The 468,417-nt window shown below is 36.8% G+C and overlaps 1 protein-coding gene and 2 long non-coding RNA genes across 4 annotated transcripts; 1 reads left to right on the forward strand and 2 right to left on the reverse strand.

The window, feature by feature from the left end:
* Window positions 1-183,503: 183,503 nt before the first annotated feature.
* Window positions 183,504-184,498, reverse strand: LOC125179753 (uncharacterized). The gene is made up of 3 exons (XR_010828982.1): window positions 184,453-184,498; window positions 184,212-184,317; window positions 183,504-183,583 (listed from the first exon to the last, which is right to left on the reverse strand). It is a non-coding gene; the product is annotated as an uncharacterized lncRNA (long non-coding RNA).
* A 20,542-nt stretch (window positions 184,499-205,040) lies between these two features.
* MMP16 (matrix metallopeptidase 16) lies at window positions 205,041-408,078 on the reverse strand. 2 transcript variants are annotated; one of them, XM_013172387.3, is made up of 10 exons: window positions 407,280-408,070; window positions 313,178-313,326; window positions 305,764-305,886; window positions 291,819-292,123; window positions 267,974-268,135; window positions 260,652-260,869; window positions 233,764-233,902; window positions 223,329-223,479; window positions 218,752-218,867; window positions 205,041-215,432 (listed from the first exon to the last, which is right to left on the reverse strand). In XM_013172387.3, exons 1-10 carry the CDS (start codon window positions 407,409-407,411, stop codon window positions 215,098-215,100), a joined length of 1,830 nt encoding a protein of 609 aa, XP_013027841.1. In that variant the 5' UTR covers window positions 407,412-408,070; the 3' UTR covers window positions 205,041-215,097. The 2 variants fall into 2 exon arrangements, with proteins under 2 accessions (XP_013027841.1, XP_013027842.1); XM_013172388.3 differs by lacking the exon at window positions 313,178-313,326 and having other exon boundaries at window positions 407,280-408,078.
* Window positions 408,079-429,233: 21,155 nt separating this feature from the next.
* Window positions 429,234-433,922, forward strand: LOC106030542 (uncharacterized). The gene is made up of 3 exons (XR_001203813.3): window positions 429,234-429,324; window positions 431,121-431,200; window positions 431,954-433,922. It is a non-coding gene; the product is annotated as an uncharacterized lncRNA (long non-coding RNA).
* Window positions 433,923-468,417: the final 34,495 nt, after the last annotated feature.

Consider the following 468,417-nt stretch of genomic DNA (forward strand, 5'->3'; position numbering starts at 1 on the left):
AAATTTATGAGTACTGTGTAGTCTAAATCCAAACAAAAGCTACTTTCTAATTATTTTAATTTGGTAAGAAGTATTATTTGTTTTAAAGGAAAAAAATCTGATCAGTTTGTTTACCAATGATAATGTTGATTTTAATTATGAATAAACCCAGCAATCACGACAATCCACAGTGGTCAACACTGAGAATATTAACATTCATGTAATTAAAAATAAATATGTGGATGTGGCTTAGGCAGCTTTGATGACAGAAGTAAAGGAAACTTCATTTTGTTTATGCAGTAGTTAGCTCAGTCACTGACATTTGCATAAATACTTACATTATTCCGTAAATTGTGGTTGCCACAATACAGTCATTCAGACATAATGGTAGTAGTATCCTACTGTCATTTCCCTCTTGTACATAAAACTCAAGTCTCATTAGTGTTTACATCACCAGAATGTTTTTGCTTTTCCCCAGAACTATCCCCCAAACTTTTGCTTTATTTACGAAAGTTTTAGTTTTATGAAATACAATGCAATATTCTACAGAAAACTCACTGCATGTTGTGTTTGGGCAAGTTTTGCCAGTGCTCAGTTTAAAAATGACCTGATACCTCTATGATGAAAACTCCACCTCAAACCAATACAACTCTTACCCTCATCTGAACAATCAGTCCTACAAAGCCTCTCTGTGCATTATGTGAGGACTGAAGACATTATAAAGGGAACATTTATTTCATAATAAAAACTGAACAAAGTGAGATAGCATGCCCTAGAGATGAAAATAGGTGAATACAAAAATAAATCGGTTAAAACAAACAAACAAAACAACACCAAGACCTGCTTTAAGAATTTAAGAAAGACTACAAAACCTAAATGTCAAAGTACCAGTTCTAGTAAAAATTAACTTACAGTGACTGACACACACACACAAAAAAAAAAAACTTAAATGGTTTGATGACATGCAAATACCTGCAACAAATGAATTTCAGAATTCATTATTGCTTCCATCAGATGGCCTGTTTTGTGGTGACAGTACTGTTGTGAATACAAAGGTATTCCCAATTTGCAGTCAGAAACCAAAATGGGGGAGGGTTTGCTGTGCTTGGGAATTATCGTCTATTTAAAATCTCCACTGGGATGCACCAAAAGCTGAGGTAGCTCCTGGTCCCTTCTGGCATGTTCAGTATAAAATGGTGAAATGTGAAGGCTCTTTGCAGCTGAGCAGTAATGTTCAAGTTATAAACAAGTGTATTATCACCAGTTGCCATAGACTTAATCCCAACATACTTCAGTGTTAGCAGTGGAAGCAGAATCAAGTTTCCATGCCTCTTAATGGAGTTTATTGAATTAAGAAGGTTGTAACACAGAACAGATTTTGCTCTGAGTTTAGCCAAAGCTAAACATTAAATTTCATACAATTATTTTCTCATTTTCTTTGACACACTTTAAAGGACAGAATAGTGCAGGAGGTATTGTTTTATGGAGAAATTAGCCCTGGTTTGGTGAAATGAAGACATGAATTGAGTCAATCAGCAAAAGAAGGCAAATATGAACAGAACATACATCACATAGCTGCTATTTAAGTTAAATTGTTCCATAAGAAGCTTGGGACTGCAGTGAAAGCCAGCAGTCATCTCATTGCACTGTTCTCTTTATTCTCCTAGCAGGCCTAGATTAACCATTTTGCCCACTCTGTTTTTTTTTTCTGTAGACCAGCATGCAGCTGTTAATTATTTCTACTTGACAATCTTATTTTTCTTCCTACTTCTTCTACCTCTTGCACTATGACCTATTTAGATTTCTCACTCTTTTTTTACTCCTCCCCCCTCCATTCCCCCACCGTGGGAGAAAAAAAAAAAAAAAAGGTAATCTGTATATTTTTTCCAAACATTTAGTTACTCTGAGAACAATTTTAATACATTATTAAAAGCAGCAGGGATAATAATTTTCTGAATACCTTACAAAGTGCTTCAGTTAACCAAGCCATTCTTTTATTAAAAACAATAGTAAAGAAAACAGGTTTGGTGCCCTTTCAAGTGAAGCACAGTTCTGCACATCACAAAAGACAGATTCTTTAGAACCTGCAAATCATTGCCTTGTCGGTGACTTCCTAAGCATAAAATAGTTTTCATCACTCATGATTATCTTTAAGGTTTTAACTGCCTTCTAGTTCTGGTTCCCTGAGGATTATTCCTCAGCATATTTTCTTTCTCCCCACAGCCTTCCTAACCAGACCCCATCTCTTTTCAGTCATATACTGTGACAGCCAACTCAAGAAGAGCAACATAGCGCGCAGTTTCACATTACACTCTATCCAGTACAGCTGTGAGTTGTTAATGAATGAGATAATCTTACTCTTTCCTCTATCATGCATTCAGATCACCTAAACTATCTAAAGGAAAAGAACCCACTAAACATATATTTACACACATGCAAATACATACACACTGATCAGGTATATACAGACAGCAGATCTGTTGAAAAGAAACATTTGGGAATAAATGTCATTAGGCCTAGGAAAGGGAAGGAGAGGAGCGTAAGATATGGTCCTCTGCTGTGGTCAAATAGATTAGATGATGTGAACATAATGTGAATCTGTATTCTTGTACTGGTTTTGGCTGGGATGGAGTTAACTTTCTTCATAGCCACCATATGGTACTGTGTTTTGTATTTGTCTCTAAAAAACAGATAACACACCATTGTTTTGCATTTGAATAGTGCTTGCACAGCATGAGGGCTCTTTCTTTTTCCCATTCCGCCCCTGTAGTGATCAGGCTAGGGGTTGGTAAGATGCTGGAAAGAGACACCGCAAGGACAGCTGACCCAAGCTGACCAAAGGGATACCCCAGCCATATAATCTCATGCTCAGCAATAAAACAGGTAGGGGAAGAAGAAGAAGGTTAGCATCCAAGGTGGCTGTTGTTCAGAGACTAGCTGGGCAGCAGTCTACCTGTGGGAGGGAGCTATTTCCTTCCCTTGTTTTCCTTCACCTCACAGAATCATGTAATGGTCTGGGTTCAAAGGGACCTTAAAGGTCATCTCATTCCAACCCTCCCTGCCATGGGCAGGGACACCATCCACTAGACCAAGTTACTCACCTATTAAACTGTCATTAAACTGTCTTATCTTTACCCACAAGTTTTCTTGCTTTTTTTTTTTTTTTTTTTCAACCCCCATCCTGGGTGCAGGGGGAGTGAACAAGTGGCTTTGTGGACACTTTTCTACTGGCCAAGGTCAATGCACCATGATCCTTAAAGTACAAAATGAGCCTATGTGCACCTGACAGTGCAGAGCACTGATAACTTCCTGCCTTTGACTTCTCGAAAGGGATGGAGATCCAAGGGGATGGAGATCTTTGGATCCAAAGCCTCCCTGAACTGGGAAATTAAAGCAAATCTCAGAGGAGAAGAGAAGGAAGAGATCTAATTTTGGCCTCTACAACAGTCTAAGAAAACAGCCTCAGTGAAAGTCCTGGTTTTCAACTCGCAGAGTTGTTTCATGCTAACTTTTCATGACTGAGTGAAGAATGAAGATCTACATAATGATCTTATGACTCTTAGGCCCCCCGAAATTATACAGTCACTTTGCAGAGAATCAGGATTATAAGGGGTCTTACATTTTTTTTGTTAGTTTTTTTTTTTTTTTCATTCTTGTTATCCAGAAATGGGCTTGGATTTTTGTATGACCTCCTGCTATGAGTAGTTTGAAGCTTTTTATATTGAAAGGATTGGGATACTAACTAGCATGGTGCCTGCTCTGTTGGCCTCTAAATCAACCAACTTTGAAGGAAGAACATATGTGATACTGTAATGACACAGCTTCAAGGAGAGTACAGGTGGGAAGTCTTGAGAAGTAAAATTGAACCAACACCAGGATTCCTCCTAGTGTCATGAATCCAACATTTTATGTGAGGAAGCATTTAAAGGGACAATATTCTCACAATTGTGTGATGTCTGCTTAATGAAAGAGAGCATTCTTGAGTAAGAACCACCACTGCAGCTGTGCCAACAGTTGGTCTGAAAGAAACTAGACCATCATTTGAATGGCTTTTCCACAGAGTAATTGCTAAATATGAGTGTTATGACACTAAAAGTGCTTGTGCCAGCTTTAAAACAAGCTTTTGTGGGGGAAAGTGGTGGGGTAAGGATAGACACCAAAACCTCCTGGATACTGTATACACCAAAACCTCCTGTATAAACAGTACTTCTGTTGTTTATATGTGAGCTTGGGCCCACAATAGATTTTCAGTCTAGGTGTAGAACATTTGGTAGTTGTTCCTAGGAGAAGATTTTAAGTACTCTGGATTGAAATTCCAGCCCGTAAGTTTCACCTTCATTTTGTATCTTGCCTTGACAGTCAGCTTTCTTCAGAAAATCAGGTCATTAGACTTTTGAATTCTCCAAAATCAGCCTGTAATTAAATGCAGCTACAAAGTAATAAATACAACTGGAAATAACTACTTCAAAAGTCAGGCCTTATGTACAAATTAATTCCATCATATCTAATGGAAATTATTCATAAAAACTCAACTTGGCACAAAATTATTATTTTTGGCTCAAAAAAGATAGTTCTGTGCTCATCCAATTTATTCTTATGCCACTTACTAGATGGCATCAGAATCATTTGTACAATGTGTATGACTCTTACTGGTTTTCAACTAGAAACACCAATTCATAACATCTTGATCACATTCTGCACCCCTGAAGCACTCTAAAACATCATAATGACAATCCCTCTTCACAAAAGTCATGTTAACAGCCAGATGAAGTTTTAACTCTGTTGTTAACTGTTTCACACTGTTCCTAGTGTGAAAATAAAAGCACTTTTCATAAAGTCATGGAATGGTTTAGTTTGGAAGGGACCTTAAATATCATCTATTTGCAACGCCTCTGCCATAGGCAGGACTTTTTCTTATCATAGAATACCATATCATAGAATGGCTCAGGTTGGAAGAGACCTCAAAGATCATCTAGTTCCAACTTCCCTGCTATAAGCAGGAATGCCACCCACTAGATCAGGTTACCCAGGGCCTCACCTAACCTGGTCTTCTCTTCTACATGTTGAACAGCCCCAGCTCTCTCAGCCTTATGTCATAGGAGAGGTGCTCCAGCCCTCTGATCATCTCTCTGGCCATCCTCTGGACCCCCTCTAACAGCTTCACATCGTTCTTGTGCTGTGGGCTTCAGACCTGGATGCAGCACTCGAAGTGGGGCCTCACAAGGGCAGAGCAGAGGGGGACAATCACCTCCCTTGACCTGCTGGCCACTCTTGTGATGCAGCCCAAGCTTTTCATCCACCAGAACTCCCAAGTCCTTCTATGCATGGTTGCTGTCAATGAGTTCTTCTCCCAGTCTGTACTCATGTCTGGGATTGCCCCGACCCAGGTGCAGCACCTTGCACTTGGACTTGTTGAACTTCATTAGGTTAATGTGGGCCCCTTCTCAAGCTTGTCCAGGTCCCTTTGAATGGCATCCCTTCCTTCTGTTGTATTAACTGCACCACTCAGCTTGGTGTCATCTGCAAACTTGCTGAGGGTGCACTTGATCCCACTGTTTACGTCACTGATAACAATATTAAAAAGTACCAGTCCCAAGACAGACTCCTGAGGGACACCACTCATCACCATCCTCCACCTGGACATAGAGCCATTGACCACCACTTTCTGATTGTGACCTTCAAGCCAACTCTTTATCCACTCAATGATCCACCCATCAAATCCATACAACTCCAATGTGCAGACCAGGATGCCATGTGGGACCATGTCAAAGGCCTTGCAGAAGTCCAGGTAGATGACATAGGTCAGTCTTCCTTTGTCAGCTGATACAGTCACTCCATCATAGAAGGCCACCAGACTGGTCAGACATGATTTGTGTTTGGTGAACCCATGCTGGCTGTCTTGGATTATTATTTTTATTATATGTGCCTTGAAATTGCTTCCAGGAGGATCTATACCATGATCTTCCAAGGCACAGAGGTGAGGCTCACCAGTCTGTAGTTCCCCACATCTTCCTTTCTACCTTTATTAAAAATGTGAGTGACTGTTCCATTTTTCTAGTCACCAGGGACTTCACCTGACTGTCAGGACTTTTCAAATATGATGGAGTGAGGCTTGGCAACTACATCAGCCCATTCGCTCAGGACCCTGAGATGCATGTCGTCATGCCCCATAGAATTGTTCCTGTTCAGTTTCATCAGGTGGTCTTGAACCTCGAACATCGCACAGTCAGATGGAGACTTGGAGTGACAAAGCTAGAAAGAAAGCCTAGCTTCTACCCTTGTGTCCCTCAAGAAGAGAGTTGGGAGGGAAACTGCCATCTGTCCACCACTCTCAAGAGGAAGAGTTAGTGAGTGGCTGGAGTCTAAAAGCCAGCAGCTTTGTATACCATTTAATGCTAGGTCACACAGATTGCCTGGAACATAACTTAAAATCATATTCCCCAAACCTGACACTCTGTTGTTAAGAGGATAACAGAAGTGCATATGTCTAACCATGTGTTCTTCCAGTTGCTATTCCTTACCCATACTGGTATCTCTGTGTCCACAATTTAAAATATCAATAATGATGAAAAAACAAATGATTCATTCTACTTAATATCTTTCATTATGCGTGCAATCTAAAAACCTTTCAATGGAAAACCAGAAGTCCAGTTCTCAACTTAAAGACTGTCAGCAGCCAAAATAAATCTTATATTGCCCTGAAGTCCAGTTTAACTTTAGTTATAATGTTAAATACTACTTTCAGTTCACAGTGTGTGGGAAGGAAGGAACACAGTCATCTACTACTTACAGGGGCAAGATAGGGGGTTGAAGGCATCCTTTCTAGTATCCGAGTTCATTTCAGTATTTCAAGAGCTGTTTTCTGGTATTTCTCATACCTTGAAGGTCAGTTGTGTCTTAGTACATAATGCATCAATCTGAGGAAAACATCCTGTTGTCTAATTGCCTGTTTTAGAACCTATTGTGAAAAAAACACAGGTTAAATGTTTTGTCAGGGAGAAAGAGATTGATGAGTTGCTGGGTAACAGGAATAGCTCCAGCCTGGATATAGTACCCTCCACAGGTGTGGGCACAATATCTCTGATAGTTCAGGGTTGGTTTGTTGGCAGTTTTTATTGTTTTTTAACTTGACAGCAAATGCTGGGCTGTGTCAGAGACATCAGTGAGTTGTAATTTAGGGCAGCTGTCCTTTTAGGATGAAACTCATTCTGTTGAATTATTAATTGGTGTAATTAAAAAAGCAATACAAACTTTCCAGCTCACCATCATTTATACTATTGGATTTTCCAACCACATACAAAAATCTGTACAGCCATGGAGGGAATACATACATCATCTATAAACACTTCTGTCCTAAACATGTATCTGACTATAAGTACCTTTGTAAGAGGTAAATCCGTATCAGTTTTAAGGCCTTTGCCTTTTTATTGCTTTATTGCCTTTTTTTTTTTTTTTCCCAATAAGCTTTCAGAAGTGTCCCCTAAAGAGCATACTTTTTCCTTGTGAGGTTACTTTGCCTCCATCTGAGGAACAAAAGTCAGCAAGAGTGTTTTAAGGTGTCCTGAACCACCTCCTGTAAGACTCTTTTCTGCCTCTCTCCATCCCTTACCTCTTCCCTCACCTTCTTATAGCAGAAATCCCCACTAAATTAAATTTCTAAATTGTTCCTACTGCCCTCCTGTTGTTCACAAGGGACATTTCACATAGATGTTAAATTTGGTTTTCTTGAAGATCGGTAAGTATGAATTACTTACTAAATTTTGGATGAAATTTACACACTTTATATATACAAACTAACAAAGAATATAGACATATATAATGTCCTTTTTAAGCCAACGGCTACTAGATGTCTGCAGGGAGACTGCCTTTTTTTGTGTTTGTTAAGCAAGTCATTAATAGCATTCTCACTGTGGAGCTGATGTCTCAACTGACTTGAACTGCTGAATACTGAGCAAGAGTTACTGCAGAAGAGGATGGCAAAGACTCTAGATAGTGGAAGAGAGATTTATGGTCCTTATTTCCTCCACTTCTCTAAGTAAATGTTATCCTGAAAAGCAAAACTGTTGAAGAATTGCAAAATTATCTGTATGTATGCATTCATATAGGTATATATTCCTTTAGCAAAGAAGAATTTAAAAAATATACAGACATAAACCCCACTATTTACATTGCCATATGGTGAAAGGGTATCTCTTCTGTTGCAGTACTTTTCACACTGGATGGAAAGAGAGAAGGTGAGGGGCAGCTAGAGGAGTGAATAGTGGGTGACAGACAAAACTCTTACATGGACCCTCTGGGACCCAAGACTGGATCATGCAAACTCCACTTTTTGCTTTCTCTGCTTCTAATTAGATCTCCTGTAAGCTTACTCTGGTTTTTTTTTTTTTTTTTTTTTTTTTTTGATGCTATAATGGAGGGAAGTGCTTAGCATTTTGCTGTCACTCCAATATTACCATCTTCTTGCACAAGAGACAGAGTTATGTCAGGTTTCAGAGGGGAACTGTAGTCCCATAAGATGTGAGCATCAGTCATATGAGTCTCATGCTCAATAAGTTAGACTTAACTGGGTTTGCAATATGACATGGATATTAGAAGAGGACATTAAGACTTTGGAAAATTAGTTACGGTCACAAATTTTCTCTCAATTTCTCATAGACTTGATGTGGAAGACTTTCTAGCTTATGACTATGTTTTCCCTTCAGTGCATTTTACAGAGGAAGAAAGCATGTGGGGAAAGCTGACTCAGTGTTAATACACAAAAATAAAATCTTCCCTAACTTCAGAAAGAGAGTTTGGTAAGAGTCTGCTCTGCTAACCCAAGTTTATCCGGGTGTGACTGTGCTGTAATTCTAATTTACTATATTTTCATATTGACTGTTTTGTAAGCATACCCTTTCTCAGTTGCATGGAAATGTCATCTTTATTTCTGCTTAGTTGTTGCAGAAATCGTGTGAGTATTTACAATCAGTTTTTGTTTCTCCATTTGGCAATGGAAAATACATTTGCACTGTAACTTCAAGTCCACATTTATTCTGAAATCACTAGTTCTAGCATTTGTATTAGCACCCAGCTGCCACATTCTTGTTTTCTTTCTGAGCACATGTATGCTCAGATAGCTTCATGGGATGCTTTCAGCCATCTAGTGACAAGCTGTACTGACAAAATGCATGCTGCAATGTGGATTAGGAAAACTAGTGCCCTTTGCATCACCATCTGGTGGAAAGCCTGTGGGGCAGATGAACAGTGCATTGTGGGTTGCCAGCACTTTCACAGAAAATTGAGACAGCTTGAGGTCAGGTTCACACAGTTCCCTCTGTTATACGAAACTATTCTGAAAAAAATCTTCTCAGATAATTCATCGCATCCTATAATCTATTCTTTCATTCACTGATTTTAAACTTTCATGTCTATTGTTGGCCAGAAACTTGAATTTTGAGTTGGACTACTTAGAGTTAAAACACCAGACTTTTTGCTTCCACAGATACTTAATTTATCATATTAGCAGGACACATATTAAACCCAGAATAATAGAGGTGTTCAGCTCAAAATTCTGTGACATATTCTGATCAAAAATATAATTAAAAATTTTAGAGTATGCCAGACCTAGATTTATTAACACATCAGCATAACAAGTGTGTAGCCCTTATCAGAAGAAAAACATTTCCCTTGAGAATTCTGTTTCTAGCAGAACTGAAGTATTTAAATAAGCTTTTTCAGTCCAAGTGGCATGTCTTAATATATGACTGTGACTCACCTGAAGAAAAAGTAATATATTTCTTTATTGCTAAATCATTCTTCTCTAGTGTACAAAAAACACTGTTTAAAATGTAAAGCTGCTTATACTCTTTCTTTGCTAACATTTATTGGAAAAATATAAATTATGGAGTTTGTAATAATGGGAAGGTCTATACATACACCCCATAAATAGGAAATTCATCTGCTCAGTGATCAGTTACAGGTATCTCTTGCTTGGAATCTTAGCATATCTTCATGTCAAATTTATTTATTTACTTATTTATAATGTATTTTTCAATTAAGCTTATCTGTTGCAATGATAATACCTTACTGCCTTTGAGATCTCAATTCTTAGGGAAAATTCAAATTTCTTCTAGACAAAAGATATTCTCTCCTACCTCAATAGTCATTTTTTCTGACCCTAAACATGCATGAAAACACTTAAAAATCATCTGTGAAATAGCTTGAAGAGTTAAGGAATGGGGATCTTTAGTCATTTTTACGTCTGTGTTAGAGACAAAAAAATTTCAGGCGATCTGGAATGGTGCGGGCATGCAGCTGGTCTCCAGAAGGATTTGCTGCTAATATCTCAGTCTGCTGTAGCTGAGGATTTGGTCTGCCTACCAAAAGAGCAGAGCTCCTCCAACAGATCTGTGGTACAGTATTGACATCACAACTGAACTGCTTGTCGCTGATTACCCGCAAGCTTACTGCACTGACCTTTTTAAACAGATGCAGAAAGTTCAATTGAGAAACTTTGCATTTCTCATTGACTGTCCTCTTCTCTCTGCATTGATGTCAATATTTGACCAGAGTATTCAGATCAATGAAGGAAATTCATATTAGGTCAGAAATTTGTTCCTGGATTTAAATATCCTTTTTGTAAAGCAGAATACTAATTCCATAATAACAATGGCTTGAGACTTAACTGTGTCTATTAGCCCCCACTCAGAAATGTTGCTGGTCAATGTTTGAAGGCTGGAGATGATGTGATGTTTTGGACAGGCCAGGAAAATACCTCAAAACTTTACAAGATATACTGTTTAAATGTCTTTAAATATTCTGTATAGTTAAAAACATTCAGCAAAACACCTTAATAAAATACTATACTGAAAGTATTTAGCTGCCTGTCAACAAACAACTGTTATTTAGAAATATGTCTTCATTATATACTTACCACTGAAGACAAGATGCAGCAGAATTTTGTGAAGTATATAGGCTTTGCAAAATCATAGTATTATGGTTCACTTAGTTTAAAAGAAACTAAGAATATCCTTGGAAAGGTCAGTGTTAAAAAAAAATAAAAAATAATAAAAAAACCTGCTAATGTCAAGTCTTCATCATGTGAATTAAAAAAAAAATAGTGTTTTTTATTAGTACAGTATATACTGTACAATGATTTTGTCAGGCCTTTTTCTGTAGAAACCAAAGTATTGAAAGAAATAGAAATAGAGACTGCATTTGTGCATGGTAGAATAATTTCACTGCAACAGTAGTAATATTTTGTTTATAATAATAATATTGATTTTATTTATTCAGAAGAGAAAGCAAAGAGATTATGTGGGTCAAGATTTGATTTAAATACTGTATATAACTTTAAAACTTTGATCTAATCTACTGAAGAGGTAGGCAATGGTCATATGCATGCTGTCTTCAAGAAACCAAGAGATGTTAAGAAACAGTGTACCAATCCAAATGGAAAAAAAAAAGGAAAGAAACAAATGAACAGATGAACTGCTGTGTCATATGAATTATACTCAACTCTAAATAAACATTCCTTTGATTTCTTCCTAGAAGCAAGCACAAGAACCAAAGACCTACAATCATCAACATTTTCTACAGTTATAGTTTATTTCAGTGAAAGTCAGAACCTTGAGGTGAATCTGTCCATAGCTTTTTCCTTAATATGAGAAGATTAAAAGGTTTTGCAGTCAGCATTTCTGGGCTTCACTAGCAAAAAATCCCTTCTGAATAAGAGAAAGTTGAGGTCTTCAGACCATGAAACTTAAATCTCCTTTGAACATTTGGATTGCCAACTTCCTTCAGGCTAGCAGTCCAGTCCAGCACCCTTCTGCAAACCAAGTAATCTCTTCTAACTCTGTAGGTTTGTCTGCCTTTCCATCATCGCAGAGGCCAGGCTGCTGGTCCCTGCAGACTTTTTTCTTTGTCTCCCAAACTGTATTTCAGAACTATCTCCTGGATGCACGTGTGCTCTGTTGCTGTCAGGGAGTTCCCCTGATGTACAGAGAGCAGCAAACAGAATAGTCAGGCTTACAAAGACAACATAAAATATGTATATAACAAACTGCAAGCAGACGTATGAAGCAAAGGTAGGCTGTCTTCAATCCAAACCATTTTTAATATGAGGACTTTCAGAAGCCTCTCACCTGTCAGTGTCAAGGCATTTTTTTTATTATTATTTTTTTTCCACAAAATAAATCCAGGAAACTGCCCTGCTCCAATCATGTTGCAATGGAACATCTGTACATGGTGCAGCCAGAGAAGGTAGCTCTGCTATCCACTTGCCTGACCAAAAGCAATTCTTCACGTACTATCTTTCACCTACAATTAAGAAAGCTTATTAGCTGCAGGACTATGTTTCTCTGTTTTAGGGTCCTGGTTCATACTTCCAGCCCTGAAAGTCACAAGAAATGAAGCTGTATTCACTGTTAAAGTCTGATACTGAAAAAAAGGTACTGGTGGCCTGTCCCTCTGGCTTACTAGGGCTCAGTCATGTTTATATTTAACTAATAAGTGACTAAACTTCAAATGTTGAGCTTTTATGTTACTATTGTTGTAGAAAATACATGAAACAATGCAATAAGCACTTAAACCACCCTAATGAATAGCATTACAGAATTATTTAAAGGATTATTTTTCTGATTGTGGAGACAGCAACACCAAGATGTTTCTACTGTCATGAGAAAGCCTGAACCCGTAATGAGTAACAGCTCCTGTTTAGATTTAGGTTTAGATTCTTAATAAAGACCAAAATCAAAACAGGCTTAACATAGAAATGGGAACAGAAGAAAATCAGCCAGAAGTCACACCACAAGTTAAAAGCAAAGCCATGAACAGACATTTTCTAGGCCCTTCCATAGGTCAAATTATAGCACATAAAGAGTGTGTAATGGGGAAGAAAAAATGTGTAACAGTTGTATCATATGTATGTATCCAATATCACTGAGAATGACCCACTGTTTCTCTGCTATGTTTCCTCCATTGTATCCTTGTTCTTTGCTACTCCAAAAATACAGAGAGTTCAATTAATGCTACCTTACCAGCTGAAGAGACAGGCTTTGCATAACACGGCTATTTTGGTTCCTTTTAGTGAAGCTAAAAATGCCAGTCAAAGACACACTGTGGAAGTATGATGTAGGTTTCAAATCATTACCTGGTATTTCAGCTGCCTTGTTTTGAAAAAGCTATGCTAAATCACTTGAAACACTTTTGTAACAGACTGCTAATCATTTGTTTTGAATGGAGAAAATTTTGTAATGAGATAGCAATCATCAGCCTCAAAAGAACTGTCGCATGTATGAGACTGTGACACCAACACAAGACTTTATAAAGAGAGAGAGGATGAGTTCATGGATGAAAATTCAAATAATGTACAAATATCTGTTAAACTGCAAGAGGCAAAAATAAACAAAATAATTGTTTTTCTGTACTATAAGCTGCTTTTCACAGTGCTCCTTTTTCAAAATGTTCTTGGTTACCTTTGCAGCTTTAAATGTGTTTTGCACAGAGATCTTCTAAGCAGGGTTAGTGAAACTGAGCAAATGGATTCCCAAGTAAATATCTTTAGACTTTAGTGACAGAATAACTTGCATAAACTGAACAGGTAACCATTTGCCATAGTGCTGGTATTTTAGAAAACACGTTTAGTAAGGACTTTCCCAGGGTGTTTTGGTTACTTAGTAGAGGCATTCTGGTGTCTGCTTTGAGGAACGTTCTTTCTTTCATTCAATAAATGGGTGGGAATGAAGGCACGCAGTGCAGGCATCTGTTCAGTGCCTGATTTCATGCTGGGCTCAAGCATGAGAAGCACCAAACACTCTGGTCCGCTCTGTGAAGGCAGATGAACATATGCTTAACTTTCAGTTCATAAATGATTCCTTGAACTCTGTTGGAGCACTCTGTGCATGACGACAACTAGAGATTGAACCAAAATACTTGTGGTCTGTAGGCAGCAATCCCATCACATGAGTTCCAGGACTATTGTGTTCTTTGGCTGAGCTTTTGGTAACTGTGCTGAACTGCTTTGGGCTGAAATCCACTCTGTGTTACTACACTATTGTTTCTATTGTATCTATGCCTACTGCTTATACTTTTCCAGCACTGTTGTTTTCCATGTAAGTAGTGGAAATGACTTCCTTTCATTAGATGGGTGTGCTTGTGTAGAGCATGTAACTACATGGAGATGTTTGGTGCCTGTCTGCTTTGCTTGTCTTTGAAAATAAACCACCACCCTTCTAAGTGCAAGGAATCTTTCTGCCAATCAGTGAGAAGTGGTCTTGCCGTGAGGTAATGGGAGGTGGAGGTATTTACAGAGAGAGGAAGTTCAACTAATTACAGGTTGAATGAATTACAGCTATATTTTTATTTGTTTTCTCCCCTTTTACTTTAAACGAAGTCACCTACAAAACACGTAGTGTCTTTCCATGTATGAACAAATGCAACCATTCATAATTTCCTGGAACTCTTTGTGTCACCTACTTAGATAAAAGGAACCCCTCTGTCTTTGCAATATTTCTGCTTTGTTAAAAAAAAAAAAAAAAAAGCACACCTCATTTCTGTGGTGAGATGGATGTATAAGACTATTAGTAGAGAAGGAAAGGCTATTTTGCCTTGACACAGTACCTAGTTTCTTAGATGAACGATCAAAGAGAATTGAAATACCTCTATTTTATAACTGATTGTGTGGAATTATGTATAAATCTGTTGGAGGTCTTTTAGGGGATCGTGTTATTCTTTTATTATTATTATTATTTAAATATGCCCACATCAATCTTTCAGGGTCTTTTGTCTCTTCGCCTCTTTATCCTATTGCCTGCCCTTTGATTCTGTGCAATTTCCTAACTAAACCAATATTTAAATGAACTGATCATGACATCTTTTTTGACATTTCTTTTGTAACATTTAATAAAGGTTAGAGTAATTGTAATGCCAAAATTACTCTGTAAAAATTCATTGCAATGTTTTGCAAAGTGCTGCAATACAAAACAATGGGAAAAAGGAGGAAAATAATTCCATTTATGTAAAACTGTAATTCTGACTTAACTCACACACAGCTATTACATGTGGTTTTATTTTGGGAAATGTTCTACACCATTGTTTTCTATAATGTCTGCCACATGCTGCCTGTTGCTTTTGCATTTAAAAATAGTATTTTGTACTCCAGACAAAATAAAACTATTTTCACATATCTAGACAAAGTAGTGTTGTGATGGGTAAAACACTGGCATTATTCATATCATTTCTGATTGAAGGGGTCAGCAAAGAGCCAGAAAAGCCTTCTCTGAGGGATTCTGTGCTAACTCATATGTTAGGTACCTTGGATTTTCCATTTATTTCTAGTCATGTGCCAGTATGTAACTTGCTAAAGTTATGGAAGGAATATTTTCAATTTGGTTTAGGATCAACAGGGCTAAACCTAAATTTCTGATCTCTCTTTCTCCTTGTCTCTGTCACCTTGGATTATATCACCAAAGGCATGCAGTCTGGAGATATTTGACTTAATCCTCATTTTCCTTATTGACCTGTACATGCAGATTTTTTCTACATTTACCATTTCCAGCTACATAAACTTTCAGAGTCTTCCAGAATCCAAGGACCTTCAGGTCCTCTGTCATTTCACACCTCATCCATTGTAGCTTACTTTTTCTGCTCTTAACATCACACAAATGATTCCCCTTCAAAATGTTTCTGTTACAATCATCTTGATTCTTTCTTCACCTCCTTCTCTCATCTGCTAGCTTCCTTTCTTCTGCTGCTTCAAGTTACTTCCTTTACCAGTATTTTACCAAAAACTAAATCCTATTTTAATGAATTCTGCTTTTTTATTTTTTTTCATCCTTACCCTTTTATCCCATGACTTTCTGTGTTCCTTTCCTTCATTTTCAACATATGAATTGGAGACTGAAGTAAAAAATTAAAATAAGAGGTTTTCTTTGCCTGTATAGCAGGACCATAGCAGGACCTGGGAACTTTGCCCCTTGGATGTCCAGTAAAACAGTAAAAGAAGGTCAGTCAATGCAAATTGATACACAGAACAGACAGGAGGGAGGAGAGCCTAACTCATATAGCAGTGGTCTGAAATGTTATTTTCCAGTGATCTGCTACTAGATAAATGGCATTATCTATTCATGTGTTCAATATCTGTGTTTCCTAAGGCTTTGCCCTGCAAGAGTTGATAACACTTGGCCTATCACCTTAGCAGGGTCTTGACAGTAAACGCTATTTGTACAGAGGGTCAAAGTACAACTTCTTTCACAACATCTTTGTAATGAAAAAAATACTTGGTAAATATCAACAAACTGTTTGTATAACAAAAAAGTAGTTTATCTTCCCCAAATTTAAGTACTCATAAGCTGCAAAAGGCATTTTGCATTTTGCATGTAGTTTGGCGTAGCTAACTTGTAGTATTACAAAAATTACAAAAAGTAATAAACAGATGCCACTTTAGAAAAAAATAAAATTGTATCCACATTGTATTTTTCATGGCCTGACACAGTAAAATAGAAAATAGTCCTGAATTAAAATTTGAAAATTAATTGAAATTAAAAATTGATCTTTCTTTTGTCTCTCCCTAATCATACTGTCGAAACATGTGGCACAGATGCTGCTACCATCATAGTACTCTTCACATGACTGTGTTCTTTTTGAGATTAAATTGACAGAGAAAGATAATTCCGTAGAACTATCCCAGTTCTGCACTGCTCATCAAATGGTGTATGTTCAGTTGCTTCCCATTTCCTTTGAATAAGTACTTTAGCAGGCTCACTGAAGATGAATAACTTCTATGACTATTTATCTCCCAGTTTGGAAATGGGTATTTATTTCCCTGGGTCTTTGTGGAAAAGACCTTTAGGATTTGATTAAGAGGAATTAAATAAGGAATACGCTAAAAAGTTGTAAAATATAGTGCAGCATTTAATATTGTTTTGGACTATGCTCCAGGAGAGTAATTTTCTCATGTTTTCCCAGCTGTTCAAAAATTATTTGGTAACATCTTTTTTAAATACACAAACTCAAATAGACGTATGAGACCAGAAATCAGCTGACTTATGGAATTAAAACTTCTTGGGGACAGAATAGCCTGTGATTTTGCATCTGGTGCAGGGAAGAATATGAAAATGATATAAAACTTAGTCACTCCTTTCATTCTTGGACTTAATCACAAAATACTGGTTCTCTAGACAACAGTACTGAGGTAAGGGTACCATAATTGCAGGAAAGTCTGATATAATGAGGATGCTCTGGTCATGCCATCTGTATAAAAATAGGAATGTCTTAATGTCCCCAAACTGCTTTATATTTTCTTCAAAATGCAGGCTGATTGGCCACCATTATTTCATGATATAGAAGTAAGCATGATGCACCATGTTGGCTAGAAATCTTTACCTGTCCAAAATCTTGAATAGTCTTTCTATAAGGACTAATGCCTAGGACTATAAGGAACAATGCCTTACTACAGCTGAATACAAAAAATGAACTAAACAGGACATCATAGGAGGCAGGAGGAGCTTAACATTTTGGAGTTAGATTTTCTCCTCTTAGCTCTTGGCTTTGCATAAAACAGTTGTGCAAAAATGTCTTGAACTGCCTGATTTCTTAAAAATATATATTTGAGTTTTTTTTTTTTTCCTCCCTCATTGGCTATATCTGGAATCTTCTTTCCAGAAAAACCTGTGAAATGTTTTATTCAAGGAAGAGGAAAATATATATATATATTTTTAATAATGATAGAAGTACAGGTTTATTATCAGCACTAGAAAATTCAAAGATTTTTTTTTTTAATGACAGCAGAGAACCTTTATTATTATCTAGCTTTTCTTCATAACACAAGATATGGTATTTTATTTGGAAATTTGTGCATCAAATTTGGAACTTTGTGGTTGGGTGACAACATATCTCTTAAAAAAAAAATCTAATCTCAAAGATTTAAGGTTATAGAGTATCAACTCCCCATCCCTCCTCCCCAGAGATATATTTCAGTGGTTAGTTATCCTAGCCATGTTTCCTTCTATAGTTATCATTTGCTGACTGGTTTTAATTTGTGTAGTTTTTCCTTCACTTGCTGTTGGAGTTCATTATCCTTTTGTCTTTCAGATTAAAAAACCTACCATCAAAAATCTTCTTCCCTTGTGAATACTTACAAAATGTGATCAAGTATACCTTGTAATTTCTCTTTGATAAGATAAGTAAATTATGCTTATTTAATCAATGTAAGGCTGACTTTCAAGACAGTGAAGCACTCTGTATCTGGGTTTTAAACCATTAACACTATGCTTATAACATAATCTCTATTAGACAGTATTTTTCAGAAGTGGATTCAGTGCAGTATCCTGTAGAAAATACAACACCTCATTCATTACTTTGCAGTAGTCTTCAAAGGGTCTAAAATACTGCCTCTCTGTTTTGTCTATTCCATTATAAAATGGATATATTAGTATGTCATCTCAGGCCCGAGACTCGTGCTTCCTCTGTCTATGTTGTTAGCACTTGAAGCTTGTTGGGAGAAAGGCAAATGAGTTCAGGAAAGGAGCCTGTGTCTACGCAATTATTTCACAGCTGTGATTGGTAAGATGCCCAGCAATACAGAGATTTTTAAGGGACAAGTTGCTGCCTTGTCTACAAGGAGTATATATATGTGGTCCTTGGCCACTTCAGTGTAAAGTAAAAGTAGATTAGTTTAAACCACCACTGATGAAATCCTGTTCCTGGCCCTGGGTTTGTTGACTTGATGTGTCTCTCCTTGGACATCCACTGAGCTTTTCAGGTAAACCTGGTACACTATGCACATCTAACACTTGAAAGAATTAAAAACATTCATAGCTAGTCCTGGGTTGCAGTTTTCTGTGTATTGTACATTCAGAACCCAGTATGTTTAGAAAGTATCCAGCTCACAGTGTAATTGCTTGGGATGTTATTGAGAGATGACTGTGTAAACTGAGTCTTTTACCCTTTAATCTGGACATAGACAGGCTCATAGCAATCCCTTTTGTTCTGAAGTCCAAAAGCTGGCATAATTCTGTAAAAAATATCTTTGTTATAACAAGCATTAATGCTAATTAATAATAAGAAGTATGCAAAGGATGACTAGGTATGGTTGTACAGCTGTGAGAGGCACGGCGATCCACAGTTGAGATAAAAGAGATTTTTGACTATATGAACCTTTTAATCAGTTGTGCTTTGTACTACATGTCACATGATTTGAACTAAATAGCTACATTCTGAAATGATCCTTGAAAAGATCCTGAAATTGCAGGAAGCATTTTCTATTTATGCCTATACCTACTGGGCAGTAATAAGAACAATAAAGGAACAATAAAGGAATGACTTAAATTAGGAAAAAAAAAATCATATGCTCTGCAGTGCCATCTACAGTATTTTGGCCAAGACTGAACCACTTAACTGGAAATAGTGCATGTTCTATAAAGTAAGAGTAAAGTGGAAAGTAAGAATATATTAAATATATTACATTATTACATTAGTAAGAGACTTACTTGATTATTATTATATTTCCAAATGCTCTTCTCCTATTATTTAAATATATTTTCTCAGAAAGGTTTTGAATTTTTTAACAACATTTGAACATAATCAGCAAAGTTAAACTCCCATGTTACTGAAAAAAATGAAATTATATCATTTGTAGACATATAGCATCATTGTGGAAATTACAAACTAACCTGTAACAGCTTTTAAGGTAGATCTACTCAGGTTTTCTTCCTTTGCCTCCTGACTTCAGTCCTTGCCATGCTTGTATTACTCTTTCACAGTTTTCTCCAGGTCTGTGTGAACCAGAAATGCAAGAAGTAATACACAGAAGTAAGTTTCATCAAATGATTACAGTAGTCATGACCTTAAAAATATAATGGTTCTTAAAAGATTGGAGTTAAAATTATGAGAATTGGCAGCACTAGCCTGAATGCTGAAAAAAGACAACTGTTTTGGTTATAAACTAACATTTAATTCTGTTTTGATTGAAACAGCATAGTACTTGACCTCATACGAACTCATTTTTTTCATATACTCTGGGAGTAATTTTTCATTTAAAAGTAATACTTTTTACGATTTGGCTACTGTAAATGTTGTAGTCAGAGCACTAATTCTTTTTTTTTTTTAATGTATATATAAGTCTTGCTCTTTAAATACAATACAAGCAGTTATCCATACAGTGTATATTACGATGCAAAAGTTTTCTTAATTAAAGTAGGTTTAATTACGTCTCTAAAAATCTGTTACTGAACAAAGTAAACAGTGGAGAACATTAATTAAAAGCTGTTTTTTATCATTTCAACTAATGTAGTATTTTCTTGACAACTGAGTTTAGAAGTCACTTTCAAAAAACATACTTTTTAATTCTTTAATCAGTAATAATTAGAACACAGCCATTATATATTCACTTACCTGCTTACTATTGTGGAAAATTTTCACAGGAACATGTATGCAAGAACTTGTTTTCCAAGTAATTACTCAAAATCGAAAATAGTTTCCTGTGGAAGATAAGGCCGTGTTTTCTGTGGGTTTTATTGTTTAGTGCTCTCTAAATACTGTAAAACACCAAATTATTTGTAAGGTTTGAGTGGGAAGAATTTTTCCTGTCTCTTACTTACATACTACCAAAAATACTGAGAACACTGGGTCCCAGTGCAAAGTCATAGCAATTATAATGTTCTTGAATGATGGTAAATTAGAACCTGATGTTGGTCCTCATCACTGTCATGCCACTTCAGTATAACAGGTAAAGTAAGTTTCCTATGTCACATACCTCAGCAGCCAACTCTAACATTGTACCTTAATCAGAAAAGTCCTGGAGATCTAAAGGTCTTGTTATCTTGGCAAATTACCTGGATACCAAAGTCAGCATCAGAATTAATTCACTTCATAAAGGGTATGATCTGCCTGTAAGTCATTAAAAGGCACCTTTCAGCTTCTGGTATTTGCCATGAGCAGACAGCATATACTGGTAGGTATATGTCCACTTTCAGGATGTGCAAAGGCAACACTAAGTACTGTGTACACTACTTAGTACACTTAGTAAGTACTTAGTACGCTACCAAAAAAAAAAAAAAAAAACAAAAGATGTTCAGGTCTGTCTCTGTGCTGGGGGGAGTGTGGGGGGGGGGGGAAACGGGACGGGATGGGGATGGGACGACTTCAAATAGAGGTCCTTGATCAGGGTTACCAGATATCAACATGAGTTGGCAGTGTGCACTTAAAAGACAAGAGACCAGCAGGTTGAGGGAGGTGGTTGTCCCCCTTGACTCAGCCCTGGTGAGGTCCCACCAGGAGTGCTGCGTGCAGGTCTGGGGCCCCCAGCACAAGAATCATAGAATCAGAGAATATCCCGAGTTGGAAGGGACCCATAAGGATCATCAAGTCCAACTCCTGGCACCGCACCACACAGGTCTACCCCAAATTTAAGACCATGTGAGTAAGTGCACAGTCCAATCTCTTCTTAATTCAGACAGGCTTGGTGCAGTGACTACTTCACTGGGGAGCCTGTTCCAGTGTGCAGCCACCCTTTCGGCAAAGAACCTCTTCCCAGTGTCTAGCCTAAACTTCCCCTGCCTCAGCTTAACACCGTTCCCATGGGTCCCGTCACTGGTGATAACGGAGAATAGGTCACCTGCCTCTCCACTCCCCCTCGCGAGGAAGTTGTAGACTGCGATGAGGTTCCCCCCTCAGCCTCCTCTTCTCCAGGCTGAACAGGCCCAGTGCCCTCAGCCGCTCCTCATATGTCTTACCCTCTAGGCCCTTCACCATCTTCGTCGCCCTCCTCTGGACACTCTCCAACAGTTTAATGTCCTTTTTGTACTGTGGTGCCCAGAACTGCACACAGTGAAGAATGAGCATAGCCTCTAGCTACATGGGGATAAGGAGCAGTCAGCACAGCTATGACTCTGCCATGTAGCACAACAATATTCAGGAGACCTGAACCATTCTGTTCTCAATCTGAGCACATTTAAGAGCAGAGCGACCTCTGTTCAGAGCTCTTAGAGTGGGTCAGTGGAGGGCCACAAAAATGATCAAGGGGCTGTAGCACCTCTCATACGAAGACAGGCTGAGAGAGCTGGGGCTGTTCAGCCTACAGAAGAGAAGGCTCCAGGGTGACCTTATCACAGCCTTTCAATAATAAAAAGGATGAAGAAGGACTCTTTACTCGGGTAGATGATGATAGGACAAAGGGGAATGGATTTAAAGTAAAAGAGGGGAGATTTAGATTAGAGGTTAGAAGGAAATTCTTCACTCAGAGAGTGGTGAGGCACTGGCACAGGTTACCCAGAGAGGTTGTGGATGCCCTGTCCCTGGAGGTGTTCAGGTTAGAAGAGGCCCTGAGCAACCTGGTCTAGTGGGTGGCATCCTTGCCTATGGCAGTGGGGTTGGAATTAGGTGATCCTTGAGGTCCCTTCCAACCCAGGTCATTCTATGATTCTATGATATCGCCCATTAGGAGAGAGGCTGGGGCACAGATCTGCAAGAGACTAAGATGAAGGGTTAACTCTGGATTGATTAGGCAAGTCTTGCTGTTTTTTTAAAGGTAAACCACAAATGATAATAATAATAATAAATGATAATAATATATGTACAATATGTGAGTATGTAACACAATAAATATCCTCAACTGGAATAAAGTATTTGACACAAATAATTATAAATATTTTGAACTATGTATTAGCAATCCCCTATCACCTTCTTTTAATTGTCCTGTCTATAGTTTATGATTCAATGAATTCAAAGTGATTCTAATAAAGCTGAGACATAGTTTAACCTTTTAAACATGTATTTAAGTCTTGGGAAAAAAAAAAGTTACACTTTTTTTTTTCTTCTTTTATTCTAGCTGTCTCTTGCATTGGCCTTAAAATCGCAAGAGAGGCATTTCTGTTTGCATGGTCTCACTGAGCCAGCCAAAACCACATAATGATGGAAACCTCACAAGAAAGCCTGTTCTCGAAAAAATAAAATAAAAAAAATGCCTGGTTGTCTGCAATGTTTTTCCTTAGCCTGTTATTTCAGGGAAGGGGTGGGAACAGGGATGTTGTTCTTTGGGTAATGTGTGGGTAGTGATTACTATTGCAAAAGCTTACAGCTGGACTGCTTAGCTGACAGAAACAGGGAACAGACATTTGCAAGAGGACAAAAAGGCAGGGGAGCAACCCAAAACCTCTTTTATTTTTTATTTTTTAAAGAGTCAGGAACAATAGCCAGTTAGGCTGTCAGCAAGTATAAAGCCTGGGAAAAATGCCACCCCATCTTAAATGCAGGGATAGGCACAGCCTCTAGCTACATGGGGATAAGGAGCAGTCAACACAGCTATGACTCTGCCACATGACACAACAATATTCGGGAGTCCTGAACCATTCTGTTCTCAATCTGAGTACATTTAAGAGCAGAGCAACCTCTGTTCAGAAATCAAAAAAAAAAAAAAAAAAAAAAAAGTCCCTAAAAAGCGGACACACTCTTTGTTGGAATTTCTTTTTCATGTTTGCATGTGTGTGAATGTTGCTGTTTTTATTTATTTATTTATTTTTTTCATAAGTCACTGCTCATCAACCTCTTAGCTCCTTAACATGTCTAGCCATCCAGCTGCATCTGGCTCAGTAAATACTGGTTTTGAGAAAAATGATCTGCCATGACTATTTTGTTCAAGTGAATAAACCTGTAAAATAAACTTAGGCCTTTATTCATGAACACACTTTTAACCAGATGAAAGTTCTAAGTAATGATGGATTTATTTGCAGCTCCACTTTACCTCTAAAAATGGAGACTGGAAGTGCTGTTTGGACAGCCTTTCAACACTAGATCATGAGCACAAATATCAGGAAAAAAAAAAAAAAGGTAAAAGACAACAGCAAATGCAATTCAGTCAAAACACCTCTATAAAGACTAGCCAGACCCTCTATAATTAGAGAATATTAAGGGAATTATGGGGAACAAAGCAGGACAATGTACGTGGAAAGATTTTGCTGCTTTAGTTAGTGCTGTCTATTTTATCTCCTAACTAGAGGGACTGAATGCTGGCTCCAAGTGCTGTGACAACTAGGAAAAAAAAACAAAACAGGTAGGCCTTGAATGTTTCATAGGCTTGATCTTGCCAAGTGAGAAACGTGTTAGGTTCCCATCAAGGATGTTATATTCCAGCTTTGCCTAGCTCAGTTTGTGGTCTTTTTGTGTCTGGTGACGGTTAATTTGTTCCATGTTTGAAATGCATTATTCCCCTTCTTTTTGTATTCCTCTACTTTAAATTTACCCGTTAACTCTTCATAAAAAAGTAATCCTTAGATTGTGTTTCCTCACTGTCCAAGTCATGCTATCACTAAGGGATTCAGTAAGGATCTAGAGCTGTCAGCAATAAGCACAGAGGAACCAAGACCACATGCTAGTCTCAGAAGCAGTGAAATAAGTTTTACCTATATAAAAAGGTAAATGTATATAGAAGACTAATGTTATCCCTGGAGGTGACTAGTTATGTGTTTGCTAGAACTCAGAAGAGGGGATGGGCAAAATAAGATACAGGTGAAAGGACCAGGAAGGGCTGATTAAATAGGCATCTAGAAATTACTTAATAAACGTAATTCCCTCAGATTTGTGTGTCCCCTGCAAGAAATCTGTTTCTGCTAAGACTGTTGGCAGGGAAATATTATATATATATATATATATATATATATATATATAAATCAAATTATTGAACCAGCCTTGAGCAAGTTGGACTGGGTTGGAGGGGAAAATTGCATCCCCTGGTCTCAAATCTGAATAAGCTGGCAAAACTGGAACGAAGAAATTTCAAACAATAAATTATCAGTCACAAGCACAATAACATAGAATCACAGAAGAAAATATGGCTGGAAGGGACATCAGGATATTTTCTGGTCCAATCTCCTGTCTTGAGGCAGGAGCAAGAATACATATGCCTTTCTTGACATAACTTTGAATAACATCTTAGAAAAGGACTCCAGTGAAGCTCAGCAGCTCCCCAGGAAATCTGTCCCAAAGCCTCACAATCCTTACTGTTACAAGGTCTTAGTCCTACCTATAACATGTTGCTTTCTTTAGCATCTTAGTTTAAGACTTTGAGTTATATAAATAATATGATCATATCAATACACTTAAGGCAATCTTAATAGAGGTGATTTGGAATAAAATGTGATGTTGGACCACTGAACAGTGGGGCAAATTTTTACGTAAATGCAATTCTTCATTAAAAAGTGTTATAATAATTCATAATTAATTTTCATAAGTTGTATATGATTAGAATGGTTTGTATTGTTTGGAAAATGTAAATACAGGGTGTGAGACAGATTCAGCATATCGTCTGTGAGGTGAGCAGTCTGGGTTGATGTTACAAGTCACTGCAGGAGTTGAATACTGACTGTAAAATCCAGCATTTATTAATAGTACTGATGTATAAGAACCTTGCCTCAAAATAGATAGAAATGTTTAATTTCACAGAGAACACTAGTATGGAACTAATGATTGAAGAATTTATACAAAACTTATTAATCTGTTTAGAAGAATAACTTTTAGTACTTTGTTCCTTTCTCCATTATATTTACAACTTTAGATAAAAAAAAAAAAAAAGTAATCTTTACTTCGATAACAAGATATATGCTTTCTAAATCTCAGAAATCTGTGTTTTAACTGTTTGAGTAAACATACACCTGTATTTGTGAAGTATTAATCAGGAACTCAAAGTCATTTTGACAATCAATGCAGAAATTATGTGTTCCCAGATTTTGCCCACCGTGCACCACAGTAGGAAATGTTAGCTTACTTTCCTGCTCTCCTCCCTACATGGGAAGTTTAAATAAAGAACTGATAAAGATATAATTAAAATCTTGCAATTTAAGTATATCTCATGAATTATTAAAATCTTGCTCCTTCATATCTTGCTGTAATTATTCTGCTATATTCCTCCAGCTCTTCCAATTACTCTTCACAGGGCCAGACTGACACCTAAAGGGGCCATCTGGAAACCTCAGATAAGGGCCATGGCTCAACCTACAGCAGCTGTAGGGTGGGTGTGAGGGGGGAAGACTGGAGCTTTGGGGCTCTGGGAATGTCTTGGCACTCCAGGGTGCTGCCTGGTAATATGCAGGAGAGCAGATGGATTTCCTTATTTGGGTTTAATATATGGACCTATATCTTGATCAAATTTAGCAGAATGAAACCTTCCTGAGATAGATGATGCCACTGTTGAAATGTGATCCTCTGCAATAAATTCCTCAGTCCTGGACTGTGTTAGAGTCCTGGACTTCTACCCTTTTGTAAAAGTGCTTGCTTGTAGGGATGAGTTAAAGGCTGTCATCTGCGGAAATTTCTTGATTCTCACAGAGACCTATGGGAACTGAAAATAGCTCCTCAACCTAGTGGTGGTGTCTGGACAACATGTGGGCCCATTGCTCCCTGGGGACCAAGAGCACTGGGGGCTCCCCATGGGGGCATCAGGTCAGGGTCTGGCATCCCATCCTGTCCCACCACCCCAGCCAGGAGCTGGGCAGCTTGGGGCACAGGCACAGCCCCATCTCTTGGCGTCAGGCACCTCCCTGGGGTCAGGGACAGGCTGAAGCCAGGCTAGGCCCCTCAGGTGGGCAGAGCTGTGGGGAGCTGGAGACCGGCACATCTGTAGCCTCACTGGTTAGGGTCTGATCACCCTGAGGCTGGCATGGGGTCCTGGGCCCGGGCAGGATGGGGGAGTGGGGGAGTCCCAGGGTTTGGCAGAGACAGGCCGGGTTAGCAGGGCCTTCCAGGCCTTGACAGTAAGTTTTAGTTTTGTTCTTTCATCTCTCAAGCTGGAAAAAAAAAAATAAATCTTGCCCCATTGTCAGTTCTGTAAACACTCCATGGTTTGGTCTTACTTAATGTCAACAAGAAAATGTTCAAACTGCACTGCAACACAAAAACAGTGCTCTGCCTCAAGTGCTTTTCAGCTTCACATGACACTTGTATTTCCTCAGAACACAAGTCTCTCTCTAGGGCAGCTCTGCCTTAAATATGTTATTAGTCAGTAATCCTAGCAGCACACATGCTGAATTTTAAGTGTGTTAAGTAGCCTCAATGAGTTCAATAAGGCTAGTGGCTTAATAAATGTGCACTAAACATCATAGTGCTCATGGGGTTAAGGTCTTCAAGTAAGTATGCACTCCATGAAGGGAGAATGGTCCCTTAACACTAAGACCCTGCCTTGTTTTACTCATCTGCTGGAGAACTTGGTGGGATTATGACTCCTTTCTTTCATGGGGTTAGGCTTCTCTTTAATAAAACAAAGCAGTCACACCTACTGGCTTTGAGCACATACTTGCCTTCACCTTCCTATGTCACGAACACAAAGAGGTTTTGGGTTAGAAGAGTAGTAACTCAGAGTTTTCATTTAAGTTTTGAATTGTTCTCTGGAAGAGCTTTTATCCCCTCACTACTTCTTAAATTGGATGGCAAAGTTTAGGAGCCTAACTCATGAGGAGGAATAACTATCCCCCTACCAACTCACTGAGATCTGATCTGAGACTTTTACCAGCAGGATCCTCAGAGAAAGGAGCAGAGCTGTTAGGTTTTATCCGCAGCAAATTGCTTTCCTGTCTGGGGAGCAAAGGAGAGCTGGGGGCAGAATTGTGCTTTGAGTGTCTCCAGGCTAAAATTCGATAGCAATATCTTATGTTTCCTTTGAGAAGAAGTGTGCTGATGAGAGTCGGTTAGTGTTTGCTTCGTGCACAGAGAATAATGGTGATCTTTGTGCTATATTATAGATATAAAAAAAAATAAAAATGAAAATAAAAAAAGCTTATTTGTGTTATTGGACTAACTTTGCCTGTGTAAACGCTATCATTCCTAGGTTGTTATTACTGGTTTACTTGCATAGCTAAAACTTTTAAACATTACCTAATCTAAGACATTAATCTTTTGCTGTCGTATATTTTACTGGTTACTTATAATTCTTGCTTGTAGCTCTTTCTGAAAGTTTCAAGACAGCCCTCTAAGTTGAATATTTTCTGTGACAAAATTAGTAACGGGAGACATACATGGAATATACTTAAGTCCACATGGATGTTTCTACATGCAAACAGCTGATGAAGCAAAAATATTTAGGGGTGTGAATTATTGTGGAGAATAGATGCCAGACAAAAAGTTTAAGCCTTAGATAATCCACTCTATTGAGTCAGCGCTGATAGGTAGAGCTCTCCCATGGTTATATAAGAAAAACAATAATGCTTTTACACTACGCAATATTAATAAGCAAGTATAGCAAACAGAAGCACAAGACAGAGTCTAGGATATTTTTAACCATGTGGAAATGACCTTTTAGTTACATAAGGCATTCCAGTAGATACAAGCATTCATTCCCTTAATGTGTTCTGACATTATACATACAAAGTATTTGTTCAGTGTCTTATTTTACAATTTCCTGCAACTGGAAATGCTACTAACCTAGGTTGCCTTTGTTGTCTTTAGAACAACCTCTCAATTATTTAAAATACCAAACATCTGGGCTTTATAAACAAAAAACATCCAGCTAACCTTTGTGTGTACAAAGTTTTGTGTGTGATAATCTTTGACCATAATCTTGTCTTCTTGTCTTTTTTCTCTCTCTCTCTCTCTCTCTTTTTTTTTTTTTCCAAGTTATAATTCTAGGGAAAAAAAAAAAAAAAAAGAAGAAAGCCCCTTTTTGGTTTATACTTGGTACTCAGAGTTAAAACAGAAGTACTTTTCATACTAATTGTTTCTGAAACAATGCGCTAGTTATGCTGAAACGTTCCACATCATCATGAGAATAGTACCACTGCAGATTAAATTTAACTGGCTTTCTTGTTCAAACTTTCACTGGTTCTGGTTTCCAATTTTCTGTTCCCCCTTAAGGTACTTTTAAAATTCCATATAGATTCCAAGGTCTGACACAAAATGCTGGAAGGATAAGTAAAACAAATCACCACATCTAAGCAAACACTTCTTGGTTAAAGCAGTCAGCTTGTGCACATGAAGTCCAGTTTTAGTTTTTAACAGCCTGAAAGAGCTTAAATTTTCACTTACCTTCTGGAGGAGTACAGGGCATTTATAGGGTTTCTTCTTCCATTTCTAGTAGAGTCTATTTCACTTGGCATGAAATGTTGAAATACTTCAGTGAGTACACTGAATTGAGGACTGGAGCATAGGCTTCACCCTTCTAGATACATGTCTCTTCTTACAATTCTTCATTCTGGCTTAATGAATATTTACTGTTTTCTGTGAAGGGAAATAGTTTAATGATGGTAAGTAGGAGAACACTGTGTGAAACTATCCTAATATCAGATATCAGAGTACTCACTGTGAAGTAAGAGCTGAGTGTTTAAATCCTCAGCATCTTCCTAAGACCTAGCAGGCCAGTAGAAATTCCCAGAGAAGCAGGTCTTAGCTGTCATAATACCTTCTCTGAAATCCAGGAGGTTTTTCACAGACAACCATAAGCAGAAGCAAGCATCCCCTTCCAGCTCACGGTAAGCTGTTTCTCTTTTAGTGAGGAGAATTAAGCATCATGTTTTTCTCTGGTATTTTGTACTAACTGGTTTAAGCATCTCATCCATTAACAAGCTGGCTTTTATGGATCCCTGTCTTAAAATTTAGCTTTGTGCATACACGGAGAGCTGTTTAGCTTGACTTATTGGGATTCCTCCCTTGAAACAGCAGGGCACAAGAAACTGCAATACTGTATCACATTATTTTAAAATCTTTTGTGGCTTCACTGCTCATACCTTTCATTCATATTTACACAGCCTGGGATGGACTCCAGCAGCTCAAAACTCTAGCGTAATTTGGCTGACAAAAATAAATTGCAGGAGCTGTGTTCCAAAGGATGCCTCCTGCCCAGAAAGCCATTGCTTCAGCTCCAGCTCTGTGACAGCTGCACCACTGTATCCTTAACAGTCTCTGAGACAGCAGTCTCAAGGAGAGCCATCTCACCACTACACACCTCAGGGGAAAATCCTGTCATTCCTCAGTTCCCAGAGCAGACCCAAGCATGCTTCTCTATGTATACGAACCATGTACAGGTCCATGGCTTTCTGTGCACCTGTGCTTTGCTTCAGGGACCCAAGAGATTGGCCATCAGTACTTTCATTTAGCAGTTTGAATGAGGCATTCCAATTTGTGGTGGGGGATGTGGGAAGGATTTTTAAAACTTACCATATGTGCATATTTAACTGCATATAAACTGTATTTCACTACAAGCAAATGTGGGACATTTCTTAGTTGTGTATAGATGGCAAATGTGAGCTTGTTCTGCCCCTGATGATTTTCCTGAGACATATCCATGGGGCCGTATCAGTGTGATACCAACCCTGAGATAACATATCTTGTCTCTGAAAAAGTTTTTGCCTTTAACCCAGCAGTATCTTGACTGTGACTATATGTCTTTCACATGACATAGGAAATGGTTGGTATAGGCCCCATAGGCCCACCAGGTGTACACACAGTTTTAGCTAGGTTTCCTTCTTACCTGAAATAAAACTAGTTGTATTCTGCTAGCCAGCCATGAGCCACCCCCTCCTCCCCCCCACCTCCCCGCCAGACTCTTTGTCTGTCAATCTCTCTCTTTTGTGTGTGTGTGTGTGTTTGTGTGTGTGATCTGCCTTGTTTAAACTGGCTTTGATGCTCCTCCCCATGAGAGCTTGTTAGAACCATTAGGGTTCCTTGCTGTAGCAAGTGTTTCTTAATGATGATAAAATATGTAAACTCTTAGTCAATTATTAAGGCTGCATCTTCATTTCTCTCACTGAATGAGAGCACTGAAACTGTCTGATCCCAGAAATAAATGGCATTTTGGGATAAAGATTAAATACACAATTAATGCAGAAATTTATGGTTATAGTTAGACACAAAAAAGCAGTGATTGTGTTATATAGTGTTCCATTTATATATATTGCCAATAAGTTTCAGGTACATCACATTGCTCATCAGATGAAATGAGTGACAGTTTTATACTAGTGCATCTAAACTCAGTTGTCTTGGACTGTCTCTGCAGGCACAGTCAATAAGTGCTTTTTGACCAAACAATTGATCCAGTGAACCTCAAATCTGCTTTGAAACACTTTCTGCTACTTCATTTCTGGCTAAGTTTTTTGAACAGCAACTGTCAAATGAGCTGAAATATGCTGAAAGATACAAAAGCTTTCAAAGAATGCAAATCCTAAATGCTATGTAGTTTTAATATTTAAGATTCTTCTTTAAGTTAAACTACTTTCTAATACTTTTTTGTTATCTTTTGTCTGTAGTTAATTGACCATTCAATTCCTTCTGCATATTTTCAGGTTATTTTTCTCTTGCTTTCATAAATGCTCCATGCACTGTCTATTGGTGATGTGATCAGCACTAACAAAGAATTTTTTCTTTGCACCAATTTGTCCTTATTCAAAAATGTGCTGAACTCTTAATGGGCGATTACAGTTCAATCTCAACACGTTGCTCAGCTTTTCTCCCCTCTCTGCCTATATAATTGCATGAGAGGGTAGGTATGCCTACAACTCCATGTTCCAAACTACTTCTACTTTGAACTGTCTGGAAGAACCATTTATCTTTTTCCTCCCAATAAACTCTATAACTTATCTGAAATGTTACTACATTGTCAGAAAGAGAGGCAGAAATCAGAGACTTTTAAAACATTTCCTGTTTTCATGTCATTTCAATAATGCCTTTTGAAATATACATAGCAAACTACATTTTAATATCATATATGTGCATTTATTTATTCTAGGTACCCAGAACTTAAACTGAGGGCATGTCAGGACAGAATATTGCATTGTTTAACTGATGGGCCAATATGGTTTCCTTGAGGAATTCTGTGCTTAGAAGACAGGAAAAAATGTATTCTATAGTATAGTTATTATTATATTCTAATGTCTAGCACTGGTATGTAACTGAAAAGCATATGAAAGATTTTAAATAGCCAGAATGAATGTAAAACTGAAAACAACATGAGTAAGCCAAGAGCATCCTATTTTGTACAATTGTATGTTTATCAATTCTACCAGATACTCTGAACCTGACCAGATCTGCTGCTGCCTAACATGTGAAATGACATTGAAAGTATACAAGCATTCAGTAATACATAAATAAGTGATTATGCATCTATCTTGCTATTTGAATTAGATAAAAGCAATTGAAATGAAATACTGTGCTCATGATTTCAAGTACTTCAGAAAGAAAAGATACATGATGCAATGGATGGAATTTCTTCACTAAAAATAACCGTCCCTTCACAAAATTATGCTGTTAGACTGTTCTCTAAAAATATATATACATTCAAAATTTAGAGTTTGGATGTATAATGCTATACCTGCATTTTGATGGCACTCATCATTGGAGCAAGTGATAATAAAGATACTATATAGAGCATGAATGTTTTCCTTTGATGATTTCCTGTAGTTTTGTGCTTCCAAAATGAATGGGTCTACTGTTCTGTGTTTTGATAGTCAGACACTAAAACTGATCTTAATCAAGAAAAATCCATGGCCAGTTGACTATCAGCATTTTTTAAAATCCAAGTATATTGTGTTAACCAGAACATACTTAGTCACATGCTCATTAATTCCTCTAAATAACATTGATAGCTTTGTGGGGACTATTTTTTTCTTCTGAAGTATGTACAGTAATGATTCTTCTTTATCATATTTGTCCACGTTTTTACTAATATTATTACTTTTTATTACAGTTTGAATCAATTTGCCCAGTATGGATATACAGGGTTAATGATCATAGTATGAGAGACTTGATGAATATATGACAAAGTAATACTTTGACAATTTTAGGTAGTGACCATATATTATTACCTAATTTATTTTTTATTAATATTACTATTAATTTTATTGGATTGCTTTAAAGCCACTCTTCTCTATAATCCAGATTGAGACAAAGCTTCATATTTGTCCCCTGAACAAAAACAAAACAAAACAAATGAACAAACAAACAAACAAAAAGACTCTGCTATGGCAATGACAAATCTTTTATTTTTCCCGTACTACTCACCTGTTTTTGAGTTCTCTAATCACACTTCAATGATATATTAGCCCTTAAATTTAAGGGTGGTGAGTTTTGTTGTTGTTGTTGTTTGGTGTATTTTTATTTTTAGACATTTCTGGGTCTGATGTCATTCAGTCACTTAATAAATAATTTTCTTGTATTAGCATAAGAACCTGAGTACACCAAAGCGGTGAGGAAAAACTGCAAAACTAAAGAATTCTAATATGTCATTCATATCTCATTCATGTAATACAATATAATAAAAAGATTAAGCTACAATAAAGTTTTGGTTTTGGTGGTGTTTTTAATAAGTAATTATTGTAGCTGCATGCAATGAAAGTTCACAAGCTACCTGCATTTTAGTCTGCTCTGGGATGAACAATCTTATATGCAACATCCGGTGCAAAGACTTCAAGCTCTTACTGGATTTATTCTTGAGTTGTGTCTTATTTGCAGGCCATATGGTTTTGTTCCCTCTCTGTTTCCTTATTAATGTATTTTATTCTTCTCAACATTATTTATTCTTCTCAACATTATATTCTTCTCAACATTAGAGGATTGAGAATCCCATAGATATCCTGTTCCAAAAGCTAAAAGTACAAATATGTCTGATCTTTTTAAAAAATGAGTGGAAGAAGTGTGGCTTCTGACTATTACAATGTAAAGGGGATTAGATAGGGTATTCTATAAAATCCTAGACTATACACAGTGCTTTCCTGTGCAAGCTGCATTAACTGCTGTGATAGCCTTTACTCCAAAATTATTTTCTTTTAATAATTAACTAGCAAAAGCAATTGGTTTCCCTAAAATCTTTCAAAGTACTTCCCAGTAGCATTTTTTTGAGTCAGTACTGAGACTCTTCCATAACAGACAGGACAAGAGATAATAAAACCTTGATGCACTTTGATGGGCCATTAGTATATCCTGAAAATGCTGCATTGGGATTTTTGATATTATATGTTATGACATAAGGATATTATTATGGAGGATTATATAAGGATTATATAAGGATATTATTATTATGATATATTGTAATAATCCCTAAAGCCTTTGCAGTATATATGGCAGTCCAGAGCATTATGAAGCTTCGGTTATACGGCATCAAGTTGCAAGCCTGAATTTGGATATCTTTCTTAGTACTTGTCAAATATATGCCCCTGCTGATGTAAACTTCCAATGCGTACTAAAAACATCCAGTGGCACATGATATATACCAGCTCACAGCATTTATTTGAGTCAGTCAAATCATGGAGTAAGAAACTATTAATTCTAAGATAGGAGGAAGAGTCATGCTCTGAAATAAACCAACCTGAGAAGATTCTGAACATGAAATGGCCAGAAATTGCCTGTCTCAGCCCCATGAAATTGTACTTTATGACTCATCCACTGACTCTACCATTAGGTGAGGGAAGAAAGATGAGGATGAGAATTACAAGAAGTCTGTGAACTGCATCTGTTGCCAGCTTGAAGGCTATGTTGTTTTAAAGAAATCAAAATCTTTTATTGTAGAGGGTGCAGTTAATGAGTTTGGGGGAGAGCAGCAGAGTTTGTTCAATGAAGCTGATTCAGAAAGTTGATTCAACTGGAAACTAACAGCAAAAAAATACATACAGATATATGTATATATATATATATACATACATATCAGTTTGGGGAGAGATCTGTTCACTGAACCATGTGAGTACCATTACCAGCATGAGGGAGAGAACTGATATACAGCAATCTTGACTTAGCATGAATTAAGCTCCTGTGGAGCCAAGTCCTGAAACTATCTCTTTGCACAGCCTGAAATGCTGGGATTATTTTTATGAACTCAGGACCCTCCAGCTATGATAATTCAGCCTTTGGATCATAACTGAGTCACACTCTTTTCTGGAATATAATTCTTGCAGTGGACTGATTAGTCCAGTGACTGCACTGTTCTCCTCTCTCGTATTTGTCCAGTGTTGCCTTTATAGCTTACTAAGGAAAAAATTGCAGGAAATTCTGTCTAAATTAAGAGTATTTTTTCGCTATAACAGAAGAGGTTCAGATGAAAGCATCAATTCGGAGATTATTTTACTACTACTACTACTACTACTACTACTATTACTAATAATAATAACAATAATAAACCCTCAATTGTTCATATTACAGTCTATAGAATCTATATACTGTTCCCATTATGAACACGTAACATAAACTCAGTCCCAGGTAAAAAGAATGTGGCTCATGTGCTATTAGTTTGAAATCAGTCATCTGGGAATTCATATATTTTTCAATGTTTTCTAGAATGTGCAAACATACTAAATATAATGCATTCAGGTGTTCATGCAGAAGTGGTAGTCACTGTAACACTTTTGCAAAATCAAAAATTGCATAAGGTAAATGCAAAGCCTTCTTTCATTCTACTCAGTAGCTAAAGCTAAAAAAAGGTATGCAGCTCACCAGCCTCAGTTATAAAAAAAAAAAATAAATTAAAAATCACCCTAAAACATATAGGCTGTTTTCACAGGAAGCTGGCAGCTGGGTGTGATAGATCTATAAATAATACCTTGTGTACCTTGATCAAGTCAGACATTAAGCAGATTAGTATTCAAAGTAAATGGTTTAGCTGAGTTTTTTAATACTTGCTCCAATAGTGGATGAAAGTAACCTAGTATCTCCCTACTAGTTCACTTTATGATATCTGAGCCCATAATTTGTGAATCTCTCAATATATTTATATTTAAAATATTGATCTAAGCACTGTCTGTTTGCAAATTGGATCCCTGAACTGGCAAATTTCTTATGTTATAGCATTAAAAAATAATACTACTAATAAAATAAAGCTGTTTTTAAACTAAATGCATCAGCTCAAGCTAAATACAAATTACATTCAAAACAAGGCTTTAGTTTTAGTGGGCTGGTATTCATTCTAGTTTTACACTGGAGTCATTCCTTTGATTTACTCCAATGCGAGATCAGTATGGGGACTGTTTTCTGCAGTGTGGTGCTGCTTCACTCTTTTAATATTCATGACAAGCAAAAGCTGGAGTGTAATTTACCTGAATGAATTATTGCTTTATAACAAACAAACATGCTGAAATGACTTAAAGAGATTTTGAACCAGCATTTGTGTGGGCAGGGGGTCCTATTAATTTTGAAAACAAAAGTCCATGGGATGTATTAAAAATGAATTACCACTTCATTTTCACTACTGGAATATTAATGTGTATGCACACATTTTATTTTTTGCTTTGGAAACATAAAGAAAAATATCACATTACATCGGAATAAGTAGGCAAATAGGTTTAATCTGTGAACAAAAGGGATTCAGAAGCATGAGCTGTTAAAAAAGCAGGAAAGGGATAAGACAGTAGACTAAGCATATATGAAGGACTTGAAAAGGACTTGAAAAGTAAAGGCAAATTAATAGGTTGAATCTGTATGTTGGGGAAATAGAAGCTTTAGGATGGGGTGTATATAATTTGGATCTTCCAAAAATATAATTTCAATATCTCTCACTCCTGTGTTCTAAGATCTTTTGGAGATGATGTTGATCAAGACAGTCAGCCATAAGGAAGTGACAGTAATTGAAATGATTAAAATAATTAAAAAGACAAATGTCCTTTTGGAAGTTTAGTAAAGAAAGAAACTCTGATTTTTTGAAAGGTGACAAGATTTGGGTGTGCACTCCAAGTAAGTATTAGATATCAATGGTCTCTTTATCATTCCTTATGTGCTTAAATCACAGGAAAAGGTAGGGTTTATGTACAGAAGAAGAAAACAAAACAGAGAAAATATTTTTGAAAGTTTTCATCTGATTGCCCTTTGACTTTCAGTGAAATAGTTATACTGAATAGTTATACTGAAATTAGGAGAGTTACATTAATTTAATTCCATATAGACTTAAGTATATAGAATTAAGTTTCCCTTATACATATGGAACCTAATTGAGGGGAGATGTCATGGACATGCTGATGCCCAAGGAGAAATAGCTGGTAGCCAAAGCTACTGAGGAAAGGTCAGGCCAGCAACAAGGAACACTGAGAGTGCAACAAGAGTGTCCAAGACTACAAAGCTATTTAACTTTAAAAAAAAAAAAAAGTTAAAGAGAGAAGTAACAGTAAATAGAAACCACAAAGCGAATCCTTGATGGGCAGAAAGGAGTAGAAAAGGCAGTGTTGTGACAGGCAATTTTGACAGGACCTAAGATATTCAGGAATTATTTTTCTTCCTCCCAGTGAGAATACCTTAGCTGTATGAACTGGGCATCTGGCACACTTGTTAAGTACACGAAATTAAATAGTTATGACACACGTCTGTGCCTGAAATGTGTATACTACTGTCTGTCCATCGATCTCACTGTAATCTCTAGCTGGAGTTCTTTATCTTTATTCTTGTTCACTAAAAGAAGATAAATGATGACACAAGTTAATGTTTTCGTTCAGTTTTGACTTGCAGTCTGGTTTAGATGCCTAAGAACTCCTTCCTTCTACTACTGTTTCTTCCGGACTCTTCTGGGACTCTGCAGAGTATAGGGCCTTGTCTGATGGTTCAGTGTCAGGTTTCTCACCACTGTTGAGGAAATGTAGCTTGAACCAACTGCATACCTGCTGTGACATATGCCTTAGAATATGCTGGAAAGCTGTGGGAAGTTAGAATGAAATACATCCTTTACTGACTTTTCACTTCTCTTAATTCAAAAGCAGATATTGAGCAATTTGTTTAAACACTTCTTACAGCCCTATGGGAACACTGAGGATGAATCACAGTATACTTCATTCACTCACAAGACAAGAAGTCCTGTGACACCGATCAGTATGTTCCTTTTACTGATAATGTGTCTTCACGATGTTCCACTCACACTTCAGTGCTTCTTTTTTCAGCAGTTCAAAGTATATGGAAGGCATTATTATGCAGTAAAGATGTATGTGGACATTTTCTGAATTTTTGGCAGAGAAAATGGATAGAGTTTATTTATTTATTTATTTTCTTTCTCTAACAGATATTTTTTAAAACCTTCAGAGCACAGGTTCTGAAACTAATCAGGCTGAACTGAATTTGCCAAGAGGAAAATCATCAGGACAAAAAGGATGACTTAAATAGGAAGTATGAACAATAATTAGGTGCACGGATGCCTGCCTACAGACTAGTTAATCACAAGATGTGTGGTTTCATGAGGAAAAAATATCTTTCTTTTATTTTTCATACCGTCCTAACCTCCAAATGTCACCCAAAAGCCATCTGTACAGTTGTTTTATGAGTAATGTCATATGAGTGTGACAAAAACCTAATAAGCCTTTGGGGATTCTGATGCTTCATCCTCAGTAAAATACACAATCATCTTTTATAAGCCTTGTTTATAGGTTACAGGTAGAACTTCCTTTCTTCCAGTCAGAAGGTCAGCAACATAAATCAAACAGATTTTATGTGTTTTACATTGTGAGATATAAACTTTTTAGAATAGGTTTGAATATAAGAAATTAAAGAGTAAATGCTGATTCTAAGAATTTGGGGACATACTGTGCAGTATGTGTACTATGCACAGCTACTTAAAAAAAGAAAAATTATTTATTGTGTATGAGGAGTAGTCTCAGTTGCATATAAAAGTCAGTGAAATGAAAACAATAACATAATTAAAAAGCAAATAATACAAACATTTTTGCTAAAGGTAGTCCAAGGCCATATGACGCAGTGTTGCCGATGACAGCAAGTTGGGGGGTAGTGTCAATCTGCCGGAGGGTAGGAAGGCCCTGCAGAGGGACCTGGACAGGATGTGTCAATGGGCAGAGGCCAGTGGGATGAGGTTCAACATGGCTAAGTGCCAGGTCCTGCACTTTGGCTGCCAGAACTCCATGCAATACTACAGGCTTGGGGCAGAGTGGCTTGAGAGCTGTTCAGAGGGAAAGGATCTGGGGGTGTTAATCGATGCTCGCCTGAACGTACACTGGCAGTGTGCCCAGGTGGCCACGAAGGCCAATGGCATCCTGGCTTGTATCAAGAATAGTGTGGCCAGCAGGACCAGGGAGGTGATCATCCCCTGGTACACAAGGCTGGTGAGGCCACACCTCGAGTACTGTGTTCAGCTTTGGGCCCCTCACTACAGGAAGGACATTGAGGCCCTGGAACATGTCCAGAGAAGGGCTACAGAGCTGATGAAGGGCCTGGAACACAAGTCCTATGAGGAGCAGCTGAGGGAACTGGGAGTGTTTATTCTGGGAAGAGGAGGCTCAGGGGAGACCTTATTGCTCTCTACAGCTACCTGAAAGGAAGGTCTGGAGAGCTGGAGATGAGCCTCTTCTCGCAAGTAGCTAGTGATAGGACTAGAGGGGATGGCGTCAAGTTGCGCGAGGGGAGGTTTAGATTAGAAATTGGGAGACATTTCTTCTCAGAAAGAGTAGTCAGACATTGAAATGGGTTGCCCGGGGAGGTGGTGGAGTCACCGTCACTGGGGGTGTTTAAGGAAAGGTTGGACGTGGTGCTCAGGGACATGGTTTAGTGGGAGATACTGGTGATAGGGGGATGGTTGGACTAGATGGTCTCGAAGGTCTTTTCCAACCTTAATGATTCTATGAATCTAAGATTATATGAAGAACTCAAAATTGGCAACCAGAACCTTTAATTCCATCATATTAGCACTTCCAAAACTTTACTGTCCTATGGTCCCTTTTTCTTTTTTCTTTTTTTTTTTTTTTTTTTTTTTGATGCTAAAGTGATAGATAGGCCAGTAACCAAGAAAATATTGTCACAGCTAACAACTCATCCATTTTAGCTCTTTCCTTTCATGGAAGATGACAATCTGATTAGAAAAGTGGCAAGATGGCAAGACCAATAAAAAGAAGGTGAAATTCAAAGCTACAGTTCAAAAACATTAATTTTTACCTACATTCTAGCAGAATGTAACCAGTACCTCCTTTCTTTGCACTGTTTCATTGTTTGTCATCTTCTGTAGGATGCTTTTTCAATAGTCCACAAAATGCACTCAGAATAGTTGTCCCTAAAATTATCACAAAGGGTTTTATCTCGGAATGTTTGTCTTTGATTGAATTCTAGGATTATACTTGGAATTGACCCTTTGTTGCTTCTTTTCTTTGTCATTCTTTGTATAATCGTAGCAATCCTGTGCATTGTTTGCTTGAAAGTCATTGAATTTCACCAATTAAACTGCAAACATCTTCTATTTGCATGGAAAATTGCAAGTCTGTAGTGATTTATGACTACCAAGGTATGCCTAAAAATTACTCAATCTATATGAAACTGTACCGCAATCAGGTCCTAGGCAATGGGAATACAAAAAATGTGAATAGCTAATCGGAGACAACAGTCAAAAAGTACAGCTGTACTCATCCATCCTGTGTTGGTTATCATAAATTCTGCAGCAGCCTTCTTGAAATGTGCACTCCCATCTCTGGGATTTCTGTCTAAGTAAATATGGCTGCTCAGCAGGTATATGTCAGTGTCATATGTATGTATGCTGACTGCTATAATAGAATTAGGCTGCAAACTTGGTATTTAGATTCCATTTATGCCTCATATAAGAACATTCCTCAGTCTTATAGTTATCTCTCTATAAAAATGTGTCTGTTTTGTTAAAAAGGATGTCAAAGCCAGGAAGAAGGATATGCAAACAGAGGACACAAGGAGAAGTAATAATGTTGTATTTCAGAGCATTAGTGTCTGTAATTTGGAAAAACTTCAAAACAATTATTTGTGAAATAAATTATTCGTTGTCGTAATTGATTAAAAACTCAGTAAAAATGTAAAAGGTCTTGCCTTCTTAACTTTTTTTTTCAGATCTATAGGAATTACACAGCTTGCGAGCTCAGTCTTTAAATAGTTAAAAATTTAGATCTGAGTGCATGTCTCGTTAACAATTTATTAGTAACTAGTTTACATGTACTGTATATTGAAAACGCAGTATATGCTGTATTACCCTGCAGTTTCTCTTTTATTTGTCCATCTATATTTCTCTCACTGGGTTATAAAACAAAGATTTTCCAACCCCACTTTTCCCATTAGCAAGTTAATCCACTGTTGCATATTAGAAACCTCATTAATATTCCATTATCTTATTGTTAGCTTTTCAGCTGCCAAAACATCTCTGATGATAAAGTTGCTTTCTGGTATCTCAAAGCATCTCATTAATCTGTTCCCAAAGCCAACCAGAGAAAAGAAAGGCAGCAATGCTGCCAGGACTGATATTTCCTTGTAGGACCATACGTTAAATCTGAAAATCCCACCAATGTTGATCACACAATCCAACGTGAAATAATTGTAATTAGGTCTTGTCACAGAATCAACACCTAGGCTTTGCCTCAACTTTTATTTCTGATATCTTGCTATTTAATTAGCAGCAGGAGACCATATGCTGTGACAATAAAAGTGATTTCATTGATTTCATATCTTAATATGCATCATTTCCAGAGAGTTTCACACCCACATGTAAGTAACATACATCTCACAGAAGGTAACATATGAGAAGGAAATAAATTTATGTGAAGTCAAAAGGCAAATCAAGATGGGACACAACCACAACTAGCTCACGTATATTGTACAGAGTAAACGGTAGTTCTAATAGCTAAGGAGACCTTGAGAGCTTTGACTGCATAAAAATAAATGTTCTTGATATTCATTTTACTCCAATAACACTTGAAGCCTTATCTAATTGTAGATAAAGATGACTTAATTGGACTTGTAATTCTTTTTATATAACAGGGGAAAAGTCACTACCTATGTGAAGCATACATGTTTCAACTCTTCTGACATATTTTAAAATGCTCCAAAAACTTTATTTGATTTGGTTTTGGAAATAGATGCCATTAGACTAGTAATAGGTGTTTTCATGCTGAACCTACTAGGTAAAATTCTTCTGACCTTTAAAATCTACACCAAGAAAAGGCACTGAGGCAAAAGCACTATAAAGTGTTTGCAACCCAAGCAGGGTCTGACAAATTAAAGAAGGATAAAACTCCACATAAAATGAATATAAGATTATTATGGGCTTTGCTTAACTTGCGTAGCCTATGAACTTCCACTTTATTTAGTCCTTTGAGGGTTTTTATTTTTATTTTCTACAGCACCATGGATAAAAAGGTAACAGTTTTCTTTTACCAATTATCCAGTCAGTTCTACTTGTCTTTCTATTGCATTTTATACCCACTCTAATAAATGTTCACTTGAATAAATTGCCAGGAAAAAACATGCTTTTATTAACATTATTAATATAAAAATAGAAAATTTTGGTTGCAGTTGACTTCAAATCATGTGATGATTATAGATAGATCATGTAATATATCTATCTAAAGAAAGCAGTTAAACTTGTTCAAATTGTTCAGTATCTATGGGAATAAACCAGTTTACATCACATGTATTTCTTGTCGGTCATACCTTAACATATCACTTCTAGATGCACTATGTAATCTCTTATTAATGTACACTCCCAGGATGCTACTCTGCTATATGTTGGAGCATTTGATATCTTTTGTCATGTTTTATTGCCTTTCTCTGGAGCTTCTCTAGAGGAAGGCAAAATGCTCTATCAATTGATTAGATCCAAGCCATTCAATCACAGATATTTTAATAGTTCTTTTTATTTAGACTTTTCCATTTACAAAAAGGACTCAAGTCCACATAAGCATACTTAAAACAAACAAACAAACAAATAAACAAAACACATTAACACAACATTAATTTTCAGGCACCACCACAATAATATGATTCTATGATTCTAATATATTGTTTATCAGTGTAAGGATCAGCAAAGTAGGCCGCTCAGAACTAGGATGGTACTCCTAACTCAGGAAAAACCTTACTGTTCTTATCTTCCGAGAAAAACTATGTTTCTCTGGAGCCTGTGAACAATTATATAAAAAATATATATATGTGGAAAGTTTATATATTATGTGTATTATACATGTATGCCATTATGTATATATAATATTTTTAAAGTATGTAAGCTTTTTGCTTTCTGGTTAGCATAAAAAACCTTGTTTCCTATGATTTTTCTTACCTTATTATTTATTTATTTATTTATTTTATCCCCAAGCTGAAAATTGTTGTCTCCAGGAGAAGGGAGACAACATTTGCACTATTATTGGTTTTGGTTAGCAACTGATTTCAGAACAGGAAATAAGCAGAAAGGGAAAGGGGGACAACGGGAAAGTTTGTCTTTCCTTAGCTCAGAGAATCAAAACCTGCTAGACGTGCTTCCTTGCTCTACCTACCCAAAGGTAGTGAGAATCAGCAATAATCTTTGTTTGTTTTTTTTTTGTTTTGTTTGTTTGTTTGTTTGGTTGGTTGTTTTTTTGTTTGTTTATTTATTTATTTTAGACTAAAATCTGGTCAAGGAGACAATACATTACAAATCTGGGAAGACTTCAGAGATGAAATCCTCCTCATAACACCTCCCAGAGACGTGCCTGGCTTAGGAAAAGAGAAAACCAGAATTACCCTAAACAGCATAAAGTTTAAAAACCCATATGAACATTTCAAGCTTCACCCAGATGCCTATTTACTAGTCCAAATCTTGAAGCTCAGGAATGGATATGTTGTTACTTATTTTGCCAAGCAATTCTTGCCTTCTACACTGTGCTCACATTACGAACTGTTTAAAGTTGTGGAATAAATACTCTGAGAAATCACCTGGCACTGACAATTCCTCTATTTTTTTCTTTCCTGGAGAAGACAAAGTCAGGTTTTAAAGGGCAGGCTGTTCAGCCATGGACTTCACCTAAAGACAAATCTGTAATAATCACTGTAGTAAATAAATAAACAAAATAAAATGATAAAGACTAGTTGACTATGAAAAGTATTTCAAAGCCTCAGACATTGAATTTTAAGTGGAACAATGATCTGTTTACAAACAAGACCGTGTTATTTTTACATTCTCCTCGTGAAATAGGATTTGAGGAAAATAACTCACATTTGAATGCATGACAAAGAAAACATTCAAAGCTGTTTTAGAGTTTACTGCATTAGCATAGTTATATTTTTTCAGTAGTATTAAAAATGTTAACATCTTCAAAACAATGCATCCAGCTTTCTACCAACTTTCCATTTATATCCAATTAGCCACAAGCAGTGATTTTCACTGCAATACTTATTTAAATGGTTCATGAAAATACACTTATTTTACTTGATAACTTAGAAATTCCATGTCCCTTTTCATTGGGGCAGCCTTTATGCTAACATTTCAAACTGCTGTGACTAGTCATCAAGTATTTTCATTTCCGTATTAAAAAAAAAAAAAAGGAGTTATATTATTTTCAGTACATTTCCCTTCCAAAAATTGATTATTCTAAGATGATGATCCCACTGTGTCCTAGAAGAATTATCAGTCTTGAAATGAAAGTTGGATTATATAAAATAAGGCAGTTTATTTGCTTTAAAAATATCAAAGTTGCATAATGGTTGGCAAACAAGTAAGAAATTTGTACTTCACTTATTTTAAACTGAGTGTAACACTATTCAATCTTTTGTTTTCAAGGTAGAACAGATTTTCCCACAGGTTTCTTTATGATTGCATTTGCTTAATTTACCTATATCCCTCTGAGAATTTTTTAGTAATAATTGATTTGTTAATATTTGGACTGTTTTGAAATAGGCATATCATCCAGAAAAAGTTTAATCTCTAGAGGCAAATCAGTACCATATCTCAAGAGACCTTTGTATAACTGAAGCACAAATATATGTATTGCACTGTTCTTAAATTCAGATGTGTACACAGATCACATTGACAGTAAATATATAAACATAAAATTTAAATTGAAACGTTGCATATTTGAAAATCATTTGTGGTACCTTACATAATAAAAGAGACAGTTTGGAAGGATGTTATGGAAACTACCATTGAAACAAGCTTATTTTAAGAGTCTAAAATATTCTTAGTAGTTTCATCCATTTTGATTCAATGTTTGCCTTCCAAACTCATATTGTATCATATTAATATAATGTGTTACAATAAGACTTCAAGACTTGACCTTTGAAAACTTATTTTAGAGAAAGCAATATAGTTGAGACTGATTCATGAACAACGATTACTTTGCAGAAACTATTATTCCTTAATGTTATTGCAGCATTCCAAAAGTGTATTTTATGAGAGGGCAGTAAAACCATCTTGTGCATTTCTCACATAAGAACTTATAAGAACTTATTTCTCACATAAGAACTCTTCCTGAAGAGAGTTAACCATGGAAATCCTTGCCCAGAGGATACCAAAGGGTTAGTAACAGATGGCTTTTAACAGATGGTTATTAAAAATATTGTTTCAATTAATTACTCCATATTTTCTGGATGGAGAATGCCAAAGAAGCTGACAATGTAGTCCATGGTTATAGCAGTAGTTGTCAGAAGAATTTGATTATGTTGCAGAACATTTGAATAAAATCTACTGTTTGGAGTGACTAGTAAATTTTGAGAATGGGGATCTCTTTAAAATTCTAGGGTGCAAGTTTTCTCAAATAAAATACCTGGGGAACATATAGATGCTGAGGAAAAGGTGACCGAAAAGGTCTTCACTATCTGTGTTCCTGGGTCCCCTGGTGAATACCATACACTGTAGAATTTTCTGTAGACTGTTTGGTTGGGTTTTGTTCCACCTTTTGTCAAAGTTAAAAAAATAAATAAGCCTGTTTAAACCAAGGAACAAAAGCTATGGAGAAAAATGTCAAATGCCACTAATTTCTGTTTCAACAGTACACATACTCATTGCCCAGTCCCAAAAATGGGCAACAACCCTATGTTGCCATATTATTATTATGTTACACTGCCTTATTTTTACCATTTTTAACTTCATATTCCCGCCAATGCTGCAGAATTGCCAGATTTCTTTTATTTTTTTTTTATTTTTTTGAAGGTGTGTGTTGAGTGGAGCAGATTTTGGTATCTTTTTTTTCAAAACCTGCAGTCAGTTGGTCAGTAAGTTCCGGCTGTCCTGCAGACATGACGTGTTCTCCCCATTGTGGTTTATGGCATCCTGAACAGTTGTATCCAAAATCCTCTTCATCCCAATTTGTGTATAGCCACATAACTAACAACTCAAATTAAACAAACAAACAAACAAAAAGAAAACAAAACAACACCAAAAAACACAAGATTTTAATATTGATTTATTTTAAAACATGTAATAGTATTTTTTATTTATATAGATCTCAAAAAGGCAGTGTGAATTCTGTTGAAAAATCCTTCCAAAATAATGACCTTTAAATAAGCTCCCAGGCCACAGTTGATCTCTGTTGACAAGGCCTCGAGGGTTTTTCTTGATAGGATTCCACTTCAAAGCAGGCAGACTGAGTTGCAAACAAAGAGAACTTACACTCTTTTAGCTTACAGTGCAATCTGGCTTTAAATTGCACAGCTCTGTATTGAACTTCTACTAAATTTCTGCTCTAGTTACTTCAAGCATAGCAGTCATCGCATCAGAGGTCTGAAAAACAGTGACAAATGTACTGCATAAAAAAAATAAAAAATGTAAGCAGTTATCACAGAACAGCAGTTAATTAGATACTGTGACAATCAAACAAATGTCAATATTGCATCAAATGGCAATATAAATTGGCCGACAAGTAGACAAAAAATTTGTTTTCATTTGAAAAAGAAGGCTAATAAGACATCTACGCCTGTCGTTAACAGAGTAGATTCATTGCTTATAATATCTTAACATAATATTTACTATTCAGTAAAGATGTTAAAACGGAGAAAGATGGTATAATATGAATTGCAAGGAACATAGGATAAATTCAGAGAAGCATAAGATAGTCTTATGTTGATAGGTTAAGCTTACCAAATCACGATGCATTTCTAGTCATGCTGAAGTCAGTGAGAGGCCCTAACCTTGGAAAGAGAGAGGATTTTCACAGTTCCTAGTTATTATATTTTTACCTGTGTTCACCGTTCAATGACAGTCTGAAACAACACTTTCTTAACAATCAACAAGTGTCTATGACAGTACTGGGGAAAAAAAATATAGAGAGATCAAAATGAACATCCCAAATAGGAGTGAGCAAAATATATAACTATAATAAATATAGTATTTTCAAGTCATCATTTTGATCAATCTCAAATTTTTGTAAAGAAGAATTATTAGTGAAAATAGTGTTTCCATGTTTGAACCATCTAAATAAAACATTTGTCATGTAAGTGATTGTGAGGATTACAATGTGTATTTATGGTATCTTGTCATAGAAAATAATCATAGTAATACTTTAATAGAAGATTCTAAAATGAATTTGAATCATTTTACAAGTCAGAAAATTTTTACTATTTATAAAAATAGACAATGTATATAATGCATTTCTTTCCACCTGTTTACCATAGAGCATTTGAATATGTTATTGCACGTGGAATTGCTTCAAGGTCTGCATATAGTTTGGAAACTTACTGTAGTATTCACAGAGATGGAAATATTTTGTATCAGAAACTCCAGTAAAGTTTTGTGGCTCCAGTAAATTTCAGTCCTGCTTGAATGAGCTCCATTGGCTTTCAGCTAATGTTCATTTATGTATGGCACAGAACTTTTCTGGAAAAAGTTTTTCTAGAAATTCACCACCAGATATTTTTAAATTCAGTCTTCTCATCAATATTGAGTAAATCAAGGTATTAAAAGTGAAACACTAGTTTTTATTTAAATTCTCCAGAAAACTGAATCCCACTTTCTAGAAGTACCTCATGAAATTTATTTGCTAAGGCTGGCCAGGAAACCTTTGAAAGTGAAGATGAAGTCCAATTATCAAAAGGTATCAAATGTTTTTCTGGGTTTCACAAATACTTAATCTGAAGTTAATTCAATTTATATAGTTCTGTGAATAGGGACATGTGTGATAGGGACAACATAATACATTGTTTATTTCACCATGTTTTATTCTTAAGCATTTGTTAGCATTGCATTCTCTAAAAGGAGAAGATTCAGAACAGTTCCACTGAGCTACTGAATTAGGAATATCCTGCATATCAATGTATGATTTTCTAAAAACAAAAAAACAAAACAAATAAACAAGCAAACAGACAAACAAAAAGCCCAACAACCCCAAACTATTTACTATTTGCTTTCTTTTAGCAACTAGTTTAAAAATTAAAACACTACATCTATATATGCCCATTAAAAGTTGTTAATTTACTTGTTGTTATGACATTTAAGTACAGATTTTAAACTTAATTGAAATTAAGAAATCCCTTCTGTTCCCAAAAGCATTTCATTGGTTGTGTAAATTTAAGCAAGTTAACACTAAATAAGATTTTATTTGTGTAAGACTACACTCTCTGGTCCAGTGGTTTTACAAAATCCATCCAGTTCAGCTATGCCAGATCAAAACTGCAGAATGAATTCCCACTGGCAGCAAGAACCAGCATTGCCTTCTGCTCCATCAGTGCTCCTTTTCTCTCACATTTCCCCATACAACAATAAATGCTTACAATGAAAAAGAAAGGTTAAAAAGACAAATACTGCACAGCACATATATGTTTCCACAGAAGACCCAATAACACTCACAGCACTTACTGTGCTCTCACATGCACTCTAAAATGCAAGCTGGGGTTGCTCCTCTAATAGTGAGCATCCACCACTGTCTTTATAAATCCAGCTCTTGCATCTTTGAATGTTAACAAGCCCTCTAGGAAAGTGAATCTGCACAGTTTCCAGTCTAGCAAGGCATACTAGAAATTAAGAATGGCACAAAAAGATAATTTCTTATAACTAGAGAACTAAATAAAATGCTCCGTTTCAGGAGTAATATCAAGGTGTATCATTACGTCTCTAAAGCATACTGAGTCAGATTTTGTGTTCTTGTTCAAATATAAAACAAACAAATACTTAAGTATTTCCTCTAGTATCACCCTTAAATAACTCGTAACTATTTTGAGTATGTACTGATATTTTTTAAAACACGATCCCCACAGACTTCTATTTGTAATAAAAACAAGTATCCCTGAGCAGACTGAGTGATGATGAGAAAAAGATGAGGTGGATATTTTAGTCAGATAACAGGTTCTAACTTACCTGGTAGCTGAGACAATCTTTTGATATTATGAGAGAGAATACCAAAGCACCACTGAAATAAATATAATTTCGGTGGAAAAAGAGTATTTGTATGAGGACAAAAAAAAATTGGAGGGGAAGAAAAACAATTCACAGGACATTTTAGCAAAACACCCTTTGCTTTAAATATATATATTATATATATATATGTGTGTATATATATATAATTTAAATAATATTACATTTTAATAAAATGTCTGTTCTAATGTCCTTAGCCTTTTAGTGTATTATTTAAATGATGTTCATTCTCAGCTTTAATAAATTCCAATATGTCTTTGTTATATGGAAAAAAACTCACAGAAATCTTTGCAAAAAGTGTAATTAAATTTTAATTTGAGTCACTATTAACATAATAATCTTCTTTCCAAGTCTTCATAGCATACATCAGTTTACTTATGTAAGGGAAGTATTATCTCCACCTTTGCACTTACGGTATAGACATAATAAATCCCACATATTCTGAGAAATTGAAAAAGCTCCCATTTCAAGGTAGAACATTAGACCATTTCCTAATATAAAACTTCTGGACCATGCATACTCACTGTATTCAATCTCTCAATATCCAATATTTTCCATGAAATAATCTGCATTCATCTTTTCATTGGGTTTCAACCATTCAGTATTCAACCCTTTGATAATGGTTTCCAAATGATTTTCCATAAACTAAACATACTTTCTCAAAGCAAGTCTTATATTGAGTTAAGATAACTTTATCCACTGAAATCAAAGCTAAGAAAAATATTTAAGAGACATTGTTAAATTCATACACAGAGGAACACATAAAATGTTTACTTCACATTTTTCTGCTTTGTCATGGTGTGTTTTTAGCTATGTTACATTACAAAAATATTCATTATATACACATTTTTCTTTTAATATATAAGACCATATGCCAGTTCTATTTTCTAGACTTAAAAGAGTCTTCTAGTAGAGTCTGAAAAAAAAATATATATGTTATTCTACATTGTTCCAAGGTGTAGATACCCTCTTTTTTCCTGCTGTTATTAACTTAAAGATTTTCTTTTAAAATGTGACTGGAGAATGATGACCTAAGTTATAAAATTAACCTGGTATTTGCAATTGAAGTGGTTACAGTTTTTGACAGTGTAAAACCCAGAGGTTTTTGGAAAAATACCTTACTATTTCCATGATTTCAGGACTGGCAAAGTGAAATAGCTCCTGCAATTCTATTATTCAGGCAAATAAAGGAAAGCAGTTCACAGATTTTATTACACAATCTTCATGAATAAATGTTAACTTCTTATCTAGTAACCTTATTGTATGCACTGTATAATTGGGCAGTTAGCTGGGTAGTTAGCATATATTCTTTCTATGTAGGGATGGAACAGGAGGAGCTGCCTTCTACAGCTGATATTCAGAATATCTGTTGCATACAGGAATGGAAATTAAGGAGATGTGGCCAGTTGGGGTACTTACTTCCAAAGAGCACCTTTAAACAGCTTAGTGAGGGGGCGTCTTGGACTCAGTCATAGTTTTTTTGACTCACCATGGCCATATTCTTCACTTTTTGAAGTGGCACTTCAAAAAGCTCAAAATCTCAGAGTCTCCATCACCATTTTCTGTTCCTCAATTCTTTTCTCAAATAAAAAAGCTCCAAGAGCTCCCATCTGTCATTCCAGTATCATCATAAAGCCTTGAAACATTTATTCTGCCATCTTCCCTGCAGTTCAGAATTTGCCAGCAGCACTCTACCACACACTAATTCCTTTTGCCATGTGACAAATGAATGCAATAAACAAATCTCTTTAGGGATGGTCTCTACTCCCAAGCTGAGTGTGTGCAGTAATCTGTGCTGGGCCCATGCCAAGTTAGCATGTTTCTGACTTAAACTTCCACCAAATAATGCAGTCCAGTTACTTTCTATTTGTTCAGTAACAGAAAAACTTTGTAAACTGCTGTTTAGCCAACCTTAGGATAGCTGGAGGAAAAAAATAAATAAATAAATTTGTTTGCCAGTTGTTTGCCATTCTGACAAAAATTCAAATATAGTTGTAAAGTTCAAACCTATTCTGTTGCTCAGTCTGTCTCTCCAATCTTGTCTTTAGTCAAACCATTTGCAAACAAAACATTAAAACTGAGTGTGGCCCACTGTAACTCCTCTTCTTCACTCAGGAATTTCTTATGTATCTTCGACTTGAGTTACTTCCTTAAGTCTGGCCATTTTCCCATTTCTCCCGCTGGCACTTGAGTTTTCTGTTCATTTTAATCCCTTCTTCAGGACTATGAGTTAACTGTTGTCTTAACTGAGTTTCTCAAGCCAACCGGGATCTCTAATGTTATATCTGACTCTTCATCCAAAACTCAGAAACTTGAATGCTGAAATTATTAAGCTCTGAACTTGTGTGCAATGTTGCTATTTATGTATATATTATTTGATAATAAAACATCAAAGTCTCCATGAATCTTAAGATATGAGTTTGTTTATCTAGATTGAAAACTGATATTTGAAACAGGGATGTTTGAAAGTTGTAATAGACTTTTTTTTTTTTTTTTTCCCCAGTTAATTATAAGATGATATATATTCAGTAAGGATTTAATTTCAAAAATTGAAGAATGTATCCACTGATAATATCTTGAACAAAAACATTTATTGATTAGTATGACATCATAAGCATGCCTTACAAATGGCATTTCTCCTTTCACAATATGAAGTGCTATGGAAGAAAAAGAAAAAAATGAAGGTAAGGCAGTGGTTGAAAACAAGACAACATTATTTATTTAACAAAAAGTGGCTGGTCATTTACCTAAGTCATTTATTCATTAGCTTCTCCATTCTCTCTATTCCCTTGTTTTCTCAGGGAAAAGAAATTACATCCCTCTTGGCTTTCTTATATTCTCTGATGCTTTGTTTCCTTGGAAACAATAACCATTAATGTTCTCCATTTCTTCTTTTGTTGCCATTTTCTGGATACAGTGAGGATCCCAGACATTTCTGCAGTGGAATTTACCAAACATCCAAGAAAAGACTATGAATTAGAAAATCAGAACATTTGTTAGTGATACAAGACATAGTTAAAAGTGAAACACAGCAGAAAATACTGCTGCATTTAATGTTTCAAATAAGCTTCAGATTCAGGAAAGTTTTTTCAGGGGAGAAAAAGTATGTGTTTAAGCTGGGGGGGGGGGGAAGGGGTGGGCAGAGGATGGACAGACAATGCACACATACACACTCTGTGCAAATATCTGTATTTAATAGGTCACTGAATTTCAGATGACATTGCTGTTCCACACTGACAAAGCTGAAATAGCTTTTCTGTTACTGTTGGCAGTAAAACAAAATTGCAACCCACAAAGAACAATATGCATGTAACTGAAACTACAGATGTGTGAACTATTTGAAAATAAGTTCTGCTAGCTAAGAATATATATATATATATATATATTTTTTTTTCTGAACTGGACTGAGACCATGTAGGAGTTTTCTATGGATTAGTAAATGTCTTTTGGGAGGATTTTACTCCTTTCCATTCAGCAGGTTGACATGTAGGGTTGAATTATTCTGCCCAAATTGAGATGTTTAATGTTGAATCATTTAAGTCTGAGCAAGTAACACACTTACGAGGCAAGACAAAGGTACTTGTAGGGGGTAATTCATCTTATCCTAATACTTATCTAAGATGAGCCAAGATGGGCCTTCTGGATGTATTCATTGTTCTCCATTGACTATGAAGGAAACCAGGATGAGTTCAGATTTAGTCATACAATTTTAAGTATGTAAAGATAAGTGAGATAGAACAGAATTGTACCCTCTAGGCTACACATATATTTTATATATATCCTATTTATACCTCTACTTATATCACATACATATATACTTTTCCATTTCCTTTTTTATTTTTTTTTCTTCAGTGAACTCAATGTATTGAAAATTGTCATGTTATTTCTCAGTCTGGCACATGGCATTGCTGTTTGTTGTTGTTGTTGTTTTCTTTTTTCTTTTTTCTTTTTTCCTTTTTTTTTTTTTTTTTTTTTATGTTATTCCAGAAAAGGCCCCTGCTGAAACCCTGAAATTAGGGAATTAGGGCTGGGACCAATGAAGGATGATGACAGGCAGTAGTGAGAGGCCTAAAAACAAATTACAAATATGAAATTCTCTGCTCAGCTGCTGTCAGAATTCAAGGAGCCTACATGCAGGTATCTTAATTTAAAGTTTTCTGGATGTCCAGGTTTTTGCTTTCATCCACGTATATGCTAACTACTTGCATGCCATTAGAATCTAATTTGGATCTCATAATTAGGTGAAGCCTAAAGGCACTCAGTGCAATAGATACTCTGAATACACACACATGACAGCTATGACATATCTTATACTTTTATTGTTATTCTTATTTAAGATTACAGAAGAAAACTGTAATATCAGTGGTCCTGTTTGTATAAAAGCAATCACTCACAAGGTGAGAAACTCAGGTTCAATTCTTTTCTATACCTGAAAGGGTTTGAGTCCATATATTTTCACCTCTCATCTTATCAGTTCTGCAGAGGCGTTTATCATTTCCTTCTGACTACAGCTATGTCACTGCAGACAATAATGCAAGACTCATGGGACCAGGAAAACCAAGAATGATTAAAGTGCTATTTCCAAGACATCTTTCTATATGTTGTTTACTGATTGCTTTAATGTGGAATGAATAAGCAGTTGTTATACAGTCATACAGGATGCCACATGGTGGGTAATGCACTGAGTCTGTATATTGTGATAGCGCTTCTGGGCAGGTAGTCACTGTCACCCCACATTGCATTTCAGTATCACTCAAGCCCATGTGTTGTCAGCTTTTTCCACCTGTACATTTCTCCCCACTGACCCTGACATAGCTAGTGTGTTTAGTTTCTTCCACTCCACACACAGTTGACATCAGTTTTGTTTTCTTGTAAGAGCTCTCTGTAGTTTTGGAAGGTTTTAATTCAGTCCTTTAGAATATGTCTAATCTCTGAGGAGATTTGATAACAGCTCTGTAGACTGCTAGACCTTTGTAGAATAAACAAAGATAAACTGCATAGAAATATTAGCTGTTTAGAGCATCAGTTGTGCTGCTGAACATGCTTGAGAGGAATGGTTTAATGTGAAAGGATAAAGACCATTTATCTGTGAGGCAAATACATGGCAGACAGTCCAGACACATTGTGAAATGAGAGAAAATGAAGGATGCTGAGAGAAAGAGATTATTAAGAAACAATATTCTGTCTTTAAGTGTCCAAGTTTGACCACTGGTGTATAAAAGCAAATAAAAGTAGAGTCAATGAAGAACAGCAAATCACATTTCAATAATTAGAATAAGAACAAATGCATACATTCTCATGAATTTGCTAACTGAATTAATTGTGTACTTCGGGCTGCATAAAAGCATATGATGGGCTAAAAATATCTTTTTTTTTTTTTTTTTTTTTAAGACTTGTGTTCATAATAGACTACAGAAATTTCCACTAAGTATATTTTTAAACACCTGTGAAGAAGGAATAAAATCTCCTAAAATCTCCTTCCTAATTTCTCCTTCTTGCAGTGAAGATTAAAAATAAATAAGTTAGTGAGAGCATTTATTACTGATGCTTCCTTGTACTTTAAATGGTATTACTAAACAATAGCAATGCTCCTGTACCACTCTTGATTAGCACTGGGGTAGGGAATACCATATAACATAAAAAGAGTTATCAAGTCTATCATGCAGATGATAGGTAACATATACACCTTCTAATCCTCACAGGAAATTCTCAATTTTATCGTGAGATTCAGGGGAAAAAATACTCTGATTTCCAGCTTCTGCTTAGTATTTTGTAAATAATAATACTATGGCTTAGACAGTTTTCATATAAATAACTGTTTTTCATTTACATAATGAAGTTAAGATTATAATTTCCTCGATAATAAAAACTTCCTATGATCTTGGCTCAGAATTTGGACACTGTTGTCCTCGACATAAGATATCTACATAATAAAATTCACTTCTTGTCAGTAACGTAAACATAGGAGATTTAAAAAAAAAAAAAAAATTCCTCCAAGAAAAGAAGGTGAGGATCAGAAGTCTGTAGAAAATGTGCTGTCCCAAGAGGCTGCAAGGAGCACTGACTAAGAAATTAGGTCTTTTCCTGCTTTTGTCCTTGCCATAATTTGATGGTAAGCCATAATTACAGAGGAACCCATAATAGGCCTTACAGGTTGGCAGAACCTTTTAAAATGTCTACAGAGTTAGACATATTAGCTCTGTCTCAACTTTTTCCCTCTCTAACCCCCAAGCTCCAGTATAACTCTGGTCTTATCTCCTGACTTTCACATCTTCCCCATGTGCCACAGATGGGTTTTGTGTGTCTTTTTACACCAGTCTTCCTTGTATGCAAAGGAAAAAGTAGAAGTCAGCCTGTTCTCAGCCGCCTTTGTCTTCCAGACAGTGGCTGTGTCCTGTCCCTGTAAAATAATAACCACAATGAATGCAACTACAGATAGATATAGAAAAAATGGAAATTATTTCTTGTTCTCTTCTAATAGAAATAACAGAGTTTTACAGATTTTTCACTCCAGCTAGGAGAACTACAAAGGACAAATAGTTTCCACTATCCAGGAAGCATAAAATCACAGGGGTTAGAAATGGAAAATTAAGATGGAAATTTGTATTAGATCATCCATTTCTCTCTTATGTCAGCACAATCATTTTTCTCTATATTATACTGTCTAGCACTTTGTCCAGTTCCAAATAATTAGATTTTCACCATCCTTAGGCCATCTATTCTAAAGATAAATTAAGCTGAATGTTGGTAGTCAAATTCCTGGATTCTTGTTGTTTGTTGTTCCAGTTATTCTTCCCTCCCTTCCTGGGTTTAGGCCTGTTTTTTATGCCAGAATTCTTCTGATATAGCATTGGATTTCTATCTGAAGTTTACCTGTAGGAGAATTGTTGTTGTTGTTGTTGTTTTGATTTTATTTTTTTTTAAACTTCAGTATTGATCTGGACTTAGTTTCCATAGGTGACTCCTTTGTTGCTGTATTTGCAACTTCAATTTAAATCTCTGTGAGTGTACGCACTTTATTTACTTTGCAAAATTTTGCAGTATGTCTGTCTGTGTTGCAGATCTGCAGACTCTGCCATATGTAGGACACTTATTTTTGAGATGCCAAGTGCCGTAACTCCTACAATTCTTTGCCTTAGTTTACTGTCTACTGGCTCTGGTAGGACTTTTGTTTTTAAATTGGATGCTTTTACTAGGAGCAGTATTGCAGATTTCTTTTTTTTTTTTTTTAATTTCTTTTTTTTTAAGTGACAACCACACCATCTGCCTTTTCATTTTCTTCCCACTTTTTATTTCTAACTTAGCAGGCTCTACAAAGCTACTGATATTTTGCTGTGTATTTTATGTGGAAGCTGATTACTCTTCAATCATTACTTAAGAATATGCCTTTATTAATACAACAAATATTTTATCAGAGGGCATCCATATAGTTCTCCAAATAAGAAACAGTATATTTATCTTCTGAGACTTAAGTTTTGAGAGAGAGAGAGAGAGAGAGAGAGGGAGTGAGATAGGGAGATTTTCCATTCTGACAAGCACCAATATCTTTTGTCTATTTTCTTTCGTATAAAGACTCTTTCTTTCTGTAGTCATTATTGAGTATAGCTCCCATCATTACATACATACTATTAGATGTAGAAAGTCTTCTGTTAGTACAGCAAATTCTCTTCCACTGAAATCAAATACAGTTTCTGAACCTTTTCTGGAGACAGATTCTTGAATTCATGGTGATCCAAGAAATCATGGATTATGTTCATTCACAGATCATTGGGTGTGAGGTGGAATACCTATCTCCCTTTGAAGGAAATTTAAAATAATTAATATAACAGTTTACTGAACAAATAAGTAAAGGAAGTTTTTATGACACATGCTTCAACAAAAATGTATCATGGAAAATTCATCCAGAGATGATCATCCACTAGAAAAGACTGTGAGCATGTTTACTTGCTGTATGTAAAGATCTGGACAAAAATTAAATAAAACAGATATGAAAATGATGCAAAGAACTAACTGGGAACCATTCCTCTAAAGTTAACAGAGAAACTTTATATTGCATAAATTATAATGGAATTTGAAGTTGAATCATATACAAAGTGTTTAAATGGCAATGGAACAACAATGAATAAAAATAGGTAAAAACATCTGACACAAAAGTTGGGAATGATGAAGTAGTCAAGAAAGATGGTTTTCTTTGCTCTTGACAAAAAGATAAGCAACAAGAACAATCATGAGCTTCTGACTCACCAGAAAGAAAAAGAATGTTTTTTTTGTTATAGTAAAGATTAACCTCATGGCTATATCTTTTATGTGTTTTGGGAATTTTCCAGAATTACTTCAAATGTGACTGCCTTCAGGAATTCTGAGAACACTTTCTGTGTGAAGTTAGACATCACTGGTAGTTACATGCAGGACCAGGAACAAACTGCTGATTTGAGGTAAGTTCTAAGAAGGTACATTGCCTTTGTATAATTATATATGGATTTGTGGGGCCAAAAACCTTCTAAGCATTGCCAAGGCCGTCTTACACATGACCTGTTTTGACATTTCCATTCTTGAAGGTATGACCTTCCTTAAGGATTGCATTTGCAAAAACAAGAACAAACCAAGAACAGAAACTTTCCAGTAGCAAAAGGAACAGCATTCAGTTACAGTAGGAGATTGCTGATTCACAACATGTTGTCTATGAATGCAAATTTCCTGGATATGACAGTGCAAGGGAATTTTTTTGAAGATACCATTCTCATATGGAGCTTTTTACATTCATTTTCCATGTCTCAAACATTCTGCAAACAGAAGTATGGTATAGAAAGATGGAAGTATGATTTGTGATCCATACTTTTGGCAACATTCCCGTGTCATTGTGAAATATTAATAGGCTCTTTTTTTTCCCCAATTATTAATTTTTCTCATATCCTATAAAATATTATTCTGGTCTGATGTGACATGGTGGAACCTGCTTGCTTTATAATTGAATAGCCAACAAATGGGCCTCTTCTGCTTCTAATTAAGTTTTCAGATCAGTCTACACACACCTGAAAATCTGGGTTTCAGTGTATTCTTCTGCATGCTTATACTAAGTCAAAAAACAAACAAACAAACAAACAAAAACCAGGAGATATTCTGAAAAAGTCAATTGAACAGTCCTTTGTTAATGTATGAGGTAGAAAGGGTAATGCTCAATGGATCCACAGTTGTTGAGCACATATATTTTGAACTTGCTAGAATTAAGCTTTACTCACTTTCAACACAATTTGATCTGAGGCAGACAGCATGGCTTCACCAAGGACTAATCGTTCCTGACCAATCTGGTGGCCTTCTATGATGGAGTGACTACATCAGTTGACAAGGGAAGACTGACCCATATCATCTATCAGGACTTCTGTAAGATCTTTGACATGGTCCTGCATGACATCCTTGTCTCTAAATTGGAGAAATATGGAGTTGAAGGGTGGAGTGTTCTGTGCATAAGGACCTGTATGGATGGCCACAGCCAGAGAGTTGTGATCAATGTCTCTATGTCCAGGTGGAGGTTGGTGACGAGTGGTGTCCTCAAGGGTCTGTTTTGGGACTGGTACTATTTCATATCTTTATCAGTAACATAGACAGTGGGTTCAAGTGCACCCTCAGCAAGTTTGCAGATGACACCAAACTGAATAGTGCAGTTGATAAAACAGAAGGAAGGGATGCTATCCAAAGGGACTTTGGACAAGCTTGAGAAGGGGGCCCATATGAACCTAATGAGGTTCAACAAGTCCAAGTGCAAGGTGCTGCACCTGGGTCGGGGAAATTCCAGACATGAGTACAGACAGAGAAGAACTCATTGAGAGCAGCTCTGAGGAAAAGGACTTGGGGGGTTCTGGTGGATGAAAGGCTTGACATAAGTCATCAGTGCGCACTTGCAGCCCAGAAGGCCAACTGCATCCTGGGCTGCATCAACAGCCCAGGATGCAGTTGGCCAACAGATTGGGCAGCAGGTCGAGGGAGGTGATTGTCTGCCTGTTCTCTGCTCTCTTAAGGCCTCACTTGGAGTACCACGTCCAGGCCTGGGACCGCGGCATGGAGATGTGGATCTGTTACAACAGGTCCTGAGGAGGACCACGAGGATGATCAGATGGCTGGAGCACCTCTCCTCTGAAAATCCTCTCCTGAGAAAGCTGGGGCTGTTCAGCCTGGAGAAGAGAAGGCTTCAAGGAGATCTCTTTTAGTGCTTTAAGGGCACTTATCCAAAAGAGAGACTTCTTACTCAGACAGATAATGATAGGACAAGGGGGAATGGCTTTAAACTAAAAGAGGGGAGATTTAGATTAGACGTTCAGAAGAAATACTTCGCTCAGAGGGTGGTGAGGCATTGGAACAGATTGCACAGAGAAGCTGAGGATATGTTCAAGGCAAGGTTGGGTGGAGCTTTAGGCAACCTGATCTAGTGGAAGGTGTTCCTGCCCATGGCAGTGGGGGTTGGAACTAGATGATCTTTAAGGTCCCTTTCAGCCCAAGCCATTTTGTGATTCTAAGTTTTAATGCACCTTTTGGTCCTTCAGGTGGCACAAAATGAAGTTCAGAAAACGGTATAGCTTCCCATAGTAAGATTATCAGCTGAATTTCTTCAGCTGTTTTACCTTATTTTAAGTCTGCCAAAGCAATTCTTTGGCTTTTGAGCAATAGCTGTTCTTTGTTTAAAATATATGATTATTAAATTATCTTCAGTAATTGAAAAGGAAGAGTACATGAATTACAGGAAGTCTAAGCAAAAGTAAAATCATATGATCACATGCAGTGAAATAAATTTACTTTATAAATACCATATGTGTGAATTCTGTTGACCCTAACTTTGTGGAGTTAACATGAAAGCTACAGGGCTACAATTATCTGTTTATAGCTAGACAGATTGACAACACTCTACATTATCTAGAACTGCAAAAATATATGGTACTATGCCAAATTTTAGAACACAGTCTCTTTTGTCCTCTTCTCCAAGAAATATTATTCTACTATTTTTTTTAATTAAATTATTGTTCTCATCCTATGATAACCAAACAAATCATTTCTATATTACTGCGTTCATAGTAATTTGCTTGATTTATGATACATAGCTGAAAGAATTTTTCAGAATTACTGTACAAAAATGATAATGTATACATGGTAATGCATGCTGAAAAATTAAATAAAGGTAAATTAAATATTTTTATGCTCCAAGATGTGGTTTCTATTTTGGCATGGGTTTGGGAAGTCTGATTCAGTGCAAAGATATGAATACCTTATATTTCTAAATAGCTTTACAAATTAGTTCAGACATGCTGAAAATAGGAATGCACCCCCACAACTGCTGGACTAAAAGAGAACTTCTCTATCATTCTGTGAGGCACTGGCACAGGTTGCCCAAACAAACTGTGGATGCCCCATCCCTGGGAGTGTTTAAGGACAGGTTGGATGGGGCTTTGAGAAACCTGGTCTGGTGGGAGGTGTCCCTGCCCATTGCAGGGGGGTTGGGATTAGATGGTATTTCAAGTCCCTTCCAACCCAAAGCATTCTATGATTCTATGATCTATACTCTGTCGTTGATAGAGGTGTCTGTTATTACAGGCATCTACTGCACTGCACTGCACTTAGCTGTTTACATCTTTAAAATAGTTACACTTGATATTGTAAAACATTACTGCCCTGGTGATTATTTATCATTTTCTAATTTCATTCCTTAATGTATTTATTTTCAGGATAGAGTACTTTCTTTCTGTGTCAATATTCGACCTTGTTTTAAAGTACTAACTACCTTTGAGTTTATGCCTCTGTTGTACATAATAAGCAACAATCATTTTCTTTTTCAGCTTTTGTCTAGCAAGACTGTGGAATCCAATTAATTTTGTTCTTATAAGATGGACTATCAACTCTTCAAATATTGTTACATCCTAAAATCACACAGATGAGGTATGCTCATTATATGATGAGCTAATAAAGCATGCTGTCTTATTTGATTTCAACAGATAAATTTCCCACAAATAACAAAATAAATTTACCTTCTTGTGATCAGTTCTTCATTTTCTTTTCATTTCTGTGAACTTGAGTTCTCAGGATGTTTTTCTCTCAATGTGCAATATTCTAATCCTTTATCTGCATGAGGCCTTCAACTTAATGACATCAGCAAATTGCAGAAATGCAGTTTAACATTTATGTCAAAGCCATTAATACAAATCACTAATATATATCCCAGCAACTGTACTGGTTAACCACTATGCATCTGATAAATCCATTTTCAGTACTGTACATTGCAATTTTCTCTTTAACTAGTTCCTCACATTTCTCCTTTTCATATTTGTCTCCCTTAAAGCAAAACAGAACAAAACAAAACAAAACAAAACAAACAAACAAAAAAACTTTTTTTCTTGAGAGGCATTAGAACAAATACACCTTCATTTCAGACAGTTGTAGAGAGCAATAAGGTATCCCCTGAGCCTCCTCTTCCCAGAATAAACAACCCCAGATCCCTCAGTCGCTCCTCAAAGGACTTGTATTCCAGGCCCTTCATCAGCTCTGTAGCCCTTCTCTGGACATGTTCCAGGGCCTCAATGTCCTTCTTGTAGTGAGGGGCCCAAAGCTGAACACAGTACTCGAGGTGTGGCCTCACCAGAGCAGAGTACAGGACGACGATCACCTCCCTGGTCCTGCTGACTGCACTATTCTTGATACAAGCCAGGATGCCATTGGCCTTCGTGGCCACCTGGGCACACTGCCAGTGTACGTTCAGGCGAGCATCGATTAACACCCCCAGATCCTTTTCCCCTGAAGAGCTCTCAAGCCACTCTGCCCCAAGCCTGTAGTATTGCATGGAGTTCTGGCAGCCAAAGTGCAGGACCTGGCACTTAGCCATGTTGAACCTCATCCCACTGGCCTCTGCCCATTGACACATCCTGTCCAGGTCCCTCTGCAGGGCCTTCCTACCCTCCAGCAGATTGACACTACCCCCCAACTTGCTGTCATCTGCAACCTTACTGAGGGTGCACTCAATTCCCTCATCCAAATCATCAAAAAAGTTATCAAAGAGGATGGGCCCCAACACCGACCCCTGGCGAACACCACTGGTGACAGATTGCCAGCTGGATTTCACTTTTCACTGTCATGGAGCTCTAAATGGACAAACTGAGAAAAATCCCCTTTCTAGGAGCAAAAACATGTTAGCACGTGAAAAAAAAAGGTTTTTTTTTCTTTTCTTTTTTTTTTTTTTTTTTTCTGAAGACTGAAGCTGTTTCTGTGATCCACATCTTCAATAAGATGAACCAATAAAATTCATTCTGTGTATGTGCTACGCCGGGCTTACACACCAGATGTTCACCTGCAAATCAAATGTGAAGGTACTGGTCATGTAGACTGTGGTCTTTAACATTCTCGGTTGGTTGATTCCTAGTTTTCTTGCAGGACAATCCTAAAAACCCAGCTTTACAGCAGTAACCAAACAATTTGAAATCAAAATGTAAATACATGCATTTATATACTTCAATATCACTAACCACATTCAAAAGATAAGGAGAAATTACAAATTCATATATATATGGATATATTTAAAAGCCTTACTCTTCTCTTATGCTTTGCTCTTGAATGTTAACTGTTACAATGACCTAATGCACTGTGAAGGCTTTTAACAGACTTCAGTCAAAGATTGCTTTAAGGCAGCTAGTCTTAACATTCATCATCAAATGCACATTCATCCCTTCCCCTCCTCTTTCCTTCAAACATTGTTTTACTGCAGAAAAACAAGCAAACAAAACAAACAAAAATCAATACTTTAATTAGTGCACACCTGAGTAGCAGGGATGTGGGTTTCTCTGCAAGTCATTCAAAGGGGATGAACCAAAATGATTCCCACTGGGACATAAGCACCGCATAAACATTACCAGCTCAGCAATGTCCAGACTTGGGCAACTGTACACATTTCTAAATATCAGTATCTAGCATGGAAACTGTTCAGTTGTTGTTCATCCTTTGCAAGACAGATTTTGTTAATGGCTTCTGTATCTGAATGTTGAATTCAAATACCTAAAGAGGTATAGTTTAATTCCCTTGCATGAATGTAGCCCAAGTCCATTTAAGAGACCGGTCTTCAGCAGCCAAGGCCATTCAAGGTAAGTGGCCATGGTAACAACAGCCTTTGGTGTTTGCTTATGCTTACCCGTGCACTGATATATTCATAGTAGATAGTGAGTAATCAAATTTCTCGTCTTCCTTTTTCTAGCTAAAATAAAAGACTTAGGTGAATACCATATTATGGGAGATTATCACAGGAAATTTTCCATTTATTTTTAGGAGGATTTATAGTGATTTATTGCATCTCATATAGAGATGCCTTAGGAAAGTAATTGGGGGATCTCTAAAACAGCATTATATTTGGGAAACATAAACCACCCTTTTCATACGGTGTACTTAGACTGTTTTTCCAGGTCATTAGGCTTACCAAAAACATATAAGAAAGCAGGTTGTTTTTACTTCACATCTAAGTGAAACATTCTTGTCTTTTAAAACTACTTTTCTTCTCCTGCTCATTTCTACTATTTACTGCATCACTAAGTTTATAAATTCAGTTGTCCTGGTTATTGTTTTTTCTTTCTCCTGTATAAACTCTTTCTGGGATTCAGAAATAAAAGACACTGCTACAAGACAAACACACTGAGCTGGCGTATACCTCGTGGCAATTCAACTACATTATTCTGATACTATAAATCCCTATTTACATCAAATGAGGAAAGGTCAGCAGAGCTGCTAATGAAGTCTGCCTCACTGCAGTCAGTATTCATTGAAGACACAGAACTGCTATCTGTCTTCTGCATAACTCACTTCATCAACTTGGCTGGCAGCTAATATTTTCAATGATAAAGAGGTTAAAGAAAAAACTTTTTTCCACCAGCCATTTTGGTTCTTCTAAATTAACCTTTTGCTTTCATTTATGTGTTGCTTTATTTATTTGATAGTTTTCATTTTCCTGTCATGAACCTTGTTTTCTGATGTTCCTTTTGGTATAACTGTATTTTTAATAATCTTGACATCTGAAGGCAATTCTTCCCACTGTGATCATCTGCCAAAAATGAAGCATATCCCATAAGAATTAGCCCCAGTAGTGTGCCTTCAGAAATGATGTATATCACAGTTAACATGTTCCTAATGGGGCAACAATACCTGATTTACTCCTGATAAACTTTTCTGCACATGTGCAGAAAACATGGACTAAGGTTTTCTTGGGTAAACTGCTCTTTGAATGACACTAACTCACTTTAATTTCTCATAAATGAATACATCTCAGACATCATAAGGGATGATACATTCTAAGCAAAGAAACAGCAATTGGGAGACTGGATTTACTCAAGAGCATTAATTTGCAGCAATAGCTTACTGCTATCCTGCTTTATTGACTACAGCTGAAGATTACTGAAAACTTTGTCTACTTCTATAAAGGGATTTCATTATACAAATAGCATTGGACTGAACTCGTTTTTTCTTCATAGAAGGATTGCTGACTGAGCTAATGATAATATTGTTTTCCATCATGTCAAAAAGCTTGTTTCTCAATCCGCATGAAGCCATATAATAGAAAAGGACCCCATCTCTTCTTGTGTTCTGGTACCTGCAGATGCAGATGGATACTGAGTGTTTTTAAATCCTACATGTAAACTGGTAATGTTGTAACCTGGTGATCAAAGGATACCAAGATTTTTTTAGAAAAAGTGATATCATAATCTGGGTATGTAACTTATAATGAGACAGGCCATATATCAAAATAGATTAATGTCCACAACAATAAAATATATTATTTAATAATAATAAAAACCTTCTTTACATTAAAATGAAGATATAGCATGTCTCTTGTTTTGAAAATTTAAAGATCACAGAATGTTGAGATGAGCTCTTTTTTTCTTTCTTTTTTTTTTTATTTTCTTTCTTTTTAATTCCCATCACTTCTGAAAATATTTGGAAGTGTTTTCATCCTGAAGTATAGAGACATAGAATCATAGAATGGCTGGGGTTGGAAGCGACCTTGAAGATCATCTAGTTCCAACCCCCCTGCCATGTGCAGGGGCACCTCTCACTGGATCAGGTTGCCCAGGGCCTCGTCCAACCTGATCTTGAAAACCTCCGGGGACGGGGCATCCACAACTTCTCTGGGCAGCCTGTTCCGGTGCCTCACCACCCTCTGAGTGAAGAATTTCCTCCTAACCTCTAATCTAAATCTCCCCTCTTTTATTTTAAAACCATTCCCCCTTGTCCTGACTGAGCAAAAAGTTGCTCCGCAACTATTTTATAACCCCCTTTAAGTACTGAAAAGCTTAATTGATTGATAAGGTCATCCAGAACCTCCTCTTCTCTAGGCTGAACTCCAACCCTCTCAGACTTTCTTCATAGGAGAGGTGCTTCAGTCCTCTGATTAACTTTGTAGCCCTCCTCTGGGTGTGTTCTAACAGCTCCACATCCTTCTTGTGCTGGGGGCTCCAGACCTGGATGCAGTACTCCAAGCGAGGCCTCACAAGGGCAGAATGGAGGGTCATAATCACCTGAAGCAGTCCCAAAGCAAAAACCAACCAACCAACTTCTGTTACAAGCTCCTAAAATAATTTATAGCATATACTCTGTTACGTCCAAGTATATTCTGTTTGAATATTCACTCTGAATTTTATTTATTTATTTGTTTTTGTGCTTTATTCTCTAGGCAAATCTTGTAAAATAAACTTTTTGATAAAATGCAAGGAAAATGAACTTAAACTGTCCAGTGCAGTTTAACATATTGCCACTAGTCTATGACTTCAATGTCTATCTCAAACACCTTCTTGCATTTTGTATATATCCTAGGCTAAGACTTAATTATACGTGACAAGATCCAGAGAGAAGCAGCAATTTTTGAATGACCCCTTCCATTGTGAATTATGCTTTAAAATAAAATGTTTAAGCAGCAAAAATAAAAATTTATAATCATAGGCTACAACATCTAACTGCACAGGACAAATTTTAAAATGGTGTCTTATATATATATATATTTTTTTTTAATTCCATAGTATAATATCTTTCTAAATCAAGAAGAATACCATGTTTTAAGGGATTCATTCATGAATATTAAAAATACAGTAAGCATTTTTATATGATAACTTGTGGCCTATCTTCAAAGGATTTCCCTACTTTAAAACATACTGACACATGTTTTGAATTACGTTATATTTCTTTAAAAATACCTGCAATAGCTCCACTAGGATTTCACTTTCAGTTTTACAGCTGGTCTGAATCTTTATACCGACATGGATTATAAGATAACTGAATTCCTAAAAAGTCATTTTATGTGCAGCAATATCACTGCAAGATTTTCCAACAGTACCAGAGACAGTAATGACTTTTCTGCACAAGAATCAAAACTGAAAAAAAAAAAAAAAAAGAAAATCTAAATATGGATTTAGGTTTCCAACTCTTTTAACAGTATCTGATTGTGTTAATACCTTTTTTGATTATCAGACATTTAAAAAAAATAATCATGTGAGGGGCCTATTCTTATGTGATTTCTCAACTCGAAAGTAAATGGATTTGAGATGAAACCATCATCTTTTTTACATAATTAGTGCCTCACAGCCTTATCTCTCTCTATCAGTTGCTAAATGTTGAAATATTTTTATGCTAAGTGGAAGAATATGTCTAAAAGCCTGCTACACAAGGCTGAGAAGGCAATGATATTCACAAAGAAAGGAAAAACAGAAGTGATGTCTTATTAGAGTTTAAAGAAGAGCAGAGTCAACGAAAAATAAATAAATCCAATGATTTTAATCCATCAGATGGTACTGAGATTAACCTGTGTTTAAAAAGTTAAGAAGAGGATCAGTGAAGACTGGGGAACACAGGAGTTAAGTAATGTTGGAAGCCTTGAATAACTGAAGAGGTAGCCAACGCACAACAGTTTACACTGGTACCTCCCTCGGGAAGAGGAGTCTCTTCCTTGTCAGCAACACATAGTGAATTAGTCCAAAGATGATGGATGCACAGGCAGCTATCACCATATGTTTGTCTGAGATGAAAGTGCAGAACATCTCAACAAGCTGAGCTTATACAAAGGCATTTACCTTTTTTTTTCTTTTTTTTTTTTTTCTTTTTTTCTTTTCCTAGTGATATATCAGGATCAGTCATCCTCATTACTCACTGGGATGACATGATAAAAAAGGAGGCCTCTCAACTTAAGAATATCTATCGAAAAGGAAATAGAAAAACAGCTGGCACATCCATGCAGCTGAAGTTTATTTTTGCCACACTTGTCAAATCCAAGCTAGGATCAGCACCCAGCAGTGGGAGCATGCATAGGTTCATTGACACATTACCAGCTACTCTCAAGCTGTCAGATCCTTTCAGGCTGTGAATAATAGCTGGGACTCCTCCACATGGCAGCATGGAATCAGCATCCTAAAAGGACATATAATATTTGCTTTTGTTTCTTAGTGATCTTCTGGAGGAGCTGATCCTGGTTTCTTGAGAGCTTTTCTCACAGAATCAAAAGCAGAAAGCTGAAGACTCTGCTTTTAGTTGTCTGACCTTTGAGAGAAGGAGCCAGGCCAGAACAAGCCTGTGTTTACATTTCCCAGTCAGGGGAGGAGTGACAAGATTGGTAAGGGTGTTAGAAGTGTGAGAGAGCCTTCTGGTTTATGTTATGTTGACCACTATAGGCAGCTTCAGTTTTCCTTCCCTTTTTTCCCTTGAGAAAAAAGTTGTTTGCTACTGAGCAATTATGGAGGAACAAATGCAAGCTGAGAAGAATGAAGTGTGTGTGTGAGAGAGAAGGACTGAGTATTTCATAGTACAGGCCCAGCCTTGTTTTTTCAGCTGATCCAGAATCAGTGACAGATCCTGATATAACCTTGAAGGTTACACTGTATTCAGAAATTGCTGCTCTCTGTTAATTCATGGCCAACATAATTTGATCCTAACCATGGATGCATGCCGTAAGCCCTTGGGACATTTAATATTGAGAAGAGCTGTGCTTGAGGCTGTCACTGGAAGGCCCCTGGTATGTCAGGCACTTGAGGTGGATCTCAACCTGCCTGGAGTTTTTTCTACTTCTCCCTGTAAATGCCAGGTGAAGCAAAATCAAAGAGGATACTAAGAGGCTGCAGCACAGTGGCAGCCATGATGGTACCTGCTGTGAACTAGTGAAAAAGTATTAATCCAATAAAGACTTCACCATGGTCCTGAAAGAATTCATGGGATTGGGGCTTTCCTATGAAATGTAAATTTGTGGCTTACGTTACAAATTCAAGTGTGCAGTATACCCTGGTAGATAACCCTCTAGAGCAGAACTCCATCTCAAGCCTCCCTGTAACAGATTGTTAGTTATTTACTTCAGATTTCTCCTTACAGATGATTTTTGTCTTGATCAAGATTGCTTAGAGCCAGTTGTTATTCTGCCTCATGTATGCATTGGTGACATTGATTTCATCTCTGTTCTTTTATAGTTGCTCACATCCCAGTAAGCTGAGGCCTACTACAACTTCCAAGGTAAACACCAGCATCATTTTGAAATAACCCCTCATTCTGAAATAGTATATTTGCTTCTGAAATACATTTTTCACTTTTCCTTTTATATCTCTCTTTCTTTTATGCTGGTAGCCAAAACCTTCCTTGTGTCTGTGATTAATGTGACTCATTGGAAGTACTCTTCCTCTTCTTGCTTCCTTGGAAGGCATATTTGGACAGACTTTAAGTGGATTTCATTTAGTAAAGATCTCCTTTATCTTTTAATGTTTTCTTTGAAATGTGGTAAAAGAGTTTATTCAAATAGCCTGATGAATTGTAACAAGAAGTGATTCTCTTATTTTTTTTTCGTAATGAGAATTTTTAATCAGATGAGGGAAGTACTGAGGTTGTCACTAGACCAATATGCCATTTCTCTGTGTAAAATCTCCTGGAGAGGTCTTTCAGACTCGAGTTCTATACTTCCATGTACCTCTACATGGGGCATCTGAATGGGAATCTGTAAACTGATGCTCACATGGCCATCTAAATACATGGCAGTCCAAAAGTATCTCAACTTTTCAGCACTAAGGATTTATTATTCCTTATTTACACTTGTTAACAGCTAGTAAGATGATTCAGATCATTCAAGGTTCAAGTACACTTTCTGAAAATTCCTGTAAAAATGCAATACCATGAAAAAATAGCTGAGACTTGAGATAGCAGAAATGTATTGGAAGTAAAATTTAAGCAGTGATATAATACCTGAAACCTGGCAAATTAAACTAAACAGCTGCACAGAAATGTTTAGTTCATCTGTTTCCCCACAATGAAATTCTCTGCAGTGATTTATGGGCAAGTGTTTCCACAAAACTGCAGCTCCAGTTGTAAGTCCTACTTTTGGTTTTAGCTAAAATGTCATATTAAGTGGAAAGCAGAAGGAAATATTTTATTTTGGATCATGTATGGAGCTGCCTTGGCAGAAGGAGTAGTTAGGCTTGCAAAAAGAAACCTCTGTATATGGTTTATAACAACATCTTCTCCTTGGACTGAAACATCAGCCTGACCTTTCAAGGTCCAGGTTCTGGCATGTTTATTTTCCCTGAGCACTATCTATCCTGGCTCTAAGACTGAGTTCTGCGTGACTGCCAATGGCTACAATTGAGATGAAGCTGTGTTTATTCAGACCAGGTATACTGAGTTGGAGTTACTAAATCCTATATCCTAGTTGATACTCTGAAAGGCAGTCATCACTTACAGCTTTCCCTAAATTCACTAACATTTATGAATGCTCAACAGCTACTGGAAATCATGCCATGTAAATTTAATTGCCTAAACAGGCCTTTAGGAACTTAGCATAAGTAACCTGAGTTGAAAAGTTTGACAGTGAAATTTATTTTGATACTAGTTCTTTGTTTGTTTTGTTTTAAATTCCAGTAAATCTGAAGGTTTTCTCACATACAAGCTATTATTGTTTTGTTCTGTGTGCTTTAACTCTAGAAACTGAATAATCAATTTTTTCAGTGGGCCTGCTGCTCACTTTTTTCTTTTTTCTTTTTCCCCCCCAGGGAAAAAAAGCGAGTTGTTTTATTTTTCACTCATGAGGAAAAAAATTGGTTTCAGTGTACTGTGTTGTGTAGCCTTCTTACCTTCCTTCATAGTAAAATCTTTCACACAATAGCAAGACGAAGAAATGTGAGATTTAATTTTAATTCTAATAAAACAAATTGAGTTTGGACTTCTTACTTGAATATATGAATGTTCTTAAAGTGCCAAAGTTAAGGGCAAATGTTCTAGCTTAGGGCAAATATTTTCATGGTTGGTTTGTGCGGGACGAGGGAACAAGGAGGAAGGGTTTGATTATCAGAGAAGAAAGGACATTTTAATGTTGCTTCCAAAAGCTTTGAGTTCATGCCTGTTCCTTGCAAATTGGTTGGTGAGCCAGGCTCACCAGTGCTGTGACAGAATTCCAGTTGTGAAAATGCTCTTGCCTTTTCTGTGATGTGCTGCTGCCAACAGGGGTGATGGAAAATTTCTGTTCAAAATTACCATCACTCACAGCAGTGTCTACTCTAGCTATTGCTCTACGTACACCTGCCCTGCCCAAACCTTGAAGATTTTGTGAGCAAAGCCATGCAGAAACTGAAATAAAATACACCACTAACAGGCCTTCTCACAGGTACTGTTCCAGTCACACTCAGCTTTAGCTGCGCTTCATGGTAGAAGAGATAAAAGTCTGGTTAGTTATCTTCTCCATTGATTTGTTGTATCATCAAAAAGTATGAGGACAATTCAGTTGCAGATTCCCTTCCATTGCCTGTGTTAACAAAAAATATTCTGACTAGTGAGCAATAAATTTGATGTTGCTGATTTGATTTTTTGCTGTCTTCTGACTTTGTGCAGAATGTTGGCATCTGCCTGTTTCAATACCCCTGAAGTAAAATTTGAGTAAAATTCCCAGGTTGATTTTCCAAAGATCTGGCTGATTGTGAAATGCTGAGATGTCAGGTAAACGTGATTACTATGAAATGAGGTGGAGATGAGGCAGTTTTAGAGGAAGAGGCAGGAAAAGAGAAAGGAGGAAAGGACAGGTCAAGTTTGACTGTTGCAATTCACAGCTCTAACAGGAAACTTTGGGCATAGAGCATAAAAGAAACATGAGCCAGAAACCTGAAAAGCCTATAAAATAACCAACAAGTTTCAGAACAGAGCTGCTTTCTAGCTGACCTCCAATTCCCAACTGAGATGGGACTGAGCTAGGTAGGATCTCCCACCTGACTTCAAATCAGCACACAGAAACATGGTATCTACCTTGTGGGAATGCAGCTTTTTAAAGCATTAAATTTAAGCTTTTAAAATCCTCCCTTGGAGTGTTTAATTCATCATTATGAAGCAGAATAAACCTTCTAAACTGTTTGTCTTGCACTGGAAGTACAAAAAAAATAGTTCACTTTTGTACCTTCATTAAATAGCATTATTTTAGAAATCACTGTACTCCTGAAATCTAAAATGTATAATGCCACTTATATGACAAAGTAGATAAGTAAAATGTATTGTTTTGGTTTGGTTTGGTTTGGTTTTTTCTTCTGCACACCTCCACATGCTCAAGTTTCCCAATTTTACAGAGGAAGGATGGCAGTTTTTGCTTGTTTGTTTAGCATTCACTAGCTGTTTGGGTAAGGTTTTTTTTTTTTTTTTTCTTCTCCCTGTTTTTGTTGAGGCCCAGTCCTCACAATAGCTATGTTTTCCAAAGAATGAATTGACTAAGAAAAATTTCCCAAATTGTCACTCACAAAACAAATTGTTCATTTCATCGGTAATCGTGCTGATTTTTTTTCTGAATATTCGACTTAAAACTTGCACTTCTTGTTGGCTTAGACTTTTGCAACAAATACTCTCAGCTTTCTTTTTCAGCTACTTTGCAAAATTATCTTAGTGCTTCCTCTGATTATTACCTGTGAAAGACAGAAGTAAAAATTACATTTCTCTTTCTTTTTACTTTCTTTCTATGCTCAACTGACTTTAAAAGTGTATACCATTTACACCTCCTTGGCTTTGTCTAAACTGCTGAGCTGTTGAGCTCTGCAGACCTAGTTTACAGCCCTGGCTCCTTGGGTGCCAGGTTAGTGGAGGCATTAGTGCTCCCTCCTTCTTGTTTTTATTGCTGAGGTTGTTCTGCTGAAATTCAAAGCACAGAGAAGAATAATTTCTACTCAAATCTTATGCCGATATGCAGTCAGGACATGGTCAAAGTACTTACCTTCGTCTACAGCTGGGAAGCTCAGCTGAATTGAGCCTGATTTAGACGTAGAATGAAGACAGTAAATAAGCTTAATACATGGCCTAGTGAAACAGATGACTTCTTAGTGAAACACATGACTTCCCTGGTACCTGACAAAACTTGGAAAGGTTATTTATGAATACAGAGGTACTCTCCGGAAATGTCTTGAGGCTGATCAGCATGGCAGAGTTTCTCAATTGTTTGAAGGTTACTTAGGTACCTTTTCCAGGGAAAGAAATTGAAATACTGCAACCCAACAGCTTTAATTAAAGCCAATGTTGAGTAACAGAGAAGCATAGTTGGTTTCCTATCAGTTTACCACCATTCCTACTTCTTCCCTCCCTCTCTCTATTGTAAAGATTACAATATTAAAATTTTCAAAATTTTTCCAGACTATTTTTGTCCTACTTTTCTTAAGCAATTAAATGTCTTTTCTGAGGGCAAGTGAGATCCAGCCATATAAGTTGATAGTTAAATACAGGATCTGCAGAGAAAAATACTAGTCTCTAACTTTGTATATTTTTATTTCTCCTGTACATGTGACATTTGGAAATGATACTCAGAGAAATTGCAAACAAAGTGCATGATCTGGAAACATCATTCCCTTTTACTGTAAATAGCTCCATGTTCTGAATACTGAGAGAAAACTAAATGAGGTGAACCTAATCAGATCTCTAGATTTCTTCTTAATAGCATGTCTACAAAAAGTCTAAAAATGCTATCTGACAAACAATGAGGAAGTCGTGCAATATGATATTGTGATCAACATAACTATATCATTTAGGTGATATAGATTAGACATTGCTCTCTAAATAGAGTACCAATGGCCCCAGATATTTGAATACACCTTTCCAGTCTTTACTGATTCACTATTGCATGATCTAACACAGCTTCACAGTCTCTTTCACCTATAAACCCTGGTTTTAAAAAATTAACTTGCCACATTAGTCTATCAGATGTCAAGGAGGCTTATTAACTGAAGTGTCAATGACTTTTTAGCTTGAAACAATACACTTTGACAACAGAAAACATGGGAGAAACAACTTCAGCAATCTGAATGGTATGTTTATTCATATTAAGGCTGGGGCTGTTCAGCCTACAGAAGAGAAGGCTCCGGGGTGACCTCATTGCAACCCTTCAGTACTTGAAGGAGACTAATAAAAATCAGATATTGACAGGATGAGGGGGAATGGTTTTAAACTAAAAGAGGGGAGATTTAGATTAGAGGTTAGGAGGAAATTCTTCACTCAGAGGGTGGTGAGGCACTGACACATGTTGCCCAGAGAGGTTGTGGATGCCCCATTCTTGGAGGTGTTCAAGACCAGGTTAGATGAGTCCCTGAGCAACCTGATCTAGTGGGTGGCATGCCTGCCTATGGCAGGGGGTTTGGAACGAGATGATCTTTGAGGTCCCTTCCAACCCAAGCCATTCTATGATTATATGATTCCTTAATGCACAATTTATCAGTAAGATACTTTTCTCTTACATTTTAGTCATATATTACAGAGGGAATTAACTTTTTGTTTGTTTGTTTTCCTAACTGGCTTACCTCTTAGTCTTTTCTTTCTTTCTTTTCTTTCTTTCTTTTCTTCCTTCCTTCCTTCCTTCCTTCCTTCCTTCCTTCCTTCCTTCCTTCCTTCCTTCCTTCCTTCCTTCTTCCCTTCCATCTTCCCTTCCTTCTTTCCTTCTTTCCTTCTTTCTTTCCTTCTTTCTCTTTCTTTCTTTCTTTCTTTCTTTCTTTCTTTCTTTCTTTCTTTCTTTCTTTCTTTTTTTCTTTCTTTTTCTTTCTTTTTCTTTCTTTTTCTTTCTTTTTCTTTCTTTTTCTTTCTTTTTCTTTCCTTCCTTCCTTCCTTCCTTCCTTCCTTCCTTCCTTCCTTCCTTCCTTCCTTCCTTCCTTCCTTCCTTCCTTCCTTCCTTCCTTCTTTCCTTCCATCTTCCCTTCCTTCTTTCCTTCTTTCTTCTTTCTTTCTTTCTTTCTTTCTTCTTTCTTTCTTTCTTTCTTTCTTTCTTTCTTTCTTTCTTTCTTTCTTTCTTTCTTTCTCTCTTCTTTCTTTCTTTCTTTCTTTCTTTCTTTCTTTCTTTCTTTCTTTCTTTCTTTCTTTCTTTCTCTTTCCTTCCTTCCTTCCTTCCTTCCTTCCTTCCTTCCTTCCTTCCTTCCTTCCTTCCTTCCTTCCTTCCTTCCTTCCTTCCTTCTTTCCTTCCATCTTCCCTTCCTTCTTTCCTTCTTTCCTTCTTTCATACTTTCCTTCTTTCCTTCTTTCTTTCTTTCTTTCTTTCTTTCTTTCTTTCTTTCTTTCTTTCTTTCTTTTCTTTCTTTCTTTTCTTTCTTTCTTTCTTTCTTTCTTTCTTTCTTTCTTTCTTTCTTTCTTTCTTTCTTTCTTTCTTTCTTTCTTTCTCTTTCTTTCTTTCTTTCTTTCTTTCTTTCTTTCTTTCTTTCTTTCTTTCTTTTTCTTTCCTCCCTTCCTTCCTTCCTTCCTTCCTTCCTTCCTTCCTTCCTTCCTTCCTTCCTTCCTTCCTTCTTTCCTTCCATCTTCCCTTCCTTCTTTCCTTCTTTCCTTCTTTCCTTCTTTCCTTCTTCTTTCCTTCTTTCTTTCTTTCTTTCTTTCTTTCTTTCTTTCTTTCTTTCTTTCTTTCTTTCTTTCTTTCTTTCTTTCTTTCTTTCTTTTTTCTTTCTTTCTTTTTTTCTTTCTTTCTTTCCTTCTTTCTTTCTTTCTTTCTTTCTTTCTTTCTTTCTTTTCTTTCTTTCTTTCTTTCTTTCTTTCTTTCTTTCTTTCTTTTTCTTTCCTTCTTTCTTTCTTTCTTTCTTTCTTTCTCTCTCTTTCTTTCTTTCTTTCTTTCTTTCTTTCTTTCTTTTTCTTTTTCTTTCTTTCTTTCTTTCTTCCTTCCTTCCTTCCTTCCTTCCTTCCTTCCTTCCTTCCTTCCTTCCTTTCTTTCTTTTTTTTCCTTCCTTCCTTCCTTCCTTCCTTCCTTCCTTCCTTCCTTCCTTCCTTCCTTCCTTCCTTCCTTCCTTCCTTCCTTCCTTCCTTCCTTCCTTCCTTCCTTCCTTCCTTCCTTCCTTCCTTCTTGTCATCTTAAGCTCATTGATATCAGGAAAGACTTGCAATATTTGGTGAGGACAGTGATGATTCCTCCTATTTGTTTGAAGAACATATTAGAGACAGATGATGAAAAATACCACAAGATTTCCTGATCGGGAGAAATGGATGAACATTACTTTGGTGCTTCCCTGTGGAAATGCTGATATTTAGAGAGCTTTCTGTGTAATAAATGTAGGAGATAGGAAAATCTCATAGAAGAACATCAAAGCCTTTAAAATTGAAAAAGAAACTTTCTTTAATTGATTGTTCTGTGTCTGGTCATATCAGGGAAGCTATTTCTGCCTCTCTCTCTGTCTCTCTGTCTCTCTTCCTCCCTCCTTCTTCCTTCTTCCAAGAATAACTGAATCAAGACAAAGGACCTTGGCAGAATATGGAAGGGCAGAAGCTCTTTTGGGTACCTTGTCAGAAACAAGATAAGCAAAAATATTGCAGAATTCTGGGTTGCCAAGTGTATCAGAACTGTTGTCTTTATGTTAAACTTCAGTTTAATCCTCGCCATTAACCTCATTGAACTGAGAAGGAGACATCTTACTCAGTGAATGTAAGGCTGCCACAGTTTTCCCCTATAAATAGCATAATTGACAACTGGTTCTCAGATTACTGCAAATGGCATTTTCAAATCAAAGTTGACTTTTAATGATGAGTTGTGGTTGCCAGATATATGTGGATGGCCTGTCCTTTTATCTGGTACTCTCTTCAATCGAATTCTTCCTGTATATGTTTTTTTTCATTTTTTTTTCACCCGTTTGCTGTGACATTTCTCATTACTATTCTTCTGTTTTTGATGGTACCGCTATATTTTGTAGGGTCCTGGTTATTGTGGTCAGATTATTATAATATAGATACTGCATTCACTGTTTACAAATAACGGTCCTGTTTAAGTACAAGTAAAACAATTGTGCACTGCTTACTACACATTTTTTAAAAAAGAAAAAGAAAAAACTAGACATTAATATTACTGCTGATAGAATTGTATATAGATTGCTGGTGAAAAACATTGCTGTGACAGCACTGAGTGTTTAGCTAAAAGCCCCCAAATTGTTTTGCTAATGCTTTTGCTATCCACAAGGGATCTCATATGCCAGACAGTAAGTTCCCCTGTTGCTCTTCTTAATTATGGCTTCTCACTTGAATATGCCCCCTAATCAGAAAAGCTTTTAGACAGATTAGATTGGATACGGATTACAACCGCAGTGACTGCAAGATATTTCATGCAAGTTTTTCTTATTTATGCTTATACTGTAAGTTGTATGCTTTATGCTTGTACTGAAACTAGGCTCAAACCTGCTGTGTCTATGGGGCTCTCGGTCCCTGGGAATCCTGCCTCTGTTGCATCATCAGTTTTCAGTTTAAAGAACTACTAGCAGGGGGTAGAAATAAACTCAACAACAAATAATAACCTGAGTATTTATCCAGCTTCTTGAATATATTTTAGACTGCAACTAATTTCCATGCCATTGCTGCATGGCTCACAATGCCAAAATTCTTTAGCTCATATATTCCCTAAAAACTTGTAGATTTTCTTGTGATATCAAGAGACTGAGAATGATTTCTGTGTTCTCTTGCTCTTCTTTGTGTACAAGTGTCCTTGCTTCAGGAAGGATCAGGTAGCAACTTTGTCACAGGGTATATTTCCCCAAAGAGTCTGAAAGTTGGTGACCATCTGTAGGGAATATGTATGAACTCCAGAAAGTTTTAAATACTGTTAAAAAACTGAGCCACTATTGTTGCTTCATATGAGGAAAAATATAGCTTTCCTGAAATAATACCTAATCCCTTACAGTCACATAAAACACAGAAGTACATATATTTAAGAATATAATCCATATAGAAGTCTCAAAACCCTGGTTTGTAAACAGATATCAAACATCATGCTCAGATTGCAAAGACAATTTATTAAAAAAAAAAAAAGTCATCTTAAAGAAACACTAATTCTGGAATCAAGATGAAAAATATTTAAATATCAGTGAAGTTTCTAAAGAAAAACTGCAAAGGCTATCATTCAAAGCCAAGTGGTCAAATTAAGATGTCGTCTCAGTCCAGTCCATGAGACATGCTCATAGAGATCACCTGAACTGACTAAAGACACACTTCTGTGTTAAAATAAATGGGAGGAAAAAGAATGTTCTTCGGTGGTAAGAGAGACATCAAAAAGAGTTTATTGACTTTTTGAAGCATTCTGAAGCATAATGAAGAAAAGGAATGGACAATCAATCAAAAGATCCCTCCAGTCTTCTGAGTAACAGAAAATGAGATGAATATTCTGGAAGTCAGCTGCTGGGTAAAACTAAAATTAAGAGTTTAGGATTTTGGAGCAATAGACCAGTTTCAGCAAGAAGAAGCAGCTGTGAAATCTGGGAGGTCTCCACCTCAGTCAAAGGAAAAGCAGTCTCCCTGGCAAAACTGCTCAGGGTGTGTTAAATTATCACCAAGGGGAGAAAGTGGAAGTTAAGTTAAAAATAATAAAATTTCTTATCATAAGATCAAAATATTGAGAAGAAAATGAATCAAATCACCACAGAAAGTGAAAAATAGAAATCCTGTGCCAGAGAATGTTGTGATATTAATTAACTATTAAGTAATTTTCACTGATGTGATATCATTGACATTTTCTGGAAAGATTAGAGCCATGAAATCACTTGTTCCAAAGTATTTAGGGAGGATGGTGGTATATTGTCTTAAAAAATGGTACTGTCTGACTATGTCTATACTAGTAAATTAAACAATGCTGAGGAACTTTTCTGTGCATTGGAACACTGTTGTCCATACCCACTAAATGGCTAGAATAATCACTGATGTGGTTTTGGCCTGCATCAACCAGCTTTTTTCCTGACTATTCTCTGACACAGAATGGATGTTAATGATAGACAAGAACAACTCCAAACAGGCAGTTTGCATGTGGTCACCCTGTTTAGAGGATAAAAATAATTAATAATTATAACATGCCTCCTGCCCAGCTGATGAAGTTTTTGAATTCTAAAGGGAAATGAGGAAAAGAAAGCAAGCTGATGTGGGTGGTTATGAAACAAAATTGAATATAAATGGAAAAAAAATGAGAAGGGAAGCAAAAGGACAGGATATGTGTCCATCAAACTCAAGGAAAACATGAAATGATTTTAAAATTGAAAGAAGAGAAGGAGCCATGAATAAGTGTTACTAGACCAGTCAGTAGAAAAAAGGTAGAATACACAATATTAAAGCAAAAGAATAAGTAAAGGTGAGTGAATATTTAACATATTATCAGGGAAAAAGGCCACATAGAGTGGTGGTTTTTTGTTTATTTGGTTTTGGCAAATAGTAATGATGCAACTTTTATTACAATTTAAAAATCTGAAAAAGACCCAAAAGTGTTGAGTACCCTTAAAATTACAAGAAGCTGATAGTCTGATCTAAGAGTCTTGGAAGAGCATTCTCTTGCAGTGCAGAGGAAGTTCAAGAGAATTGGGAATCTTTGTTACATAGAACAAAGGTAAAATGTACAAAGCAGGTACAGAGAATCATCTGAGTAACGATCAGTTCGTGAAGATGACTATGGTCAGAATGAGTCAGACCATAAATCCATTCTTGCTCTGGGATATACCGTCTCTTTTGAGACAAATATAGGAGACGGATCTGGGGGTTTTATCAGTTGGCTTTGGTCATCAAAAGGGACTGAAGCACTGCAGCACTAAATATTTTTAAGAAATATCCTGTCACGGTGTTTTAAACTCTGACAAAGTAGAATAAATAAAATTGATACTGTTAAAATATGTAGGTATTGGAAAGCATGGCCTTGTGCAGACCACAGATAGGTAATACAAATTGATTGGACCATTCAGTTCAGGACAAGACTTATTTAAAAGGACCAAGTGGAAATCACTGATTTTAAAACATGTAAAACACTTGGAGAACAGAGGTGCTGAGCAGACACTGGCTTCTTGAGGCCTTCTTGAACACTGTGTCCAGTTCTGGTGCCCTCACTTCAAGGATGTTTACAATACTGAGAGTCCAACCACAAAATTATTTAAAAGAGAGAAATAAATGCCATATAATAAGAAAATCAAGGAGCTGCACTTTAACAAGTAATTGTTAAATAAAAAATGTGGCATTTCAGTCACAATGTAAATGTACTAGCAAAAGGATCTGATATTTAATAACACAGTGTCACAGCCTGTAATACAAAAGTTTAATGACTGAAAATGGAAGCTACACTAATTCAGCTGAGGGATATGGTTTCTACAACAGCTAGTAGATAGCATCTAATACTAGTGATTTAGCATCACAAAACCAGTGGCAGCTTTCCAGAGCTGGAAACTTTAAAACAGATTTGAGGTGGTTTTGTTTGTTTGTTTGTTTTTCCCCTGTTGTTTTTTTGTTTTTTCTGTAATAATATCTGCTTTTTTACCACTGCTTCAAAAAATGATCTTTCTCAGGGTGTCAGATTAGCATGTCATGCAGAGAGGAGCTGTAACCTCCTGCACAGGACCTCTTTCTGGATTGCTGGAATCAAAAAGGTCATATGAGGAAAAAACCTTCTCTTGCATCTTTGACCTTTTTCTTACTTTTGTTCTTCGTCCAAGCATTTGCTATTGACCATTGTCATAAACAGGATACTGAGCTAGACGAATGGTTGGTCCAGACCAATATAGTTGTTCACATGTTCTTACTATAGTAGTCCTTTTTGTCTTGAACTCCTACGGATGTTGTCAGAGATTAAATGTATTCCATTACACATAATTGTTGTCTTTTGTAGGCTTGAGTAGAAAAAAATACTACCAACTACTCAGGAAATTGCATAGGTCCTTTAATAGCTGAATCTGTAATTATATACTGATGCCAGATTACCACAGGAATAACTAATAGCAGCAACTGTGTAACACCGCAGACTACACACCTTTCTTTCGAATGAAGTGTGTTAGTCTGGTTATAGCACCAGCATGTTTCTGTCAATGTAGATTTCATTGAGGCTTTAATCACTTACTCCTTTCTAGGATGCTCACACCTGATTTTAAGATTGTGAGCTATTGTAGCCTTATGTACAATCTATTATATCTGAGTGTTATAAAGCCTGATAAATATGAAGCTGCCTCTCAGGAAAATGGCATTTTTCCAGTGTCAGAGATTATTTTAGAAGACATTTTGAGCTTTTCAGTAAATTGGTTGCAAATCATCATGATGTTTAGAGAGCTGGGTGCATGGATCATGACAGGTTCTGACAAGATAGAAAGTAGTGTGGCATTATCAGTAGCCATGGAAATGGTCTCTAAAAGGAATGCTACAGTACTTTAATGTTAAAACTGCCATCGAGACTTTCATAATCTGTTCACAGATGGCTTATAAACAGAAAGAGGTGAAATCAGCTGAAAAAAAGCTATTCAGTAAGAAGTATACACACATACCTCTTGCCTGAAAGTATGCTCAGGTGTTCTGTCAGCCAAGCAACAATCACATTTTGAAAAGAAAACAGAGAAGCAATGTTTCTGAACTGACTGATAGAAAATTCCCACAGAAGAAATATGGTTAATTTGAACAGGGGTTTGAGTTAGGATGGAGTCCAAGGAGGGGATCCAAATTAGGATCAGCCATCTGGTCCTCTTTGCTCAACACCCATGCATACGTTGCAATCCTATGCTATACCCCTACATGTTTGAGGAATTTTTCTAAGGGAGAGGTCACTACATGACTAATCAACTATACTTTAAGTAATTATACAGAGAAAAAAAAAAACAAAACAAAAGGATTACAAACATTCTGAGAAAGAGTAATATGAGCTTTGGTTCTGACAGAAGCCTGATGGGCAGATGATATGGTTACAGGAAACCCCCCTGGGTGAGAACGGACAGTTACTGTATGGCGACCCCATTAGTGCCCATGCCCTCTGTGCTGCCAAAATTCTGCAGACTACCCAGGGCACTGTCAGCAGCCAGACAAGGGGCTTGGTGCCTCTTGTTTGTCCTTGAAACCCTCGTTTGCACTTGTCGGGGTGCTTCTTCCCTACTGACCAGCTGATAGCAACATCCCCGTTATTCACTCTTTCTGATTGAGGAAGAAACCAAGGGTCATGACACCACCTTTGGGTGGCAGAGCCTGAAAAAGGTGCTTGAACACTGATACGTATGAAACTGCTGTTTGTTAGGGAATTAAGGTATATAATACCTGTCAATTCATTTTGGAATTTCTTTTCTCACCAGATTAAATTAAGGAAAAAAATAATTACAAGTATGGGTGTACACGTTATTTCCTTATGATAAATACTAAGTATGAAACTGAAATCAAAATTACGAGAAAGAAAAATTAAATTCAGCAATAAGATATACCTACAGAATAAGTCAGTTCTTCCTCTGGTCACCTTCCTCAGTTATCAAAGTTGAGGGCATACTTCCAATGTAATTGTGCCTTCTGACTCTTCTTCTAAGAATCAATTTTTTGGGTAGTGCCTTCTAATTAAATCCCATTTTCATTCAATAACATTTGTGTCAAAATTCAGTCCTGAATCCACCTTCTCTCGTTTACCATTATCCTGCTAAAGACTGATATTGCATTTTTCATTTTGTACCTCAGGAAAACACAAAAAAGCATGATAGAATTTTAAGAAAAAATAAAATATCTGATGAACATGTAGATATGCAGATCTCCCATCTCTGGGTTATCTCTTGCCTTTATGAGCTTATCCATTTGATACATTTCATAATGCAAACATACTTGAGGAGTTTCTTCAGCTTTTTGTTGTAGCATTCATATTTACACAGTAAACTTCAATATTTATTATTATTATTATTATTATTATTATTGGCATAGATGTGTTTTTGTTTATTGGATCCAACACTTAATTTTGTTAAATGCTTCATAAATTACACATCAAAATAAATGGTTATTATACCAATATCTAATTAACTGAATTGTTTCTGTGTTTTCAAGGCAAAACATGACACTAAACAAAAGAAAAGGAAAGTGAGAACGGTAGTTTATGCTCCTAACAACAGTCGTCTTACCACTGTCACTTTTAGGAAGAAACCTCAAAATTTTGGCTGCTCTAAACACATAGGAATTTGATTTTTTTGATCGTGTACATCTTCAAATATGCTAAGTTCTTAATTAATTTTTTTTTGGGGGGGAAGGATTTTTTTAAAGGAAATGAATCCACAGTGCTAGTTATGTACTGATAATCTAATTATATTTTAGATAATCCTGGTAAAGATGCTATTTCTGTAGACATATACTTGCAGTACATAACAGGGAAGATTTAAGTGACAGTGAATGTCCATTGCACCAAGGCTGTATCTTTTCAGTATGTTTTCCCCAGGAGTGAAGCTGGCTTCAGAGGTTCTTGCCGATGCCCTCCTTCCCATTCAAGAGGCTGTGCATTTCCACATCTCCCATTTCATACCTGCAGGATGGGTTGTTAATCAGATCATTGAAATATCCTAAGTTAAACCAAGTATTTTTGGATGTCACTTTCTAAGTTAGATGACTCTTGACTCATGACACAACCCAACATAGACAGTTGTACCAGTGCAACCAAGAGATAGATAAAGAGGTTGGAAACAAGCAGTAGTGGATAAGGAAGGAACTGCCTTAATACAACTTCTATTCCTGATGGAAATACATCATGGAACAGCTTCCTTGCCCCTGGCATTTCAGGATGCCAGCAGCCCAACAGTGCAAGCAGCACGTGCCACTCTGCGGACGTGAATTCTCAGTTCTTGGTAGCACAGCACTATTTCCTTCCCCATACACATGGGCTTAGCCATCACAGGTACATTAAAATATAAAGAAGATTTTTCTTTTCAGTGGTTATCTTGTGTTTTGTTTTGTTTTTCTAGAATTTATAGTAAAATTAATTGAGATGCTGGTTTAACTTGTTCAGAAAAACAGGCTTTGTTCTGTCTTTTGAAAAGCAGCACTGAAGCTTTCATTCATCTGCTTTTCATCCAGTGTTCTTTTCTGGCCAGCTTTCTGCTTCCTGCCACACAATGCAAAATTATTATGAAAGCATTTAAAGTAATGACAACTATATTAAGAACACATCACTTTGGAAAAAATACTAACCATTTTTCTCTGTGTAGGCAAAAAGGGAACAGAAGTCTGCTTGAATTATAAAGGCCACACACACACCGGGCAAGTGCCACATGATCTCTGAAAATTAACTAATAGAGCCACAGCTGGAGACAGTCACACATAAATGTAATGCTCAGAGTGCTTATGAAGCTGTTTTTTGCTCTCTACACCCATACAGTTTTTTCAGCTAGATTGCTAAAACAGGTATCTTACAGGATATTGAACGCTATGGCAAAAGATATATACTTAGGGTATCAGCATTGATAGGCTAGTCCATAAAGGCTTCCTATGTATATTCTGCAGAGGAACAGAGAGATGCTTCTTCAGAAGCAGAGTCGGATAAATTAGTAGGAGCTTAATGTGTGTGATTTGTGTGATTTAAATCTCTCTTTGTTGTTTTCCGCTCCCCCCCTCCTTTCTCTCTCTCCCCCCCCCCCCCCCCCCCCCAACCCCCCTCTTTAATGAAGAATCTAGGGAAAAATATCTAAGGTAGAAACAGTCACTGCCTTACTAAAGATAAGCCTTATTCCAGGAGAGCATATAAGCACATAGTTAATTTTAAGTAAACAGGTAGGCACTGGAGCATTTTAAATGCATTAAAGCATGTCTGAGCATCTTGTTAGGTTGTGGCCAGTGAACCAAACTTGAGCACTGACAATCTTGCAAGTTATTTTGTCTGGGCACCCAACTGACATTGGGGAATGCAGTGGTAACACAGGCTTCTGCTTGTCTGTGTTCAGCCTGAAAACATGGTCATAATGTCTGATCTCAGGCCAACAGAAGTTGATGGGAAGTTTATACTTTGAAGTAGACTTCTTATGGAGCAGTTTTTATATTTCTTGCCCAGCTATGGGCCAATAAAATGGCCAAGGAATGTAGGACAGCTTTCAAAAACATTTTAAAGAATATATATGTGTGTGTGTGTGTGTGTGTGTATGAATGAGAACTACTGAGAGAAAAAGATCTGAGAGTTTGGGAAAATTACTTTCAAGTTAAAATATTGTGCCATGTATCTGACTCTGTGAAGTTTGTAACTATTTACTACTGCATTAAAAATAGTTGAGATACAGAATAACTACAACTGGTGTTGAATTGACAGTAGGAACAATCAGATCAGATACTTAATATTGTTAGCCAAAGAGGATATTAACCCCATATAATAAAATTATATCTCTTCATGAAATGGTTAATTCTGAATTTTTAAGAGAGAATAAAAGTAATGAGAAAAATTTGGAAAATGCTTTTTTTTGAAAGGGAAAAATGTCAGAAAGTTTCCTGTTAATATTCGATGTCCTTATAGTATTTGTTATATGCTCTAGCACACACAAACATAAATCAAGGCTCAAAACACTTTCTTGTATAATGGGATATAATGAGTCTTTAAAGTAAGAATCAATCTGTTTGAATAGGAGGTACCAGATGTGTATACACTAAGATGAAAGAACGAGTTTTCTCTCGTCAGTGCATGGAAGATTTATGTTTCTAATTCCTCCTAGAGGATGGAGAAGAAATATTCATGAACAGAAGGTAGGATGCAGTATGGTCTAATGGATCAATTTAATGCTGAAATCCAAAAATTCCTGTGCTCATCCCAGCATTGCTGTAATGTTTTGAGACTCTTTTTTTTTTTTTTTTTTTCCATTGCAGTCCCCTCTCAGCTGTAAAACCTATGCACTCTAAATCTTTTATGGGGAAGACTAATTAGATTTTAATATATAAAAAGTGTAAGGTTAGGAGTTAATGAGTAGTTTTTTATTCTTACAATTATTTGAGATTCAGACTGCCCAAGAAGGAATGTGGAAGATACATGGAATATGATAAGTGCATGTAAGCATCCTGATGTATCCTGTATTGTAGGTTTATTTATCTGTATTTTAGGATTATCAGAGTGGATGGTTTCACCTACTTATTCCATGCAAAAAGACTTCTCTTCAGAAACTTTCCTTTTGCAGCCATCCATTGGATGCAAGGTACAATATAGCATAAGATCTACTTACTTCCCATTTATGCTGTAGTAACTTTCTATGTAACTAAAGTTTAGATCATACACCTTGCTTGTTTGGAAAACAGGGCTGAATCTGCCTCCTTTCAGCGAGAGTTAAATATAACTGAAATGCTTTCTGACCCCTAGGACTCTAAAGGTGAGGCGCCTTGCCTTTAGAATCTCTTCCACTTCTCATGGAACAAGACAGTTTCCACTGGGAGTTCTGTATTTGACTTCAGTAAGGCCTGGATTTCATTCCTGGGCCTATGTCACTACTGGAAACAAGACTTTGGATGGAAAGTCATTTATGTGATTTTAATATCTGGAATGTGTAGTATTTTGAAAAAGATGCTCCTTTTACTCATCCATCAGCAGCAAAATGAGACACAAGCTGAATCTGAACTGAATTATCTCCTGCACTTAAACTGAAGGAAAAACTGACATTTTATAAACATTTACATCTTTAGAATGTAAAAAAGTCACAATATATGCCAGATCAATATCCTTGATTTAGATTTTTTGACAAGTACTTACCCCCTCCCCCCCCCCAATACACACACATACTCTTTGCTTCAGCTTGCCCCCACCTCTCCTGCCACATTTTAGAATTTGAAATTAAAAGCATAAATTATACGTTGTAGCTTGGAGCTAAAAAAATGATTCTGTCTCTGAATGTTCTTTTAGAACCACAGCCAGCCAAAACTAATTCAGCACAGTCTCACTGAAGTGCTTGGAGCAGTCTGTCTAAACAGCACAGGCCTTCTTAATTTACCAAACGCTCACACTGCCTCAATTAGGATGAAAGTGACTGTGCCACTGAAGAAAAAAGTAACTTGACTCTTTCAAGCAGCAGTTGAGAGAGTTTGAAAACTTACATGTAACAGGCTTTCAGACTCGGGTCAGCTTGATACCTTTGACCTTCTGGAGGGCCTAACAAAATGCCAGTGGGAACAAGAAATCTTCCCTGTTTGTATAGCTGCTGGATATCATACACTTCACCTACCCTCGCAGAGACCTAGATTTTATTACATATCAAAGTCACAAGCCGGATTGTTTCAGCAGACTGACTCCTGCAGTCCTTTTCAGGTCATTTCCTTGCACAAGCCAGAGGACATCTGAACTCTCCCATGCTCCACTTGAGCTATCATTCTCACTGTCTTCAAAAACAGACACAGGCAGATATTTCATAAAAATGAGCCCAAAAATTTCCTGTGTATGGCCCTGAAGCAAAGTGCATCATACAGATCCTTAGCAGGAGAAGACTCATTTGATTGTTGTTAACAGTTAGGGTTTTGTGCTTGACTGCCTTTTCACAGTTCTAATGAAAATCTGTGGATGCAGAATTTCAGTTTGAGATCTAGAGTGTTTCAATGTGGTATCGATGCACTGGCAGGAGGCACTGGAATGACGATTTCTTCTGCTTATCAGCTATAGATGAGGCCATAGTGGTGAATTAGATGAGTCAACAAAGAGAGAGAATGTAAGTATAGAATTAGGGTCTGTAGCATATGTTGACTGTGCAAGGAGGAAAAAGCAAGATTGCGTTTTCCAGTTTTTGTGCGCTTGACTTTGCAACTTTAATAATATTCTTTTTAAATAAGTATGGATTTTTTGTTGTTTTTTTTTTTTTCTTTTTTTATTCTTTTTTTTTTTTTTTCTCTGTATAGTATACACAAAAGTCATTCTTTTGTTTGGAATAAGAAAAAAAAAAAAACAACTATGGCATATCATTCTCTGCAAGCTATGTAAACAAATTTGTCATGAGCAGCCACTTCATATTTGTAATCTATCTGATTAATGGTTTCTTGGGCCACCAGTATATGAAAATCAAAGTAAAAACATTTTGTTGTTTTTGTTGTTAAATTATGCCTGTTCTGCAGGAAAAAAAAATATTAATCATGTGACGTGGACTACTGGAATTATTGTGTGAAACGTAAAGTATTTAGAAAGCAGAAATATATATATATACACACATATATATATTGTATTTTCAGAAGGATTTAGCTTAAGTGTGAGATAAAAACTTAATTGGTATTTATTTAATCTGATTTGGCTTCCCTGTTACTAAATCTAATTTTATGTAATTGAAGAAGTAAGAGTAAGTAGATCTCAGAGATTTAAAAACTCAAAATAAGCCTAAAGGAACATGAATTCTGTATGGGTAATCACATTTCTCTTGAAGTATATAGCTTTTAAGAATGTTGAAGGACTTAAAGATAAGTATTTGAAATACTGGGCTCCCTATTCCATTGACAGGTTTTTCACAGACTTTTTTTTGTTATCCAACTTCCCTTTCAAATACCTAAACAGATGAAGCAAATTGCATCTATCAAGAAGTTGCAAACATACATATTTTATAGTGATAATAATGTATAAAAATAATGATGTGAAATTATTTTGTATTTCATTCATGTACTTGAGAGGAATGTCATCAACAAACATCTCGGTGATTCATCAGATAGATCTACTTCCTCTCTCATATGTTCCCATGGAAGTATTAGCCTGGAATGAGAATGGGGAAGGGAAAGGATGTAATTTAAATCTTCACAAGGGAGTCAATTTAAAATATAGAAAGTTCACAAATCAATAGTATTAAAACAGTTATTGAATTTAAATATTAATAAGATGGGAGGAATTGATGGACTGGAACCAGAGCTACTTAAAGTGGAGCACATTATATAGCTAAACCATTAGCCTGAAATAGGAAATCTAATTTTCTTTCAACTAATATACCTACAAATTGGAAATATACCATTGTGACTCTGACCCATAAAAGTGGAGACTAACTCTCTTCCATTATGCTTAACTCAGTGAGTGCCATGTACAATTTATCTCTGCTTTTTGGCACTGTGGCCAAAACTTCATTGTGGCCACTACTTCAACATTAGGTACAAAAGAACCTCTGATTAATCTACTCTCTATGAATTACATATCTTAAATACATACACAAAATTTAAATGAGAAGTCTGGTTCTGTACTGCTGAAATCAAGCTGGCTATGAACTACACAGTAAAATTCCTTTCACTTTCCTATGTCACATTACTAAGCATGTTACTGCAACATAAAAGATGTTGACTTATAATTTCTTTCGATAGTATTGCAAAGGTTTCATGTCATTGTGCTATGTCACAAGACAACATTGTTTATTGAATTACAATTTGAGTGAGGCAGGACTTAAATTTTTACTCTGACAATGAAAGTTGTAAGGTGAATATCAAAGAAATTTCATAGAGGTACTCTGAATGTATAATGTGTGTAGTTTACTTCCATGGCTTCAGATTCCTTAGAATTTTCTGGCATTTTTCCCAAAGAACAAATTACAGAATACTGTTTCACCTTCTTTCAGGGAAGTATTGTTCATTGAGCATTATTTTTCAGCACGCAACGATAAAACAGTCTTGCATAACATGAAACAGACCTGTGTCTATTAGAACCTCATTTGAAAACAGACCTATTACAAGAGTACATTATGAGCATGTACCAGTATACAGTAAATAGCTCTCAAGAATATGTAAGTAGTTTGGGAATTTATTTGATCATTAAAATGTATTGTTGTACACTGTACTCTTAACATGGAATATATGGTAAGATCTTCAATGAGAGCAGCTTTACAGGTTTTATTGTGCCTGATCTTGCAGTAATTCTTCATATTTATGATGATGCATGCAGCACCACAGTTAACAGTGTTTGAATCCCTGGCCTGAGAATGTTTGTCGTTCCTGAAGTCTTTCACAGCTTTAACTCACATCTGGATGCTGAAAACAAACTTACCTCAAGATGAGACACTCATCCGTATACAGGATGTGATTAAACTGCTTGCCTGCTTTTTCTTTGTTCCATTACTTTTAACCCTATTATTGGCTTCATTAGTATTGTAAGATTTAAAGGCTATGAGCAATATAGTGCATGAAAGACTGCTTCTCAGGGATCAGAGGAACATTTCCTCACCTTTGCGCACATACACAGGATCACAATCTCACCTGAAGTGGGGTAGTGCTATATTTACCCACATCAGTTGCCTTCTCATTAGGGCAGAGGTACATCAGCTCATGAAAGTAGAAGTGGTATATTTTTGGCTTTGCTCAGTACTCAATACAATACCATTGCCAGTGATTGGCTTTGTCATTCTGTGAGGAAGTCCGGTGAAAGGTTTAGGTGAAATTTACACCAAAGATGGAATCTTAACTACACTAAAGTGCTGGATATATTATTATTATTATTATTGTTGTTGTTGTTGTTGTTGTTGTTGTTGTTGTTGTTGTTATTATTTCAAGTAATTTACTCATAGCTTCTCATGTTTGTTAGAAGTACATACTGATATGAAAACAAGGACAGTCATGATTAATACTGTATTGGCTGTTGTGTTCAGCACTGAACTTTTCTCTTTCTGTGTACTCTTTCTGTGATTTCTCTTTACGTTTCCATCAGGTCCCATTGAGCCTTGTTGTTACTTATTATCTGAAGGCATAAAACTCCCTGGTATGCCTAAATTTATACTTTTAAAATTTTGTTATTTTTTTGCTTTCTAGAAGCCTGATAAATTTTCCTCACTAATGCTTTTGGTATTTGCATCATTATCAGATATTTGTTCTTTTTTTTGTTTGTTTGTTTTTTGTTCATTATTATGGGTTATGTTTGAATTTTAACATATGGAAGGAGATGTGTGTGTGATAATATATGAAGTAATGTACACTTATATCCAAAACAAAAAGCTAAAATGAATATTGTTATCACTTGACTACGCCATAGTGCAGCAGATGACAAAATTAATATTAATCACCCTACATCTAGAACAGCCTGCACTCATAAATAAACCACTCTGATAGACAAATGAAATGAAGTAAACAGATTACGATGCTGATGCTCATCAGAAAACTGGAATAGATGATATTCAGAAGGTAACAGCAGGAAAGAAAGAGTGGGGGAAAAAAAAAAAGCTGAAGTAAAAGACTAGACAATCATCCAGGGTGTCCATGAAACTGGACAATGATTCAAAAAATCTCTAAAGTTTCCACTTTAAAAGTACTTTTCACTGTTGGATATAAAAGGCCACTTGTGGCTCCTGCAAAGCTATCAGTCATTGTCAATGAATATCATACCGTGGGAAGAAAAATTCTGAACATTTATAATTTGCAACCGCGGTGATAATTTAAAACTTAAATATCAAAGAACAGATCAATGAACAGAAAATACAAACAAATGAGCTCAGTCCATCCATAGTTGTCTGAGACGAGCTGGATCATGACAGCTCTGAGAGGATAGGGATGGATTCATCTCGAGAGAAAACACACACAAGTAGCAGCTGTAGCATGGGTGTGGCTTGTGGGATTTTTGCTAGACACACACACACTCAGACACACAAAAAGTGCCCTGCTGCAGCAGAAGACAGCTCTGCTCATATGATGCTCTGGGTCGAGCTGTGTCATCCTTGTTGTGTAACTGATTAAGCCAGCCACATATTCATACCATCTCACATGTATCTAACCCAATCCCTGGAAATATGGCTGTGAGCATGAGTGCATATGTTCATGTCCTGAGCAAAGATCTCTGCAGCCAGTACCAGAATCACCAGACTACAGTAATTATAAGTTAAAGTCCTATTTACTTGAGCTGTAGAAGCTCACTACTTTGATGTCTTGAGTCTTTGGTGCAACCCACATGACAGCTCAGATGACAGTCATGCCATATGAGTCAGGCAGACAAGATTACACTTCTGGTACAGAAATTATTTTAATTGCAATAAAGAATTCATAATGAGCCCAGTTGATCTTTGTTGTTTTGTCTGTACCAGAGTGATTAGTGACATGGGTAGGGTTAGCCTGTGTAGCCAAAAGCAATTAATTTTGTTTTGCCAGTTGTGGGGAATTTTAACCTTAACATCAGAGTGCCTGTGTCACTGCTGATGCATGCGATGGTAATGAAAGCTAAAGGAAAGCTGGGGGGAGGGAAGGAATTAATGACAAAATCAGTGTTACAGAAAACCATATCAGACAGACTGTAGGCATTTCAGTCCTGTTCATCTTACTTCAGAGTATTGATTATTTGCAATCAGCAAGACAAAAACTGCTGAAGGTGAAAGTCAGTTGAATAGAGAATAGGTTATTTATCATGTTAGCAAAGAATTCTTCTATTTATTTTGTTCAGCTTTCCATTATTATAGCAACTTTCCTTTTTATAAGAGGCTGAAGATGTCTGCATTGCAGCATAATTGGTTCTGGCTGCTAGCCACCTGACAAAGTTAATTATTGATTGTCTGTGCATTGGTCCTGTGAGAGAATCCAATGTCTATACAAATTAGTCGGAGACAACTGTCTCATAAAATAGTCAGAATAAATCCTTTATACCTTCCTAAACAGAAATGTGATAGATTATTGGCTTTTTGAGGGAAAGGGCAAAGTATAGTACTAGCTGCTATTCATGAATGACGAGGCTTCTTCACTGCTGAACTCAATTCCAATCAAAGGGTACAAGCATTAAGGAACTGAATTCACAGATGAGTCTGAAGAATACTAATTATTTTCAAACCCATCCCACTTTAATAAATTGGTGGTGCTAAGTGGATTATTTCAGGTTTTGAAGGACTGTGATTATTGTATGCCTGTTATTTCATTTCAAAATATATTCTTCCCATTATATTTTGCAATAAAATCAACAGAAAAATTTTACGATATGCAATCTCACAAAAGTTAAGTTCATGTTGCTTAGATATTTAAACACTGAATACTTATAGAAGATTTGGAAGAAGTAAATTAAGTCTTCACAAAATAAATAAATAAATAAACAACCACACAACATTCCTGTGAAAGCAGATGAAAACTTCCATAGGATGAACAATACATAGGATGAACAGTTCCATCAGATCCAGATACTTAAATACTTGTTTTGGCTAATCTTTAATTAAAAACGTGTGAAAAAAAATACTTTTCTTTCTCCCTGCATTTATTTACCCATGGTGAATCACAAGACATAAATGAAGAAATAGAGACAAGCTCTGAGCCTTGGTGGTGAAGCAAACTTCAAAGAAGTAGAGAAATCCCTGTTTAGCAAAGCCTGTTGACACATCATTTTACTCCGTGTGCTGAAGTTTCTGTTCTCACTCCCCCACCAGCTCTTTGCCACTATCCCTTTACACATAGGTTACCACCACTGGAAGTCAGCAACTCACCCAAACCTTCCCTGCTAAGCTTCAATTCAAATGATGTTGGTAAGCTTAAAGTGTTGGTCTTTACTAGCCTATTTCTTTGGGACTGAAAGTTATTAGGGAGTATTCATACAAGCAACTCTGCTGGCAAAAAGGCAATAGAGGCAACTGGAGGCAGGCTGGAACAAAATGTTTTTTTTTTTTTTTTTTTTTTTTTTGTCTGCATAGCTGCAGTCAGAAAGGGATGTGTGAACAAGCCTTAAGGCTCCGCAGCTGCTTTCCAGAGTTATAGTAGTCTGGTCTTCTCCTGCTAATTCAGATAACTGCTATTGCACAAGAGAAACAGTGGGTGAGGAGGCAATAATGTGTCTAGCAGGAGATCTTTTGATCTTCCCTCTCCCTGGTCTCCCATGAAATCATTTAGCTCTCCCTGAGCAGAGGCTTTGTGTTATATTCACTGTACAGGGACCATCCAAGAATTCAGATGTTGAAACAAACTTTATGAAATTCCTATTTATGAAAAAGCTACAAGTTTAAGAATGTATTTTCATGTTGAACACAACTGAGGCACAAATCTTCATGACATTCCCACAGATACTTCAATACTGTTGTTCTTTAACTCTGTTGTAAGAAATGTGTCTCAAGCTTACAGGCAGAACCCTGAAAACATGACCCAAATCCTTTGAAATTAGACATAACTGATTACTTTAAATACCCCCCACCCCAAAGACACGCACACGCACACACACACACACACAAACAATTTTTTAAAGAAATGTTTCAAAGTTTAGTTTGTAATATTATAATGATCAACATTTTACACCAATGACCATAATTGTCTGCCTCATTTTAATCTGGAACCAGATTCTAAATAAGGGAGTTCCCCAAGGGAGTACACACTATGTTGAACAGTAGTAATTTCTTTTAGAAAAAGAAGCACAAAACTCACTTCTGGTCTCATTTCACTTATGTCTATCTTGCTATCCTTACTGAAATCAGTGAAACTGCACTGACATAAAATGAGAATAAAATCAGCTCTACTGCGTAGATGTAATAAAATCTAGTGCACGTAAAAATGTTGATATCTCACAGGATGGTGGCCAGGAAGCCTTGGTAAAGATTAAATATGTTAAGTAGTGTTCAAATATTCATTTATGTTATTGACATGAAAGTTCCTCTTTTAACCACTCTAAATCTTATTTTTCATCTTGGTTTTATTTGGGTCTTCACATCCTGGTTTTGTCTATAACTTATGCTGGAATATAGAAAACAAAACAAACAAACAAACAAAAAAATGCAAATAATTTCATTCTGCAAAATAAATAGCAAGATAACAACAACAACAAAATATCATAGAACTATATATATATATTAAGAATATGAATAATTTTTAATGCTTAGCTAAAACTCTAGCTACTGAAATCTTTAAACTTCTACCATTGATACAAACAGGTCAGTTTTTCACCGATATCATTTCGTGAAAAACCTTGCAAACACGCTCAGCAGAGTTAAGCAAATGATATTTAGAAACCTTTAATATTCACTTGATTCTGTGGTTTTTATGGGCAATCTTTAAAGACCAGCTGTTCAGCATATTTTCCTGGCTTTCTAGTCAAACTGGCTGATTTGCCATTATATGCAAATACTAGGTCCCTCATAGGAGAGAATGACATTGAGGAAGATTAGCAAACAGGACAGAAGTGTTTTCTGGACAGGCACAAGGTTTTAATATGTACATTTGTTTATACACACTAGAAATCTAACATTTGTCATTTGTCATTTACCTTCAACAGGTTTAATATGGATAGCTCAATCCTATTACCTAAATATAGTCAGTTGCTTAAACTGCTGCTTAAATGTGCTCTGTGGTATCTGAGATGTGTACACAAGGATTGCATTTGTGATGAAGATCCCACAGGAGATCCATAACCCTCCGGTCTGGAAGCTGAAGGTGTGGTGAAATACTGAGGGTATCTGAATGGCTCATTCACGTTTGATAGTTAATACATTTACTGCCAAACAGAAGATTTTTTAAACTAACTTTCAGTTCTAACTAAATGTAGCTCCATATGGGCCTGAATCTCATTTCTTACTGATTTCTTTGCTCTGTAACTCCAGTAAAACGAGAAATGCATTCTATTTACACCACTGTAAGTGGGATTATAGTCACCGCTTTTGGCACAATATGTAGCAGGATAATATGGGGGAAAAAAATGTTTTTCTAGCCTACTCCAATAGATCAAATGAATACAAATGAAGCTAACCATAAGCCAGCTGACTCTTGTATTTCAGAGATACTTTTAACAATGTCTAATATTTTCCAAGCTCATCTTCTGAAAGCTTTGTAGGGTAAAGGCAAATAATTTGCTCCTGCAGTCAAGACTTCTGCTTTAGTTGTTTGAGAAGAAAGTTAGGTGGTTTAGTTCCTTAAACAAGTTAGAGCAAAATAGCACCACTTCAGGTTGTTTACTGATACTGAAAGGTACCTACCAAGTATATTGTTATATTATTGAACTTTCTACAAAGACATAGTGCTTTTTTTGCCATTAGGTAAATCGTTTGATAACACAATGGCTGTTTTTCTTACTGTGAGGTTCACAGAGGGTTCTTGCTAATACAGGAGTCATCCTGTTTTGAGACCTCTTCCTCCGCAGCCCTACTTCCCCAGGGTGACTGTCACTACGAGCTTTGCAAAAGAGTTTTGCTGCTGTGAAGCTGTTACGGACCTAGCATCCATCTTAGACAATCAATATGTATCCTTAACAGCTTTGGAGGAGAAGAAAAGAATACAGTGACTCTTCTTTCCAATGAGCTGAGGCATTATGCCAGCTCATACTGGCATTATATCTTTGCTTGTTACTCTAGCTGTTTGAGAATCAGATCTGTAACAGCCACAGAACTGTCACCAGGGTCTTACATCACACAGGGAGAAAAAAACAACAACAACAACAACAAAAACAGTTTACACTCTCTAAATCTAAATCCCAGTTCAAGTCAGCCAAATGGATGGAATTTTAGCACTGAAATATGCCTTCTTTATAGCTGTGTCCCTAGTTCTAATTTTTCAAATACTTAATGATGACAACACTGGATCAGACCCACAAGATCAAAGCAACTGGGAGGATGGAGATGTAGGAGATACAGACAGATGAATAAAAGCAGACAGCTTACTGCTGTTAAGAGTTACTACTGTCCAGCAGCTGAGCTCTGGTAAATCCATATTCCCAATGACAAGTGAGAACCTCATAAACTCACTAACATAAACCACCATTATGGAAGGAAAGAGAGGAAGACTTCAGAAAGAAACTACAGTTTTGGTTGAGATGTATCTTTTTAATTTTAACTTCAGCATTTGTTTGGTTTGATTTTATTATACCTTTACTGGATCCCGAAGCAATATAATTCTCTATATATTGACCTGCTAATCTTTTGCTTTGCACATTTTTATATTTATGCAAGGAAATTTCTACATTATTTGTTATCACTCAATGACTTAAAAATACACAAATTTGAACCTTACAGTAACTTCATGGATATTTATGTATCGATTACTGTGTACCATAGTAAGGTAACCAATGCAAAAATCAAGCCCCCTGAATATACTAGTGGTGAAGGATGGGAGAAAGGAACTAAGGAGAAATATAATGAATTATAATATTGGCTGGATCATAGGCAGAAGATAATCTGAAGGGATGTATTTTGGAAATACTGAAAAAATGTGAACAGGTTGATGGTCAGTTTTGTCAGTACAAGTGGTAGAATTAAAAAACATGGGGCTGAATATGCTTAATTTTCTGGTGTATTCTTGGTAACATACATCAGTATACATGAGTAATTTAACCAATGAGCTCTCAATTAAGCAATCTAGTCATGCTCTGCAGTAAAACTAAAGTTAGGCTCTTCCAACTGTCTTCAGATGCACCCTTTTTGAGCATAAAAGCTCACTGAGCTAACTGTTTCACCTCCCATCTGGCATTTATAGAGACATGTCAGCTTGAACAAATTCTTAGAATTTTTGTGGCTGGAAAAAAAAAAACATTTAAAGTAACTTTAATACTATCAGCAAAATCATTTCCTGTCTGTCCTTCAGTCATCTTTCAGACACTTCTGAGAACAGACGTATCACTTTAACTTGAACTTTTTATTTTAAAGAATACTATATGATCTTTTTAACATAAACTATTTTTCTTTTTCTAGATGTTTTTGAAAGTTACATTTTTTTTTCTTTATCATATATTTATTTATATAAGGACATTTTTTAATGGCAGTAGCCTTCACACAGTGCTTGTGGTGGTGTTCATATATGAAAACCATTAGGGCTTGAAGCCCTAACAGCTCCAACACCTTGGAGCTCATAGCTCAAAAACTGACCATACCCGTCTTTGCTATAACACAGCCTAGTAGAGACTACAGTCATTATTAGAGGTTATAGTCAAAACTACTGTTCAAACAGTTCCCAACTACTATCAGTTCATGTTTTATAAAGTTTTAACTTAGCGAAAACTACATTTATGAATATTGAAGTGCTCTAAGTCTTTAAAAACAAAGTGTTTTTATTACTTTCTTCAAATTTTGATAAGCTTTCCATAAATTTAGTGATTTGTTCAAGCATATTTCAAACACAGTGATCTGTTCAAAAGGCAAATTCAAAATGGAAAATAACAATCAAGCTGGGACATGGAAATCTTAGTGCAACATAGTATGCAAGAACTAACAGCTAGTATTACTGACCCCAAAATACTATACTTCTTTTTTAGATGAGTTTTACATGAGGTTTCTGAATATTTTTGGTTTGCTTAGATGACATTAAAATGAACTTTCTGTTGAGTAACGAGCACTGAGGTTTTACGTGAGGCTGCCAGAAAATCCAATCCAGAGATTAGTAGTTTAAGTTTCTAAATTATAGTGCATATGCTTAAAGTAAATTATAAATTGAACAAATAAGCACGATGATAAATTAATTCTTAACAGCCATTTTTTTTTCTGAATAGCATGATATATAAGATGTGTATAATACAAGTCACATAGCCACAGAAATTACATTACATAAACCTTAATTTATAGTGAAATTATAATGAAAAAAAATAATTTTAAATAATTTTTACATATGACAAAGTCTATCCAGTTCAACTTTACTTTTCTCCTTATACGGCATTATATTGCTATGTCATCACAATTATTTCAAAAGCTTTTTTATTTGCAAAAATAAATCAATATAAAGCAGAGCAACTCCAGTAAATATCTATATCTGAAATGCTTTATTTGATCTGGAGTTTTCAAAAAGTGTAAATGAATTAAATTATTTTATTCATTCATTTTCATTGTATTTAAATGTCACTGTAAATATTACTGAATGAAAATAAAGAGACTGTGGTACAATAAAACATGTATTTTCTAGAGACAATATTCCTTGCTTTCTCAGTGGTATCAGTAGTACTGGAATCTTGCTATCCCATGATAAGGATATTCCCTTTTAAAGGGTATATGTAATAGCTGATGATGAAATAATTCATCTTTTGCTAAGAGCCATTTGGTGTTCAACATGCCATTTGTCCAAAAACTAGATTTTTAACTGGAATTTAAATGGTGGATGGCCTCTTATTAGCACTTTACACAACTGGAGAAATTGAATGGATCAGGCAAAAAAGATGGCTTTTATTCACAGAATGGAAAGGGAAAACTATTCTGTTGTACCTCTCTGAAGGGAACTCTGAAGCTCAGGTGGGCTGAGCTGGTCAAACTTAGTCAAGCAACCTAAGCAACCTCCTTTTGTTGTTATAATCTGCTCACCACAGTCAGTTCCACCAGTGAAGAGCTGATGATTGAAAATTAGAGAATGAGAGTAAGACAGCTAAAAGCTTTCTTAGTCTAATTAACTCTGCAGATTTTCTATCTGTAACATGGGTTATCAGTTGTCTTTGACTTAGAGAAGGTATTAAAAAAAAAGTAAAAAAAAAAAAAAAAAGGAATCTGCGAATCTGCAATAGTTGCAACCATCAGTGTTCTGCTACTTTTTCTCACAGCAGATGCCACAGAGGAGATATCATAGGCTGTGGCCCATGGAGAGCTCCCGCAGGAGCAGGCCCAGGGCTGGAGCTGCAGCCCGTGGAGAGGAGCCCACGCAGGAGCAGGGGTCTGGGGGGAGCTGCCGCCCGTGGGGGACCCGTGCTGGAGCAGTTTGCTCCTGACGGATTGACCCCGTGGTACGGAGCCATGTGGGAGCAGTTCTTGAAGAGCTGCTGCCTGTGGACAGCATCCTGTGAGAAGGACAGCATCCTGTGGGAGGGACCCCATGTGGAGCAGAGGCAGAGAGTGACCATGAGTTGCAGAAACAAAGCATTACAGACTGACCACCAACCCCATTCCCTGTTCCCTTGCACTGCTTGGGGGGAAGTGGTGGAAAAGACTGGATGGGAGGGTAATGTTGTTTTAGTTTTATTTTGGTTCTCACTGCTCTAGTCTGTTAGTAATAGGCAATAAATTATATTAATCTCCCTATGCTGAGTCTGTTTTGCCTGTGACAATAATTGTTGAGTGATCTCCCTGTCCTTATCTCAACCCTTGAGCCCCTTCCATCATATTCTCTCCCCATTTTCCTTCCAGGAGGGGGAGTGAGAGACCAGTTGTGGTGGAGTTTAGCTGTACTTCAATTTGAAACCATCACATCAAGTGAAACCAACATGGGTTGGTGGATTTCATAATCTGCATTCTTGTATAAAAATAAAATGTCCTTGTGGAGAATATTATTACAGAGCCAGTGCTCAGTCACCTGCACACTAAAGAAGTGTTGCCTGATGAGCCTCTTGGAGCCTCTGGGAGCCTCTGGGAGCCTCTTGTGTTTCAGTTTTTGCCCATTTACTCTTGTTCTGTCACTGGGCACCACTGCAAAGAGCCTGTCTCTGTCCTCTTTGCACCTTTGTTATTTATATACATTGATGAGATCCCCCCTGAGCTTCCCCTTTAGACTAAAATGTCCCAGCTCTCTCAGCCTTTCCTCACAGGAGAGATGCTCTGGTCCCTTCATCATATTTGTAGCCCTTTGTTGGACTCTGTCTAGTAGGTCCAGGTCTCTCTTGTATTGGGGAGCCCAGAACTGGACACAGTGTCCTCACTGTGCTAGGCCTCACTAGGGGTGGCCTCATCATTGCCGAGTAGAGAGCAACATCTCCTTTGACCTGCTAGCAATTCTCCTCCTAATGCAGCACAGAAGGCCTTCTTTGTGGCAAGGGCACTTTTCTCGCTCACATTAAACTTGGTGTTCCCCGGGACCCCAGAAGGTCCTGATGCCTGGGATTGTTCCTCCCTGTGAGCAGGACTTTGCACTTCTTGTTGAACTTGGTGAGGTACCTGTCAGCCCATTTCTCCAGCCTATCCAGGCCCCTCTGGAAGACAGCATGACTCTCTGGCAAAACAACCATTTCTCCCGGTATCATCTCCAAACTTGCTGAGAGTATACTCTGCTCCATTGTCCAGGTTATTAATGAAATATTTGAACAGGACTGGAACCAGTATTGACCTCTGGGGTTCTCTGCCTCCAACTGACTTCGCATAAAGAAAGAGCCTGAAGAAAAGCTGAAGCTGAAAGACCACTAGAGGGAAGGAACTATAACCAGCTCCTGGAAGTGTGGGTCCCTTCCTAGCAATCAGGACGATGTTTTTTTTGCAGGCTTGCAACTGCATGCAGATGGGATGCACAACTGTAATGAAAGGAACAAATACCAAGAATCACACTAAGACCATGTTGTTTGTAAAACGCTATTTTTTATTTTTTTAAAGTATTTCCATTGTTTTACTTAGTAACTTTGAGACTGGTTTTAATTTTAAAATCTAAATATTTTGATTGAAATTTTATTTAGATCTTCCTTTTCAATTTAAACATTTTTTGAGTCTTTGTAGAGCTAGGAGGTTCAGTTTATTTCTCAAAGACATGGATGACTTGGAATGACTCTTATGTCTCTTTCTGCTTAGGAATATTTTACTAATGATCATCTGGCACTGCCTTCTCCTCTTTCAAATGTTCATTTTCTCAGCCTATGCTGGCTATTCTTTACAGTCTTCTCGATATTACTATGATTATCAAATATTGGTAAATAATACACCTAGATAAATAATGCTTTGTTAATGTTTTATCACCAAAATACTGGATTCAATTGTGGATCCCATTGCCAATGCTATAAAGTGGCACTGGAGAAATGGAAAGGGGGAAGAGATGCTTATAAATCTGGAAAAAAATCATTAACTTCATATAAAGAATCATATCCGAATTGTATTCTCTTTTACATTTATTCCTGTTGTATTTGTAGTTCAGTCATTTAATTCAGGAGCAGAAAATAATTAACAGCCAGGGTACCAAGGATGTTTGAGCAGCTAGAGGTAAATTTAAGCTTACTCTTATTGAATTTGAAAATAATGCCTGGGAACTTAGCTCAGTTATTGTTGAAGCTCCATATGACAGTCAAGATGTACTCTCAGGTACTTCCATTGATCCATTTTCAAAAGACTGTGCTCCTCTGACTTAATGAATTTTTCTCACTCATCGTATATCACAGTAGAAATATCAATCAGTCAAAACAAGTTGAACTTTGAAGCGCTCAGCACCTGTGACATTTTGATTAGTTTTATTGTGTTCTCTGTTCCGATATCTTTAAATATAGAAAGTGAAGTAATTCATTCAAAGATGACCACCTGAAAATTGAGACTGTGTTAGTTAAGGTCTGTTACAATGCACTGGAATGTGTTATGTCTTTCTACAGTTTACTGTAACAATAATTAATGGTTGTCAAGTAAATTGATTGGTATTTCCTCTTTTGCTCTGTGCTCTTAAGGTCTGTGTTATTTTTCTCCTTATGTCTATTACTAGTGTGTTAGTAAGTACTAATAGTTAGTACTAATAAGTTAGTAATATGCCTTTTTAGCCACTCCAAGTAGTACCGTCTCGTCACAGTTGTAGCTCAACGTATCAAAAGATTCTGATGAACTCTTACTAAGGTTCAGATCTAAAGACAATATCAAGAGAAAGAAACTATTAGTTTTTGTTGTTGTTGTTGTTTGTTTGTTTTGTTTTCTGCGAGAGACATAAAGTTCAGAAACAAGGCTTTCAAGGTGCTTGATTAAAAAGATAGCTACTTGTCAGTTTGAGTATAGAGCCAAAGGATGGAAAGAAAGCTTAAAATTGCTTGGTACAGAAAAAAAAAATATGTTATTTTCTTAATAGCAAACATAGGGGTGATTAAATCTGCCAGACCAACAATCTTGGCAGTAAATGCCCTTCATCAGTTCCAGGTTATTTTATGCCAGAGCAGCCTATCAGCCATGATGTAGAACTGCAGTTATTATGCCTCTGATCTTTAGTGTGATGACTACACTGTCATTCAGTCTTGTCTGTGGGGCAAAACATGTCTTGGGCACAGCAGGAAGGTAGATAGGTAGATTATATACTATATATTGTAGTAGACTTTTGGCAATATGCAGTGTGCAGGAGCTCAGATCTGTCTCTGTTGTTAGCTCTTCTCTTTGTCACTCTTGTTTCATACTGTCCTTACGTGCTCCTTTCTCCTCATGCATTGGGTAACAATTGTCCAGTCCTTACTAAGCAACAGCTAGAGTTCTTGCAAACTTGTTACTGCAGAAGAAGCATGGCTCTTTAACCCACCCAAACTCAGGTTTCCTGGTTCTCAGGACATGTCAGTGCAATGCAGTACAGCATCGCACACTGTAATAGAAGCATCAGATGCACTGAACTAAGAGAGATCAAACCGAGCAAGGACAACTATCATGCTTCCAATCTGCAGTGCAGACAGGCCTGCTCAATTGCATCTAACTTGAGACTTATTATTCAGCCCTGGGTCTTGCACTGTAGACTTAGTTTCACTGTCACTGAGCCTGAAGTATGCTACTACCATAAAATACTTTTGCAAAAGCAAAGGTTTGTTCTCAAAAGAGAATCAAACGCTGCAGTTTGAAAGATGAAAGGCCTTACCAGAATGCCTCATCTTTGATCTTTCTTTCCTGCTTCCTTTATCATTTTAGGTTCAAATTAATTACTATTAGAGAACTTGAGGCACAGTCTTCTCAGATAAAGAAATGTGTGCAGTGAAAGGTGAAAGACCATCTGGAGCTTGGATTGAGTGATATTAAAAATCTGATTAATGGCGTAGTGTCTAAAACTAAAGAAGAAAATCTCAAGCCAAGCCATTAGGCAAATGTAATCCATTACACAAACAGACAGTCCAGTGCTTCAGGGAGATCTTTGTCTTTCCCATTTCTCTCCATCCAGCTCTTTTAATTTGTGTTCTGCAGCTATCTGTCTTCAGTTTAAAACTGCATTGTTGTCCATTCCTAATCTTATACTCACGGTTCCTTTCTATTGTTACATAAACTTCAGTAACTGTCCCTCCTAGCTACTTTTGAACTGGTCTCTGGGTTGAAGTACATGCTCTAGTTTTAATTGCTTAGGAACTATAGAGTAAAACAGTAGTCATGGAAAAAAAAAAAAAAGAGAGAAAAAAAAGAGAAAAAAAGAAGAAGAAAGAGAAAAAGAAAGAAAAAGAGAAAAAGAAAAAAGAAAGAAAAAGAAGAAAGAGAAAAAGAGAGAGAAAAAAAAAGAGAAAACAAACAAACAAAGAAAAAAAAACCACCCTGCCGTGAACTAACAACCCAACAAGAAAAAACAATGAAATTGCCTTCTAAAATCCTACTGTCTCTATTGCTCCTGTAGGTACCATTATTCTCTGAGCATTTTGGATTGTTTTCAGAGAGCAATTAAAAGAATGGAAGAAAATTTGTAGTGGTTATGGGCTCTTAACTAACCATGCTACAGAAAAATTTGCAGGACTGAGGGCATCATCAAGAAATTACTCTAACAATTGATGTGGCTGTTCTGCTCTGCTGTACTTGTTACTTGTACCATTTATTAATGGCCATTTTCAAAATTATAAAAAGGGCCATGTAGGAAAGAATGAAAATAGAGAAGTGATAAAGCAGAAGAGAAAAACAGTAATAAAAGAAAAGGGATAGATGTATAATGCAAAAGAAGCAAACAAAAATTGGAGCAATAGTATAAAACATTTGCAAAAGGATTGAACAGAGGGACAAAGAGAAAGAGGCATGTTTATCTTTAAGCAGAAGGAAGAAAACAAAAGCAGTCATTGATGAATTCATTTATTTTTTTTGGGGGGGGGCATATTAGAATACTGAATGGTGCCTTTTTGTAAGAGAAGGTAGTTGTGGAATTCAGACCAAGGAAAAATTATCTCTACATTAATATTTGACCTGCTTTTATTGACACAGAATGATTATGTATTACCTATACAACATAATGTTGAACAGTGTATTTATGTAAGTAGCCCGGTTTAAATAAAATGCATAGTTTTTGTTAGCAGCATTATTCAGGACCCTGTGTTATGTCACGCATACTGTGCAATGAAAGGACCAGACAGTCTCCTGGCCAGATAACACTTTCATTTACGTTAGAACCAATGGAAACCTCTTCAAGCTGCATGTTCATTAATGTCTAGTCAAATCTCACTGTACTCTTTTTTTTTTTCACCTAGGTACAAAGGATTAAAACTTTAGCATCAAATCCTTCATGCATAAAGTAGAAAGAATTTTTCTCAGACTCTTTTACCTCCAGTAGACCAGCTGGTAATTACACACAGGTCTGGTCTGTGATTGTATTTACACAGATTCAAGCCTGAAGAAAGTAACCAAAGTGTGTGTGGTTACTGTGCATGTAAATAAATCAGGATCTAAATGCAAATCACTGAAATCAGAAGATGTTTCATAATAAATAGAAGGAATTAAATATATTTCTATACAAAGCCAAGCTTAAAAATCTTTAAGGGCTTATGATACTTATACTTTATGCAGGATGAGTTCACCATGACGAGATTCAGTCAAGAAGCAGCCCTCTTGAATTAAGAGAACTATACACTGAGGACTAAGCCTATCAATGCAAGTTTTGTCTGCAGCATCTGTGGGAGTAGAATCATACCAAGAAAATTATCCATGTTATTTTTTGTCCTAGGTTTCCAATGAGTCCATTTCCATTTCTGTGTATGAATGCAGGAGTTCAAATGTATAGTAGCAATCATCTATGAGGAACAAGTTGGAAGTTAGATCTCTTTTGGGATCGTTATTAGAAAATTTTAAAAGCCCCAAACAGAGGAGTGATATGAACTCCCTAGATGAAAAAAACAATACTTTTCTCAACCTGTTTTTTAACAGATGCGATTCTCAGGAAAGGAAGCTAATCTTTTTCTCTTTCTCTCTCTCTTTAAATACATAGAGCTGTGGCAGTCATGATATTTATTAATTATATATATTTTATGCCAATAAATATAATTTTTATTTTCATAAAACTGCCCGTTTTGATCTGTTCCTAACCTTGGCAGTATGTGCAGTACTCTTTCCTATATATTCTTCTCATGTGGGCTCTTTTTCAAAGGCATCTAAAATGCTGAGAAGCATGTGGCCCCTTTGGCAGCTGCGATAGTAAATTTGGAAAGTGCATTTTAAAGTGACTGACATGTACACATAATTGAAATGAATTAAAACAACTATTAGCTTGACAGTACGGTAAAGGAGGTATATTTTGCCACATGCCTACACACAAATCTACCCACATCTACCATACATTTAGCATAGTTACTGTCTTCTTTTATTTATTTATTGGTATTATAGCTGGGATAAATGTTCCACTCAAAGAAATATTCCACCAAGGAACTAATTTTGCAAACAGAGTACAATATGTTCTACACAATTTACAATGTGTATTCAATTAAGGTTATTGATTTTTAACATAATTCGTACATTTTCCCTAACATTCTGGATGAAAATCACTTCAAATATGTTCTCTAAAATATAAAATCTTTAATAAATTAACTTACAAGACTTTAGATAAGTCTGGATGTTTCCACTTCTAATAGTCACGTGGGAATTCATGAAGATTTTGTGGAAATTGAAGTGTGGTGATGTTGGACAAGGAGGTCGTTATTAAATCTTTGTTTCTTATCTTCCAGGTTACAATGAGAAAGATAAGACATCCTTTGTGAATTTCTCTCCATTCAGTAAAATCATAGAAAAAAAATATATATATACACTAATTTTTCTTTCTGTGGCTCTTCTTATAGCCATTTTCTTCTATAGAGTTCTTCTACAATGTATAATAACTTACTGCAGATCTCTTCAGCATATTTATTTTAACCTTCTGTATTGTTACTGCCACAGCAATGTCAGATACATATAAAACCTGTTTTTCATTAGCTGTGGAAATTTGTCTTCCACCTTTCTAACTCAGAGCTTCTACTGTATAAGATATACTACTTTTGCAAGAGGTTATTAATATTATTTATGACCAAAAGAAAAAGAAAAAAGTAAAATTGTTCCCTTTACTTGATCAGCAAGATCACTGAAAAGTACTGTATTCTCACATTAGTTCTGATACTTGAAACAAAATACTGAATGCATTTATATTTCAATAAATTTATCCATTTGGCTTTAGAATTTTAAAGGAAAATGTCATTGTATGATCAAAAGTCATCAACATCATAAAAGCAGTGAATAAATTTATAATTACAAAATTTATTTGGTAGTCTAATATTAGTAACACTGCAGGGTAAAAGCTGGCTAGTTAAATAGTTTCATGGATCTTTCCTTCTTTCAGGAAGTCAGGATTTATCAAACATCCTGTTGTTCCCAGCTCATGTCTTTCAAAGTCTTTCCTTCTCTGTGTCTCTTTCTGACTGAAAATGAAGAAATGTGACAGAAGAGTTAATCTGTCCATGAGTCAAATGAGACAGATGAGAATTAAACCTAAGAATAAATTATAATAATTATATAAACTCTGCATCCTTTAAGCCAAGACAATTAACATGCAAAATGTGGTAACCTCCTGCCAAGACAATTAACATGCAAAATCATGGTCATTAAGGCCAGCACCAAGGGCAGATGGCATTGAAGAGAGGGATTCTTGCCTGCAGTGTTAAAATATGAAGGTGAAACAAGAAAACATAATGAAATTTGTGTGTGTGTGTTGGGAGGGGTATGGGGGTGGGAAGGTGAAGCAGAGACTACCAGGCATAAGAATAAGCAACTGGAGAGGCATAATATTCACTGGGTAATACTTTGAACAAGAAAAGTTTAAAAAATGATCTTGCCAACTAAATGGTTTTATAAGATTTGACAGAGAAAATGAAAATAATATGCTAGCTACTTGAAAGTCAGAAGAATAATATTTCTCTGACTGACTGGCTAGACAAAGTGGTCAAAGATACGAAAAGGAGTATAAAATCACACGATGATGTAATATGTCTGGTTTAAATTTCTCTAAGTGCTGTACATACTATATTATGCAAATTGTGTCTTATTTGAAGCTGATTAAATCTATTAATAAATGCTGTTTTTAATTAGACCACTTGAATCATTGGATTTCTCAGGGAATATTATGCAGACTGTTCCAAAGAGATGAAATAATGTTAAATGTCTAAGATGATATTGTGAAGTAACCATGTGGTGATGTGGTGTTCTCACCTCAAGTGACTTGGAAATTGTATCATGGAAGGCAAGAAGTTAAAGAAAAATGTCAAGTGCTATAGGCAAGATTTCCCAAGATTCTCAGGTTAAAAGGACAAGTCATTGGGTGTCATACCTGCTCCTTTTTTTTTTTTTTTAATTTTTTTTCCTCATATCTTTGATAAGTAGGGGAGAAAGGTGATAAATGAACAAATACATAAAACAAGTGCTAAAGAAGAAATATTAGGAAAGGGAGGAGGAAACTAATAACAGTGAATAAAAAGGCAAGTGCAAGGAAAGACAGGAAGCAAAGATGAGGTAATTGAAATTATGTTACGACTATTTGAATGATAATGAAATCCATTATTTTACTGAAGTGAGCTTCCTTGCTTGCTTTGCTACAAGGCCCTCTGAAGTAAAACATTTTGTGTTTGGGCAGCAGAATATGCTGGACCCTGAAGAAAGTGGCTCCAGAGGGTAACCACAGAATCATAGAATGCTTTGGGTTTGTGGTGGTTTTACCATGCTACACAGCTGAACTTCTCTATAACTGCTCTTTCACTCCCCTTCCTCAAAGGAAAAGGGGGAGAAAATATGACGGAAAGGGCTCAAGGGTTGAGATAAGGAAAGGCAGATTACTCAAAAAATATTGTCATGGGCAAAATGGACTCAGCATAGGGAGATTTATGTAATTTATTGCCTATTACTAGTGGACTAGAACAGTGAGAAACTAAAAGAAAATTTAAAAAAACCTTCCCCCCACTCCTCCTCTTCCACCTTCTCCTCCCAGGCGGTGCAGGGGAACAGGGAACAGGGGTTGCTGTCAGTCGATGATGCTTCATCTCTGCCACTCCTTCATGGTCACTCTCTGCCCCTGCTCCACATGGGGTCCCTCCCACGGGATGTCATCCTTCCCGAACTGATCCTGCGGGGGCTGTCCACAGGCAGCAGCTTTTCAAGAACTGCTCCAACATGGGTCCCTACCACGGGGTCCATCTGTCAGAAGCAAACTGCTCCAGCACGGGTCCCCCACGGGCGGCAGCTCCCCCCAGACCCCCTGCTCCTGCGTGGGCTCCTCTCCACGGGCTGCAGCTCCGGCCCGGGGCCTGCTCCTGCGGGGGCTCTCCATGGGCCGCAGCCTCCTCCAGGCCACATCCACCTGCTCCACCGGGGGCTCCTCCACGGGCTGCAGCGTGGAGATCTGCTCCGTGTGGGACCCATGGGCTGCAGGGGGACAGCCTGCTCCACCAGGGGCCTCTCCACAGGGCACAGGGAAACTTGTGCTGCATGCCTGGAGCACCTCCTGCCCTCCTTCTGCACTGACCTTGGGGTCTGCAGGGCTGCTTCTCACTCCTCACTCTCCCAGATGCTGCTGTGCAGAAGTTTTCTGTTTTCTTAAATATGTCCTCCCAGAGGCCCAACCAATGTTACTCACTGGCTCAGCTCTGGCCAGTGGTGGGTCCTTTTTGGAGCTGGCTGGAGCTGGCTCTGATCTGACATGGGGCAGCTTCTGGATTCTTCTCACAGATGCCACCCTTGCCCCCTTGCTACCAGACCCTTGCCACGTAAACCCAATACAGGTTTGGAAGGGACCATAAAGATCATCTAATTCCAACTCCCCTGCCATAGGCAGGGACATCTTCCACTAGATGAAGTTGTTTATAGCCCCATCCAACCTGGCCTTGAACACTGACAGGGATGGGGCATCCTCAGCTTCTCTGGTCAACCTCTGCCAGTGCCTCACCACCCTCTGAGTAAAGAATTTATTCCTTATATCTAATCTAAATTACCCTCTTATAGTTTAAAGCCATTACTCCTTGTCCTATCTCTACACTATCCGATAGAAAGTCCCTCTCCTGCTTTCTTGTAGTCCCTCTCCTGCCTTCTCTTCATGCTGAACAACCCCAAATCTCTCAGCTTGTCTTCACAGGTGTTCCAGCCTCTAGAGTCCTTGTGGCCCTCCTCTGGGCTCATTCTAATAGGTCCATGTCCTTCTTGTGGGGCTGAATGCAGCACTCCAGGTGGGGTCTCACAAGAGCAGAACAGAGGGGGAGAATCACCTCCCTTGACCTGCTGTTCATAATCAACCCAGGATCCCTGACCTCTTGAGCCTGTACCAGCTCAATGCTGGTATGAAATAGGGTTCTTACATTTCACTGTTCTTCTTAACCTTTCCCCTGCCTGCAAAGTTCATTATGCATGCATAATGTACAGTTCTCACTTGGATAGTCCCCAGCAACAGAATAGCACTTTTTCCATTCATTCCAAGATCAAAAGGTACAAATATCATTCAATCTCATTAAAAAATTGTTTCACAGGATTCCAGAAGATGGAACAAAGCTCAGTTCCACAGTCCTTCTAAGGACAGTTTTTAGATGGTGGTGGTTTTTGGTGGTTAGTTTTTGCCTCTTTACAAATTCTTTACAAAGACTAACTATCTAACTCCTGCGATCCTCCCAAATATTCTAAGTTGCCGCTTCTAAAATAGATTTCTTCATTGTTTTCTGGTTGTACTTCTGTTTCCTTTTTCTGTCCTTACTGAACTTCTAACTCTCTTCTAGGACTTGAATGTCATCAACATGAATGTCATCAGCATTTATTCTCTTTTTTTCCAGTTCATTGACAAAGACACTAAGAAAGACTTAATCTAAGATGAGGCATTGCTTTCTAACTTAATACTTTCCTCATTATCAGTGAACTTTGTTTATGATCTTCTACACTGTTTTCAATCAATATAGCAATGTTTCTGCATCTCAAAAGTGATTTGAATTAATTTCCCAGGTAAGATTTCATTATTCACTTCATCAAGTGCTTTACTATAGTATTTCACATGTAGTGCTTTATTTCATCTAGTGATTTTGTAATTCTATTTTAAAAAGCAATCAAGTTTGTCACTGTGATTTATCCTTTAGGAGTAAAATATTATCTTCTTCCCTGATAGTTGTAAGATGATTTTTAATATAGCAAAACCTTCTTGCATAGCAAGACCAGTTGTGCTCACCTTCAACACATTATGAGGCTGGCTTATAGACAAAAACAAACAAACAAGCAAACAACAACAAAAAACAAACAAACAACAAAAAAAAACAAACAAAAAAGAAATGGAAATAAAAATATAAATGTACCAAATTGAATAAGAAACATAAGAAATATTTTGAGCTAGAAAAATTGAATATTTATACTAATAACCACTTCTGACAGTAGCCAGAAAGAGAAAAGAATTTAATCATATTTACCAAGTATATCTCCTTTTATTTACCATCCCCTTCTCTGCCTTCATGCTTGAAGTAGTATTTGGTTCAGTGAGTTCCCATCTCTGAGATTGACAGATGTTACTTTTATTAATTTAACAAACTTCTGCAGCATTAAATTTCACAGTAAACTGATTTGGTATGGTGCAAGTACCAGTACTGGATACTGTTTGTGACAGTACTTCTTCCAGTATTTTAATCACTTCATTATTTTTTTCTCTTTTTATATTGTAAGAAGCCCTGAATAGAATTTCTCCGCTCACCTTTTCCATGTAACTCATGATTTATACCCATGCATCATACCCACCCTCATACACCGTTTTTTCAGGATGCAGAGTCACATTTTTAATCTCTCCTCTTAAAGAAACTATTCCATACCTCTGATCACCTCCATCTCATCCAGTTCTTCTTTAGACGGAATTAATATAGCTACACATAGAATTCAAGGCACAAGTATATTTTGGGTTTACATAGTCCAATAGAGGCAATTCCAGTTTTGTTTTCTGTGCACTTCCTAAATCTTAACATTCATTTTGCCTCTTTTATGGCTGTAAGTACTCAACTCATGTTTTTGAAGTATATGGAATAATAAATTTATCCACAAAAAAATGCAAGATATCTTAAAATATATTTTGAATGACAGTAGCTCATCTGAAAGCCAACATTTTTTCAGTATAAAGGATTATTTTTCTACTTATGGGTCATTTACATTTATAGACAATGAAATTCATCTTTCATGTTGTTTTGAGACGGATCTCTAACTTGCTCTACCATAAAACAAGGACACTCCCTCAGCTTCTCTGCAGTGAATAGTAGTTCAAATAATTCATTTAACTTTTCTTTGACATTCATTACTTTGGTGAGTGTGGGAGGTAAGGTGAGGAAGAACTTAATGATCAAAAAGACAGATAGTACTGAAAAAGGAAATAGCAAGAAAATAGAGAGGAAAAGAGGTAAGAAAAACAAATTGAAGGAAGCCGTAAAGTGAGAAAGGAATTCAAAAATGAGGAAAAAGAATCCATAAAATCTGAAATTGCCTAGACTACTTGAATGATAAATACAACCATTTCTGTATCAAGACAGGAAATTAATATTATTCTGCGGTTAGCTCAGGTGCTTTGCCCTAAACATCCACAGTGGAAGTCTCGCATACCTATTTGGATTTCTGGGTCTGGAACAAATATGGTACAGTGCTAGTGGACATTAACTGCAAATATTCTTTCATCCATTACCTGTGTTTTATACCTTCCTGAGGACGGGAGCATCATTGCTTTCAGCATAAAAATCTACTTTCTGAGATAAATGTGACATTTCTTGTTTATATGGCAAGGGAATGCCTGGAGGTGGAGAGTTTCTCATGCAAATGGATTTGAGTGTGCTGAGTCACTGTCCTTTGGTGTGTGACAAGACTTTCTACAAAAGGTTAGAGAAGACTTTAGTCTCTCTTCCGCACCCTGGTACAGAATTAAAATCTCTCTCCATCTTATTGAATTGCTTCTGATGTCATTTATGAATTTGAAATAAGTCTTTTTAATGAGCTGAATTTAGTCAGTTTTAAATGCATTGTACATGGAATTAGTTATGGTGCTAGGCCTCTTTTTTTTTCCTTTTTTTTCATTAATGGCCAAACTGCTTATATAAAGTTCAGTCTAAATATAACATCATTTTGTTCTGAATATGCCTTTTTAGAATGTTTACTTGGCATTTGCTAGATGAGCCCTCTAAATAATCTAATTCTAGGAAAAGCTTCATCAAAAGGTCATTTTCTAATGATGAAAAAGTCATCACGATTTGCTTCTGAAATTATCTCCATTTTCCTTCTCAGACTATTGGTGTAGTGTCCTAGATCTGCTTTATACCCCTTAGGTCCTTTTTTTGTTAGGGGTATTTGAATGCTAGAAGTGATATTTATCAGCAAACACGAACTAGGAAATAGCAGCAGAGACATGTCTCTTGTGACAACCAGGTTCAATTGGCTGGGATATGGAGTGCAATACAGAGAGTCACTTGCTCCTGAGGCATTACTGATGCACAGGAATGCTTGCAGCCATTCAAGACACGGAAAAAAATGCAGTCACTGACCCACAGTCATTTATTGATTTCCTTCCTACACAATTCTGACTTTTCTCATTTGCTTAGAGGCAGCAAGACTATTTCCTGATAAACATACAGCTAATCCTCTATAGCATAATGAGATTGACTGCCTGGATGATGATCATGAGTTACTACTGTAGTATGCCTTCTCTTTCCCAGTCCCTATCCTCTCAGTGCTTCTTCCACAGCCTTTTCTTTGGGTACTTTATGCAAGGTCCTATTTATAGAGCTAATACTTTGTAAGTTAATGTTATCACAAATCTGACACTTTCCATTCAGCTGTCAAATGTCTCCCTCTCCATTTCCTCCAGTTTCCTTCCTCCTCTTTTATCCCTTGCTTCATGTAAGTGTTTTCTCAGTCAGGGTTACTTAAATGTGAGTGGAGAATTTCAGTGGAGTTTCTGTCTTTAAGTGATTTTAGGGCCAGACTAAAATGGCAAGGAAGACTGTACAATTTAAGAAGTACGTACACAGTGAAGACTCATAGTCATAGTTATTATAATAATAATTATTATAGTAATAGTCATAGTCATTATAGTAACACTTTTTTGTTTGGTTGGTTTGGTTTAATAAAAGCATAGAATCATCGAATGGCTTGGGCTGGAAGGGACTTCCAAGGTTCAACCCCCCCTGCCAAAGGTAGGGACACCACCCATTAGATCAGGTTGCCTAGGGCCTCATCTAACCTGGTCTTGAACACCTCCAGGGATTAGAGTATGATTTTTAACATATGATTTTGTAGAACTAATTTACCTGAAATTAATCTCTTGGTGGTAATTGTGGTGGGTATTATACAAAACCGTGATATAGATGGAATATAGAGTGCAATAGAACCATACAATAAGACAAGTCTGCTTTTCAAAGTATCTACTAAACATATAGTCAACTTTCATGCAAGAACAGAAAATAATGGATGTTATTTTAGTAAAACATAATCATGTTGTGTTTTTTTTAATTTTTTTTCTGTTAGTTGTGTTATCCTAAAACCAGACAACCAGTCATCACACTTCTTAAGCCTTCACCATCCTGATCCTTTCAACTGTTTTTTTTTGTTTTGTTTTGTTTTGTTTTTTCCACAAATTAATGAATAATGGAATTGAAGTTGCTCTTTGAAATACAGAGACGTGAGACCGCTATCACATGGTTAGCCTAATTTTATTTTTAAAAATTCAGACTAAGCAAAACCCTTAGCCCAACAACAACAGATTCTTTTAATTGGACAGTCTCATGCTATAGATAGTTTCTGCTGTGGTCAACTGTGGTCAGTTTCTTGTGGTCAAGATTTTGTCATACTGCATACTGTTTTTTTTAAGTAGATGTTGATTTTCAAAACATGTAGAGAGAGAAAAATAAAAGATTTGACTGACAAACTGTAGAGAATCTTACCTGAATATTGTTTGATAATTCAGTATATTTATGTTAAATCTCTTGTTTGGTTAAGTGATTTCTATCTTTCTTAATAGACACATGTTTTGCAGAAATCTACTGAATGATGCAAAATATGGGCCCTTAGTTATCCAAGAAGCATTCTGAAACAAAACCCTCTAATTTGCTTAGGAATTAATACTAGTTTTACTCAAGTATAATATGTAACATCATTTTAGTTTCTTCTTTATCCTTTCAGTAGACAAGTGCTGTGTTTCTCTCATCTGTGTCAGATCATATCCTCTTCATTTAGAATGTGTAATCTGTTTTACTTGGCTCTTGTTTCTGAAGTGAAAAAAAGATCTAGCATGGCATAATCCCAATTGAATTGACATCAGCAGATCCCACAGTTTTATTATTTTTTACATGGCTAGAAATAAAAAATGTTGCTTCAAAGCAACAATTTCATTTTGAAAATCTTAACTTTCTTTTTGCTCTGATACACACAGTAGAAGAATTTGGAAGCAGATAAGGTGAAAGTACATATCATCATATGTGCTTTCTACCTATCTACAAAAAAGCAGCTATTTAAAACATATCAACAAAAAGCAGCTCAGCTGGACTGATACCACCAAAATTAATGTTGTATGAAAATAAATATCCTGTATATTATCTCTCGATTTGGCCTGCCTTAATGTAAATACATTACATAAGTCCAAAGTTCTTAATTCATTACAGGACACTCAATTTTCACATTTCTTTGTTTTGTAAATATACTAAGTGCAAAGTTTAGTGTTTTCCAGCCCCCCCCACCCCCCCAAAAAAAATAAAATAATAAAATGCTAGGACAAGAAGCATATGTTTCAGTTAATTCCATTCACAGTGGAAATTAATTCCATCTGCACTACTTCAGAAAGAAGTAAAAGTTCAATAGAGCATTTAGTAAGTAGGTTAAAAAAAAAAAAAGCCATTTGAAATCTTTCTAGTGTAGCTTTTTCTTGATGAGCTCTGTTTCCAGCATGGATGAGTATTTCATTAACATCTTGTCCTCAGGGCAAAATCTAAGGCTGACCAGGTTAGCAGGAGCTACCCCATGTATCCAAGCAATCAAGCAGTATGGATTTGTCAGGAATAAATTGTTTTAAACCAATTAAATATTTTTTCTTTGGCAGGCAACAGACATCATGAGCTGAAGATAAGTCATAGATGCTGTACAGATTGATTTAAGGAAAGCTTTAGATATTCCGAAATTGAATAAACACGGTATAAATTCAACTACTATAGCTGGCTGGAATGCCATTCTCAGGGTACCTAGTAATGGCTTACTGACAAAATGGAAGAATGTACTGACTGGGACTCTGTAGGGATCTAGGCAAAGTCTGGTGCTGTTGAAGATTTTCATTAGTAATCTGGTTGATTGAATTTGCAGATGATGGAAAGAGCTGCAAGTACATTAGAGGATAGGAATGAATTCAAAATGATCTTGACAAGCAGAAGTATTATCTAGAAGAAAGGATATTGTGCAACAAAAGTAACAGCACTTAGGCGGGGATCATCAGGACAATACAATATCAGGAACAAAGAAGGGATAACAGGCGATCACAGTCTGACTTGAGCCAACAATATCTCAATGTCGTGAAAAATGCAAATACAATAAAATAAATAGTTACATTAGATACATTATGTGTCCCTAGGACACAGAAGAAGAAGTTCATGCTGCCAAACACATGAAGTAATAGTTTTCTCACTGCTCAACATTTTTAAGTCCTCAAATTGACTTCTTCAGTTTTGGGCACAGCATTCTAAGCAATAGCTATATCAATCAGAAAGCAGCAAGAATAGTCTAGGTCTGGAAAAAAATAGGAAAACTTTTTCAAATGTGTAAATGTTTAGCGTAGAGAAATGTTTTAGCGTGGAGGACCACGATTCCTGTTCTCAAGGATGCAAAAAGGCTGCTGCAAAGAAAATCTATTTTCTGTGTCCATAGTATGTGACAAGGGAATATGATGAGGAGAGATCTATATCAAAGAAGATTTAGTTTAGATATTGGAAAAAGCTTTACAGCAAGTGTGGTGAAGTACTGGAAGAGGCTGCTTAGGGGAAGCTGCAAACATCAGTGGTATAATTAAGATCAGGCTAGACAAGCAGTTTTTATTACTGGGGCATGGGGGTGGTCTTGAAGACTTCCCAGGATTTCCTCCCTCTCCAAGAACCTTAACAGATTCTTGTAAAAAAGTCTCTTTGGCTTTTGAATAATAACAAGGAACACTAACCAAATAAACTGTTCTTTTACCCTAATGGCATTTAGTTGAGAGAGCTTTTTTTTTTCTTTTTTTTTTTTCCCTGTATAATTTATTTCTCTTTATTTTACTACAATTATCCCTTATTTGTCTTTCTCTTGCTTTTGTTTTTTCTCTCTTCTTCACATTTATCTCTTCATGTTTATTTGAATAAACCTGATTTTTTATGAGGGAAGAAAAAGTCTTGAAATTTATCCTATCATCCACCTTTCTGTCAATTCCCAGCTAATAATTTTGAACCCACTGGCTAATTTCAAGTAGCTAAGCAGTGGCATAGTCATCACAAAGACATTAATCTCTTTAGTGTTTTGGGAAACTTGCATCTGGACAGAGGTAAAACTGGCAGGTGGAACTGAGATTTTGTTCTGATAATCATAGCTGGCCTGTTGATCAGGAAAGCCACTGTTCTGGCATGAGGACTCTACATCTTGCCTCTTACTCTGGCAAAGAGAGAAAAAAAAATCTTTTAATACTACAGTGAGGAGGCAGGCAACAAAGACAACCAAGAAGACGAGAAGGAAAAGTTCAAATTCATCAGTGTCCCTGTAAAAGTACGGCTGGCCCATGAGAGACTCAGCATGACAGTCTGAAATCACAGTTCATCACAGTAACATATCACACTGATGTCATCTGCTGGGCAGCAGGAGCCTATCCCAGCACTGGGACTTCCTCAGGGACAGGATAGGAGCCAACTACAACAATTTTACTGACAGCAATCCAAGCATTATTTTACTCTTCCATCTGTTTCTCTCTGTAGTCTACTATTTCAGTTGCATACAGAGAGAGGTGTTCTTGTCTTTTCTTATATTTAATTATTAGCTCTGCCTAGAAAGGCTATCAAAAATGTTATTCTTCTCCTTCTTTCAGTATATTTCTCTTTAAAACACAAGGAGAAGAAGGTGCTAGACTGAAAGAAAGTAGGTGCTTTTCATTTCTTGGCTTTGGATTAGCCAGATAAATACGTTCGTTTTATAAAATACACAAGAAACTGTTCTATCCCATATAAAATAAATGCCTACAAATAAGAGGCAAGTCCATTGGGGGGGGGGGGGGGGGGGGGGGGAGAGAATACTTTAAATCTGGAAGCTGATTTTTTACCTCAGAGATTCCTGGGAGTAGAAGGAAAAAGAATATTCATTCTAATTTCTTGTTGGCTTGTATTTTCCAGCTCATTGGCCTGCTAAATGTGAGCCCCATAGGCCGAATCTGGGGCAAGTTTAGATACAATTCTCATCACATTTGCATAATATATCTCTGAGAATAAATCATACTGTTTTCAGTATCATGGTGTGGTATCTAGGCCCATACTTCTGTGAAGGTCAAGGAAAGTCACTGACTTTGCTGGTGTAGGATCGAGCCTCAACTGTTCCCTCTATAAGCTTGCTACAATAGAACTGACATTCCAAGTAGGACTTTGTTGTTTCAAACATCCTTTTAAATATTGCAGGTGTGGTGGGTTAACCCTGTCCAGCAGCCAGACACCCACCCAACTACTCAGACACTTGCCCTCCTCGACAGGGAAAGGGGAGAACAGAGGATGGAGAAGCTTGTGGATTGAGCTATATTCTTAAAAATGTTTTCCCAGAGGTGCCACCACCTTGCCTGCCAGGCTCAGCTGTGCCCTATGGTGGGGCTGCAGGAGCTGGCTGGAACTGGACGTGTTTGGCATGGGACAGGCCCAGCTGCTCCTCACAGAGGTCTCGCTGAAGCCTCCACTGTCAGCACCTGGGCACCAACAGCCAGTGCAGAGGGTATGAATTTTATGACTCACCTTCAATATTGGGAAAAGCTAGGAAAAGTATAGCCCTAATTTGTCTCCTGATACAGACAAGGTGAGGAGGATAACGGATTATATTATGCCACATCATTTTTTTCAGTAATCTCCACTTAGAGGATTTGTAGTGATAGCATCATTATACCTCCTTACAAATAAGATTCAAATATTGAAGAGCAGGACTGAATGTCTCTCTTCCTCCATGACTAGAATAACAGAGGAAGAGATCGTTTTCCCTCCTTAATCTTTGTAGAGCTCTACCATAGCTCTTTTAAACCACCAGTGGTCCTTAATCACATCACTCAAAGCAGGGACAACTATATAGCTTTTCCACTGCTCTTTTATAACTCACACAGGCTAATGGTAGGGATCATATTTTCAGGGGGTAGGGAGTAAAGTCTAAGTCTGTGAGATGATGCAGACAGCCCCTCACAGACTTAGATGTTTTTCCATTTTGTAAAACCTATATTAATTAGGTCTCCTTTCTTCATCTCCAGGCACTCACTCAGCTTCAGTAGTATGCCCATTATCTCCACAACAGCTGCTGAGCTAACCGACTATTCTCACAAATACATGCTTGCATGCTATTAACTTTATTGGCACAGTCCAGATTTACCGGAAACCTGAGGTATCTTCTGGGCTTTCTGAGTTATTTCAGGGTTATTCTTAGTGCAACATCTGAAGCTCCTTGGGGAAATATCTAAACTCAGAACAGCCATGTAGCAATACTGCTTCCTTATCTCTTTCGGCAGTGCTGGTACCTCATTAGTACCAATCCCCTTCCTCTGTCACTTTTGTCATCCTACCATGTGTTAGCAATAGAGAAAGCACTTTTTTCCCTGGTTTAGGATTTTCTTTTTCTTTATCATAGGTGCTTTCAGCTGTTATTTAGTCCTCTGATTTCTTTTCCCTCTCATATTTTCTGCTTCCAGCAGAAAGCATCACAAAAGATGGTCTCTCTGATGGACCTATTTCAGTAAATGTCATCAAATGAATGATGAAATGTGTTCCTTACAAATTTGTTTAACTGCATCTGACCAGTCTAAACTAACTCTATGCCCTAGTAATAGCAGCTTGCTTTAGTTATATATTCGGGTGCTAAGGAGAAGAGGAACACGTCTCTTCATTTTGTGTCATTCAACCAGCTTTCCAATGTTGTCCCATAAAATGATCTATAGAATCATTACCAGTAGTTATGATGCGCCGTCACTACCATGTATGTTATAATTGTGCCACCTCTATGGCCGTATGGTCTGTAATGGTCTGATAATACTATTTCTTTGGCTCACCTCCTGTTTATTCTTGGATCACATGACTTTACTACAAATAACAGTGCCACGCCATATGTTAGAACTGTCTAATGTAGGAGGTGAATAACTAATCTATATAGCACAGCTAAGGTGTCACTGCCCAATATTATAATCAGCTGAAGGAATTCTCTAGCCACACTCTTGTGTGATAAACTGAAGTCTTTATGTAGTTCTTTTTAGAGCTAAAATGTAAGCCTGGCAGTCATCAACAACTATTAAATATATTCCATGCTTAGTTTAATGTGAAGTGGGAGTAATATAGGTGAAGACAGGTATAAATGAGAAGAAACACAGCCAGAAATATTTTTATCATTTCCATTATAAATGATTGGGAAAAAAAATAAATAAATAAAAGGGAAGAGGAACGGGACTGGTTTTGGTCCCAAACATCTATTAAATAATACACTTTACTGAAGTGTAGGTAATATAGTGATGAAAGATCACATGTCTAAATTCATGAACAAAGGACCAGAAACTCATCCTCTATATTCCCCCCAGTGGAGGCTTAATAACCTGCTTCTGCAAGAACATTATACAAAAGAAACAACTCAAATGTATTTGGAAGCAAACACAATGGAGGAAATGTCTCTCTTGCTGTTATGAGAAACTATGAAAACCATACTGAAAAGCTATATAATATTGTATTCAAATCACAGGAGGAAAGAAAACGTCAAAACAAAGTAAATTAGAAAAGAAACTAAACCCAGGGACCCAGAGGTACTTTACAGACTCTTCCAGAACAAAGTGGCCAGAAAATGCTCTAATTCACAATTACTGTTCAGAAAGCACCAAAAGAAACCCTTATCTTTTTATATCTAAAACAAAATACTGTTTTTAAATCAATGCTGAAATATAAGCTTGGAGGGAGAAGTGCTTGACTCGTCAGATGTATTAAGCTTGGTTATTGTTGTGTGCCTTAAAATACCAGCAGTCCAATCGTCATTACTAAATTTCAGGAGTTAATGAGAGAACGCTGCAGTTTCTGGGGGAAACCTGATGCAACTGAACACAGTCCAGAGAAGTTCATGATAGCTGTGGCAAGCATTTAAAGTTGTTGATCCTTTCAAAATCTGAGTTGTTTAAAAACCCACTAGGACCAGAGTAGATGGAGCCAGCAATTTAAAACACCAAATATTAAACACCTTGGGATCTGGATGGACTTAAGTATATGTAAGTCTTCATTTAATCCTTCCTCCAGAGCTAATGTAAAGGTGACTTTTTAGATAAGTTATGAATTTCCAACTGTTATGTTTTCTTTGCTGCAAGAATAAAATGTATTTTTTTTTCTCTTTGTGACATTTATTTATGTGAAGGAGATCTACAAGAAACAAACATAAATTTCTGTTTTCTGAAATTTCTGTGAAAAAGATAGAAGGGAAAAACACAAGCACTCTAACTGCTTTCTTTAAGGGTTCTCGAAGTGCCCTTACGACAGATAGTAGTGGGAGCACATTTCTCTATGTTAAAAGTACTATCTATCTATCCCCAGCAAAGGGAAAGGGGGAGGATACAGAATCATCCAAAAACAACAGATGGGAGATGTACTAAATCACCCATTTCCTGTGCTGTTTTTTATCCACCCATAAATGATCAAGTAACTTACAGATCTTATCACACCACCCTAAGAGTCCTTTACCCAACATGGCTTGCAGACCTCTCCTTCCTGTTCTCTGCCACTTAGTAAATGACCCTAGACCTCCGTAGCTGCATACTGCTCTACTCATCAACAGCGTCACCTAGGACTATTAATCTGAGATTTTTCCTATCCCACATTTAGGGGTCACCCCCTCCTCACATGAGTGGTGAAGATATTCCAGCTCTTACCTGAAAAAGACACCTTTCTTCAGAAATTTCTACAGATACTTCTAGGTGAAGACCCCTTTGTCTCAGTTAAGGTCACTAGATAGGTTCTGCTGTTGTATTGTGATCAGAGCTCTGTCATCCTAGTATTCTTCTTGGATAGTCTTAAGCAGATAAATACAACTTATAGCAAAAAAAAAACCAATGCATTATACTTCATGAACAATACTGTAGTAGAGTATGCTACAATGGTGGTATTAATGACTGCCTTCAGGTATGCTTTCAATTCGGGGATAAAAATAAATAATGCAAAAGCTGACAGACACATTAGCCACTTGTTATTTATGTTGAATTTATGTTACCCTGTTCTGCCTGACAGGGTCTCTCCCTCCTCCTTCCATCAGCCCTCCTTGGGCCAGCTCCATCTGAGCTGATGCAGAATGCCATGTCAGTAGAGAACACTTACCTTTATTGTTTTTAGAGTTTGTGTTGTGCTGATTGACTGTGCTGAACACAGGGCCCTACAGGTGCTGGAGCCAGTTCAAGGAATAGACTGGAATGCATGGCCGGGGATGACAAGACAAAATGGCAGTGTAGCAACCAGTAATTAGATTGGCTTGCAAGACATTACAATTGGGGCCTATACAGTCTCTAAAGACAGTCTGCAATTAAATTATATGTCCTGTGTGTCCAGTATATTACTGCACTGATTAGGGTAAGGTGTGAATGTGTCAGAAACAAAATATTGACTTGCTACAACAAAAAAGTAAAAGAAGGTAAGAAAGCCAGGGAAATAACTGCACCTGAAATGAAGTTCTTTGGAAAACTGGTCTGGTTGGAAAGACATATAAGGATCTTTTGAGTGGAGATAATGCCTCGTGTTGTTTTCCTTATGCTCAGGTAAACAGAACAGTTGTATATTCTTTATCAATATAAACTAAGCCAAAAGGTATACTTCTATCTGGCACCAACTCATCTTCTGTTGAAAATTGCTTGGGAATATGCCATATATAAGCTATATGACCAGGTTAAGGATAATAAACCATAACACCACTGGAAGAGTATTGATCAAATTATCTACTCACTGTGACTATTTAAGTGTGTTGTTTTCATTAAATTTAGACTTCTAAGGCACTTAGAATATTGAGCATCCTCAGATGGAAGAGACCTGCAAGGATCATCAAGTCCAACTCCTGGCTCGATGCAGGACCACGCAAAAATCAAACCACATGTCTGAAAGTGTTGTCCAAACTCTTCTTTAACTCCAGCAGGCTCAGTGCCATGACCACTCAGCTGGAGATCCTGTTCCAGTGACTGACCACCATCTCAGTGAAGAACATTTTACTAACACCCAATCTGAACCTCCTCTGTTGCACCTTCATACTCTTCCCTTATGTTCTATTGCTGGTCACCGGAGAGCAGAGCTCAGCGCCTCCCCGTATGCACCACCCTTCTAAGGAAGCTGCAGGCCACCATGAGGCCTCCCGTCACTCTCCTCCCCCTTTAGGCTGAGCAAACCAAGAGGCCTCAGCTGCTCTTCATATGTCTTCCCATCTAGACACTTCACCATCTTTGTAGCCCTCCTTTGGACACTCCCTAAATGTTCTTTTTATACTGTGGCACCCAAAACTGCACACAGTGCCTGAGGTGACGCTGCACAGCGCAGAGCAGAGTGGGACAATACCTTCCCTCGACTGGCTGGTGGTGCTGGGCCTGAGGCACCCCAGGGTATGGTTGGCCCTTCTGGCTGCCAGGGCATGCTGCTGGCTTGTATTCAACTTGCCATTTACCAGAACCCCCAGATCCCTTTCAGTGGGGCTGCCTTCCAGCCCTCGTTCCCCAGTCTGCACATATATTCAGGATTACACCAACCCAGTTGCAGAATCTGGCACTTGCTCTTGTTAAATTTCATACTGTTGGTGATTGTCTTACCATCCTTGTGCATGGCTTCCTTATGGCATATACATAAGGCTGGATGGGAGTAATCCTTCCTTTTTTACAAGCTGGAGAGAAACTGTCCCTTGTTCTCACATCTGCACTGTTGATTAAATGTTTTTCACCTCTGATTTCATGAACTTGAATGGCCAAGCCCACACAGCTCCTATAACCCATGCAATGATACTGCCATGCTGGAATGCTCTGTCTTCATGCTACATAAATGCAGCTTATGCCTGTTCTCTCAATTTTTGGATCGTTTGTGGATTGCTGTTTATAATAAGGCTTACTTAAATCACCATCCCCTGGTGGCGTAGATACAACACATTCTTCCTTCAAAGAAAAGTTGTCTTGCTCACAGTGGCAGCTTCTCAGTGTCAGGATCACTTCTTTACAGGGACTTCCAGACATGAAAATAGACAAATTAATAGAAACAAATGAACTGTCACTAGCTTATATATTATTACTCCATAACTACTGGATAAGACATTTCTCAGCTTACTACACCTGTAACAACTTGAGCAGGGCTTGTGATGCTGTTTTCTTTTCCAGGTTGAACTGCAATATATTTTTACATAAGATGCAAATAAACAAACAAAAACACCACCACCAACAACAAAAAGCCCTGGAAAGCCAAATGTGGCTTTAGACGCAACTGCTGTAATTACCAAACAACATTGATTGCCTCAGCAGAGAAAAAAAAAAAAAAAAAAAAGCACTTTAAATAAATATCAATATTTTTATTAACAATTTTTTAAACAAAGCAAAATGCTGTGCAATGGCTGAAAAAAAGCAATTGAAACACAAGCAGCAGAAGAGCAAAAGGCATTTTCTTTTTATGGTATGAAAGTAAAGAAAACCTTTTCTAAATGTGCTTCAGATAATGCACTTTGCAGAGTCAGTCTTGCCCTTTCAGTCTTTATCATTAATTATTCAACAGGGCAGTAAAGAAAGCTCCAAGCTGCAACCAATATGACAACTTGTTAGTTATGCAAAACTCAGAACCAAGGTTTGGTTGTAGTCCCTTTTACAAGCAGTACTAGTCAAGTTGCCAGGATTAATTTGTAAAACCATGCAGCATTTAGCAGAAGCTAGGTAGCTGTTAAAATAATGAGGCAGAACAGGTCAGGCATGATGTCTGGATACTTTTGAATGCAAATTTTCCAGATAAATTTGTCAGTGCCTTATTTTACAGAATTGGCCAGCAGCCTTATTATTCCAGAGCTATAGATACTTAAAAATGCTTTGTCTCCATATTGTTGACTTAGACAAACTCATTCTTAAGTAGCCCAGTTTGCATGCACACCTGGACACAGCTTTTAATGATGAACTTTCCATGTCAAAGGTAGGAATCTCACACGTCTTCCTAGAAAGGAAGCTGTTGAAAGCACGGGGAAAGGAGGAGAATGAATGTTACAATTCAGAAAAGCAGAGAACAGATCTGGAAAAGGGAACCAGTGAGTGGGAGGGCCTCAGAGCTTTGTCCATGGGCATGTGCTGGGAGAGAATATAGTCTGACAGAATTTAATGTTTTCTGTCCTGAAGTCACGTGATCTTAAAAGCTGTTCTTCACTATAAGGTCATCCACTACTTACTAATTTTGCTACCTGTTAATAACTTTATTGCACAAGTTTGTTCAATTGGGCATTTTTCACAAGTACCCTGAAAGATGGCTGACATAAGATATTAATTTTTCACATAATCAAGAGTATATATAAGGAACATATAGTTTTTGGGAATATATATTTTTCAGGATTAATTTCTACAGTTGAAAAATTACTTTTTACAATATAAATTCCTTCAAATCTTGGATTAAAAGAGTAGATAACAGTCTAAAAAAATCACTTTTGCAAAATTATCAACCAACATCAATTAAAGTTATTTGCAATTTATAGGTACAGAAGTTTATATAGTTTAAAAGCATCATGCATAATTTCAACAATATAAACCACATTAGAGACTCTACAAGAATGTAATGAGTCTTGTAGTTATGAAGACAGGACCTGTTTTCTTTATTCATTATCATGCAGTGGTTTCTTCTTACAGCATCAGACAACGCAACTATGATATTCTCTTTACAGGTCAACAGTTCTGCAACAGCTAAGTAACCATTTTCATAAACTCTACAAGAATGTAATGAGTCTTGTAGTTATGAAGACAGGACCTGTTTTCTTTATTCATTATCATGCAGTGGTTTCTTCTTACAGCATCACACAACGCAACTATGATATTCTCTTTACAGGTCAACAGTTCTGCAACAGCTAAGTAACCATTTTCATAATTGCATATAAAAGATTTGTTTTTACTATTAACTTCTTTCACATCTTATTGTCTTACAAGGAGTCCAAGCTGACTTTTTTTGCAAGTTCTCTTGTACCTCAAGAGAAAATAGTTCCAGAAATTCTGCAGGATCAGCAATTGCATCCAGCAGGCACACCAATTGATCAGGGAACTGCAAAATCATACAAACACTTTTCAGGCAGGAAGGATTCAGTCTAATTTTGATTTGTGTCCAGTGAAGTCTTACTTTAGTGTTTTACATCAACAGGCAAACATAATTCTATGTTGCCATTTATTAATAAAAACACCCCATGTTTTAATGAACTAGCTCTTTGCAAGGAAAGAAGATTATTAACTGAAATGCTCCTTGCCAAATAAGGTTAATAAAAACTCTCAGAACCAAGTGGGATGACTTTTACCGTGACCACTAGAGCTTGGACTTATCAAGCACATCTAAACTCACATTTGATAAAATGGATTGACACCACACCCTGATTTCCTGGAGAAAAACAGAAGGAATATGATTGTGAAGGAAAACAGACAGGTGTAACCCCACAAATATTTGGGTCTGGCACATGCTGTATGTAGTGAGATTTTAGCAGCAACTTGTCTCTCTGTAAAATCTCAGTATTCAAAACACAGTCTTGCTAAAGGTGTCATGTAAAGATACGTTTCCTGCTTAAAACTGATGGGAAATCATGAGTAATATTTCTATGCCAGGGATACACTGGATAAATTCCACCTACTTTATCAGTGAGAAGGAGATAGTATTTAAAGCAAAGTAAATACAGTAAATATGAAATATTGCTAGGTTAATATTCCTAGGTATTGTGTATGCAACATCTACAGATTATAGGGAATTTGCACTTTTGTTTCATGTTACAAGTCACGACGTTTAATTCTTGCACCACCTACCTGTCATTTTTTCTTTCCCTCTCTAGGCATAAATGGTGATTAAGCTTGGAAAGTTAAGCTTTGTTGCCTGAAAAACATACTTTTCATTGGAGATGAAATATTTTTTATTGTTTTCTGTGGAGTGAAGGTTTAATTCTTATTTTCAGAAATCTTCCTTTGGCATTGCAAACATTAAGTGACATGATAGCACAATTCACACACAGTGTTAGAGGTGGGGGTAAATAGGAAATGCAAAAAAGAGAAGCTAAAGATGTTAAGATATCCCAACACTGATTAAGCACTGCAGGCAGAAGTCAGCCCTCAGAATGAGGGTCTGCTTCATCACCAAGTAGGTGAAAGAGAAATTGAAGAATATAAACTGTAGAGAAACAAAATGAATTTTTTATATCAGCCTTCACTCTTAAGGATAAGAAAATTCCTGTTCAGAGGTTATTTTTCATGGGTAATCAAGGTGAAGTACTAACAAAGACAGATATATCTATGCAGGAGTCGTTAGCTGATCACAGGAAGCAAAATAGCAGTAAATCACTAGAGCCCAGTGGCATTCACCTACTCAGAACACTAAAGAAATTAAAAAGCAAAGCACATAAAGACTAAAATAAAATAAAATAAAGTAATTATTGTTGAGGACTGGAAGGTGGCCAGTGCTGTGTACATATTTTTTCATAAAAGGAGTGAGATGTAATTGGAGAATTGTGAGACAGGAAACTTTGGTTAGTTTTAATGCAATAACTCTGATGTGAGATTAAAAAACAAAGAAAGTATCCTACCTCTTGTCATGGCCAAAGCACATTGCTGAGCAACCATACTGATACACTTGAATAAACAAAATAATGTGCCTGCAAAACTCCCATGAGTTTTGTGAGGCACTTAAATCTTGAGATCGGCTTGCTGATACCGCTTGTTAGCCTTCTGCAGACAAGCCTGATACAGTTGTGTCACTGAGGATGGGAAACCTGAAGTGAGGCTACTGCTTGTCACAACTTGAAAACCAGCCCTTGTAAAGGGTCACCCACTGGCAGATTGGGTCATTTGAAGGGACCTGGGCTCTTTGAAGTCCCAGATCTACTATCTTCCCCCAGCCCAATACTTGTCAGCTGAGCTGTATGGGTCAGTTCTAGCTCTTCTAAGATTTAAAGCAGATATGGATTTGACTAATTTCCTGCATCAAATAAAGCTTGACTGAAAGGGAGATCTGTGGATTTTAAGACAGTAAGGATAGTAGCCTGTTGTGCCCAATTTGGTTAAAACAGGCTGTTTACATAGGACTAGTCAGGTTAGTGAAATTATGAGAATATGAAGGAAAAAGAGCAGAAGGAGAGCAGGGGATCCATCTCTCTATTTTATGGAGTGTCAAAGCAGAATAGATCAAGTCTTTGCCTTTTGTTATTGTGTCAGTCCTTTCTCTATCACTCTAAACCCAGGCAAACTTTCACTGAAATCAATGGCAGTATAGCCATTAGTCCTAAACCAGCAGGCCTGCAAGATTTGGCTTCCACGTCTCGTTCTTTATTAACACATATGTTTTTAAGTAAAAGCTGGGCAAATCACATGGGAAACATTATTTTTCAAACTGAAATTGGGTCACTTGTTCCTAAATTGCATCTTGTCCTGAGTCCATTAGTACAAAAACATTCTGCTTTTTTTTTTTTAAATTTTTTTTTCCTTCGTCCTTCTAACTAAGGCATTTCTTTGATGAACTTATTTTTGCTATTGTTTTAGTCCTAAAGAGCCTCCTGTAGGTGCTCCTGGGATTATCCTGATAAACTAGTCTAGATCTAGTAGGTCTACACTAAACTAGGATTTTTAGATCCAAATTTTGCATCGGTAAATAGACATGGCAAAATATCAATAGAGCAGGATCAGACTCTGAATTTTCTCAGTTCAATGTGAGAAATTGTGTACTATCAGCAAGAGGACTCAAGAAATTTCTCCGAATATACAAGTAGGTTTTATGACAAAGAGCAAAAAATATTATGTCTTCACTTTCCTTGAAAACATAGTAATGGAGTCTGGTGCCTTTTCCTCTAGTTTTTCATGCAGATATGTTTAATTCCTGTATTTTTTCCTTTTGCAATCCCATTAATTCTTAGGGACTTTTGATTCACTTTTATGACCCTGAGCATAGGTCTATAGTGTGTCTGCCATAGGCAGATGAAAACCTGCTCCACAAGACTCAGAGCAGGATATGTTTACTTTGCCTAGGCTCTGAGCTGGTGCAAATTTATTCTGTCCATATCTTAAGTCATAGCCAGAGACTTGACTCAGAGCTAATGAGCCCCAATGAAAGCCTATATAGTACCTATTTCCTGTAGCTACATGTATTTTTAGAAACAAACTCATGTTTACCAGTAATTTACCAGATGCAAGACTTGGAGATCTGGGGAGGTACATCTATCCTGTACTGTGTTTTTGCTGAAACATCATCAACAGCAGCTCTTAATTTGAGATTCTAAGGTTCTATGCTTAGTATTCAACTGCACAAAGACATCTTACTACACTTAAATTTTAAAGATATTTTTAAGTCACATTTTAAGACAGATCTGATTCACTTTCAGAAATGAGAATGTTGGCTGAACTAAACCCTTCCTTCAGGATTCTGTGTAACCATTCTCTGTGATTTGATATTCTGCCACAGATCTTTATAAATGTGATATATATGTGCACCTTGGCATCCTCTCTTACGGCTTTCTTCTTCCCAAAGGGGTATAAAAAAGATTAAATGTTTCCTGAAAAGAAATGTCAAAGTTTTGTCTTTTGCACTAGTGGTTAGGACTTAAGTATCTATACCATATAAACTTTTAAAATGACATATTTCTTGTGTATAAATAAAATATAATGCAATGACTTAACTGCACAGATTCATTTGACACCAAAATTCCACTTGAGACCTTCCAAAAAGTTATTTTCTTCTTCACCTGTGAAAATGTGTAAACACATATGGAAAAATTTTCTTTGGGCCCTAGTCTGCCATAGTTTTGCTAAAATAGAGAAGTCTTTATGCATATTGCAAAGAGAAAAAGGAGACTGAAAGACAAAATGTCATCAAATTTTATTGTGTGAAAAGCTGCACTCACTACTACAAATGGTTAAAGCTAAAACATCAGAATAACAAAACCTCTTTTTTATACCTTTATAGTTGACAGCTTTCAACAGTCCTTAAATAGTCTTTTCCACTCCAGCTAAATATCTCACATTAGCAGAGGAATATGGGAGAAGATTCTTGTTTATGCTCCACTTATCTATGGGTTCATCTGGGAAGTAAGAAGGACAGAAAAGTAATAAAAAGAAAAGGAACAGAAAGCTTCTGAGAGAAAACCAAAGAAAAAAACTAGAAAGGAAAAAGACCTGTTAAAGAGGTCTGCCCAAATAGAAGAAAGGCAAGGCAAAGAGAAAAAAATCCATTGTCAAATGGATTAAGCCAAAATTAAAGCAATTTAACCAAGAAGATTAAAGGAGACCTGAAAGCAACAACAGGGTTTGAAAAGATAAGAAGAGCATCACAAAATGGAGGGAAACAAATGCTGTAGTTGCCTTCAAGAACCAGCAATGTTGAGTCTGATGCTAGCAAGGGTCTAAGGAGCCAGTGTAGATACATTCTGTGGCTTGTGGGAGCATAACCGTATAGGCTTTAGCAGTTTGGTTTGGTAAATTGTTCAGGTTATCCAATTGCAATGGCTGTTTACTACTGGCTAAGGGAGAATCTCCTCTGTCTCCAAGGGTTTCAGTAGTATTCAAACTTGCACTCTCCTTTCAAAGGCTGAGATATATTTGATAATTGTCATTCTGGAATGCAGAGCAGATTACATATTTTTTTTCTACAGAATTTTTGCTCAGAAATTTCCCTCAGTGGCAAAGATACATGGAATCTCAGTAGCTTCATGCAGAGAAACAAAGTTAATTGTTCATAGCAATATTATTCTTAAAGGGGATAGACTCAAATCCTGACTAGTCTTTATGCATAAAAAGTTGCCACAGGACACCTGTCCCCTCTAAAACCTGCTAAGAAAAGTTAAAGAAGACATTTTTCCTCTTCCTTCTCAACATGAATAGTGAAAGAATGGAAATGAGCGCCCATACTGGCCTCTAGTTTTCTCAGGGTGGCTAGTCTGAGCATTATCTCTTAACATCATTAAATGTACATGTGAATCCACATCCATAGTCCCAAATTTAGGCTGTTCTCTAATACCATCAAAGTGAAATGGGATGGCTAAGCTGATAAATGCCTCATTTTAAATCCAAACTGTTATAGCTTACAAGATATGGACAAAGCTGTGCCTGTTCCACCTCTGCCAGTAGATATTTCCCTTGACTAAACAAAATGAGAAACTGTAACTGAGCTATAGCCAAAATGTAGATGGAATATGTGGATGTGTAGAGTTAGGCACATTTTAGTTTATTCTCTCAAGCATGTTCCTTATCTTACCAGTTATGGCTAAACCAATTTAATAATAACAATAATAATAATAATAATAATAATAATAATAATAATGTAAATTTTTAATGCAGTTCCTAGCATAGTTCTGCCTCATGTCAATGACTACTTTCATAGGAAGTACCCATGTACAGTTAATATGGTCCAGAAACCACTCCCAGTGGACAGTTTGAATGAAGCCTTTCTGTTTTGGGAGAGTTTAACTGTGGGAACATGAGCTGTGCTGAGCCAGAGATGAGTCGCTGTCTTGTATTATTTACTGTTCCATAGAGGTAACCATAGCAGTCATAGCAGTTACAGGATTATCCAAACTCCTTATATTAAAGAACAGCTCTAGCTAAAATGCTTTATTTGTGGCTAGATAATCTATTTGCAATTATTCACCGGTGGAAAACTCTGGTAAGCAGCATTTATTTTTTTCAGCAAAACCTGGGCTGAATACAAAATCACAGAAAATAAAGAGGAAAAACTTTCCTTTCAGCTGCCATTAAGAATCTGGAAGACCTGGCCATGCTGTCTGCACTCTGCTGTGGATATTCTGTTCCAGGATTTTTGAGTACTAACAAGATATTTAAGGTCATATCTCCTAGTTGTGTTTGCTATGGCTGCTTTTCTTTCCCTGACTGCTGTAAATGACTGCTTCTACTAAAAAACAACCCCCCTCTCACTGACAATCATACTGCAGAGAATCTTTTAAGTGGTAAAAGGTAAATCACAGTAGTGAGTCAGCCAATCAGTCAATCAAGAAAATAGTGAAGATTGGCCATGGAGCAATCTCATACATACATATTCCCCTTTGCATCAGTGTCAAATTCAAAATGCAGGTGCATAAATGCTCTTTGATGGCTGCACAGGCAGTCATCATTACATACTTCAACCAGTTGATAGGTATGCTCAGTAGTGTGAATCACTATCCAAATTTCCTTCTCACCAGGGGAAGCGTTTTGTTTTCAGTCTAATTTTTTTCCTTCAAGGCCAACGTTGTTGAAAGAAAATAAGAAAGATGGATGAATGGCATGGGGATTCAAGCCTACTGGAATGAGAAATCAGTTTAAGAAGCCTCTTTCTCATTTCCTCTTCCCTCATGGTCCTCTTTTCTCTGTCATTCATGTCTTCTCCATGGACAGGGGCCTTAAGAATAACCCACTTTTAGTCACTGACAGTTGATACTCAGTGAGATCATGCAAATGCTCACTGTCTGCAATTCTAAGCACCCAATCTAGGTATTTATGTCAGGATTCTTGATTTTCTAGACTTCAGGGAGAGGAGGTTTTTTTTTTGCTTTGTTTTTGTTTGTTTGTTTCAGAAAGACAATTCAGGGCTTATGCATCTTTTTCCTTTTCTAATTAGTTGTGGGGAAGTGTGTGTTTCTTTGGGTTGTTTATGTCAAAGTCTGAAGAGACTGATTTTGTAATTTAGCCATTTAGATTAGGTGTCTGAAATTAAATATGGAAGTGCATCTTTTTAGCATTCCAAAACTGTTGAAGCCAATCTAAGTTACTGTTGTAACAACTTGTCCTGTGAAATAGTCACTTGTACTCTCTTTCCTGGTGTTCCCTGACACTGGAGTATAGCTGTAACTGGCCAGCAGTTTCAGGGTGCTGGCATCATGTAAAATTACCTTTGTGAAAAGTGATCTGTTCTTTTAGCTCCATCAGCCGTCTCACTTCAGCTGTAGAGCAGTTATCAGTGTGGAGAGAAAGGAAGAAAAGTAGAGAATGGAAAAGAGTGGGGGGAAAGAGTGGGTCTTATATTGTTTTCGAACAGCGCCATGAAGTCAAAATCCAGTAGAATTTAATATACTCAAGCTCAAAGATGCAACAAAAATCTAACATCCCTGCTTTCCTGAACTGATTGACAATGTTGACTCAGGCAGCTATGCTTCCTGGCTAAAGATGCCAGTCCCTTGCATAACAGGTAGCAATGGGGCCACACCAGGGAGGGGAAGAACTAAGCAGAGTCCAGGCATTTCACAGCTGCAGGGATATTGCAGCATAACATGTCCCTCTGGTATCTTATACCCTCTGTTCCAGATTTTGGAGTTGGGCTATTATGTGTCCTGTGGCATAAAATTCTTGGGCCCAGACAAATAGAAAGGGTCCAGGAAGGAGCTGTGTTTCTGATCATATCTCCTTGCACATGAAGAAACAGATTCAAGTTGCTGTGTTAGCTCTGAGGCTGGCTACATGAAGCTATTCTGACCCATGAGCCACATAGAAGATTTGCTATGGAACTATGCCTGACCTGGTAAGTCAGTGGCTTATTAGCTTTGGCACAGTATCAGCCCAGTGTGGCTAAGCAGTTTCTAGTTCTGACCAGCTCAGGCTACAGGCAGAACAAGAGTAGGTCTGTCTGCACGTGTCTGCATACGTTAGGTGTTACAGCATTTGATTAAGTGGTGAAAGTTCTTCAATGCTGCTCTTTGAGCTGTATTTAAGTATGAATATCAGACAGTTACAAACACTTAGAAGAAGCTGGAATCACAGTCCAGGGACTCCTCTTTCTATTTGAAAACTCGACTTTCCCTTCTACTTCTCCCTAACAGTCTTAGCCTAACTAGGTAGCCTAAGCTGGAAACTGTGTGAAAGAAGGGAATGGGAAGATGTTTTAATACCGTAAATGAAGCTACTAAATATCAGGAACAAGAGTTACAGAGACTGAAGAACAATCAACAAAACTTCAGGGAACCAAGTATATGAGACCAAACAATGGATCTCTTTCCAACTGACTCTCACTTTGTCTCTTTCTGTCCCTGTGAGACTCCTGAACTCCCATCTGAACGGAAAATCAGCATCTACCCAGCAGAGCATATACTTTCCTGGGCCATACAATGTACATGTTGAAATCAGCAGCAGATAAGGTATAGAGTACCTAATACATAGGTCTTCCACTTCCTAGATAGTTGTGGGGAGTGCCCTTATATCAGTATTATGCCTTCCATATTAACTGTAGATCTCAGTAAGTGTAAACACTTGGTGTCTTTAGGATTGGGATAGTTGTCAGTCTAAACATGGAGTGCAGAAGAGTTGTAAGTGGAAATCAGTACCTATTACTTCAGAAAAGGCACTTCTGAATCTGCTTATATATTTAAGACTAAGTTCTTTCAGATATTACAGGTTAAATAGTAAGATACCTATTGAATTTAGGCACCTGAACAATTAGATAAAGTTGAAAATCCAGCAAACTGCTACTTGGGATTTAAAAGGCTTTCAGACACCTAAATATGTAAGGCAGACAAATCAAGCTTTAGCCTCACCACTAGCTATGGAGAGATATTTCTTTCCCCATATTCTCTTCATTCATTTTGCATCCTAAGGGGCACAGAGGTCTTCCTCCAGAAGTTGGGAAGGGTGACACTTGCTTTTCAGCACTTAGAAAAGCTCTCAACCTGGTGCTTACAGGCAGTCTCCTCGAATGTGAAGGTTACTAGTTCAATGCACTTTCTTCTGACTCATTGAGTAGTATCCCATTTCTAGGTAGGTACCTGCTAAATCAGGCTGATATCAACATGGACTCTGTGCTTGGAACTAGACACTGCCAAGTGCCATTTTAGATTGAGTCTCAAGAGTGTGTTTAATGAATGGGGGCACAGAACTGCCAAGCTTCTATATCAAAAGCAGGCACAGGTGAGAGACAGAAGTGGGGCACAAGTACAACTGTAGCACACTCCTGAGCATGTACAGAAATATAACTGCAGGCATTTGAAGGATTTCTTTTTCCAGGAAACATAAGCAGCTTAGTGCTTTTAAAGGTTATATGTGGGGTGACAGTGAGTTTTTGGATAGCTGTTCTGATCTGAGTTTTTTTAAATTCAGTTTAAGGTGTTTATGAAGTATTTTCATACTCACTTTTAGGCCTTGTGAAAAATTTACTTCAACTTTTTTTTACTTCAACTTTCTGCTGCTTTGCTGAAAATAAAAGTTACTTTTCTGTAATCTTGGCATACCCCAATATTTTTCTTTTTCCATGAGATGTGTAATTTGTGTTCGAAATACTTTGGCTCATTTTTCTATTGTGTCTTCTATAAAATGCCACCATTAAATGTACTGTCTTTATTTTAGAACTTGTGTAAGTGCAAACTTGCTAATTACATATTGTTTCCATTTAAATTTCTCCATGTTAGATCCTCTTACTTTATACAGTTTTTTGGTCAAAATGATTTTTTGTAACTTGGAAACATGGAAATGAAAGCCAGGGTAGTTTTATCCTCCTCTAAATCACTTAGGTGCACATTGAATGTATCAAGCTGAATTCTCTAACTTTAGTTAATATATTCTAGGGCCAGCCCTGTTCAACATTTTTATCAGTGATCTGGATGCAGGAGTGGAATGCATCCTCAGCAAGCTTGCTGATGATATTAAACTGGGAGATGCTGTTGACTCCTTGGAGGGATGAGAGGCCTGGCAGAAGGATCTAGATAGATTGGAACATTGGGCCATCAGCAATGGCTTCAAGTTCAAAAAAGAAAATGCCCAGTTCTGCACATGGGACAGATTAATACCTGACACAAGTACAGACTGGGAGATGAGTGGCTGGGGAGCAGCTCAGCAGAAAGGGATCTGGGGGTACGGGTCAGCAGCAGGCTTAACATGAGCCAACAGCATGCCCTGGCAGCCAAGAGGGCAAACTACATTTTAGGATGCATTAAACACAGCACAGCCAGATGGTCAAGAGGTGATTCTCCCACTATATTTAGCACTGGTGTGGCCTCATCTTGAATATCACATGCAGTTCTGGGATCTTCAATATAAAAAGGACGTTAAGGTCCTTGAACACATCCAGACAAGGGCAACAAAGCTGGTACAAGCGCTGGAAGGCATGTCCTGTGAAGAGAGGCTGAGAACATTTGGGTTTTCTAGTCTGGAGAAGAGAAGGCTGAGAGGTGGCCTCGTTGCTCTCTCCAACTTACTGAGGAGGGGAAGTGGATAGTGTATGGTTGATACAATAGAAGGAAGGGATGCTATCCAAAGGGACCTGGACAAGCTTGAGAAGTGGGCCAAGGGGAACCTAATGAGGTTCAACCTCATTCAATGAAGTCCATGTGCAAGGTGCTGCACCTGGGCCAGAGCAATCCTGGACATGACTACAGAATGGGAGAACTCATTGAGAGCAGCCCTGCAGAGAAGGACTTGGGGGTTCTGGTGGATGAAAAGCTTGACATGATCCTGCATTGCTCGCTTGCAGCCAGAAGACCAAATGCATCCTGGGCTGCATCAACAGAGGGGTGGCCAGGAGGTCGAGGGAGGTGATTGTCCCCCTCTGCTCTGCCCTTCTGAGGTGCCACTTGGAGTACTAGGTCCAGGTTTGGGGCCCCCAGCACAAGGATGTGGATCTGTTAGAGTGGGTCTTGAGGAGGGCCACAAAGATGATCAGAGAGCTGAGCACCTCTCCTACAAAGAAAGGCTGAGAGAGCTGGGGCTGTTCAGCCTACAGAAGAGAAGACTCTGGGGAGACTTCATTGCAACCTTTCAGTAGTTGAAGGGGGCTTATAAAAAGAAGGGAAGTAACTCCTTGCTCAATTAGATAATGACAGGACAAGGGGGAATGGTTTTAAACTAAAAGAGGGGAGATTTAGATTAGAGGTTAGGAGGAAATTCTTCTTCTTGCAGAGGGTGGTGAGGCACTGGAACAGGTTACCCAGACAGGTTGTGGATGCCCCATCCCTGGAGGTGTTCATGATCAGGTTGGATGAGACCCTTGGCAATCTGATCTAGTGGGTGGCATCCCTACCTATGGCAGGGGGTTGGAACGAGATGATCTTTGAGGTCCCTTCCAATCCAAGCCATTCTATGATTCTATGAGAGGGGGGTGTTGGTCTCTGCTCCCTGGTAACTGATGGTAGAACATGAGGGAGCAGCACAAAGCTGCACCAGGGGAGGTTCAGACTGAACATTAGGAAGGATTTATTTACTGTGAGGGCGATCAAGCACTGGAACAGGCTTCCTAGAGAGGTGGTTGATGCTCAGTGTTCAAGAGACATTTATACAATGCTCTCATTAATGCGCTTTAACTTTTGGTTATCTCTGAAGAGGTCAGGCAGCTGGACTAGATGATCTTTGAAAGTTCTTTCCAACTGAATTGAATGGAACTATTCAGTTTTATTTGGTTCACTTCGATAGCAGTAACTGTGGAAAGACACTTTTTTAATGAAGGTATTTAACCTTGCCACTGCATTGTGGCTGACTTTCACTATCTTACTGTTATTGTAGTCTATATTTCAGTTTGCCATTCTAAATTTTAGTCAATTTGGTTTTAACAACTTTCATTCTATTAGTTAATATATTAGAGTACTAGTATTTCTGTATATTTTAAGGTGTTTTTTTTATTTTTTTTATTATTATTATTTTTTTCTTCTCACTTCTTTTAACCAATGCCTTAACCAGACTAAGAAACATTTCTTACATGGCATGTTGAATATAGATCTTTGTTTACAGGTTATGCAAATTATACAATATTGCTTTTGGGAACAACAGCACCAAAAAAGTCTGCGATTGCCTAATTAAAGACTGTACATGGTCATGGAATGTGTATATTCGTCTTTACTTTAGCAAATCTAAGACTTTGCAGTGATTCACTGTAGGCCTTAAATTGTTTGTGGTCAGTTTTAATTGGGATAGAAGCCACTATTAGAAAAGCCTGATTTGAAGGAGAGGGTGACAAGGATATTTCAGTTAGGCCTCTACTTTGCCAAGTTTTTAGTATTCCTTTGTTTGGGGAAAAAATTACCTCTTCTAAGTGTATTTATCAGTTGAATCACAGACAGACTTTCCATTTCCTAGGCAAAAACATAATTAGTGTTCACAGTAACCATAGGCAGAAATATATTAACCAAATGCTTCCCTTGAAATGAGCAGTTGATACGGATACCATGAAGAGTAACTTGGAGTTACATGATATCAAATGTTATGCCCTGTTCCAGCACAGAAGGAGTCCTATTACCTCCCAGCCCTATTCTTTAGATATTCCAATTAAAGTCAGGCAGTGTTCAAAATGATAAAAACATCATAAAGAATTTCTATCCCATTTCTTTCCCATCTACAGTATTTAAAGAAAATTATATTCCTCTTTCATCCAAAACTATTACAAATCTTGTAGGATACAGCTAATCAGAAACCAGTTACAAAACATAATTATTTTGTAATCATGAGCTGAACTTTTCAATGAAAGTTTAAAAGAGATTTCATACTGTGATAAGTTAAATGTTGCCCAGCAACATCATTTTCTTAGTATCTGAACTTTAAAAGGAAAAAAAAAATAGGTGTCCTTAAAAGGAAAAAAATATTTTTTTTCTTTTGCTTTGGGATTCGATGAGATTTATTTTAAAGGGCTGTGGACTTAGTAAAGATAAAACAATTATAGTGGAAATTTTCTCTGTTTCAGTTATCCTGAAATACTTAGGCACTTTTTCATGTCTGAAGAACTAGTGAACTAATGATATTTGAGTGGATGAGAGGTGAATTTTAACCACAGCCTCTAAACCTCTGTCTTATTGTTAGTTTTTATTCCGATTTACATTGATGAATTAGTATTTTGTAAAACTAATGTCCTGCTATTAAATCTAAGTTTTCTCTGACAACATTCCATGAAGAAATTATTCAACGAGAACAAATTAATAGGGACCCCAAATATCATAGTCTGCATACTTTTACAACCTGGAGCAAAAAAGCCTGCTTTACTTTTTCCACTTATATTTGAGGAGAGTGAGGAGAGAGACGTATAAACATATATACACATATACATATCCATATACAATTACATACAAACATAAAATCAAGAAATACTCCCTCAAGCACACAAAAGCTCTATAGACAAAATTAAAGAAAAACAAATCTTTACAGGACAAATAAAAATTATAAATAAACTACCTGTCTTTTTCTTCTGGAAACATCTTATATTTATTTTGTTAGAAGTGCTTTAAAATTTAGTGAAAAAAAACAGAATAGGCAGTCATTTTTTCACGAGGTTTGTGGACTTTGAATTATCTCATATATTCATGTGGTTAAAAAAAAAAAAGTTAGTGTTTATTCCAGGTCCTTATGAACATACTCTGAGCATACTCTGAAAGCAAACACTTTTTAAGAAAGCCATTCCTTCTGCATGCCAGTAGGAAGAACAGTGATAAAATTGTCAGGAGGCCCTTCCTCTAAGGAGCAGGAATGCATTTGTAGAAAAGGCTATGTCTTTTTTTTTTTTTTTTTTTTTAAGTTTGAGATTGCTTACCAAAAAGCCCATATAAATCAAATTTATGTAGCGTGTCTTTATGCATGCCAAGGCCCCTGAGTCTACTGAAGCTGAAATCCTTTATGAGCTTTCTGGAACTTGCTATTTCACTCAGACATTAAATGTTGCTTTGCTTGGTGCTTAATCTAGCTAAATAATGAGGGATTTCACACACTTAGCTATCACGTCCAAAAACAACTTTCTCATACTGTTGGAACACAAACATTGGCTTTCTTAGCTGTCCTGAACTTGGTGTGTGCTATGTGGAATGCAATCACACTTTGTCTGTGAGGGTTGGCTTGAGAAATTTATCTTTTCCCATGTTAATCTTGCCAGTGATCTGATTATATTGTATAAGCAGGACATTAAACTGAAAGACAGACCTTACCACAAACCCTATATTCTAACTGCTGAATTAATGCATACTCTCTCTTTGGAAAGGTCTTTTATGAACACCTGCTGCATATATTTTTAAAACAATAATAATTGAAAATATCAGTAGTAGTACTTACAAGCACATGTAACAGTGGATGGTTGTACTCTGATTGATTGTCCAAGCACAATATGGAGGCAATTTGTACAGAGCTTTTATATCTTTCCCTAAAACTTCTGATTCAACTGAAAAAAAGGCCCACAAGCCCTGTCAGCAAATGACAATAATACAGAAATAAGAATTTGGTCATTACCAATCTCCTAAGTTAATTGTGCATTAAAAATACATATTTTGTTACCCCTGTGAAAATTTCAAGCATCACAGATAACTAAAGCTTAGTTTCATTTTACGATATAGTATTAATGTGGTCATATGTATTTCTAAATTTATGAGGGTAACTGTGTAAGATGACACACGGACAGTACTGCCTATCAGCCTCTTTTTCTAGCTCATCCTCTCTCATTTCCTCATTCAGCCCTCCTACCACTTCCCACTTTCCTATTTACAGGTCTGTGAATTTGTAGGACACACATGGTAACAAAGGGCTGCCATTGCAGTTATGTCTGAGTGGTAGCAGCCTGTATCTTCTCCCTCCTTGTCGTAAGTGGTTCCAGTTTGCAGGGCTGGAGGTGCATTAGTCCTTCTGTTCAAATTCCTAAAGTCCACAACTCATTTTGTATCTGCTTTTAGCAGTGAAAGATTTTATAGGTAGATATGTTTTCTGATCACAGCACAATATTCAGCATAATCTGTGGTGGCTTATCACCTTTTTATCAACTGTGGACTTAAACAGGCAATTCTGGAAGAAACGTGGCCTGGCAGTTAAATGAGTAATGCTGGCATAATTTGATTGTTTCAGATTGAAATAATAAAAGAAACAATTGTAAAATGTCATGTATTAGAAAAAAACAACACTGTCTTTATATATATATAGGTTAAATCAAATAGCCAAATAATTAGCACTAGACATTCCGAGTCAGCCTGCATCTGGGATGTCTGGTGTGAATGCTCTCCTTTCAGGAAAGCGCTGATTAAGAAAATAAACTCCTAAAAGAGTTAGCATTTGTAGCTTATACAACTGTGAGTTTTATACAGAACCAGAGTATCATCATCATTGCTCTATATACCGTGGCCCTGGAAGGTACTTACCATTTTCCCTGTGATCAATTGACATGTTTCAGTAGGAAGCCTCAGACAGGGTAGGGTTCAGTGCTGATGACTATACCAAAAATAGCTACTCCCATTGGCCTTTTGCCACTGCCATCATTGTCATCATCCGTGAAACAGTCTCCTGTGTCACACCTATGCACATCTTCTTCTTCTTCCACCCTTCTAGTGTCAGGGCCCTGAGTGTACTGGTAGCCCCTAATGGCCTTGGCCACCCTCATCTGGGACAACCACCCACACCCTTGGGCCCAGGGCTCTGTATAAACTCAGGTTATTGACCTCAATTCTTGTCTGAATTATGCAGGAAGAGTACCTTCCTGCAACCTGGTACGCCAGATGGAGCTCAGACCCATGCTGTGCAGATTATATTCTGGATGGACTTGTCATGTACCATGTAGCTTGTCTCCAGCCCTGTCTCTGGCCCTGTCTCCGTCTGCTTCTGACTGGACTCCTGGTTGGCCCTGACCCTGGTTCAGCCCCTTGACCTGGTGCTGGACTGATATTATGACCAGCCCCCTGCTCTGTCCCTGTGCTCAGGCCCTGGGGAACAGTGCCCTGTCAGTGGTTCACTCTTGGCTCCTGGCTCCCTGTCCCTCAGAGAACAGCCAGCCTTTGCTGCACCCTGACACCAAGTGGGTTTTCTTCCTATTTGCTGTAGCTCTGTTCATGATCTAGTTTGAGTTACAATGAGTAGAAGGCAGTCCTGTGAGGAATTGAGAGCTGTGACCCAGAGCTTGGAGTCAGGCCATTAAAAACTTGATAGCATTTGGGAGAGTTCAGTTACAGGAGATATGAAGATAGGGCTGGTCTCAAGCAGAAAGGTCAGGGATTGATTTACAGGAGCAAGATGCTGTGCATTCCTAGGCTAGATACATTGAAATTTTACTCAAGATTTGAAAAGATAAGTAGCACATGCTTTCAAGTGAACAAGCTTAAAAATAAACAAGATGTATATCTCTGAAGTTAAATTACTTTAACTATTTCGATTCATAAGAGTTTATTGGAAATGAGGTCTTAAGTGTCTATGAGCTTGTGACTTCAAAAACAAGCTAAACTTGCAGATCTTTGTAGTGCGATTAACAAAACCCTTAGGGACAGAGTCTGAAACATGTAATATAAATGTCAGACTGAGATCTAAACATGGAATATAAAATATTCCTAGATACTTATACTAGTTTCTAAAAACACTACAAATAGGACTAAATTAAATAATATGAAACTACAGTGTGATACTAACATCATTCTTAGTAGATTCAGTAATAAAAGTGGAAATCATACATTTAGGACTTGATTCTCCAAAGATGGTTGGATAGCTTCTGTACACAGTGCTGGATGTAGTATATACCTTTTGTGCACAATACGTAGAGAAAAGTGCATAACTATAGAGCAAAAGCAACAGGGAATATTAGGTGAGAATACGTAATTCTGTAGATGATATAATCTTACAACTAGGCACAGATGGTAAGATGGTAGTAGTAATAAAGAAAAGGCATGACTGTTCAAGAAATATTAATGTTCTATAATTAGGAAGAAGCAGAACGTTATATATGCATTAGATGAGGACAACAAAATGCTTTTCCAGCCCATTACTAGCCCCAGAGAACAGTAAAAATCTTCTGCCATAGAGATACATATTTAATCTGATTGTCTGAAAAACATGAACTAAAACATCCTGGAAGAGCTGGTTGAATTTGGCTTGCTTATGCTTTCAATTTTCAGAAACTATGGGATAACAAAGGGAATTTAGAAAACTAGAAGTTGTGATGAGCCAGTAACATAAAGGGCAGAGAAGGCAACTGTGGCAAATATAGTGCAGTAGGATTAAAATCAGTATAAACAATTGTGAAAAAAAAGAAAAGGGAAAAAAAACTTGTAAAACAGAAGTGATCTAATTAGGCATCAAAAATATCATAAGTTCTTACCATCTGTTTAGAAAGCAGAACTTGTCGACAACAAAACACTGGTTGCATTTTTCCCTGAGAATGCATGTTTGGTTCCTAAAGAATATTGTCTAAATATAAGGCAGCTGAATTTGGTATGGCCCTTTGACTTGCTGTAAATTCTCATTCTGTAAATTGCAAGATAAGTAGATGGAGGACTATCATATAATTTCCAGTGGGAAGTTATTGAATAACAAGATTATGAGTAAACTTTCAAAAATTCTTCAGGCCTTGATGCTTGGTCCTCATATATGTCAGAATTATATCTGCTGGAGAACAGCAAAGCATTTGCATAAAAGATGGATAAAAGGTACTACTAATGCCATAAATGGCAAAGCCCACGTTCAGTCCCTGCCGGAGAATGTAACCAACATGTAGAGAAAACAGGAAGGAGAGAAAGAGTTATTTTTGATTTACCCATACTGTGGAATATAGAATGTATTTCAGAAAAGTTATGTAGAATGCTGTTACATATTATTGATTAGTATATTCTGGAATCAGGGAATAAGAACTTTGCTTCAGGCCAAATGGCAAATCTGAAAAAAAGCTTTGAGATTTTCTAAAAATTGCTTTTTATTCTTTTTAAAAAGCATTTCTTTTTACATTTTAGTCAAGAACTTAAAATACTAATAATTCTTTCCCCTAACACTTTTTGTTAATTTAGCCCATTTTCATTGTTCAGAAGGTTCTATAAACTGCTTTATATATATTTATTCAGCATCTTTTTCCAACTAGTATAGTAGACTAAATATAAAGTAGCAAAATGACAGCATTTTTTTGAAATTATTCTAGAAAGGTGGATATTGTGTGACCACACTGTTGCTCCATCCTACTGTTTTACTAATATCAGAAGTCTCCTTCTCACTCTCTTCTTTTCATTCCCAGTCCTCTGCTCCTCAGTCTGCATTCCCTTAGCCTCATTTCCGGCCAAGTGATGCATACCTTTTCCTCGTGCTAGACTTGGCCACTGTCTGAACTCTGAAAAAATTCACCTCAGTAAGTCAGGGAAAAAAAGGATCAGAACAAAACCAAATACATTTCTGACAGATGAATCAATGGAATTGGCTCACTATGCAGCAGCATGAAGACAGGTCAAGAACATGTAACCAAAGACAAAAAACATAAAGCAAGAAAGGAAGTGTGGGGAGTAAGATTTTCCACGTTAGCAAGAATGAGCCATTAGGTCAGTTCATCCATAACATGTGACTATACCATCAATTTTATGAAATATATTCGTTTGCGGTTCTTAAATATGTGCCCTCTGGATCTTCCTCTAACCTCCTTGAAAATATTGCAATCTCCATCAACTTCTTGTTTTCTTTTACTATCATTTTTGCATTCATTCATCTACTAGAATTTGTTTGCAGTGGTGGATTGTCAGATATGCACAAATAAACAAAAAAGAGGTAAAATAATCCAGAAGTCCAAGCTCACTGATCAGACTATAAGTTATCAAGCCAAGGTTTTCAAAAGCGATTTGTTGATTATACATTCATTTGTCCAAACCCACTGATCAGGCTTAGCTTTAAGTTATCGAGCCAAGGTTTTCAAAAGTGATTTGTTGATTATACATTCATTTTTCCTTGGAACCCAGTATCAAACGTTTTCTAGTACCAGAAAGTACAAGACTGAAAGTTGTTATCTGATCATGTTTTCTCCAAAACATCTCCAGCCTCCTGGCCACTTTTGAAAATCTCATCCATGACGTACTCTACTAAATTGACAGTTGATGACAATTTCTACATAAAAGCTTCGTCAACAGCTTAAGCCTCTTTTAGAAAGACCACCTGTGGATGAATGCACAACTGAGTCCCTGTGACTATTTACTCATTTGTTGCCTTTTAGATTCACCTAGTCAAAGTTTGCTATTAAATGCTTTAGAAACAGTTCTTAGATATTAAAAGAATAGTTTACACAGGAATAACTCTTCAAGTAGATTTTTTTTCCATGGAGGAAACTGTTGTGGAAGCCAGAGAAATCTATACTATTTTGTACTATTTATACATAATAAATTAAATAAATTAAATATAAATTAAACACACTAATTCAAATGACTAAAATTCAAGCATTACTTGAAGAAAGATTTGTGTTTGTTTGTTTATTTGTTTCAGTTAGCAGGTCTTTAGAAGTTTTTGACTGAAAACAAAATTCGTCAAAGAGTCATGTCGAAGAATGAAATGAAGAATTTAAGGGAATGTCTAAAATGAAAATGTCATCACTGAGCTTCTATTCACTCAATCTACATTCTGATGAGGAGATTGCTACATGCTGAGGTATGGAGTGCATTTTATACCTTTGAAAGTTTTACACCTGCTGAGGAAGACATAAATGAGTAATCTACACTCTGGTAGTCATCAACTCTACTTGCTTCACACAAACATTTAGATTCACATAATTGACACTTGCTCTAATATAAATTAATTTAAGCTGGGAATGGTCATTTTCTGAAATCTTACTCATTGCATGCTAGCCAAGGAATTGAAACCTAAACAAAAACATTCCATTTGATGGAATGTTATTATTTTGTATAGGAAGTACTTGAGAAATAACTGTACATTTTTACAGTTATAAAGGTCAAATAAATTTATCTGATAGTAAAAATAGGAGATTCCAGCCTTATCTTCCTCACTTCGTGTCTATCATAAGAAATTATTATTATTATTATTATTAGTAGTAGTAGTAGTAGTAGTAGTAGCAGTAGGACAGATGGGAATTTACGAAGTGAAATGAGGAGTATCTAGTTGCTTATATCACAAGCAATTAAAATTGTAAACACCCTTACATCATCTATCATCTGAGACAGTAAAAACCATGTGATCACAGCTTTCTTTCTTCTTCTTCTTTTTTTTTTTTTTTTGGTAACTATTTTCTCTCTCTTATCTGCTTTATATGTATTTCTACATCATAACATTGCTCTTAGATCTAGAAGATAGCATACTGTTTTCTTCTCTTTTCATTTATTTATAAGTCATCATAAAATCCATGCCTTTTTTGACAGTGAAATTTAGGGAAGGGGAGTTTGGGCAAGGTGCTTGCTATATGTTTATTTATGCAGAACGAGATGCTGTGATTATAATCTAGAATTTACAAAGAAAAGACATCAGATAAATAAATACAGACGAGGGAGAATCCAAAAAAGAAAGTCTCATCAGTAAGTCCCTTAACATTGTCCCCAATGACAGAATTATTTGTGTTCCACTCTAATAAACTGAAAACTTAACCAATGTGTTAATGTGACAGCAGTCATGCTTGTATGACGGAGTTTGCAGGCACAGAAAGATTTGTAGCATGGGATTTCTGCAAGATGTATTCCACATTGTAAGAGTAAGAACAAGGAAATATGATCTTGAGGGTGAGCCAACAATGTTATGGATGTGTATCTTGCACATTATCAAGTTGTTAAAAATAAAGAGCGATGATATATTTTATGGAGTATTTGTCAGTTATCACTTTATTCATTCATTAATATTAATTTTTATTACAGAAACATATAATAATCCCCCAAAAAGTTAGGTTTCCATTGTGTATTCACACATACAATCTCAGGTCCACAGAATTTTCTTTTTAAAAACACACAGAGTAGAGAATGAAACAGAGGTAATTTGACTTGCCTGCAATTAAGTCATCAACAAAGATGGCGGGACTGTAATTTAACATGTTATCCAGTGGAATATGGTATGTTTTGTGCTGTTTGAAAGCATAACCCTCCTTTAATCTCCATTCTGTATTTGTTCTCTATCTGGTGGTGTCTATTTCTTTCAAGAGTGTTAAGCATCATAACGTGCCAGTCCAATTTTGTGATTCTGCTATACATGTTTATCTTGTATAGCTATCAGGATTGACTATATGCTAAATATAAATAACTGAGTCTTGCACAGGATATTGTTATTCTTATTTGTAGAATATTATTGAGCAATGATAAAAACATTAATACGTGAAAAAGGAAATGTCAGTTATTGACAAGGAGAGGAATGAACCTGTCTTCCAGTGATGCCATATCAATGTCCATATCATCAGTCCATATCATCAGTCCACTTCAGGAAACAGAATTCCTCTTTCCCGTGTTTTTGTCGAACACATTCTGAGCTGAGAAAGTAAAAATAAATAAATAAATAAGATAAAATCTTTCAATGTATTTTGAAATATTTGTAGCCCCAGTGCTGAGTCAGCCTTGTCTTAAGCATCACCATCTGTTAGGGACTGCATAGAATTATTTCTTCTAGGCCTGCTGACTCTGCATGAAATGAATGGTCTGGCAGCTTCATGAGAGTTAGTACGAAGTTTCAGTGTGGAAGTGGAAGGCTCTTCTTCTTAATTCCAACCTGTGCAGTATGGAGGTATATGATTTATGATAGCACCCACAAGCCTGACTTGAGATCTAGGGCCTGTTAAGTACTTTATACTTTCTTTTTTTTTTCTCCCTAAGGCAAAATAACAGAGCAAAAGCAAGCCCCAGTTTAACTCTTTTAATAGCTCAACATAACTGTGGTTCTGTACAGAAATGATTAATACATAAAAAATAAAAAAATAATAATAAAAAAAGTCTCACCTGATTAAAAACTCTGTTGATCAAACATTTTGGGGTAAGATAGAGTAAATTACTTCAGACATCTAGAGGGATTAAAGATCCCTCTTCTGGAGCCTGGACTGATTGCCAACGAGGAAAGTTTTATGTAAGAGTGCTATGTGTTAGAACAGCACAAGGAATATCAGACTGTGGTAAAAAGCTCTGATCTTTTATTTGTTGGCCCTCAAGGTCCAAAGCTGTGATTTAGAAAGACTTTTTTAATTAACTGTTTCTTTAACAAAGGTAAAATAAAACAGTCCCTTATCTGAGGACATACTTTTGAAAATAATGCAATACTTCAAACAACATGCAGAAACTGAGTTTTACATGGTATGTGCTATATACTCAATTTAGTTATGTGATGGATAGATACATCTTTCTGAGAGACAATCTGTACAGAATAAAACCAACTTAGTCTTTGAATATGGGGTGATCCCCTCAGCATGCGAGCAAACATTCCTGAATCAAGGAAAGAATTAACATCCAGGACTTGACAAGTTAAATATTGAAATATTATCAACTTTTTTTCAGTAGAAGTTTTTGGCCTCTTGAATTGTGAGAGTTTGAAAATAAAAAGGGGTTGCAACATCCAAAGTCCACACTTTTATGTTAGAAAAACTGCAAATTTTTAAAGCCTAAAATACTTTGGACTTGATTTTCTTTTCCTTTCTTACATTGATAGAAATTACAAGAAATTTCAGTGAAGGCTTTGTTTCTTCTCTGTCAGAGTATTTAACTGCCTAATTTTCTTAATCCTAATATAATTTTGCTTTCATTGAATATGATTATGAGATTTCTGGAACAGTATCACAACAATACTGTACTGGGTTAATGTGTATGGTAGCAGGGGTGGTGTCTGTGAGAAGAGACTAGGAGCTGCCCCATGTTAGATAAGCACCAGCTCCAGGTGTCTCCAAAAGGGACCCACCTTTGGCCAGAACTGAGCCAGTGAGTGATGCTGGTTACTCCAGGCACCAGAGCAGAAGTTCCACTGCAGACCGTGGGTCCCACGGCGGAGCTGATCTCCACGCTGCAGCCTGTGGAGGAGTCCCCAGTGGAGCAGGTGGATGTGGCCTGGAGGAGGCTGCTGCCCATGGAGAGCCCCTGCAGGAGCAGGCTCTGGGCTGGATTGACCACAATCCCCATTCCCTGTTCCTCTGCACCACTTGGGGTAGAGGAGATAGAAAAGGGTGGATGGGGGGAAGATGGTTTTAGTTTGCTTTTAGTTTCCCTCTTCTCTAGCAATAGACAATAAATTACATTAATTTCCCTTATGCTGTCTGTTTTGCCCATGGTGGTAGTTGGTAAGTGATCTCCCTGTCCTGATCTCAACCCATGACCTTTCTTTTTTGTCATTTTTTTCTATCCCCCATTTCTCAGTGAAGAGGAGGAGTGAGAGAGTGTTGTGGTGGTGCCCACCAGTGCTATACCACCACAAGTACATTGACATATATATTGGGATACTTAAATGATTTCACTAAGACACTTTTTACAACTTTTTGTCATTTATAAGTCATCTAAGAACCTTTGTTAAAGAGGAAAGTATCTAAACAAAAAGCTTCTAGAGGAGCAGTGAATAAGTGTTTTATGTCATAGAAAAAAATGTTGAAGCAAAAATTTGTGTTATTTAAATCCAGAATGTTTTGTTGGAAGACAAGACACAATGTTATGTTGCAGTCTGACAATGAGCAAGATTTAATGCATAAAAATATAATTATCAACCTTCAAGATATAATTTTTCTCCAATTTGATGAACAACAAAAAAAAAATAAATAATTGTAACACTTTTTTTAGCTTTTTCTATAATTTGTCAAAGTACAGGTACTTACGGACTCTTCAGATTGTGTAGCTAAAAGAGCCTTTTCTCAGTATGATAGCTAGGATTCTTTTGAAGCTACTTAAAGTTCTCTCTCTCTCTTTTTTTTCTTTCTTTCTTTCTTTCTTTCTTTCTTTCTTTCTTTCTTTCTTTCTTTCTTTCTTTCTTTCTTTTAATTTATTTATTATTTTTATTCTTTTATCTTCTCACAAAGCTTGGAGGTTATACAGACAAAATGAATAGGACAGTTCTTCATATCCAGTTCCCATGGCAGCTGTTCTCCAAAAGATCTTTTGTTCCAAACCCTCCAACTCTGCTGTAGACTAATACGTTATGTCAATTTTTTGGATATTCTATGTTTGGATTTAAATGAAGGGCCATCTTATTGCTATTTAACTTAGTTCTGATTTCTAAGTAATTTCTAAATCATTCATTTAAGATGAGAGTGTTTCTTCATATACTAACTCCAGTATTTTATAAACAACTTTACTATTTCAGTTCACTTAATATAGAGCCTCCATGAGAAGCAAGAAATGGCAGGACCTTTGAAACACTGAGGCTAAAATCACTTATGCCTGAAAATCACCAGAAATTAATTTTTAACATTGTACCAGGCCTGACACATTTAGTTAGTCACAAATAACAAATTACAAAACCCATTGGATCTGCATCTTCTTCAGATGAGGTAAGGGAAAGACCTAAATCTGGAATTAGTCTGAACTATGATTAAAAGGCACCCTTTAAATCCTTTTTTTGATTTTCCCTCAGAAAAGTACATAGTGCATGCTCCCACATAGACCAGACAGATAAATAAACTTTCAAAGAAGGAACCACAAGCAACAATCTCTAAAAGGGCTGCATAGTGAATTATGGGACAGGATTTACTTTGGTTAATTTGTTGAAGTTTTCCTTTTTATTTTTTGTTCCTATTGGCTATATCTCCTGTGGTTTCTAGTGACTGTGTTTCTCAGACCTGATGTGTAATCATTTGCCAGGAACACAGACTATTATTCAAATGTATGTCTAGTTCAAGATAAATAGCACAATTAAGACGCTCACATTGGAAATCTTTGCTGGAAAATTACTTGATGCTGAAGGTGTATCTTGCTGCAAAAGGAATAAAGATGTTTGTTAAGTGATCAGAATACTTATTGTTCTAAAAGTGCCAAAATGTCAGATACAGTAAAATCTTCTTCAAAAGACCTCTTAAAGGACATTGATTTAAAAACTATTCTTCCCAGCACTTCATAGAATAAAGGTTTCGCAATTCTTTTTCTCTTTGATAGATTTTCTGTTCATGGAGTTTCTATTTCTGTGCAATTTTTTTTCAGATGCAGTATTTCAAGCATTGTGGGAAATTTACTGGAGCAAACAGGCAACTATTGGATTATGAAGATTGCTGTACTGAATGGTTTGATTTCTAAATGTTGTGTAAATATTACTTTGTAAGCCTAAGTCCTTCTGTAGTATGCCCTCAGGATCACATAATACATTTGTGGTACAGCAGGGAGTTGAAAATTCCCTTGAAAATTGCACACAATAATCCTAATCCCTAGACCGTCTCCTTCTGAGAAATTTTGTTCTGACAGCATCAGTGGCAAACACTGATTACATTAGGAGGCAAGATGTCAGAAGAGTTTTGGCTATCTGTTTGTTTCGGTCCCTTATCATCAAAACAGCAATGTCTAGACACCCCCAGGTGTCTAGACAGCTGGGGGAGAGAGAGGGAAAACACATTGAAAAGTGAAAGATTTATATGAAACGTAGAAAACACTGGGAATCTTAAAGGAAAAATAATCCTATCTGTCCATAAAAGGATGGAATGAGATTACATAGTCAAATAAGAACCCGCATTTCAGTTATGTAAAATAATAAAAGATTGGATCTTACAAACCACAGTTCATAAAACTGTGTTTAAGCAGTTTAAACTACTCTTACTTTGCAGATTAAAACCAAGAGTCCTGCCCTTGTTCAATGTCTTTCCTCAGGTTTTGTTTCATAATACAGTGTTTTGTTTGTTTGTTTGTTTGTTTGTTTATTATTATTATTTAACTTGTCTGGAGAATTTGTAACTTTGACAACAAGAAAAGAATGGGAAAAGGGAATTCCAGAATTTTAGAACATGAGATGGAAAATGCTATATACGAGGGAGATGTTATACAAACAAAGCCAAGGGTATGAAGTTGTTTGTGGAGTTCTTCTCCAGTGAAAGAAACACCAGCATAACTAATGAATACAAATGTCAAAGGTTGCCTTCCTAAAATTATCACTGCATAGAAAACTACCATAAATGTGATAGGTTGTGAGCAGCAGAAGCAACCAAGCTCAGTTTCCTACTGATTTATGTATTGAATGTAAGCTCCTGGGTGGGATTCTGCCTATGAAATGTAATGGTCTCACACTATAATCTTTCCTTAATACAGTTTATCTGCTTTAAACAAGAATCTTTTTTTATGATTCATAGAAAAAAAGGTCTTTTGCTCTTCCATTTAATAGATTAAGATTGGACAAGGGCTCTAAAGGCCTGTAAAGGGGTTCACACATACGTGCATGTACATATATTCAAGTATTAAATTAAATAAGACTTATTTTCTTAGGAAATGAAAGTACAGATAAACTTCTTACAAATTGTTTGTGCCTTAAATGGAAAAACAAAACAAAACAAAACAAAAACTCAAAAATCCTCCACTTATCCCCATTTTCTTCATAGATTATTAACAGGAACATACTAATGGAACTTTACCAAGCCTTGCCTTAAACATTACCTTTTTAGATGAGTCTGTTGAGAGATTGACTGTGGACTGCTGGCTTGATGACAGCTGTGAGGGAAGGAATTTTAGACTCCAATCCCAGCTCCAGCATTTCACACAAATCACATTGGAATTAAATCTACATTTTTACTCATAGAACTTGTCTTTCTTTAACAAGGACAAGTAAGGAGGCTGAAATCCATCTTGTAGATAAATTTCTGGATTTCATTTCAGAAAAGGAGGAAAGTATTTTCCTCTGACATGATAAATGTGAAGCTTGTCCGTGTTAGATAGCCAAAACCAATGCTTGTGCGTTAAGGTTTCTGTTAAATAATAATTGCTAAACATCTTACATTAAAAACTATTATCCTGGCAAGCATTTTAAATGTCTTGGGTGGATAATGTCAGAAAAGAATATGGTTCAGAGGTGATTAGAGTGAAACTGATGTTAAATGGAAATCGTGATCAAAAAAAATATGTCTTGGGGTGCATTGTGATTGACTCATCTTCATCAATATTGAATGGTGAGGCTGACAAGAAAATAATACACAGTAGGAAAAGAAGTTTTGCAGTAAAATAGATGTAACATGCAGAACAGGGAAATGTTCATTCATAAGAGCAAAAACAAACATGAAGTAAACACTGTGTATAATTTCCATGGGTAGCTGCAGACCTCCAATTATGCCTCCTAAGAAACAGCAGAAAATCAGTTATACAACTTGCTGTTCAGACTTTTAAAGCTGTGGGTGATTATTCATTTCTGCCCTGAATTCATGTTATTATAAAATTTAATGTATTGCGGCTACTTTTGCTCAGCACAGTAGGATTTCTCCAGTTTAATTCATTACTCAGTAACATTGACCATACACAGAGGGTCTAGAAAAAACTGTGTGAACCACTGTTTACCAGTAGCTGTAGCAGAACACTTTGGGAAAACTTTTTTGTCTTCAGAAGAGTCTTGTGCACTGACCTTTTCAAGAAGCAGTCAATCCAGTGAAAGACAACAAGATCGGTGTTGGAACCAGATTAGGATCTGTCACTCATGAAATGGAGATGTAGAACTCTGAGGAAATCACCTCTCATTACCTCGTTTTCTCTTTCCAGGTTTGTGTTCTTTGAGTTTGATATAACTTCTTCAGGAGGCACTGGCTCTTTTTTTTCCATTTCTTGTGTACCTCCTGTGATCCTATGTTCAGTGAAGGTTCTGGATGCTGGTGTTAAAGAAGGAATGAAGATGTTACATGAGTGCAAAATATATTATGTGAATTTTGTTTAAAAGTATTAATACAAATGGAGCATTCTCATAGTGTAACCAGTTTTCCAAACAGTTGAAATCAGCTTAACTTGAATGAAAGTCTTACCTCACTCTTGGATCTCTCTGTCCCTTTATGCATGCTTCTATTACATTTTTTTTGTAGACAAATACATCAGTTTTCAAATTAAGCATGCTGTATTACAGGGACTTGAAGGTGGACTAATTTTGTCTCATTTCAAATATTCTATTATAAATGAGAAATCCAGCCTAATTATATTTCCATATGCTTTAAAATTAAAAATGACAGACCTTTGCAGAACATGGAGACATTTTCAAGGTCAGGTATTAACACTAGCATGCACATTGTTTATTTATTTTTTTTTTTTTCTGGCAATCAGCCTTTTCATCTTAAACTCCAAAGTGATGTTAATTTAATAATAGAGGATAAAAGTTCAATGTTGCAAAAGCCTTTCTGTCCCACCAGGGCTTATGCACTGAACCTGCTCATTCCTCTATCTTAAAACCCAGAAATCCCTTTGGTCACAAAAGGAAATGATTTCTGGATCCTCTGATAGTGGAACTTGGGGATTAACCTCTTGCATCATTTGTATTTGAAAGTGTTATAATTGGCATTCAGCAACACCTGAGTTTAGAGTGTTCTTTTCTGCATCATGACCTGTAATGTGTTTAAGGATTTCTGACAGTTTGATTATTTATTTATTTAAACAGAGAATCAATATATTATTTGTTTCTAGTATTCTGCTACTTTTTTACATTAATAATTCAAATGACTATATCTTATTTTCTAGAAAAAGAAAATATGAAGATCAGTAAACAAGTCAAACCTTCAACCCAAATGTTATTCATTTGGTGCATTAGGACTCTTTAAAATGCTTTACTTTCCTGGTGAATACTTTTTTAACATCTTGTAAATTCAAACACTCCAGAAGATCTTTAGTAAGAACGTGCCTTTGATCCAGATCTACCTCCTTCCTTCAATGAAGTGCGTAGAATCGTATCAATTCAACACAATGGTTTGATCTGGGAAGGGACCTTAAAGCCCATCTAATTCCAACCCCCTGCCATGGGCAGGGACACCTCCCACTAGATCAGGTTGCTCAAAGACCCATCCAAACTGGCCTTGAACACATGGGGCAACCACAGTTTCTCTGGACCACCTGTTCTACTGACTCACTACCCTCATAGTAAAGAATTTCAAGCTTTCCTTTAGGCCCCCTTTAGGCACTGGAAGGCCGCTATATGGTCTCCCTGGAGCCTTCTCTTCTCCAGGCTGAACAACTCCAGCTCCCTCAGCCTATCTTCTTAGGAGAGGTGTTGAACCTCTTGATCATCTTTGTGGCCTCCTCTGGACTCGCTCTAATGGCCCATGTCCTTCTTGTGCTGGGGGCCTCAGAGCAGAACGCAGCGCTCCAGGTGGGATCTCACAAGATCAGAGCAGAGGGGTAGAATCACCTCCCAGACCTTGCTGGCCACGCTGCTTTTGATGCAGCCCAGGATATGGTTGGCTTTCTAGGTTGCAAGCACACATTGCTGGCTGATGGTGAGCTTCCCATTAACCAACATCTCCAGGTTCTTCTCCTCAGGGCTGTCTCAAGCCATTCTCTTCCTAGTCTGTATGGCAACAGAAGTGCTTGCAAAGTACTTTGATCACATACTCTGTCTCTCAGTAAAACGAGAGAAAATCAGATGTGATATTCTTAACACTAATTTTTAAAATTGTTTATCTTAATACTTCTGCTTTAACAACCATCTCAGCATAACAAAGAGAAAAAATAAGCATGCAAACATTTGGCACATAGCCAAATAGTGTGGTGACCACCTTCAAAATAAGCTTTCAAGTCAATTTGAAATACAAAAATACCAATTTGTATCACTCAGAAAAATACCCGCTATACTGTTACTTCTCTCTAGCTCAGACATTTTAAGCTTTATGTTCTGATGCATCAGTACGATGATTTGAGCAATGTTTGCTATTAGAGGACTTTGTTTTCAATGCCATTTTTTTTCACAAAGAAGAGAATCATATTCATTGCTAGCATGACATTGGCAAAACGACCAGAAACAAGGATTTCTTAACTGTTTAATTAATAATAAACTCAAGAAAATGTTTTTCAGGACATTGTACATTATCATGACACCCTACACATTTTTCCACTATGTAGACCAATTAACCCAGCTTTGTAACTTATAATTATTTTTCAGTTAGGAGTATTCTCACTTCAGAATTTAAGTGAAATAAAATAGTTTCTTTCTTTCTTCTTTTCTTTTTTGCATTATTAGACACAGATTAACAAAAGCATTTCTAAAGTAATATCAGACCAGGAAATCTGAATTCTCCATCAGCTGAACCAGTAAAATAATTCCTCCTGGATCTTGCTGGAACTCAGCGCGTCACAGCTTTGACAAGCTTGAGGTGCATCTGCTTTTCCAATATATATTACAACCTCATTATTACAATGCTGGAAGCATATTACCTGCAGTAACAGGCATCTCAGAGAGTTGAAAGTAAATTCTATATTATAATAGAATAAATCAATAGTTATTCTGCCAAAAGTAGGAGTGGAAGGAAATATTGTATTTTCTACTTATTTAATGAACAGTTGTTCTAATCTAATGTTCAACTGAGTCACATACTTTCTAGATTTTATTCTAATACAATGTAAAAGTGAACCAATACATATATATATACATACATATATATATATTTAATATTAAACTCTCAGGTTAATTAAGTTTGGATTTTTGTAAGGTTAAAGAAGTAAGACTTACCATCAAAAATTCTAATATTTTTTCACTTCTACAATATTTCTGGAAACAACAATATACAGCTTAATTAAATAATCCATTTGTTTAAATTATATAATAAATTCCTAAAAATCTATCTATATTTAGCTAGAGATCTTCTGTAGGAAGGTTGCTTGAAATATTATATACATTCTAATCAACCATACCTAGAATTATGTGATAACTGGAAATTTGAAAAGTATTAACAACCTGGACAAATCTGGTTTTTGTTTGGTTTCTGTACCAAGTATTTTCAGTATGTGATCTAAAGAAGTTAGATATATTGTTTATACAGGTAGCATCAACCATAGAAACAAACAGATATTAAGCTTTTTCATGATCTTTCAAAACATAATATATACAATTCTGTGTATTTTTTGATTGGGAGCTCAAAGTTATTTAAAGAAAGCCACTGGTCCTGGTAACCTTCCTGCCAGCTCAATAAGCATTATCCACATTTAATATCTGGAACCACTACAGTCGCAGCCTTGTAAAATGTTTGCATCCTAGCAAATGTAAGTGCATTTCAGAAGTCCCTGTAAGAATCATGTGAAAGATTTTGTATTTCAGTATAGATTAAAAAGCAAATCCAGGTAATCAAAGCATTTGTAAACTTTTAAAGAAAGTTTTGGAAACTGATTTGACACAGAGTAGGTAAAGTTCATAGATTTGGGTATGATTATATGTATTGTGCTTGGACTTTTTAGATTTCTTTGAATTTAAAACAAAGCATGGCCCATGGGATACAAAGCCTATGCTACATGAAGAATGGATTTAATCTTTTGTTGAAAATTAACCTCTTCCCTCAAGTCTGAGCTACCCTGATTATACTTCTTTCTCACCAGACCCCATTCTGCAGTGTTTTTTTTTTCCTCGCTGTTAGCCTTTATGAGAAAAAGAAATAAAAGGATTTAAAAACAAGTATAATCCATTTTCCACTCCTCTTTTAGTTATTAATAGATTCCTTGAATATAAGAATTGATTGAAAATAGCTATTTGAAAGTAGATTTTTTTATATATATTAAATTCAAAGTCAAATTATAAACAACATATAAGTAAGGATAGTAGCAGCTTCATAATAACACTAAAACACGATTTACATGTCTGAGAGGTAGAGTGAAAGGCCACAGAAAGCATATAGTGGGAGTGATAAGTGCAAAACAATTTGGGAAAGTCTTTTGTACAAAGTGCAACAGAAGATAGAGACAGTTGTTACAAATGGATTGGGCATCTTTGCTCTGCTGTGAAGGAATGATTGATGCTGCTGTTGCGATTACTGTAAGAACACACAGCTGTACTTGCCAGTGCTCCACTGAGGGCTCAGCCAGCTGAGTCAAACATCGTGTCCTCTAAGATGTGTTTCCAGATTTTGTCTTAAAGACAAAATGTTTTCCTCTGTGCTTCTTTGTGTACGCAAGCCTGAGGTTTCTACCTCTAAGGTCAGTCACTTGGACACCAAGCTGTAGTTTGGATTCCTTTAAATCACCAAATGTTTGGAGATATTTACTGGAAAACATGACAGGAAAACCCCAATAACAAAGCATTCTGCAGCTTGCTCAAACAAAGCCTGTCCATCTGTGCCTTTGAATATCATTTACCTGAGATTTCTTTTTTCTGTTTTTCTAGGAAAACAAGTTATAGTAGTAAAGGTTAGCCCTGAGAGAAGCTATGTCAATGTACAAATTACAGTATCTATAACCTTTTGTGCTCAGATTTCTAAGTCTTTAGTTCTAAATCTTAGGCAAGTCTTTAAGGAGGCAGATCACCATCTATTTTATAGATAGCTTCTTCTTATGCAAATTTCTTTAATTTTAGTAGGCAACTTTGTGTGTGGTATAATGCAATCACTTCTGATTTGTGTAGGAGCACCTAAAGTAAATCTTCTTAACAAGATAGCTCAACTATGGTACTTTGTGCCTGGTTTTAGAAGTTCTTGCGTTCCTGTCTCTAGATATTTTCTAATTCTGTTTCCTGATGGGCTTTAAGGTGCTCAGGAAAGTATTTATGATTTTATTGACTGTCTACTTCAATTTACAGAAATTACCTTATAACTAGTACACAATAAATGACCATAATGCTGAATGAAAAAAAAAAAAAAAGTAGGAAAAGAAGAAAAGTGAGGTAAATATTACGTTAAGGAAAGCAACAACAAAACAAAACAAAACAACAACAACAACAGATAAAATGGAAGGTCCAAAATACTTAAGTTACCAGTATAATTTACAATCCCATATATGATCCAAATACTGGTCCAAATCTGAAACCTAATGCTGAGTATGCTGTAGCCACATGCTAGAAAATTCAGGCTATGTTGATTAGGTGAACTATGACAGGATCTTCAGAGGGGTCAGAAAAAAACTCTTCTGCCAGAAGGAAGTGTTTTTTCTACGAGGAATTAAGTACTGTTTAAGGGAATTTACCCATCTGGGCAGGAAGTCTCTTACAGGGTAGATAGAGTTTACGTGTCCATGTTAAGTCAGTTACCTGCCCAAGAAGCAGTACAGTTCAGTCAGTCAATTTAACATGGCTGCATCTGTGTTCTGTACAGTATGAGGCATGTTAGGCATATCACAAGCCTGCTGGTGTAAGCAAAAAGGATGTAACAGTGCCTGACTCAGCGAGGTCACCTGCTTTAGGCTGTGACAAAGAGGAGAAAAATGCACTTCACTGGGGAGATTCACACCATGCCATAAGCTCTGTAACATACTGCTGTGTTGGAAGCTGCACGTGGCTTGATTCTCCTTCAGCTCAGATACTGCCACATGGAATTCATGAAATTTTTAACATACTTGATCACTTCCATGGTATTTTGAAAAGTGAATCAAAGGAGCAAAAATTTTAGCTGTTGTTTCAGCTACTGTCAGTCACTGACATAAATGCAGTTATTCTGAGTAGAACAACTGATTATCCAGATTCATACACATTACAGAAACAGTGGACAAAATTGGAATTAAGACTTCAAAGTGAGTACTGGAAGTACCCATTGGTAAATATCGAAATGCTGTTGTAACTCTTAGAAAAAACAGTGTAGCGCACTAACATTTACCAGCTCCTTTACCAATCATTGTGCAAAGCAAGAGACAACCGCATTTAGATGGGAGAATCTACTTGATGACAACAGGAATACAGAGATGTAGCTGAAAGGAAATTCATCCTGCAGAATCTGTACGATGAAGAGCAAAACAAAGAGAGAATGTGGCATGACTCTTCAGTCATGATCTGAGTTTTTGCCTTGTGGGCAGTTAGGAAATATTGTGCAACTCATTATTACAGTTATGTTTTTAAATTCAGCAGATCTGTGGCAGAAGTTAGCAGAGACAATTAGCATTCATTATGCCCTACTAGTCTACTTTCAGCATGGGACCCACTTAAATTTTCTGATGTATTCTGATTCTAATAGCTCTTTCTTTTATGATACAACTATTGTTTAGCAAAAAAATCCTTCATATATATATATATATATTTATGTCATATATATCCCTCCATGTTTTACTAAAAGAAAAGGCAATGTGAATTCTTTTTTGATACATAGCATTTCAGGGGGACTTCCAGAAAAAGCTACAATCATCTTGCTGGTGAACACAGATACTGAGAGCAAGATTTCTGTCAGCAGTTCAAAACTGCCCAGATGGACAGTCTGGGTTGCCTGTGGATATTTCCCTGTCCAGAACTGGTAGACTTGTCGAGGTGAAGGTGAGAGCCTTGTAGTGTCTTTTTCAGCACTGTTCCCTTTTTAGAATAAAGGAAGAATTATTTAGGGGTATTCTGTATAAAACAAAAATACGAAGTCCCCAGATTCACAATTCAGGCTGCAGTAGATATACCTGGAGGAAGCCCTCCCTGCTCTCTGCTCCCTGCTCCAGCAGCAGGCAGGACATGGAGTGGCAGATGATAGAGGAAGAGGTGGGATGACTTCAGGGATGCTTGTGGTGGGGGACAAAAGAGGCTCTCTTGAGGTTCTGGAGGGAGCAGAGTGGTGAGCAGAGGGGATACACTGGCCTTTGGACTGCAGGGCACAGAAAAAGGGAAGGAAGGAGGTGCTGTCGTCAGCTGCACACTGGAGCCACGCTGCACAGGAGATGTGTTTAAACAGAACACATTCCCTGGAAATGAGAGGCCGTTGTAAACAGAAATGTGCCTCGAAGCCAAGGAGCACCTGGGGACTTTTGTTCTCAGCATCAAAAGAACTTCACTTCATTCATTGCCACTATGAGAGGGTTCTCTTGTATTCCTAAAAATTGAATCAGAGCAAGTCTGGACTGCCATTCCTAGAACTTCTTGTCTCTCTGAGTGTTACTTCTGGGAACGGCTAGAAAAATACTTTTGCATCCATTGCAGGTGTTGTCTGTGTCAACAGGGTCAATAGTAAAATATTTATTCTTCCTCTATGGGCCTCTGAATACAGTTTTTAAATTCATTTAAATGGTTTCTGTCTTTTTTTTTCAAACTTTGCTATATGATAGAATATAGAGATTTAATTGACCACTGAAAAAACAGTAGGTAGAAAAACTACACGCTCTCTCTTCGAAATCTCCTGCTAACTGCCACAGACAGGATAGAGTCTTAACTCTACATCTGGGCTAATCTCAAAATCTTATCTTCCATGAAATAATAGATTTTCCTATCTACCTATCATTCTCATGCAATATTACTTCCATTCTTGTTAGAAAAATGAGAGGCAACAATCAGGGTACCTGCCAGGATAAACACAAAAGCTGCAGCTTTCTTCAGCATGATTTTCACTTAGCATATTAAAAATCTCTTAGTTGAAAGAAAATGTTCTTCGTCCATTTGAGAACTTACGAATATAGACTTGTGTTCTGTTATTATGACAACTTTGCTAATTTTCATACAGGTGTTTTTTTGTTTGTTTGTTTGTTTTTGTTCTTCAGACTCCTGGAATTGATGAAGTACTTACTGGTAGTTTAAATGGATTTTACAACATTGTTTAATTTGAAATTTTATGGTATTTTTACACAACTCTGCCCATAGCCAGTATTAAGTAGCAATTTTCCATCTGGGTAGGGTGACATGTCATGCAGATGGCACTGGTGTTTACTCTAAGGCTCTCTAAACATCCGTCTTGCAGACAAATTAAAGTATTCTTTCTGCCCTGAACAGAAATTACTTCTGATTTTTCTGCACTGTGAAAACATTATATTCAGATTAGCAAGAGGCAAGCCATCCATTACTTCTTCAGGAGAGGTTGTGACATAGATCTTGTGGGAGAATAAAGCCTAATTGAAAGGATAAAAAGCTTAAACTCTAAGCCTATCTTTGTTGAATTGATCTGCAAAGAGTTATATGCACACGAAAAAAAAAATCATCTTGGTTTATTTAATGTCTCTGTCTCTGTGTCATTCCTACTAACCAGCAGACAAATTTCTAATTGTCCAACGGTTCACTTTTGGTTCCCATTTTGTGGCACATATGAGGCGCTGTGCCATGGAGGTGAGCAGAGCCTGGAGCCACAGTAAGTGCTGCTCCCCCTCTTTGCAGATTGAGTTGCACAGTGATGTTGGCTTTGTGTCCTTCTTTGCCTGTGCTCCAGACTTGACCTCTCTTCCATAGCTGTTGGCTCCTGACCAGAACAGGGGCTGGAAAAGAGGTTTGTTGGCTGTGTTGGAAGTCAAGTTTCATTATGGCAATGAGCCAAAATGGAGTCCAGATGGGGTTGGCTTCAACAGGAGAATGAGTGATGAGCACAAGCTTAGTTTTATGTGATTCAGAACAAACAGAAGCCAGTGCTCAGGAAAGCTTACATTTCATTGTATGTAAGTGAACGGGAAGGAGGCAAAGCAGAGTTCAATCTCATTGTGGAAAGGCCTGAGGTGCTGAAAAGAAAAATATTATTTTCACATTAAAATATATTGTCATGAAAACCTATAACAACACAAAAAATGGGGCTCTGTTGCTGTAGAGCTGATTGGTGTGCATAAAGAGCATGCATGTTCATGGTCCATTACTGTCTGCATTGTTTCATCCTTGGGTGGTTAGTTTTACCTTTTGTATAGGTTTGTTACAGGCTATGTATAGGAGTGTTACAGGATTCTTGACAGTTGCAAATGGGCTGATCTCAACACATTGCAAAACAGACCACATTTCTAAAATAATGCTCTTGTTATGCCTACCAGATCTGAAACAGGGGTACATTTCAGAGAAATTACCAGAGAAACTGCTAAATTCATCAGGCTTGAATAGGGCTCCAGACTTCTACTGCTAGCTCAGTTACTTCCATGCTGTGTGGCCTTGGTGCAAGGTATTTATTCCCTCCTCTTCCTTGTTCCCACTGTGATCTCTTTAGGCACTGTGTCCTACTGGGTGTTTGTGTATTATCTAACATAACAGGGCCTGCTAGGCACAACTGCAATACAATTAATAAATAATAATACATTTAGTTCCACTCTGCTATTTACAGGACTGTGCAATGCATCATTTTCTAGAGTTAATGTTGTTCACTTACACATTATTTAGCCAAGCTACACATACATTTTTTTTTCTCATTATTATTTTTCTTTAATAAATCTGTCTCTCTAACTTCTTCATTCTTTCTATTGGATTTCTCTGAATGAAAAAGTTAGAGAGGTGCTATGAGTAAAGTAGCCCTACATTTTGCACAATTCTTATCAGCAATAAAATTTTATGGTGCTATGAGTAAAGTAGCCCTACATTTTGCACAATTCTTATCAGCAATAAAATTTTATGTTATATCTAATCAATATATTTGTACATATTCCTCAAAAATAAACCTAATATATAAAATGAGGTTTGCTTGGTGCTTTTTTCTAACTGTGCCTCAGTTTTCGTTATACCTCCCACTTGCATACTCTTATCACTTCTGAAGATATGGAATAAAAGTTTAGTCTTAGCTGAGTTTTTCAGACGCCTCACCTGGCCCTCCACTGTTGAGCAAACTTCAGCCAGCCCTGCCTTTGGATGCACTGACCCTTGAATGTTTACAGATCTGAATGCCTGAACATTCAAATAGATTGCCAGAAATAAGCATTATATGGACTGTATGCTCATATGAACACATTTAAATACATGGGGGATGGTTGCCAGAATTTAGGACAGGTGCAAAAGACTACATGGAAACACACAGAGGATGTAAACATGTAAAACATGGTGGATTTGAATGAGCACAGGCAGATCTTGTTTATTAAAAACATATGCTTTCCATCTTTGGAGGACAAAACAGGAATAAAATGCTCTGTTTCTTTAAGAAATAACTGAAGAATCCTATATACAGTTTTATAAACAAATTTAGAAGATAAACTGAATTTGATATTTGACCATGTGTTAGTATCATTCATCTCACTGAATATTCATCACTCATCTTTCATGTGTTAAGAGTAATGCAAACTTTGAAAGATAGTATTGGTAAAGAGATGAACTGCTAAAGCTTGCATAGCAACTGAAGCTATGCCTACATACGCTTCATTATACATATATTTCTGCATGGAACCTGTCATACCGCTAGTCTTTTAGAATCACAGAATCACACAATCAAAGAATGGCTGAGGCTGAAAAAGACCTCTGGTCCAACCCCACTGCACAAGCAGGGCCATCAAGTTCTCCAAGGAGGAGACCACAACCTCTCTCGTCAACCTGTGCCAGTGTTCTGTCACCCGTACAGTAAAGAAGTACTTCCTGGTGTTCAGAGGGAGCCTCCTGTACTACATTTTGTGCCCATCGCCTCTTGTGCTGCTACTGGCTCCATCCCTTCTGCACCCTCTCTTCAGGTATTTATAGACATTGATAAGATCCTTGCTGAGACTCTTCTTTCCCAGCTGGAAGAGTCCAAGCTCTCTCAGCCTCTCCTCAGAGAAGAGGTGCTCCAGTCCCTTCATCATCTTGGTAGCTCTATGCTAAACTCTTTCCAGTATGTCTAGGTCTCTCTTGTACTGGGGGGCACAGAAGTGAACTCAGTATTCTGGGTGTGGCCACACCACGGCTCAGCAGATGGGAAGGATCACCTCTCTTGACCTGCTGGTGATACCTTGCCTAATGCAGCCAAGAATATTGTTAGCCTTCTTAGAGGCAAGGGCACATTGCTGCCCCATGTTCAACTTGTTGTCCACCAGGACCCCCAGGTCCTTTTCTGCATTCCATCCGGGTGGCCTGCAGCCTGTACCAGTGCCTGGGCTTGTTCTTCCCCAGGTGCAGGGCTTTGCACATCTTGTTGAGCTTCATGAGGTACCTGTTGGCACATCTCTCCAGCATGTCCACATCCCCCTGGGCGGCAGCAAGACTCTGTCAGCCACTCCTCCCATTTTTGTGTCATCTCCAAACTTGCTGAGGCTACACTCTGCCCCATTCTCTAGATCATTAATGAAGTTTTTGAACAGGATTGGGCCCAGTATTGTCCCCAGGATATTCTGCTCTTTTACTGGCCTCCAACTAGACTTTGTACCACCGACTGCTGCAATCTGGGCCTAGCTATTCAGACAATTTTTGATCCACTTCCCTGTCTGCCCATGCAGCTCATACCTGTGGGAATGTTATGGGGGACAGCGTCAACAGTCTTACTGAAGTCCAGATAGGCAATATCCACTGCTCTCCCCACAGCTCCCTAGCTCGTTAATTCATCACAGAAGATTATCATGTTGGTCAAGCATGACTTCCCTTTGGTGAATCCATGCTGACTATGCCAGATTTTCTTACTCTTTATGTGCCTGGAAATGTTTTCAGGATTAGATTTTCCATCACCATCCCAGGGACTGAGGTGAGGCTGACAAGCAGGTAGATACCTGGGTCCTCATTCTTGCCATTCTTGAAGATAGGAGTGACAGTTGTTTTCCATCAGTCTTTAAGCACTTCTATTCACCATGATTGATCAAAGGTTATAGAAAGTGGTCTCACAACAACATCAGCCAGGTGCCTCATCACTCACAGATGAATCCCATCAGGGACTTATGTATGTGCAGTTTGGACATCATGTATGTCCAGGGATCCAAGACTAGTAAATATAATACAGCTAAATTTTACATTTTGTTCTTAAGAATTTTCCAGTAAATAAATTGTTTCTTTTGTGGCTAGTAAATATAATACAGCTAAATTTTGGAGAAGATATTCATGTCCTCGCACGAGTAGTTGGCTCCTCACATGAGTAACTTCACTGGAGTTGTTGTTCCTATCTGAGTTAATGTCTGCCCAGGGAAAGCTCTGTAAACAATCTATGAAGAATAAAATAAACTATTTGCAAGTTAACTACAGGAAAGAGAGAAAAGAGATGATTTTGTTTTGAAAAGGATCATGATAAAGCTGTCAAGGGAGTAGACAGACTGTTTGGTATTGCATAATGTATAGCAGGCATAGGCAGAGCTATCTAGATCACTGAGCAGCACGGAACAAATAAAATTACTCCAAACAGTTGGTATTAAGTGTTAATTGCCTGAGCCTCTCTGAGACCATACGAGTAAACTTTGCTGCATGACCCAGTTCTTATGTAATTAAAGAGAAGTTTAGGCCAAACTCTTCAATGTACATACCAAAGATCTTGAGGAAGTTTGTCTAAGCGCTTAAGATTTCTGGATGGATTTCATCATTTGGTAGACTGAGATTTAAAGCCATGGATGCAGTCATCAAGGACTTGATTTTTATAAAAGTAAAATAAACTTTTGCAGTATAAAATAATATTTAATTCTGAATATGTTTGTTTTTGTTTTTTTTGGCTTAAGCCCATCGCCAGTATTGATAATGTTCTTGTATATTTTAATTCCACAAAATCCTTAGTGTTTTAACACAGACCTGGCACCTAAAGATGTCCTTATCTCTGTATATTTGAGACATCCCTTTGATTTCAGTGTGATGTCTCATGCATGTAAGTGCTCTGCAGGATCAAAGCCAAAGGATTTAGTATCTTGCATGACACAGCCCCTACAAAATGGAGACAACATGTATTATAAAGCAGTTAGATTACCTTCAGATGCAGACATAATGCCTTCTTCACAGGCCTATAAATATAAAGGAGGAAACTAATTCTGCAAAAACAATCAGTTGGTCAAAATATAATAATAAGCCTTTTTATGATTTCCTTGAACACAGAAACAATGTCTCCACACAGTATGAATTACTGAGCTCTTAACAAAATTATTGTAAAAGACTCTGAGACAAGAATCAATAGATAAACTTTCCTATAGCATGGCAAAGACGCAGAAATAGCACCTTTCAAATGGGCTACAGAATTGGAGTGTCAGGTATAATCTTCCTTATGCAATCTCTAAGTAGGATCATCATGAAGTATTAATGTGTTAGCCAATCAAATAAGTCTAGATAAGGTCAAACACCTTAGGTGTTATCTCTTCAGCTATAATTGCTGTTACAATACAAGTTTATGAACAGTGTGAAACATCCTGCATTTTAGCAGAGAAAAGACTTTGGCAAGTATCAGTCTGTTTGAAGAGAATAGTAAAATAAAGCCAAACAGGAAGCAGGACTTAATTCTGACGTGTTCAGAGGGCTGCTTCTAGAAGTAGAGAGCCTCTTCCTGGGCTGATTCTCTCACTCTGCTCCTTCCGTGTATGTTAAATGTTACCAAGAGACTAGAAATAATTTGCTTCTGGGTGGTTTAGGATCCCCCATCCTTTATGGGCTCTTCAGTACGTGACAATACTGGTTTCCTGAGGCTAGGACTGAGCAAAGGTGATTCAAGAGGAGAACCTGTCTAGATCACCCCAGCTAACATCATGGCCTTGCTGTGCTGTTATTTCTCACATCTGTCCAGGAAGTCACACCATGTCCAGTAGTTTCACAGCCTAGGCTAATCTTAGGCCAGGGCTGAGCCATTTTCCTACATACCTTAACACAACTTACAATACTTTTCAATGCAATGTGAGTGCAAATGAAAGCACACAATACATGCAACTCTCCTGCAGTCAGTTGCAAGTTCTACTGGTGCCAGCCGTAAAAGTTGTTGTGAAATGCATGCCATTAATTAAATTGTTTGCAAAATCTGATAGATCCTAGTACCCAAAGAATACATTTACATCAGCAGCAAGTTTCTCTAATATTGAAGGGGCTTAGACTTTTATAAATTTGGATATTTTTAAGGAAAAGGAGAAACATTATAGGGACTAGAAAAAGGCAATGAATAACAAGGGTTACTGATCCAAAATGCGTTACATGGTTTTCTGCTTTTTGGCATACCTTAACAAAACTAGAATATTCCAAAAACTTTCCACTGTTTCCCATACTTATATCAATTTAAATGCATTATGATTTTGATGAAATATAACCAGTCAGCAAGACACTGAAAAGCAATTTTTTGTGCAAGATTATTTGCAACTGTGTATTCGAAGTTATACACAATATTATGTACAAATCATTTAAGGGGTTTCACCTCAGAAAATCCATATATTGATTTGAAGCTTCATTGACTTCAAGACTATGCCTGATACAGGCTTGATCTTGCAAAGAGCTGCATTGGGATGCAACCAGGCACGCTAGACTGTGAACGGAATTCACTAAACGTCCCAAGAAACTGGAGGTAGGATTGTCTGTCTATTCTATTTATAGACTATTAGATTTCAAAGTTAGCAGTGCCGTAGTATACAGAAACACCATAGTCATCTGCAGTGCCCTGGCAACCTGGAATGTAGCAACTTTGTCATTTTAACTGGCAAACAAACAAACAAAATCACAGGGAAAACCTTTTGAAACTACTTCATTGCTATTCTTTGTTTTGTACGATATAATGCATGTGCTGCGGTCTGAAAATGTAATAGTAAGTTTCCAGTTTTTAATCTGTATTTTCTAATTGGTCAGGAAGTTTACATTAAGCTCATCAGTTTGCAGGCCTCCTTGCCTATTTTAGAACAATGAATGTGTCCTGATTGTACTGTTTTCCCTAAATATGTCTTTAGTGGTGAGATGGAAAAAATTGTGTTCAATAAAATCAGGGTGAGATCCTTGTCTTCTACACACCAAGAGCAAATGGAGAAGAATTGCTAACGTAAGCAATTGGGATGTTTTTAGTAGTCTGTAATCTCCTTTAGTCAAGACAGAGAGATCAGTTTTATTCACAAGGATGGATCAACCCCGTTCCATACCACTGGTCACAAAAACTCTCTGACATCTCTGCAGATCCTGATATGAATAAATATATCCACGTTTGAATGGCTGACCAGTTTTTCTTTGGTGTCGTTTTATGGATCTTAATGTGCAATTATATTTTTCTTAACGTTCAGTACGATGCTATCATCTTTTCAGTATGCACAAGCTACTACTAATGGAGACAGCAAAGTTTTTCCTAAAATAAAGACACTTTCTAATATATTTGGAGACTTTCCTCCCACCCTAAGATTACAAGTTTCTTACTAATAGTAACTGACGTGCTAAAAAGATTATTTAATTCTAGTCTAGCACAGTCCTACAGAACTTAAAGCACCAGAAGAAACACAGCGGTTTTACCTTTCATAGTTAATTAGATAGTGTCAGGGAAGAATTGGGTGCTGAAGCTTCATCAGCTGTTAAACTGTTTACATAGTTTTTAAATTGCTAGCTAGCATGGTCCTTAGCATGAGTTTGATTTGAGCTAAAACACTGTCAGATTTTCATAGGCCAGAATCCATTCATAATAGATAATTTCATGCACCCTGTTTTGAATGGTAGGAGAGTTTAATGCTATGTAATAATAGACTATGTCTCTGCCAGCTGGTTTCAGTGCCAGAGATCAGCCATAAGCCCTTTACTAATCTTCCCAATACAGATCCCATTTGGTTCTCTAGAGCTACTTGCCCTCTTCTTCTATTGCTGAGATTATTTTTTTCTGAAATTTGCATCAGTGAGACACTTTTTAGAAATTCCAAGGAAGTCTTAGAATAAGGAAGAATGCTCACAGAAAAACAAAACCAAAAACAAACAACAAATACAAAACATAAAACCCACCTTGGCTCTGCAACTCCCTGAGCTTCTTTCTGATTGCTAAGGTTTTGGAGGATTTACCACAGAAATATTGTTATATGATTACATCCTCCTTGTACTTTTTATGAATCCTTTGCAATGGCTAGAGGGACTGTTTTGTACCAGTACAGCTGTTCTTTTATTCTTATACGAACAAGCAGAAAAATGCCCATGGGGGAAAGGTAATTGTTCTTTCTCATACAGTGGCCTAGGAATTTTTGGATTACATACTGCATCATGAAGAATAATAAAGTTTGTAGTCTAGTGTATTAAAATATATCTTGCTGATTAGCATATTTTTTCTGCAATAATTATCTGTCATTAATGAAGGAGGAAAGCAGGAAATGTTCACATCCTGTTGTAGAATAGACTAATTTAGAAAATCTGTTAAGAAGGAGCTACAGTAGCATATCACTCCCAAATATCATGAGATTAAATATCGATGTTTTCCTTTTGATCACAAGTTTTTAGAGAACACCAAAAGGTCTATCACGTGAATTAAAATATTTATATATTGTCCATTTTTAAAATGTAATAAAAACTACAACTAATTAAATTTTCCTAGTGTTGCATATAGTTTGTTAGAAAAAATATTAAAAGGCAATGTAGCAAAAACACATCTATTCCAGTTTATATGGCTGTGAACTAGTGCATAACAGCTCAAAAGAACAAAGTATGTAGGATTCATCTTGTTCTTATTGAGGTCTATGGGATCTGGCATTTATTGGAACAGGACGATTTTACTCCTGGTTTAATGCCAGTGATTGAAATCAAGAAAATGATTTTTCATAACCTTGGATCCTAGTCATCACTGTTTCGTTTTTCCAGTCTAACTCTTTCCAGGCCACACATTTTTACATAATAATTTCATATTTAAACTGAAATTTCAATTGAAATAACTTGGCTTTTCAAAATAATCTGACTATATTTTAAATTTTATTTTAATAAATTCTAATCAGTCTATACTCCTATCAGCAGATCTACTCTTGAAGTAGTATTTTTTCCACTGGTCCAGTGTGCTTCAGTTGTCTTTTATTTTACTTTTATAGGAACACAGTGTCATCTAGGAAATACCTTGCAGAAAGAACGAAATGTTAATCTTCTACATGTTAAAGGCTATGCTCTCTCTTTGACCTGTTGCAGTTTAAGTGTTGCCCTATAAAGGATAGAAAGCATTTTTCACAATATGCTGTGTTGCGTATGGAGTTCAATAATATCTTTTAATCTAAACAAAGCATATTGTTCAAGCCTGATTTTAACTTCTGGTTGTCAGTGGTTTTGTTCATTAACTGTAATTTTGGATACTGTCCATATAGACAATATATGTCAGATTTTATTTGGCAGATAATCTATGTCCTGAGACTTTGCAGACTCTTTTTGCCATGTTAAAATCTTTCTCATTATGGTTTTTCACATTTCTGTCTAGACTGTTTAAAAACAAATTTTCTTAGCATATAACCAGTACATAAATGTTTATACAAATACATTTCCCTATTATCATATATCAGTTATGCATATGCTTCAAGTATCAATAAAGAACTATATATGTCTCTGAGCTAGCTAAGATTGTGGCATTTTTTCTGACTTGGAAAGCTTACATTACAAAATGTATACCATTATTTCCACAGTCAGTGGATTCTTCTTGACTGTAAATCATAGGAAGCTAGAGCAGAATAGAGTCATGAATTACTACCAGGAAAGGCCAGTTCATGTTATGAATCTAACTATTTGTAGAGATCGAATGTTTAGCTCCAACCTGGATTTAGCAAAAAGCTTGTCCTATTTTACTCGGTACAGTTTTCAATGTCTTTCTTATCTCAGAACCCTCACTTCTTGCTGTAGACATACATTTCAATTCATGAGGGAGTTTCTCCAGGAAATGGAGCCCACTGAACTAGCATTTTTCATCTTATAGACCAATTTCACTATTCTACTGGCTTTCTCTCTTCTAGTGGCAGTACTAAAGAAATCTTCCAGGAGAGAAAATATCTGTTTGAACTGCAGATTAATTTTAGCCCAGAAATACATATTACTGCCATATATTTGCAACCTGTTAAGGGTTACCTCAGAGCATCAGTCTCCAAAGTGGGGTGCACACAACCCAGGATGTGTGAAAGAGATTCCAGAGGGTTGTGGAAAGAAAATATTTTTGTGCCATTAATAAATAAAATAATAAAAATAATGTTTATTTCATCCTTACCTCATCCTTTTTGACTTTCTTGTTTTGTGTATAATGTACAGAGTATACTAGTACAGAAATAAATGTATTGAATTATAAATAAGAAATATATGTATATTGGAAGCGTGTGCTCAGAAATGTATGTGCAAACAGAAAGCTATGGCTTCCTCTGTAGGTTGTTCTCCAGCAATGATAATAAGGGGCTGCTGACACTCAACTATGGCTTATACTACAACCATACTAGAGAGTTCATCCCAGATACCTCCAGTTACATAACATATTGATATTTTCAATGTCTGTGTCTTGGATGTGTAATGGATGTTTTGCTATTATTCATCTAGTCTTGCTGACTCCCTGTAGCACATAATCTGTGTAGCCACCCTATTTGTTTCTCCTTCTCCTTTCTCTCTACCTTGCTCTTCATGACTTTCTCCACCCATTCATTTATTGTATTCTTTTTACCTTCCTTTTGTCCTGTGTTTCTTCCCATTGCCTTCAGATCCTCTCATTCCCTTACACTTTTACCATGTGACCATTTCACCACAGAGCAACTTTATGTTCACTCCAATTAAGTAATTATAAACTGCTCCCATAGACAGGAACAAGTGTAAATAGGAGAGGAAACACATGCCAAATGCAACTTTCCTATTATTGTAACCCTCATGCTCTTTTGTTTGCAATCACTCACCTTGTCAGATCTAAGTTTAGACTATAAACTCCTCAAGGCAGAAACCATTTTTCACTTCCCTGGAAACTGTTTTGCCATCTTATTGCACTATATAAATATTGTTGAACATTTTAAAACACAATTAGTCATTTTGTATGCCACAATGTTCATCTGTCCAGCTAAAGAGTGCTTAAAGGGTTAGAAATTTTATATGGCAGGTACTCTGCATTTCCTAAAAAATGGGGTTTCTTTAGGGTGCCATATATTGGATAACTGAAGAAACTAAAAAAGCAACATCTATCATATTCATTTTGCCCATAGAAATCTCACTGGTATCACTGGCAGGAAGAATGGGCGATGAAAGCAACAGGAAAGTAACTAGTCTCTGATAGGAACTGCTGAATCCAGCAGCCTGATAGAGGTTAGGTGGCTGCAGCTCCATATCCACAGGTCCAACCAGTAACAAGGCTGAGCATGTCATCCTGACAGGTATGCAAACACATGTATACCATATGCATATCCACATGGCCAGACACACACACACTGTAGATGAATCCAGTAACTGATACTAGATTCTCACTCTATCCAATAACTTGTTCTGGGACTTTCATATCTCCAGTTGCGGCATGCACTGACATGCACACATTCAAATGGGTTCCACAGTAAAATCATGGACCTGATGGCCAGCCCAGTAGCTGGCTTGGACCTCCTAGTCCCTCCAGTTACCAATCAGAAAATTCAGTGGTCTCTCTAGTGTCCAGTCTGTCTCCAAGGCCATACAAATCTGCCTGCACACTACGCACACACTCCAGTCAGAGTAGTAATATATGAAGCCGTACTGGGTTTACATGCAAGGGTTTGGTAGCAGAGGGGCTGTGGGGGTAGCCTCTATGAGCAGAGCCCAGCAGCTGCCCCGTGTCAGATCAGAGCCAGCTCCAACCAGCTCCAAAAAGGACCTTCTACTGGCCAGAGACGAGCCAGGGAGCAATATTTGTTGGGCCTCTGAGAGATCAGATTTAAGAAAAGGGAAAGGAAAAAAACAAACTGCTGCACAACAGCAGCTGGGAGAGCGAGGAGTGAGAAGCAGCCCTGCAGACCCCAAGGTCAGTGCAGAAGGAGGGCAGGAGGTGCTCCAGGAGCCAGAGCAAAAGTTCCCCTGCGGCCTGTGGAGAGGCCCCTGGTGGAGCAGGCTGTCCCCCTGCAGCCCATGGGTCCCACACGGAGCAGATCTCCACGCTGCAGCCCGTGGAGGAGCCCCCGGTGGAGCAGGTGGATGTGGCCTGGAGGAGGCTGCGGCCCATGGAGAGCCCCCGCAGGAGCAGGCCCCGGGCCGGAGCTGCAGCCCGTGGAGAGGAGCCCACGCAGGAGCAGGGGGCCTGGAGGGAGCTGCTGCCTGTGGGGGACCTAGGTTGGAGCAGTTTGCTCCTGGGGGATGGACCCCCCGTGGTAAGGACCCATATTGGAGCAGTTCTTGAAGAGCTGCTGCCTGTGGGCAGCCCCTGCAGGTTCAATTTGGGAAGGATGCCATCCCGTGGCAGGGACTCCATTCCCCGCTCCCCTGCACTGCTCAGGGGGAGAAGGTTGAAGAGAGTGAACGGGGAGGAAGGTGTTTTTAGTTTGCTTTTGTTTTCTCACTGTTCTAGTCTGCTAGTGATAGGTAATAAGTTACATTAATCTCCCTACGCTGAGTTTCTATTTGTGATGATAATTGGTGAGTGATCTCCCTGTCCTTATCTCAACCCTTGAGCCCTTCCCATTGTATTTTCTCCCCTTTTTCCTTTGCAGAAAGGGAGTGAGAGAGTGTTTGTGGTAAAGTTCAGCTGCCCAGCAGGGTAAAAACAAGACAGAAACACCCAAAGGAGCAAACACCAACCAGAAGATTGGCTGTAAGAGTGTCATATGCTCATTTCAGCCAGATTAACTGTCCATTAGAACCCCGTCATATTTATTTGTAACTGCATAGGACAACGAGGCTAACAGACCTAGGACATTGAGCAAATTCTCATTGCTCATACGGATGTGAAAGAATGAAAAGGCTATCAGCTCCCAAAGGACACTAAAAGAGTATCCAAAAACAGCACAAGAGAATCTCAGGAGATGTGAGAGTACAGCATCGTTTTTCCTCTGTCATTGCAAAGAATCCTGCCTAGACCACCCAAGTACAAAGTCCAAATACCTTGGAGGCTGCACGTGAGGTGGACTACGTGGACACATAGGTTTTAGTGCTTTTGAGTATGTGGGTAAGACTGTGTGTGAATGAATGACATAACTTTTGTTTAACAATAAAATCACCTTTTCTTGTATGTGTCATATTGAGTTTTGCTACATTTGGACTGCAGTTTTGCAGCATTATTTCCTACAGGCCGGTTTAGATGTCACCTTGCTCAGTGTGTTGGCTGCTGTGAAACCCTGTTATTAGCCACACTAGAACTTACAAGAACATACAAGCACTTACTAAATTTCAAGAACTTACATGCTTAGGTTCAGTTAATGAATTACACTAGGTGCCTGACACATAAATATTTTGTGTAGTAGTAGCATGTCATGCTCTCACACCTAAATCTGTTTCTGGACCTGTGTGTGTTTCAGTCACAATTTGTTCATTTTTCTTCATTTGTGCTGGAAACCTAGCCTGATGTTGAAAACAGAATTTGTTTGCACCTTTAATAGGCAATCATCACTGCAGTATTTGACTGCTAAAGGGCTCACAGACCTTCTAAACAATCTCACAACAAATTATAAACATACACAGTAGCACTTATATTATGGGCTTTGAAAATTCCCCATCCAGTTAGCTGTGGTATTTTTCTGCACTTGCAGAAGTTGTTATACCCATTACACTACTAAATAATAAATAAACAAGCGCAGATTCTCATGATCTTAGAAAAGCTTAATTACAATCAAATAAAGAGGAGTTTCGTCTGAGGAAGAACATCAGGATTTAGTGAAGCAGTTGAAGCTGAATTTAATGAAATACAATTACTTACTGAGCAGCCAGAGTGTGTGGGTGAAGTGCAACTGTGAGGGGGAAGGTTTGAGTATGTGTACATATTGCTATTTGTAACCACCCTTCACACACCAAGTGGTATACTCTGCTTCCTGAACACAAAAAGAAAAAAAAATCTTTCTTCTACAAATAAGTGCAATTTTCCTTTTCATTTTCTCATTTATTTTGATATATGGGGCAGCATATAATGTACAGCTATAATAACTACAGCTAAAAATATTGTAAGGAAATAGGCAAGAAGTGCAGTATACAAGTGACTGCTAAACTTACAGGGATGTAACACTGAAAGAGAACAAGGGCTGTTTCTCCTTTAGTAGGAGACACACATTGAGATATACTAAAGGCAGCAATTTAAATTCAGAAAATGCCTTGCAACGCAATGTCTTCCTCTCCTTTAGGAATGTTTTCCTCACCATTAAAATCATAGTTTATCTCTTGGATGTCCTCTGTGACTTCCCACAGGACTTTCTAATCAATGGTGTACTGTCTGAAGAGAAGGCGTAAAGTGTGTTGTCAGTTGTTTAGGGCACTATCCTTGGAAGTGAAAAGCCTGGATTGGACATAGCCATACTAATAAAAGCTTGAATCCTAGGTCAGCTACTTCTACATCTACTGCCCTGACAACAGAAAAGAGGAACTGTTAGCGCAATGACCAGGTCTATAAGGAAGTTTTGGTCTTACATATATACTCAGGTCTGGGAAGGTGGGAGAGAGAGCTACAGCCCTTTTTATCAGGTTTCCCTCTGACTGTGTTTGTCATCTTCCTGTTCTACATATCTGATGCTGCAAATCTCACTCTGTACAGTGTCTACAGATATGAAAATGCAATTCTATCTGATTTTTGCCAAAACAAACTTACCTATTCCTCCATCTGACAAATACTCATTTTATCAGTCTCCACTTTCAAGATGCCAATTGCTTATGGGAGGACTAGGGAGTTCATTCCTACCTGCACATTTTCACAACTATGGAATCAGTAGCTGAGCCAGTTTCTCCTATACATGCAGACTTAGTTTGTCAGCAGTCACAAAGATTGCATTTTTTCCATGTTTATGGTTTAAGAGACTTTAAGAAATGTTTATGTGTGTCTGCTACCTTTGACCCAAAGGCAAAATCTGTATTTCCAACTTTGGGGCACAGCAGCTCTCATCAGTTTCAGGTTAATTGATTATATTGTGAACTTTATTTCTCCTGTAAAAGGAAGCTCTGAGTTCTTTTTGTACTAACATCACATTCTGTACTAACTTCACATATTATAACCCTTCCTTTGTAGTATAACTTCTGAAGTTCTCACTCCACTCAAGTCAATGACAGGAGGCTACTGAGTTTGAGTCCAAATTTTCATCCATGGATATAAAAAATACAGCTCCTTCCATCCGGCAGTTCTGGAAGAGGAACAACTTTTTTTAGCTACAAACATGGTTAAAGTACTGTAATTTATTTGTGACACAGAATTAAAGACATTTTTGCCATCTGGAGGAAACATTCTGTTACCATGGGTTTGTTTTGAAAACTCAAAAGGTGGCATCCCCAATGTGTAAGCAGAACAAGATTTGTTTTTCATATACAATGGCCTTACTTGAGCATTTGACAAAGCCAAATGTAACAGGATGCTCTATTCACTGCTTAAATGTCTTAGTAGGTAGATTTGTGTACCAAAATTGGAACTAATCCAGGTTATTTTCATTTTCAAAGTCATCATTTTCTCATCACAAAACTGCTGAAGGAGGGATGTGGTCATTTTTTGTTTTGAATCTTTTTCTCTGACTCTGTCCTTAATTACAGTTCTCTCTTCCAAAATTTACCAGCTGCTGCTCTAACAGAGGATAAACAAATCAACTTGAGAAGACATTCAGGAAGATGGAACCAGAAAACATGCATGGGATCTGGAAAATGAAAATTTATCTGTTAGGAAATGATGAGACTGTTTTATTCTCTGAAATAGATTAAGACAGAAATTCCTACATATCAGAGCTCTTCTACAACTATTACAATAAAATCAATAAATGTATGAAGGATAACTGGATGAAGTTCAGGGTTAAAATTAAATAAAATAACAGTGACAGGTGAACATATAGAAAGTGACAATCCAAGACTAGTAAACAGCAAGCAACTCTACTTTAAGGGTGAGAAGTGTAAAGACCAACATCATGTACTCAGTACAGGATAAGTGAACTGTTGCAAGGCAGAGCTCCCAGCTTTCTTCTTTCACTGGAAGTCTCTGTGTAAGGGTGGAGCTCTGTCTCTGCTCTCTGCCTTTTCTTAGGTAGATGCTCTTATTTCTAGTCCCCTGGTGCAGTACAATATACAGGTGTTACTGATTTTTAATGTTATTATTCTCTGTATTCTTTTGTGGGTATTGGAGAGATTGAAAGGGTTTTGGTAGACATAAAAAAATGAATCTGGATGGGAAAATATTAACTGTGTTAAATGGTAATTATTGTGTTGGTAGTAAAACCTATGAGCCTAGTTTTTCTCTCCTGAGGTACAATCGCGGCATAAGAGATGAAACTCAGGCCAAGAATAATAATTTGCTGCAGACCCTTTCTCAAGAATTTGTTACATTTTGTTTGACCATGCATGACTTCACATTTCATCCAGTGTTCAGACACTTGAATATTTATAGCAAAAGTATTCAGTAAAAATGTTGGTATTTTTTTCCATCTGTTAATTACTTGTAACAATTTTGGGGTCAAACCCACTGTGTGACAGTTCACTTAGGGTTTTGTGCTTTGGCTTCAATATATACAAGTGAAATGAGATTCATGTTCCCCATGAAGTTAATGGAGATATTTTGAACCTACTCTGTGATCTTCTCTGTTTCATTTTTCAGAAGGTAACTATTCTGGCTCACTTTATTGACAACACTGGGAACCGAAAAATTTGCCGGGGGGCGGGAACAAACCCTATACTGACAATCCATCATTAAAGCACACTACTGTAACCCAGTGTACTGAACCTTGTATCCTGGTTTTTGGGTCATAACTCATCTTTTCTTAATTTTATATCTGCTTTTCATGTCAGATCCCAAATGACAGTTTTGCAGGTTACTCTACCTTTAGGTGAGAGACAGGAAAGTAAGTTGGCAAAACATGCCCTCTGACAGTGGGAGTTTATGTGGAACTACACATTAGAAGTCATGTCTCACTACTGGGAAAGGTCTGTTATATGGCCGTCAGAAAAGCTATGCTTGAATAACAGGTAATCTGGGAAAGTAACTACAGGGCTACTGAAATAAAGCTGGGGGGAGGGGGGGGAGCTGTAAAGAGTCTAGATGTAAAAGAAAGAAAGATTTAAAGGAAGTTGCTGTAATTCAAAGATTACTGTAAAAACAAAGTTGCCTGAGGAAGAGAATGTAAGAGATAATGATCTATGAGCTGCCTTATCCTTGAATATCCTATGCATCAGTGTTCTTTTATATTTTAATTGTTTTCTTGTTTCTTCTCAAAATGTTATTTATCAATATTCCTTTTCAAAATGCAAGCATCAGAGAAGGGCATATGTTCCACCTCAGCAGCAGCAGTCATGGGCACTAGTAGAGGTATCACATGCTTCCTACCAGTCTTCACTGGCAGTCTGGCTTCCTCAAGTACCTGAACCACTGGGCAGGGGCTGGGGGAGCAAAGTCCCTCCCTCCCACTGTAAGTGAAAAGCAGGTTTGAGACCACCTGATGAAACTGAACAGGTACAAGTCTATGGGATCCAGTGACATGCATCCTGGAGTCCTGAGGGAACTGGTTGACAGAGTTGCCAAGCCTCTCTTCATCATATTTGAAAAGTCATGGTAGTAGGGCAAAGTCCCTGGTGGCTGCAAAAAGGAAAATATCGTTCCCATTTTTAAAGGGTAGGAATGAAGACACAGGGAACTACAGACTGGTGAGCCTCACCTCTGTGCCTGGAAAGATCATGGAACAGATCCTCCTGGAAGCAATTTCAAGTCACATACAAGACAAGGTAGTGATCTGAGAAAGCCAGTGTGACTTCACTAAGGGTAAATTGTGCCTGACCAATCTGCTGGCTTTCTATGATGGAGTGACTGCATCACTCAACAAGGGAAAACCAACTCGTGTCATCTATCTGAACTTCTGTAAGGCCTTTGACATGGTCCCACGTGATGTCTTTGTCTCTAAATTGGAGAAAGATGGATTTGAAGGGTAGACCATTCAGAGGATAAAGAATTGGCTGGATGGCTGCAGTCAGAGAGTTGCAGTCAATGGCTCTATGTCCAGGTGGAGGCTGGTGATGACTGTTGTCCCTCAGGGGTTGTCTTGGAACCAGTACTGTTTAGAGTGGTGCAGTTGATACAATAAAAGTAAGGGATGCCATCCAAAGGACAGGCTCGGATAGACAAGCTTGAGAAGTGGGCCCATGTGAACCTAATGAGGTTCAACAAGTCTAAGTGCAAGGTGCTGAACCTGGGTGAGGGTAATCCCAGACATGAGTACAGACTGGGTGAAGAACTCACTGAGAGCAGTCCTGCAGAGAAGGACTCAGGGGTTCTGGTGGACAAACAGCTTGACATGAGCCAGCAGTGCATGCCTGCCACCCAGAAGGCCAACTGTGTCCTGGGCTGCATCAACAGAGGAGTGACCAGCAGGTCAAGGGAGGTGATTGTCCCCCTCTGTTCTGCCTTTGTGAGGCCTCACTTGGAGTACTGCATCCAGGTCTTGGGCCCCCAGCACAAGGAGGATGTTGATCTGTTAGAGCTGGTGCAGAGGAGGGCCACGAAGATCAGAGGGCTGGAGCACCTCTCCTATGAAGAAAGGGTGAGAGAGCTGTGGATGTTCAGCCTGGAGAAGAGAAGGCTCCAAGGAGACCTCATTGTAGCCTTTCAGTACTTAAACAGGGCTTATACAAAAGATAGTGACTTTTTACACAAGAAGATAGTAATGGAGCAAAGGGGGAACAGGTTTAAACTAAAAGAGGGGAGATTTAGATTAGATATAAGAAGAAATCCTTCACTATGATGGTGGTGAGGCACTGGCACAGGTTGCCCAGAGAAGCTGTGGATGCCCCATCCCTGGAAGTGTTCAAAGCCAGGTTGGATGGGGCTTTGGGCAACCTGATCTAGTGGGAGATGCCCCTGCCCATGGCAGGGGGGTTGGCATTAGATTGTCTTTAAGGTTTTTTCCAATCCAAACCATTCTTTGATTCTATGATACTACTCAGTGTTCAGCTTTCTGTATGTAATCCCTACAAAACAAAGCATTACTGAGGAAGCTCACGTTCAGCTGAATCCCCACTATGATCTCTCTCAGGCTCAGTCTTTCCTGGGTTTCATCTTAGAAGCTCAGCCTGCATTCTTTACTCCCAGGTGTATGACCTTACACTTAGCCAGACAGAAACATATGGATTGTGCCCAATTTACAAGATGATCCAGCTTTCTACATTAGTGAACTGCATTCTTCATTATTTACCACTCCCTCAATCTTTGTCAACAGCAAACTTTATCAGTAATGATTTTATGTCGTCCACATCACTGGCAAATATTAAGTACTGTACAATCAAGAATAGATCCCCATGGGGCTCCAGTAAAGTTGTACAGCTAGATGGTTCTCCAGAATAGCATTCTGAGACATGCAGTTTTTAATCCATTTTTAATATAACATGTTGTTTTTGTATCGTTCTGTTTTCTGATTTAAAATGCTGTAAAATACAAAGAGCAAGACCTTAGCTTTCAACTTTATCAATTAAATTTGTGTGCTTTTTTTTTCTTTCATTGTATTAATTTGATAAAATTTTCAATCATAAGCATCTGCTGATGGCATTATTTAAATAACCCTCCTGTAATAGTAGAGCCTTAATGACTAGTTGGTACTACTACATGATGAGAACCTGATTAACTGGGAGCTAAGTGCCAGTCATTAAGGCTGCCTATTCAGCTCTTTGTAGGAATTGAGATGGCTTATTGGAGCATTTGGATTGAAGACGTTTATTAATGTGCATATGTATCTGCTAAATGTTATAACAACTTAAACTGTAACTATAAATTACCAGGGACAAGCTCCTCACCAGGGCTTAAATATTTAGATACCATTTCAGATGTTCGCATGTAAAATATAAACTCCCTAAAAGCACTTCAAGTGCTATATCCAGCTATCTCTGGAGACACCTAAATTCTTTAGATGCCTAAACTTTAACCAGTAATTCAAAGCCACCAAGTGTATAATAGAAATCAATTGTTTTTTGCATATGTCAAGAAAATTTACAGATTATGTATTTTCATGTTTAGGTTATCTCTAATGATTATTTTAGTATATTTCCAGAACTTGTTTTCTGGTTCTGATTTCACATATAGGTAGGCGTCTCTTTTACCCAAAAGCCTAATGCTTAGAGCAAAAAGATCCATTCATCCACTTAAGTTACAGAGGGATTCAAAAATTCTTCTTCATAGCCTTTGTTTCATTCAGGCATCACAATCACAAATAAAACCTTACATCTGTCCCACAGCTGAATTCAAGACACCAGGATATGTCTCTGGGCACTTCGGTCTCAGAGGCTTAGATCTCTCTTGCAGATAGGTGCCTGTGTTTTTGCTTTCCAAAAAGAGCACCTGGATCTTTTTTCTGAAAAGCTTGTAATTGTGGTTGTCTTGGACCTTCATTTCTGTTTCCTTTCTCCTCCTTCTTATAAGCGCAGACCTGCCACGGAATTGAATGTGCAGCTGTGTTTCACTTAATCAGTCATTAGATGTTCAAATTTTCATGTTCTTAACTATAAAGGTAGAATACTGGTATGAAAGGATTTTGAAAACCTGCCCTGTTTAAAAAAAAAAAAAAAAAGATAAAAAAGTTTTATTTTTATTTAATTTTAATTTTAATTTTATTTTATTTTTTGAAGATGTAGGTAGTTGTCTTCAACTTGAAAAAGTCTGTTTAAAACAATGATGTTGACACATTCTTAGCACTGGAGCATCCCTCACTGTAACATACTCCGGCAGCTAAGCTTTGAGACGTACACTGGTTCTATTTTAATAGGAGACTAATTGGCTTACAAATGAATCTGCTTAGGTGAAGCAAGTATAAATGGTTTCCTCAACAATACATACCACCACAAAACCTTAGAGTTGACTTAAACTTTAAGATTACTTTGTTGTACAGTTTGATGCCAGCTTTCCACCCTAGCGATATGATCGGGTAAGGATACTCTTTCAGCTTTTTTAGATGGGCAACGTATATATTTATAAGATTATAGCCCATATGTTGGAATTTAGTTGACATTTCATGGACTTGGCCATGCCATGGTTTTCCTTCCTTTCTGGAAATGTCCCTCCCTGTTTAGCTGCCAGAAGAATGCAGCTGACATCAAGAAGTTTTCTTAATATATCATAGATGTTCTGATTTAGCACTTACCGTTTCACCTGATGAGATCGATCTACCTTTTCCGCTTGCACAGTGTACCACTTCTCAATAAGCCCCTATCCATTGGGAGTTTAACTGTGCCAGCTACAAGGCAGAATTTGTTGATGGATTGTCTTGAGTAATACACAGCAGCAGGACATTTGAAACGCTTTCCTTTACATCCTTCTGATCACTAGATTACTTTTTACAATTTAGAAATAAAACTGTCGTTATAAGGAAAAGGAAGTGGTGCATTCTGTTTCTCTTTGGCATTCTGATTCTTTTGCTTGAAACAGACCTTGGCTCCTCTTCTCAGAATAGTATGAAAGACAAGGTTACATAATATGAATTTCTCATTTAAACTATGTTAGGCAGTAATTCTTCAATTCAGACTATTCCCATAGTGCTCTGCACTTATTACATTACAGAGACGAGGACTGCACCTGAAATGAAAAAAAAAAAAAAGAAAAAAAAAAAAGAATTAAACCAAAAGAACATTTTATATATATTAACATCCAGGAGAAAAATAATGATAATAATAATAATTTAAAGTTGATTCTGGGCACGCTACCCTTTTTAGTTCTTTATGGCACACAACAGAATGCTGGAAAATTTTATTTGCTTATCATGAATGGCCAGCAGTTCCCTTAGTCTTAAAAGCAGTAATCATTGACAATCAGACATAATCACTCATGTGCTACAGCCAATGGGCATAAACATGATAGATGAAAATGTTTTTTATTTAAGCTTAAATTCAACATTAGAAAATTCTTTGGCATAAAATCTTCCTCTCCCCCAAGAATATCTAGTTTTTAAAGTGATATATGAGCATAGACATATAATAGCATGAGAGATTACTGCATTTCTTAGCATTGGAATAAAGGTGAAAATGTAGATTATTTTCAACTGCTTATTACTCTATAAGTTGGTTAAGAACTTCAGCTACAACACAGATCAAGTGTGTACATCTTCCCTCTTTTTTCCATTTAGTAAAATGGAATATAGAGTCAATATCATGTTAACTAACAAGGAATCTACGGGACCTTCAGTATTTGTATAGTGTTTAGATATATTTTCTAGCTCCCTCTAACCTAGGTCTTTACATTGTTGCCTGTTATTTAGCTATGCAAACTAATACATTCATTCTCACAGGAGATTCTATCATATATTCAAATAATGCTAAAAGATAACTTTAAAAAAGCAACTATGCCCTCAGGAAGTGACTGATTTTTATTTTTATTTTTTCAAAAATACAAAATAAGCTGGAACTGAACAGGTGTACCAGATTCATTGCCTATAACTCTGGTAAATCAGCCTTTTTGTGTTGTGTAGGAGTCTGGACTACACTGACTCACCATTCTTCACATAATACTTTGTTTGGACTGCCTTGCTTTCTCCAGTGAGAAAAAGCAAACATCTCTGATGTATATTACATATCCACTACCTCCAGAATCAGAGGAGCTTTAGTCTCAACAGGCAGCTAGGAACCCAATAAAATGAGTTGTCCTGTTCTTCTCAGGCTCAAAGCAAATTGACGTGGCTGTTGGATTTCCTGAAGTTTGTTTAATAAACAAACCAAAGAAAAAATTAATCTGTATGAACAGAGAGCAAGCAGTTTAAAGCATAGGGCAGGTGTTCTTAGACACCAACCATTGCAAAATTTTGTTTAAGCTTACAAAGGTTTTGATTTATATTCTAGTTCTATATTTCTCTAAATAAAGTGAGCTTGCACAACACGAGTGGTTGTTTGATAGTTTATTATAAGGCTTGCCTAAATTGGCAATCTAGTTTAGACAGTCACCAAAACAGGTAAATACATTGAAAGTAAATGAATAGGGTGGCATAGGGTGGCATGCAGTTTGCCTTTTTTTTTTTTTTTTTTTAAGAATGGTGAAGCAATATCTGCCATTACCAATAGCTAAATTGGGTGAATTTTTCACTTGTTTCTAGGAGGTAAAGTTATTTAAACAACTAAGAAATGTGCCAGAAACTTATACTAATCTATTTATATATTTTTTAATTATGTAAAATCACTATAATAATATTGTTTACCTAAAATCGGTATTGTATACACTAAGCACAGATTCCATACAGCTACTCTAATGTTGCCATCTCTCTGTCAAGGAGACTGTTCATTCTGCAGAACAAGTTTAAAAATTAAAATTAAGTTACTACAAAAGATCAACGTAAACTTCTAATAACTCTATATCCATTAAACCTCAGGCCCCATTATGTCAGGTAACAATACAAATGACTAGTATTAAAATAAATTGGACTTTATATACTTCAGGAAAAGAGAGCCTGATCAGACTTAACCTTGGATGTAATGTCAATATCTTAAGTATTTTAATTTAACTGTTATACAATTGTGGAAGCACTCCATAGCTTTAGAGTTTCCATACATCCTGAAACTCACTTGCAATGTCATTTATCATTGCATCTGAAGTGAAACAATTATCACTGACAGGCTTTTAAAGAAATATTTAGTTTATAAGTAAAAGCCATTTAAAAGAAGTGAAATACTTTTTTTTTGAGTTACTTCTCAGCTAGCAGTAGCTGAAGTATCATCTCTAGGAAACAAAATCTTCACTGATTTTTTTCTTCACTACAAACATAGTTCAGCTGAATGACTTTTTTTTTTTTTTCTAAACTGAAAACATCAGCAACATGGCAATAGTATTATTCAAGCTTATTTGTTCAATTAAATCTTCCAGCACTGAAGATATTTATTTTATATTAATATGATTATTAAAAAGAATGTATACCTTCATGTTGTGGTTTAACCCGGCTGGCAACTAAACACAACACATCCGTTCGCTCACCCTCCCCCCTCCCTCTCTGGGATGGGGGAGAGAAACTGGAAAGTGAAGCCTGTGAGTTGAGATAAAGACAGTTTATTAAGACAGGAAAATAATAATAACAACAACAATAATAGTGATAATGATAATAATATTAATAATAATAATGTGTATGAAACAAGTGATGCACAATGCAATTGCTCACCACCTGCTGACTGATGCCCAGCCTATCCCCGAGCAGCCGCCCCCCCCCCCCCCCCCCCCCCGGCCAGCCACCCCTATATATTGTTCAGCATGACGTCAGATGGTATGGAATACCCCTTTGGCCAGTTTGGGTCAGCTGCCCTGGGTCTGTCCCCTCCCAGCTCCTGCTGCACCCCTAGCCTGCTCGCTGGCAGGACAGAGCGAGAAGCTGAAAAGTCCTTGGCCTGGTGTAAACACTGCTCTGCAACGATTAAAACATCAGCATGTTATCAGCGCTCTTCTCATCCTAATCCAAAACATAGCACCCTACCAGCTACTAGGAGGAAAATTAACTCTGTCTTAACTGGAACCAGGACACTTCAGAAGCAAATGAGAAGCAAATACCTTCTCCCCACGTTCAAAAAACCTAGGGAATATGATCCTAAAAGCTTTATTTTAATATCTCCCCAGATCAGCTGTGGAATGTCTACATTTGCATACACAAACTTATTTTAACAGATTAAGAAATGCACAGAACAATCTGCAGGTTTATTATAAGTCATACACCCTTGAGCTAAAGTGTCCCTCTAGAACTAGGGGATCCAGAGATTGGAAAAAGAAGGCTAAAGTAGGCACCAGGATGTATGAAAGGATAAATCTGCAACCATTTTGGTGGGAATTAGACTCTGCATTTATCTCATATGATCTTTTTCTGTATACGGTTTCCTTAAAATGACAAATGACATAAAAATATAGTTTTAATGCTTTAACTTTATTTCTGTCACAGAAGGTTCAGTTTATAAATTAGGCTCTGAAATGCAGACAGAAATTTCCTTTTTAAGAAAAAAAATGCTTTTCAGAGTAAGAACAGTAGTGCATTCACATGCACAACTGACATTTCATGTAATGATCCACAATCTGAAAAAAAAAAAAAAAAAAAGAGTACGTTTACTGATAGTGGATTCATTAGAATCTCTATCCTACTGCCAACAGGCACAGGAAAAATTTCTCTAGCTACATGTGTTGGCTACTCTTAGTGTTGATGGAAGAACTGAAATGTCTTTCAATCGCATCCAAGTAAAAGGGGATCTTTGTTCTGTGTTCTAGTGGGACTGAAAACGTTCATTTTGAAACTCAAAGGTGTACACTCTAGGAAGACTTAGAAGATGTTTGTTAACTGAGGAGGCTCCAAAAGGGGAAGTTAGACTAAATGTGTCACTGTTAAATTTATGACGAGTTCCAGAGGCCCAGGCACTTTTAGGTTCCAAGAAATCTCAAAGTAATGCAAAATATGAAGGAAAATTATTTTTGCATGTACTTCACAAGAGCAGATTCATTGGCTGCATAATTCTATTTGAATAAAATATTTAAATTTGAAGTATAAACTTTGCTTGCTAGGAACATGAAATATATCCATGGTATAACTTGTTAGAGATCAGAAAAAAAGAATATATGTATGTATGTATGTATGTATATATACATGGAAAGTATTCAGTTATTCTATAAGGCCGTAATACACATGTACATATAACTTGTATATTATTATTCTATATATCATTACATACAAAGCTTTCTGCTGACTTTCTTTACAGTTAGTTTTATGTTTCATTTCAAAAATCTTAACAGTGTGAGTGCTTGAGAAAAAGAAAAAAAGAAAAAAAAAGTGGTTTCTAATTTTGTTTCATATGAGTGATAAGACACGGTTGTAAGTGAATATGGGACTGTTGGGTTGTAAGTGAGTAAGTGAAGTGTGAGCGGGACTTCCCAAACTGCCTAAGAGAGCATCTCACTATAAACCGATCACAGTAACAAGTCAGGTTAAAACAGGGAATTACCTTTTGAAGCACAGGATGAGTCAAAAGGAAATATAAGAAAATATCAAAATTGTAATGATGAGACGAGACTTTGGAAAGATCAGCAGCAGGGCTGGTGTGACCCTGCCAGATCTGACACAGCACATCCCCCCATGCATACCCCCAGTAGCAAAATAAATAAATAAATAAATAAATAAAACCCCCGAACATTCTCCATTCTGAAAACTCTGGATGGACCCGGCTAATTTCATCTTTGGCTCTCACAGAAAGCTTCATCCTATGGCTCTTCATAGTTGTCACTCCCAGGGTTAGGCAGGCCATGCTCTGCAGGAAGAGAATGGAATTTTCTACATCAGATGATGTAGACGGAATTTTCTACATCAATCCTTTCAGCCATAGTAGTAAGAAAAAGTAAGTGAAAGCAGTTGTCCAACTATCTCTAGTGAACAGTTTATTTGTTCATCTAATGTACTATGCATCACAGCCCTGAGATGCAGATGGGATAGAAGTTGACAGAGTAATATAGGAGTCCTTTTTCTCCTAATTGTTCTACTTTGCATATCTCCCAAACCAGAGAAATTGCTAAGCTATCGACGCTATCTTTTAGTGATGTTTACAAGACATTTAGCAATATAAAAATAGTAGTTTGTGTAGATAGTGAGGAAAAAGAAAACATTATGAAAGAATTAGAGTTGCTAAGATAATTATCTTGAAGCAACAATGTGATAATAACTTGTGTTTGGTACACAATAATCTCAGAAGAGATATTTGCCTTACCTCACTTTTATGATTCATATTTTAATTCATAAAAAATGTTCCACTAATCGATTGTAGGTGATTATGAGATGATCCTTACTTTCAGTACATCAAGCATCACAGCTTTTCATAATTGTTTTTTTGTTGATCTGTCCCCTCCAACACAATTTTGGGCAAGTGGGCCAAAACTCAGCGACCCATCTCCCTCTAGGAAAGTATTTGAACATACATAGGCACGTAAACTTAATTTTCCTGCTGAACAGGACTTAGTCCTCCTGTTTATATGCCTCACACATCTGGGGCTAAAAGGGCTTAGTATAAGTATACATGTTTGAAAATTATCTTCCTGCATAAGCACACATATACGGGTCTAGTTACCCACTGAAAATCAGCTGTTTCTTATTGCATAGATACTAAAGTACATTGAACCACAAAATTCTTCCATTTAATGATATTTTAAATGATTCTGACATTTGCAACATTTAGATGTAATCGGTGTTCTTGGAATCTTTGCTGGAATCATTACAGGCACTTGTGTTCACCAGCAGAGCTTGGAAATGCAGGAAGTTTTGCAAAGATAATTGTTGCTACTATTTCTTTGCTAACTTCTCATGAAGATGTATATATTAGGAAGTAGCTTCTAAATAAACTGAATAATCAAATAAACTATATGTGCACAGATTAAGTTTGTGAGGTTTTCTCATTAGTGGGTCCTCAACACAAAAGAACAGGGAAAGATTCGGGAGAATTAATAAACACCCAGATGCACATACCCTAAGAAGCCACAGATAACGGGGTCAACACCAAAGACCAGTGGTCTGGGTACCTGATTAATGGGCCATTGACAGAAACTCTCAAGGCCTTGAGGAGGTTCATCCAGATGCTTTGTGACTGATAAGAAGAGTGAAACAAGATTATCCTGGGTCTCATGAGAAAGTGCAAGCTTATTACGGGATACTTGAAGAAGCTTGTGAGATTGTGAAGTTTATTGAGATTTTTAGCGGAAGTGCCAAAGAAAATAGTGTGTAAACAATCTGCTGGACTGGCACTCTTGACTGGCTGTGCTCTGTACAATCTCAGTCTGTTGAGCTTTCTTACTGAACCCTCCTCTTAAGCATTTTCTTAACATGAGTGTGGGGGTTGTGTGTGTGTGTGTGTGTGTGTGTATGTGTGTGTGTGAGAAATCTGCTAGTGAGCATGTGTCTGGACTAATTGACAAGTAGGAAGCGTGGTCTAAGTGCCTGCTACAGGAGACAGAGAGTGTGGATCAAAGGAGCATGTAGAAGGGGGAGTCTGGTAGCTGGAGTGTCTGGGGTCAGCTCCTGGATAGGCTGAGGGTCTATTGAGAGCTCCTGGAGGTATCCATGTATGTGTATGATGCTAAAAAATCGCCACCTGGAGTAACTGGTGGGTCACACCATAGACAGCCACTTATTGGAGAGGCCTTAGGTCTCTTAGGTATCTTAAGATACTGGGGAGACAGGGAGTTTGGTGTGCAGCTATTGGAGGGGTTCTAGCTCAGGGCCAGACAGCAGGAAGTCCTTTTTGTGTGTACATGGGGTGGGCTCTGTTAGCAACCTTTGAAGCCAATTAGCCTTTAGGTGAGAACAGGATCAGGCCATCGGTATGCTCCACATTTCTGGAAATGCTGTTTGTAGGCACTGCTTTCCTGTCTGTCTGTCATTGCTGGTGGCTGGCTGTGTGTGCATGCACGCCTGTTCATCCGTGTGTCAGAGGTACCTGCCCAGCCTTGCTACTGCCCAGACCTGGGGTCAGGAATCTCGGCAGCCTGACTCTTGGTGACTGGGTCAGAAGGATTCCCTTCAGCTCTGGTGGGCTGGGACTGATAACTGCCTTGGGTCCTAAAGCTCACCAGATTTGGCCTTCCTTTAGCTCATACTCCTGGAGGCCCCATCTGAATTACACCTACTGGTTCCCAGCATGCAGAGAGAGGGAGCAGTGCTGTACATGCCAGGCTTGGAAGCAGCCTTACTCTGAGCTCCTTCTCCCAGAAGCTCCCAGCCCCACTGTAGCCCCCATACACCTCAGGAACCCAAATATAAACCCAAAACTTCTGTGGAGAATGCCAAAAACAACTGAGGAGAACACCAAAAGCAAACAGAATAGGCATGAAAACACAGAATCAAGGTGTCAAGGCCCCATTTCATACAGTAATGGGAAGTTAGATAGGTGAAAACTCTTTCAAAGGAGCCTAGAGCAGTATCATCCCACCCTCAGCAAGTACGCCGATGATACAAAGCTGGGAGGAGTGGCCAATGTGCCAGAAGGTTGTGTTGCCATTCAGCAAGACCTGGACAGGCTGGAGAGCTGGGCAGGAAGTAACCAAATGAGGTTTAATAAGAGCAAGTGTAGAGTCCTACATTTGGGAAGGAACTACCTCATGTATCAGTACAGGCTGGGGGGCGACCTGCTGGAGAGGAGCTTTGTGGAGAAGGACCTGGGGGTCCTGGTGGATGACAGATTGACCACAAGCCAGAAGTGTGCCCTGGTGGCCAAGAAGGCCAATGTGATCTTGGCATGCATTAAAAGGAGAGTGGCCAGCACATCAAGGGAGGTGAGCTTCCCCCTCTACTCTGCCCTGGTCAGGCCTCACCTGGAGTACTGTGTCCAGTTCTGGGCTCCCCAGTACAAGAAAGACAGAGATCTTCTGGAAAGAGTCCAGCGGAGGGCAACAAAGATGGTACGGGGCCTGGAGCATCGTCCCTATGAGGAAAGACTGAGACCTGTCTGTTCAGTCTTGAGAAGAGAAGACTAAGAGGGGATCTTATCAATGTTTACATATGTCTTAAGTGTGAGAGACAATGGGATTTGGCCAACCTCTTTTCAGTGGTTTGTGGGGATGGGACAAGGGGCAATGGCCACAAAATGGAGCACAGGAAGTTCCGCACCAACATGCGAAAGAACTTCTTCACGGTGAGGGTGACAGAGCACTGGAACAGGCTGCTCAGGGAGGTTGTGGAGTCTCCTTCTCTGGAGATATTCAAGGCCCGTCTGGACGCCTACCTGGGCAACCTGCTCTAAGGAACCTGCTTTGGCAGGGGGGTTGGACACGATGATCTCTTGAGGTCTCTTCCAACCCACACAATTCTGTGATTCTGTGGTTCTGTGGTTCTGTGATCATCTGCTAAAGATTAAACACCTCCTCCCCACCCCCCCACCCCCCAAAACAAACAAACAAACAAACAAAAAACCAATGTACTGGTTCCTGTGAATTAGACCTGGAAGCAGATACTAATGCTTTCTTGAATTCCACTCTGACAGCAGTACTAAAAGCCCAAATGCATCTTTCCCCATGCCCTGTACCAAGCATGGCCATTTTCAGAATCTGTAATAGAAGGTCATACACAACTCTGATATACAATTGTCCAATGCAAGGGGAAAAAAAATCTTCCTTGTCCACAAAAAAGCCCAGAGGAAACTCTTAACGCATGGAATCAATATAGTACTGTACAAATACAGTACAGTATGTTTCCTGTTATGTATCAAAAATTCATGTCCAAGTGTTATCAATAAAGAACCCATTTCTTTTTATGTTTCCAGGGTACTGAAAGGGGAAGAAATGGGGGTGGAAGGAAACAACATTAGTGCTATTTCTTCTGTCAGCAATTTTTCTCATTCTGTTTTGATTTTTATTTTATTTTTGTTCTATTTTATATCTGTGTAGCTAATATGTAGTCTGCTGACAAAATGTCTTTTCCTTGGCGTTATTCAAAACACTGGGAAATATATGAAACCTCAGAATAAACTTCTTAGTTTTCACTAAGGGGAAGACTTTCAGTTTGAAAAAATTAATTCTTTAAGGATAAAAATTGTCATTCACACTGACGATCCATCTTGACACTTTGTTCATTTGTTTATGAAAAATTGTGAAAGAACTGACCAGCTGTTTAATATAGAAGACAAGTACTGTAGAAACCCCAGTGACAAAATTATGAGGCAAAATTTGCCTGTGTTACCTAGCTTGCTCCCAAGATACTATTTTCTGGTCATAGCGTATTACCATTACTAAATCCATTAAAGGGGTATTAAACCCATTAAAAGCAAGGGAACTTGCTATTAAATTTTCATATAAAGTGATGATCTCCAAAGAAGTTATCTGAGAAAGTCCTCCTTAATCAGCCATTTTCTACATCACATGTTTTGAGTTATTTCCTTACACCTTGGGGAAATATCTTTCTTTCTCTTTAGAAACAGATTAATCACTCATTCATTGCAAACTGTGCAACATGTACATAGGTTTTTCTTAACCTTCCTGTTTGCACGCATGCACACACACACACACACACAGAATTTGTTACAGAGTAGGTCATTGGCTGAGTATATTGACTAACTTAACTACGGCTGTGTAGGATATGTGTAAACTATTCAAAGAGTTATCATTATTATTATTTTTAATACAGAAGTATCAATGGGCTTCACTGTGACGTCAGTCTTTTCACGAGTCACAGTGAGTACTAACACACAGAAAAAACATTAAATGGGAATGTTGATGACATAAAGAGCTGTGTTAAGGAGACTGTCAGAATATGATACACAGGAATCCTTGTTTCAAATTTGTCTTTGAGACAAATTTATCTCCTCTACATAAAGATTAGATGGTGAGAAGGACTGTTACAATAGTTCTTAAAGATATATTTTCAGGATCATTATCTCAAGATTCATCATCCCCCAAGTGGCTGATTATCATTGTGTCTGGTTTCAGTCAAGAAGCAGAAAGAAATTACATGCACTTATTCCATTTAAATATTGATATTAAGTATATCTGCTAAAGTGTAGATTGATATGAAATACAAGGTTCAGTAAATGAAGATCCTTCAGTTTTACATTTGCAGTCTCATTTACCCAAAGCAGTGGGAAGCTTGATAGTTTACTCTTCACCGAGTCAATTATAGCAAATGCTGCTTGTTTACCAGCTCAATATATAAACACATAAATGACAATATGGGATCTAGTCCATATACCTTGAACTGCTTCCTCAGAGATACTACTTTAAATTCGCCTATTCTTATATTTTTCCTCAGTTCTGCCTCACAGTCTGTCCGGTCCTGTTCAAAGGACTCTGTGCCAGTGGTGGTGGTTTGCACTGAATACCTCTGAGATTTTGCTTCTTTGTATGTATTAAGTTGCCTTTTGAGCCTACTCAAAATTTGAGTGTACTTGTGAGTAACTTTTAGTATATATGATAAATTGTAATAAATATTTCAGCATCTTACTTGTGTGTTGTGCAAAGTATCTACTTTTGCTTGCTTTAAGCTTTTGACTTGTTAATTTCATTTAATTCTCTTAAGGGAGAAGACAGTGAAAATTAACTTTCTATACACTTATTCATATAACACAGGGTTTTAGAACTTTTTTGTGTTTCCCTTCAGCTGCCTTTTTTGAAGACTTCTATATGTAGTTTTTCTCTGTAAAATAGAAACATCTGTGGATGACTTGATCATCCTTGTAGCCTTTATCCAAACATGACTACCTTATACAACGTGATTACTTTGCTACTTAATAAGCACTTTTAATATGCAAGGAGAAAAACAGAGGCAGATTTTCAAACAGAATTCAAGATGCAGGTATGTAATGGATTTACACAGCACTATAATGATTTTATTATTATTATTTTGTTTTGTTCTCTATTCCATTCCTAACAACTTCTAACATCTCATTTGCTTTTCTTCACTGCTATTGTGTATTGAACTGACACTTTCATAGATCTCTCCCTCTCATACTCCTAAGAGCTTTTCTCAAACACTAATAATAATATACTGATATGCATAAAACAACATTATATATACAAAATTTATTTTTTCATGTTTCACTTGTACTTCATTTCATCTGTATGCCGTGCCATTTCCTAGTTCCTTAATATTGTGCAGCTTTTCTTTTTACCATTATTAACACTCATTCCTTGTCTTTATTACTGTTATTATTATCAGCGCTTTTCCATATAACTCTTTCCAGATCGTTTATGAATATAGTGAATAACACAGTCTCTGACAGAGACTTCTACAGATTTTTATTTATGATGTATCTCCATTGTGAACATGAGGTAATAATTCTTTCCTCAGTTTTCTGTACTTTAATCACCTCATCCATACAAGGACTTTGCCTCCTTTGTTAAATTTCTTTAAGAGTCTTTGCAGAGGAATCCTACTGAAAGCCTCTTGGAAACCCAGAAAAACATACCAACTCTATTAGCATTATTTACATGTTTTGAGAACTTTTATAGATAAGTAAGATAGCCTCTTACTAAGGCCATTCTGATTCCTCTCCCATGTATCATATTTATCCATACGTTTACTAATCCCTCTTCTAAGGTCAGTTTGCCCAACAGACATCATAGTTTACTTGATTAAAATTTTTCAGATTTCACACAAAGTGCTTTAAAAAACTGCTGTCACCATAACCACCTTACAGTCATAAGGCAGTTTTAGGAAGACAGCACAAGTCATGTCAGCTATCTTTCTACTTCCTTCAGATCTCTTATATTAATTCAAGCAGATATTTGACACATCACCTTGTCAACTATTCTTTAACATTACAGCATCACAGAATTATTGAGGTTGAATGGGACCTTTGCAGGTCATCTGGTCCAACCACGCTGCTCAAGCAGGGACACCTGGAGCAGGCTGCCCGTGACCATGTCTAGACAGCTTTTGAAGATCTCCAAGGAAATCTTATACAGACATTTCAGCTCAAGATGATGCTGTGATAATGCTACCCTGGCAGGTAACCCCATCTTCCCATGTTCTTGCACTCTTAACATAGATACAAAAGTTTGCATCTCCACAAAAGCTTCTGCCAGGAAAGTAGTGCCAGTAATATCATCAAATAAAGTGAAATAAACTTTAAGAAGTATGGCTTTGGGCCTTTGACCTTGGCCAGCAGCCAGACACCCTCCCTACTCCTCCCCCTCCCCCGCCCCCCCCCCCCAAGACGAGAGCAGAAAATGGGATGGAAAAGCTTGTGCCTCAAGACAAAGATAGGAAGATCACTTGCCAAACTCCATCACAGGTGAAACAGACTTAACTAGGGGAAAATTATCTTAATTTAATGTTAGTTAAAATAGGTTTAGATAGTGAGAAACAAAGACAAATTAAAAGAACAGCTTCCACTGACTCCCTACCCCTTCTTTCCAGGCTCAACTTCCATCCTTCATTCCTCACTTCTCTACTCCCCCACTCCACTGAGCAGTGCAGGGAATGGGGGTTGTGGTCAGCCCACAGCAGTTCCTCATTGCTGCTCCTCCTTCCTCATACTTTCCACTTTTCCAGTGCAGGTGCCTTCCACAGGGTACATCCCTTTATGAACTGCTCCAGGGCTGGGTCCTCCATGGGCTGCAGTATGGATATCTGCTCCAGTGTTTGGAGCACCTCTTCCCCTCCATCCTCTCTCACCTTAGTGTTTGCAAGGCTTCTTTCGCTTTTTCTCCACAGTCCTTGGCCTGTGTGGCATTTTTATCCTTTCTTGAACACATTTTCGCAGAGGTGCCACCTCCTTGGCTGCCGGGCTTAGTGGTGCCCTGTGGTGGGACCACTGGAGCCAGCTGGAACCAGCTGGCACCAGCAGTGTCCATCATGGGGAAACCCCGGGCTCTCCTCACATAGGCCTCCCTACAGCCTTCACTGCCAGCACCTGGGCACTAAAACCATGACATACACAATACAGTGGCTAACAGCCTGTAAGCCACTAACAGGTCCCTGGGAAGGAGATCAGCTAGCTCATTCCACTCATAAGGATCTTAGTCTGACAAATACAACCTTAGAGCAATGCAGAAGCACAGAACCCTCACAGAATATCTGAGTGACCCAGCTTAAGACACCCACTGCAAAGAGTCTGTTTGTATATCCAAGCTAGTGCCTAAATGCCTTCTGTGTTGAGTGGAGAGGCACTTTAGAATCAGATTCACAATGGCTGCAATAATATTTCCTAAATGAATGCTAAAGCAAATAGAATACTAAGAAATACTGAAGAAATAAAGTATTTAAAATCATCTGTCTCAGAGTTAAGTATATGAACGACAAATGGCTCTGGAGATTAATTGTTCCTTTGTAGACACAAAGGAAAGAAGACTGAAGTGAATGAAAACCATCTAATTCCTAGGAGAAGCCAAATCCCCTTGAGACAAACATGTTTTGGAGTCCAGAAATCTCCAGACCCCAGGGCTGATACTCAAATGGGTCACCCATCTCCAAGTGTGCAATTTACCCATTTCAGCAAAGGAAATCTTTAGACCCTAAGTTCCACATGTGCCTAGCTCTTCCCAAGGATGGTAGCTAAGGCACAGGCATGAGACAGAGTTGCGCTGGCTTCCCAGTACTTAATAACCAGCATAAGTGTCACCTTGCTCAACAAGTTGACTGTTATGAATCATATTTTTAGTGCTCAGAGTTGAGCGCTAAAGAGAGACATAACTCAGTGCTGGCAGTTCTATTCATTTCGGTACAGAATATGACAACAGCTAGCCAGTGGTGATCATGTGATTCACCAGGAGTCAAAGAACTAATCTCTGACTGTTCTGGGAAGTTAAATCTTATTCCAGTAAGGCTAATGTTGCCATCACCTAGGTATCTCTCTCGCTTCAGCCACAAAACTACAAAAGCAGCTGCAAGACCACTTTATGGGCCATGCAGATGGACAGAATCAGCTTTAGAGGAACTCCTGGGGTTGCCGGACTACAGACTGGGACTTGATGCTATAACAATCCATGTAAAGAGTTTAAAAGGAAAGAGATATGGGGGAATAAGATTACCAGTGCCAAAATAATTACTTTTATGTATAAAGAAGAAAGCTCTGCATGAACTGTACAGCTTCTGAGATAAACAAGTGTGTATTATTGTGCCAGTATAATTTGGAGAGAGGTGGGAGAGGTTAGAATAAAGCTTTTGTCCCTCAAGGAATTGTTCCAGCAGCTCACATCAACAGAGGCATACGTACTGCACAACACCATGCAGCCTGGCCCATCAAAGGAATAATTTAATCTTCAGAACTTTAAATTTCTTGTCTCTCTCAACCACTTAAGTTCAATTCTTTTAATTAACATTTAAATGAGATTACAATTCCCCGTTTGCATTTTTAAAGGTCATTAGGACTTTATGGCATTAGGCAATGTTCATTTCATATCAAAGGATTTGAGAAATCATCTCACATTCAGGCATTTTATACTTTTCCAGTACAGCTTATCTGGATTTATTTTGCTGCTTCCTCTTTAACTACCTATTGTACCTGGATTTAATAAGTAACACAACCAGAAAAAACATGCATGGCCCAGATTTCTCTGAAAGGTAAATAGAAGTTCCACTGTCTAGATTAATTTCCATATCCTATAAAGTAAAGCTCAAAACTATCCTTTCTAAACCCTCTCTTCTTTACTGCTTTTCTCATTTCTCACAGAATGTTTATCTTTCCCCTACTTCCATCTTTTTCTGACATTGGTAGTGTGCTCTGTGCCCTCATTTGTCTGTTCCCTCTTCTTCTTAGAGACCTGAGTACACAGTATAGTAACATTTCTCAGCAAGATAAGAGCTTGTGCTATATGACATAACCCTGCCTATAAGCAAAGCACTGTACACACAGTTGGATGCACAAAAGCTGTAAGGGGCATTCAGCATTACAGTCAGAGGGCATTCAGCATTGCTGCCCTAGAAAAGCCTCTTTTTGCTCTCACATACATCCTATTCTGGTAGTTGATGTACATGAAGGATAGCTCAACGGATATGTCTTCTCTATGCTGTTTGTACTGTTCAAAGGCCCTCCTTTTGGGTCCTTGAAATATCCTCCCCTGAGGTAGTCTATGCCAAGGATGGGGTGCTTTTGCCACTCATTCCCAGTTAGGCTCATTTCAGCCTCCAATTGATCAGCCACTCCAGAAATACAGATGGGTTCTGCCCCTTTATAGCTTGATGGCATTAGGGTACACTCTACACTGGTGTCCACTGGAGCCTTGTTCTCCTGTGGGTCTGATGTGCCAGGCCATTGAATCCATACTGTCCAAAAAACCCTGTTGTCCCTTTCCTCCACCTGGCTGGAGGCAGGGCCCCTCTAGTCCTGGTCATAATATTCATTAGTCACTTCTTGTAAATGAAAATCAGAAGTCCCTTTGTTAAGATCAGAAGTAAGATCAACCCTTCTATTCTGTCTGGGGAACTGCCAATCAGAAACTGGAGCATTAATTTTCCTGGAAGAACTCTCTTTTGTGATTGTTTTTCCTTGCAACTCATGTACTTGTGCCTTTATGGTCAAGGTAGATTTCCTATCCCACTTCTGCATGTCCTCCCCATGATCACACGGGGAAAACCACAGGGTGGCATGTGGTGTGTACCCACTATATCCTTTCTATAACAGTGGAACACTTACTCTGAATAGCTGAGATACTAGTTTGTACAACTGGGGTGGAAGATATATTTTCTTTGAGTTGCTGGACCTCTTGGGAAATTTTCTCCACAGCCAACACACAAGTCCATAGGGGGAAAAGAGACTTTCTTTGTACTGCCGGAGCTGGACAGCCAATTCATCCATCGTTTGTTCCTCTCAGTCTTTCCAGGTCATTACTGCTAATGAGTTGGCATATGACAGTGTGCTTCATACAAATTTCTGCCACAAATGTAGCATGCACTTGACTTCATCTGGATTTTTGGATATCTGTCTGGTCATTGTCTAGGTCACCATAAATTACTTCCAGAACAGTTAATTCCCTCAGGTACTCTATACCTCTTTCTGTAGTTGTCCACTTGCCTGTGTGACATATAACATCTTTGAAGGGCCACCTTTCCTTCATACCTGACATGAATTACTTCCAGAGTCTGAAGGCTTGTGGCCCTTTTCCAGTCACATTGTCAATGCCCCCTTCCCTAGAGAGGTATCCCAGTTGCTTGGCTTTCCTGCCCTCTAATTCCAGGCTATCGGCCTCATTATCCCAGCATCGGAGCAGCCATGTGGTATCGTGCTCATCTGGACAACATTTGAAATCTCGTCACATATCTCACAGCTTACCCAGGGATAAGGGATCAGGTGGTTACTGTCACATGTATGAGATCTGCCTCTTCCTCCTCCTGTTCCCATGATGGCCCTGCTTCTGAATAACCTGCCTCACCCTCTTCTTCCTCCTTCCCCTTCTTAGTAGGGAATTAACCCTTGTGTATAGGGGTGACTGATACCAGCATGGGTTGGTTCTCTGGTCCAGCTGCAGTGCCTGTCACGGGAGTTAGAGTTGCTTCAGGGCCTGGTATGGGGGTTGGAGTGGTTGCATGACCTGTCACAAGAGTTGGGTTAGTGTTGAGTACTGCTCAGTAGGCATAAGCCAAACCCTAGCGCGTTGCAGTGAATTGTGTCTCTGGAATTGCCAGAGTGACGGCGTAACTTTTTCAAATATTTTACCTTTTTTTTCAGGATTCTGCTTTTTTTTTAGGGGTGAAGTTTCAAATCATTGGAGGTGCCCACTGTTCTAGGTGCCTGCCCATATCCTCCCACACTCCCTGCCACTCATAGCTATTCTGCCTTAGGGCAGATCTCTGGGTGGCATTCCTAAATAGTTGTTTAACATAAATAAAATAAAATAAAATAAAATAAAATAAAATAAAATAAAATAAAATAAAATAAAATAAAATAAAATAAAATAAAATAAAATAAAATAAAATAAAATAAAATAAAATAAAATAAAATAACCTGAAACACATTCAGGAGACAGAGCAATAGGAACACACTTGTTTGAACATCCCAAGGATATTCAAAATTCTCAAGAGGTATTGGAACTAGCCTGGAGGAGAATGGAGAGGTGGAGGAGAAAAGGAGGGTGAAGAAGTGGAAGAAAGGGTTGCTCTTCATCTCCCCATATATTGTCTCCCTTAGGAGAAAAGGCAAAGAGTGTAATTTATTAATAGTTTCTGAGAGATGTTTCCCAAAGTATGAAATGACAGCAATGCTGAGTACAAATACCAGATTCATAAGCCAGTGTACAGCAAAATGATAACCTTAAACCAGCCCCCAGAGATGATAAACAGTACAACAGGGAACACATACAACAAGTAATGTGTAACTCAACACAACTCTGAGAACAAGCACTACTACTGTAAGAAAAAAAAAAATCAACATTGTTACCAGCAACTATTAAATGGATATCATGCTTATAACGATTTTTTTTTTTAAATGTTCTCTTGTCAGATCTCTCATTATGTCAACCCTTCATGCCCCACACTGGACCTCAAAAGGACTGTTGTGGTTTAACTGGGCAGGCAGCCAAGCACCATACAGCCATTCACACCTTCCCTCCCTGCACCCAATGGGATGGGGGAAAGAATTGGGAAAAAAAAAATAATAATAATGATAAAAGAATAAAAAAAGCAAGTGATACACAGTGAGATTGCTCACCACTGACTAATACCCAGCTAGTCCCCAAGCAGTGACCGCCCACCCCCTGGTCAGCTTGCCCAGTTTTCTGTTCCTCATGATGCCGTATGGTATGGGATATCCCTTTGGCCAGTTTGGGTCAGTTGTCCTGGCTCTGTCCCCTCCCAGCTCCTGCTGCATCCCCAGCCTCCTTGCTAGCAGGGCAGCATGAGAAGCTGAAAAGTCCTTGGCTTAGTGTAAGCACTGCTCTGCAACAACTGAAACATCAGCATGTTATCAACATTGTTCTCATCCTAAATCCAAAACACAGCACCATACTAGCTACTAGGAAGAAAATTAACTCCATCCCAGCCGAAAGCAAGACAGAGACTCTGGTTCTATCATTGACTCGTTATTGTCCAGTGGTAGCATACAATTATAGTACTGCTGAGCAGGCAAACACATCAAATATTTAAATATGAAGAAACTTATGTTTCCTTTGTTCTTTTCTCTGTACAGATATCCCTGACAGTTCTGACATACGTGTTATTTCCTTTAATTTTGTAGTATTTTTGAACATTACTTTCCAGCATCTTTTGTTACTGTCTACATCTCTGTTCTTCTAGTTCAGGAGTGACAGTGTTACAATTTATTTAACTTGCATGTCTTACCAAGAGAAACTGCCTTCTTAAATTAACTCCCAGATTTTGCTGTCTATTAAATGGAGAGGGGAACCAGCTTCTGAAGGCCACCATCTAGGGCACAAATATAGTTGGATAAAGCATCAATGTACTTACTTTATGCACAGATTAGGGAATATAAGCTGGTAGCTATCCCCTATCCTAGACTTGTGAGGGGCATTTAAGTTCCTCTATCCTAAACATGATCTTCTGAAAGGTTAGACTGACCTTGGTGAAGGTCTAAATTTGCTTTAACTCACAGTTTTCTATGGTTCAAAGTTTAAACAGTGCATGACCGGATGTTGCTTATATCTGAATAAGACTTGGAAACTCTTTTTTTTTTTTTTTTTTTTTTTTTTTTAACTTCTGAACCAAGAGATTCTGATTCTTTTTGAATTGAAGTATTTTCAGAAGATGCCTTATGCTTGAAAGTTTTATGCCTGCTGGGATGATATCGATGGGATGATGCTGTCTTGTTCAGTAGGCCAGAGTGGTTCCTGGAATAGTTGTTTCCAAAAGAAAATACTTTTTATTTCTAAAAGACCTAGTTAGTGCACTCCAAAAGAGAAACCACAATGCACACACAATGTGGACAGTCAGTGAAATGGGACCTGGGAGAGATTTGGATAGTATAGTATTGAGATACCCTGTATCTTCTTTGTAAAAGTAGTCCTTCACAGATAATATAGTATTTTCTTACAAAAGAACAACAAGAATAAATAATAAAACAAACAAACAAACAAACAAAACTCTTCAGTATCTTTTTAACCTGGATGCATTACTATAATGAAAACATGAGCAAAGACATGCAGCAGGAAACTGGCCAGTGTGACAAGGTAACAGGATCTCAGTGTAGAAACCAGGAGGCTGCAGCCACACTTGTCAAATGTCATGGTAAGAATGTCTAATGCTGAAAATCAAGGCAAAAACTGTCTGTGAACCATAACACAAAAGTACTGCACAATAAATTTCTTATCATGTAATTAGACAGCAAGTGAGCAATTCATAGATAACAAGGATGCCTCTGCATGTCACTTCAGGGGAATATATAAAAATAGAAGAATCCTGGAAGAGAAAAGAAAGATAATCAATACAGAGATTAATGACAGTAATTTCATACAAACATCTGGGCAATTAAGCATTCTCTTTAGGAGTTGTTTCTTGCAGTGACTTGTGAAGGGATAAATGAGTTGCAAACCAAACTTCACATCAATATGTTGAACGTTGCCAGTGTGGTAGAAACAATACTTATTTCAGCTTGGACACTTGCCAGAAATTAAACACTAATACAAAAACATATTTGAAAAATATTGGTTCTTCAAATAATTTTTGTAATTGTTATTGGATGCTGCTTTGCTTTTGCAACTTTTCCACTCTGGTTCTCCTGAATTATAACTTGAACATTTCAGATCAGGAAAACAAAAACAAACAAACAAACAAAAAAGGAATTTCATGAAGGAAGGAGGCACAAGTGAAAGTCTATATGTCGCATTTCATGCGACAAATACTGAATCTTAGAATGACAGAATCACAAAATAGCTGAGGTTGGAAGAGAGCTCTGGAGGTCACCTGGTCTAACCACTTACTGAAGCCTGGACATAGAGCAAGTTGCCTAGGACCCTGTCCAGACAGCTTTTGAATATCTCCAAGGAGATAGTCCATCATTCACACAGAAAAGACCTGCTTCCTAATGTTCAGAGGGAACCTTCTGTGTTCCAGTTTGTGCCCATTGCCTCTTGTCCTGTCACTGACCACCACTGAAAAGACCCTGGCTTTGTCCTTTGCACATCTTGTTGAGCTTCATGAGGTACCTGTTGGCACATCTCTCCAGCATGTCCACGTCCCCCTGGGCGGCAGCAAGACTCTCTGTCAGCCACTCCTCCCATTTTTGTGTCATCTCCAAACTTGCTGAGGCTACACTCTGCCCCATTCTCTAGATCATTAATGAAGTTTTTGAACAGGATTGGGCCCAGTATTGTCCCCAGGATATTCTGCTCTTTTACTGGCCTCCAACTAGACTTTGTACCACCGACTGCTGCAATCTGGGCCTAGCTATTCAGACAATTTTTGATCCACTTCCCTGTCTGCCCATGCAGCTCATACCTGTGGGAATGTTATGGGGGACAGCGTCAACAGTCTTACTGAAGTCCAGATAGGCAATATCCACTGCTCTCCCCACAGCTCCCTAGCTCGTTAATTCATCACAGAAGATTATCATGTTGGTCAAGCGTGACTTCCCTTTGGTGAATCCATGCTGACTATGCCAGATTTTCTTACTCTTTATGTGCCTGGAAATGTTTTTCGGGATTAGATTTTTCCATCACCGTCCCAGGGACTGAGGTGAGGCTGACAAGCAGGTAGATACCTGGGTCCTTCTTATTGCTCTTGTTGAAGGAAGCAAAAATGCTTAAGTGTTGTAAAAAGTCCTATGCATTCTGAATATTTGTATAGAGGATAATAGTTTATGTCCTTTGGGGCTGAAAGTAACTCAAATGGACTTTGGTTTGGCATTGATCAGGGTCTAGTTTCTTTTCCTAGTGAAGCACAATTCAAATGTACTTTTCAGCCTTGCATGTCCCATAGCAGAATTCTACTTCTAATACAAACCCATTTTTACTAGTGCAGCAGTGACCTAGCAATATACATGGAGAAAAAGAAGTTTGACTTACATGTTTTGTAAGTTTTAGGATTGACTAATATTCATTACATTTTAGTCCTCATGATTGGTAAGCACCCAGAATTTTGCCATTTGTCTTGCTAGGTAATCTGTAAAACACTCATTTCCTTTATCCTTAGCTTATTTTGAGCAGAAAACAAGTTTGTGCCATGCCACCAGATGAACTGAAGGATGTCATTAATAATATATTCATAAGTTTTAATTCCATTGGCAATTATTGATATACAGATGTTTAGTTGATTTTATTCACTATAATAATTCAAACGTAGTGTGGGAGTGGTTGGCAAGCAGTGATTAAAAATATTTGTTATTCATAGCTAATTTTGTCTAATTGGTTAAACTAGTATTGATTGTGTTTCTTGTTTGAAAAGATTTTTTGGAAGAGAATAATTCCTGGTAGCTAAATTCTGAATTTGGGCACAAACATTAAAACAAAAAATTAATTACCTGCCAAATAATCGTGAAAATAGGTCTGAAACAGACTGAATTGTCATATCACATTTCTCTTGTGCTAATTGTGATTGCTAGATGTTTACTAATAAGTTTTCTGCATTTTGCAGCATATTCACCTATTAAGTGAATGGTATAAATTAGACATGGATCAGCTTGGAAGTTTTTTTAATTCTTCCCTTTCAGAAACCAAACACTTCCTTGAACTTAAGATGCTAAGGTATTTAAGACACTCCCTAAACCCTTCCATTCAGAACTGCTGTTTATGTCAATCACCTGCAGACAAAGCTAAGTGGGAGCTAATTTCTAGGCTGAATGATTAGACTCACCTTTTACTGACACTATAATTTTCTTTTTTTTTTCTTTTTTTTTGTTTGTTCACAAAAGAAGGGAAGAAAATTAGCCACCTGTTCATCACTTTTTTTATAGTGTCTGCATCAGTAAAGTCTAATGAATGGAGCTTCAGATATTACAGAAGTAGGTACACTGCTAGGCACTCTACCTTTCTCATATAAATTAGATATTCTACTCTACTTTGATTTGAAAAATTAACTAATTCTTCTTTTACCCTTTTTATACCCAGATATATCCATAATATCTCTCTATATTGTCAGTATCTGTTATTAATTCATTTTCTGAGGCTAAAGTTGGCTGTAATGTCATACAGCATCTAAAGAACAGCAACTATAAATCTTATGGTAATATGTACCAAGCAAACCACAATGCCTTTAGGAAACTTTTTTTCTGTTCTCTTATTTATTGACAGATTTTTTTTTTAATTACAACACAATGAAACGATGGTAAGTACATAAGATGCAATAGTATAAAAAGCCATTTTAACCCTTCCCTTGGTTAAGACACTTACAGCAGACAAGAACTGCCCCACCCCAATTCCCCCCTTCTCAAATGAAAACAAAAATAAATATAAATTAATAAATATAAAACAAATCACTGCACAGCCCTTAACTCTTTGATTGCCATGGCAAGAACCGTAATGATGATTCTAGCATGTGACTTTCTGTGGTTAAAGGTTGCCGCAGCAGTCAAAGGGTTATAGCATTGTAAACATAAGTACTTTGTTGAAAATGTTCAGTCATGTTAATGGTCTACAGCAATGAGATTATTATCATGACCCCTTGACCTTTAATGACACAACATTATAAGGAGTTAAAGAGATAATAGCTTGGTGAGCTGTTACATAGATTAGTTAACCCATTTTGTTTAACAATGCACTATGAGGTCTTGATTTACTAATAAAAGACAACTTGTGTATAATAAAACACTGTTCAATGCATTGATCAATAAAATCAATGAAAAAAATCAGTCTAAGCACCACAAAATTTTGCCTGATTATATCTGACAGTCATAATACACTTTAGCACCATTTAGTCAGCCTTGCATTTGCACACAAACAAGCTTTGTGTTTGTCAGTAAAAGCTACCTGAAGGAATAACATATGTCAGTTATAAAAAGGTTACTGTATAGAATGCTGTGTGAGCCAATAAAATAAAATAGAATAAAATAACAATAATAAAACGACATTTAGTTGCAGGAAAAAAAAAAAAAAAAGAAAACAAAAAGCTCCAGTTATTTTGTTACTAACATACATTCTAATGAGCCAAACATGGGCATGAAATGCATGGGGCTATGCTGAGAAAAGAAAATAAAGATAAGAAATTTGCATGACACAGAGAAATCATCACATCTATATTCTGAGTTATTTGTCAGGCCTTGTAAATTAAATGAGCAACTGTTGGATGTTTCAAAAAGTAGAGCTTGAAAAGAGTTGATGTTTAACAATGTGTGGGTTTTACAGTAATGTTATGCATAAAACCACTTTCAGAGATATCCTAGCAACTGCACCAAAATCCTTGTCTCTACATGAAAAGTTTGTTTCCTCTTCTCAGAGGTGGAGGATAAACAAGGATATCATGGTGTGGGAAGAGACTCATAATTGCAGCAGATTCTAGCTAACGTATTGGAACCAGATTAATTGCTACTCTAATTACAGGGAATTAGGTGGAGGAAAGAATGGCAACTACATGGAAAATAGAATCAGCTTCTAAAATCACAAATCACACCCAAAAAACAGGACTAAAAAAAAAAAAATCATCTTCTGATAGATAAAAGATTACAGCACTTGGAGTGAAAAAAAAAAAAGTGAATGTTATTTGGAAAGTAATGGAAACAAGAATGTGTATGTAGTAGAAAAAAAAAAAAAAGACACATACCCTTCTTGTACATAAATGTATCAAACTGATTGACTACACCCAAACAAAGCCAGCCATACACGCTTTAACCACTAACAGTACCAACCACGGGACTGGCAAAGAGCAGACATAACCTCCCTTAAACATCTTCTAAGCATGTAGGAATACACCACGTACAGTAAACCTGCAGAAGTCAAACACTTGCACCTTTCTCTGCAAGCTGTGAATAAACTGTATAATGAATCTAATTCCCAGCCTACACTAGCAGATGATAAGGAGAACTCTTCATAAATACACTGTTTATGACACCTAAAAATTAATTAGGATCATTCAGAAAACAATGTATAATAGGAAAACATTCAGCCATGCAACAGTGTTAGTCTATTATGCCAGAGTAATAATTTAATGGTGGTTGATCTCTGTGTATGAACTGACTTGGTGTAGAGGAGAGTCCAGTCCTATAATTATTGCTGGAGTAGCTATGGTATAAATTACAGGCATCAGAATGCAAAGATGGAAGAGAAAAGGTTAAAGACAAGAACTGGTACCACTGCAAATAATACCAATACTCTCAAAATACAACTTTCTAGACTTCCCATCTCTCACAGACAACATAAACCATGGATGTAAATAGTGTGCGAGGGCTGGCATCAAAAATGGTAGCTCTTTGCTGTTACATTATGACCAGTGGAATAGCCATGAGATGCAAACATGAAGTCTATGATGGTCAGTGCTGGCTGTGCCACATCATTTTTATAAAAGTTAAAGGATGGCTGTGCCAATGGATGTCAGAGACTTTAGCAAACTGAAGTGAATAACTTGGAGCTCAGCTGTTGGGATACTGGACAATGGACAAGATTTAGTGAAAGATATATTCCAAGTTCCTCTAATGTGCATATGATGTGTTTTTGAGATGGTACTACCTTTACATCATTGACAAAAAGCTGCATTTCCCAGTGATAGACTGTGAAAATATATCTGATTAATGAGGTGGACAACAAAATTTTATTTTCTTCATCTGTAGAGTTAAGAGACCATTTCTCACTTGTCTACCAAGATCAGAATACATTAAAAATTGTATCAATCAGTCAGAAAACACATCAAGGCACAGTTGAAAAAAATAAACAAAAAGGGGGAGGGATCAGAAATTTGAACATATTTATCAATTTAAATAAAAAAAAAATAAAGTGATACATGATCCATCCAGAGGTCATAGGTGTGTTTCTATTAAATCAAATATTTCAGGACTGAGATACAGAAATAAAGATACATGTCTGTAATATAGACTAACATAGGTAAAGGCTTCTTTCTCCTTCAACATCTCATCCAGTAGAGTTCTTCCAGTGATGGATAACTATGGAGTTCTAATTTCTAACAACAAAGGTAAAAACATTTCACTGCGACAAGTTTTTGCATATAGATTCAGGATGATATTGGTTTGACTAATCCTTTCTTGAATGATTTACAATTGTAGAAGATATTTAGTGTGCTCTCTATATATTTGTAGTCAGATTTAGAGCAACTCTACTGAGGTGCCTTTTTGACTGACCAGTGGGATATGACATCAAATATATAATTCAGTGGACTTTCTAAAGTGTAACAAGTATCTTTGTTGTTGGAAATCAATAATACTTTCAAAGCTATCACTGAGTTCCTGATAATATGTCCTTTTGTTCTAATGTCAGTAACCAAGGTAGTGGGTACATGAAATTTTCTGTGGTGTCAGTCATCATCTTTGGTTCCTTCCCTACCCATCAAATTGGTTTTGCACTTGGAGTTATGAAGCAAAGTGTTCTCATTCCTTTTCTTATATTCTTCTAGAAATGAAAAACGGAAATGCACTTCCCTTGCATTTTCTGTGCCTGCCTGCTGTCTTTGATCAAAAGACCTAGTTGGCTGTCCTGTGGATCCTAGATGTTTTGGAAAGACAATTCATGACTAATATAGGTTTTCTCTAAGAAAGATTTCAATGGTCCTAAAAAGCTGTATTTGTCATCACTGTGATCCAAGGACAACAACCTTCAAAGCAGTGCACAGATAGCAGATGATGGCCTGTGAATCTTGTATGGGAGATCTATATTGTAACATAGTTTACATTCAGACTCAGTAAGACAGTAATAATGAATGACACTACAAGTCCAAACTTTTAAGCATGAATTGACAAGAGATGACTGCTTGGTTTCAGAAACACACAAAGGATGGATGTTAGACATATACTTATTTGACAGTATTTCACCAAATGCATTACACAGTGTAAGAACTGAGAATAGATTATTTGTGTCATGACACATTCCTTCAATACTGTATTGCTACTCAGCATTAAATTTTCTTGGATAGCAATCTAAGGTATTTCTGTGAGCTGAGTGAGTATTGACAATTAATGTCCTGAAGGTTGTTCTTTTTGTTGTCTGTCTGTTTGTTTGTTTGTCTTTAATAGTTTTCATCTGCCTTGTGATTCATGACCTGAGTTCATAGCACTTCATTATGTAAGGTGAAACACAGCTATGCAAATACAATCCACAGCTATGCCTTTCAGGTGTGAATTGTGGTTTGCCACGATCATTTAAAACAGTGCTGTAGGTTGCTGGTGATGTCTTCTGAATACACATCATCAAATGTATCTATTCCTAATGCATATAACAGTGCTTTCCTAACGTGTATAACTCTCTATCCAAGCAAACAAACTGCTCAGAGCTGACTTCAACATGGTGATCACATAAAATATTAATGTGATCAATGCGTGAGCACTGAAAATTTTGTGGCAATAACCAAGCAATGCACATATAGTATATGAATCTGTTTAGATTCTTTGTATGCCTAAATAGGGGGCTGTGCATTTAATCTTGACTATATCAGTTGTATAATAGTGTTTTTTGGGCTACGTATAATATGTAAGTGTTAACACTGAAAAATAAAGAGTATTTTAAACCACCATTTTACACTACTGGCCAACCTCCTTTTTCTCTTTGAAGTTGTGAAATCATAGTAAGGGAAACAATTTTTTTTCACACCTTATAAATGAGTTAGCACTGACTGTATACTGACCCTAAGCACTGTCAGTTTCCGCAAGTCTGACAATTTTATAGCCATGTAAGTACAAATATGTGTGTAGACAGGGTTTTAAACTATGTCAATACATAAGGATGGAAATATGGATTAGAAACATTATTTTCTGATTTAACACACTACTCTCTGCAAGTGGCAAACACAGCTGAGCATGCGCTGATTGGCAGAGTTACAGTGCATTGTTACCAGTTGGTAAGTAATATATTACTTCTCTAAAAACTCTTCAAACTCTGTTGTTGTAATGTTAAGGTCTAAGCACTTACCGCAGAAAGCTATTTTATACCAGCCTTCTGTTGCTAATCCTACTTCCCAGAAACCCAGTTCCCAGAATGATGGATGGGCAAATGTCTGATCCAGGACACGTGCATGACACAGAATAAAAGTGATTATTCCATGTGTCAGTGCCAGATGGCAAGATGAAGAGAATTCTCAGTATATATTTTACTGCAAGAGCAAATTTTATTATTTATTTATTTATTTATTCATGGGGCATGAAAGACTATGAATTAAGATATGCTGAGAGCTTGCCAAAGAGATTAAGGATGTAGTTATAAAAAGGATATGATGCAATTTCATAGGGTAGAGATGGCTATTAACTAAATAGAAAACTTTAGTTTATGTGGTGGCTATTATAATTACCAGCTGTGAACAATGTCATTTTACAGAAGCAGAAGAAACTAAGCTGTATGACTGGAAAGCTTTGTGCCATCATAAATGGCTGGCATATGTAATGGTTAGAGTTTATGTAGTGTGACAGCAAGCAGCACTGTGCTGCATGCACATCCAAGTGTAGAAAATCCTGTTTAGTACGTTAGTTTGAATCAACATTTCTTCATTTATATTTTATTTGTCTCTCAAATTTATTTCATCTGTACTATGGGCAGACCAGAGTAATACTTAAGGCTATATCCACAGGATCAACATACTTTAAACACCTCGCATAGAAAGTCATATCTCAACAAGAGGATAGGCAACTGCAAATAACTACAAATTGTAGACGATATGCTAAAGCTTATGCATGCTGGGAGTCAAAACCTGTTTATGATGTTTGTGTTCAATGCTGTCTACGTACTTTGAAAGTCATTTTGATTTGATGAACAAATGCTTACTGTGGTCACATACTGATGAACCTTCAAAATATGAACTCCAGTTATCATTGTGCTTTCTTAGTTACATGCATACCTCAAATAACACATCATAGAGGATCTATGCTAACACTAGAGTCTACCTTAGATCAATTGTAAAATGGAGCCAGTCCACAACAAGTGATGGTATGCTTTTGATGTTTACCAGACATTTTCAGCATCTATGGCACTGATGACAATGTTGATCTCTATCAGCCTCTGACATCTCAGAGGATAAGTCATAAGAATGGATTAGAGAGATTGGACTCACGCATTACATTTTTTTTCACGAGATCATTGGCTGACAAATCAGTGATTTATAGGCATAAACAGATATTAATTTTATGTTTATATGTTATATGGTTCATTTACACCTGATTTTGTAACTGACGTATGTTTAAATGGTCTTATCTTACTTGAACCACTCTCTCTAGAGTCTGTGTACTTTGAGCTAAGGAAGTATTCTTAACATAACAGCACTGATCTATCAGTCACAGATATAGCATTGTATTCAATAACAGGTTATCTGTTCCTCGACTCACACAAAACATTATTTGATTTACAGCATAGCTGAACACCTAAGTGGCCAGTGACATTTGTTCTTTCCACTGATAATAATGATTTTCCTTGTGGCTCATAGGGCTGCAGTCTTCTATTTACACTTCTGGAAATAGAGCTGTCCAAAGACAGTCTTGACAACAACAAAAGGCGACAGGGAGCTATTGTTCTGTAATGGCTGCATCAAATCTCTTACTACTACGGTACACAGCTTGCTCCACCTCTGCAATTGGTGGTAAAACTTAGGCCTCATTCTAAGAATATGTGTAAGCCAGGACAGAGCAAGCCCCTGCAGCCATATCCTTCAGCCTGGTTACCTTGCGCTATCTCCAATTTAGGCTGCTAATGGTGTGATAGTTTGCATTTCTACTTTCTTAAAAATGCAGTGACTGGAACATTCACTGTTCAGTTTTCTATTTGGCGTTTTTTAAGCTTTTCCCTAGTGATGGTTCAAATGCAACAAACAAACAAACAAACAAACAAACAAAAAACAATAGGAATGTAATGTTTCTGTTGCTTTTAGGCGGACCTACTTTCTACCCTACACACATTTTTTCTAACCAACAAGCTAGAATTCTATTATATATAATTTGGTACCAAAAGCTACATTTAACTGACATTAGGATTGTGAAGTAAGCCAAAAAAAAGTTGAAAATTCAAAATTAAGTCTTACATTCTGTTCTTAACCCACAGTGCTCATAGCACAAGAGTCTTGGCCAAACAACTGGGAGGTGAAGTACACTGCCAAGAGAAAGTGTAAATCTGCTCCTTATGTTTGAATATATTAATTTCTGTCATTTTCATTCACAGAAGTAGCCTTTTTTTTTTTTTCCTTTAATTATTGCCTCCCTTTACTCCACTTTGAAAAAAGAAAAAGAACAAAAATTCATAGGAAGATATAAAACATGTATTACATTTATTCAGGAGACTTGAAAGGGCTCCTTTGGAGCCATTTGAGTGTCTCCATCTGAGGCTATCCAGTAAATATACAGTTACATACTTTTTTAGGTGTATTTTTGGAAAAAAAAAAAAGTGTCAATATGTTACAGTCAATAACCTTTTCATAGCTTTATACATTAAAAGGCCAGGTGAAACGGTGATGTTATCTACTCTGGCCTCCTGCGTCATACAGACCGTAGTATTTTGAAGATACACAGCCCTGTATAGTCAGCTTGTTAAACTGCAACTGATTAACACAATGAATATTCAGTTTTGTATTGTTCCACAGTACAGATCGTGACAGTAGCAATATGGAAAAGTTTATTAAAAATTTTATGTGAAAAGTTACGACACGTGAGTAGGAACCCAGATTGCAGAACTCAATCACTTTGTTTTTGATTAGTGCTTGTAATTATAGGCCCTGGTAGAAAAACAACTATTCAAAAAATAACATTGTCTTAGAACTTTTACTTGTTTGAGTTCAAAACTAAATCAGGCAACACCAGTAATTTAATCTGAACTTCCATAATTCAAAGTCAACCAACATGTATTTGGAAATTCCACTGACCACGTTTGCTCCTACTTAAAACAAACCTTTATGACTGTGTTATAACCTACTGAAAATAGGGGTATATAAGAGAAATGCTGACAAAACCTTGCTCTGCATGACATAAACATGCCAATATAATATTACTTTTCCCTCTCTGTATATAATATATATGCACTTTAGAGTAAAAGAAAATAATCAACTTGTGTATTCAGGTATCTATGATGTACCATATACCAAGCACTAGACTTATCACACTTACCTTCCTGCATAATTAAAATTAAGTTCTCCAAATGCAAACATTTTTGTTACTTTATCAAAAAACAACAGTCAACATGCTCAGCACTTCATTACTCTCAGGGAAACAGTTGCACAAAAAGTTAAAGCTGCCATGAAAGATATTTCAAAATTGAAGTGAAATTTTCAAGTGAACAAAAAAACAGATGAGATGCTGTTCTGAATTAAAGAGAATATAAAACCAGTTCTCCTGTTGTAGAGGAAAACCAAATGCAGAGTAAATAGTGTTAGTATTTTCCACCAACTATCCAAGGGACAAAATTGGAACAGGTGATGAATCATTTTGTTCTATCTGTAGTAAAATATAAGTTATAGTAGATAGCTGACAATAAAAATCTATGCATGAATTAAAATATGCATGTATGTGTGAGTGTGTGCATGCATTTCTAAATACACAAATGCATGCACACACACACATATTAATATATATGACAAAGAAGCATTGAATTCCGAATTTACCAAATGAGCAGATGTGCAGTAAATACCCTATGTTACTTAACTGTGAATTAATATATATTTTCAGCAACAACTGAATTGGATTTACTAAATAATGCTATGGGCTGATACTGGTGCAATTCTAACCTACAGTATGCAGTACCTCTACAAAACATCTCGAAAATGCCATCTGCATTGCATATTTGTTGTAAAACTATATCTTTTTCTAATCTTCATTTCTGTTAGCCATTACATATGTATATCTGTTTATGCTCTAAGAAATAACAATTTGCAATGCTTTATAGCATGCCACATATGTTCATAAAATAAGTCCTCAAATCAATATAAAATCATGTAATTGAACAAAAAGGCATACTATTTTTCATGCTATGCTCAATATAAATATAAATTCAAGGCAGTCAAGCTATTCATTACCAAAATAATAATAACCATAATATATGTGTATATATACCTACACTCTCTAAAAAATGATCCAGTTATGTGAATTAAGAAATCAGTAAGAAATTGGCTGAATGTAGTACAAAAGTCTCATTTTATGTAAAAGCCAATACTGGCCATTTCAAGTATTTTAATACTTTCCTATAACCTTTTCATTAATAACTAGCTATCTGTAGAAATGATAACTTTATATGGAAAAATTGTATTCAAGTTAAATAAAAAATCATTTCTACTGTAGTTCATTTTTAGAGTGTGCATGTATACATAACAAAATACCTTTCTACAGATCTATCATAAATATTTTTGTTTCTGTCTTTTCTTTCCTAAGAAAACACTTCACCATTTTTTTTTCTCTAATTTTGGATAATGTACATCAGGCCTTTTAAGAAATTAAACCCATCTTAGATCATTAGCAACACCAGATTCCATTCAGTTTGTGCCAGTTTGCAAGTTAAAGGTCAAAGAGCAAAGACATAGGACAGTACACTTTAAGGAAATTCAGACAGTGAAGCTGTTCACAGAAGACAATGTTTAACTTGGTAATGACAGTCAACAGGTCAATAATCAAGTTCAAGGCAAGCTGTTCATTGTTGCAAAAGCTACTCCCCTCAAATCCTGGCTTTCATAAAAAACCAGGTGTCTGACGTTTGGGGTGCATCATTCTGACCATCTTTAATAAGTTCACAGCCCAGTGACTGTAAAGCCTATCACTGCAAGAAGCAGCTCCTAAAATCAATAAAGAGGTCTGTCAGTTGCTGACTTTTCTCTAGGAAAAAAATATTGATACAAACCTGCTCTGCAGGTCACATGAAAATGACAATACTGCTGTTAGCACAAATTACACGTAATGACAAAATGCTTTGGTGGTCCCTTGGCTCTGTCAATGATATCATGTTCAGCTAAAGGCCAGAGATTTGACTAACCCTTTGAGAACTATGGTGAACATGCAAGGGGGTAACACACCAGAGGATATTCATGCAATATCGGAGTCATCATTTCGGTTTTCCTTTGAAACTGTAACTCTACCTCTGAAGAGGCAAATTGAATTATCATGCAACATAGTTTAAAAGAGAAATTCAAGATGCTTAAGATAAAAGGCTAAGCTATAAAACTGTAGCCAGTTCAGAAAAATCCTTGGTAAGTGATAGAAGATATTAAAATAGGTTTGGTTCATTTAACCAGAAAGTAGCTGGTAAATATAGTTTGTTTTCTCTTTATGTTATAAATGTTTTTGTATCAATAATGCAAGTAATTAAAAACACTCACTTGCAGTCACAGGAAATCTGTTTTTAAAAAAAAACAAAACTGTTTTTCTTTTAAAACCTGTATTTCCAAAACACAATCCTGTAATTTAAATCCACCAGACTCTGCAAACCAATGCAATAGTTCTCAAAGGGTTACACCAAAGTAATACCAGTGTCAAGTTTCTCTACAGCATGACTGTTGCTTTAGTTCATTGAAATCCACTTCAGAGACACACTGCTTTTTACCATGCTTTGGAATGAATGCTCCTGACAGACCTGTGAAAGGCCTGGGGCAGTTGGCTTGGTACAGCTTGGGAAAGATTATGCAGGAAAACCAACCCAAAATCAAACAAACCAATAAAAAGATTCCTCTTAAATATAGTAATGAATATAAATGAGTTTAAAACATTGAGGACATAGCCCAGAGCAGCTGTATAAAACACAAAATGAATGTATTATTAAGGCTGTTACTATATTGCAGATATTTTGGCCCCTTGTTTGTTGGAAAATGGCTGTCCGAACAGTCTGAAGTCCTGCGTGTCATCCGGGTCTCCCACCTGACAAACTGGAAGTAGGAGTATAGGACTTTATCCATAGCAGACAGAAAGCAATCCTCTTTGGAGACAAAGCTGTTTTGGGTCTTCTCACTTTCCTGAAAGTTCCATTGCGGGTTGTTGTGTTTTTCTAAAAAAATTGACTTTCAGCAAAAAATTTTTCAAAGGGGAACAGGCCTTAAGGGAAAAATGTAGAAACATTGGAGATTTTTTATTTTTCCTCTTCGTTAGTTAATCCTGATAGTTTATCGGGCATTTAGCGTGCAGAGGAAAGGCCTAAATTGAATGACAAAGAAAGACAAAGGACTGAAGAAACAGCAGATACTTTGTATCATGGAGGCTTCCCAGCTGAGCAAATCGCCACTCATGCGCAGGACAGGCACCCCCCTGGGTTTTAAAGATCAGCTTTGTTTCAGACTGACAGATGCCTGCTCCTAGCTAGGAAACTGCATAACAGCTCTTGTGTTGAATCTCAAGTTACCACAAACTCCTGGGAGGGAAAGAAAAAAAACCAAAACCCTACATCACACCCACTCTTGCATAGAGCGTTTGCAGTACAGTATGTGGCGGGGTGTTCCTTTCCTTTTGAACTGGAACACAGTGTAAACCAAGACAAGGAGGCACAAGGCCAGGATGCAAGGAATGACAATGGCTATGGCTTTCACAGTGCTGGCTGTGTTGTCCAATTTGATGACAATGTCAACGTCATCTTGAGGGCTGTGTCGGTCTTTGTCTCGGTCTGTTGGTCCATCACAACCCATAAAATCCTTGAGGATGGATCTGGGATAGCCAGGTTCCACTCTGAGCATCTGGTTATTGAATTTCCAGTACTCTTTTCCTTTGTAGAAATATGTGAAGCCTGAGGAAGAAAATTGCAATTATTCATGGTCATATCAGATCAAACCATGTCACCTACACCCAATGACTGAAACTACTGGTATGAAATTATTTTACAATTAAAAAGATAAAAAATATGAGGAATATACCCTGATAGGCCTTTCAAAACTTTCCAAGTTTCATTTCTTTCCTGTCTCTAGAAAATCTGTTTTCCTCTATTTTTTATAGAATAGAAATATTTTATTTCCTGCATTACCACAAACAATAAAGAAATTTCAAAAAATATTATCTTTGACAGACCAGGGTCCAGGTGACTTGTTTATTCACTGAAAGCCCAACTGGAGCTGTAATCCTCAGGGCCAGCTCTATGCACTTTGAAGCATCTCAAGCTCTTCAAGATGAAAAGTCTACTGAAATAAGTTGCTACGCTGAGCTAGCCAGAAATAAGAGCTCTCTCTCTTTAGTGTCACATAGCCTACCACTGTACTTCAGAAGAAGGAAACTGTATGAAATAAAAGCAGCTTTGCCAAAAAAAAAAACCACCACAGGTGTACACATTTAAATTTTCTGCAGGGAGCTGGTATTTTATCATTCAGATGTAATCTGATGTTATTACCAAATATGCCTAAATGAAAAAAAATAAAAAATAGAGAGACTCCCTTACAAAAATCTAAGTTACTTTATTATCCCAGATGAAAAATGGCATTAATCTGGAAATATATGTATATATATATATACAGCAAACCTTCACAAAGTGTGAATTTCCTCCCACTGTTTATAGGCTGAATGCAAACTGATGGATTTTTTCCAGCATTTTTTTTTTTTTTTTCTCACAGTTAAGTACTTCGGCTGAAGCAATTTGATGTATTATCTATAAAAATATTCTAATACATATAGAGAGACTATATAGAGATGACATCTCTATATCTATATTCTAACATATATATATAAACTACAAACGTGTATATATCAGGTACATATAACCCAAAATACTGACATTAGTTAGTATTAATTGTGAAGGAAATCCTTTTGTCTATTATCACATTTACTGTAGGTGTTTATTTGCATGGTTTGCACAATAAATAAAAAAAAAAAAAAAGGAAAGCCAAAAAAAAAATATAGAAATTATTTGGTTTAATTAGAAGATATGCTTTCAAATGGTCACCAAGAGAACTATGAAGAAAAGCTTGCATGTCAGCTCTTCTACCCAAAGGAAAACAGATCCAGACAAAAAGCACTCAAATTCTTTCCAAGTAAGTTGTGTTACTTCATATTGGTATCTCTTTTTGTTTCTTGCTATTTCCATACAAGCAGCAGTGGAGATGCAAACTATTTCTCAAGATATGCCTGCTTTCATTATTTCATGAAAAATGTCGTAGTGGTCTTAATGGGATCTTTATGACGGCATTTTCAATCCTTCTTTCTTCCCTAGGGTCCTTTTAGGCTTCCTGAGAAGCCCAGGAATGCCCTTTTCCCTTCGCCTTCTTCACAATCTAATGTCATGTTTTACCACCCTCCTCATTCAAAGACTCTTGGACAGGCTATCAAAGCTATTGGAGAAGAAAAGAGAAGTGGGTCTGACATTATGAAGAGTCTTTTCTGCCTTAGTAATAAGTGTTCTGCCCCTGTAGTACTTTGAAAACCACTCATCTGAGTGTTACACTAAGATAATTTGCATTCATAATGACAGACACATGTACCTGAGCTCAATAGAGAAACCTTTTTATGGGAAATGCAGTCAAAATAAGAAAAAATATATATATAAATACATGCATATATACAGATATCATAGAATCATAGAATAGCTCGGGTTGGGAAGAACCTTAAAGATTATTTAACTCCAACCCCCCCTGCCATAGGTAGGGATACCATCCACTAGATCAGGTTGGCCAAGGCCCCATCCGGCCTGGCCTTGAACACGTCCAGGAATGGGGCATCCACAACTTCTCTTTGGCAACCTGTTCCAGTGCCTCACTATATATAAACATATATACATGCTAAATTCGTTTTGGATGTAATCTTTAGAAATATGCTTAAAAAGTAATTAAGGGAAGAGAGCAGAGGTTATATCCATTGTGCTTGTGTGTGCATACATAAAGTTTGTGCCCGTTTCCAAACATATATGTGTATTTACAAACAACAGTTAGTTATTGAGTGTAATACATGCAGAATGTCATCATGCCTGACCTACTTCCCAGTAAAAATAAAAATAAAAAAAAAATAAAAAAAAATAAATAAAAATAATTCCCAAGTAAAAATAAAATAAGCCAAAGGAAAACAACATAAAAAAATCTAGTCTAGCCAAAGTGCTGGAATCCAGAGATGTTTTCTACTTCTAGATGTAACAGAGCAAGGAAGCAATTAGACATATTTTTTGGGTAAAAAAAAATCTATAGTAAATTACTTAACGAAGTTGGAGATTGAAATAGTAGATGGAAATGATCTATACATGGAAAGAAATGTTTTTACCTTCTTATTAAAAGGAAATTAAAATAATATGGCAATACATATATGTGCTGTCTGTGAGGTGAGCACAACACTCAAAATTTATTAATAAATAAATCATAAATGCCATACAACTTTCTTCCAACAATGATAAATGAGGACAAATGCATATTTTTATTCCCATCAAAGGGATCTACACTCTGTGCAACTGAGGGCAGCCTGCCAGTAGCCCTGGGTAGCACCGAATTCTCATAAAATAGATGAGATTTAGACTGCTCTCATTCATTTGGAACTGTGGTTAACTGAAATTCTAGATTCCTATATGTGATGATCCATCTTGGTCCAGGTAGTAGCACCTTATACTAACATCCCCATGATTTGCATTTCTTTATCATGGGTTTATGACATCTTTGATAACATAAATTCCTAAGGATATTTCAGATTAAGATTTCTGTTCAGATAAAGATCTGGTTTCCCTGTTCTAGTTATTCAGAATAAAGGTATTACTTTCTAAATTGTATAAACAGCCAACGCCTTGACAGTAGCAAAATAGAGATATACTGTGGTTAGAAAACTCATTTTAAGACATACTTTAATTCTGCAGAGAACAGAAATAATTAAATGAATTAAGACAGAATAAAACAAACAAAAAGAATGAAAATTAATGTTTATTATGCTAAATTTGAAATATCTTTCCCCTTCATTGTGTTAAGTGATACATGCAAGCAAACAAAGCCTTTTTCACAAAACCGAGTTCTATAACAGGAAATACTTCCTCTGTTCATAAATTCCTCCACTACTTAATACAAATAGTCATTCACTGCTCTGCTACTCTGTATTACATAAAGTGTGTTAGTAAATTAGCAAATTAGTAAAACAGAAATGTGTTTGCATACCATTTTCTTTGTGGACAAAGGCTCCCTGAGGAGATTCTGGGATACCTTTCCAAATTGTGATTGGTTTGGGATAACCAGGGTCCATGGATCTCATTTCTTCACTGTACCTCCAGTACCTGATTTTTTTTTTTTTTTAAGGAAACGATAAAAAAAGAAAGAAAAAAAAAATTATAACATAGCATGCCAGAAACTACATAGTTTTTTGCTTCTAACATTTGCTATATTGAATAGTCACAAATGGGAATACTTGAGTTCTTTTAGATACTACCAAATAACAAAGAAATAAAATCTATTTGCAAACTAGATAACTGTTTCATGTACACTGAAAAAAGATAAAAGATTTTTGCACTTTGACGACTAAATCAACTTGTGTCTCACTTATAATCACAGCAATTCTGATGTCTAGGACACAGTGAAACAAAGAGATGCAGCATATGAAAAAAAGGTACACAGAGGTTTTAACTAATATTTTAATCACAAAAATGCCAGCATGCTTAACTTGACTCCCTATGAGTATACATTACTGTAGCTGGTCATTTTATTAAATTGTTACAATGCAACAGAAAATTTTAAATGCACTTGTGCATCATTGTCAACCAGCCTTTCTCTAATTAAAAAGCCTCACTATGCAAATCTTAGGCAACCTGAACTTCAGAGAAGTATTTACGATTTTGATTTTATTTACACTTAGAAATAATGTTGATACTTTCTTTGTTCTTATGCAGATGATTAAATTGCTGTATGCATCTAAGTATTATCATAGCGTATCCTTAGTTTCTCTGTGTATATTGCTATAATATTTGGGTAGGTTATTACGTATTTGGATTGGCTCCACTAATTTAAATTACACTGTTAGATCATAGTTTTCTGGGAGTTTTCCAAATTCAGCTTTATTCTTGTGAAAAATCACCTAAAAAGGTAGCCACTCTCCGTATCATCTGCATTAATAATATAGTCCTGCTAAAATCTTGACCCTTTTTATAATTTGAACCATTTGACTTCAGCTTTTAGAAATGGTTGTTATGATATATCCCGGTAGATTAGAGTCCTTAAGTGGACAATATTTTTTTCCTTCTGAAGGTTCTTAGAAACTAATCAATTCATCTCTTGATCTTTTTGAAAAACAGAATAGACTACACTCTTATGTACCTTGCCCTGTGTGGCATTTCCCTGGCTTTAAAATTCTAGTGAAATTAAAAGGTGGCAGATTTGGTAAATTACACTAAAAACTATTTGTATCTATTTTTTTCTTTCAAACGCATAAATCATTTTTATAACCTGATTTCTTAATATAGTAGCACATGCACCAATAACCAGCCAACAAAACAATGTTGTTTATTTTGAAATGGAACATCTTTTAGAATTTACATGGAGAATGAAACAACATGTAGAAATAGCAAACAAAGATCTGAAATCAATACTACTGCAGATAGTTATTACTCATGTCCTGACTCTGCATTTCTTCAGCCTTAGCTTCTCTTTCCACATTTGTTTGTTCTCATTTCTGTGTTCTCACTCTTCACTGAGTTTAATCTTCTATTTTCTAATCTCCATTTTTATCTGCATTTCTTATCAATTATCTTATCTTTTCCTCTGTCCCTCTTTCCCAGAACCCCCTTTCTTTCTTGCTTAATTCCATTCATTTTCATTTCTTCTCTTCCAACCTGGAGCTCTTCCAGCAAGCTCCATTTACTAGCCTCTATGTTTTTCCAGGATGGAAACAGGCAGTCCTATAGGACTTTCAAACATATATGTTGCCATTAAAAAACATCTTTGAGGACACAGTCAGTACACACTTGAAAGCCCTGAAAGCATTGTCTTTTCAGCATTGATGAGAAATCCTATTAGGAAAAGACTGATCATGATACTATCTCTTCAGTCTGTGCTGAAATAATGAGCATGTCCACAGGGTAAGGAAAAACCTAGTTCTGTCTTTCCTTGGCATGCAAAATGTTCACAAGCAGACTGCCCAGTGATGACTTAAATGATTTGAGCTTTACCAACTATATAAACTGTGTTACTGTATCTCAAAGACTGATAGAGTAACAGGGGGAAAATAAATGAAAATGCACTTTGTGGTTTTGTAAAAATATAGGAAAACATTTGCTAAAATGTGTTCTTTCCTCTAGTTAATACTGTTTACTTAACAATATTGTAAACTACCAGAAAGCTAAGCTTTATGAATGAAAAAAAGATTCATTTAAACTAAAAAGTGCAAAAAACACTCACACCAAACAGGGTCATAAACAAGGCCAAGTGTCAAGAAGTACAGCAACCATGTTATCATCTTGTCCTACACTATTCAGTTCTAAGGAGAGGAATAAGAGTGGGTAAAATGTTTTTCTGCAATTTGTTGGCCCCTCTTTTGCTTTTATAGAATTACTTGGAAGAGTTATCTTTTGTGTGTAAATGGATCACTTCAAATAATAATAATGATCATCATTTCATGAGTTAGTTTTGACATGCAAGTATTATAATATCATTTACTATTTGAACTTCTAAATATTTATTTTTTAATTTTATAGATAATATTAGATGCTTGATATTTTATTGCTCCAACTGCTTTTTATTTATACCATTGTTCTGGCAGATTTAACTCTGTCTAGATTCTGCCCTGAAGCTCCTTTACTGAAGATTACCATCAAAACAAGTGTACATGTCCTTGAGTTACATAAGCAAGAACATCGTTATTTTTATGCTAGTATAATGTTTTGTTTTCCTTTCATTACTACCTTCTGCCACTAAGCAGCTACATTCATACCTTTCTCAGGATTAGATACAGCCCTATAGTAGATATATATGTACTACTAAAACCAGCAGAATTCAACTCTAACTTTAAAAAGAAAAAATTGTGATATAAACAATACACATTGAGAAGCTTAGTGGTATATGGGTTTATTCCCACTGGTGGTCAATATCCCATAATAGCTCAATTATCTCTGCAAGGTTCATGTTCTTCGATCTTCTTACATACTGTAATGCATTTATATCATGCTGAGTCTCATTCTGCTTGTTAGCTCTAAGTTGAACCTTCTTTGTCAACATATCTTTTTTCCTGAAAGTTATTTTTATGTTATTAAAATGTTATTACCTATTATTATTATTATTATTATTATTATTATTATTGAAACTATTAACTATAAGTAACTGTTTGTGCATGGAAATATAAAAGGACACTGCTGAATAAAGACTAAGGGAAGTGCATGTCATATAAGATTCCTACTGTACGTACTTTCCCAGGTGTGTGAACGTGGGAAATTGTTATTTGAAAATGAACTTACTTGAAAAAAAAATATATAATAATCAATCTTCTAAACAAGAGGAAGCAAATTATACAGGTGTCTTTCTTCATTAATTTTCAAACACCATTAAATTTTTACTTAGTTTCTACCTTCTTTATCATGAGATGAAGAACTATTTTTCTTTAAAAACAAACATATAAACAAAACCTTTAACAATACAATTGGTTGTGGCAGTCTGTAATGCAATATTATTGTATTGCTAAAAGATTATAAATATAGTGTTATCTACTAAACTAGTAAACTAAAAATATTGTGATGTGGATTAAATTAATTTCTGAAGACATCCAAGAATACTATTAATGTCTCATAATCCTAAGTACCACACAGTAATGACAGCAGCAATCATACTTCTAACAATACTAATATAAACATTAAAATAATTAGGAACGAATAAGTTTTCTATTGGTTTATTAATTGTTTATTATTATTAGTGCCTTGAGCACCCAGAATATATTAATCAACAAATATAGTAACATCCTGAACTTATAAAATCCATCATTCAGATAACTTTCAGAGCTTCAAAAACTAATGGGTTTTCTTGACATTTCTATAAAGTAGACAAATATTCTTTCCTTTATTTTTGCAGACAAGGAAATGAAGACACAGAGACAATAAGTGACAAGTGGAAGTCAGTTTCAGGACAGGAGGAGAATTCAGATTTTACCATTTTTCTTCTGTTCTTTATTAATCATAAAAATAAGCATCCCTTCTGAAAGAAACCATAGGCTTTATTTAAAAATAATTCCTAGGGAACTGCTTAAATTGTTCTCTAGCTTTGTGGGTTAGCTGTCATTTTCCTTTCTTATCTCATTTTTAAATGGTAGCAACAAAGCCATTTTCACCAACCTTAAAAACCTTCAAATGAAGCATTGCCTGTTTATGTGCTAGAGTTTAGAAATGAGGTTAAAAAGGAGGTAAAAGTGCACATAAGACTAAACACCAGGAAACTACCCAAATAAAGTGAGAGTGCAAGCTAATTACATTACTTGGAATATTTAAATTTAAATTTATCACAGCTGTGACTTGCCTGTTGACTTCTAAATCATAACTTTCCACTGGAAAGAGACACCTCATTTCAGTATGCTAACATAATTATAATACAGGTTATAAGAAACATGAAAGAAGTATGGCCCTCTGTGCAGGAGGAATTAACTACATCCACAAAAACCACTGAGCTGTTGAAGTGGCTCAACTTCTTTAGAGAAATAACAGAAAAGATTAACACGCTTAGTCGACATCCACCAAATTGTTTCCTTGAAGAATTCCTATACCAACCTATCTCCTTTGAAGAAGTAGGTTTTCCCAACGTCTTCCCACCAAATTGCTGAATCAATACCATGGGAAGGAATTCCGCTTCCAAGTGTTATCAAATCATGAGGATACCCTGGCTGGAGAGTAGTGTCCTTGAAAACCCAGAACTTGTTACCTGTACAAAAGCATATATATACGCATACATATATAGGTGTTAGTCTTCAGAACTCTCAGTATTGAAATGAATACATTCTAAAGAAATAAGAAAGACACCCATAGGGTACAGCAATTGTGCTAAAAACATTGAAATGAAAAATATTATAACACTGCAGATAATGCAAAATAAAATACCTTAGAAAATAAAATATATTACAGATACCTTGTATTTATAAAACATCTATTATCAAAAAGGACCACAAATAGGACCATATATTCTAATACCATCTGTTCTATGCCATTTACTGAGATCAAACCCAGAGTGAAAATTAAGTCATCTTTAAAGGTCTCTGTGAACAGTAATGTAATAAATTTACAGCAGTACTATACAATAGTATATAATGTTGAACGAGGAAAAAAATAGTTAATTTTAAGACAAAATCAGATAAGAAAACATAAATAAATAAAAAATAGAAATTCTTATTCTCATATAAACTGTATACTTTTATGACTCTGTTCTTTTTCTCCTGAAAAAGTTAAATTACTTGGGCATAATGTACAGGTAGATTTTAAAATAGTTTTTCATATTATATATTCATATTCATATCCTCAGTGTGGCCTAAAGACTGCAAAATAAGGTTCTGAAGTCCCACTGGTGAAAATGCTGTGCTTCTAAAATTAGTGAGTGGTTGACCCTTAGTACCAGTGGCAATAACATTTAACCTTTGGTTTTGCGTAGTGGATCATTGAAAACCACACAATTGATTTAGTATATGATGATAACACAAGGCAGTTGTGTGATGCTAGCTGGTATGCAAATGTCTACACAAACCTCAGATTACATAATCTGTTTTAAATATCAGTTTAGGCTTAGTGCCTCCTGGACAGCAATGCTCAGTGGTTGAATCCCTACTGTTTCAGTTACTAGCTGAATATATTGTCTGTCTAGCAGTAAGCATGTCTACAAAAGCAGAATTTGCAGCAATATATTCTAGTATAGGCTTCCCTGTACCTGCTTTTGGAGAGGATGCTTCCTGTGCTCTCTTGCGATTCTTAACACTCCATTTTCCCACCTTTAGTTTGCTCCAGCTTCCTATCCAAGCTCTTCTTCCTCAATGAACACTTCCATGACTCGTATCACCAAATTCATTACCTCATATTATAAGCCTTTAGACTAGTGCCATCCCCAATAATTCTGCTGTCTTCCAGACTCTTCCCTAAGGTCTTTTAAACATACTGTGCCTCCTGACCTATTTCTGCAACCATCTTTTCATTTGTATATTTTTACTTTCTTCTAATTAATCTTCAAAATACACATCTCACCTGTGTCTTTTCAGTAAAAATTTCTCTTTCAAACACAGACATCTCAGGCTGAAAAAAGGTAATAAAGATCCTCCTATCTCCCCAAGAAATAGGGAAAATGGAGTGTAATCTGTGTTTTAGTATTTATCTGAAGAACTTGCTTTAGGTCCTGTCTTCTTTTTGCTTTATCTTATCACTGGGACATTCTTTGTAAGCTAGACTATAGCCTCCATCATGTAGGAAACATGCTTATTTCCTCTTTGAAGGACTACCTTCATCTGTGTTTCTAAAAAGTGCTGCTAATTGTAATAACAACACGGAAGGAGAAGGTTCTCTGATGTGATGTAGACCCTTCTGAGTTACATTACAGAAAAGTCTAGGGAAGGTCCCTGAATACTGGATTGGCCTATTGTATATGTATATATAGCCCTATTGGTTATTTCACCGTGGTCTGTCCAGAGTTATTTATGATGATGTTTAAAATTTAAGGGAAAAAAAAAAAAAAAAAAAACAGGTTGGATGGGGCTTTGCGCAGCCTGATCTAGGGGAAGGTGTCCCTGCCTGTGGCAGGGGGATTGCAACTAGATGATCTCTAAGGTTCTTTCCAACCCAAACCATTCTATGGTTCTACGATAAAATATATTTTCCTCAGACACTTTTAGAGAGAGATCTTAAAAGACAAAATCATGGCTGTTTATATTAGTTATTATATTTACCTGTAAGGCTAGGAAGACTGTTACACAGACTTAGGAGGTTAAGGTGCTGTGCTGCATAATTATTTTATAAGGAAATGTAATATCACTCCAAAGACATAGGATCAGGTGTATGCCAGAGTCAACAAGAGGGAAAATCCAGAACACTGTTTTGCAGTTGTTTTTATATTTTAGCTATCCCTCAGTGGTATTAAATATTTGCTTAACGGGAAGTTTTCTTTATATCCCTGTTTGTACTGTAGTGTACTGTAGTAAAGCATGCTTTCATTTTATCACAGTTTTAATTAGGAGAAGGGATATAGTTTCAGTCCCTCCTATGCTGTGTTTCCAGAGTAAATTTTTTATCAGCTTCTTTACAGCTGCTTGCCACCCACTTCCAAACATAGACACTACAGTTTGCTCAACAGATCCATCTTCTCCCTCTGTCAGTTGAAGGAAGAAAGGGTTCTAAGAACAAATACATACAGAGACGTTTGAAGTACTGAAAATAAAAGGGACATAGAGATCTAAGAACAGTCACGAAAAGCTAAGGTCTGTATTGACCTAGGATTAAGGTCTGTGCTAACCTGACATTTACCTTTACTGTGATTCCCTACAAAACTCACTTATATAGGGTATGATGATGAAAACCACTCCCATGTGGTTTATCCTTCTGCCAATTCAGATGACCAGACACAGAAGGCTTCAGATGATAATGGCAGTTTCAAATGCAACAGTAAGAAAAGCCATGTATTTTGGACCTTAGTAGTTGGTCCTTATGGTGTGAACAACAGATGGGATCCAGTGAATGATACAGAGCCAGCTCATTTCTGTTTCAGAAGATCATTCAAAATGACAGCTGTTGCACAGCATTGAGAGGCATATGCTGTGATGTATGTAATGCCATTACCTTTTCCTGTGCCTCACAAGGAATAAAAGTAAAGTCAATTGTTAGGAATTGATCATTATCAGCCATACCCAACAAACTCAGCTATTAACAAGATCAGGTCACAGCAAAACAAAACAGCGGTTGAGCGCACACTTTAGTGGACAGCAGTACTAAGCAAGGTATCTGTTAAATGTTCATATATACTGAAGTATGAGCAGGTAAAGAAAGGAAAAACATGACATAAGTGAGAAATTAAATCCTTCTTCACAAAATTTCTGACAGGAAGTGAATTGCTTTGGGGTAATTAGACAAAAGGTAAATTTAACTATATAAAATACAATACCAAAAATGGAGACAGTAGGGCATTGAGAGCTTTAACATATGTGGGCAAGACTTCTATTGATTCTAACTATAGGGCATTGAGTTTAACATTTGCATTGGAAGATATATTTAGTCTGCTACAACTCTGTTGATTGTTAATGGGAATGTCTGTATATAAGAAACCCAAATGTTCCACTTGAATGCCCATTTTAAACTTTTTTTTTTTTCTGTTTAGCATCTGTCCCTCAGCTGTTGATCAGAGAATTTCAGAAAAGTTGCAGCAAGAATGAGAAGCGTTCAAACTCTTAACCAAATATTAGGAGTTAAAGCTGAAAATCAGTGCAAAAGATGCATGACTATAAAGAAAATTAACTCCTTTACTTTTAAATGGTATTTATGTATCTTAAAATGTACTAAAAATGAACCCGCAAGTCAGTAGCTATCATTTGGTTCATATTCCACTTCCACAATTAAATAATCAATACACCTCATAAATTATGATTACAATGGAAATAAGGAATACATAACAAGACTAAAATAATTATAGTTTCAACCTTCTTATACATAAATAATGCTTGATCAGAGTCCTACTTTATGTCCCAGACAGAAATTAGCACTGTATTTATTTAACAAACTTGTTTTTCAAGGTCTGTTTGATAGGTTTGTTATTCTCACAGAGTTTAATAAAGCACCACATGTTTCATGAAGTCTGGCCAGCCTTCAGAATGTTTCATCTCTCTGCATTTATTCCCTACTGTAATATCTAATATACCAACAAGCAGAATGGTAAGGTCACAAGCTGAGAATGAAGCAAGTGACAAAAAAGTCAAAATGTCTTACTTTTTTCAGTAATGCTTTGTTAAATATCATCACCGTAGGAAAACAATTGAAAAAGATGAACTGTGACTGCAATTACTTGAAGTTTATAAGCATCTATCTTTGACATTTTTAAAAAATTACTGGAGATAAAGACTATCTCTATTGCAATGCGTCTCTTAAAATACCAAATATTTAACTCCAGATAGTCTCCAGACTGACAACTGCAAAAAATTACGCAGATTTTAGAAACCATAACCATTCCTTTTTAGCATCAGAATGCTGAATGGTTGTGCTCCAGGGTTGTCAGCAACCAAGTCATGTTTGTTCATGGTATATGCAATTATAATATCTGTACTGCAAGACCTGTGCAGGATATAGCATATAATCACTACATGTGCCATGATGAGCCAAGATTATAAAAACTTTTAGGACTTTTATTCTGAACCGGTTTCTGTCTGAAACCAGTTAGAATTTGAATATCTAATTCTGGAGGTTTTTTTCTCCAGTTACTCTTGTTCTTAACTTCGGTCTTTCAAGCCAGGATCAAGCATCTTCTCACTAATATCCCCAACTTACTATTTTTGCTTCCTTTTATCTCATTCTCTTTTTTCCCCCATCTTGTCTCTGGCACTTCTCTGCTCCGTTATCCAACACTATAGTAAATATATTTTTCAAAATAAAATTGCCAAGCAGTGGGAAAAGTGCAGTTGAAAGTTATGATTGTGGCACTGGTACTATGTTTTACAGCAGCCTTTCTATTGCTACATTTGGTTTACCATAACATTCAATAGCACAGATGGCTTGACAATTTCATTTTTAGCACTATATAAATTCCCACAGGTACGGAGAATAAATTTTACTATTCACATTTCCACATTTAAACAAAAAAAAAAATGTATAGTTCTGGTGCCATCTTCTTATTATCATTCAGCATAGACACCAGCAGTGAATAATAACAAGAATGTAAACAGCTGCTTTTTATAAGCCACTGTTCACCAGATTGTTAAGTACTTTATGAGCATTATGAGTCACAAGAAGGCAGGCCAAGTATCTTAAGCTACACAAAATGAGCAAGTATCACTTTACAGCTTTGCACTACAAGCATGCCACTGAATTTTTACAATTATTTTTCCTTTTATAAATAAATATTAATAAAAAAGTATATGAAACTAGTTAAATTTTTAAAGAGAAAAACATCAAAACCAAGGAAATTTCAAAACCGAAGAAGACCCTTGATCCAATAGCCTTGAACTTGATTTAGCTATATTTTCTATGGATATCTAACATATTACGTGTGATCTCAAATGCTCCTCAAATATTCTCAGAAGGGTAATGATGAACAGGTATAAACATACTGAAAGATTTTTAATAGCACAAGTAAGGAATAACTACATTTCTCACAGTAAAAAATTAAGCTATACAGATGTTTCAAAGGATCATAAATAAATATTCCATCCTGAGTTGCCATCCCAGATTATTTGCATATGGCTCATATTTTACAACATAGCTCCCATTTAAAAATATATATATACATTTAAAATATTTTTATACCTGTACTATTTTATATTTCTACTAGTGTAAAACAGAAGCCTACTAATACGAATACAACTGTTTACACATAAATAGGAAAAATATCATACTAATTAAAAAAAAAGAAAAGTTATGAAGATCTAAACTTGCTTTATCATTTAAATCAACTATTTCAAACTTGATGTTTTCTGTCTCAAAAGGTAAAGACTGAAACAAATCTAATCAAATCAAATTCAATTGAATCAAATAGGATAGAATTGAATCAAATCAAACTGAATTGAATTGAATAGAATAGTTAAGTTGGAAGGGACCTTCAGAGACCTTCTAGTCCAACTGTCTGACCTCTTCAGGGCTAACAAAAGTTAAAGCATATTATTGAGGGCATTGTCCAAATGTCTCTTGGACATTGACAGGCATGGGGCATCAACCACCTCTCTGGGAAGCCTGTTCCAGTGTTTGACCTCTGTCATGGTAAAGAAATTTTTTCTTATATCTAGTCTGAACTTCCCCTGGACCAGCTTCATGCCATTCCTGCATATCTTGTTATTAGTTACCAGGAAAAAGGGACCAGCACCTCCCTGTCTCTTTCCTTTCCTCAAGAAGTCGTAGAGAATAATAAGGTCATCTCTTAGCCTTCTCATCTCCAGACAACCCACGTGTCCTCACAAGACGGAAATAGAGCATAGATTATTGAAAGTAAATGAGATTTGTGGATTCCTAAAGAGATCAACAGAATGTTCCTATCCTGGATGTTTCACAAGGTCTACATTGAGTGTTTCTCAGAAGTGTTATTGTCCTAAGATTGAATATTTTTTTGTCCTGAACCTATGACAGTGTAGGCATGCACGCAAAAACAAAGTTGCAATTACTCACTAGCTATCACAGATGAATAAATTGGATTAATCCTCCCTCCTCTGACCCCAGACAGTGGAGGCATTGCTCCACAAAAAAGAAAGCAGAAGTGGAAAACGGTTCAATCATGGAAGATGTCCAGACCCTGTTTCACTGTCCTGGTTTCAGTTTGGAGTCGAGGATACAGAGGATCTGAGGCCCACTATACTCCAACCGAAAAGGAGATATTAGCAGCATATGAAGGAGTTTGATCTGCTTCGGAAGTGGTCGGTACTGAAGCGCAGCTTCTCCTGGCACCCCGACTGCCAGTACTAGGCTGGATGTTCAAAGGAAGGGTCCCCTCTACACATCATGCAACTGATGCTACATGGAGCAAGTGGGTTGCACTGATTACTCAGTGGGCTCGAATAGGAAACCCCAGTCGCCCTGGAATCTTGGAAGTGATTATGGACTGGCCAGAAGGCAAATACTTTGGGATATCATCAGAGGAGGAGGTGGTCTGTGCTGAAGAAGCCCCACTGTACAACAAGCTACCAGCATGAGACTCTTAATCTCAGGGTCGTGGGTTCGAGCCCCATGTTGGGCACCAAAAGGACTGTTGTGGTTTAACCCAGCCGGCAGCTAAACACCACACAGCCGTTTGCTCACCCTTCCCCCTCCCTCTCTGGGATGGGGTAGAGAAACGGGAAAGTGAAGCCTGTGAGTTGAGATAAATACAGTTTATTAAGACAGGAAAATAATAATAATAATAATAGTATTACTAATAATAATGTGTACGAAACAAGTGATGCACAATGCAATTGCTCACCACCCGCTGACCGATGCCCAGCCTATCCCTGAGCAGCCGTCCCCCGCCCCGGCCAGCCACCCCTATATATTGTTTAGCATGACGTCAGATGGTATGGAATACCCCTTTGGCCAGTTTGGGTCAGCTGTCCTGGGTCTGTCCCCTCCCAGCTCCCGCTGCACCCCCAGCCTGCCCGCTGGCAGCACAGAGTGAGAAGCTGAAAAGTCCTTGGCTTGGTGTAAGCACTGCTCTGCAACAATTAAAACATCAGCATGTTATCAGCACTCTTCTCATCCTAATCCAAAACATAGCACCCTACCAGCTGTCCTAACTGAAACCAGGACATTCACAATAGGAACAAAGCCTCCAAAGTGAGTGAAAGAGAGCAACGGAGATGTAAGGTGTGCCTTGAGAAGGGAGTTCTGAAGGGAGGATATTTACACACTGACATGTTTCTCCAGCACATAGCTGAGGTTGAATACTCTATAATTTATTGGAAAATGCTGGATGTTACTGACAACTTCAGAAGAAGTATTGGAGGCTTTATTTAAAAACCTGCAAGTCAATGCTGTCGTCACTTGATCATGACAATTTGTGGTGAAGAACTGATCAGTCTTAAAGTGAGGTGATCTGGTGAGTGTTTTCTGAGCACACTGTGATGTTAACCCCGTCCAAGCCTTGTGATGGCATTCACTCCATTGATTCTATTTTTTTTTTCTCTGAATAATGGACATAAATGTCGGCTTAGATCTGTGCTTTGTGAACATATCTGTATGACAAACTTCAGATTTAGAGATCCTCCTAGAACTAACTTACACCATTTTTTTCCATTGGTAAAGCATACTACCTAGGTAACATGTTCTATTTGCTCATCATCTCAGCAACAATCAGCTTGTCTATTGCTAGCAACCTTGGGAGGAAGACATATACTATTTTCCCAGGAAGAAATTTTGTAAGGGAATGGAAGAAACGAGATGAGGATTGCTATCTACAGACTTCTGCAATCATGTTTCACAAATCAGCTGAGATCCTTGGTTAGCAGGAATTTTCAAGGACATGCACAGAAAAGACTCAGATGAGCCTATTGATTCTGTGGCAGCAGGAAAACATGAATTACACTGGTGGACAAACACCATCAGGTAGATATTGAAAATCATGAAGAGCTTATTCTTCATGACTGAGAAGCAAAAATTCAGAAAAAAAAATCAAAAAAGAAAATAGTAGTATTTTTGACTTTGGCAAACAACGGAACAATACAGATGTCATTGAAAAACAAAATAAAACAAAATAAAAGACAACAACAACAAAGAAAGGAACTTTGAATGAAAAGCAAGTGGAAAAATATCTGTAGCAAAATCCAAGCGTATGATGTCATCTATAAGGCACAAAATCATCTGGTCTGAACTCAGAGAGCATACACTGGGGATAAGGAAGATGGAAAAGAACATAGTTTTCTGACTTATAGGAACACCATCTTGTTGCTTCTGTTTGCTTTAATTAATCTAGATTATTTCATTTCACAGGTAAAAAAAAAATGAAAAAAATCCTCTTAGCCCCTCCTGTTGTTTTGTTATCTGTAATGTACAGATTGTTGAATCAACCCATTCCTCCAGGGCCTAACACGAGTCAGTCAGCACTGGATAAAGATTTAAATAATAAAATATTTTTAGGTCACAGGGAAGGAAATGAAAGGAAAGCAAAGGTAAGGCTAGCTTGATCATTTCTGCCTGAAGGTCAAGCAGTGGGGATCCCAGAATTATCAAGGAAGAGGTCTGACATGCACAGAATGGTTCCTTTGCTCTATGTAACAATGATGAGCAAAGGAGAATGTACAGAATAATCCCTCTGTCCTTGCATGACCAGCAGACACAAAAATCAAATAGAGGAATGCAGATTTGGTGATACTTTCATCATGATTCCTGATCTTATTGACTTCCCAGTTTATGACATTAAGTTTATTTTATGGTAACATAAATAAAAATATATATACTTTTGAAGTCGTGCAAATAGAAAATACAACATGGAATGTAATATATCTTGCAATTCACACACACAAAAAAAATTGTTTGGCTATTAGTAGAACATAAAGTTCATCTTCATTGTACTATTATGTAGTATTTCTGCATGTTATTAAGCATTTTCCATTTAGCATTTTAAAGGCGATAACATTTCCATAGTGAATGAAATATTACTTCTATCTCCCTGTTAATGTTTCTGCTTTTAAAAAAAGGATTAATCTATGATATAACAATTTAAAAAACATTTTTTCTACCTTTTTGTGATAAGTTTAACAAGTGAATCACTCACAACACAAATAAAAGCTGAAGTTTTACAAATACCTATGAAGTTTCTTATTTCTTCTCCTAAAACATTATATTATAAAACATATTTTACATGGTTTTTACTCTTTAATTGCTATATGGGTATTTATTTATCATATAGGACAATATAAATTTGTTAATTTTGCTCATTAAATCTAAATCTAGATTTAAATCTAAATTAGATTTAAAGAACCACTGACACTGGGAGTGAAACTGAAAAGAATTATTAGCAATAATTCAATCCATACAACATTTTCTGGAGTTTATACTTTTACAAAAATACTTGATACATCTATGAATAATATACTTGTTATGAATTCATTTCCCACCTGAAATTCCTAACATCACAGTTCTCATATGAAATAAGTACAGTGCAATACAGTAAGATATATGTAGATCAGCTGCCATTTAAATATATATATGCAAATATCATTTGTAAAAAGAAAGAAGAGCAAGGAGAACAACATGAAAACATAGGCAACTGTGTTCATTCTTGCTTCTGATCCACATTTTCCAAAAAAAAGATTTCATCATAGATCACTGCATTGCAAGGTCTTGTGTTTATGCTTCTAAATTTTTACGGAATATGTCAGAGTAAATGATCTGATACTCTGAAGGGTAAGCATAAATTAAAGCTGCAGTAGACAGGATGAGAAAACATAACTCATATACTCTTTAGTTAGCTACAAATTTCTAACATTATTTACAAACCATTAATACAAATAAGTAAGTATGTTCCAAAAAAAACCATCACAGTCAAAAGTATTACACAAAGTCTGGCTTTTCTTACCTTTAAAGAAGACAAAATTCCCGTCACTGTTTTCATAAACTGCATCAATGCTGGGAGGCAGTCCTCTCCAGAAATAGGTAATCTGCATGGGGTATCCATCCATCACCCTGTTGTTTCTGACTCGCCAAAACCACTGATCCTGGAAACCAAATATACACCTCTTACTATGCTTTCAGGCATTTGTATATGTTCAGTTGCTGTCCTGGAAATACTGAACAGCCTATCCTAGCATTTTTAGAGCAGAATCTTTGCTGTTTGCATAACTATATTCGTATTTGCATATGTCACCTCCCCACATTACCAATGTGTCAGAACTATTTGTTCCCTAAGGTTAGAATAAACTTCCCATGTGAACTCTGTGTGTGGTGCAGATAACCTTTGTCAGAATGTACAGAGTACTGTACATTATGATGCAACCTTCTCAACATCATTCCAGTAAGGGAACAGACTTAAAACTTGCAGGCCGACTACAAGTGCTTATAGACTGAGCTGTATGTATACATGTGATCAACCAATTCTGCAAGTCATTTTTCTGCAGTGGCTCCTAAGAGTGAAAGGTTGGTAGATTAACATTACAGTAGTGTAACTTTGCTACGACAGCCCCATAAGAATGAATATTCTTATGAATCTTATTCATAAGAATAAGAACTTTGATGGCAACTCTACTGTAGTGAAGATTTGCAGTCTTTACATGCACAAAATTTAATATTACAGCCAATTATACGTGTTAAATCCAGTATCCTGGTAAATCTCTCTTATGTTGTTGACACTTAAAATAGCTTCTCTCTGTTAAGATATGCTATTGCTTTAAGTGAGAATCATATGGAAGGTACATTGTTGAGGAATGAGGAATGTTCAAGTTGAGGAATGAGCACATGACAAATTAGGTGGGCTTTGATAAAGACAGCGTTATGGTAAGAGCTGAAGAGGTATAACAGAAACAGTTCTAGTTGGCAAAGGAACTCTAATAGAATATTTCACTTTTTAGACACATTTTCACAGTCTTATAATATTAATTTTATATAAAACAAAACAACTCCCCTTAAATGACAAAGTGCTATCCTGTCAGATATCTGTCACAGTTGTTTTACATGGCAGTTCAGCATTCTTTCTGTACGGATCAACTTGCAAAGCAAAAGAGATCTGTGCTCTTGTGGAAACTGGCACAGCTTAGAGAGAAGATTAGTATTTTACAGGAGCAGGCTTATGATGAACTGCATTCATCATCTTTCCTAACCTGAGATCACAACTCTATTTAATTTTTCATCTTTACGACTCATCAATTTATAAATCATCACTGAAAGTATTAACTATAGAAATACAAAACTGCTCAATACATACACAAAAATACGTCTTAGTCATGTGCATAAATGAGTCTTAGATTGAAAGAGTTGTTTTCAGTTCCAAATTTCTGAGAGCTTTTAAAAAATGTTTGAATAGCTTATACAATTTGAAAAATATAACATTGATTGCCACTGAGTTGCAACTCTCTGAAAATAATATCACTAAAATCCCTCACATTTTTTCACATCTAGCTATTTCACTAGCAATAAAACTCTATTATATCTTTTAGTCACACTATTTTTGTCTCATTAGACTCCTATTTACAATTTTCATTCTTTTTTTCTTTTTTTTTTTTCCAATTGTTAGTTGTATTAAAATGTTTTAGGAAGGTCAGCAAAACAATTTTTTTTAGGATTAATTGACTAAATTCCAGTATGAGCAAAAGGGAGGGAATGCAGCTTGAAGATAAAAACATTTAGGAAGGCCTAATTGAAAAGTGTTCTCAACGCTGAAACAGATGTCCACCTCTGTTATTTGGTCATGAAGATAAGACAAAAGGGCTTTGAAAAATTAAAATTAGGGGAAATGTCATCAAAAAAGATGATTTGGAAGTACTTTTACATTGAAATGCATTTTCACATCATATTTTTAAGGCATCATCAATCTAGCAGTGACTTAGGGAAAAATGATGTAACAGGAAGTCTCAATAGGTCAAATAGTTCTTTGTCTTCTCGAAATTCCCACAAAACCCTCAAAAGCCAGGTATTATCTCAGAAATCAGTTACTGAATTTTAAAAAATTACAAACAAGCAGCAAGCTGCAGTGAGCTATTCTTTCTGATATCTGTTACTATCAGGGTTTGCCTGGGCCTGCATCCTGTATCCCGAGTCACCAGGAAATTAACAGACAACAATAAAAACACAGGAAACATGCAATGACACCTCTCTGATGACACCTCTGAGAGAGGTGATGATGCCTCTCTCTCCCAGCCACCCATCATTTACGGTTCAGGAGGTTCCCAAACAAAATTTTATAATTTTGGTATTAATAGCACTTCATTGCTAAGAATTCCTTCCTGAACACGTGCGAATTTACAGCATCCACAGCTATCTGCAGAAATAAATATATGACAATTTAACAACATGCAGTGTGAAAAGCCATAAGCAATTAGCAAATTCACAGCTGCTCGCTGTTCTGCCTTCATTTGCCTTCTTTCCTTTTCTGTATCACCAACAATAGCAGCACTTTGACTGCAAGATCTAATCCAAGATCCTTGTCCCTCCAAGTTAAAATTACCTTGTAGACCAAATCCATTCTACAATCTTTCTGTTTATTTTCAGGAAACCTTTCTATATGTTTGACCAAAGTTTAGGAAAAATAAATTCTTGAAATAAGATCTTCGTATGTCATTACCCTTAATGTTTAAATATTGCATCCTGAAACATAATTTTGAGCATACCAAGATCGGTTTTCTGATGAGCATTGGCACAAATTCCCTGACTTCAGAGAGTTCAATGGAACCGTACCAGCATTACAGGAAATTCTGACCCACTGAACTTCCTGAATTCCTTTAATATTTTTCTGTTGTCAGTATATTGTATTGCAATTTACAGTCTTCTAAGTACTGATTGAGAAAAGGGCTACCTGCTAGCACTAACCAGAAATTGTACCAAAATTCTAGAACTATTTGTTCTTTTTTTTTTTTTTTTAATGAAATTAACCTTTCTGTTCAAGTAGCTATTACATGATTTATTATTTTCATTATGGTGTTCATGAACTACAGTAGTTACTTAAAGATACTAAAAAGGCTTTTTGTCTCAATCAAGTGCTCTGAGAAGTTCATACATCCAGCAAGCTCATTATTTTTCTGGGATGTTTTCAGCTGATTTACATGTCATCATAATAAGAAGGAACAATGAGGTATTGCTCATCAGTAAAGACCCTTCAGGTTTTCACAGTGTAGTCCCAAGCTGGGAAAACAGAATTAAAATTTTGGAAGGGAATAATCTTAGCATTTTTATGTTCTTATGTAAATAGAAAAAAGCAGGCACATTATTTGCCAATAGATGTATTTTTAGAGATAGGCAGACTGACAAGATTGAGCAAGTATCTGGAAATGTCTGAAAACAGAACTGGCAGTCTGGATCATATATAAGAATGGGCAAAATAGGTGTTGGTGGACATTGATAGGATAATATGCTTATGTAAATTTAACTTTCCTGGCTGATTTTCATATGAACATAACAGACCCAATGATTTTAGACTGCCAGAGTTCAAACTCTGGAAAACAAGCTGACAAATTCTAACATGTGGATGCCAAGATCTTGCTGAGGTATCAGATAGGCTCTGTTTATAGAAATAATGGATCATTTCAGCACATATGACTAAATTTACTTATTTTTTCTTAAACAAAGTTATATTTACTAGCAATGTTATCATCTGCATTTTGATAAACAGATACAAGTAATGAAAATGTATTTTGAATGCAGTTAGCTATTATTGAAATTGGAAAGAATAATAGTCTTGGAGAAAGTGCATTCACTCTAAGAAAGCTCCTTTACACTCAAAGTAAATAGCCTGAAACAGTTTCTCTGACAAAACACATCTCAGCGTATTTGCTTATATTGAAAAAATACAATTTTGTCTCTTTTGAGAAATATAGTGCATTGAAAAACTGTTTGTCTTTCCCACTATATTGGTTTAATATACTTCTAATTACTTTATTTCCCCAAAACACTTTAACTCCTGCAGACAGGTTGAACATATGACTTGTCACATGCATTGCCATTCCAAGCCTAAAAAACACATGGATTGAGTGCAAAGCTTTTAGTGCCTTTCCTTGCTGGCTACCAAATGCTTTTTTTTTGTAAGCATCTGTAGTTACCCAATAGTTCCAAATACATGGGATCTTGAATAATAAAGGATCATTTAATATTATAACCATAGACATACTAAGTAAATTAAACTTGGACAATTATTCCCAGTTCAAAAAGCAGAACTGTAACAGACAAACAGACAAACAGACAAAATTGAATTGAAAAGAGAGTAATATATCTAAGAATCAGAAAATGGGTATTGAGCAGGGAGAGTGTAAGCTACTTCAGAAACAGTATTATGGATAAAGAGAAATGGTAGGAGAAATGGTAGGATGAAAAAGCAGGAACGGTCACTCAGATTGAATGTTACAGAATTTGTTTTATTTAGAATATGGGATACTTTTGAGAAAAAAAAAAGACAACAAAGCCTTTTAGAGAAAATAAACTGAGTAGAGATTGTACATAAATCATTCTACTCTCAGTAAATACTCTAGGTAATTTTTCCATATGTATGTAGCTTAGTGATTAGATGAAGGGACTAAAATGTAGTACTGTGTGTATGATAATAGCAAGTACCTTCTGCATAAAAGTATTTCTTTGTGGACAATCTTGAATGGAAGACTATTATAGTAAAAAAAATCTCTCACAATGCATAATATATAATACTCTTACAATAAATAAAATTTTGCTTTTCAGTGATGACTGTGGTAAATTGTGTTCTTCATGTTTGATTCTACGAATTCTCAAAAACATTCTATTTGATGCTGGTAAACATTTCTGCAATTTCTTTTTTTTTTCCTTCCCCCCACCCCCCTTTTCCCTTTTTTTTTTTAAAATGAATGTTTAAATCTGTACATCGATGAAGGAGAGTTTCAATCCCATTCCCTGGTATTTTTTCTCACCCTAAACATTCTTCATGTTCCTTAAGGGGCAGAACTGATGGTAGGAGAATTAAAAGCAATCTTCAGATATTTCAATTCATCCATAAAAACAGACAAAACAAACAAACTAACTAACTAACTAACAACAACAAAACCACCACCACCACCACAACAAAAACTTGTAGAGATTTTAGTGCAAAATTAGTGGAGATTTTTTGTTTCTCAGAACCTTGCTTTCTCCCTTATCTCTGAACCAATAACCATCACCAACAGTAAAACATTAATGTGCTGCAAAATCTCTAAAGCTCTGCCCTTTATTTTATACTTGATGAATCCCACCTAGAATTCTTTAATGACATGCAGCACCCCAACCCTGACTCAGAGATCTAAAATAAACCTAATAAAAACCTCCAGGGTCTGGCTGGGATGGAGTTAACTTTCCCTGCAGTGACCCATATAAGGCTGTGCTCTGCACTTGTAGCTAGAACAGCACTGATACCACACCATTTTTTTGCCTATTGCTGAGCAATACTGGCACAGCATCAAGACTCCCTCTCTCTCTTCCCTCTCCCTGGCCCCCAAAAGAGCCAGCAGGCTGGGGGTGGGCAAGAGGTGGGGAGGAAACATCACTAGGGCAGCCAGCTGACCTAAACTGACTACAAGGATATTCCATGCAATGTGGTGTCACACTGAGCAATAAAAGCTGGGTAAGGGAAAAGAGAAGGGGAGGCTCTTCTTATGAAAATGTCTGTCCTCCCAAACAACCGCTATATGCATTGAGGCCTCACTTCCCAAGAAGTGTCTGAACATCTCTAGCTGATGACAAGTAGAGAATATCTTTTTCCTCTGTCTTTGCTTCTGTGTGGCTTTTGCTTGTCCCTGCCCCCCCCCCCCACTTCTCCCTTTAATTAAATTATCCTTATCACAACCCATGAGCCTTTTCCATGAGCCTTTTTTTCCTTCATAATTTCTCCTATCCCCCCTTCCTTTGAAGAAGGGGAGTGAGAGAGCAGTTGTGGTGGAGTTTAGCTATCTATCAAGGTGAAACCACCACAAACAGAAAAACTGTCCAAGGTGATATACATTTTTTAAAAGTACAGAGTTAAATAGAAGAAAAAATTGGAAACTTTTTGAGTGGTAACTTTCATACCTACTTGGCAATGAAGATTAAGTTGCCTTTAAGCAGAAATTAGGACTTGTGATGATTTTACAAGGAATCTTAAAAGTCACTGTGGGTGCACAAGGAAAGAAAAGATTTAAGGCAGATGGTGGGATAGGTGAAAATGTAGGACATATCACAGCTGTAAATTATGATATTTTGACTACGAATATAAAAAATTATGTGGAATCTGCAGAACTCTGTGAAATACCCTCACATTGTATAGAAAGTACCGTATGAATTTCAGTTAGTCAATAATACTCTGACTTAATGTTAAAGTATGTATACAGTGTTGTTACAGGTATTCAACCATCAAAAGATGGAATGAGATGCAAAACTGAAAAACTGAGTACCTATAGCTGCTAGAGAAAGAAGTTTTACCATGACTATATTCCACAGGGATCACTGCTTGGCCTATTTAATTTCCCATGAAAAGGCAAATAAATGTGCCCTAAACATCTGCCCTAAATCAATGTTAACTAAATGCTGAATTCCAATTAATATTGTAGGTTAATACTATTGACAAAACACATAAAAGTTTCAGACTGGGTCATGCCTTCTCCCATAATCTCACCATATGAAAAAGCAGGCCTTTTTCAATGGAAGACTGAAAATACCCAGAAGCTATGCAAAGTTGTAGAGGCAAACTGAAAAATTCAGACAAATGACTACTGTAATTTCTTTCCCATCTGAGAGTTACAAAAACAGCACATGGTAAATAATAAACTATGATGTTTAGAAAATTTAAATTATTCTTCTACAGAGAAAGAAGAGTTCCAGTTATGTACAGAGAAAGATACCAGAAAACAAAACCTTAGAAACTATCTTTCAAATGACTGTGGGAATGAAAGCTTCATACTACACACCTTAATATGTTCTATATGTATTGTATCCAAATAAAGATAAATCAGGAGTATCCTTTAGCAAATCTTGATCTAATCTCAAAAGGCACTTTTTCACATCTACTTCATCAGTTCATCTGAATTTCATCAGGGGACCCCAATGTCTGGGATCTGGGTCTAGGGGTCAATACTGTTTCTGCCACTGAGTCTTCAGCATGTGGGTTCATAGGCTTTGTTCCTACTCATTTGGTTATTTCTTTCATAACATCCATTTTCAACATTACGAATTTGGAATTTATAACATTTGACTTAAAGGACAGGAAAACATAACAGGAAATGTATATATAATAGAAAAAAAAATTAAATGCTTTCGAGCAACTTTCTGCAAAATAATTTTAATGGAGCAGAAGAAAGACTTAGTCTAGGGGATTTAAAAGAAAAAATATTAGCACAATTCAGCTATAAGAATGAGTATTTAAATTATTATTATTATTATTATTATTATTATTTTTACATAAGATTTGTGAGGAAATGTATAGATTAGCTGTATTTCAGTTCCTACTTAATTACACAGAAGAAAACAATTGGTTCTAGTGAGACTGGAATCAGACATTAAATGGATACTACCAATCTAGCTTGTTTTAGGAAACAATTAACTAAATGGGTTATTCTATACACAGACTGGATATTTTAGCTCAACTTATTATTAAGCTAATTCACTTTAAGAACAAAGAATACTCTTTTAAAACTACCAAGGACAATAATAGATGAATGTATAATGCACTGAAGATGATTTATTTGAACTGGTAGAAACAATTCACCTTTCCTAATGAGTTTGAGATAACAGCATGGTTATAATGGGGTAACAATGTGGTCTGAGAAACCACTGTGTGAACTCAGACCATTTAACACTGCTCAGAAACACCTCAGCCCCTCCTATGGTGAGATCCTGAACTTTTTGCTGGAGATGAGACCAACTCACTAGATTCAAACCGTCCTCCACACAAATTAAAGCCATTGTTATGATGAACTCTTTTTCTTAACAGTATGTTTATGCCAACCAAGTCCAGGAGTAAAATAGAGCTACCTGTGACTCAGAGTAGGATTAAGATACTGGTAGACTTACCCATTTGCTGTTTATAGGAAGTACTACATTGCACATGGCTTTAACTGTCCATCCTCAGCTGGACTGATTAAATGCTATTTAAAAAAGAAAGCATTCCCCCCCCCCCCCCCAGTTTATAATATGCTGTATACATCTCTTTCACAGATATTAAATTAAAGAAAATTGTAATGTGTACTCTTGTTCATCCAAAGTCTGTTACTGTCTTATGCACCAGGAAGACAGAATGCAGTAAGAGAAGATATGAGAGAAGCTGGAGCAAAAATACCATCAAATTTTAAACTATGGTTGATTAGCCAACGTCAGTAAACCCTCTGAAAACTCTCCTGACTTTTTATAGCAATTTCAATGAAATACTATCACCTGCAACCCATTTTTCCCATTTCTAGTGTTGGACAATGGTAAACCCAAGATGTGTACTTTCTCCTTTATTTTACCTTTCAATTTCTTGTTTTCTATATAAACTTCCTTTTACATTTTCTCTAAAGTATATTCTAGCTATTTGCACCGTGTGTCAGTGCTGAGGTGCTGGCAGCGAGGCCTCTGTGAGGAGAGGATGGAGCTGCCCCATGTCAGGCACGGCCAATTCCAGACAGTTCCATCCAGCTCCAACGGCCCCACTGTACAACACTGCTGAGCCTGGCAGCCCCTGGGAAAACTTGTTTAGGAAATGGCAAAAACATTGTTCCTCGCTTAAATTTTCTTCCATTCAAAACACTTCAATGTTTAGGATCAGATTTGAGGAAGTTAAGGACTTTTTCACATCAAAGAATGAAGTAATAATTATATCTCACTGGATGTCAACAGAAAAAAAAAAAGTTAAAATATTTTAAAACTCAGTGTTAGCACAGTAATCTTGAGGTGTACAGTGTCTGCAGGTAGGAGAACAATACAGATGGCAGGTCCCCCAAGTAGGCAACTTTTGTTTTAAAATAAAAAAGTTCTGATGCAAAAGAAGGTATCAATGCTTGATTAAAAAAAAAAAAAAGGCAATAATTCATTTTTTTTGTAATAAGGGTAAGACCTCAGTCCAGAAACAAGTGTTTTTGGAAATGCAAAGCATATGATTTCATGTCTATAAAGGAAATATTTTGGAATAAAAATAAAGGATATTTCATGGTCAATGCATTGTTTTGTCCTCTTTGTTCTGTTTTGGTTTGTTTATTTATTTATTTATTTTCCCCTACACTTCTGATAATTTCTCTTTTCATCTGGATAGAGCCCATTCTTTCTCTCGTACGTCACAATTCTGACTTTTTACATTACTTTTCTACATGTGTAGTTTATTATGACTTGAGGAAAAATTCACTATTTCACTGTAAATAGCTCTCATTTATGGTTATGAGGATGAACATATATATATATACATATATATATGTATATATATATTCTATCCCTGGAAATAGTTGACAAAAACATATTGGGCCATTCTGTAATATCTGTAATACTACATAAATATTAACTTTCTCATCAAAACAAGCACTAGATTCTGAAGCTAGAAAAGATCAAGATGATAGCAATTACAACTTAAAACTAACAAACAAAACAAACAACAACAAACACAAAACAAACTCAAAGGAAAACTTCCTGTTTACTGGTCAAAAAGTGGAAACTAGTGAAACTAACATTCTGCTGTGACTGTCAAAAAATATCAAAAATTAAAGACATCAGCTGTGCAACCAACTTATTGATTTATTGATTTATTTGATCAATTTTACCCACTTAATGAGAGTTTTCTAATCAGCCAATTGTTTTTTATTTTTTTCCTTAGAGCTACAGGAAATAGTATTTTTATTTTCCAAAATGGTGATCTGTATTAAATTCTCAGAAAGTCCTAAGTGGAACAATAATTTTTTTCATCATAATTCATTTATAATACCTTTACATGGCATCTACATTATTTTTTAATAGTGGTAGGAAGAGACATTCATTTGTTTTACAGTGAATTGGACAAAATTGGAGTACTCTTTACTCTTTACTGTGGCCCCTTACATTAGAAAAGGTATAATTCTTCTAATTTCCACTGTAGGACAATTCTGAAATGCTCAATATTGTAATATTTGCCAGGAGTTTCTGATCTTATTTCTAGTACACAAATAATAATATTGAATGCCTGACAACAATCTATACAAGAATTCTGCAACTCTTCAACAAGCTTTGAAAAACACCCATATTTAGACTAGGTTCTGATTCTGAGACAATTACTATACCCAAACACTACATGTGCTTCCCTGGATACCGGATGCATAAGATGCACATAGACATGTGTTAGAAATAAAATCAACTCTTAAAAGTAGATCTTATTCTACTGTAAGTGCCCAAACAGGCCATTTATTTATTTGTTTGTTAAGGAAACAGGCTTGGTACTATTCATACAGAAATGCCAGACAAATTACCTTTTTAAATGAATGCAGTGAACATAGCTTACTTTCAGAGGCATCCACAACCATGGCTATATGTTCTCTTTTGAAAGAGGTGCTTTCATGTAAACCCTGGCCCTTCCCTGTTTGTGCTTGGTGGAGTGGATTAACTAAATGCAGTACATTAGTTAACTTAATTTCTGAGTTAATTTTCCTAACTTAATGACTGCTCTTGCCCTTGCCAGTGCAGATGAAAACAGCTTTTTTCTTTCTTCTTTTTATATATATATATATATACATATAAAATCTTCTCTACATTTCAAACTAACAGATTTTAATTACTCCATATCAACAATTTCATTCTAAATTAGGCACAGCTTAGGGCTCCTGCTGGTATTTGGTATTCCATGGCAGTAATTCATTTAAGAACACTTTGATGCATGTTTGGTTAATATTTAATTTTGAAATGTGTCCTCATTTTTTTTCCCGTTCTGTTCTCATTAGTAAATAATTCTTTAACTATATCCTTTGTTTTAATTCTTTCAGTCTTACTAGTCTTATTCAAATATACATATTTTATAGTTTCTTCATTATCAAATTGTATATTAGCTTTTTATAAAACATTTTGATGAATATTCATCTGTCCTGTTTTTGCTATGTAGACAGTAGCCATGGCATTTATGCATTTCCTTTCTTTGTATACATTAACCTTTCAAAAATACTCTGAAGCAACCAAAACCTGTAAGTATCTATAGAATGCTTTTAGTTCAAGGAAAAACTATTATATAGTATACTTTTAAAATGTGCCACTGTATCTTTGGTTACCAACAATGGCTGGATGACACTAGGTCTTTTACATGAAATTCAGCAGTCTCAGAGATCCGTAACAAACACAACGAGTTGATCTGGGCCTTATGTGGAAGACTTCCACACATGATATCACTATCATATACTTCCAAGAGCTCTTCCTGGAAAGTCTTCCATACCAGAACTTGCTTAGTGAACCTATTCCAAATGCAAATCTGACAGTTGCAGACCTTGCACTACGGTGCAGCTGGAGATCATAGTCCTCAGTGCTATTGCTTTTCTGATGTCCCAGATCTTACTAATGGTAACAACTCAAGTATGAGTCATGCCACTAATGCTGTAACTTTGCCAACTAGATAATTCAAGTAAAAAAAAAAAAAAGTAAAAAAAAAAAAAAGAAAAAAAAAAAAGTAGCTAAGCTATCTTCTTTTGGTCTCTTTATTCCTAACTGAGTTTGGCACTTCAGTTCATTCTGATTTTGTCCAAATAACTAAAAAGACTTAGACTCCATAAAATGTTCCCATTGCCACATGATGATTACTCAATATGAACAAACAAACAGCCAGCTATTAGAGACACAAAAAAGACCTGTGAAGACATCAAATCTAGGCTTGCTGCCAGGAATTTCTGGAATGCTCCCATTCCCTCTAATGCTCTGTAGGTAACAGCACATGTGTGATGCACAAAACACTTCATCCACAGGATGAACATTAGGCCTTGACAGAGCAGTTGACTAGTTATTTCCCCAGTAGTGATTGCACAAAACAATCTGCAAGCAATCTGTAAATTTTCTTGAACCCAATTATGTTGCCTGTATCCTTGGGGAGTTCATACAGAAGTCAATGAGTTTAATGAGTTCATGGAGAAATGGTGCATTCTGCACCATGGAAAGATAAGAAAACTGTATATTTTAAAACAATAATTAAAAAAAAAAAGTTATTAAAATTGAAAAAATCTCCTGGCCTTCAGGACAAAAAAAAAGTGCTCTGTTAAAGTATATGTTATATTTAAACTGCAAATATTCTTACAGTGATGACTCAAATGGAAAAAGTATGATGCATTTGCATTAACACACATGCTTCTCTATGTATTATAATTCAAACAAGGGATTCTTGATAGATCCCTTTTTCAAACCGTGTAGGGGTTAAACAATGAAAAGGTGTGAAAAGGTTTAATAAGTAGTTGAATGCCAATATGAGGTGAAGATGTCTGCTTTGCAGTAGCTCTCCCTTGTCTCTTTACAAATCATAGTGTAAAAGGAGTTGGAATGAAGATTGACTTTCTGAGAGGCCTGCATTTACACAGGCTGTGTCAACACATTATCATGATTCTTGGAAATATCATGGGATATATGTTGAATATCACGTTTAAATGAGTCACAGCTTTTCTAGTTACCAACACCTACTTCTTGGTACTTCTCGTACATTAATACATTCCCCTCCAGATGCTACGGGAAACCAAATAACCAATAATTTTCTGTAACAGTTTGCTAGCTTAACTCTGACAAACATTTGATCCTCTATTCTATTTGAAATCTCAGTAATACTAATTTTACAACTTCCTTCATATCTCAAGTCAACGATATTGTATGTCCACTTTTATTCAAATTATTCTTTTATAGCCTGCTTTGCTATTCCATTAAGAAAGAGTATCAATAATTTTGGACTACCTTTTCCATTTAATTAAAATTGGCAAGAGGATTTGAAAACATGCACAATTCCCTAGGAATAGGTTAGATATTAGTATAAATATATTTTCAGAAATGTGTTCCCAGTTGCATGGTATTCCTTGGCAGTATGCTATTCTGTCTTACCTATAATAGCACAGATCTTTGAAAACACATCTATCCCAAAGACCAACTGTAGTGCCTATTATCCTACAGAAAAATTAGGGATTTTTGTCCATGTTTGTTTTTAATTTGTTTTTCTGTCTATCTTGGACCATAAGAAAAAAAAATATATATATATATATGTGGAAAATAAGGATTTCTTTCTTTCTTCCTTTCTTTCTTGGATGTCTTTTTTTTTTTTTTTCCACAATAACTTTTATTTCTTTTCAGAATTATATTTTATCTATTTCTCATCGGTCTGACTTTGTTGACTCCACATTTGTAAGGAATAGACATAGAAATATTTGAAAATGGTTCAGGACAGACTTAACTTTGTCCAAGCAAAAAAGACAAACTGTTCTAATTAAATTGAGATAACTGGGTTTTCTCTACCTGTCTATCCTTATCTCTTTATCACTTGTAATATGGACATCTGCTTGAGGGGTGAACAGAATACAAATGTGTCTGAGTCATCAGGCTTTTTCTGAAAATCAAAAATGCCAGAGGAAAGCAAACCCAATCCCCTGTCTATAATTTTGCCCCCAAATATAGAGATTGATTCAGTATGGAATGTAGGCTATGTAATGGGCTGTCTCTGGGCCTAGATAACCAGAAGTTCATTGAGAATGCAAGAGACAGTATGACCCGCTTCATCAAAGTTTCTAGACACTGGCAGGAAAAACACTGAAAAAAAGTTAAATGGAGAAATTATGATTAAGCCAAAGCCATAATTACTCATTTCTAGTTTCTTTAACTCAGCTAGCTACCACCAGCAACCAAAGAAGACTGGAAAAGTCCAAATAGAACACAAAAGGATTAACTCATTAAAAAGTAAATTTTAGCTACATGAGTAAGCCTGTGGACTGTGAACCATTGCATGTCTGGGAGCTTATTTAGTATCATTTCAAGATACAGCAAGCTCCTAAGTCTCTTTTTACTGGGGAAATAAAATATATGTTATTACTCTTCACTATTGTTGGCCAAAAGTTCACGAAGACAAGGGAGTACCAAACTGTATCCACCAAGATTAACCAAAAACAACTGTCACAAAACTATTCTTGGCACTGTATGAACATAGAAATTAGTACTCCAAATTAGTACTCCATCTATGTATTAGCACATATATGTATTAATACAGTTTTCATTGCCTTGATGCAATGACCTTTGTACTCTAGAATGCATTGTCATAAATGACATTTATAAAGAATGTAAGAATGTGTTTAATTTTATACCTCAACCTTTCTAAACTCAAATAAATTCTTCCTAATCTTCCTTCTTTGTTTCTGTATTATCGACATTGTCTGTGGAAGTCAACTAATGAAATGCTCTGAAGGCCAAAAAATCCCAGCCCTATGTCCCAAAATGTTTTTCCTATGCCTTCCAGTAACTAATGGCGGTGTACATGAAAGATCGTGAGGGGCTTTTTATCAGGAATTGTAGCAATAGGACAACAAGTAATGGTTTTAAACAAAAATATGGTAGACTTAGATTGGATATTCAGAAGAAATTCTTTATTATGAGGTTGGTGAGGTACTGGAAGAGACTATCCAGAGAAGCTGTGGATGCCCGATCTCTGGAAGTGTTCCAGGCCAGGTTGGATGGAGCTTTGAGCAAACTGGTCTATTGAAAAATCTCTCTGTCTATGGCTAGGGGTTGGAACTAGATGATCTTTAGAGGTCCCTTCTAACCCAAAATATTCTATGATGCTATGATTTTATGAACTGAGACAGAGAAGTCCACACAAGTGACTAGTCCAGACCAAGATGTACAGACCAGTACATAATCAAATTCAGCTTTTAAAAATACACATGCATTGAATACAGATTTCTGATAACTCAGTCTTTCATGTTGCTTAGTGAATGAATGAAGCAATAAGCTCTGATATGCTGATAACATATGAAAATAGAGAAAGACATGATGTAAGGAACTCTGTAGGGGAGTCATTTTGGATTCAAGCCCCTGAACAGCTAAGACACTAATACATGCTGTTTGATCACAGTTTAACACTTGTAATCTATGAATTTGTGCTGACAACAACAACAAAATCTATCTTGGTACAAATCAGGCTTTGAGTACCATGCTGCACTACTAAGTAAATCTTCCGCATGGAAGTGGCAGGATTAGAAAAAGTTTGCAGTGGTTCCCACTGTAATCTGTGGCTAAACAGATATATTCTTGATGTGATCCAGAGTTGAGACTGACAGAAATGGGCAAAGAGAAAAGCAGGCCATGGAGACAGGAATATCCAGCAAAGAGCAACCAACAATGATACCTGCTGCAACAACACAGATATAAAAATGTTGTATATTTAGAATCATAGAATGGGTCGGGTTGGAAGGGACCTTGAAGATCATCTAATCTGAACCCCCCTGCCATAGGGAGGGACACCAACCACTAGATCAGGTTGCCCAGAGGCTCATCTAACCTGGTCTTAAATACCTCCAGGGATGGGGCATCCACAGTCTCTCTTGGCAACCTGTTCCAGTGCATCACCAACCTCTGAGTGAAGAACTTCCTCTTAATCTCTAACCTAAATCTCTCCTCTTTTAGTTTAAAACCATTCCTACTTGTTCTGCCATTATCTGATTGAGCAAATTTGATTGTCTTTGCTTAGTCACTCAGATACAGGGATTAAATCTTGAAGAAACTGAAGGACTTTCTAACAGTGCGTATATGATACTGTAGAATAAATATGACTACAGATAAACTGTGAATTTACAATTTAAAGCAGTAAATGACTGTGGGTGACTATAGAGCTGGACAGATATCACCAAAACGTCTGCAAAGGCCCCATCATGGTACGATTGAAAAGAAACACTGGTGCTCTGCTAGGGAGAAGGGGAAATCATTGAATTCTATTATCAAGTATATTGTTTGATCTAATAATACAGTCTGTTCTCCTCAGTGATGATACTCTCACTGGACAGATTTGTCAGATCATTACTTCAAATTTTCCCTGTCCCATTTCAATTTATAGACTGGACAAGCAATATTATCTCATTATATAGCAAAACAGTTCTTGATTTCATATGCTTAATATTACCATCTAATGTGTTGTTTCTTGTGTTATTTTACCTAATATCTATTACTCATAGTTGGTAGTCTCCCTGTCATGTCAAAGGTACTTAACTCTGGTGAAATCTTGATTCTGTTAAGGTCAATGGACTTTTTCACATTAGTTTTAGCTGGGCCAAGAATTCACTCAGTAGGCAAGGAAGAATGCACTTCAAAAAATATTCAAGCTATGAAAAAGAAGATATAGAGTTTTGATAAATGCTTATTATAAGTTTGTTATATTTTAGTAGATTTTCAAATTGCAAAAGGTTTTTCATTCATTTGTTGGAAAAACTAAGTGCATGGATGTTGCTTAATTATTTAAGACTTCAACTGCTTAGTAGTGCAGTGTTTTGCACAGGAAACAACTAATTTAGGGGAACAAATGAGATGCGTTTCTTTTCATCTCTGTTAAACTTCTGTGTTGTTGATCCTTAACCTCTTGAATGGGCAATAAATAAAAAAAGTAAATGAATAATTAAAACACACACAAATACTTCTGGAATATAAAGCCTTAGCTGCAAATCAAGATTAAGCAAATATTTCCAAGACTAATCAATAACACTGCTTGAAAAAGCTTACATTACAAATCATTACAATTGTTTCCCAAAATCTCTACATAAATTAGTTGAAAGGCCACAATTTTGTACAACAAGAAATTTTAATTAAGTCTTGTGCTTGAAATGTTTCTCCAATTACTCCCTTTGGTTCCATTAAGATGTAGCCCCAATTAAAATGTATTGTTAATATTGTCAATATTCCAAGGTAACACTTGCTGGTGCCTCCATGTAATTTTAAATAATTCCTTGCCGTGAAATTTTGTAATTATTTTTTGTCTTTTTGATTTTATTATTTTTTTGTTATTCTATTGCATAAATATTTTTTTCATCAGTGGAACATTCAAACAGTTATTCTCTGAAAATAATCAAGTTTAAAAAGATTAAATACATTTTGTACCCAAGTATTCTGTTAAGGCTTTTTGTTACGTTTTTGCTGTAGTAACATAGCAAGTAAAAAAATTTATTGGTTCACAGTTACAAGTGACTGTAACAAGTAAACATTGTAACTGTGAGAAGAAAATCAGGATTTGATCTTTCACCTTTAATTTGCACTGTTAGTACTTACTCAAATGGGTATGCTCACCAAGGGCTTTTATGTTAATATATTTTCCTCACTGAGATCTCTGTTTACCTTTCATTATTCATAAGACATAAATTTGCCAGATCAAAGTCTTTTATGTTTATTCACTTATCTATATTTTTGATTTTTTCTTCAATATTTATCAGTGGCATGCAGAGTTATAATTTTCCTGTATTTCTTTCATTTGATGTTATATTAAACTTGCTCTGATCATAAGCACAATTAAATTACTGGTCATCTAGGTTTCAGAATAAACTCTTGACATATGTGGGGAAAAGAAGGGGTGACAGTTATATTCAATGACTAACTAAAATAGCAATTTTTGTTATTCTACATATCCACAAGTAAGAACGTATAAGCATGTTATCATTTATGGATTATTTTGGGTGAAGTAAGAGAAAGCCATAATTCTATTTTTACAAGTATTTTCCTGAGAATATGTACAGATTTGACCCACTGTATCCTTTTACATAGAGTGGCAGAGATCTTCAGATTCCACCAACTCTATGAATATATATATATATATATATAGGCACATACAAAAATGACTAATTCTTGGAATTTTGGCTTCCAAATAGTAAGTCTCACATTTTTTTTCCCACTATTTATTAGGTTAAAACTAAGTCAGAAATAAGAATTTGTTGACATTCATGTTTAACTGTCTAACCTTTACAGACACATCCCACATCCTACCACTACATTTTTATATGGGTTCATACAAGTATTTGAGAAATTTTGTTGAGCTCAGTTTTGCCTACCCCATTGTGAAAAATCTTTTTAATGTGATGACTGTGTGGGGTAGGAAGTGTAGGTGTAATGGATCATCATGAGAACAGAAGGAAAGGATTAGTATTTGAATAAAGTGTTTTAGACCAGAGCCTGACCCTTGAAGTGGAGGTTGATTTCTCCTGAAAGCTGATACAGGGAAAGGAGTCAGGAGAGGATCTGTCTTGCACAGCTGGAGGTGGTGGCTCCCCACAGTCCCCTCTGTTAGTGCTTTGTGATCAGCAGCTGCATACATGTCTGCTGTGCCTGGCCCCTTCTCCTGACATGAACATAGCAGTCACAAAACAGACCCCTGATTAAATCTCACTAGATACTCCCTGTTAGAGCTGTAGCCTAAAAGAGACAATGGATCACATGCTATGGGGACATGAATTGGTAAAACAGTCAAATTTCAATGGATTCACAGCATCACAGAATGACTGAGTTTAGAAGGGACCTATGGAGGATTCAGAGGAGTATGAAGAAATGCTCAATCTCCTCCTTTGGAGGAGAGTGGGGAAAGCAGGTGATGCAGAGACAATTTGCAAATCTATTCCTTTCTAGTCCTCACATTTTTAATACCTACATAAAATCACAATAGGGCTGAGGCTGGAAGGCACCACTGAAGATCCAACCCCCTCCTTTGCTCAAAGCAGAATCAGATGAAGCCCAGGGCTGTGTCCAGTCAGGTTTTGAAGCTCCACAAAGGTTTTGAGGCTCCAGAGGATCCACAGCTTCTATGGACAACCTGTTGCAGTGTTTGATCGGTAAGGATTTACAATGGGAAGGTACTTTCCTATGTTTAAATTGAATTTAAATTGAATTTAAACAAGTGTTTCTGTCTTATTTTTCACCCAGGGATAATAGAATTCAGAAAGATGTTAGTATGTAATTTAAGGTTATGTCTCAGCAGTATGTCATTCAAACTTGTGTTAAGGAGATAGTCAAACAGCAGGTACCATTGTGTCACTCAAAAAAATGGCTTGAGGAGAAATAATAATATGAGTTTTGCATGGGAGGGTTTATTTAGGTCAAGATGGTGTGGGCAATGACATGTTAACAACATGGTAATATCACTTGCATTGAATGAGAGGATTGTGTGGTACAACATCAAGGTGCCCACAAAGACACCAGTGTCTAAGGGCTGGCTGACCTTCAGAAAAATCTGAACTACATTTATAGCGGAACTGTTTGGCCTCAGAGGACAGACTGTATCTAATTAAAAGCAAAGCACACATGATGGACATGAGAGAAGCTCAGTGCCATCTGCTTTGCTGCTGATCAAATCCTTTTACACTACACTGTTCGCCAATGAAAACATAGCCTTCTTGGAAAAAAATAGTACTTTTCTGTCTGACAAATCTAAGGCTCTGCTGAAGATATCGAGTCACGCATCTTTCTGAAGTTATGATTTATAATAGGCCAGTACATAAATAATAGGAATTTTATTAGCCAGATATTACAGACTGTTAATCAGTTCAAGTTGCTTATGAGTTTCAATAACATATATATACATTAAACTTGCACTCTTGTAAATAAATCCCTAGTAATATATAGCTATAATTCTTTATACTTTTCTATACATGATACTCGTATGTACACAAATGTACATGTAGGTTAGTAAGTGCTACTTAATAAGTGTAGCTATGACTGGGTTGCCATCTTTCAAATGGACATAAAACTGTGTCCATAACAATTTTTTTCAAAGATGAGTGGGAGGATTTTTAAATGTCTTACTCTGGGAAGTTTATGACTCACATGATTACATTCTTGTCTAGATTTCCCTGCAGCTGTATGGAGTATACTACCTGCTTCCCATACAGTGATGTACAGACAGTGCATTTTAACGTTGTGAAACATGGTAGCTAAAGTCCTTTCCTAACTTAGAAGCACACTGAAAGATTTTCCAAACTTTATTTAAATATTTTGTCATCAGCCAATGAAAGTACCTATATACCAAAAATACATGAACTATGACTTTTTAGCATTCCAGCACTTCCCTGCTTTTGTCCTTGACATCATACAACTTGTTTTTGTGCCATGAAACATCCATCTTGTACATTTCCAATGGGCTTGGTCTACTGTGATACATTGACATCCCCCCTGAACTTTTGCCACTTTTCTCCTTCCTTTTCAACATAGAACCTGAGTTACATGAATTAAAGCTCTTCTCCTGCAGGAAGGCTCTGCAGGAGGATCTGGATAGGCTGGAGCGATGGGCTGAGGTCAACTGTATGAAGTTCAACAAGGCCAAGTGCCGGGTCCTGCACCTGGGGCGCAACAACCCCAAGCAGAGCTACAGGCTGGGAGATGAGTGGCTGGAAAGCTGCCTGGCAGAGAAGGACCTGGGAGTATTGGTTGATAGTTGGCTGAATATGAGCCAGCAGTGTGCCCAGGTGGCCAAGAAGGCCAACAGCATCCTGGCTTGCATAAGAAGCAGTGTGGCCAGCAGGTCTAGGGAAGTGATTGTCCCCCTGTACTCGGCTCTGGTGAGGCCGCACCTCGAGTACTGTGTTCAGTTTTGGGCCCCTCGCTACAGGAAGGACATGGACGTGCTTGAGCGAGTCCAGAGAAGGGCGACCAAGCTTGTGAGGGGTCTGGAGAACAAGTCTTACGAGGAGCGGCTGAGGGAGCTGGGCTTGTTCAGCCTGGAGAAGAGGAGGCTCAGGGGCGACCTTATCGCTCTCTACAGTTACCTTAAAGGAGGCTGTAGCGAGGTGGGGGTTGGTCTGTTCTCCCACGTGCCTGGTGACAGGACGAGGGGGAATGGGCTAAAGTTGCGACAGGGGAGTTTTAGGTTGGATGTTAGGAAGTACTTCTTTACCGAAAGGGTTATTAAGCATTGGAACGGGCTGCCCAGGGAGGTGGTGGAGTCACCATCCCTGGAGGTCTTTAAAAGACGTTTAGATGTAGAGCTTAGCGATATGGTTTAGTGGAGTACTTAGTGTTAGGTCGAAGGTTGGACTCGATGATCTTGAGGTCTCTTCCAACCTAGAAATCTGTGATACTGTGATACTGTGAAAGCTGTCGTCCTCCCTAATGAGTACAAAAATAGCAAATCCCATCAGGTTATTCTTCCTATCATAAAGATATGAAAAAGAGGTAGAAAGGAATCTGCTATCTGCAGTCTTAGCTACTTCTGACCTCCTGTTCCTGGTCTTTTACAGTTGATATGTTAAGTGTTTTTCCCTCTCAGATCCCAAAGTGTTTACCTCCACAGCATCCTCTTCTGAACTTTTCCAGGCTGCAATTGACAGACCAGACATCCACAGCATTATGAGACAAAAACAGCTACACAAACAGTCCAGGAGACCTTTGAAAAAATATATGCTTTCAAATTCTGTGGAGTCAAGTCTCTTATTGTGTCTATTTCTTCATCTCTACTTTTTATTAGTAGTATTTTCCCTCTGTCTCTCAGATTTTTTTTATTACACCAACCAGTCTAATGATTAGTCAATGCTAAAATGCTTTAAAAATTCCTCTTTTGTTTAATACATATCAAGAAACATTTTTTTTTCTTCTTTTGTGTTTAACAGCATACTCTATATAAATACACAATTCCAAAACAGATACTGAATGGCATCTATACAGTTATGTATGAAAGCAACTGCAGCCTAAACTAATGCTAAAGGCTAATGACAGCCTAATTAGCTTGGTTTGTTTGGCACTTCATAAATGTTTTTACAGTGGTTCTTAGCAGATGAAGAGTCAGAAAACAAATTTCTGCAAGTTGTGGAGAAATTACTATAAAATAGTAAAACGCAGCCTTTTAAGGCCTTCCTAAAATTGTTTCCATATTCTACCATCTGTAACACTAACATTTCAGAAGACATTTCTCTAAGCTGTAAATGCTCTTGCCCTGGTGGACACACTTCTTTCTCTACACTTACATTACATTTCAGCAAAAACCCTATTAAATGGAAATGGTTAAATCTGGTATTCTTGAAGGAGCGAGTTAACTTTTCAAACATGAGTACTAAAACCATTATGGATCATATAATATCCATAATACATTCATTTGTTTCTTAAGGAGTTAGCATTAAACAAAGCAGAAAGTACTAATGCAAGCTCTATGAGGTGTTCTTCTGCGAAGCAAACTCCTGTTTCAAAAAACAAAGAAATGTGACCAGTCTCTCTAATGTGCTGATTCTGAAGGACAATTTCAACACATGTGGTGCTTAATTTTCTAGATGTACCCAGTTCAAAAAGCTAAAGATTTTGTTAAAATCAGTATAAACTTAAAAGAAGCATAAAGCAAAAAAATAATAACAGCAGTAACACATATTGTTGAAACAGAGTAGAGGTAATTTTGCTGACAAGGAACAATCAACATATAGTCAAACACAAGCTATACACACCTCAAAAATTACACAACAACCAGTGTGACTCTGTCTGCATACTGATAGATAGCACATCTGAGAGACACTAATTTCTGTGCACCATTGAACCCCTTGAAACCCTTTTTTTTTTTTTTTTTAAATTAACTGTACAAAATATTCAGAAAGCATTAACATAAGTACCTTTATGGGTAGGACATCCAATATCATCTTCAAAACTCTCTCTCTCTTTTTTTTTTTTTTTTTTTCTACAGAAGATTGAAAAAGCATGCTGTAAACATCTTCACTAATGGATCGTATCTGGTGACCTTAGAAAATGGGGATCCTTTTCATTGAGGACCCTAGAGGTACTTCCAGGAGACTTTAAGAAGAAAACAGGATTGTCAAATATAACATACTACTATACACAGTGGCGGAGAAGTTTTTCCATTAAAAGCAGGAAGACCAACAGTGTCATACCACTTAGCACAACTTTTCCAGAAAAGGAGGACCAATTTGTTTTTTCTCCATTTTTCAGCATTTTCTATGTCCCTGGAGAGTCCTAACTAAACAGAGGGAGAAAATAGCTGGAGAAAATACTGGAAATGAGAGTGACAGCTAATACTAATTGCATTCAGAATAAATGCAGAAGCTAACAGGAACCTCAAGATAAAAACTTGGCACTCATGAATTTTGGCATAGAAAGTCTTGTCCTGATGGTTGCTTATACCAGTTCAAGCACATTTTAAATAATAACAGTAATTTTAAAACTACATTCAATTAAGACAAACTTCATACATTTTCATATATCATTTGATGAAAACTGAAGCCAATACTTAAAATAAACTAATTTCCTTCCTTTTTTTTTTTTTTTAATTATTTTTTTAGCATACTATGTCTCCATGCCATATAGCTAGCATTGGCATTTTAAGGGCACCTAATTTAATGAATTCAGGAAAAATTCTTTTGGGAACAATACATTTGTATAGCAGTAATCCATATATATTTGTTGAAAAACATTTTTTTTCCCATAAAATCCAGTAATTTCTACCAAAAGAGTTCACCTGCAAAATTCTAATTTTATTTGCTGATCTTTGAGGAATCTTTAACAGGTTGATTGCTTTACTTCTGTATTTACCAGTCATGTTACATTAAGAACAATTCTTCTTTATTTCATTTCTTAAACCACACAAATTTTATCGAGTGTTGCTAGAACTGCTATTTTGTCAAATTGATGGAAAACAGTTAAAGAAGGATAAGCGTAGATTCCATTTTCCTTTTAAGTTTACTGTTATTCAGTTTAACTCTGGTTCTAGCCATTTGAGAATACCGGATATTCTTAAAACCACAAACAAAACTCATCTATTTGACAGAACGCAGCAATTGCCTCTAATATTCTGATACCCTTAAGTATACCTAATAGCTAAACAGCCAACAGAAAGCAATCTTCTTGAAATTAATATTGTTTGTCATCTGCTATGAAAATCCACAGTGTACCTCAAACTCAAACTGCTATCTTTTGTGCTTCAGTTTTATGTTTAAATTAGAATTTAATTATTCAAAAGGGCTTGCATTCTTCAACTCTGTGGCTAAGCTCCCAAGCAATTTCAAGGATTATTTAAACAAATTGAGCACCTGATCTTGAAACTGGCCCATGAGATAAAAATATTAGCTATTTTCATTTTGAAATTGGTACACAGCACACATGCTATTCAGAAGGCAGTAAAATTTGCCACTACACAGTCATCACAGACCTGTGAATAAAGAGAAAGAAAGGAAAGGATATCATTTGATTAGCCTCCAACTTGATTAATTTTAACTCATCTGGGAACTATCCAGCAATAATTCTTCCAATGAAGGTCATAATTCTTCTTTAATTGTTTCCACCTGGTACAGTACTGCCATCAATTCCCTCTTTTCTCCACCTCTCTGTATCTGGTTCTCAGCCTGTTGCTCATGCCTTCCCAGGCTTTCTTTGTACTAGCATTAAGGAGCAGGAGTCAGGCGGTTGCCTTTTTCAGTTGTGTCAGCCAACAGAACCCCCAGCTTCACTTCCTTCACTGGTGGATGCTCTCCTTGAATTCATTCCTTATTCCAGTTTATACCTTTTGAGAATGAATTCTTGCCCTGCTCCTGCTACAGTCTGATGTGCTAAGCTTTCACTTGTAACCTGCCCTCACTGATATTCTGCAAAGGAAAGTAGAAAAATAACAACCTCTGACTTTCTGACTTTTCTAATTCCTTCTCCCCTTTCCTGATTCTTTCACGCTCCTCCCCATGCACACACACACGAGAGAGAGAGAATCACAACCAGGTAATGAGACTGTCTTAGTAGAAGAAAATCATTAACGAATTAATTTCTGAATCAGAATGTTCAGAATGGCCTAATAACCCAAGGATTCAATGACACACAGACTACAAAAACAGGATTTGTATACTTAACTAAATCCCATTGTTTAGCGCGCTAACCCAAGTTATCTCTTGCCATGCTGCCAGGTACTCTGAAGAGAAAATGAGAACTGTGGGACCCTTAAAGAAATTCATCCAGACAAATGTCATCTTTTTCTTGCCTTCCAACATCTTGCTTTTAAGATTGAAGCAATTGAATTTTGTAATTCTAAACTCTAGACATAAAACCTGTAAACACTCTGTTACTGGTTGTTTTCTCTGATAATATTTGACCATGTTTCTTCATTAGAGTGTGGACATCAGGAATAAAATTTTAGTTTTAGAACATAAATGCACGCTAGAAAGTATATAAGCTATACAGTAAATATGTAGCGATATATGTAGTGTTAAGGCAATAAGCAGCAAACAACTTTCCCAGAAAACACAGTTTTTCTTTTCAATCAGAATAGTAAAGAGTGATCAGTAATGGTGGTCAATCTATTTATCTAAGAACACTGACTTGGCTAGACAGGAAATTTTGTATTAGTGGGATAGCATTTCACTATTTATCGATTTATGTCTAAAATAAATGAATGTTTTATTGCTCTTGAGGTGGATGATATGAGATTGAAGTAGATATTTTAATATCCTGCTTAATGTCAAGTTAGAAAATTAGATTCTTCCTTAACCTTTGAGTTTTAGTCATAAAAAGACTGATAGTTCAAGACCTCCCAGAGTTTGAAGATGTACCATCTATTCAAATGAAAAGGGCTGACAGCCCCAGGGATGACAAAATACTTAGCTGTTCCTGGGAAAAAATATTTTTTTGCTCATTGGGTTATGAAGTTTTTCATCAATAATTGGGTTGTGAAGTTATTCATCAATAATTGGTTACTCATCAATAATTGGGATGAATTAATGTAAAGCTATTGGTAAATATTTTTCCTAAGTTATGCTACAGAAAGTGAAAGTCTGAGTAGTACTGCTAAAGAGATTTACATGGAGCAATACAGTACATAAAAAGAAAACATGTTAAGGGAGAAATGGTCCCACCAGAAAGAACAACAAAAAGAAAGAATCAAAAAGCAAAACAAAACAAAGCAAAACAAAAAAAAAACACATTGAATTGAGAGCTTCATGCTTTAGGACAAATTCATCTATACTTGTGATATTGATGAAGGAAAAAGTACTATCCATTCATATGAAAGGCCCTAGCTATGATGTTGAATCATGACATATATTTACAAAACAAAGATCCCACGCTTCCTATTGCTGAAGCACATTTGACACAGCGATAGTTCAAAATAATAGATTATCCTCTTTCATGTTTCCAGAACACAGCAATACCTGTCAGCAAATTGTCTTAAGATTTAAGACACTGAATAATAAAGATTTTGTAATTATTTTTCAACATTCAATGTCTTCTGGAAACTGTACTTCCTATGATAGTTTTGATGTCCATGAGCCTTAGCAAAGTCCTTCTATCAAAAGACTGCCTTTCAGATCAGTTTGATTAATTCAGTTTGTCGCATATATCACATTTATCAGCTTAGAGCAAGATGACTGGAAATAAACAGCAACCCATTTGCAATAAGATTTTTGTATTTTTGTGACAAAGACCTTTACTTAGATGTGGGTTTAATGCAACCACAACACAATGACACACATCCGTTGTAAATGACAGATCTAATAATAAAGTTAAAATTATAGCTCTGGGCAAAATAAATAAATAAATAAATAAATGAATAAATAAAATTAAGACACACGATATCTACTATATGTCTGAATGTAGCTGTATTCCCAGCAAAATCATTCTTACTAGCTCCTACTCATGAGCTGATTTATGCTTTTTTATCTCTCCATAACCTGCAGCATTTATTTACCCTTGCATTTTGAGGCATTACAGTTTCTGCTGACATGGGTATTTTCCCCAAATAGAACATTACAGCAGTCCCTTGCTAGATATTTAAGCTATGTGTATGTTTATTTTTTATTTTCTTTCTTGAACTTTCTAACTGTGAGAGGGCTGGGAAAGCGGAGTCAGGATGAATGAGAGTTTGCTTAAAAAAAAAAAAGTAGAAATGTAGACATTTGATGTAACATTGAAAAATTCACAACCTCCTACCTTGAAAACAAACATTTCCCGGCGAAGAATAGCAAGAGTGTTGAAGTTCCCATCACAGATGTTAGGTTTGGCCCCAGGATAGGAAGGTTTGTCACCAGTGGGTGGCCGGGGAGGTTTAGGTTGTCTGTCATTCTTCCGCGGGTCTGCTGGAGGGATCGAACGATGTGGGGGCACTGTTGGCAGAGGTCTTGTTGGTGGTGGGATCCTGTCAGGTGGACCTTTAAAAATAGTAGCAAGGGATAATTTACATGGCTATCAGTGACATTTCAAGAAGAAATACAAAGAAACCCTGCTGTAAGCAGTGCAAATCCTACAGTGGGTGGAAAATGGAAAAAGTGACCTAATCAGTCTTTCTCCTGTTGCTAAAGGGTATAATGAAGGAATACCACAGAACCAAGGCACTAATGAAGAAAATAATTATTTTTCACTATTCAGGATCTTTCTTCTTTATTGGAACAACAATCCAATAAAACCTTCAAGGGATTTATTCATCACATATACTTTACCAAGTGAATAAGAACTGTTCAGAAAGAATCATTGTCTCTTGAATAAAATAAAGGGAATAAACAAACAAAACTTTTCCTAATAAGACTATCAGCAGTCAATGGGTTTACAAACCATCTTTTTAACTTCCACCTATCAATTTGCATATGCGTATGTATGAAATATGTGATAATTTCTATTGACCCAATTTTTAGGCAAAGTACTATCTTATTCAGAACATCTTCCCAGCTTTCCACACTTCCCTTTGCTATGTATAGATGGTCTTAAAACTGGATTTCAAATCCTATGCATCCACATAAAAAAAAAAAAAGATAATAATAATTTGCATTTTTCTTCAAAATTCTGAAATTAATTGTTTATGTTTTATATTTAATTTTTATTTTTTGGTGAGTTTAACAAAGCCAGATACTTGGTAATTAGAAGAATTTCTGAGGATAAATGTATTGAAAAGGAATAACTAAAACTGTATAATGTTTTAAACAAATTTTTATTATTGTAGATACATTTTCTGTCATAATATACAAGGTTTGATGAAAGGTAAAATAACTATCCCACCCATAAGTTCTCTATCTGAAAGTCCAATGGGCTTCCTAGAGAGATGCTTTTCATGTATATAAATATATATATTTCCTTCCGGATATGCAAGGATGGGATCAGGAAAGGCAAAGCACAGATGGAACTGAACTTGGCAAGGGATGCAAAGAATAACAAGAAGGGATTCTGTAGGTACATTGGTCAGAAAAGAAATGCCAAGGAGAGTTTATCTCCTCTGATAAATGAGAAGGGAGGACTGGTAACAACAGACATGGAGAAAGCTACTCAGCAACTTCTTTGGCTCAGCCTTCATTGTCAGTCAGGATTTCCACATCTCTCAAGTGGTATCCCTTCCTATGGCAGGGGGTTGGAGTTAGATGATCTTTAAGGTTCCGTCCAACCTGAGACATTCTATGATTTTATGATTCTAATTCTCTGAATCTCTGGGCAGGATCTGGGGGAGCAAAATCCCCCCCACTGTAAGCAAAGAAGAGGTTCAAGACCATCTGATGAAACTGATGAAACAAGTCTATAGGACCCAATGTCATACATTCCAGGGTCCTGAGGGAGCTGTCTGATGTAGTTGCAAAACCTCTCTCCATCACATTTGAAAAGTCCTAGTAGTAGGGCAAAGTCCCTGGTGACTGGGAAAAGGGAAACATCGCTCCCATTTTTAAAAAGGGTAGAAATGAAGACCAGGGGAACTACAGACTGATGAGCCCCACCTCTGTGCCTGGGAGGATCATGGAACAGATCCTCCTGGAAGCAATGTCAAGTCACATACAAGACAAGGCAGTGATCCGAGACAGTCAGCACAGCTTCACCAAGGACAGATTGTGCCTGACCTGTCTGGTGACCTTCAATGATGGAGTGACTGCATCGGTCAACAAGAGAAGACCAACCCATGTCATCTACCTGGGCTTCTGGGGCTTTTGACATGATTCCATACGACATCCTTGTCTCTAAATTGGAGAAATATGGATTTGAAGGTTGGAGTATTCGGTAGATAAGGAATTGGCCAGATGGCTACAGCTAGAGAGTTATGGTTAATGGCTCTATGTCCAGGTTATGAGTGGTTTCCCTCAGGAATATGTCTTGGGACTGGTGCTGTTTAATATCTTTATCAATGACGTAGACAGGGGAACAGACATAGACACTGGTACCCTCAGCAAGGGCCCACAGCATAAGGAAGATGTGGACCTGTTAGGGTGGGTCCAGAGGATGACCACAAAGATGACTAGAGGGCTGGAGCACCTCTCCTATGAAAAAAGCTGGGCGTGTTCAGCCTGGAAAAGAGAAGGCTCCAAGGAGATGTCATTGTGGCCTTTCAGTAGTTAAAGAGGGTTTATACAAAAGACGGAGAGTGACTTTTTACACAAGCAGATAGTGATAGAAAAAAGCGAAATATTTTTAAACTAAAAGGGGGGAGATTTATATTAGATATAAGGAAGAAATCCTTCAATATGAGGGACAGGAACAGGTTGCCCAGAGGAGCTGTGGATGCCCCATCCCTGGAAGTGTTCAAGACCAGGTTGTATGCAGCCCTGGGCAACATGATCTAGTGGGTGGTATCCCTGCCAATGTCAGGGGGGTTAGAATTATATGATCTTTAAAGTCCCTTCCAACTCAAGGTTGGAATCAAGGTATGATTCTATGATAATCCTAATGGCAATTGGTTTACTTGCAATGGATGCATTGAATATGTCTTTCCCTTTCTAAACATACTAGTACATTTACTTATACTTTCCATGTACAACAATATTGGAAGTTTCAGTTGGATCAGTAATATTTCTGGAAACAAATGAAAATTTAAATTTGGATCATCTCTCCAAATCATTTAAATACAAAATCAATTTTGACTTTAAAAAACTAACATATTTTGCATGAGCAACTTCAGAAAGACATTTTAATAGTAAGACAACCTTAAAACTTCATAAATGCCATTTGAATTTCTGATACTTGTTCAAAATAAGCATACTTTTTAAAGAAAAATATAGACTATGTAAGGAAATGGTAAACTCCCCAAATGGTTGTCATACAATTTAATAGGGCATTTATTTCATTCACAGTTTTAAGGTTTGTGACAATTATAATTTACAGTTAATAATGATGTTTTGAGGAATATTGCAGACCAAAGCAATTATTTTAATAGGCGTGACATTTTTATTGGGGTGTATGATTCCCGATCACCTCTTGATTTTAAAGCAGGAAAGGAATCAGTTTGCAGTAGCTCATGTTGGAATGATTTTAACCCCAAACCAAAGTTTTCATATGTCATTTGCTGGTGATGTCAGATATTACTTCCCAGGGGTAACACATTTCTCCTAATGTATAGCCCACAGCTGTTAGAGCTTAGAGGTTAGTTTTTGGCAAAGTATTGTTGTCTAGCCCTCAAGTCTAGACTACCAACTTATGAAGTCATGAGAAACAACCTTCCTTCTAGCTAATCACACAGGAAAAAAAAAAAAAAAAAAAAGCTTGGTAAGCTAATCATTTAGAAATTGCTTTATGAAAATATATATCAGTGCTTACTAATATAATATTTTTAAAAAGCTTGTTAATATAAAATATATCATAATGGCAGCAGAGTTCTAATTAGCAGTATGGTAATTCTACACGGATATAGATGTCATTTGTAGTAGTAATGATATGCAAGGAATGGCCCTGATAATATTCAATTTAACCCTGATAGTTAAACCTCTAAACTGGAAATAACTGTGAGTATAAAATTAAATCTAATACAAAATTAATTGGGGAATATTAACCAAGGGAGTTCTAAATTATACTACTGGATACATGGCATTAACATAGAAATAGCACAAATTTTTTGCTGTAGGAAAGAAATATACATATATATGTTATAAACAAAACAAACAAACAAAACAGCTATAGAATCAAAGTCTTTAAAACCAGGAATGAAATTATAGCTTCGGAAATGTAAGGAAAAATAATGTGGGAGTTAGTCTTAGATTCAGCCTATAAGCAGAATAATGTTATTGTTTTCATAGAATCATTTAGTTTGGAAAAGATCTCTAAGATCAACTAGTCCAACCTTTAACATAGCACTGCCAAGCCCACCATTAAACCCTGTCACTAAGCTCTACATCTACACCTTTTTTGAAGACCTCCAGGGATGGTGACTCAAGTACTTCCCCAGGCAGCCTGTTCCAATACTTCACAACCTTTTCAGTGAAGAAAATTTTCCTAATATACAATTTAAACCTCCCCTGGCACAACTTAACGCCATTTCCTCTTATCTTATCACTTAGAGCTTGGGAGAAGAGACTGATCCCCACCTTATATAGGTGGGGATCAGCTATAGCCTCCTTTAAGGTAACTGTGGGGTGCAATAAGGTCTCCCCTGAGTGTCCTTTTGTCTAAGCTAAATAACCCCAGCTCCCTCAGCTGCTCCTCATCAGACTTGTTCTTTAGACCCTTCACCAGCTTCATAGCCCTTCTTTGGTCATGGACACCTCAATGTCCATCTTGTAGTGAGGGGCCCAAAACTGAACACAGTATTCAAGGTGTGGCCTCACCAGAGCTGAGTACAGGGGGACAATCACTTCCCTAGATCTGCTGCCCACCCAGTTTCTGATACAATCCAGGATGCTGTTGGCCTTCTTGGCCACCTGAGCATGCTTCTGGCTCATACTCAGATGGCTATTGACCAATACCCCCAGGTCCATTTTCACCAGGCAGCTTTCCAGCCACTTTTCCCCCAGCCTGTATTGTTGCATGGGATTGTTGTGCCCCAAGTTCAGGACCCGACACTTAGCCTTGTCGAACTTCATAGAGTTGACCTCGGCACATCAGTCCATCCTATCCAGATCCCTCCACAGACCCTTCCTACCCTCAAGCAGATCAACACTTACGCCTAACTTGGTGTTATCTGCAAGCTTACTGAGGGTGAACTCAATCCCCTTGTCAAGATCATTGGTAAAGATATTGAACAGAAGTGGCCCAGGTACTGAACCCTGGGTGCCAGCACTAGTGACTGGCCTCCAGCTGGATTTAAATCCATTCATCACAACCCTGGGCTCAGCCACCCAGCCAGCTTTTAACTTCACAAAGTGTACACCTATCAAGCTGTGAGCAGCCAGGCTCAGAAGAATGCTGGGAAACAGTGTCAAAAGCCTTACAGAAGTCTAAGTAGACTACATCCACAGCCTTTCCCTCATCCACTGAGTCCATCACCTTGTCGTAGAAGGAGATCAGGTTCGTCAAATAGGACCTGCCCTTCATAAACCCATGCTGACTGGACTTGATCGCCTGGTTGCCCTGTAGGTGCTGTGTGATGGCATTCAGAATAATCTGCTCCATGAGCTTCCCCAGCACCAAGGTCAGACTGACAGGCCTGTAGTTTTCTGGATCCTCCTTCTGGCCCTTCTTGTAAATGGGCATCACATTTGCTAGCCGCCAGTCCCCTGATAGCCAGGACTCTTGATAAATGATGGAAAGCAGCTTGGCAAGCACTTCCACCAAGTTCTTTAGTACCCATGGGTGGATCCCATTTGGCCCCATAGACTTGCAGACATCTAAGTCATTGAGCAGGTCACTAAAAATTTCCTCATGGATTATGAAGGATTCATTTTGCTCACCATCCTTATCTGTCAGCTCAGGGAACTGGGTACCTGGAGAACAACTGGTCTTGCTGCTAAAGGATGAGACAAAGAAGGCATTAAGTACCTCAGCCTTTACCTCATCTCTTGTTGCTATGTTTCCCCCATATCCAATAAAGAATGGAGATTCTCCTTAGTCCTCCTTTTCTTGTTTATGTATTTATAAAAGCATTTTAATCGTCTTTAACAGCAGTAGCCAGACTGAGCTCAAGTTGAGCTTTGGCCCTTCTAATTTTCTCCCTGCACAGCCTCATGGCATCATTATAGTCCTCCTGAGTGGCCCGCCCCTTCTTCCGAAGGTCATAAACCCTCTTTTTCTCCTGAGTTCTAGCAATAGCTCTCTGTTCAGCCAGGCTGGTCTTCTTCCACCCCAACTTGTCTTTTGGCATGTGGGGACTTTTAAGATTTCATTCTTGAAGAGTGTCCAGCCTTCCTGGACTCCTTTGCCTTTCAGGACTGTCTCTCCCAAGGGACTCCCCCAACCAGTCTCCTTAGCAGGCCGAAGTCTGCTCTCCAGAAGTCCAGGGTGGTAGTTCTGCTAACTCCCTCCTTACTTTTCTAAGAATCAAAAAGTCTATTAATTTATGATCTCTATGCCCAAGATGGCCTGCAACTTTCACATCACTCACAGGTCCTTCTCTGGTAACAAGAAAAAGATCCAGAGGGGTGCTGTCCTTAGCTGGCTCACTCACTCAGCTGTGTCAGGAAGTTATCTTCCACACACTGTAGAAACTTGCTAGACGGTTTCCTCTCCACTTTGTTGTATTTCCAGCAGACATCTGGTAAGATGAAGTCCCCCACGAGAACAAGGGCTAGCGTTTGTGAGAGTTCTCCCAACTGCCACGTATAGAATATTTTGTCTTCCACTTCAGCCTGGTTGGGTGGTTTATAGTAGAATCCCACCACGACATCTGCCTCATTGGCCCTCCCCTTTATTCTTACCTATAAACACTCAAATCTGTCATCACCATTGTTCAGCTCTAGAAAATCAAAATACTATCTAACATACAGGGCTCTGTTTTGTTTTCTTTTTAAATTTTCAGTTACCTTGCATTCTCAAATACATACAGAATTTACCTTCACTAGATGTATCTCCTATTTCCAGCCACAAAAAAATAAACCATATTTTAAAAAGTGGGTCTTTTTTTCCCCTGTGTAGCTCAAAGTCTTGGACTCATAATCACATTTTTTTGAGATCAATTAGCTATATTTATCATAAAAAAAAGGGTTTTCAGGGACCACAAAATTGATCTACCCAGGGAACTGTTTAGTATTATAACTGATAAACTGATAACTGAGAAGCAATCAATTCATACAATTATATTAACTTTGAGTACTGTGGAAATAAGCTCATTATGGTTAAAGCCTGCATGTCTTAATATTTTAATAGATTGGGATCCCTTTGCAGATATTTTCTTTATGGCCTTTTAAAACATTTAAGATTACCATTCCAGCTGAGTGCAAATTTGAATGCAAGTTGTGAATAGTGAGAAAACAAGTAAAAGAGCTTCATCAGAATTTTTGGCGTTATCACAAGAAGGCCTTTGGGATAACAAGTGGCAGAGCCTACCCCAACAAATAATTTTTAGAGAGGTGATGTGCACAGGAGGTTGTCAAACACATTCTTAAGTGAAAACATTGTTTCCTAATTAAAATATGACATACCGTATATCTTCTGGATGCCCTGTAAATCATCATTAGGTAGTTTGAAGTTATCAGTTTCCATATACTGGTAAAATGGAGCCATGATTGCTGTGGGATCATTAGAATGCTCCAAGCCCAGAGCATGTCCCAGTTCATGCACAGCAACTAGAAACAGATCATTTCCTGTGGAGAAAAGAAAGGGGAAAAAAAAAAAGTTTGAAACAATAAGCATAGTAACAGAAATAACACAAGTGGAGGACTCTTCATTTGAAAGACATTTTCATTGAATTTGAATTTTACTAGTTAATATTTAACAATGAAACATTAAGGTAATGCAGTAGCAAAGGTGACTTTCTTTTCTTTTTTTCTTTTTTTCTAAAAGAGGCAACCAATCATATTATAACCATATGATACTCATATGGATACCATAAGAGTGTTTATCTTTTTAAACTGATGCACATGGTTAGTACAGGGTTCAAGTGTCATATCTGGCATCTAGGCTTGTGTGTAATTTTAGACATCAGGTTTATGCTTTAGTTAGGCTAAGTAAAAATGCTTGCACTAAGACATAGTTCCAAAAGGAAAATCTCTCTGATTTGTGTGGTTAGCTTCACAGACTGAGGACTACCTATTTAGGACAAACCCTACAGGGAACTTAGTCATCTAAGTGCTAGCAATCAGGCCCCTGCTGATTATTTGTACATGTTGTCCATTTCTGAATCACCATAACTGAAATTCTAATGAGGGAAATATGGGTGTCTTGCTATCTCACGCTCAAAACAGGATTCCCTTATTTATTTAATTGTATAATCACTATATATTTTCAAATTCTTAAGTATTAGAATTTTTTGATTTATGTAGATCTAAACAATAAAATGTCAGACTCATATTATAGACTGATTTCACGCTTTTGTTTTTCCCTTCCAAAAATCCACATTTCATTTTTATTACAGGGTATTGGAAACAATTAGAAATGTTACCAGTAGAATTATGGCACTCTGTGAAGCAAACACAAATCAAAGTCAGTAAACTATTTCTATAAAAGTTTCAGAGCTCGACCTCTAGGGTGTTCATTTTGCTTATTTTTACTCATCTAAGACTGCACGAGTTCAGCGTATCTTTCTATAAGTCTTTTGTACAGATTCTGTCTGTAGTCAACCTGTTATATAATGAGACTTTGGAAAAAATGTTTGTCATCAGAAAGATTCTGGTCACTTGGAGAGGATTCACATCCAGTATATTGCTAGGTTTCACCACATAGGAATGGGAGGAATCATTCCTCAAAAGTGTGTTCCTGTCCCACACAAAAATTATTCTAGGTTACCAGCTTATGATGAACGTATAACTTTTAGAAAGTTGGACATAAGCGAAAGGGGTCCCACCTAGAGTAGGTAGCTTCTTGTTGAAATACCAGTATAAATGGTGAAAAAGTAAAACTAAAATATAAAGTCTATAGTGTGGTCCAGTAGACAGATATATATTGAGATGCAAAAAAGTTCAACATTAACTTTCATTCTATATTCTGTAAATCCTTTGGAGGTAGACAATAATATTCCACTGCTGGCGCTGGGATTATAAGTACTTTTATAATATAATAATAATATTAAACTTTGGATTTAGAACAAAAAAAAAAAAAAAGAAAAGAAAAGCATATATATTTACAGAACTTTGAGCACATAGTTGAGAGTGTTTCAATTTTTCAAGTATTTCCTCTTGCTGACACAAGAAATAAACTTTCTCCCAAGTACCTATGAAAGGGGAAACACTTGGCAGTAGACGTCTTCATGATGTATGGAACCATGCTGATGTTTGTAAAATAAATGTTTGATTGAAAGCATGGAAACATTCAGTTAAAACTCTGTTTAGTTGACAGAGTCTTTTCATGTCCTTGTTTTTAATCCAGAAATAGGAAAAGCTAAATGTTTGTGCTCCTTTATTCAGTATAACTGTGCAGAAAAATCACCTTTCAAAAATTAATGTGACATAATATGCATTTAGAAATGAGAAAAAGTTTATCCTATCATTTATAATTAAGTGGTTTTCAGATGAAATATCTTCTTGACTATATGTATATATATTTGGATGCAGTTCTTTACATAGCAAGGCAGATTCTCTGTGCACTGTTGTAACAGGTTTGAGGAGCTTGACTGTCCCTGTCAGTAATGCTTTTGATATCTGAATTTACCCTTCTATATCCAGTCAAAACTGATCTTGACGGTATCACATATGAATAATCCACAATATCTGTGGCTAACCTCAGCATTTTAAGTGATGCACAGGAGCAACTCTGTAAATGTTTTCATTCTGCACTCATAATGGAATAATTAATATCCTTTAAAAAATGATAGTTTAAGATGAAAAGACATGAAACAAGATATTACTGTGCTATAGCTATTGTATTGTGACAAGGCTCACAATTCTTTTCTGCATTTTATGAAAGTTAGAGTTTCAACACAGGTTTATTAGAATGAATTATTTCTTTGTCCAGCACTAGATTGTATGTGTAAAATGGAACTTCCTTTTGTTCATCAGACCTTGTGAAAGGCAAATTTGTCTCCTAGACCTGGGCCCCTACCATCATAATTAAGAATATTAACCAGTCTAAGGCTTTGTATCAATAATTGAACTAGCAACCTGCATACAGTATTTATTGAACCATTTTCATACAGTTTTACATTAATAATATTCGAATTTTTAATAATACAAATAATGACACTATGACTAGGCTGGTCAGTATCAATAGATTAAAGAATGTTTTACATGTGGTACTCAACATCTACTGTTTGAAGTGAGAGGGCCAGGAGGTGAACTTGTAACCATTTCAAAAATTATGCAAAACTACAGTTAATAAAATAGTCTTGGAAGAGTCTACTGCTTCTCTCTAATTGTGCCAGTTATACAACGCCTGAAGAATTAATACATCCTTTGGTTCTCAGTCCCCACTGAGTATTTATAAAGATCTCCAGGAATTCTTATATCTTGTTCCATGTTGACTTTGAGGCTGCATAAATTACACAATGAAGTGAATATATATAGTAAATAAGTCAAACATCTGCTGGCATGTGTTCCTTCCAGGATCACAGACAATGTGCGTATGTAGAGCACTTCTACTACTACTTCTAAGTGATACTGGGTCTATGTCAAAGAACAGGTATTATGCAAGGGTTGTTCGTTTGTATCTCTATGTATTTTGGGTGGGGTCATATGTGAAAAATAATAAATATTCAGTATATGCTTGGCCCCTCTAGGCTTAGTAAAAGCCTAAGCCCAAAAGGGAAAAAGGCAAAAGGACTCCGTAATTTCTACCTCCTGCAATGCAACTGGTAGATATCAAGGTAGCTATTAAATGTGGTAAACCAGAGACAGAACTGCCCTTGGAGAAAACAGGTAAAGGGGAAGGGAGAAGGTCACAGGAAAAAGCTGGGAGAATAACATTCTTGCCTGGGGTGACAGAGTGATTTATCAGGGAACATATTTTCTACTTATAGTCAAATAGCTCCATTTTTCATAACTATTTCCATCAAGAGTCATGATTGTCTCCAGGGCATCCTGAGTTTAAACTGACCCAAATAACTTAGTGCAGTTGAAACTGGGGTTTAAACCAGTTCAGAATGTGTTGCGTGAGACCACTGCAGGTAAGACTTACTACTGTCATAGTTTTCATCCTTTTTCTTTTGCATATGATTAGATCTCTCTAATTCAGCAACAATTACTCAGTCCTTCTTTTTGGGATTTTTGGAATTACTCAGTCCCTGCTTCTGGGAGAAAACTTGCCTTGAGCATCACAATGTTACAATCACTAGCTACTGAGAGTGCAGAAGGATAATCCTAAAAGTGCTCGTTCTTTCTCTCCAGACTGCGCAGAAGTGTATTTGACTCTGCAAGGTTGATAACAGGACAACTTCAGTTCCTTGGCCAGGGGTCAGAGAAAGATGGAGTATACAGGCAAGTGAACATTAGTACCAGCTCCAGACAGCTTTGTTATCATACTTACACTGGATATCATCTTTTAAATATTTTCAGTCCTCACCATTGAAGGAGAGAGTCCCAAATGATTCTGTATATCCATATACATTATGCATGTAGAAATATATATTTCAGTCTACTTGGCAAAATTAAGCACCATCTCCAAAACTTTAAAAAGTCATGAGTAAAAGAATTAAACTACATACAACTATGATGGCTTTTAAACTAAAAGTTGCCACTTCAGGATGTACAGCGGTGAATAATCATTGTGATAGTCTCAGTTACATCTTGTTATATTTATCTATAGGGTAGTAGAGGAGTATTGCAAAATATATTTCACAAGTCCAAAATCTGTGCATCCCTGGTATTCTGTTATTAACGTAGAAATTCAGAATAGGTAGGATATAAGATCAAACAGGTTGTGATTGTTTTTCTTATTTTATCTCAGGTTTAATTTCACATTGGAAAAAAAAATAATAAAAAAAAAAGTACTGTGTGTAAGGAACTAAGAAAAAATGATTATTTTTATACTGACACTTTTCTCTGAGGCCATAAACTATTTTAGGCACTAAATCTGCCTGACTTTACAATCACTGCCCAAACTCCAGAATATAAATATGTATTAATTTATCAAATATTCAACAGCCAACACTGTGGAGCACAGCCTATGGAGAAACCTCTAGCTAATATATACACTATTTTTCATGTCTACAGAGAAACAAAGCTAATATGTTTGTCCACAGCAAGCTATTAAGAAACTCTAGTACTGGAGACATTATTTCCTGCTTTAAATGGTATGTGAGCTTAATTTAGAAAAGTAATACCCTAATGGCTTAGCAACTGTTAGATTTGTCACTTGGCCATCTTTTTGACTTAGCACTAAATGACACCCCAAGGCATGTCACTTGGTTCTTCTCCTTGGCACATGATAGTAACTGCTACAATACATTATGAGCTCAAAAGTTATCCATCTTTCAAATGCCAAGTGACCTAAATTTTGAAGACTTCCATATCCAGAGAACAACAAAATGAAGCTACAAGATGAATTTCAAATGTGAAACAAACTGGAACACTACAAAACTATTTTATATACAGACCATTTTTTTTCTCAAATCTTATTTTGCTTCATTTTTTTCTGTGACACAGAATATTTCAGATTAAGCACATATGAATCTGAAATGTAAATCTGTACAAGAAAGACTTCCATTTCATATCTATTATCAAAAAAACAGTACTCCAGAGGCAACTTTATAGTTCATCAAACAATATTACACATGTGCTGCCCATGAACTTGTCTGATGTATTTACAATTTGCATTTTTGTTATTTGGTTCATTTATACCATTGAATCACCAGACCAAAGCTGCTAATCCAAACTTGCTGAAATGCTGCAAAATTTAGAATAAGATTCTTACTGCATGTAGCATGCAGAAAAATGGAAGTTGTATATCTATGTTATTATTATTTCCAGACAGGACAGAATTTTGAATGCGATATTTCAACAGTAGTGATAAAAGAAGACTTTTTCTCTCTGTAACCGTATTGCAATACAGTAGAATTGAGCATATACATGTATGGTTTTACATAAACACAATATATGCATGCTATATATGAGTATAAATGGTCCTAGATATAAATCATAGGCATGCTCTTACACAAATAAAAGTGCCACATTTCCCAGCCTAGGAAATCATATACTGTTGCTTGATGTTATCTCAAACTTTTAACGATCACTGAAAATTGTTAGCTTTATGGTTATTTGGGGAAGAATTTTCCAAGAAAAGGGAGAGATGGTTCCATAGCTTTGACAAAAGAAAGAAGAATAAAAAGTTTTTTTGCTTGTTTGTTTTTTCTGGTTTTAAATTAAAAAAAAAAAAAAGTATTATACAGAGTATATCCATTTTCTGTATGAACTTGGTGTACCTATTTTGTATACATAGTGTATTTTGAACAATTAAATACTAAATCCCATTTAGTTATTTTTCCACTGTGACACAAAGAATGACACAAAAATGTATTTCATTTACTCTGTCATTATATATAAGCTAATATGTATACTGCAATATTTGCAGATTGTTTTGCTGATATGTATATATATTTGGAAACAGTAGGGAGACACAAGCAGTTTATTATATATATAAAGTATGTACACTCTGTATATCATTTAGTATACCTACACCCACATGTGTATACTTCTTTAAAAAATACTCTATTTTAAACTGACCAGCAGATTAGTGTGAAATTTAAACTAGCTTGCTTGAAATTTGACAAGGGAATATACAGCAGGACTGTCTTAGGACTGTCTTAGGGTGACTCAGTGATCGTTGCTGAAATTCATTAAGGACATGTGAGTTTAGAAGAGTGTATGTCTTTTCAGGCAGTGTTCTACTGGTTCTGCATATTCTAGGCATAATTTAGAAGAAGTCAAGAGCCTGATAAAAAAACATCTTTGAATGGAGCCCACATTCTTTTATAAAACATATCAGCTTCTGCTTTAAAAGGGGAGGACATGCAGAAGGTAAGACTTTTTGCTTTACCACATGTATTTATTATCATTTATACAACCATTTAGTAAATAGCTTGAAATGGGTATAATTAATTACTTCAGATATTCTTAATTTTCTTTCTAAAACATGATGTAAGGATCTTTCCACTTTTTTTTTCTCGTAGTTTTAATTACTAGTAATAAAAGATTTCACAAATTATTCTGACTCATGTATCAATACCAACATCTCTAAAAAGTGAGAAGTCGAGCAGTTGGAAAATATCCTAGGGGAGGTAAGCATGCTGCTTCCCCAGAAGGTGTAAATAAGGTTCTGCAAATATACTGCTTACCATTTTGTTTCATGCTTTGAGGAAACCCTGCTGTGACAGTGAACCTAAAAAGACTAAAAACATGTACACTTACGTTGAGACTTTAGCTCCCAGGATTAATTTCTGTCCATCTCCTGGGATTAACTTCTTCAGCATGCAGGTCTACTAGCGAATTTTTATACTATTCTCAGATGACATTTGCATTCAGATAGTAATGAAGCCACATCAGTTAGCAGACTGAAAAGTTCTATTTTGTATGCATTCATGGCCATCTTTAGATACTAATCATTTTAAATAAATCAAATTAAAAGTATATTGGAATTTTTAATTTTGTTATAAAAGATCTTCATAAATGATTTTTTCTCAGAAAACTCACACCAGTCAAAAGGTTTGAAAATAAAATGGTTATTCTTGGAACATTACAAATGACTAGGATACTAAATAACATTTAATCTATTTCTCCAGTAGTCTCAATGCATTTGCAAATGTTGCACATACTGTAGCAGCCATATCTATTTATATTTTTTCCTGTCTTCTTTTTGTTGCTGTTTTTGGTTGTTGCTGTGGGAACAATAAGCTGTAGAAGTATTTAAAACTTATTTCTGAAGGCTGTGAGAATGAACACATGCTGAGACTGAGTGTTTGAATATGTGTGTGACAAGAGCATGTATCACATATTTATCATCTTTCTTGCATGGTCCTGTCCTTAACGGTCATTCATGTGAAGGGAATGGACATCTTTCTACCACTCCTGAGTGAGTGCCAGGGTAGGAAAGGATAAAAATAAAAGGGCTTTAATTGAGGCTGAGTCCATATTAAAATCAAATTCTTGCCTTTGACAACAAATGTAGATTTTGACTTAAAGCCATTCAGCTAAAACGCTGGCTTGTTAACACTGCAGTTACTTTTGTTTTGAAGAGAAGTTTTTGTTATTGTTGTTGTTGTTGTTGTTTTTTTAATTTCCTCTAACATCCTGTGTATCCTACTATAATGAGAAATATGTGCAATTACTAGGAGGAAGGTCAAAGTCATGCTGCCAATATTCACAATAGATGTAACTTGCCATGGGGCAGAAATCTGCACGGGTCCTGCAGATCACTGAAATCAACCAAATAGAACCACGCAGAATTTAATTTATGTATGAAGCATGTGTTGGCACTCTGCAGGGATAATTTTTTACCCAGTTTCAGTTAAATTACTGAGATTAATTATATCATGCTCTAATTTAATTTACACTAAAGCCAGGTACAAGTTGTTATTCCTATCCTACTTAGTACATATATATGACTAAGATTTTTTAAAAGATAAAGTGACATAGCATTGTATATATATTTGGGAATTTTATGTGAGTAGTTCTTCTTTCTTTATGGTTGTTTTGTTTGTTTAGTTCCTATTAAGAGAAAAAATCATGATAGAATTTTCCATATTTTTTTTTCTTCGACTGATGGTGACAGAACTGGGAATTAAGAATCCTAACTGGCAAAGTGATTAGGAGAAGGAAAAAAATCATTAAAAATTCTATGATCTGAGAAGCAGATATGATTTCTTAGAAGGTTATAGACTTCAACAGGAGACTTGGTCCAAGCGTATATCATATTTTAAATGGAGGCAATGTTGAACTGGAGATAATAAATAGGGAGAAAGTGACATAAAGAAAAATCTTTTGTTTTACTTTGTTAAAATTTACACATATGAAATGCTATGATCTATTGGATATTTCTGCTGTCATCAGAGGGTATATCCATACACCTGTTTGTTTTACTTTATACAGAGGAACCACTGCAAGAATCTATGGCACTCAGAGAATGCTGTCATTTTGACACTAGTGACTCTTGCCATCAGCATGGAGATAGAGGCCTCAGAACCTGCTGTGGAGGGGAAGCCTCCAGGATGAAAGATTGTAGAGAGCAGCTCCAAGGGTGCTGGAGAGGCTAAGATGGTTGGGCAAATAAGCTGTCCTCTTGGGCCCCACAGCAGAAGAGAGCCTAGGCAAGAGGATACTTAAAGAGGAAGATAAAGGCAGGAGATAGCTAGTCCTGCCAAAGTGCAGAAGAACTTGAATGTGGGGATGTTAGATGGGGCAGAGGCTGACCGTGGTCGTATGTCCCAGCACACTTTCCCTGCTGTTGGTAAGGAGCTCAGCAGGACTCCAACCTGGGGGGACAGAAGCTAGCACAGGCCGGGAGAAGGGGAAATGCCGTATGTCCCGTGCCTTTCTATGGCTTCCCTGTAGAAAGCAGAGAGCTGAGCACAAAGTCACTGGGGACAAACTGGTCGCACAGCTGCTCTGTCACATCCTACACTCAAGCAGGTGCGGGACCATTATCCCTCTCCCTGTGTCAGCCAGCACGGCGAACCCTATTAGCAATATAAGTGATCATTAAAAACACAAAACAGCTAAGAACTGTCTGTTCATATATATCATGCCTGTTAGTTCTTCATGAAGCTCAGGCCCTAATATTTTTACTGATTCTGTTAGAACTGCTAGCTGGTGTAAAGCTAATGACATTAACCCTATGCAATATTGCTTACACACCTTCAGTTTCCTGAATAGACAGTGCTTACCCCATTTTCTTATCAGTTCCCCAACTGCATCAATAGAAAGGAGATATATATATAACTCTTATGGTAAGGGAAATAAATATATGTTTACATATTACCATATTACCCATGACACGTTCAAAATTTAAGTTGTGCAATCCTTTGTGGATTACCATATTTAAATCAACAGGAAGGTGTTTGTCCTGTCATATGACAGGGATAGCCTACACCAGTAACTACCTTCTCTGAGCGTAATACTGAACTGCTCCCCCAGCAGGCATCTGTGCTGCTGAGATAGATTTCCTTGGACCCCAGTTGGTGCTATTATTTGGAAGCAGTTATTACTTCAGTTCTCCTTCTCTAATCTGAAATTGCATGGTTTCAACATTGCAGGCAATATATCTCTAACTACAAAGGAACTCTATGAGATTAACTCAGATATAAACATCAACATTTGGTCAGATTGATTCCACCCCCTGAGTCTGCTGGCTTCTGACTTAGGTCTTTTTATTTAGGCCCATGGCAAAACATTAATTGTAAACTACAAGATACAGATTTAATTCTGTGTACAGAATCAGAAAGCATTCATCGTTTACTTGAACTAGAGACTTAAACCTGTCCACTACGATAAAACATTTTGCACAAACAAAATTGTTCTGTTAATTTAGCTGGTTCTTTTTTGATCTTTCTGTTTTCATCTTTTCCCCAACCTGATATTTTAGCTGTAGATGTTTCCAGTTACTGGTGTTAAATGCTCAGCATTTTTTGAAATGCAAACCACTTAGGAAAGAGTCTAAATATAGACTTTAAAAAAAAAAAAAGAAAATGGCCTCAAGAACATATGGTTTAAGCATTTTGAAGTACAGAATTGACAGGGTAAAGCACAAATTATTCTCTAGACTTGAGAACGCAGACACTGTGAGAAAGTCTTTCATTAGACAGTCATATACTACTCTTAAAAAAAAAAAAAGTTATATATGAGGTTTCCTTATATTTTAGGGTTAGCTTACATTTTACTTTTCAACAATAATATATTAATATTCTCCCTAAAAGATAAAGAAATACATAATTATGTAAAGTTCTTGTCTCATTCTCAGGAAACCATGACAATATACATAGTACTTGGGAGTGTGATTTTTCCAATTCTGTTTGCCTCTGAAAAGGCGGAAAGAGGAGGGGTCAGCACAATAATGATATCCTACAGAATGTCTGTGGGAAAAAGTCAGATTTCTTAGAACCACTGTCTTGGAGAAAAAGTCTCCACAAAGTGGTCCTAGCAGCCAACAGAGACTCTAAGATCCAACTTGAGATTTGGAGTGCCGAGCCTAGTACCGTCTTCAAACAGCAAAAATGCAACTTTCTATTTAATGGGACAATTTGAGGGTCATAGATTTTTTTTTTTTTAGATATTCACAGATAATTCTCTTTCCTAAATTATTTCTACTGTCTCAGACTGATAACAATATAGTTTCAAGCTATTCTTCTCTTTTTTTTTATTTTGTGTGTGTGTGCGTGTGTGAACTGATTTTACCTTTTATGACAATTTATTTGTGATCAAAGAGATAATTTCCTATTTTTTTTAACCTGGCATGTTTAACAGTATGGATTTTCATAAGGTCTCCATAGCAAGCGGACCTGAAATGAACCCGAAATTCAGGCTGTGGTGTGAAATCTCCTAGGAGGTCATAAAGCAGTTTCTTTATAATTAGCATTAGTGCTATTAGTATTATTTTTACGGTATACATTTTTAAAGAAATACTGTCTTTCTGATAGATGATAGAGAACAGAAAAAGATGTATAGGGGATAAAAATAACACTAGAATATGTTGAATCATTTCCTTTTTCCCCCTTTTCAATAACTGTCACATAGAAAATTTATATGAAGCTCTCTCAGATTCAGGACCCAGACTTAAAATCTGCTAAGCTTCCTGCTAAGAGAAGGGAAGGTAGGAGCTAGATTTATTTGTTGTGTGTGAGGTCTTTCCTTTTTCCTTTCCTTTCCTTTCCTTTCCTTTCCTTGCCTTTCCTTGCCTTGCCTTGCCTTGCCTTGCCTTGCCTTGCCTTGCCTTGCCTTGCCTTGCCTTGCCTTGCCTTGCCTTGCCTTGCCTTGCCTTGCCTTCCCTTCCCTTCCCTTCCCTTCCCTTCCCTTCCCTTCCCTTCCCTTCCCTTCCCTTCCCTTCCCTTCCCTTCCCTTCCCTTCTTTCCTTTCTTCCTTTTTCTCTCTCCCTTCCTTCCTTCCTTCCTTCCTTCCTTCCTTCCTTCCTTCCTTCCTTCCTTCCTTCCTTCCTTCCTTCCTTCCTTCCTTCCTTCCTTCCTTCCTTCCTTCCTTCCTTCCTTCCTTCTTTCTCTCGTTCTCTCGTTCTCTCGTTCTCTCTTTCTCTCTTTCTCTCTCTCTCTTTCTCTCTTTTCCTCTCTTCCTCTCTTTCTCACACAGTAACTGTATGTGAGGTGTTGTGGGATGAGGAAAATAATCATGAAGAGGCTGACCCACATTTTCTATATGCACTTGTTCAAACCACATCCATCTGCCCCAAACAAAACAAAACAGAACAAAACAAAAACCTTTCTAGCATGCTGCAGAAAGAGGAAAAAAAAACACTCATGGAAACATCATTAGCTTCAACATATTAATGAGTTTAAAAAACCCATGTTAACCCACTACTCTCAGTATACAGGTGTCTTATCCAATGAATCCAGTTTGGGAAGACAGTAATAAATTTTTTGTTGTTGTATAACCAGAGACAAAGGCCTCTAGATGACAACAACAATATTAATAATAATGGTGTGGTCTGTTCCTTTTCTATGCATACCTGCAATGGTTACAGAAATTGTCTGTGAGGGGCCATTCTGTCTTTCAGCTAAATGTTTCCTTGGCAATAAAGTTAATGTAACAGACAATGTGAACTTTCATCATTCATTTCCATGCAAAGTCAGCCAGTTTAGTTTTAACAGTTCTCATTAGCAGTTTAAGATTGGCTGATAGCGAACTGAGGCAGATGGCAAATGCAAGCAGTTTGTTCTACTGGCCGAGTATGTGGGAAATAACCTCCAGTTGTAGTTCAAATGGATAACTGAGTTTGCAGCTTCCCTAGCTACTCCACATAGGCTTGCAATGGTCTGTGTTTGCCTACAGAATGATGGAAGCATTATGCAACTTAGTGGACCTTGTTACACTTCATTTTTGATTTACTGCCTGCATCATGATCATTTCTGTTTGGCAAATAAGCCACAGTGTAAATACCACCTTGGATCTATAGACACTAAAAGCACTGTGTAAGATGTGCTTAACAGACTACATTTCCATTGCTTTAGTTAGGAATACTACAAAGTCCATCTCTTTGACTTATTCCTTAGCCTCTCTTTCAGTTAGCATAATAGTAGACTTGGCAATTTTAGGTCAAGACAGAAACTGAGAGTATGATATTGATAGCCCCTGGGATATATTAAAATGAGCCAACTAAACACACATCTAGGACATGGGGCTGGATTCATCCACATCTCTGCCTTCACCGAGTGCCAGTGTTTAAGTTTCCCTTTTAACAACATGTAAATTAAGCACTTTTCTCAAAGCTGAAAGGGTTTTCCATGAAAGCAAAAACAAACAAACAAACAAACAAACAACAACAAATAGAAAATGAGCTCATTAGCTTGCCAATGGTTAATATTTTCCAACATCTGGCTTCCAGATAGTACATGGGATCTATTAGACAGATCCACTTCTCATGTCTGTATATTCCTGTGCCTCATGACTGAGTCTTCACAAGCTACCCAGGGCAATTTATGGATGCATATATTGCATCTCTTCAATAACCGAAGGGGTCTTTCTATTCCCAAATGCAGCTCTACATCCATAGCTCTACATACCATAGTAATACTTTTAAGTACACACTGAATGTTTCAGAGTTATCATTTTATGCAACAACTTGGGGTGACTGGACATGGAACAAGTGGTTGTATGCACACCAAACAAGTATAATCCATGTAAGATTTGGAAAGCTTGAAAACAGATTACCCTGTTAAATTCTAACAGCATAACATGCACTTACTATTGGGGAAAGAGTGATTTGCTTTCTAAATACTGAAAACCTTGAGGTTTAGCAATAAAAACTATTATATGTGTATGAGTTGACTCCTGAATTTCAGGGAGAATGGTGAAATGAAAAAAATCATTAGTTACTCCATTTGTCTGTAGCTTTCAAAGTTCTTTTAAATATTTTCTGGCATCTTCAGCATTGTGAAATGCTATAAATGTAATTGTTTGTTTGTTTGCCATATTTTATAATAGTGCTAATTACCTCTTTTGCATTCAAATAGATTTAGTTTAAAACAGAAGTTGGGCTTCTTTAACCTTACAACCACACATAAACAAAGCTGTAACTTCAACAAGTTAGGTCTCTTTAGCCTGGAAACAAGATATGACCAAGATCCATAAAATTATTAATGGCATAGATAAAATGATTAGGGAAATACTTCCTCATAATATGAGTATCAGTGTACTTAAAGTGAATTTATAAATGGCAACTTTAAAAATCAAGAACAGATAGTTTTTCACATCTGCTTAAACTATAAAACTCATTGCCACAGGATGTTGTGGATACTAAATGCTTACACAGGTTAAAAAAGAGATTACACCAGTTCATGAAAGGAAATCCCTCAAAGGCTATTAAACACAAAAATATGGCCTCTGGCTCAGAAAGTCAATGAGTCACAGATTGTTGGAAGCTAGGAGTGAATATGCCAGGGTTTTTGTTGCCATATGCTTGTCCTTGCTTTTATCCTCTTTCCTAGGTATCAGCTAATAGCCCTATTAAAAATAGGTTGTTTTCTAGGAACCCATGTTGTTAATTCTATGTTTAAAATATATAGATAAGTATGATACTATATATACATATAGGTATGTATATATATATATTATTTTTTTCAAAGAACACAATCAACTTTTACATATTAATCCTAGTACAGAACTGGAAAACAAGCATGTGATGACTACTAGGTCACACTGCTTGATTGCAGATTAAATTCAATGTTAATAGAAACTTATTAAAATAATCAAGTAAGCAAGAGCACTAGGCTTTATGAAATGAAATTAATGCTAAAATTGTAATACAGAGCTTCCTTTAATCTGAAGTGCTTAGCTTGCTTTCTACCTAACCATAGCATATGACGTGCACTGTTTGAGACGCGAATCTCCCTTGAGAGACATGGTTTTCACAACTCCACTAGTTCATATTTCCAGCAGCATATATCTGCTGCACCATGACAACCACATTGGCAGCCAAAAGAAATTTACTACAAGTTGATCTATGCACTTCAGAGATTAAGATTTTCATAAATTTTTCCTGGCTGCCAACAAAGAGCCCACAGCATAATCTATGCACTAACTAGAGTCCAAGTATCTATCTACATTAGATACTGTATTTGCATCAAATCCCCAAAGCTTTTGCTTGGCAACATGAGAGATCTATCAACTGCATAGTACAAAGCGACAGAGTTTTGTTTTGTTTTGTTTGTCTGTAAAACTTGATAATTTTTGAGTACTAGAGTTAGCAAAAAATTATCAAATCCTTAAGATGAGTTTTGCACTCGTTTTCCCAAAGACAGATTCATGTATATAAGTTGCAAATGTTCCACATGAATGTAAGCATGCTACAAACATATTCTCCTTACACTTAAAAGTAAATGTACACCAAAAATACCCATTATTTCTGTAATAGAATATCATTTGCTGTTATTTATTGTTGTCTTTTTTTGTTTGTTTGTTTAGAAGACTTTTTTCTACAGAATTTCAGTGTTGTGTAGTAATTGCCATAGTAAATTTGCTACAGACATTAAAAAAAACATGCATGTACCTTTTATTTCTATTTCTCTGGCAGATATAAATATGAGGATAAGAGTATCAAATGAACTCTACTGATCTACTATTTTATCTGAGGAAAGATTATACTTAGTTTTGCTAAGTATTTTTTGCCACTGGAAGTCAGACTTCTGCAGTCAGATTTTAGTCAGCAATTGGTACATTAAGCATCATGTCTAATCTGCTTGAAGTCTAAGCTCTCTAGACACCCTTGTTTTCCCCAAGAGCTACTTCTAAATCTTGCTGTTTAAAAAAGCTGCACATGTGTAAGTAGGTCAATCTTAAATTAATCTAGTTAAAAGTACTATACTCTCCATTCAAACTGGTTTAACACTCCCTTAAATAGGTTTAAATGCATTCAGTAATTTCCCAGAAAAAAAAATAACTGATTTAAAGAAGAGCTAAACTAACTTAAGTGCATTTAGCCAGACAAATCTAAAATCAATTTTGATAAACCAATGCAATTTTTGAAGTTGAAACAGAAGTTTATGCTTTAAGTTAAGGCCTTTTAGTTTCTGGCAGATAGCAAAAATGTCTTCAACCACTCTCAGGTGGAGAAAGGAAATATATATATTAAGAAGCCATAAAAAAATATGATGATATGTATTACTGATGGATTTGTCTATTAAAATATATCTTCATCCATGATGGGCTGCTCTCTGAAAGTCTTCTTTCTGATCTATTTACTCTGCCATAATTTTTAGGATTCCATCCAAGAGCTTTACTATATTTAATAGGAATTATTTTTGTAATAAAATATATAATAAATCCAGGTAAAAGAGATTAATGGAAAATATATAAGGTAAAAGTGAGGAGGAATAACAGTTGCATCTCAGTCACCATTCTCACCTGCTAGAAATAGTTTGTGTTTCATTCAACAAGCAGACAGCAGTGACATTGAACTCCAAAAATCATCATAGCCCTTTTATTCCCAGCTACTGCTTGCCAAGATGAAGCTTCTGAGCATAATCATTAGTTAGGAACCTGGCTTCAGTGGGTTGGGACTGCCAAAGATTATCACAATTTTACCCAAACTTCATCTACTAAATGTCTGCTGGTATTTACCAACAGAACTAGTCAAGACACACAGATTTCTAAAGATAAGCTAGCTTTATCTGAAGTCACTGTTCAGAAGACTGCTTTCAGTCTCTTCATCTGTTCCTCACTTAGGTCTTACTTCAGAAATTATAAATGATGAAAGGTCTGAGATTCATTTAGCTTTTGGTACTGCTCACTGTTAAGTTAATGGGAAGGGTGCAAAATGAATTGAGGTTAGTGCTTGTCCTCTTCAAGGCTTTCCAATGGATTCATCAAAATAATAAATAAATAAAGCAAGCAAGCAAGCAACACCCCTTACTCTAGAACACTCTAGCTAGTTATCCTATAATAGTGGACATATACATACTTTATCACCTCAAAAGCAACCTCAGTGTGTACACTGTTTTTAGCAACTCTGAGATCAGATGTTGCCTCCTCTCTTTCTCAAAAGTCCTGTAGTGGGATCCTAAGCAACCTTCATTCACAAGTATGAGGCAATGAAATCAAACCTAGTGTCCTGTATAAAATATATGTTTTGTTTTCTTTCTAATTTGAATGTTTTGAAGTAAACATAGGAAAATTGTCCTGCTGATTTTTTTTAATGATTCTATTACTATATACTATTGACAAAGCAGATCTGCAAGATAAGTTCTATTCATAATTGTGTTGTTATAGAAATACATCATCCATTTTTTCCAGTAGCAAATATCTATGCTCAGCATATATTATTTAAAATTTCCACAGATTTATAAATACTGCTGCTCAAAACCAAAGTAAAATGTGAAGAGTATAAGTAGAAACATATAATTGCCTGTTTTACAATAGGGAAAGCATCTTATCCCTAAGACCTTGAGAATGTATATACATCATGCTGCAGTAACTTGGAGGATAGGGGAGGAGGCTCTGAAGATTAACAACTACATAATGAAGCAGCATGTCCAGAAATCTACCACACTAGTTATTCTACTAGAATCTGATACTTCAACCTCTAATTGTATTGCAGTGCCTTAAAAACTTTACGTGTTCCAGATTTAAAAATGGCCAGATGAAAACAATGTGTGACAGAGCCCTGTTAAAGCCAACAAGAACACTACCAGCTTCAGTACAGGAAGACAGGGCACAGTAGAGGATTTTTATGCTAGCAGCTAACAGTAGAGGCAGTCCCTGCCTCCTCCCATCCCTGCCAATGACTTTGAATTTCTATACAGTGATTTCAAATATTTGCAATTGAAAGTATACTTTGAAAAAGACTTCTGGTTAAGGATTTTGACAATACTATACCTCCAAAATATTGCCACTCTTAGCAAGATATCATTGTCCTTTTCTGGATACATCATTCATTGTCTAAATATTTTTCACTCCAAAAATGAGGTGATGTATATCACCTAAATGGACTGGAGTCATAGGGGCAATGAAATCTCTTCCTCGCCTCCAGATTGATATATTGAGATTTCTTCCTTTTCCCTTTTTTTCCTTCTTTTTCTTTCCAGCACTTAAATTCAGGAGAAAATAAAGTGTTTTTGTTTGTTTGTTTGTTTGTTTGTTTTTAATAAATACTGATTTTTCAAATAAATACTTATGTCAGTTGACATTGCTTATTTTCATCTGGTTTTTTGTTGTTTACATCTCTAATTGTACATACTGTATGACCTCTATTTCCTTATTTTATATGTTTGTCTTGTTAATAATCTAAACTGTGCTCTCTGTGAAATATTTTCCTGTGATTTTCACATCCTTTCTGACTTCCTGTTCCTGACTAGTGTTTCACTTTCAATGTTTGTTTCACAGTATCACAGATTTCTAGGTTGGAAGAGACCTCAAGATCATCGAGTCCAACCTCCGACCTAACACTAAGTACTCCACTAAACCATATCGCTAAGCTCTACATCTAAACGTCTTATAAAGACCTCCAGGGATGGTGACTCCACCACCTCCCTGGGCAGCCCGTTCCAATGCTTAATAACCCTTTCGGTAAAGAAGTACTTCCTAACATCCAACCTAAAACTCCCCTGTCGCAACTTTCGCCCATTCCCCCTCGTCCTGTCACCAGGCACGTAGGAGAACAGACCAACCCCCACCTCTCTACAGCCTCCTTTAAGGTAACTGTAGAGAGCGATAAGGTCGCCCCTGAGCCTCCTCTTCTCCAGGCTGAACAAGCCCAGCTCCCTCAGCCGCTCCTCGTAAGACTTGTTCTCCAGACCCCTCACCAGCTTCGTCGCCCTTCTCTGGACTCGCTCAAGCACGTCCATGTCCTTCCTGTAGCGAGGGGCCCAAAACTGAACACAGTACTCAAGGTGCGGCCTCACCAGAGCCGAGTACAGGGGCACAATCACTTCCCTAGACCTGCTGGCCACACTGCTTCTTATGCAAGCCAGGATGCTGTTGGCCTTCTTGGCCACCTGGGCACACTGCTGGCTCATATTCAGCCAACTATCAACCAATACTCCCAGGTCCCTCTCGGCCAGGCAGCTTTCCAGCCACTCATCTCCCAGCCTGTAGCTCTGCTTGGGGTTGTTGCACCCCAGGTGCAGGACCCGGCACTTGGCCTTGTTGAACTTCATACAGTTGACCTCAGCCCATCGCTCCAGCCTATCCAGATCCTCCTGCAGAGCCTTCCTGCCCTTGAGCAGATCGACACACGCACTTAGCTTGGTGTCATCTGCAAACTTACTGAGGGTGCACTGGACGCCCTCATCCAGATCATCGATAAAGATATTAAAGAGGACCGGCCCCAGTACCGAGCCCTGGGGGACACCACTAGTGACCAGCCTCCAACCAGATTTGACTCCATTCACCACAACTCTCTGGGCCCGGCTATCCAGCCAGTTTCTAACCCAGCGAAGCGTACGCCAGTCCAAGCCCCGAGCAGCCAGTTTCTTGAGGAGAATGTTGTGGGGAACTGTGTCAAAAGCCTTACTGAGGTCAAGGTAAACCACATCCACAGCCTTTCCCTCATCCACCAAGCGCGTCACTTGGTCATAGAAGGAGATCAGGTTCGTCAAGCAGGACCTGCCTTTCATAAACCCATGCTGACTGGGCCTGATCGCCTGCTTGCCCTGCAAGTGCCGCGTGATGACCCTCAAGATAATCTGCTCCATGAGCTTTCCTGGCACTGAGGTCAAACTGACAGGCCTATAGTTCCCCGGGTTTCTTCCATCCTCTTCTCCTACTGCAGTTGCAAAGTGTTACCAAAATAATCTTGAGAATAAACAAACTAAACTTTCCCTGCAGCAGCCCATACAGTGCTGTGCTCCGCACTTGTAGCTAGAACAGCACTGGTATCGCACCAGTGTTGCATCTATTGCTGTGCAATAATGGCACAGCATCAGGAATCCCTCCAAACCCCAGCCAGCAGGCTGGGAGTGGGCAAGAGGTGTGGAGGAGGCATCACCAGGGCAGCTGACCTAAACTGAACAAGGGGATATTCCATGCCATGAGATGTCACACTCAGCAATAAAAGGTAGGAAAGGGGAAGGGGGGGGAGGGGGAGGCTCTCATTATGAAGATGTCTGTCCTCCCAAACAACCGCTATGTGTATTGAGGCCCTGCTTCCCTGGACGTGGCCAAACATCGCTTGTTGAAGGGAAATAGATATTTTTTTCCTCTCTCTGTGCTTTCAAGCAGTCTTTGCTTGTTTTGTTGTTGTTGTTGTTTTTTCCCTCTTTATTTTTCCTTGAATTAAATTATCTTTTTCACAACCCATGGGCCCCCTTTTTTTTTTTTTTTTTTTTTCCTTTCCAGCATACTTCTTGTCCTCCTCTTCTTCTTCTGAGGGGGAGTGAGAGCAGTTGTGGTGGAGTTCAGCAGCCCAGCAAGGTAAAACCAGCATTGTTTGCAATCACCAACAGCACTATGGAAGTTCAGAGAAGAGTTCACTACAGTTTAGCTGGAGTTAAGGTACCAGCCGTACTCAACTTATAGGTTATCCAGAAAAAAAAAGAAATAGATCATTATAGAGAGTCTGCAAGTGTTAATTTGTGTGACCAGAGTGTTTTTTTTCTGAGCAACAGGCCCATTAGTCTCTACTCCTACAAAAGTCTTATTCACTCCCCAGAATGAGGGAAAAGTGAAGACCCCCTCAAAGCATAGATCCTTTTCGCCAGCTTGTTAAAATAAGTATACAAGCCACAAAAAATGACCCTGAAGTGATAACAATGGAAAGCAGCACTAAGCTGCAGAGATTATGTGTTTCTGTTGAAAACGACCCCTCAGTCCAGAACGTTATTGAAACCAAGCAAAACAAAATAAAATCAAGAAAGCATGATAAGAAAATGACAACAACAACAAAAAAACCAGTAACAACAAATCACCCAGAGTATGAGGACACTGCTATTAACTAGTCAATATAAAGTAGTTTAGGAATAACTTTACTCAGAGTACTGAATTTGTGTACAATATTTTATATTCTTGTTTTGTGATCATTACATATATATAAAATAAAATAAAATAAAATAAAATAAAATAAAATAAAATAAAATAAAATAAAACAAAACATTTTAAAAAGGAAAGCTCTTTCTGAAAGCATTTCAAGGAGTTGCTTGTCTTTTCTGAGGTAGAGAGTATGCAAGCAGTTTTCATTAGCAGAACACTAAAAGGTGGAAAATCAGGCTAGTACTTTTCAAGAGGACCTAAGACTTGCATTTTGCTGCTAAATAACCAAGCTGGTCTATGTTTTCAAATCACTCTGGAATAATAGAATTGTAATCAGAGAAAATGATTATTTGGGGTGAGATTTAATTCAAAAACAAAAAACAAAAATTTATGACCAAAGGTTTTTACCCTTGTATTGGATTTCTAAAAACACTACATGGAGTTGACTATTGAAGGACTATGGCAGCAATGAAGCTTAAAAAAATGACACTCGCCTGGGAAAAATGACTCATGGCTAAGATCAGAAATATATTTTTCAACATTCTGCTTTTCAGTGTTCTGAGACTGAGCTCAAGATGATAGGGAGCCTAAGAGAGCTGTAAGTCTTTTCTTCCTGTCAATCCCAAATGGCATGCTTGTCTTCTTTTTCCACCTGGAAGTTTTTTCCAGTCACAAAACAACAACAACAACAACAACAACAAATGTGGACATTTCTTCAGGATTCCTAGACCTAAGCTAATGCAGTAAGACCATCAGCACTGGCCTACCTGATAACTGGAAGTCACAGACAAATAGCAACTCTGAGTACATATATCAACTGTATTTAGGTTGGTATTTCTAGGCTGACAATCACATAGTACTTTCATTTAGACAATAACTACGACCTAAGATCCAATGTATATACAATTTCAACAATGAAACTAGGATTTGCCAAAATTCTTCAGAACACTTGCATTGATAAGATATTTATTTTAATTTTAATGTATTTTGCAGAATTTTTGCAGTCATAAACTATTGTGGGTTTTCTATCTTGACTATCCCATTTTAACAGAAATCTGTCTCCCTCAAAAAGGATATATGAGCACATCAAAGTACGTTATTACACTTGCAAAACAATTTTCCTGTGATACCTGTTGACACTTCATGGCATAGATAACAAAACTTTTTTCTTATAAAGGTCGATCTTCTAAGATACATAAAAGCACAGTTTTAATGATAGTATCATTTTACTTTCACTTAAATTTTTCCTTCAAGATATTTTAAAATTAGTGAATACAAGAAATAGCTCTTGACAACTACTCTACAAAACACAACCACAAGAAAACACATTCAGAAATGCATGTCATTTTGCACTCTGAAAAATATCTAAGGTAAAGTAGAAGAAGATAGCCAGAAGGTCGCACATTTTCATAGAGACTAAAAGTATCCATATGTGGAACTGTTCCAAAGGAGTTATCACATTTTAAATTGACACCTTGCCTTCAACATACGCATGTCTGTAGATTTTCCTGAGTGCTTAAGCAATAACTTAAAAAAACATAGAACATTATGTGCAGTGTTGGTCTCCCACAGAGCCCATAAGAACACCTTCATTTAGCCTCACAATGCTGTGACTATTTACCTGAGCTGCACAAACAGAAGATTCCCACTGCTGTTTCTTTGATCTGAGATTGTGGAGGGCAAATATAAGCAGTGCAATACGTTTTGCTCCAGTAAGAATCTGGGGCTCAGTCTATAGGAAATAAGCTTCTTGAATCCATTCTGCTACTAAAGGCCTCCAAAATGCAGTATACTGCTCTTGCTTCACTGACCCTTACGCAATTCAAGTATTTCACCATCAGAATCATCACAATATCCTATTTATACCCCTGAACTATTAAGTTAAAACTTTGTTGTAAGCACAAGGCTACAAATACTTAGACTTGGAAGATGAAAAAGAGAGGAAGGAAAGGAGTTAAATAAAGTCCATAACTGTTCACAAATTTGGTTTAACATTCAAATACAACCGTTTTGCACTTAATTGTCATCTTTATCATCTTTTGTGTATCAATAGCATCTCTGTGCATCTGTACGTCCTCTTCTATGTGTCATTGTTTGCTGAAGAGACTCTCTCAAACCATGTAAATGAGTTAGAGAGATCTCCTAGGACAACTGGGGCCAAAGCAGGGTATGCACAATAAGTCTACACAAAGGCTTTTCCTTGATACTGTTCTGCAGAGATAGCTTTAAATTAGGCTTCTTAGATAACAGCAGTAATTTAATCACATGAATTTGGAGCTCAGCAAAGGCCAGATTATTCTTCTGCAAATAGTATCCTTAAAGAGTATCTGTAGTCTTCACTTAGCAAATTTTAGGTGTACCAACTGCATTATGTAGTCATTTCTTTGACTCTGAGGCATTTACAACTTAAATAAGGAATTATGAATCATAGAATGGTTTGGGCTGTAAGGGACCTTAAAGATTGTCTAGTTCCAAACTCCCTGCCATGGACAGGGACACCTCCCTCTAGACCAGGTTGCTCAAAGACCCATCAAACCTGGCCTTAAACACCGCCAGGGATGGGGCATCCACATCTTCTCTGGGCAGCCTGTGCCAGTGCCTCACCACCCTCTGAGTAAAGAATTTCTTCTTAATATCTAATCTAAATCTAACTTCTAGTTTAAAACCATTACTGCTTGTCCTATCACTACATTCTTTGCTAAAGAGTCCCTCCCCCACTTTCTCTTATGAGTTCCAAAAAAAAGGTTCAAAAGTTATTGGGAAGCACTAATTCTGTTCTTGGAATAGCACCCTTAAGAGTTGACTTTAAATGCTACCATTGAATCACCATTAAGTAAAACAGAAGACTAGGTTTTATACACATAGGTATTGGAGGGAAGTGTCAGTTGTTCTTAATCTCTCCTATATCACTTCTAATGAACATTCCATTTTCCCTAAACCTAAATAAAATTCACATGGCCAACAAGTTCAAAATGAAAGTTGTTTATGTAAACACTCATCAGTACAATGGTTGAATGAACACAAGCGTTCCTAACAAGAATTTAATGTGTTTCAAGAGAAACACTTTTTCACGCTCTAAGTTACATTTAGACAGAAACTTTCTGCTGTTAGAATCTTTTAGATTCCTAATAGACCAATTAACTGAAGATATTTCTAAAGCAACATAAACTTAGAAGAGAAAACTATGTGACTTTAAGGACAGGGAAGCATGGAAATAGCTGAAAAATCATGAGACACTTTAATTAATATTATTTATTTTGTTTAAACTGAAATCTTCTCTTACCATCATGATTAGGATTTCCCAAAGTCCATGGCTCATCTGAGTCAAAATGAGTGTCTCCCCCAATTCCTGGCCCAGGGAAATATGCATGGGCCAAAAATCCTCCCTCCCCATCAAAGGGAGAACTGTCTCCATGAAAACCTGATGCAAAAATGATTGTAATATCCACGTCCCTCTTGCCATTTTCTAATTCAATATAAGGAACTTCTTCAAATGTTAGAGGAGTTACATTCTGCCACACATCAAAGGCACGGCGAATGGCTTTACGAGTTTCAGCATCACCTACTTTTGGAGTGACGTTCTTAATGCTGAAAGAAACAGAGAAAGAGTAAATAGATTAAATTTTACAGAGTGGTAAGTGACACTGCTCACATCCATTTTTCCCTAGATAATTAAAAACACAGTGCTTTTAATAAAACATGCTAGTGTGGATTTATATTCCTTAAGAAAATTATTTTTAAACAAGAAGGTGAGAAATTACTGTGTAAATTTGTTTAGCCCTTTATGCTAGTTGTCTTTATATGTTAGCTGACTTATTCTCAGCAGTACAAAAATCTTATTTTTAGAACATCAAAAATATTTTTAAATGAACAAATTCTTAACAGTAGGATAACCAGATTAATCAACCACTGACTGTTTACCTCCTGGACCACAATTCGAATACATCACAGCTGAAGAATGGCATGTCATTTCTGATCAAAAGCTTAAAATGTTTCCAGTTAAATGATTTTTTAACTTCTTAGTGAGTCCACTAACAATAGCAGAGCTCCATACTGTGACTACCAACCAATTTTTACAAAGACTCAAAAATGGTTCTTGTTTCATTTGGAACTGGATAGATAATTCCTTATCACAAATAAAGCCTTTCTATTTTATAACAGGCTAAGACGTTCTTTAATAATCTGATTGCTTTTATTAATCTTTCATAAAACTGTAGAATTTGTCAGAAAAATCATTTTATAGAAAATCAATTTTATGCTAATTCATAAAAAAATATAGTTTAACAAAAATTTCAGTCTCCACTACTTCTACAGTTATACACACACAAAAAAAAAAGGCAAAGAAATGTCAGAATCACTGTTGAGTTCAAAATGGAACTAATCTGCATTACAGTGGAATTATCTTAAAAACAAACAAACAAAACCACCCTTATTTATTTATTTTTATTACTTAATTCAAGAAAAGAATGCCAATAATCAGATTCAGACCTATCCAATTTCCTCTGTCATTTCTACTTAATTCATGTGCACAACAAAGACTGTTTTATTATTATGTCTGTATTGAAACTGCTGCAATCAGATGCACTTTTTTTTCATTTGACATGTGCTTTGCTGAACATCCATCACAAGTTTTAGAAGTAACGTTCTGGAATGCATGTAAGATTTCTGTAAGTTTACACAACATGATGTGCTGATGGAGATCACAAATATTTCATTAATCAGCCTGAGAAGATTCATGTACTTGATTATATGATACTGAAAGTTTATAAAAATGGAAATAAACCTTTCAAGTCTAATTTAATTTTACATATATAGTATGTAAAATACTTATTGAATTCCTCCAGTTTCATCATGTTCTTTTAAAACTAACTTTGTCAGATCTTCAATGTCCTGCTTTGTATGCTTTGTAGATTTTTGTAGATTGCTTTGTATGCCTTTTTCTCCTGATTTTGTCTGGGATAGAGTTAATTTTCATCTTAGAGGCTCATATGTTTTTAGAGGCTCCTGTGTTTTAGGATTTTTTGATGAAAACAGTGTTGATAACACACCAATGTTTTTGGTTGTTGCTGATCGGTGCTTGCACAGACTCACGGACATTTCAGCTTCTTGTGCTGCCCTGCAAGTGAGGAGGCTGGGGATGCACAAGGAGCTAGGAGGGCACACGGCCAGGACAGCTGACCCAAACTGGCCAAAAGGATATCCTATACCAAATGGAGTTATGATCAGAAATAAAAGACTGGATGAAAGAAGGGGGAGGGGTGGGACATTTGGAGGAATGGCATTTGTCTTCCTAAGTAACTGTTATGCTTGATGATGATCTGCTTTCCTGGAAGCAGCTGAACACCTGCCTGCCAATGGGAAGTAGTAAATGAATTCCTTGTTTCACTTTGCTTGTGCACATAGCTTTTGCTTTACCTAATAAACTGTCTTTATCTTAACCCATGATTTTTTGTACTTTTACCTTTTTGATTCTCTCCCCTGTCCCACTGTGGGAGGCGTGAGTGAACAGCTGTGTGGTACTTAGCTGCCTGCTGGGGTAACAACACCTTTCCTCACAGTTATGTGTTCCTTAGTACTGACTCATCAGTAATTTTATGCTTACTGTTGTGTTGATTTTCAGGTAGTTAAAAATTGCTGGACACACTGGACCAAGTATCAGGCCCTGCAGAACCCCTCTCTAAAAGTTCCCTACTTTGTGAATTACTTTTTTAAGATGTTTTAGAGAGTTTGTAACCTACCCACCGTATGCACATTGAGAATGTACAGTATTTCACAACCAGAATGCCATACAGCACTAAATAAAAATACCTCACAAAAGCACACTTACACTGCCACTACCAGAAACTTAACAGCACTTAATGTGCTGCTTTCCTAAGAATACCACTATAATGTGGATGAATTTTTGCATTAGTCTAATCTTGCAGTGTACTCTGTAAGGCACATAAATTGTCCCAAGCACAGCTCACTGAAGGATTAGAGCCTCTGTTTCTGCATATACAGCAAATGAATAAACAGGTTTTTATAGAAAATAGAATATGTCTAGCAAAACTGCTATTTTTGACGTAGTAAAATTTCCTCTGATAGCTTCAATTTATTATTTAATTGTTTTCTGTTTAGAAATCAGTAATGGATCAAAGTCACACTTTGGGGTTATGCAAACAATCAAAAGGATACATGGAAACTGATGAAAACAGATTGGATAAAAACAGATTGGAATTTTGTACTGGTGGTAAACTGATCAATTGCTTGGTCTAAGAGGAATTGACAAACATTTTAAACCTCATCACTTTACATTTTCTTGCTTTTTCAGTGCACAGAATTAAGTTTTAGTCATTGATTACAAACGAAAAGTTGAGCCACTCAACTAGTTTCACACACATTAACTATGGGTGATTACCTATAGTGGGGGGCCTTTTCTAGGAGCTTCAGCTATCAAATTACTTTTGAAATAGCATTCTACATCTCAAGAGTCATTGTCAAGAAAAAGTATTTTTCAGAGCATACATTCTGTATTAGAACAAGACAGATTTCTGGCTTCCAAAATGGTCTTCTGGAGAGAGTAAGATTATAATGAAAAATGTAGCTTCTAAAAGAAATGAAATAAATCAGTATTTATTCCAATATAGGAATATTTCCAGAGATGGTTGTCCTTTTTAATGTGTTTAATACAAGTCAAGTACAATCCTAAAGGGGCAAATTCTAATGTTATTTGTAACACCAGTGTGGAAATTTTCTGGCTGGGAAGCTTGCATAGAATATAGATATGAAATCCAAACAACTTTACGTTTCTTTCATGGGGTTGATCTTCAAAGGGGAAGTATAGTACATGATAAATCCATACAATGTATCAACTATCAGGGATTTTACAGCTCATCTCTTAAAAGGTTTTGGTTTAGACATATCACTGCAGTAGCAGATAGTCTTATGTGATCCTTTCTCACATGGCTCTAGGTCTTAAAGATAGAAGTCACCTAAAATAGTAGTTGCTGTCACTGGTAACATGAAAAGAGGAGCTAGGCATCTTACACTCAAAGTGTCCATATAATGTGGCTCAAAAATATTGGGGACATGCCAGCTCAGAATCACTCGTATTGCAAGGTGGTAGCATAGCAAACCAGAAGCCATCATAATAAGAAAATGGTATTTCCTAAGAACTGCTTTCATAACCTCTCTGTCTAGTGATCATTTCACAGGAAAGAAATTCAATTGATAAATCTCCAGTGCTGACCTTGAAGTGATTTGCAATGAAACCTTATAAAGGGGCTGAAGACTGTACTTGCAATTCTTTCCAATGGAAGATTTTAGTAAGCAAATGGAAAATAAGTTGAAATATTTCTTTAGATGCCATTTTTTACAAACAAGTATACTGACTGACATTTTGCACTGATTTTGAAAGTTGTTATTCTTAGACAATCACAGACATATATTCATTGAATACAGTGTTTTGTGTTTATTATTGATGTTTAATGCAAACATGGTTTTCAACCTTGCAGTTGCTTTAGTCATAGTAATTTTTAAATCCATCTCTTGTAAAAGAAAGAAAAAGATTTCATCAGTGATATTCACTTTTCACATTTAAGTAGTATTTATACAGATACATGAAGAGTCTTGTTTGGGAGACTGCTATCCTGAAATTCTGCCTCCTCTTGATTTTAGAAAAGCTTTGGGTTTTCCTTCTACTCCTTCCCCTCTTCACCCAAAATAGCCTCCAAAAAAATCTTTCAGTGACAGATTTTTGGCTGCAACAGCTTCAGGAGCCTTGTAAGGCTGTCAGGATATACCTCACATGACTGTGTAGCATCACTCATCTGAAATTTAAATACAGTATATTAAGACTCACATATTTACCATTAAATTTCACTGTTTCGTTCCTTTTCTTATTGTCCTCAGAGCAGCTCATTATATTTTTCACATAAATTGCTACAATCCTGTATATAAAATCAATACTTCTGACCAAACCAAAACCCAAGAGACAGCTCAGCAAATGCTAGGTAAAGCTCAAAATACTTTTGCATAAAGCTTAGCATTATTGCTTACCTTAGCAGTAACAGTCTTCACAAGAGTTATAATAACTCACTGATAGACATGGTCTGTAGACTGTGATACTTTTATTCTTCCCTGCATGTAATAAATACTGTTCTTAAATTGGTTCTGTGCTCATTTGTGCATTAAATCCAGAGTACAGGATTAACAATATCTTACTACCCTGTTATGATTACACTGGATACTAATGGGTGCTTTTAGAATTATTAGGTAACTATAACGATGCAAGAGGACTCTAATTTTTCTAGAATGCGAATATATCAATTAAGTATAAATTTATAGATTATTTCTACAATGCCATTTCTTTCAAACATTTTAAGATTTTCCCAAAATTTGGGAAAAAATTCCTATTTTCCCACAAATGGGAAACTCTTTTCTAGAGAAAGAGAGGATACAGAAGAAAAAAGATCAGGAAATTTAACTGAATAGGTAAAAACATGCAGTCTGTAATCCATACGAAGTAGTCAGCCATTTCTAGATCTATACTCGATATGAAACAGTTAAGATAAAATAAATTGAAATATAGCTTAATTTTAAATAACTTGTTGAAACGTTAGCTTCTCATTGTCATTGCTGTCAATCAAACCTAGAATGAACTGAAGTTTTTCTTCTCCCCTTTTTTGTTTTTTTTCCTTTTTTCCCATCCCAGTCTTACTCATTTGAAACAAATAGATCACCTCTGGTTAAGGATATACTGCATTTTGTGCCATCATTTATCTACAGGCACTTTCCATCAAGTAACTTCATTAATCTTTCACTGATGTAGGTTTTCTTAGCTTCAACTTCTTTGCAGTCTCACTTTGCTAACTCTTTGTAGCTATAACCTAAAAACCTTTTTCATGTAAAATGTGATCTTGATTCATATAGCTCCTGCTCCAGCTGATTAAGCCCAAGTCAGATATATTGCTTTTGATCTCCTTGTTCTGTGACCACATTAAAAGTCAACCTACTGTTGCCACATCTATAATTCTCTTCTGTTTCATGGACAATACTCTCCCTATAATTTGTTAAAAGGAGCTGAAAAGTGACAAAGATGAGGTTTCCAAGATACAAAACTAAGATTGGCTACTGCCGTTAAAGAAAACAAAAAATGTTTTTATAAATACATCAACACAAAAAGGAGGACTAAGGAGAATCTCCATCCTTTACTGGATGCAAGGGGAAACTTCGTTACAAGAGATGAGGAAAAGGCTGAAGTGCTTAATGCCTTCTTTGCCTCAGTCTTTAGCGGCAAAACCAGTTGTTCTCTGGATACCCAGTACCCTGAGCTGGTGGAAAGGGATGGGGAGCAGACTGTGGCCCTCATAATCCATGAGGAAATGTTTGGCGACCTGCTACAGCACTGGGATGTATGCAAGTTGATGGGGCCAGATGGGGTCCACCCGAGGCTACTGAGAGAACTGGCGGAGGAGCTGGCCAGGCCGCTTTGCATCATTTATCGTCAGTCCTGGTTATCAGGGCAGGTCCCAGTCGACTGGCGGCTAGCAAATGTGACGCCCATCTACAAGAAGGGCCGGAGGATAGACCCGGTGAACTATAGGCCTGTTAGTTTGACCTCAGTGCGAGGGAAGCTCATGGAGCAGATTGTCTTGAGTGTCATCACGCGGCACTTCCAGGGCAACCAGGCGATCAGGCCCAGTCAGCATGGGTTTATGAAAGGCAGGTCCTGCTTGATGAACCTGATCTCCTTCTATGACAAAGTGACACGCTTAGTGGATGAGGGAAAGGCTGTGGATGTGGTCTACCTTGATTTCAGTAAGGCTTTTGACACCATTTCCCACAGCATTCTCCTCAAGAAACTGGCTGCTCATGGCTTGGTCTGGCATATGCTTCGTTGGGTTAAAAACTGGCTGGATAGCCGGGCCCAAAGAGTTGTGGTGAATGGAGTCAAATCCAGTTGGAGGCCAGTCACTAGTGGCGTCCCCCAGGGCTCAGTACTGGGGCCAGTCCTCTTTAATATCTTTATCGATGACCTGGATGAGGGGATCGAGTGCACCCTCAGTAAGTTTGCAGATGACACCAAGTTAGGTGTATGTGTCAATCTGCTTGAGGGTAGGAAGGCTCTGCAGGAGGATCTGGATAGGCTGGACCGATGGGCTGAGGCCAACTGCATGAAGTTCAACAAGGCCAAGTGCCGGGTCCAGCACCTGAGGCACAACAACCACAAGCAGAGCTACAGGCTGGGAGATGAGTGGTTGGAAAGCTGCCTGGCAGAGAAGGACCTGGGAGTATTGGTTGATAGTTGGCTGAATATGAGCCAGCAGTGTGCCCAGGTGGCCAAGAAGGCCAACAGCATCCTGGCTTGCATAAGAAGCAGTGTGGCCAGCAGGTCTAGGGAAGTGATTGTGCCCCTGTACTCGGCTCTGGTGAGGCCGCACCTCGAGTACTGTGTTCAGTTTTGGGCCCCTCGCTACAAGAAGGACATGGAGGTGCTCGAGAGAGTCCAGAGAAGGGCAATGAAGCTGGTGAGGGGTCTGGAGAACAAGTCTTACGAGGAGCGGCTGAGGGAGCTGGGCTTGTTCAGCCTGGAGAAGAGGAGGCTCAGGGGCGACCTTATCACTCTCCACAGGTACCTTAAAGGAGGCTGTAGCGAGGTGGGGATTGGTCTATTCTCCCACATGCCTGGTGACAGGATGAGGAGGAATCGGCTAAAGTTGCGCCAGGGGAGGTTTAGGTTGGATGTTAGGAAGAAGTTCTTTACTGAAAGGGTTGTTAGGCATTGGAATGGGCTGCCCAGGGAAGTGGTTGCGTCACCATCCCTGGGGGTCTTTATAAGACGTTTAGATGTAGAGCTTAGTGATACGGTTTAGTGGAGGACTTGTTAGTGTTAGGTCAGAGGTTGGACTAGGTGATCCTGGAGGTCTCTTTCAATCTAGACGATTTTGTGATTCTGTGAATCTGTGATTCTGTGATTATTAAAATACTTTGTTTTTACAGGAATGGGACTCTATGTCATATTTTACTACTAATTAATCTGAATAAAATGCAAGACCAAAAAAAATTACAATTATAGCATATTAATATTTAAAGATTTTATTATTTCAGAATTATTGAAGTAGTCAATTATTAAAGAAACGAGAACTCATATTATACAATGGAGATAAATTTTATTTGAAAAGGGCTGACACTAAAAGTACATACAGTGAAAAGCATTTTAATTTAAATTACACTGTGCAAAAACACAGCTAATTGGCTTAATTGACTGTTAAGTAGGAATTCTCTCTCACAAGTACAGTTATTGGGACTTTTTATTACCTTATATACCCTTTATGAGGTATATTTTACATGCCTTTACCTCTCCATTCATTGGTTAGAAATGCTGAGGTACATAACACAGCTAACTGTTCTTTAAGAAAAGGGAAAGAATCACTGCTATGAAATTAGATTTTGAGATAGAACCAAGCTTTAACAGGGGGTATATATGCTTAAATCAGCAGGTAGGAACGGAAGTACTTCATTTTATTCAGATTCATAAACATTGTCTATAATGGTACTAGCAGAACTAAGGTAAATACCAGAAACTTTCCCATGTAGCATAAGGTTGATTATAATTGCAAATTTTAAGTTTTTTTTTTCTGTTTGAAAGCTTGTGGGAAATACATATATAATGGCATAAGAATGTTTAATATACAAGGATCTATTAAAATTTAGGCTGTAATTTTGCATCCATGATTATTACGAAAGTTAATGCTTAGTTTCAGGAATCATAGGATCCCTGGCCAGTTAGTCCTCAGGAGATGAAGCCCCATGGTAGTCTAATAGTTTATGAGAATTTCATTGTTGAAAACAACTGGTCTCCCTAGTATAAATCCCTGTTTTTCTAGAGTATGCAACTACAAGTCACCAGAGTTCCAGCAAAACATGTAAGTGGGACTGATACGAACTCACATGTGGGTCATTTTAAAAACATCTGTTTTCAGAGAACCCTAAGAACTTCTTCCCCATGCCACTCAGCATGCTTTCCTCATCTGCAAGTATCACTTTTCAATACAAATCTGCATGCATTTTCTGTGCTACTGTGTGTTCTTCGATAGAGAGAAATGAAAGATTTTGGCTACTGACTTGAAATTTAAAGTTCTAGAGCACATGGTGAGGTATTTCCACTGACTTAAGGCCTTGTAAGCTTCATGTGTATGTTGGGAAAAATGATACAGGCCAGTCCTGTAAATGCTTCTAGCATGTTTCAAAATATTTTACCTAGGCATAAGTTAATACAACTGAATTAAAGCACAGAATATTGCTTCCATGTTGAAGACTGGTTTTCAGATGTTTCAGTTACTAAAAAATTAATTAAATTTAGAAATTTCTCATAATCTCTGAAAACAACAACAACAAAAACACAATGTTTATTCCCCTTATTTCTGTTGTTTTTTATTATTATTATTATTATTTATTTATTTATTTACTTTTAGAGGAAAGAGAATATGCTCAGGTCTAGACACTAAAATAAGCATATATTTAAAAAATAATACAGTATGCAAATCATCCCATCACAAAACATATGCTCTTATTTCAGTATTGATGGATCTGCCCTTTTTCATTCATGACCAAAATATATTCAAGGAAATTCAGCATACAGACTTAGTGACAAGTAGAATTAATAAGGAGTGCAATTCCTTGATTTAGGAAATATGTTCTTAATATTCCTCTGTGGCAGTAATATTATGTTATAATCCAACTTGTTGCTATTTTAAATCAACAATACTTTCTAAAGTCTTTCTTAACTCAGTTTTGTCTTATTTTTCAGTGTGGTTTTCAAACCTCAGAGAAAATTTTCTTTCCATATTCTACACAATGTGGGTCATTCAGAATTTAGTAATAATATATGGTTAACAAGACAGATAGGACCTTTCATTACATACTGAAGCTTCCAATGAGCATTAATTCATTTAACTGGACAGCATAAATGTAGACATGTCCAAATCTTTCATCTTTTGTTGCTTTTCGGGGAGCTGAAGTCAAAGATGAATCCAGCTCGTTGGGAAAGGAAGAAGATATTAATCTAGTGTTTGACCCAAGGCCATTGACCATCTGCAGTTAAGCTTTCTCTACCAATTAAATTAATGTTATATATTGCTGAACAATCAATTATTTTTTTTCTCTTCCTCGAGAAAGCAGAATAAAGCTGCAGAATAGCTTTTAAATTGCTATTTTATTTTATTTTAAAATGTTAAAAGTTCTAAATGATGGTCTTAATTCAAGACAAAGTTTGGCTTTTCAGAGAGCATTCTCTAATTTTATTTGTATAAGTGTTCTGCAGGCTGAATAATCGGAACAATTGACTAATGACTGACTCTCTTAGTGCTAGAGTTAAAATTATGAATAGTATGCCCAGACTTCTGATGAAGAGGACTTTATATTCAATAATTCTCTATTTAATTATATGCCTAAAAAAGGCATATAAACATTCATGTTCTATTTTACAAAGACGAGTGCTTTATTGATTCACATTCTTACTCCTTCTTTAAAATACTGGGTGATTTACTTCCCTAGCAACAGAGAAGGTGATTGCTTTTTCACAGACACTTATAAGCGTCTTTGTAAACATCACCTTAAAAAAAAAATAATCCCTTAATAGGTTTCATAGATTTCTTCTCTCAATCTATATTACGTTCAGTCAGAGATTGTTTTGTTTTGTAACATGATACAGTCTAAAACACTAAGAGACAAGACTTAGCCATTAATACCTTTCTTGTTCTGTAATGGAGCTAGTTCTCACCAGTCCTATATGCTTATGGCTGGTAAAAAAGGTTAATCACTTCCTGTTTCTCCTTTGGTAAAAGTCATATTAGAATATAGGATAAGTATAAATAATATATAAGTATAAATAATGTTTACAAGGTATGCAAGCATGAACTATGCCATACAGAAAAGATACAAGTACTATTGCTGTGTAACTTCAATAGAAACGGGAATTCCAAAAAGAAACAACCTATTTACCAGTTCAAATAATTTGAAAGCTGCATTCCCTGAAGGAGAGAAAGTATAACTAATGCAGCAAAATATCCGTTCCATGCTATCATTACAAATATTGGAATTCTGCATATTGACACTGACTGTAGATATATGGCTGTCTAAGACTAACGATCATCTAAGCTAAAAGTGTGGCCAGAAAGGATTCAATTAACACAAATGATCATGGTAAATGATTTATTTGAAGCTCCATCTTGAAATTTGAGCTGAAGTTCTTAGACTGAAAAATTACAAATTGAAAACATGGAAATGCAGAAAAAATGTGATAAAAGTTGTCTGTGTATCCATTTTGATCCTCTTATCTGTGATTACAGAGACAATCTAAGGGGAAAAATATTCTTAACAACATTTAATCATTTAAATTTAACAGGTGCCAGGAGCAATTCTTGGTGGAAAAAAAAAAAAAAAGGAAAAAAAAAAAAAAGCTAGACTGAAAATACAAGTAGAAACAGATTAAAATGCATTTATATGTGATCTCAGTTCTGTTTTACCATTAACAATGATTTGATGTTTTGCCTAAAGTGATAATTATTTCATTTAAATCCAACATCTCAGGATATCCTCTAGCCAGAGAGATAGTAAGTGGTAAATGTAGCTTTTGAACTCCTTCAGAGTGATCCCCTCAACATCGGAGTTGCACCTATTTGACAATGATACGTAGAAAAAACTCTACATCTGTGAATTTCACAGAGCCCAACAAAACTTTATACACTTACAGTTTTATATTAAATACTTTCTAGAAATAAGCACTAGCATTTGAAAAGTTTGCCTTACTCTAACCCAGTCAAAGCCCCCCCCCCAACAACAAAAAAAAAAATAATAAAAACCAACCAACCAAACAAACAAAAACTCTTCTAAGAAAACCTGCTATGAGCTGCTGTTAAGGTTCATGTTCTGCTCATCTTTATTGGGCTCTTTTTCAAGTAATGTCAATGCTTGAAATATACTTTTTTTTTTTTTTTTCAGTTAACTTTTCTGTTCAGAAAAGCAGGTGAGTGCAGATAACCTTACAGAATCATAGAATCATAGAATGGCTCAGGTTGGAAGGGACTTTGAAGATCATCTAACTCCAACCCCCCTGCCATAGGCAGCAATGCCACCTGCTAGATCAGGTTGGCCAAGGCCCCATCCAGCTTGGCCTTGAACACCTCCAGAGATGGGGTATCCACAAATTCTCTGGACAATCTGTTCCAGTGCCTCACTACCCTACCTTGATTGATGGCATTTTTTTACTTGTTTATTCTATGTTTCTGTTCTATTCTTTTCAGAAAAGTGGAAGAGGTAGCAGACACTGATATGCAAGAGAAATTGTCCTTCCTTTGGAGGTGTTCCTAAGCCTGCTTAGCCAGGACAGTTAAGACTACAAGGTTTGACTAGCCAGAAAGACACAGAATGCAGCTGGAAACCTGCAGGTTACAAAAAGACTAAGAACTAGCACCAAGAACAATGGAGCAGACGTGATGCTAGAGATATGTTCAAATTTTAGGGAACAAAGCAATTTAAAGGGTCATTCAGTTAACTGGAATTAATCCTGTCAGCAGGGAACCACTAGGAAGGACAAAGTAAGTGGGGAGAAGGGATGAATTTTATTTCTCTATTTTGTTTCTCTCTCTCTCTCTCTCTTTTTTTTTTTCCTGTTGTTAGTTGCTTTGAATTTTCTATATTCAGAAAAATTAATATATATTTTCTTTATTCTAAGGCAACTTGGCTTTTCTAGTTTAAATGTCTTTTGGTCTGCAATTCACTACAAAAGTATTATAGGTTTATTCACTTTAAAGCTCTGGTTGACTGGAGGTCTTGTCAAAATGAGACTGAACATTTTACAAGAGGGAAGGCAGGAGGTAGAGAACTGCTATAAATTCCTCAAAGTGAGAGAGATTACTAGATAGTTGCCACATAGTTTAAAACTGGGCACCCATGTTTGGGATTATGATGAATGCCTTGGGTGACGGAAGATAAACAAGTGGTAGGATTTAGACTGTTGTAGAAAATCCTGTAATGAAATAGAAAATTGGACTCAGTACAAATGAGATGGGGGAAAAAAAAAAAGGCATTTTTAGGTGACCCTGAATGCTTTTCATATGTATGCATACATGCTATGTTTAAATTTTAAAATGCAGATAGAAGTGCTTTCTTATTCTGGTCAGCTATGTACTTCACCTACATTAACAATAAAGAACATCAGCCAGTGCAACATACTAATCACAAGGTAGTCAGTTCTCTATTGCTTGAAGTTATATCAGTGTTTAATGTCTTAAAATAAAATTCTACAATTCAAACATAAGCCATAGAATTGATATAGTGTTACTAATAAAACTCTCTTCACAGTTCTATGAAGATCAGTCTATATGACCATTAGAGCTTATGGACTTAAAATCTAATGCTTATATGGGGTTATGAATAAAGGCAACAGTCAGTGAATTTAAAAAACAGGTTTATCCCCTGTAACTTACTCTTGTTAAATAGTACAGAAATCCCAAAGGGGATGTGTAAATTTTCAAACAGGCTGTGTGGGAATCATTGGTCTGTTGACAAACTATGGATACTACATTGCATACATCACATTTACTTTGGTTGACAGAATTCTGGCAAGTACGCTGTATGGATCTAACTTTCCTGGAAAGATCAGCTTTTACAGAATAGGCAATATACTGTGTAAAGTATGTGCCAGACTCATGAGTTACAAAGATGTACAACTCCCATGTATCCCTATACCCATCACTGGGTAAGCAGGAAATGGTTAGGTCAGTGACTCACCAAAATGTAATCAAATTCATTGGTGCTTCAGAACAGACCTGTAGGCACCTACATTTTACAGAGACTGACTTACTTCAATAGCCTATTTTACATACTTAAATTAGAGATCTCAGTTTCATTAGAGTGCTCCTACTTTCAGAGAAATGTTCTCTAAGAAGCTGCCAAGAGGGTTGTAAGGTAAGGTTAAGGACATATTGGGTGTGAATTAGATGCTAAAAGCTTCAGAGAATTTACTGCTTACTAAATGCATGCAATTTTAATTCAGGAAAATCCCTTGGTTCTTAGGTACTACATATGTATTTATCCAAGAGGTATTCAAATCAGCAGTTTTACATCACATATTAATAATAAACTTCTTGAAACATTGAAAAATATTTCAGAAACTTATATTTACTTTTAATTAAAATTCAGTGCTACTAGTGAGATTTATAAATCTATATTAGTATTTTTAGTACCTGTAAGTGATATGTTTGTGCTGCCACTTCTGTCCTGTTAACGCATATCGTTTCCGACGAATGTTAAATTTAGAGCTACCTCTTGTTTGGTCAGGCACACCACAACGAGGCTTCTTCATCCAGCTGCAAGAAACAGCACCACAGTTGAAGCAGCATGAAAGAAAAATCATAATCACTGCACCCAACTAATAAAGATATCAAACTTTTTTTGAAGTTATAGTATTATCAATTTTGTGTCTATATACAAAAATGACTACCAAGAGGAACAGTTATCTTGCTACTAGATGTATATTTTGTGGAGCTTCATTGTGTCTGATGACATTCAGAAACAAATTTATTTGCTTTTATTTTTCCCTTTTTTTTCTCTTCTTTTGCTATAACTTCTGAACAAAGACTTCACAAGTATTTCAGAATTAGTATTTTTTTCTGATTCAAAGTAATTCTTATCTGTGTTACTGGCTTGCTTACTGGAGGTGAAGTTAAAGTATGCACACACAAATTTAATCAAATCACTAGTTGCTACTGCCAGATTATTATTATTTTTTTAATTCAACACATTGAAACATTCTAACATCATAATAATTTTAAGATCTTCATTAAATGTTCCTACTATGTCACTGTCTTTCCACACAATGAAGAGTACCAGCTCTATTCACAACTATAAATAACTAGTGGAGATATCTAACAAGAATTCTGCCTAAGAATATTTAAAGTTCTGCACAGAATCAAGTTGAAAATGTCTAATACGCAACAAAATACACAACAACAAAAACAACCATTTCTGTAGCACCAGGCTTCCCACAGAAATGCTCAGTTTTTGCAATGGCCTTCAATGTTTCAAAGTATTCAAATATTTCAAACACCTCAAATTTGTCAGCATTCCAAATTATCAAAATTAGGATGATGTCCAATTCAAAAGAATAACTGCAACAGAAGTGTTACTAAAAGAACTGTTTCTTGCTTGTAGTATAAACGCTTTAGTTTGATTAGAAGTAACAAAACTCAGCAGAAGTGGTGATTTCATATGCAGCACATACCAGGATGATAGTAAGATTAAAGGCATTCATGGTATAGGTAAAAGACAACTCTCCCCTGATACTTTTCCAATTCATTGACTTTACTCATGCCAGATAATTACTGATGTGAAAGCTGCAGTTTCCCTATGGTATATACCACAACAATGGTTATGTTCTTCAGGCTTGCACGGATGAATTTCTGACCATTAAACTGGCATTTAAGCATTGTTTTGTAAATATATACACACAACAGCTCTATGAATGGATGATAAGTCACTTGAAATTTCATCTAATTAGAATATAGATTCCTTTTAAAATATGTACAGTTAACAAAACTTAAAAAAAAAAACAACACTAAAGAAACAAATAAACAACAACAAAAAAAAACACAGCTAATTTATTTAATCTTTTCCTGTAGATGTTCTTAGTTAAATATATGCATAATAAAGAAAATTATCTTGTTTTGTTCATAAGAAAATGTGGAATGGTTGCAGTGCAAAGGACTATTTTATATATATACATATATATAGTACTACTGTATATATATATATATATATAGTAAATAATCCAGTGAAATCATTGATTCTTCAGTTCAGTACTCAAAGAATGAGATGTGCATTGTAAGTTTGATAACTACTAATACAGGACAAACTATATTGTGTATGGAATGATTTTTTGGAGATGGGATAATGAAATTTGAATTTCAGTGAAATCAGACACACTTGTTTTCATAAATCTATGGATTTCACTACATCCCCTGTCAAAGAGTCCCTCCTCAGCTTTCCTCTAGGCCCCCCCCCTTATGTACTGGAAGGCCACTATAAGCCCTCCCCAGAGCCTTCTCTTCTCCAGGATGAACAATGTTCATTCTCTCAGCCTGTTTTCACAGGATCAGCACTACATCAAAAGAAAGTACCAAGCAATAAAGAAACACACACACAAACAAATAATAATAAAAAACAATCAAACAAACAAATCAAAAACAAAAACTATTTTGTTATAAACATTGTACAGAAATGTCAGGGTCTTGTATAAATTTATATCACTTACAATTTTATATTTTCAAAGGCAATGAATTAGGCATTTGAATCAAAAGCATTTGAATTAATGAATTCAAAGCAATTGAATTAGGCCTTCCTCTCATGACCCCTCACTTTTTCCTTCCCCCCTCCCCCCCCCCAAAAAAAAAAGTTTAAATTACTCAGATTAACTGATCGAAACCTATTTTAATAACAAGGTTTGCTCACTGGTGGACCAGGGGCAAAAAGTGTAAATATTCAAAGTTTTGAATTTTTAAAAATAATCTTCAAAGCTGTTATTGAAATAAGCTTTCAAGTTATGTCCAAAGTTCAATACTGCTCCAGAAAAGGTTAGCATAAAATGTTTTATGCTTAAGATTTAATACCAAAACAAACAAGTAACATACAAACAAACAAACAAACAAACAAAAAAAACCAAGACCAGTAGGTAGCATGGGCTCAGAATTCAACATAATATTATTTTACTAGAAATACTAACAAAAAATTTTAAACAAAACAAAACATACTCCCAAATTTGGAACAAATTATGAAATTTAAGAAGTCACAATTTGTTTTTCCATTGACTTTGAAGTGGCATGTACCTATCAGAAGTTTTATGCAGCCTGTCAAGCTCGCATCCTTCTTCGAACGGGCAGAGGACGTTCCATGCTGTCATTCTGTGTGGCCAGCTGATGTTCTTACTGTTGTTGGTTATACAACGACTGGGACTGTGGTTCATACACAGCATAAATCTCAATGTAAATGTAAATGGAAGCCTTTGCACAAGTGGCTCACTAGCTTTCAGCAAGTTATCTTCATGTAAAATTTCAGGAAAGATGCAATTTTTTCTGTTTAATGCAGCTGAAGTGTTGGACTGTCACCTGCTCTATTACCTAAATACTAACCGAGCTAAATTTGGCAATCAGAGTTTTAAACAAATTATTAAATGGTTAGTAACAGAGTCAAGTCCTTTCTAGCACAGAAATGAGGCAAAATATTAACAATCTCTGGCACATAATTTTCACTTTCTCTTTTTTTTTTTTTTTTCAATGCTAAAAATAGTTTCTTAAACATTAACAGGTCTTACTCTGACTGTGGGGAAGGCTTCTGTCAGTAATCATTAATGCTCATAAAATTTGTGGATACTTATTGTGTAATGTGCTCTTCCATCTGAGGGATAACTGATGTATAAAACACTCATTTTTATTTTCTTCCGAATATAGCTGCTTATAGCGTAATATGATCGATGTTTTCCATGTTCTTGATTGTATGTTAGAATTTAATTATTTAATATATACATTATTTTATTTTAAAAGGTGCACACTGGTAATGACTGCCTACCTCTCTTTCATATGTTTGTTTCCAAACTTGTGGAAATATTTTATTCAGCAGCCCCCCAATATTAATATTTTATTGGTACTCAATAAAGAGGCTTAATTGTGACTAATGTACTCTATCTGTAGACTATCTTACATCAAATTCTTCTCTTAGGTCCATTAGTTTAAAGCTCGAAGAGCTATATATGTCAAGAGAATTAAAACAGTTTAGACTCACAGAAAATTTGAAAAGATTAAAATAAAAATATGCAGCAAAATTATAACGTTTCTCCAGGAGAGCGAAATGAAAATGAACTTTTCATAAATCAAGTCAATTGCCTTATCATATTTTGTTCTTTGGGGGATAAGAGGAAGAAAATCTTTCTCCCTCCTCACCTTCTTAAGCCTTCAGGAAAAATTGTGAAAAGTCATACTTTGTTTTAAAGCAGAGTCAAAACATTAAAAAAGCTACCTTTTATTTCTTTTCCCTGCTTATTCCACATCAAAACTGTATAATGGTTATTATATATAGAGAAAGAGTCAGAGATAAACTAAATGGTTGGAAGTGGTCTTTTTAGGAAAAAACTCTAACACCACAAAAGGAAGATAAAAAGGGAGAACACCAAAAATCCAATTTGACTTGGTGGCTGGTAAAACTGATTTCAGTTAACTACTGAATGGCACCCTGAAACTTCTTGTGAAGAGAGAGAGATATATTTTCTAAACGTTTTTACTCATCCCTATTGTTTTCTTACTATCATTACAGGACTACTGGCACTCCTGTATGTAACAGAAAACAGTCAAAAAATGATGTAAGGTATTTCAACACTCTTACTGAGGATTGTTTCTCAGCAAGGCTTCTCACTAAATGTTTGCTGAGGCAACAAGAATTTATGTGTACTTTTTTTTCACATAAAACAACATTTACCAATAGAACAGACTGCTGATATGATTTCAACAGCTCAAAATTTATCATTCACTGCTAATTGAAATATGATACATTTTAATTGTAACCTATAAAGTAAACTTGGTTAGAAACTCATCTGAGAACTAAAGTGACCACATTTGCCATTTATTTGTAAAGGATGACACTAAAATAAAATAAATGCTTTGTTACTATCACAGAGATTTATTCAGCATCTTATATACTACCATTCTATTTTTATACCAAGAGGTTTGTAATGTACCCCTTTAAACTGCAAAACACATTTTGGAAATAAACATGTATAACAGTTTTAAGAAAAGACAGCAACTACTCTTGCTCTGCCTCGCATGTTTGTTTCAGGGATGTGAAAGACCAAGAAGCCAACTGTGGGTCCATTTTCACAATTTTCCTTTTTTAGTGAGTCATTGATGGGTTTGGTAATATATGAATGAATTGCATAAAATATTGTTGCACCCCATGCAAATGTCAGAGTATTTTCACTGAATTTGCCATTGTAATAATTCTATTCAGAATGTCCCTCATTTTTTATGTCATTATGATGATATCTATTTCTACCACTCATATTTCCATATCCCCAGCAATAAGCAAGCATCATTTTTTCAAATCACTTGGGAAACAATTTAAAAATACAGCAAAAAAAAATGAATGGTGAGTAGTAGGGGGAAGATGTTGACATTTATGCATGCCGAAGTACTCATTAAGGGATTTACTGTTTCTCAGAACAACAAATTTCATCCAGGAGACTTTGATAATGATGCTGCAAGACGTTATTTCTCTGCTCATGTTCCCATAGTTGGTTCCTGTCAAATTACTACAGTAATTTCTTTTAATTGTTCATCCTTCTGCAGGCTAAGAGGCAGACTGTAATCTCTTCTCCAGACAAGCTAGAGAAGCACGTATGCACAAGATGAGAACGTTTCTATGAGGTTCCTGATACTGTCTTTATTTTGTAATCCCAGCATTACATGTGATTATAACATAATAATAACAGAGAAACAAATGGTAAACTGTCAAACTTTTCTGGTCTAAAGATTGTATGTATTCTCTTTACATATAGACAAAAGTGAAAATCATTTCAAATGTTTACTGCCATAAATGAACACGAAAAAATATTTATCCTTTGCTATCTCCCCACTTCTCACTAGAATATTCAGTGCTGTTAATTGATGGTAACTTGAGGCCACACTTTAGTTTAATGAGTTTATTTTTTCTCAAGACCAATGCAAATGTGACAAGTCTAAGAATCAGTTCTGTTCCCAACTTGACTCAAGTTAATACAACTCCAAATGTGTAAGTAAATATGGAATTCATACAGCATTAATTATACGTACCTAAGAATCAACCATGCTTTAGTCTTTCTGTGGATAAGAAAATCATGTATCAAAAGAATGGAAGGTTCATGTTTGGAAGATTCAGACCCACCGAACTGTAAAATGGGTGTTTTGAACTGCTGCATTCTTTGTCTCTTACTTAACAGAAGAAATGAAGACAATCTTTCTGGCATGCTGCCCAACACGCCCAATTTAGCAAACATAAAGTATTTCCTTTTGCAATTAAATATTTTTTGTTTGTTTGTTTTAGTTCTTGTTTTTAACTTGCTGACTGATGCTCTAAAGCAAGAGATGGCCTCCCCTTTTCCTTTCTTTTACCACTTTCTAGCTTCTCTGTACTGCTAATTGAACAGATCATTTTCCTTTTAGTGGAATATATTGCTTCTTACAAAGCTGCCACTAATGTGTCTTTATAAGGCTACTAGTGCTGGGTGTAGTAGCACTCTCCCCTCAAGGATCAATCACAAGGTGAATAAAGAGCCCAGTCTTTACAACCTGCAGGCTGGATCACAAACATATCTCTGAGCATGGCTCTCTCACAGGGCATTTCCTGAGCGTACTGCTATTGCAATGCCTGTTCTAAGGTCCTTTAAATTCCAAAACTGAGGGATGTCTGATCAACTCACCTCCCCTTTGGGCAGCCCTAAAATCTGTTTTGCTTTATTGCTTTTCAATGCAATAATGCATGTGCCAGTGGAATAAAATGATTTTTCCAATCCTGCCAGCATTTTGGGTAGTCTCTTCCCTAAACCATAAATGATTGAAAAATCATTCATGTCAGCTACTTTACCAGAAAAGAGTAACAAAAGATGACACATCAGATTGAGGCTAGTAAGTGGGAAATTAAAGAGGATTCCCCCCAAAAAACAAAACAAAACAAAACAAAACAAAAAACATTTTTGAGAAGTAGTAGAAACATATGTCAATAAAATAAATGTTGGATATGTGATTTTGTTATTGTTCTATAGTGTTATTTTGTTGTTGTTTGCTTTTCAGATAAAGTTACTTCTTCTAAAATCATGAGATTATCTTTATTGCATTTTACCTGGAATGAGTCAAACACTTCAACTCTTAGCCTCAAATAAGTTTTCTTCATACTCATTCTGTTTTGCATCTTCTATTATACTCATTCTATTTTGCATCTTTGCACATTTCTAAAATTTGTCATAGCATAGAGCTGTTTGGAAGAGTCTTTCAATCTCTCCCTTCTACAGCATTTGGCTGTGTTTGGTCTCTCAGCAAAATCAGATGCTGCCTGCTTTACATGACCAGAATTGCAAAGGGCATGCAAAACTAATCCAGTTTTACTGCACATGAGAATTAGCACACCTGGTCTTTTGTTACTGGAAACCATGAAATGAATGAACCAGTGGAATGTGCTAACTTTTGTGTGTGTTTGTGTGTAATGAGGATAAGGAAATTTACACTAAAGATTTTCCACTGTGAAACATTTAGTGAATTCTTGGCAGTTTCGAATAGATTTCTCCAGTTCCACACGGATAATCTTCCTTTTCTTTAATTAAGCCTGAAACATTTTCTTTAGAATCATGGGCCCAAAAGCAGGCAGCAGTTGACAGCTGACTATCTCCTATCATAAAATACAGCAGAACAAGATGAAAATAAAAGAAGTCAAGGAGAGGTGGAAACATTTTTGCTCCCCATCTGAAGATGCAATGCTATTTGGATATCCAGGTCACCCTACTTCATTTTCCATACAGTTTTCCCATTTCTATTTTACTCTTCCTGAAACAGAAAAGTCAAGAGCAGTTCAGTACCAGTTACTTACTCAATTGTGTTCCTGTCCACTTTTCCTGTCATATTAATGCCATAGAACTGCTGCATGGCAGCTATAGCTGATTGCATGGTTTCTGCAGAGCGCAACACCGACATTCTGGGGTCAGTTGGTGGAAGGTAGCCATACTTTTGTAACCATACCTGCAATGACAAGTGCAGTGGCTATTAAATAGAAATTAGAGGTAAATAAAGAGCTCCCCAGTAATTAGTTTTGTATGATATATAATGAAGCTTCTGATTCATAAATCCTGTTAAATCCTGTTAGTTTATTGGAGGTTTGGGTCTTTTGATTTAATTTTTTTTTTTGCCTTTTTTTTTTCTTTTTCCAGAGAAGAAATTCTTTGGGCTTTTCATTTCTTCTCCTTTATTAAAGATTCTGCTGTTTCCAGACTTACAGTGTTTTTTACCCAGGAGCCAGTTCTCTTTATTATCTGAAACTGCCTGCTTCAATTATTTTTTTAATGTATTTATTTATTTGAAGTTACAACTTAACCACCTATCCCTTGCTGCAGGCACTTCAAAAAAAAAAAAAATAAAGCAGGCAAAATGTAAAATCTACAATATATGCCACATATAATTGGCTGTCCACCAGATACATAATAATATTTACCAACTATAATAAATCCACAATAGCTCTCACACAGTTACACTTCATTGTTATCTACTCTGAAAGAATACGAAAGAGAGGGTGAGAAGAGATTCATTTTCCAGGATGAATATCAAACACATATTTATATGCAAAGCACGTGGCTGGGAAAGAGGGAAGCAGCAGAGTCTGTGTGCACTTACAGGAATCTCCCTGGTAAGAGGATCCTCCTTTTCAGATCCAGATAGATTTAGTGCCAACTCTTTATGTTCTTAATTGTGTAGAAGTAAGAATAGAGGGCATAGTCCAAATAACTGAAAGCTGTGTGGATTACAGCCAATATCTTAGTACACCTGGAAAAACTCTCTGAAACATGCTGTCCTCTTGAGGCAACGTTTCACAAATGAGTAGCTGCTGTTATCCTAATGTTTCGAAGCATTCTCAAAATCCAGCCTATACAAAGCACAGTGTAAGACTTTTAAGCTGATGAGAGTACTGATACATCTGAAAATATCTTAGCTTCTCATCTGAGGAGTAGAACTACTCACTACAATGAAAAGTGTACATATTGCCACTACACAAGAAATGGTTAAATTGTCCTCCTTTAGCTTCACTCTCCACAGTAAAAAAGCACATGCAACCCCATAAATCAGTTTTTCCATTCTTAAATAAATAAAGAAATTCAGTCACCTCTCTCAGATCTATCACATTCATGGATTCAGAATTGTTACATTAATAAACTTTATCCACCTGCTCTCCCCTTATAAGTGTGTCATGGGCTTTGTCTACCTTATACAATGCTGCTGGGTTATTTATCTGTTTATACACACAGTTTACACACATCCTGACACCAAACCATACAATTGCAATTTTCAACCTTAAGTTTAGCTTGCAGAGTCCTGTCCATAGAAAGATAACCATGTTTGTGGTTCACTCCCATTTTACATATCTAAAAAATACCCTAAGCTTTCCAGAGAAGTACCTCAAGATGGAACAATTTGTTGTCATGTGACATGTTGCAGTGAACATGAATTATAGGTGAACATTGGCACAGTGCAAGTAAAGGATCAAACCAGCACTAAAGATAGGCGGAATCTTCAGGTTATAAGTTTGGATATTTCAAATTTAAACAGGTTTACATATCCAGAGACAGACACTATCTCAAAAATGTTTGTAAGCTCTGCACAATGGGGAGATACAATACAGACAGGATTAAGATGTAGCCTAACCTCTGTCACCTTCACACTATCTCTATATACAGGAGCCCTTCAGAATAAGAACAGAATTATATTTAATAGATAGGATGATGCTCTTATTTTCCATGAAACTGAACTATTACAATCTGTACCTACATCCAATTTTGCATTCTCCTGACTTCTTGCACTTTCCAGCTTCAAGGATGAACTTATGAACTTTAAGTTTCTATTATTTTGTGTCATCACATCATTTAGCTTATGTGTCATTTTTTTGCAGGAAGTCTACTTTTCCTTCCATTACTGGAGGATGGCTCTGAAAGGCCAGCTCGGAGTTGAAGGTTGGCAAGAGTAATATATGTGGAAATGTGACCACGGAAGTAACAAATTAGTTTGATGCAGAGTGGGTTAATTTCAAGGTAATTTAAAGAGTTCCTTTGAACTTACATACTTACAAAATACTTTGAACTTGTATACTTACAAAGAATATATTTAAGGATGGGGTTACTTTGAGACTCATCAAGCCATTGAAGAAAAGACAAGGGGAAGAATGTCAAACTATGATACTAAAACAAACGATCACCTGGGGAAGAAAAATAATTCTGAGCAGCATATCACTGCTCCCAAAACTGATGCCACCTTCTTGCCACCTTCTCAGCATTAATTTGGTATGCAGACACACAGTAGGGCTTTCTGCAAAGTTCTCTTCTGTGTGTTAAGGGCACAAAAATTTCCTTGGTAGGCTTGAGAGACCATTTATCACCACTCAAAAACATCCTCACTGTGGCAAACTGACGGAGACGGGTATGGGGTTACAATTTGCCAGATTTACCAGAAGCTGAAGTTTCAGATACCTAAATTAGAAAAGGTGTAAGGAGAGAAAGAGACAGAAAAAAGGGCTTGGAGAGCACTGCTCATGGAAGAAAGGAAGAGGAGTGGACAAACTGGAATTAAGTACAGTACCACTGCAGACACAGGGGAAAAAGAAAAGAGAGGTGGCTCAGAAACAGCAGGAGCCTACTCCCTTCTAAAAATACAGGACACCCGATAATCACTCCCTAATGTTGAATAAAGGAAGTAGATCACCTGGCTCTGGCTCTTCCCTTACGATTTAAAATAGCAAATAGAAGACACAGTCTGACTGGAAAGTCAGAGGACAGCCTGAAAACAAGTTCCTTTTTCTGAAAATTTAGACTAATTGGCCTCCAAGGCTAATAACTGGTGAATGCTTGAAAGCAAGCTCAGATACTACTAAAAGCTATTAGTGTTCTGTAATATTGTGGCTCATGAAACAAGACAAGAGACAACAAATCTGGTTTCTGTTTCATTCCTCAGATTCCCCGATTTTTTACTAATGGATTTTGAAGGACCTTGGCTCAGTATGCCAGATTATTGAAATATGTGTCTAGGACTCCATTGTACGCTGTCCAAATGCTGGGAATTAGGAAGGAGAAACTTAACTTTAAAATTAAGTTCAAAATATAGAGGTGGTGAAAATATCAGAAAGGAAAAGAATGAGGCAGCCATAGCAGGAGAACAAATTAAAACAATTTTCTCACAGCCTTGTAATTTTGATGCAACCTATTTAAGAAATTATGGCCAAAAGACTTTCTCCCTCCCTCACTAATGAAATTAAATGTCTCTCTGCCTTAACACACTTCAAAAATGACAGCACAGTGCCAGCAAGTCATCTATCATTCTGAGGAAGTCGTTTGTCCTGGAAAAAGGAACTAGTGAAGTACATCCATCCAACACGTAACCTTTGGGATGCCAACAGAGACACTTTGCATGGACTCCAAAATCAGCGATATCTCACATTTCTTTATACAATATAGGAAGATAAAATACTACTATTTCAAGTGAAGCTTCTGGGCATGGCTTTCTTGTTCAGCAGAAATCTGACAGCAATGTTAACCTCTTATGATAACCACAGAAAAACATAGCTGCAAGACAACAGGCTCCACCACTTCCCTCTCTATTACAACGCTTTGCCATCCTCTGGGAGGTTTGCCTCAGAACTGAATCTCCCTTGCTCTAATTTAAGCCTGTAGCTTCTCATTTTACCTGCTATGGGTGAAGGGAACTGATTATTCTTTTCCCCTCTGCAGCAGCCTTTTATGTATTAGAACTCTCTTATGTGTCACTCTAATCTTTTAAAATAAACTAAATGAATGCCATTTGTTTAATCTCAGAGACTTTTCGTTGTTCACACTAACCTCTAGGAAACTAGAAGCTAAAATCTATCTCCACTAAGCATCTGCTTGCCCTCGATTTGTATATTGGTTCTTATTGTTGTCCTATTAACAAACATTGGATTTTTAACTGAAGACTGTTAGGAGTAATTCAGAAGGATGTGGGCACTCAAAGGTTTGGTTTTGGACAAAACCAAGGAAATAAAATTAACCTAAAACTATTTTTTTCTCACTAATCGAACTTCAAGACTTATAACTCATTTATTTAGATGTTTTAAAATTATAAAACCATGCTCTACATATGCCTTTTGCATTAGAAGAATTCCCCCTACATAATTTCATCTTCTTTTTTTTTCATAAGTATAAGGGAAAAAATAAAAGTAAACAAAGCTCACAGGTGAGGAAATGAGAAATGCTAGGAGTTTGTAGGGGAACTGCCAATTTTGCAGGAATCTGTGGAACCCATAAGTACTTAGAACATGAGCTGTATTAACTTCCAGATTTAGAATGTCATTGACTATATGCCTAAGGTTTTTTGATAGTTTGTGTGTCTCCTGCCAGGATGAGCTCTTTTCATCTTCGTTTGTATCTGCTACTAACGCTATGCTATACCAATCATTTAGCTACAGAATAGATATCACTTTGTCATTCATCTGTATGTTTTCTCCTATAAAGGAGAAAGTATGGGTTAATTTAAAATGTATGAAATACAGTGGTGGACTTCAGTCATTCAGATCTTTGCTAGTTTGGGAAGAAAGAGTACTCTTAAAAACACCATGTTGACACCAGACGGTTACAGAAACAAAGATAATCCATATATCATAATTAAAGATTAAGAAGTGAGACTATTATGAAGAGTATCTGAGAGCTGTGTGATTTCTAAGATAGAATTTATCAATGAATCATTAGTGTTACTTAATGACTGCACAGTATAAGCTACAGTACATTTATGTTCTATAAACCTGAAACCTTAGTAAATCAAACAGGCTCAGAAAGCACAGATCAAAACAATTTCACGAATACCTTCAGTAGTGCAGCTGCATATCATTATTATTCATGTATTTGTGTTCCTTTCTCAGATTTTATCATAAAAACAAAATTCCTGTAGGTACTGAGTAGAACTCTGAGATTTCTTAACTTCAAAGTATTTTGAGTTTTGTTTTTTAAGGTACTTCTACTAAAAACAATTTAAGTGGAATTATTTAAAATGTCTGAGTAATTTAGGAGATTTATATTTTCAAAAAACATATATTTAGGAATCTAACTTTTACTGATCGCCACAGGATTTAGCAGTTTAGGCGCTGATATCACCTTGAAAAGAACTTGAAAGTTTTCACTATTATATAGATAAATAAGCTAAGTTCAGAATTAGTAACTGTATAGCCAGTTTAGCTCTCCATGCAGGCCAGTTAATCATACACCCTGCTAATCTGCAATTTCCAAACAAAGTTAATATCTATCTGCTTTAGAGTTTGCCTATCAGCTTGTTACTGCTACTGTGATGCCACTTGAAACTGCCCTGGTGTTTATAAAGTACTTCTGAAACCGATTCAATATGCTTAGAATCTAAAGAATCAATGATTTATTTTTTTTTTCCAGCCATGCTTGTCTCATAGCAACGATGTATTGTTGCAAGTTTTTAATGGCTAATGGTATATTTTAGTTGCAGGCCTAACTTCTGCAGCCAGTACTGACTTTTCAGTGGCAACTTGATAGACAGATAGCCAGAGAGAGACAGAAGTAAGCACTTGCACAGAGCAGTATGGGGAATTTTCTGCTGTTTTTCCCACCTCTTATCTCTGATTCCACCAATTCCTTATTGATGATTACTCTTTTTAACACCAATGTGAATTTACAGAACACAGATAATTGTCTACACAGTATATATTGTGTACGGTATCTATCTGGTGAGAAAAATCCTTAGTTACGTTCTTCCCCCCAAAAGCATATAAGAACAAACAGACTAGGAGAATCCAACCTAGTCTATCAGAAGAGACTAACAAATGTGAATACAAATTATGATAGATAACATAATAGCTTAATGGTCATGATCAGTTTTCTATCTATGGTTTAATTTGAGATAACTAATATTTAGAAACTAAAACTGAGCTTGCACATTCAGAATACATTAGTCTGGAATGCTTTGAAGGTCACAAATAAATCCACTTCTTGGAAATTGTAGAGCAGGGCATGAAAGATCTTAAATTAAAGAAGGAATTACCTTCAAACCAAGCAACTATCTCGTTTCACATTTCACACATGCCAAAGAAAAGACAAAATACCAACTTAGGATATTTAGTTCTCAGATGACCTAACTCTTCCTCACCTAGAAAGATGATTATTTATTTTCTTCTGAATTATTGTGACAAACACCCAGAAGTTAATTCAGGTGTTATATTGGCATGGTCTCAGACATTAGTATCTGTAATCTTTAATATGGATTAGAAGTTTGCAATAAGGTCTTAAAAATAGAAAAAGTCTATGGGTTGTCTAGATTGAAGACCACACTGTAGTAAATACTTAGATGTAGTCTTGGAAGCAGTAGAGTGAGCTCATAGTGGACCAGTGTTGTGGTTCGCCACAACTGCTTTCTCACTCCCCCCTCCTCAAAAGGAAAAGGGCGAGAAAATAGGGTGAAAAGGGATCAAGGGGCAGAGAAAATAGGATAAAAAGGGCTCAAAGGCTGAGATAAGGACAGGGAGATCACTCAACAATTATTGTCATGGGCAGAACAGACAGCATAGGGAGATTAAAGAAATTTATTACCTATTACTAACAAGCTAGAGAAGTGAGAAACAAAACAAACAAAAACCACCTCCCCCCCCCCCCCCCCCCCCCCCCCCCCCCCCCCGCATCCATCCTCTTCTACCTCCTCTCTATGAGTGGCAAACGGGAGGCAGCGGGCTGTGGCCAATCCCTAACACCTTGTCTCCACAGCTCCTTCATGGTCACTCTCTGTCCCTGCTCTATGTGGGGTCCCTCCCACGGGATGCCATCCTTCCCGAATTGAACCTGCAGGGGCTGCCCACAGGCAGCAGCTCTTCAAGAACTGCTCCAATATGGATCCTTACCATTGGGTCTATCCATCAGGAGCAAACTGCTCCAGCACGGGTCCCCCACGGGTGGCAGCTCCCCCCAGACCCCCTGCTCCTGCGTGGGCTCTCCATGGGCCGCAGCCTCCTCCAGGCCACATCCACCTGCTCCACCGGGGGCTCCTCCACGGGCTGCAGCGTGGAGATCTGCTCCGTGTGGGACCCATGGGCTGCAGGGGGACAGCCTGCTCCACCAGGGGCCTCTCCACAGGCTGCAGAGGAACTTCTGCTCCGTGCCTCGAGCACCTCCTGCCCTCCTTCTGCACTGACCTTGGGGTCTGCAGGGCTGCTTCTCACTCCTCGCTCTCCCAGCTGCTGTTGCCTAGCAGTTTTTTTTGTTTGTTTGTTTGTTTTTTCCCTTTCTTAATTCTGCTCTCGCAGAGGCACAAACAACGTCACTTAGTGGTTCATCTCTGGGCAGCGGCGGGTCCCTTTGGAGCTGGCTGGAACTAGCCCTTATCTAACATGGGGCAGCTTCTGGATTCTTCTCATAGAGGCCATCCCTGCAGTCCCCCTGCTACCAGAACCTTGCCTCATAAACTGAATACAGCCAGTGAAAAGAATACATTCAGCCTCATTTAGTTGGCAACTGGCAACTACCGGCCTGTCAGTCTCATGTCAGTGCCTGGTAAAATTATGGAGAAGGTTATCTTTGAAGTTATTTAAGCGCACCTGGGGGACAATGTAGTCATTGGTCCCAGCCAACATGGGTTCATGAGGGGTAGGTCCTGTTTGACTAACTTGATTTCCTTTATGATAAGATCACCCATTTAGTCGATCGAGGGAAACCAGCTATGATTTTTTGGATTTCAGTACAGCTTTTGACACTGTTTCTGATAGGATCATACTGGACAAAATGTCCAGCATACAGGTAGACAAAAACATCACACGATGGATGAATAATTGGCTGACGGGTAGGGTTAAAAGGTCTGTGGTAAATGGGGCCGCATCAGGCTAGCAGCTAGTCAACAGTGGGGTCCCCCAAGGCTCCATTTTAGGGCCAGTTCTCTTCAATGTTTTTATAAATGATTTGGATGTAGGACTAGAAGGTGTTTTGAGCAAATTTACTGATGATACTAAACTTGGAGGAGTTGTTGACTTTGTTGAGGGTGGAAAGGCCTTGCAGAAAGATCTGGACAGATTGGAGAGCTGGGCAGTCACCAACCGCATGAAGTTTAACAAGAGCAACTGCAAGATTCTGCATCTGGGACTGGGCAAGCCTGGCTATATATAGACTGGGCGACAAGATGTTGGATGGCAGCCCCGCAGAGAGGGATCTGGGGGTTTTGGTTGATAGCAAGTTGAATATGAGCCAACAGTGTGCCCTGGCAGCCAGGAGGGCCAACCGTATCCTGGGGTGCATCAAGCACGGCATCGCTAGTCGGTCGAGGGAAGTGACTGTCCCGCTCTACTCTGCGCTGGTCCGGCTTCACCTCAAGTACCGTGTGCAGTTCTGGGCACCACAGTACAAAAAGGACATGAAACTATTGGAGAATGTTCAGAGAAGGGCTACAAAGATGTTGAAGGGGCTAAATGGGAAGACGTACAAGGAGCAGCGGAGGTCACTAGGTCTGTTCAGCCTGAAAAAAAGGAGGCTGAGGGGAGACTTCATCGCAGTCTACAGCTTCTTCATGAGAGGGAGTGGAGGGGCAGGCGCTGATCTGTTCTCTTTAGTGACCAGTGATAGGACCTGAGGGACTCGTGTCAAGCTGTGACAGGGGAGGTTCAGGTTGGACATGAGGAAGAGGTTCTTCACCGAGAGGGTTGTTGCGCACTGGCACAGGCTCCCCAGGGATGTAGTCACTGCACCAAGCCTGTCTGAATTAAGAAGCATTTGGACTGTGCACTTAGTCACATGGTCTGAATTTTTGGGCAGACCTGTGTGGTGCCAGGAGTTGGACTTGATGATCCTTACGGGTCCCTTCCAACTCGGGATATTCTGTGATTCTATGATTCTAGTTCAGTATTGCTACAGTTGGTTCATTAAAAAATATTTGAGGCATCTCCACAGCTTTAGCATGTATATCCTTATAGATTTTTTCCTGTGTCCCTGCTACAAAATGGGTGGGAAACTGAACATTCATATTATATAAGTCTCAGTATGAAACCGTATTTGCCAGTACATGTTCATGTATACCTCCTCCTACGGGCAGTCAGGAGAGAGGGGGTCAGAGCCTGGAATTGCCCCATGCAAGTATATGGTGACTGAGATCATTTTAAAAGCTCACACTTGCAGCGAGGAGTAATTCCACTTCAGGTCCAGACTGCATAAGATCTGCCTGGTTAGTGACCTGAACCAAAAATATGGCATAATTAAAAAGGCAAAATATATTCAAAAATGATTGCTGTTTTCCCAATATTTATGGTTCTATTTTAGTTTAAATGTGCTAAATTCTTTGCTTTACTGTCACACTTGAATATGGAAAAACCATGTACCTTGAGAGCAGCAGTAACGAAAGAGGTTCCCAGTAAGTAGAAAAGGTAGAAATCACATGTACAGCTGTGCTTGAGAGACTCAGAAATATGCACGGAACAAGGGTCAGATATTACCCAGTTCCCAAGGCAGGAGTTACATTTTTCATTCACTACTACCAAGTGTCTGTACAGGGAGTGGGTTAGTGTTATAACAGATTACGATACGAATCTTTGCTGTGGAAAGAAACTCTTTGTACCTTGATCATTCCCCAAAACATTATACATATTTATAGCTGACTGTAGAATGTGAAACTTATTCATTAGTTTCTGAAGGAATATTTCTCCAGTCACTAATAGAAATCTCTGAAGAAGTCTGGCATGGACCCAGATCAGTGGAAAGACTACCACAAATAAAACTAACAGCTCTAGTAGATGTAAATACTCCTTCATACAGCTTATGTTAGGGAACACCGTCCTTACATCATACTAGAATTTCTATAGCTTCTTTGAAAATATGAAAAGCAATGCTAAGGATGTTGTGCTGAATAATCTGGCTGTGTAAGTCATGTATGCTTAAGAGTTTTATCTGATACTTTAAAGGCCATGAAGATGATGAAGGGACTGGAGCACGTCTCCTGTGAGGGAAAGGTTGAGAGATCTGGAACTCTTCAGCCAGAGAAGAGGAGGCTCAGGGGGAATCTCATCAATGTATACAAATACTTGAAGGGACGATGCAATGAGCATGGAGCCAGGCTCTTTTCTGTGGTGTGTAGTTCCAGGACAAGAGGCAATGGGCACCAGACGGAACACAAGAGGTTCAATCTAAGCATCAGGAAGCACTTCTTTACTGTGTGGGTGACAGAGCACTGGCACTGGTTGCCCAGAGAGGTTGTGGAGTCTTCCTCCTTGGAGATCATGAGAAGCTACCTGGACACGGTCCTGGGCAACCTGCCTTAATTGTCCCTGCTGGAGCAGGGAGGTTGGACCAGATGGCCTCCAGAGGTCCCATCAACCTCAACCATTCTGTGATTCTGTGATTCTAAACTGAAGCATCCCGACAACTTGCAGAATCCTATTCATATTAGCTCAAACCTCTTCATACTGGTTCAGGGAAAAGTCTCTGAGGGATGAGAGATCCAGGTAAGTAATTACTTTGTTGGTATTTTTATTGTGTTTTTTGTTTGTTTGTTTGTTTGTTTCCTTGTTTGTTTTCTGTCCCCCTCCCCCTGAGGTCTGTTGTAATAATTACTCTAAAATTTTTCCAGGCTCTTTCTCATATTGTCAAACAAAAGGATAGACTATTTTACTGTGTACGGTATTCCCACCTAAAGTAAATGTATATTTTAGGTCACAGAGGGAAAGGTGTATAGGTACAAACAAGAATCTGTCCCACGGCTGGCTAATTTAAGTTAGCAATTCTAACAAACCCCTCTCAAGTGACTTAATAGCAAAACTTTGGTTTGAAACGCAAGACTACTAACATTGGCTAAACATATGCCCCTTGCAAATTATGGTTATAGTGACTGATTTTCTTAGATGCCCTCCTCATGGAGAAGAAGGGACTTCATTTGGAATTATAACTCACATGCTTGTACCCAATGTTATTCCAAGATCTCCAAAACAGGGAGTAGTAGTTATCCAGGAGGAAAAAGATATCTACATTCTTGTTTTCCTGAACAACTTTATGGACCCTCTCTGCTCATAAGTCACAAGAACTACTAACATGAGGACGAAAAAAAAAGGACTGATAGAGAATTGGGAAATATCAAGATGGGAACAACACTAATTATTAGTGTTTATGGAGTAGAAGACAAACAGATGTTACAGAGTCCTATTGTGCTACACTGAAGAAACTAAGAATGAGAGTCAATTCCTTCATCATAAATAAATATTGTCTAGTTTAATGTGAAATGAAGAAACAATTTATAGGAAGGAAAGACTTAAAGATCATGTGAAAAGAGGATGAAATGCAGCGTAAAAGAAACACTGGCAGGTGTTATATGTACAATGAGTGCTGAGTAATTTAAGCTTTTAAACAAGATAAGATAGAAAAATAATGAGGAATTCTTAGTTGTCATCCACAGTCACTTGGGAAAAAAAAAAAAAAGGGAGGGGACAGTCTTGGAGATAACAACTTATCTAGCAGAGTACTGTAAGATTAAGGGAACAAGTCCTTGTGTTCAAAGATGAAAATAAGTTCTGGGAAGTTAATTCTCCACAAAGCTCTCTTTTTACTTTATCTCGTCTACAGCACATTTTACTTATGAATCTCAAACTAAGGAAGCACTTGTGTGGAACTTTGCTACTTTTCCCCTGATAGCTAAGCACTCTGTTTTCTAGAATACTTTTTACAAGAATTGTGGTCTATTTCTTTGATAACCATCAAAGAGGTTTTATGGTACAGAGCTTGCCCACAATATCCCATAATCTCCAGTCACTATAAGTCCCTATAAGTCATTTTATTTGTCCCTGTAAACCTTTTGCTTCTCCTTTCTTGCATCTTTCTCTCTCTATGAATCTTCTGAAAGGTTACTTATATGTTCACACCTGGAATATCCTCGATCTTTGCTGAGTTTAGAGTGCTTTCTCTCTTTTACTGATTCTTGTCATTTGTAACTGTGGGGGTTTATTCAGATGCCTGGATCCCAGAACTGCATGGGACAGGTCAGGTGACTGGCATAAATGAAAAAAAAAAAAAGATGAGGCTGGAGTCAGAACAATCCTGGTTGAGCCACAGGCCCATTATGTGTTCCTGGGAAAATTAGCTGGATTTCCTCGTAGCAAAGATAAGAACGAGTGATGCTTCCAGACTTTCCTCAGCCCAGCATTGCAAGAATCCAGACAGACTTTGGAATATATAAAATGCTATCTAAATGCAACTGTCATTTATGGTTGTTTCAAGGAAGGCAAGTGTTAAAAATAATTCTCATCACAGTCCAGAAGATTACCCAAAGTTGAGGGATAAACCGCACTTTGTGATTGCCTTAATATTAGGATATTTGATCTCTATAGCTTTGCACTAACTCACCTACAAGCTAATTTTTTTAGTCTAATCCATCTGTGTATTGTTGGCATTATTTTAACTGTACTTATTATCACAGTATTTCATTTCAGAGTTGTTTCTTCCATTTCATTATTTCTAAAAGTAAGCAAGGAACTGAACACCAACCAAGGAAACACAGTTTTCTGCATAGCTCCTACAGATTTGTTTTTCTTGTTTTAGATTCCACAAGAGTAGAGAAAAGGCCTCACACACATATGCTAACCAACCAAAGCAATGCATTTTGTGATTTCTTTATGAATGAATTCATAAAGATTGCCTAGCTACTTCCATCACCATCCTATACAAGCAACAAAGTCTTAAAGTGGTGGAAATGATCACAGACCTTTTAGGCTCTGAGAATATCATTGCAGTGAGTCACATACTTCAAAAGAGAGTCATTCGTATCAGTAAGATTTAACAGTAATTTAGGATTTTCCCTTAAAGTCTGTAATCATGCGCATCATCATCAACATCAGACAAATAGAAATTTTGTAGTACTATAAACTTAAGTTGAAAAATCATGGTTATTTGACATCTTCAACGGCACAGTTTTAAATCATATGCTGTAGTGTAATGTGCTGTAATATATATACATATATTTTATGTATATAAGGAAGTCAGGCAAAAATGTCAGGAGGCCTTCATCAGTGAACAAGGAGCTCCTTGACAAATTCAAATATGAAAAAGAAAGCCTACAGAGAGTGGAAGCAAGGACAGATAGCTTGAGGGGAATACAGAGAAATCATCTGAGCAGCCAGGAATCAGGTTAGGAAAGTTAAAGCCCTGATAGAATTAAATCTGGCCAGGGACATCAAGGGCAACAAGAAACACTTCTATAGATATATCAGTGATAAAAGGAAGACTAAGGAAATTGTGGGCCCTCTCCAGAAGGAGACAGGAGTCCTAGTTACCTGGGATATGGAGCAGGCGGAGGTACTCAACTTTTTTGACTCAGTCTTCACCGGCAAGTGCTCTAGCCACACTGCCCAAGTCACAGAAGACAAAGGCAGGAACTAGGAGAATGAAGAACTACCCACTGTAGGAAAAGATCACGATCTAAGGAACCTGAAGGTGTGCAAGTCCATGGGACCTGATAAGATGCATCTGCAGATCTTGGGGGAACTGGTGGATGCAGTTGCTAAGCCGCTGTCCATCATATTTGAGAAGTCATGGCAGTGGGGGGCAGTGGGGTGAAGTTCCCACTTCCGGGAAGAGGGGAAGCATAACCCCTCATAAGAGGGGAAAACAGGACGACCCAGAGAACTACAGGCCAGTCAGTCTCACCTCTGTGCCTGGCAAGATCATGAAGCAGATCCTCCTGGAAAATATGGAAAGTAAGGAGGTGATTTGTGACAGCCAACATGGTTTCACTAAGGATAGATCATGCCTGACAAAGCTGGTGGCCTTCAACAACAGGATTACAGCACTAGTGGATAGAGGAAGAGCAACTGATATCACCTACCTGGACTTGTGAAAAGCATTTGATGTTGTCCTACATGACATCCTTGTCTTTAAATTGGAGAGACATGGATTTGACAGGTGGACGACTCAGTGGATAACGAATTGCCTGGATGGTCGCACTCAGAGCTGTGGTCAGAGTCTTGATGTCCAAGTGGAGATCAGTGATGAGTGGTATTCCTCAGGAGTTGGTATTGGGACTGATGCTCTTTAATATCTTTGTCAGCAACATGGACAATGGGATTGAGTGCACTCTCAGCATGTCAGCTAATGATACCAAGCTGTGTGATGCTATCGATACGCTGGAGGGAAGGGACTCCATCCAGAGGGACCTTGTCAGGCTTGAAAGGTGGGCCTGTGCAAACCTCAAAAAGTTCAATAAGGCTAGGTGTAAGGTCCTGCAGCTGGGTCAGGGCAATTCCAAGCATAAATACAGGCTGGGTGGAGCATGGATTGAGAACAGCTCTGAGAAGTACTTGAGGTTGTTGGTTAATGAGAAGCTCAACATGATCCAGCAATGTGCGCTTGCACCCCAGAAAGCCAATGCATCAAAAGAAGCATGGCTAGCAGGTCGAGGGAAGTGATTCTGTTGGACTGAGCCCAGAAAAGGACCACAAAGATGATCAGAGGGATGGAGCACCTCTCCTATGAAGAGTGGCTGAGAGACTTAGGGTTGTTCAGCCTGGAGAAGGCTCCAGGGAGACATTATAGCAGCCTTCCATTACCTAAAGGGGGCCTACAGGAAAGCTGGAGAGGGACTTTTTATTGGGCCATGTAATGATAGAACAAGGATACAACAAGTAATAGAACAAGGGTTAATGGATTTAAACTGAAATGGATTTTGAACTGAATGGATTTAGATTAGATATTAAGAAGAAGTTCTTTACTCAGAGGGTGGTGAGGCACTGGCACAGGTTGCCCAGAAAAGCTGTGGATGCCCCATCCCTGGAAGAGTATAAGGCCAAGTTGGATGGGGCTTTGAGCAACCCCCCATATTTGGAACTAAGAGATCTTAAAGGCCCCTTCCAAACCAAACCATTCTATGATTCTATGATTCTACGATTCTATGATTCTATGATTATGTGATTCCATGATATTGACAGTGCATTAAACAAAATATATTAATTAGCATGGTCCTTTTTTATATGTCCGAAGAGGTTGTTTCAAATTATCTTAATAAAAGTACTGAAACTTTGTTCTAAGACATTTACATAGGAAATACATAAATACATAATGTACCAACAGATGGTGTTGTGTTACTTTATAAATGCTCGTGGGAAGATAGTCCATTGTAATAAAATCAAAAGGTCAAGCTGCAAAGTTCCTTTTGGGAAATGATTATTCGAACCATATCTGAAACTTGATATTTGAATCCATTAGATAAAATAACTCTACTATTATAGTTTATGAAGTTTTAAGTTTATAACAGTGAAGTTAAACATCTATAGGAAATGTGACTTGGCCAAACTTTTTTTTTTTTCTCAGTATCACATATTTAATTTTCTTCATTACCAAACTTATTTTTATCATTTATAAACATAAGAATAAATAATATTTTTAATCATAAAAGTATCCATTAAGTGTCTATGCAAATATTTTCCATGGAGATATTTGTATATTGAATGTTCTCATATTATGGATTAAACTCAAACTGCATGAAAGCAAAAGAACAGAAATGCAATAACACATTGCACACGTTGTGGGTTTATACTTTATAGGTTTGTTGTTTTTTTATTGTTGTTGGTTTTGTTGTTTGTTTGTTTTTTGATGACTACTTTACAAGTAAGATTGCATGTAAATTCATATGGTACTCCACTTAAGCAGTGTTTGAAAGCCTGTGTCTTTAAAAAATGATTGGATACACTAAAGACAACAGCAAGGTTGCCTCCAGTGGAAACAGGAGGCATTCAATTGAACAGAGAGATCCCTTATTTTGTTGAATATTACTCTTCCTTCCTTCCTTCCTTCCTTCCTTTCTATGTCTTTTCAGCAACTACTGATGTCACTACCACTTGCAATGTAATCTTTTATGACAGTATATGTGCTTCCTCTGGTCAGAGGAAGAGTTCTTAAATATAAATTGACTGTAAAAATGTTTTTAAATTAAAAGTATTTTTTCCTGTCTTCTGTTTTTCAAAGTCAGCTATTTCAGATGTAAACTTTAAAGATTCTGTGTTTCCTGTCTGAATATCCATCCATATCATTCCACATTTTAGAATTTTTTTTTTTGTATTTTGTTGTTGTTTGTTTGCTTGTTTTTTACATTCAGGCTAGTATAAGATTTGTGATATTCATCAGTACTCTAATGACTCTTTGAAAAATCTAATTCCTGCAGAAATTCCTTCCTGTTTTCCTGTAGAAACTTGTAGATTGAAGGTAAACATTGGATTTTATAAGACACAGTATTATCTACAGATAATATCAGGTTGTCCCTTCCCAGGGGAAGACAGGAAGAGGATGTAGTGCATAAAAGGTAATATTGTGGTTTCCAAAATGACTTTATTTGGTCCAAATGGCAGAGTGGAAAAAAAAAAAATAATAAAAAAAAAAAACAACACTAAACTGTGACACATCATTAAAAACAAAAAAAAAAACAAAAAAAAAACACAACAACTAGCCAACCAACCAAACAAAAAAGACTTGTTCCTTCTGCCAGGGAGCAGAAAGGAAGTGTAATCCCTAAAACCTATAATTTCTTAGGAACAATGCATCCAGTTGGGAGGATGGAGGACAACTTTCTAATTCAGTCACTCACTTCCTGTTTTTCAATGAAGACAATTCATTCAACTACATAGTAACTCTATCTGATCAGAAACTCTAAGAATGAAAAGGAAAAGGCAGCACAAAAGTAAGCTTGTTTTATGTCTGTCCTAACCTCTTTCAGTTTCTGACTTACTCCCCAGTTTTGAAGATGTTGGTCCAGTAAAGGAATTTCCATGGGATATCGATCTGTAATGAATGCTCCCCACTTCCACTTCCAACCTGCCAATAGAAAATGCCCATAGGAGAAGGTAAACCTGTTACACGGAGGGTAGAGATCAACCAGAGTCCAGCATATTTTTGCATACTCGCTTCTACGGATTCTCTTTGATAATTTATTCAAATAACACCTGTTGCATTTTCCTCTTGTACATACGGTTTGAATGGCACTATGCAGTGCCCTACAACTGAAGAGGTAATGAGAAGACTGGATAAATAGTTGTTTTGTTTTTTTTTTTTTTTACAAATCATCTTCAGCGGTGATCACATACCTTTCATAAATTCTGTTCCAGCATGGATTGTAATAGGTCAATATAGTAGCTTTTCTGGCTAGACTTCAAATCTTAAGTAGCAAGAAAATGTGAATTTAGTATGGGTGAGACATTATCATTGCTTCAAAATCACTGCGGAGTCTGTTACAATTGACTCCTGCTGTAGATGTTAAGGGAAGGAAAAAGAAAGAAAGTAGAGAAAGATGTCTTGCCTTCTATGGTAAAGACCATATCAATTCTGAAGTAAAACATTCCCTTTCCACACAACCATATCTGTGTAGATCAATGACAGAATATGACCAACTCGGGCTAGCTGTATTAGCCTCCTACTTTCAAAAAGATAAAAAATCCTTATACTTCATTTGACAAGCAAGTCTATTTTGCTTGCTGTACGCTAACTTACCAGTTGTCTGTAATGCTTTTGCACGTAGCAGAAAGACTACATATAATTCAGTACATCTGCAATTCTCCTTTTTATGTCACCCTCTAAACTCTATTTTTGTTAAAGGGCAGGATTACAAAAATAGAAGGGGGGAAGGGGAAGTGGTAGATTGATGCAAGTAAGGGATGTGACAAGGTGATTCCTGCAGGCAGAAAGGGACATAGAGTAATTGCTTCAAAGCAAACCACAGAATTATCTTCTATTAGCTCCCCTATGGGCTATGGTCATGTGTATTGCAATTTAAAAATGTAACAGAACAATTTTAGCTTTGCTTAATTAGGACCTGATGCTGTGAATTCCTGAGTACCCTCAATAGCCAGAAGTTCCAATGGATGCTTAGTATCTGGCAGAAGTGTCTCTATCAACCAACAGCAAGAGTAGTATTTATCTATATTTTCGTATATATTAAAAAATAAGTTCCTATGATAAAATAATTTCATTTATCACAGGTAACATTTATAAGAGCTCAGACATTGCAGAGTTTTTTTGTATAAATACATTATTTTTCTAGCTCAAGCATGCAGATAGAATTGAAACAGCACAAAAGGACAGGGAAAATTATATTCGCATGGTGGGTTATCTTCCTTTTTTTTTTCCCTGCAAGGCATGATCTTCCATACAGTTAAGAAGTATAATATGCAAAACAAGTAACCTAGTACATTTTAAAATTACATTTGTAGTTAGTAAACATAGCAGGTTCTGTAGTGTCATAGCAATGTCATTGGCATGCTTATCCTGTGAATGTTACATTTAAGTATCCCAAGTATCAAAACTTTATTTGATACTCATTTGCTCTGAGTTTAACACAAGTTATTTAAACTTGATGTACCATAAAGTAGTGGCAAAATCTGAGCTACGGTAACCCCATTGAGCAACTAAACACAAATTTAAAAAGTCTGTATACATTTTTTACAGGTCCAGCTGCAAATAAGGACAGCTTTTGTATTTATGAAGCCAAGATTTTTTACAACTGTTTATTCGTGCGTGCATACATATGCTCAAGATAACATTTTGCAAATTTTGGTCTTAGAAACAAGAAAATATTTTAATATATAGTGACTGAATTGTTAATTGATAAACAGAATATTTGATTTCTTAGTTCCTATCAACAAAAAGGAACAAAGTTTTGCTATGGGGAAAAAAAAAAAAAAAAAAAGAAAAAAAGAGAGAGAGAGAGAGAAAGAGGTCAGAGAAAATGGGGTTAGCAATCAAATGAAGTCCTGCAAATATTAAGCTCTCTCCCAGATTAAGTTATATCAGAACAGCAACTAAGGTACCAATACTCAAAAAAAAAAAAAAATCAAGCCTGGGACCCGTGTATAATGAACAAACAAATACAGATTATGATTGTCCCAGTATAAAGTGGTTAGGATATATTGCTCTAGTCCATCCTACCCCAAAAAAGAACAGATATATAAAGAATTTCCAACTGACACCTTCAAACATGTGGTCGATATCCTGGATGTAGCATTCTTATTTTGCTGTATAAATTTTTTTCCTGCATGATAGCATATTTAGACCCTGGGCAATGTTTTGTTTTGTTTTGTTTTGTTTTTTAATTGCTACAAGAAAAACGTAACAGTATCCTTTTGCATTCAGTTTGAAGATGATATCTGTATGACAAATTACTGCACTATAAATTTCATTTTTATCAAGGACCATCTTCTTATTCATCTTAACGTTGTACAATAGACCTTCATCATAACTTTTCTAAGATTCTTTTCTTTTTTTTTAATAAATGCTTGCCACATTTTTTTTCTGTAAGAAATTTTTCACACACACAAAAAAAAATAGTAATCCTTCTTCTTTCTCCCAATCTAAGGATTATCCAGTTTCAGAAAAAGTGATAAAGTTACATTTCTTCTTTAACAAATGAGAAACTCGTGTTACTAAAAAGCACAAATTCCTAGCCTTTTCTTCTAGTGTTGGACTAATGTTTGAGATCAGCTTTTAAAATAATAATAGCATTTTAAGTGTATCATTAGAGTCAAGACTTTTTTAGTTTAATAGTGGATTTAATAATGCAGCCATTATCTGAACAGAAACGTATGCAAAGGTGACTTCCTGAATCTGCAGAAGAGTACTTAAAGTGCTCATGCTGCTCTTTGATTGCATTGTAAGGAGGAGCATGGCTATGCTCTAAAGAGAAGTTCCTAGATGGTAAAAGCTGTGTAATCCTATTGTCAAGAAAGTTATCTGTAGCAGTCAAACACTGGGATGTAAATGGAGTCTCAGGGAGTGTCAGTGACCTTTCTTTTCTTTCTCTTCATATCAAAAAGTCTGAAGAAGCAGATGGAGGCTGTGCTTGCAACTAAATGCAAAAGAAAGTTCTTCTATCCTATAACTATTGAAGAATAACTACTTCAAAGTTATCAAACACCTATTAGTCAGATGTCGATTTGAAGACCCTAAGACTTCACATTAACAGAAACTATAATCAACTTTCCAGTAGTTGTTGAAGTATCTATAGTCATGGAAGCATCTCATGTATCCTTTCCATAAAGTACATCGTCTCTTAGGAACCTAAAGCTGCCAGGTAGAAAATTGGACTTTTCTCCTCATTTGGTTTTACTGATAATGTGAGATATGTTCACAAAGCTATATTGCCAAAAAGCAAGGTATGCCTAATGAAACAAGATAGACTTTACTGAGAGGCATTTTCAGATTCATCAAATTATTTAATCTCAAATTGTCCTTCCCTTCCCTTCCCTTCCCTTCCCTTCCCTTCCCTTCCCTTCCCTTCCCTTCCCTTCCCTTCCCTTCCCTTCCCTTCCCTTCCCTTCCCTTCCCTTCCCTTCCCTTCCCTTCCCTTCCCTTCCCTTCCCTTCCCTTCCCTTCCCTTCCCTTCCCTTCCCTTCCCTTCCCTTCCCTTCCCTTCCCTTCCCTTCCCTTCCCTTCCCTTCCCTTCCCTTCCCTTCCCTTCCCTTCCCTTCCCTTCCCTTCCCTTCCCTTCCCTTCCCTTCCCTTCCCTTCCCTTCCCTTCCCTTCCCTTCATTCTCCCTATCCAGAGCAGAAATGCAGTCTTGCTTCAGTAATGGGTAAGTTTTGCAGGTGACTGAAAAGTAAAGCAAAAATAAAGAATCTGGTAATATCAAAAGCTGTTAACTGATCGTATGTTCAGGAACATTATCTCTATAACATAAACTGAAGCACAGTATATTGTAAAGTAAATATAGAGTAAATATATTGTAAAATAAATATAGAGTAAAAATGGGAAATGCCACAATGGATCATCTCAATGGCTATGCACTTCCTGTCTTAGGAAACAATCCCTATTGGACACTTCTCAAATAGCCTGGCTACTGGGGTAAACTCATTTTCACCCCATTAATTAAGGTTACAGATAAATTTTCACTTAAAAATTTACTGTCCATTTCAGCTGATCCACATTATGTTCTGAAAAGATAAATAGGAGAACACAGTTCAGCTTTTCTTATTCTTAAGGCTTATCCTGTTTATTGTCCTCAAATGAAATAATATTAATATGGTCCCCTCCACAAAAGACTTTCCCTTTCTCATTTTTTCCTCCCCATTTCCTAGGACTCTGTCTTTTCTTGATCAACTGTTTCCTGAAATGAAGTCATCAGAACCTAACATACAAGTATTTAAGAAGATGGTAACTGATTAACTTAATTACATTATTTTAGATTTTTTAGATTTCTGTTTTTTAAATGTCCTAGCATTTTCCTTTTGCTGCACATTGAACAGATGTTTTTGCTGAGCTGTCCGAAACATTGCCCAGGTCTCTTCCCTCAGTGACTGCAATTAACACAGAAATCTGCAACGTGTGTGAGAAATTCAAATTATTCCCTCTAGCATGCATTACCTTATCAACATTGAATTTCACCTGCCACCCATAATAAATTGATAACCATTCACTCCAACCCACACATTCTGAGAACTGTACTATGCAAATAACAATAATTAGTACTCAGTATTATTAATAATAATGAGTACTCAAATAACAAGCACTCAGCAAATAACATCTCTCTAAAATTCATCTCACTTTATAACTCACTTCTATAAACTCAATTCTCAACTAAATCACTGGGGAAAAAATGTCTTGCAGGGATAAGTAGCTACTGGAATAATTTTCAAAGTTTTAGGAGATACTATTTTCACTGGCAAGTTGAAAATCAAGATTTTTTTTTTCACCCCTAATTGAATGTGCTTTATTTCAAAGCAGATTAGTTCAGGAAAATCCTATAACCTTTACTATAGCAGCAGGATGATGAGCAGCCTTCCACGATAATAGGCCTTATGTTATTTTCCTCCTAGATGTAACAATCTTAGAGATAGTCATTCTTTATAAAGAGTAAGATGTGATGGGATACTTGGACAATCACCATGACAGTAGCTAGTAGACTTGAATTTGTGCATACCATGATCTCCAAATCATTAGTTGCTTTTTTTTTGTGTGTGTGTGTGTGTGTGCCTGTTCACATTATCTCAGCCCCACAGAGCACATGTGGTTATGACAGCAAAGAGGTAATGCTTAGTGTAACAGAAAGCTGTATATTTAAGCAATATATATCACAAGAGTTTGGGAGGTCTGGCATTTGATGCCTCCAGGGAAGAGTGCGGAAGCCTGAACGAAATAAAGCAGCAAGGACTGACATATAGCAGGACATAGGCCGGTCAGGGACTGGAAAGAACTGGAAAATATTCATTTGTTTTCAGTGAGTACTAAACAGATTTGTAGGGAGAAAAAAAAAATCTGAGAGACATGGATCAAAAGTTTGCTACTGAGGTCTGAGACGATAAATTGGCTCAAGAGCTGTTTATATAAATGCTTCAGTTGCACACATAAGCTCTAGACAGGTGGAACCACATATGCATCACTTCAAACTTAATCTTAGCCAGTTTTCTGCCATAGGATTAAAAATAATATTAATAATCTGCTTGAGCTATTTATTTTATTTATTTTTGTAGGGCACACAGGACAGCTGACATACCAAGTTACGTACATGCCACTTTTCATAATGGAACACTTGAACTAAATCTTGTAAAACCCTTACAACTAATTACCTTTTGTACTCTTCCAGTAAAATTCTGCTCTCAGTTCTGAATTAACAAGTAACCTTAGCTTACTTAGAAGGTTATTTTTAAAGAACACCCAGATAATCTTGATATTAAAAAAATGGATATTTCTATATTTTAGTGCTCTAGATATAAGAGATATTATTTGAATTACTTTTCCAGCATTTTGTCGTAGAGTTATTTAAAAAAAAAATATCAAAAATTCATGCTTGGGTGTACAGGAATTTCCCTCCAGAACTTCAATTTATCCAGAATTTTGCTATATTTAACAAATACTATCAAATATTTTGCTATTCCAAAAAATCTTTAGGTCACATAGGTATGGATGCAAATTTCGTTCACAGAAAGGGCAAGAAGCATTTTTTGGTCCAAGACCTGTTTCCTATTCTAGCCACTGGAATGCAAAGCCATACCATTACTTGTGCTCTTCTCTGTGGAGACATTCCTTCCCACCACTTCAAGTAGCATTCCTGCTATGCACGTAGCATTACAGATGGTACAGGCTGTGGAGAGCTTCAACCTGTTGCCTCTAGTCTAAGAGACTATTGCGAGGGAATGTGGCAGATAAAGTCTGAGAAGATGAGTAAATGCTTCATTTGCAAGACCACCATGGAAAATCTGTTGATCCCTTAGCACCAGCTATCTGGCAATGCTTTTCAAATACTAGAGTGAACCAGCTACCCAAAAGTTTATTTAGCTTGATAAAACTCAAAGGGACTAGAGGTCACAAACTTCTCTTTTCCATATTTCTAAGTGGAAGCTGAAAGTGTGCTACATATCATGCTGATAGATACACTCTTCTCTCTTCCATGTAAAGGGATTGCAGATTTGGAACACGATTTTGTGAATTCTGTCTCCAGCCTGAGCCCTGCTAATGTTGGTAGCATTGTATCTTCCAACGTCTTCACTAGTGATTGCGTGTGACAGCTTATACTTGGTGAATGTGAATATTATCAGCTTTGAAAGAATAGATTCAAACAAATTAGGAAAAAGAACACAGTAACAAAAACAATAAAAAGACCTAAATAGAAATGCAGGTACGCAAGAGAAACATTCATCTTTGTGATCCTAACCAGCAAATCTTTAAACCATTATCTGTGCCCTTATATGTAAAATTTTAAATGCATCTAGGTTTTTGCAAAGTGGCAACTTGTAGATATCAGGGAGAGAATAACACGGATAATTACACACAGCAACCAATCCTCAGAAGTCCTCAAGTGGTAATTTAAGCTGGTGAAGGCCAGAGCAGCATCTCAGATGTAGACTGAGAAACCTAATAGTGGACTTGAACACATACTCAGAGAGTAAGTTTCAAGCAACAAATTACAATCTGGAAATGGCCTTACTAAAATCAAAAGCCTGAAGAATTAAATCAAGGCCTCTTCAGGAAGACAGCTCAGTAGGTCCGGTGGAATTGTATATGGGCTAAGTATTGTATTTCTTTATTAAATATTTCTGACTGGACAAGATGGTTATATGATGAAGGATTGTTTGCTATGTTTTGTTTTGTTTTGTTTTTAAGTTAACCCCCTATTTTTATATGCTATATAATTCATGACTTCTCTGAAGAAGTATAAAATATACAAAAGTATATAAAATGCATATCTTCACAGATGGTCGCACATGACTGAACATTACAATGATTGTGAATATGAACTGTTTAAATTTTTTTCTCAAATTAGGAATAAGACCAAGACAATAAAAACAATACAAAAGTCCACACATATAAATATTACAATGCATCTAAAGTATAAACAAATATAACAAGTTATTAAAACCAAATGTTGTTTCTCTTCTTTATGTTAATAAATTGATAAAAGCAAAAAGCATGGACTTTCCAGTTGGACTTGCAGATGGACTCTACAGTTACTAGTCTGATTAAATTAAAATATCGTACATGCATTCACTGTGTTTGTGGCCAACCAGAAATTAGTTATTAATGTCACAATGCATTCACATTTTAATTCACATTTTATTTTTACTACAACTAAATTAACTTTCTCGTACTTTCAAAGTGCTTTGATGATTATCACTTGACTCTGCTTACTTTCCTCCACAGGTACTTTTCCCCCTGTTCTATTGTTTAAAATGCTTTTCATTTGATAAAACATACTTGCATTTCATTTTTCTCTGGCATCAACTTTTATTATGGTATATACTTGTTAGTTTTTATACTATATTAAAAAAATGACATAAATTGGCAGCTAGGCAGAATTTTTAAATTTAGTCAGGGAGTCTACACAAGAGCAGTTCTTACCAGACATTTTTCATGCCCTATTATCAGTGACAAGACCCATAGATCCACATGCCACCTTAAATACTATCATTTTACTGTAATTGATCCCAGCAACAATGGCTTGGCTTTCATTTCAGTATTTTCCATCTTTACAAGAAAATTTGTATAAACTTAGAAAAACACCTCTGTTTCACAGTACTTTGATGTAGCAAAGTAATGCTTTTAATATTGCTTGTAACACCCAAGCCCTTGTTGATACCTATGCTTCAATTAATAAAATGAACTGCAAACACATTGGTTTTCACAAAGTCTTAAATTTATATTGTTTTTTCAACACTTGGTTGTGGAAACTTAGAATTAAATTCAGACCCAGATGTCCTCTCTTGTGTGTTACAAATTCATGCAGACTTGCACATGAGGAAAGGCTTAGTTTAAAGCACATGAAAGTCAGAAGTTTATTATCTAAATGGGATATGATTAAAATTGGGATTAAAGTAGTCTTTAATCTCAATTTTTACAGATGTTTACTCTTGTGAAATTCTCTGTGTCAACAGCTTACTGTCATTTTGATCGAAAAAATAATAAATCCTACTTTAAAAATATTTTCACTATTTAAGTAAACTATGAACAGGGTTTTTTTTGTTGTTGTTTTTTGTTTGTTTTTTGTTTGTTTTTTGAAAAAGTTCTCATTTTACTTGATTTTTCTGGCAAAATTTTTGTTAACTTTCTGATACCTAATAGTATGATAGTTGATTTTGAAATACATTTTCAGTTAATATACAGAGAGTGCTATAGCTTTTTATTAGTCTCGATTTTACTGACCCTAAATTCAAACACAGTCTCAGTGACAAGGGATCTGACAAAGAACCTCTAAGCAATGCCATCTGTGATGAGAATTTGACATGTTCAGCTTTAGAAAGGTCAATGCAGAAGGACAACCTTGATTGCAGCATCCATCACAACAGAATTCAGCAGCTTGGATGAAGAAAATGCTTTCCTTTAGTCTGATCAATCACAATATCAGGATGATGTCTCAAAATACTAAGAACAACCACTAACATGTTTGTAAATATTGATTTTTCTTTCATGCTGTCACCTTCAAATTTGCATAATACCCCATTCTGGGAGACTACATCAAATCGTTTGACACAGTAGAAAGAATGAGTTAGAAAAGCTGTCAGAAAAAGAATACTTCAGAAAATAGCGTTCTTCTTAAAACAGTTTTTATAATGCCTCAAAGCAATTGTTAAAAAATGTCTACTTTTAATTGAAATATGGATATAAGCTTAAATTCTTATTACGTAGTTACAATTTTGTTCAGTCCAACAACTTCCATGAAACTCCTACTCTGTTTTATTCCCTTATGGATTACTCAGTCCTCTATATGTAGGCAATGTCCTTCATCAACCTTTCAGTGCCTCTGGTATGCAGGAACACTTTGACCTTCTGTAAGCCTCTTCAAAATATGACAGCAAGGTAGAATTACTTACATTCTGCTTTGCTCAGACTTCAACTTTTTCTACGGACATCTGGAAAATAGCTACACCAATCAAGCAATGCTTGACTCTTCAAGGAAGTTTAGTGCTACTTTTGGGTGGTAGCAGCTTTGTAGTTACATTGGTAACCACGAAAAATGCAAGTAAGGGCAATACATAGAAGTATACATGGATTCAACGAATGTAGTTCAGAATTAAATAATATAATGCAGAAAAGAAAATAGGAGTAACACTAGAGAAGGTACAGAATAGCAGTCTGGGGCCTGCTGCCATTGAAATCAATGTTAAAACATTGCTTGATCTCTATGGTACCATGGAGTAACTGCAGTTTGCTTTCCAGCCAGCTGACACTAGCTCTAACTGATCAGTCAGAAGTCTACAGAAGAGAATAAACGTCGCCCCAACTCCTTTATTACTTTCCACTGTTGAGATAATAAACAATAATAATTTATGTATGATGATAATTATTTCTCTGGCAGGACAGAACACCCAGTAACACTGAATTCAAGAATGTATTTGTTTGAATAGTTCATGGTATCTTTTTTTCTACCAACATAACTTCACTTAGACTCTATCTGGAAGTATCGCTTGCTCTATTTCTTTCATCCATGTATAGTTGTTTCTCCTTTTCATTTCATTAGCACTAAAACAACAATTCAGTAATAGTCATATTTAGTATCCTGACTAGATACCCCCTTGAAAATTACGTTATTATAGCAGTCTACAGTTAGAAGTACAAACAAGAAATAAAAGTAGAGTGTGAAGAAGATGCTCAGTCCTATGAAAGTCACAGCCATAGAAATACATCTGCAGTGTCTAGAGGAGTCAAATATACCCACGAAGTATGATTTACAGTTTATCACCTCTCTTAGATGCTCTAGTGCCATCTAATAAGCACAATCTGTAAAAGTCACCTCCAATTCTACTATTTGTTCTAGTTTCATTTTAAAAAATACTTCCAAACAAGTCCTCTGCACAACACGTGGAGAGTAATGTGGACACAAATCTGGACAGTATGATGTCACTGTACATGCACGTTTGTTTAGTATCTCCAAGTCCCAGTGGATGGTAAGGAGAAGGAAGTCACCTAAGGCTAACCTCAGGTAAAACCACCGTGTCTTACTTCATCAGTTGTGCCATGGGCTTCTTTAAACAAAACTAAGCACATGAAGACAAGGCAATTATTGGCAAAATACATTGAAATGCCTCATAATCCCTGGCTAGTTCCATGCTGGCTAGTCCCTATTGGTTATTATATTTTCTAACATGCCATTTACCTGACATCTCACCTCGAGTACTGTGTGCAGTTCTGGGCACCACAGTACAAAAAGGACATTAAACTGTTGGAAAGTGTCCAGAGGAGGGTGATGAAGATGGTGAAGGGCCTAGAGGGGAAGACGTACGAGGAACGGCTGAGGGCACTGGGCCTGTTCAGCCTGGAGAAGAGGAGGCTGAGGGGAGACCTCATCACAGTCTACAACTTCCTCGGGAGGGGGAGTGGAGAGGCAGGTGACCTATTCTCCGTTATCACCAGTGACAGGACCTGCGGGAACAGTGTTAAGCTGAGGCAGGGGAAGTTTAGGCTAGACATCAGGAAAAGGTTCTTCACCAAAAGGGTGGTTGCACACTGGAACAGGCTCCCCCGTGAAGTAGTCACTGCACCAAGCCTGTCTGAATTTAAGAAGCGATTGGACTGTGCACTTAGTCACATGGTCTAAACTTTTCGGTAGACCTGTGCGGTGCCAGGAGTTGGACTTGATGATCCTTACGGGTCCCTTCCAACTCGGGATATTCTATGATTCTATGATTTCTTCCACATGGATTCCCTGGTATAATGAGCAGCAACGCCTGCAGTGTCAGTGCTGGGTCGTAGGCACACACAGGAAGTCTTTTGTCCCACGTCTTTCTCTCATGTGGTGATGGTGGCAGCTGGCACATCTCTGTGCCAAACTGCACAGGTGATGGAAGCGGCATTTACTGGCTACCCAAGAGCTGTCATTCATCTCCCCCATCTCCTCTGTGAACAAGGCAGTGGAATGTCTTTTATATATATATACATACATATATATATAAAATAACTATTTTTCATACTGCTTTGAATAGATGCTGTACAAGTTGTGAAAAATGTATGCCATAGTTTGGTAATCCTTGTTTTGGATAAGAACAACAGTCAGCAAACTGTTCTGCTACATCCAAGTCCCCATTCAGACTTGATGGCAGCCCATTGCTGGACAGGGTGCAGCTCCACACTATTTACAAAAAGGTCCAGCTATGACATTTACATTAGGGTGCTGCGCCCACATCTATTATGCAATGGTAATCACTGCAAACAGTCCACATTCCTATTTAAGCTTAGTGCTTTCCAGCCAGTTAGGATCAAAAGTAATTCTCATTCATTTTTAGATCATGAAATGCATTCAGCCTTCTAATCTTGACAGCTTGTATCAAGCTCTCACCAGCCCCACTGACCAAACACACGAAAAACAGAAATGCCAGGCAAAAGAAAGCAAAACTGCTGCTGTCCTGAAAGCCCCTTGGCACCTCAGGCAACCACTGCAAGTCAAAACACATTCCTTACAGTCTTTTCACCTGTGATCGGAGACTGACTCTGTGAGAAACCGACCTGGCTTGAAGTCATTTTTGCACCATCCACCACTTAAGATGTGCCAAGCAGTGCTTGATTACAGCTGTGACTCTAAATCAAAATATCTCTTATTTGAAACAAACAAACAAACAAACAAACACATCTTTCACTTTCAAAAGGTAAGAGCTTCCATATGGTACAACTGTCAAGGCAGATCAGTTTCTGATCTAGATCCAGATACCTTGACAGTACCATCTTTGGTACAGATGCAGACCAAAAAAAAAAAAAAAAAAAAAAAGTCAAGAAATGAGATTTGAATTTTTGAATTTCAATTACAAGGCATTCTCTTTTAATCTTGTGATGATACTACTTAAAATAAAGTAACATTCTGCTTTTGCTTTTGAAACACAAAATGTGTCTCAACTGATGCAGCCAAAGTCTAGGAAAACTGACTAATCTCAGATATAAGAATACGTAAATTAGAGAAACTTCACATCCCCAAATGTTGCTGATATTTGTGAAGGAATATTGCAGAAATTATTGACATAACACAGGTTTAGAATGGTATACAATTCTAACCAATCACAATGATATGTAATTTAATAACAAATTTGACTCAATGTTTGCTCTGTTGTTTCATGTCTACATCCTTCCAAGAAGCTTTCTCAGAATATTTGATCACCTAGCATTATTCACAGTTCAGCCAGCTACTCAATCTCACATATTTCTGGGATAAACTGGCTCAAGGCAGGTGAATTCCATGGTCAAAACGTAATGTACAAAAGACTTAAGCAAGGGAAGCCATGACACCCCAGGTGGGAGACTTAATTCTTGGAGACCTCTGCTGTACATAATGCAATACTGGATGCCTGGGAAAGACACTTCAGAAATGGGATGACAGGGAGGAAAAGAGGGAGGGGCAAAGAGAGACAAGTGGGATATGAGTATGATGTAAGACACAAAACACAAGAATAGCAAAATAGCATGTGTTTAAATTTATGTGAGATCTACATAAGCAAAGGTATTTCTAAGCCAAAACATTGTATTTGCTCTAAATAGGTTTCAATAAATGCCTGTAGGAAACATTTTGCTATATAACTATGATGTGTGTAAAACATTTTGATGTTTATTCCTTCACCTACACCTTGCAGGATATATGTCGGTTACTGCCAGTTAAGGTTTTATAAATTATTCTCACATTTGTAAATAATTCCCAAATCACTGTCAAACGGTTTTCTCAATTTGGGGGAGTGGGGGGTGGGGGGTGGGGGTGGGGAGGCGAGAAGGTGCAGTTGAAAGAAAATGTAAAGAAAAGAATTAAAAAAAAAAAAAAAAACACGAAAAAACACAAGCAGCTGGTGGATTGGCATTAGGAGGCTGACAGATTTAAGGAATGTAAGGAGCATGTATGCACTTCAGTGTTTCCACTCTGAGAACATATCTGAAACTGAGCTGCCTATCACTTAATCCAACAGCAGCATGAAAGTCAGGACTATGTTTTATAGGCAGATCTGTCTCTGACCAGAAAAGGACATCTGTATCACAAGTTACTATGCTGGTTACCATGTAACCTCATACATCTCCCAAACATGTCAAAAGAACAACCACAGCGTACCACAACCTCAACTTCCCCGTCACCTTCCTACCCTATAACAGGCACTAGACTTTCACAGTGAAAGACCAAAAACCTCACAACTGATAATGCTGAAATATAACACCTTTCTCAAGATTGTTGTGATGACTTATTTGGAAACGCAGGGTTTGTATCTTGCAGAAGAAAATCATTCCTGTCAAAAGGAAAACTTGAGGGTATATTGTGATTAGATTCTTCTGCTTGGTTTCTCATGTCTGCACCTGGTGGTGCCATTTATAGCCACTTCCCATTATAAGCATACTGGCCGTAGATGAAAATAGGAAACATTACTGAATGACATGCGTAAGCTCTCTCAAATAAAAACATACAGGCAGGCATCAGCAGAACTAAATTCATATGATCAACCTGAAGTATGCTCTAAAGCAGCTGTGTGGTAATTACACTGTAAAGGGAGAAACTGCAGCTGGAAAAATCTTCAACAACTACATCTCCTTGCCCTTTGATTACACAGAAATAGAAATATACAGAGAGTTGATATCAACTGCACCTCACCTCACCAGGGTTTCCTTGTGAATTAAATAAATTGCAATAAATTGCAATACATTTTGAGTTTAGAAGAATCAGAAATTCCTTCAAGAACCAGCTATTTAAACAGTCATCCTTCTTAAAAGGCATGTATTTTATAGCCTTTTATGTGATTGTATAGTTTACTTCCATTTATTTACCCACTTGTCTCAGAAAACCTGATTGATACTCTTCCTGAGGCTTTCCCTGCAGTCATCCAACTGCCCCTCTCCTTCCTTAGACTTACATTTATAGCTCTGCCTCTGCCTTGTTCATCTTTCACACGTGATCGTGGACTATTCCTATTTAGACCCCATTTGGACCCTCTACAAACTGTAAGAAAATTTTATGTCTTCTCTTTCACTACCCTCCTTGGGAGTTCAAAGCACTAAATTTGAGTGCAGTACTCAGTCACTTCCCTCCAGCTTTCCACCACCTTCCTTCCCTGCCTTTTCCATGACAAGAGGTTCCATAACGTATTATAATCTTTCTGGCAACAATGTACATCCGTCTACACAGTGCATTACAACCGGTGCCTGCCCTACAAGCCAAACGATTACCCTGCTTTACATGGAGATAAGCCTGAATTAAAAAGGCCCTCCTGAGATATAAAGTACACCCGTTCAAACTCAGCACTACGTCAATGCAAGCACAGATCTTTTGGACTCAACCCAGCTCACATTGCATTTTCTCAGAGCGTCTATGAGAGATCCTAAGCACACCTACAGAACATCTTGGAGACATTTACTCAGTCTTCTTTCTCTCAAAAACTCCACATGCATTCATATGAATGTATGCAAAATATTCCTGGGTGAAGGGAAAAAAAAAAAAAAAAAAAAGCCCATGCTCTGGAGCACTGTCTTGTTTACCCTTGCTATTACCTCTGTAATATTTTTCCTTGCTTTTTAAATTTGTTCCCTTCCCTCAAAACATCTGCTGAAGGTGCAAAGACATCCAAGCCAGCTCTGCTTAGGACCATCATATAAGGTCTTACTCACTCCAGTACAATTGTTCTGCTTCTGCCTCTTTTGGGGGATCCCTTTTTCCAAACCTTGAAGAATTTTCCTGTTATCTCATTGATACGGTCCAGAGACCATATCTGGATTATTTTTTTTTCCTTTTCTGTACTCCCCAGTGCAAGGAGAGGTGCCTTTGAACCTTCAGACATTCTGTGATTTCTATCAACTTTGTACATTTGATCCATATTCGTGCTTTTGACACTGTTCACAACTCCTTCTATTTTCACTTTCCTGCCACTTTGTGTCTTTCTTTCTTGGAAGGTTCACTAAGAACACCCAAATGAAGAGTCATCTCAAATCAAGAAATGGTACAACCACTTCCACATGGCTTCTGGACTTCTGAGCCCTGCCACACACACAAAGACCAGAGCAGAATTAACTGTGCTGACTGAATACATAGCATGACTTAGATACAGACTACATAATCTTCTCATTGATAACAGAAAGTTGATTTCATTCCTATTCTTTCAATTCCTGCTTGTCACTTTTTTCTATAGTAATGTCGCTTTGTTTTTTTGGACCAGGTAAGAGGTCACATAAGTTCTGACTAAACCCAAACCACTTCTATGACTCTCTTTAAATTATCCAGAATATAGGTGCCCTATCCCCCTATCCCCACAGTCTTTGGGTGAAAAACATACCTCAGTAACTCTGATGGCCCTCATGGAATTATTTCTGTTTTATACCGGTGTAATGGAGGAAGGAAGCTGGTCCTCCCTGTTGCAAAGTTTTAAAAAAACTTACTGGGGAAAGAATCACCAAGCTTTATACTATTTGTTTGTTTGTTTGTTTGTTTTTAATACTGAATGTAATTACTGTTATTAGAGTGGCCCATAATACCTCACTAACTGTTAACTATTAACTGTTTTGTTGTTGTTGTTGCCACACATGGAAGCTGACATAAAGGAAAACTTCAAAGAGCCCTCTTTGTCCAATTGAGATGGGATAGATTGAATGAAAGATAAAAAGGCAAAATAGTAAATTACTTAATCAACTTCATGTATGCTTAACTAGGGGTTGCAGTATAACAAAGCTTTCTCTAATCCAAACAAATAAATTGAAACATCATCCTGCTTCTTGGAGAAAAAAAAGAAATGTTATCACAAAGTATAATTTTCTGCATTCAGTTATATAATCTGGTACTGACAAAAGTTATACAGTGCTTAAAATATGTAATTATACTGAATAACAGGGCCAAAGCCCTGAGGAGTTTTAAAGTCACAGATGAAAGACAACGCAGTAGATTCCTCTGCAGCAGGGAGGCTGGAGGTAGTGCTGTGTGACGTTTAACACCAGAAATATACTGATAAGTCAAAATCCAGCTATGATAGCTGCAGATACAGAAGGGAGTAAAATGGGGAACTCCTACTTTAGTTCATTGCTCTCAGGGCCTGTGGATGCCCTGATAGTGACCTTTCATACTCCCCCATGAACAGAAACCTCTCAGCAGTAGTTAGAAGAAGGAAGAAAGCTCACGTAGATTTTCCACTACACAGGTACTTCTAGTATACCTCTCCTAGAAGCCTTTCTGCTGTTTTTCTGCCTGGGATCTTCCGAGAAAAAGAAAAGGAAATGAAGGCAGATTTTTTATTTTATTTTATTTTTCTGAAGAATGAAGAAAAAGCTAAATATTAGATTGTCACTTCCTGTGTAAAAGATCCACAAATTAGACCAGCGAAAACACATAAAGCTAAGAAACAAGCAATAGCTTATAGCATCTATGAAGGTTTTGCCTCACTGATTGATTTGGGAATTCCCACCATTTTCCTGCAGGACAGCAGCCATATACTAAAATAATAATAATTAATAATAATAATAATAATAATAATAATAATAATAATAATAAAGTAAAGCTAATCAATGAAGATAAATGAATAATGTAAACTTGTCATTCTTTGGACCAGAAACAAAAGCATTGCAATGGGCGAGGAAAAATGGTTGCTATTGTCTAAATGGACAGAAGTTTTGCGTGAGGTTTGTTTCATTATCCACAAAACAGCAAATACTTAAATGCTATCAAGGAACTTTATAGCTTTAGTAAACAACTATTGGAAAACAACATGACATGGTGATCTACTATTTATTTTTCAGAATAAATAAACTACAACCAGAGTATAATAGATTAAATAGAAAATGTGGCTGTTTTACCAGAAGTAAAAACAGCCAACCAAACAACCTTTTTACATAACCACTTCAACTTTGAAAAACAGAAAAATCCTGCTTAAAAATTGCAGGCCTTTAAGTATTGTTTATCAGCTGTGCAAGAGCAAAATAAACAAAAGATTACACTAGTGCAGCTCCTCAAGTATTCCTTACTGAATCTCACAGCTTGATGCTTATGGTTCTTTTGCTAACACAGGAACAAATCAGGAATAATTATCAAAGCTTAAATTCTTATTCCAATACAAAAGTCACAAAAGTCATGCAAGCAAACGGAATACTCAATGTTATTTGTTATGAGTCAGTTGTGAAATACCTCTTTATCTGTCTGAACTACATCTTCCATGAGGCACTGCAGTCTCACCTAAGTGAAACTAGGCATAGTGGACATCTGATCTAGTAAGGGGGATAGATAGAAAACAAATGCCAAAATATTGGAATTGTCTGTGGGACAAAATCTGTGATTTCAGTGAGTTCTAATGTGATATATTCAGATATGGTGATTGCCACTTCCATCAAACAGTCCCAAAATAAACAAAAAAGAAGCCTGGAGAGGTGATATTCTCAGTACAACTGAGAGACTGTTGTACTCCAGATGCACATCTGGAACATCTGCAAGACAAAAAAATGTTCATGCAAAACTGTGGAGAGAATATCTGTGGTGTAATAAATAGCAGCAGTCTAGCAAGTCTGACTCATCTTGAGCTGATTCAGAAATTCTGTTCCGTTCTCTATATGTTAACCTATTTAGAATAACTGGTTAATTAAGAAGGCATCACATTGGAAGTAACTTGTCCAATTCCACAAATACAAAGACCAAATTCACACATCAAATGAAATAGAAGTTTTAAAAGAAGTTTTATAAGGGCAAAATCAGAATTTTGACATTACATTTTACAAAAAAAAAAAAAATCATAGAAAAGTAAGGCCATTTGAGAGTACAGGAGTCATTAAGTCATTTCCCTATCTTCAAGGTAGATTTAGGTGCATCTAAACTATTCATTACTGATTATTTTTCTTAAAAATGAAAAATGAAATCCACAATGAAAAAAGAATACACACTGTTTCCTGATATCAGCTTTCCTTCATTTCATTTACAAAAGGTAATATTTTTTTTCCAGTAGCAAATCCAAAGCACTGGACTTTGATTGGTTGGTTGGTTCTGTGTTTTTTTGTTTTGTTTTGTTTTGTTTTGTTTGTTTGTTTTTAAATTAAGCTAATTATTAGCTCTTTACCCACATGGATGTCTTTCGTCTATAACATTTTTTTTTTTTTACATACCAGAAGTCTGTTATTATGCATTCCACAATTTAGATGAAAACTTCTCCACTCAAAAGTGAATTTTCATAGAATCATAGAATCTTTTAGGTTGGAAAAGATCCATCAGATCATCAACCACCACCTAACACTACCAAATCCACGACTAAACCATGTCCCTAAGTGCCACATCCACGTCTCAAAAGCCTCCAGGGATGGCTACTCCACCACTTCCCTGGGCAGCCTGCTCCAATGCCTATCCACTGTTTTCATGAGAAATTTCCTCCTAATGTCTATTAGCCTGGCACAGTTCGAGGACATTTCCATACCTCTCATAGTTTTGATGCTCTTGTCTGGGCATACCATCACTTTAAGCTCTTTTCTATAGTGTGGAGGCAAACAGTGGACACATTACTTTATCACCAACTGTTCATCAGCTCCATGCAGGTTAAAACTATTAACTTACAAAAATACTGCATATGGAATTCTGGTTAATACAACTGCAATAATATCTGATATTTGTTTTTCAAAACTATTATCTTTTTAGATGACAAAAAGTCTGTGTTTATTTGTGAATTTCAGCACAATGATAAAAACCGTCTCAAATTTTCCAATTCCTGCATGGGAATGGCACAAAATTGTGCCAAGAGAGGTTCAGACTGTACATGAGGAAAAATTTCTTTACTGTGATGGTGGTCAAACACTGGAAGTGATTTCCTACAATGGTTGATGCCCCATGCCTGTTAGTGTTCAGGCACTAATACCCTCATTAATGTGCTTTAAATGTGCTTTAACTTCTGGTTAGCCCTGAAGAGGTCAGGCAGTTGGACTAGATGATCTCTGAAGGTCCCTTCCAACCGAACTATTCTATCCTATCCTATCCTATCCTATCCTATCCTATCCTATTCTATTCTATTCTATTCTATTCTATTCTATTCTATTCTATTCTATTCTATTCTATTCTATTCTATTCTATTCTATTCTACTCTACTCTACTCTACTCTACTCTACTCTACTCTACTCTACTCTACTCTACTCTACTCTACTCCATTCCATTCCATTCCATTCCATTCCATTCCATTCCATTCCATTCCATTCCATTCCATAATGATCTTTCTTTCCCATTGTTGAAAATGATTCAAAAGTCTCAGAACTCCTCCATAATTATAATTATAAATACTTTTTAGTCTGTTACCAAATAATTTAATAAAATATTGAACAAAATCAGGACCAGCACAGTCCATCCTCTTTGAAAATCATCCACTGATAACTCAGACTTAAGTACAGTTTCCAACTGTTAATTTTGCACTTCACAAGGTGTAATTATGCACCTTGCCTTAATTTCATCTACATGTTCTTCTAATTTGCTTATAGAGTCCTTCATGTGACAGTGTAAGAAATCTTCCTTGAAGTCAGAATTAATCCTATCCTTTTCTACATCCCATTAACTCAAAAAAATCTTTCTAAAAAAGTAGAGTACATTGATGAGACTGTATTTGACAAAACATACTGTTTTTATTATTTTTTATCTTCTAGGTACCTGAATATTGAATGCATAATAATTTGTTCTAATATTTTTCCAGATGTTGAAGTTACACTCATTCATCTATAATTCTACAGTAGGCTACTTTTCCATTTTTAAAGCTACAGACTATGTTTGCTAATAGTTCAGGGGTTGACTTGGTTAGGTTTTCTAAATTCTTAAAGGCAAATTAAATTGGACCCTGTCAACATGAATCCATCATGTTACATTAATATTCTTTTAAATTGTTCCTTTCTAATTCTGTGTTTGTATCTATTTGGTAATTTTATTTTGTTAAATATGTGCCTGCAGAACTGAGTGGATTTTGTTTTTAATGTTTTTTAGCCTTCTTCCTTTCTAAGCAAAGGACCAACACAATTCTTTATCATTCTTTCATTCTAATTTATTTTTCTAACACCGTCAGAAAATTGTCTCCAAAGCTTTCACGTACCTCATTTGTGAAGCCTGATGAATCCGTATTTCTCAGTATATTTCCTGCCTTTCCTCCTCAATACAATAGCTTGCTACTCTGCTTTTAACATATTCCCTTTCAGTAACTGCCAGCTATCCTTCACTCATTGATCCTTTACTTTATCTTCATAAGCAACCTTTTCTACCAAGTCCCCAAGTTTGTTAAAGTATGTTTCTTTGAAGACTATTGTCCATCTTCTGCTACTACTGCTGCTTTTTCCTAACACCACAACCTTTGTCATTTTACAGACATTTTCACCCAAATTAGCTTCCAAGCAGAGATTTTCACCTGTTTGCAGAAATTACTTAGTCATAGCTGAATCTAAGAAATGCTATTTCCTTGCACTTTAAAATAAAGTTCTTCATACATCAGTCCTTGTCTATTCTTACGTAGTATTTTTGGAATAGATTAACTGATGTTCTCCAATTCAACAACATCACATCCTTCAGGTGATTTTGTTGTTTCTATTCTTCAACCAAGTTGGCTACAGTAGATTCCAAGAATGACAGCAAGCCTTTACTTTTCCCTTCTCTATACAGGCTGGTGAAAGTGTGCTTTCAAGATGTCTGCTTCTCACTTCCCAACTTAAATGTCAGACAGCTATAAAGATACTTTTTTCTCTTAAAAAAAATAAATATATATATATATGTATATATAACATTTTTTGACCAAAAAAAAAAAAAAGTGCAACTTTTTTCCCGCTAGCTTATCTAAAGAAACCATACTTTTCTACCTCAGTAGTCCATTTCTGATTTAATTCATAGTACTTTTGTGACCCATACCAACTAATGGATACTAATGTGTATGCAATGTAATGGAACACACTAATGTGTTAAAGATATCTTCCAGTTTATCCTGCAGGCATCTCTGTAAAGAATTGTCAATGTCTGGCACTGTTTGCTATTGTCCTGTAATTTCTAGGTTCTTGCCTCAGTTTTCAGTTCTGGGAATACTTCAGCCTACCAGTGATATTTTTACTCAAAAATATTTTTTTATTAGCTTCTTTCAAATGAGAAGAGAGCAGAGGAGAGGAGAGGAGAGGAGAGGAGAGCAGAGGAGAGGAGAGGAGAGGAGAGGAGAGGAGAGGAGAGGAGAGGAGAGGAGAGGAGAGGGGAGGGGAGGGGAGGGGAGGGGAGGGGAGGGGAGGGGAGGGGAGGGGAGGGGAGGGGAGGGGAGGGGAGGGGAGGGGAGGGGAGGGGAGGGGAGGGGAGGGGAGGGGAGGGGAGGGGAGGGGAGGGGAGAGGGGGAAGGGGAGGGGAGGGGAGGGGACCAGCAAGCTGACAAAGTAGTGTATTCCCTTCCTAAAAATTATTAGAAGATTTTTATTAATTGCATTTAATATTAATAGAAGAAAAATCAAAAAGAAGGAAAATTAGGTCTTTACAAAACATATAAGCACAATAAATGTTGTTAACCAAATTAATCAATTCTTTCCATACTAATATTTAAAGCAATGCAAGCCCAGTTTTGATTATTACAGATGCATTTTTTTTTAGGATTTGAATGTATTTTGGTTTTGCTTTAGGCAGAAGTAACAGAATCTTAAGTGCCCTTATGCTTTCTGAAGTACCAGGTATGATGTGAACACGTCAGTCATGTCATACCCCTTGATCTCATTATGATTGGAACTTTTATTAAATTATCTTCAGAACTGGGAGGAAATTCTGAATTACAAATCTTATAATGAAAAAATGTGTGACTTTACTAAAATAGCTTAATTAGTTTACAGTAAAATAAGCACTGAAATTATGTGCTCAGTTCACTGGACAACGTCTGGTGTAACTAGCTGCTGACATTCACTGAAGTCACAGCATGGAGATTATTGTACAAATTGTAAAAAATATCCAAAATGCCACTATAGCAACATGACTCCTACCATCACAAGTTTGTCTTTGAAAGGAGGTGAGCAATTTGCAACATGCACTTCACAATTCTTTTTTGAGATAAACATATTTATTGAAACACTGAATCTGAAACACTTTCTATGTAAAAAATATACAATAACCAAATCATTTTATACACATATATGCTGATACCCATATCCATCCACACATGCAAACATTTAAACAGTAATGTATACTGGAAAATAATGACATCATTTGTGTTATTGAAATGGGTATAATTAAACTTAAAAGAGTCTACATGTTTTGCATTACCTATGTATTAGAAAAATGCAATGAAAATTTAACAGGATCTATTAAAATTCTAAAGGCATTGCTCATATAAAAATGATTTATTAACTCAGATAAATACTAACTTAAAAGACTGGGCATCTGAGTCAGAAATGTAGCACTCCATTGTCCTAAAATAAAATTAATTAATAAAAGAATTCCAATAAATAGAAAATTTCAATAATATAAAATATTTTCATCATGCACCACATACACTGCTTCAAAACAAACTGAAACACTGACTCTGAAACTATCAGCTTCTACAGTGACATTATTTACATGGGATTAATTGTGCAATTTAGTCTTAATTAAGCTAGTGATGCATTCCTGTGAAATTTTCTCAGTATGTAATTACTTTTATATACAATTCTGACAAGTTCAAACATTTTATGCTTTCTGCAGTATAACTTAAGATTTAAGAGAGTTTCTTTTACATTGTCATTAGAAAATGCTTGGCAATTTAACAATCTCTCTACAGTATAAACATTTATAAAAATGTCAATCATTTTGGCTTTTATGTGCTTAAAAATATTTAAAATTTCCCTAGAGGGTGGTAAGCTAAGTTCCTCGTCATGTTCTTGGTACAATCATAGGCTGTTATTACTGAAAGTCCACCCAGGTTTTCTGTGGCTTACAGCTGGACATAAAAAATGGTGAGATTAAGGCTTTCTCTAACGGTTTTTGAAAGGTTCCGCTAAAATGACCTTATCTCCAGCTCCTTTAAGTTTATTCTTGCATTTTCTTCTACAAGATGTAGGAGATGGCTTCTGTTTTTTTTTTTTGTTTTGTTTTTTTAGATTATGTAAACCTAATCACACTGCAGATATAAAGGTTTTCCCAGCACAAGGTAACTAGCCTTATTAAACAAAAGCAAACAAACAAACAAGAATACACAGTTATCAGTATAACCCACAACTATAGTAAAAAAGAATATAACGTATTCAGTGTTTTACATGGAAGTTGCCTCAATCTGGTTTTACTTCGCATATTCTGTAAACTGAATTCCTCACACTGTTGAACAGGATGTAATGGAAAAACATTTTTTTCATAGTTTAGCTCATTCCAATAATTTCACAATGAATCGAATAATAGCAGTTTAATGAGTAGTGTGCTCTGGTGCAAAGAATAAACAGAACTTAAGAAGAGAAGCTGCAAAGATACAAACAGAGAGAGAAGTTTCACTTTTCACTAGAAGATTACTTAAATATTCTATAATACAATAACCTTCAGAATTTCAAAACGTGCTTGGCAAAGCCATGAGGCCAAAGTCAAATTTTATAGCTTTCTAAAAGAAAAACATAAAAATCAACAAAAGACCCCCTACCTTCAACAAGATCCAGATTTCCCCAGGTGATATAACACTATCACTCCATTGCCCTAATTTGCTAAAAATTTCAAAGCAGAAATCAAATTGTAGTGGCAAGAATAATTAAAAGAAGTTTTGAGAAGGGTAAAATAGTCTATGAAGAAGTGACAGGAAAAGTATATGTGATACAAGTTAAAAGGGAAATTCAAGAATTTCAAGATACAAAAAAAAATAAATAAAAAAACAGGGGTCAGATGTTAGGTTGAATCCATCTTAGACTTTGTTACAAAGAAATTTATTCATCCTTGATGTTAAAATAATTTAGCTCTGATCTGTTTCTGCAGTAGTCTACACTGCCTGAACCAACAAAGTAAAATGTCTTACAGTTTCCACTAAAAAGGAGCAGAAACTTTTCTTTTATTAGCAGAAAATGTAATAGAAATTCAATAACATGTTCCCAAAGTTCACCCTACAAATTGAAGAAAATCTTGTTCCTAGAATTACACTAAGCTGCTACAGAAACTTAAAACGAGACCATTAAAACAATGGTTGAATCTGTTCCAGTTTATATGAACTTTGTCAAGAACTATGAGATGTTCTAGCTGAGGAACAGGCTTGTGAGAATCAAAAAGAGGTCAACAGTCTAGAGATATGTGGAATTCTTACCGTGGGGACTTGTAGACACTCAAACAAGTAATAGTTTTAACATTTAATGTAATTTACTGGAATCAGATCCTTGCTACCAGACTGTCTATACAAGAACAGATTTATCAATAAACTAAATGCCACTGTATTATGTGTAAAATTTTACTAAAATCACATAGTCTGCTATCCAGCAGTGGATTCCAGGAATCGGAGCTATGATAAGAGCTAAAAAGTTTGAACTGTAGCGGGAACTGCAGAATAAAGTGGAATTCTAAAAACATTCACCAAAAATTAGAGTGCTGTAAAATAAAGCAGTTACGGGAAATTACCAGTTACAGGAATTTAGCAAAAAGTATTGCTTTGCAAATTAATATGCATTATGTCACAATTATTTTATCTAGAGGAGGTGATCCAAACTTTCTATATAAACTGCTCTCAACTATACCTTTCATTTCTCACATACAAACATTTATTACTTAATGGTTTTAATTTAATAAACAAACAAACAAATAAATAAATATCTGTCTTTCATTGTTTTAATAAGGACTGATTTTTTTCTGGAGTCAGTTCCAGGATACGTGTGAGATTTTGTAGGCTGTAGAACAAAAGAAAGGAACATAATATTCCTAGTAATCTGTAATTTATTCCCTGTAATTTTTTGTTTTATGAGGAGACTAGATGCTCACACAGGAAATAGATGAACACAAATTCTGAAAAAGTTCTTCCTCAAGACCTCATTTCTGAAAAGTGTACTTGAAATTGACAAAGATCAGTGTAATTCTATCATTTACTAACATGACAAAACAACACTGAAGCCATATTTTACTGATCATGGCATTGAGTGAGGACTAGATTTCCACCATGAACAGTTACAATGTTTTTACCTTTTTATCTCATTAAGTTAAGAGCTTGCAACAGTTTGTAGGATTAAATCCCAAGAAATTTGCATACATATAATAGGCACATGGTAGAAGTTGGCTTACTGAACTTTATTTTTATTTCCCTGGCACAACTGGGCTTGAAGTATGAGTTTAATGAAGGAAACATATGTGGCTACCAATCCCAGCTTTTAGTTACTGCTTTGCTTCTCCTAGAATTCATAAGCATCATATTTGTTTAATTCTAACACTAATTTGTAAGAATTACCTTTCTATTTCTGTCAAGGCAAAGATGTTGCATTTAGTAATTTGAAGTAGTTTTTCTCGTAGTATCGAATAAATGAGCAGGAAGATATCTTCAGAACATTAAAGAGAAAACATCTGCCCCTAATCTAGAATTCACCATTTTTCAACATAAAAAGTTACAGAAGACTGAACAGTTTTGTTTTGTTTTGTTTTAATCCTATTTTATTTTGGTTTAGAAAAGTTAGACTAGAATAATATGTAATTATGAGTAAAGCTAAAATATTAAACCTTCGATGTAAATAAACTGAAGTCATAATCAAGCAATCTATCAATATCTCTTAGCAAACATCTAGAAGTTAATTATACTAATTTCACACACTAATGGCTTTGCCCTGAACCTAGAAATGCCTAAAGCCACTTCATGAAATAAAATAAATAAATAAATGTAAGGGTGAATTTGAACAACAATGTAGAGCTCCTGTTTAAAGGTCTTGCTGTGAAGTTTTATTTAAATTTTTACTCAGTAAATCAGATAGTGGCACTTTTTTGCTTTAGCTGTAGGTTCAGATGTATAAATCTTCATTTGTCCTGGTTTTAGATCAAAGAGGTTAGCTCCAGATCAACTGCAGAGACACACTCAATTCCCATTCTCTGAATGGAAAGCCCCCATTGTGGGTTCTTCCAACAAAGCTAGTTTAATTATAAATCCAAGAGCAACCTATCAGAAACATGTTAATAAAACCTGTTTCTAGATCCTAATCTATATTCTCACTTCTAAACTGCATGTTGTTGTTGTTGCTGTTTCCTGACATATTAAGACATTAATTTTTGTAATTTGTTGTTACAACTGTTCTAATTCTCCTTCAGACTAAAAAATATGCTATTATCCAAACCCTATGACTGTTCAAGGGTGTCACTCTGCTGTCACTGAAGTTAAGAGGGTCTCTGCCTCTGACTCCAAGACTGATGTGATATTATAAGCTTTAAAAACATACTGTACACTTCCAATCTACATTTCACTAATAATATACAGACCTGCTAACCATCTTTTTATCTGTGTTGAATTCTACACAGCACAACCAGATAATTCTAAATAAATGTTAGATTCATAGAATCATATAATTATAGAATCATAAAATATCTCAAGTTGGAAGGGACCCGCAAGGATCAACAAGTCCAAATAGTGGCTCCACCTGAGACCACCCAAAAATCAAACTATACGTCTGAGAATGATGTCCAGATCCTTCTTGAGCTCCAGCAGGCTCAGTGCTGTGACCGATTCCCTGGGGAGCCTGTTCCAGTGCCTGACCACCCTCTGGGTGAGGAATCTTTTCCTAACACCCAGCCCGACCCTCCACTGTCCCAGCTCCATGCCATTCCCTTGGGTCCTGTCGCTGTCCCCAAAGAGCTGAGCTCAGCACCTGCCCCTCCACTCCCCTCATGAGGAAGCTGCAGGCTGCCACGAGGCCTCCCTCGCTCATGGGCAAACCAAGGGACCTCAGCCACTCCTCATACGTCTTGCCCTCTAGACTCTTCACCATCTTTGTAGCCTTCCTTAGGACACTTTCTAGTAGTTTTATGTCCTTTTTATACTGTGGTACCCCAAACTGCACACAGTGTTTGAATTGAGGCCGCACTAGCACAGAGCAGAGGGGGTCAATCTTTCCCTCAGATGGCTAGCAGTGCTATGCTGGGTGCACCCCAGGGTATGGCTGGCCCTCCTGGCTGCCAGGGCACATGGTTGACTCATATTCAACTTGCTGTCAACCAAAATGCCCAGGTTTCTTTTGCGGGGCTGCTCTCCAACCTCACATCCCCCATGTCTGTCATACAGCCAGGGTTGCCCCTTCCCAGGTACAGAATCCAGCACTTGCTCTTAAACTTCATATGGTTGGTGAATGCCCAAATTCCTAATTTGCCAAGATCTCTCTGCAAGACCTCTCTACCCTCAATGAAGTCAACAGCTCTTCCCAATTTAGTTTCACTTCTGGATATGCAATAATTATTAAACAGATGCTAAATTCCCCCTATTGTTGTATACCTAGGGTTCAAAGAAGGCCACTTCAGTGTTTACTTGACTACTATGATAATTAACACACCAGTTCTCAGTCTTCCAGGCCATTGCTAGCTCCTTCTAGGTTATCCACAGAAACTCAGAGACAACACAGGGAGACTTGAGCAGGAGCAACAGGAGTAAATGAAGGGCAGTCACTTGTGCAAATGTTCATACACCTTTGCCTCTGGACATCTAATGAAATATAATCTCATGATTCTCCTGGAATTTATAAATTGGAAAGTCTGATTTCCTGTTCAAACTGTAGAGGTCCACAGTGCTCTTATGAGAAAGAATAATTTCAAAACAGTTATATGATACAAGGTTTTCAATCCCCTTTAAGTTTGTTTTTTTCTGAAGAAGACCAATACCTAAGAATCTAATATAAAACCATTCATTTTTGTGTAACAGTCTAAGATAAACAGCACTCTAGAAAGTTGTCATTTCTGTAAGCTATTCATATATTCATAATTTTGCAATTAGTAATTTGAAAATGACACAATGGGAATTGTGCTGTATCTTTCAAATTTACACTGTAACTGTAATGGTGAAAGGAAAGTATAGAGGCCAAAAGAGCAGAGATAATACCTATACATATGTGTCATTCTTAAACATGTCTGGTGTGTCTCCTCTTCCTTTTGCCTAACAATGATTACTAAACATTTTATAATTATTTGTTACAGAATAATCATCACCTTGATCTTGGCAATTAACTTAAAAAAGTTATCATAATATTTTGCATGTAACTTGAGTATCACACAACTCTCACTTTCTACAGAAAAAAGTGATACTGCCTTTTTCTACATCCATTTACCCTCCTTAAAGTTAATTATTACAATGTACCCATAAAAGATTGCACAACAGATGTCTCCACTTGCTTTATAGCAAGCAAAAACTAACAACAAACAAACCAACAAACAAACAAAAACAACCACATCATTTTAAATAGGTATTATGTCTTTGACTTTTTAATATTGGATTATGGCAAGTCAAGAAAGTCAAGGTTCTTCTGACAACACACTGCCTCTTTTGCTGTGCCATATTGGCATTCAATTTCTTCTCTTTCCCTCTGAACGGTCTGGGAAACAGTGCCTAGACAACTAACTGCATTAAGTGTAACTTAACTAACTGCTTAAGTGTAACTTAAGCAAGAGAGGGTTTTATCTTTTTATTTGAAAAACATGCTAGCAAGTGTCCTGCAGTTGTCATGAATTAAGTCTAGTACAGCACCATCCTGTTTAAAATTCTGACTTTGCTTAATTACAACTGCAGGTAAATCTCCTTTGCATGTGGTTAGCATAAAACATTGATATATATGACTTATAAAACTACAAAGTCTTAAAACAACCCTAATAAAATATATTCTCACCTTATTTAAAAGTACTCTTGTATATTCAGCTCATTGCTTTAAGTACTTGCAAGATTAGAAACTGTCATTTCCTGTTGTATAAGAAAAAACAACTTTCCCATATAAAGCTACACAACACTGATCTATGGTTAGAAGATTGAGTTTGAAATAATGTTAGTTTCCAAATACAGTGCTAAAGCGGTTGCATGTACACTACAGGCCCGCAATTCCCATATCAATTTGTATTTCTACAATCACAGTTTCTCAGTGTTAACACTGTTTTTCTCTCCTCTTTTGTAGTGTAAACACCTTCACTAAAAGTGAGAATTGATTTATTAGCACTCTCTTTAAGTAGATCTAATGCATCTGGAGCATCTCTCTACTGTGAAAGAGGGAAGTAACTCTGCAGACTATTTAGCATCTTCTTCCAAGCTTAAACTCATTTACATGAGCAATGATGCTAGAGATACTGCTTCTATCTGGGACAGACAGTAGACCCAAGAAACAGCTACTGAATACAGAAAACACCTCTCCAAAGGAGACAGACCACTCCAATTTGCTTCAAATATTACTGATGCATAGCAGAACAAGAAGTACCAGTTTGCTCATGCAGCACTGACAACTTCCTTACATATAAGTAGGTAGAAACACTTGACAGTAGTAGGCATCTAATTGCAGGAACTGAAAAACGGTCTTCTTATGTGACAGGGGAAAGGCAGAAGTAGGGCACAAAAAGAAACAAGAAAATGGCATGTCTGGCTGAAGTCCATACCCCTGTGTTTCCCATTAGTACAATATTTCTTTCCGTTATAGATTTACTATTGCAAATCAGTGAAGGATGAAATTCTACCAGTAACAAAGTATGAAAAATATATTTTTTCTCATTTGCTCATTCTGAGAGGTCCAAATTCACTTCCAAACTCAGAAAATACTTGATTCATACTTCATTGAACCACATGCTGCTCTGAGAGCAAAATACTGCTGCAGTATCCAGCACCATACAATCCATTAAGAAGAAACAGATCCCTTTCTCCATGCATCCAGTTTACCATTATAAAAATTCTATGTCCCTCTCTAATCTCTAATTAGGTGTTAAAGAAGGATGATAATATGTTGTCATATAATGCATCCCTACAAATACTATCAGTATTCAAATTTTTATTTTTGTTTTTCTTGTACAGTGACAAAGTTTAGATTTCCTGTGAATTCAATGGACTGGCTAAGTACTATTTACTGTCTCTTTCACATAAGATTTAGAGCCACTTCTTTCAGTCTGTTGGTTTCTGTATCCTCAGGTATGCAAACAGTAACATTAAAAATTTACTCTTTCCTTCTAGGCCCTTCACCATTTTTGTAGCCCTTCTCTGTACACTCTCCAATAGTTTCACATCCTTTTTGTACTGTGGTGCCCAGAACTGCACACGGTACTCAAGGTGAGGCTGCACCAGTGCAGACTAGAATGGGACAATCACTTCCCTTGACCGACTAGCAATGCCGTGCTTGATGCACCCCAGAATACGGTTGGCACTCCTGGCTGCCAGGGCACACTGCTGGCTCATATTCATCTTGCTATCAACCACAACCCCCAGATCCCTCTCTGTGCGGCTGCTCTCTAGCGGCGCATCTCCCAGCCTGTAGGTATAACCTGTTCTCGCTTTATCTTACTGAAAATCTACAATATAGTTTTTCTCTTCAAGTGTTTGTGCAATAAGCACACATCTTAAATCAGCTCATTCTTGACAAAAACATCAAAAGCAAGCTCTGTATCACAGACTGGTTCAGCTCTACAGAATATGAGTCTGTTGTGATAGAATTACACACCTAACTGGTTATAAAGCTCCCTCTGTTTAAGCAATGGTTGATTACTGTGTTTAATTTGGCACTCTCAAGTGCACCTTCTAATCTGACGTTATTTCAGACAAGCAGGTTGCTTAGATTCAGCTGCCTCAAGTCTAGAACTAGCTCTTCAAGCCTTCTAAATGTCACAGTTAATTAAGTACATTTCCCCTAGAAAATGCATTACTATAACAGAGATGATGGCTTACTAATTTCTAAAAGGACAAATTGGTAAAAAAGAAATCAGGTTCAGCAAAGGAATTTCTAAAATACACAGAAGTGTTTTTCTCCTGAAAAATAGAAAGAAAAAAAAAAAAAAGATTAAATTATCCAGGTAAACAACCTGCTGAATGTAATTTTAATTGTGAAACTTCAAATGAAAGCTATGCTTTGCTTATCCAGCCAGAAGCTACGATATGCTCACTCTCTCCTCTTATATTCCAGTAGACATAAATAACCTTTGTCAAGACAATGCTTCTCTTAAAACTTTCCTACCTCTGCTCTTTCAATGGAAGTTCTCCTTGCTCTAATGCTCCTGCTATTTGCTACTGGATTTCTTGCCAGAGAGCTGTTCAGAGTATATGGTCCCGCCTGGAGAACATCCACAGTGTTCCCAATGGGAATCAATGCCGATAGCACTTAATTTCTCTCACATTTCTTCCCACACTAGGCAATAGTTTTGTTGTAGAAAAATGAACTCTTACAGCCTTAGCAACAGTTATATGCAAAATAGGACTCAAATGAACTGTGACCGACACACAGACACACATAAAACCCCAAAATATCAAGAAACTGAAACCCTTTTGGAGACTTAACCGTCATGTGGTTATAGTATGCAGTACAACAAAATATGCTGGAACTAGTGACAGCAGTCAAATTTAAAGGGTGGTTCAACTCCAAAATGTGTTTTTCAACGTCTTTTATGAGATTACAATTAAAAAAAAATAAAGAAAGAACCCCCCAGCCCTTTCCAGTCCTTTCCAACTCTCAGCATGGGATCCAGAAAGCTGTTTTCTCTCTAACATCCAGTAATCTTGATCTAATTTGTACATAACAAAGGGACAATTATGGCAAGGATCATTTCTCTGGTCTACTGTCCTCATTGGTAAATATGGACATTAATAATTATCTTTAGTAAAAATGATTAGTTATCTGATAATATTTATAAATCCTATACATATATTAAAATACATCTGCAGTCCACTGCAAATTCTCTAAATTCTGTATAGATACAAACTCCAGGTGCAAATCTTGTTTGGAAAAAAAAAAAAAAGTTTTTACACACTGTTTTAAGGTTAGTAACAGCAGTTGTGCTCCAAGGCTGCTGCAAGAAGTGACTGGGAATATTTGACAATGCTCTTCCCTGTAATCACTGTGAAGAAATAAGTTCTGGAGAGACGCCATTTTCAATTTCTAAAAACTCACCTTGGATAAAATGTTTTTGTATTTCAGTTGAGGATTATGTAGCTCTAGCAACATTAAAAAAAATAAAATAGAAGTTTATTTCTTCTCATAAAATTCAGTAACAAGTTGTCACCCGTTCTTGCTACAGAAAGAGCATTATCAGTAAAGGCTGGGTTTACATTACCATAAGACTGGTAGAAAGGCAACTAGGACAGTGCTATCAGGATGGATGCTACCTCAGTATGCAAGAGGCTGGAGAAGGGAGACAGGCAAATAGCATGGAGGGGCAGAACAGTCAAGCAGCTGTGTCATACTTCACTGGATTGCATGCCCCAACTAAAGAGGAAGGCCATACAACTACCTTCACCTGATGGGTAAATACCGGCTCTATGAGAATACAAATGCTATTTTTAATTTCTGCTTGTATTGTGGTTTTATTACTTTTATGTATTTTAAAAAAGTATACAAGTACAATGCACAACATTAGCTCCTCAAAATAAATCAATGTCTCAGTTGAAATATTTATGGATAAAGTATCAGCTGTATTAATAAAGAATGTGGTTTTGGCAGCCAATCACTTTGACTGCACAGAAAGGACTTCTACCATTCATAATATTGTAGGTAGGCAGAGGTTAAATTCTTGAATACCTAATCAAATACCTGCATTTTGCAGTGCTTGGCTGTGCCATTAAAGGTGCAGCACTGAGTTGTGTCCAAGGTCAACAACTAAAAAAAATCAATCATTTAAGTAATAAGCTCTTGCTGACTTTCCTAAAACCATCCTTCAGTTGTGAAGTGTTTTTAAACAGATCAGGAAGATGGCTAGGTTATGAAAAAGTTCTATTCTCACTGTCAGACCTTTTCAGAAATTTAAATCAGAATATTGGCTTCAGACACCTCAGCATAGCATGTCTATTAAGACTCATATAGGTATAACTATAACATATAGGTACTGCTCAGATATAAGTGATTGTTAAAACACTATCTTCATTAACTGTGTCTTAATAATGCCCAGTACTGTGTATTACAGATACAGCTTATAATATTTTATAAGGTTATAATTCAGCCATATATTTAAATACTAAGAAAGCAGTTTGTTTTCTATGTCAATCGGTCTATTTAAAAGGAAGAAAGCTGAGAATTTCTTGTAGTTTTGAAGGTTAGCAGCAGAATGTAGACCGCACAAGTATTTGTGCTCCAAGGCTGTTGCATGTCATTGGGAAGATCCAAGAATTGTTTGTTGAAGGGTCTTGTGGAACATGAGGGGGAAGGAAACAGCTTCAGTCCTGTATCTCGCCAAGGGGTGGATACCACAACTCTCTCTTAAGCAAGACTCGAATAGAATGTAGCATACATTTTATCAAGCAAGAATGAAGCATTTCTTTCAAACTACCTTTCTGAAATTTGCAATTCAGCATAATACAGAAAAGCAAACAACCTCTATAGTCTCAGAGAAGTTAAACATGTCTCAATTTAACTGTTTACAAAATGGAGAATAACATCAGCCATGTACATTGATAAGCTAATTGGAAATGTCCACTGATAGGATAATTGGAAATATCTTCCCTTTTTTGTAACTCTCATGTGATAAGGTACACAAAAAGTTGGAAGCAGCAGGTTTATATAGTAGTTTGTTGCAAAAAATGTTCACAATATTTTTACAAGACCGTCTTGGAAGGGAACAATGAAACTTGTTTAGTTTTTTCAGAACATTTTGAGATCTTTGAATTACTTTACTTATTGTCTTTTAAGGAATTTAAAATTATTTTTTTCAGATTCCAGCATTCCAGGAAGCAAATGCCTCTGTCCTTTTTATTCCATTTCTAAAAGGTTCTCTTTTTATTTACCTCTCCAAAATGAGAAAAAAAAAAAAAAAAAAAAAAAAAGAGATAGAGCATAATAAAAGCAAGCATGACTGAAAAGCAGTTGCTATGGTTCACTGTGTTTCACAAAGTGCTGAGTGGAAAGTAAATGGTAGAAAGAGGACAAGAAGAATACCTAAAGTGTTCCAAACAGGGAGAAATGAATGCTTTGTAGTACATGTGAATCTTTTCTGCAGTTATTATTGCTCTGAAGAGGAAAAATTTCATATTTCTTTCTTCAGGTTTGAGAAGAAGTCTTATCAATTTAGCATAAATACCAACCTCCCCAAGAGGGAGTGTATATATAATACACATTTTTTTACAGATTATGTATCTTTATTATATAATATATATGTGTTATATATTTGTTTTTATATTTTATGTTTACACATAATTTAAAATATGGCATACTGGATATATTATCTTTATGTAATAAAGATAATAGATAAATATAATACATTATATTTTATTATGTACATATATATGTATTTTCAATATACTGGCTATTTCACGTTATCACAGTTTCTTATAAGTGCATGTAGAATTCTATGCACATGCAGAATTCTATGCACTCTTAACACATGCATGACATCTTAAGAGAAATCAACTCAATCTGCATTCTGCCCCTCTAAAGATTCATGATGGAATTGTGTGGATGTTTCTGTAAAAAAAAGATACCCCTAGTTCTGTAAAGTATCTTTAGACCAACTGCAAAACTAAAGGGTTAAGCCTAAGAAAGAACCACATGACTGGTGATTATGTGAAGTAGCTAACTCCCTGCCATATCAACATTAGATTATCATTCTGTAGAGGCTGTGCCTATAGATCTGTTTAATGAATCCCACAGAAAAAGAACAAAGACCTTTTATTTGAAATTAACATGAGAGGGTGGTGTTTGCTTTAAACCAGAGGCTAAGAACAGTCTTTATACCTCAAAGATCAGTATGTGTATCAGCTCTGTTGCAGGTGATATTTACCTTCCTGAATTTCCAAATCACATCAGATCTTAAGGCTCTATACTACTCTTTTCAATCTGCAGCATTTCTTCTAAGGTCTCATTCCTCTTCTATAATTTTTTAGGAAAACTTTAATCTCAGAAAGAGTGGTTAGGCATTAGAACCGGTTGCCCAGGGGTGTGGTGTCACCATCCCTGGAGGTGTTTAAAGAAATGGTAGATGTGGTACTTAGGGACATGGTTGGACTAGATGATCTTAGAGGTCTTTCATGACCTTAATGATTCTATGATTCTATGAAATGGTGTTTCAAGCAACAGAAATATGTACAGATACATTTCCTAGAATAGTTAACCTTGTCAAAAATGTTACCTATTCCATTATATTAGTGCAGTTCTAGTATTGGGCAAGCATCATACAGAGTCGTTTTAAAGATTAAAGTAGAGGTCTGTCCAATCAAACCCATTATCCAGCAGAAACGACTTGTTTCCATTCATTGTCTAGTTTTAGTCAAGTGCTCATCCTTAACCATGAACATTAGTCTCACTTATATGCTTACAGAAAGTTTTAGCTGTCTGTTGTTACAAATAATGGGAATTTCAGTGTATAAAGTGTATAAACTCTATGGTTTCAGAACTACACATTCTCAGAAATGTAAACAAAGGCAAACTAAGGAAAGCATTTCAAATATCAGCAAAGGATTTGAAGGAAACAAAGCTTTTCTCTTCAGCAGTACTCTTCTATTATTTTTAGATAAGAAGATCAATACAAGTTTGTATTTTCCAGTGCATTCCCTGCAACAACCCATTACAAACTGGAACATACAGACAAAGAATACAGAGATAACTTGCACATATTTACACTAATTTGTATTTCCTCGATTTGGAAAACATTGATTTTCCTTCTTGTACTCTGAAGAGAAGTGAAATTTGCATGTCTGCATTTGTTTAACAAGAATTTAAACTCATACAGTGTCTTGGCATTCTCATATATCTTTGCCTCCATACTACCACAATTTGAGTGATATTTGTGTATCTCTAGGAGGTGATTACCTTTTATCCATATCAGCATAACAAGGGAAGAATGAAAAATAATTGTTGTATACCCCACAAAAGTAGTGATTAAAAAAATTCTTACATCATAATACAATAAAAAAAGAGTAACACATCTTAGATAAGGGGAGTCTGAGGACTATAACCCAGCAGATGATTATACTTGAGAACTAAACCTGATTTGATGTCTGACATTTAGTATTAGATAATAATAAACATATCTTGTGAGACTAATATCTGGCTGAGTTGTGGCTACGCTGCAATCAAAGCAGTCTGATCATATTACCTTTGAGGACCTGAGTAAAAGTCTAGAGTTTGTTTCTTGTGCTCCTAATGTAGTAAAGAACACTGCTTTGCTGTACAAAAGCTGCACTGCTCATGCCCTGAAGAGTCTGATTTCAAGTGAGTCAGAGAGACAAAAACGTAAGGAATAACTAGCAAACAACAGTTATTTATGTCTCAATGGTAAAATTAACCAGACAATAATATTGCATGCATAAAATGTCGTAAATTGATGATATATGGAGCAAATGACAAGTTCCCATAAAAACACATAGTTCTAGTTACTTGAAGATACAGATCTTCAAAGGGATTTGGAAAAGGAAGAATGAGTGACCTGGAGGACAGTCCCTCTAGTTCTGCTCTTATTATTACTAAATGAGAAAAAAAGGTGTATTTCTGGAGCCATTATTTCACAACTAGAAATCTCATGTGCTTGTCCCTATTTGACAATATCTATTAAAAACAAAACAAAAAACACTTTGTCTAAAGAGCCTACCACATTAAAAAGCATAATAAAATCCTCCATGTAATTTAGTTGTTTCAGTAGAAAACTGGAGCTGGTCCAGGGTATTTCACTTTGTTGCAGGGAAGCAGTTGGTCATACTTATGGAACTTCAGTCCATTTTTAATTACATGCATTTGACTCAGCAAGCAATCTTTTACAGATAGAAAAGTATAGTTTTTCAAATAGCAAATCTTAAAGCAATAGCTATAGCTAGCTGGTACTGCAAGATTAAACTTCTTCAGTAGCTCATCAACCACAGTTTATCCCAGTCAAGTTAAATTAAGGTCAGAGGTTCAGGTATAGCTGCCTCTAGCTGATGAGTTCTGTGATAAACAGTGCAGGTTCTCTATTGCTGTAATAGGACAAGAAAAAGTGCAGAACAGCATGTTTCTCTTCAGCTTATTTCTATCTCTGGGTCAGCTAAACACAGTAGCTTTCTCTCCATCCTTTTCCCATAAACTAAATTAAACTAAACTAAACTAATCTCTCAGTAGAAGCTTGTCTATTGTAATTTTTTTAAACGTGTATCAGTACTCTAATTTATTATTGAAACAGCTTTTGCCAGACCTACCTGTGTCGGGCTTACTTTAACCATTAACCATTTCTTTGTGACCTGCTGTGCCTGCAGACAGGCAAGTTATGTTCTGAAGATGCTTCATCCCATATTCTCATTTGAGATGTTACTTCAGTAGGTGGGATATGCTTTTAAGAATTGAGAACAAAATAAGGCAGTTAGTGGGACAGTCTATGGAGGATAGAAACAAAGAGAAATGGAAATGAAATGGAAGGAATAATAAATACTGAGAGGTAAACTTGAAGAAACAAAGGAAAAGAAAAGGCAGAAGGTTTGGCTACATAGGACAGTTATGAAAGCATTCAGGGAGTAAAAATATTGGTAAAATTCTGTGGAAAAGGGAGTAAGGTACACAGAGATGCTGGAGGAAAGTGGACAACAGAAGAAGAAAAGAAGGAAAATTAAAAACAGGAAGCCATACTGAGCTGCTTAGTATTTAGAACAAGTTTGCCTAGGTCATCAATTTCTAGGTATTTCTAGTGAAAAACTAGCTATATTTATTGAGAAGTTATTTATTTATTTATTTATTACTCTCTGGATGAAAAAGCAACATCACCTTTTTTTGCATCTTTGAATTTTTAAGCACTGCTTTCAGTCCTTACAAGGAAGAAGGCTAGTTTTTCACTCCAATAGAAGGCAGGCCACAAGCATTCTACCCCAGAATATCTTCTCTTTTTAGATGCAAAAATTTGTTCAATTCAAAAGAAATATTATCCAAGAAACTTCTCAAAACTCATGAGTCACACAAAGCTATGTAATACTAATTGGAAATTCAAACAACACTAAAAAAATGGTTAATGAAAACTGTAGTGGAATTTGAGAATCACTTACAACACTTTTCCCCTTTTCTGAAATTTCTTCAAGTTTCTGTTTAAAACAATGAAATCAGACCAAAAAAAAAGTTTCTAATGTCATATTTCATTAGGCAGTTATTTCTTCCATTTTCAACTACAGCCATGGGAAACAGATATCAAGTTTATTAACACTGTAGGAAGTATTAGAACCAGACAACTGGTTAGCAGACAGTTCACTGCAATGCCTACCTATAAGGTTTTCAAGCTGGTCCATAAATAAATAAATAAATAATGATAATGATAATGATAATAATACATTAAAAAAAGATAATAATAATGCAACCTATTTTTGGCTCCCTACTTATAAAAAATCTCACTAGTAATCATATTCTGAACAATTTCAAATAAACATGGATAGATAATTCTGGAAGACTCAAACAGTAAGAGAATTGCTATCTAACAGGATTAAATAAAATCCTGCAGCTGCAGTCTCTTATATTGGGCTAATACAAGAATTTCAAGATGCAGATGGAGAAAAAAAAATACAGTAACACTTAGAACATAAAAGCTCAATACACAAACAGCATGTGGAATGAAAACATACCATTTGTAGAAAGACAATGCTATTTCCTCTTAACAGAATTTACACACATTTTAAATATCAATGGACACACAAGAAAATAAAAAGAAACGAATATCTCAATGAATAAGAGAGCTTAGCAAAATCAACACTCAATCCAGTCACGCAGAAGACAATAAACTTTATGTAAGTTATTGCTCAGGTTTTGCAAATCAGCATTTACATTCACTCACAGAAAAAATGCAAAATATAGTGGGCAACAGCATCAGCCAAGAGTTTAGCTTACCACATACCATATGAGAGGATGTCCCCATAGACTGTGCATCTTGTACTAGCATGGCATCTGCAGTATATAGTAACACTTTATCTGATGTAATAAGGCCTTCTGCTCTTAGTCATTCTAAGTTATAAAACAAATGATTAAGTGATTTCACCATAAGCAGTCGCATGAAACACTGACAAGGTGGGATGAATATAATGGAGTTATCATTCTATATGCCAGGCAACTTTTTACTGTTATATTAAGAGTTACAGCCAAATTTATCCTTTTGTTAGAATACTATATTGTTAAAAAAAAAAAAAAGTTAATTCACAGAGTGAAAGCTTCTAGAGTTCTTTTGTATCTTACAGTGGGTATATTTGTGGACAAACGCATCCGATGAAAATATAATAAAATTTATGTAAACTGCATGTTATCAACAAATGACTGTCATGCTTTGAAAACTGTTAGCTAGAGTGAAGTAACGTAACAAGCGCCACCCACAACAAATACAGAATATGTTCATTGCTATGCATTTTCAACAAATATTAAGAGAGAACAGACTTTAACAGCTTGTCATATGAGATGTGTTCACAGAAGTACACCTTCAAAAATATTAATAGATCACAAAAGACTTTAGCAACTTTTGCTATGTGAGGCTTAGAAGAGCTGCAGTCTAGAGAGAAGGACTTCCCAGTGGGACAGGTACTCCCTACAGACACTGTCTCCCATTATGTTATTGTGATAGTTAATAAAAATGCAGCTGATAAGCACTGTGGAAGGAAAGGACAACATCAAGAGAAAGATGCTTTCCAACAAAGTCCCATGCTTCAGTCATAGAAGAATGACATCACTAAAATTTATTGTAATAAAACAAGTATCAGCAGTCCTTTTTTTTTTTTTTTACAGATGTTTTCTCATCAAATACAGCCTTTATTTTTATCTAGCATTAGAATACACATCTAATTACAGAAACAAAAAGAGAGAATACAAATGTCTTAAATTAAGGAAGAATAGCATACATTTATTTCTTTAACATTCCACAAAAAAAAAAAAAACAAAAGGGTAGGGAAACCAGTCTAGATTTACCCAAAGTTAGAAAGACACAAAAAGTAATCCATCCATTAGTTCTGGGGCCCATGGGAATCTTCATTAAAAGAGAAAAGAAGTAGAAAAAAAATCATGGCATGTTTATTTTAGCAAATTAGCGTTTTCCAACACATGTTCATCCCTAAAAAAATTCTGTCTGGCTCTCATCTTGTCCTGTCCTATGCTAAAAGCCCTGAGCAGGAAGTGCTCTGGCTTAAGTGACAAACCCAACAATACAGTAAAAATGTCTTCGGCATACTACGTCTTCTAAGAGCTCCCTTAATCTGCCTGCATTCAACATAATAATTCTACTGGGAGCTACTGATAAAACTAGCCCAAGATAGGGACACATTAGAGATTAGTTTTAGAGATTTTGGCAGTGATGTTATGTTCCCAAGCACCATTAACATTAGTCTGTTGTTTTATTACAACTTCAATTTTAGCATACTATGTCTGCTTTTAAACATTCTTCACTAATGTGAGGACCACTTGACCAAAGTGTGTTCCATCAACTACTTGCAAAATTTTATATATATATATATATATATATATATATATATATATCAGAATTTTAAGAGATGGATTACCCAGAACACCAGGAATCCAAATTTCACACTGCTTTTCCTTAAATATTTCATCCTTAAAGGCCTTGACTCTCTAATCATATAATTTAACACATAAAGCGCATCTCCAGCTCCAGTAATCTAATCCTGTTTAAGCAGACAAAATTCTTTCAGTTTTCTCAACGTCTCTACGATCTGTGCCAACTTTCAGCTTGAAATAAAGATAGCCCTAAAACATACTATATTTTTCACCCCTATGATTGCCTTGGATTGGTTAACTGCACAGTTATCATAATTATTTTTTATGTAATACATATCTACCTAATAGACAATTTCCTATTGTCTGTTTTAGAGCAAATCCAGCAAAACCACTCTGGTTATAAAAGTGATTCTCAAACTTTATACTAGTCCAAATGACAGCTGAATTTGCTCTGAACCTGCCTATTGAATTTGGCTGCTGAGGAGATTATAAAGTTTAAGGATTTCTCACTTGTGAAGCTCCAATAACCTCAACTGGGTTACAGGTCCTGAGCACTAGGCACAAAAATATCATCTCCAAACATTTGTAAGGTAAGGGATCAGCTCTCTGCAAGGCTTTAGAAGAATGCTTTTTCAATTCTAGTGCTAACATTTCACCTAAATTTCCATTTGAATGCTAGAATGCTTAAACAGGATTACTTAGAAGAAAGATGTTTTCATGTCTGAAAGCACTGTATGTTACGTATGTACTGCAGATTGTCTAACATCGGTAAAACATGGTGAGGCAGTGGTTACTTCCTGCTTGAAAACTGCTGCTCATTTCCTAGTTCTCTTCATGTAAATACTGCCATTCCATAGCTAATTGTCATTAATGAAAACGTACTAGGTCTTCCTTCAGAACAACTGAGTTGATATCTAAAGGAATCAAATACAAGCTCTTAATAACAAGCCTTAGTTTAATTTTCTCACAAGCCAAGCCAAATGAACCACAACTAGGCAACAAATATGATTACCACGAAACAGGAGAGCCACTCTTTTTCCACTCCAGCCACTGATCAGGATCTTTTATCGTCATTTTCAGCGTGAGCATAGGTCTTCAATTTTTTGAAGAATCTCAGAAGTAATTACATAAGAGAATTCAATTCTGAATTCTTAATTACCATAGCATTGTCACTGTTGTATGTGAGTGAGGTCATGCAGTAAGAACCAACACTTGTCTCTAGATCGAGATAGAATACAAACTCTTGGTTAATGAGTAGGTAAAGCAGATAAAGGAATGACAAAGGGTGGAGGGATGTGGGGGAGAAGTAAGAAATGGGTTATTCAGATTTTTCCAGCAAGCAGGGAAAGGCATAAAGGTTCTACTAATCTGTCCTGGCGGGTGGTATTTGTTTGGAAGGTTCAGTGCAGGAAGAAAGAGTCAGGAGTTTCTCCGCCTATTTAATCTGGTTGTCCAAGTGAAGGTAGATTTCACAGGTTCTGGGAAAGAAGCTTCCTATGAAGCTAATTAATGCTGATCCCCACAGATGTTCTGTTTCTTTTCAAGGACTCACTTGTAACAGCTGTTTACAAACCTCCCTGACTTGGGTGGGTGGATTTTCTATGCACAGACACAGGCATTGACTACAAAACCTCCAGATAACTTTCCATGATAATTCTAGACTGTCTATGAGAAAATAGGACACAACACAATCAGTGGAAGAATAGACAGACTTGCTTTGGTACTGTTGGAGGTTGAGATTAACCACCTTCTTCCTTTCTGTTCACCCACTAATAATCAAGTGCCCAGCCACCCTGCTATGGAAAGATGACGAGGTACAGCATGGTGGAAACAGGAGAGCACTTCAGCAAAAAACATGAGACACATCAACACAGAAAATGGCTTTAATGAAAGTAGACTCCTACTCTTCTGCTTGTATTTCTACCTGTTTGACTGAATTTGCATGCAGAGAGGCTCTGAGCAGCAATGCTCTTATTCTACATAAGTTAACAAGCTGAATTCCAAGATATGTGAGCATGTATTGTTACACAAGCTAGCTCAAATAGTAGAGGCAGTACAGAATCACAGAATCACAGAATCGTCTAGTCCAACCTCTGACCTAACACTAACAAGTCCTCCACTAAACCATATCACTAAGCTCTACATCTAAACGTCTTATAAAGACCCCCAGGGATGGTGACGCAACCACTTCCCTGGGCAGCCCATTCCAATGCCTAACAACCCTTTCAGTAAAGAACTTCTTCCTAACATCCAACCTAAACCTCCCCTGGCGCAACTTTAGCCCATTCCTCCTCATCCTGTCACCAGGCACGTGGGAGAATAGACCAATCCCCACCTCGCTACAGCCTCCTTTAAGGTACCTGTGGAGAGTGATAAGGTCGCCCCTGAGCCTCCTCTTCTCCAGGCTGAACAAGCCCAGCTCCCTCAGCCGCTCCTCGTAAGACTTGTTCTCCAGACCCCTCACCAGCTTCATTGCCCTTCTCTGGACTCTCTCGAGCACCTCCATGTCCTTCTTGTAGCGAGGGGCCCAAAACTGAACACAGTACTCGAGGTGCGGCCTCACCAGAGCCGAGTACAGGGGGACAATCACTTCCCTAGACCTGCTGGCCACACTGCTTCTTATGCAAGCCAGGATGCTGTTGGCCTTCTTGGCCACCTGGGCACACTGCTGGCTCATATTCAGCCAACTATCAACCAATACTCCCAGGTCCTTCTCTGCCAGGCAGCTTTCCAACCACTCATCTCCCAGCCTGTAGCTCTGCTTGGGGTTGTTGTGCCTCAGGTGCTGGACCCGGCACTCGGCCTTGTTGAACTTCATACAGTTGGCCCATCGGTCCAGCCTATCCAGATCCTCCTGCAGAGCCTTCCTACCCTCGAGCAGATTGACACATGCACCTAACTTGGTGTCATCTGCAAACTTACTGAGGGTGCACTCGATCCCCTCATCCAGGTCATCGATAAAGATATTAAAGAGGACTGGCCCCAGTACTGAGCCCTGGGGGACGCCACTAGTGACCGGCCTCCAACTGAATTTGACTCCGTTCACCACAACTCTCTGGGCCCGGCTATCCAGCCAGTTTTTAACCCAATGAAGCGTACGCCGGTCCAAGCCATGAGCAGCCAGTTTCTTGAGGAGAATGTTGTGGGAAACGGTGTCAAAAGCCTTACTGAAATCAAGGTAGACCACATCCACAGCCTTTCCCTCATCCACTAAGCGTGTCAATTTGTCATAGAAGGAGATCAGGTTCGTCAAGCAGGACCTGCCCTTCATAAACCCATGCTGACTGGGCCTGATCGCCTGGTTGCCCTGGAAATGTCGCGTGATGATACTTAAGATAATCTGCTCCATGAGCTTCCCTGGCACTGAGGTCAAACTAACAGGCCTATAGTTCACCGGGTCTACCCTCCGACCCTTCTTGTAGATGGGCGTCACATTTGCTGGCCGCCAGTCGACTGGGACGTCCCCTGATAGCCAGGACTGCCGATAAATGATGGAAAGCGGCCTGGCCAGCTCCTCCGCCAGTTCTCTCAGTACCCTCGGGTGGATCCCATCCGGCCCCATCGACTTGCATACATCCAAGTGCTGTAGCAGATCACCAAACATTTCCTCATGGATTATGAGGGCCACAGTCTGCTCCCCATCCCCTTCCACCAGCTCAGGGTACTGGGTATCCAGAGAACAACTGGTTTTGCCGCTAAAGACTGAGGCAAAGAAGGCATTGAGCACCTCAGTCTTTTCCTCATCTCTTGTAACTAAGTTTACCCCGCATCCAGTAAAGGATATAGTTGCATTATAGAAGAGTTCTGTCACAGATAATCAGACCAACCACTGCATCATGTTGTGGGAACATATCCTGGGAGACTTACTGGAATCTGACATCAGATTTCCCCTAGATTTTAACTTCCAAGGTGGTATGTCTTTTGTTGAGCCTAGTCTGCTTCCTGCCTTTTGAAACACTTTGGATTTTAAGTTTTCCCATCTGTACTGACTCAGAATCCCCAAACTAATGCCTCCATTTGCCAAGGCCCTGGCTACTCTCACAGCCTCTTGATTTCTTACCAGTTAAGTTTCAGGCTATTCTGTGACGCAATTCATAGTTATCAGGAAACACAATTGCCAGCTTCTGCTCCAAGCTCATTCCACCTACAATGATTTCCAATATTTTCCTATTCTGTGTTTTACCGAGAAATCTCTAAGCTGTTAGAAATCCCCGTAAGTTTTACAGAGTACTTACTTTTTGTGAGCCAGAACAACCAGTTGTTACTCATATCCTTCACCTGGAGGCTTCCTCTACATGCTGCACCAAATATTTCACCTTCGAAGACTATATTTTCACCTTTTGATTTAAAAGTAGTACTCTGGTACTCTGAGGAGCACTTTACACTGCAGGGTGGATGAATTTACAAGTCATATTCCACTAATGTCTACCCTGACATTAGGAACTACTTTGGCAAGTTTTCAGTCGGTCTGAAAAACGGTGTCTACAAATGTGAATCTTAAATCTACTGAATTATGGAAAGAGATAAGCCTCTCTTTGCATGCATAATTTCCTCCTGTACATTCAATATTTGTTCTTCATGTGGAAACTGTCCTAATATATGAAATGTCTGGTTAGGGCATCAGCATTATCATGTTTCTGTCCATGCCTGCCTTAACTTTATAGTCAATCATAGCATTTTTTTTAATTATTTTTTTTTTCCCCTAACAACTTAGCTGGCTGCCACTCAAGATTCCCAAGCCGTAAAATCTGTTGTACGGACACACACCCTCTCATGATTAGAAATTATGAAAAATAAGATGAAAGGATTCTAGAATATGATCATGAGTACAAGGTTGTGTAGTTATTTCTCTTAAGAAAATTTGGACTTCTGCTGTTATGACATAATACCTTCTCAAGACACTGGTATATTTACTCTAAGGATTGCCATGCACATTCAACTTTTAAGAACTTTGACATGCAAGCAGCCTAAAACAAGAGATGTGACAAGATGTCAATGCCTGAGAAAGAAAAAACGCATTGCACTGACTCTTGGAAGCTTGCCTTTCTCACTTAACCTGTGCAGTGTCTGAGTAATATTGGTTTAGCATTATAACTGAGACAAACAGGAGGAGAATCCTTGAAATATTTCCATATCCTAAAAGAAATGGAAAACTATCCATTTATATATCACCCTAGTTATTTCAGAAAAAAAAAAATGCATATCTCACTAACTTATCATCCTCTTTTTAAATAGTTCTCTTCTCTTTGGATTCAGTTTCTGACTGACAGCCTTCAATTTATCACAGATTGCTTGTCACACACTTCTTCAAACATTTCAGTATATATGAGGATATATTAGCAGGATAGCAAACAGACCTGGAAATGCCTCCCATGTATCTTGACTACTAGTAATGATCAAATTATGCTGAAACTTCCATATCTCTCTTCATTTTTACATGCTCTCATTATTTTTCCATCTCAGCCACCAGCTCCTCCTCGAACCCCCAAACAATGCTCTGCCAAAGCTTTTCCATACACAGCCTTTCAGCTTCCAAGCCATTTTACTTTCTTTGCTTCATACAGATACCAAAGCTTACCTGTCACACAAAACCATCAGAAATGAAAAATAGATATTAAACTTATTATTTGCTTATTTTGACCTGTGGACATACTAATGAATGCACAACTTCGAACTATCATGCAGTAGCTGATATAATAATTATTTTCAAAAAATCAGAGTAACAATGAATATACAAATATTTCCAGAAACTGCAAAATGTTAGATAGCAATAAAGGTTGCAACTTCAGCACGGATTTAGGATTTACATTTTTGTGAAATCGGTTTTGATAGTACAAGAAAAAGGCTTTGACTCAAAGTTTTTAGACATGTGCTGTACTCATTTCTACGGAAACTTAAAGTTTGCTTTCATTTAGGAAATGCAAACCAAGCAAGCCTTACAAAATCTATATAACCTAATTCAGAAAGAAAAGTACTCAATTCTGAGTCAGTTATCACATCACACCAGAAGTGCTTTCCTATGTCCTAGCTACACATCTGACCAAGTAAACTCAACAATGAGTGAAAGAAATAATATGCAGCACTTTATTGGACTCTAAATAGCTTGTTCCCAAGGGGGGGACGGACCCTGAAAACTTTATCATCCAGCTATATAATTACCAAACCCATGAGCTATCTATGCACACATATGCACAGCCACAGTCAGACAATCACAATCAAGAACACACAAATAACTGAAAGACATGTTCTCAGGTACTGGGATCACCAGCCTTAAAGGATTATTTTTTTCTCAGAAGAAAGAAGATTCTTTTTTCTGATAAAAATAAAATAAAATTATAATAACATTAATAAAAGTTATACATCATTCCCATTATGCATTATTTGGAGAAATACTTTTGCCTGAATGTGTTTTTAAGAAACGCTTAGAAGTCACCCTCATTGAAATGCCTTTTCTTCATCCTTGAAATGCAATAGAATTATTTTCAGATGAAATCACAAAGTTGTCTGGATACATGAGGAAATGAAAACAATTTTAAAAGCATGTACAGGCAGAAATAGGAAAAAAAAAAAGAAAAAAAAAAGAAAAAAGAAAAAAAATTTCACACACAAGCCTGAGTATTTTTCTGAAACTATCTGTTGTATATTCTTCACTGCAATTACAAGTTTGTGTCCATATACCTGATATTATTCTACACAGAGATTATAGCATAATAAAAATGTTGGTTTGTGGGTTCTTTTAGCATAGCAATTATATCCATAAAACCACAACTCCTGATTTAGGTATGGCTGTGACTTCTCTACACTAGGTTATTCATTCTGCTATATCTTTTTAATTTCCTGCTTCCAGATCTAGAAATAGACAGAACAGTATAGAGCAAACCTATTCTCATGTCAATTCTACCAAGGCATACTGGAATTGAAATTTCTACTTTGCCTGTCTCATCTACTGCTAGAAAATAAATTTGTACTGTGAATAACCTGTGATGGATGGTTCTTGGTTTTCATTCTTGATGGCAGTTACGAACATTGTTGGGATGGAATCTGCTGAAAAAGGGAGGTTGCTCCTTCCTTGGGGACAACACTGAGACTCCTCAAAGAGAAAAAGATGAAGGAAAGGAACCTGTATAACAGTACAGAACTGGGAGCCTGCAACTTTGTTGAAAAGGTGAAGAAACTATTGCAAACAATCAGGCCCCAGAGCTGATTTGACCTTTTTTTTTTTTCTTTTTTTTTTTTTCTTTTTTTTTTTTTTTTTCTTCTCTATGGCCCCAGAGAATGGTGCTGACTCAAGAAGTCGGTGAGTTGTCTGGAAGCAAGGTTCAACTACGGGAAGGCATTTATTTATTAGTCCTTCTTATATCGATTGCCTTCCCTAAGTTGTTTGAATTTTCTTAGAAACTTAACTAATCTATTTTTATGCTTAGAAAGCCTAGAAGTAATTTACTTATTTACTTGTTTATTTAAAAGCCCTCAAGTTTCGTTTGAAGACTTACTTGTAAAGGAAAAGTCTATGAACATCTGTATGGCAGCTGTGGTTGACTTGGGTTCCCATCACACTAAAAAGTAAGTTCTCAAATCAGCAAAGCTTCAAATGCATCTGGCAAAAACAAATAAACAAAACCACCACCAAGAAAAACCAGACAATAACAGAATCCAGCTGTATCTAGCACATTAGTCTTGCAACTTCATGGATACAGCCATCAATTCAAGAACTCTAAAGGTCTAACTTTTACCTCTGACTGCTGCCAGACAATCACCTACCAGAAGAAAAAAGAAGTGCCACATGAATAATGAGGATAGATTAAATCCAGCTATTTGAAACAAGGAAAGCCAAAACCACAGCACCAATCACCTCTTTGCAGCCCCTTTAGTCCACGTTGTCAATATGCTCTTAAACTGTGACTGTGCTGTACAATACTCAAGTATTTTTTCCATTCTTACTATGCTTTAACTTAATTTGAATTCAATTAAACTTTTATTAATGTATTTTTGAGATGTTACGCTCTTCAAGTCACCCTGAAGTTGATCATCTCTGATTTTATCAACAGCAACCTGAATGATGTAGAGTGATTTTTTGGTGATGCTTGTGCTTATTGTACTGCTAAAAGTACACCCCCATTGACAGCAATTTCTGGACCATCACAAAAAATCTGGGATTCAGCAGGGCTCTGTCCATAAGCACAAGGTGTGCACTATGTTTTGCTTCCCTTCTTTCTTCCATTTCTTTTACAGCTGTGCCAATCAGGCAACCCATTTCAGGCAGGATCTTTTGCCCTGAGTGCTCAACCCCCCTTTGCAGTCTCTACAGAAGCTCAGATGTGTCCTGATACTCATCCCATGCTGCTCCTTCTTAGTTTTATTTATGTAAATGTTCAACTCAATCTGATGGAAAATTCTGGGACAGAATTAAGGTAGTCAGTCTCTAAAGCAGATTCAGTCCACTACACTAACAAACAAGAGTTAAGGTGTCAATTTTAGTCATAATTGACAGTAGAAACTTTTATTTCCATATCCCATTTATAAAGTGTTTTGAAAGCCAAGACTAACTAATATGCAATGTATTTCTTAAATAATGTTGGTTTTAATTGCCTAAAGTAAAGACAGTGCATTTCACACTCTTAAATTATGGATTACAGTCTTTTACTTCAGCAGGACTATGAGATCATACAGTTCATTAAATGTTAATTAGGATATTTTCTTGCAGTTTGTCTTTAAATTTAGGGACATGGGACTGAATTCTGCAGGGGAAAAAAGAAAAAAAGAAAAAAAAAGTGTCAAAGCTCCCTTCTCTTGTCTCTGATGTTTGACAAATATAGTAGTGGAACACAGAACTTTGCCTTTGACTTGAACAGCAATTTTCTCTGAGTAAAGACTGTATTATGTTGAAGATGACTTACTTACAAAAGTTTTCAGATTCAGAAAACATGTCAGGAAAACATCAGTAAAAATACACTAAGCTAGATTATGGGTTTTAACTGGGAATTTTGCTTGCTCCTACTACAGTATTAAAAAAAAAAAAAAAAACACAAGCGCAAAATTAATCTCCTGTGGTACAGGTAAAATCACATTATCTTAAAGAAACTCCTCATTAAACACAACTGTGCCAAACCTCATAATATTACTGTAAAATATATTTTGTCCTTGTTCCAGACACCTCTATTTTTTAAACAACAGAAAAAAAAATAAAGAAAAAAGTGGAAAATATTCTAAGTTAATACTAAATTATACAGTTAGAACATCTAAAATTTGTTTTAACCACTAGTAAGATAATTTTTTAAGCATACTGATTAGGGTTTCTATACCAGTCTTCTAAACATAGTTGAGTCATCCAGCAATAATTTCAACACAGTGAGGGAAGTACTTTGACCATGACTTGCAGGTGTTTAACAGAGAAGCAAAGATATGGAGTCTGAAATCCTTTCTTCGATAGGATCAGTAGGATCAGTGGCAAACTGAGAGATTTCAACAGTACAAAATGGCACTTGGAGATGCTACTAAAATAGTCAGCTTTACAAAAAGTAATGCTGAATCATCTGAACCCAAAACACATACTACTTTGCTGGTAGAATTTATTTTTACTTGCCCAGGTTATTTTGAAAGTCAGAGCTGGAAAAATCCATGACGTATCTCATAAATCACTGCAATTATCAATCAGTAAAATGGTGAAGGGTCCCGCCCTTTAGCAAGGCAGCCATCAGCTTGGATGATCAATGCAAAGCATCAGGACTGATTAAAAAACACTATAAAAAATCTAAACATATGTATATCTGAAAATAAAATATAATATTTACATGCTATTACTTCAAAAGCCAATGGAATATGAAAAAATCTGTTCCCATCATTTAGTACCTCTTTTAGAATTACAAATTCTCTGAATAATGTTAATGAGATCAGTCTAATGAGATCTTATAATCAATTTCATCTGAAGTGTTGCAATGGCGTTTCAAGGGATTTATTTAATATACAATTGTTTTCACTGTATTCTACAAAGATGCTTTAAATTTTGAAGTCATGTTTTTTGTAATGTTTTTAAAGTGAAACTAAGTATAAACTTACATGTTTTATTTTTCAGGAGTAAATATAATCCATGTAATAACAATACCCAGATGTTCCACCTGTCAAAAGTAATATAATCTAAAATAAAGAAGTATGTAAACTACAGATTTTAGCTGTAAGTAACCACCTAAGAGCCTTATGTAGAAGACCAGTCCCAGACTCAGAATCAGATCTCCCAAGAATAACAAATATTCCTAAAAATGAAGAAAAACAAAGCTAATAAAGAAAACATTAATGAAAAAGAGAGAGAGGGAGAAAGAGAAAATAGTACTTGTTGATTATTCACAGGGAATGTGGACTTTATAATTCCCTATAGTTAGAAATCTGTTTCCTCCCTGCTGAAGTAGTTCTTCTGAAAAAGCAATGTTTTTTCATTGCAGTGTTCTATGGCTGTTACATTTGGCTAATAAAAAATGACAATTTGCTTTTTTTTTTTAGATCGTTACCTGTCTGCCTTTGAAATACACTGTGCATCCTTACAGTGACTTTGTTAGCTCTTCAAATTCTTGTATTCTCTAGATAACAACTGAAATCTGTATTTACTAATTCATCTTTATTTGCAGCTGGCAGATGCAAAGATGTTGGATATACTCAGGAGACTTTGACATGTGACTTCTTGAAACATAGAGGATTTACAATTTTCCCTTTAGCAAACTGTTCCATGTCTTATTTCAAGAAATGTGAATCCCAAGGCAAAATGAGGTTATTAGACTGACTTACTCTCTTTCAAAATAAGGATTTAATGACTAACATGCAGCTTTATACTTCTAACCTTAGCTAGCTAAGACTTTGGTTTAGTTAAAGTTACTTCTGGTTAAAACAAAAGCAATGTGTGAGGGGACAGAGGAATCTCAGCCATCTCATTCTGAGTCCTGCCATGGACTTAGAGGTTAACACAGCCATGGAGAATAATCTCCTGACTCAGTCTGAAGCTGTAATAATGAATGGAGAGAATGTTTGGCACACAGTGGCTTTGTGAGCCACTATTGATAAGAGGTAGTGCTCGTAGCATTTCACCGGGTTAGTTCAAAACTATGTGGACTAATTATACGCTATGACAGGTAGGGAACACTCTCTGCAGGTTCAGATTTCAAGCAGAACAGGTCAATTGCGTGTTGCCTTGTCAAAACTGAAAGAAGGTGAGTCAGGCAACAAAATATACCTGAATTTCAAACCACTGACACAGATGTGGTCCCCACTGAATCTGTCAAACATTTTACTTATAATCCTTACTTAGTGCTGTTGTACAAGAAGGCATAGACTGTATGGCTCAGAAGTATTCAGAAGTACACCAGGGACAGGAAAATAAAATATTTGAAGCATTTCACTTCTTCAGCACAAACAGAGATTTGGTCAGTGGTAATATGAAATGATCTTCTCCCCTTAGAAAATTATGAGTTTTTCTGAAATTGTAGGCTTTTGAAACTTATACATGAACGTGTCCCCTGGCCTGCCGTACATGCACGTGAATGATCCTCTATAGAGTCAACTTTTTAATACCAGACTCAGTGTTCAAATTTGTCTCCAAAGTCCAAGGTGCCAAACCAGAGTATGCTTGGTACCTTGTCCTCCAGTATTACAAATTTTCTTTATACTTGCAGTAAATACCTGTAGAATTAACAATAACTTCCCTCTGTTCTAATCAAACTCCTGACCTGCAAGTATGCCTCAAATCTCAAAACCGTATATATGCTTTTTGGATGGGATACATGTAATCCAAGCACCATAATGATACATAAATAGAATACAGGTCAGTAAACTTTGTCAGAAACACTTTACAACCACAAAATGTTCTTTAAGAAACTGATACAATCATTTAAATACACAGAAACACATAGAAATTCAGGCATAACTATTTCTGTTCTTCACCATTTGGTGTATGATACTGCCAAACTCTTGTCACTTCTCTCTATAAAAATATATTGTTAATAGTGGAAGAACAAAACTGTTCAGAGATAACTAAAAGATTAACAAAGAAAAAAAGACTGTCAACTTACACAATTATTATTCTGTTGCTTTCTATTCACAACCATTGACACTGTGGGTATCCAACATGGACAGAGATTAATAGCAGAGCCTTAAGACAAACAACAGTAAACTGGTCACTCTGCTAGCTGGTGAGAGTCCTCGAGCACATCAGTACAAGCAGACTGATGTCACCTCACTCCTTTAAGTTATTCACCAAGAGCCTGTTGCTGTATTTTATTTTATTTTTTTTCTTCAGCAGAGCTAAATAATTCATCAGGGCATGGTGTTTTGTGAGCAGGCCAGACTGCAGGCATCAGGCCAAGACCAAGGTCGCCATGGAGACGTGCATGCAGCATCATTCTCATTCCCTCCTTGCTGAGAGAGCGTATGAAAAATGGCATCAGCTGAGCAGCCTTGTTCGTTTTAGCAATGAACAATAGGTATAATAAAATCAAACAAACAAAAGGAAGCAAAATAAGGATATAAAAGCATCTGCTGTAACTGCTCTGAAAGATTTAAATGACAAATGAATCATTAAGCAGTTCCTATTTGCACTGATACAACTATTATTTTACATGAGAGAAATACCAACCCCTCATTATTAATAAGAGCTATTGCTCCTCTTCAAACAAGTGCGTTATCCTATACATTGCAGATGGCAAATTATTAAAGATATATGCTCTTTAGACTCATTTTTTTTTGTTTCTGAAATGCAGTTGTAGAGGCAAAATGAAATCCTAACATAGAAACAAGATTTATTGCTTAGATTTCCTTTTCCCTATTACATACACTTGCTGTAAAATACTGATTTTCAGAGTTCTCTCATCATTCCTTAAGACCTGGGCGTATTTATAATCTAAACTGAAACAAGAACAAATACTACTCAGAAATGCCCAAAATTACATCGGAGGAAAAATGTTTTTGAATGGTGTTTACTGAAGTATTATGTCTCAATGAATTAATGGTATGTAACGTGAAAGCAACATTTTTGTAAGCCATATCAATGGCAAAATGAAAATCTGTTCTTTAATATTTTTAGTAAATCAGCTTAACTTTCTAACCTGTATTCTTGCTACATATTGTTGTTTGACAATTTTGCTCTCCAGGCACCTGCTATTAAACATCACTATACTTTATTACCCAAAAGCAATAATGTTTTTATCAGATGTACAATGTAAAAATCTTTAAAAATTATAAAAATAAAAAAAGAAAAATCTGCAACCACCTAGAATAAAATTCTTGATTTTTTTTTCTCACTTCTAAGCCTGTTTATTACAGAAAACTTATAAAACCACTCCCTCTAACACATTCCGACATCCTCAAGATTATGCGTTTATTGGAAAAAGTGATTCTGCGGAATGATGACATCACACTAATACAACATAGTACTATATATAGCCTTTGCAAACCACAGTGTGCCTTGTATAGGTGATAATGGGAAAACTTACAGTGTGAGACCACAAGCACACAAATCGGAGGACTACATGACTTCTTTATGATAACCCTGAATTCAGAAGAAGAGCACCTCTTGCTGTGGAAGGTCTTTATACAGTCTCCCATTGCCTCTATTACAGACTCCTGTTAGGACTCCAAAACCTTGAATCTACTATAGACTAATATTTTCAAGGTTTTTCTCTATGACTGATAATCTCATTCTCTGCTTAGGCTCAACTCTCTCTCTAGCAGTATTCTTGTCTATCCCTTACCCTTCCAGATTCATCTCTAAAAATCACAGTTGAAGTATATCAGTGTTGTGTGAACATAGTAGGCCTCTTTTGATTTCAGGTGCTCCCAGAGATTCTCTATGTTCAAATAAAACCTCATAAATAGAAACCCCACAACATTTTGCAGCAGTGTCCCCACTGGCTATCACATGCACGTGAGCAATTTGTATTTTGAGACCAATTCTCCTAGGGTGAGTCTGACATATGAGAACTGAGGACCAATGCATTTCATGAAAAATCTGAGGAGATAAAAGTCACACAACCTCTGATTTCAGAACTATTAAGCCTAATTTAAATCCCAATCCACCCACCAAAAAACACAATATCAATTTGTTTTGTCTTCCCTTTATAATTATGAAGGAGTTAAATGAGCTCAAAATCATGCCTTTTCAGCTTTTAGAGATGGTGGTGTTTTTTTTTTGTTATGTTTTTCTTTTTCTTTTTTTCAGAATAATATTTTGATATATAAAGATCACAAAATCTAGTTACTAATACATTACCTTTTTTTTTTTTTGACAGAAGACATTTGGGAAATCTTTTCCCTATTTCATCACACAGAGCACAAAAGTTCCTTTGTCTAGAGAGACTACTAAATCACCCCCAAAAAATCTCTGCTGATGCTCTGAAGCACTCTAAACAGAAAATTAGAACAAGTCCCCTTGCTCAATTATGAAATGGTAAAAAGTCAAAGGTTAAAACCTTGTAGCTCAGGTAGGGATAGAATGGTCTATTGCTGGAAGCCTAAATTCCATTACAGGAGAAGGGCAGACCTCCGGGTGGAGTTTTCATTTGAGATGATCTAACTGCAGCCTTCCAAGCCAGCTGGCCATTACATTTATTTTCCATTGGATTTGACAGGTCTGGTCTGCCTCCAAGGCTGCACACAGAACAGCCTGAGTATCATGGAGCTGAAGACCTCATTACAAACGTTAAAAAATCCAGATACGGTAACGCAAACACCAGCAAGTGTTGGAGAGCTGAGGAAATGTGCTGAATGATTCTGATGCTCATGCTGATTTTATATGGACTAGAAGAGAGTTACTTCTGAATCAGACTTCATGTAATGTCAGAGCCAGGCCTTTTATTCTCTCCTGAGCATACATAGCATGGAAAAAGTTGTTATTCCTCTGCTTATTTGATCTATTGTTTCATGAATATCACACACTTCTGTAAATCCTTGTAGCTATTGATGTTAATAAATCTTTTTGACATTTACAAATTGTTACTTGCAAAAAGAAGAAAAAAATGAAAAAAATATATAGCTTAATTTGCTTTATTTCTAAAACATGAAGAAAAGGCCTTAGTGAGAGCTTATTGACACACTTTTACTTTAGAACACAGTATAAGTGGTCACAGGGAAAAGTATAAAAAGAACAATTACCATGAAAACCTACTAGAGACATTGTTAGAGATGGACTCACAGGATGCTGAGGATATATGTTGTGGAAACAAAGGTAATTAACAAAAATCACATTTCCTGATATAGTATATATTTTGTTATCAATATTATATGGAAGATATAGATGACATCAGAAACAGGTTCTTTTGGATTTGGTGTCCAGCAATTGTCCTGCTTTTTCAATCTTCTATGTACAGTAGTCATGCCATGGACATGACAAAAAAGCAAAGAGAAATAAGTTGTTTGTGTGAGTTGCACTAAATTTCACATTATCCAAAAGCAATTTCCTCTTTCTTCTGTAATGTTCTTAAGGGGAGGGAAAAAAGGGATAGAATTGCCTTGTCACCTGCCATGGGAAGACGCACCGTTAAGCAGAAGGAGGCAGTTTTCTTTCAGGTTGCTTGGCTCTCTGTCCATCTCCTGGTTCCTTTAGCACTCTTCATGCACTCTGCTGTTAGTTATTTGATCCATACATCTTTTCCTGTGTAACTCTTGTAGAGAGTATGGCTTACGTGATAGTAAACAAAGGACTTTTAAGCTCATTACTAGGAGAATGTATGACATAGTGGCCTGGCACTGCTCTTCCAAAGCTAGGCATCTTGACATCTAATCCTCACAGTGCTCTCATTGTGATGTTTCGGCAGATTAACTGAAATCAGTTTCCTTATCTGTATACGTATGCCAGGCTAAAAAAAAAAAAAAAAATAAAAAAAAAAATAGTTCCCCTTTGACAAAGTAAGAATTTTTAATTTTGTCTAAAAAAGATGAAAGGTCTGTTGAAGTTTTACAATGTTCATTCAAATGTACATTTACAATGTACGTCGTACAAGCATACTAGTATCACTAAGTGCTGTGTATTGTGACTTGCTTTTAATTACTGAGATTAAACGACCAGACATTTCACTTATACCTGAACTGATATGTATGCAGAAATTTGGATCCATACCATGATATGTTAAATGACTTTACTGCTGAACTACAGATAACTCCTATGGTATGTGATAAGTTCCATAGGAATCACCAGGGATGGTGAGTTTTACTGAATGGGATGTTTAAGCAAAAAGTGAATGTGTCTAGACAGTGAAAGCAGTACAGACTGGAGACTCAAAAGAACAGTAAGACTGTGGCAGGGTGACTGAAAAGTTTGTCTGGAGTGATGACTAATGTTTTCCAGCATATATGTTAAAAGGTTTCAATAAATGTCCTATAAAGTGCTACAGAAAGTACAGATAATGTTTTTACATACCATTGTTATCATTGTGAAAATTTGTTTGCCAGTGTTTGTCAAGCATTTTGAACAAGGGCATATTTATATGCAGAAATAATAAAATGCAGTCATATTTAGCTGCTAGGCAACTCTGAAAGAATGTAAGGCTCTTCCTCCAGACTACCATCACAACTCCACTTCATCTTGACACCCCATATTTCTTATTATGCACAATCATGGACTCCTATGTTTTTGCTCTACTATTTCAATTGCTTAACAAAATGCTAGGTTGACTAGCAAAATGAAATGCGGTAAAATTAACTTCCAAGGTTAGTAAAGAAAGGTCTTTAAACAAAAGCAGGAAAGTGATGCAGGTCCAGATCTACACATGCAAATGCTACTTATTTATTTATTTATTTATTTATTTATTTATTTATTTGTCTCTGGATATGGGGATTTCTTAGTCAGGTGTAGCATTGTATGACTGCTATTGGGAAACAAATGAGCGTTGTAACTAGCAAGGCACAGCAGGTAGAATCAGTGATAGTTTCAGGATATCTATGCTTCACTCTGTACTGTAGCAGAGAGATGTCTTCGTATCTGAAACAGCATCACAGAACACTATAGTGACATATGAGCATCTCACATATTTTAAAATAAACACTTCACTTGGTTCTCAGCCAAAGAAAGGAGGTGTAACACTGCTAATGCTAATGGAGTGGCAGTGGTGAAATATATATCATGCTCTCCTCCTCCACTTGCAGGGAAGTGCAAATAATTTGTCCCAGCATGTAGTTCAAACAAAGAAGCTAGGTCAAAGTAGCAATATTTATAGCTTGTTCTGCTGGTGATCACCGAGACTAATTTTGAGAGAGAATTATTTCAACTTAAGGCAGAAATTATGTCCTCATTTAACGTCATGATGAAACATAAGAAAAATATTTCTAGTGACCTGGTATATGTCTACTTGGTACATACAGGTAAGTTAAACATACTCATCTTCTACTTTTTCTCTGTAAGTGGCTTAAACTGCCACTGCCTTGGAAATTGATTGTCAGACACCACATTCAAACAACATCCCTAACTAAGCCTCTCCCAGTTCAAATATCTGCACTCATTTGATATTTTGTTGTATTTTGACATTTTCTAAATAAAATAAAATAAAATAAAATAAAATAAAATAAAATAAAATAATGACTTAGAAGTACTTTGCCAATCACACAAGAAACATTTCTGGAAAATTATGTCATTTTTATCAGCCAAAAGCTTATCCTGAAAGCAATATTCCCTGTAGCCTACAGTGTTCAGCCAGTACTACTGATGTTAGCAAGAGCTAATCCCATGAGTGAAGAACACAGAGTAAAAGCAATGTGAAACATTCTAGCTGGTGGCAGAGGATTCCCAGGCTGCAGACATATTCCCCTCATGCTTTAACCGAAAGCTTTATAAGAAAAGTACTCCAGGTGACCACAAACACACAGATGTCAAGAGTGAAACTCCTATTAACTTCACTCAGGACGTAATTTAACTGCAGGAATTTGTCAGTTACTAGGAATTATTAGTCTTCTACAGAACACTGTAGTTTCAGTATCATTTCTTCTACTTAGAATAAAACAACCAAACAAAAAACTTGAAGAGGGGAGAGGAAGCATCACACATTACATGGCAATAATTGTATCTACACAGAGATATCTACACACTTTTACAACAGAAATTGGAAATGCATGCTTACAAACCCTTAAAACTGTATGATACTTAGACAGAAAAAGTAACTCAATCTCATAAACAAAACAAACAAAACAAAAAACTACACACAGCAAATTTATTGTACAAATTGCTGACATGACATACAACAAGCATGACGCAATGAATATTTTATTTATCTTGATTTCAAGCTCATTAGTGCTGCACCACACAGCCGTTTCATCTACAAGGTCAGACATTAGAAAAATTGCTCATACAGTTTCATAACTGGTTTATTAAAAGAGAATGGAGGGTGTTAGCTCAAGAGGAAACATTTGGCTTGTGTACAAGTAATAAGCACAATAGTAATCAATAACTTGATTTTGTTTACACAGTGTAAACTGAAGGCAGTATTTCACAGGGTATCAGAGGAGGTTAATAATATCAATGACAAACAAATAAAAATAAAAATATAAAAAAAACCACACTGGTCTTTCTCCTTTTCAAGACACTTATCAGTCTGTCTTACTCAAATACAGTTCTCAAAAGCATGCGTTCCCAGATTAAGGAAAATTCTTCTGCTGTACACTAGGCTGAGCATTATAAAGAGAAATACAAAGAAGAGAAAAAAAAAAAACAAGAAAAAAAAAAACAGAAGGTGCCTCATTTTTTTTTTTTTTTCCCAAGTAACAATCTGAATGTGGTCTGCAAGGTTAATAATGCTAGACCATTGCTACTACAGGAGTTCAGAGGGTTACTAGTAGATAACACAAGTTGATCATCCCACATCAGTTTCCAAAAATATAGTTCAAATAAATTCTCACTGACATTCTTCTTGACAGTCCTAGGAAGTACCAAACAGTGAATGAGCTTTTGAAAGCTCCTTTGACATACCTCTCATCAGCAACACAGGAGACTCCAAGCACTCCTTTTTCCTGAAACATATCCCAGACAAACTCTAAAGTGCAATTCTCCACATTCTATAGAGTCTATAGAGGCTATAGTCTTTGATTTTCTCTCAGGAAACAGGTTTTCCAGCAAGATTTCATCCATTGTGTGACTTTGCCAGCAGGTACAGATCCAACTGTAAAGCAACACCATAACATTTGCACCATCCACAATCTGCAGCCCTAACAGAAATTTGTAACGTAGTACTGCAAACATAAAAACTGCATGGAATCATTTCATGACAGCCAACTGTGTAGGTCATGTTCAGAGGTGTCTGCTTCAGTTGACTCTATAATCTCACCTGCAGACTTGGATACTGCCCTCTTCAGCTCTGGTATGATCAATTTCAGCATAGTGTTGGGCAACTTGCATTGCCACTAACCATACTAGACACAATGCCAGGAAAAAGCATCTCCATCTCCTCAATAGTTAGTACCTCCTATTTCAAACCAAAACTTGCAATCAAGAACAACATGATCATAAGAAAGCAGAGATTCCAGACAAATACAATGCAGGGCAGACAAGTTTTTGACCCTCATCTTACTGTATGCAACAAATGGCAACAACATAATTTCAGACATTTGAAGGCAAATTTTCTAGATCATACATAAAACCTGACTGAGTCATCTCCCAATAGACCAGTACGATCCTACTGCAGACTAACATGAAATAAAGCCTTGATCCTCAAGTCTTTAAATCTGGTTAAATTCTCCTTTTACCACAAAAGTGTCTGGGGCTAACTTTTCTTTGTGATGCTTGGACGATACAAGTCCAAATCAAATACCGATATGCAAAAACAAAGAAACAACAAAACAATCAGCTTTCCAATACAGTCTCTGTCAGAGAGTTATCCAGAAAAGATTTATAATTTTAATATATTATACATAAACACAGTCAGACCTGTAAAATATTCCAATACTGTGTTCTTACAGAATAAATCCATACAACATAACTTGAAGCTTACAGTGAACTCAAGTAATAATTTCTTGTACAGAATCTGCTTCATTTTACATCGGACTAGTTCTACAGTCATCAGGGACTGTAATTCCAATGCTTTTTTTTTTTTTTTGGTCTCCAACATTTGTGATTAGAGCTTTACTTCAGATCTGGACATAATGGGTAAAATTCATTCCACTATTTTTAGAGACTCTTTGGGCAACTACAACTCAGAAGCCAAATCCAACTCTGTTAGTAGAAGCAAAGAGCAATGTTCCTTCTCTGTTCTTTCAAAACAGTCACACCATCCACTGTATTTATCTGACATAAGTGTGCTTCTGCTGAGCTCTTACTTTGAAATTCATGACTTGCTGTTTCTTGCTACCTAAGCAACATTTTCTGAATTGTAGGAGAGAGATGTGGTGGCTGATTTAAAATACATCCCATTACACACTTACATGGTTAAAATAAAGCTGAACTTCCTGTTTGCATTCTTCGACAAGCAGAATCCCTATTACCAGGTCTTCCAAAGGTCATCCCCTGATTTCCATTTGTGCAGGAAATCAGTCACTAAGGGAATTCTGAAATTTAAATATATATTTTTAAGTAGTCAATTATTTGTCCCCTGCATCCTTCTGCCCCACCATCAATATCCACTGAATAAATATCACTGACATTTTTCTCATGAAAATATTATCTAAGTAGTCAGCTACTTTGTTCTGTCTTCTTAAATTTCATGTGTTTAAATCAAGATAAAATAAAATAAAAGAGCAAAATAAAAGAATATAAAAAGAGGAAAAGCATCTGATTATATAGCAAGAAGAAGAATTTATATTATCTATATACTGTTCTCTAAATTAACCTACTTAGTTTACAATTGATTTTTAGTTTATGACTAAAAGTATATGTTAATACTGACATTGGTACTTTAATGTACTGCTTTTGGAGGTCTAATCTTGGACCTCTAGGACACCACTTCAAAACTATTTTGTAACATCTGTTAGATGCTACAAAAATTAGAGTTACAAAATCACAAACTTAGTTTAAAAGCAGCAAAACCTTTGCCTTCCTCCTCCAATGAGAGAAATCACAGATCCTGGAAAAATAAAAGCTACATCCCTGGAGCACTACCCAGTCACTGCAGCTGCAGTCAGTGGTTAAGTCAAAAGTTACGCTAATCAAAGTTAGGCTTCTCCCATGGTCAAGCAAATGGTGATGCACAAGGCCAGCCAGCCAGCCACTGTCAGTTTAGTGGTGTTATGCAAATTGTATAATGTTAGTAGTCATCACACTCTTGAAAAAGAGTGTTTGGCAGCAGTTACAAGCACTTTGACCTTTTGAAGTGGCAAGTTTTAACAGAGGCAAAAATATCACCAAATACAGTTCTGAAGTCAATCAAAACTGAAAGTGGTATGAAGTGAGTATTGTGACTAGAGTGTTAGGTAGATTTCGCCTTAAACATTTGGTAGACTTTCATGAAGACTTGGTTTCCTGCAGACAATGAAAATATTCAGTTTCTTTAACTGTGAAGTTTCTGTCCTCATTTCAGGAAAGGAAAAAGTAATCTGTAAAACGTGAACACAAAAGTTCAAAAAGCAGAAGACAACCAAAAATATTCTAAAAGCCTTTTTATGATTTTTACACCAGTCCGCTGATTCCACAGGCCATATTCACATTTGGTAGCATTGAATTAAATGTTATTAGAAAAAGACACTTTCACACATGATGGCTGAACAGTGTAAGCGACAAGAAGTAATGAAGCGGAGAAGTCAATTTATGCAATACAGTCCAAAGTTTTGTTCTAATGTGATAGCTATAAAGTTCTTAAGGTAGACAGACTAGTGCAGAAGAATAAACATTACAGTCAATAGCTGTCAGCAGAGCCATCAGCCTCACTGAATGAGGAAAATTACTGTTAGACTCAGGGTATAGGGAAAGGAAAGAATCCAGTCCCTTACTGCTGAGGACATAAGCCATATTTAGAGAGCCCTTTCATTAAATGTTTAGAACTCATCTCAATTTAATTCCACCTTCCCCCTCAAAAAAATTGTCTTTCTGGTATGAAACATATACAGTGTCCACTCCTCTAGTGATGTTACACTTCCTTCTAACTACAAGATTAATTTTACACATAAGATTAATTTTTACACATAGATAGTTTCTCTCTACTTCTTTTTGTACTAAATTTATCCTTTATGGACAGGTTGAGACTATGAATTTAGACATGAATATTCATCTTAAGTATTCAGTATACTGCTCATTGACTCAACTAAAACATTGAGTGATTCAGGGCTTTTCAAACAGCATGGAGTAAAATCCTGGATACAATAAAACTAATGGCAAAATCTGACCAATTCCATGAAGTTAGAATCTCATCAAAGTTTTCCAATCAAGACCACTGGAAATAAATACCCGATTAGAATTGAAAATAGATATCTGATTAGGATAATAAGTAAATAAGCAAACAAATAGCAGTTACATAAAATAAAATGGGAAACGGTGGATTGCCTTCTTCCTGTTTCTCAATTGCTTCTCCCTATCACTCAAACATGGGTAAGGCATGAGCTCTATTAAAAGAAACCATGGAGCAAAAGCATATTTATACTCTCCCTTTCTACATAAATCTTAAGGCTGCTGACTTCTTTCAATGACTCTGAATTCTTTGTTCCAAGGGAAAAAAAAAATTAAATCAATTTTTATTATTTTACACCAAACCACCAAACACCATTACACAGTTTTCAACTACACATGTAGCTATTTTATTTCTAAAAAGTTAAAATCTACAAAGACCTTTCTTTGTAGGGCATTTAAAATTGAAAGTATCATTCTGTCCTTTTCTAGCTATCATGTTAATGCTAATGTGGTTGACGAATTTCTGCATTGCATTATTTTATTAGTTAAAACTTTAGAAAAGCTATAGTTTCTTAAAGCTCTCCTGTCTCAGCCACTTGTAATTTTTACTAAACATCACCAAATGTTCTAGCATTTTGAAAGCTTAGCTTCAGCTTAAGAATCATTGCTTTGGCTGCTAAAAATTTAGAGAAGGAAGGGAATACTCATAAAGACACACACACACACACACACAAAAGCCTTACAATGAAATGGATTTTTTTTTTTGCTTTATTTTGAGCAAAACTAGAGAAAGAAAACATTTATACAGAATACAAATCTTTTGGTCCAATTTAAATTGACATCAACTCTTTAGAAAGATCTTGCATGTAGAGAAAAATTCTCTAATATCTCAATGGAAAAGACATCTAAGCAATTAATATACGAAGAACAATGACTCTATCTTTATCTGACTACTGGGACAAAAAGTGAATTCTCTCAGCAGCCAGAAGAAATGATGGGATTATTCACAAAGGAACTAAAATACTGTTTTTTCTCTAAGTGAGCCTGTCAGTGCAAAACAATAGAGTAGAGCTAAATATTACAAAGGAAGCTCTTCTGGAATAGAAGATTGCAGATATAATAACTCTTCTTCCCCAAGTGCAGACCTGAAAATCAACAGTAGATCTATTCTCCCTTCAATTACATGATAGCAGAAACCTCAGTCAAATAGTACGTCTGGTACTATATTCAGGTATTTGCAATTCTGGATTTACAAAGAAGAAAATAAGCAAACATATAAACATAAAATGGCCAATAATCCTCTTATTCTGATCAAGTTGCTTTCACTGTTCTGAAGATCTAAAGCAAGTAGTGTAAATAAATCAATGAAATTACATACCTGACTATGATGAAATCTAAATTCTAGCATTAACACTGAAATGTAAATTTTTGTTGAATTAATCCATATTACTTTACTTTAAAGTACTTGAAAACTGCTAATTATTCTTGAGAACACATGGCTTCTACCCAGAGAAATTATTAAAATGTCATTTTCATTTTTACCTTCTTGGGGATTGTCTATCAGACCATAGATATTTAGCAAGTTTATTCTTCTAAAATATATTTTTTAATTACTTACTCTTCATAAAAATGCTTAACATTCTGTTCTCTCTCCTTAAGGGCAACAAATAGCTGTTTTCAGGTTTGTATGTTTAGGAAGGAAAAACAGCCTTTAAAATCACTTAGGGTAAGGCATCAAATAACTCTTGGGAGCATTGTATTTATAAAACAGGGCACAAATATACTGTCTAAGTTAGGTAATATGTTGTACACTGACTTAAACACGCCCAGGCCTGGTCTCATTAAGGTTGAAGGCAAAACTGCCTTGATATCAGCAGAGAAATGTTGTGCTTTTTATATCCCTAACTAAATATTTAAAATACATGAAATCTAAATGTGTATGAAATGATGTCTTCTTGCATGAAGGGATAAATGTATGTAATAATGTGTGGGGCATCAGAGTGACAGGATAAAAATCATACCACCATAACAACAGAGTTCTGCTCTTTGGCTTTGCCAGAAATACTAGTGTCTTGTGTGATCTATGATGATCTACATTATCCAGGGAATGACAAATATGTCATTGGACTTTTAGGATGGTCATGATTTTCTAGAATGTTACCTAAAGGCCAAACAAGATAGGCCACAGGGGCTAAACAACACCAAATAGTTAGAAAAATGTAATGAAACCCACCATTGCAGAGGGAAGGGATTCAACTCCAAATTAAGACATCTGAATACCAATGTCTACATGGGGGAGCCCCATAGGTACAGGTGTCTTGACACACTCCACCATCACTTAAAATCTGGAATAGTATTCGAGGACCTAAACAGAAGTGTCTAGTGCTATCTGAGATGACTTAGGACACACAGTCTGACTTCCAGCTGCTAATCTAGAAAGACAAAGCTTCCATAGACACTGTATTACTTCTGCCAGCTTTATGCATATTTCGCCCTAGGGCTCCTTAAATGGTGCTAGATGCCTATATGTAAGCAAGTAAATCATGCTGCTAGTCAATACTAACAATGGAGTCCAGAAAAAGATTCAAGTCATTCTGATGTCGGCATTAAATGGCTGGTTAGCTGAATTATTCTCTCTGCTTCATTGATTTCAGGGAGCAGATTGTTATTAATACACAGGAAACATACACAGAACACATCTGAACACCTAAATGTAAGTATTGTCTCAAACTGAATCCCTTTTCCAATCTAACCCAGAGGGCAGCCTTGCTGCTTGCACACTGGCTAGAAAATGTATCTCATACAAATAATCCTGCACAAACCTCAGCATCAGGATGTATGTTAGCAAACAAACCCAACCTTCCCACAAAACACATCTTGAGATCTTTGTTTGGCTAGTGTTACACAATATGCAGAGCATGGACATTATGATAGCTCACATGTGCAAGTGTCACAAACATCTTTGTGTTCACAAACACACTAATGATATGATGTGTGAACTGAAAAAAAAAAAAAAAAGAAACAATGATTTCTTCACAGGCTGTTTTATCTAGATATCTATAAAACTCCTACTAATATCCAGTTTTATTCTTCAGGTAGTAATACTTAAATACAACAATGCACAATACTTACAGAATCATAGACTGGTTTGGATTGGAAGGGACCTTTAAAGCCCATCTAATTCCAACCCCCCTGCCATAGGCAGGGACACCTCCCACCAGACCAGGTTGCCCAAAGCCCCATCCAGCCTGGCCTTGAGCACCTCCAGGGATGGGGCATCCACAGCTTCTCTGGGCAGCCTGTGCCAGTGCCTCACCACCCCCTGAGTAAAGAATTTCTTCCTAAAACCTAATCTAAACCTAGTCTCTTTTAGTTTAAATCCATTCCTCTTTGTCCTATCCCTACACCCCCTGACAAAGAGTCCCTCTCCATCTTTCCTGTAGGCCCCCTTTAGGTACTGGAAGGCCACTATAAAATCTCCCTGGAGCCTTCTCTTCTCCAAGCTGAACAACCCCAGCTACTTCAGCCTGTCTTCATAGGAGAGGTGTTCAAAAACATCACAACCTATTCTAGCCCTCCTGACACAGTGACAGCAATCCACATAAAACTGCATATATTTTTTAAATCAGGTACTGTTAGTCCATTTCAGCTGCACTACAGATTCAAATGAAGTGAAAATTTAAATCAAGCCTTTGCTCCTCTCTGCTCCTCCTGTTTTTTGTTGTTGTTGTTGTGTGGGTTTTTTGTTTTTGTAGTGTTTTTTTTTCATTTTGTAAATTCAAAGAAATGCACGGAATTACCAATCAGTGCGTGTCATCTATGCTCATGTACAGATGCTCTCACTTTTGCTTGCAGAACAGACATCACTTCTATGAAAAAGTGCCTAACTGGAGACAACTTTGAACTACTGTTGCCAGTAGCCAAAGGAAAAGTCTACTAAAAAGAATTCTTCCACTGTAGTTTTCCATAATGTACATTTACCAGGGCTTTTTTCAAGTCCAATTTTGGAAGTTCCACCATTGTGGATTTTAAAATTTGACTTTACAAAATGCCAGAAAATATACAATAGCAAGCAATCCAGCATTGGCAGAGAAATAGACTCTTAACAAGTCTTTCTCCTCTCTTCTATCTATGATTCTATGGTTCAATAATGACTGATGACTTTCCCTGGCTGCAGGCAATGAGGCAATGTCCTGTAAAAAGACAAGCTGAGGAAAATACATTGGGGGGGGGGGGGGGGGGGGGGGGGGGGGGTTGGAGGGAAGGGGGAAGAAAAGTAAGAAGAAAAGTAGAACAAAGGAAGACTATAAGGTACAGGAGTACTCAAGGTACAGGAGCCTTGAAGAAAAAGATTCAGTTTCCAATTCTATAATATTTAACATGTCAGCATAGCAAAGCTCTTATTCTCCCAATGCCTCATCTTTTGCCATTATTTTTGTTAATAAGCAGGGGTATGTGAGCTGCATGTCTGCCTATTAGTGGTATATAATAAAAACATTAATACCTGGAGCAGTGAAAAGTCAATCTTTTATTTCATCTCATAAAAATGCACAAATATTCAAACAAAGAAACAAAGAAAAAGGCTAGATACTGTGATAACAAGGCAACATGAATGTTTGTGGAACAATTTACTTATTAATAGTGAATTTGTTTAAAAATAAAATACTTTAATTTTGCATTGTGCAACACACAGACTGATCTGAAATCCATTTTATTTGATAAGACTTTTACACTGAAAGATATTTTGAAGCACACTACTCGTTTTTGTATTTGGGTATCAAAAATTATCATATTCAACCTTTCATTCTGAAAGAGAATGTCATACTCTCTATCTTCAATCATTTTGTGACATCCTTCATGTAATCCTACTGACAATATTTGCTGTCTAGCTTTGGTACATACATTAAAAAAATACAAACAAACAAAAAGAAACAAAACGGTGTTTGAAATGTTATTATTGACATGTTTTTCATTTCTTCTGCTCTGGTACTTGTTCTTGAATATATTCATCACTTCATTATTACACAGATGACCTAAGTGAAATGCTGTATTTATTTTTTATATTTCCCTACTATTTTTTTTACATGACAAGAAGGGAAACTGTTCAGAGACAAATGAATGATCTAGAAACATTCATGGCTCTTTAGCATCATTTCTATTCTGTTGTTCTTGACATGTATTGGAAAAGGCAGCAAATACTCCTCAATTAGTCCAATCTACATTTGTGAAAGCTCAGTTGAGAATATGACAGCTCTGTTATCAATATTGATAGCTCTGCTATCAATATGAAGACTCATTATGGAACTGGACACATGAACCAGATCTCCAGCCCCCCAGCACAGTGCTTCAATCACTTACATCACCTCATTTTTCCTACATACCTGAAAATGCATGCAACAAAGAGAGAGATAAAGACCTTTCCAAAGATGACATACTGTATAAGTAAGGAAGGACAGAAAGGACAGATGTATTAGAAGCCAGATAATTGATAATTAATAATGAAAATAGAAAAATGGAACACAGTCCTTTTTTGTGATATACATACAGCTAATGAGAAAAAAAAAAAGGAAAAAAAATAAAACTCTCCCTTGCCAAATCAAAATCATGCTGTATGTTTAGCTATATAAATCTATTACTGCTAGTAATAATAATAAATTTTATTGTGTGGAAGACAGATCATTTATTTTGTTTGCAATTAAATATATTACTACAATTCTGCGCAGCATGTAAACCACGGCATGTAGACAAACACAATCTGTCAGTTGCTCTGAGAAGACAGTGGGTCAAAGTAATTTCTTAGAAGAACATCACACAACGAATGTCTGAGGTAAGAAAGAAAAATATGACAGGATCACCACCTTCAGATCCGGATACAGTACAAGAAAGAAGCAATTTCCTCTTTGCTACACTTCATAAAAATCTATTGAGACATTTAAAGGAAGCATGCGCCTTCCCATTGAAAGGGATGCTTGTTCTTTTGTTTTGCTATCTACTTTCTAAAGAAATTGATAATTTTCCCTCTGCCTTTGAGTTGGTAATTTTCTGAAAAGGAAGTCTCCCCCTTGCCAACCTGCATATCACACTTGTAAGTGGAGATGTGATTCCAGGTTAGCAAAAATGAAGAGGACCAATGGAATAAAACAACCGCTTCTCTACAAGATCATGAGGAAAAAATATAATAAAAAATAGATTCTGAGGTCAGCATTTCTTTTCAAATTACCTATACAATTATGAAACCAGTTCAATTGTTTCTGAAAATATGCTGAACATCATCTTCATTTATTACAGCCATGTCACATGAGTGGGAAAAACTGATGAAAATCCACATAGGTTTGTCTTACAGCAGGCACCTTGTCCCCCATAAGCACAGCCTGGTATGAATAGTACAAGGGAGTCAATACAGTTAGAAGCTTAAAGTGGAGGTTATCAGTCCTAGGGGGGCATTTCTCCTCTGAGTTCTCCAATAAGGAAGCAAATCCACCTGCAGACCAAGAGGTAGGAAGAGAGAGACAAATCTACTTCCACCCTGGCCCTAGACTGACAGATGCCCTTTTAAGATGCACCTATAAGGAATTTGTCCCAGTATTGCTCTTAATGTACAGAGGCATCCTCTCTGAACAATCCATAGCACATCTGTTATTTCTGCACTGCTATTCCACACAAGGGTCACTCACAATATGATCCATAAAGAACTAATAAAAAAGGCAAAATATTTCTCATCCAACAGTCAGAAGACAATTGTCAAATCATATGTTTTATGAATGTGTTTCCACACAGTGTAATAAAATCTGCTATTTTCTACCGAAAGCATCAAGTGACTTTAATGTTCTACAGAATTATTGGGGCTCATTGCTTCAGCTGCGCATCCTCCGTTGCAGCAGTTTTTAACCCCTGAATTTTAAACCCCTTTTCAAATACCGGGTTCAAACCTTAGCACTTGAGATTGGATTGCCTATGGCTAAGCAGTGGAATCAACAGGAGAAAAGTTTCGTCATACCCTGAAGCCTTGATCTTGAAATTAACAGGTGATTTTAAACACAACAAAAACACCTGAACAAGACCCTAAGTCAATTATGTGTTGTAATACTTAAAGGTGTGCTAGGACTATTATAATCACAGCTGAAGTGCAGATAATTCCTCAGCTGGTATAAACCAGCTTTTAACAAATAAACATTGTACCAGCAGTTTTAGCAACTAAAAAAAAAAAAGAATTCTTTTTCTATTTCTGTAATTTCTGTCAATTTTAACTCGACACAGAAATAAGTTGTTACCACTTAATTACTCTTACTGTACAGCAAAGATGCTTATAATGAATGATGATAAGCAGGAACATGAATGAACAGTTGCCAAGCAACCAATAAATAAAGGTTCCAAATAGCATGACCTCTCTTTAAAAGATAAAGCTCTAATCATAATTATTTTTCAAATCCATTTCTGTGCCAAGTAAAATCATGTTTGCAGCACTAATCCTGGTCTTCCTCATACAAAATTAAACTAAATCTGTCATTTGACATATCACAGTTAGCAAACTGAACAGACTCCGCCTGCTCCTTCAGACTATGGTCAACTGCATGGTTTAAGGACAGCAAACAGGTTAGACAATAAACTGAAATCTGAAACAGGCAGGTGACAAGCATTACACAATTTAATAAAGGTTATTTTAAAAAGTTACATCTCAGCTTTACGGATCATCAAAAAGCATCAACACAAAGTCTTCCACAATCATACAGTAAAGTAGAAGGACGAGACAAGACTTTAAAACGCTGACAACAGATGCAGTTTAAAATGTTTTCAAATCCATATAATACCGCATTCTATCTTTATAAACTCTTACAATTCAGTCTTGCTGAGTGCATAAGGAGAGCTGAGGTGCCTAGAGCAAGCACTGACCTTTTAGATGGATTCAAATAAAACTGACAAAGAGCAACATAAATCTTAAACCAGTTAAAGAAGATGGTATATCCACTCTGAAGAAACAATGAATGGTTATGCGGGAGCATTATTCTATTGCAGGATGCCTTCTGAATAATGGAAGTGGGGAGAGCTTGGGATTGTTCAGGCTTTTTTTGCTGAGCTAATAAATTGTGTATTTATTTTAGTAAGATCTCTTCAGAAAACATTAGGAATACATGTTTTGGCAGGTTTCTCTTGCACTAAATAAGGTGATTACATAAATCTCCTTGTTTAACTATTTTATTTCTTTTCTTTAGTGGAATTGAGAATGACTAATAGCTGTGATGCTCAATCACAAAGTAGTCAGAAATCTACAACAGGAAAATAAAGATGAAATAGAACTATAACCAAATCTGTCTTGCATCTAAGGTCTAACATACTATGTCAGTGGTGAACTCTTCAGAACTGGGACCATTTTTTTCTTATCTGTATTTGAACTAAATAAGAGGCAAAAGAATCCAGAAGGTTCTCTGAAACATTTTAAACAAAATAATCTCATGCTACAGAGTAGAAAATTGATCTACTGTAATTTTTGTAAAAAGGAATTGTTTTAATTATAGTAGAGAATGTACTCTACTGACTAGTAATCTCCACATATATTTTATAATATCAAATGAGAACCCATTTGTCATGTAGTAGGTATTTGCCTACTGTAACAGAAAAGAGTTCTGTTGCCTATTAGGCATAAAACATTCTGAACATTAGTTTCCTTATCTAGATATATCTGTTCATCAGAAACCCTTACAGAAGGTTTTCTTTGTATCTGTATTTCCTCAATAATCAAATAGGAAATATCCCATATTATATCTATATTTTTATTGAATAATATTTTTCCATCCAGCCACCTCCATCACCAGATCCAAGTAAGTCCTCTCCAGCCTCCTAATAATTTTGTCTTGAAGTTCTTGTTCTCACAAGACAGTTTATTTAGTAGATATCTTATCCAAGGGCAAGATTCAGAATTTGAACCACTGGGAATCATGAGTACTATCTGCACCTAAGAACAATGACGACCCTGTAAATTCTTTTTAGGACACATAGCACTACTTACACCAAAAACACCTTAATTGTTTCTCCTTATTTCTTTTTGAGCTTGCATTTTAACAAGTTAGAAAAGTACAGTATTGTGCTTGCAAACCTGCTAAAGAAGCTCATTGGCTGACAAGTGTGTAAAGGTGATATTGGAAGAATGTTTCCTTCCCAAATGTTTATTCCCTTTCAATTGCCAGATGAAGAATTAAACTGGACTGCTTTCAAGCTTAAATGACCCAGAGCCCATGAAAGAAAAGGTCATGAATTACCACTGGACAGGAGATGGATGTTAATTATAAAGTTTATTAACAATGAAAGCGATGTGGTTCTCAGGCACTTGTCGCCATGGAGGAAATTGACAGCATTTTCCTGAAGTTTTGATTCTACTGTATTTTGTTCCACAATAAGAAATTTAACTGTCACACATCTGAAAATGGGAGGAGATAAAAGACTGTATTGTTTTAAAGAGCTGCTCACACTAAAATAAGATTCATTTTAAGACCTCCTCTAGGGATTCAGGTCTATAAATTTAGAATTAGAAGAAAGAAACTAGAGTGTAACTGCCTGCATGAAGAGAGAGATGATGAAGCATGCTTTGTCTCTAGTGCTTCCCACATCACAGATACAGTGAATGAAACCAGGTGGGAACCTAAAAACAGTTCTTTCCTCAACAGGCTTTATGCACATACCCAGCTGATGCGGTTACTCACAGGAATAAGAATATCCAGTATTAGAATACAAAATCGAATCTTATTCTAGATTCATGATTGATGATCCTGTCTTCTGACCAAGGTGTACTTGTTTCAGCAGCCCTTAAATAACACTGACATTGCTTTCTATTTTTTTATATTAAATATCTAATAGCATTAAATATACACAGTTATTATTTAAATATATACATAAACTAATTGATAATATTAGAAGATGAGCTCACAGATTAATACCAGCTCAAAGAGTACAATAATATTGGTTTTAGGAAAACATAAGTATCTATACAGTCTTACTTGAATGATACTCATGAAAGACCATAGATAGACACTCCCAACATGAGATACTATTACTATAGTGATGAACTTTGAGGAAAAAAAGAAAAGCTTGGCTGGCTCAGAATATCGTCCTCTATCAGATTCTGAGAACAAATTATCTTTGCTTGCTTGTATCAATTTCACTATTTAAATGTGTGTTTAATAACTGTTATTCCATTCTCTATTTCACAGATGGGCATTTTCCTCTATTATTGTATTGAAATAGTTTAAAACAGTAGAAAGAAAAACCTACATCGATAGCCATATTCTTCTGTTACTAAAATTACTTATGGATGTTATAGTTCTGGACCAATAGTTCAACATTGAAAATAGGAAGCTACCAGTACAGTCCTTAGTTGTTCTCATGATGTCAAACGCAATGTTTCACCAAAATACCACTGGTAACTAGTGAACTTGAACATTACTGTTAAAATCTTCCTACACATACCAGTATGTGAATCTTAAACTTCATCGTGACTTCTTAAACTTATAAGTTTACAACCACCTCTCATGCAGCTTTACCACAAAGCTCTCATTGCCTCAGAGTGCAAGTGTGCCCCTCCAGAGTCCCATACTCCATGAGCCGAATCCTACTCGGCTATGTCTATTAAATACAATACTACATACATGAACACATTTCAGAACTGACAACTCAGATGTTATTGGAAGCTTACGGACTTCATCCATGTAGATATTTGCTTAAAAGAATTTTACACAGAAGCAATAAAATTACAAAGAAAGAATAGTAATGTTCATACAAGCTTGTAAACTTCATCTTTATGTTTTTCTTTTAAAAGGCAACATTTTATTTAATATCTTTGAGCTACAGTAGTATCTCTTAAGAATTGCTCTGGCTCACAGCCCAACAAACCAGCATTGAAACAAACAAACAAACAATCCAAAAGTGCTACATGAATGTTTCTTTTCAATTAGGAAAATGGATTAACAGAGGCAGAATAATAAGAGGAAATAAAGGATCTCTGCATTTTATAATGTTCAACAGGTATTATCTGTACTTTATTTAGAAACAGGAAAGAATTAAAATCTGCTTTCCAGCCATCCTAAGTATCTGTTCAGGGACTTTTTATTCAACTAAATGTACACTGCTTCTTTCCTGAAACCTGTTTCATATGTTAATTTGTATTGCCATAAGAATTGTCATATATTTACACAATTTACCATCAAGTACAACTGTATTATGCACTTGTGCTGACACAGAGTGCTGTACAGCACAATACATACACTGCTACTGCCAACACCTTTGCCTCAGATTTCTCATGGTTTTAGCCTTTGCTGTTCCCTACAAGAAGAAAGTTGAATTTGCAGTGCTATCCAAACAGCATGAACATGGGAATGGCTGTTCTGGGGTAAAACTCAAGTCTGTCTAGACAGGATCACGTCACAGAGTAGTCAAAAGCAGTGGTCTAGGGAAGAACCTCACATTAGGACAACTCCTGAATACCAGAGAAATTCCCTCAAACACTCTTCTGGCTCCCAGCAATCTGTGGCTCAAAGACTGAAATATGAAAAGAGACTGAGAGAGCTGGCTGGTATATGATGAACTGGGAGGAAGAACATGCGATGGAATATTTCAGAAGGAGGAAATATGTCCCCTCATCACACAGACACTACTGCATTTCACCCAACAGAGTCTCTTGCTACTGGTATTGTCTTTTGCCCTCCAATGTGTTGTTTTCCGTATGGAAGAGGTGGCAAAAATGAAACTGTTTCCCTTCTTTCCTCATAAAACCTCCTTCTGACTGGAGTTGGCCTCCTGTTCCTATTCCACTTGACGAAACCAATCTTTTTCTCCTCCCACACTAGCTCCATCTGCCGCCAGTCTCTCCAGCAGAGCCAGATGCCAGCAAAGCAGACTACTGTGGGAGGAGAAAGTTCTGTTGCTGGAATTTCTTCCATATACCCTGCAGGGGGCCAGCCTGTGAAGCCTGGAGAGGCTACAGAGAGCAACTTCCTCCCTTCCATGCTGCTTTCCTATGCTCATCCGTAAAGAAGGCAGCTAAGGACAGGAGCAAAAGGAGAAAACTTAAACATGCATGCTGAAATTTGCGACTTCAATATTTATATAGCAAGACTCACAACAGACTACAGGCTCCAGCACACTACACACTGCATAAACGCCTAAGGAGACATGAGTGCTGCCCCAAAGAGCTTACAGTCATACTGAAGCAGAGATGTACATTTGTTATATGAAATGAATGAGAGGGACTAGTGTGCAGATGGCAGAAAAAAAAAAAAGGTAGGATGTATGATCAGGAGAGATTTTAATGATGGACTAAAGACGATACTTTCTAGAGAGAAAGAAGTCAGAGAGGGAAGCTGAGGTTGCGTGTTGCTAAGCAGAAAGGAGAACTACATGTGGCAAGGGAAACTGCCATCCAAGAGGGAAAGGATAGAATGAAAGCACACAAGGAAAGAAAAAGTGATTTTTGGTATGTATGAGGTGATCTTGCTGAGGCAGAATGACAGAAAGTACAGGTAAGGACTTGAGACAGAAAAGGAGACAGCTTAGGGATGGAGGAGCATCTGCGGGAGCAGTCTTGCCATAGACAAGAGCAAGAATGAGTGTCACTAAGTGAGAACAAGAGCTCACATAAAACAAGCCAGTGTGCATATGTGCGAGACAGAAAGAAAGGCACGGGCTTCATTTCTGTGAGAGAAAGAATTGTGGGAACATGAGATGAAAGAGACAAGAAACAAGAATGAGTTGAGGGTGGTGCATGGGTGCAGCAGAAAGTTTGGAGTGGGGCTGGCAGGACAGAAGAAAGAGAAGGCACACAGAGATCTGACAGAAAACCGTTACAGCGTATGTGAAGTGGAAAGAGCACATGCATATTAGAGAGATGTAACGAGAAGGATGAAGAAGAACAGACAGAAAGGAAGATAAATACAGAACATTGAAAAAGATGAGGAAAAAGGGCTCACAACAGAATGAACGGAGTGACGGGAGGGGGAAAAGGAGGAAAGAATATGTGCTATAAAGTCAGTAAAAGCTCGTTACTTATTAGGAAGCATTATGTAAAAAAAAAAAAAGAAAAGGGGAGCATACAGAAGAGTGACTGGAAATGGGTGTTCACTGAATTCTCACCGTGGCTGCAAACTCTTAGGGTTTGCCCTATTTAAGTATCCTTATGTTTTAACCTTCATTTTCACTTAGGAAAAAAAAATTGTATTTCCTGGTCCTCCACACCCTCTAACTTTTGTGTTGTAGTTGCACCTTTATACCATTTGTTTCACAGTTTCTAGCGGCAACTCTTTTTATTAGGTTTAAGTGGGAAAAGGATCTTATTTTGCCAAACACTTCACCACAAAGAAACGCACCCCACATCCCAAGTTTCCTTCCTCCTGTCCCCACAACACTCTTTCATTCATTCTTCTTTCCAAAAAAATAAAGGAAGAGAGAAAGAACGGAAGAAAAGGGTGGGGGAAACCTCAGCCATACAGCAATATCTCAGGTCCACGGTATTCAGAGAGCGTTCCCCGAGCTGTAGTGCCCAGCGCCGGGCCGGGGGCTGCCCGCCTTGCCCCGGGAGGGGGCCGAGGGGGCACGGGCAGCGCTCTAGAGCCCGGCACCGAGCCTGGAGCTGCCGCCGGCAGCGGGATCCCCCTCGGAAACGCAGCCATCAGGGAGGGGAGCTAGCTGCCGGCTGCTGGAAAGAAACCGCCACCGACCTGGCTGCTCGATGACATGGCTGGCTAGGGGGGGGTCGGTTTTATTTAGGGGATGTGGAAAAGGGAAGGGGGAAGCAGGAGCGGAGGGAGCACACACGCTCGCACACGCACACGGCTGAGCTTACCTCCACATTGAAATACTGCTCCGCTTTGCACACTGTAGCACATAAAATCCAAAGGAAGGTTTGCAAGAAAAACACCCTGGACCGAGACACGAAATCCAACCGGCTTCCAGTGCTGAATGCGAGTACGATCATAGTGAACTGTGCTTCAACGGATGGAAGATCTCTCCCTCTCTCTCTCGCTCCCCCTCTCTCTCTGTTCCTTAAACAAATACACAAACAAACCAGCCCCCTCCCCGGGTCGGTGAAGAGCCCGTAGCGCAGGTTCACCCACAGCAGGGGAGGAGGCGCAGAAGGAGGAGGAGGAGGAGGAGGAGGAGGAAGGGGCACTTGGCAGCTCCGGCAGCAGGATCAGCTCTCGCTCATCCTCCCCGCCAGTCCCGTACGGGGGGAATGTGGCGTCCGAGTGCCGCCGCAGCTCCGGCACGACTCCTCTCTGCCCGGCAGCAGCAGCAGCAGCCGCCTCCCCGTGTCCTCCTCCTCCTCCTCCTCCCCCTCCTCCTCTTCAGCCTCCTCCCCTCCCTCCGTCCCTCCCTCCTCCTCCTCAGCCTCCTCCCCCTCCGCCTCCTAACGGGGATGGCTCGGCTCGGCTCTCTGCCCTTCCTCTCGTCTCCCTCCTTCTCTCCCCCCTCCTCATCCCAAATCCACGCAGCCCCGCCCGGCTCCCGGCAGCCACCTTGAAGGCGACGGCCCCGCCAGGCGGTCCTGCCACGCTCCGTCCCTCGCCTCCCCGCCGCCGCCGCCGGCCCGGCTCTTCCACCCCTTTATTTTTTCCGCTTCTGCCGGGGAAGGGGCCCGCAGCCTCCCCAGTGCCTCCGGCCTCCCTGCCGCCCCCCTGCGGGCCGCGTTGGGAGAGGTGGAGGGGTGGTTGGGGTGCCCCCGGGTGACCGGGGATGGATGGAGAGCCACCGCGGGGAAAGTTCCCCGAAGATGGAGTAGTGGTGGTGTAGTTAGCGGTGATGTAAGCAAGTCAGTAAAAAGAAAAAAAAAATGCGTATTTTTATTTTGAAAATCCATTTTAATATGTTCAGATGTACGGTCATATTTATGGGGGGAAAAATGCCTTCTGATTTAGGCACATAAGCAATTATTGTGATTTTATGGTAAATAGATCATTTTATGGAGCTGTTTGATGTTTTAGCAGGGCTGTCCAGTCAAAGGTGGAGCAACCCATGACATTACGGAGACAAGCTGTTGCGGTAATGCATCTTGTTCAGATATGTACTGAAAAACAACAACAACAAAAACACCGGGAAGAAAAAGAGTAATTTGAAAGATTCCAAGATATGAAAACTTACAATATGCTTAGTTATCAAAAAAGATGCACTAGATCATGATATGCAACAGACTGGAAGTAGAAGACATCCCTGACAGAAAAATCTACTTTCTTGGGTAGTTGAGGTCAATGACCAGAATTAAAACTCATGTGGTTTAGACGTATAGAGTTTTGATAACACTTAGTAGCAGGATGTAGGAATAAGGCAGGTTGTTTATCTTTTGATATCTTAAAAATAAGGCAGTTATCTCTGAAGATGTCATGTTCTGCCTAACCAAAAGTTTTGCGATTTAGCAGAATTCCTTATGTGATACGCTTTTTCTTTTCTTATTTTTTTTTATTAACATTACCTGCTTGATCTAAAAGGCATTTTCTCTTCTTCAAATTATTAGTGATGTGGATGATGGAATCATGAAATATAGAGCTGGAAGCAAGCTAGAAGGACTTGTTGGCACTTTGGTGGCCAGCATCAGAAGTCAAAATGATCTTAACAAATTAATGTCTTGAAACCATCAGCAAGAAACTTAATACTGACAAATGCAAATTACATTTGGGAAGAAAAATCAAAAAGTATGATACCGGTAAAACAACAGCACATCAGAAAAGAATCTGAGCAATGTAATGGACCTGAAAGTAAATATGAGTCAGCAACATGCTACAGTTTAAAAAAAAAAAAAAAGACAACCTCATCATAGAGTGTATTAATAGTTGTCCTTTATTTCTGACAGGACAGATGATTTTTCTGCTAGGGACTGGTGGAGCCAAGAGTGTTTAGGCTCAAACTAGAGAGAGTCCAGGGGAAAATAATACTAAAACATTTAGAATGTAAGACACGGAAAATTTGAAATAAACACCATTTCTTTAGTCTGAGAAGGCCTAGGGTAAAAAGTATGGAAAATTTTCTTTGTATGGAAAATGTTGCTGTGAAAAGGACAAAAATATTCTTTCTGTCTTCAGGATGAAGGAAAAAATGTATCAACTAAATTATTCAGGAAGTTCAGATTTAATGTTAGACAAAACTTTCTACAATATAAAGGTAGTAATATTGGGAACTAGATACCTAGGGGGAGTGTGGAATATCTTTCATATGGAGGTCTGATAAGCAATAATATTATAGCTATACCTTCCATTTTCAGTGTAATGTGATCTCATCAATGTGTTTTTTTTTGTTTGGTTGTGGTTTTTTTGTTGTTTGTTTGGTTTTTTTGGTGCTATTATAATAGTAGTTTCTTTCCTTTTATTATCCTATGAATTAATAACTGGTTATTACTCAGGTATTACTCTGTGAACTAAGAACTGATAATTCATTACTCTGTGAATCAGTAACTGGTGGGAAAGAAGCACTTATCCTGTGCTTTTTGTTTTTCCTCTTCTTCTAAGGGACCTTCTTTTTATCTGTGCTCTCAGCAAGTGCTACCTCTGTTTTTGCTGGTGTGTTTTGTAAAGTCTGCCATTAATGTAATACCTGGAAATGGAAACATAAATCATAGAATCATAGAATGGCTTGGGTTGGAAGGGACCTTAAAGATCATCTACTTCCAAACTCTAAACACTCCAAACACTAGACCAGGTTATCCAAAGCCCCATCCAAACTGGCCTTGAGCACTGCACTGACCATCTACAGCTCCTCTGGGCAATTTGTGCCAGTATGTTCCTCTAACTGGAACTTCATTCATCGCCCCTGTCAGGACTGCTGTGACTATTTATTTTGAAAAACACGGGACTATGAATATGATTACCTTCTTCCTTTACACTGTATCCATTAGAAGAGGAAAGAAGAAAAGCAATGGTATGAATAGAACAGTGGAGAACAAAAATACCCAAGTGTTTGTAAGGCTGTGTGAGAAAGACAGAGAGACCACAGTGGTAAAGAAAGAGATTGGTAAGGAACAAGAGCAGAAATATGTGGATATGAGTGCCATGGGAAGAAATGAGGCAATGTCCATATGAAGGACAAAGATGACCTTTGAAGTGAAAAATTTCATTCAAGAATGCTTGTGTGAGGAAACACCAGCAGTAATGGGAAATGGCCTTGAATATTTATGAGTAAGCTGGGGGCATCAATATACAGGAGTAGCAGCAGAGCCTCTTGGACATTCAAGAAGGTACAGAGAAAGAGAAAAGAATTTTGAAACCCCATGCAGTGAGCTGTAGGTAGATATCTGTATATGGGAGTGTGTGAGAGATTGGAGAAAAGGCAGGAAAGAGCAATAAAGATGAAAGAAAAAAGGAAGGAAGAAGAAAAATGCAACTGGAAAGAAATTGGAGCTATTTGTTGAAGTACTTGAATGATTCAAGTCCTGTACTTTATTAGTGTCTTGCTGATTTCTATCTTTATGAAATACTAGTGTGATATTTTCTATTCTTGCTTATACTGCGTACCAGCAGTAATTTATAAATGGTGAGTAGGTTTGTACAGAAGCACAACTGAAAAAACAAAACAACAACAACAACAACAAACTTTTGGCCTTTTTGAAATACAAGGAGAGGTCTTTTCCTGCTGCTCCCAACCAACCTACTAGCTCAGTTTTTTAGGTTCCACAGATTATATCTTTTACAGAATCACAGAATATTCTAGGTTGGAAGAGACCTCCAAGATCATCTAGTCCAACCTCTGACCTAACACTAACAAGACCTCCACTAAACCATATCACTAAGCTCTACATCTAAACGTCTGTTAAAGACCCCCAGGGATGGTGACTCAACCATTTCCCTGGGCAGCCCATTCCAATGCCTTTCAGTAAAGAACTTCTTCCTAACATCCAACCTAAACCTCCCCTGGCGCAACTTTAGCCCATTCCCCCTCATCCTGTCACCAGGCACGTGGAAGAATAGACCAACCCCCACCTCTCTACAGCCTCCTTTAATGTACCTGTAGAGTGCGTTAAGTTGCCCCTGAGCCTCCTCTTCTCCGGACTGAACAAGCCCAGCTCCCTCAGCCGCTCCTCGTAAGCCTTGTTCTCCAGACCCCTCACCAGCTTCGTTGCCCTTCTCTGGACTCGCTCGAGCACCTCCATGTCCTTCTTGTAGCGAGAGACCCAAAACTGAACACAGTACTCAACGTGCAGCCTTACCAGAGCCGAGTACAGGGGGACAATCACTTCCCTAGACCTGCTGGCCACACTGCTTCTTATGTAAGCCAGGATGCTGTTGGCCGTCTTGGCCACCTGACGGATGACTGCAGTCACAATGTATAAAGTAGTAGTATGTACTAGAAGCAGGCATAGGCATCATTGAGCACTCCCATGTCCAGCTTTGAACACAGGGCAAACGTCTTCCACATTACTGTATATACAGTTCTGAATTTTAAAAAATGATAAGTAAAAAACACAAAATATTACATGTTCTCCTTGCTGACTTCTGTGGTGCTTAGCTGCTAATAGTACCAGCTGGAACTTTTTAAAAGAAGAGGGCTTTGTTGAAACATGCAATAAACTGCAAGAAGTAAGGGTAAACATCACAAATCTTACATATCTATGGATTGCTACATTTAGATATAGTTTGGAAAGATTTTCTACACACCTGGCCTTCTACTTATGAAATGAGACGTTCATAGATGTGTCTATATGAATTCTGTTTGACTATTTGGCAGATCCTACAGGATATGAAGGCAACAAGTTTAACAGTGTAGAGGGAATACTGCATTTAGCATGTATTCCTGCAACGATTATGCTCATATTGCCTCTGTTCAGGTCACTATTGTTCTTTATTGTGCAACTTTCATTGTAGTCACAAGCCTATGTAGTCAGGAATTAGAACTGACTTATACTGCCAGTGCACTTTGCTATGTTGTCTTACAGCTCCACCAATGGCTTTATAAAGTAGCTGAGTAAAGACAGGAGAAATAATATTGTGAAACTTCGCACAATTGTAGTAGAATCACAAGGAAAATTCCTAGAATCATAAAATTCACTAATAATTAATGATATTTTGGTTCATGCTTGGTTCCTATTTTTCACCAAAAGCCAGTGAAGTCAGGGAGGAAGTCTGAAAGTGTAAAAACTTAGAAATAAATAAATAAAATTAGTAAAGTATCAATTGAATTTTTAATTCTAATAAAGTCATAATGTCATAGAATAACTTAGGTTCACAGGGGCCTCTGTAAGTCATCAGGTCCAACTGCCTGCACAAAGCAGACTTAACTCAGATTAGGCTACTCTGGTGCTTGTTCTGAGAGTTACAAATCAAGTTAATCTAACCTAAGTATCATAACCTAGTCTGCAAAATGATTTCCCTGTGTCAGGGAGATATTTTGAGGGTAAAATCTCTTTTGTGTGGCATTTGTCAGGCCTCCAGTTATTTTAGTCTTTGTAGTGACAGCATCCATTTCAGAAACTAGAGCAGATATCTCCTAATCTCTTAAAAATAGGAGAGGTCACCAAGAGAAATAGCTATTGAAAATACAATTCTGTAGCTGAAGACTGACAGAAGTACATTTTAAAGAGAAAGAAGATACAGTGTTAAAAAAAAATGACTCTTGGAAAAAAAACATTGTGAACTACATAATAACAATAAAAATAATCTATTTTTCTGTAATAAAATATTTGTAAAAAATAGTTTTTAGTGGCATGAGTTAGTACTGTGTTAGTGAAGAATAGATCCAAAAAAAATGCACCAAAGCAGCCAACTCCTTATTTACTCCATGCAAGTACTCATATAAAACTTTATTTTCTCTATGACAATTTTCATGCTGCTGTTTTCCCTTCCAGTTGTGATACATTCTCTCCATGTTTTCTGATTTTTGGATGAGTCTCCAGAGCAAGCAAGGTCTGTTTAAACATCAAGTCCATCAGCAATTTCCCAACATATATACCTCATACTAAATGGGTCTATGCAGCCAAAGGTGTATGAATGGTCCAGCTGTCCTTTGGACTGTGCTGCTGATTACTCACTAGATAATGCCGGAATAGAAGTCTAGTGACTGTTGTAAGATCTTAACAATTAATGCTGAATATTATCTCCTTCATTTTTACAATATTACCCATATTGATGTTTTTAAAAGCTAAGGAAAGAACATGATGCACAAAACAGAAATAAATAATGTAAAGCAACAACAGGTGAGTCTGACAGACAGGAGTTCTGAGAAGCATAGTCAATGGCTTGTAAGGTAACAGAGTGCTTTTAAAAATATTGAAAATATTTTTTTTTAAATATTGAAAGGTTTGGTCAAGAAAGGAATCAACAGGTGTCTTTCATAAATATTGTGTTCCATAAGTATGAAAAGGTCTAGTTACTTGATGGCTTCTATAACATAAATACAAAGGCCTTCATATTAGATTGAATCTTAAATGGAAGGTAATTATCCCAAGTTTTGTATTGCTCTAAACTGACTGGAAATTCAACTTCAACATGGGTTAAAATAGACACATATAACATTCCTTAAGATCATTTTAGTTTATAGTATTCATATATGAGATTTTGGATCAAAAATACATGTTTATAGAAGAAAGACTTCACACTGCTTGTAAAAAGAGAGCAGAGTTATCAATAGAATATATATATTTAAAAGGGCTCACTTGAAAATGTATCTGAGGAGGTCAGCCTGCAAGAAACAGGAGATTTCACCCAGGGTTAAGCTTATGTATTACTCCTTTTTACAACAGATACACAAAATGACAGATATCTATCAGGTAGAAACAGTTATTATTCAAGTGAACAAGGACAAATTACACACAGAGGATTCAGTTTTTCTATGTCTAGGTTCCTCTGATTACAACCTGATTTCCCCTCCTTTAATAAGCAACTTTTACTTCCATGTTAAGGTTATCTTAGCATCCTTTTTCTATAATTGGTTAATTGTAGAAATAGGTTAATTTTGTCACTTGGGAAATAGTGGTCAGGTCAAAGAAGACTATAAAATAAGGTATATTCTCTTGAGACAAGTATTAAAGTCTTGTTTGCAGTCTCAACTTTGTAACCTGTGTGCTGATGGTCTAAAAAGCAACATTTAACAATTTTAGAAATACTGTTTTTCAGTGTGGTAATATTGAAGTGTGGGTGTATTTTTATAAACCCACTTACCCCAAAGCAAAAAAGAGTAGGGAAGAAAAAGGGAAGCTAAGACCTCGAAAATGAATTTGTTAGAATAGAAAGGCAGACATGATTATTAGGACTACAGTGTATGAAAATGCATTACACACTTACAGGATCTAGTTGCCCCAAACAGATGATGTTAGGGGGAATATAAATTTGAATGGGACTCAGTTTTTTTCCTTTGCCTAAACTCCTCTGATGAAACACCATTTTTAACGCCATTTACTTCTCGATTCAAGCAATGGTAACAGTTTCTTTTTACTCTTACTGTTGTTTTTCATATTTATATTTGTCCTGGAAGGAAAGAAGGGAACGGGGAATTATTTTATAGCAGTTAAGCTTAAACTGAATTTTGCCCTGTTAACATTTTTCATCAGTCAAATTTCATGGCATTGCCTGTTCTTTGCTATTCCAGTCCCAGTCGTGTCCTTAGTTTTATCTTAGCAAGAGAAATTAAAATAATAAAAAAAAAAAAGAAGAAAAAAAAGTTTTAAATATGATGTCATAAGGGTGAAGATGCTGGTGTAGATGTGGTTGTTGGGGGAAAGGGTAGGAAGTTTCTTTGAATCTGATATCCTGCTGTGAAATTACTGTAGCATTTTTGAAGGGGAGGTACAGTTCAAACCTGTCTTTATATATGACTGTATTGTATATGTGTGTAGAATAGAGCTACAAAAACAGATTTAACCTCGTTATTGTTCTAGTACTATATCAAGGAAAAATTATGAAAAAGGAAAAAGATGGGGTTATAAACTGGGGTGGTATAACAATGTTGTTAGCCTTGAAAAGTCTGTTTATACATGGCTAATAGTAGAGGGGAAGTTGTCAGGAAAGTAAGATAAGTAGACCAGTTTTATATGTGTATTCTGGGAGAAATTCAGAGAAAGTAGTGAGATTATGTTGTGATCTTTTACAGAGTCTTATTTATTCAGTTGGATGTGGCCTTCATAACTCATGTGCAGAAAAGTCACAAGAAAACTACTGAAGATTTTTGTAACACCCCCTCCCCGAGTTTTGCTCTGTACCATGTGTGAGCCCAAACACCATCCTGGAACTTGTAATGCTTTACACTGTCCTTCTTAAAAAAAAACTCACTAGGTTTATGTATTTTAATTTAAATAAATTTTTATCTTCCTTAATCTTAGACATACAGGTTTTTGTAATCTTTCCTCTGTCTTCCTTCTGGGATTTTTCTGGTCTTCTCAATTTTATTTTCTAACTTCTGTATTGCAGGACACCTCATAAAAGCACAAGAACTGGCTGTACAGTATTTCCATATCATTAAGGAGGCTCCCAGTAGAGATCCCAAGTATATGTTCTTACTCATGCATAACTGAAGAAGAGGCAGAATTATGCTTAGACCTTTAGCTTAAGAGAGGCTTCCAAATACTGCTCATACTTTCAGGTTGAAATCTCAGGCCACCTAACAGATTTGAACACCTAGTTCTCATTAATTTTTTGGGACTTGGACAAACCTGTATGCACATAGGCATCTGTGAAAATACTAGGTTCTTTCTTCACCTGTTTCACTGCCCTGTGGTGAAACGGATAAAGTAAAAATAAAGGAATGGAAAAACAAGAAAATTACAGGGGCTTACTAATACAGATTTTTTTATTATTATTTTTTTTAAGTGCATTTGCTGCTATTTATTTAGCTGGTTAGTCATCACGAGTTTTATACAGTGTTTACCTGAATTGATTGATATTACAGTTGCCCAGCTTATTACATGCTCTGAAAGCCTTTCTAACTGTTCCTATTATTTAGTGTTATTACCATTGTTATTGTGTCCAGACCTTCACAGTGAAAAAAAAACCACCTTTAGTGAGTGCATTTTACGTGTGAGGGGCCTTTAGCTGGCTTCGTAGCTTCCAGACCCAAAGGCAGCTGAAAACATTTGTACCTTTTAAAAAGTTTCTCACATTTTGATAGAACATTCACTTGTTTGTCAAGACGAGTAAAATTTCTGGAGGATAGAGGATGACAACAGCAACTTGAGGAATACGTGAGGTTTTTTTTTTCATTCTAATAGAGATACTAACATTAGTCTTCTGTGAGAGTGCATGTGTGCACACATACATGTATGTGTGAGAGAGAAACAGAGAGCAAGCAAGGCAGAATTCCAGATTCTTTTAATAAAGAGGATATAATCTAGTTTTTCATTATAAGCATCTATAAAGCTGCCAGAAGGCAGAGGGTGTGGTGGAGTTCCGAGACAAGGACTTCTTGCTTTCCCCAAGCCCATATAGATACTTATCTTCAAGCACATGATGTCCATACATATTTAGTCTGTATAAAAAATGAGTGCGATACATATGCATGGTATGCTTATGATAGCATATATATGCATATGGACTAACATCTAATGAACATTAGATCATGTAAAATACATTTTCTCATTAATGATTTGAGCAAGTTCCACTGTACCACATCTAATTATTCTATCTGGATCATCAAATCTGTAAGTTTACCATATTTTATTAACCAAATAAGTGAGCTTGTTTGCTCTTTAGTTGTTATAACTTAAGACTAGAGTTTATAAAATAATTTACTTGGAAATTTCTTATTTTATGTTTAGTCTGTGCTTCATTAGTAACTTCAGCAATGTTCAGATACATCTATTTCAGGTGGGTGCACCTCAAGCACCTGTCTCAGTAAATCTATATTTGACCTAAATAATGTCTTGCAACTCGGTACAACCAAATACTTTGCTAATGAGTAAGAGAATAGATTAATACATATTTGATGAAAGAAGCACTAATAACTTTGAAAATTACATGTTGTTTTAATTCTTATTAGTATGAATTTCAGGTAAGTGGAAAGTCTATGGAACTTAAGTCTTTTGTCTAACAAGATTACTTCAGTATCCAAAAGTAGTTCCGGTGTGTATTAAGGGTGCTTTTTATTATGCTATTTCATAAATACTTAATAAAATGTAAATATTTTCCTAATTATGCTATTTCCCCTTTAAATTGTAATCATATAGGTAATACAGTTTGCTAACACATTCTACATATATTTAACTTCATTTATTTATTTATTTATTTATTTATTTATAAGTAGTATCATTAGCTATGTCCTTTTCCAAGCCTCAGGAATTTTGAGTTACTTGACAGTATTTCATGCAATGACACTTGGCATCATGGTATTGAACTGGCACTTGGGATATCTCAGTTTTCTTACCTTCCCATAGAATCACAACCATTCATATTTTATATTTGCAATATTTTATGGTTCAGATCCCAAGTTTGTGTAACCTTTATATGTTCTAGATAAATGTTCTGTTCCTCACCAAAGTGTTTTGTTGCCATACTGAAACAAATATTTCCATTTTACTTGGTACTATTCACTAATCAGTTTAGTTGTTTTTGTGTTTTGTTATTGTGTGTTTTTTTGTTGTTGTTGATGTTATTGTTGTTGTTGTTTTTGTTGTTTTTGTTGTTTGTTTGTTTTTCCATGGAGGGCAGCAGGGAGACAAGTCTGAAAATGTGGGACAATGCATGAGTAGATGATGAAAAAAGTTCCTTTCTTAATGTACAGTTTTTAGAACTTCAGCTCCATAACAGCATACTATCATGTACAAATGAAATTACTAGAAAAAAAGTTGAAAAAAATATTGTGTTAGCTCAGTTTTAAGTAAATTTTAGTTACAAGTTATATTTCTGTTCAAGTTGACCCATTCATGGACACTGCTTCTATGAAGGTCAATTCCATATTTTCATTAACAACCTAAACAATGAAATGAAGGGCATAGCAATGCAATTTGCAAATGACAAAATATTTGTGAAGTTTGTAAGTATTCTGGAGATCAATGCATGTCAGAGAAAAGGTCAAAAATCTGATTAAATTTAATGATGATAAATACATGTATTATGATTGTGAAAAAATGTTATATGGACAAACATAAAATGAGGAAGAACAATGCAAAAAAGACTGGAAAAAAAAAAGTATAGATGTTCCATAATTTGAATTAAGATTAATAGGATGTTAATAAAAAAGATAAATACAATTCTGGGAATGGTTCATGGAAAATTGACAACTTTGGGTAATACTTTTTCTTCCTTACTCAGTCTTACTAAGATCTCAACTGGAATTTTAGGTTTGGTTACCATACTGTAAGACAAAACAAATAGAAATTGATCTGAAACAAAGTGATCGAAGATTTGAAAGCATATAAGAAAAGGTTCTGTTTTGGACTGGAAATTTTTTGTGTAGCCTAGAAAGGAATTTGCTGCAGAGGTATGGTAATTATATCTGTGAAAATGTACAGGTATCATAAAAAGCATACATTTATACCTCATCACTGTGGGGTAAATTTGACTTAATTATAAATCAAGAAATTTAATTTAGACTTTTTTTTCCTTGCTATAATAGTACGTAACATTGGAAGAGGCTATTTATGGAGGCTATGAAAATTTTAACAATAAAGATATTTAGGGTACCTGAACAGAGTACATGTCACAGAGCAGAGTACATTCAATAAATAACCAATCTGGTGAATTCTCTTTTTAATGAATTATAGGTAAGCAGTGCAATCAACATTTAATAAACAGCAAATTTGTATTGATTTAAGTGCATGTATGTATATATATATATATATGTGCACATACTTTTTTTTTTTTCTTTAAATTCCATGGGAAGTATTTAAATTTGTTCTATTCGTCAAGAATCAACACATAACAGAGAAATATTTGCTTTTCTCCAGTTCGTACACCAAATTCATTCTTTACAGATAAGTTTCTCATTTCTCCATTTTTTGTTTCTTTTTTTTTTTTTTTCCTGGTCAGGAAAGATCCTCACATGATGGGAAGTTTTGTGAGCTATTGTGGAACACAGTAGCATGCTGACTAACAGGACTACTCTTTGAAACACTAGTGTTCTCTACCGTCATTTTTGCTGACAGATGATACATTTTTCTTTAGCTCTTGTAACTAAAAGCTTTTCATCTAATGATTAAATATGTACTTGCTTGGAATGGTATGAGCTTGCCATTCTGAGAAGATGATGACAATAATATGATTGTGATGTAATTACAGCATATACAGCTTTGGGAAGTGATCTCATTTTCAGAAACCTGTAGCTCATCATAGTACAGTCTCTAAACTTGCCTCTACAGATGGGAAAGGATAAAATTATCTGGACCTTATACAGATGACAATAATTAGATTGTAGCTATCCTTTAAAACATCTTGTTGCCTTTCTTTAGTTGATCACTTTTTTTTTTTTTTTTTAAGGAATATTTATTACTTCTGAGTTGGAGGAGGAAGAAATTAATGAACAGGTAACTTCTGGGGGTCCCTAAGCACCACATCAAAAGGTTTGATGTGGTGCTTAGGGACAGGACATGGTTTAGTGGGTGATACTGGTGGTAGGGAGATGGTTGGATCAGATGATCTTGAAGGTCTTTTCTAACCTTAATGATTCTATGATTCTATGACTTTGCTGTAATGAGAGGAGAGAGAATCTTTCCTATGTCTCTGTTTTCTTCCGATCATATTCATTCATTTTACTCAAAGAATCTGCAATTGTTCCCACTTCATACATGACTAAGTGGAGAACAACCCTCTGATGAGCACATGTGAAGGAACAGAATCGTTGGATCTTCTTTCCATTTGCAGAGTCTCCTCAGAAGTCCCATTCTAAAATCATGCATACGACCTCACTAGTCAAATGAATTTGTTCTCAATTCTTTTAAGATGTAAGGATAAAATAAACAAAAGTAGCTCTGATCATCCTATATCTCTCATATCTGGGCCACCAACAGTTTAGATGAAGGTGATGAAAAATTAGTTTTTAAAAATGTAATCATTACATAGCAATTTATTTTATTTTGTTTTGTTTTATTTATTTATTGTTCATCTGTATTACTGTCTTTTCTTTCTGCTGCATCCATATGGACTCTGACAAGTTACAATTAGTTGTGCACTAGACCAATTTGAAACTTCGGCTTCTTCTGTTTTCAGGTGGTTATGATAATTTTACTTTTTATCTAATCACTTGTAAGATTCTAATAGTACGCTTCAGGAAGAGTTTCATTGATATTAGGTTGCAAATTGTAAAGCTTTGCAATCCGTACACAGTCTGTATTGCAATCCTAGGTGATGGGTAAAACTAAATCTTCCCTTCATGCTACTTTTCCTTTTGGTTGTAGAAGACACGATCAGTTACCTGTGGATCTCACATTATCTGTAAGATAGCAGAGAATAGAGGAAGGAAAAAAAAAGTGGAGAAAAATTATAAAACAGACAGGCAAAAGAACAGTACAAGATGAGCTTAAAATTTCTGATATATCCCTTAAGAATATCAGCAATATCAGCCTTCTCGAGCATCACTGTCTTTCACCATTTCCTGTTAGTGCCACTGCCTGTTCTACCATTCTTTGAGAGAAATTTGCACTTTTGTGGTGAATGGAAGAATCCATCTCTTTTGTTTTCAGTGGAAGGTTGGGTTTGTGACATCCATCTAAAGGCCACTTTCATGTTGTTCTGTAATAAGGAAAGAGAAAAAAAAAAAAAAAAGAGCCAAGCTAAATGAGGGAATATCCTTTACAGCTGTAGACAGGAGATTGATTATATGTGGTAAGGATGAGATATTGGTGTATCTAAGAGAAAGCAGGAAAAATGATACCATCTGAGAACATCATGACTGGCACAATGGGAGGAAGAAATAATGAAGTAATAGGATGAGATCAAGAAATGGAACTATGTGGCTTCATTACCCACTTGGAGAGAAAAGATCTTTGCAGATTGCCAGGAATACGTTGAAACAACAAAGACAAAATAATACGAAAATGTTTTAAAACAACAGCAACAACTAAATAAAAAGAAAACGTATATATTTGGATCCAGTCACCTCCCTACCCTGCTAAAAAATGAACTGTTGTTGCCCTCCAAGTCTGATATCCAGGTAGAACAGAAAGTGGCTTCTGTCTCCTTCTAAGAAAAATAGTGAAATCCTGAGTCCACCGAAATCCAAAGCAAAGGTCTGTAATTTAATTACAGCCTAGAGATATGAGTCCAATCAGTGCATTAAATATTTGCCTTTATATTTTGCTGTATTTCCAAGTTTATCTCCTGTACCTCTTCTATTAAGAGAAATTTCTCGGACAATTTATTGAGCAGTATATATTTTTATTCTTCAAAGTATCCATTATATACCAGCTATGACCTTGAGTAATAGGGTCATCCCAATAATAGGGATGTTTGAAAAGGCAGGGGAAAGAATGAGATTGCAAGGGTAACAAGATGTAGAAAGCAATACCATGCAGAGAAGCACGTTGCATTTGTATTGAAAGATTACATACAGTTTTATGCAACATGGCAAACTTCATATGCACTTTTGGCAAGAGAAGAGAAGATGTGTTATCTAATGAAAAATGTGCTTCTCTTTCTATTGCACTAATATACCAACTATACAGAGGAATAAACAATGCTAATGTAGCCTGCTGAGATGAAGCAAACCCCAACAGTGGCATTACTTAATATATACAAATAAAATGACTGTATTTCTCATGCTGGAAAACAGTTCAAATCCATGAAGTACCAAAAAGTGGAATCTTGCTAGAGATAGATGTACATATTTCTTCTTGTTTGAATATCAGGGTAATTAATATAAAACCACAGATCTAATGGGAAGTGCATGCAATACATTTTCAGTAAAAATGAGCTATCTGAAGATCTCCTAAAACAACTACTATAATCTTTCTCATGTATATAGATGTAAATTTGATTTGCTGATATTATTCTTAGAGTTAATCTTAAAATTTCATAGAATGTTGTGAAACTGTCAAGATAGGCACATTTCAAACAGTGGGAATAGCAAATTGATGCCTTAACATGAGGAATCCACTCTACTGACACTTTTGGATATGATGTAGTGCTGGATCACAATTAATTCTGACCAGCTCAATGCTTGCGTGCTTTCAAGAGCTGCATATAAAGGGTTTTCTTGTTGGTCTGACACAAAAATATTATAGGGATGGAACTGCATGCACGACTGAGAGATCACTGTCCTTACCTTGCTCACTGTAGGAAGCCATGTATATGATGGTTTAGTGGGTTTACGTTGCAAGGTTTTGGTAGTGGGGGGGCTGCAGGGATGGCCTCTGTGAGAAAAATCCAGAAGCTGCCCCATGTTAGATAAAGACCAGTTTCAGCCAGATCCAAAGGGACCCGCCACTGCCCAGAGGCAAGCCACTAGGTGACGCTGTTTGCGCCTGTGGGAGAGCAAATTTAAGAAAGGGAATAAAACTGTTGCACAACAGCAGCTGGGAGAGGGAGGGGTCAGAACCAGACAGAAGGAGGGCAGGAGGTGCTCCAGGCACGCAGCAGCAGTTCCCCTGCGGCCTGTGGAGAGGCCCCTGGTGGAGCAGGCTGTCCCCCTGCAGCCCACGGGTCCCACACGGAGCAGATCTCCACGCTGCAGCCCGTGGAGGAGCCCCCGGTGGAGCAGGTGGATGTGGCCTGGAGGAGGCTGCGGCCCATGGAGAGCCCCCGCAGGAGCAGGCCCCGGGCCGGAGCTGCAGCCCGTGGAGAGGAGCCCACGCAGGAGCAGGGGTCTGGGGGGAGCTGCCGCCCGTGGGGGACCCGTGCTGGAGCAGTTTGCTCCTGGGGGATGGACCCAATGGTAAGGACCCATATTGGAGCAGTTCTTGAAGAGCTGCTGCCTGTGGGCAGCCCCGGCAGGATCAGTTCAGGAAAGATGGCATCCCGTGGGAGGGCCCCCACGTGGAGCAGGGGCAGAGAGTGACCATGAAGGAGCGTTGGAGACAAAGTGTTCAGGAATCACCGCAGCCTCCATTCCCTGTTCCCCTGTGCTTCTCAGCGGGGAGGAAGTGGAACAGCGTGGATGGGGGAAAGGTGTTTTTAGTTGTTTTGTTTTTGTTTGTTTCTCACTGCTCTAGCTTGTTACTAATAGGTAATAAATTTTATTAATCTCCTTATGGTGAGTCTGTTTTGCCCATGATGATACTTGAGTGATCTCCATGTCCTTATCCTTATATATCCTTATCCTTATCCATGTCCCTTGAGCTCCTTTCATCGTATTTTCCCCCCCTTTCCCTTTGAGGAGGGGGATTGAGAAAGTGGTTGTAGTGAAGCTCAGCTGCCCAGCTGGGTAAAACCACCACAGATGCTTTATATCATTACGGTGATACTTGTATAGTTGATCTTTTATTATGGCACAGGCAAAACACCCGCTTTTCAGATTCCATCTCTTTGCTTTCATCTCCAAGGGTATACAAGATGATATCTGACCACACTTTCATGATCAGGTTGCTGCTGTGCAGCCCAGCCACTACCCTGACAGGTTACCTCCTTGGGTAAGCACCAAGTCATCCAAGGATGATTTGTATTTACTTAATTGTATATTTCAGTTGCAGAAACATCTACTTGCACTGTCTTTTCTACTTTACTTGGGGGTCCCAGTGTATTTTTTTTTTGCCTAAATCAACAGTTGCTGTAAGATTGTAGTTTGCAAATTATGCAATCTGAAAACAAAATCTTAAATTCTAGATACCACATAACAATTAAATGACATTTTAGAGATTGTTAAAAATCTCTGAAGTGTGCTTATATGTGAAAGGTAATTTTTATGAATGCATTAGGTATGGCGGAAGCCGAATAACTAGGTTAGAGAATATTCTGAATAATACAAGAAATACCTGGTAGGAAAATTTATCTAATTCTCTACACATTACAATGTGTAGAAGTCCAGTCTGCCTTTAAAACTGTAAACTATCAGATATGATTAATAAAATTCAAGCAAATATAAATTTGGGCCTGATTAATTTATACGAAATGTAAAATTATTAGGGAAACATTATTTTATTCACCCCTGTGACAGGGAGCAGCAAGAGCTCATCTGGCCTTGGGCTCTGAGGAGGAGGAGCTGACAGTGGGTGGGACAAACAAGGCAGTTCCTTCCATGATGAAGGCACAGCCCCACAGCTTCAGGGCAGGGTGGTAAGAGAAGCAGGGTCAACCAGCAGTCACAGGCAAGGTGAGGTCATGAGTCAAGTCCAGGGTGAGCCCAGGAGATACGACTGAAGACAAGGCTACCTACAACCTGGGTGCAAAGTCTGTCCGGGAAGCCTACAAACCAGGACAGCAGGAGGCATATCTGGGCTCATGGACACCTACAGCATAACTCTGGGCAGGTCTGGGTGTCCAGGAATGAACTTAAATGAGACTCTCATGCCTACAGACAGAAGGGGTGGGCGAAGGCCCAGGTGAGGCTGCTTAGGGTAGTTAAAGCCTGTTAGCACACTCAGGACCCAAGAGTGTAAATCCAAAGTAATCCCATTTGCTTCAAAGTATAAGCAATGGAATTTACAGTAATCAGTCTCAGTCAAATTTTCAACCCCATTATGTGTTAAGAAATGGTTTAAAGAAATAATGTCATTTAATAAATATTTATGTCGCCCCTTATTGAATGAAATGTCTTACTGATGAAGTCTGAATATTAAAACAACACCCACTAGATGTTTAAAACAGATTAAATGCCCAAAATACGTTGTTAGAATTGTTACATTTATACTTGTGATATATATGAAGCCACATCTTACTCTCATTAATCTATATTTCATAAAAATTCAAACATATCTTATCCCAAAGAGACTTTCACTGATTCCTGTTTCAAATTATAAAATATTATTCACTTTAGTTATAAAGGCTCCATTTACACACATTCAAAGGAGCTTACCTATGTAGAGAGATGCTCAGTGTAATTTACGGTGGGAAGAACACATAACTCCCCAAAAGTAGTTCATGGGATATTTTTCAATCAAGGATATTTTCTGGTTCTGACTCACAGTTCTATATTACAGAGCAATGTGTTTTTCAAAATGTTTTTATTATAATTTATACAATCGCAAATAAATATATCCACTAGAGGGCAATAACTTTGCTAACCTAGCTGAAATAACAATATTCCAGTTGATTACAATATTTAAGTGAATAAGGAAAGACACAGAAAATCATGTGAATGACACAGTATTTTGACTGACTTCAGACTGGGAAGAACACTCATCAAGAATTAGGAAATTCCAGAGAGCATTTTCATCATGTGGATGACTGTTGTCTGTTCTCTACAAAAAGTAAAACCTTAAAAAAAAAAAATTAAAATAATCCTCTTCATCTTAATTTCTTCATGGGTACTTTGATGACTCTTAAGATTCAGAAACTCTGTTTGACAGCTCTATTGCAGATTTAATTCCAGAGAGAGCATTTTGTTACGAATAACAAAATACTGCTAGCCCCTTTGAAAAGAGTTCAAACACATTTATCAGAGGAAAACAGAACTAAATCCTGGTAATTTATAAAGGCTATACATCATTTCATCAAATTGCTATTCTGCTCAGTATTATGACAAAATTATTTCCTCCATAGTGTGCTTTGCTCCAAGAAAAAATTCCCATAACATGTGAATCCTGGGAACAGACACTGAGGAAAGTTGAAGAAACATTGCTCAGGAAAGTTGTGTCATTACACAAGTCTCTCAAAGGTCCAAACCTTTCAGTCAAAGGAAATGGGGGTAGGAAGTAAGTATAAAGAAAATAAGGCAACGTTAATAAAAAGGTACATGTTAAAAAATTCCTTTAAAAAAAAAAAACATGCAATTACTAGAAAACACAACAAATTCAGTTACTCAATGTTTAGTTGTAAAACTAAATTTGCTGATTTATTTGAACTGTTAAAGTAGAAATAAAGGTCTTTCTAAATTTAATCCCAATATTAACAAAGTTTTAAATGATATTTCTAGTTACTATATACAAATGCACTTACGTGTAAAGTTTAAAATGGATGAAGGAAATAATAAACATACATATGAAATTATAGGTAAATCAGTTTAAATGGAAATATGTTCCAGATGCCAAAGGAGATGCTGGTAAAATGCCTGGGATGTGACGTCAAAGATGATGAGTAAATAGGGTTTAGTAGTAGCATTGAATTAATCCTGAAGATAAAGTAGCATTGATATATGCTCCAGGAGGAATTCACACAGGAAACTGTAAGCTAGAAAATCATAACTGTTGCTCTAGATGGATGGAGGGGATATATTCTGCTTGAGTGTTCTGTCTGGCACAGTGCAGGTGCCCTGTCATGCCAGAGCAGCTGAATTCCTTACGCATTATAATAGGTACCTGGAAGGAAGGGAAATGGAATTTGAAATTATCTCCTTTTGCCTGGGTGAATGTTTAGATGAGTACATAGCCTCTCTCTCTGCTTTCTGAAAATATACAGCCCGGGTCTTGTAAGAACACAGCATCTACATTAATTCTGATTTATCCTAATGTCTTCAGGTAGTATATATGCAAGAAAATAAAACCTCTAAATATTAAAACTCAAGCTAGAAATCTAGAAGGTATTTACTTCCAGAATGCCCAAGTGAAGTTTTGATGCAATAAACTTGCAGTAAAGCCATCTATTCTACATAGTGCATTGAATATTGTTGCCATGGCCCTGAGGGCACTGCCAGTCCTGCCTGGCCCTGTCCACCCTTGAGGCTTGCCCCATGTTGCCCATGACACAGAACCTTCTGTCAGGCTCCAGTACTGTCAGTTTCTATCCCAGTGATGCCACAATGGGGGTAGTCACCAGATGCCAGGCTGCACCCACCTGCAGGCTGTGTCCCAAACCCAGCCTTGGGCTGTCCCACTTCTCAGGGAGGTGCCTAACACACTGTGTTACTCTTGGTTACTCTCACTAGGCCTGATCCTGACCTGTCTTCCTGGCTTGAGCTCAGACTTGATCAACATGGCCTCACCTGGTGATCTGGGCTCTTGGGTGAACCCGTCTGCCATCTTCAGGCCCACTCTGCCACCTTGCCAGGACAGTGGGACGGGCACCTAGGCCCCAGAAGCAGATGGTCCTTGCTGCTCCCTGGCAACTGGGCTGCTGAGCCAGCTGCCGGGAATAATGATTTTAAATGATGAAGAAATAATACAAATTTGAACTGATAATCTCAGAATGATAAATTCCATGTCCCACAATCACATTTTTCTCATAAGCTCTTAGGGATGCATTAAAGCATTCTGTCATTGAATTATAGAATCATAAAATATCTTGAGTTGGAAGGGACCCATAAAGATCATTGAGTACAGCTCCTGGCTCTACAGAAGTGAAAGGTTCTTCACTGATATGGTGGTTGAACACTGGAACGGATTCCTCAGGGAAGTAAGTGGTCATGGCACCAAGCCTGCTAGAGTTCAAGAAGTGTTTGGACAATGGTCTCGGCCATATGGTTTGATTTTTGGGTGGTCCTGCATGAAACAAGGACTTGTACTCAGTGGTCCTTGTTGGTCCCTTCCAACCTAGGATATTCTATGATTCTATGATTAAGAACTACATTGTCCTGCCTCAATGTTTTCCTGACAGTAGAACTATAAATTCACTCCAGAAGGTTTTTTTTCTGTTAAGGTATCGTACCTACAACAAAAGTTGATATTCACTCATATACAAGTATAAGCCTCTCCTATGTACACCTCAATAACTGTGTGAACTTACAATAAATGAATAGTCCCTGTTCTTTGAATATGGAAAATTTTCAAATTAATCTTTCAACAACTTAGGAAATATGGTTTTTGCACCATGTTTTGAAAGGGACTTTAAACACTATGTTAGCTAATTAACTAAGGTCAGAATCCAAAGAGCTTAAATAATATTTAATCTAAATAATTTTATGTTATGTTATTGGCTTATTTTTATACTTCTATAAAATATCCATTATAAGTCCATTTTAAGTGGATTAGTGGGTTTTCTTTTTCAGAGTCGCTAACACTTGGCAGGAGGTGGAGTAGAAAAAGGATAACCTCCACAACTGTCTTCTTAGTCAATGAGAGAGACAGCTTCTTTCTAAATGAAGATGACTTTAATTTAACGTGTTGAACCATCCTCTTAAGGAATCTCTACACTTATTATACAGGAAACCAAAGCATAGATAAATATAGATGCTATAGATAAAGATATAGATATTGATAAAAATAAAGACTGATATAATAAGACATACTTAGAAGAAATTTACTTTTTTTTCTTCCTAAGACGAGTCTGAAATTGTAGGACTTCTCTACTTAGTACATGATTTTTTGGTTTTCTTAGTTCATACAGTTATGATGCCAGAGATGGTTAGATCATTAAGTAATGAATTTCTAAAAACTCCAGAATGAAAATCCTGTGAATCAGAGAAAGGATGGTTGGGATCCAGTTTTGTGCTTAAATCAGAGTTTCTGCTTATTAGCTTTGTTTGAAAAGTAAAACATACATTTTTCCCAAGTATATGGCCTAACCCATTGAAATAACTTCTAGTGAAACGATACTAGGAAATAAATCATATAAATTATTTAAAAATTTAAACATTCCCTTTAGGAATTGTTGGGTCTGTTCCAGTGTCTTCTTTTTTTTTTTTTTTTTCATATGAATTACCAATTAGCTCCTCTCAGCAAATTAAAGCAAGAAGTGCCATTGGATGGTTAAATATTTTTTCTTTAGAATTGAACATCACAAAACAGTCTTTATAATGAGATGACTCAGGAACACAAAAAAGAAAAAAAAAAGATTATTTCAAGAATGCTCAGTGTGTGGTAGTTAATGCTCCTCAAAGGTGATGTGGTTTTTTTTGCTGCCATAATCTTGAATGGTTACTCATGACTTCCTTTTGTCCAAAGCACAAGGTGGCAGGCAAATGAGAGGAGAAAAACAAAAGGAAATCCTTTAACTCAGTGACATATAGAGGAACTCCAAAATGTGAGTTTCTCTGCTTAGCTCTCACATAGTTCTGCTTTTACTTTGCAGCTCTGCTTCTACTTGACTCTGCAGCCCTCTAAAGCTTTTGTAAAGTCAGTTACAAAGACTAGATTCATCAATCTGCCTTGACTGTCTGCTCTGCCCTGAAAATGTAGAATAACTTCAGTGCAGCTTTACTGGGGTCTGAATTGCTTTGGCATGGTAACAAATCTAACCTCAAGGGTTAAAATAATTTTATTTTTAAAAGGTTGATACTTCATATCTTCATATCATTAGGCATTACGAAGAGAATGTTCTCTGGCAGCTTCGTATTTCAGTGTTCTAGAATTGATAATTCCTCAAATGTAAGAAAACATATAGAAAAATATTCTTCAAAGGTAAAAAAGCAATGTAAACCAACAGCAAAATGCTATTTACTCTTCCTTTACCAATGCACATTACCAATATTACTACTTTTTTTTTTTTGTCTGTGGATTATATATAATACGTACACATACAGTGGTGACAGTTAATTGTTGACTGACAGACACCTACACACACATGTAATTTTTCATTTGAGCAGTCTAATCAGAGATTCAGGCAGGTCCATGGTGATTTAAATGAGATCTCACTACATTCTGTATCATGGAAGACACTCTGAACTGTGCAACTTTATGGAGGGATGGAGAAACATAAAGTATATATACTAAAAACAAAAAATACACAAGACCACTTTCCTCAGCTTCATATCAGGATTTTTGAAGTCTGAAAGAATTTTAAGTTCTCCTGCCTGCAAACAGGGGCCATTCCATAATCATACTCTTAGGTATAGAATTCCTGAAACCATATAAAGCAAATAGATGAGTAAAAGAGATAAAATAATCAATAATTTTCTTTCTTGATGTGTCTCTGCTATTACTTCCTGAAGAAAAGACACAAATGGTTTAGATATATTTAAAGTATTTTTTTTTTCAATCAGGTGTTGAATTATACAATGAATATGCTTAGGCCATTATGCAGAGAACTGCCTTTGGTCCACTATAAAATAACATTATTAGCCTTAACTGCTTGCAGAGCAATGTCAAAATGATATCAAAATTAATATTTCCAAGCAAGCTACTCTGAATTAGAGCTACCAGCTCTGTCCCTTTGATGACAAGAGACTTTGGTGATTCTCCTTGAAAATGATTTTTTTGTGCTCATCTTAAAAGAAATGGTAATTTCACTTTAGAATATAAATTTCTTTAAAAAGTGGAAAGCTAAGCTCTGTTAGACTAGTGAAATGGAACTCGTTTTAACATTTCTTTTATATTTTCATTAAGGAATATACACTAGTATGAATGAAGTAATAGATAATGCAGCTTTGGTATTTGGTTTTCTCCTTTTTCTGTTCAGAGGACTAATTTACAATAAGAATAAGAAATCCTCAGAGCATCCACATCTGAATTCACATCTTAACGAGTCAATTGTTTCTCTAGAGACTGAAACTTACCAGCTTAGGTTAACAAATGTATGATACTGAAGTCTAAAATGTTTTTGTATATGCTGATGCCTTTACATCGTTTCTTGGCTTTCTTTTTCAACTATTTTTTCAAAATAAAAAAAATTGTAATAACTCAGAGTTAAGAAGTGTTTGATCAATGCACAAGGAAGAACTTTGGAGGACAGCAAACATGCACTGTAGGAAAAGTCAACTTCTAGCGTATCCTGAATTTCCATAAGTTAAAATTTGCATAGACAATAGTCTGGTAGCAATATATGAAATAATAGGAATAAAGCTTTTTTTTTTTTTCTTCTTCTCATTTGTTTCTCCCTAGTACTTCATTGTTCAGGGAAAAAGGACAAAGTGGTTGATAGAAATAACAGTAGAAGAGTAGAATATGTGATCACACTCAGGGTAAGACTGAAAAGAAATACTCTTTTTACTCAAAATCAAGTTGCAGTATGGGTACTAAATGCTTACAAATTCATGTGTTCTGCCATCTACTTCTAACTGGAGGATCTAATTTAAAAAAAAAAAAAGTCACATAAAACAGAGTTTAAGAAAGACAGTGCAAAAATAGCTATAATCCAAGAAAAATATTTCCAAATAGAAAGAAGATAAGACACCTATAGAGTAAACTGAAGTAGGAATATTTGCCCAGAAGCAGCTTAAGAGATAGAATTGTAGTAGAAAGTAGAAAGCCTACAGAGACACATCAGTGTTTGTTAAAAAGCAAACAAAATCTTTCAGTAACTTGAAGACTATAATTATCCCAAACCACTTCAAATAGCATTGAAAAGTCAATATCATTATCAACAACATGAGTATGCCATCCAACTTCCGCAGAGAAATAATGCTCACTTTTTATAATATAAAAATGAATTCTGTCATATTGAGCCAGATGAACCATTCAGTCACTGACAATCTTGACTATATATATATATATATTTAAGGGAAAAACTGAATGCCTATTTGTGGAAAATTACCAGAAAACATGGGGTTACACAGTTCTACCAAGTTTACGGCCAATACATTCATTTATTAGGTGGGTAAAAATGACACCAAGGAAATCGAAATTCATGTGCAGATTCAGTGGAAGAATTTTAGACAGAAGGCAGATAAATTGAATATTAGTGTGAAATTGCTCCATTCTTCATATCTTGACAGGTGGTGGTCTCCAGCTTTCGCTTGAACTTTGAGAACAAGTAAAGGAATCCAGACTGTTGAATGAGAACTGACCCCCACAATTTTTAGAGGTGATTATCTTAACTACTTGAGTTTCTAAATATGTACTCTTGAGAATCTTTAATATATAGTGACATGGAAAAAAGGAGCAAAGAACAGCATTTGAAAAAAGAAATCAAATCATAAGAGGGTCTCAAATCCTAGAGAACCTTACCTCTTCATCAGAAACTAGAACAGCAATGTACTGTTTTTTATTAATTTTTGAGGCTCCACTGACACAAAGAAGCACCTACTAGTAAAAGGGCCTATACTTAAAGACATGATTCTTAAAGTTGCTTTTTGTTGTGGATCAATTTAAGCAAGTCATTTTAAAGACAAATAGAACACATGTAGTCACATTATCAGTGTTAAATAAGTTCCATAAAGAAGTTGCAATGTAGATAAGATGTAATCAATATTAAATCTTTGTACTCTGGAGTATATAACATTGTATTGCTTAAAAAAATAGTTCTACTGTTGTACTACATTAGTGGTGTTTTGGTGTAAGCACAGCAGTTGTGACTGGTATGGAAAGAGGCCATGAATGGCCCTGTACCTGTCACAGCCAGTTCCAGCTGGCTTGTACACCAGTGTGAGCATCTCATTATGCATCGAAACCACAACCAGCCAGTGGAGCCCCAGTGTCATGGCTTTGATGTGTTCAAGAAAGAGCAACAGACTCTGCGGAGGGAACTAGATGAAGGAAATATTGGGGACATAGCTGAAAATGCATTTTCAGAAAGATTCCAGACAGTGTACATTCCTGAGGGATTGCAGACTATGGATTAGCAATGCTAAAGCACAGACATCTCTGAGGAAATGTGGTAATAAGTGAATGCCCCACTAGGGCACAGACAACATGAGGGACCACAATCAATCATGGACAATACTCACTGGGGCAGAGGAAAACAAATAGAAGCAAGAAGTGTTGAAAAACTCACCAACCCCAACCTCCTGTCATCCTTGTCACATCAACATAAGAATTTGGGATTGACTGAGTATAACCCACTGTCAAAATAAGGTGAACTAAGACTGGAAAGGGAGTTGGAAAAGTGACTGAATTTGAGCCTGGCAAAAGGGGATGAGAGGTCTTTCCTAATTGTCTTTATTTATTTAATACCTCAATCAGTAATCAAAATTCTGTGTTAGTTGGCAATAAATTAAACTATATCCTCCAAGCTGAGACTGTTTTGTTCACAACAGGCATTATTTATAACAGCTTGGGTACAGAAAGAGATGTGTTGATCAAGGAGAGAGTCCAGTAAAGGACCACAAAGATGACTGAGGGACTGGAGAGAAAGCTGAGAGAGCTGGGACTCTTCAGCACAGAGAAGAGAAGGCTCAGTGGGAATGTTATCTCTGTATATAAAGACCCAAAGGAAGGATGCAGTGAGGATGGAGCCAGGCTCTTTTCAGTGGTGCCCAATGCCAGGATATGAAGCAATGGGCACCAACTGATACACAGGAGGTTCTGACTGAACATTAGAAAACGCTTTACTATTGGGTGACAGAGCACTGGCACGGGTTGCCCAGGGAGGCTGAGAAGTCTTCATCCCCGGAGATCTTCAAAAGCTGTCCAGACAAGGTCCTGAACAACCTGATTTATGTGGCCCTGCTTGAGTACGGGGTTGGACAAGATGATCACCAGAGGTCCCTTCCAACCTTTGCCAATCTGTGATTCTGTGAGATAGAACCAGCAGTTGTTCCCTTGGCAACCCAAGAAAAAGTTGCTGAAAGCATTATTAAACTAACCACGGGGCAGCCAATGAAATAATAATAATAATAAAAATAATTGATTACCTGGTAAAACAAGGAGTGGTCTCAAAGACTCATTCACCTTACAACAGTCATGTATGGCATGTAAAGAATCTTACTGGAGAATGGCAGTTACCAGTAGGTGTTAGCTTTGAATGAAATCACATCTCCATTATCTGCTGTGGTTCCAGACATGTTGCAATTCTTGCACAAGCAAAGAGCCAAAAAATATACCTGGTGGGTTACAACTGATGTTGAAAGTACGTTTTTTTCAGTCCCTCTCACTGAGGAAGCAAGACACCAACTTGCCTTCACCTGAGACGGTGTGCACCTGGAACTGGCTGCCCAAGGGGTGTAAATACAGCCAACTCATCTACTTTGGCATCATCCACCCAACTTTAAACCAATAGATATCCAGATAATTTTTCCATTACGTTGATTGTGTATTGATTTGGAGAAACAACTTCAAAAAAGTACTAAGTAAAGGATAGGTTAACCTTGGACTTCAGTTAGATGACCACCAAACTGCTCATTCACTCCCCATCCCCAAGAGGACAGGGAGAGAAAATAGGATGAAAAAGCTCATAAGTTGATATAAAGACAGGGGGATCACTGACCAATTACTGTCATAGGCAAACCATACTTGACTTGGCGAGAATTAATTTAATTAATTACTAGTTTAATTTATTATCTATTTAAAATAGATTTTGTCTAAAACAAAGAAAAAATAAATAAAACAACACCTACCTCCCACTTTTTCTCAGGCTCAACTTCATTCCCAGCTCCTTCTTTCCCAGCTCTTCTACCTACCCATCCCCTCCCTGATTGGAGCAGGGGGAATGGGAAATGGGCAGTTATGGTCAGCCCACAGCAGTTCCTCTCTGCCTTCTGTTATGTCTCCTCTCTGAAACATATCACAGCTGTCCAAATTTCCTGAGTAAGTAACATGAATGTCCATTTGTAATAAACAAGAATGCCTTCTTGATCATTAACAGCTTCTGGTGCATGCACAGCCCCAGTTACAGTCAATTGACCAAACCCTTATATCAAGTGACTTCCAATAAAAGTCATTTTATGACAGAAGAGAAACCAAAGCAAATTTTTGACCAGATCAAGCAAGAGGTAGCCTGTGCAATGGCATTACTAATGATCCAGAAATGTAGCAATTTTGCTATATACCGGTGCAGGAAAGAGGAGCAGTTTCTGGTAACAAGAGCAGGATTTTGCGGCAATGATCTCCTCAAGAGATGAGAGGGAAGCTGTTGGTATTCTGGAGTTGGAGCTATAGTGGAGCCCAAAATAGTCACATTTCTCTGGAGTAAGAGGCTTAAACTGCAGATAAGGGTGTTCTTCATGCCACTGAAATGTTAGGCACACAGCAGCCACAGTGGTTATACGCTACGCTACCTGTCCTGAGCTTTTTGTTCAAGGATTCAAAACCCACTGAGGAAAGAGCAATCAGTACTATGTTACAAAAATGGGTCTTGGCCCCTACCCAGGAGGCATGCACCAGTTCAAGCTCCAGACTGGGATTAGCTGAGTTTATTAGTCAGTAAACCAGTAAATCAATAACGTGAGGAAAGCAAATTCCTTGGCTGTTGAAGACCCAGCATATGATGAATTAAGTACTGAAAACAAACAATAGGGTTTGTTTACAGATGGATCTTGTAAAATTGCAATAGGGATCACGAGGTGGTGAGCTGCTGGTTGGAATCCCTCCACAGGAGAAGCTGCCACCTGCAAAGGCTCTAGTCAGTTTGCAGAAGTAATGGTCTTGAAAATAGCCTTGGAACATGTTCAGGAGCATCAGTGGCCCCAGTGTATGTGTATACAGACTCCTGGATGGTGGCTAATGCAGTGTGGAAATGGATTGAAGAGTGGAGCTCATATTAACGGGCAGCAGTGAGTAGTTGAGCCTGGGGAAGGGGGAGGAAAGTGTAGATGTTTAATTGTGTATGGTTTTAAGTGTGTTTGTGTAACTTTTTCTTAGTATTTGAATAAATAATCAAAAGTTTGTGTTAATTGGCAATAAAAGTTAAGTAAAATTCCTCAGACTGAAAACATTTTGCCTTTGACAACTGCTGACAAGATGGCACAAACAAGAGGACTTCTAGAGGGTAGCTCTAAAAAGCAAAATATTGATTTCATCTGCTTGCTACCATAACTTCCTTCATGAAAGTGGAAAAAGGGTACTGTATGGATGGACAGATCTTAAGGAACAAATATGCCCAATTGTTGATGGGACTGTGCAGGCAACCCTTGCAGATTTAGGAGATTTAAGAAAAATCTATGTTTCACATAGGAAGTAAAGAGATTACCAGCTGAGTATGCAAGCTTATTTGGCATATGTTTGAATAGTGAGAAGAGTGCAAACAATACAAAGAAGAATATACAGGATATACAAATTTTCAACTGAACCTGGAAAAAAAATCAGATCAGGATTTAGGATTACAGAAGGTTAATTTTCAAATTTCCAAGAGAAAGTCTATCTAGAGGGCAAAAATATGATGAGAAAACCAAAGACAGATTTTACAAGTTCTGACCTATCTAAGTGACTCAGGAAATGAACAACACATTGCAGTATAATTCAAGTGACTCAATGGCATCAGGGAATCCGAAAACATAATGGATATCAGTAGGTATGCCTAATCCCCTGGAAAGACATCCAAGAATCTGATGTCAAGGGCAAACAAACAGAAAAGGATCTTTACCTGCTAATTTTGGATCCAGCAGTCCATCTTCACAGGTAACAAAGCAAATTCTGATGATCTAGAAAAACACTTTTATCTCCTGAGTTCATCTGGACCTCACCAGAGAAATGACAGACTCTGCCACAGTTATGATAATGCCAAAAACAGTGGGCAGCCCTCTATAGCAAAGTAACCAGTGACCTGAGGTGAGGATATACAGCTGAGCATGCTTAGGTCCAGCCATCAAATTATCACACAAAGCAATGACAAAAAGCAATAGTCCATGTTTTCATGGAAAACAGTGCATGTAAGGTAAATGCAGACTGACAGAGCAGTGGAGAGAAAAACATGGACAACTGCACAGAATTGCCAGATAGAGAGCCTTTGTGGACATGAAGAATGTGACCTAGCAAAATGTTACATCCTATGAGAAATGAATTTTCCTAATATGTCTATGACAAGAGTTACATGATCTGACAAATCCTCTTAGGCACCACAAAAACATTCAAATTCAGAAATTCTAAGACCAAGAAGCTTTTAGCATTTATGTTTGATAGGAATTTTGAAAAGATTGGTTCCCATTCTAATTCAGAAAAAAATAATCAAAAATGTTATACTGAAAGAGAAAATGTGAATTTAGTGAACCGCACATCAACCCTGTTTCAAACTGATGGCAAGATTTTTCACTATTCTGCTGCATTCTGTCTATGGCTCTTTTTTAATGTCTTAGCTATTATAATATATAACATTTCTGAAAAGAAACAAATAGATTAATTAATATCAGATGTTTCCAACTGTGAGTAGTTTTGGTGCAGTTAATGCAAACAGAAATGGATGATAAACTGTTTTATTAAATATAACATAAATTGTCATAACTACAATATCAAATTCTCCTCTGATTTGATTTTTAAGTGAAAAATTTTTCATTTGTCCTTTATAATCATTTTTAAGGAAGCACATGTAATATTCTTCAATATATTGATAGCACACTTTATCCTGAATAGATTATCTTTGTTACGGATTCTACTTGTAATCTAGGTTAGATCTGAATAACCATATAAGTCACTTACAGACTTCTATCTGTGTGAAATTTAACAAAGTTTATCTTTGCAGTATCAGAGAAGAATTCACTCGTTAATAATATCTATAGATTTCAGTTTATATGGAGAGAACTGAAAGCAGGTTCTTAATTTTATCTCCACCACTCTAGCACCAACAGATGAACTTCAATGATATAGGTGAAAATTAGTACTGGCAGGTGAAAATTTAAAGGTAAACCATGAGTGTGTATTTAGAAGGGTGATATCTTCTCCATTTTTTACTCAGCAAGGCTACAGGGCTGACAATGTGGCAGTGCCTATTTCACAGTTTATCCCTATTTTTCAGGAAGACTTACTGAATGGAATACTCTCACTTAAATGAAAAGCATAATTCATTCAGACCCGCAGGATGGATGAAACTAGTGGTGCCAAGTACTGTAGGAAAAGACCAAACATATATTTTGCTGTGAAGTATATGGTGTGCTGAATGCAAAGTATGAAACAACATTGCAGCGTTTTAATAGACAGCCCAAAAGAATTAGGATAGTTAGGATAAATAAACCTTTGCTAGCTTGGAAATATCTATAGAAAAACAGAGTTCACCATTTTTGGCATATGTAGGCATGAAACATATTGGGTTTTGTTTTGTTTCGTTTTAAAGGAGGTAGTGTTCTTGAAGATGAATGCTACATGTTTTGGTGATTTTATTAAAAAAAAAAAGTAAATATTTTCAAAGCTGTCTCTGTGTTTTTGGATATTATACAAAGGCTAAATCCATTCAGAGAAATACACAATGTTATGATATTTATAGAAAGAGACAAGAGATTAAAATTTAATTTTAAATGCTATTAGAAATAATTTTTGAAATAGTTCACAGATGATCATTTAATATCATTTCACACTTTATATGAAATACCTAATCTGAAAGTAGGAAAATAATCTAGAGTTGGTTCAGAAGATCTGGAAATTGTTTCTTGTCTCATCATTCAAAATAAGACAGTTCATGAAGTTAATTAACCACTGAGTTTGACAATAACTGTGGTAGATTTTTTTATCACACTGAATTGAAAACTGAATGTCTTCCTAAAAGACATGCTCCAATTAATAAATGAGTTAAAGGGCATCATATGATTAATATCTACTCCTTTGATATATAGAAGGGGTAATGTAGTTATGATGACACTCTAAAGTACTTTAGAAGGAGTTCTTACCTAACAACATCCCTCTAACGTCTCATCACAATAGCAATGAATGTACTTCCATCTTAAAGGAAAAATGAAATATCTGTTGGTGCTCATTGCATGCTGTGATGTGAGAACATTTCTGTGACACCCATTGTTTCCATTCTTATTTTTCCTAGTACAAGTTTTGGATTCTAATAAAGTACATAAGAACAGAGAAATCTCTCTTAATCTGGGATATCAAATCTATCTCTCTAGAAAATAGTTTTAGACTTTATGTAAGCTGGAAATTTTATTTTAAATATATGCAGTTTAAATTTAGATTTTGCAGGTTTTAAAAATGTGCGTTCATAGATGTGTTCATATGTTCACAGATGTAATATAATGTGAAGTAAGAAAGGAATAGTTAGCAACTTTACAGTCTGATTCTACCACCATATTTTTATTGGAATGAGCTAGCCATTTCACTGTTTCATTACAGTGCTGGTTTAGAGCCTTCAAAGGTAATACAGAATCATTTCCTAGCGGGGGGGGGGGGTGGGGGGGGTGGGGGGGTGGAGTGAGCTTCAGAATATAGCTTATCTGCGACGGAAAGAAGGGCTGGAAAGAAAGTGTAAAAATGTGGATAGTTTTTTTTAATGCAAATTTTAAAATGTTAAAAATAATTTTAATTGCCCTGGCATTGCATGAACATTATTGGATTAGTCATTAATTCAAGCTCGCAGCAGGTTTTTAAATACCTTTCCAACTTTGCTGTGTGAGGAAGCAGATCATTTTAATGGATATTTAAAGCCTCAAGATGTGTCTAATACTGGAAAGCTTCAGTGTAGAACTGGCAGAACTACGGTGGCTGCAAAATTCTACTAAAAAAAGTCTCAATGCAACTAGTATGTCATGTAGAGACCTCTAACAAAAGATAGCTCTTGTTTACAGAATAGCAACAATGAAAAGTTTGGTCTCGTTTGTACTTTGTCTTCTTTTTTTTCCTATGTCAAGTTTTAAGGTTATAGTTTGAGAGTGGCTTATGTAGAAATTTGCTGTTTATGTCCTCTAAGGCTTTCTCTTAGGTGATGCAATAGTTAATGGAGCTTATGAATACTTTGGAAACTAAATAATTATTAAATAATTCTAAGTTAATTGATTCTCACTAGGTAGTATCTTTCTATTAATGGTTGGACTAACCACAGGCTAAGTCACAAAAACAAGTAACAAGCTTCTCTGAGGCACAGACAAAAGACTAAACCTGGTGAGAAATTTAGGCACACAGAAGTACTTGACAGCTTCTAAATTATAAATCAGTCTGTTCTTCACCTTTCCATGTAGATTCCACAACTAGCTGAAAAAGAACAGACATGTCTGTAGAACTATGCCAGATTACTCACCCAGGTTCTGGAAAGGTGGAGGGTCTTTTTTAGCCAAGGGCTCCACATACCTGGAAAAGTGCAGTACCATACACTAAAGCACAAGTGTATCCTGGGATACACTTGTAAACATTTTGAAAGCTTTTGCACTACATGGTAATTATTATTTTTTTACAGATTTTTGATTCATAAATCCATGAACATCTCAATATTTATCTAAAAAACAAGCAATAAAATGAGAAATGTTATTATCATTCATTTGTTCATTACTGGGCAGTCCTTACTGAAGTCCTTATAAAAGCTGTCTCCATCCTAAGGCACTAACAAAACCCTTGTACCATGTTTCAGTACTAACACTATCAATAAATCTTTTAAATCCATAAAACAGTAAAAAACAATCAAAGCACACACAAAAAAATAATCAGTGAGGATGAATAAACAAGATGTTACCAACTAAAATGCTGTGGTTTTGACTTTTTTTTTTCCTTTAATTGTATAAAATCTTACACAGGAAAGACTCACTTGGTAGCATTTCGGAAACAGTGAAAGCATTAAGTAGGCTTTTTGTGGCAAAAGAGATACAAGCTAGGCTAGGCTATGTTGGTAGTTATTGCTGCTGCAGAAATCCAGTCATTTTTCTTTTAAAAGGCAAGGGCAGGAAGAAGATAAAAAAGTTGGTAAGACCGAGTCTCAATTGCAACTTAAAAATAAGAAAATTACAAGTACAGTGTGCAGTTTTATCTGTCACTTCCAGACTTGATAAAGTTCTACCCAAGCCTGTGAGTAGAGAAATAAGAGTCTGATGTAAGAAAAAAAATTTCCTGGCTTATACAATTTCCTATAGGCAAGCTGTGTATTTAAAAGAACCCATATCGGGATTGTCATTCTCTCTAAAAATATTCAGAGCTTATATTATATCTGAGTCCATCCTGGCCCATCTTCAATTAGCTGGAGGAAATATTTTACTCTTAAACTCTTACAGTTCTTCATGATGCCTTCTCTTACTTCAGAGTGTAAATATGAAAAGGAAATCCAAGAAGGATTCTGGATCCTGAGTCAACTGCTAAAGCTACATAAAGGAAAATGTTTTTGACATGCTTCCCTTCCTAGCTATACTTTCTAGCATTTGCTATTGAATAGTTTAAGAAGTCTCCTTACTCAAAAATGTCGCTTCTGGATTGCCAAATACATCATGTACACTGTGAGGGATGAAAGCTTTTAATTCTGTGTTTCAGGTTCCAGTCTGGTAGGTCTCACATATCAAGCCCATATGCTTCTAGGGATTAATCCAGTTCATTTAGCTTAGGGTAACTAACTAATACCTTCATTTTAGGTATTTAATGAAGTATTAAGATTTATCTCCGAAGAAAGGATCTATTTGTCCAAGGTTAAGCACCTAAATTAGGCAGATATGATCTCATTCAGAAGACTTCAAAGGCACCTACTTCTTTCCATTCACCAGATAGGAGATGTAGGCTTTACCTTTAGAATATTGTCTGCTTTAATATGACTAAAATAGAAGGTAAACAGTTTAGGCTCTACATTAAGGTTACTTTCGGGTCTAGCCTGAAATAGTTGTTCTTTCATTTTGAATTTTTTACCATTTATGTTTTATTCCAGTCATCAGAATCATTCAGTCATACTCATATGATATTCTGTATTAAAGACACTTTCTGATTCTGTATCATTACCAACTTTCATTATCACATCAAAATTTGTTATGCCAAGTCCATAATGAAATATTTAAATAACATCAGTCCCAAGACTAACTTTTTAGAATTCCACCAGTAACTTTCTTCTAGGAAGATAAATCTCATTTCTGTTCTTTTCATATTTCATTGGTCAGTTTCTTAGTTTCTTACTTATCACACAGTTTCTCTATTAGTTCCCATTTTCTACAGCTTAAGTCCCCTGTGACACTGCATCATCATCATTATTGTTATTTTTTTAGTGAAGAGCAGATTAAGTCTACTGCATTTCTCTGAATGGCTTAGGAACAAAGGAAACATGATCCATTATATTAGATCAGCTCAGAAATGACATCTTAGCAAAGCCTAGTGTAAAGAGATAATTTTAAGATATTAATCAAAAATGATAAGTATTATTCTCAGAATTCACCCAGAGACCAAACTGAAATACTTATTGAAATATGTGGAGAGAAACCAGAACAACACTAAAACAAATAATCTTTTTTAAAATGACAGTTATTAACTGAATTATTTCTAATGATCTGATGTTTAGGCACCAATCATCTGGAACCCCGCTCCCGTAGAAACTGCAAATACTAACTCTACAATGTAATATGATGTTTTTTTTGCCTCCTCCTTGGTTCTTTCTTTCTGACAGTGTGATGAATTATATTGGTGTTGCAAGTTATTGGGTCACTAAAGTTAGAGCACAAACTCATTTTTATGACAGCACTAAGATATTACTCTACCTATTCCTTGAAAATGAAAAGAGTGTTTTTGAAGTTGCAACTTTTTCTACATGCACCAAAAATGATTTCTGTGGTCTCTTTAAAGAGAAATTACTTTGTAATACACATCACGTCCATGTGTCACATCTGACATCAATAAGCCCTGATATGTTTCTTTCTAGGTGTTAATGTCAATACCTGAAATACAGTACTGCTCTGGAGAAAAAGAATAACCGGGGAAATAGAGATGCACTGAGAGCTCTTGTGATTCACTAGCATAGAAACGTCTTATCGGATGAAGTTATGAACACATTCTGTATGCTATTTTCCAGCCAAGACAGACTGTAGTTTTTCTTCTCTTGTGAGCAGAAAATCATGAAATATTATTACAGTGATGTGTAATAATGCTTATCAAACAGCAAAACCAGAAGTGGACACAATCAAACATAATTTATTATTCAAAAAATATAGGCTTGCAATTTTAGGGGTGATCTCTGAGAATGATTATTTTAGAAATAGCAGATGAAATCTTGGCTGCACTGAAATCAGTGAAATTTTGCCATCTATTTGAATAGAGATAGAATTCCAGCTTCTTGTTTTAGTTTTCATTTTCATGTCTCACTTCTTTGGTTCTCTGGACATTTTATATTCAAGGTGTATTATAATTTGTTTTATCTTTCAGCTCAATCTCACTATTTTTGATAGATTACTTATATATGTAAATTTATTCTTGAATTTATTCTTGAATTTATAATCTAAAATTTATTTTATTCTTGAACATATCTGTGGGGAGGGCTAGAGTATCTGTGAGAAAGGTGAACAGGTGAAATGCAATTACATAGATTTCATACAAGTTCAATGGGAATCAAATATGGTTTACTGTCTCTATTTCTAAAGGAAACCAGTATTCCTAACACACTGAAGGATATCTACCAGGATGTTCAGAGCACACAGCCTGTATGAAGGGGCTGAGGGAGACTGTTTGAACTGTCAGAGAGAAGACTAAGGGACAATAAAATACTTGAAAGGTAGTAAAAGTCTTCTCAGCAGATGATACAGCAAGTGGCAATAAGATAATTGAGGTTGGAAGGGTTCTCAAGGGGTCTCTATTCCAACCTTCTATTCAAAGTATCTGCGAGGTCAGAGCAGTGTGCTCATGGCTTAGAATCATATAATCCTAGGTTGGAAACCTATAGGTTCAGGTTGGAAAGGACCTTAAAGATCATATAATTTCAATCCCCCTGTTATGGGCAGGGACACCTCCCACTAGACCAAGTTTCACAAAGTCCCATCCAACCTGGCCTTGAACACTTCCAGGGATGGGGCATCCACAGCTTCTCTGGGTAACCCGTCACAGTACCTCACCACCCTCAGAGTAAAGAATGTCTTCCTTATACCTAATCTAAACTTATAAATTTTTAGTATAAAACCATCTCCCCTTGTCCTATCACTACACTCCCCATCTTTCCTGTAGGCCCCCTTCAGATATGGAAGACCACTCCGTCTCCCTGGAGCCTTCTCTTCTCTGGACTGAACAACCCCAACTCTCTAAGCCTGTCTTCATAGAAGAGGTGCTCCAGCCCTCTGATCATCTTCATGGCCCTCCTCTGGACCCTCTCTTACAGGTTCACGTCTTTCTTATGCTGCAGGCCCTAGAGCTGAATGCAGTAGTCCAAGTGGGGTCTCACAAGAGTGGAGTGGATGGGGAGAATCACCCCCTTCAACTTGCTAGCTGCTCTTCTTTTGTTGCAGCCCAGGATATGGTTGGCTTTCTGGGCTGCAAGTGCACATTGCCAACTCATGTCCAGTTTTTCAACCACCAGTACCCCTAAGTCCTTTTCTACAGGGTTACTTTCTATCCTCTCACTGCCCAGCCTGTATTTGTGCTTGGGATTGCTCTGACCCAGATGCAGGATCTTGCACTTAGCTTTACTGAAACACGTTATATTTATGTGGGCCCAGTTTTCTAGTTTGTCGAGGTCCCCTTGGATGCCATCCCTTCCCTCCAGTGTGTCAACTGCACCACTCAGCTTGGTGTCATCTGCAAAATTGCAGAGGGTGCACTCAATCCCACTGTCCATGGCACTGACAAAGATGTTCAATAGTAAAGGTCCTAGTACAGACCCTTGAGGAACTCATCACTGGTCTCCATTTAGACATCAAGCTGTTGACAGCACCTGCATTAGTGCGACCATCCAGCCAATTCTTTATCCACCGAATGGCCCATCTGTCAAATCCATGTCTCTCCAATTTGGACACAAGGATGTCATGAAGGACAGTGCTAAATGGCTTGCACAAGTCCAGGTCTATTCTGAAAAACCTTCAAGAATGGAAACTGCACAGCCTTCCTGGGCAACCTGTTCATTGCTTGATTGCCCCATTTCATAAAAGTTTCTCCTTATATCCAGTCTGAGCCTCTCCTGCTTGAACTATGTGTGTTGTATCTTATCGGCCTACCATGGACCATTGTGAAGAGCCTAACAACAACTTCTTGATTTCCCTGTTGATACTAATAGGCTGTTGTTATGCTTTCTGAAATCTTCCCTTCTCCAGGGTGAACAAATCCAGCTCCCTCTGCCTTTCATCACAGGTCTAATGCTTCAACCCCACCTGTCACAGTTCCTGACTTCTGAATTTGCTTCAGCATTTCAAAATCTCTTTTTATACTGGGGGTTGGGAGAGGGCACAAAATTGGATGCAATATTCTGGATGTGGTCTCATGAATGATAATGTACGATGGGATAATAACTTCTCTTGATCTATTTTTGAATGGAATTCAAAAATTCCTTTTCATTTCACCCAGGATTTGGTTGACCCTCTTTGGTGCCAGGACACACTACTGACTCATGCTCTTCCTGCTGTCTATGAATCTCCACTGGTCCTTTTCATCAGAGCTGCTTCTCAGCCTGATTCAACCCAGCCTGTATTGTTGCCAGTGATTCTTTCTTCCAAGATACAGGACTTGGCATTTGCTCCTCTGGAATTTCATGGGTTTCCTGTTGGTCCATTCCTCCTGCCTGTCCATGTCACTTTGTATGGCAGCCCTGTTCTCAACTATTTCAGATGTTCCCTCCATTTTAATGTGATCTGAAAACCTGAGGAGACTGCACTTAGTCATCTCCTTGAGATAATGGTGTTGACCATGACAAGTCACAGAGTAGACCCCTACAATTCTCTACTTTTTACTAGCCTCCAGGTAGAGTATAATCCATTAACCACTGCCCTTTAAACCTGATCACACAATCATCTTTTTACCCATTCATTGTGCACCCGTCCAGATTGTAATATTCTAATTTGGATTCAAGAATATTGTGGAAGACAGTATTAAAAGCCTTGCTAAGGTCAAGATAAATGGTATTCACTGTTCTCACTTCATCCTCAGATTTTTTTTTATCATGGAAGGCAACCAAGTTGGTCAGGCATGATTTATCTTTGGTAGGTCTACAATGACTGTTTCCAGTCACTTTATTCTCCTTTGTGTGCCCAGGAATGTGTACCAAAAAGGCTCTTTCCATTATTTTTCCAGGGACCAAACAGCCTGATTGGCCTGCCAGAGGCTGAGGCTTGGAATGCTGAGGTTGGAGATTATGAAAAATATTCAGTAAGGAGTAATGCAATGTTGGAACAGATTACGGAATCTCCATCCTTGGAGTTTGTTAGAACTCAGTCAGGCAAAACCATTACTGACCTGATTAAACACTGGCAATCTCCTACTTTAAAGTAACCCTGTTGTTTTGTACAAATTTACCTTTTATTGTACCACAATCACATTTTCTGTGCACAACAGATTAGGTCACTTTGGCTTTCATGCAAAATATACAGGACTGTTTTTGCCTATAATAGTTTATTTTTATATTACTCTGGGAAAAGAAGAAGTTAAGGATGCTCTAAGGCAACATTTGAAGTGCAGTCAAGAGAACTTTAGAACACAATGGAAAAAATGTGGTCATTTATAGGCTACTTGAAGTTCACAACTACTCTTAATATTGAAAACAGAAGAATTAAGTAGTATTGTCCCTCCTCAACTACTCTACCTTACACAGGCACTGAAATAACTTTTTAAGATTTACTGTGCACTATGAAGAATTTCATTTCAAACTACTTTGTACCCAAAGACGACTTAAGTACCTTAGAAAAATTCTTTAATCCTATCAGCCATATTAGACAGATGGAGAAATTAAAAAAAGTAAATTATTAAATTTATTTCAAGAGAGGAATTTAATTTTAGTGGTGTTATGAGGACTGAGCATTTTGCAGAATTGATCTCAAGAAGTTCCATTCAAGAAAATTGGGTTGAATTGACTTTGTGAGAGTGGTGATGAACAGGATGTTATCCTGACAGAGCTCTATCCTCCGTCTTTTTGAGTCATTGTCCTGTTCAGTAGGACTTGTGTGCAAATGACATATTTTTTACCAGTAAAAGATTTTATATTTAGACACCATTTTTCCAGGCCTTAAAAATGTTTTTATTCCTACAGAATACATTAAAAATGTTCAGATTCTACAGTAATTATAAGGATTGAATATACCTCATTAGATAATCAATTAACATATATTTTGAGGGGTTTTTTTGCCTTTTTTTTTTAAAGTAATTAAGCATGCCACTATTCCTGTTTTTTTTTTACCTGATTCTACATTCTTAAATTTTGCAATACCATGATTTACTTGAGGTGTTTGAATGATTTTTATAACCTTTGTGAAATTTGATTTTCTCTTTCAGTGTATCATGTCCCATGCAGTGGTATGGATGTAGGGAAAATTGTGTGGAAAGTTGCCGGGCAGAAAAGGACCTGGGGATGCTGGTTGATAGCCAGCTGAACATGAGCCAGAAGAGTGTCCAGGTGGCCAAGAAGGCCAATGGCACCCTGGCTTGTATCAGAAAAAGCGTGGCCAGCAAGATGAGGGAAGTGATTGTCCCTGTGCACTCAGCACTGGTGAGACAACACCTTGAATACTGTGTTCAGTTTTGGGTCCCTCACTATAAGAAGGATATTGAGTTGTTGGAATACATTCAGAGAAGAGCAATGAAACTGGTGACTAGAAAACAAGATTATATGAGGAGCACCTAAAGAAACTGGAGTTGTTTAGTCTTGAGAAAAGAAAGCTGAAGGGAGACTTTTTTGATTTCTACAACTACCTGAAAAGAGGTTGTAAAGGTGAGGGTGTCAATCTTTTTTCACAGATGACAATTATTAGCACACACAAGAAAACAGTTTCAAGTTGGACCAGGGGAGGTATAGGTTGGATATCAGGAAGAATTTCTTTGCAGAGAGGATGGTTAGGCAGATACAATGTCAGGAAGAAGTTTTTCATGGAGAAGGTGATTGGAACAAGCTACTCAGGGAAATGGTAGAGTTGCCATCCCTGGAAGTACTTAAGAGATGTGTGGATGTATTGCTTAGAGACATGGTTTAGTGGTGGACTTGGTAGTGTTAGGTGATACTTGGACTTGATGATCTTATGGGTCTTTTCCAATCTAAATAATTCCATGATTCTATGATATTATTCTATGACTTACATAGAAATTTCTGTCTTTCCAAGAACACAGCTACAGAGACGGATATCACAGCATCACAGAATCACATGATTAGGTTGGAAAGGACCTCTGGAGGTCATCTGACCCAACTCCTCTGCTCAAGCAGAGCCACCTAGAGCAGGTTGCCCAAGAAATATCATCCATGTAGTAAGCTCTACAGGCACAAGATAACTTCTAGAAGAATGTGGTGCATTCATTTAAGTCTCACATTTGATTGTCTCATTTCATCTCTATTCACTACCCTATTTTTGCCACAATTTTCTTTAAGTTCCAGGCCTTGGGAAAAAAAAAAAAATCAATCAACTGTTTAAAAAAATAAAATCAGTGCACTGAAAATGTATTTTCCATCTCACACATTGCAGACCCTGGTGCTATGTCCTCATTTTCAGCTTGGAAATAATGATCTCACTGTAACTACTTTTAAGGTTCAGGTTTGAATCTAGCTGAATATTAAAATGGAATAAGCAGAAGTTTTCCATCTCTTTTTTTTTCTGAAAAAAAAAAAAAAAAAAAGATGGCAAGAAAGGGAGAAATGAGTCTAAAGATCTAACCCGTTAGATTTTCAAATGGAAAGAACTTCTCTAGAACACTTTGAATGTTAGTGTGGTTCCCTCCTCCAGGCCAGAGTCTACCAGCAGAAGTGTTTCTATTCAGTACTGATATTAATGAAGAATTGTGCTGCCTTTACCTGAAGAAGTGCTCACTGGAGAAGAGTAAGAGTAACTTGGTTTGTCACATTTTGAACCCACTCATTACCCCACAGTTGTTACCATTGTCAAGAGACAGGCTCTAAACCAAATGCTGAGCAGCAGCCCAGTGTTACAAAACACTGGTAGAAGTTCAGTTGCCTCTTTTTTTTTTTTAACCAATAATGTACACAGGCAGGTCAGAAAGGACCCATAAGGGAGCTGCTCTTCTGGCTCATATCCAAAGTATTTTCTCTAGCAGTCAGGCCTTTTGCTCACCTGCTGCTGAGTGACAGACGATGGCAGGCACTGACCTTGCATATCCCTCATGAGAGGCCAAAAGGAGCCAGCTGTAAATGGTTGCCAGTCTCAGCAGGGCTATTCTCAAAGCTGAGTCATATATCTCTCCAGACTACAGTCTTATCCAGGTGGTTATCAGGCCAATCCCCACTGCTTTAATAGTTATCTTTAAGCAAAGGATTTCCACAAAATGGACATAAAACAGCTTTTGAAAGATCTAAGCTTTCTATATCATCTGCTTACCTCCTAGGAAATGAGAAGTACTAACACTCTGGAATCCCTCAGGCTAGAATGAGTAGTGGTCCTTGAAATAGCAAAGTATCAGTGAACAGCAAACAAACATTTTCTCATGTGAAAGCTGCATTGTGAAAACAGTCTATAGCTCATTGTACAAAAATAAACAGATTAGTGCCCCATGCAACTGATGTTTTGTACAGTCTGGGCATTGACATAACAAGCTTATGAAGTTGGGGCCAGGCCAGTTCTGATTCCAGGAACACAGCAAGAGATTGATTAAAGTGAGCTTTATACCATCTGTGGTCAGGTTGTGCTTGGGATAGTTTATATATCTGCAAGAGCAGCAATAAATACGCCAGTGGAGACAACAGCTTTTCATGAACTGAGAAAAGAAATAGAAGCCAAGCAGGGAGTTGATTTCTGCCTATCAGTAAGGATTCGAGGAGAATGAGTGGCTCCCTGTCGCCTTGTGAGAAAAAATCACCTGCAAATGAAAGCTGATACTGGAAGATGCTTCCTCAGAGGTGAATTTATGATTCAAACTCAAATTCATTCTAATATTTATTCAATTAAATTTGGTATAGGCATTTTGGCAGAAATTCAAAGTCTACATTAGTGAGACAGTAGCAAAATATATATCTGGTTAGGAATAACTGGCTCTCAAATGCTTTAGTCTATTAGTGAGATTGAAAGTAAAGGCCAAATTATAACCAGGGCATAAACTGGCACAATTTAATTCGCTTCAGTGGTATGATACACTTTTCTGCCAGGTATATGTATTGCCATAAGAGGGTCAGGGCGAGCAAAGTAGTCCTTACTTCTCCATACCTTCAGCTAACACGAAGCAGCTGTCATCCCCACCACAAGAATTACTTGATTCCATATATACGCCATTTCTGATCCATCCACAGCTTAGGCCTTGTGCCAGCTCCTGTGGGTGTCTTGGCAGGGAGCTCCATTAAGATCTGAATTACCAGCACACATAATCACCAATGTCAGTTGTTAAACATGAAGCAGTTATGTCAAAGGATAAAGCAGAGAATATATTTTGTGATTAATCTCCTGCTTAATGTTTTGTTATCTCAAGCATCTAATTGGGCCTAGAAAAGATTTGCTAGTGCCTATAAGTATTTTAGCACTAAACTGAGAAAAGCTGGAATTACTACAGGAAACACTTTCCATGTTTAAAAAAATGCAAGAAGTAGGTAGCTGAAAACAGTAAAGCATATGATGTAGGCAGGAAAAGTAATACTATGTTCTCAGATCCATTTACATGGGAGTAATTCAGGCAGATTTTTATTTTATTTTTGATATATAGGTTTCCACAATGGGTTATGTGTAGATTTAGAGAAATAAAAACACAAGGCATATTTCTAATAACACTTTATCTTTCTGAGTTTCTCAGACATGTGCAATGACTGCTGAATCTATTCTGGAGTAGTAGCTTCTTTTTAAAGAGTACCAAATCCTTTCTATGCTATTAGTTTATGCTATGATTTCAAATTTTTCTTATTGTGTGTATTCTCTGATGGAGTTTGCTGGGGCGGACTCTCCTGCTTCTCATTAAATTACGATGTTCTCATTAAATCCCATAACAGTATGGGATTAGGCAGCAATGCTGGCAGACCAAGCAGTTGTCATGGACTGCTAATATCATCTTCTGTCATTGTCATTTTGAAACTATTTAATTATAAAATTAGTCTAATAATCCCACGTTTCTTAGGAACACTTTTTCTTACCTAGCTTCCTGACAGAAGAATATTTTTCAGTGTTTAATACCAGAAGCAATCAATGGATGTAAAGCTGCTCCTCAGTAAAATTCTTAACATTTTTATAGATATTGAACTATTTGTTATTTAATAGTTTTAAGCTTTTTGACTCCCTTTTTGACTTGTTTTATGTAATTTTTGATGTCCAGAATAGCTCTGCAAGTGTTAAGTGGTCAGATGCTATTTAGGCATTAATATTCACATTCAGAGATTCTCATTATCTTTGCTGATATATGACTTTCCAGATAAGTTTTTGATTTTGACCAGACTAATTCTAGCCCCACCCCCCTCCTTTTTATTTATTTTTTCTTCTGGATTTCATCATTGATCTTCTTTATCACCTTTTTTTTTTTTTTGTTACAAACAAAGCTATATTCCAGACTGAGGATGATGTGCCTTTTTGATGGTTTAATACAACAAAATCTGGGAACCCTCGTCCATAAAGAGAGATAGGAAATAACTTTTACAGGTTACATACCTCTCATCTTCTTGGTCTTTTACAGATAGATGTTTTACTATTATTTTAGTCACTTAGAAAGGTGCATAACACATGCATTTTTAAGCATTCCATTTTCCTTTGCCAAATCTTAACAGACATTTTCTGTTTTGGACCCCAAAATTACTATGTCCCAAATAACCCTAAGTTTTGGACTCTGTGAAGCAGTGGCTCTCCAAGACAAGACAGGAACCCTACAACTGCTTTATTTGGGCTTCAATAACAGTCCTTTTGCATTTTTTCAGCTCTATAGATGAAAGAAAAACAAGGTTAAGAAGCCAAATTCTCAAGAAAGAGCCATTTGTGGTTTAGAGAGTATAAAAGATTGACTCTATACTTACCATGAAGAGTGATGGAGACTCCCAAATGCAAGTTCAAGCTTCATCACAGACTTGCCACTACTTTAGGTTAGGTTAGCAGTACTGAGGGCTATTCTGACTCTCTGGGTCATGAGCCTCAGGTGCACAATCTACAATTTCAATCAGTGTACCAAATGTATTGAAAATACTCTTGAGAGGGCAATTTACTAAATGGTGGGGTTTGGAGTAGTTAGCAGAGTCAACAGGAAGCTGCTAAAGCCTAAAACTGGGGTCAGCTGAAGAGGCAGGGAGGTAGAAATTTCTGCTTTTTGAGAGTTGCCAATAATTATATTTTTCTTTAAGGAAACAGAACCTAGATTTTTTTACTATTATTAAAAAAGGTAACTCAGTAGCTGAAATTTGGGAAAATGAATTGCAAATAGAGATAGAAATATGTGAAGGAATAACATCATCTTATTACTAAAAGTCTTCTGGGACTTGTATTATAATTGCAATGAGATCTTGAAAAAGCAGTCACATAAACACAATTGCTTAGTGGTATCTAATTACATTATCAGGATACACTTGTCACGGAGATTATATGCTGCAGTAAGTGCAGTAATAAATAATATCAGAAAAGGATTTGCTGAAGAAATTCCAAAGGCTGAATCGTCATTTCTGTTAAAATAATTACATTGGGAAGTGTTTCAAAATTAGGAGAAGAGCCATTCACTTTAACACATAGAAGGGATTAAACAGTGGCGGTATTACATTGAGATAGTCTTTGGCCCATCCTCAGCACAGCTGAGAGTATGTAAGTACTCACAGAATTCTTAGCTCAGCAGGAATTTTCTGCATTAAGTTTTGATGTTGTTCTTTTTAATTTCTCCCTTAAGTAACATCTATTGGGGAACATTTTTCAAGTCAGACAGTTCATAGATTTTCTTTCTTTATTTTTACATGATCAACTGCTGTTAAAGTCGAGAAATGAAAGGCTAAACCTTAACTGAATGGGAAAAAGGAGAACATAGGATGCCTCTATGAAAGAATATGTAGGGGAACAAAAATTTTGATGGCACCAGACCTGACATGAAACTTCCCTTTCCCCAGAGTAGCTCATGACATTTGAAGGCATAGGATTGTGCACAGTCTTTGTCCATTTACTGACAAGAAATCCAAACCTAGAGGATCTCATTTTCTTCTCATGTACAAGGCATTACTATTTTATTGATGGAACTGAAACCGGTCACTTATATGCTTGAAAGAGTAGAATAGTAGAACCAAGATTTTTTCCTTTTTTAATTGCAGCCTTTCTGCAGTTTTCATATTGGGAGGCATCATTAAGCATATATAGTGCAAGAAGCTAATAAAAGTCCATTTTCTACAAAGTATTGTGCTCTACCATGAAAAGAATGCTTGTCTTTTAAGGCAAGTATTCAAGATCCCAGATTGAAGGGGTAAATCCTCTATTGTCCTATTAATTTATGCCATAGACAGAGACAAGCAGCAGTGCACTGTACTATTGCCTGTTGAAGAAGGCATACAAGATGAATCAGAAAGTTATAATTCCCTGCAGAAACCCATGTATGAGCTAGGAGGGAATCTGGATTAAGAAGCACAGAAAACTACTTATATTTCCGCCTAACTAATCCCCTTGGGAATAACTAAGATGCTGAATTTATCAGATTTGAACCTGTAAAGAACCTAACACAGCTAAAAGGACTATTTCGGGGTAAGAGCCGTACTTATGACATTCCTGTGGTAAACATACATAAATTTGACTTTTAAGGCAGATATTCAAGATCTGTGTGAAATCAGTGAAGATAACATGCATTTATTCGGGATTCTATCCCATCTACAGTTAACTACTCATTTTAATTTTGAAATCCTGCTTCTGTTCTATAGCTGCTTAATAAAACACATTTTATTTCTAATTTCTAGAAATCCAGTCTCAGAATATTCTAGAGGCTTTGGCTCAAAAAATGTGAAAGGCAACCAAGCAATTTGAAAGGAGGCTTGGTGGACATCTCCCATTCTTAGACTAATTTAGTTGAAAAGCTAAATCCAAACTGTAAAGTTTTTAATAACATATTTCATTCCATAAGAACATTTATTGCTACTCTTATTTTTAGTGGTTTCTGGAACCATCTTTAGGCTTTGTTATTATTGTAAAAGGTGATGAGAAAATTAAGATATTTCCAAAAGAATTTATTTTTTTTTTTAATGCAGAAATACTTTTCACATAGACAAACAGGTCACCACTGAAGCCTAATGAAATGAGATCCTAGGGTAGATATCACTGTAAGTGAAACAATATCTCTTTTGGCCTTAAACATTCTTAATTTATTGGCTTCCTGACATTCAAATACTTACAAGATTGTCAATTAGTCATATTATTGTAAGTGGAAATACAAAAATTTTTACTTAACTTATCCATGTGAAGGAATGTTGTTTTATGAAAATACAAACTAGGTATTTATTGAACTGAAGAATGCAGGACTGTAAAGATAAAATGAATGCCTCTTTATGCTTCCTTTGAGGCAGGTAACATATAAACTATATATTAGAGGAGAAAACTGTAAAGCCCGCCCACACTTTGACTCTAATATTTTTCTGTATTAGATAATTTACATGACAAAAACAGTTTTCTAAAGGGATTCATCAATTAGAAGGACAATGTACTAATTTTGTAACTCTTGTTTTAGTATCAAATTTCCAATCTATGCAAATTAGAAGCTACTGTAACTATTTTGGAGGAGATTTTGAAATATCCAAAAAAGTATTATGTTCCATGCTTGATTATTTAACATGGTGAAAGACACAAGGGTCTGACAATTTGAAAGGACAAAGTCTCTTGGTCCATGTTATGTGGTGCTCTGAAAATCAGTTAAACTTTCAAAGTAGAGATTGAGCAATTGAGTTAACCTGACAAATGCATTCACTACTTTGCTGGCCATATTCCAAAATCAGTTAATTTGAAAAATTTCTTGGAATTTCCAGAGTTACTTTACCAACATCCTGCTTTCACCTGTTCCAAAAAATAAAAGTGTTTGTGTTATACACAGAGGTGACTAAGCATGGTTTTTTGTTGACCATCAGTCAGTAAAACATAGACCAAGAAGACTGATAGGAAGTCAGAAATGTAGACAGTTTGGGTAAATACAGACACCATATTGCATCTGTCATATTATGTCAACAGGAAGACTGTTGGAAAATTATAAATATATACTAGAAAAATGGCTGCTGTCGCCTGTTTTCAAGCTTCTGTTTTTCCTATAAAACTTTAACATTATGTTAAAATATTCTTTACCAGCACCTCATCCATTTGAAAGTACAAAATACATCGTGTGCTACAGAATGACAGATGGTCTGGCTGGTTCTAGTAAAAAGGTCCAGGAATCTTAGAATTGGGTCTCCCAACTTTGAGTTCAGTGTAAACTGAAAGCAATGAGAAATTTCTTTAGTCAAGTGATGCTTCTTTAAGGGTCACTAAATCTGTTGTGCAATGTAAGCATCTAGAATTTGGTAAGCGTTTGGATACCCTTAGATGGAAAACGTTATTTAAGTTTAAAGGATTATATCTATGTATTTATTCATGAGAGAAGCTGAAGTGGGATTGGCTTTCTGTCAAAAACTGTCAAACAGAAATAGAATTCCTTCTGGATAGTTGTCTTGAGGATTCCTCCTGCTGTCTCGGAGATTTATGTGGAAAGATTTACAAATGTATTACAGTCCCGTGGGTGGAACACAGGACTAGAAATGGGAAGGATTATACCACCTCTGACCTTAGTTATTTTGTGATCTTTGACATGTCCTTCCACCCTACCTTCTTTTTATTTCCTATCTATAGTCAAACTTATCTTCTTTGGCAAATTTCCATGTACAAAGAAAGGAGACGGGGCTTAGGAGCTCTAATACCCCAATGCTACAGTTCTCAGTGATTTTACAAGAATACCTTCAGAGCTTTATAGTCTCTTTCAACCTCCATCTAACCTCATCAGAGAGAGTGACTGTCTCCTAGTGTATATTTGTGTGAAAAATTAAAAAATGAAAAGTGATTATTTTGTAGATGCTACTGTAATAATGTTGCTGGTTTTACCTTTTATGATAATATTAATAATTATAGTAATGTTGCATATACATAAACATATACATATACATATGTTGCATATATATAAACACTTCCTAGCTGTACATTAGTAGCTCAGACTACAAGTTCATGTATTCAAGAGAGCACCTGGCTGTATAGGGTAAGGATATGTCAAAAACAGATAGCTGTCTAATTTTAGATAAAGAAAATCAGAGTGTGCAAGAGCTGTAGTGCATTCTTACAGGCTCCTTGTCTGAACAATGGCGTGACCAGGAACCCCAGCATTTTTAAGTAAGTAGTATGTACATTCTGTTCAGTATGTACACAAGGTATAACCCGTGCATATTTTTACTCTTGAGAAGCACACAGAGAAATGGAAGCATAGAGGAAGATTGTACATATTCCCTTTCAGTAAGCTGCATATGCCTGTAAAATAGTCATATTCAAAATAATCAGATTATAGATTGACTTGTCTATGAAAAATTCATGCTTTGAATTGCTTTTAAACATTATGCTTTATTGATTTTTAAATGTCACAAAAAGGACATGTAATTATTTAGCATAGAAAAAAACGGCTTTATATCTTTCAATAAACAGAGAAGACAGAAGACTCATAAGAAATGATGGTTTGCAGACCTCATTGCCTACGTAATGAAAAAGGAAGAAGAAAGAAAATAATAATAATTTAGTGATTTAAAATCAGATCAAGAAAGGTAATGCAAAATATTTTCTGCAAATATTTGTTTGTCTTTTTTGTGGATTCCTCTCAGTCGTATTTATTACTTTTTTTTTTTATTAAAGCTGCTAAAAATTATTTTTTCTGCTCAAATTTTTGTTAACAGGGAATACAAAAGTCACTTTTGTGACACCATGAAATCTAAGCGTATGTTTGCGTGTGTGAGGATTTGCACTAGAGCTGCTTAGATGTTTATCCAACCAGCAAATAAGAACAATACCACATACCTTTGCTGATCAAGGCATCAAACACATGAATAGTAAGAACAATGCAGATTTAGTCCATAAAATTAACAAGCAACTTTTTTTTTTAAGTAGTTATTTTAATTCTGAATACTGAATAAATCTGAAAGAACTGCAATCTGCTCACAGACATGCCATAAGAAAAAGATCTAGATAAATTATACATAACAAATCATTCACTCATCTATGTTCTAAACAATATCCATCAGTGTTCTTGGAAATGTCTATATAACAGCAAAATGTGTAAATATAGATATGAGAGTGGATATATATTATGCTTGAGAAAATTAAAGGAGAGTGCTTGTTACTTTAACAATCCACAAAAAAAAAAAAAAAGGCAAAAAAAAAAAAAAAGCAATTTAAAAGCTATTTAGCTATTTAGGAAACAACTTTTACAATAAATTTTCCAGATTTTATTGGCATGATATCATGCCACAGAACAGTTGCATAACTAGCAATTAGGCAGTTATGCCCCTGATTTCATAGTGGTGTCATCACCCTTGATAAAATAGACCAACCTAAAAGTCAGGATGATACAATGTTTGTTCAAAAGAACTGACGTTACTCTAATCTACTGAAGCTACTGTACAAACAAACAAACTGTCTTAATACACTTTTGTGTAAGAACAGACAAATATTTTCTTTAAATGTCCAGATATTCATTATACAATATGTTATGCTTTTAATTTTGTAAAAAGAACAAAAACAAACAAACAAAATAATATTATTTTTTTTTAATGTAGAAATCTCATTTAGATATAACATAAGGAAAGGAGAATACATTCTCATAGGAATGAGACCTATACAGTATATTTGGGTGTCTATGGCTAGGTGTTGAATTCCTCGTTGACAGGAGGAGTGCAGAAGGAAATGGAGACGCCCAGTGGAAGCAATTCAAGGATCAATGACTATAACAATTTGTTTTTGTTTAAAGTAGCAAAGACAAAATTTGGGTACTGAAATAACATGTAAATACATGCTCAGACACATGTAGTTCTCATTTTCTCGCCCATACACCAGCCTGTGCCTACAACTGAATAGAAGTGGTGACACAGAAACGAATTCTGAGGCATCCACTCTTGGTTGTGCAATTATGTCTGTTTTTTAGACCTTGTTTTCTTGAAAAGCACAAACTGATGTTCTAATATTCCCCACGGAAAAAGCCATTCTGTTCCTGTGGAAGAAATGTGAAATATATAAACCCCACAATGAACATTTAAGAAATGCATACAATTTATGATTTTTTGTGCTGTTATACTTGTAAAATGACATTTGTACTAACAAACTCCCAAACTGTTCCCAGGGAATTTCTGGCAAAAAGCAGTTGTCCTGTGCTAATACTTTGCCAGGGACTCTGCAAACAGTTGCACAGTATAGATGATCACTTTCCAGAGCTTGAAAATGCCATAAAGACAGGAAAAAAAATGTGTCTTACAATTATACATCTAATGTTATGGACAAGGACCAGCGCTTGCCTCTTGCAAGTCTGTCTTTGGAATAACGTGCCACTAAAGCACTTTCATCTAGGTATGCAAAGAGAAGGTTGCAGTTGTTTGCTTCTTTTGATTGGGCTAGTGTTTAGAGCGGGAGAATTTCTTCAGTGGTCACATACAGGAACTTTGTGTTACTATGGGGACTGAAGAATATTTGAGGTGTAGAGGAAGACTTCAACAAATGCAGAGTGGAAGAAGAAGAACATAATGACTTGTTTCTGACTTCAGGACTAGCCGAAGTCAAAGGAATTTGATAAAGACAGGCGAAACGACCACATTTCAGAAGAGAAATTCTAATTGTGGACAATATCCCAAAAGAGGTAGCTAAAGAGAAATACCCTAGAGTGGGTAAGAAACTTTAGCAGAGAAGTATAGAGATTACACTTTATTTTCTCTAAATCTGTACACTTTCTGTATTAACAAAACCTAGCAGTAAGCATGGTTAGTGGCATCAGGTGTGACTGTCATTATTTTCAACTGTCTCCCATTAACTAAATGCTTTATTCTGTGTGAGGAAAAAATTAAAAGTTTCAGAAAAGGATTTAAGACAACAAAGTCAAGAACTTGTCCATAGGGGCTGAAGTCACCCCTTTGCCTAGGGCTTAGGAGTGTTTTAAGATCCATTTTAAGATCCATTTAAGATACATTTTAAGATCCTGATCATTTTAAGATCTTCTTTTATCTGAAACTAACTGTTCTGTTGATTACTGAACAGGTAGGTCATTAGCAGGGCTTCTATCTTTAAAATGTGCAAAGCCTCAAAGCATTTTATGAGAAATATGGTCACCAGGATTTTGTATACTATGGGTGTACATTCACAATTTTGCAGGACAGCATTCTTTCTCTCAGGGAACTTGCCTGGAATAAGCAAAGGGATTCAGTTTCCTTTTCCTTTTGCAATTCAATGACCCTGATATAATTCAAAGCCTCCCATGTTTTCAGGTTAGATGTAGTTACCACATCCCAACAAAATATAGTGTCTTTATTGTCAAGCATATCTGCTTGGGTTTCATGAATTAAACACAGCATCCTTCCAAACACTGGAATGTTTCATTTCCAGTATAACATTTTTCATTGTTTAGAATTTTGTGTGGTAGGAAAATCACCATTTTATTGGTAGAGGAACAGAGTTATAAAAAGTAGATTAGTTGCATCATAAGTGATATTCATGTACTTAGTGGCTTGGTTTTAGGAAGTCTAGATTGTTTGTGTAACCTATTCAGGAAAAGGTTTTTCTTTAGCCTCTTACTCTTGGTTACAGTCTATGTTCATCTTAGGAGACTTATAGGCAATACATACACATTTGTTTTAATTTTGAAAGATAAATATATAACATCTTTTCTCTGACTTATGTATTAAAACAATGCATCCCTAGTGTAGAAAACATGTAGCACTTGCCATTTATGCTCCTAAAAGCAGTAAATTTTCTATTTTACAAAATAGGAAACTGAAGCCCAGTAAGAACATTCTTGAGAAACTTGGGGATAGAACTAGTCGTTTCCGTGTAACACCAGGCAACAAAGGCACACAGCAACTGAATTTCATAGAGTTGTTGAAAGGAAAACACCTTCCTTTACCATGAAGCTTCAGATTTTGTTTTTATATTTAGTTGGCAGTTTACAACATTATTTTTAAACAATATTTTTGTTGTCTGGTAATTACTTGAAAATAGAAGTCTGGATTCCTGAGACTTGTCAGACTGATATTTATCTGACTTCAGTCAATGATTTTAGGAACTCTCTGAAAGAGCAAAAGGTACTCGAATAGAATATTATGTCAACTGGTGTACATGGTACATGTAGTCACATATGATGTGACTTTTGAATTATGGCTACCACTGAGGCCATTGTCACAGCTGTTTAGACAAGATTTGATGGGGAGTATAAATCTGGCTACTAAAAATAATAAAATAGTGAAGAGATGTATAATGGAAAACTAATCTATTTTCTAGCTTTTAGGAATACTGAAGATTTTCAGAAAAGGTTATTTTATCTAAAATGTTTATTATCTATTTTCAAAGTAATCAGCAGGAATATTATGGCCTTCTAGATGAGACAGACCAGGCAACTTGCCACTACTACCTGTTCTTAAATTCATTGTGAAAGAGTCTGAAAGTTTCTGGAAACTGTAAGGGAAGTACAAGTCCTTTCTGCATTAGCCCTCCCTCTAAGGGAGGACTCACCTCAATAGATAAGCATATGCTGAACAAATATGGTATGTCTGGCTTTCTCATTCTTAAGTCCACATCATTCTGACTTACATAGTGCTCCTATTTCAACTTTTCCGTTATTCCTTTGCAGAGAAAGAAAAATATCCACCTCTCTGCTGGTTTTGAAGTCAAAAATTGATCGAGATTTCATTTATTATTATTTTTATTTCTGCTATTATTTCCAGTGGTATTAGTGTTTCTTCTAACATTTGTATTTTGAAAATCTTTCTTTTTCTATTATCAGGTTGGTGTTTTACCTTTCCAGGAAACAAGACAGATCTATGTTTACTGTCTTCTCTTATCCCTTTAGAGACTCCAATAGGGTGTAGTAGAGGTTGAATTCCCAAAAGAGCATTACATTTAAGAGCAGAGACTATTTATTTTTATTTTTTCTGAAAATCAAAAATAACAAGTCAGTAGAAAATTTCACTTAGGATTGCTTATTTCTACTTCTTAATTTTTCCTTATTGATTTTATTAATTTGCCATTCAAAACATTTTCCATGAAAGTCTTCGAACTAGGCTCTGAAAACTGAATTCTGTCAAAGTCATTCATACTTTCCCTTGCTGACTGATAGCTCTTTAGAAGTAGTCTGTCATACAGATTGTCAGAAAAGTGAATCTTGAAGCTGTAACAAACTTTCACTTTACTTTTTAAGGGTCTTTTTTTTTTTTTTTTTTTTGCCGGAATTCACCTCAGAGTCAAAAGCTATGTCCAGTGCTCAAAAAAAAAAAAAGACTGAAACTAGATACATGCCTGTTAAATGGATTAGCACAATCCAAATATCTGCAACCAAACAAGAAAGGATGTCATCCTGATGTTTCATTGATATACAGTCCAGCATATAAATATTTACAAAAAATACAATATTTCAATATGAATAAGTGTAGCAACATTTTTCCCCCTGCATTATTATTATTTTTTTTTTAAATAAAAAATAAATGTAGAAGGGAAAAAGAAAAGAATGATTTAGCTTGTATTTTATGCTCCATAACACATAAAAAATTTGTGGTGCTATGAGGATGGGTGTTCAGGACACTAGAGCATTTGAAATCTAATTGTGTTAACTTCTCATTTTCATGCTTTTCCATAAGACATTCTATCAGTAAGTAACTGAAAGGAGTTGCCCGTCCAAGAAAACAAAGACATTCTCTTTTAATAACAGTCAGAAGAGATAACGTTGACTTTATCATAGCAGAAATCTACAATGCCTATGTAATATACACTGTTTACTAACATATTTTCTGCTTTAAATTCTATTTCATGAATCATTATATTAATTTAAGAGCATCCTTTTTAGATGTAAAATACTGCATTTCATGAAGTAAATTGATCAGATTATTTTTTTTTTCATGCATATATATTATCAGCACTTTGTACAGGAGAACTTGTTAGAAGTCTGAATCTATCCACATTGATAATGTGAATGATTACATTTTCTCATAGTAAAAATGGGCTTTTGAAATGATTCCATGATAACCTTTGTGTTTTCTGCTGGTTGCCTCATTCTGTGTGTTGGTATTTCTAATTTTTTCTTTATATGTGCTAATCTTTTATTTCTGGTCTCACCTACACCCTGCATAATTTGAACACTATCACAAACTATCCCTTTCCACAAGCAATGTACAAAATACGGAAGGGTGTTGGCTTGCTGAAATCATGAGGTCCAAATTGATCTTATATATAAGAACAGTTTGTGATTGTATTGACATTATTATTATTTTCTATTCTCCCTTTATAATTGATTGCAATGTGATAATTTTTATTACTGCACAGTAGTGTTTTGTTTAGTTTTGTGTTTTGTTTTATCCTCTCTGTTTTTCCCACTGAGGACTGCTTAATAGAATTTTTATTTTCTGAAGTGGATGTTACGAAACAGGAAAAAGTAACAAAGGAAAGTTCAGTACAGGTACATACTGGAGGAAATTGTCAGAGAAAAAGGGTTGTGAATTTCATGCATATGCTCAACTGATAGGGGAACCTTCATATGTGCACTTCTGAAGCTTTCTTCTTTATTACTGACAGTCACAGATGCAGTTAGGTATTTATACACTATACACAATGGAGGAGGAGCTCTAGCAGAGGATGCTAAAAAATAATAATAATAAAAAAAATAAAAAGCATCCACAACAGAAAAACCTTAAACTTTATGATGATTTCAGATACTAGATTTAAATCTCTACTGCAAACCAAGCAACTAAAATACTCTGAAAATTGAAATAAAGGATATGGAAATTGAGTCATACCTATATGTTGATTCAGCTTCCAGGAAATCCTTGCACTGTTTGCTTTTTCAATAGTCACATTGTAATGTATGACCCATTAGAAAAAGCTAGGTGGAATTAGTGTAAAAGAGGCCTGGTCTAGACAAAGACTTTGGTTACCAGCGACTATATGCCTTGGTTTTCAGGGACTGTAAAACTTTAGCAGTCAAAATGTATGGAATTGAATTTTCATGGCTCCAGAGGCTCCAACCACTGAAGGCTGCATGGCCAGAATCATCATGCAATGCTAGCTTCCTAAGGGCTACAGGTTTTGATCTGTCAAATAAAGTTGCAACTGTGAACAAAATATGATTAAGTGTAATTTATTACCACCACCCAACAACAGGCAACTGTCAGGTGTTGGCTCAAATAGACAGCTAGGATATCCCACGTGGTTTGGCTCTCCTAATTTAGTGAATGAGAAGCTATGGTTTTACATCTGCTCTTCTGACATTCATTCTCCCTGCTCTCACAAGGTTCGAGTAATATACTCTCAGCAGACAGGACCCTTGCAAGAAAGCAGAGGCTGTATTCAACCTGGTGACTGAAACTGCTCCCTTTTCCCCTTAGGTTTCCACACATACTTTTTACCTATCCTGCTGCTCTTTTACTGTAATGGAAGAAATTCTGGAAGCAACCAATATTGCCTGTGAGTAGTTCTATAATGCCACATCTCATGCAAATGTTAGGGTTTGTAATATCAATCTGAACCAATATTAGCTATCTGTAGCTATACAGTAGATAAACCAGTAACCTCAATGTGCCCAGCACCCTTCCCTGACTTAAGACTAACTGGCATAGGGTGTGTTAGGTGAGTCCTGTTAAACTCTCCTGGAATTCAGAAGAAACTATTGGGAAAATTCCACAGCTTGCACTGATTCCCAAACTGCTTGTCAATTGTTTGTAAGAGTGTGGCATGGGCTGAAACTTGGTCAGGTACAATTGTAGTAAGTCAGCAGTAGTAAAACAAAATTTGAGAAATTAAAGGTTCTTTATAACTGTTGCATGTGTCTTGTATATTACAGCTTGCATACCTGACATCACCCAGGAAAGAATTAGAGAGTATCTCGACATCATGAACTGGTTGCCAGACCATCCATAAATGTCTGCAGTAAATATTGGCAGTTATCTATAGCTGTTGTAGCAGCTGAATATTATTGTTGATAAATTATTGAACCTGACATGAAAGCAGAGGGGAAGAGATAAAAGAAGAGAGAACAGGACAGTAGATATGTATATACAACCCAGCAGTAGCACAAATGTAGCTGATCATGGAGGAATAGTCTGCCGTGATCTCTTGTGTCTGTCACTTGGAAGTAACATGGAATCAGAATCCTCTAAATGGGGAACATTGCTTCATAAATTTCATTATGGGAATCTAATTTGTCATCATAAATTGAGAATAGAGATGTACAAGTTGGTATTGCCAAATTCTAAATCTCTGTTCTGCCCGTTGATGCTCTGTCATCAGTTATCTTCTGCACTAAATGAGGTGTGACCTCAGTACAAACCTCCAGGAATGTGAATTCTTCCATTGGCCCAGCTCCCACATTTGTAGCAAGATCTTCTGCTGTTAGTTATTTGTTCTTCTCAGAAACTCAGAGGCTGGGTGGAATGGGAAGCTATTCATCACCATGCTGAATGTCACTTCAACCTGCTGTAATTTAATTTCTTTGTGTACTTTCTCTCTTTGTATCTGGTCTATGGCAAACAGATCAGCATGCTCCCACACATTAGTATGACCATGGCTGGGCAGAGATCAAGTCTTTTGCAGCAGCTACTTTATATTCATCTTATCAGAATGGGACACAGATGAACATAAAATTTCCATTCCACAATGCAGACAGTCACCTGGACTTGCAGTATTGCAGTATTGTGATGACTTTTTTTTTTTTTTGAAGTAGCATAATTCTTAGGTACTGGCCAGCTTTGAAACGTAAAGAAAACCATGTGACAGGGCTGGTATTTCAGACTGCACACAGTGCACATAAGGAGAGTTGGAGAGTTGAATGCACAGAAATTTAAGATGCACTGACTGTTTAAGACTGATGTAAAAATAAGTCTAAGAGGAGGAAGGTCAGAAAATCTCAGATGCATGCTCTTGCTAATTTGGCATTATCATTTAACATATGATAATGAGACTGAACGCTATCATCAGATGACTGAGCAGTGCAAGCATTAACTTGTTAGCCTTGGTTGTCTTCCTCCTTTGCTAATAACTTATCTGTTTTCTGAATGTTAACAACTGCTTTATTATTATGCATCATAACATTGTATATTATTATTTACTCAATTATGATAATTAGTCCAAGGGCAGTATAACGACCCACGATTGTTTTTTTGCCACTTCTTCTTGATATAGGTTGTGTAGGTCCACAATATATGCTTTCCAGCTCCAACTTTCTTACATGGTCTAATAAAAGACATTTATTCTCCTCCCAAGCTTTATGTCTATCAATATTTGGGACTGAATACAGAATCACAGAATGGCTGAGTTTGGAAGGAGCCTCTTGAGCCTCTACTAAAACAATATCAGATAGAACAGGTTGCCCATAGCTCTTTTTACCTGTGCCAGTGTTTGAGAACCCTCACTGTAAAAAAAAAAATGTTTTCTGGTGTTGAGATGGAATTTCATTTCCTATAGTTTCTTGATGTTGCCTCTTGTCCTGTCACTGGATACTACTGAGAGGAATCTGGCTCCCTCTTCTTCATTCCCTCCCATCAGGTATTCATACACACGGATAAGTTCCCTGCCAAACCTTTTCTTTCCCTGGCTGAATCTGTATAAACAAACGAGTAATTAAAAGATCTAAAAGTGAAATGAAACACTCGGTTCCCAAATGAGCCTTTATCTGGAGGGATTGGGACAGTAGAAAGTTGTTTGTTTTCGTTTGGACTTATAGCACTGGCTGAATCATTTTATTTTATTTGTTTTGTTTTGTTTTGTTTTATTTATTTATTTATTTATTTTCTGGGACTTCCTTACAAAGATTTTTTCATGTGAATTATTGATATTTAGTTCACCTCTTTTGTTAATGTCACGTGGTATTTCTAATTTGAGGAACTTTTTTTATTATTATTATTATTGTTATTGTTGTTGTTATTATTATTGCATCTTCACTAATGAACTTTTCTACCTGGTAGAAAATATCCATATCTTGTGAGTTTTATAAAAATCAAATTTTAGAACTTGATGTTTTTCTTCTAGGTCTTCAATAATGTGGTTACTGTTAGAAATAACCCTGGCAAAGTATAAATAAAAAGTTATTTGCAGTTAGTTTTATTTCTAAATGTTAATAGTATAGCAGCAGCTCATAAATCATTAATGATAAGCCTCTAATTATGTGCCAGCATCACAGTGGGATCCAACCTAATACAAAAAAAATTACATATTCATGAATACATTCATACTTATGCATGGCAGAAGGCATAATACAGTAGAAATCATATAATAGCTTTTGCTTTCTACAAACTATTATTTGGCTGAATTGCCTCCTTTCCTTATACCCCTCTTCCAGGTATGTACCTATGATATATACTGTCATTTCAAAGTTTTTTTTGGAGTTAGATTTTAGACAGGAGATAGTTTCATCTTGTCCAGAAGAATGTGTATAGTCTGCAAGGTTATAGCTAATGAATAACTCATAAAACTAGTGTCCACTTCATTTCCATTTGCTGACATGAATTTGGAGTTTAAAATATAGCTGGTATATGTTTACTCTAGAAATGATGGATTTTTATTTAATTATTTTTTGTGATATAACTTAGCATCAATGTGTTTGTTTTTTTAAAATCTGGTTTTGTTTTGTTTTGTTTTGTTTCAGTGAATATTTACAATTTCTTGTACCTTGGACAGTTTATTTCAGACAGTGTAGGTACTTCAGTAGGTGTGCAATAAGGGATGTCTTGTAAATGTAAATGGTAATGATTGGAAGGAAAAGGATGGGCTTTATTTGTTATGTTTGTACAGAACTTTTTAGTACAGGCCATAGAAGAAATCAGCTTATTGATGTGAGAGTCTCAGCCCTGAAAGAATCTAGCGTGAGTTCTTTTTGAAAGACTTTTATTCTAAAACAAAACAAAACAAACAAACAAATAAACAACACTTGAGTAAAACATCAAAACAAGCTCATGTCTTCTTCAGACTTCCATCCCTGAAGACTTGGAAGGTTTTCTTCCTTATGCCTCTTTGTATGTGACACTCTCTTCTTCACCCTGCTCAGTGTTTTGGTCTAATGTGGGAGATCACCTGCAGATCTCTTTCAAATGAGTCACTTCCTACCTCTGTAATCATTTCCACCTTTTCCACTGGGCCAAATAATTGAAAAAGATGAGCTGTCTCCTGGCTCCCTGTCTCTTAAAGGGAAGCAGGCTGCTCCAGTATAAGCCACAATATCTGCTTGGGGCTTATTGGCACTGCTGTAATTCAGACGCCAATGATAGTTATTTTAATTGACTGTACCTATAACTAATTATGTGTATTTCCACAAAAGACAGTATTCAAGGATCTCTAAGCATTTTTTGCAATTAAGAATTATGAAGATTTATATCAAACCTGCATAGTATATAATTATAATTAAAATATCACTATATCTGGCATTGAACAATCTCTATCTCTGTTGTACAATGCAATATCTGTTAAAAAAAATGACATGCCAAGAAATTTACAGTTCCTATTCTCACCCCTGTCCCACATCCCACCCTCATTGTAGACCTGTATCTCACTCATGTATGAGTGTCATGGACACCTCGCTGCTCCACCATACAGATACTGTGGGTCAGAGAACAGAGAAGTTCCTCCTGATTGTATATTTCTTTCTGTCATCTAAACCCCTTCTTGTTGCACAACAAGCAGATCCCCTAGCACAAAAATCAACATCAGTCCAAGTAATAGGTCTGCTGAAGAATGAAAAGAAAGATGAGTATCTAAAGGAAATTGCACACGTAATTTATGGAGCCAAACTTAAGTATGGCAGTGTGAGAATTGCAAAGTTGGTCTTCAGTAGTGGTTTGTCTTGTCTGCCTTTCTGTATCTGACAGTGAACAGCGCTGGGTTCTTTCAAGAAATGTTTCATAAAGATAGAATTTACAGGGTAAAGAATAATAAATCTTATCAAAGAATTCTTTTCAGCGCCTAAATATTGAAATGTTCCTCTTTGTGCTCACTCTCGTTAGACTATCGTAGCAGTCTTCACCTTGGCATGGCCTTCTTCTTTTCTCTTGACTTGAAGTTCCAGGCAGAGTTTTGCTCATCCTTTCAGCTATATATCATTCCTGCTTCAATGGAAAGTAGTATGCAGAGTCCATGATGGTGTCACTGAAGTTGAACCTATCATTTTGTCCTAGAGGATTCTAGCTATATCTGAAGGAGGCTGGAACACGGCCTGAAGCTACCACACACTGGTTTGTATCATCATTGGCTCATGCTCTTCGTCAGGACAAAGCAAGAAAAAACACCAGGTAAGAAAAGTGGAAAAATTTCAGTGGTTTTCATTACTATGGTCCTTAAAGGTCCAAGTCTTTCATTACTTTTTTTTTTTCCTAATTTATACACTATTAAAAGAATTTAACCTCATTGCCATTGAATTAAAAGTGCAGTTAATCATT

The sequence above is a fragment of the Anser cygnoides genome, chromosome 2 (assembly GCF_040182565.1).
Source record: "Anser cygnoides isolate HZ-2024a breed goose chromosome 2, Taihu_goose_T2T_genome, whole genome shotgun sequence".
NCBI lineage: Eukaryota > Metazoa > Chordata > Aves > Anseriformes > Anatidae > Anser > Anser cygnoides.

Excerpts from the sequence above, each read along its gene's own strand:
- MMP16 (XM_013172387.3), bottom strand. The coding sequence starts at position 407,411 with ATGATCGTACTCGCATTCAGCACTGGAAGCCGGTTGGATTTCGTGTCT. Across the intron at positions 260,870-267,973 it reads GGGCATCCAGAAGATATACG|GTCCACCTGACAGGATCCCA; the intron begins GTATGTCATATT and ends CTATTTTTAAAG. Across the intron at positions 233,903-260,651 it reads GGGAAATGTTTGTTTTCAAG|GATCAGTGGTTTTGGCGAGT; the intron begins GTAGGAGGTTGT and ends TTTGGTTTCCAG.